Source organism: Colletotrichum truncatum (assembly GCF_014235925.2).
Source record: "Colletotrichum truncatum strain CMES1059 chromosome Unknown Contig_0003, whole genome shotgun sequence".
Taxonomy (NCBI): domain Eukaryota; kingdom Fungi; phylum Ascomycota; class Sordariomycetes; order Glomerellales; family Glomerellaceae; genus Colletotrichum; species Colletotrichum truncatum.
This window is the reverse complement of record NW_027222400.1, coordinates 1,906,498-2,356,073: the sequence shown is the minus strand read 5'-3', so window position 1 is coordinate 2,356,073 and position 449,576 is coordinate 1,906,498. Positions and strand designations below refer to the sequence as shown.

Sequence of the window (449,576 nt, the reverse complement as noted above, 5' to 3'; positions counted from 1 at the left end):
CAATTACTCATGTCAGCAAACTAATATCTAAGGTTGGTAGCAACGAACCCATCAGGCGAGAACAAACACAGTAGACGGGCAGGCAAAAGAACGCAGCGGCTGCAAGTGGCGTTGATATTGGGGTGGGCGGCCAAAAGCCACCGGGTATCCCAGAAGGTGGGATGGAAATGGAACCGACACACATGGGTGATGACGGGGGTGTGGACAACATCTCGTGGGCACATCCCTACGCTGTAGGGAGCCCTTCGTTTCCACAGGGTTGGACAAGCCGGGGTGCGACGAACCAAAGAAGGGAATCGAAGGAAGAAGTGGGCGAGTCGACTGGACACGGCCATTTAACCAGCTCGGCCACCAGTAGTAGAAGTAGCAGCGACTGCGACAGCGACGGCCGTTAGTCGAGCCGAGTCGAGTCGAATCGATGCAAGGTTGATCAGCAGCCCTGAGTGTTTCTTGTATTTTATTTTATTTTTCATTGGTTTCTGTGCTTGACTAAGCCTGAGATCAGAGAGAGTACATGACAAGCATGCATGGAAGCATATGTGTTCAGTATTGACGCCTAAGACGAGCTTAGTTGTATTGGAAGGGGGGGAGGATATCCCGTCAGGCAAATCATGGCCTTGTAAGGACGGATCTGAGGCACTTCGTCGAACACGCCAAAGAGCAAATTTATGTGTGTACATGGGTATCGAGAGGGGACTAAGTCGCCGAAGTACCCTTTGATGAAGTGAGGTCAATCAATAAATAAATACCACACTGGCGCACCCAGGGCAGGGGAAGCGGAGACAGCATGGAGGACTGAATGGTCAGGCAAGGCGAGCGACGTCAAAACTGCAGGGAAGGGAGAAGGAGGGAGGGAGCGAGAAAAAAGAAAAAGAAAAAAAAAAAAACCACGGTGAGAATTGGGGGGGAAAGAGGACAAATGGAAGGACCCGGTGAATGTAACAGCAGGAACTGTAGGGAACGCAGCGAACCATACCTTCCTCATAATTACATCCCACCCTCTCAACTGTCTTTCTCACATCCGTACCTTCCTTAACCAATGCCGTGCTGCGTGCCTACCACTGGCCACACAAAGTGAGGGAGGTAGGAAAGGTAGTGGATGTACTGATACTGGACTAGGTACATTCCATCGTACCTACCTAGATAGACCCCGGGCCCCCATTCCAACTAGACCCAGCAAGCCAGCCAGCCCCAGCCGGCCGGCTGTTTGAACGTCAACGTCGTCAACCTAGAGTTTTTATTTCCTTCTGGTTTATCCCTCCATGCATTTGAGGGTAGTTAATTGAATCTACTGGCACCGCACCCTCTAAACTGCAACTGCGACTCATTAGCTACTACTCTATTGACCTCGCCAGCAGTATGGCGTTTATTTGCCCACGGATTGACGTACCGGATGAGAAGACATGTGGTCGGCGCAAGATGTCTGATGTCCGATTGAAAGGCAGGCAGGGCAGGGTATGCATGCACGGAGTACCCAGCCAAGGTACGTCAATGGCAAGCGAGCGAGCGCGACACGGAGAGACAGTGAGACAGAGACAGGCAGCGGGAAAGAGAGCGCGAGATCAGAGGGGCAGATGTCGCCCTATGCAGGTCTTGGGCATCGTCCACACACTCTCACACATACATATTCACTTAGCCTCAGGTGATGTCGCGTCTTTTTCCTTTCGCGACAGCCTTTTGCCTTGACGGTGAAGTACGTCGTAGCTGATGCACACGCGCGCAGACATGACAAACATACGGCCGGTTGGAGGGAAGAAGGGCCTCGTTACCAGCATTGGATGTGCCAGGGCAATCCCCCCTCGCCCCAACTTCCCATAAAGAGAGCCAGGCGGCGATCTGATAGAAAGAGAACAGTGGTGATGTGGACGGGGGTGTGTGGTTGGATTCTGCGGCGTTGGCAACCTTGGGGTGAGGTGTGAGGTCGACGGGCCCTTGGTCTGGTGTGAGAGTGATGACTGCGGGAGCGGGTACAGAAGGACGTGTGTGGGTCTGGTATCATGCAGGTTGCATCGACGTATCGATACTCCAGGACAAGGCGAAATTTGTACAAGAAAAGAAGTATCCTACCCCCTGCCTGCAGTAGATCGATACCTCCCGCGCAGCCCCATCAACAGCGAAGAGGAGAAAAAAAAAAAAAAAAAGAGCGAGGGCCTGGCTGTTCTTACTACTTCTGCTCCTGCCGCCTTCTCTGTGACCTAGATGGGACTGGGAGTGGCATTACCTTAGCTTTACATTGGTCTATTGTCGGTAGGCCGGTACGTACCGAACACATCAGGTACTTTGCCCCATACTTGACTGCCAGACCTAGCCATTTGGTACAGTAGCGTACGGCAGCAGCGTGGCAGTGGTCGTCCCAGTAGCAACACGCCGTAGCAGCAATTGGCAGCATAGGTGCGGCAGAGTATCCATCAAGAGAGCCCAGTATTATGGACAAGGCAAGGCAAGGCAAGGCAGGGCAGGGCAGAGCCAACCGCAGTCAGGGTAAGGGAGGTAAATGATCTAAGACGAAATAAAGAGGCAGACTGGATGGGGCCGGGTCAAAGTGCAGATAGAGAAGAGATGTACAGCAGTGCAGGCGTGCAGCGGTGCGGGTGCTGGTGCTGGTCCTTGTCGTAGTCCTGGTAGCTGGGGAGCTGGGAGCTGGTAGGCTGGAGCGCGCGACCTTCGTCGTCGTTTCCTGTCCATGTCCACACGTCCTTAAGCCGTCCACCGTACCTTACCTTCCTTGCCTTACCATTTTGCCTTCCGCTTGTCTGGACCCGGACCCGTCTGCTTCTCTTCCTTCCATCTTTCCACCTCACTTCCTCCCTGTCCATCTTCACCACCTTCAAACACGGCCCAATTCAGCTTGCTGAACTTCTCCCTGGTCGCGCCGTCTCTATCTTGGCTCTCGGTTCTCATTTTTGTCACTCCCATAGCCAACCTTTCCTCACTTATCCTCACCAGTCCCTTTTCCTACCCTTCACTCACTCACTCTCATCAACTCATCTACATACCATCCACACAAATACACACACACACTCTCGCGCGCACACACCCTTTCTCTCTCTCTCTCTCTCTCCCCCCTCTATATTCACGTCCATATCTTGCGCCTATTCGTATCTTACCCCTTCGACGCCTCTTGCCAACAGCCTCTAAGAACATCAAGACTTTATCCGCATCCGTGTGCTCTCATCTCTCTCTCGGTAGTCGAGCCCATCTACGAATCCTAGCTGTCTCATGGGCCGCACCTCGTCGTCGCTCATCGTGCTGGATTACTAGCGGCCAACTCCTCCTTCGATCCGTCATCATATGGCTGGGGGCCTTCGCCGTCGTTCTTCTAAAGACGAGCTTCGATCTGTCGGCCCTCTTGCTCCTCACTATCCGCGGGAAGGGCCCTGACGATTTCATTCTTGCCTTCTGCCATCGCGCAGCTAGCCACCAGAACCATGGCGCAGAAAACCCAAAATGCCAGCAACTCTGACGACCAATCTGCCAGCACCACCCCGTCCGCACCAGACGCCTCAGATTCCGCGCAACCTTCGACGTCGGGTGCAACGACGTCCAAGGCTGTCGTCGCTGCACAAAAAGGAAACCAGACTGACGTTGACGCTGCTTCTCGCAACACATCCCAACCCATGACAAAGTCATCTTCATCGGGTTCAGACCCGGCTGCCAAGGACGCTGCTATGGAGGCTGCCAACCCCTATGGGACACGCTCACGAAACCGCACTGGATCGTCGCGTCCCAACTATGCCGAGGACAAGGACATTGACGTCGACATGTATGATTACTACCCCGAAAAGAAGGATCAAGAGTCCAAAAAGTCGGCGCGTCACAGTAACGTGTCAGCGACTTCCATCCCGGAGCCCGCGCGCCCCAACGGCTCATCCCGTAAAGCTCTCACATCCGATGATACCAAGTCAATTTCTTCCCAGAACGGCGCCAAGGATGCGCAGCCTGTCAACCCAGCTCCGACCACTACACAAACATCAAACTCAACCGGAACAGCCCAGCCCACCAAAAAGCGCAAGGCCAATTCGCAAGCTGCGACTTCTCAGGCCCAGGCATCATCGGTAACATCATCCAGCGCTGGCACGGTGGCATCGCGAAAAGCCGCGTCGGGCCCCTACGCTAGCTCATATGCAGAGACGAACATGCTCAGTTTTGAGAATCACGGTGCGAAGCCCCAGGATGGAAAGTTAGTGGCGGATGACGGGACCGTACTAGCACCCAATGGTAAGACACCAACAAAACACACCCATCTTTATGCGCATTTCGTTTTTTGGGGAGGGTGGCATGCTGATCGGCATCACAGACAACGTCTATCTCGTGTGTGAACCCCCAGGCGAGCCTTACTATCTAGGTCGCATCATGGAGTTTCTCCACACACAGAATGACAACACCAAGCCAGTGGACGCACTTCGGATCAATTGGTTTTACAGACCCAAAGACATTGGCAAGAAGGTCAACGACACCAGATTGGTGTTTGCGACAATGCATTCTGACATTAGCCCTCTCACGGCTCTGCGTGGCAAGTGCCAAATCCTGCACAAGGCCGAAATTCCCAACATGGATGAGTACCGGAAGACGTCAGATTGCTTCTGGTATGAAAAGCTGTACGACCGCTACATTCAGAAAAATTACGACCTCATTCCCACGTCAACCATCGTGAACGTGCCCGAGAGGGTTAAGAAAGTGCTGGATGAGCGCTGGAAATTCGTTATTGTGGAGCAGGGCCGCGGAAAAGAGTTCACTAGCGCGGTGAAGCTCTGCAAGCGATGCAGCGGCTACTGTGCAAGGTTGGTCCACCCTTGCATGTCGCTTTCTGATTGATAGCTGGGGTTGCTAACTGAGTAACAGCAATGACTCCGTTGACTGTGCTGTTTGTAAGAAGACATATCACATGAACTGTGTCAGGCCTCCGCTGCTGAAGAAGCCTTCAAGAGGTTTTGCGTGGTCCTGTGCTGCATGCAGCCGCGCTCAGGAACGGAAGTTGGAGGCCCGCCACACGCCTAATCTGCTGGATCCCGCTGGCGACGACGACGACGATTTGTACGACGATGATGACGATGAGATGCAAATCGACACCGAGCGAACGAGTCCCGCCGACGACCATGATCCGCATCGTACCGGTACTGCAGAGCAAATCTACCAAGCAAGTCTCTGGCCTTGGCGGTATCTCGGAATGCACTGCAAGCCCGAAGACGCCTTGGACTACGACGACAGGATCTACCCTCGTGCAAGCACCCGCATTGGTCCAAAGCACCAAGCCACTGTTCTTCCCTGGCCCGGTCAGCCAGTGCAGTATCAGAAGCCATTGGAGATTAAGAGGGCGGGTAAGAAGGATCCCAAGCTGTCAAAGGAGGCGCAAGCAGCTTTGGAAGCCGAGAAATCACGACGCGAAAACCGTCCCAAATGGGTGCAGGATGAGCCGCCAGGTTATGTGGCGAGAGGAGAGGATTGCGACAGTGACGACCCGAATGCGACATCCACTCGAATCTGGATGCCGCCTCCAGACACCGACAAGAACCAGGGATGGGAAGAAAAGCTGGATCAGTACATGGAGAAGGCAGAAGAAATGGCGCCCAAGTTCGGTTTGCCCAAGAATTCGACCAACCTTCACGATGTGGCCCTAGAAACCTATTTCAACAGCGGCTACAATGCAGACCGGGCACTGAAGCTATTTGCCGAAACTGAAAAGGCAGCCTTCAAGGAGCCAGATCTAACAGCTACGGAGCAGAAAAAGTTTGAAGAGGGAGTTGGCAAGTACGGGTCTGAGCTTTACCTAGTCAAGCGACACGTCAAAACAGTCCCACCAGGGACTATCGTCCGGTACTACTACACCTGGAAAAAGACACCCCAGGGCAAGCAGATCTGGGGCAACTTTCAGAATAGAAAAAGCAAGAAGGAGGCCAAGAAGGCGGAGGTGGCTGCAAGCAAACTGCAAGACGATATCGCCGACGATGGAGACGATTCAGCGTTTGATGCAGACAAAGCGCAAAGCAAGAAGAAGGGCTTTATGTGCAAATTCTGCCACACCAAATACTCCCGACAGTGGAGGAGGGCACCGAATGCTTCGGGTACACCGGTCAGCGAGGCCGCGGGTAAAAACTCAAACAAGGATAAGGGAGGACAATACATTCAAGCGCTGTGCCGGAGGTGCGCAGAGCTTTGGAGACGCTACGCTATCCAGTGGGAAGACGTTGATGAGGTGGCTAAGAAGATCGCACAAGCTGGTGGCCGAGCCTGGAAAAAGCGGCAGGATGAGGAGCTCCTCAAGGAGCTTGAGGCTGCGAAGGAGATGCATACGTACTGGAATACGCCTCCGCCTGTCAACCCTCCCGAGCCGGCTACTGCTGCTACCGCAGCGCCTTCCAGCGAGCCCCCTCGGAAGAAGCTCAAAGGAGCTGCTCCCGACCGAGATTCAGAATCATTGGCCTCCGACTCCGCTCCGAGTCACCCGAAAAAGAAGGAGAAGGCTGCAGAGAAACCTGCCCCTCCGCCGGCACCCGAAATCCCGAAACCTCGTACGATGCCCTGTGCGGTTTGCAGCCAGTTGGAGCCCCTGGGAGATCAGCATCTGTCCTGCAGGGAATGCCGAATGACTGTTCATCGCAACTGCTATGGAGTTGTCGATAACAGAAATCCCGGCAAGTGGATTTGCGATATGTGCGCCAATGACAAGAGCCCCCAAGTCTCAATTGTAAGTTGTCAACCACTTTTCCTCACCATGAGTCTCATCATGCTGACATTTCTGCAGCAATACAAGTGTGTCTTGTGCCCCATTGAGCATACGGAGCATGACTTTGTCGAGCCACCCAAGGCCTCTGTGGCGAAGAAGAAGTCGGAGAAAGAAAAGGAACGTGAAAGACTTGAGCGTGAACAAGCACAGAAGACGGCAGACTACTACAGGAAAAAACAGGAGGAGACAAACCGACCAGTTAATCCGCGAGAACCCTTGAAGCGTACTGCCGACAATAATTGGGTACATGTCACCTGTGCGGTCTGGACACCTGAGGTCAAGTTTGGCAATGCTAAAGCGTTGAGCCCATCAGAGGGCATTCCTTCTATCCCTCGCGTGAGGTATGACGAAGTTTGCAAGGCCTGTGGTCATAAGGGTGGTGCATGTGTCGCCTGCCACAACTGCCGCAATCCTGGTAGGTTTTAATGGGAAGTTTGGTCAAGGAGCTTGCTAACAGTTGCGTCTAGTTCACGTCGAGTGTGCTCGCCAGCAAGGCTACCTCCTTGGGTTTGACATCACGCCAGTCAAAGGATCGCGCAGGGATCAATTCAATCTTGTCACCATCAATGGTGAGAGTGGCGTCATGTCGGCTACAGTCTGGTGTAAAGAGCATGTGCCGACTAAAACGATCGTCCACCGAATGCATGACATAGTCAACGAAGACGGCTTGAATGCCCTTCAACTCTATGTGCAGAGCTACAAGCAGGCAGATCTGACCTTAACCGGCACAGTCCGTAAAGCCAACCTCATGACGAATGCTGCAAAAATGGGAGGTGTTCCGCTCACGCCAGGCGCTCGACGAGCCTCAACCACCACGCTTCCTGTTAATGGTGTTTCCCATACGGCAAACAGTGAGACACCAAACAACCACCAAGCTGGAGAAAAGATCTGCATTACCTGCGGCATTGACGTTAGTCTCAAGTGGTGGCCGATTGAGAATTCCGACGAGCGAGAACTCACGAACGGCCACTACGGAAGTCTCGGTTCAGAGGCTCAGAAGTTCGTGGAGCAGAGAAAATTTCAGTGTCACAAGTGTCGTAAAGCCAAGCGGAAGCCCAATCCGCATCCACCAAAGGACCCTTCTCCAATTGTAGAAGCGGCGCGATTAGTACCTCCCCCCCTCCCTGTGGTTCCGCCGCATCATGCCCTCGCCGCACCGCCTCCACCTTTGAGAAGTCCTCCAACGACTGGGCCAGAGGCGAGAGCACGCAGTTTGTCATCATATGCCTGGGTAGCTCCAGCTCCGGCTCCGGCCCCAGCGCCGGTCCCAGCTTCGGTTCCAGCTGCGGCCCCAGCTCCTCCGCCTGCGCCTGTCTCGCAGCCTGCAGTGCCTCCCCCAGCTATTCCTACAGCACCACCGCTAGTTCAAACGGCACCGGCACCGGCACCGGCACCACCACCCATCCCTCCACCTGCTCCTCACCAAGGCCCCGGGCCGTACGGCCCCCCTCCGCCAGCTCCGAGGTATGGGGATTGGCACGGCCGCCCTCCCCCACAGCACAGTTCGCCCCCGCAGCGGCACCCGCCGTTCCAGCCTCTGTCAACTTTGCGTCCTCCGCCGATGGCAGTGCCGCCACACCCTCCGATGCCGACGGCCGTCCCAAATGGACATATTGGCCAGCCAGCACACAGCGGAATGCCGCCTTCCCCCCTCATGGCAGGTCCCATGTCTCACGGATCACCGTACATGCACCCCTATCGGCAAAGCCCTCACGCACCACCTCACGGATTGCCCAACGGCGGACCAGCCCCGCGAGGCCCCGATGCTTTCTCCCAGGGACTATTGCCTCAGCGAGCACCGTACGGCAGCCCCCCTGCACATGAGTCTGGAGGTCCTTTGAGGACGCCCAGCATGCGACCGGCAAATGACCCTCCCCGGCCTGCGGGCGCCAGCACTAGCCCATCTTTACGCAACCTGCTTTCTTAGAGGGTAATAAAAAACAGTCGGGCATTCAAGATTCTCATAGGGGTGTGACTAGGGCCTGCATTGATTACTTGAAGATGGAAAGTGGCTTGCAGCCCAGTGCCCTCTGGGATATCTTATGTAGAACAGACGGTTATCGGAGCGCCGAGGATTTCAGGTAATGCTCGACCCCTGAAATGTTATGATAGTGAATAGTTAAAAAGTTGTTGGGACGCCAGTCGTGGGTGGCTTGTTTCGTGCAACGATGCACCTTTGTTAGACACAAGCTGTTGAATAGAAGCGGAAATGACATTGACATTAGATCCGCAATCAACAATGTTTTGTACAAGTCCAGTGATGTTTTTTAACCCGTAGCTCCCACTAATCAATCATTACTTTTAAGTACTTTACTCCTCGCCAATGTCCTCGTTCCTGACCATGCGTTAACTAAGCCCAGCTCAAGCCCAGCTCACGGGATGTGAGCATGTGATCACTTACCAGACCTCGGGCTTCTCGGCGATGAACCTATCCATAAGAGCCTTACACTCGGCGTTGTCGAGAACGACAACCTCGACACCACGTTGCTTTAGATACTCCTCGCCGCCGAGGAACGTCTTGTTTTCGCCAATGACGACGCGGGAGATGCCGTAAAGGAGACAGGCACCGGTACCTGGGGGCATGTTCTGTAAGTAAGGCTTCAGTGCGAAGCAGGAAATGGCGCGGTCATGAGTTCTCTTAAAAAGCCATCAGAAGTGGACTTACACATATCGCAGGGCGAGAGTGTCGTGTACATGGTGCTTCCTGGCCTTGAAGTCAGCCATTCTTCTTCTTCTTCTTCTTCTTCTTCTTCTTCTTCTTCTTCTTCTTCTTCTTCTTCTTCTTCTTCTTCTTCTTCTTCTTCTTCTTCTTCTTCTTCTTCTTCTTCTTCTTCTTCTTCTTCTTCACTTACCCTTGTACGCCTTGCCCGGCAGACGGCCCGAGTTGAAAAGGGCGTCGGTCTCGCCCTGTCGCTGGTGTCAATCACACATGTATTCCAAATATGAGAGTTTCGAATAATTGCACTGACATGGTGGATCGCTGAGCCCATTTGGACACGGCGGTTGTGGCCTCTGCCGAGGAGCTTACCGTCCGCAGAGACGAGGGCAGCTCCGATCTGGCGATGAGCGTAAGCCAAATGTTGATTGCTCTCCCGTAAACATGGATTTATGTTTCCGCCTTCCGGAGGGGGCAAAGAGGCAATTTGGCATTGATTTGGGTTGTCTTGGCACTTACGGGGACACCGCCTTCAGAAGCGCCAATCTTGGCCTCCTCGATTGCAATAGCCAGGCCCTCGGCGTCGTTCATCGTGCGTGTGCGGTTTTCGTGTAGGGATTGACGAGGTTTTGTGGGAGTTGGCGAGAAGATCGGGTGGGGGTGGGGTAGCTGAGTGCGTGCGTGCGAGATGGATCGTGTTATCAACTTGAATCAAATCACTACGGGGATTGTATTTGCAGAGTTATGCCGGGTGGTCTTTTTTTCTTTTTTTTTTTTCTTTCCTTGCTGAAATGGAAATTGGGAAAATCTCCTCTCTGTCTCTTTCTCTCGCCCCCTCGCTCTTTTGGGACGCTAAGGGTGTTTACTAAAGGGACTCGAATAACGGGTACGGGTTTTGGCCGGCGGAGATAATGAGTGGCGGATGACTATGGATCTGGGAATACCCCTTATCAGTGCTGCTCCACTTGGGCTTCGGTTGATGGGGTTTATGCGAACTTTTATGAGGTGATTTTGAAATGGGCTCTAGATGGCATTGGGAAGCTAGATCTTTTGGGTGGTTTTGCATCTTTGCGGTTTTTGTGTGTTGTGCCTGTTGGACTTTTGAACGGGAGTGTGTGTGTTTCGCGGCTCGTTCTCGTGGGATGGTGAAATGTTGCTGTCTGTGTTGGCGCAGTCAAGTTTGCCACTCACGGTGGATGTAGCGACATGAATGATTATTGAGTTTTCATGATTGTTACTCTTCAATTTTACTTTGTCTGAGCATTTTCCCCGTAGGAATATCAAGGTTGGTCTGACATTGGGCATTATGGCTAAGCTAGTTGCTGGTATAGTAATAGTAATGTCACGAAGTTGCATTGTTCGATGCTAAAAAGGACAACCTAAAAGAAAACGAACAACCCAGTTAGGCAACGAATGTGTTCTGGACTGATAGAAGGACCTCTTGAATCCCCATTCCCCAGAGAACTGTTTCTAATGTGCCATGTAAGACAGGCGGAGTCGGCTAGGTGACACAGCGGCATGAACCCATTCTGGTTGGCATTTTGTGACTTGGCCCTGAATCACTCCAGACTTACAGATTCAGATCTGTAAATTCGCCAGAAACATAATGATGACACAGGGTTTAGTTACTGTTTGGGATAACGAACGTCTGACGCAAGCCTTTTCCGTCTACCTAGCTTTCTTTCCTCTTGGTCTAAATAGCAACGGCCGCCTCCATGGCATAGGGAATTTTTTTCTTTCTACGTAGCTTTCATTTAGCTGCGCCAATACACTAGATTCATGCCAGGTGGGCAGATCCTAGCCCATCTGATGGGCACGGGCTGGTTCGCCCCGCGCGCCCTGGCAGGATGACGGATAGTCTAGATCTACTACTGCTTTTCGGTCGTCGGACACTACTTGCTTTGGTCATTTGTTCATACAAGAAATGAGCCGTAAAAGAATTTCTTCATTACAGTGACTTTAACACGTCGGTGTTGGAATAAGGTGTACCTCGACAAATTCTGTCTGCAGCAAATGAATGTTCTGGCTCCTCGCAAACACCCTGTTGTGTACCAGATGTTACACGATGGTAGTGTAGCATTCATCCTGTAGCTTGATGAAGAAGACTGAGTGGTGTCGTGAAGTTGACGGCAAGAAATGCGGCACCTAAAATTCAGAACTTGGACTAGAACGGATAGTGGTTGCATGTCACCGAAGATAGACTCATTGAGGCTCCAGCAACACCAACAGGGATAGGCACCAAAGTACAAGATCTTACAGAATGACGCTTCACTGTAGCCTGGACAAATAGTCTCTTGCCTCAATTCATGACCTCAGCTGAGCCTCCAAGACACTCGATGGCCGAACATCGGATACGAAACCTGGGGATGACGCTTGATCAGACATGATAGCGCTTGTACCAAGTTATCCGGGTCACCGGCTACCGAACATCGGACAACAAAAGCCAGAACGATATGCGGTCAGACGGGAACATTGGATGCAAGTAGGAAACAGCAGGATCGGAAAACAAAAACGAAGGAGAAAAGGATGGCGAACGCGAAGGACTGAAGTTCGCGACGAGGATCAATTAGGTGGAGCAGGAGCATCGGGATCAACAGATTACAGTAGCAGTGCTACTTTGGAACCAATTTCTCCCGAAGGCTTGCATCGGCGTTTATCTAAAGTAAACTCGTATATCAAAATTTGGTGGGTCCCGTTTCGAGATCATCCCAAGGAGGGGAGACCTTTGGACAGACCCGGAAATCAGCCCGATGTACCCACGTGACGGGGCAGGTGATCTGATGTTTGATTTGGCTTGGGCATCTCCTGGTGGACGGCCGCAGAAGGGTAACCTCGCCTGCTCGGCCAAGCATCCAAAAATGCAGTGTAGCCCACCCCCCCTTCTTCGCCGCCTGGGCATCTTGCAGTGGACCGTGCACCGACGTCAACCTGACTCTTCGGCTGAAGCGCCAATAGAGACTCGAGGTGGACAAAGCCTGGGGGTAAGGCCCACTTCCTCGTCCTGCCAGGAGCCGTGTAATTCCACTGTAAATAGCACCCCCATCACCACGGGTCCCGTCTAGCAGGGCAGGTCCAGTGAGAGAAAGTGCCCCGTCCCCGCCGAGGCGAAGGGTCCAATGAAAGCCCCAGCAAAGCATTGATTGATGATGGATACTCTTTTCCTTTTGGGCTCTGCTGATCCGTCGTTTCCCCTCAGTGGGAGGGCATTACTATACTATTGCTGGCATCTCAGGAGACGACGCAGTGACTGACGGCTTCACAACATGACATATGCACCATGCATTTTCTGTCCCGACCTCATAGTCGCTTTCGCGCGAGGCGATGTTTACACTACTGTCAAACTACAATAAATCACCTTGTCTCTCGATCAACTGTCGTAGGATGCTCCTGAGCGCCACAAGCCCAGCGTCTCTTCTCTGAAGAACCCAAACAGTGCATATAGACGACGATCTCCCTCTTAGCGCCTTACGGCAGTGAGGAGTAATTAGCATGCCTTCCTTGCACCCCCAAGAAAAACACAAGGAGACAAATCTCCCACTCCCGTCCCGTATGCCTTGCCTTACCGCGGCCTGTCTCCGTCCGTCCATACTTTTTTTTTCCTCTCCTTATTTTCACATTACTTTGGCACTGACACACGGTCAACGCATGGCAAGGTACGGCTGTGAGATGGTGCACCAACATCTATACTTGTGACTTTTTTTTGGTCTTTTCCCCCCCTTCTTCCTGAACCTGCACTGGGGCAAGAGGACGTAAGGAAAGCACCTTATTTCCTTCCCCTCCCTCCCCTCCTCCCACCTGCCTACGGGTACCGCTGCAAGATCCAAGAAAGCCCCCGCCTAAGAAGGCCACTGTCTGCACAGCCAGGTTTGGGATTCGCTCAAGTTTTGGGTGCAGCCGATCGAGCCCACACTAAATCTCCCTACGGCCAGCAACTAACGCCTCACAACAAAACCATTCTCGCGCCTTCGCCCACACTCCTTTGATCTACTTGAGCCCGGCCCCTTTTCCCCTTCCTCAGCTGGCGCTGGTTCTGGTACTGGCTCTGGCCCTAGGCTGAAGCACTTCCTTCCCTCCCCCGCAGTCAGTCTGCCAGCGCACACCACAAGTACAAACCTTTTTGCAGCATCGCCTCGCATTGGGCTGTCTCGCGCGTCCTTGTGATTTTCCCAATTCCTGTTCCTGCCTTGGCGGCTGTCTCCTTCCTCCGCTGTCAGCATTGTGGTCCTCCTGCCCGTGTTGGGGTCGCTGATTTCAGCTCTAAACCTCGCCCTGCTCCACTGCCACAGGCAAGCCAATACACGTCCCGTACGGCCTGACAACCTAACCACAACCACAACCTAACCTCGACGACCCCGACCCAGTCTCCATCCCCCGACCCTCACCACCTGCACCCACGCCCTCACAGCAAGCGGGTGCACTCTCAGGCCGCTCTCACCCTCACCCGACCCCCGACCCCGAATGCGAGTCCCTCGACCGGTTCACTTCCCAGTCTAATCCTGACTGTCACTACCCATCTTCCACCACCGCCATCCTTCTCTTCAGCCCAGTGCCCAGCGACGTGGCCTGCCGTCGCCCGCCAGTCACGCGAGTAGCTGCCGACCATTCATTTACCCGACTTATTTAGCATTGCTCAGCACGATACCGCCGCCGTGCGACGACGACCCTCCTCTTCATTCTCGGCCACCCCCCAGTACATACTCATCTCCCCAAACCCCGGCCAATCCACGGTCCAGCTGATGCCGACCGATAATTTCCTATCAATTCCCACGTCCGACACTCGAGGCTGACGGGCCGCATTGCAATCCAATCCGCACTGCTGGCTGAGAGTCTGCAACCGAATACACGATCAGTGACAAGAGTCGACGGATCGACCACTGCAGCATGGCGTCGGATTACGATCATGGGGCGCCTGACGACCGCTTGTATGCCCACCCCGCCCCTATCGATCCCGCCTACCCTGGTGATCGAAGCTGGCAGAATGGAGGAGGACGAAGAACTCCTGACAACAGCAACTATCGCTCCCAACAGCACTCCCACTCGCGCTCACCAGGCCCAAGAACGCCTGGCAGGGAGGGCAGAGATGGTGAGTCGCGGCAGAGCGATGAACGCAGCAGATCCAAGGGAAGAGGTGGGCGGTCAGCCAGCGGCCAACAGAGAATCTGCAAAAAGTGTGGGGAGCCGCTGACCGGTCAATTCGTGCGCGCACTGGATGGAACTTTTCATCTGGATTGCTTCAAATGTCGGGTAAGTGGCTGACGCTGTTCCCTGCGTCTTCCAACCTCTCCAGTATTAATTGTTCTTGTAGGACTGCGGCCAAATTGTAGCCTCCAAATTCTTCCCCGTCGATGACGAGAATGGCGATGGGCAATACCCCCTGTGTGAGACGGATTATTTCCGCAGGCTTGGCCTGCTTTGTTTCCAGTGTGGAGGGGCTCTGCGCGGCTCTTACATCACTGCACTCGACCGCAAGTACCACGTCGACCACTTCACATGCTCTTTGTGCCCTACCGTTTTTGGAGCTCAGGACAGTTATTACGAGCATGATGGCAACGTCTACTGTCACTATCACTACTCCACTCAGTTTGCGCAACGATGCAACGGCTGTCAGACTGCAATCCTCAAGCAGTTCGTGGAGATCTTTAGAAATGGCCAGAATCAACACTGGCATCCCGAGTGTTACATGATACACAAATTCTGGAACGTACGACTTACGCAACCCAACGAAACCCCCGAGATACCCCAAGAGAGCGATGACCCCGCCACTCGCGACATAATTAGAGAGGAGGAAGAGCGCATGGAGGAGAAGGTCTACCGTATCTGGAGTGTTTTATCCACCTTCGAGGAGTCATCCGCCGCCTGCATATCCGACATGCTTTTGCATGTGAGCAATGGTGCCTACATGGATGGTGTGCTTGTCGCCAAGAGGTTCATCTGGCATGTTGAAATACTTTTCCAATCCGCGGATCGGTTGGATTATTCCATGGATCAGCTGAAGCTCAAGGGTGTGTTGCATCTTGCATCTTTCCCCAATTACTACTAACTGTCTAGAAATAGGATTGTCGTACGGACGGGAAGCCAAGCTTCTGTGCAAGAAGATAGTGTCTTTCTTTTCCTTGTTGTCCAAGACCCAGGACACAGGAGCTCGGAAGCTTGGCGTTACCCAGGAGCTGCTGTCCCTTGTCACCGGTTTAGCTCACTATCTTAAACTTCTCATCCGGATCTGCCTGCAGGGAGCGCTGCGCCTCGAAAAAGAGTCTAAGAGCTCCGAGGGCGTTTACCAATTCCTCGACGACCTTGGCGAGTTAGACGCGATGAAGGCCGAGGACAACACCCTGCAATCTATCACCGGTAATTCACGACTGGCCGCTAAGGACTCGGACCATTGCGCGCTATGCAACAAATCAGTTGAGGATGAGTGCGCGCTGAACTCGGAAAGGCGGTGGCACATCGCTTGCGTCAACTGCTCAAATTGCAGCAAGGAACTTGGCCGCAAGTTGGATGAGGCGCGCCACAACGCCTTTGACAACACAGTCTGGTGCAATAACTGTCTCGGCGTCAACAGCGAGGGCATGCCCCCCTTCGAATATGTTACTAAGTTGCAGCAATATGTCTTCTTGCTGAAGGTGGCACTCGCAAGATTGTTGGACATTCTGAGAAGCAACGGTGCCTTGCCTCGGCAGAATGATGACCAGAACACGGATGGTTATGGCCCAGGCGATGGTACTCGATCTCTGGCCCCGGGTGAAGCACCCTACTTAAACTCTGATAATCGCTCCAAATCGTACGCTGGAGACCAACGGGAGCACAATCGCGAGTCTTCATACGAGAACACACTGAATGATGTTCGCCGATTGAGAAGTACCCGACTCGACAAGCACTTGTCGTCTAGTTTCAGAAAGGCCAGAACTTCGCGTATCATGGACGGACCAGAGGGGCGCAGTGTCCGCCCGGGATCGGCCGGCGAGGACCGGGGACGAGGCGAAGGGGGGTTTCAAATCGTCGAGGATAGAGGCCCAAACGACGAAGGGACCACAGACAAGATGTTCAACCATCAGGACGCCCTGACACTGGACGACATCCCGAGAATCGTCGCGGCAGAGCAGGTCAAGGAGCAGCAGTATAAGCCCGGTCGCCAAGAGCTCTTTCGGTCCCCGGCGACCGACCCTACCGGCCATCAGAGATCACAGTCTGCGGGCAGAGAGGCGGAAATCCGGGCAGGTGACCCACTACCTCAGCGAATGGGAAGAAAATACTTCTCAGAACTCTCGGGTTTAGAGTACTTCATCGTTCGACATTTGGCAGTTCTGACTCTTCATCCTGCGGTTGAGACCGAGTTCAGTCTTGATGAGCTCCTAAGCTTCATTGAGTCCAGGAAGCAACCAACGTTCTGGAAGAACTTGGGTAAGGCTTTCAAGAACGATAGGCCGAAGAACGTCAAGAAGAAGGGCATCTTTGGTGTTCCTTTAGAAGTCATTATCGAGAAAGATGGTGCTGAATCAACGGATGGTGTGGGGCCCGGAACTCTCAAAATCCCCGCAATCATCGATGATATCATCTCCTCGATGAGAAAGATGGATCTATCAGTAGAGGGTGTCTTCCGAAAGAATGGCAACATCAAGAAACTTTCCGAGCTTGTGGAGAGAATCGACCGTGAGGGATGCGATAATATCAGCTTCATGGACCAGCCTGTGGTCCAAGTTGCTGCTCTGCTCAAGCGCTACCTGCGCGAGCTTCCCGACCCTCTGTTGACCTTCAAGCTCCAGCGCCTTTGGATTACAGTTGCCAAAATTCAAGACGATGCTAAGCGGAAGCAGTACCTTCATCTCATTTGTTGTCTTTTGCCAAAGGCTCACCGAGACTCTTTGGAGATCTTGTTCTGCTTCCTCAAGTGGGCTGGATCCTTCCACCAAGTTGACGAGGAGGCTGGTTCCAGAATGGACATTAAGAACCTGGCGACGGTCATTGCGCCCAACATTCTTTACAGCAGCAACAAAGCGCCTGCTTTGGACAGTGATCCTATGTTTGCCATTGTTGCCGTACAGGACATGATCACTTATATCGAAGAGATGTGCCTGGTAAGCCTCTTTTTTTTCCCCCTCTCCCAGACATCAAAAAATGTACGTTGCTAACCGAGGTTCACAGGTTCCTGACGAGCTGATGCATCTCGTGAATGATCCCTTTGTGTTTGGCGGCAACAGTGTTGACCTTACCACCAAGGACATCTTGAAGCGCTACCAGGACCGCATTGGTCAAAGGCCAGGATATGGCGAAGTCAACGAGGCCTTTAACAGGCCAGACAACTCTACTCGTCCACCTCCCCGACGGGTTGAGACCGACCCCGCCCTGTGGCAACAGCAAGAAAGCAGCGTCCGCCCCGTGCAGGAGCCGCCTATTCCCGTGTATAATAACCAACCTCATCCTAACACGCCACCCCAAAGATGGCGAGGACAGGAAGAGAACGGCCATCCCTCGCCCTACGGCAACCAGTTTGAATCCTCGGATACTGAGGGCCCTACTGACGCCCAGAAACGAGAGTGGCGCAACTCCGCGGCCTGGGGACGTCAGAACGGTGGTGTCGGTGTCGGCGGAAATATATAGTCCAGTCGTATCAATGACGGGCTCACACACATACATACACAAACGTGTGTGTGCGCGATAGAGAGTGTTGCTTAACTGGCTTCACACCACTACCTACGCATTCTTATCGGAACTGCAATTTGGGTTTTGAGAGTCACATATTCATGCATTGTTGGCGGCGTTTCCAACCCTTTTTCCATCAAAAGGACAAAAAGATTTCCCTTTTGTTCAGCTACTTCTACTCACGACAAGGCGGCATGAATGAATTTTTCGAGTTCTTTTCTATTAAAACTTTTCGAACCCTTGACTTCTTGGCTTCTCTGAGAGTAAAGCATCGGACCATGAAATGAGGGAATTTTGCGGTCTGCTGGTCTTTCACGACACGTTTGGTCGTCTTTATAGGAAGGGGGTGGTCTGGCTTTATTTGGCTTTGGCTTGGAGGTTTGGTTTGGAGTAAGGCCTATAGGGCTCATCGACTAGTCGACGGGCATGACTGGCTGGGCTGTTTAATTCTCTCGAGCTGAAAGAAGCCTCGGTTTCTTGGCTTGCGCGCGAGACCTACTATAGCTTGCTTCGCTTCTGTTTCTTGAAGGGGGAGATGTCGGATTACATTTGTGAGGATTTCGAGAAAGGCGACAGGTGTGAGGGGTTGATGAGAGGAAAAAAAAGTTGCCTGTTTTGCCTTGGGGGTTCAGGGCTGTAGAAGGTGACAAGAAGTACCTCTTTTTATTTTATTCTCGTGTAGCTCGGATAGGGCGAAAGAACCAGGTAGCTTCGCAAAATTGCGAACTGGACAGGGCGAATAACGCCTGCAGGTTTCTCTCCAGATGATTTCCAACGTCGGTTCGTGTGCTTATGCTACTGGGTTTCTACTTATGTCTACCACAATCCAGATGTTGGTTGGGAGGGTGAAGGGCTGTTGAAGTCGGTTGCTCGCTCGTGAAATGGCCCACATGGGCGTACATTAGTCCCCTTTTACAGTGGGGTTATATAAATATATATGTGTGTGTGTGTGTGTGTGTAAATGTATATACGAAAACACACTTTTCGGACGTGAAACCTCCTGATTACGCATCGCCGTTCATCATATAACTCTTCCTCCAAGCCCTGACGTCTCGCCGTTCATGCCTTGATGCTGACCTTACCCGACTTCTCCTGGTCCAGGAACCACTGTACACCCCGCTTGATTCCGGCATCCAGGCTGACGATGGGGCGGTAGCCCAGCAGGCGCTTGGCCTTGTTGATGTTGTAGTAACGCGTCATGCAGCTGTAGATGTTGCGCTGGCGGTTGAAAATGGGGGGCTTGCCGATGATGGTGAAGAAAACCTCGGAGCAGAAGCCCAACACGATGCCGATCTCGCGGGGGATCGACCAGACGTGCTCAGTGCCCTTGTCGGAACCGGCGGCGCGCCAGACAGCTCTGGCAAAGTCCCAGAAGTAGATGGGGCTGTTGTTGGTGACGAGGAACGCCTCGCCGTCGACCTTTTCGTGGTCCAGGGGCTGCGTGGAGGCGGCGGCCGTTGCGAGGAGGAGGCGGGCGGCTAGGAGATGGGCGTGTGCCACGTTGCCGACGTAGGTGAAATCGAAAAGGTTATTGTTGTCGCCGAGCTGAACGCCCGTCTTGCCCTCGCGGTAGATCTTGACGAGCTGGTGGGTGAGCATGGTGTCGCCCTCACCGAAGATGCCTGCGGGGCGAATTGCGGCTGTGAGGAGGGGGTAGGGGTCTTGGCGGTTTGCTTGGAGGACCAGTTCTTCTGCGGCGGCCTGAAGCGGGAAAGAAAGAGGCCATATTAGCTATGTTCTTTCACGAACCCAATGGTTCAAGTCATTGTAAGCGACGTACCTTGGTCTCAGAGTAATACTCCGTCTGCTGCTCGCCGCGGATGACAGGCCACCGCTCATCAGCGTTGATCAGGTCGCTCGAGTTGTCGCTGATGATACTGGCAGATGAAGTATAGACAAGGGCCTTGACAGAGGCGGCCTGGCACGCGGCAATGATGCTGGTCGTGCCTTCAACATTGACACGGCGGAAGAGGTCCTTGGCGACGGCGCTGTCAGCCTGGGGCGCGGGTGAGGCGGTGTGGATGACAACGTCAGGCTTGAGCTCCTCGAAGAGCGACTTGATCTTGTCGGTGTCGGTGATGTCGGCCTCGTGATAGGTCGCGCCGGCGTTGCGGTTGTTGGCGCAGCGAAGGTCGATGACAGCAACGGAAGAGACTGACCAACGGTCACCAGCGAGGAGCTGGTTGACGACGTGGTGGCCTAGGAAACCATTGCCGCCGACGACGAGGACCTTGCCTAGGTCGATGGGCGCAGGGGGTTTCTCGCTGACTGACGACATCTTGGGATGCGGCTCTGGACGGGGGTGAAGGAGTTTGAGTTGGCTGAGTCGTCGGCGGGGGAAGGTTGGAACGGAATGCGGCAAAAGGGTCAGAGGGAGGAAAAAATAAGAATTGGAGTGTGTCTGTCTCTAATTAGTGCCTGAGTTGAGGAGGATCCTGGGGTAAAGACGCACGAAAGCTGGCGTGGATGGGCCAATCTGCTGTGGTTTGAATCTTCGATTGACAGCGTTGTACCGGGTACGTGTCCGTCATGCAGGGGGCCCTAAGGGCCCTTGGTACAGAGACTTTCTTGAGCTCTTCAGCGACGCTAAATTGCACTTTAGGCTGCGGGCCATCACCCCCGGTCTCTGAATGCGACATGAGGTGTACAGGGGACAGCTGCCCCACCTCGAAAAGTGCACTGACTATGCGACTTCCATGGCGTTCAGTCGCGCTTCTGAGGCTTCATCTTCAATCTGACGAACTCAATTGCTGCAACCCAGATGTTCTGGGCCATAACCATTCAAAGGACACGGGGTTTTTTTGGCTTCTAATTCTTGGATTCTCCTCTCAAAACTCATAATTGCTCAACTTCCATCATAATTTGCAGCTAAGCAAGTCTTATATGAAATGAGCGCGCCTAAAACAACTCTATGGTCGTCATGGAGACGAATGACAATGTCGAGATCCTAGTGCACGTCACAGCTCCATGCAGGGCTGTCGACGATGCGCGTTACCGCGCCCTGGCACAAGCATATCTGGACTTTAATCCGGCGAGCCGAACAAAGATACTGGATGAACGCTCACAGGGCGGTGCAAACACTGTCATTCCAAGCTCACAGGCCGAGCCAGTTGCTTCGCAGTCGACTACGTTTCACGCCCTGGTTCCGAGCAGCGATGCGACCCAACTGCATACTTCGCCCCCGAGACCAAATCGATCACCTCAGCAATCATTCATGAGCGTTCAGCTATCATTTAGGAGTGTGCTGGATAACATCAACTCCCCGGGCTTAGGAAGGCCTGTCCTGGATGTAGTCCCCTCATCACAGCCAGATGTACAGACACAACTTTCTCAGGCTAGCTGGAGAGCTCCCCCAAGTGTCATTGGGGACTCACAGCCTGTTAACGATATCAGCCTAGCTGAGTTCTCATCTCCAAGTCGCCTGTTTGAGCACTTGGCATGCCAGTTCGACAGTCCAAATGTTGGAAGCTCCCAACAGACACAGCCACAAGGCCGGCATCAAGTGTCCGAAGCGCCAGTAGAAGAAGAATACGGGTACGGTGAGGATGGAAGCGAGGAAGAGGACGATGGGCAGGTTGTTCTTGTCACTTCAAGTGATCCTCCCACAGCTGTTGACGAGATCCCTCACGGTCCCGCGTCTTCAGCAGAGAATATCATCCTGAACACTCCGTTCCCGGCCTTCAAGCAGCCGCAAACTCGCAGCTCTCCGCTGGGTCAGATCATCCAAGACACGCCATGCCAGCCTTCACGTAAGAGACCACTGGCCTCCTCGCCGTCCCGGGCAGGTTCTGAACCACCACTTTCTTCCAAACGGCATAAGCGTTCTGCCCCGATCTCAGAGTCAAGGTCATTAATAACACGAAGCACTTCGGATGTTGGGCCTACCGCCTCAAGTAACTTTTACCGCACAATCCGTCCTCCGAACGAGCGGCATCTGACCTACCTCGAACGCTCTGAGATCCATCCTACGGGACCACCTGTCGCTAGCACCCAGCTCACGCCTGATGACCTTCTGACCCCAAAATTGAGAGAGCTTGCTCGCCAGCTCAACCTCTCGAAACGTTTCCGGCCCGCAGAACAAATGCGCGAACTAAGGCCGTTCGAGAGAGGGCATTGGTTGCTTGACTGGTCCAGTTGGCGGCCGACGCTACGCGAGCGGGCGTGGCACTTTCTTACGGACTACCTCCTTGAAGGCTTTGCGGGGTGGGGTGTCTGGTGCAAACGTGCGGAAGACTGGTCATGGCTGAGGGTTTACTGTTGGGGTCACGTTGTTGGACATATCTATCTTGCTCTTTATCTGGCTAGCGAGAGGGCGTTAAAAACGGATACTGCTCGGTGGGTGGATGGAGCCGGCGATGTAATTGTCATCACCAACGGCCATGAGAACTCCGAGTCTGGGGACAGCATCGAGGATGTTGTCTAGGGTTGGTGAGAAGGGCGATGTGCATCATTTGGCGTTATTGTTCGTGTTGTGTTAGCGAGGCGCTTCTTTGACTTCCTTGGCTGGGTGGTACAGAATCAGGACTTTGGATACAGCTCTCAAATGCTTTTGTTATACAAGATTTCATCATGTTGACGGCTGGGAACTTGCACACAGGGAGCAAGTTGACTTCTAGTTTTGTCGCCAAAATTCCAATATCTGGTATCTGGACTTTAACAAGGGGACTTTGCGCTGTCTTCTGAGAATCGAACCAGTGGTAACAAAAGATAACAAAAAGGGAACCCCTATGATGTATAAGTGGTACAAGAAAGCAACAGGCCTCGCTAACAGTCACCCTCATTTTTCTCACTTCGTACACGGCCAGCCCAGCTAATTGCGAATGCAGATCAGGCGGAGTTTACTTTAAGTTGCGACCCCTGCACAGATGCGATTCAATTTGTTGAAGTCCACTCAGCCCTCTCCAGGAAGTAAAGAGACATTTTTCTTTACTCGGGTGACTGAGATCGTTTGACGGTACGACCCAGTACGCTGAGTGTTTCGCGGGCATATCGATCAGCCGTGGCCTTCGCCAAATCCTCATAGGTAGCCTTCTCGGACTGCGGAAGGTTCTTCCACTCGTCGGCTAGTCTCCTGGATACATCGTTGGCGCGCTGGCCGGCAAAGTCGCCATTGGCCCACCGGGCCGCAGTGAAGATTGTGTACGCTGATTGCGGCCTCTTGGGCTGGCGCTCATCGCGAATCGCGCGCGGCACGTCTTTTCCCCTGGCACTGCGAAGGCGCGCGCGGGCGCGGTTGGCGTCGGCGACCTCCTGAGGCGTGTGAGACTCCACCCAAGCCTTGTACGCGGCGTTGTTGGTAAGCTTGTTCTCCTCGGCCGTCTGTTGCAGACGCTGTGTTCATAACAAAGGACATCAGCTGTTGTACTTCCAAAATGTCGGAAAAAGAATCCTCCAAGGCGAAGAACCACCTACCTGGGCCTCGTATGAGGACAAGTTCTTGAAATCCTCGGAGATTTGCTTCATTCTGTTGGCTAGGGGAACGTTCCATGACTGGCTCTTGTTCTGCTGTGAGGAGTACACTGTCCACGCCGTCGCAGGCAGGAGCTTAGGCTCTGTGAGCAGCGCCGCCTTCTTCCACGCCCGAACATCAAGCTTGAGTTTTTCCTCAGGTGTCAGCTCCTTCTTAACCCGTTTCTTAGCTGCTGGCTTCTTGACGGCCTTCTTCGCCTTGGGCTTCTTTGCAACAACTTTCTTCTTGGGGGCTGCGGCCTTCTTCGTCGTAGTGGTCGAAGAAGTGGCTTTGGCTGGCAAACGGGCCCATTGGGTGGTAGAGAATGCGCGGCATGCGACGCGCACTACGAGTTGAGATCGCGGGATAGCCAATGGTGCGGCACGGAGGAGTAGGCGCTGGGCCGCTGCGCGACCGATTGCTGTCAACATAATGTGAAGTTTCTGGGCGTGTGGGGGCTCCTTGTAGTTGTTCGACCTGAGCTGAAATTCTGGGTTGAAGATGGTTTCGCTTGTGTATTTCGAGTTCACTCGACAGGGCGAATCGAGGGGGGGAAGTTGGAAGAATGGCTCCTGAGCGACGTTCCGGATAGGAACAGAGCAGCTGTAAGGAAACGGAGTGGTCGGAAGATCTGACGGTGCAAGTGCCGTCCGTGGTGTTCACAAAAATGACGAGCGAGGGACTGAGAGCATGCGACCTGACCTTGGTCTACCTCCTTGTGTTTTACCACAACCCCTGGAGCTTCCCTGTAGCGAGTACCGAGGTGGTAGCACATACTAGATCGTAATGGGAAGTACCCAGTACTTTCCTCACTTTCTCGCTATACCAGCTCTCCAAGCTGACCCGTTTCGGTAAGTCCACCTTAAGTGGTGGCCCCATTTGTTAGGCACCACCCTGACGCAGCAGTAGCCAGCCAGCAGTAGTGCAGCACTTAGCAGCGGCCAGCAGAGGCACCCACGGGACGCGAAGCTCAGCACAGCAACCCCCAGTTCATCTACATACCTTCCCGACCATCACTTAACGAACAACCAACGACTTTACCCCCACACGCAAACGATAGCGATTCTTGCTATCTCTTCCTCCAGCTTTTCCTCAAATACACGCAGCCAGTCATCATGGATCACAGACCGCAAGCTTGGGGCCGTGTACGCATCTCCCTCTACCCTCAGCCTTGCATCATGGACTAATAGACTGAACCCCTCCCATAGCCCAGAGACGACGTCTACGGAGCTTACGATGCATCTTATATGAACCTTAACGGCCCTAACCAAGCGACACAAGCTCCCATTGTTACGGGCACATCAGTCATTGCCATCAAGTTCAGCGAAGGTGTTGTCATCGCTGCCGATAACCTGGGTACACTAGCCAGCTTTCCCGACCCCTCAAAGACAAATCGAATACTGACATTTCTGCTCAACAACAGCATCCTACGGCTCTCTTGCCCGATTCACCGACGTCAAGCGTCTTCGCACCTTTGCCGACTCTACCGTCGTCGGCTTTGGTGGTGATGTCTCCGATATGCAGTTCCTCGATCGCCACCTCCAGTCCCTCGACATTGAGGAGTCTTACGACCTGTCCTCTAACCAGCCTGCGCGTCTCAATGCCGCCAACCTGCACAAGTACCTGTCCAAGCTCCTTTACAAGCGTCGCTCTGATTTCGACCCTCTCTGGAACCACCTCCTTGTTGCCGGCCTGGACGACGCTGGCAAGCCTTTCCTCGCAGCCGCCGATCTTCTCGGCACTACCTTCACCTCTCCCTCCCTGGCCACTGGCTTTGGCTCTGCTCTCGCTCAGCCCATCATGCGCCGCTATGTTCCGGATGAGGAGGCCGCCGCTAAATTGTCCAAGGAGCAGGCTATTGACGTCATTAAGGAGTGCATGAAGGTGCTTTTCTACCGCGACGCTCGCAGTTTGGACTCGTACTCTATTGCTGTTGTGACCAAAGATGGAGTGGACCTGAAGGAGAACGAGAAGCTGGAGAAGCAGAGCTGGAAGTTTGCGGAACGGATCCGTGGCTACGGCACCCAGGTTGTTTAGGCCGTATAAACATCAAGGGGACAGATTCGATGGGAACTAGAGGAATGAAATGACATTTATTGGTTTACTGGGATAGCCGCTTGCGATTGATCATGTGGGATTACTACAGGCGATTCTAGAGGAACAGAAGAGACAAGTCCAAGGGCGACTTTCCTTCCATGTGTCATCAGCATCACGAAAAGGATCGAGGTGTTTGAGTGTAACACTAAATGAAATAGACAATATTGCTTTCATTGTTTCAGGTTGCCTTACTGGGCATTTAACCTCAAAAATACGCCCCTTTATCTTGACAGGCCCTAAATCTACCATGCTGGACCATTTCCCTCATTTTCACAATACCGAGTAATACATCTAAGGGCTTCTCCACATCTGATTCGCCTCCAATCAGCCCGCTGTGACATTAAATAGCACCAAAGGGCCAGCCTTCCTTTTGGCAACCCAACTCCTATGGCGAGACAAGCATCTGACAAAAAAACCAACCTCGTTTACTCTTTGCAAGCCGTTTACTCGACGGTGACGGACTTGGCCAGGTTACGAGGGAAGTCAACGTTCAGGCCCTCCATGACAGCAAGCCAGTAGGCGATCAGCTGCAGGGGAACGACGTTCAGAATACCCTGCAGGACGTCGACGGTCTTGGGGATCTCGATCTTCTCAGCCTCGCTGGACTTGAACTCCTCATCGGCAGGGTTGCAGATGACGATGGGCTTACCGCTACGAGCAATAACTATTCGACACAATTAGTACTAAACACCGAGAATATCAACGACTATCATAACATACCTTGCTGGTAGGCGTTGAGCGACTTCTTGAACAGGTTATCGCGAGTGAGAATCATAATGATGGGCAGGTTCTCGTCGACGAGGGCCAAAACACCGTGCTTCAGCTCACCAGACATGACAGCCTCGCAGTGAAGATAAGAAATTTCCTTGATCTTCAAGGCACCCTCAAGGGCAGTGGAGAACTGACTACCACGGCCGAGCAGCAACAGACTCTTCTGGTTTTGGAAGGTCTTGGAGCAGAGCTCCTTAATAGACTGGTCCTGGGTAAGGATGTCCTTGATTTGCTCGGGGATCTTAGCAAGACCCTCCATGATCTCTTCACGACGCTTCTGCTTGGAAGCACGGTCCTCGCTAAGGGAGAGCGCAAACATGACCATGGCGATGAACTGAGAAGTGTAGGCCTTGGTAGATGCAACGCCGATCTCAGGGCCGGCGTTGACGTGAACACCGCAGTGAGTGAGAAGGGAGATGGAGGAACCAACAACGTTGACGATACCAACGGTCAGGGCACCGCGCTCCAAGCAGTAGCGAAGAGCCATAAGGGAATCGGCGGTCTCACCAGACTGGGAGACGAAGACGCAGGTGTCATCACGGAAGACGGGAGCCTGTCTGTCAAGGAAGTCGGAGGCCAACTCGACGGCGATGGGGATTTCAGCCAACTCCTCAAACACACCACGGACAGCCATGCATGAGTGATAACTAGTACCGCACGCAATGAAGATGATTCTGCGGCAGCGGCGGATGGTCGAGATGTAGGAGCGAAGACCACCGAGGGTGACGGTCTTGTTGGCACTGTCAAGACGACCTCTCATCGTGTTGACAACGGACTCGGGCTGCTCGAAGATCTCCTTCTGCATGAAATGGTCGAACTTGCCCTTCATGATCTCTTGGAGCTCAAGCTCCAGGGTCTGGATGGTGCGCACGTTGGAGCTGCCATCGGCCTTCTTAAGACGGTGGATGTTCAACGATCCCTCGTGGATGTGAGCAATATCGTCGTCCTCAAGGTACATGACCTTCTTAGTGTGCTCTACAATTGCAGAGGGGTCAGAGGAGAGGAAGAATTCGGTGGGCATGGGCATGCCATCGTCAGTCATAAAAGCACGCGACTGGGAGCGGTGCAGGAGTGACTTGTCAGGAGCGCCCAGCAGAGCATTGGGGTTCAACAGGTTGTCCTGCTTCTTGAGGGCAGCATTTTGGGAAGCGGCCTCGGCGGGGAGAGCAGCCTGCTCATCGGCGTACTCGACATCGACGAAGTCGACCTTCATGCGCTTCTGGGTCTTGACACCGATGACAAGAGGAGAGCCCTTGCGGGCAGCGATGACCTCGTGGGGGTAGTGGACGGACTTGATCAGCAAGCCGTAAGCACCCTCGAGCTCGTTGATGACGGCCTTGGCAAGATCGGTGAAGCCGACCTTGGGGTGCTGGTCATACAGGTACTTGGCGAGCTTAGCAATGCACTCGGTATCGGTGTCGGTCTCGAACTTGAAGCCCTTGGCGGCCAAGAGGGTCTTGAGCTCCTTGTAGTTGGTGATGATACCATTGTGGACGACGGTGAACTCCCAAGTGGGGTCAGATCTGTTTAAAGAATTGTCAGCGACAAGTAATTTACAGGACAAAAACTCCAAAGCGAAAGTTTGCTATTGTTCGTTCGAGTGGCACACGTACCTGTGGGGGTGGCAGTTCAGACGAGAAGGGGGACCGTGAGTAGCCCAGCGAGTGTGGGCGATACCGGCATGTGAGTCGAAGTACTTGGTCTCGTCGACCTTGGACTCAGCAATGAGCTCCTTGAGCTTAGCGACCTTGCCAACCTCCTTGAAAGCGAAGACCTCCTTCTTCTTGTCGCCGTCGATAGCTAGACCAGCTGAGTCATAGCCACGGTACTCGAGACGGGAAAGACCTGGTGACGGTGTCTTGTCAGCAAGAAGAACTTCCGAGGAGAGTGGGTGGAGCTGATTGGCTCCAATTGGAGCTTTCAGGAGGCGGTGTACTCACCGTTGATCAGAGTCTCGAGGATGAATTTACGGTCCTTCTCCACCAGGTAGTTGACGTAGCCGAAAATGCCACTGTCGGGGAAATCGTGTCAGCTCACTGATTCACATTATTCCCAATGGCCTCCATGGCGAGTGTTTGAGCCGCCTTTTCGGTTCGCCCAGGCTGCATGGAGGGGGGAGGTTGTGGGCAAGCTTTCAGGGGGAGAGGGGAGAATTTGGGGACATACCACATGTTGAATTCGACGCAAAAAAAGAAGCCCAGAAAAAGACGTAAATACCAATTCGCAGAGAGAAGAGAGAGACCCTAGATGGAGAAAGAGGTCGAGGAGATGGCGATGAGGGGTATCAAGAAGAGCGAGAGAGATGGATAGTTGGATCGAGAGAGAATGAGCAGAACAAAGCCGATGGTAAGAAGGCGGGAGCTGAGCAGCTTTATGTGTGTGCTGGACAACTGGAGAGAGGAGGGGAGGCGTGTATTGTGTACGTGGAGAGAGCACAGAGTAGCGCCTAGAGGCGTGAGAGGCGTGGAGGTGGGCGGTGGGCGGGGTGGTAGCAGGGGCGTGCTCGTATTGATGATGGATGACAGAGGAGGGGAGGGGGGAAAGGGCGCAACACGGGTTGAGGTGAGAGGCAGACGTCTGCTTATTGTTACCAACGCTAAGGCAGGCGAGGCATGGTATGGAGGCAAGAAAGACACAAGAGACAGCTATTTGTGCCAGCTTGTGCGTTGATGGATACGGATGTGAAGATCGCAGTCGAGCCTGGCCCGACGTCGAACAAAGTTAATAGCTTAAGCATGTCAATCGGTGGCCTGTGAAGATGAGGCTCATTTGGTTGAACAAGCTGCCGACAAGCACAAAAGCACAAGCAGCAGCAGTGAGTGCTACCAATATCTGGCCGAATTCTAGTGATTGATTGTCTTGCAAGCAGACGAAACAGCTCTGTTCTCGTTCCCGTCCCGTTTGATTGTCTGAGCCATCAGTGTCTGGCTGTCTTCGCTCGCTTGCGTTGGATGTTCGGGTATGCCAGACAGATCAAACTAGACGGAAGAAGTGAGTTGTCTAGCATATCTTGACAAGGGTGGCATACACAGCATGTCAGGACTCAGCAGGCGCTGTGACAACGAATGGATCTGGATTCGATGGGCTGGCAGGAAGCCTGAAGTGCTTCTGGAGGTGACATGGTCTAGGAGAGAAGGCCACGGACCTGGCCAGCCAGTTGAGAGCTGAGGAAGCAGGAGTGAGGGGCAGCTTCTGGAGAGAGCCCCACCTCACCGGCAACAGCACACCTCACTAACAACAGAACACATCCTGCAGCAATAACAACAGCCCAATTCCATTACCTACTTGCATAACAGCAGCATCATGGCTATCCGTGTGCCCTACGAACATCTTAGATTGCTTCACATCTTCAACTCGGGTCATTTACATATCCTTGTGAAAGGTAGATCCCTGTGACGTCTTGTCCTGTCAGTGTGCCCTGGCAGGAAGTGTCGTCTTTTCCAGTGACATGTTCAGGCGTGAGAGTGGGCGCGGGCGCAGGCGCAGCGCGGGAGACCGCCCACACTCCTCCTCGTCCTCAAGGTACGGATATGTGGTGCCTCCAGCCCTCTTTTTGCTCCTTGGCTGTGGCGCCATTCCCTGGCTCGGCCACTCGGCTGCTACACTAGCCCAGAAGATCGTCTTGGGTACGTACCGTCAACAACACACAGGTGCGGGAGCAACTCTGCTTTTCATCTAACATCCTGTTACGGATACAGTGATGCTGAGGAGAAAAGGGTTGATCTTCCAGTACATCTGCCCTCTAGTTACATCCCCTGTTGCCCCTGAACGCTTTCTGCAAAGAATGAGATGCCAGGCTAGGCAGCATATTTATCTTGCCTTGTGTTAAGCGTATATCTCCAGAACCCCTGCGCTTGTCGTTTGCGTAGTGTCGCAACCGCTAGCAATTCTACATCAGTTGCAAGCTACTTTTTTTTTTTTTTTTTTTTTTTTTTTGGTTACGCTATGCTTTCCAAATCCAACAGACCTGCCAGGCACATAGCATGGCAAGCACCAGCTTGGGGCAAGCTCCCATCCAGCACAGCTCCTCCTACCGCATCTCATCATGTCCACTAGTACATAGCAATCTTTGTCAACCCTGACTGCTCCTCACAAATGCTTACCATCATCATACGCCACGCTTTCCATCTCGTTCTTTTCTCCAATGTCCGAGGCAGCGCCTCACCCTCTTGGTCTTCCCTTCGCCTCAACACAATCATCCAAGCTATCTCGCCCTTTTGCTCGTTCCGCGGCCTACCCTGCTTGGCCTTTCCTCCGGCTACCTTGCCTTACTTTCCGAGCACACACCCCTCCGATCTGCCCATGTGGCCCCCAATTCCTCCGTCCAATCCTTTTTCACCGTATCCTAAGATTCGATTAAGAAACCACCTCATCCCAACAACCAAAACGTTCTTAATTTTTTTTTTTTTTCAACCCATTGACTTACACACGCCGCCGCCGCAAACCCGTCCAGGCCAAGACCGAGAATGAAAGGGGCGACCGAAAAAGAAAAGAATTAGAGACTTCAAGAAACCAAAACTGCCATTAATACAGCGTCATCCCTTTTCGCTGTCACCGAATCCGGAAGTGAATGTTTTTTTCCCCGTGTAACCTCCAGTGAAGGGGAAAAAAAAAAAAAAAAAGACACCCATTCTCTTGGGGTTGATGCGGACGGCCACCTGCCTTGGCCATTCTCAACCCCACCCAAGTCCCAAGCACTCCGTCTGCCCTGTCCAACGACTTTTCCCTCAAGGGTTCCATCGCCGACATCATCACTCTTGACCCTTTCTTTCGTATTCCCTGGTCTCGGCCCCCAGCCCTCTGGGTGCAGACACCTTGTTTGTCCAACGCTAGAAGGAATCCAGTGGAGATCGTCGGCACTGCGACACCAGTCAACAGGAATTCCTACATAGTAAAGTCGGGTCCCCTGGTTTCTGCTGCTTGGCTCGGTTGCTGGTTACACCCATGGAGGAGAACTGGGGTGGAAGAAGAAGGAGGGTGAGGGTGGGGGCGTCCAGGTACGAAGGTAAAAAGGAAGGGAACAGCGCACTAAAAAAGGTACAGCCTCAATGGCGAATCGTGAGAATGGGCCAAAACAAAAAAGGGGGGCAAGCTATCGTCTACTCCGAAGACCGTATAGAAAATCACCAAAAATAACAACCCGCCCCGAGGAGAAAACCCTGCTAGGTCGCTTCTGCTGCAAATCACCATTTGGCATCCCCCAATGCCACCGCACATCGCGGCGCTTCATCGAATTTCGACCCAGATCTCCGACAACACGGCGGCAGATAACCCAGCTGGGGCTAAACAAACATGTTAGTCCAAAGGGCCAAGGCCAAAAGAAGCCTGTGCATCTGTCAACCGCTCCTTGCGCGCTGCCTAGGGCATTCTGATGTCAGCTTCAAAGTGGGTGCCATGTTCCAAGGTCCCTGGAAATGGTAAGCTGGACGAGGAAGGGATGGTGCGGGCCACATGGGGGATGGGTGAGCAACAATTGCTACCATACTGGCACAAGGCGACGACAACCAGCTCGTCTGAGAAGCTGTCACGATGGACGCCCAATGCAAGGACTTGATACTCCGTCTGCGGTGGACTTCCCGCATGCAGTTGCTGATATCCAGTGTCGCAGCAATCCTCGCATCGAAAACATGTGGCCAACCTTTGTCTCTATTCGTTGCCGTGCGAGATCATCCTGGCCTGCAATAGTCTCAGCTAAAGCCCCGCCGTCCGCATGCAGCAGCCTTCCCCTTTGCACGACAGGTTGGAATCGTCAAATTACAGATGCAGGACCTGACCTTTAGACCCTCCAAAGCTTACAATGTGCGACCTCCATTCCCCACCCGTTGGCTCTCTCCCCGTCAGATAGGATCACAAGCATGTGGCTTCTGTCAGAGAAAGAGATCATGTAAGACTCGAAAGGCATTCAAAACCAAATCGCATCCAGTAGAAACGCAGAAGAGCTTTCCTGCCTAAATCCACCCCCTCAGCTGTGGATGCGTCCGTCAGACGCTGTGGCTTGTCATCCACCCCATACAACCCTGGCCTTCTCAACAATAACAACAAACAGCGCTACCCATCCTGTTGCCTTTCCCAGCCCTACGCTGACTTCGGGTCTATTGGAATTTCTCCTCAGCCGAAGTCGCTCGATTCGACGGTCGTGGTGGATTACCCTGGAGGAGAGAAGCTCACTGCTGATAGCCTGGTCTGGTTTGGTCTACATACATCCTTCAGCACGTGGCGCCGGGTGAACTCCGCCTCCAACATTGTTCATCCTCTGTACCAGGCCCCCCCAGCCCAGCAGAGGCTGTGCACTATCAATAGCTTCAAAGGAGCGACGGGGGGAGAATAAAAAATACAAAATCGGAGCTGCGGCAAGCTTAGCTCCTCCCCATCCTTAGCCTCGCCAAACGCACCCAAGAGACCGGAGTGAGGCCCCGGCCAGTCTAAACTTGGTTCTTCTTTCAACAATCCGGGAGCCCAAGCGCTCCGTGTGCACGGGAACTCATACCGGCGATCGCCGTAAGGGTGTGCGAGCAACACCATAAACCTTGTTCACGATACGAATATCGACATTGTCGACGCTTTCTAGGAATGACCAGGACTCGTTTGCTGCAGTTTCTATTCACGTCCGTACGTCTCTATGATCCCACTGCCAACAACCCCAAACCTTGACTCGGGTATTGTACACTGTTTAACACATTAAAAGACTCCCGAAGCAGCCAAGACCCGATGATGTTTGTCCCAGCCGCCTCCGTTTTGATGTCTTTCTTCTGTCCTCTCCACGTCCCTCCTGATCATCATCATGATGGCGACTCCGCCTCCGAGCCGCCTTACAACTTCTGGTACTCGAGCTTGCCCTCCAGCTTCTTGGCCTCGGCGACCTTGCGCACCGCCTTGTTGAAGTCGTCCTGGTTGATTGCATCCCGATAGTCCTTGATGGCAAACAGACCACTGCACAAGCCCATGTTAGCATTCTTCAGGTCATCGTGAGGTGATGAGTGTATGACTTACGCTTCCGTAACGACGTTTCTCAAATCCGCACCGTTGAGACCATCGCTCATCTTCACCACGCTCTCAAAGTCAATCTCGCCCTCCGTCACCACACCAGACGCATGAATCTTGAGAATCTCCAACCGTCCGACCTCGTTCGGCAGAGCAATTTCGATCTTACGATCCAGACGACCGGCACGAAGCAGGGCGGGGTCGAGAGTATCGGGTCTGTTCGTTGCCATGATGATTTTAGTCTTGCCCAAGTAGTCGAAACCGTCGAGCTGGTTCAGCAGCTCCATGAGCGTTCTCTGAATTTCACGGTCTGCACTGGTTCCCTCGGAGAATCTGCGTCCACCGATAGCGTCGATTTCGTCCATGAAGATGATGCAGGGCTCGTGCTCCTTGGCGTATCCGAACATTTCGCGAATCAATCGTGCGGACTCTCCGATGTATTTGTCGACGATTGCTGACGAGACGACTATGATTTGGCCAGTGTTAGCATATGCTACCCTCTCATACATACTATGCAATCATTGTAGCTTGAGATTGTGCATGTACGTACCCTTCAAGAAGTTTGTTTCGAGACTGCTCGCGACAGCACGAGCCAGAAGTGTCTTTCCCGTACCGGGAGGTCCGTAGAGCAAAACACCCTTGGGAGGCTTGATGCCCACACGTAGGAAGAGCTCGGGGTTCTTGAGCGGCAGCTCGATAACCTCCCGCAGCTCGCGAATCTGGTCGTTAAGACCACCGATTCCGGCGAAGCTTACCTGACCAGGGTCTTCCAAAGACATGTTGTAAACGAGGGGGTCGACTTCGCGGGGAAGCATCCGCATGATGGTGAGTGTCGTCATGTCGAGGGCAACACGAGTGCCCTGCTTGAGCTTGGCCTTGTCGACCTTTGATCTGCATCCGACGACATATCTGGGGCCGGAGGAGGCCTTGACGATAACTATTGGCAAGAGTTTGGGTCAGCACAGTTTGTATACAGAGTCAAGCAGATGATGGCGGTAGCGGTGGTGATGGTGATAGCACTGGCAGTAGGCGTCGGTGGGGGAGGGAAAGAGGTGGAGGTGGAGGAGGCGGGATGCCCTCTACTCACATCTTTCGTCATCGAGTTGCTTCAGGACCTCGCCGATAATCTGACCAACACTCTGCAGCGCCTTGATGTTGTCCTCGGTACGGTCGTACTCCCTCTGCAGGTCCTTTATCTCAAGCCGGAGGGCCTTGAGCTTCGCCTCCCATTCTCGTGATTCGAGCAGCTTGCCACGGTACGAGTCGAGAGCCTTCTGGCGTTCGTCGTCGGAAGACATCTCTGGTTATGTGTGTTTTGGTGAAAAGAAGAAAAAGAACAAAAAATTGTAGAGTTTCGTGACCTCGTTGAGTTTGTAGGAGTCGTTTCGTGTCGGAATCGCTCGGGGGGGGGAGGCAAGATGAGGTCCGTCGGTCGGTGATGGTGGTGGTTGTGGTGGATAGCTATGGTGTATGTAATCGTTGTTTTCGGAGGTTCGATGTGAAGACGTACCTCCCGCTGCAGCCTTCTGCCTCACACACAGCACACGGCTCAGCTTCGACCAGCGCCTGTTGATCCCTGCCACCGAAGCTCTGCCGAGGGGCCTGTGATTGGCCGAGTTTCTGGTTTCCGGATAAACCTATCGCCGATGCGGTTCCTGCCGCCCCAGGAACGTCCCTACCAGGAAAAAGTTCATTCTAATGAGACGTCGGAGGCAGGAGGGCTACGGTAAGAACCTATTGTAACTTGCATGCAATCGTATTGTAAACTATACGTTGCGAGAGATTTTGTACTTTGAAACCAGCAGGAACTGCAGACAGCTCACGTCGTTCTATCAATAAGTCACTAAGATCCGAAGGAACTATGTATCCATTTGAACGGCTCAAGTTTCATCAAAATAAAAACTCGGTACAATCTTCGAGTTGATTTGTATTTACCTCCAAGTATATACTATGAATAATAAGAAATGATTGTCCTGACGCGTGTATATTCCATATCGCATTAGATGATGGATCAACGTCTCATAATCAAGCCTCCCCCATTCTGGATACTAGATATTGATGCCAATAAGTTGTGTAAGCTTGTTGTAGATGCATATATGTGATGCAGATGATGGTAGTCCTCCCAGAATAAATGGTAACAAACAAAAACATATCCACCGATAACTCCAGAAAAGACGGGTATTTGGGGGGCATCAATCGTAACGACGGTAGCCTGAGATACTTGTGTCCTTAGCCCTCCAGCTCAGACGTGATCTCCTCGCGGACCTTGCGGCACCACGCCATGACGGCTCTCTCGAAATTGATCCATACTTCAGGACTGCTGTTGTAAACGATGCCGAGAGCATCCACTTTTAGAAGAACCTCCCATCGCAGCTCTGCTGCCTTGGCCCAGTAACGAATGTTGTCAGCGCACCGATATGGCTTATCGGTGTCGGTGTGAAAGGTGGTAATTAAACCGAACCTCCGCTTCGACGTTTTCACTGCCGAGTTGTGGAGCTCGACAAGCCGAATTCCATTCTGCAGGCTTTGGAGAAATGGCGTGGGAAACTCGGTCGCTGAAGCTGCAGGCGTGTATTCCGGCAATGGCTCAGCGCGGGGATCAAGAGAGGCCATGAACGCCAATTCTCTTTCGACTTCTTTGCCAGTCCAATCGCCCTTCATCCAGGTCCAGCGGCTGCGCTCCGCCTTCTCTATCTCGACCATCTCCTCTTCCGTCTTCAGCATGCTGAAGAGCCCCTGAATCCAGGAGTTGAGAGTGACGTACTCATCATCCTTCATTCCACCAGCCCACTTCCGGGTTGCCATCTGTTTCAGGGTTTCCATGACGGAGAACAACTCCGTGCGTATCTCTTTTTCAGACTTGATGGCGTCCAGTCTTTCCGGAACTTCGTGGGCCGTATAGTAGTTCTTGGCAGCACGAATGGCAAGCGTCATGACATCAAGAATGTGCATGCCCTGGACTTCGAACCAACCCATCCCTCCTTTCTTTGGCGTGTTTGGTCGCGAGGCAGCTTCGGCGGCCGCCTTGGCGTTGGCTTCCTTGTTGTCCCTTGCATCTTTCAACGCAGCAGCGGCCTTCTCGAGAGACTGCGTAAGATCGGCCTTGAGCTCCTCGATCGTTGGCGGTTTGGGAATAGGCTTATGTCTGTGGATGTATGTACTGGTAGTGGGTGGTAGCACATCCTCCGGGTCGTCGAATTCGTCCGAGTAGTATTCTTCGGTAGGAGATTCCACCATGGGGCCAAACTGGTGGGAAGAAAGGTCGGGACTTAAAGATGGGAATGAAGATTCGCCATCAGAGCCAATTCTCGGCGATGACAGTCCGGAGCTGCTCACAGAAGAGAGGTCCAGACCTCCTTTCGCCTTGTTCTTCCTCGCCAACTGCGCACCCTTGCCGTCGAGGAGACCGGTCCGCGCAAAGTAATACTGCAAATGGGCAATGCTTCCTAAGCTCAGGACGCTTTCCCTGTGCCGGGCACTCGCAGCAAAGTCGGTACCCTGTGGCCGGACGAATCCTCGGCGGCGGCTGGAGCGGCCATCCATGCTGCTGCATGTTGACTGGCGAGAGGATACGAAGCTTACATCTGAGCGACGACTGTAGTTGCCGGAGGATTGTCTCGAGTTGCTTCCCAAGCTTCCCAAGGACTCGCGGGAGGTGCTGTCGGTGGTTGAACTATGAGAGACAGAAGATGCCGTCGACAGGCAGCGGGTAAGCTCAGGGCAGGCGCCAATAGCTGGAGTCGGGACGATCTCGGGCGAGGGGGAGTCGCATCGGAGAGAAGGAGGTTTCTCGTTCGCCGTAGCCATGATTTCGGTTGAATTATGGGAAAAGTCGAAAGTTTGGCTGCTCCTGAAGATGCGGGGTGGCAAAGGGTGGCCACACTTTTGGGGGGTTCTTTGGATAACGTCAAATGAAATGTAACGATTCAACAGAGAGTCTGTTGGTGTCTCGTCTCAGCTGGGGTATCGATGGTGCATTCAAGCCATGCGCCAGAGAGCGTGGGAGGGGGTCCCAAAACAATGTCGCAGTCCGGTGTGCAACAAGTAAAGCAGAAGTGATATGGGCAGCGGCGGTCTAAGTAACTGGGTGCACAGCAGCGTCCAGGGGTGGAGGTTGAAAGGAGATTCGGACGAAGGAACGTATGCCGGTGGTTCGAGAGACGTACGGCGTATTATTTCGTTGGGTGAGGTGTGGTAAGGAAGGTAATGTTTGGACAGCAGACAGGTAGAGAGCGAAGCGAGTTGGTCAACGGATAGTTTCCAGGTTGGACGAAGCGGCCAGAAAGTTTACTGACTCCTTCAACGCCAGCCGGTAAACAGGCGGGTCGGTCGGTAGGGCGAAGGTGAAAGGAAGGCAAGACCAGGAACCAACGGTAAGGTAAACCAGACAAGGTAAAGGCAGGGCAAGCTGGTGCTGGGAGCTGTGACACGACGCAACTTTCCGGCGTCAGGGGTTTGTGTTGGGCTCTGCCACAGCGGAGGTGCGGGTACGGTGAGTGCTTTGGTAGTCCAGCTGGCTCTCTTTGTGCCTGAGACTTTCCCGTTACCAGCTATGTTAGTGGGGATTCTGCAGTACCTTACACACACCTCCGGAGGGGAAAGGGGCCCCCGAAGGCGAAATGGAATTGATCTCTCTGATCAATCTCCAGCGGGCGAAATTGGGGGTCCAATAAGTGGCGTGCGGGTTACCAGGGAGGGACGGTTTAAATTGAACGTCGCGTCTCCTCCGAAGGTGGGGTGGAGGTAGGGGTAAGAGGGACGCGTGAAACGGAAGACGTTGTGCCTGCTTTCTTCTGCACGAAAGGACTTCTGTAATGCCTTGAGCAAGGTACGTAGTAAAGGTAGTCCAAGACGGAGAAGCAATTACCGTCTTCGCCCAAGGTCTTGCGCTTGGTTGGCTGACGTCTTGAATCAACACAAACACTGCCGCGCTAGAAGTCGCTATTGGTCCGAAGTATCTGGCGTGCTTTTGATAAGGTAATATAAAAATAACGAAACTCTGATCCTGCACTTGGACCAACGTATGTGTGTGTGTGTGTGTGTACCAGTAATGGTGCGCTGGTAGCGGGAAGGGCAAGGTCCCTTCCGGGTTACAGGTAATATCAATGAATTTTGATGAACCTAGGGAATTCGCTTCTCTAGCAAACCTGACTGGGGGAATGATCGCCTTCTTATCCAGCCGTCGATTCAACAACATATGCATGACCCAGGCCAATAACATCGAATCTCTCAAGGCGAACATTCACTCGGGGGAACTCATGCATCTTGACTCGGCAACGATTTACGAATAAGCACCGACACATTTGATGAGGAAAAAGCCAAGCGGGCGAGACCTTCTGCCGTGAATCCAGATGCTGGCCAAACGAATTTCAAAGGCCCCTCTGCTCCGAAGCTCTTGTTCACTTGCTTCTGTCGTCGTCCAGGCGGATTTCCGAGAAGATGGCATTTTCAGGGGCTCAAATTTTAAAAAGGTCTCCAGCAACTCGACCGGGTGACAAAGCCCATGTGGGTATTTTTAATCCGACAGACGCCTCCGCTCCGTGTTTCCCGACATCGAGATTAGCAAACCCTCGTCAATCCCAGACACGGGTTGATGGGCTCCCTCTCTCACGCTATAGTGCTCGATTGACTAATCAGAGACCCTTTCCGTGCGTGACAGACCTTAGAGGCGAAGCAATGTCTGGGGAATGACCAAGGAAGCAAACTCGCATCGAACTTTGATGTGCGAGTCTAGCCACATGGCGTCAAGGGGGGTTCAACATACCTCCATACCTTGCCCTACTACGTAGTACTCATGGTTTCTCCAGCCGCCTTTCTGGATTGTTGTTTTGTGTGTGCCTTGCCTGGTCGCTCAGAGACGACACCTCCATATTGTCTGTTAGCCAATGACTGCTAACGCCAATCTGGAGGAGAATTCCTCGCTTGTGCTTCGAAGTAGAAGTAGGCGTTCTGTTCGTATGTGGTCTGATTGGCAGGGTCGAAGCGGGAAGGTAACGATTCCGATAATCGATGCCACTGCCCCAACCGACCTTGACTTCAATCAAGCATGAAGAGGGAATGAAGCCCAATAGCCGGGCATTTGCTGAGTTTCAAGGACCCCCTTGGCATGAAGTAGATTCCAAGCACTGTCTTGAGGTGTGGCTTTCCGGAGGATCAGATGATGTAATTTTTGAGACTTGCCATTGACCACCCACGTCGTAATGTTGTGTATTTATTCTACAATCGCCGCTCCTCCTGACTGTTGCATTTCGCGCTCAATCGATTCCTGTTTTTGGTGTTATTTAGCCTGGAAATACTCTGTGGTTTGCCCCTCGTTCACAGCCAGTTTACACGCATCTGCTGTATGTGATAAATGCCCTTGGACGGTAATGCAAGTGATATGCAAGCCATCATGCCAACCGACTCTTGGTCGGCACCGTAATAATCTATCCTACCCACCCTTCAATCACCCCTGGCCCAACGAAAGCAGAATCGCGTTGGTTCTTGCTGACTGTAATGCACCAAGAGGTCATTTGAATTACAGTGGGCCACAATCAAGTGCCACCAGCTCCTCTTCTTTCCGTTCGGCTTGATGCAACCACGGACTCGGGTAACCTGAGCGGGACAACGCCGCCCTATCCTCCGAACTTCTTCTGTCACTTGTCCTCCCAACATTAGTGTATTTCCCAAATTTCAAAACGTCATTTGTAAGTCGGGGGAGATTGCCTGTGCCTTGCATAAGTTGGACGGCTTAAGTGCAGTGTGAATGCATCGTTAGCGTGCCACGGCTCAGTCCGACGCTACCAGAACTCCGCATATTTATTTTAAACTTATTGCTGCGTCTTTGCGTCACCTTTTCCATGAGCGACAATGTCGAATGCAGGTACTGGCACGTGAGAAACATGAAGCACAGAGATGATCTTTGAAACGCATGAGAGACAGAGACAACATGACAGTCGGTTGGTCAAGCCGTAATCAATGCAACGGCAGCCACTGTGCGTCCTCGCTTGCCCTGGCCAAAGAACACATGTCCAACTCTCTGGAAGCTGTGGGTGTTTGCTGGGCTTGAACCAGGGAGGGGAGAGGGGAGAGAGGGGGTCCACGGCACACGGCCCACGATCCGTCGACCCAAAGGGCAGGGTCACCCCGGCTCGTCTAATCTTCCATGAGCCTCCGAAGCTGCAGGGCTCCCGGCCTGGTGGCGGGTGACCAGGCCAGAACTGGGAACAGCTTCTGTGTGTTTGGCTCAAGGGTCAGACGAGAGAGGGATGAGAAAAGGCTTCAACTACCGCAAGTGGTGACACCCCGTTGCGACGTTGTAACTTACGGGAAATATGGTCAAGGCTCCTAAGGGCTGTCTCTGGAAACGTGGTGATCCACTGGCGAGCTCCTGGGGTCTCCAGGGTGATGAACTCGTGGTTCGTGAGCGCCGAGAAGTAATGGGTGAGATCGCTGGCTCATCTATCTGTTGGTGACTGCTCCATTGGCTCCGTTCTTCTCGAGCGCGAACGGACGGGGCAAGGGCCGACTGTGAAGTGTTAGCGCATCTTGCCGACTGTAACCGTGGCATCAAACTATTGTTTAGTGAGTGGCTTCTCCAGACTTCAATCAAAACCATTGTCACTGCAAGATGAAGATGGCCAACGGCCGAAGCGCAAAAAAGAACTTGGATAGGCTGGGGGGAGCACTATCAAATTTGGATTTGCCTACAGGTGACACGATGAAATTGGCCAGCAGTCGAGAAAGAACCACATACCAGCTTATTGTGGAAGCACGGATTTATACACGGCAACATGCTTTCGCGATAACTTTGGTCTGCACGATTTATGTATGGGGAAATTACGACCATCACAGAAGCCCCATCCCCTCTAGTCTCTTTTTCAGCGACGATAGGGGGCGCGGTACGCACAACGAGCCGAGGGTTCAGCACGCGTTTCATCGCACGTCGTAAGGGATTGAGCTCCGGCGACGACTGGATGGGGAACTCTCACCCTATCCCGTTAAGGTTGACAGGCGCGCGAGCTATGCCCCTCCGTGATGGCCCAAAGATATGCAATGGGAATAAAAACTGTGTAGGCATTACATAAGGTGAGGTAACGATTCTTGTTCTACAGCGTGTTTGAAAAGAAAAGAAAGTCAGATGGAACCTAAGTCCATTTGGGGCGGGTGCTTGACTCAGGTTGGAGCGTATCTCGGCTGGGCCATGCTGAGTTGAGCAGCCCGTGTAACATTGACGACGGAGGGGACGATGGTGAGGTAGCCATGTTTGCACCGTAGTATTTGTGGTTTCGTAAAAAGAATAAAACGAAAAAAAAAAAAAAAAAAAAAATCCAAAACAAATGCGGGACGCTGTAGAAGAAAGGAAAGAAAAGAAAAGAAGGAGGAGAAGGGGGAAGAAAACCACGACGAGAGCCCTTGTGCAGGCCACTGTGAGATCCTTATGCTTCCTTGACGTAGCCCGTCTCAACTCATCCCAATTCAATTCCAGTCCAGATCCAATCGATTCAATCTGGAAAGCGCTCGTTTCCTTTCCCTCTCTCATTCTCTCTCTCCCTCTTTCCTTCTTCCAACCAGACCAGTGCCTTATTTCCTTCTCTTTTCGTCTTGCCACAGTTTTAGCTTTGGCTCTTGCCTTCTGCGTCACTCCCTCACAAACCGTTGACTTTTATTTTATTTTATTTTCTTAATCCCATTATTTGCCTTCTTCTTCCCTTGGCTTGTATTATTCCATTTTCTCTCACCTTTATTCACATCCGGACACCTTGGGAGCCTTTTCCCCGGCCGATCGCTCATTACCTTTCTTTCTGTCTGTCTTACGCCTTCCCTTCCTACGTTTGCGCCCGAGCAAGGGCCAACCCAGCTTCTTCACATCTCTGCCGGATCCAAGCAATGGGCACCAATTAAGACTTACTTTCCGCCGGCTGCGACTCGATCCGCCGCCACGTTGTTCCTGACATTCTGTCTCCAACTTCCAAGGTCTTCCGAGATACCAGGACTACCGACCATACCGAAGCGTCCAAATCAATTCCCTTTCCCACCCTAGACAAGTGAGGCAAAGTGGTCGGATACTGCATTGCTCTGCTGCTCTCTGCCTTACATTACGTACTAAGAGTTTACGCCGCGCCCGTTCGCTCTGCATCCCAGCCCAACCCAATCGCGTGGCCAACCAAAAAACCACGCCAGCAAACCACCGGCGCTCTGCAGTCCTATCCTACTGCAGCGTTCATTCACCCTTTGCTCCAATAACGATTGCATTCCCATTCTTCGGCCGCTTAGAGTCCCTGTCGTTGTACCCCACCGACTAAGGCATTGACAACAGTGCGCTTGAGGAGTTCACCCAGGCATCCAGCATTCCCAGCAATCCCAGCACTGCTCTTGTCGGCGACCTGCGGCTAAACCGACTGAACCCAGCGAGGATCAGTCAACACGACCCAATTATCACCCAGTCTCAGGACCATCGGACCCAGTCAATCCACGAGCCAGCTCAGTCGCTATTTGTGGCCCTTATTGTCTCCCTTGTTGCCGTTCCCAGTCTTGTCCATCGTCTTTGTTGTGAATCACGATAGAACTGGGAAGAACAAACACGAATAAATGTCGGTCGGGGGAGCAGCTGCGGCAGAGGCCGAGGCAGAGGCAGAAGTCAGCTGTAACAACACCGCCGATGCCAACGCCTCAAACGAGTTGGTTCCCAGCCACCAACTACAGCGTCCACAGCACCCAGGGCACCCACCGGATCAGGCACAGGCCCCGAAGGCCGCCCCTACAACCACAGCGGACCTAGACCTGGGATTCTCTGACGTCTCCAGTCCCCATCTTTTCCAGCTGCAGGCCCCATTCGGAGTCGTAAACAACAACAACATCGCCAATACCGATAACAATCCTACTACCACAGGATCGCCCGCAAGTGCAGTGCACAATAATTCGACAATTTCCCGTCTCGCATCGGAGTCCGGCTCGCCCATCGCAAACAAAACCATCCAACCGCGCAAACCCTCGCCCGGTTTGACTGCACGCCTCAAGGCACTTGGTTTGGCCACTCACAAGAAGTCAGCAGATCCGCTTCCCAATCAACAAGACAACATTGGCCGCTTGCCCGAAGATCAAATCCGCCAACTCGACGAAAACCATAAGACGAACTCCGGCGATTCGATAATACATCGTCGTGGCCGCCCGTGGAAGGGTATACTGCACCACAAATTTTCGGAAGCTTCAAACACATCAACAAACGCATCAATAGAACGGCCCGGCACTGAAGCACCGTCGTCCACCACAGACGTTGCCCTGGGCGCGTCTCTTGTCCTACCGGAGATCATAACAACAGAACCGCTGGACATGGAGACACACAAGTACCGCTTGCCCGACCACACCAATGGAAACGGCACTAAGGTCCAGCTCGAGACACGACGAGAGCATCTCGAACGAAGCGCCTCACAAACATCCACTGATCAACCACCTCCTCCGCCGCCGAAGGACACGCCGCCCGTCCCGCAAGCCGAATTCACACCCGACCTAGCCTCTTATTTAAATCCTAGTCACCAGCGACCAGGCTCCATCTACACACTTTCGCGCGCCTCGTTCGCTAACCAGTTAGCTCAGCTAACTTCTTTGCAACTTCCCGATGCTGAGTCACTTTCAAGCAAAGTCTCCGCGATCCCGACCGCCCAGATCGCATCAAAGGCCCTTATCAACGCTGCCGAGCAAATCCGGAGCTGGATTTACAAGGCTTCAGAGGTCATCGGTGGCCTGGACAGTGATGATGACGTCGAATGGGCAGCTGCGGGTGGCCGCGAAGGTCTGGAAGAAGTTGAGAACGCCATTTATCGCTTCGAGGAGTTGATCAAAGTCTATGTTAGTGCCATCGAAGAGTTGCAATGTCGTGAGGACATAGCCGATGTTCCGCCTACCGACCTTCATCGTGCCGTTTCCCAGATGGAGTCCATCATCGAAGAGTGGGCCAACATAAAAGCAACCCTGAACACCGTCAAAGGCCAGGTGGAAATTGCAATGGAGTGGGAAGAGCTTTGGAATTTAGTCCTCGGAGATATTCAGACTGAAATGGACGAACTGAGTCGCCTGGTGTTCGAGATGGAAGAGCGTCGCCATAAGTCCCTGATGGCTGCAGCGACTGGCGACGGCGTTGATATAGGAGATCTGGAAAACATCGTGGAGGATACTCCTCCCCCAGTGTCAAAGACGCAAGCTCAGACGCGGTTCAGTTTGACAGGCTTGGCTCTCAGCCCTGGATCAACATCACCAAGCACACCCACCTTGTCGCAGGATGACTCGAGTCTGTTGGCGTTGTTTGCGAGAATGCAACCTTTGCGCGCATCACTAGACTTCCTCCCTATGAGACTCGCTGTTTTCGCAGCCAGGGCTGAGAAGTCCTTCCCGACAGCTTGCGAAGAATTGGAGATGCGACGCGCTGGACTCGATGGCAGCTACAAGAAGTTGGAAAAGGATGCTGAATCCCTGCGGAAAGAGTTGGGTGAGGATCGATGGGTCCTGGTTTTCCGTGGCGCTGGACGCCAGGCCCAGAAGATGATCGAATCTGTCGAAAGATCTATGAAGAAGTTGAGAGAGGGTGTCGACACTGGCGTGCACTTGAGCAGTCCGCCTACGATGAGCAAGAAGATTGAAAGTTACGATGCCAAGAAGACTCATTACGGCCCTGCCATCGAACGAGTTTTGGCCATCATTGACAAGGGCGTTAAGGATCGACTCACAGTCAACGGTGAGATCCTGCGACTTCACGCGGAGATGCAGTCCAAGTGGGAGTCGATCAAGGACGAAATGAGAGAGATGGATGTGGTGGTTGATGAGGTTCAAGCGGACAATCGGGGCCAGCAGTTGAGAGACTCCATCTCGAGCATGTTATCGAATGATCGCTCAACAATTGGCAGCGGTCGCGAGACTCCGGGCAGTTCACCTCCTTCATCAGTCATTATGTCAAGCCTTGGCTTTGAACCTATGACACCCACGCCCAAGATGGCGAAGAATCGTTCGGCGAGTAGTGGCCATCTGCCGCAGCCTTCGGGACGGCGACAGTCGTCATTGCCGACGCCGTCCCAGGTCACGCGCAAGCCTTTGACTTCCCGACTGTCGAGCATGACCTCGAGACTTGGCACCCCATCTGCGGCTAGCATCCCTAGACCTCACTCGACGCTACCAAACCGCCCTAGATGGAACAGCTCAACAAATACCACGGATGTCGGCATTGGACATAACTTCAAGCCTCTCAGCCTCACATCACCAAGCCCGTATGCTAAAAGTACATCGCCTGTTGTTCGTCCACCTTCTTCTTTAACTCCACGATCATCGTCGCCTGGTGGCAGTAGACTACCTACAATTCGCGGTCCGTTCAACCGAGACTCTTCCGCATCGCCTATGCCCGAAGATACCCCTACTAAGAGACCTCCCTCTAAACTATCGTTCCGCGAGCGATTGGCCTCTCCTGGTCCGTATTCCCAGCAAATGCTGTCAAAGCCACGCCTGTCCTCGTCTGTTTCGACATCTGGCTTAGAATCCCAGTCCAGCCGGCGTGCTTCTCTGCAGCCACCCAGATCTCATTTGACTGCCGACGACAGACGACCAAGTCGCCCCGCCAGCTCTCTCGCTTCGACTCGGCGAACCAGTTTGTTGCCCCAGCCCAAAGCCCCGAGCGCAACAACTGGCCGAGAAACACCCTCTTTCGGCATGACGCCTCGCAGTGCCACCCGCAAGACTCTGCCAGAGTTGTCTAAAAGTACTTCAGCTGCGAGTAGTAAGCCCCGATGGCGGGCCTAGGAGTCCGCCATATCAGGGCAGCGGAGAGCTAGCTCTTCAGCAGTTACAAAAGGTCTGGACACAAATGCCAGGAGCAAACCCCGTTGGCGGTCTTGATATAGTAGCGCCCACGAACGAGTTGTATATGAACTCGTCTTATCAAACGAGATTGTGTGCGGATTCCATGCTGCTCGTGGGCTTGTGAACTCTTCGTCTTGAAACGACGGAAACATTGTACATATTCCATTACCCTCCTTTATGGCTTAACGGCAATGCCATTTGGGTGGTTTTACTTCTATTGCTTTGTGGCATGGCGTCGGGTTAGGATCTGTCGGACGGCGTTTCTTTCTGGAGAGGAATTGCCTTTTCCGGTGGTCTTTGGAATGTTGGTATTATACCCTGGAGGGTGGAATGGAGTCTGGTCTTTGGCGAATCAGGAGGGCGTGGAAAGCTCTTAGGCCAGCCGTTTGCAGATGGACGACGGAGAAGCTTCGAGCCACCACATTGGGCGCGCCGGGGCGCGTCCCGTCAACCATGCACATGAGGCTGGTATACCACACGGATGACAGACCACCGAGGGAAGAAAAGAGAGAAAAAGACTAATTGACTGTTTTATTTTATTTCTTTTTTTTTTTTTTTTTTGCCCACAGCAAATGTACTAAAACACTCCCTAACGAGACTCGATACCCTCCATCAATACTAGTATTCTAGGTAACTCGGCAGAATTTCGTAGTAGTTGAGAGACTGTCCATCGCAGGGGGGGAGGAGAAGGCTAGCTAGCTATGCAGAAAGAGGCAGCGCAGATTGAATATTCGCAGCGACTGATTATGGCTTTCCGGCACAGTTTCTAACAGTGTGAGCAGCTTTTAAGTCACGTAGGCAGTCCGTCGTCTTTCATGTTTACACGAAATCATCCGCTAGCCAAGACGGACGGACATGTACCCAGCGATATCTCCTTTTACCTTATACTACGAGGCGTGTCTCACACACATCCAGATATAGATAGATGATGAGCCCATGTGTAAAAGTTGACATCTCCCCGTGAAGGGGATAAAACATTTTGTAGTCATATTTTCGGCATTAAAGAGCCGGATTTTTTTTTTTCTGCCTTTGTGTATGCATGCCTACGCTGCGCCAGAGGGGAAAAAAAAAAAAAAAAAGATTCATCATGTCCCAGACCAAACTGGTCGACGCCTAGCCCGTGCAAACCGCCAATGTCAATCATGATAATAGCCCACGCCGTCGCCATGACTGTGAATAACAGAAAACTCCAATGCCTTCTTCTTCTTCCACTTCATGATGAGTGTGGCAAATAATGTAATGCCATAGGATAAGGACTCCCTCCCCCACATACATACGTAGAAAGCAGTTCCCCTTTTGCCATGCCCACCATGTGCCTCGCTCTCCTCCCCATAACTAAATAAGTGGGGAGGCTGACTCTGGATTGTTTTCGTATCATGGCTGTATCGTTTACTTCCGTCTCTTGCTTTAAAAGGGCATCATTGCGATGCCGCTGCCGCCACCGCCACCGCTCCTGCTACCGCTAGCTCCGCCTCTCTTTCCACCCTTGGCAAAAACGTTGGCCGACGACGAGCTCTTCGATCCTGAAGCCGTAGCCCCGCCGCCGCTTCTCCTGCTTGTGCCGCCAGACGCCTTCCGCTTGGTCACACCACCCTTTTTGAACCCTCCCGAGTTTTTACGGAAGCCTGATCTTCTGCCACCTCGGCCGCCACCACGTCCTCGTGTCGACGTACCCGACGAGCCTCGAGTCCACGGTGCAGTCTCTAGTTCCTTCATACGCTCATTCCACGCTTGAACAACAGGGGCCAAGGGGGGCGGGCCGCTGTTGAAGTACTTTGAGGCCTCTTCCTCTTCATTATTTTCATCTTCCATTTCATCGTCGTCATCTTCGTCAGAGCTGATCAAATCTACCACATCTTGATCGCCGACATCCATTTCATCAGCCTCATCTGCTATGCTGAGCATGGCGTTGTAGTTGCTCTGAAAACGCTTGATCAATGGGATGAACTTGTTACCAAACTTCTCCACCTTCTCTGCCTCGATACCTGGAATCTTGCGCATCTGAGGCAGAGTTGTCGTCCATCGAATAGCCATTTCTCTGAAGCTCTTCTCCGAGAAGAGTGGCTTTCGAAGGTTTTGCGCATTGCGCAGGGACTCTTCCACCTGTTTCGCATCCTGGACGAAATTGTAGACGACGTCCCGGTGCAGCTCGTCGAGCTCACCCAACCGACTGTCTTCTTCGATACGAGGACCAACATTACGAGAAATGTTGCTTTGCTTGCGCGTCTTGGGCAGAGGTTCGAAAGCATCCTCTTCGGAGTCGTCGTCAGACATAACGAAGCCGTCTTTCGCATACCCATTCGTGTGCATCGACAAGCCTTGTTCCTCCTGCCGTATCATTTCATCCTCGTCATCTGTATCCACGACTGTTGCCAGGGATTTGCCCTTCTTTCTCTTGCTCTGAATTCTCGCCTGCGCAGGAGAGGATACATTTGTCGAAGGTGGAAGATGCACAGATGGGCCGTCTTCCACATCTTGGTCATCATCCTTTTTGCTCTTCTTCAATCGTTTTTTGGGCTTTGGTACCGAAGGTTCCCTATCCCTATCGGAAACCTTGACGGACAGCAACAGCTTACGGCGCCCTGACAGGAAGAGCTGCGCGTTACGACCAACCTAATTTCAATTTCAAGTTAGTTTACGCAGCGTAAGGAGAATAGGAAGAAATGTATGGACGTACGATGAGATATTGAATCGCAATGTTGGCTCTCCTGTTCACCACATTTTCCTCTTCTAGGGCCTCCTCAGCTGTAAGTCTGTCGATGATGCGCTCAATCTCATGCTTCTTCAATGATTTAGCGATGCCATGGGGGTCGTCCGGGTGCGGGATAAGGTTTGCTTGATATCTCTTTCCCATGAGAATCTCACTGCACTGGTTGATAGTCAGTTTCTCGTGGTTCCCCACCGCTTGAATAGCCGCAATGGCCTTGTCCGAGAAGTCTTTCTGTTCGAAAACAGCCCCTGCTCGGCAGTTGTCACACGTCTTGTTGCAGTCGTCCCCATTGAATACTTCGCCGAAGTAACGAAGAATTTCAACGCGGCGGCAGTTCTCCAGATTGTCGCAGAACGCAGTGACCCGATTGAGCATCACCCGTTGCCGCTCCTTCTGTACCTCATTGCCTTCGCCGTCTGCAATCATCTTCCTCAACGTAACAACATCTTGGTACCCGAAGTATAGAATACAATCGGACGGGTTGCCATCTCTGCCAGCCCGTCCCGTTTCTTGATAATAACCTTCTAAGCTTTTGGGGATCGAATGGTGAATAACGAATCGGACATCAGGCTTGTCGATACCCATCCCGAAAGCAATAGTTGCCACGACGACATGGATTTTGTCCTGTTGCCATTGTCTTTGGATTTTGATTCTGTCCTCGGCTGGCATCTGCGCGTGATAATGATGCGCCAAAATGCCGTATTTATCGCGCAACTTCTCGGCAACCTGCTCGGATGTCTTCCTCGAGAGCGTATAAATAATTCCGCATTTCCGGTCGTATTTGTTTTGGATGAGCTCAGCGATCTTGTGGACTAACTCTCTCTCCTTTCTACGAACCTCGTAGGTAAGGTTCGGTCTGTTGAAACTCTGGGAGAATACTTGGCAGTTGTCCATGCCCAGGTTATGCTTGATATCAACAATGACATTCTGGGTTGCCGTTGCCGTCAGTGCAATGATAGGCACTGTCGGGAATTCATGGCGGAGTTTACCCAAAGCTTTGTAGTCCGGCCGGAAATCATGACCCCACTGGCTGACACAGTGAGCTTCGTCAATGACAATCCGCGCAAGTCTTTTGCCTGAGTAAAGTGTCTTCAGCGCCCTCATGAAAGATGGGCTGTTGTTCAGCATCTCAGGCGTGACATAGAGTAGCTGAATGAAGAGTTCTGGGCTTCTCTCCTTGAAGGATGAAAAGATCTGGTTTCGCTTCTGAGCAGTTGTCTCGCCGTTCAAGGAGACGGCCTGGATGTTCAGTGCTGACATATGGTCGACTTGATCTTGCATTAGACTGAGAAGAGGAGAGACGACGATTGTAATTCCTCTCGTCTTTCCGCTATTGACGATAGCTGGGAGCTGGTAACAAAGCGATTTTCCTCCACCAGTCGGCATCAGCACAAACGCGTCTTTCCCTGCTAGTGTGGCATTGATAGCTTCAAGCTGGTTGGATCGGAAACCTCTCATCCTGAACCTGTCTTTCAGAGCCCTTCCAACATCTGGCGACCAGGGATGTTTCATTAGCTCGGGTGGTATCGACAGCTTCGCCTTGGACGCTTCTCTCTTTTTCAAAGGCGCTGCTGATTTTGAAAGTTGCGAAGCGTTGCCTGACGTCGCAGTGAGAACGCTTCTCCTTTTCGTGGCATCTTCCGCGGACGACGACTGACGAAGCTCAAAGTCCTGCGCTAGTGCGAGCATGTCCGCATCTGCATCATCGCCGTAGTCACTGGACATATCCAGAGCTCGCGAACGTGATGCTTTTACTGGGCTCCTCCGACTTGGTGTAGGTCTAGAAATAGGCGGTGCGGGAGGATGGAACGTATGCAAGTCATCTTCGATATTGTCGAAAAACTCGTCATCAAAATCGTCTCTTCGACTGGTTTTCGCACTTTTGGGAGCCTGGTTTCTAGTTCTCGGAAACGGCGGTGGTGAGTGGTCCCTTGGGTCGGTAAGTCGTGACGATCCGGGGAATTGCGTTTGATGGATGACCTGATTATCGCTCCCCGCAAACATTGTCGCATCTCTGGACGCTCTAGACGGAGCCTTTTGGTCAGGTTGCGTGCCCATGACGATAGTCTTTGACCTGTGGTAGTCGTCGATAAAGGATTCCCCATCGATGCCAACGCTCGGGAGATGCTGGTCGATGCAGTGCTCCAAGGGCCTAACTCTGTCTGCCAGCTCGTCTAGACGATTCTCGTCCTGCTCAGTATCGCGACCCTCATCATAGGCGCTAGCAATTTGCTGTACAAGTGCCTCTCTCTCGTCATCAAGCTTTGCATAAGATTCCAGGAGCTCAAAGACTTCCTTGAGGCAGGATTTTTGCTTCAACAGCAACTCTTTCTCGCACTTATGCCTCACACGATCTTCCTTGGAACCCTCCCTAAGAACTTTACTATACTCCTCGGAGTTTTGTCTGAGCTTTTCCTGGATCATTGTTTCCCTCACTTTCATTGCGTCTGGAGTACTCAAGATGAACTTAAGTACGGTGGATTTTTGTCCCTGAGAAGAGTTTGTTTGCTGGGATAATGCATTTGTTGAATCTTCCTGGCGAGAGATAACCTGAACACTCATTATAGAATCGTCCGGTGGCAACATAAGTGGTTGAGAGCGGGATGGTGTATCGGGGGCGACGAGTTCATCTGATAGCTCTGCATCGTCTATTGAAAAGGATGCTGGTCTCGAGCGTGCCGCAGAGGCTGGCATGAACGTACTTCGGCTCGGTGTTGCAAGGAGATCTGCATCGATATCTCCATCGTCAAACTCATCGTCCGAATCTTGGATAACTCTGTGCTTGGCACGCTGCTGAGTCGAAAGTGGCCCTGCTGATTTTGCCCTGGTCTTCGATTCAGGACTTGATGATATCCTCAAAGCTTTGCTTGGTGTCCGTCCAAGGGCTTTCTGGTTCCCTAGTGCCATCGGTATCCGAGGTGGTGTCCCGTGCGAATCGTCCGTCATTTTGTAGGTGCGCTGCGTCCGGCTAATCGTCTGCGTGACGGTGTGTTCCTCGACGAATCCTTTATCGGCAGTTGCCCGGCGGAGACTTGATGGAATGGTTTTTGCGTCGTTGACCGATCGACTGCTCTTCGGAGCTGGCGTGCCCAACGTCTTGTAAATGTCGGGGAACTCATCCGAGTCCGAGTTCCACTCCTCTGCCTTGCTCATTTCCGTACTCTTTCTCTTTTGTCCCCTCTTGGACAAAGGTTCCGATCTCGAATCATGTCCATCTTTCCATAATGCAAGTCCCTCATCAAGTGCAACTGAATCCGAAGACAAGATCGTATCGTTGCCGGTCAAATCCAGAATCATATCATCATCATCGTCAAGAAAATCCGGTGTGGGGGCTGGCGCAGGCTTGTTTCGTCTGTCTTGCGACGACAAAGGTGCAATTCGGTCGCTTCGTCCATTTTGAGCCTCTACATCCTGGGTCAGTGCATCCTAATAACCGTTCGTGCACACAGAACCCACCTTCTTGTTGTAGTTTGGCCGTATAGGCTTGCTGAAAACGTCCACCGCTTGTTGTTGAAGACGGCGTCAGCAACTGCTGCTGCTTTACAGCCAATGAGGGCTTCCTAGTCCTCGAAGACGATGCCAGCCTCGCCATGGAGTCTGAGTCTTCTGTTATCGCCACCCTGGAATCGCGCATCTGCTGATCCACCGTATCCAAGGCATGAAGAGCTTGTCTCGCATTCGCACGGTCGATGTTCGAGTGCGATACGGTTCGGCTTGGGATTTCCTGCTGAGATCCTAAATTTCCGGAGCGCGACTGCTGCGACTGGGAAGACTCGATGCCTGAGGGGTCGCGGGCTGGCGGGAACGAAAGTTCGGCCGGTCTGCAGATAGAGATATTGCCGAGCAGCCAGGAAAGTTGGTCCCCAAGGTTGTTTCGAGTCATTTATTCGTCTGCAAATAAATCACTTGGGAGCTCATTGGGCGTCATCGGGGACGTAGTTCGAAGTGTTACTTGGGCTCTATGGCGGGCATCTGCAAGGTTGGTCGTGGTGTTTACGTCGAGCTCTGCACTGGTGGTGTCGAGCGCGTTTGCCCCCCCGCCCACTTTAGCTAGCGTGTCGGCGCGTCTTTCCATAGGCAGCAGACCAGGACTCGTATTCACGTGAACTGGCGTCGGAGCTGGCTCGGTCGGCAAAACTCCGGCTTTCGTTATCAGAGCCTCTAAAATCCCAATTAACGTTCCTTTATCTACACTAGTACCATCCGTTGATGTTGGCTTTGATGAGATAAGGTCTTTTAGGTCACCGTCTGCTTTAAGTATGCCTCTCTTATGTTTCCCAGCAACGTGATTTCCTGTACCATCGATTGTGAGTTGTAAATATCAGGAAAAACATAAAGTATAAACGCGACAGTTTCAGGTTTCGACGGCGATTCGCTTGGAGCTGGTTCGCCTAGTTTCCGCACTCAGCGTCCGACCGAGGGAGTTTATCTCCCGATGCTCAGTGTAAGTTTAGCCAGCGGACCTCCAGCCAAAGGCCCAAGATGGTCAGCATATGTGTTGCGTGACTCAAGAATAGGCAGTCTCCCCATATGTAGCACCCTGCTCCACCCCATGAGTCCCTAAATAGATGAAGGATTCAGCCGTTTTCTGACAGCTCCCAGTAGGAGGCTTATAGACCCAATGGTGGGTTAGGTATCCTACACTGACACTGTTACCGGCGGTGGAAGTATCGCTTAAGCACTACAACGCCTTATCCATGTACCCAGTCGGCCAGGTTTCCAGCTCCCTAGCGCAAAACTTCCCCAGACGGAGGTTTGCGTCCCTTATCAATGTAGAACGAAAAGAGTTGTGGAGGCGGGACGGAGGATGCATATGTATGGGCGGAGCAGCGGCAGCTTCGGGTAGATGTCGATCCAGTCGCATATGCGATAGGATAACGTGCAGTCTCTGGGGGTTATTCAGTTCTTGACGTCACATATCTCCATTTCGGTTCTTTTTGAATGGCGGCAATTCTCCTCGTCGTGTTCTGGCGTGATGACGCAGTTATTGCACTGATGAAAGATACCGACGGACACTTGAACCCGATCGGTTGCCGGGATCTGTTATACAATGGAGCCTCTCAATGCGTGTGGGTCAAGCAGTAAGGTCCCGATTTTACCATTCGCCTGCGCCTTTGCCTACACCTTAATCCGGATATTCGTGCGACTCTCAGTCACCCATTCGCTGACATTGAAGGACACAGTTATGTTTGGACTTGAGACATAAAGTTAAAGTTAAGTTGCCTTTTATTGCAAAGTATTAACGTAGAATTTAACCCATGGATATCATAATTCTTAATCCTTTACTCCTTACATTTTCCCAATTACCAATTCTATCTGTGCCCCACATCATCCAGACTTGGATCGTTAAATAACAGTAAAAAAGAGGCCGTTACTTTATCATGAATGTTCCCAAAAAGCCCACGCTTAGTGGCGCTGGGCCTTGGGTAGAGGATGGATCCAGGATACTAAGAGGTTGACGGCGATGTGGATGCATCCAATGACCCAGAAGCCCTTGGCGTAGTTGGTGCCGTTATCCATGAAGCGGAAGATAATGGCGAAGATAACGCCACCCAGGTTGCCGCCAGCACCAGTCACACCAGAGACGATGCCGTTGGCGTGGCCGTGGACATGAGGAATGAGACCGAAGTTGGCGCCGTTGCCTGCTTCATGGAAGACGGCCATCAGGAAAATGAGACCAAACATCGTACCCTGGTCGTGGGGGTTAAGGTGGCCGATGAGGAGGAGCAGAGCACCGGTAAGGACACCGCACACAGTAATCCATCCCTTCTTAAGCCAGAGGTTTTGGCCGCCGAATCGGTACAGAAGATCGGAGACGACACCACCAGCAGGGCGGGTGATAACGTTGAGGAAGCCGAACATGGCAGCCCAGTTGCTGGCACCAGTCTGACCGAGGGAGGGGAAGTTCTTCAAGTAGTAAGATGAAAGGATGGAGTTAATGGCCAGCTCGCCGCCAAATGAGCAGCCATAAGTGGCGACGTGGAAGACGGTTTGTGCTGAGAAAACAACCTTCATAGACTCCTTGAAAGTAGGGTTGACAATTGTGTCGCCATGTGCCGTCTCAACCATCTCGGAGCGGGAAAGGGGTGCCTCGTTATCGGTCATGACACCGTTTTTGCTGTGGCTGCTGTTCTTCTCGACATCTGATGAAATGGAGCTGGTAGTGCGGTCGGTTATGCCCCCAGGCACATCAACAACATCAGATCGAACAACACCGTCAACGCCGTGAGACTGAAGGTTCTCCTGGGCATGGAGATGACGGTCGGCCCATTTGCCTGTGGGAGTGTCCTCACACAGGAGGAGAAGTCCCAGACCGCAAGTAATAAGGCAGATTACGGGAACAATGAAAGTCAAGCGCCAAGCCTGGCCGGGAGAATAGCCGCGGGCGTGAACGAAGGAGTCGTAGACAGCAGGCATAACGAAGTAGGTGATACCACCGCCAGCGTTACCCCAGCCACCAGCCAAGGCATTGGCAGTTCCAACCACGTTCTTGTCAAAGAAACCAGTGCACCAGACTTGGCAGGGGACGAAGGTCGCACCAAGAACACCGATGAAGAAGCGGCTGATGTAGAGGCCTGTAGCATCCTTGACGAGCGGTGCGAGACCAATGGGGAGAGAGCCGATGAGAAGCAAGGAACCGAAGACGATGCGGGAGCCAAATCGATCGCAAGCGGGGCCGGCAATTAGACGCATGAATAGGGTCGCAACCAAGGAAACGATGTTAGAGTTGGCGACTTGGGCAGCGGTCAAGTTGAGGTCTTTCTTGATCGTAACCGTCAATAGGGGCGGAAAGGTGTACCAGGCCCAGAACTAGGCATTGTATGTAAGTGATAAGATCTTCGAGGGGTCTTCGCCATAGGTATATACGCACAGCAATCATGAAGCCAAGCCATGAGAAATGGAAGGCGCGTGCGTAGACATTGAAGACGTTCAAAACTGGGATACTGCGGGCCTTGCGGTTGATAGGGTTCACCTCAGGTGCCTTCCAAAGGACGGAAAGTGCCATGGTGAGAAGGGCTTCAGCGTTTCTCGTGACGAAGAGTGTCGAGTGGTGTGGGGCCCTAAGGTATGATGTTCGTTCTCTCGTATAAGTCGTTGTCAACGAAGATCGAGGGTATTCAAGCTAAGCCCTGTCAAAGGGTTGCGTTTAATGGTCTTTGTCGCGTGTTCGAATGTTGATGTCTATGCCTAGATCTTGACGGAGGTTCGTTCAAGAGTCTTATATGGCTACTTGCAATCGAGTAACATAGGGTTTCCTAAGATTGAGGGCGGTTGAAGCATCTCCGGAGAAGCACCACGCTAAGCCGAATCAATGTCTGCCGCGAACACTCCCTTGCTCAGTGGGTGGGGATACAAGGGAGGAGGGGGGTGTAAAACGAGGAGTGATAGAGGCGTATTGATGGGATGGGAGACAGGCCAAGCGGCGGCAAAGAGCTAGACCGACCGGGCCAACAGTGTGGTAGCCTTAATAGCGGACTCGCCTGTCGATCTCTGATAAGACTCTCTGTTCGGGGGGGAGGCTGTAAATGATACAATACTTCCTGTAGTATGAAAAGTCCAGACGCTAGGGTGGTGTCTCGAGCGAGAGTGCCAGTCCTGCACGTTGTGTCTTGATCCACCGACCCTTCTGACAACCCGAGCCAAGTCGAACTTCGAGAAAAAAAAGTCGACAGGGCTCCCTGGCTGTGTGTATCTTTAACTGCGGCCCATGATTCTGACCCGGATAGAAGCGAAGCATCTAAAGATGCGATAAGACGAAGCACATTGGGGTCTCTAAGCCGACAGAACTATTCGAATGTGAAGCTAGCAGTATAATAGGGCTTCCCAGTTTTCCCTTAGCTGGACCACCCACCCGCTATTTCGGAATGGTTTAGCGGTTGAGGAACGTTGAACTGCATCGACAATGCTGTTTGGAGTCTCAGTATCAAGATAACGAAGGCTCAGGGTGAGCAGCTGGGCCAAGCATGATGGTCATTGGCACTAGCTCATGCCTTATCTCGATGGTCTTTGCCTGTCTAGGGCGCTCAGTAAAGTGCTTTAAAAGAGCAATGATTGGACAGGGTGAAAAGTAATGGGGAACAATACGACGAAACGGTGGCTTGTGAGTTTATTGCTTATCTCTGGAGGCTCGCAGCGGCGCTCAAAATGCGGTCGGAACGGGCGAGCCAGGTCCCACCCCTGGCATCCAAGAGATAAGGATACTGACTCTGATAGCTGACTGGTGAATGCTCGAATCGTTGGCGTCGATCCCCACGGCCCACGTCAAGTGTGGCATGCGTTTTAAGAATTTCAATGATGGAATGGAATTGAAGCGAGTGAACTGTTCTTTCCAGTAAAAGTCCCGGTTATGCTACAGTCGCAGAGAGAAATATGTCATGTAGTTGTGGTGATTCTGTTTGGTGAAGCCCCGTCCGGCAGCAATTAACTTTTAGACACCGGCTTGGCTTCTAGGAAAATTAGATCGCAACAACGACAGGGGCGCGGGATTGGCCGCATGGCATGGCATATGGTAGCCCCTTGATGCTAGGCTCTTTTACGCTAGCCCTCGGTCAACATCTAGCTCACCCGAAATTGCACGAAAGTAACTGGCTCATCATCATTTGACGCTCGAAGAGTATCAGCAGAGCCATCATAGCTGATCCTGGGCTGGTCTGCCGTACATAGCGTCAATCATCTCTCGGCAACGGTCCAGGGATAGTTGGGCAGAGTGAGTTTGTTGTAATCGGGAACCCTATCATTGGGCAATGTTGTAAGCCCCTTCAACTCTCCTGGCTCCACGTCGCCGCTGCCGTTGCCCCTGGACAACAACCCCAGCCCCAGTAACAGCGGGAGCGCCAGAAGGGGTATGCGAAGCAAGTGGGAAAAATGGGATGACTGGGTGTATGTGTGTTGCTCTGCTGTTTTGGTATTGGAGAGAGGTTGAGATAAGATAAAGAGATAGCGGAGCCAAGGAACCCCAGCCGCAAGGGTCCCACTTGCAGGGGTTGTCGAATCTCTGATATCGGCCCATGGATTATGTCAGCCGTCTGCCCCCACGTGTAGAATCCGCTTGTCTGGTTCAGGTGCCTTTGTCTCCCGTCGCGGCGTGCATCCCCGGCTTTCCCTCCCGGCTGTCCCTCAATTGCCCCGTGCCGTGATGGGGTCCAGACTTTTCCAATTCGAACCGACTTCATTTCTCCATGTCTTTCGCCTCAAACTACATGTTTGAACATCAACGCCATGTCAGGCGCACAGGTCATCGCTTTCCTGGCATGGATGGATCCGGCACACCACCCGTGGGTTGCGGGCGTTTTGCACAGCGCTTTCAGCCTCCACCTTAACGCGGCGTTGCGGACCCTTTTTGCCTTTTCACACGTGTAAGCCACTCTCCGCGGAGATGTTCAATTCAAGATAACGGGAAGACAGCCGCCAACTCTCAAGACGCCAAACGGCCCATGCGTCATGCGGCAATATCTTCAACGTTCATAGATAGCAATTGCTGTTTGAGGTGAAGCTCACGGCGGCAGACTTTTGTCGGGAAATTCAGAACACAAGGACAGCAGCATATGAAGAGCAGCTGCCATGCTTCGTAGTGTCGTCATCGCATGAACGACAAGAAGCATCTGTTAACTGTAACTATAATAAGGCACCATTTGCGGCTCAACAGGCCTCAGAGGCCTCAGTAGCGGCATTGGCAGTCTAACGCATTGTTCGATTCCCCAAGTCATGCGATTCAGCTGCCGTTATTTGGCAGAACTATACCAAGACATCTTAGGTATTGGACGCATCATGGCACCGAATGCGCAGCAGCCAGCGTGGGGTTTGTTGTTCAGCCTGAACCGCGCATCTTGCTGCCACAGGTGTCTACAACGTACCTTGGGTATCACACTCTACTCCCTCGTCAGGGTAAGTGGATCGAATTTTGCATCTCCGGATCTCCTTGACATCCATATCTCTGCCCAACAGGAAGATTTTGAACGCCCGGTTTCGGCCTTCAGGAGCAAAGATATCAAAAACTCAACCTGCGGTCTCGTATCGCGACCCAATTGATATCTTTGGTCGGTTTTAGGCTGACGTTACTTGAAAAAATGTGCTCAAACTATTGATCGCATCGTGTGGTGTGTGATTAGGAGCCCAGGGAGTATGACTGCTCCGGTCACTGACAAATGACTGATCTGGCAGTGTACACCTGAGTTTGTAGCGTTTCAACCCAATTGGAAATCCACTATGTGTTAGACACTCATGACTGATGTTCATACTGGGCCGTGAGGGCCTTGTGTGTCAAAGCACCATCTTGACTTCCTGACGGATCATTTACAAGTTGCGACCGGGGCGGCCGCTGAAAGAGAAACCATGATGACTTTGAACCTAAACCCATCCCGATAAGCCCTTAGAATCTCAGTAGGGTTAAAATTTCTTATTCTGCGATAGTAATAACGTGTCATAAAGGTTTCTCGTCACCGGAAAGCCAATAGCACCAAATTGGGTCTCGGAAGGTTGAAGATAATCTCAGTCCCATCTTCCGGAAAAGGGGCACTTTCGATATCAAGCATTCGCACACAGCACTCCACATCCGGCTACTGTGTGATTTCTCTCTCGTCGTTGGTATCTCTTCTAGTGAGTAATCTTTCTTCGATCTCTTGGTCAGCCATCTGTCTTCCGTCTCTTCTCTACCATCAGGACAGGTACAAAGCTTTGGAATGCGCTAACGGCATGTTGGTTAATAAGAATATTCGAAGCGTTTATGTTCTAACAACCTTTTTTGGACTAGGTTCTCGTGTCACCCCCATTGACAGTCCCTTTCGTCTAGTTCCACCGCGGCTTGTTGTTCTCGAACGTCGACCTTTAGCTTCACACGAGACCTTCCTGCCACGAGCGAAATACCATATTCCAGACGTCTACGCGTTGCAGAAGGCCATATATCCAGAAGATTCTTTCCTAAAAACCGTTGCAACAACTGGAACTTCTTAGTAATACTTGAAGGACCTTTCACGACAGCATTATGGCGCTCTTCATCGACAACCCTTCACTCGCACATTCCTATCCACTTGCCCTTCTCCTCCTATCCCTAATAGAGGCCACGATGGTTTACAAATGATGTACTCGTGAATTTTGGTTCATTAAATTACAAACCAGACAACTATAGAACACGCAAGCAGCGCTTGATAGGTCCTACGAGCATGGACAACAAAGGCGCCCAAGTCGCATTCACTACTTGTTACAGAATATTGCATGCTGCTTTAAGAGATAGATGCTAGAGGGGGGAAATCGGATATGGACTTTGGAAGAAGCAAAAGCTCATCAGGGTATCTAGCTAGATAGGGCATCACTGATGGTCATGGTCCCCCTCTGACTGACAACAACTTCCGACCCCATTCTGTTGGGCAGAAACGGCAAATTGCCTCCGCTTCCCCAACCCATTATCCTGATCCAGTCATGTTCTAAAGGGGCTATGGGTGCCATCTACTTATAGACTAGGGAACGGCCATTTAATTGTCGAAACAGGAAATCTGGCTGTACAACATCAAAATCGAGGACAGTCGCAGCAGGTTTGATTCATGCGTGTCTTGTCAGTGCAGAACTTGGTTCCTTAATATACACTGGCATATTTCATCTCGGGGATCTATCCTACCCGAATTGGGCCCCTGTTTTACTACGCTCGGCTTTGTGAATGAAGGCATCAACGAGATGAACATAGGGCCTCATCTTCTTTCACTTCAACGAAGCGTGTTGCTTCCATCAGAATAAGTGCTGACATCTCTATCCTTTCGTCCCATGTTATAGAAGATGGCCCTTTCACATCCAACTTCATCAACTTCCTTCTCTTGTCCAGACTGGACCTAGCTTTTCTCATGTACACTCAACATGAAATAATATTCTTTGATTTTAAGTGGTGTTCCACGCAATAAAGCGTCTGCAGTTCAATGGAGATGATCATATTTGAGGTTCCATCGCTGTACCCCAACAGCTACTGCTACTAAAGGGCGCTACGATTTCTGATCTTGGATCAGAACTAACATTCCACCACTCCATAGACCTCGCCATACGCCCTACGTATGTAAAGGATATGCAGTTGCGTTATCAATGTATTTGGAGCATCTACTCAGTTGAAGTCTCTCCATTATGTGCTCCTGATATCCGGGCTCGTTAGAATCAAGGCGCTGAACCACCGAGCCCCCCTTATTATTATTATTTGTTGCCAAGTTGGTGGGTGCCAGTATATGACGACTTACCTATGCTGGATTACCGGCTTTTTAACATATTCAAGGCTTCACTAGTACTTCAATTCATAACAATGAAACCACGAGCTTGATGAGCTCCTTCGGATACCAGCAAATCACCAATATGTTGGCCCTTCACCTTGACCGCCAATTCAGACCCAGGATCCTTTCCTCTGGTAATATCGAAGGAAATATTCGAGGAAGAAAAGGGAGACATTTACAAAGGAGATGTCGATAACTCAGCTGACATGTAAACTTTGGACACAGCAGGTTGTGGCTCACAGTTAATGAAGACGATTTTTCCGAGGCTAGGACATTATCTGCATTGTACCCAGTGTTAGAAGCCCACTCATTCTTTCTTGAATACAATATTCTTCCTGTTCCTTCCCAGGTGTCTTGTGATGTATTGGGTGGTGCAGCGAGAAATACAGAATGACTACGAGTCATTCCTCCTACTAAGGAGTCTTTCGTCGTACGGTGCCCTTCGACTTTCCCCGAAAACTTGTGTTTGAGATTCTCAAAACGTAAACCAAACCGGTGGAGAAGTTGCTTGTGCGTAAACCCCGGTGAAGAGATCAACTGTAGCACCATTGCGCTCTTTTCCACATCATCTCCTTCGCTCACGACTGCCCCGATATCACCGAACGAAACAGTTTTGAGTAAGACCCTTTTTGAATGTTTGACCCTTCGAACCTGGTGCGAGGTAAGGCTGTGTCCAAACCCTTTCCCTCGTATATGAGAAAGGATGCCAGGATACTGTGCTAATGATTGTAGGGTTAGCACGTTTGGAGGGCTTGCGAACAAGCGGCTATACTGCCAAAATAAATACTGGCTAGGGCTTGTATGTATGACAAGCTCAACTTTAAATCCCCATGAAATGTTTCAGGTTCCAGGTTCCAGGACTTACATCAGCGGCAATGCCAAGTCAACTATTCACCTGCATTCTGACTATGCAGCTTCGACAGAACACTTATTACCTACTCACAATGCAACACGGACGCCACTAAAATGCATCTTGACTAGAGAATAATTCAACCCGATCTTTCCGCCATTTTCTTAGCCCACACAGCTCGCCTCAGGTGTACCCACCCAAGCACACGGATCCCGGGTCGACCCCAACCTTCCATCCATAAGCCAAACACTATGCCTCAACTTTCAACAAACAAGCTGGGTTCAGTCGCCCGGCTAGCTCAATCGGTAGAGCGTGAGACTCTTAATCTCAAGGTTGTGGGTTCGACCCCCACGTCGGGCTCAATTCCCGTCAGCGATTGGCACTCAGTTCATTTCTTTTTGATTTTTTTCCTTTCCATCCGATGGGTTTTTATTCCTCCCGTTGCACTTTCTTCTTGCAGCATTATCGACAGCTTTTTACTCCGAGACAAACATGCGCTGAAGAACTGTGTGATTCTAGGGCTGGGTCAAGGCTAATGCATCCTTGCTGGTCTGGGCAAATTATCGTGTTGAAGGCTAAGTTTATTTGGTGGACCCTGTTATCACCTTACACAGGTCACGCGACGCTCTTCCCGTCATGTTTAGACACCAAGTGACATTTTCGCACCGATAGACGTTGTTTATTTTTACGGTCTGAGGTTATGGAGTGCATGTGAACTATTGCCACGGCGACATTGAAAATGCGTAAACTGTTTCCCAAACGGTATGGGCTAATCATGACGGGCGCGTGAGTGCCATGGGTGTCTTTAAAGTGTTGGTGGTTGTGAAGTTGAGAAGAGATGAAGTGACTAGCGTTACCGTTAGGTCTAAAGCAACCAATATTGAATAAAGACACGCAGCAAAGCTTTCAGAGGTGGTGTTATGCGCTGTCAATCAAGTGGGATTTGCAATGGCACTGTATAGCACCTGCTTGCCCAGCATCAATTTGGTTTAAACATTGCCATATCAATGAGCCAAGGAAGGGCTACTTACGGCGTGTTCTTATGGTGGAAATAGTGATTAGGAAACGTTGCTTCCTGATAAATTACTGGAAAACGAGTGATCGCGCGCTTGCACCCAAAAGTTGTCGCTTCTCACTATTTTGTCTGTCTCGTTAATTTCATAGCATCTCGCCCGGTTCACTTTCTCATGCTTTTCTGATTCACTCATACCAGCTCCCATTACCATTTGTAGACTCCATCATGCAACTAGACCTATGACTTCAGCAACAGCACTCACAGGATCCTTGTGTCTGCGGGATGAAACCACAAGGGCAACCCAGATATGAAAACAGATTGTCCTCCGGGTCGAGTTCAGAGCTCGATGGTTTCACTTTAGCACTGATATTGAATAGTAGAACCATACATAATAGTAGAACCTTATATGATACCCAGTGTCCGTCATCGTAGAGCTGATAAGATCAGGCGGCGTCGCATCGTTTTAGGCAAAAAGTTGAACAACTGGGGAGTTTCCTGGGTATGGTTCCACCTGTATGAGTTCAAGATAAAACGCGAAAGCAGTAAATCCGCAAAAAGAACCGTCGAGGTGCTAAGAACCAAACCGCAAGCGCACAACAACTGGTCCTTAATCTGCGTCGTTTTCTTGTCCCGGCAGCCATGGTCTTATCCTAAATAAGGTCCATGCCGGGAGGCTTGCAAGCGACAAGAAGTAAAGGCAGCAGCATTATTTAAACATGGATATCAAGTGAAAAATTGTCCAATTGTATGCTAGATAATGCTGCAGATTGATGGATCGCACTTAAGTGCGACAGCAGGCGCTTGTTGTCTCCCGGCACGACAAGCAGAATTAACCTCCTGCGAGCAACTTCAGCTTCAAGATTATATCAACTAACCACATTGACACAAGAGACACGCCGGATGATAGAAACAAGGAGATAATGGCCGAATAGTATCAAGCAGTCGATCTCAGAGTTCAGGCGTAATACACACGCTCTCCAGCTTGGCTATAGCTTGGGCTGGTATACACATGAAAACGAGTACTGGAGCCACGATGTTGTTTTAACAATAAATGAACCGGTAAACTGGTTTGAAGACCCGATAATACGCTCGCCATGGTTCCTGAAATGCGACTTGACACAGAGTGCAATTTGTAGAAACCGGACATGCTGCGCTTGCCGTAATATTGTTTCGGCCTCTATGTAAGACAGCAGCAACCAAGGGTATTCTGACGATAAACTTTAAGAGAAGACACAGAAAGATGGGGGTTCGCCAGGTGAAATAGTAAACAACTCTGCAACCCCTTCGCCAAACACAACTCCCACCAGAGCCGACGCAGGGCCACAAGCCCCAAAGCTCTTGGCACCAAGAATAGGCGGGCACTACCGCGAAACGTGGTCATCAGTGCTGAAATCGTAGCACAAGGGCATCGGGTTTCGTGTAAAAAAAGGACAGGCGCCCCTTGACGTCGCTCTTTGATAGGAAGGTAACCCAAACCGAACCGGATCAACTTCCCATTCTTTCGGGCTCGTGACTCCGTCAGCGATCCAGTTTCAAAACTGCCTCCGAAGTCTTCATGCAAATGCTACCCCTTAATGAGAGCATCTGTCAACTCCCAAGCCAAACCTGGGATCCTGAATGGTGTCCGCGGCGCTCAAGAAAGTCGTCTTTCTCCTCGCAACTTACGAGAGCAAGGGTGTTTAGACAAAAGATACATCGAACCACCCGCCCCATCCACCATCAATTTCGCTGGTGGCGGCTATGCGCCTGACGCGATAGACTCCGAATCGGGATAAAGCGTCTCCAGGGCAGGTGCTATGTAAAGCATCGCCACACGAAGCAATACGGCGCTCGCGTCTGTCCAGCAAGGTCCAACCCTCGAGAAAAGCCCCTTTAAAAAGTATTTCGTGTTGCGCAATACTATGTACCCGGCCAACGATGTCACCATGGCGCCTCGCGGAACCCATCACACCCATAGTGTCCCGAGATGAAAGAGTGCCGTTTCCGAAAGTATAATTCATTGCATTGCGTAGGATCTGGCGGGTTTTTCGAACATGACTGGGTAGAAAGCGCTAACGAGTACTCTAAAGAGATTATGGACCAATTTTTGGTTTTATTCTCTTTCTTCAGATAAACATCAGTAATAATAACAAGAAGACGGTGATGATGAAAGTTAATGTTTCCTCGCATAGAAGCATTTAAAGAGATGCCGGCAGCCGACGAATGACGGAGTTGCCGGAGGATGGAAAGCGACTACACCTTAAGCGACGGCATTCGAAACAGAGGCCGCCCGAATAGACTGAAAATAACATCAAAAAGAAACCTCTTCCCTCATAACCCCATGTTTCGAATCAGCGGTATCCCGGATTCGTCGGATTTCACAGAGTTTCCTGCGGTCTCCAGAAAACTGGGGTTCCAATCTACTGGGTCCGAGTCATGACCAGTTCGTGTCAGGTTTGAAGGGTGACCTACTTGGCGTTGGAGACAGCTAGAATCCTTTGCTGGATCCAAGGCGGGGGTCACGTCACGGATGGGTTCCGTAAAACTCGGGCACTTGACCGAGTCCGTCCGGTCCGTGAACCGCCGGCTGAATGAAGATGGTTGTGATCGACGGTCGCTCTAATTGCACTGCATGTCCGTTGAAGGAAAAAAAAACAAACACAGAAGGAGGGAACATGAGAAAAATGGATGGCTAGTCCGTGCCCAATGAGAACTCTGTGCAGCACCGAGGGAGAAGAGAAAATACGTCACTTACCACGTCGAGGAATTGCCGAGTTCATTGATCTACTGTTGTGGTGGTACATCCTTGTTTTGTCAACAGAGAAGCTCATCTGATCCATTAGTGGTCGAGGACCCTGTGGCTGATTGACAATTGCTGCACTGAAGTGCTTGGGCCAATCGTGCTCGAGATCCCACCAGTTCGTGTCGGACAGGACGTCGGCTGTCGCATGACAGCTGCAAGGTTATCTGATCTGCATCGCACTTTCACAGAATGATCGACAGTGTCGCTGGGACGAATAAGAGCAAATGGGATGAAAGATAATCCATATTTTCTAATAAGACCAAATTCGTTCTTCTCTCACATTATCAACTAAGAAAGGTATCAACCCATCCCTCGTGATCAAAATTTTGCCCACGGAGGGAACTGGTATCGAAAAACACAATGAAAACGCCATGTGCGGAGCTCATTTTCCCTCCGAGCTTGACCGGCGTGGTTTTCCCCGGCGGAGCAAGACTAGAGCCGAGTCCCCGTCTTTTTATCCTGTCATGACCTATATGCACGTTGAACCCAAAACCCAAAACCCAGGCGATTTAACAGATATTGAGAGATCCGAGAAATGCTGTCGGGAAATCGCTTAGAAAAGGGCGGCAACGGCAAGACCACCGAGGACGGCGAAAACACCAGCGGTGGCCTGAGCACCAGCACCGGGGTTGGTAATGGTGGCCAGAGTGGTGCTGGGCCTAGTGGTGTTGCTGGCGGGCCTGGTGACGCTGGTGACGACGGTAACAGGGGCGGACTGGGTAGCGGCGGTAGGGGCGGCGGTGGTGGGCACAGCGGTGGTGCTGTTAACAGCAATGACAACCTCGGAAGAGGAGGCAGCGCGGGAAGAGGAAGGAGTGGCAGCAGCAGAGTTGGAGGACAGAGTGACGGTAGCGGTGCCAGCGGAGGAGGTAACGGTGGTGGTGCCGGAGCTGGATCCCTCACCAGCAACGATGTGGAAGGGGTTGGAGTACTGGAAGTCGACGGAGGGGTTGGCCTCAGACTTGACGACCAGGCCGTAGAAAGCGTCCTTGCCCAGAGTGCTGGGGATGGTCCAGCTGTACTTGCCAGCAGAGTTGGGAATGCCGGCTAGGTCATGTCAGTGATGCTCTTGTTTCCAAGTCGGTTGGGGGAAAACTCACAAGCAACGTCAAGGAGAGGAACCTGCTTGTCCTGGGTAGCGCCACCGATCAGGCTGATGGAGACGGTGACGTCCTTGAAGGCATCGGGGGTAGTCCACTCGATAGTGTAGGTGGTGCCGGCGTTGATCTTCTCGTTAGGAGTAGGCTTGTTGACGGGGTTGAAGTTAGGGTTCTGGGCCAAAACATTGGCAGCGAAGGCCAGGAAGGCAGCGGCGGAGATGGTGAAGCGCATTTTGGCTGATTTGAGGTGGTTGAGAGGATTGGTGATTAGAAGTTAGGTCTATATAAGAAGACGGAACAAAAAAGTCGAACGAAGGACTGGAAGAAAGCGAGTAGGTAGTAAGTGAGAGTAGGTGCCTTTCGACGGTGGGCTAATGAGTGACTATATAAAAAGAGTGGCAGGCTGAAGCCAGAGGATGAGACGCACACGGGATGGTGAGTTTGACTGGGCTGTGGTAAAGAAAGAGAGAGGAAAGAGAAGAAAGATCAGACGAAGCGGAGGGATAGGAAAGAAGAGGAGGTGAGCCTGGTGAGGTGAGCAAGCACCGGGGGCTAGGCTCACGGGCGGGCGGCAAGGGGGGGGGTGTGGTACAGGGTTGACGGGCCATCCAAGGCTCAAGGTGCTTGACCCATATCATGGTGGAAAGAAGGAGGGGTGACTTCGAGGCATTCGTTGCCCAAATAGGCTAGACGGGGGTGATGGCCTCATCGGTGCTACTACTTGTGAAGTCCTGGAAAGGGAGACAAACGTTAACTAATAGGGTGGTTAGCAGGGCCAGCAAGCAGGACAGCACACCTCACAGCAGTTGGGCGCAAAACTCCTGTCAACTTGCGTGCCTCGTCGTAGTTGTCGACTGCGCCGCCGACACAGCGAGCATGGGTATTCAAATTAACGAAGAGATTGGACCCTCCTGATTGGGTCGCTGCGGCATGGAGAAGGGGGGGGTGGACCTGAGAAATTTCCCAGGCGCAGGTACCTCTGCACCCTGTTCGAAGATTAGCCTACTATGCACTCCGTGGGACAGCACCCTTCCCACATAAGGCACAGGACTCCTGTGGTGATTTAAAGCGCGCGAAGGTGCGATTGGCGGTACGTACCCCTGAAAGTGAACACCATCTGAAGCGTGGAGTCCCAGCACAACTCGTGGAGCGGCTGCTGCATTTGGAGCAGCCATTGGGGGCAGCGGCAATAGCCACCGCGCAGCCATAACGCGGGACTTGTGTGATCCTGCTCTCCTGCTGAAGGTAACTTTTCCATTAAGAGCAAGAGAAGATCCTAGCCGAACAGGGCTGAGCCAACGCGCTTTCCGCTTCCCAGCTTATGGATATCAGTTCCCCACCAATGAAAAGCCCGGCGCATGGTCATTGCAGGCTCCATTCTTTCACAGTCCAGGGGGATATTTTTTCTCTTTACTACCTACAGTAAGTACTAGTGTTGTCCAGTTTGCCGCTCGTCACTCCTCACTCGGCAATCCCACTGCGCAGCGGGTCGCGATCTCCTTTTTTTTGCTCCGAACCTGCTGCAGTGCTCCAGAGCACCATTGCTTTCTGTTCATGGGTTCGAATCGCTGCCTGCTGCACTCATCTCTCGATGCCCCTCTTAACAATGGCCTTGCCAGGCCTGAATGGGCATGGGCGCCTTTTTAAAGAGTCGGGTAAGCACGGAACTTTCCCAAATCGACCTGGATAGACGCAAGCATCAAGCCTTGAGATGCGGCTGGACTACATAGTAAGGCCAAAAGAAGAACAGGCCAGGCCGCCAAACAAGAGCCAAGTTTCGGACATGGCGTGCTAGCCAAGGTGCACACGCACGCTGGAAAGAACAAAATAAGATAGAAGCTCTACATTGTAAGGAGGGAGGGCACTGACATGGTAGACGTGCACGACGAGCCGGACTTCGGCCAGGGCTTCCCCTTCTTCACCCACTTCCCTTCAATCCTCCCATCCACACTCTCGCCCCTACTGGGAATTGCCCCGACCACCCATGGACATTGGGAATGGAAAGGTCTCCAGCCGGAGTCTTGTCCGCGTGAGCGCACACGAAATTGAGATGATGTGACGTCTACAGAATTTCAATGGAGCACCCGGCGTTTAAACTAAGCAATTCCCTTAACATGTTTCTGGAAATAGAGGTCGCCCGGTTTGCAGTATACAATACCCTAGCGTACCTACGGAGTGCGTATCTCAAGTACGTACCGGGTTTGTAGCACGTACCATCCTGCGTTTAAGCGACGCGACCACTGCAAGGAACAAGCAAGAGACAATTAGTTCATGGGGCCGCCTGAACTTGGCACTCCAACCGCAACCACCAATTCCATCGTCCAGCTTCTACCCTCCCGTCATCCAATCGCTCAACCCAGTCAACGGACTAACACCGGCCAGGTGTCAAAGCAACTCACTTAATTTACTACGCCGCAGCCTAGAGTCCTGCAACCTGTTGTGGTTCTCTGATTTTCTCGCCTCGCAGGCCTTCTACTAGGCAGGCAGAGGACTGCCGTTGGTACACCACTTACAGACAGAATAATCGACAGGGGGACATCGGACTTGATATGCAAGAAAAGATCTTTTGTGTGTGCGAGTGTGTGTCTTCGGCCCTTCGAAAACCTCACTATTAACCACCAAGCGGCACTAGCTGCCAAGCGAGAGCAGACGTTACATGGCCTGACGCCAGCTCAGAATTCCGAAGCCGTTTTTCCCGCTCCTAAGGCTTTCAATAGCCACTTCATCACGTCACTTCGCCGTCGATACCAATACCACTCCTCATTACAGATTGCTGCTGCATCGGTTTATGGGATCCTCATGTCGTAATCGCAACGATGTAGCAAAAAGCCTTTCGCTGGCACTTTGTGTCGCGGATCCTGCCTACGCCACTCTCAAGAATCCAGTCTTACTCTGATGCGTCTTCACCCATGTCCATGAAACGTGAGGACATCGTGGGCCCTCGAGACATGTTGGAGTCACTAGGCCGTGCCACAACTCTCCGCCCCAGTCAGCCCCGACGCCCACCCTCCCCCGGACGCACCCTTGATGCAAGGCGTCGGGCAGAAGCCGGAGGCAGTCAAGTTCAAGGTCGCCGACCTAAAAAACCTCTCACGTGCCCGCGTCAGCACTACCGTTACCATGATGCTCAGGCTTGCAGCTTCAGCGTGCGACTCGGCCAGTTGACACTTGTGCCCCTACAGCCACACAATCTATTCAACTCTGTGTTGATGGACGGCTCGCCCATGTCGTCGGGTCGTCCGTCAGCAAGGTCTCCATTGCTAGCACTCCCTGTCAGAGTTTCAACATTGAACTCTATTATCCACAATTCACCTCCCGCAGGCGTAGTTCACTGCTGGCGACGACTCGCAAACCGTGGGTCGTCAAAATGAGAGAGCATTGATGACGGGGCAAAATGAAGTCAAATACCCCTTGATCGCCCGGAAGTTGGCATGGGCCAGGACAAGCCATGTCGGACGAAAACAATGCAGTACGACAAGAATAGCTTGCTGCAGAGGCAAGCTGTAACCTTGAATTGAGGCCATTCCCATAAACCCTAACCCTGGAATACAACCTCTTGTTCGGATTATCCCTTCCATGGCTGTCGACTTTTGGCAGGTTCTTGCGTTTTATGTGACTCTAGCGACGCAGTCAGCGTCGTTTTTCCCCGTATGCGGCCGAGTACGAGCAGGTGGACCGTGGTCACGTTTCCACGCTCTAAATCGAGGTCTCCAATTTCCTGCGGTCGAGCGGCACAGCGATGATGTCCACGACAAGATCTTGCGTCGCAAGGCAGTTTTGATTAAGCTCACAATCATACCTCCCGGCATTTTCTGCGAGCATGCAAACTACACTGGGGAAAAATCGACGTCTCGGCTGCGGTACCACGATGTCAGACACACGCGCAACATTACGGTTTGTCCGCCGCAAAGTGACGCCGTGCCTGTGATAGCCAAGGTTGACGGGCAACCTTGTCAGCTGCAAGTTGCATCACGATTGCATACACAAGGCAACTTTATTGAATGCATCTCAGCCCTAAGCCACTCTCTTGATGCCAGAAGCGGATAGTGTTTGTTGTTGGTGTAGTAAATGAAGCACGGTACTTTTCTTGTCCTGATTAGTTCTCGCCCCATTAATATCGTCTCCGGGAGACTTGTTTCCTCATTGAGCGTTCTAGTACCTCAGAGGTCTTGGACACTTCCACTGACATGTTCTAATCAATAGCCTTTTGCAGTCTCTGTCCAAAAGAACAGGGCAGGATTGGCCCGCCCGTTGGCCGTTGGAATGCCCATGGGGTACTTCATTTTCCCTTAGTGCAGAACCCTATGTTTGTTTATTACGGCTACCTTGCTTATTATTCGTCATGGTGAGGCGCCGCGCTAAGATGAAAAGAATCTCTTGGCCCGAGGCTGAAGATGGCGTACGCCACTTCAATTCCATTATCTCGCGACCGATCCTGTCCGGCCGCCAGCGGGGGTTCCGAGGCGGAAGCGGGGACTCAGCACGTAGAGCGGAGCGGAAGTCGTGATGACTTCATGTCGGACCGCCAACAGGGAAATTCGGCAAATAGCAGGCACTACGAGAGGAAGGAAGGCATTTTAATCTAGCTAGTTTGAAAGCAAAAAAATACTTTCTCTTGCTCCGCGACAAGTGTTGCCGGTTGAGGCTGTGAGACATTGCGGGTCAGTCACATCAGCTTCGCCAGAAGCTTCGCCATCGATGCGGAGTACACGTCCACGTGACCATCTCCAACATTGATGCATGCTGAGACCGAACCGGCTGGAAGGTCCCATGGAAGCTGCTAGATGCGCGTACCATTGAGATCACAGGAGTGTCTCGTACAACCACACATCGCCAAAAGCTTCACTTGTGATCAACATATAAATAGCACTGCACCTCCTTCGGGAACAGCTCCGTCAAGCATACCCAGGAACGACGCGCCTATAAATTCATCATTTTTAATCACACCCACACTACATCACTCACCCAAGCCTCCTAAAAAATAAAAAAAAATGACGAAAGTCACAGAATTCATCGTGCTAACCCTCAAAAACCCCTCTCCCGAGCCTTCCGCAGCCTGGGCTGACGTGACCGCAACTCTCAAATCCGTCCCCGGCGTAACGGCCCTCTACACAGGTCGCCAACTGGAAGATCCTTCCAAGACGGTTCTGGTAGTAGATTGGGCGTCTCCGGACGCTTTCTCCTCCTTCGCGGCATCAGAGAACTACACGCCATGGTTCGCCTCGCTCAAGGCCATCGCCGCATCGGACCCGGCGCCGGTATTTTATAAAGTCCCCTTCGTCTCGGACGGCGCCTCCGATCCTAGCGCCGTACTACGCGCGCCGTGCACCGAGGTTTTTGTAGCTTACGGCGTCGAGCCCGATTTCGTAGGCAAGACGGCCGAGTTCGCCGGTGGACTGTCCAAGGGCACGGTCGAAGGGTTCCATGGGCACGCGTACGGTGAGGTCTCGACGCCCCTTGCGTATGGCGCGGACGGCGAGAGGGGTCCAGCTGTCACATTGCTTCTCGGGTGGGATAGTAAGGAGGCGCATCTTGAGGCCAAGGGCAAGTCTGGACGTAAGTCATACCCCCCATCTCTGCCTATGCTCTTTGTTGGATGAACACAATGTTGACTTGTGCGCTGCAGCTGTCTCTGACAACATCCACTTATTGAGATCAGGACGCAAGGACATCTCCATGGTAAGTCACACTGCCAAAATACCAACCATCAACAAGGGAAATCTCTCTGACAATGGACAGTATCACGTAAACCTGAAGCAAGTCTAAGTGAAAAAAAAAAAGCTTGTCAGATTTTCTTTTGCAGAAGGAGACTAAAGCTAAGAAGATTGGATAATTACGACTACTGAGGCTGTAATCGGCCATGGTACTACGAGACGAGTGACAAGGACACTGTCACAGAGCAAAACAGCCCAGATAGCCTAAATCACGAGAAACACGACATTCATAATGCTTACCTTACCTGCCGCCGTCCATGTACCAGTACACCCTGTTCGTGAGTAGCAAATGAGCATAGTAGTCGCCGACTCACAGGCTTGTTGCCGATTCGTCATCCACAAATATACGCACCGTTCACTTCATTGTCTTGCGCCGGAGACCTTGAGCAACACCTGCAACGAAAAGATTAGCACTCTGCGTCATGGATGAAAGCTGAGCTCTTAGTGTTCGGGTAACCGGCGGACTTCATCTCCTCCGCCAAATCGCGGGAAAGGAACGGGAGCAGAAAAGGCTACCTGCACTATGCTCTGAAGCAGGGGAGGGGGCCACCCGGGTCAAGGTGTAGGTAGTCCTAGGAAAAAGAGAGATTGGGCAAGAGACATGACAGTTGGTGGCGGCGAAGTTAGGGCGATGGCGGGCTAGGATCACGGAAGAGGTCTCGGGCTCAAGAGGTTAAAAGGCTATCATGTCCACAGGGCTGTGTATGCAAGGCAGAATGGATAGTAGGGCGATAGGGCGACGGCAATGGATAGGGCGCGTGACAGTGATGGTAAGGATGGAGGCAGGGAGTCAAGATGTGCTGGAAAATGGATGATGAAGTAAAAAGAGAGTAGTGCACTATTAAAAGTAGTACCTCCTCTAAAAGCACCTTTGATCAGATGAAGTTGATCGAGATCCGTCCCCCTTCCCAGATGTAGTAGCCGGGGTCCCGCGACGGTGACAACGCCGGAGACCAATCCGATATCCCCCAAGCGCGGCGATGATGTTTCGCGTAAGAAAAGAAACTGTACCAATCCGCCTAAAATTTTGGTTTGCCGAACTAAAATGTGAGAGTCAGTAAAGTCATAAACGTCGTCAACGTTAAATGCGATGCTTTTCCGATTCTGGAAGTCTTGTTAGCGCTTGCATCGGACACTGTTACGCAGTTGTGTCGACTTACCGAGACGAGAGTATAGCATGTACAGCGCCATGCGATTGCACTCCTCTGTTCCCGTGATGGTGACCAGCCGCTCGTTGCTGTTGTCTTGCGGCTCGTTGATTTTGATCACGCTGCCGCTGATCTGGCGTATTTCGTTGATCTTTTGGCCACCCTTTCCGATGATGGCGCCGACCATGTCGTTGGGGATGTAGATCTGCTGTGTCAACGGAGCTCCGGGCATAGCTCCTCCGTGCATGGGCTGGGCCGGGTGAGCGCCGTGTGGCTGGGGCACAGCAGCACCCGCGTGAGGCTGCATGGGAGCGGCGGCGCCGTAGCCACTGGCTTGGGCTGCACCGTAGTGAATGGGCATGGCCGGGTTTGGCTGAGCGGCATGAGGGTAGGGCTGCGCGTACGGCGCGGCGGGGAGGTGGTGCTGAGCGCGAGCATCGTGTCTCCGGCTGTAGTTCTCACGGTTGCCAAAGTTGCCCGTGGTGGGCTGCGGGCAGTACGGGACGACCTGCATGCCGCCGGGTACTACACCAGCAGGGCCGCCACTCCGCGTCGCATAAGCGGAGGCAGCCGGGCCACCAAATCTGTCGTTCAACTGCTCGAGCAGAGTGCTACCAACATAGTAAGTCGCGATATGGACGGCATCAGCAACACCCATGACTACTAGCGAGCGCTCAGTGGAGAGAGGAAGGCAGGAGTCAGAAGCGTTAAGCCGAGCTCCAGAAGCTTCCTGGATCTCGCGAATGCGCGCGCCGCCCTTGCCAATAATGGAGCCGATCAAGATATGCGGGATAAGCAAGCGGAGGGGATATGTCTTTGACTGAGCGCTTGACGGCTCAGCCAAGGGCTCGTTGTTGAGTGTTCGAATGATGAGGCCAAAAGCCTGTTAAAAAAGTCAGCGATACATGTAGATGACGACGGAGAAAAAAAGTCAAACGGACCTTTGCGGCAGCATCGACAACACCGCTCACTGTCAAGATGCGCTCAACGGCACCCTTCTGGTAATCGCTCACAGTACACTTGGCACCAGACATCTTGCGAATGTTGGAAACATTCTCTCCGCCCTTTCCAATGACCGTGGCAGCCTCGGGGCTGGAAATGACGGCGCGGATGTGGATCCAATCCCTCTCGTCGTGACTCGCAGAAGCAGAAGGAGTCGCGGGAACAACGCCAGCAACAGAGCTCTGGATGGGCTTCGTCTCGGTGCCCTCGGACTCGGCCTGCTCGGACTTGGCCTTCTCGCCGTTCGTCTTTTCCGCGCCGTTCGCGTCCGTTGCTTCAATGACGGTGCTGTCAAGCGGCTGAGCCATCTCGACCTCTTCATCATTCTTCAGTATCTTGTCCAAGGCAGGTCGCTTAGCTTCGGGCTGATCGTTGCTGCGCGAAGGAGAGGATGTCTCCTCGAGGGGGCGCTTGGCCGAGTTTGCGGGCTGGGTGGGTGACGCAGACATGATGGGCTAGTTGTTAATGTCACACACAAGTTTTCGCGATTCCGTAGCAGATTCTAGAAGAGCTTGTATTCGACTATCTACACCACAACGGTTTTCAAAGGAAAACGGGCTGGTGTAGTGGCGTAGTCGGGGTCGGGTTCAGAAGAGTCTTTTTTCTTTTCTTCCGGTGAAGTGGCTGTGCTCGTGGAGGATAGAGGTCGTAGGGCAGAGGATCGTGAAGTTGAGGCAGGTCGGGGCTGTGGATTCAGGATGACTCCTATCCTTTCAGGGCCGTGGTAGCTTCCGAAATCGTGAGAATCGTAGGGAAACTCAGGTCAAGCGGAGGGAAGGCGATGTGGGGAAGCAGCGAAATGGGTAGGATGTAGATGATGATGATGAAGATGATGATGATGATGGAAAAAGAGGTAGAGAGAAGGTGGAAGGGGGGAGCTGATGGTAGACAAAGGTTGTATGTGGGAGGCGATTCGGATGCAGAAGCTCAAACCTTTCTCCGTCAAACTAACAGTCCAAGCTGCGAGGCAGGGAAGCTGCAATGTAGTTTGCGACGGTCTGTCAAGTCTGCAAGCAGAGCTTTGATATCCCTTTCAGCGATGGTTTTCACTCTCCTTTTGCTTGAAAAGCCTTGCTTCAAGCAGTTTGCTGATGCTGGTTGTTGGCGATGCGCCGACAGTCGGGTCAAGAGACCAGAGCAGGCAAGCTTGGAGGCGGCGACACGACACGTGAGGGGAGAGCGTAAATGGAGCCGATGCGCTGAGCCGCGAGAATTCTACCCACCAGAGAAAATGCGACAAGATCAAGGTCGAAACGGAGAGGGGGCAGCGAAGGGAGCGAGGATTAAAAGAGATGGGAGGAGAAAACCGTGCAAACAGATGGATTGGAAGGGGGTCCGGATGTCTCGAAGAGGTTTGGGAAATGGGCGAGGGCAAGATATTGCTGAAACCTCAGAAAAAGATCGGCCTGACTGCGTACGCAGGCTTTCGCTCGCCCGCTCGTCAGGGCCAGGCCAGCCAGGCAAGCGCAGCCAACAAGGCGGGCGGATGGCCAAGGTCCAGCACAGTACCTGGACGCACGGCCCTCTCATCGTTTTCCCCACCTGCCCACCCCTTCTGAGCAAAGCAGAAGTGGGAGCCACACAGTGACAGCAATTCGTTCCGGCAGATTAAGCAACATGGGGGGCCTTTACCCCCGGGGACCCCCAAGGGCGCGTTTGGCCACCTGGTACTGCGACAGCGCATCTTCTGATTGGCGGAAGCAGTCAGCCGCACAGTGTGTTTCGGGTCCCTCCTACCAACTAATTACCTGCGAAAAAGTGTGAGTCCCCCAGGCCCTCTCCGCCCAAATTTATGTAGCCCGCGGCAAGTGCGACTTGCCTGCTTGCGGTGCCCGCCCTGCATTGAGGATTTCCAGTGCCTAGCATTGGTCATAACTGCGGCAGTGCTTTACACGCACACACACATAACAACATCCTTACCTGAACGCGCATACACACCGACGCCGGCATCGCGTCCTTACCAACGGCCATACACTAGGACTCAGAAGCTCACCAAAAAACCTGATTGCGTCCGACAGCCAGTCACCGCTCTTTCTAGACGAAAACCACATTGCTTTTTTCTTTCTTTTTCTCATTTCCCCAAGACCCAAACTATCCAGATCGTTGGAATCTACCCCGTCGGTGTCACTTGTCAGCGTGCCAGATACCCAGACAGACAGTCGAGACAGTGCATCATCTGTGCTGTGTCTCTCTCGCACCGGCCCTACCTGTCCCCCGGAATTCTCGATAATACCCGACACACAGTGACACCTCCTTTGAAACAGTCAGAGGATCTAGCGCCCAGCTTGAGAAGTACGCCTTGTTCTTTCTGACAGGGGTCCTATTAGGTGCTCAACGCCATTGGGTATATCTGCGACCCCAACGGGCCGTGTGGTCTGGACGGCTAGAAGGCTTCGCGTGCTACCGTTGCTTAAAGTGTTTCGTTTCTTCCAGGGCACCCTCTAGAAGTCGAGGGTTACCTTTTGGCCAACATTGGCACCGACTCGCCAACTATCAGACGGTTTGGACTGATTCAAGGTGCTAGAGCCATCCAAGTCCGATCCGAAAGACAATCGGACGCTGCCCAGCATGAGCGAGTCTCCCCGTCCCAGCAGCGACAGGTACTCCATGAGCCTGGAGCAGAGCTTACAAGAACTTCAAGAAAAAATCCAGCAGCACCGGGAGGAACTTGCAACCGTATGTCACATGTACAGCAACATTGATGACTTGTTTGTTAACTCAAGATTAGCTTCAACGCAATGGTAGACCATCTGCCCAAAACAAGCCCGGCCCAGGCCCAGGCCCATATGAGGTCATGAAGGGTGCCTTTGAGCAAGTTGCCAACACACCTCCTTTCGTACCCTTCTCGGGGTCTGTCTTGCCCGCGCTCGTGGCCCTGCGGAAGACGCATCAGACTATTGCAGAGTCGCGAGCTTATCTGACCAGCCAGAGAGCCTCACTTGATCAGGCCAAACACAGGCTAGAAAGCGAGCAGGCGAACCTGGCTGACCAGAAGCTGCTACAGCAGAGTTTGGAAAAGCGCATCCAATCGCTCGAAGATGAAGCCGAGTCTCGGATGGAACTTTCGCCCGAGCAGGCCGCCAAGGAAAGACTAGACGAACTGAAGCAGAAGAGGCGGTATTACGACAAGGAGACTTCAAAACTACTCAAAGCTGTGAGGAAATTCATCGATGACCATCTAGCGGCACAGTTGGCGGCGGAAGACCTCGGTGGACCGGTCGTTGGTGAAATGATGGAAATTGATTCTGATCAACTGGTTGCGGGTTTCAACGCCCAGGGTCGGCCAATGCAGATAAAATCCAAGCCGGATGAGGACAAGCGACAGAGACGTCTCGAGGAAGTCTGGGGTCTCCCGCAAGAAGACGGGAAGGATAGGCGTGGCGAGGTAGATGAGGCAACAGCGGCAGGACGTGAGATGCGCGAGCTCATAGAGGAGCTTCTCAACCAGCTCGTGGAGGCCGGGGGCGAAAACACGGGCGCCTACGTTAAGATCCCGAAGGAGACGGCAGCGGCACGATTTCTGGTCCGGTCCAAGGTCGCACAGTTCCATCCTAGAGATGCCACGAGGCTCAAGTTGATTGATTTCGGTAGAGAGCTAGATGACTAGGAGGGCCCGGAATGCCGCGTACCCGTGTAAATGCGTCTGCAGATCCCCCCGTGTGGGGAGGTGAGCAGGGAGGCAATCAAACAGAGATAATGACGATAGCATATCCATCATGGGTCCTTCAATGTCAGAGAAACACTCCTGTTGTTAAGCATCAATTCTCTCGAGTCAGGACATATTGTTCTGACAGGCTCATTATCGTAGGTAATGCTCCGTCCATCACAGTGCGGGCTCGTCTTCGGCTACGCACATCACAGTGTTCAACTTTAAACTCGGCACGTTTTTCCGCATTTGGATACGTATCTAGATTGAGTGAAAAAAATGCTTGGTTCTTGAGATGAGAAACTTGGCATGTATGCGTCAAAGGTAATATTGACACTGAATAATGCAAAAAAAAGGAACAACGAACAAACTTTGAGGCATTCTGGAGTTTATGAATCGCAGAGGTTTATGAGGCGGCCCTGAGGCTCTACTGAGACCCTGATGGATCGTCGGAAAACTGAATTAGAAACAGAACTTACCTGTCCGTACCTTTAGGATGGCAGCTTTGTACCATATTATGTTTCCTTATGGACGTAAAGCAATAGCTTCAGGGATTAATAGGTAGACCGCGTTATGATTGGCCAATGCCTCATCCACGTCCTCACGCGTCACCGCGACACCGCCAAAGAGCCCACCTATTTTGGTGGCAGCTTTACTAAGGTAAGCTTGCTTGCTTGCTTGAACATGCCTAGCAACACCTCGTCGTCCCCCCTCCCACTTCACTGAAAGACGACACCGGTTTGACACCTGTAAACTTTCAACTCCGTACGAGAACTTTCCCCCCCGCCGAAACACACCAAAAAATGACCTCAGCTGAAGCCGTCAACGCACCTCAGTCTGTTGACCCTCCTGCCAAGCGAGTCAAGACCGCCTCCGACGACGCACCCGTCCCCGCCGCCATGGAGCCCTGCCCGCCTCTCCAAGTCAAGAAGCTCTCTGACAAGGCTCGCCTGCCTACCCGCGGCAGCCTCTTCGCCGCCGGCTACGACCTGTACGCCGCGAAGCCGACCACCATCCCGGCCCGTGGCAAGGCCCTCGTCAGCACCGACATTGCCATCTCCGTCCCCGCCGGCACCTGTATGTTTCCCCGTCTCTCCTTGGCCGAGGAGCTGGAGAAGTAACCAAGGCTAAAGATTTTCTTTCCTCTCTACACAGATGGCCGTATCGCTCCCCGTTCCGGCCTCGCCTCCAAGAACTTCATTGACACCGGCGCCGGCGTCATTGATGCCGACTACCGTGGCGAGGTGAAGGTCCTCCTCTTCAACCACGCCGACACCGACTTTGAGGTTGCCGAGGGCGACCGTATCGCCCAGCTCATCGTCGAGCGCATCTTCACCCCCGAGATTGTCGAGGTCCAGGAGCTCGAGGAGAGCGTCCGTGGCGCCGGCGGCTTCGGCAGCACTGGTGTTGCTCTTACTCAGTAGAATTTTGTTTACCCTGGTATATGGATGAAGAAAAATGGGAGGACTTTGCTATTAGATGATGGTTCAGACTCGGACAAGAGCGCCATTGCCGCATATACACCGTCACGAGCGGAAACGGGGCCAAAATATAGAATAAGGAGAAACAAAAAAATAACATGAATGATGACAATGCCACGACCTTAAATGCCTTTTTCTATCCGCGCCCCCATGCAGGTGACCTATGACCCCGACCCCCTATGAGCCCCTGACCCCGCCAATGTGTATGTGTAGTTGTATCTTTTTGTATCATGTTGTGTCTTGCTCTTTGGTCTATATTCTTCTCGCTCGGAACTCCACGACCGGATCCCGCAGACACGCCAAATTCCTCACCAGCTTTAGCTCGGCACTCTTACTCTTGAGAAGATGCAGCTTCTTCTGCTCCTCCTCCGTCTTGGCCTCCCCGACCGCCCTGACGGCCTCCTGCATGCCCCTCGCCGTCTGCGTGAGCACCTCGTGCATGCTCGCCAGCACCATCTCCGCCGCTCTCGCAAGCGGCAGGTCCAGCGCGTCGACCTCGGGCCCGCTCAGCCACGACTTGGTGTCCTTGAGGCTCTTGCCGCCTGTCGCGCCTTGGCTGACGGACTTCGACGCCGCCATGACCGCCTCGCGTATGCGCACCGTCATCAGCGCCGCGAACATGTCGCCCGTGCCGGAGAAGTAGGCGTCGATTGCCGGGAATACAATCTTGAACAGCCGCGGCTCGCCCGTCTCCGGGTTCATGGTCGACCCAACGACGGAGAGGTGCGAGGGCGGGTGGTCCGGGGCCGTGAAGGTCACCGAGGTGATGACGATGTGGGGGATGCGGTACTTGGAGTGCAGGGCGCGGATGGCGGATTGAAGTGACTCCATGTCTGTGATCTTGACGCCGGAGAGCAGCCTGTCGACGTCAGGAGCGGGGTTCTCCGGGAATCAGATAATGTGAGAAAGGAGGGGACATACTCGGCTTCAAACTGGTTTGGCAGGATCAAGTCCGCATGTTCGATGAGCGATTGGTATGCCGGCACGACCTCCTCGGCCACGTAGAGCTTTCCGTTATCGCCCATGACAGGGTCCAGGACCCAGAAGAAGCTGCCGGCGTCTGACTTCGCCTTCAGCTCTTTGGCGATGTCGCCGACGGCCATGACGGCCTCGGCACCGGGGATGTAGCCCGAGAGCATCATGTCAAAGTCGTCGAGGTACGACTGCTTCAGGCCCTCGAAGAGGTCGCGGATCTCCTGAGCGGAGACCTTGGTGCCCTTCCATTGCCGGTAGCCCGTGTGGTTACCTCACATAATATTAGTTTTCTTACCCGAATGAGCCTTTCACCTGTTTCTCTCCTAAGATAGACAGACTCACTGAACTGGACGGTGTTCAAGGCCGCAACGTCACAGCCGAGGGACTGCAGCGTGAACACCGCAATCTTATTTCCTACATTACTAAACGGGCCGTAAGCGCTGTGTGACTCCAGCACCATGCTTGACGTAATCAGAGAGGCAGCAATGACCTGCGATGCGACTCACCCAGATACAACCTTGGACACAAGTCAGTCACACGGGCGCATGAGTGAAGGGGAGCATTGAGTGCCTCACATGACTAGCGACGGCCAACACGCGCGTGTCAGGAATAGGCAACTCTGTAGTCATGATTTCAAACGTTGTGTACTCAAGCAAAGATAAATGTGACTCGTCTATCCGTTTAGATCTCTATGCCTTGGCCGCAGATATCAGATATCAAAACGCCGGATCTCGGAGGGAGGGCAGATGGTGAGCGATCGGAGGTGAGATGCGGATGCGCGGCAATAATGCGTTTCAACTGGGGAAAAGGAGGGTATACCACAATTAAAATGAACAAGAATCAAACGGTCGAATCTGTGAGTCAAAAAGAGTATATCGCAAATAGAGGGGTAAATTATCAGTGATAGAGATTCCTGGTATCTAGGGGTCTTTTTTTTCGAACCGTATCTGCAGTTGGTTCTTTCAAAGTGACTAAGTGAGATTAGACTTGGACCCAATGAAATGCGGTTCCAGGTTCTTCTAGGCTCTCTGACTCTGACGTTACGACCTTCAGCCCGTCCAATCCGATATTTGCAAAGGGTCCTGAGCCAAGGGGACTCTGACCCCGCCAAAAGGGCGCCGAAGAACCCCGCACTAGCCCAAATTTGGGAAGTCCATCAGACGCATCAGAAGCCTGCAGCCGCTGGCAGCTGGCGCACCTTTAGTTTTCACCCACATAACGAGATAACCGAATGAGCTGAGAACTGCTATGAGGTCATGGAATGGTTTACGCAGAAACAGTGAATCTCATTATTGTTCGTGGTCCTAAAAGTGCTTTTTGCCCTTCGTCTACCAACATATCCGCATAGTCTCTAGAACATGCAAAAAAGTCAATCCAGAGTGACAGGATAGGATTTGTGCCCTGTCCTCCGGTTCCGTGCAACGCCCGCATTAGAATCTCATCCCATCATCAATTACTTGTTTACTCCTCGTCACCGATCTGTAGCATGGTTAGCTTACTCGAATTTTGGACGTCTGGAATCTTTCAACACTTACCTTTGGCGCCAGGTAGAAGCGCAGGTAGCTCTGGCCCACCAAAGTGTACTCAACGAGTAGAGGTACCTCGTTGGACAGGCAGATCTTGACCTGCTTAGAGATAGCCGCGGCCTTGCAGAAGTTGACAAGGTACTTGAGAGAAAAGGTCAGGGAGACAGGCTCGGTAAGCTCAATGTCGACGTTGAGCTCGGGCTTATCGACGTTTGTGTGGCTTCGCAGAGTGACGGATCCGTTACCAATGTCGCCGTTGCATCCAAACTTAACACCGTCCTTGCTCGCGTCGATTGTCACTGCAGGGACCGGCGGGTTAGAAATCATCCTAATCAGAGTTATCCACCAGGCGTCCACTGCTTACCCGACTCGCTCATGGCCATCAAGTCCATGCAGATACGTCTAAACTCAGTGCTGGGCATGGTAATAGTCGCGGCATACTCCGTCTCGGGAATACCGAGGTGCTCCTGGTCAATGTCCATCAACTTGAGGTCGTACTCGCTGATGCGGTCGTGCTCTGAGCTCTCAAAGACAATGTTGAGGCTGTCGGGAGCATCCTCGGCCTTGAGCGTCAGAACATCCTCGCCCTGTGCGGCACGCAGAACCTTGGTCAGCGACGTCAGGTTGACGCCGAGAGCGATGTTGCGGTCGCAACGGTAGGGGGAGAAAGCCTCGGTCTTGAGGGCCATGGAAACGAGCGCAACGTGCGAGTTGTCCATGGCCTGCAGCATAATGCCCGAGTCATTGCAGTCGAAATTGCAGTCCTGGACAAGATCCTTGATGGCGTCCACCACCTTCTTGAGGATGTCGGCCTGGTCGAGTCTGGCTTCAAGCATTTCTGCGACATGTTAGCAAGTTGGTCGTAAGACATTGGCAAAAGAAAGAAATCGGTGAGCGGCAAGAGAAAGAAAAACACTTACTGGCTGATTATGTGGCGTGAAAACTGAGGAGAGGGGTATCAGAAAAACCAAGGAAATCGAAGACGAAGGGCAAAGATGATCGTGAGCTTTGGGCAAAAAAAAGTTGAGCGTCAAAATGGTTGAGGGGTTGGTAAGGAAAGAGAAGTCGCGAAAGCACTTTAATGGGCAGACACGTTGCGCGTGGTGGGCTGCTTAAGAGGGGAGACGCGTCAAGCATTTAATAGGGCTCGACGCCAACTTAACGCGCGGGGCAGAATTGATGGTGGCACGTGCGTCTTCCACCAACGTAAGGCAGGCGGTAGAAGCAGGCAAGTACGCTTTGCCTGTCTGAGGTAGCTTCCCGGCGCCGGGCTTACCGGACTCCCTTGCTCAGGGGAACCTCAGCCCCTGAATCGTGGCTCCTTTCCCTTACCCTGGCAACAGCAGTCCTTTGTTTAATACATTCGAGACAAAAACATTGGCAATAACAAATTTCTCCGTGGCTTTGGACAGGTGTTCTCAGAGCCAGGGTATTCTTTCAATTGATGTACTTTTCGATTATCTTAGGTTACTAAGTAGTCTGAGTCTGTACAGTTTGGCCAGAATGTGGCATCAGTGTCGTCATAAAATACAAATGAACGATTTCAGCGAGCAATGCCTCCCATCCCTGAACCCCCAATCTCCTTCTATATGCAATCGGCAAAGTGAAGGTCTTTTGCACGAATTATATGATAATAAAAAAAGGAAAAAAGGAAAAATAAAAAATCAAAGTCTCAATGACTGTGTGATTAGTTGGTTTCCTGTTCCAAAAACGCCCGTTGTCTGTCGTCAAAATGTCATGTCCTCGTCACATCGAAACGATGCGTGACGGATTCGTCCCAGTTCGCGGGCGGGGCCGGAGGTTGATGACCATCTCGAGCTCCTTAAGCATGCCTCTATTGGCATCCGCTTTTTCTTTCAGCGATTCCCGCTTTTCCCGGTCTTCCCTCATCTTGATGATGCGCTCTTCTCTAGTTAGTAGGCTTCTCGGCCGCGGTTGTGCAACAGCTTCAAACACCTCTTCCATGTCGGGTTCTCCTGAGCTGCTGAAGTCGAGGCTAGACGGCGATTCTCCATTCAATGCTTTCAAAGCTTCAGCGGCGCCGCCTTCTTCAACAGTTGTGAGCCCACTGAGTGAACTTGCTGGAGAGAGCAAGGTACTCATAGACGAAAGTCTCTTCTCGTTCCGGTCGATACCCAATGCAAGCGCCGCTTTGCCCTCTTCCCAGGCTTGCATGAGAATTTTTAAGTCTGCGCCAATAGATTCGTACTGCGCCATTAGGTTGGAGCCAAGTTCAGAAATGTCGTCGGACTCATTGAGGCTCCGATCTGACTCTTCTCTTAAAAGTTGCAGTTTAGCCTGCAACCCCCGAATTCCGCTAGATAGTGAGTTGAGTTTCCGCAGCTGAGACCTCCATCTCTCTCTGCCGGGCGTCAATGGCATTTTTGGAGTTGGTGGCGCCGGGAATGCTTAGGAAATGTCAGCTACATGATATCACCTTGTCGCAGGCAAGAACGTACTCTCTTCCTCACTCAACAGTCTTCTCAATCTTTCATACGCCTTTTGCGTAACAGAGTTAAGCGTACGTAGAGCCTCAACAGTTGTTGTCCATCTTAGCAGATCGCTGCTGTCGCCATTCGCATCTAGAGCCAGCAGAGCGCACAAAAACATCTTACGTATGGTGTGAAACCGTGCGGCAAGTATCTTCAGCGTCCTCAGGGACTCGGGGTCGTCAAACTCGTTCTCCTGGAATCCTTGCTTGGCATCAGACATGTCGAAGTCGCTGATGTCGTAGATGTCGTAATACTTCTCCAGGTCGAGTTGCTCCGAGAAACCTTTGACCACCAATACGGTCTGGTCATAAGCGGGAATGACGTCTGCAAGGCATGTTCGCAAGGCTTTGCGAAGGCGCACACACTTGCGAGTCTGTGAGCGATCCTCAATTCGACTGATAGGCGGCAGTGGCGCACTCCTAAACCTTGCGTCAGCCCATCATCATCACCGATAGGTGAATCAGGGAAGAGACAAAACTTACAATCGGTAGCCTCTGGACACAAGTTCCACCTCCTGTACCAGGGCGATGGCCGCGCCAGTCGCGGCGTCGAACTCCTGAGAGTTCGAAACAAACGCTGTGACCTCAGACAGTGCTTGTAGCCGTCTGTACCTCAACCACTGCCTTCGCATATACACATGGGCGATCCCTGCAGCGATCACGACCACAAACAAAATGACCGTAACTCGTTTCTTGTTCAATGGCCCTGAACCCGCGATCCAGTTGAGCGAAACGGCCAGAGCCAAGGCTCCCAACACAGCGGTAACTGCGCCCGTCGAGTCCAAAAATTTGTCGGTCGAATTGCCGTCAATTGCGGGATTGGTAGGCTGGGATGATGCATGGTGCTGGGATAAGACGGAGTGCCCACTCAATAGCTGGGATGCGATAATAGTATAGCGAAATTGCTCGAGGAATTTCGAGTTGTCGGCTCGGTCAATCCTGGACGCTACCGCGGTCTAAAAAAGGACACACAACAAGAAGTCAGTAATTTCCCCATGTCGCACAGAAAGGGGTTTTTGTTTTTTGGTATGCGCACCGAGTAGCTTGGTCTGTATGACTTTTCGGAGGAGGATTTAGACGGAATGTTTATCTGGAGGGGATTGTTGCGAAATCTTGACCTAACCATGGGCCGACCAGTCGGCGCGAAGTCAGGGCTCGAGGGAGGAGACGCATCGTATGCTGGGTCATCGTATGCCCATCCGGCCTGCTCGTCTTCGCCTTCATCTGTCGCGCGCGCATTTCCGTCAGTCGACGATCTTGTAGGTCATAGGGTCGCTGTTCCGGGAGACTGCACTCACCACGAAGGTACTCGGCGAGCGGCGTCTGGTCGAACACAACGGGCTCCATCTAGCGACTTGGCGGCAAGTATCGACGAGGCACCTGCAAACAGCACGGCCATCTGTCGCCGCTCTCTTCAGTCGTCGTGTTGCCGCTGGGTCGTGGGATCGTGACGGACAGGAAGCAAGAGGCGGTAGTAATCAGAAACCATAAAACAGATTCAGGGAAAACCGCAAAACATGTACAATCAAAATATGGACGGCTTCTCGGGGATATATACGAATCGTATGTAGGATACGTAGTGTAATTGCGGAGTGGTACACAGGGGGGAAGGGAGGGTTGGAACTGTTCATGGCGCCAACCCAAAAGTGACCAAAGTGACCAGCTGCCACTCGCGAATTGGGAAGGAACCTGTACCCCTGTATGCGATTTAAGGTGCAAGGGGTAGGTAGGTCGGAGCCTCGGTGGGGTGATTGCATATGATCGGCTCCAGCCAACGATGAAGAGTACGCACCGAAGCTGTGGCTTGTGCGCCGCTTGTTCTGTATTATTTGCATATTAGGGACACACGTATTCCGTACATGGGACGACATTGTGCGGAGTCGACGCTCCACTGACATTGACACCTAGGCGCTAATATAGTACGCCGTTCCGGTCGTACCTCCTCGCGCTACCCCGGCAAATATGAGTAAGGAACATTGTTACACCGCTTCCCGGCCTTCCCGCCAGATCCAGAGTTTGATCAGGTCCAATTGAGTTAGCGCCCGCCGTTTGAATTACCTAATCTCGCCCACTGAGCTGGAGCTCTACCACACTACGACGGACAGACATCATCCACCCGAACACTGTACGCAGTGCATCGTCGGTAGCAGCACATAGCAGCACAATCGCAAGACCAAGACTTTGGTGTCGCTTCAATAAAACAATTCCAGCGACCTGAAACCCGCAACCAACCGCAAAGATGCCGACGGAACGCGACTACCAAATCTCCCCTATCGTGCAGGAATCCGTGATGCACAATACCAAGGTGGGATACCTCTCTCAGAAAGGCTATGCTCTGTGCCATCGCAGTGATCGCTGACGTTTCTCTTTTCTACGCAGGCCCTCTCGAATCTCCAGAGTCTTACGGCCTCTCTATTCGGCGTCGCGGCCGGAATACTGGGTCTTGAATCCTACAACGGCTTCCTGTTCTATTTTCTCTTCTCATTCTTCACCATCTTCCTAGTCTACATCTTCCGCATCGCGCCGCAATCAACATCCGCAGGCTTGCCTTTCCTCAGCACGAGCCGATACTTTAGGGGCTCCTTGGAATTCTGGACGAGCGGCTTGTTTGGTGGACTTCCTGGCTTCATTCTCACATGGACGCTGTTCTATGGTCTTGTAAGGGCATGATAGAGTACGAGTAATAAAGATGACATGGCCGGCGTCTGGGCGTTGAGGGACTGTTCGCCAATTACTTGTAGGAAACCGAGACAAAAACGTATATTCATGACATGAGCACGTATAATGAAGGAACAGCTATGAAGAAGAAAAGCAACGCTAGCATGGTACAGCAAACAGACAAGACGGCTCCCGCATGCTATGGCGCCGCTTTGAACAAGAAATGAAGAAATCCTCCCTATGTATAACCTAATCAACGATTTCTACAACAGTGCCAACAAAGCCCTCCAAACCTGATTTGTCGTTGCGGCCTCCTTCGAGCACGAGAATTTGCGAGCCTAACTCAATCCACTCTCGACTCGTGAGCAATTCCAAAGTGACTTGGACACCTCCTGTGAACTCCGGTTTGACATCAGTCACTATCTCATCATGTTCGTTCATGTTGAAAATGTCCTCAGCATCATCGGCAGTCGGGTTTCGGGAATCATACTGTTGCGATATCCTCGAAACACCCATGACTCTGGCTGCTGCACGGACACTTCCAACGTAAACGTTAACCAGAGACCCATACGTGAGAGATGCCGTGTTGGAATCTCGGAACGACGCTGTCAGTCCACTGGCGGCTTGAAGGGACATGCCTGTATCGACCATGTGTTTGGATGGAATCGCTAGGACCATGCCTTTCCTGATACGAGGCGTCGTCGACAGCCGCTCAAATTCACCCTCCGCCGAGCTCTCGAAAGGTACCTCTAGAATGATTCCAATGGTGCCAACTTGGCCTGCCTCCAGAGTATTGACTGGGAGTCTTAAATTGCGTATGCTGACAATCTTGGCCTGGTGCCATTCTCCTTTGATAGTTGAGGCTGCAACCGTATTCCGTATTGCAATCTTTGCGAGCTCCGATGAGGATGGATGTGATATTGACAACCCATAGTTTCCGGGAGAAGGCCGGTCCTCTGGCGTCATGCCTTTGAAATCGTCATCGCCCGAAGGAAAGGGCCCAACGACAATGCTATCGCCAACAGAGAGCTGCCCGAATCTCAGATAGCCAGACACCACCGTTCCCATGTCATTCTGGTTGGGGTTCTCAGCCAGTGAGGCGTAAGATGCAGGTAGACTGAACGTATCGTCGATGTGGAAGAGACACGAAGGTTGCTCAGGGTTCAAAGCCATTCCTACGAAATCATGCGCAGTGGGCGCCGGGGGGAGTGGCAGGTTCTCCAGGAGAGCGTGCGTCAACCCTATGCCGGCACCACTGACGGCGCTTGTAAGGACAATAGGTATGCATTTCAGCAAGTCACCGCCCTGTATCATCTCTGTCGTGAGAGCTCTGGCCTTATCGAGATCAGCAGAAGGGATATTAGCCCATTCCTGAGCACCACCGGGAGCAGGCTGTAGAATCTTGGGGACCCGGCCTGCTTCCTTGATGTGCGTTAGAACTTGTCCAAGCGTTCGCTGTAGGCTTGCCTTTGTTGCCAAATCAAGCTTTGTGATAACAATGACCAGGGGGTTTTTCAGCTTCAAGCATAATTCCAGATGAGATTTAGCAAGGTCGACACCGGCACCAGCAACTCCAAGTACTTCATTGGCTGTGGAACTAGCACCTTCTTTGGTTGAGCTGGCTTCGGCGTCGTCAGCAGCCAGACAAAGGACTGTCCATTGAGGAGCCCAGCCGAATAGCCCGCGAAGGATTGTACGACGATAACGAGGGTGGCCAGCAGAATCAGAGACAAATACAAGACGTCCACTTTCAGCAATGTCATGGATGTCGATCCATGATTCCACATGATCCTGAGAAAAGTTGAAGATGGCGTGGTCCTTGTACCCAATGAGCTCCTGGGCTACTGAGCTGGTCAGTCCAGAGGCGACCTCATGACGGTGCTTGAACAGGCTGATCCGACTCTTTCCCCGACCGTTATCGAGGGTGCCGGTAGAAAGCGTACCCAAGAGAGTGGATTTGCCCGATGTTGTAGGGCCTGTGAGTGTTATCCTAAGCTGGTCGGTTGTAGAACGGCCCCTGCTGGGTAGCACGACAGGTTCGCTGGCCCTGGGGCTTGGTTTGGATTCCCGATGGCCATTTCCAGAGCCCTCTGTCGAAGAATGCTTCGTTGAAAAGTCAGGAGTAACGAGCGCCTCAACTACCCAAAGTCTTGCTTGCCGACTTATCTGTACCGGCTGCGATGCGGCATTGTCAACCAACTCAGGTGTCTCAAGCCACTCGCATTCTCCCACTATGACGTGACGAAGAATTTCAACTCGACACCCTAGCGTAGCAGCCATGACCGTGAGAGTGATAATGCTCTCATCCATTTCATCCTTGGTCAATCCAACCAAGGTCCCATCATCAGCAACGCCGATCTCATATAGAGCACCACGAGATTCCTCGAGGCCTGGAAGAGGTTTTTGCGGCGTCATGGCATGGCTTAAGTCAGTCGTGTCATCAGGCAGCTTCGGGACGATTAAGTCCTTCGGGTTCAGGGCGTGGTAGGCGCAAGATTGCTGCAATCTCCAGAGTAGCTGCGTCGTCAGTTGCTGGAGGCGTACTTGGCGACTCTGGCTAGATGATGATAAGGCCACTGGGACGATCCTAGACGGGCGGGTCGGAATGGCAGACGTCTTGGGGTGCTGAGAGGGCGATTTGCCAATGGTGCTCATGGACGTGTACGTTCGCCGTGGCCGAAGTAGTAAGTGGAGCTTGTATTCAGTTGGTCCCTCCTGAGGCTCAGCTTCCAGTTTGGTGACCCCGTAGTCAGACAAGTGGCCAGCTTGCAGTCCTCCCTCTTCCAAGTTTGGTTGAGATTTTGGTTTTCTCCCTGGCTCTTCAGGAGCCAGCCATGGAGAGGAAACCCGCTGAGGGTCGGTGTCGAACGTAAATATTGATCCGGAGGCCATTTTCGAAACTTGGAAGGAAGTATATGCGCAGAGTGGTTCTATGTACGAATTGCTAGAGATAGACTATGTCGATATGGATGTATAAACCGGCTATGATGAGCTATTGCAGAAATACGGATGACAGAACGAGTTGCTATACGCGGTATCATCTTGACAACGAAGGTGATTTGTTGATTGAAACGGTAATCAGGGAGTGCCGTTGACAACAGGAGAGAGTGAGCTCGACCGAGCCTAGTTGGAGGCCATTGCGAAAGCGCGAACAGAATGGAATTAAACAGATAGTGTTGGGAGGCGATTTACCGTTGAAGGCGCATCCAAGATAAGGATGACTTTAATTTGAACGATGTCGAAAGTATCAAATGACTGACATACGGTATGACTCGGAGACGGCGAGGTCTCAGCCAAGGTGTGACGCAGCAGACGGCAAGGAGGCATCGATGGGTGTGGCTCAACCATGCGGAGAAAGTGCGGGTAACGCACTAGCGTACAAGTATCCGCGGTGAATCACTCCACGCAGTCCACCATAGTGGTTTTGACATAGTGGTTTTGCTTGGACCAAGGTTATTGCCGCCGCTTTACTGCACCAGCCTCATCTTCATTGCTGTCTCATGGATACAGTGATTGCTTGGTATAGAGCCATCGTTGAAGCTCCAGATACAGTTTTTCCCAGATCCTGTTATGCGAATTGAGGCGCGTACGGTTTTTCCCCACGCCAATCCCACCTCGGCTGGTCCAGAGAGTGAACAACAACACATGCCGCCTCATGTACTATGTAATTGTTAAAAGCGGCAGCTCAGACTTCAGCTCACTGGCTCCATCTGCTGCAGAGTCAAGACCCACTTGGGTACCAAGAAGTCAGAGGCTAACCTACTGGCGACAGCCTACCTGCTCCTTGCTATTTCTGCAAGCACTACGGATACCGACACAGATGTCAACATGTTTGTACCTCGGTACCTCTGCGCACCTAGGGTCTTTTACGCTACTTGGCTGCCCCTCCTAGAACGGACATGGTCCTGAAGAAGCGACGGATGGAACTACGCTGGGCGGACCTCATTAGTTCCCAAGGCCTGGCGTGGCCCTGTTGATCTCCCTTCTCCTTTTATTTGACGAGATCAAATGCGGACCAGTTGTCTGCAATTGAACGGTTTTACTTTTTACAAAATGAGAAGAGACGAAGCCCTGCTGGCATAAGCAGTTTATGCTTTCTAAGGGCACAGACAGATGAAATGCGCTCAGCTTACTCATGTTCCCACCCCATCTGTGACTGCTCGGTAGGTCTGATGAAAGGAATTTGGTTGCGGATAAGACAAAGCCCGAGAGACAAGCTGAAAATGACAAGTCAATGGACAAGAAACACGAAGCCTATTGCGCTAGGCCCGAGGCTGAGCCAAGCATGGGGGGCTGTCATAGGCTCATGGCGACCGCCATTTTTACAGCCCGCACTGCGCCGTAGAAGTATTCTTGACGTGCCTACCGCAGGCACTTACGTCCCCGCCATCCTAACTGGCAGCTATTCTCTCCGTACAAGCTGATCGTCTCTTTCGAACCTTGCCGGCAGCCCCCAAAATCGCGAATCGCTCCCCGGCAGTAAACAGCACTGAACCCAGCCCAATTGCATGTTGTGGGCATGTCCAGGCGCCTGTGCTCTGGGTCGCTGGCTGGCACCCCCCAGCCCAATCTTTTCCGTTCTCCGTCAGGTTCTAAACCTCCAGGCCTGACGATTGTTTTATGGCTTAGACCCTGAGGGGCGCATCCGCTCGCCTTCGAAACACACCCAAGACGGCCCCAATTTTGCCACATAAAGCTGCCCGCTGACGGTACCTGCTCCTGCCCCCCTGTCGCTCGCTCGCTCACTGTCTCCAGTAATTGTCCCATCCATTCTAAAGGCTGCCTCTGCTACACCGTGTCCGTCCTTCGAATCTTCTCCAGACCTTCTTCTGACTCTCTTTCGATTAGCTTTTTGCAAAGCACATTGTCTTGTGTGTTTTGCTTTCTTCCAGAATTTCTCTTGGCTCATCCTATCTCGAACCCCCACCTACCGAACCTAGAGTATTACACTGTCGCAGCTATCATGAAGAAATTCGGCTTCGGCAAGAAGGGCGGCGACGACGGCGATGATGCCAGCCGCTCTGCCCTCTTTGGTCGCAAGAACAAATCACCAGCTCCCGCTTCCGATAACCCCTACGCACAAGCACCTGGTGGTAACGACCCCTACGCCCAAGACACCAACAAATATGCCAACATGACTCCTTACCAGCAAGCTCGAGCGGGTGTGTCTCCTGCTGGTGCTGGTGCTCCTGGAGGCCTTCCCAGCGGACCCCGTGGTGGTGGTGGTGGTGGTTATGGCGCTCCCCCACAACCAGCAGGAGGTTATGGCAACGACAAGTACGGTGCTGCTGGTGGTTATGGTGCCAACCGCTACGACAACAAACAGAACGCTTATGGATCGAACCAATACCCCTCAGCCGGGGCTCGCGGCCCTGGAGGCTATGGAGGCTTGGGTCGCACCGACAGCAACGACACAGATGCTCAGCGTGATGAACTATTTGGAGGGGCTCAGGATCGATACCAGCAGAAGCAGCAACAGCCTGAAGGATACGGCCAGTCTGCCACCGGAGACGCCAATGGAGGCTACGGAGGTTATGGCGAGAGTCGTGAGCTGACGGCAGAAGAGCAAGAAGCCGAGGAGTATCGTGCGACCAAGAACCAGATCAACGAGACCCGACAAGAATCAGTCAATACGGTCAACCGAGCTCTGCAGGCTGCCTTGCAGGCTGAAGAGACAGGTCGCGCAACACTCGCAAGACTAGGTGCTCAGGGTGAGCGTCTACACAACACAGAACGGAACCTGGACCTGGCAGCAAACCACAATAAGGTTGCCGAGGACCGCGCCAAGGAGCTGAAGACTCTTAACCGTAGCATGTTCGCAGTTCACGTCAGCAACCCCTTCACATCCAAGTCGCGTGCCGCGGCGCGCGATCAAGCGGTTCTTGATCGTCACCGATCGGAACGTGACACCCGTGAACAAAGTAGACAGGCCGCGTTCCAATCCAACCAACGCATGGAAGATGCCTTCAAGGAGATTTCCCTTTCAGGCCGCCCTCAGGCCAACACGAAGTCCAGCGCAGCTGAGCGCTCTAAATATGTCCTCGAAGATAGTGACGACGAGGGCAATGAGCTGGCTCGGCGGCAAGAAGACGAAATTGATCAAGGCCTTGGTCAGCTTGAGGGTGCCGTTGGCCGTTTGAACGGCTTGGCCAGAGCGCAGATGAAGGAGGTTGATGTGCAGAATAACCTGATTACGAACATTGGCAAGAAGGTACAGTCATTTATCCCATTCAAGACTCATACGCGGACAGTGACTAATGACTTTTACAGAGCGACGCTGTGGATGATCAAGTCAGGATGAACAGAGAACGCCTGAACCGCATCAAATAAATCGGCCAAATACATTGCATCACAAAAGGGCACGAAATTGGGAAGCTGGATTACTCGTGAAAGAAAATACCATTGGCAGTAGCCCTTTCCCTATAGATTGGATGCGCTCCTTAGCATATGAGGTACTGGCCTTGCCGGAATTAGAAATCTTCCAATTTGTACACCTCGTGCGCTGGAACTTCATACGGGTGCGCGCTGTGTCCATTATTAGTCTCCATTGCATATAACTCGCCGAAACCCGGAATTACGACACCTTTTCAAAGCTGCTACTGCAGCCTTTGTGACATCATGCCCAACGCAGAGGATCTCAACTCTGTACTCCAAAACCCGTTCGAGCTGATCAGCGGCGCCAGTATGAGGGTTGGCTCCTGCGGCTGCGACGGGCATGAATTGGCCCTGGCCGGTGAGCTCGAAAGCCACCTGGACATATTTGCCTTCATCGTAGATGCCGGCGCCAGACTGGAAGACGGCGTCCTTGGTCGCAACCAAGTGAGAAGCTGAGAACAACATCACGCTCAGCAAAAGCATATTGAAAATAAATCCTTTGGGTTCTTCCCTTACCTGGAACGGTGTACACAAGCTTATAGCGGTCTGCCATAGCTGAGGTTGTCGCGATGTGTCGGTGGTGAGAAACTGCCAGCCTGATTCTATTTTGGGGGGATCCTTGAAAGAATGGGGTACCAGCCCAGAAGAGGGGAAGCGTTCGAGAGTGACGTAATATGCAGTTTCCTCGAGAGACGAAGCTTAGAGCTGCGCTCTGTAGCATGGTAGCTGCAGACAGTTTATTGTGGAAAGAAATGGCTGATGCAGAGCGTCTGAACATCCGACTACATATTAGTAGTACTTGAGGATATCCATCCATCTGCATTGCTGTAGAGTATATCTAGCTCTCCAGAGACGCAACGGGTGCATAGCACTTAGTCGCCCTGTGTAAATGCGGGGCACTCGCCCAATCAGGAATATGATCCAAGCCAGGGTCTGAACTAGGGGACCCTCAAAAATTCTTCTTACAACCATTCTCACCCAACTCGACGACTGCAAACTACCGTTTGCTCAATTCCGTTAAGATGTCGCCAACACCGGATGGCGAGCGCGCCTCCAAAAAGAGGAAGCTTAATGGGAAGCATGTCCTGAAGGTGGGAGATAAAGTGATATCTCTGGAGGGTTACTTCAACCCTCCTGCGAAGAAGGAGCCCCCAAAGAAAGAGGAACAACCACAAGATGCTTCAGAAAAGCCAGAAACTGAGGCCCCGGAACCCGCAGCGAAAGAAGCAGAGAAGCGTGACAAAGCTTTCTCAACTCCTAGGAAGCACGAATTCAAGCGGCCTCATGACAAGGGAAGACCCAGATCAGATCAACGGGGGCCAAGATGGAGAGACGACCCGGCTCTGCTTAAAATTCGGCAAAAACTGCCTATGTGGGCTCACCGAGAGGATATCCAGGCCCGAATGCGACAAAAGGATGTCTTGCTCCTTGTCGGTGAGACGGGTTCCGGAAAGAGTACTCAAGTACCCCAGTTTCTGGTCAGGGAGCCGTGGTGCAGGAGACAGATGGTTACCGTTGAGGGACGAGAGGTGAGTGTTGGCGGCATGATTGCTGTGACGCAGCCTCGTCGAGTCGCCGCCACGACATTGGCTCACCGCGTCTCTCGTGAAGCCGGCACGCCGCTTGGTGAGAGTCGTGAAGGCATGGTTGGTTATTCCGTTCGTTTTGACCATCAGGTCCCCAAGGGAACTAAGATTAAATTCCTTACCGAGGGTATGCTACTCCAAGAGCTGCTTCGAGATCCCAGCTTGAAGCAATACAGTGCCGTGGTGGTTGATGAAATTCACGAGAGAAGCGTTGATGTGGATCTCGTGTCGGGATTCCTCAAGCAGATTCTCATGAGCGATCGGAAAGGGCGTGGTGGCATTCCGCTTAAGATCGTTGTCATGAGTGCCACAGCCGATGTGGAACGCATCCACGGATTTTTCTCTACCGACAAGGCTGAGACAAGCGGCGGCGACATGGACGTTGACAGCGACAAGTCTAGCTCGGTGGAGATTCTCAAAATTCAGGGTCGTCAGTATCCGGTCAAGACAGTACACACGCCAAAGCCCGTGCCAGATATTCAAGAGGCACTTTTGAAGACCATATTCAAAATACATACAGAGGAGCCTCTACCGGGCGACATCCTTGCATTCCTTACGGGTCAAGAAGAAATTGAATCGACGCAAGCGCTGATTGAAGAGTACGCCGCGACATTGGCATCGAATGTTCCCAAGGTCAAGGTCCTCCCACTATTCGGTCAGCTTTCCATGGAAGGCCAGCATGCAGCATTCCAGCCGATTAAAGGTGGCTTCACCAGAAAGATTGTGTTGGCGACGAATATTGCCGAAACGTCCGTCACCGTGCCCGGAGTACGCTACGTCGTAGACGGTGGAAAGGCCAAAGTTAAGCAGTTCCGTGCTCGTCTTGGCATGGAATCCCTCCTGGCTAAACCCATCTCCAAGTCGTCCGCCATCCAAAGAACTGGCCGTGCTGGTCGTGAAGGGCCCGGAAAGTGCTTCAGGCTGTACACTGAAGGGACGTTTGGCACGCTACAGGAAACCGACTTGCCTGAAATCTTACGAATCGACGTCCTTGGAGCTGTCCTGACCATGAAGGCCAGAGGCATTGATGATGTTCTGGGATTCCCGCTTATGGATACCCCTGATATCGACGCTATCGAGCGAGCGCTCATCAGCCTCCACGGTCTCGGTGCATTGGCAGATGACGGCACCATCACTGAAGCAGGCCGCAAGATGGCGGGCTTTCCCATCTCCGCCCCTTTGGGCGCCGTCCTTTTGGCTTCGGCTAAGCCCGAGTTTGATTGCGTGCTCGAAGCCATTGATGTCATTGCCTGTATTACCTCCGGCGACGATATATTTCATCAGTTGCAGTCTGAGGAACAGCGGGAGGAGATCGAGGAGTTGCGCAAAGAGCTCTATCGTCGCGAGGGCGACATCATGACATATCTTACGACGATGCAACAATACGCTGCCGAGAACGCAGACCGCATTGAATGGTGCAAAAAGAGAAAGGTCAACATCCGCAATATGAGAACGGCACTCAACATCCGCAAGCAGCTCCGTAGCTTGTGTCTGAAGGAGGGCCTGCTTTCCGAAGCGCCGCCGCCCGACCCCCAACCCTTCAGCCCTCTCCCGCCTGAGCAGGCAGAGGCCCTTCTAAAATGCTTCCTTCGTGGCTTCGTTTCCAAAACTGCCGTCTTGGCACCGGACGCGAGTTACGTGACGTCGCAGGGCAAGCACGTTGTCGCAATCCACCCATCTAGCGTTCTACACGGGCAGAAGAAGGAGGCCATCATGTTCCTAGAGCACGTGTTTACGCAGAAGAACTACGCCAAAAAGGTCAGCGTCATCCAGGCGAACTGGATCGTAGAGGCGCTAGAAAGCACCCCATAGATGGAGAAAGACTTTTCATGGTTTACATTCTAGCTATATGTGTCATAACCGTACACTTGTAATCAACAGCTTTCATCAATATAGTACAGGTACAATCGCTGAGTACGGCCTCATGCTCTAAGCTTGTGAAGAGTAATTTCTCAGTCTCGGCTTATTATGACTCCTCTTGACTCTGCTTGTTCCTCTCACGAATCGCCTGCATGAGCTCGTACAGCTGACCGATTTGCTCATCTAAGGTTGGGATTCTCAGTAAGACTAATCTTCGTTATGTTAGATGGAGAGCGGTTGAAACTTACCGCTCATCTTGGCAACCTTGACCGGGTCAATTTTCTCCCCTTGCCACTTATCACCCTCAATCTTCTGAGCGTACAATTGCCACTCTGAAAGGAAACCAATCTGCAAGTCAGGGATGCATTAGCGATTCAAGCACAAAATTAAAAACAAACTGCAATCGGACCCAAAGAACATGTTAATTCATGAAGGAGAACTCATACCAAATGCGCCGGGTTATCAACTGTACGGTGCGCACGAAACTCAGCCTTGATGTACTCATCACCCAGAAGCCGCATCTCACCGGGCAGGTACTTGCGGTGGGCGCGGAGTAGGCGGCGGTACAGAGGAATGGGTGGAAGCAAAGCCATGGGGGCAGGCGAAAGGCCAGACTTGGGGACGGCGGCCGAGGCCATCCTCATCACGAATGATGGCCGCATCTTTTCGTCGTGCGTCTCCTTTGGAAAGGGTTTACCGCGGCTATGTGTTTGATGTGGTCGGGCGACAGGAAGCTCAAATTCTGCGGTAAAAGAGAGTTTTGACTCTTTCCTATTAAACTCTCAATGGAGGAGCAAGATTGGATTGGTCTTCTTAGTTTCGATTCGAACTATGTCGAACTTCGTGATGGGCTTTTGCGTGATGAACGTTGTTGTCATTGATACATTTTCCGAGGTCAAAAGGACCCATACAGTGTTGTTTTCTGAATCACACGCACTGTACGATTGCACATAGCAGCGGCCTCTTTGAACATGGTTGTCATACTAAAACTCTGGAGAGTCTTTAGATAAATGTCTTAATTCTTTCACTCCAACTTCAACAGTATAATCCTCTTGTCAAGAGTTTTATTCACTTCCGTCAAGCTTTGAATGTACATTCAGGGAGTACATCTGAATTGACATGGTGTATCTATGATTTGAAGACTTATCCTTCGATTTTAACAGAGGCCCAGAAAAAACATTTTACCACGACAGCGTCGAAAGAAAGCTGTCCGATGATGCATTTTATTATAAACTTATGCTTCACCAAACAACCACCGTCCAATAACGTCTCTTAGTTTTCAGGGCTTCATGGATCGTAATATATGTCAGAACTATAAAGATATCAACGTAGTCATACATGCATATATTCGACATCGCCTAATACAAGTATCTGTCGTTCATGCCCTGCGTAGCATAATTGCTGTCTGTAGTATGCGAGTATGCTTCGCCCTGCCATTGCACCTGCACCTGCTCCTCGGCGACCAAGGCCCGGCCGTTCCTTATTTTCTCGAGGTCTCCCTTCGCTTTAAAAGTGAGAGGATGTTCTTCTCCAAGAACATCGAGCCTGCCCTCATAGCACTCTTCCTGAAGCTCTTCCGCCTCTTTCGACTGATCCATCTGATACAGTACTCCTGCGAGACACTCAATTGTCACCAGCGTGTCCAGATGTGTCCGCCACAGCACCCTGTCACTCGCATCCAACACTTCACGAAGTATCTTCTCTGCCTCATCAAGCCGTTCCAGCTTCACGCATCCAACGGCCACGTTCCGCTTCGACTGCAGTGTGATTGGATGTTCGTTGCCTCTGAACCGCTCATCGACCTCAAGCACTTGCCGCCACATCTCATCCGCTGACTCATGCTCACCCTTGGCAGACCTTAGCGCGGCGATGTTGCTAGTGGCGCTCATCGTCATACGGTGGCCCGGCCCAATGTTGGGGTCGTTAGAGCACATCGTCAACATTCGCACCTCGAGCTTCTCGGCATCCTCATTTCTGCCTGCGAGCTGCATTGTCATCGCCAATGCTGCAACAGCCCGACGGAACTGGGGGCTCCGATCACCCCTTTCCTCCTCCTGCTCTATGACCATGTTGAGAATCTGTTCAGCCGTTCCTAGTTGCGCCTGCTGGATATAGACCTCGGCGAAGTCGATGCTGATGCTCTTCACAGCTTTTTTCGCCCACTCTTTGTTGGAACACCTCTCCACCAAACCGATACACTCGAGAAATACCTGTTCAGCGTCGCTGAACTTACAGCATGTTTTGTGCAAATTGGCAAGATCCCATAAACCGGCGACAACCAGCCAGTGCTCGGGCTCGAGGTTCTCGCGCCTCTCCTCGACAACCTGTTCGAGAACCCAAAGTGCTTCACGCCACATGCCGACTTCGCGGAGGAGCCTTGCATACTTGCTGTCCTGTCTAGTCTTTTTAAACCAGTCAATATCCTCTGACCCGCGGCGCTCGACTAAAGCCTTGATGTGTGGTAAAATCTGGGCAAGGAACCTCTCATCCTCAAATTTGAAGTTTTGATGATACGAGTCGAAGATGATGGAGCGAGCCGCCTGCTGCTGGAACCTGAAAATGTCCATTCGCATCCGATCACGAGCCCAGGAATGCACCAGTGCGTGCATTGAGTGCCATTTTTCGTTGACTACAGACTTCTTAATCAGTGAGTAATTCCTCAGTAGACTAATACCCTCTGAGTAGTTGCTGGAATTCCACGTTGCATCATCTCCGAGGTTAAAGAGTGCCAGGGGTGCCTGGCTTTCCATATCGCCAAGCACGTCCTTGTCGAGTTTTCGATTCGTTGCAGCCCTGCTGAAAATCTCATCTGTGAGGTTTTCGTTGTGGTAGAAGCAGAAGATGTTGAGAACCCGTAGTGCGTTCAAAGCGGCCCGCCCCTTTCTGTTGTCATCTTTGGACAGATGTAACAGTGCCTCATACGATAGCTCAAAAGTTCCGTACACGGCCGGGTTGTGCTCGAACGCACCGGGGGCCAGCGATGAGTCTTGCATCAGCTCTTGCCGTCTCTGTTGGAACTCGAAGTGGTACGCGCTGAAGGGGCAATCCAGTAAATTGATGTATGAGCCGGCCTGATCGAGAGCCAGTGGCAGGCATTCCAGCTCTTCGATGATCTGCGAAGCGTACCACTTGTCGGTATCGTCAAGGTCTTTCTTGTTCCGATGTGCGGACTTAAGAAGCAGTTCCATAGCATCATTCTCGTTCATTGTATCAATCGCAAATGTCTGATCGTCATTCAGCCTAGGTTGCATATCCTCGCGCCTGCTTGTAAGGAGTATGTTCCCCGTGTTCCCAGGCGGGATCCATTTGCTGACATCGACGGAATCATTGTTGTCGAATATTAGGAGCCATTTACTGTTCTGTGTCATCCACTTGTGAACGCCCTTGATGTCTGGTCGACTATGTTCCCCACCAATTACGGTCTCTGTCACTTGTCTGAAGCTCTCATAGATGGAATCTTTGGTGGCGGCATTAATCCAAAATATGTGGTTGAATCTAAAAAGGAAACCATTATCATACTGAATTCAACCCGGCAATTTAATAAAGAGCCTGGACGCATAACGCGAGCACGATGGAAAGAATAATGAACCGATACGTACCGGGATCCGTGTAAGTCCCTGAACCTCACTGCAATCTGAGTCTTGCCGACGCCACCCATGCCCCAAATCCTTAGGAGTCTCCTGGAAGATGGCGACCCGGCAGGACAGTCGAAAAAGTATTTTTCCATCTTGTCGAGAATCTCTTCCCTGCCCGTGAACTGACCACTGGTGATGTCGGTCCTGTTTTGGACGACTCGGTTGAAGGCATGTTTATCAGACTCGTCGGATCGTGCTCGGACTGTCTCATGTTAGATATTCGTTTTCTGTCAGCAAAGGAAGTGCTCACTTGTAGAAGCTAACCCCATATGAGCACCGTCCTCATTGTGGAGAAGGCTGACAACTTGGTCGATCTCTGCTGAAACATCGGGTTTCTGGAGATATCTCTCTGTTGCTATTCGTAGCAGATCCATCTTCGCATACTCGTCCAATGCAATATCCGAAGCGCCTTGATCTAGGTTGAATCGAAAGTAGGCATTTGGAGTACCACTAAATCGTTCGTTGAGTTCGTAATGAGTAGGTTCGGTATCAGTCAAGTTCTCCTTGGCATATTTTAACAAACTCCAAGAAGCGCGTGAAACCATGGCACCACTGTAGGTCTTTTGCGGTTTTGAATCCTGAACAGAACCTTGGGCGGCACTTTCTGCATCTGGGCTGACATTTACTGCCTTGTCGTTGGCCTTGAGGCCTGTTCCCAAGCTCAAAAGAAACCCAAGCTTCCGTTTAGTGCCCAGCTGGGCCTCCGCTTCTTTGAGAACAAGTTTGGCCGGATTGTTTACGGCGAGCGCGCCGTCAACGTAGATGTTCGAAGCGGCCTCAACTTTGATCGAGATGGGCTTGAAAAACGTCGGCGCCGCTGTCGTTGCTCTGGCAGCTTCCCAGATTTCGACGTTGTGTGCTTGATTGGTCGTCCCTTTGTATGTTCGAAAGAGATAGGGCTCTTTCTTTTTGTCCTGGGTAACGGAGCATACGAATACCAGACCTTTTTCCTTGCCTTCGTCGATCATTGCGGTCGATACCAGTTTCCTTTCGGCTACAATGGCCTGTATGCGTTTCTCGAGTGTTTTCGCTTTGTATGTCCGCTTGATTTTCCGGTTTCTTTGACTGAAGACGTCTTTTGCAAATTTCATATAGTAATCAATGGCTTCTTTTGTTGACATGCCCATGCGGCCAAGCATGATGGCAATCAATCTATATATTCATGTTTGTCAGCTTTCATGTTGGTTTTACCCTCCACAGTTTTTGTTGTTCACGTGCGAACAATCAATGGATTTCCAGAGACCAGGACAAGTAAAACCATAGGAGATGGAGCAATGAAACGCCGGACCAACCCGCCAGTGCTTGTGCCACCTATCAAGTGGAAATAGTCCTTAGGCTTGGGCAACTCTGTTAGACCGGCTATTTTCTGGAGCCGCTTCATGATCTCGTGTAGTATGATGAGCTCGGATATCCCCCTAATCCCGCCCCCATCGAGCGATAGTAGGTAGACCAACTCATCGCTGCCCATTGTAACGGAAAGCAATTGGATGAAAATAACAATAATAATAATCAAACACAAATATCAACACACTGTGGTGTTCATCAGGGTATCGCGATGTCGTACAATCGGCGATCGCAATTTAGAAAAACCAAAAAACGTCCGCATGTACAATTCCAGAACGCCGGGAGACCAAGTACTTATTCAATCGGTCCAACCAACAGAGGAGGCCTGAAGACCCGGGACCGCCTCGTGCAGAATGGTTGATAAGCGCCCAACAGGGGGCAGAAGGGTTTAGAGGGGGGCATGGCCACGCAGGCGTACACCAACGTGCTCGAGACCATTCCCTCTCTGGTCCTCACGTTTCATCGAGGCAGTCTAGGGCATGTCGGCGGCCTACGGCGAAGCCACTTGATGACTCGAGGCGACCCGAGGGGACGGTTCTGCTGCGGTGCGTGGCCCCGAAGCTGGCCAACTGGAATATCCGCCCAGTCTGCCCAGTCTGCTCAGTCTGCAGGACCCCCCTGGTCCCAGGGGGCGGCGTTGGAAGTTGGCCGTTGAGGATAGACATGCGCGAAGGCAGGGGCATGCCGAACTTGAAATTAGCAGATTTTCAGTATGGTTTTTTTTGGAGACGTCTTTTTTCGATTCCTAGTTGTTGCTTGCGAAGTCGTCACTGTTGATGCTTCAACTCATGAGACAGATGGGGACTATACAAACGGTTCGTGCTGTAAGCGCCTTTACGGGGCGGATCGGACCGCTGAACGGGAGAGGCGCTAGAGGCGTCATTGGTGCGCGGATCGCTGTTCCCTATGAGCTACTCGCCCACAGTACACCGCACTTCTTTTAGGTACGTAGTCAGCCTACAGCCTCCATCCATGCTGGCGGACCAACAGGCTTTCTTCGGGCAAACCAGGAGGTTGCGTGTGCCGCTGAAATTGCTTGAACATGCACAGCTGCGTTCGATGAAACCCAGTTACTCCTATACTCCGGTTCACTGACTGGGAATGGACAGAGCAGTCCCACAACTTTCCTGACCGCTGTTCGCTTTCAAGAAAAACACCCTGAAGGCAGAAAAGCTTTGGAGTACGGTAGAGATGGAAGCTATCAGCTGTAGAGGTTCTCAACGGTCTGGATTGCAGCAGGCCCCAGTTTCGCAACCGCTAGCGCGTGGCATTCGTCTTATGGTGACAACCTTAGGCGGAACGACCGGCGAGTTGCTCGGCTTTCAGTACTCGGTCTTTCCCAGAAGGCGTCTGCTGTCGATATTCTAGACTGGCATAAGTCATGCTCAGTTGGATTCGTTGAAGAGAGCGTTGATGATACTCTCTGAGCTGCCTAGCTGCAACCAACCTGTGGCTCAGCGCCCAAGACATCGGACGACTCTCGCATCCCTCGTCTCCAAGGTCTATGTTGCCATCCGAGGCATCAAGACAGAGCAAACAACAACACACCTTCGGAAGCAAATATTATAGTCACATGCCAGATAAAACCTAGAGCCAGGCTTGGGCGTAAGAATTAGCCCTCACATTTGCCATGCCAAAAAGCCCATCCTAAGTGAACGCCCCCAAAGCCGCCCCAAAGACTACGCCGACCCGCCCCAGCCGCAATGAGAAAAGAAAAGCCGGCCCTGTTTATCCTTGAGAATGAACCTAAGCCACCCTTACTATGATGGTGGCGCGCCAGCCTTGAGCATCTCCATCTCAGGCAACGTGAACCCATTGCCCAGATACGCAAACCGGTTTTGCCTCGTATTGTCATACGTATACACCCAGTCTTCACCTCTAAAATGCTCTAGCATATGAATGAAATGCATTCTGCTCCCTGGATGCAAGCCTATCACGGGGGCGTGGACCTCGCCTTGCTTGTACCATGACCTGCACCCGTCCGAGAACGCCGTGCGAGGCATAAAGGCGGTGATGTGTTCAAAGTAGTCGTCAACAGCCGCCTCTGATGGTGCTATCGACCGAACACCTTCCGTCTGGCACTTGCGAATCGTGTTGGCGATGTAAGTGGCGATATGCTCGCTAAGGGTAAAAACATCGCCATGGGCAATCGGCGCGTTGGGGCCAAGAAACTCTGCGGACAACCTATTAGTAACAAAAAGTACGAGAGATAGTAGATTTCAACTCACTAAAGTAGTTGGGCAGGCCGTCTACGGCAAGAGACATGTATGCCTTGGGTGTTTGCTTTGGCCAGATGTCCTGCAGGTTGCCGTTACGGCCAACGAGGGGGAACGAGGGTCGGAATGAGGAATCGAACCCTGTGGCGCAGATTATGGCATCGACCTCGAGGACTTCTCCGTTATTGAGTTGAATCCCTTCAGCCACAAATTTTTTAATGTTGTCGGTGTGAAGAGAGACTCTTGGGTCGTGGAAAGATTCGAGGTACCCTGGGGCAGGAGTGAGCCGCTTACAGCCAAGCGCGAACTCGGGTATGAGCTGTTTGCAAAGCTTCTCATCTCCCCTAAGCATTGCAGTCATGAATTCCTTGGTCTTGGCCAACGCCCATTTCTGCTGAGGGCTCCCTGCTACTAGAGCAACGGCAAACTTGATGTTGGAGTCCATCTCTAGCGTTTTCGCGAATTTCGCGCAGAATTCAGGGTCGTTCTTGAATCGCTCAATCTGTGCTGGTGAAAATCGTTCCTCCCCGTCCATCTCTATCTGTTGGATAAGTGGTGCCGAAGGACCCATCTTCATCGTGGCAACACGCGGGGGTATAATTAGAGAAGGCGTCCGGATGATATGATGAAGCTTGTTTACGTCTGCTTTTGGGTTAGCATGGGTGTGGCATATGAAAGACGACGGTAACGCTTACGAGGTCGAATGGCGGGAACTATTTGCACACCAGACGCTCCGTTTCCAATCACAGCAACCTTCTTGCCTGCATAATCGAAGTCCTTGGGCCAGTTGGCGCTATGGATTAGTGTGCCCTTATAGTCGGATATGCCCTCCACGTCAGGGTATTTCCACTTGCTGGTCTAGTCAGTGGCTGTACTTGAATCAAACGACAGTGTAACGCACTTCAGAATGCCAGTTGCGTCGATCAGAAAGTTTGCTTGGTCCTGGAAGACGGAGCCAGTCTTCAAGTCCTGTATTTCCACTTCCCACATGGCCTTTGACTCTGACCACGACGCGGAAACGATCTTGTGTGATGTCTTGATGTACGGTCGCATCTCCTCGTCGTCGCATATTTGGCACAGATATTCCCGAATCTCGTCTGCAGGAGCGAAGAAGCTCGACCAAGCAGGGTTTGGCCTCCAGGAAAATTGGTAGTTGTGACTGGGCACGTCGCACTTGCATCCTGGGTAGCGGTTCTCGAACCATGTACCTCCTACGTCTGCGTTTTTTTCATAAACCACAAGCTCATATGTTGAGGCACTGAGAGTATTTCTGATGGTGCGTATCATGTTAATCCCGCTAGCCCCAGCGCCGATGCCGATAATGCGAATAGGCCGCGGCGTCCCAAACGGCGCTTCATTTATTGAGTAGGCGGTGCTACCATGAGCCGGTTGGCAGGATCCTGTTCCATGGCCGTCGACGTGGCGGGAGAGCTGGGGAACTAGTTGGCGTGTCATTGTGATATCGTTGATGTTGTCGAAGGCTAAGCAAGCAAGAAGGGAAGGAAGATCCGGCTGGTTTATAGTCAAGTTGAAGAAGAGGGGCTAAGAGCTATACTGCGAAGACACTGCCAAGGCCTTGCAGGGCACACTCTTATCGAACAAATGAACTTCTGTTACTCGTTTGGTGGAGTTACGAAAAAGGAAGAAGAAGATACAAGCAGTTGCCGGAGAGATGCGGAATTTGACAGGTTCGGTGCATTGGTCTGTACGGAGAATAACCAATAGGCGCAGCAGCCGTTGGACCAAAAATGTATGCAATGTGGGAGAAGCAACGAGCCAGGAGAAACAGAAACACTGCTTGCCATATGCAAGGCAGGTGAGTTCCGAACTGGCCAATAAGTGATACTAACACATGACTACACCACATCACTTGGGCCAACGCTGCAGACAATATGGCAATCAACCAGCACAGCGGAACTCTCGTAGCGGAGCAGCCTGAGAAGAGGCAACTCACATGAGACAACCCGGTGGAGCTGAGGTCGTTCAATGGGTAAGGTCTCCTCCATTGATGCTAGGTTGCGGGTGGAGGTTCGTAACGAGTGTCATTGTTGGTCGATATACGACGGGCAGTTTGTCTACCTTGGCTGGTGGAACGGCAGTACTGTGGCTGCAGGCAGCCAAAGAGCGTGGGGACAAGGCTGGTCCTTGATCAAAATGGACTACATGGCTTGTCTGCGAGCCTGCTAGGCTCATTGTGGCCAAGCAAGGTTCGATTACAAAAGGGCCTTGGACTGGATGTCGTCGTAAATGGTCCAACCACGACGAAGGTCCAGGCCGAGGGGGCTCCGGGGGGATAGATCCAGGTGCGGTGAGTGGCGAATCACGACCCTCGCCGAGCTGGGTATTGGAGGCCTGGAGCCAAAAGATGGATTCTGAGAAGTGCCGTAAACTAAAAGAGCTTCGTGTGGGCACTCTTGAGAAAGAGATAGGCCTCCATAGCAGATTTCCCGGTCCCGAGTGGGAATCTTGGAATCCTTCTACGTAGTACGGATAAAGATATGGGGAATAAGGTTAGACAAGTCCATCCCCAGCTCATGTGTCGACGCACTGCTCGGCTTCTGGTACACTGAGTGCCGACGGACATCTGCGGGTTACCGTGGCGTCTTCTTGCGCGAATTGGAGGATCAGACATCGTGAGCCAGTGTTGGTGGGCCGCGTGGGCGGGAGATTATGCGCCGCATCCTTATTGCAGAGAGGCGGCGAAGCCGCGTTTGCTGACCACTGAGACACAAAGATCTTGCGGGAAATGCGGCACCCACACAAGGATGCACAGGATTGAGATGCGTGGATGGTGTTTGGCAAATAGCTGCAGCTGAACCGTGCGGCAAAGACTGCTTGGCTGCCAATAACAGAGGGCCACAGCCTGGTCTAAGACTTTTCCTGTCTCTTCTCATGTGCTGGAGATGCAATAAGACAGGCAGATGCGATAGGCTTAGTTTCGGGAGGTTATGCGGATGTCAGCCTATCAGATATGCACTTTTGCTCCCTTGTCATGCTGCCCGGCGCGGCTGGGTTAGTCCATACTATAAATCTTTGCAAAGCCAGCTGAAGGCCAAGAGGAGGCTCCAGAAAGACAGAAAGATGAAGGGCATTGTTTCTGCTAGGTAGGAAACAGTTGATTCGGGGCTGCAGAACGCCTCTGGTGTTGATCCTTGCCCATTGGCTGATTTGCGATCAAATGCTGTGTTGGAAGAACAAAGAATGCCAGCTTTCGGCGATGGCAGGTGCGGTCATCCCGTGACGATCGCTAATATCCAGGAGCGGACCCTTGCCCTAGCACCTGTATCGAGTACTATATAGTCGCTTTACTTCCCCGTTCTACCCTGCACTTGCAGCCAACAACCCGGAAGGCTTCTTGCTGACTGTATCAAAGCCCACTTTCAAAGCTTGATTCAAGGTTACTCTACATTCTGCACACAATTCATTTTGATGCGGCTACCTTTCTACTGCTTAACGGACTTAATATATCTTAGTCTTGATGACCAAATGTGAACCACTCACCAATTGTCTTCTTACACGGAGCCAGCTTATAGTTCAGCTTTCCTCAGAGAGATTATCTATACTCCCTTGGCAAGTGGCGACACCTTTTCGTCTGAACCATTCGTAACAGAGGATTCGAGCCACTTTTTGAGGCAGTCGCATGAACAGCGGGTTTCCTCGAAATCTTTACTCGGATTTGTGACACAACTTAAGCGTTATATATTGATTCGGAGTCGCGAGCCATCAACCGCCCACGTTGAAATGCTGTCCAGCGTCGTTGCTTGGCTTTATAGAGTTGTAAATTGATCGCTACCCGTGGGCCTATGGTAGGATTCCGCCAGATTGACGGGAAAAAGTATTGGCAGGTGCAAATCACCAAAGGCTCCGATTAGAAGTGGAGGTATATAGTGCCACCATGGAGTAGTAGCAGTTCAGAACAGTTTCGAATTATCATTAACTTATTCTCTCGCTCCTCAAGCCAGTTTTTCACGTTCATTTCACTTGGGTTGCACTTCTTTCTTCTTCTCCCAGACGTTGGCATAGCCTTCACCGGGCTAAGAAACACTGCGTCTGATTGTACTCACGAGCTTGACGTTGTTATTAGTGATAACCTCCCAGATGGCTATACACACCAGGGGCGTCATACCGACAATCATGGCAATGAATAGTTGAATCGAGACACACGCCGTGAAGATTTCTCAACTTCAGCCGGATACTGACTGCTGGTTTTCTTGAACTGGCATAAACATGCTGCGTTGTTGGCGATAGACTCTCTGTCTTCTCAACAGTAGTCGTCATAGCCCCGGACTTTAGCCTCGGGCCGCTCAGGTGGTACCACAAACTGTACATTATCCGTTGGCGGCTTATCGACACAACTCATCTCTGATGGCTAGCCAGCATCACGTTGCTCAGCCCTGTAAGTGCAACACCCAGCTTCATCCTGCCCATAGCTATTCCTTTTCCCATGTATTCTTCTGGTTTTCATATGCGATCCCAGAATAATCTCACTCCGTTCAGCCTGGTGATAGGTCCGACGCCTTTTCTTTGATCATCAATTAGTAATATCAGCCATATTGAGGGGCGCAAAGCAGGTCACGGTTTGGAATAGCTGGCGGGCTGCAACCAAAGTGTCAAATCGTGTGACGGTGACTATTAAGTATGGCACTTCTAAGTCTCTTTCAGTGCCGGTTTGCGATGTTTACAACAACGCTTGCTTTGAAGTTTCTGTTCAGCGGCTTAAGCACCAAGGACTAAAAACTAAACATCGCAGTTGTCCTATATATTCAGTCTCAAGGAAATTTCTTATGACTTACGAACCGACTTGTCAAATAAGCTACAATTGTTGGTGCTCTTCTAAGTACACTATGCACTTACAGGTAATGAATGGATTATTCCGAAAAGAAAAGATGTGATTGTTTGAACAATAGACCTTCGCCCATAGCCTGATTCTGGTGTGCAGCATGAGGTCCACGTTTGCCTTAAGGGGATTCACAAAAACGAAAAAGCGAGGAAGTAATTGTATGAAAGAGGAAGGGGGGGGGGGGGGGGGGGACCACGACGTTGGGTTTATGTGGTGTTGATAGATGTGGCCCAGCACCCATCTAGAGTAGGGCGTTACTATCTTTCACCTTGATACCAGGGAACATGAGAACAAATTATAGATCGTAGGCCGAGCCACACTCAACTTTACCCTCTCTTTTAGTGCGGAAACGTGTCATGCCGACAACCAACTCATAAGACCAAGCGAAAGCAACCCCAACCCTCGTCAAGCTGATATGAAGACTGATTCTTCATTCTAACCAATCTATCTGAATAACCGGGAAGCGGAAAACAAAAACTTATCAAGACTTGTTTTCAAACTAACTTATCAAAAAAAAAAAAAAAAACCATAAACTAATATTCACTAATCATATTTAGGAACTAAACAACCCAGACGACAAACCTCGGTGAGCCTCCAATGGGAGGCCGCGCATCGCGAAAACCAGCACGACCCCGCCCCCACATTTTCACAGGTTTCCTTCACTCACTCAGCTTGTTTGTACGAATATCTTTTCGGGTCAAAATTCCTGCAACCCCGTGGCGCATCACAACATCCTTACCTTGAATTTTCCCCCCTCCCTTCTCCCCAAGAAAAAAGAAAAGAAAAAAATGTCGTTTTCCTTCGGCTTTGGCGGTGATGACATTGAAGAGGACTCCGCCTCGGCCTCCGCGCCCGCCGTCGCCGCCCCGGGACCTGAGACCCCGGCGCACTCCGCGGCCCCCAGCGCGAGCTCGTCCGCCTTCCCGGTCCCGGGCAAACCACAGCTGCCTCCCACCGGCCACGATCTGCAGCACATGCTCTCGAGGCTGCCGTCAAAAGTTGCCTTCAGCACCCTGGACGTTGCCCTGGACGATGGCACCACCATCGCGATCCCCCGCCGCGAACTGTGGGACGTGCGGGTGCAGCTCATGGCTGAGGATGAGGCCGCCAACGGCGAGGGTCCAGAGGCCGAGGGATTGGGCAGCCACGACGTGAAGACGGGCGTCTACGAGGGGGGCTTCAAGAGTTGGGAGAGCAGCGTTGATCTGGTCAAGGTGCTCGCCAGCGGCCGGTACCTGGACGCGCTGAAGCAGAGGCCTCTCCGTGTGATTGAGGTATGAAATTCGCCCCCCTTCCCCCTCGCTACGAGGCTACTTTGGCTACTTCTCTCTGGGGGCTAAGTGTGTGGCAAAAGAGAAGAGATGCTAACGGGACGCAGCTTGGTTGCGGTACGGCGCTGCCGTCCTTGGCCATCTTGCAATGGACCATGAGGGACTCGGCCGCGAGATCGCCGCTGCTTCTCACGCTGGCCGACTACAACCCGACAGTATTGCAGCTGGTAACGCTGCCCAACTTCATTCTTGCCTGGGCCCAGGAGCGGAGAAGCCAGAGCCCGGTGCTGCAGGAGGCGTTTGCGCTCGAAGACGAGCTGGAACTCACGCCCGAGGTTCTACAGCAGTTTCAAGACTTCCTTACGTCCTCTCAAATCTCTCTCAACTTCATTTCTGGCGGCTGGTCCGAGGAGCTGGTCGGCCTCCTGTATGAGAGCCAGTCCAAGCTGGACAAGACCAACGCCAATTTCGATACCCTACTCCTCGGGGCCGAGACCATCTACTCCCCGTTCGCATTGGATGCATTCAATGAGATGGTATTTGCTGTTCTTAGCAGGGAGCAGAGAGAACGCGGCAGCGACTGTCAGTCACAGGCGCTGGTTGGGGCGAAAAGGCTCTACTTTGGCGTCGGAGGCTCGCTCGACGACTTTGTCGATAGGGCTAGGGGGAAGGGTGCGACAGTGACTCAAATCGCGGAGGAGACAGAGGGTGTCCGGCGGGGAGTTGTCCGTTGCACGCTGAGTTCGTCTGGTTAATAGACCTTGTTCCAGTCAAAGCTGTCAGTGTGACGCCTCTGTTTATGGTATTTGTTCGCCACTGTCAGGATAATGCTGTGTCCCTGCCTCAACGGTGCTGCCCGTCTCGTGGCACGAATGCCTCTGGCGTTGCGGCGTGGTTTTAGTTGAACCCATCACGGGGCGTTTAACTTGAAGGCATGGGACTTGTTCAGAACGAAGGCGTTGGCCGCTTGGCGAGAGCCTTGAGGCCGTATCCGGGACCATGCATCATTGGGGCTTGTAACGCCTTCACAGGGCCATGGATCCATCTGTCGTCCCAGATAGCGATCTCCATGAGCCTCGGGGTTCGATGGCACCAACCAAGACCGGCCCGATGAACACTGGGCATTGGGCATGTGAAACGTCAAGCCTGGTTGTTGGGTGTAGATGTGGCGTTGCAGAATATTCATCAGCCCTTTTTCTTTCCCTCACTGGCCTAGCACTGATACTAGGACTGCATCACATCTCCCGTTCCAGTACCGGCATTCCCGCCAGCAGCATCGGATGGTGCTCTTTTACGTCATCTTAATCAAGCAACAATTTGTGGTAATTCGTTGAGGGGCATAGCCATTCCAGTTGGGTGTCATATTGAAACGCTCCCTTGAATGCGAAATCCCTTTGCTTGTTCTGTCCTGTCCTGCCAAGAGTGCTTGCCACGGAGTGTCATCGACGTAGTTGGTTGAAAGGATGTAAGGCAATCAAGGAGCGCAGAGAGCCAAGCCTGTCACGGATTCATAGTGTCCCTCAGCTTGAAACGAGAAGGAGAGAGAAGGGGGAGGAATTGACAACTTTGATACCTTTGGCTGGTTGGGAAGCCCAGCAACAGACTCCCAATAAGCTCACCGGAGTTGCATTTCACTGCAAACAAGGTTGGTACTGACCGATGCATCGAGTCGTTCGGGTGACATTCGACGCATAAGGTGACAGACTGATGCTACAGCGCGTTCCGTTGTCGGTCATCAGGGCTCTACTTCAGATGGATGGTCTTTGGGTTTGATATGGAGAACAGACGCATGTACGTACAGCGATATGGGACAGGGTACGGTCAGGGACTGTGGGCAAGCCGGGAACTGTTAGTGTCCGAGCCCGTCGATTGGAACTCAGGTACGAAGGTCCAGGGCGCAAAATGCAGGTACGGTGCAAGTTGTGAAATAGCGCGCATACTGGGGAGATTTGGCCAATGTTGGTCTCCACAATGGGTCTCTGACGGGGCGCATTAAAATTGGATTCTTCCCCCTTCAGATATTGGCATCTTGCAAGGAAGCAATTGGGCTGCCCCGAAGTCGTTGCATTTTATTGAATAAAACCATCTGAACTGTACCGTCTGCCGCTGTGGGAGCGAGATTATGGCCCTTGCCCTACTAGTATATGACAGTGCAACATGGAATATATAGCACATAATCCGCAGCAATATGTGTGTAATGTATACAAGTTCCACGCTGGGGGAAACCGAAGTTCCCATAAAAAGGGGCCGAATGGAATGGGCGGCACGGGTTAAACGGGTGCAGACGGATAGCAGAATCTTCTTCCGGCACCCCTCGGCAGATCCTCATCAGGTAATTATGAGGTAGGAAGAGGAAGAGTTACAGGCTCTCACCGTCATGATCTGTAGGAAACTGTCCCTTTACAGACTACCAAGTGCCAGACTATCGTCGATGATCACAGCTGAGCAGTACACCTGAATAATAGCCACCTCTCTCTCACCTAGGCGTTGCCCCCATCAATTAAGTGTTTGCATGGGGAAAAGGAACTTGCGTCCGGAGCTGAACCGCTGTCTCATGCATCCGTCGGTGCATCCATTAGCAGAAACAAACAGCCAGGATCTAATATCTTCCACTAGACATGAACACGGAGAAACACAAAAAGGCTGGGGAAGACGTAATTGTCGCCACCAAGTAATCTGTAGGACCCAGTACATCAGGGTTAGGGATTAAGGTGTGGCCGTTTGTGTATGTGTGTGTGTGTTTTATTTTATTTTATAGATGCTTGGAAATACCCGACCCTACAGCATGCGTCGTCGTCATCCATTTATTTATTTTTTGACGTGGTGGGGGAACCTTGAGCTGTCAAGGCCAGTCTGCATCGATGATCAGATTACAGACGGGTCGTTACTGGTCGGCGGTAAGTAGAGTTTTGGCCTCGGGCGATCGAACACGAGATGGAAAGGAGGGTGGAGGGATGGACGTTGTTGGCTGCACACGCAACTGCTGGCTGAGCATGGCTGGGCGTCAGCGAACAACATGAACATCAAAAGTAGGAAGTACTCGTAGCTGGCTGGACGCTAATACTCTCTACATTCCTCTGAACGCCAACGAAAGAAAAGGCAAACAATAACCCAAGAAGGTGCAGGTGGAAGTCACTGGCAGCCTGCGAGAGTCTTGTTTACGAACGACGTGACAGTCGGTGTTGAGAATGAGTCCTCCCTTGCTGCGCCTCAAAACACCCAGATCGACAGGAACCCTCCTCGTCATCGGGCCAGAACGAGCAGAGCGGGTAAAGAGAACATGGGCGAGAGTCAGTACTGGCGCAAATCAGGGCAGGCAGGGGTCCTGGAGCCGCTTGAGCCAGTTCCAGCGGGTTTTAGTGGGTGTCACTCGGTGGACTGAGGCGAAGAGGATGCGAACTGGATCATTCGGCCATTGAATTGTGCCATCGCATCGCGATAAAAAGCGTAGGTGACAGGCGATGGTGGACAACAATCACTTATAAGGGCCAACCAAGTATAGGTCCAGGTGCCTTGCCCCTCAAGCTGGAAAAGGACCCTCCCCCAAGGGACCCCAGCCCCCAAGGCCAATAGGGAGGCCCGGGCGACTCCGGGGCACATGGGAAGCCAGACCGGGCAAAGAGAGGGGAGACGTTGATCAAGTCTCGAAAGTCGCTGGGACGAACTAGAAAGTCTTTTTGCACAGTACTTTTTCTGGCTGGCGCCTCGGGCGGCGGCACGCAATCGTGTAGTATGGTGTACTGGGTAGTAATAGTGTTGACTGGACAGGATTTTTCTCATGCTGTCTGGTGTCGCCACTCCCAGCTAACGCCTCCCCAATAGCTCTCATTCAGCTTTAGGGGTGGCCAATTCATTAGGTACAGACCAAATAGCCGAAGGAAGCAGCAGTAGCAACAGTGCAGCAGTGAAGAAAGAATAGGAAACGCCCAACAGGAACCTGAAGCTTGGTCCTCGTTAGTGTGTGGCCTGGGTTCACCAGGTTCCCTTTCTGTGACAGGGGTACCCTCCAAGAATTTTCCATCCCAGTCCCGATCAGGCTAGTGCTGAGCCCTTGTTGCTGGGGTTGCTGGAAGAGGTACACGCCCAGGCCATCGTAGCTGCCTTCTCATTTGCGACGAAATGCATTGCGCCGACTGGACAACGCCCACAACTTTGTGCTAGTAGCTCGCGCCCAGGTGGGAGCCGTCGCCGTGATGCCTGCGCCGTTGTATCCCACGAAACTACACCAGAAGGAGCGCCGCCCGCGCATCGCGGTTACTGTGTGAGCTATTGTTGTGATTCCATCATTGCTCAATGCCGCAAGGAAGGGCACCATCGCACTTCTGTCTCACCTTCCGTCCTGTCATTATTAAACTCTCTTGCGTTCTTCTTCTCCTTACGTCTGATGATCTCTCATTCCATCCATCTTCCACACAACACTCAAAACCCAACACATCTGCTGTCGATATACACGTACATCCTCCACGCAGCACGATTGCCCTGGAATCCAAATTTCTCTTTCCTGGTACCATTCGAGTAATTGGGAAAAGATCCGTGCCACCAACACCACCACCATCACAGGTACCCTACTGATGTAAGTCGCATGCCTCCGCCAGAACCCGCACACCCCCCTTCCATGCTCTACCCCTGATCGTTCCTTCGCCTAATTTCACGCCTTCGAGACGGGGAAGCCTTTTTCTACTCCTGGTCCCCCCTTCACCCCGTCGCCTGCTTCTCTCTCTTGTCTCCTCACCAGCCTTTCCCGACATTCGTTGTTGACCTTTTTTTTGCGATTACAGTAGTACGATACCTAATACACCTTTCCACTCGCTCAACCAACACTATAATCTTCACAAAAGAAACAGCCCACTTCGTCACAATGAAGAGCTTCACTGCTGTCCTCGTCGCCGGCTTCGCCGCCCTCGCTCAAGCTGTTAAGCTTACCAACAGCGACTTCAGCGTTACTGCTGGCGAGCCCTTCACCATCACCTGGTCCGACGCCCAGGGCCCCGTCACTCTCACCCTGAAGAACGGCCCTAGCAACAACCTCAAGACCGTTACGGCCATCACCTGTGAGTGTCTTGCTTCCGTTCCTGGCTGACAACCTCACTGACCCTATCTTAGCTGGTGCCTCTGGTTCTTCCTTCACCTGGACTCCCTCTGCCAGCCTGCCCGCCGACACATACGCCATTGAGATCACCGACGGCACCGATACCAACTACTCTAACCAGTTCCCTATTGTCGGTGCCTCTGGCACTGCTGTTGCCTCCGCCTCCGCCTCCGCCTCCGCCAGCGCTTCCGTCTCCGCTGCCGCCTCCTCTGCTTCCTCTGCTTCCATCACTTCCGCTGCCACCACCAGCGCTGCCTCTGAGACTGCCTCTGTCACCGCCGCTGCCAACTCCACTACCGTCGAATCTACCGTTACCACCAGCACCCGCGCCAGCACCCGTACGTTAACACCAGCTCCTCGAAAATGTCAGATCATGCTTGCTAACCAGCTAAATAGGCGTCTCCTCCACCACCAGTGGCTCCACCACTGCCCCCACCACTGTCCCTGGTGGTGACGCTGGCCGCATTGGCTCCCCCATTGCTCTCATCGGCCTCACCATCGCTGCCATGCTCTACTTCCAGTAAGCGTGTGTTTGATGACGTGAAGGGCCGTCTCGAGTCCCTTGACCGGTATATGATGGGAACAAAAGGGTTTAATATATAGTAATGCGATCCAGGAACGATCAGGACAAGGCGTTGCATTTGGGGTCTAGCTTGATTAAGTAGCATGGCTCTTTCTATGAAGGGGATGATAGCGGATGGCGTACCGCAGCTGTGTATTACATTCAACTGGGTCTGTATACACGCATAGTCATTCAGCAATTTGATGCATTGTTGCCTCTTAACCTTTTTGGTTTTTGCTCTAAGTAGTATCATGGGTTCAATCTATTACCTGTCATCTGTGATCGTGTAACAGCTCAATTGTATGACGCCAGACTCCCTCCCATACTTGCATTGTCCGTTCCGGCTACATGCATGGCATGACCGTTCGTCCTCGGTGACTTGACATCCTGGTTTCTCTCACATGTCCGTACAACCACTCAGATGCCAACCTGCAGCAAAGTCTGGGGCATACCCGATTGTGGCGAAGGATTCAAACGCCACCGCTGTCGTCAATTTACAAAGTCCCAAGGTGGTCATCCGTCGTCGCATTTAGAAAGTCAAGGGTCTTTCTCCCCCTTCCACTCCCGCATTAAGATTCCCCAGAAAATCAAGAAAAGGCGCGACTGTTTTGACCCAGACTTGCTCTCCACGTGGAGAGGCTGACGCCGAACGTGGAGCCGTAAGGAGAAAAAGGGGGGAAGGAGGTAGGAAGAAGCAAGGGGAGAGAGAGAGAGGATGGATCAACCCACGTCAGTTTTTTCTGCTCCTCCGATCTGCATGATTCCCACCAGGCGCCAGGACAAGTCGAAAGAAGAAAACCGGGAAAACGCGTGTTTTATGAGCTAAATCAATGGAGTCTTCCTTTTTGTTTTTGTCTTGCCGATCTACTGAGCCAAAATGTGAAGTTTAATCGGTGGAGAATGAGGCTGTAACGGGGAGGTCAACGTAAAAACTCTGGCTTAGAACGTTTCGATATTCTGGTGTTGTTCTAGTGTTGAAAAAAAATAAAAATAAAAGGGAAAAATCATATTTTGAACTATGGATAAATGATATGCTACAATGCGTGTTGCTTGGTTTTGCGCAGAGGTGGCTTGCTTGTTTTGTTATGTACACGATATCTGACCTTGAAGCGCAATGTGACAGGACAGACGAGAACAGGAATACAGTGCATTCGACGAAAATCGCAGCGGTGGCGCCTCCTTTTTAGTGTCTATGTTTTGGTCGTACAGGGCGGGAAAACAAAAAGTGGGAAACTCTGTCTGAAGCTACAACATGCTTTTTGATAATGATACAGTTGACTCTGGCTGGGGTGATCACCTGAGACAACTCACGAGACGTATTAGAGGCGGCTCTTGGACTGGGCCTTGGAATCGTCAGACGCAATGAGAACGACGACACATATATCGTCAATCTTGCCGCCATGCCAGTTCTCTTGCGGAAAGTACTTTTGCACGCCCTTGGCAAAGGGGCCGTCGATCTTGCGATTAAGACTGGCTGACTTGGCCGCGGCTGTAACCTCCGCCGCTAATACGCTTTGCAGCGTGAGAAACTTTGAGGGAGGTCGCTCTGTAGCGTCTTCGGACGGCTTGGTAAATGGCCTAAGGTTATCCACAACCCTTACCCCATTTTTGCTGTTGAGCCATGCACCAGTAGAGGTCATGACATGGCTAACGATACGGAGAATATCCTGGTTAAAGAGGTTGTCCCAAACGCCGTCCGTCGCAAAAACTACTATGTCGCCGTGCCGGAGACTGTGCTGCGTGACGTCAGCGTCAGCTGGGAAATCGCAGAGGTTGGCACCGCCGAAAGCCGCCATCCGGGCGGCTACGCTGGGCGGTACAATAGAAAGTTGATACGGCGTATTAAAAGCGTGAGTCTGGGGTTCTGAATAAGTATGGACAGCGTTCAAGCGGAGCTGAATGAAGCCCGAGTCGCCCAGGTTTGCAACGTCAAGATTTCCGTCTGGCGAAGCCACCGCGACACATGCGGTGCTACCTCCAGCGACAACTGTCTCGTCTTCGCATATTGCCTGATAACCGGTCTGCATTAAGGCCTGAGCCCGTAGCGGCTCCTTATCGCCCATGCCTTTCGTCGTCGAATCGTTTTTGGCCGAGCCGTGGCCGTAAGCCGTCGAAGCCATGTAATCACAGAAGCCGTGGGAGAAGTCTGCGGGGTCAACTCCTGAATCGACCCAGCCTCCAACACCATCAGCCACGCCCATAGCTACTGCCCCCGAGTCGCCCACTCTGCTAACGAAGAAGGCATCGTGGCCGCTGTCGGGTCGGGATCGCTTATTGCGAGTCTGCTGGATACGATTATAGGGGTTGAAGTGGAAGATGTGTGTTGAGGGATCATATGGGCGGTCCTTTCCAGTGAATGAGGCTGCAACGTGGAAAGAGAGCTTCGATGTCGACTCGGAGTCCATCTTTCTGGTTGCTGACAGATAGCGCTGGGAGAGCAGTGCCGGGAAGGTCGCTCTTTGACGGGAAAGGTATTTCGGAGAGGAGGCACAGACTAATCACACAGTTAGCATTCTATCAATGCGGTAGAAGGAAATGGGGACGTTGGCCATACTTTTTGTCAAAGGCCTTGAGTTAGGGAAGAAAACCAGAGGCTGGCGCAAGACTATCACCGTTGCGGCCATTGCTTCCAATGTGCGGCGACGTGTAATGTTTTGTGAAGATGCGTTTTCGGTGCTTCCGCAGTCCGCATGTTAACTGCCCGCAAATCAGGTTAAACGGATACAGAAAACAGCATGGCAATACTGCGCTGCCAGATCAAGACTCTAGAGGCAGCAAAGCAACACAACGCGCACGAGCACAATTGGACTGGCAATACGCGATATGGTGCTGTAGTGAAGGGATGCAACGTCCGGGTTTGATGTCATTCGAAAAAGAACACCCCAGATTTGGCAGGGATGACACCTCCGCCGTATTCCCGCCTTTGATCACGTGACTGTGGTAGACATCCTGCGTTGCGTTTACCCGAACTGGCTGACATAAGGTAGAGCAGCAGATGCTCAGTATGGGGCATTAGTATTATCATTGCGGGAGTTCTGATTGGCCAGCTTAAGACCTCGGATACACTCAACTTCGGAAGCAGCAGCCAAATCTTCGATGATGGTTTACTTCGCCTGAACGCCACTCGTAGGATAATCTCAAGGTGAACTGGCCGCCTCTTCCCACTCCGCGCCCCGCCAACTACCTGGAATCACTCATATACCTTCTGGTGTTACAACAGCCATCTTTTCTATTCGCATCTTTGTGATCAATCCCTCTCTACGTCAACCGCCATAATGGCAGCTCTCCGCTCTTCCTCCCGAATCCTCGGATCGGCCACCAAGGCCGCTTTCCGCCCTGCCGTCACCGTTCCTCGTCGTGGCCTGGCTACCCCTAGCGATAGGGTGCCTGCAACTAAGGAGCCTAAGATGAAGAAGTTCACCATCTATCGCTGGAACCCCGACACTCCTACCGAGAAGCCTCGCATGCAGGAGTACACTTTGGACCTCAACAAGACCGGACCCATGATGTTGGATGCTTTGATTCGCATCAAGAACGAGTTGGACCCTACCCTCACCTTCCGCAGAAGTTGCAGAGAGGGTATCTGTGGTAGCTGCGCGATGAACATCAACGGACAGAACACTCTTGCTTGTCTTTGTACGTGGCCTCAAATGTCCAGCGGCTGAGGCTTGACCTAGTCATTGTCTTAGGCCCGGAAGATGACGAATTGTAGCTAACATGACTTCCAGGCCGTATTCCTACCGAGAGCGCGTCCGATGTCAAGGTCTATCCTCTTCCTCACACCTACGTCGTCAAGGACCTTGTTCCCGACTTGACCCAGTTCTACAAGCAATATCGCTCAATCAAGCCTTACTTGCAGAGAGACACTCCTTCCCCTGATGTACGCTTATTCGCCTTTGTTGACCCAGTAGACACTAACTCTTCTTAGGGCAAGGAATACCGCCAGAGCGTCGCCGACCGAAAGAAGCTGAGCGGTCTCTATGAGTGCATTCTCTGCGCCTGCTGCTCGACCTCGTGCCCGTCTTACTGGTGGAACTCTGAGGAGTACCTTGGACCTGCTATCCTTCTCCAGTCCTACCGCTGGCTGGCCGATTCCCGTGACGAGCGCAAGGCTGAGCGTAAGGCCGCTCTCGACAACTCCATGAGCCTCTACCGTTGCCACACCATTCTTAACTGCACACGTGCCTGTCCCAAGGGTCTTAACCCCGGTAAGGCTATTGCCGAAATCAAGAAGCAGATGGCTTTTTAAGAAGCGAGCGGATGTTGTCTACGGGTTGGAGTCATAATCTTGGGCGGCGCGATATTGGCTGTATACTAGGTAGTGTGTACTTTACGAGCATGGCTGGAGTTTGAACTCCTTGGACACACTAAAAGGGGATTCTGAATTCAGGCTTTCTTTTGTTTCCGTTATTCTGCGGCTACTGATGAGAGATTACCCGTGTCCAATCGTGCTAGAACGAAATGAAGCTAGGGAGGAGTGTGACCCCAGACTGCTATGTTGGCTTATTGGTGGGGGCAAAAGGAGGCAGTAGAGAGAGAGAGAGAGAAAAATTAAGGAAGTTGCCACGTTAGAGCTGGCCAAGGAACGGCGGCTTCACGATAGATACCTGGGGTAACCTCAAAGCTATTTTCAATCATTTTTTTTTTCTTTTTTAATTACAGTTGTTCGGCACGTGCCTCGATTTTTTCGGCGCAAAGTCGCCAATTGATTATTGGTAGCACAATAAAAGTTAACCATTGAACTATCAACTAAATTCAGACAACTGATGTCGCCCGATGAAGTGTGGCAATGCAATAATCACTCGCGATGGCGACTTCCTGGTCGTGAAGTCATGGACTTGGGGCGCTCCATCAAAGGACCCAGTTCCACCCGCACCTCGGCAATGCGATTCGGCAAGAGCCGCAGCGAGAGCGAGTAGTGCTACTAAGAGCTCAGCGAGAGCAATTGAACGCAATTAATGAGGAGGAATCGATAGAAAAATGATTGTGTGAACTCGAGAATAGCCGCGTTCAATGTGACTTCAATTGACCAACATGCGCCGGCAGTATTGTTGTTCTTGCGGGTAAACATAATTCTTCAGAGCTGTTGATCAGTGAGGGCTAAGCTTTCGTCCGGTCGCCCTGATGATACCCCGGAATCGGAATTTGACGGGACTTACATGTGAACCCGGGGACGCCACACGTGGCGTTTCTGGAGTGTGGCTGCTTGGTTAACCTCGGGTTTCCGTAGTCATCACCAATCCACTTTCAGTGATTGGCTACTTGCAGTGTGGAATACTCTACAGAAACCTCTCTCAGGTCTTCCCCAGTACTTTCTCATTTCACCTGGTTGTTGACATCGACTGGAGGTAGCACCTCGTTCTGGAGACCGATCCCAATTGAAGGTGCGTAGGGAACTCTGACCCCAGGAAGCTTTACTGGCTGTTTACTAACCCACTAAGCCCCAGGCCTGATCTTTCTCTTTAGTCAACGGTTAGTGCAACCCGACCTTTCCCATTCATCCGTCCATCCACCAACCATCCATCCATCCGTTCAATATTCTCTGGCCATCGTGGTTTTTCGCCATCGCCCCTCGCAACTCGAAAATTGATACCTGCGAATACGGTGATATACTCATACTGATACACTGCAGCAGTGTTAGCATCAATCATGGCCTCCTCAATGGCGCTGAGGAGATTTGCCGCCAGACCTGCTGTAAGCTACTACCCTTTCTTGTGGCAACCCTTCATGGGAGTCTCGGTTGAACGCGAGAAGCATTCCAGCTAACAATAACCAGTTCTCGCAGGCGCGCGCATTCTCTACGACCAGACCTGCCGCGCGGGTCTTTGCGAACCGTCCTCTTCGTGCGAAGGAAGCTTCTCCCTATGTTAGCAACAAATACCCCGTGATCGACCACGAGTACGATGCTATCGTTGTTGGTGCTGGTGGTGCTGGTCTCCGTGCCGCTTTCGGTCTTGCCGAGGCTGGCTTCAACACTGCCTGCATTTCCAAGCTTTTCCCTACCAGATCTCACACTGTCGCCGCTCAGGGTGGTATCAACGCCGCTCTGGGTAACATGCACGAGGACGACTGGAGATGGCACATGTACGATACCGTCAAGGGCTCGGATTGGCTCGGTGACCAAGATGCTATTCATTACATGACCCGTGAGGCGCCTGCCTCTATTGTCGAGCTTGAGAACTACGGCTGCCCCTTCTCCAGAACCGAGGACGGCAAGATGTGAGTTGAAGTTCTTCACGGAGGATATTTGCATGTTTGCTGATGATACTTGTTGTACAGTTACCAGCGTGCTTTCGGTGGTCAGTCTCAGAAGTTCGGCAAGGGTGGCCAGGCCTACCGTTGCTGCGCTGCCGAGGATCGTACCGGCCATGCCCTTCTTCACACCCTGTACGGCCAGTCTCTCCGCCACAACACCAACTACTTCATCGAGTACTTCGCCCTCGACCTGATCATGCAAGACGGCGAGTGCCGCGGTGTCCTTGCCTACAACCAGGAGGACGGCACCCTGCACCGTTTCCTTGCTAACCACACTGTCTTGGCTACCGGTGGTTACGGCCGTGCCTACTTCTCCTGCACCTCTGCCCACACCTGCACTGGTGACGGTATGGCTATGGTCGCCCGTGCCGGCCTTCCCAACCAGGATCTCGAGTTTGTCCAGTTCCACCCTACCGGCATTTACGGTGCTGGCTGCCTGATCACTGAGGGTGCCCGTGGTGAGGGTGGTTACCTCCTCAACTCTGAGGGTGAGCGCTTCATGGAGCGTTACGCCCCTACTGCTAAGGATCTTGCCTCCCGCGACGTCGTCTCCCGTTCGATGACCATGGAGATCCGCGAGGGCCGTGGTGTTGGTGAGGAGAAGGACCACATCTTCCTGCAGCTTAGCCACTTGCCTGCTGAGGTTCTCCACGAGCGTCTGCCCGGTATCTCCGAGACCGCTGGTATCTTCGCCGGCGTCGACGTCCGCACTCAGCCCATTCCCGTCCTGCCTACCGTCCACTACAACATGGGTGGTATCCCCACGAGATACACCGGTGAGGTTATTACCGTTGATGAGCAAGGTAACGACAAGGTTGTCCCTGGTCTGTTCGCTTGCGGTGAGGCTGCTTGCGTCTCTGTCCACGGTGCTAACCGTCTCGGTGCCAACTCCCTGCTCGACTTGGTCGTCTTCGGCCGTGCCGTCTCCCACACCATCCGTGACAACTTCACCCCCGGTACCAAGCTCAAGCCTATTGAGGCTGATGCTGGTGCTGAGCACATTGAGGTTCTTGACAAGGTTCGCACGTCTGAGGGCCCCAGAACGACTGCCGATGTCCGCCTGGCTATGCAGAAGGCTATGCAGACTGAGGTCAGCGTTTTCAGAACACAAGAGTCTCTGGACGAGGGTGTTCGCAAGATGATTGAGATTGATGCTCAGTTCCCCGAGGTCGGCATCAAGGACCGCAGCATGATCTGGAACTCGGATCTTGTTGAGACCCTTGAGCTCCGCAACCTCCTGACTTGCGCGTAAGTACAGCCGTTGTGTTTAGTCGTCATGTGAGATGCTAATCAGTTTACAGTACTCAAACCGCCACCTCTGCCGCTGCCCGTAAGGAGTCTCGTGGCGCCCACGCCCGCGAGGACTACCCCGATCGTGACGATGTCAACTGGATGAAGCACACCTTGTCCTTCCAGAAGCAGCCTCACGGCAAGGTCGAGCTCGGCTACCGTGGCGTCATTGCCAACACTTTGGATGAGAACGAGTGCAAGCCTGTTCCTCCATTCAAGCGTGTGTACTAAAATGTTTGGATAGACTGGGTGTCGGGGTGTTTTGGGATGCAAACTGGAATGTCAAGACAAAGTAGCAGTGGAGGAAGAAGGGGAAGGCAATCATAATACCACGATAGTTAAAGTTAATGATCGTGGATGAAGCCGTGTGGGGGATACGTTACCTACCCTCCGGAATAGGCTGTATGGGTTTGGTACATACACCGCAGGCTTTTGGGCTTTGGCTCCGGAGTTAAAAACGTGTAAAGTAGGAGGAGAAATTCATTTTGTTTAAAGAGTACATGATTCAGATCAACCCAGCTGCCCACGTCTTTTCACCAAAATCGACCGTTTTACTAGTCAACATGCTGGTAGGGTCGCCAATGCAACTCTGAGGCTCTGCATGAGCAAATGACCTTTTGCCCTTTCTTCGGGAAACCCCCAAGAGCCTATTTTGTATGTTCCGGATGTTTGTTTGAATGTTATGGGGGCTAGACCAGAGCTTGACTTTTCTGCCAAGTTGACTCTCCTCCCACCCCTCTTCTGCGCGCCCTCGTAATCTTTGCACATCACCGCTAATAATACCCTTTTTCTTGTTCTGCATAAGCTAAGCTTCTGAAGGGTTTGCTCATTGTCCAGACTAAAGTTACCACTTCTTGTCATTGTCTGACCTTGCTTACATCCCTCACAGAGTTGTACACCGACAGATATGTCCCTAGGCTATCAGCCCCCTCCATCGTTAGTTTCTGCTTCGTTCGTTCTTATGATGCTCTTTACCTAGGCGGAAAACGAAAAGCGGCAGCCAGCCAAGACGGAAGTGGCTTTATAAATTACATCCATCTAAGCCTGTACCAGCAAGTCTCTAGAAACAAGAACAAACAGGAAGAAGACTAAGGGAACGGTGACAGGCGCTAGCATATGCAGGTGAGACAACGTCTAGATGCGGAGTCTTCGAGCCTTTTCAAATCCCAAAAACACGGTGTAAGCATTGCTATCTCTTTATCAACACTACATGATTCATGCCGCCACGATTTAATTTCATTTTTTTGCTATTCATTTTAGTTTTCACTTTTTTTTCTTACTCCTTTTGCGTCAGACATCCCATCAGGTCGTGATCCTTCATGCCGTAGGGTCCGCTGGTGGCGGCCAGGGCATGCCAATGTCGCTCTGGGTAGTTGTAGGGCAGGGAGGCGCCACAAAGGAAGGCCAAGGCTTACAGTCGGGGAAGCATCTTTTATCAATCTTAGCGTACGGGTCTCGTGGCTGCGGAACGATTCGAACTTACCCTCCGTACATCATACCGCAACTGTTGATGTAGTCGGCACAGACAGTGCGAGTGCTGCAGTTGTCCGAGGTAGATGTCGGCTCGGGAGGGAAAGTGGTTGGAGAGGGAGGTTTCGCAGTCGTCCTGGTGAAGGACTTGGTCGGCCTGGGAGGCCTAGGGCAGGGTGACATTTTTGGCTTGGTCCACGGCTTGCAAGTATCGTAACATCTATGGGTCGTCCAATATCAGCGAAACTGTTGGTTCGCATAGCAAAGAGAAAGTGACTTACCCTCCCCACCTGACAGAGGGACAGGCTGGGTTGATGCCGTCGATGCATAAGGTTTGCGGGCACTTGGTAGGAGGCTTCTTGTCGCCAGCTTCGACCTGTGGAGCGGCAGTGGCGAGGCCGGCAACGCTCACGATTGATACTAGGAACTGGCTAAGAAGCATCCTCAATTGTGATGTAAGTAAGAGTGATAATAAGTTCTGGTATATGGCGCGTGTAGTCGATGATCGAGCTTCAGGTTGGTGTTGAGTTGGTTGTGAGTCTGTTGATTTAGACTGGACATCCAGGTTGCTTTATACTCTCATGTCTGGGCCTTTGACGTTATACATCCACCAACGGAGAGTCGCCCGACTACCGACTGGAATAGCCTCCCAAGCGGGAAGACGGAGGCTAACGGAAGTGGATTTGCGAACTGTCTCGGCCACAACTAAGGATAGTTTCCTTGCCAGCTTTCAGAGAGTGGCGCTCCAATTGTTTGCACAACCGCGAGGTGGCTTTGGTTCGATATCTGCCAAGTCGTGCCTACCCTGTGCCGGTGTGTGTGCCAAGACCAAAGTGACTAGACCAGATACGATATTCTATCACACAGGGCTGTAATGGATGGAAGGGAGACAGAGCGCATGCGGACGGGGAAGAGAAGTAGCGCGCGCCGCATGAGCAGGTGAGCGGAGCAATGGGTGGCCGTTCATGATCCGCGATTGGCAATGAGGTCAAGGTCTCAGTCTTCGGCTGTTTTCGAGCGTTCCAGTCTTATCGATGCCCTATCAGATGGAGTCCATCCTGTATTGCAGAGGGTAAAAGAAAACAACAAGCACTGTAGAGAGTTACACTAGCATTGATTCTTTGTTTGTAGTACCTGTTGCTGTAAATTTTGAAGTAGATATCTTGGGCGGCGAAAATGACTACCAACAGTACGAAAGTTTTGTTTATTAAGCAAACGGCCAATTTGTTGAGTTGAACTAAAGGGGGAAAAACTAAATCATCACCAATGATCAATCCAGCAGTGGCTTGGAAAGCTGTTGGAGGTTTGTTTGGGATGAGGAAGTCGCAAGGCAGCTTAGCACAGCGGCGCATGTCCGTCTGTGGTTGGTTTGTCGCTTACACAAAAGTCTAGATGGTACGCCCCCCAGCTTCTCGTTCCTGCCAAGCCACTTGCCTCGAGGGGGCGTCGATCTGGACCCCTTACTGGCGAACGTCTTGGGAGAGTATGTAGGGACTAACAACCCTTGATATCCGAAGGGTCGCATTCGGAGGAGACACACAGGCTAGGCTAGAACGGTTTTTTTCGGTCCGTTAGTACGGAATTCTGGGTGTATAGGAAGGCTTTTGTCCTCAGCTGGGCTACATTCCGTATCTTGCTGGAACCGGTTCAATGGCGGCAGTCCTAACTGGAACCCAACTGCGGCCATGACATGACAGCTCGGGGAGGGCGACACTATAGCCCTTGTTGGCATGACCTGAGGTGTCGCGAATGCTCTCCCCCATTTGGAAGGAATGCCATCGGAGGCCTGCAAAGACCTATGCTTGAGAATAAGTTGACCGCCTAGTGGCTGACGGTTAAATGACATCAGTCCAATTACACGAGATCGGGTTTTTGTGCATATATGGACCCAGGAGGGTAGAGAAAATGAAGGGATACTTCTCTGTACGAGAGAAGCTCGCCCGGGGCCTCTAATTCCGGTTAGAAAGAAAAGAAATATTCGCAACGTGCAGGAGCTATGAATAACATTTGCTCATCAACTTCCTAGTTGGATCCCCTCTACCCAATTGGGAAAGCTTGTCCAAGACATTGGGTGTGCCTTACCTTGCCTTGAAACCTAGCAACAGCTCTTTTTCGTTCCCGCTGTCAGCTAAGACAAGGATACGACGGTGGCATTGCGGGGGGATCACCGACATGGAAGGCACATACTGGTATTGAGACATGAGGCGCTGAGTAGAACCTTGGTCGGCTAAAGTGACCTACACTATCGCCTGATGAATTCGCCCGTATTACTCCATTGCCCATGTGGCCTTGTCTCTTTTACAGCCTTCTCAGGTTTCGTATCAAAGGCGGGCGGCGCTGTCGCCAAGGACGAGGGGTGTGATCTTCGATGCGTCCACAGCGCTATTTCTGTCGATAACATCTACGTCAGCCTACCTGTGCTTGGGCCAAGACACACAAGAGGTGAAGTGTCTCGCCATGTTAACGTTTATAACGGGCATGTAGGTCTCAGTAACTTGGTCATCCGCTTAAATCTTCTACGAGCCGCGGATGCGTCGATTAAGAGGAGCGGAACACGAGGAGCGAGCTCGGCTATGACGAGTGTCAACTTACAACTACCTCCCTTCGAAAAGACCAAATAGCAGGTGATCATCACTGAAGCGTCTCTAATGGATCGGCAATCACCTCTATTTTTAGGTCGCAACAGCACGCGCATAGCAACACTCAATGACTGTATTTGTAGATTACGAGGTGAGATAGTCTTAAACCTTTAGGACTGGCTTTGTTTGAACCCATCATGGTATCGGAACCTCATCAGCACCTTTGCAGTCTCTTGACCAATGTTTGTGACGATGTTTGGATGCCAGAGACACCTCTTGCCATGTCTGGAGAGTTGCATCAGCCATGGCATAAGGTAGAAAACGTTGCACGACACCAAACCGAGGCACTTCTTCTCACAGCGCGCACGTCTAATTCATGCTACGTTGCACTATGGGCCAAAGGTCCGTTTGTCTCTCGGTTTCCCCTCGTCTGATGCATCAATCTGCGGTTCACAGCACTATTAGGTAATGTGTCAAGCAGAGGTATACGCTACCTTATTACTAGAAGATTCTTTGCGGCCCAATAGTTATCAATCTAGGACACCCACCGTGTTTAAGCCATGTGAATGGGTAACCGTCTGCGTACTAGGCAAGTCAACACTGGCAGCACGGCATCATCAACTCAAGTGACCACTCGGATTTGCTATTTTGTTTTACCCCTGAAGAACGCCGGGGCTGGTATCAATCAATGCTGTTTAATGTGAAAAAAAGTAGGCACCACGTTTGTAAAAGACAAATCCCCTTCAGCTTATTTCTTCTCCTCAAGGTATGCCTTCCAGCCCATGCTCTGAAGCTTGGCTGCCTTCTGCTCCACCTCGGAGGACATGTTGCTCATGTATTGTGCCATCTTTTGCTGGTACTCGACGTTGAAGGAGCCGAGGATCTTGACTGCTAGCAAAGCGGCGTTGGTGGAATTGTTGATGCCAACAGTAGCCACTGGGCAGCCACGAGGCATCTGCACGATACTCAATAAGCTGTCGTGGCCGTCCAGATGAGTAGCCTTGACAGGAACGCCAATAACCGGCACAGTAGTCTCAGATGCCAGCATGCCAGGGAGATGGGCAGCGCCACCAGCTAAATACTTTGTAAGTCAACGTCTAACAAGCGGTCTAAGGAGAAACATACCTGCAGCAATCAGAACTTTGATACCGCGTTGAGCGGCAGTCTTACCCAACTCCACCATGCGGTGGGGGGTGCGGTGCGCCGAAGTGATGTCCAGATCGTAGGGAACCTCAAACTTTTCAAGGATCTCAAACGCACCCTTGAGGACGTTGAGGTCCGAGTCAGATCCCATGGTGACAACTACAAGAGGCCTGTCCGGGTTACGCGAGCTAGTCTTCTTGGCGGGAGACTCCTGGAGACGGAGCTGCTCAGAGGAGGCATCGATGCGGGCTTCACGCATGTAGTTCACTTCGTTGATCAGGGGCGCAGCCAACTTCTCTAGGTTCGCACTAGGAGAGTAGGATGTGACCGTGATATGGCCAATCTTGCGAGCTGGCTTAGAAGACTTGCCGTAGAGGTGAAGGAAGATGTCCATGTTGTCATCGTACAGGGATGTGGTGAGGTCAACCAGCTCCTCGTGAGAGTCTTCACGAGCACCACCCAAGATGTTCAGCATGATGGCGCTAGAAACACGAGGCTGCAGTTTGATGGATCGCGGGAGCAAGTCCAGAATAGAATACAGCTGCGCTTTGTACTGAGACATGTACGGCACGGCCTCAATGGTCCAGTGACCGGAATTGTGAGGACGAGGAGCAACCTCGTTGACGGTGATAGTGCCTGGTAGAGTGTCAGGTCATGTTTTACTTAAGTCACTCGAAAATAACTCACCATCCTTGAGCAGGAACATCTCAACAGCAAACACACCCCTTCCCTTCAATGTCTTGACAACATCGCCAGCCACCTGGCGCGCCTTCTCACATACCTCAGCGGGGACGGTCCGGGGAGGGTAGAACACCTTGGTGCAGATGCTCTCCTCGTGGATTGTCTCGACGGCCGGGTAAGTATGGACCTTTCTCAGCTCACCGTCCTCGTCCTCAGTCCGGACGACCATAACGGCCAGTTCCATTTCGAAAGGCACCCACTTCTCAGCGTACAACGACAGCTTGCCCATTGCCTGGATAGCCGCCTCGTAATCTTGAGGCCCGTTGACTTTAAAGTTTCCACGGCCATCGTAGGAGCCTTTACGCGCCTTCAACATGAATGGGAAGCCGAAGCTCTTGTAAGCAGCCGTCAGACCTTCCGGCATGGCGGGGCCGGACTCGACAGCCATCTGCGGGGCAATGGGAAGGCCCGCCTTGGAAAAATGCTCCTTTTGTAGATACTTGTCCTGGATCAGACGCAAAGTCTGCCACGAGGGGTGAACGGGGACCTTCTTCACAGTGCCCGGAGCGGTGATGACGCCGCGGGTTGCAATCTCTTCAAGCACCTCTGTGTTAACGTGCTCGATCTCGACAGTGAGGACATCGCACATGGCGGCCAATTCTCTGATCTTGGCAGGGTCCTTGAAAGAGCCGGTGACATGGCGGCTGTTCTGGTTTGCCATCTTAGCAGGGCAGTTGGCCTCATCCAGGATGGCAATGTCGATGCCGAGGGGCCCTGCGGCCTCGCACAGCATCCTGCCAAGCTGGCCGCCTCCAAGGAGGCCGATAGTGGGCTTCTTGACCATTTTCGAAGGCGAGAAAGTGGACTTCGTGTAAGTTTTAAGAGAATTGGGACCAAGCAGAATGCGATGGTCAGAGGCAAGATGGTTAAGAGTGTTTCCCAAGGGTAGAAACGACTCATCAATCCCGCACGAACTCGGGGGGATGGAGTAAAGGTTTGACACGAAGTTTAGAGATTTTGGCCTCTTTGGGAAGGCGGTGAAAAAACACCCCGCCGTTATCGTCACAGTTGAGCCCCACCCCCACTATGGCACTGATGGGATCGATCTGGGTTATGCCATAGGGTCCCCCTGCTCCGCCAAAGAAAAATGCCGTGGTTGCGCTCTACTCGCTATAATCCTTCACTTTTAGTGGGTGCGTCGACTCACTCACCTGCTTTCCATTTCACACAGGCGAGGCTCACTACGGGTGTGAAATAGCCAGCATCATGGCGGCCGAGTTATATGATGGAACTATTTCGGATAGGATACAGTGAGTGTGGTACTAAATCATGTCTTTCATTTGTTCTTCGCCACTGAGACGCTAACTCACCTGCTCTCATGCAGTCCTCTCAAAATCTTCGATGCAGCCAAGAGCCAGGACAGGTTTCTGTATGTTTCCGCACCTATGGTGAGATACAGCAAGGTGATTCATTGTCAGATCCTTTATTAGACAGAATATTAATAGCTATTAGCTTGCATTTCGCCAAACTGTCCACGAATATGGAACCGATATCTGCTGGACACCAATGATCCTCTCCAAGGAGTTCAACCGCAACCAGTTTGCGCGTGACAGTGGTTTGTAACCATCACTTCATGCAAGCACAAATTCGTAACTAAAAAATCTCTTAAGATCTCACAATTTCAACCCGCGGCGTCCAACCGCCAACGATTGTCCAGTTTGGCTCAAATAGCCCTCTGGAGCTCGCCCGTTCATCCTCACTGGCCGCCCCCTACGTAAACGGCGTCGACCTCAATTGCGGTTGCCCCCAGTCCTGGGCTTGCGCCGAAACTCTCGGTGCCGCACTTATGGAGAAGCGCGAGCTTGTTCGTGACATGGTCCTTGAGACACGTCAACGTCTGGCTGGTGACGGCTGGCATGTCGGCAAGGAACGCGATGTTGATAGCCCGAAAGGGCGAAGTATCAGTGTCAAGATCCGGGTCCACAAGGATCTCAGGTCAGTCTCCATAGTCCTCATGACCGCTTTCATGACTTGTCATGATAAAAGATACCAACCAGTTGACCGATTTACAGAAAGACGATGGACTTCATCGACACCGTCATTGGTAATCCCCATGACCGCAACATCGACTTCCTCACCATCCACCCCCGTACCCGCCAAACAGCCTCTAGTATACCCATCAATACCGAGTCCCTCGGTATCCTCCTCCAAAAGTATGGCGATACCCTTCCCATTCTCCTCTCCGGCGATGTTTTCTCCATGGCCACCCTGCCGCTGTCTACCGTATCCAACACGCAAACGCCGTCGCAAACGCCACAGAACACAACAGCAGCCAGCGAACTCACCCCCTTCACACCGAGCGGAACCAAGCTCGCCGGGCTCATGTCTGCTCGTGGAATTCTCGCCAACCCAGCGCTCTATGCTGGCTACGAGGCTTGTCCCTGGGAGGCTGTTGAGTCTTTTATGCGTCACGTTATCCGCGCACCCATTCCTGTAAAGCTGGTACAGCATCACCTCCACGAGATGTGCGCACCAGGTATGGGGCCGGACAAGAAAGCACTGCTCAACAAGCAGGAGAGAGCCACTCTCCAAACACTGGGCAGCATGCTCGACGTGATAGATTTTATGGACGATGCGATCAACCGCAAGACGGGCAGGACGGATGGGCTTAGACGAGAACCTATAGATAGCTCAAAAATACCTGTCTCGTGACCGCGCTGGCTATATAGTTAATGTGTGATATTGCGACAGGTTTTTTTTTTTTTTTTTTTAAAGTGTGGGTGTATTAGGAAGCACGGCCGAGGTATCTCATACCTACGAAAGTGTCGCTCGCGTCATGAGTTCTGCCAGATTCCCGCCCTCCCGAACGCCATACTGTCGAGTACTTCCTAAGTTCCAGCCGTGAGCTAGGATGCTCACTTTTCAAAGCCACCTAACTTATCAACGTGCCTTATATGGTACAGTTTGGTGGTCACGGACCCGGAGTTTCAACCCCCTCTGGCCCCAGTGCCACACGCTGTAAGATTGATAGACCTCCCAAACGCCAGGTCCCTAGATAATTACAATATCCCAAACAGATGCTATTTTTAGTCCAGAACCTCTCCCTCGTCCTCGTCAGAGAGTCTCGCGCGCTTCTGATCTCGACTTTCGGTGTCTGAGTCGACCTCCTTTCGCTTACCAGGAGACGGAACTCCGTTGCCATTCGCTCTTTCTGGCTCCTTCAGGGTGGCTTGTGATCCAGACTCAGTATTTGTGACGTCATCACGGCCGTTGACGCGAGCTCTGGGACTTTGTGTTCCCCTATCGAGCTCAAACGGCGTACCTGCAGTCGAGGAGAGAGCATCTAAGCTCATCGGGTCCCTGGGTTGTCTGGTATTCTCCAAGTCAAACGCTGGTGATGGTAAGGACGGGTTTTGTTTGCGCAGTGGGTTCTCCGTGTAGAACTGTCGTACAATGTCGATTGCTCGAGCACATTTTTCCTCGTTGCCCTTCAAGGCTTTCCACCATGGCTCGCCATTGACGTCTTCTATCTTTTGTTGAGTGTGTACGCTAGCGAAGAAAATCGCGCAAATTGCAACATCGCGAGCCTCAAGCAACAAAGGGATAGAGGTCAGGCAGGCGTCGTTACAGAATGCCCAAGCTGACTGTCGAAGGTGCTTATTGTGGACAATGTCGAGCCGGCCCAGCAACTCGAACAGACGCTGGTAGGGGTTATCTACCATAAGATCGAATGTGAGAAGCTCTAGCATCAGCTCCTCATAAGCCAGAATGCTGTCTCTCCACCTCCAGTATTCTTTGCTCATCTCGTCAATCATCAGTTTCGGGTTCTTTTGCGCAACCTTGGCGACGGTGATGATTATTTCTTTTGTCTTGCGGCAATTTTCCTCTGTCTTATTCGCAAGAAACAGGGCTGTAGCTGCGATGTTCTGTTCGAATGACTCTGTTAGCTTCGGTTCCATTTGGGCTTTCTGAGTTCCTCGTTTTGACCTAGGAAGGGAAGAGTGCGCCTGACGCTTGTCAGACCCGACCTGGATCATTCCGGAAAACGTAGTAGAAAAGGCGAAAATCTCACATAATGGTGGATGCCACCCTTCTCTTCAACCATGCTGTATCGCATATAAAATCGGTGGAAGAAGACACCGGCGACCCAGAGAGTAATCTGGGGCAGATCTAGCAAGACGCCTGCTTGATAGATGAAGTTGACACCTTTCGCTCGCCGAAGCCGTTCTTCTGCTGGGGAGATTCCGTCTAAGACACTCGGAGTGCTCAGCGCCTCGTCAACAGTGAAGTACCATTGATTTGGTGGAGGACCGGATGGACTTTGCGCTCTGGAGCGCTGCGGTGATCGCGCATCTCGCTGGGATTGCGGCCTTGGCGGTGATGTTCGAGAAGAATGTGTCGGCGGGGATGGAACTGCCGGAGGGACGTCCGGGCGGCGTGAGGGAGACCTAGACTGCCGGTCTGGTCGTGGAGGCCCCGAAGGAAGATTCGGGGGCTGGTAGCCCTCTCTTGATGGCCGATAGCGATCGATACTAGCCATCGCCGCAAAGCTGTTAAGGTGAATTCAGGCGGGCGATTGGTATTATGTGTAGTGATAAGTTGATCATGGGAAAGTGCGCGGTATCGCAAAAGTCGTGATGGCGTTGGATGATGATGGAGTACCTGGATCTCGCAGATGTAGTGGATTTTGGGTCCTGTCGCGTTATCTAATCGCGAATTGAACGCCACGTGACCTTGGCAATTTAGGACCCTGCGCTCTAATGTGATAGACGTCCGTGCACTGCCCAACAGACGTTATACCAACGCTTCTGAAGCTCTCAGCTCTTGAATGCATGGGGTATCTCATTATTCTATTGGTGATGTATTCTTCAAACATCCCGTCTTTCCCTTCTCAAATTCCTTCGCCGTCATTGCGGCCCCAAAGCTTAACTGTCCGGTCATGTCCTCCACTAACAATCCATTTTCCGTCTCTACTCACGTCTACACTTGCAACCGGACCGGCATGTCCACTCAGTGTCTGAATAACGCCCCAGTTATCCGCTGAGAATATCTTGATCTTGGCGTCAAATCCTCCAGATACGAAAAAGGTACCGGCCTTTTTGGGTTGCTGCGCACCCTTCTCATCAACACCAGGAGGGTTGCCGTCGATCGGATCGTCCGTTCCCCGAAACCACCTGATATCGGACACGGCCTTTGCATGCGCTCCTAGATTTGCTGTCCTCTGCACCTTTCGGACATCCCAACACTTGACCCAGCCGTCTGCCGATCCTGACAGAACACGGTGTCCATCTGAACCCCAGTCAAGCGCGTAAATCGGCTGGATGTGCTCATCCAAGATCATGACGGTCCGACCCGATCGCAAATCCCAGATACGGCCGATACTGTCGAGGCCAGCACTAGCAAGAAGGGAGCCATCCGCATTGAAGCTGACGGCATATACACCCCTGGAGTGACCTTCCTGAAGCAATAGTTCGGCAGTCGTCTCCACGTCCCAAAGTCTCCATGTAGTGTCATCGGAAGCAGAAGCCACATACCGTCCAGAAGGATGGAACTCTACGCGAGACACGCGGGCGCTGTGTCCGGTGAGTGTTGAAAGGGGGGTGTCCTGTTTTAACGACCATAGGTGAACCACACCTTCAGCTCCTCCAGAGGCGAGGTTGACGGTGTCAGGAGAAACGTTGGAATCAGGCAAAGTCGAGCCTGGATACCACGATAGGCCACTGATCTTGTTGGTGTGTCCTCGCAGATTCATCTTCTCCTCCAAACTGGGCACCTCAATGAGCTTTAGCCCGCCTCCCCAGTTGCCCACTGCGACAATCTCCCCATTTGGCGATAACCTCGTCATGCTGACATGCCTGTCGCCGGCTGTTTGACTGCCCTGGAGCTCAAAGGCCTCCAGTCTCTCCCTGATCTGTTTTCGAAACTTGACGTGGGTGCGCAGTGGGATAGTCGACTCTGCTTTCTGGAACTGGACTCGACGTTTCGCTCGGGGAAGGGAGAATTTCGCAATGTTGATGCGCGCTTGTAACAATGCCTGACCTCCTGGCGTGTAGAACTCTTCGTCTTGCTCGTCCGCGTCTTCGTCTGCCGCGTCTTCCATCTCAATGTCCCCACTCTCAAGGCCAGCCATCTCCTGCTGGATAGCAAGAAGGTTCCTTAGACGATCTCTACGTTCGGGCTTTCCCTCTCCAAACAGTGTTATAGGCTCGCCTAGCTCTCTGAGTTTTGCGCGCACTCGATTGTCGTCGGTGGGCACAGCAATGCTGGCTGCCAGTTTCTTTCTCTCCATCTGCGCCAGAACGGCAGACGCTTTCTCAGGCGCCACGCCGGATGCCGCCGAGGGGATCTCGTAGTCATGGTCAGTAGGAATATCCTCGAGCGCGATTCCTCTGTCCTCCTCCATCGCCTCCTCGACGTAGGCCTGTCGCGACGGGTGCATCATCCTGGGCGAAACGGGGGCGTATCACAGCCCGAGTGCACAGTATCTGTAAAGAGTGGTAATGTGAGGATTTAGAAAGAGAGAAATGAGCTTTGGATTTGGGGTGGTTAAGAGCCAATGGCAGCCTGAAGAAAATGGCATGTACTGGCTGCTAAGGTACCTCCTAGCAAGCTTCCAAGTCTAGTTCACAGTTGTTGCTGGCTACGGTTCAGCCACCTCAGGTATTGAAGCTCCACCAGCAAAATTTATGGTTATGTAAGCAATAGATCCTTGTTCGGGACGACCAGAAGTGTGGATTTTATCCTTTTTTTTTTCTCCTGTTACGATACCGCCCCGCAGCTCTTCTACAGCTTACTTCGCATCATTTTACCTTGAGGTTCAAACTATGTAAATGCTTGGGCCTTGTTGTTTCGTTAGTAGTCTAGGTTTTCAATCTTTCCTCAGCATGTTGCGCGTGCTCAGTGGTCATTTCTCACATTACGAAAAACACCATCACGTGAAGACACACTTTGAATTACTTAAACCCGCTTGGAAGTCCTTCTAATCAGCATACGCTTACAATCGAGCTTTCACTTCGGTTTCCCCCAAAAGAGCTTTTCTGACATGGCCAAGTGCTATATCCATCACAGCCCCCAAACGCTTCATGGCCCGCTCGTCAATCTGATGATGTAGTACAATTCTCTTCCCGTCAAGCTTGATTTCATGCTGCTTACCCAGCTCATTCCATTCGCCTTGTTCAACGCCGCATTCTTTAAGATCTAGCCAGGCCATGTTTGTCTCGATAGGCTTGAGCAGCCTCCCCCCTCTCATTGTCCACATCCTACCTACTCTCTGTGCCATAATATGGCTGCGCTTCAGCACACCCCTACGGTCCCGGTTCCCAAGCCCAAAGTTCTCGTGAACAGCCTGCCGGGCGGCAGCAACAAGGACACCAGCTTGCCTCATGCCGCCGCCAATACTCTTTCGGATACGGCGAAGTCTCTGAATCAACTCAGACGACCCAAGCACCATGGCACCCATTGGTGCACCCAGATTCTTGCTGAAATCCAGAGTCAGAACGTCACAGCACCTCGCGAAATCGTCCAAGGTACCCGCCCCAGCTGAGACTGCTTCCCACAGGCGAGCACCGTCTATATGAACCGCAATATCATTTGCCGATGTCCACTCCTTAATTCTCTGTAATTCTGTAAGCGGAACTACCACGCCGGAGCAAGTGTTTTCCAAGCTAATGACCCTCGTGGGGCATTTATGCACGTCATCTGTCAAGACCGCGTGCTTTCTGACGTCCTCAAGGGTGAGGTAGAGGCCGTTCATGGGGCGAATCGCTTGGATCAAGGCGCCCGATAGGTGTGCAATACCACCAGCTTCCCAGTGGATGATGTGGGCGCTGGCATCGGCGATGATGGCATGAGGTGGTTGGTGCAGCAGAGAGCGAAGTGCAAGTTGGTTTGCCATGGTGCCTGAGAGCACGAATGCTGCGCTCTCGTGTCCGCATATCTTTGCCATCTCCTGCTCAAAGTTTTTCGTCGTCAGGTCCTCGCTATAGACGTCGTCATGAAGTGTCGTTCGAGTGATGGCGAAGAGCATGCCTTGGGAAGGAGTTGTGATAACATCACCTACGGCCGAAGTGTGAGAAATAGTTCAAACCCTGTTCCTCCCAGCGCACCATAGGACTCACTTCTGAAGTCGAAGGCCGAGCCAGTCTCTTGGGGCGAGCCCCAGAGGACAGAGTTATCTTCATTGTCGGACATTTTCAATTCCTGACTTGATTAGGGTGAGATATCTTCCGTATTTAGTATGACTCTTTGAGATGAGAAGCCAAACAGTACCAGATTCAGACAAGACGACCATCAATACCCGAGTTCAAGCCTCGATGCCTTTTGGCATGTGACTTGACCCTCTTGTATTATATGATCTTGGCCTGCAAGCCGCAACTTGCCCGGCCAGTTAGGCTACGTGGAAAAGAAAAGAACAAAAAGGGGGGCTTTTTTTTTTTTGATAGAATTGTGCGTCTGCTTTCGAGTTTGTCACACTAAATCGCCCCCTATGTTCTGCAGTCAGACGCATGACAATCCAATTCAAGACTATATCGCACGTCAACTGTCTTGGCTGAAGGGATCGTAAGGAACACGGATGCCTAAAGAGTCCAATGCCCAATGAGCAGTCCTATTAAAACCATTGCGTTTAACACACTTCTTCGGACTCGGCTCAGGTCTGTTAGGGATAGATCGCGAAAACAGCTAGAGGTCGCAGTCCGATTGGGCGTTACCCCCAGGGGCAACAGTCCAAGTGCTTATGGCAGATGTAACCACCAACGGTCTCACATGCAGCCTGCACTGCAATCCTTTCAATAATCTCGAAGCTAAAAAAGAAACCAGTCGCCTTGGATCGCGAGCCTTGTGGTGAGGGGTTTTACGATGAGTAAGGATTGCAAGATCCGGGTAGGGCTCAAGGGATTCTGACTACGCGAGCTGAAAGGTTGGCACTCGGGATTCCTCCTTGAACGGAGGCGATAGGGGCGAACGTGATGCGTTTCTGGGTCCCAGCACGTTTTCTGCAAGATCAACGTCGTCAACAGGCGGTGTAGAATATAAGCCATTAAGGTATGTGTGCTTTTCTCGTCAAACTAGGATGATGCAGGCCTGTTCTTTCCTTCGTTCTCATTAGATATTTCGTCCCTCCCGATCCTTAATCAGCCATCAAACGATCGAAAATCGTGAAACTGACCGGCGTTTTCTGTTCACCTCGTGTACATTCATAAAGATGACTCATCTTGAAACGTTCAGTTCCAAAGATCTCAGCTCCGAGAAAGGCAGCTACAGTGTTCATGAGACAGACGAGTCGACTACCCTCGCACGCTTTGGCGTGGAACGACGAGATGACGGGTTGATTAACTGGCGACGAGATTGCAAATCGCATCCTCGCAACTGGTCTCTGGCGAGAAAGACGTTTGATACAACGGTCATCATTCTTTTTGAACTATACACGTGAGAACCCTGCGTTTTGAGCCGCCGCCAGGTGTACACTAACACCTGTCAGCACCATCATCAGCACAACGGGCGTAAGTCAGGTCTTCATGATATGTACCAGTAATATGCAAAATCAATCTGCAGATCGGATGGGCCCGAGAGGTGTGACAGCTGGTCTTCAGGCAAAATTCGTCGCGGTTGTGCCAAATCAACGACACACCACCCCTTTTTATCACTTTACCACCAGGATCCTCATAAATGCAGACAACTCATAGGCTTCATGGTGACATTTAACGGGCTCCAACATGTGCTGATATTATCATCTAGGCTGTAGCGGCGACAGAAGCCGCACCTGAATATGGAATGAGTCGACAGGCATCTTTGATAGGCTTCACCCTCATGTAAGTGCTGAAGATCCCGCCAGCTTACCTATAATCCAACTAAAGCAGGTACCAACTTGGCCAAGCAGTGGGTGGTTTTTTGATTCCCCCATTTTCAGAGCTCTTCGGCCGTCGTCTCCCTTATCTGGTATCCTGCGCCGCGTTCTGTATTTTTAGCCTCCTCACAGGTGTAGTACACCACACGGCAGCAGTATACGTAGGCCGTTTCGTCGCAGGTATTGCATCAGCTGTCCCGTCCGTGGTGATAGCCGGCAGTGTGGAGGACATGTTCAATACTAAACGTCGAGTTTGGATCATCGTTCTGTGGAACGCAGGGACGACGGTCGGCCTATGCTTTGGACCCATTTACGCCGCTTACATCTCAGAGGCAGTGGGATGGCGATGGATCTTTTACAGCGCAGCAATTGTCACTGGCGTTTTGTTCGTATCCCTCTTTGGCATCAAAGAGAGCAGGCCCAGTCTTCTGCTGGGTCATATCGTTCAACGAATGGGCGAGCAGACGAGCATTCAAGACCTGAACTGGCACAACCCTGACGAGGCCCCTGACTTCAGGGCGCTGGTTCAAATCAGTGTAGTCAGACCGGGAAGGATCTTACTCACCGAGCCCTTGGTTATCATGGTTGCGCTAATCTCGGCATCGTCGTGGGGGATGATATACTTGTTCACCGAGTCACTCACCGTGGTCTACATTTCCCTTGGGTTTACCAAGACTCAGGCTTCACTCCCATTTCTTGCTATTGCTGTCGGGGTCATCTTCACTTTTCTACCTCGTCTCTGGGATATGAAGATTGTTAAAGATCGGCAGCGCAAACAGATTCCTGTCCAACCGTAAGACTTAACCTGGTCAACTCATGGCGCCCCTTCAAAACCAAAATGCTGACTTGCAGTATCAGTGAGGATAAAATCATCGGCTTCGCCTTCGCAGCGCCTGCTCAAGCCATTGGTTTAGCGTGGTTCGCGTGGACCATTCCACCGTTGATTGAAGACGTTCACTGGATGGTTCCCACGGCGGCGTTGGTTTTTGTAGGATTTGCGGTTAACGAGACGGCCCATACACTTAGTGGCTACCTTGCAGACTCCTATCTGCTGTACTCGGCGTCAGCGTTCTCGGGCCTTGCCTTCGTACGCGCCGTCGCGTCAGGGTTGATGCCACTCATCGCACACGAAATGTATGCTGGCTTAAACGCCAATCATGCAGGTACAATACTCGCGGCGTTGGCTGCTGCATTCTGTGTGACGCCCTGGCTATTCTTCCGGTTCAGCAAACGGTTGAGGCAGAAAAGTCCCTTTGCGAGATTCAGTCTCGAGACGCATTACAGGACGAATGTGGAAGCGAACTGAAGCCGGATGCTTGAGTTGCCGACGATTGGGAGGATGGCCAGGGGAGGCGAGAGTACAAAAAAGGTGATAATGGTCATAGTATCGTGGCAGTCCCTGGCCATGGAGCAGGAACACTCTTAGTTTGGTGGCTTATTTAATCAAGCCTGTGTGACGTTGCGAGAGCGGTTCGTGTTCCAAGTTTCAGCAGGGTTAGTAGCGGGAAATCACAGCACCTTATTCAGTGGGAACAGGTGGAGAATTTGTGTTCGTGGTTTGCTGCCACGAACATGTGGTTATTCTTAATGACCGAATCTGCGTCCATCCACACACGCAGTGATGTTGGTTTGGCCAGCAACATGAAAGCTGTAACATGCCAAAAAAAAAAAAAAAAAAAAAAAAAAAAAGCACCAGGAAAGTTGATGAGTGAGATTACAAGTCACATTAGCAAGTTATTGGTTAACAATGAGGGACCAGCGTCCGGACCATCCTTTTGCCAAACCTGACTAAGACACCATCCGGGACAGCGTCGCAATTTGCATTCCATGTTTCTGGGCTCTGTCCTCTCCGAGACATGCTTCAGAAACATTTCTTCTCCCTCTGATGTCTCCCATGTCTCCCCTAGTGAGGTCCTTTGTTCAAACGTCAATGCACAACGATTAGCATTCCTATCGAAGCACTGTAAGTGTACACTATTGTTGATATTCCATCACGCAGTTGAGAACCAAGCCAAACTTTTGTTTTTAATTTCTTGGTGATACAATTGGTTAGGGAGGGGCATAAAAATAGCAAATTTCAGGCAAAATTAGCGACCGCCGACGCTATTATGTACGTGTTTGATAATGGATAAGACCGTTGTCAGACCACCCAGGCACGGGGCACCCCACAGTCGGTGACAACCCAGGGACGTCATCAACATCGTTCTGCCCCTTTCTCCCGACAAATTTTCCCCGTTTAAGGGGCGAGACAAACCGTACGCAGTCCGGAAGAGAGAGCGAGGTAAGGTGGCCTCTTCAACAGGGCACTTGTAGATCAAGTCGTTGGAGGGATTCCGACTGTTACATTATGCAGTATCTCACAGAAAGAGACCACCCCGCTCCGCAGATGCCGTCGGCTGCTTCTGGAAATAAGCAGGGTTACATTAATGGTACCGCTGCTACCCGGGGCTACAATACGGATGAGGCAGGCGGAGATAAAATATACAAAGAATCAGGTTATACAAGGCCTACTGAGTCGATATGTTAGTGGAAAGAGAGTACCTTCCGGACACTGTGAAATCAACGAGCAGGTACTCCGTACTCCGTTGTAGCGAGTAAAATGGCAGGCACAAAGCCCCGCGACCACCAACAAAAGCCCAGAAAATTTGGGCTGACTTGAACAGGGCAAAGGCCACAACAGCCCCTGCGCCTGCCCAATCAGAGAACCTGAAATGAAGACCCAGCGCGGGTGGTGCCCAAATTTTTGGCTTCCGCCGCCAATCCTCCCCTCCAGGCCGCCCACGCCCGCTGCCCACTCTCATGTGAAGGAAAAGTCACTCGCAGGCTGACATGGCCTAGCAATCTGGTTGGTTGGTTCCTGCCCCAGACCCAGGACAAGGTACTTTGTCTGCAGTGGTGGCCTGTCCCGTCCCAAGCCCCGGGCCCGGTAAGGAATGGCCTGGGCGGGCAAGCGGGCTGAATTTTCTTGAATTTCTCCCGCAGCCCTGTTTCGAACTTTCCTCCTTTCCCTTTTCCTCTCCCTTCAACACCACCATTTTGGTGAAAACTTATTCACTTACAGACCACGAACCGCATAGAACGACCAACCACCAATGCATAGTAAAAAAGGGTCATACGACAACTCCAGCTCATGCTTCAAGCGACAGATGCGCACCCCGAGCCACAAGAAACTCCAGCGAAACTACGAATCCGAGCCCCGCGCAGATCCCGAGCGACGACGAGGCACCCTCCTTGTGCTTCCTATCTAAACCTATAACGAAAGTGAAGGCCATCGCCAGTTTCGGGCGCGAACGGGAAGCCCACGCGCGCCCCTCGTTTACGGGCAACATTCACTATTACAAGGAGAGACCTCCCTAAACCCTCACAACCACCCGAGCCATGATTGCCAAGGCGACGCCCGCACTGAACACGGTGCGCGGCTTCCAAAACACCCCCGTCACCTCCGGCGACGAGGACTCCGACTACGGCGCCTGTGCTACCCCGCCCATGTCCGTCAAGTCGAAGCGGGCCGGTCGCCCCGCCCGCCTTGAAGACGTCGTGAGCGCGAACTGCAGCCCCATCATGCGCGGAGCCTCCTCCCCCGCCGTCTCTGGCATCGCCAAGCTCCGTATGCAGATGGAGCCCCTCAGCCTCGATGCTTCCTCTCGCACTAGCACTATGAGCACTATCGTAACCACCCGCAATGGTGGCCACGGCGAGAACGGCTCCTCCAACGGCCTGGGCATCCGTAGCGCCGCCATGAGCCGCACTGGCAGCCACGACGGGACCCCAAGTGAGGCCGGCAGTGAGCGCTCCGAGGGCGGCTCCACGAGCTATGAAATCAACCTCACGCATGACTACGTTGACGAGAGTGTTCGTGAGCGGACTGGGCAGATCATTCCGATCGAGGGTGGTAACTCCCCCCAGCGCAAGATGACGACCGACGACTTCGAGCCTCTCCGCTGCCTGGGCAAGGGCACTTATGGTACTGTACTTTTGGTCAAGCAGCGCAACACCGGCCGGCTCTACGCCCAGAAGCAGTTTAAGAAGGCGTCTTTGACTGTCCACAAGAAGCTCATCGAGCAGACCAAGACGGAACGCCAGATCCTCGAGTCGGTCAACCGGCACCCCTTTGTTGTCAAGCTCTACTACGCCTTTCAAGACCATGAAAAACTCTACTTGATTTTGGAGTACGGCCAGGGCGGTGAACTCTTCACCCACCTGAGCACCGAAAAGATGTTCGCCGAGCCTGTCGCTGCCTTCTACATGGCAGAGATGCTTCTCGCCATCTCGCACTTGCACAGCACCTTGGGCGTTGTCTACCGTGACCTGAAGCCGGAGAACTGCCTGCTAGATGCCGAGGGTCATCTGCTGCTTACCGACTTCGGTCTGTCCAAGGTGGCTGTCGACCCCTCCGAGGACCACTGCAACTCGATGCTGGGTACGGTTGAGTACATGGCCCCTGAGGTCATTCAGGGACAGAAGTATGGAAAGGCGGTCGACTGGTGGTCGTTTGGCGCGCTTGGCTATGATCTGATGACCGGAAACCCGCCTTTCCGTGGCGGCAACCACGCCAAGATCCAGCAGAACATTGTCAAGCAGAAGCTCGTCATGCCCTATTTCCTCAGTCCCGATGCTAAGGACCTCTTGACGCGCCTGCTCAAGAAGGATCCGAGCAAGCGCTTGGGAGCCAACATGCCCAAGGACCTGCAGACCATGAAGAACCACCGTTTCTTCCGCAAGATTGACTGGAAGAAGCTGGCCGCCAGAGAGGTCGAACCTCCTATTCAGCCGTTGATCACTGACCCAGAGTTGGCCGAGAACTTCGCTCCCGAGTTTACCGACTTGTCCCTCAGCCCAGTTGTGACGTCCAAGGACCACTGGAACTCGCTCTCAGGAAAGGAGGACGACCCGTTCGGCGGCTTCAGTTTTGTTGCATCCAGCAGCCTTCTGGAGAGTCATGCCTTTAGATATACCACTGAGGTCTAGAGAAAGAAGGGCATGGCGACGGCGGTTAGACATCGTCAAGAACATACATCGTACGGCGTCTTTTGATAAGGAAACGCAGTAGCAATGAGCGATGGAATTGGGAAAAGTTTAGAACACTATTGGGAATGGTGCGACGTGCGGCCGGCCAGTATGGAGTTATTGAAGCGAAGCAAGTCTGATTTGGACGTCGAGTCCCATCCGATACATCCGTATCGATACGGAACGTGAGCATTGAGAAATGTCTTTTTTATTCGTCTTCTCACATTTTCTTCCTGGAAGCAACAATTCAAGGGGTCCCTATTCCCTGTTTACTGGGTTATTGTACCCTCTAGCTTATTTTTTTTTCTTTCTTTCACTTAGCTATCATCGTGATGGAATACATGCGAAGCTTTCTGAGTTGTTTTCTTGGCGAAAAGGAGACTTTGATGTGTAGAGTTTTGAAGGCAGTCATCCGGTCTTGATTTTGCGTTTCCGCCTCTGGGTCGTTCCCACTTGTTTCTTGGCTGTCGTCTATGGCTACCCGCAGGTTCCATGACTTGAATTCTACTAGGTCGTCCATCTCCCCCCCTCCCCTTTTTAAGGTTTCGACTACAATCTTGATGGTGAGTGGTAGTGGTAAGGAGATGGAGATACCGACCCGGCACAAGCTGTGTAACTTTGTTCTGCCTACAAGGCTGTTCTTGCACCGGCGATACGACCTTGGTGTTGCGAGTCTTGCGTTCTTCTAACATCTCATCCACGTTTGAGTTTGGACATCAAGCCATATCTGCAGTGGAGGATACGACTTTCTCGACATCTCCAAAAGGTCAATGTCCTAGCATCCCGCTCCCGCTCCCGCCGCCGTCGTCATGTTGCGATGTTCTGGAGGGATGAGCTTCGGCCAACGCGGATATTTGTGTGTATGGGCTTGTTCCTGTAAAACAAAAAAACTTCGGATTGCTGACATTCAAGGGCATCAAACGCACGTACTCGGGTTGTTTTGCACCCGTCCGGTACGCATTACGAAGGATTGATTTTCACTTTGCGAGGAAAAAAAAAAAAAAGATCGGCCTATAATCTGTGTGTTTCACAAACTAGAGGCTGCGGTATGCCTTTGCGGAACGCCAGCTTACTCTGCAATACCTGCAAGCTTCTCAGGTTCGGACGGTAATAGTCTCATTTTCTTTTCCACCGTCTCACTATAAACGCACTTTTCTTTTTGCCTTAATGTGACTGAGAGCTGTCAGGCCAAGATGCGAATTGCGGAACCATCTAGCCCATTTTTGCCTCTGCCAATTTCCCCTTTAGTTAGATTAAAAAAAGTCAATTTAGATTTGTGTGATTAGCGTCAATTTTGGGCGATCTTTATCGCTCCTTTTACCAGTGTTGTGCAGTATCTTTTGTCTGGGGAGCTTGTTGTGAGCTGATTTGAGCTGGGAGGGTATAATCTGAAGTTCAAATCCCGGTGGCGGTGCTGCTTAGATCGAGGACAACGCTTGTCGTTTGTGAACGTAATTTTAGTACTTTTCCCCCCCCCAATAAGCCAACAAGAATAAGGTAAGTGCCATGAAGACTAGGTGGAAGAGAGTCGGGGTAGCCGGAGACTGCGGACCCCGTGAATGTTCTTAATGATCATTTCACTGTTTGTAAAAGCTGGTGGACTTTTATATCCATGGTTAGCAATGTCCCACTGACTAGGGCACCTGGGTCTTAATGGCCTTAAAGGAAGCTTAAATGTCAATTTGGCAGCTACTCAGCCTCCCCCAAGCCTGGCCTGGGCAAGAACTAGACTGGATATCAAAAAGGCGGTTGTAGGAGTGGATACTTACCGGGGTAACTCATGTTCGGGGCGGAGCGATTATTACACCTTCGCCAGAACGCAGCGTTGTAATGCAGTTGTTGGCCCGACTGGCCAACGACTCAGCACCCCAAGGACAGGCGGCACATACAATTTCCCATCGGCAAGGGAAACCCCCCGCACGCGGCCCCACTCCGGCCCCCGTGGTCGGCTAGAGACATCGAGATTGTCGTGGCAGGTAATTTTCGCAGAGGGTGCACTTAACAGGTAGAGAGATCGTCGGTATCAACAAGGTTTTTCTTGACGGCGTAATGACAAGATGGCGTCTGGCATAGTGATAGAGTTGCTGACCAAGAGAGTTCTCGGTAACTTTTGCCAGTCGTTACGGACTGCCTTGAGTGTGACTACAAATGTTTGGGGTTTAACAATTACCCAACCATCATCTGACGTACTGCAAGCATCGGTCATCCCTCTGTTGAAGGTCAAGCTTGGGACGGTTCCAAGGAGTGGTCTTGCAGTGAGGGAGAACTCAAACGAGGCAAGTCTTGGGCCGGCTTGGAAGGGTCTTCGCAGATGCAGGGCGCGCTGGAGATAATGCCAATGCAGTGTGCCAGCTATCAAAACAATTTTCCGCCAAGTCCAACGAGCAATCGGATTTTCTCCCCCAACTGCAGGCCAGGATAGGCCTAGAGGCTTTGAACGATGGCAAACAGTCTTTGGAGAAAAACTTGGCATCATGGACTGAGCGTGGGGAGCAAACCTAAGCCACATACCATGACGCAACTTCTATGCTGCTTTCAGAATGTTGTGTTGGTGAGGCTTTTGCATGCCTTGACAGTTGGTGTATTTTTTCCAGTGTTTTGTGTGTTGCTTCTGCCCTGGGCAATGCTTGGAATGCCCAAACCTGTGGTAGTACGACCTCTCACCAGAGTTTGGGCCTGCCATTTTGTCACGGCAACTGCAAAGTCGGCCCGGTTTGTTGTTAGGATCAGTTAAATGCAGCTTTGTCCTTCTCGTGGGGCATTTATCCGCAGCTAGTTTGCGAACACTCAGTATTATCGGACTGTGCGAGGCGTGGATTGTGTCACAAAAAGCGGACGAGAAGACACGGACAATCATGTTTGGCGAACTGATGTACAGCTCGAGTTCGTATGCGTCATTACATTGGCCAAGAATGAAAAGGAACATGGCAAGTGCCTGCGCAACGTCAGACGAGTAGGCAGGGACGTGTGGTTGTAAACATGTACCACACATAAGCAGTAAGAGGGTTTCAGGTTTTAACACGGCGTCAAGAGCGCGCGGGTAGTCAGGCTCAGATCGAACCCTGCCGGTTTGGGCAAAGAACGTGCTATCTCTAGCCAACCCTGCATGAGGTCGAACGGGGCCTAGAATAAGGAATGATGGCAGGGCTGGAAAGGGAAGAAGCATTGCGTGGCCTGCGTTGGTGCTAATCCGCGCTTGTCGCACTGGTGCCGTGGTAGTTGGGCGTGTTTACAAATCGGGACAGGCGGATAGGTCCTTGCTGGACGGTTTGATCAACAATCTAAACGAGCTTTGATGGTGTTGTCCAACACCTTTCGGTGAGTCTCTTCAGTCGTACATGCCTGACGGAGAAGTTCGGATATTCTCTGATATGTCCAAACATCCACACGTGGCTGACAGTGAAATGGCTGCATTCCTCGGCCGGCGGCCCTTGGCGTTGACCGACAGAGTAAAGTGTAGAGGAAGAACCTGGATGAGGCCTCTCGGGAATGAAAATAGAATTGGACTTAGAGAGAGCATATCCCCAGCCGATATGGCTTGAAGAGCAGGGTGTTTTAGTGGTGAACTCGGGCTGGGATGCAGCCATAGAGGCAAAGAAGACTCGAGCAATGCCGAAAGCTGCGGCTGCCGTCAGAAAAGCCCCTTCCTTGGCGACAACGTGCCTCGTCAGCAAAGCATGGGAATGCGCCTTATTTGGCACGCCGCTTCTCAGCATCCTTGGTATAGGGGGGGGGGGGGATGCTGTCCTATGGCGACCACACCTAGGACATCTTGCCGTCCGGGTTGTGGGCAGTAGCGTCCGTGTGCATCACAGCCATATGCAGGCAGTTGAGAGCCCGTAGCTCAGGGCCATATGCGCTCCTACTTCCTGTTCCCGCTCCTACTGGCCTACTGGTGTAGGTTGGTGGTGCTGACGGTGTAGTTTGTTCATGTGGTAATTGCTCCCAGTGTTGGGGGCCCGGATGTGCGCTTACCACAGCTGATCGGTACTCCGCTCTGTTCCCACAACTTTTGGCTTCCTTTCGTTCGTCCATCTCTCCCTTTCAGAGTTCCACCGTCTCCAAGCCAAGCAATCATCATGGAATGCTTGCGTATGCTTCCTCTCTTTATTGCACTACAATCTATCCGATATCTTCAAAACATTGTTTCTGACCAACGCTTACGGCAGCAGAGACCCCGGTCGCCAGTAACGGCACTTTTTTACCTCCGGCCGGAGGGCTGAGTCCTGCCCAGTACATGAGTTCATTGGTCTGTTCGCCTTGGCCTTTTTTGCTTTCTGGCTTGGCAACCTAACACTGGCATTGGTATTGACATTTCAGCAAACTATGTACACGCATATGCAGGGTATCGATGACTATCAAACCAGACGTCTCGTTTCCACTTGCTACCTTGAGTCCTGCTACCATAATACGTGAAAACACGCGGTAAACTACTTTTGTCGTGCCCTCATTTCGGGGATAGAGTTTAGGCCATGTTCGCGAATCTTTCAATGCCCATGATCCAAGAGAGGAGAGAGCGGGAAGGGAAAGAAAAACACACACACACACACCTACACACACACACCTACACACACACACACACACACACATAACAAAAGAAGCGCCCTTCCAATACGCTAGTCCCACTTATGTAGAAGTCTGCCGCCTCTCGCCAGGATGCTCCCGGCCCGGACTCCTAAGTCCCTTTTCTTACATGCTCTAAACATCCTCTCGTTATTCGGGTGTGTTTCTTCACCTTGCGGCGGGGGCAAAGAAGCGGAGGTGCTCTTCCCACTGACTTCGTTTGCCTCTCCGCGCTTCTGGTCTCAATCTACAGTGCTGGGGGGCAATGATCGTAATACCTCAGTCTTGCCAATAATGATTGATGCCGCAGCAGGTCCAGCCGAGTCATAGTCTCATCCCAGAGCGCCGGCTTGTCCCAGGACCCCTTCCTCCTCTAGCATCGAGCTTGGGCAGCATGCTATCCAATGAGAGCCTTTCCGATTCTGTATGACGCGCTAGAAGAGGGTAGCAGACCAGATCCAAGACACACTGCAAGGGAGCCGAAATGATGACCAGGGGCACCAGTGCCTGATTAGTCTCCCCCACCCAATTTTTAGGCTTTTGCTTGCCCGGGGGAACGTGTTGTACCGACCGGGTCCGTCAACGCGGGTCCATATCTCTCCATGCCCATGGTCAGTCACTTTTTACATTGCGACACTAACAGATCATCGTGGTATCAAGCCGATGACAACCTCTGGGCTTTGTGGCTGTGTCTCACTGAAGTATGCCGACGCGCATGCGCTGATCTCTAGCCTACTCTGGAGCTGTTGTAGGACGGTGAAAACTAACGACCTAGACACAGCTGTCCCATAGTACTTCCCCGTTGCTTCTCAACGTGTAATCCGATAGAGCCTGCAGCAGGTCAGGTTAGGTATCTCATGCATGGGTTACGGTTACTCCAGGGGTCACCCCAACGTGGCTGAACTGTCACAGAGCAGTTGGACCGCTGCCCGCACTCCCCCAAGCCAAGATTCAGTATGAGGCGGATGGAGTAGAGACAAGAGGAGAATGGCATGGGGCCAGGGCCAGGTCCTGACTCCCGGAACCGACACCAAGAGCCAAAAAAACGAGATGACTTTGACTAGTGTATCGAAGACGCTGCCCATTTCCTGCGCCAAGATTCCTTGGGTGACGGCGTCAGAGGCAAGAAACAAGTGCCATTAAACGCAAATCATAGCCAAACGGTTGGCAGAAACGAGACCACAAGTAAGAGGCAAAGCCACCGTGATTGCTCCGCTGCGTCCTGTCCCATCGATCCGACGCTTTGATCCTAGCACCGCACCACATCCTGCTATCGCTAACGTGCCACGGAGCTGGATTGCCGCCGCGTACCTGTCGTTTGTTCATAAGAACCCCGGAGCTCCCACCCTTTCTCTACCACACTCGCTACAAACTGCCGTGTTACTCCTTCAACGACAAGCCCGGAGCCTCCCTGCATACAAACACACAGAGACGTATGTTACATTCCAACCCCGTTACCATCCTGGGGGCATCTGATTTAAACTACCATCAAGTCCCGCTCCATCATACTTGTTGCCATTTGTGGGCCTTATTCACGTCGTTGCTAACCATCCCAACTGATCAGTTTATCCCCAACAAACCGCCTTCAAGTAGATACTGGTCATTATGAAGGCCTTTGCTGCCTCAGCTTTGGGTGCCGCGCTCTGTGAGTCCCCAGATACATTCCTCAAACCGCTGGTCACTAACAGCCTCCGAGATGCGGCTACCGCCTCTGCCAATCCCATTGAGGCATGCCCCAACGACATCTGCTTCAGCGTTGCCGTCCCCCAGGCTTCCGCCAGCTCTGGCTCCGGTAACCTGTACTTTCAGATGAGCGCCCCTACCAGCTATCAGTGGGTTGCCCTCGGTACCGGCACGTCCATGTCCGACTCCAACATGTTCATCATGTACACCGATGGCGCCGGCAATGTCACTATCAGCCCCCGTACTGCCCGTGGCCACAGCATGCCCACAGTGTCCCAGAACGGTGCCGACCTCACGCTCCTGGCTGGTTCCGGTGTTGTGAACGGCAAGCTGGTCGCCAACGTCCTCTGCACGAACTGCGCTTCTTGGAGCGGTGGCTCAATGTCCTTGAACTCGGCCAACACCAACTGGATTGCGGCGTGGAAGTCGGGCAGCGCCATTAACTCGGCCAGCAACAGCCAGAGCATCCAGCAGCACGACTCTCACACCAGCTTCAGCCTCGATCTGTCCAGGGCTACCGTCCAGTCCGATAGCAACCCGTTCACCGGAACCAACAATGGTGGCAGTGGCAGTGGGAATGGGAACAGCGGCGGCGGCGGCTCTACGAGCGGTGGCAGCGGCATTGTATTTAACGGTCGTGGCAAGTCTGCTATCCTTCTCGCCCACGGCGTCATAATGTCCATCGTCTTTATTGCCTTGTACCCTCTTGGCGCCATCCTCATGCCCCTTGTGGGCAAGTGGATGGCACACGCCGCATGGCAGTCTGTTGCGTTCGCTCTGATGTGGGCCGGCTTCGGCACTGGATATGCCTATGCCCGCGATAACGGCTATGTGAGTTGCTTTCTCTTCTGTAAAATTGGGGATTCCTCGTCCCCCCCAGGGTCTATTAAAACCCACTCCCACTCGACCTCCCTCATCCAGGATTGTAAGCTGATATGAGTTTGTCACAGCTGTTTGAGCAAACTCACACCCTCCTTGGCACTGTGGTTGTAGCCGCCTTGGCCATCCAGCCGTTCCTTGGATATGCTCACCACGCGTACTTCAAGAGGTTCCAGACCCGCGGCATTGTCAGCCACATTCACATCTGGTACGGCAGAGCTCTCATAGTTCTTGGCATTATCAACGGCGGCCTCGGCCTTAAGCTTGCCAACACCCCTAATAAATTCGTCATCGCTTATGCCGTTGTTGCCGCCATCCTCGGCCTCATCTGGATTGGAACTGCTGTTTGGGGCGAGACGCGCAGGTCTACGCGCATCAAGCAGGAGCAAAGCCACGAGTCCGCCGATTCTCAGCAGCGCATCCCCTACCGCCAAAAGAAATAGACAGGGTAACGCCGGCCGGAACCCGACAATGACAGTAAACATGGTATCAAAGAAACAGACGAGAGCAATGACTATTTGCATCTCTTACATATTGACTATGGCAAGGCACGCTTGTGTACTCTCGATAATAGTTATTGGGACTTGGTGTATCTCACGCAGGTGATAAGGTGGCGGCACCTTGTAGTTTGTCAAATTGGAGTTTAAAGGCGTTATGTAGTGGTACCGTCTCAATGACGACGGGCCTATGAAATCATGATCACTTGATCTTTTACCAGGAAATGATCCGTTCAGCTTGAACTATCTGTGACTGAAAAAGAGAGAGACGTCAACCAAGGAAGTTGAGCAAGCCATCGACACAAGCCGACACAAGCCTGTGATCACTTAGACCAGATGAAAAAGGATGAGACGATGACGATAATCGTTGACGTCTGTGAGGGGTGAGGTCATGCGGAAACACGATAAAGAAGCCCTCTGCAAGCTAGCCAAATCGCAAGGAGCTTAGGCCAAGCGAGCCCAAACGTTGGTGTTGGTTCTGTGAGAGCCTATGATGTCGGTGGACAGACAGGTTCCTTGATCAATCAGGCGAAACGCTTTCTCTTTGGCTGCAAGAGCAGTAGCAGCAGCAGCAGCCGCCGCCGCCGCCGCCCGCCTGCCGCTACAAGCAGCCAGAATCGGCCGTAGAGATACATCACGTGATACTGGTCCATTCCTGCTCCTTGTTTCCCCGAGCCTGCGCCAAAGCATGGTGGAGAAGAGGTAAGAGTGGGGGCAAAGAGCAAGCGTTCCCATCCAGGACGGAGGGAAAAAATAAAAGTGGCCTGAGGCACCTGCAATCATAGCGGTGATCACTGCGTCGTCCAACCGGCTTCTGGCTGGCTCGTTCACTCCAGCTTTTTACGTCCCATCCGTACAAAACCCTCAACCACCTCTTCCGTCCTCACCCCCTTCCCCCGGTGTTGTTCCCCCCCAATTGAGCCAGCCACACCCACATTCAAGATGCTCGTCCAATTGTCCCGAGCTACTGTGAGTCTGCCCGTTGCCTTTGTTGATGCTGATGGAAATGTTGCGGTTCGCCCGTCGGGCGCGGGCGGCCGAGAGGAAAGACGAGAAAAAACTGACCACCTGAGGTAATAGCGCGCCGCTTCGGCTGTCTCTCGGCTGGCGAGGCCCAGCGCCGTCCAGATGAGGGGATTCATTGCCCCCACGGTCTCCCGAAGAGGTTCGTAAACCCTTTTCAATTTTTCCCGTCCGTCATTTCTCGTTATAATCAAAATGGAGGGGGAGAGGTTCGATGGTGGCTGGCGGTTGTTCGGATTGCCGGTGCGGCTAAGGGAGGCAAGCTCCGAAGCTGGGGCTGGTGTGCGCTCCAAGTGACGATATCGGCCATCATCAATCAACGACACTCAACCTATGTTTCCCATCCCTATCCGATACCAACATATAATTCCTCGATACCTCATCCTGCCTGTCGCTGTCGTTTTATCCCCCAATTGAATGCACCCGTCGTCGTCGACCGCTGGGAGCACAGACGCTAACCCCGATTGCCCGATACAGCCGACTTCGTCCAGGAGCTTTACCTCAAGGAGCTCAAGGCTTACAAGCCCACTCCTATCAAGGAGTCTGACGCCCAGGGCCAGGTTCAGACCTTCAACATTCCCCAGACCCCCAAGTCCCCCGAGGAGGCCGACCTTGCCGCCAGCCTGAAGGAGTACGAGAGCATGGCCGTCGAGGTCGAGGGCCAGGACGCCGAGGCCGTCGCTGCCGGTGGCCAGCCCGTCCAGCGCGACTGGCTCATGATTGAGGAGGATGAGGAGGAGGCTCACCACTAAACGGTTTTCCCCCGATCCACACCCTTATACGAAAATAGCGATTTTCTTGCCGTCGCAACGAACAACAAAAGGCCAACCGACCGACGACATTCGAACATGCTATGGTTAGGGGAGCTTTCCTTTGGGGAAAGTGCTTTGCCGAAGGAAATGGCCCCCCCGAACCGGAATGTAATCTGCCGTTTGCCGACGGACCGAAAGGAGGGGGGTGTTGTGTGTTTTATTTAGGGGAGAGATTGGAGAGGAGGAGCGCGAAAAACGAGGGGAAGGTGTGCTGGGAGGTGGTAATCCCGTGTATATTGTCCAACTGAACCTCGCTGGCTAGGAAATGCTATTTGCATGCACTTAACTGCGCTTCGTTTCTGTCGCGTGTCTGAGACCGACGGCGTCCCCACGCTTGGTACTAACTTGAGTTCTCTTGCCTATCAGCAATGGCAAACCTACCAGGAGTAGGCGCGTTAGACCCCTCCATCGTTTGCAAACCAGTGTCTTTGCAAGGTCGCCAGTGACATAAACGCGTGCCGAAATCTCCAGTTGTCTCTTCCCCAGATTCGTATTCTATCAAAACACACAAATATGTCCATAGTGGGCATGTGGACCCGGAATCTTCCGGAACGATCTCTCTCCATCTCTACATGACACACAGTTCTATGCTCCTAGAGACTGACAAATAGCCAAAGTCAGGATACCTTGAGAGCAATTACCCAACATAGAAGGGTGGGGAAAAGAAAAGGGTTTTTTCGGAGGGAAGTACCATTGACCCCCAAAACCATGGGGGAACAGCCATCTCGTTTTGCATGATGCCAGAGAAGTCATCCTCGAGGAGAAAGAGTCATTGTGATGTGTACCGTCAATGCGGTCGATCTAGCAACTGCCCCAAAAAAAAAAAAAAAACAACAACAAAAGGACCTCATACTCTTGTTATGGATCCACTTCGTCGTTGAACAACAGCCGATTACACCTACTGTTATTTGAACTTTTTGATTTTCTCTGGATGGTCTTTGCTTCATACACACACATACACACACACACACACACACATATATATCCATACATATATATTCTCGTAAACTCTCCCCACTCTCACTCACATACAGTAGTATCATGGGGCTTTTCAATTTCTCGTCATAGTGAACGAGTACGGGAGCAGTGAGGCAACTCTCGTCTTGGGTTAAAAAAGAAAGGGGGTTTGAAGAAAAGTAGGGAATTCGACAACACATCACAGGCCAACTGAAACGTCTTGAGGGAACGGTGTCTTTAGCTAAATTAGTTTATTACAGACAACATTGCTTCATGCCGTTACCTGTTCTCTCTCTTTGTCTTTTCTTCCTCTGTTCTTCAAGACCATCAACCTGTTTCGTCGTCGTTATCGTCGTCGTCGGCCCTGTCCATCATCTCAAGTCTCCTGGGCTCATCCACAACGTTAAACAAAATAAGAAGACCTCTCAAGCAGCACGTGCAAAGCCAACTCGATCCTGGAAAGTAGAAAGATTGACTCTTTGAGATACCTGCTGCCAAGCGTGAGACCCCTCCCCTTTCAGCGCTCTGCTTCCCCCTCCTTTCATCCCCATTGTCATCAGATGCAACTCATCAGTTTTTCTTTGTACCAGGGCAGTTTTGGCAATGGCAAGGAAAAAACACAAAACCAATAATAAAGAAGACATGCATGCATAGAATGAGTAAGGCATCGTGAAAGTGAGAGATACCGTAAACATTGGGGATAAGACAAAAAAAAGTCACCAATGTTTGAAGGAACCACTCGTTGGTATCCAGAGTCTCATCAAGAAGCATTTTGTGCGTGTGTAAGTGCTTCGATCAGCTTAGAAAGCAGCATTCTGAAGGCCGATCCAGGATCCCGAATGTTCATCGCTCAGCCCAAAAAACGCCATGTACCAATTACACCCTTAATTATCACATGCAAAGCTGACCGCCCTTATGCACTGAACCCATAAATGTTCGTTTTAGACTTCGTGATGACGACCGTGTGTGTGTGTGTGTGTGTGTATGTTTGTGTGCGTGCGCGTGTATGTGTGTTTTTTTTGTGTTTTTTTTTTTTTTGCTTGCGAAGAAAACAACAGGCTGCAACAAACTTTTTCTTGTTCTCCATATAGAACCAAGAAAGATTTTATAAAGAGAGAAAACAGCACCGGGAAAGGCTGACCAAAAGCAAGATCCTCAGACATCAAAGTGGCCACCGCCAACCATCTGCTCGTCGTTGGTAGTTGTCCTCACTATGCCACTCATACGGTTGCCTCGTTGGTTCATGTCTTCCAGGTCGTCCCAGTCATCGTCGTCTTGATGATGCGAGTCGCGCATCTCCTCGTCATCATATCGGTTCTTATCCCTCATGTGATCGTCAAGGGCACTCTCGTCGACAAAAGTGAAGCCCTGGAAGTTGGCTTGCACAGACGGCGACAGGGGTGTAGATGTAGCGAACCCCTTTGAGAGAGCAGCTGCCCGTTCGTTAAGAGAGCCGTTGTTGTCTAGGGCGTTGGTAAATTCGGGGTCAAAGTAGGAAACATCCGTAGCAGAGGTCAATTTGGGCTTGAAGGGCGGCGTGATGAGTTTCTTGGCGAGAAGGTCCCAGTCGATATCGGCAAAGAAGGGGTGGCGCTTCAGTTCCTCCGCATCGTCTGTCGCACCCAGACGGTGCTTGGGGTTTCTGTTAAGTAGACCCTTGACAAAGTTGCGTCCCTCCTGTGACAGCGTATCCCTGGGGAAACGGACTTTACCAAACGCAATGTTCTTGTACATCTGCTGGGTGTCCTCTGCGTAAAAGGGGCTCCATCCGCAGCACATCTCGAATACGAGAACACCCAAAGACCAAAAGTCGACCATCTTGGTGTATCCTGACTCGTCAAGGAGTACTTCGGGGGCCAGATACTCTGTTGTTCCACAAAAGGTGTTGGTCGTGTCGTTCTTGGTGAGGTTCGCCTTGGACAAACCGAAATCACAAAGAGCAATGTGGCCGTTGGCATCTAGGAGAATGTTTTCGGGCTTCAAATCTCGGTAAACGATGTCATTGTTGTGCAGGTGCTGAATGGCCAAGATGAGTTCTGCAATGTAGAACTTGGCTCTTCGTTCGTCGAACCGGCCTTCCTTCTGCAAATGCCAAAACAGCTCTCCGCCAGACATGTAGTCAGTGACCAGGTAGAGATCCGACGGCGTCTGGAAGGAGAACTTGAGGCCCACGATGAAGGGCGAGTCTGACATTGCTGTCCGGACCAGGATGTTGCGCTCGCCAACGGTGTGAGCGACTTCCTTCTTCTGGACAATTACCTTTTTCGACAGGACTTTCATGGCGTAAATCCGCTCAGTGTCCTTCTTCCGAACCTGGTAGACCTGTCCGAAAGTGCCCTTTCCAATAAGCTTGAGAATCTGGAAGTCCTCGGGTCCAAAGTGCTTCCTCTCTGTGCGTTGGTACACAGCTTCGACAAAAATCTCACCAGTGGGGGCGTTCTCCGCCATTGTGTCGGCATGGCCTTTAAGCGTAAACCAACCGCGGACCGGGTTGTTAGAGTCCCGGTTTGCCTGGAAATCGACGTGACCCAGGAACTCTTCGCCATTTGCGCTGTGGTCGTAAACCGAAATATCCACCAGCATGTTAGAGTCCACAACATCGCTGGTCTGGGTTAGCGTATGAAACACGGCGCGCAGGATGGTGTAAGAGGCACTTACAACTCTGCTTCAGCGTCCCACTTTGGGCTGGTAAAAGATCGCCGAGACTTGTTGCGGAACGTGTTGTAGTCAGAAATACTAGTGTTGCTGCTTTGACGGCTGCGCATAGGGATGGACATGGCGGGCCGCCCCGAATCGCTTCCTTGCCTCTGGATCGGAATGCCTCCCAAGGACGGCGCCGGCAGGTTTACATCTTCCTCCTCCTCAACGGACCGCGGGCCTCCTGAGATTAGCTCGCTTCTTTGGAAAACAGCAACAACATAGGGATCTCTAGCACGTCTTAGACCCTTTGCCTCCACGATCTTGATCGTGAGCTTGCCCTTCGCTGCGGGGACTTGAGCGCCGGTAGAGCCTCTAGGCGTCTGGGTGCCACTAGGAGGTGCCGTTTCATTACTGCTTCTCTTTGAGCCCGATCGCTCTTCCTGAGATGGTTGAGCTGCCGAGAGGGCTCGAGTGGGAGTTGGCGGTCCGCTCTTGAAACCCGCGACTTGTGTTAGCCTCTTCAGCTGATCAAGTGAGGAATAGTTGTCAAAGGGAGTGGCTTTCTGTGCTGAACCAATCTGGGGGTGTGTGGGAGACACTGGTGTGGTGGGTTTGGGGAGGCTGGGGTTGGATATGTGATGAGCATGCACAGCCGATTTGGTGACCACGCTTGAGGGTTGGGACATGAGGGTAAGGCTGCGGCACTTTGTTGTCGAGAAGTCTGATGAGCTTTTTTGGAGCAACGGTCGCGCAGATGAAGATGCAGCGGATCGTGTGTCTCCGTGCCACAATGACAGACTTCTCGCAGGATACCCTATCGACGACCGTCTTGATATCGGCGGGGTCGGATACTGGTGGGCTCCTTGCAGTGCGTTTGATGCAGTGTGTTGTGACGCGGTTCGTGGCTCAGGATAGGGGGTTAATGGGGGCATTGGTTCAGAATCGCCACAGGGCACAGCAACCACTGAGCTGACCTGAGAGGGCGTTCCATTCATCTCGACTGGGTCGGTTGAGGGACCGTAAGGAGACTGCCCTCGCACAAAATCCGACGCGACAGGGGCAGATACAGAATTGTGAATAGAATCTGTACGAACCTGGCCGAAGTAGCTCATGATTCCCGGCAAACGTTTGTCATGGAGGTCGGGCTGAGGGGTTGCCACGCCGGAGCGGGGCGTATCAAAGCCGATTTGGTCCGCTCCATCATCGTCAGCCGCGGCGGCAGACCTGCTTCGGTGGTCAACAGTGAGATTCATTATTATTGGTGTCGGTAAGTGCGCGAAAGTATGAATTTGCAAATAAGACAATAGAGAGGGGTGGTTGGACACGCTGAGCAATAGAGCGAAAAGCGGAGGTAAACTGGAGTACGAAGCTAGCTCATGACGGCTGCCAAGCCCACGAACGGTCTGCTAAGGATGAAGAGTGCTCGAGTAAGGCACTCGAGGCTTAATGGAGGCGGAGGGAGAGAATATGTTCTTTCTGCCCATGTGCCTGCCAGGCGGAAAGGGACGGGGAAATTTTTTTTCTTCGTCCTCTTTGGCCGGGTGGAAGCAAGGATGCCGTCGCAATAACTAGTCGCGTAGAGCAACTTGAGGGGGATGATGCAAAAGGCCAAAAGGGAAGAGTCGTCGAATAGGAAAATGGGCAAAGTGGGTTTTTTTGTTCCGAGGACGCCCCGTGTTGAGTTGAGGGCCTTTGAACACTAGTCAAGGTCCTGTCCACCGGGGGGGCTTTCTAGTGAAAGCGATGGCGGGGCAATATGCTGGGCGCTCGCGCGAGGGGAAGGGGACGGGGGCGAGAGGCGGACGAAGAGGAGAAGGTCCAGGAGTAGAGGGGCAAAGGGTCAAGCAGAAGAACCGGATGCCGACTGGGGAAACCAAGGCGAAATGGTACCACTACGAGTTGCGCCTACTGCGACTGACGACACTGATGCTGCCGCTGTCGCCGGGCATTGGGCGAGTCAGGCTTCAACTTTGGATGAGCCTCTCTCTCAGCAACAACAGCTCTGGCTGACTCTGGCTCTTTAGACGCCCGCCCTGGGTCCTCAATTTGCATTTTTAATGTTGTCGCCGCATTGGCGGCCGAACGAAAGGGTTCAGGTAGGCATGGTATGGGGTAGAGGTACCATACCTCAGCTAGATAGGTAGGTAGCTAAACAGGGGAAGGGAATGGGACGAGGGGTAATGCAGTGATTTGCATGTGCAAGAGACTGGATTTGTGTGATGAGAGAGGACCTGGATGCGTCGTTTCTCACACGCGACATGGTCCTCGGAGCCAGGTCAGCAAAGACCAAGACCCCCCCCCCAGGTCCGTCAGGTCAGATTGTCCGGTGCCATCAGAATGGGCGCGCAGGGGCCATAGGCAGAGGAGCAGCAGTAGCTTGGTGAGTTGTAGCGGGAAAGGGCAGGAGGAGAAGGCACAGAATCGGCCAAAGGAGGGGAGGCGCCGGCTAGGCTCAGTTTGCTTGCAGCATCGGACGGTCGTCCGGGATCGTCTTGGAACCAGGAAGCGGTAGGCTGGAAGGGCCGTTGACGGCAGTCTGATGCCACTGACACTAGCCAAATGGGGGAACTCCAGTCCTCCAAGCATCAGGAGTGGGAAGGAGCAATGAATGGTCCATGGCCCAAAAGGCTCCTCGTCCGCCGACCAACCCCTCCATCGCCACGCTTTTGGGTAGCATGTGTGTGCCACGAAGACAAGCCGCAAGGAGGGGACAACCTTTGACATGGGAGGCTTATTATCAAGGGTCCAATTCCAGGCCCAGGCCCGACTCCGTCTTTCACCAAGGCACAGCAACAGTAGCCAACGAGGCCAGGAAAGCCTGCGAAAGCTTTGATGACAACGCATACTGGAGCTGTCCATGATATGAAAGAGACGTAGACATGACCCAATTCATGGACAAGAACCTATCTTGGCAGGAGCTCCTTGAGCTTGGGGAAAACCACCTACATGAGCCTTGCAGGGGAACATGGCCGAATAGGAAATGTAGCCAAGGTAGATATCAAGCGAATGAGCAACGAGCGTCACAACTCAAGCCGGACTGAGGGGGGCGAACTAGCGTCCCAGCTTTGACTAAGCCCGCGTCGAGGTAGGCCACTGGCCCGGGGTAGTAGCACAATGCTCAAGTAAAGGTAGAATTGGTGCTCTTATTCCTCCCCCCTTCCCCTTGGGATGGGGGGGAAGAATGTTGTGCAACGTAACAGGGCCAGGAAGGAGCAAAGACATGGAGAGACAAAAAAGCAACAGTGAACAATGTGGGTAGAGTCAGACAAAGGTGGAGGTGTCGGATGCGTATCAATCGGTGGGTAGGCAAGGTAAGGCAAATCAAGGCACAAAAGAAAGACGCATAAGAAAAGTGCACACATACTTGGGGGTTGGGCCTGACATCATCATTGCCTGTGTCGCCCGCTTCAATAAGTCGAAGCCACCAGTGCCGGTGTTTGCATGTGCGCCCTCAGATCCAGACATGGTGTGCTGCTGGCTGTGAAGAGATGTTGTGAAGACGACAAAAGTGAAGGCCTAGTCGAGGCAGAGGCCCAGATCCGTAGTGGGCGTCAAAACAGGCCAAGATATCGCAGTGTTGCCGACGGATTGGTCGCCGCAGGTGGTGAGCGGCAGCTGCGTGTGTGCGTGATGACAGTCGCGCAGGTGCGATGGTGGTGGCAAGTGGTGGTGTTGGTGGTTGAACGAAGAGAAGGCGGCAGGTGCGGTGTGGTGCGCAGGTGTTGTGATTTTTTGGAGTTGGAATTGGAGACTTTTTTTTTCTTCGGAGGCAGAGGGGGTGAGAAGTTGGGAGGTGGGATGGAGTGGAAGTCGGCCACGGCCAGTGCCACGGTGAGGAGTGCTGTGTGTTGTGTGCTTCGTGGGTGGCGTGTGCGTGGGAGTGGATGCAGGTGGGTGGAGGGAAGAGGGGAAATCGCAAAGTGAGTCTAGGTAAGGCCTGTTGTCTTGCTTCCTCCGCTGCTTGTTGGCTGCGCCAGACTGGCTGCTGCTGCTGGTTCTTTGGTGTACTTTGACCTGAGCGAACAGGGCAGCAGCTGGCTGGTAGTGTGGGAGGTGGGGCGATGGTGAGGGCGACAGCACTGCGCTGCGCAGCGCAAGCAATGGAAAGCAATAGACTGACTGGTCCTAAGGCCCAAAGATGCCAGGGGAGCCTGTGATGGCGAACGTCCAGTGATATTGCGGCGGTCCCGGCAGGCGGATCGCGAAGTGGCACCGGACGCGGAGGGTTCGTACGGAGAAGTCCCCCGATTCTGTACCCTAGGAAGGTCTGGTTTGAATCGAGGCGGGGTTGGCAGGCTGACTGGCTGGTTGCTTGTTTTTTTTTATCAAGGTGAAAAATTAACGAATTATAATGAGGCAGGGTAGCGTAAAGATGCCTTTAGATATGGTAAGTGGGTTGTAGAATGTGTGTATAAGTCTGGCTGACAGCTTAGAATGTAAGATGAGGCAAATTAAGGTGGTGATGGTGGGTGGCGGCCAAGGTAACCAAAGAAGAGTGTGCCTTAGGTAAGGTACGACAAGGCAAATACCTTGCGCGCCTGTTCAGGCAGTGACGGACGAAAGGCGTCTGTCATGGGCGACGCTTCCTGCCTAGATGTTGGGGGGTCGAGGGTTCTAGATGCCTGACGATATGGCCGGGGTTTGGGTGTCTGGGGCAGGGCTTTAAAAGAAACCGGAAAACCGGGCAGTCCAGCCTCAGGTTGACGATGTGTGAGTCCAAACCATGGAAAGAAAGAGAGACCCAGCAATGAAATGCGGCTGGCTGTCAAAGGTAACTCCACACATCGCACACAAATACCATGTACAGTCGAGAAAGGGCTGGTACCTCTCCATACACTAGGAAAGAGGCAGTCGTCGGTACGGCAAGAGTACCTGCCTCTCTAATTTGCAGACTGCCAGGAGGGAAGGAACCACCAAGTCTCTTGATGGCTGCCCTATACACTACACCAGACACCTTTTTAGCTCTGTGATCTACAGCCCGGCATGCCCTGCTCAGAAATGTGCTGGTTCAAAGGCACTTTCCCTGGCCTTGCTTGGGTTACGTCTTCCCTGTATTATGTTCTTTATTTTCCTTTGCTTTGATCTTTTTCAAGAATTTCTACTAATGAACGAGGATCCCATTCCACAAATCAACTGTGAGTAGATGGCCAGGGCTCTCCAGCAGCCTCTTTGAATTAACAGCTCCTCGACTAACGGCATCCCGACCGTCCACTGAGAGCAAACGTAATCATTGCAATTGCTTGCTGTAGTGTCCTCCACCCCGAAGCCGGTGCTCATACCAGGTCTACGGAGTACATCGATCCTTCCACCTCATCCATCCTTCCCCTCGCTTGTATTCTCTTCTCCTTTGAGCGGCCTTGTTAATGACACATGGTCGGGGGTACCCAAGTACCTTATTTTCTCTGTCTTTTACCTACTTGGTTTTTAGCTCCCACCATCGTTCGCAACATGTATCTTTGCCAAGCTGAAGTCACTCATTTTGAGGTAAGTCAGTCGGTCGAAATGTTCCAGGTCGGCTCGTCCGTCACGCCTCAGTTCGGCTAGGCTTGCTTAATACAGGGCAGAGGTGTGTTCCACATGACTTTCTAGAACGGACCGATCAGACACCGTCGAAGGAACGTCCAACGCGTCTGTCTGACCGAGCTTTAAGCCGCAAACGATGAAGCAATATCGGATGTTACGTCCACGGCTGATCTCATGTGGCATCACATCTTTTTCAGCCTGTGATACAAAAAAAAAATTTCAAAATTTAAAAGGAACACAATGCCCTGCAAATGGCCATCGACTTGCTCAGGTCAGGCGTGTGGGGGTAAGGCCACGGCTTCCCTCCGAGACCGCCGACCAAGGGGATCCTCTCGGGAGCCCGACCCGCCAGCGGGACATTCCTTACCTCAGGGTGTACTAGTATGGTGGCATGGACAAGCGAACCGTGGGGTGGGTTGGGTGGCCGGTATAGCTGACTAGGTGGATGACTCAAGGCGGCTTGCAACAAACGGCAAACCAACATCAATTTGGAACGAAGCATTGACTACAACGAAGCAATGCCTTACAATGCCCAAAGTCACCCGAGACTTCTCTCATTGCTTTTCCCATGCTCGCTGGTAGCAAGATTTGATTGCCTTTTTTGAGTCAACAAGGGGCTCTGCTTTCTGCCCTGGCCAATTCATTCAGCCGCCACTCGCCCAATTACACACGGCTCCATTCTCACTGTGCAGTTTTTTTGCCAATATCTGCCCTCCAGTCGTGAGTTGCGACGCAAAACACCGCCAAGGTCTAGAATGTCTTGGGACAATCAGTCAATTTTCTGACCCCCTGGTCCTCCACTGCCTCCATGGCAATGCAAAAGCCCAAAAAAAAAGTAATATCATCCATCAGCATACAAGGCGTTACGAGCCGTATACAGGCTCAGCTAATCTGCTTATCAGACGCCATTGGTGGTGTTCCCCGGTCTGAGTTACTGCATTACTATATTTGGTCTCTCTTGTCCCTGCTCGGGTGGCGAGTTTGCTGTGAGAGAAATAACAAATGGTATTGCTGCGTAGTCTGCCCTATCACCTTTCGACATCCCAACACTCATGCTTCTACGGATAGACACTCGGCCGATTGGCATGCCTACCCTACGACACCACTGAATGCTTTCTGCAGGCTACGAAGTGACCGCCTGAGCCCTACCACTGCAGCTGAGGTAAGAAAAGGATTACACGCTGACTCAATGTCTTTCCCCAAAGAAGAAGGGGTTCAGGTCACATCGGGATACGCGAAAGATGCAAACCTGCACGGTATTAAGCGAATGCTTGCCTCTGTCACCTTGCGTAGCTTCGATGCCTATTTCCATCTCTGGCCTAACTGCCTAGTTACACGGCGTACAACCCACCGCTCGGCCGCTTGGCCTAGTAGCTTATAGCTTCGGCATGAACTGCGGGATAATTGCTGCAGCGACTCGTGACTCTGCAACTGCCTCCTCAGGCGAAGGTATCGGTACCTGCACCATGATTGCAACCCCACGCTTACTTTGAAATGCCCTGGAACCCTAGGTCTCGATGTCCCTAAACTCCCAGCCATGATTTATCCAGGGAACTTCGCCGGCTCTCCCTCGTCCTTCTCCCCCACGCATGGGGAAGACGGGCACGCGTCAAACAAAGACTGACCATATCTTCCCCGCCGTTCATCTGGGTGGAGCAGCCGGCCCGCCGCTACGTAACTGGTGGAATCCACTACGTCAACCGCGCCTCTATGTACTTCGTTCTACAATCCAACATCTCTGCCACCATCCGATCCGACGTCGCCCAACGTTCGAGACACGCCGACTTTGTGTCGACGAGTCATTAGGCTCAACGTGCACACCCTGAAAAATGCCATGGCTAACTTGTTGATCTGCCCGCCAGCTAACCAGTATTGGAGACTATCTTCAAGGTAGCAGCCTCCAGGAAATCGAAACTGGGACAGGGTCATTAATCACAATTCGCAATCCGCCCACGAGGCCTCTGGCACTTCCCAGTGACATTCCAGCCATGGCTGATATCCCTTGGGCATGCCAGCTATCTTCTGTCTGGCACACATGGTTGACGTATTCTCAACAAGAAAGCTCAATGCAGCCAATCCCCAGTGCTTGCTGTCCAATGCCAGGCACAGCTGTAGAGGCCGCAGCTTCCCTGATCCTGCAGTTTCTGTACGCCCAAACTCTCTTTTGCCCACCCCCTCTCTAGGCAAATTTATGTCTCTCGTCAACGTTTCGCAACCCCAACCCCGAGCAATCCTCGTCCGAAGAATCCTCGACCCGACCCGCCGGATCTGCATCTCTCCAATCCCGCGCTGCTGCTTCTGGGAGAAAGAAGGTGACTGTCCAATCTTTGAACTGAGTTTCTCTCGACCTCCACCCCTCTCCTCGCATTCTTCGGGAGCCATATGCCGAGTAACCTACGGGCCTTTTCGTATGAGCTTTTCTGTATTGCGAGCCCCTCCCCTCTCACATGAATGCGGACGGTCTTTTGAGGAAACAAGTAGAATGAGTCGATAAGAAACAAGCTTGAATAAGCTTTGTAAGGTTAAAATATCACCCCGCAAGATCAAATGTTGGATCTTGGGGTTGAGTCTTCAAGAGGCGCCTTGCGATGCTGGGAAGCTATGCACATTTGACGCAGAGCCGGCGTCGACAAACCCGCATTCTACCGATGAGGGGTAACTTCCTAGGCTGCCTTGTGTAATCTCTCGCCAGCGATATAGATTGGCCGACAAGGAAGGGCTATCACAGCGCTTGGAGATGAACCCCGAGCTCGGTCATTTGTCGGAACTGTGGCACGTTCACTTTTATGCAACCAAGTGACTATGCGCTAGATAACCAAATAGGTGACAACTTTGGCTAATTGAGTCATCGATGATATTGCGCTCCAAATTATTTTCAACGCGAGTTTCTTTCAGGATGGTAACATCCCGACGGGCATGTGAACATTCATTCCTGAGGTCCAGGATTAATCGCAATGAATCGGGCTACTTAGTCGTCCTGTACTTAGTATCCCCGGTCAACTACACTCACGTTAGTAAAGAGGTGTTCAATTCGTCGTAAAGCAATGTGTCTGTCTAGCTGCTGCAGTTTGGCAACGAGAGTATACTCATTGTATGTTGACACGGTGTGGAAACCTCGGTGAGCTTTTCTGATGTGATGGCTATACCAATTGCGTCCTACAAGGTAGCTACATCACCAAGATATTGGCGGCATTCGAACCAACCGTAAATTAAGAACGGAAAACTTATCAAAAACACAAGGATTGCTGTGCTGGCGTCTCTTATATCTCTATGATCGTTATGGCCGTATAACCTCCTGAGTAACGGCAGCAGCCTCCTTTCTATCCCCTCCATGTACGGCCATCAAAACGTCAATGCTCCCTGAAAATAGTCCACCACGAATATATGCCCGCCCAGCGTATCTCATAATTTTTCAGCCATCAGCGCCATCTCTGGACTCAGACCTGGTGATGAAGACGATTCGGCGCCTCTTAACCTTTACCCAGACACCATCGTTCATTTTGACCCAGCGGAAAGTCTTGGTAGAGAGTAAGATCCTGGGAGCATGGAGAGCCTTGAGACAGAGCGGTATTTGGCGGTTGCGGTAACTCTCGGCCTGGTTCTCTTTGATGTTGTCCAGTCTGATGGTGGAGAGCTCGGTTGGGTCTGGGGACAGAGGGGCGATGGCGATGTCCTCCGGTCGAGGGCGGTGGCGGCGCTCTGCTAGGGATTGCTGTCGGAGAGGATCTGGATTTATCAGTCAGCCACGTGAGTATGTCTTTGTAAATAGTTTCATTATCTTCAGGATGGGTGGCTTTACCTTGCTTCTCAATGGATACGTCTGAAAAGGCTGTTTGAGTTGTATATTGAAGACTGAGAACTGGGCTAATCAGCTCAAGGGTGGCTCCTGCCTCGGGGTTCTGCAAGGTATTTGAAGTACGCATTTTATTGCTGTGGTACCTTTGGCACATGGTATGGCGTTGAGTTTTCTGGTTTTCAAGGTAGCGTCTTTCTCCCACTGGTAATGTGAAAAAAATATCATGCTATTTGATAATTTTGTCGAACATGAAAAGAGACAGGAAGTAAATTAAGAAAAACACGCTCACAATCGAAGTAATGAATTAACAATCGTAGAATGTGAATCAGAGCAGATTGGGTCCGGTGAGGTTTCTATCTGATGTGTGGACGGACTCGTGATAACGCAACACGTTTTATGAAACTTGCGCTCACTAACTTGGCAAACAGGCAAGTTCAAGTTGGCGCATCCACTAGTATTTGTATTAAGTGGATGTGATTTTTGGTTTCTGAATTCGCATGAGATGCCTGGTAATGCAGTGGGCTAGAGATAGACAGGACGGTGAGGAAAACGGGTGAACAAGGATGGCAAGTTGGATGCTTTGTCGTGTTATTCACCCTCATTCATGCTGTCCTTGGCTAAATGTAGAAACAAAAAACCTTTTAATTTCTTTCGTCTTGTCTTCCTTCTCGGGACATTGTTCTCCTCCCCGTTGTTCCGTTCGTTGAGAAAATAGAATAACTAGACGGCGGGCAAAGATAGCTTTCTTCAACATTTACAATAAATTAGACCTGCAATTTTGCCATAAATGGAAACACGCTTTTGACATACAACTGTGTATAGGCCCAAGGAGGCGTGAAGATCCAAAGGAGTTTCTAAATTCCAAGACAGGCAACCTGAGAAATTGTAGTGTGATATGAGATGAGAGTACTCTAGCTGGAAGTACATACTCATAAACAAAGGATGTATGTAATATTATTACTGATTGTTTATATATCACTTGTAAATCTACTGAAGATATTCTATTGACATGAAATGTTGAGTTTCTCGTTCGTTGACATGGACAAATGATGGACTTATATTCGCAAATTTAGCTTCAATAGAAGATGCCCCCGCACATGAGTCGAGGTCGGTGCAGGGCGATGGTTCTGACGAGTTGGCAGAATGCAGTCAGGTTCCCAAAAGAAACAATAACTCCTCATTTTCCAATGTTAGATACATCCAAATCTGTGTCTATCATTGGGTAAGGGATATCTCAGTGGCGCAGGGTTCCGGCGAAACTTGATACCATGGATGGAATTCTCAACAAATGCTTGTACAATGGGGTTATCGTCATGCCTTGTGCTCTGCGATGATCTGGTCAAACTTCCTCTCCACCTCCGGGCTAGAACATTTGGGATTGTTCCTGACATCAGGAGCTTTCCTAGGAAGCAGGGGGTCCGCGAAGTGCTCTGCACAAGTGGTCAGCATGCGTCTTTCTTATAGCCTTCACAAGTCGTCTAAATTGAGGGCTCGCCATTTGACTTACTAGGATCGAAGCGTTGGTCGACAAGCTTGGCCTTGAATGACTCGTACTCATCCCTGAACTTCTTGCTATTCCAGTTGGCCCCCGCCTTGTCGTCCCCGGCGCTGCCTCCCGCCTCCGACCCGGGAGTCTGGAGCTTTGCGGATGTAGCTGCCATTATTACTGATTTAGCGTTTCTTCTTTCGAGTAATCCCCGATGTCTATGGTTCATTAGGTGTTATGATATTCTGTTGTAGAATCGTATGTTATGCTTACTGCGTTGCTTTCTTATTCGAAGGACTAATTCGGTAATGGTTTGTTCCAAGCAGAGGCCTCCTGTACAAGATGGAGAGAAGGAGTAGAATGAAAAGACAAGCCAGGTAGATGCAGATTCGAACGGTATATGCTGCACGAGAACCAAATCTTGTAAATTGTTTTCAAGTTCGAGAGACACTAAATCAACCTGCTTATGCAGTGAGCTTGCAGAAGTGAGGTGGCATGGCACGTCGTCTTGTTCTGTCCAACGCACGGCCCGGGTAACCCCACCATTCCATTTCAAGGGTGTTTCCAAGATCGATGGACCGCCTGCTGACGCCTACCCCCGGTGCTGCCCCTCCACACAAATGCCCGGAGGAGTGACCTAGAGGGTACTTGGCCTTTGGCGATATTTTCCGCATAGAGAAAGTAGGCGTTAGGTAGCTCCGCTCCGCGGTGAAGCTAAAACCAAATAAAAAAAGAGCCCGTTCCGTCAGGTCAAGGACCACCAAGTTTAGGGACTTATCAACTTCATCCCACCTTTTTTTTGGTTGTGCATATTTCCATCTACATCGTGAAGCTCAAATACCTCCTTATTTCCACCTCCATCCTTAAGAATCTCTCAATGCTACCACTTTAGCTGCCGAATCTTCTGCCTCCTCAGGTCAAAGTGCGCTTCTCTTATTTTCAGCAACTTCCCTAGGCTACTTGCAGGCTCCCTTCAACCAGAGGCAGTTTGTGACACGTCCCCGGACTTTCCCGCACAATCTGCAGATCAAAAAGACCAAATAACATACCGCTACAATGGTTAAGAAGGGTGCTGCCCCTGACGCCTGGGACGATGACTGGGAATCTCAAGCCGATAAGCTGGACGCCCAGGCGCAGGTGCTGCCCGAATCGCAGACGCCCCTGAGCAAGGCAGAGCGCCTGGCTCGGCATGCAGAGTCGAATCGCAAGCTCTGGGAACAAGCGTACGTATTTCCAGTGCCCCTTTGCGCCTCTTTCTGGCAAGCTTCCTAAGGCTGTTTCCATTCATCCCACTCCATTGCCCGAAAGATAGCCCAACTAACCTATGGCTGCCCAATAGCGACTCCCCTGCGCCGCTGTCCTTCCTTGACTCTCAGCCTGCTGTACCCCTAGCCACGGGCTTCAAACCGCAGGTCAAGGTGCTCAGTCGCAAGCCTGCACCACAGATGATCGCCCGCCGCGACCCTGTCACCGGTCTTTCTCAGCTCTCCCTCGCCGATGACGACGATGCAGATAATGCGTCCGAGAAGAAGCCGCAGCTCACGCCGGAGGAAATCAGGGCCAAGCAGCAACGTGAGCTTGAGGAGAAGCAGCGCCGGTATGAGGAGGCCCGCGCCAAGATTTTCGGCGAGTCGAACCCTTCTTCTGGTGCCTCCACACCCGGGACCGTCACGCCACCGAGAGGGTCTGGCATTGAGGGTGGCAGAGGGAGCCAACGAGGCAGGGGACGCGGTCGTGGAGGTGGTCACAGAGGCAACTCCAGTAGGCAGGAGGACAGCAGAAGACCCGGCAGTAGGTCTGACGCTGGTCGTTCTGAGAGCGGCCGCGAACTTTACGATCCCAACTACTCTTCTAGGGGTGGTGCCTTCCTACAGAAACGCGGGAGCGATTCTGGCCACCAGTCAGGACGGTCTACTCCTAGAGACGACGATCAGCCTAGACAGGCTATTCGGGCACCACGCGGACCAGATGGGAGTGGAAGAGGAGGATTCGGCTTTGCCAGTCGTGGCACCAAGGAAGGTTGAATTGCTATATACTATTGACAAACCAACTACCAGCCCCCGCCAATCTTTCCCGCCAGCTGGACGACGCGCTCTGTCTCGCTCGTCTTGTCCTTGCCCACATCGCTAATAACTTCGCGATACGTGGTGAGCGCCAATCTGCCCAATTCTATGCCAGTTACGCCCGCCCAGTGCGCCAGGGTATCTCGAATGTAAGAAGGCGAAATCCCATCAACAACGTCTCCTCGACACTCACCGTTCTGAGAGACAACGTCATCCCCTTCAGAGTCCTCAGCTGAAAAGTATGCCTCGTCAACCTCGGCAAGAAAGTCCTTTTGCTCGAGCGGGCCAGGTTTGGTTGTGAGCCCCTTGCGCTCAACGATGATAGGGTCGTCGACCTTGATCTGGCCACCGCCATTTGTGCAGCCGCCGGGGCAAGCCATCACCTCGACATATGCATACTCAAGTCCAGCAGGCTTGCCCGTGGGCCTCCTTGCGGCGCCAAATACTTTACCGCCAGGCATGCGAGATGGCCGCGCGGGCTTCAGTTTGCGTACCAAGTTTTGAATGTTACGGAAGCCGTAGTATCTAGCGGCTTTGAATATCGGGTCTCCCGTCGAAGATGCAACAACGTACTCGACAACGTCGGCGTTACGTCCTCGAATGACTTGGATTTGTGAGTTGGGGTGTTTGGAGGCAACCGTTTGAAGAGTAAAGTAGAGGTTACCGCCCGACGAGCCCGCCACCGGAGACGAGCGGTGGGCCGCGCGTTGAGGAAAGAGGAACTTCTCCAGGCGCGCGTCAGGGAAAGATGCGCGCTGGAGGTTGGGGTTACCTCGGGGGAGGTCAAAGAAATTGAAGCCTCTTGATTCCGCGAGCATGAGAACCTCTTTGCTTGTGATGACACAGTCGACATCGCGGACCCCACGGCCCGGCGTCCCGTTTCCTGCCCATACCGCATCTGTGAGCTCCTCGCGACTTGCCTCCAGCTTCTTGTCGAAGCATGGCATGACGGCCAAGTGCCAAATCCTACTGGGTGGTATTTCGAGCTTCTTACTTAGTGTCGTCTTTAGCAACGTGCCCATCAACGCTTGAGGTGATTTCACTCGTGACAAGTGCGGGAGGACGTAAGGATGCGTCTTCTCGGCATAACACACCCATCCCGGACACGAGGATGTGAGAATTGGCTTCGTCGCCGAAGACGCTGGCGCATCCTCAGCACCAAGCACCTCATCTGCACCCAGGACCAGACACGCCTCACGCGCAACGTTTGTGTCTACAACCCACGTGAAGCCATTATGCCACTTGCCTCCGCTAGCAAGCCCGTCCGGTCCGCTGAGTAGTCTTTCAAGCATGTATCCTGCCTCCTTCTCGGTGGTACCGTTGCCCGCAGCGGCGGCCAGACTAGCCCTCGTCTGAGGCGACACGCTCGCCACGAACAACTTGCGGTTTTCGTCCTCGAGACCGTCGACATGGAATTGTCCGTTCTCATCGGGGCCAACAATACGCAGCGACGAGCCGAAATCAAGTGTGTTGAGGACCTCCGTGTGTGACTGCATGCTCACCAGGACGGCCTCAGCAGAGGTGACACAGCCTGAGCAGGCAAGGCAGTCGGTAAGTGATATCTCGGCCGGGGCCGTAGCAGCTGCTGCCGAACCCGGTTGGCCGTCGAGGATTACTTCGTGCTCGAGAGAGGCATCTTGTTGCGCCTGCGGTGCGGCGGGGAGGGTCTCGATGGGCTTGATGCAGGCGACACCTGGACTAATAAAGTCGTTCAGGTCGTCTGCCGAGAGAATCGCACTCATTGCGCCTGGTTGGAGGGGCTGTCGGTTCCCGTCGTGGATGTTGATGGCGGTAGAGGGATGGAAAGAATTGCGGGCAGTGGCTTCAGGAACTTTTTTGTTTGTGACACACGACAAAACCCCAACTCAAAATCGAGAGGCAAACAAATAACGTAGAGAAAAGAGGCAAAAAGACTGGCAATGAGGCCGCCTTTTTGTTATGCGCTTTTACTAAAGAGGGTCCCTTGCCTGTACGTCTACGTTTCCGCGAACCCGGAGATGCGTAAATGGGTAACTATCAAAAAGATAAAATCGGACACAACGTGATTGCAAATCAGTCCCCCACCACTGGATTGGTAGAGGGGCGGGCAGATATGTCAGTCGGTGCGGTTAGGCACATGCGAAATCGGCAGAGTGGCGGATTCGGAGAGAGAAAGAGAGGGAAAAAAGAGAGTGGGGTGCGTCTTCCCCCGCGGCATCGGCCGGCACCCTAGCTTTGCTGCGAGTAAAAGAAATACAGGGGGTTTCTTCAGGTGGTGCAGCCCGATGACAGGGAGCCCAGTTCGCCCCATCTCAGCTACTATGGTAGGAGACATCGGAGCCAGGGGGCAACAACGCGCATGCTCGTAACGCCTTTTCCGGGCCGGGGTTGAGGTACCTCAATCCAATGACGTCGCTAATCTTGCTTTACGATTCCTGAGGTCATCCGCGCGTGCAACGAAGCTCGTACGGCTTCATTATATCGGCCGCAAGCCACTGTAGAGACCGGCAATTCGCTTTCATAGTCATCCTTAATCCTTAGCACAAACTAAACTCGAATTATTATTCGCTCAATCCCTACAATGGATGTAAGGACAGTTTTCATCTCAACTTTGACATATCCCTAAGCGATGCTGACCATACATTTCGCATCAGGCGATATCAACATACAGCTTCGGGAACCTGGGCTGGCTCTCTATTCAGGCCCTCCCGCTTATAGTATGGCCGCGCTTCATTGGCAATCTTCTTCGGCCAGACGACTACCAGGGCGCCGTTGCTACCTGTGAGTTTCTCTCTCCCCTCGGCTGATATGTCCATACTAACAAAATTCCCAGCTCTTGAGGACTACTTCGCCCGCTCCCTAGGTTTCGCTCTTCTCACTCTAGCTCTTCTGATTGTCACTCTCTCGGGAGCTGTCCCACTTACGTCTGAAGACCAAAGTCAGCCCCGTCCCTCGCTCCTGCAATGAGAGTTCCGAGGCATACTGACTCGCAGATAGCCCCCGCCGGAACTATATCCCCCTACGCAAACGCTGCCCTGATCCTCTCCTCAGTTCACCACGCCTCTGCTGCCTTCTATTGCTACAGCAGATACCTGCGAGATGGCCAGACGGCATTTGTGCTGGGCTGCTTCGGCAGCACCATCTTCGCCGTGTTCGGTCTCTGGGTTCTTATGTTCGCCGGCGACAAGTCGCGCCTCAGCAAGAAGCATGGCTTCGACAAGGACACTAGCTCGTTTCCTTTCAAAAACGCCGAGTCTTACAGAACCAAGAAGAAGGGTCTTTAAAGTACAGTGATCTGACCATGCGTTTGGTCCTCCCAGCAAGTGCAACATCTTTGGCATGGAAAGCTATGTAAAGGGTTGGGTATGTTGGAACGTGACACAGCTCAGCTGGGTACAGTTTGGTAGTTGGCCGCAAGATAGCCTATCGGAAACGTGTATGCCACACTTCGGAAGTCGGCGGCGTTGGCAAAGATACAGTGGTTAATATCAAGCTGTGACTCGGCTGCATGTTCGAAAAGTTTCCCGGTAGCAAATTGCTGCTCGTTGAATATCACTAAGCATAAACCTTTCTACTAGTATACAGAAGCGCCATACTCCCCTTTACGTCCATTCCCCAGCCCGCCGTCCTTAATCCACCAATCACTTACAAGGAATCGCATGTCTGTCCGTTTGGGTCTTTTCGAAAGGGGGCTATGCCAACGCTCTTGATCTCTCCGCGCCTTAACCTTTCATTTTCCACTTTTAAATAGCCCCGGCCGGCTTTCTCGTCGATGTGTATTCATACACTCTCTCATCATGACTTTTGCTTCGCATGCGGGCATGGTCCTGTATGGGCCTGTGCCGCCGATAGAGGTGTATTTGGAGGCGTCGCGCAGAAAACATCGAAACTCCCAATGTCAATAATTCCCCTCGTCCTAATAGTTGCCTTGTTGCTTGTCCTATGTGCACCAGCTTTTTGCAGGCCTGTGCAGACCTGTGCATGCGTGACGACAAGGTAATAGTAAGAGAACTCTTTGTTGCAGTAAACACAGGGAACTTTAGGTTCACCCAGTCCCAATGGAATACCCTTAAATCGGCCCATCTCGTCCTCCTAGGTGGAAGCATCCGAATAGCTCTCTAGTGTTGATGCCCGAACCTAGCTAGCTGCAGCAACTTCAGCAGAGCTGGCTCCGTTCGCCAGAGGCTCTTCAGCTGGTGCCTCCTGACTGGATTCTGCCGCATCACCATTTGTGGCCACGGCGTTGCCCTCCTGGCTCTCGATAACACCAGAAAGCTGCACGTCTGCGGCTCCAGATAGCACAGCTGCTTTGCGCGAGTGCCAGTCAATCTCACTCTGAATAACTTGGGAAAGGAGGACTTCTTTCTCCTGCCACTGCTCTTTGTATTGCTTCTCCCAGTGCTTGACTTCCTCGGTGAGTCGCGCAGACTCCTCTTGAGCCCACTTGACTTGAAAGCGGCAGAGCCTGTGTAGCTTTTCAAGAGGCATCTTCAGCTCGTCTGAGGTGAAGCCCTGATCCTGAGTCAAGGGCGTGAAGAGATCAGCCGATAGTTCGTCGTCTTCTGCGCCGTCATCAATAGAATCATCGTGGCCGGCAGCGTGCGATTGTGGAGTTTTAATAATAATCTTCAGCTTTCCTTTGCCGATAGGACCTGACTGCATCGACTTTGGAACAGGGTCGGAAGGTCGCAGGGCCTCCGTCTCGTGGACAGTTCGCATATGCTTCGCCAAGGCGTCGGACCTCGTGAATGAGCGATCACACTCTACAATTGGTTGGGTCAGTTGGTTCAGGATGGGTAATAATAGAAGGATATACCTGGCAGGTAGCAATAGAACGGCTTCTCCCTAGTATGAGAACGCATGTGTGCCTTCAAAGCGTAACCACTGGCATGCGCCATGCTCTTCCGATTGCAACCATTCCACTCGCATGTATACTTCTTCTGACGACTCTCGATATGATCGTTATGAATGTGCTCTACCAGTTTGTCCATATTGCCAAGATCACCCGCGTCGCACCCTTCCCAAGCACACACGGTGACCTGCTCCTGAAAGTCTTCTTCATCAAGCCTAGCGTTGATAGGAGAACTAGGAATATCACCGGACGTGTCTGATGAGACGTCCGACATGCCCTCGAGCGGATCTGCCTCGGGTTCGGGCTCGGGCTCATGTTCGGGTTCATGAACTACAGCAGGGGAGGTTGTTGAGGCGGCCCCTAGCTTCTGTCGCTTGGAAGGCCGGAGAAGGGATTCGTCCTCGTATTCGTGAGCCTCATCCTCGGAAGGATCGCTGTTGTCCATCGATGAAAGAGGCGACTCGGGTGGCGTTGAGTCGCGAGCCATCGTGTGTCGTTTGATGAAAAGTTTCTGTCGAAGGATGCAGGAACGATATCAGGTGGTATGTGATACCAGCGTAAGATTAATTCGTTGATGGAAATAGGAGAACTGCGACCAATGCAGTCGTTATCATGTAGTCTCCGTAGATGACGGGTTGAAGGGCTTTCCGGTTCGCGATACGAAAGAGAAAAAGGCCAAAACAATCGCTGGGAAATCGCAACGGACTCACGACTGCTCCTGACAACTTTAATGATGTTTGCGCCTCGATCGCGACGACCGTGGCTCACGGAGCTCGTCTGGTGGGTCCAGCTGAGCCAGCTACGAATTTCTGGAACACAATCTACCAACTGGACCCAGCTGTCAAATAACACTCTTGCCAGTGCCTGACTGCCCGGCAGCTAGGCTCCCACGCAACCCAGGCACAACCCCTGTAATTTGGGGTCTTGAAATCCTTCCTGTATTTTGTTTATGCCCCTCCCCCACCAACATCACAACCCGGACAGACTCTCATTTTGCGCCATTGCCACAACCTTGCCCTGAACACCTCAACACATTCTTCTTTGCACTAAATCATCATGGCGACTTCGCGCAAGGTGTTCTCCCTTGAGGGAAAGGGTCTTAAGCTCGACACTGCTGCTGACCTCGAGCCCCATATCGCCGAGTTGCGCTCGACGGATGTGGAGGAAGTCAAGTTCCTCGGCAACACTCTGGGAGTCGGCGCTTGCAAGCTCCTCGGAGAGGTTCTGGCCACCAAGAAGAACCTACAGGTTAGTTTTACAATCATCTGTTTGACGTATATGTGCGCATACTAACTAAGGTGACGCCAGTCCGCTGACCTTTCCGATATCTTTACCGGCCGCCTCCTGAGCGAAATTCCCGAGGCGCTGTCCTCCCTCCTTACCTCTATCTTGAACCTCCCCAAGCTCACCACGATCAACCTTAACGATAATGCCTTCGGTATCAACACCCAAGCTCCTGTTGTGGCGTTCCTAGCTTCTCACGTTCCGCTTCAACACCTTTACCTGAACAACAACGGTCTCGGTCCCCACGCTGGTATCCTGGTCGCAGATGCACTCTCTGAGCTGCACGCGAAGAAAGAGGCGGCGAGAAAAGAAGGAAAGGAGGTTCCTGACCTTGAGACCGTCATTTGCGGTCGTAACCGTCTGGAGAACGGCAGTATGCAGGCCTGGGCCAAGGCCTTCAGCCTCCACAATAAGATCAAGGAGATCAAGATGGTTCAAAACGGTATCCGCCAGGAGGGTATCAGCCACCTCATCAGTGAGGGTCTGAACCACGCGACTGAGCTGCGTATTTTGGATCTCCAGGATAACACATTTACTCTTTCTGGTGCCAAGGCTGTCGCCAGCGTCCTCCCGAACTGGTCACACCTGCAGGAGCTTGGCCTCAACGATGCCTACCTCACTGCCAAGGGTACTGCTCTTGTTGCCAAGGCTCTTGCTAAGGGGAAGCAGGACAAGCTCGAGGTCCTTCGCCTGCAGTTCAACGACATTACGTCCAAGGCCCTGACTGGTATTGCCAGCGCCGCTGCAGACTTTCTGCCTGCGCTGAAGAAGGTTGAGCTGAACGGTAATAAGTTCGAGGAGGAGGACCCCTCCGTCATCGCCATCCGCGACCTCCTCGAGGAGCGTAAGGACAAGCTCGGTGGCGATGTAGTTGATGAGGACGCTTGGGGTCTTGACAGCCTCAGTGACCTTGAGGAGGAAGATTCCGACGACGAGGAAGAGTCCGAAGAAGAGGAGGAGGAGGACCTCGAGCCCAAGAAGAGAGCCGAGATCCTCATCAAGGAAGCTGAGGAGGCTCAGGAGGAGCCCACTGTCCAGCTTAAGGACAAGGAGGTGGACGACCTGGCCAAGAAGCTCTCCAAGACGGAGATTTAAAACCAGACGAATTATTCCCTTTGATTTATAAGTTTAGAAGGTGGAACGCAAGAGGAAGGCCCCCATTTACACGGAGAGACACGATACCCCCCAAAAATACACTTCATCCCCCCCCTTACCCGTAACCGCGATGATATCGCAATTTCGAAAATCAGGATTGGAGTCGCGCAAGCTGAGTAAGAGGAAGTTGATGTGTTGTCTTTAAACAACATTCGAGCCCCTTCTCGGCATTGACGTGTGCGTGCAAGGTACCGGCCGTGCATTTGGGCTGCAGCATCCCGCAGTTCCCCGGCCATCACTCCACGATCACCCCACGCATCTGGCCGTCTTGGATACAGACATATCACAAGAACAATGAAACCAAGTCGCGTGAGCTGAAAGTAGATATATAAAATGGGCACATAACTTGAGCCCTGAGGACTACAGTAGGATGCACCGGTAGAACACAAATTCAAATATACCAATCACATCAATACAATCATCGACTTGTTGATTTAATATGACGGGATACTACCTTTTCGAAACGACCGACTCGGTTATCGAGATCCTTTGGGATGTCGCGCTCGTCTTCTTCATTGTTCGCATCGCCTGGACCTACTTCCTCCTTACCTTCTCAACAGGCACGCTGCTCTCTTGGGTTATTTGCAAGTACCAGGCACAAATGCTGCCTGCCTCCAAGCAACACCTTACAACGCCCGACACGGAGCTCATGCTTGTGCCCTTACAGACCGTCATTTGCATCATCTGGGCGCGCTACATCGTCGTGGCCTACGAGATACCGTGTGTGGCATGGTTCAGACTTGCCATTGGCGGGCTGGCTGCGTCGCTCATGTTCGCGGCCGAAGGGCTTCTTGGGCTGGTTTTGTATGAGAAGGGTTACGGGGACTGGATCTGGGAGTCTAATGGCAAGGCATGGTTTGCGTTTGCTGGATTTCTCGGGGCTTTCGCGCTGATGCCCACTGCGATGATGGGATTAGAAAGAAAGGTCGTGAATGAGGGCGAGAGGGAGTTTGGAACCGGCAAGGGGTTGTCGGACGCCGTGTGAGTCTGGACTCGAACTCTTTCAACCTGCGGGACGCTGACAATTAGATATGATCTAGACCTACAGGAAATTCCACACCCGAGGGCGGCCTGGAGAAAGATAGTTAGGGATGTGTTTCATGGCTGGATTGTATGAATTGTCTCCTATCTAGCGCTGGGGTCCCTAATAAGGCGTTCGGTTGGGCCTATGGTGTCACTACTTGTCATGGATTCAGATCCCGAATCATGTTTAGACACATTCGGTCATGTGGTATCAACGAGACTATTGTAACATGATTTATTGGCTGGGTCAAAGAGTTGGGGCGATGTTCATGTTTGTTGGTGGCGCGAGGTGTAAACTTGGGCGTTGGACGGACCGTGACGCAAATACTGTACATTTTCCGCCAGTCTTAAGCTTGTAAGACTCGAACAGATTTGGAGCCTTCTCATCGTCTTACAGTGACAGTGATTTCTCACATGAAAATAATCAAATTAGAAGCCACTTTATTTTCCAGGTCTAGCTTAACGTAACGCTCACCCCATTCATTTACAGCAAGCTGGCCTGGATCACAAGGCCCAATAGTGGTGAGATTTGACAGACCTAATGGGATGGCAGCTGTCAGCGGAGCGAGCGAGTTGGGGTCCAAAGTCGCCTGTGCGCCGGGCACTCCCGCTGTGGCATTGTGACAGGGTTCATTCTTCAGGGTGGTCAGTTTATGAGAAATGTGGGCCAATGCGCCAACCGCACTATCATAGGAACACAGAACTTCAACCCTTAACTCCGACCTACAACAACCTCCCTTTTGCTGACATCTTAGTCATGACACCCAACCGCTTCAAGGAACGCAGAGCCTGTAGGGGTTTTATGGTGAACCCAATATTTCTCCCTGCGAGTATCAGCTGAACATGAAGCCTTGTCAGCACAGCAGGCAGGAGCTTTGTGGCATCGGGGCCCTCCGGCTAGGCTAGAAGGGCAGTTGTATACGATATCGTTGTCTTTGGCACCAGAAGCCGTTTGGCTCTAATAGTTCCCTGGTTTTAAGCTGAAAGAGAGACAGCATGCTTCCAGCAATTCCATGGGTTTTGAGGATTCAGCCCAATGTCCAAGGGGTTCTGGTTGTATGGAAAGCTAAGCACGAGAAGTTTTGTCCTGGCACGGCGGGCTGCAACCTTCTGCCCTGCCCAATGCTGCCCGCCGCCTCGCCCGAGGACATTGATGGCTTGAATTTTTCGGCATGTTTATGGATAGTTTGCCCCCTGCCAGGTAAAACCTCGTTTGGTCTACTGCCGTTTCATTCCATTACCTGCCACAACTTTATGGGGGTTGGCTAACTGTGCCATCCACCAAGAACATTCCTCATAATGAAGGCTTTTGTCAGTTACCACCAGCCTCCAAAGAGGTTGATAATGTTACAATAAAAACCTTTCTTATCTCACGGGTTTTCTGTTTCCTCCCTCTCTTGCCTTCTCTCTTTGTCTTAATACTACCAGCCTGGTTCAGACATTGATCCGCCACCATGATCAGAACAGCTCTCCTCTTACCACTGGTTCTCACCATTGTAGGTGCTGTCCCTGCAGGAAAGCAGCTCGCACCAAGAGGCGGTTGTGGAAACCCGCATACTGTCACAGTGTCTACGGCAGTGACAAGAACAACATCAAGAGGATCGAATACCTCAAGTCCACCTACACTGCCCTCAACACAAACTTCAGCGTCTACACCCCCAGCATCAAGCAGCGGAGCTACTAACCCCCCTTCAAATGGAGGAACACCTCCAGCAAATGGCTACAGAAATGTTTTGTACTTCACAAACTGGTATGTGAAACTCTTCCAGCATCCTGATGCTTGAGCTCACCGATTTAGGGGCGTCTATGGAGCCAATTATCAGCCATCAGATCTTCCCGCCGACAAGGTCACGCATCTCCTCTACTCATTTGCAGACATAGCCTCAGATGGTGAAGTGTAGGCAGCTTCTTCCAACAACTCAAAAGATAGTAAACTGACGGGTACAGCAAATCTTCCGACGCATGGTCAGACACGGATTACTTGTACCCGGGCGACCAGAACACGCCAGGCCATGCCAACGGTTGTGTCAAGCAGATTTACGCTCTCAAGAAACAGAACCGGAAGATGAAGGTCGTTCTCTCCATCGGCGGCTGGACCTGGTCTTACAAATTCGTTCCCGTAGCTGCCACCGAGGCTGGCCGCCGGCGCTTCGCGACATCTGCCGTCAAGCTGATGGCTGACTGGGGCATGGACGGTCTCGACATCGACTGGGAGTATCCGTCTTCCGCCAAACAAGCCTCAGATTTCGTTGCTCTACTCAAGGCCTGCCGCGAGGAACTTGACAAGTACGCCGCACAGAACGCCCCTGGATACCACTTCGTCCTCACCGTCGCCTGTCCTGCGGGACCTACCCACTACCAACAGATGGACCTCCGGGGCATGGACCCGTACGTCGACGCGTGGCACCTCATGGCCTACGACTACGCCGGATCTTGGGACACGACGACAGGACACCAAGCCAATCTCTTCTTCAACCCGGCAGCCCCGCAGGCGACAAAGTTCAGCACCGAGGTCGCGCTGACGTACTACCTCGCGCAAGGCATCCGCTCCGACAAGATCGTTCTGGGAATGCCTCTGTACGGCCGCTCATTCCTAAACACCGACGGTATCGGCCTTCCGTATAGCGGCGTGGGCCAGGGTTCCCTCGAAGCGGGAGTGTGGCATTACAAAGTCCTCCCCCGACCGGGCGCGACGGAGACCTTTGACGAAAGGGCCGGCGCTGTCTATAGCTATGACCCAACCTCGCGAGAGCTGGTTACCTATGACAATGTGTTGAGTGCGAACTTCAAGACGAATTACCTGAAGAACAAAGGGCTCGGTGGCGCCGTATACTGGGAGGCAGCAGGAGATAGGAAGGGCGAGGGAAGTATCGTTGGTGCGGTTGCGGCTAACATGGCGTCTTTGGACTCGACCCAGAATCTGCTGAGTTATCCCACCAGCCAGTACGTCAACATCCGGAACAACTTGGCTTGAATTTTAAAACTCCCCTTTTTCATTCTCTGTATGTTTTGTCAAGGTATCACGGGCGTCTTTTGGGTTTGGGTCCGGCCGCGTTTGCATTCTGTCATTGGGACGCCAAAGTCGAACCGCACAGACGAGCGGTGGTACGGGTAATGAGCGACGAGTATAGTATAGTATAGTTATGAGTTGACGAAGAGTTGACGAAGACCTCTATAGGATGGCGTAACACATTTACAGGTAGAAGTCTGTCAGAAAAAAAAAAGTTTTGGTGTATATTACGATGTTTCTCGATACATTCTAAGAATGATATTGCTTCGCTCGGAGCGCACCTCGTAAGCTGTTTTTTCAAACGAAGCTTCAGCTTTCGAGTTTGGGGAAGTGCCCTGCCGTGAGATTGATATTTCGACTTTCTCCAATAAAAGTGTGCGGTACTGCATTGCAAAACAAGTAAGACATTCATTGAGTGTATTTCGATTCCCAAGGTTTCTTGTGTGATCCAGTCATGGTCACTACTAATACAAGGAACACATTCAACAATCTTATTATAAGGAAGTGGGCCATATGGTAATGGGGGCGGCCAAAGAGGCTCTAACCCCCGGGGGGTTGTGCAGAATTCCCACTCAAGTAGCAAGAAATGCCACCATGACTGCATGCCTTGTTCTTGGCGCTTGTAGCATTCCTGGGCATCTGGCTCGATCAATTAATCTATCGTCAGAAGCAAACTGTATGATTAGAACTCCGAGTCACGGCCTAACCCTCGTTTCATTGTTGCAATTTCCGCTAGGAAGCGTGCCCGTCTTTTGTGTGAACGGGTCGTCAATTCCAAGATAACAGGCAATCACATTGCGGGGCATGGAACTGTTATTGAGGGCTCTGAACAAAAGTACTGCTGTTAGTTACCATGGTCGCTGTTTTAGACGAACGTTTGCAATTCGGCCCTGCGGGCCCATGGATACAAGTTAAACCGGACCCCCTCTGAAAATTGGCTTAAAGCGGTCGGCCATTGTCGGGTGTCACCTGTTACTTGAGGACTTGTGAAGGTAGAATGACAAGTGGGAGTAACAAGGGATTGCAAGGCGACTACACTAAACAGCGCTGAAAAACACTTGGGTGCTTAGCTCTAATGCTTCGGTAAGAGCCGAGTACTGGGTGGGTTTAGTGCTGACTGAAGGGGAGCATCCGCTGGGTTGTGGTGCAGATAGCGTGGCTTAGAAGGGCTAGCTGCCCCTAGACATTCGTGGAGCTCCATTTGGCCTTGCAGGGCAATTTTGGGAGCCAGAGAGGTCCGAATAAACTTCTCTGGTCGCTTCAGCTACTGGCTGATCGCCATCCAACCAGACAGTAGAGTTGAGATGTCATATCCAACAACCCAAACAAGCGGGTATAGTGGCGGCGAAAGAGTGTTCCTCATACACTAGTGTAGTATAGCAGGCAAACCTCTCAGGGTGGCAAAGCTACCAGCTAACGCTGTACAACGCTACAACCATAAATGATGGAATGATGACAATAGTTTAGTTTTCGCTGTTCTGGACCGTATCGCCAAAAGAGCGAATTAGAGTGCTATTGCTTACTAATGCCACTCAAAGACGGCAAGTGTAAGTAAGGTTGGCTCGGCAGTATGGAAAAATCGACTCGCGCAATGATCCTAGATTACGCGGTATTGGCGATAGTGTGGTTTCCTGTAGCGTTCGTGTCATCTAAAGGTGAGTCATACGGAGAGAGGCCGAAAGCGAGTGCATGAAAGTATGGCACCCTTGTCGGCGAAGGAATCTCATGATTGGTTTGACGGGGCGACCGACTTGATCGACGAGGAGCTGTTTTTTCTTGACAGTATAAGCGCCCCAATTTCTTGTGTAACAATCGCAAGCGATAACAATTTGCCTGTCAGCAGGTGACATGATGTTGATGCAGTCATGTTCAGTGCATATTCATATTGAGTTGAGGCGCCAAAGATGCAGTGACACAAGCAGTCTATTGGAGGCCTGGAAAAGTATTCATCAAGTGGGTCAGGATTCGTCTACCGACTATCGATGCACCTACCACCTAGTGCTCTTACCGGGGCTTGCAGGGTCAATCGTCCTTTAACCCTCCAAGCCACCCCGCTTTCGTCATCATTTTGGGACCTACTATGTGTATGCCGCCGAAATTTATCCTGAACAGGCCAAATTCAACAGAGATAACTCGTGTGTGTGCGCTAGGAAGACAAGGGTTTCATATGATTTTGATTACTAAATCTTGGTGTGGGAGACACATAATTTTTGTATGAGGTCTTTAGCACGTTTTAAAGAGCATACTCGACCTAGGCAGTCTGCATATAAGTCGTAGGAGTTGGTACCCATGTTACACCGGCACAAATGCCGCCGCCGGATTGCTCCGTCCTATGAAGCAAGGGTCAGAAAATGCAGAATGATGCATGTCTTTGCTTCCTCGGCCATTTAGAACTGCTCTGATAGTTTATGACTCTTATATCTTTTGAGTCTCTAACACGGGCTACGTCAAAGTCATGATTTGAGTACACATGTTAGACGTCGTAGTTTCTTAGCATGATCCACCCTTTTCTCCGTTAACTCCGGTGCAGGTCCAGACGGCTGCTAAAGTTCAGGGTTCGTAGCCAAGCTGCCGTGAGTGGGCTCTCCCCTACAGCAAGAAGGGAGCTGGGAAGTCCTGGGCACAGCCGGGCAAGGGGCGGCACGCTGCCCGTGTGTACTAATCACCCCATCTTGATGAATACACGGATACCGACAAACCTATTTGCTCTCCTCTACGTTGCCTTGGAGCCTGGGGGGGCTTGCTGGGGTGCGATCCCCCACCAGCGTCGCATTTTAGTGCAGCTCTAGTGTGCCTGCCAGCGAGGCACCAGCAGGCGGCGTGTGCCTTCGGAGACACTGGGCTGCCATCAATGGATCAGCACCTTGAATTGCCCTTAAGAGCTGGTACGGTGAGGAAGGAGGTGGTGGGACCCCCAAAGGACGACCCCCCGCCCTTACGTACCTACACGCATACCATACAACATGGCACGGCTCAGTGAACCGTGAACCCCCTGCCAGGCAGGACATGGTTGATCAGATACTTGCTGATGCTTTAACCGTTGATTTGATCGAATCTTTTTTGTCTGCGCAGTGGCAGCAAAGCAACTTCACCTCTTCCCCTCCATACACTTCCTCTGTTCTCGCCTTCTTTCCCTCGCGACGACCACCTCGTACCTTACGCGCCTTTCGCTGCAGACTTTCTTACGGCATCCCCGACAGTACTCGTCATTTCCGTGGCTTGATCACTCCTTCCATTGACTTGCATGTAGAGCATTGGCACCAGCAGTGAGTTGTGACTTGCTTGGGCATCTTCGGTCGCCAACCAATGCGATCCATCCATACCAAATGCTGACGCAGTTTCCATAGCCATCGTAACCCTACGATACCTCAAAACTCCGCTAAACATATTCGCGCTGACTCCGCTGTGCTCCCGCTCTCTGATACTCGCCACAAACTTCTACGGAAACCTGCGGGAACTCGTCTCTATCCTCCACTGCGCCCTCTTCTGCTGGGTTTCTGAGAAGCCTACCGACCCTCCATTAGACCCTTGCGCGTCGCCGGGAACACGCCCAATCTCACCTCTTTGGTACACCTGATTCGTGGACCGGTGGAGTTGCATTGTATCCTCCATCTTTTGCTCGAGTTTGTGGCGACTTTCTGCGCATATCGAAACGTTGCATGGTTGGCGGCCTGATCATACACAAGTCTGCTCATTCCAAGCCGCACCAGTCGACAGGCGGTAGCAGGGCTCAAGGCAAGGCGACGCTTGCCCATCGCAATCATAGGCTCTGTCTTGCACTCGTAGAAGTCCAACCAGTGGGTCTGACAGCGCAATACTCCTGATATATGCGCATGACCCTTGGGCCAAGCCCTTGTTGGAGTTCGCAGAATCTGCACGAATCTCATCGCTCCGCCCCTGAAGATCTAGGCTGCCAACAGTTCGGTGACTATCTTTGGGCTCTTCTGTTGGGGGTCTGACAACAATCTAGTCGGACCTTTTGACGGGTGCGTCTTCTATAAGGACTGGCATCGGTAGCGCATATTATCTCTGCCGAGTTTTGAGTCGTATCGACGTGTGTTCCATTCAGGTGGCCGAGATTTTGAACCCTCGACACACAACTTTCAATTCGTGGACAGAGTCACCCAATCGTCCTCGAAGCGATTCGCTGATTCACGAACTCCGTTGTCATGACACCTACACCACCGTCCACGACGCCCTCCTCGGGATCTGGCCGTTCTCCCGAGGAGCAGTTCCGAGTCGTCAGGAAGAGAAACAGGGTACCCCTCAGCTGTTACCCTTGCAGGACCCGGAAGTAAGTTACGATCCTTCGGCATGCCATTCCCTCATTTCTCCATTACTAACCCAAATCACAGATTGTAAGATAACAACGGAGCGCGGTCCCAACTATCCTAATGCTAATGCTCTCCCAGAAAGTGTGACAGGAGCCACCCATGCAGTAACTGCGTAAAACGTGAGGGTGCCGATACGGTGTCATGTTCTTATGCAGCTCCTGCCACGCGTAAAAAGAATCAAAGTCAAGGCGACTCAAGCCCTGATGACATGCAGAATCGTATTGACCGTTTAGAAGGCCTAGTATTGTCTTTGATGCATGGAGGTGCGAGTATTGATCCCGCAACCGCAGCAGCAGCAGCCGCCGCCGCGACTGGCGCTTCGACCAGCAAATCGACGACCGACAGTACCCCGGCCTCGGCAAAGATCGAGAACGACGAAGAGGCAATGCGGGAAGATGACGATGGCGACTACAGTGACCCGGATGGCGGGCTTGCAACCTCCTTGGGCGTGTTAAAAGTTGACTCTGATAAGGGCAAGTCCATGTATATCGGTCAGGAGCATTGGCATACGATACTGGCGGATATATCAGAAGTGAAGACTTACTTCATAAATCACAAAAAAGAGCTGGAAAGCAGCTACGAGAAGGTTATGATGTCCAAGCCCCCCAGCGCCAGGGAAGGGCCTACATTCTTGTTGGGTGCTGCACCCGCTACGGAGATTGAGCTTCGGGCAGAACTACCGCCTAAATCAGCCGTGCTAGCACTCTGCTCAAGGTACTTCAACTCTATGGACAATGCGGTGAACATCATCCATTCGCCAACCTTCCAGCAACAACTTCGGGCTCACTGGCAGGATCCGTCAAAAACACCCATCATGTGGCTGGGTCTTCTCTATTCGATCTTGTGTCTGGCTATGCTCAGCTACCACAAGGTAGGAGACGAGCCACCGGAGTGGAAAGGAAGGACATTGGACTTGGCGTCTGAGTACCGACTGCGCACCGTGCAATGCTTGATTGCAGCCGATTACACAAAACCTGTTGAATACACGGTAGAGACAATGCTCCTCTACGTTTTCGGGGAATACTCGTCGCGGTGGGATGCCGATCTGGGGCTCTGGTTGATCGTCTCACTGCTCACCAGAGTTGCTTTCCGAATGGGCTACCATCGTGATGCAAAGTGGTTCCCCTCGTTGACACCATTTCAAGCTGTAAGTTCGCGTGCGTAAAATTCTGCTTATAAACGCTAACTATACTTAACAGGAAATGAGACGGCGGACTTGGGCATTAGTAAGGATGGCAGATGTTGTCTTTTCTCATCAAGTGTCGTTGCCTTCCATGATTTACGGACACGACTGCGACACCCAATTTCCGAATAACATCTTCGATGAAGAGTTTGGGCCTGACACTAAGGTCTTGCCCCCTTCACGGCCAAAGACAGAGCCAACCCCCATAGCGTATATGATTGCCAAGGTCAAGCTTTGTATTGAGATGGGCGACATTCTGCAGGCAACCAACCGAGTGGGCAGACAAGTACCGTACGACGAGATTCTGCGGTTTGATGCCCGGCTTCGAGAAATTAACCAGGAACTGCCACCCCACCTCAAAGTTACGCCCTTGGAAGGCTCACGCGACCCAGTAACCCTGATCATCGCGAGATACAACATCAACATTCTCTATCTCAAGATCATTTGCCTGCTACATAAGAAGTATGTTCCTCGGGCTAGGCAGAACCCACGATACGCGTACTCCCGTAGAAGCGCAGTGGAAGCTGCTTTGGAAACATTGCGGCATCTGGTGACGCTTGATCGGGAATCGCAAGCGAATGGCCGACTTCGCTCGCTGAGGTGGTTTGTCAATTCGATTGCTACTAAGGACTTCCTTCTTTCCGCTATGCTGGTTGCTCTTGACCTTCACTTCGATCGCGTAGCTGAGACGAGCAACGATCGGAGAGCATCAGAGTCAGCAATGTTCTGGACACCAGAACAGAGAATGGAGATGATGGGCAACCTTGAGAAGACCAAAGAGATTTGGAAAGGGCTTGCCGACACCTCAATCGAAGCCTACAAGGCGACTAAGGTTCTCGAGATCATGCTGGAGAAGATCAGGAGTCCCAGCCCTGAAGCGGAGAAATCAAAGAACGAACAATTCTCGAGCTTTGACAACAGTCCTGAAATGCAGACGGAGCACAACGCTGCCGTGACGCTCGGTATGCTTTCTGGGGGGATGACGCCCAACACTGCAGCCGCCATCGAGAGTTCTTTGCAGACCCCCAACAACTTCGGCGGAATGGACTTTGGTATATCATTGCCAACGGCAGGTACAGGATTCACGCCGAACTACTCTGGGGGTGATTTTGGTGTGAATGGCGTGGGGTCTCCGCTCTCAATGTTTACGAACCTCGAGGCGAACGGAGATTTCCCCGCCAATTTTGATTGGGTATGTTTTTTCAAGTTTCTTTTACTGGTGGACATGATGGACTAACGAATAGCAGAACGCCTTCGAGTCGTTCACGCAAAATGCGAACTGGGGGGGTGACGTTGGCTTCCAGCAAATCTACCCAGGGCAGTCTTCTCCAGAAACGGATGGTTCCGGAAGGCCATATAACGGCAACATCGACATGGCGGGCTAGTTAATCGAGCCGAGAAAGATATGCGGAGGAACAGAAAACAAAAGGCTAATGTGACGACGAGACCAATGACAGTATTGGCAAGGTGGGAACGACCGGGATCATTTGGTTGGGTGACAGGGGACGAAGAGACGAAAACTCCCCTTTGGAAGTGATTTAGTAGGATAAAGGGCCGGTTTATTGGCCTTCCCCATAGTCGCGTTGGAATAAATACCCTGCTCTTTCACAACTTCCCTCACAACATGTAGCTGGGCAGGATGTGATCAGAACGGACCGATGCCATTAAGGTAGCGCGATATCCAGGAGATTGGTCTGGCGTCTTATCAGATCAACCACGTGGCTATGGTTGGCTAAAAGAACGGGGTGACAGTTCGAAAGAGGCATGGGTATGGTGACGCTGGAGATGCCCTTCGGCGCCGATGCCAGCGGTAATGTGCAGGAGTCGGTCCGTCCCCTGACCCGTGGTGGTGGTGAATTGGTGTGTGTAGTCGGCGACATGGCGGAATCTGCAGCAAGTGCCACACCGTTGAAGAAGTGGTGTGGGGAAATATGGCTGGCTTGTTCGTGTCTTGGAGGTGGGGAGGGGGCGGTGCAGACTTGCCGTGTTGGGAGCATCTGACCCCGAATTGCTGGCTTGAGTGGTGGTCGCTCACTTGATATGAAGTCCCGAGTCATGCCGGTAAGGTGGGCAATATTGTGTGGGATAATTCAACTCCGCCAGGCACTTCTTTTGAAACGAGCAGCCATAGTATTCCGGTCTCCCACAACTTGGCAAGAAGGCAAGCCTTTTCTCTCACTCACTGCACATCATTGCTTGGTTTGCATGATCTTAACTTTAGCCTATCCATCCAATACGAGAGATTACAATTCTTCTCAAATACCCACTATCTCTTGGCAGCACCGACGCTGTGGTGTCTGGTCGAGGTACCGGGGCGGTGAGGAAAGGCACACCCCCGCAGATAGGGCCGATCGACCCATTTAGACCCCAGTTAATACGACAGTCTCTGCTGAAGAAAGGAAGGAAAATAAATAAAAATAAATAAAAACGTGAATGGGGCCCTTGCCCTGTTGACCTTGGTTTAAAAGGTCAACGAAGGGCGGCACAGGCAGTGCCTGAGGAGGCCTGGAAAAGAAGAAAAAAAAAAAGGAGAAGAGTTAAGGCAGTCCCTGCGTCATTATTTATTAAACTGCAAGTGCCAGTTAACTTGGTTTACTTGAAGGTAGTGGGGCACCTCCTCTGCAATTCAAACCTTGTTTGACATCCACGACTCGCATTTGGTGTTTCTGTCCGTCAAAAACTCCATCTTGGTGCCTCCAACTTAACCCAAAGTGCACAACTTCATCTCATATACTTTGGCGCCACGCTCTTAACTCCCCGGTCACCAACGGACAGCAGACAAAATAGCCCAGTGAACTACCTGCCCGCACCGGGGATCCTTGCTTGGCTATCTGCAGGAACAGTCGGGACGTCGAGAAACGACAATTATGGAAAGGACTCCTTAATCGGTAATTTCAAAGATTAACGGCTGTCAAAGTCTATCGGGGTTCGGGTTACTCCGTCATGGGCAAGGCAGAAAGCACAATATAAGTCAACGTTCTACGACGCCACGATACCAACGATCTTTTCACGAGACGACGTTTCTGTACACACTCTTTTCTTGTTCTTTGTTGTTTGTTCTTTTTTTTGCTCTCTCTTGTTTGAAGTCACTCTTTCTATATTCTTTTATCAGCCACTCTCTTAGCGAAGCGGAAACGCCGCGACGTCGACAACTATGAAGTTCCTCTCGGCATCAGCCTTGGCGGCAACTCTTAGCACCGGTGTTTTAGCCTTGACCCCTGCGGAATGGCGGACTCAGACGATTTACCAGGTCATGACGGACAGGTTTGCTCGGAATGATGGATCGACGACGTATTTGTGCCAGACTCATGTGCAAAAATACTGCGGCGGTACGTGGAGGGGTATCATTGATAAGCTGGACTACATCCAGGGTCTTGGTGCAACAGCCGTATGGATCTCGCCCTTTGTCAAAAATATTCAGGGCAGTTCTATGGACGGGTAAGTTTTACATCTCGACTGCAACCTACATCATGTAATTGGGAGAAGATCTCATGTGTAAAACGGGGAATTCCTCAAGATGGAAAGGGCAAAAAGACAACTACGATCATGAGGTGGAGCTAACATGGAACAGCGAGTCGTATCATGGCTACTGGGCGCAGGACATTTATCAAGTCAACCCTTCCTTCGGCACACCCGACGACCTCAAGGATTTGTCTGACGCTTTGCATGCTCGTGGAATGTATCTGATGGCCGACGTCGTCACGAACCACATGGGCTGGTTTGGTCCCCCTAACACGACGGACTACTCCATTTACCGCCCCTTCCACAACGCTTCCGCTTACCACGTCCCGCCTTGCTGGATCAACTATGATGACCAAGACACGGTTGAGAGATGCTGGCAGGGCTCCAACGAAGCTTCCTTGCCGGATCTTCGCACCGAGGACCCCCACATTCGCAAGGTTTTCAACGCGTGGATTCACCGCATGGTTCGCAGGTATGGTTTCGATGGACTGAGGCTGGACAGCGCCAAGCATGTCGAGAAATCATTTTGGCCAGGTTTTGAAGCTTCCGCCGGTGTCTTCGCCATTGGCGAGGTTTTCCATGGAGACCCAGCCTACGTTGTACCGTACCAGGACTTCATGAGCGGAGTGATGAACTTGCCCGTGTACTACTGGGTCACACAAGCCTTCCAATCCACAACCGGAAGCATCTGGAACCTGGCGAACGGCGTCAAGACTCTTGCTTCTACTGCGCGTGACCTGACACTTTGGGGTGGTTTCCTTGAGAGCCATGATCAACCACGCTTCCTCAGCCACACCTCCGACAAGACTCTGCTCAAGAACGCGTTGACGTTCACCCTCCTCATGGATGGTATTCCCATCATCTACCAGGGGCTGGAGCAGGGCTACACCGGTGGTGGTACCCCTTTGAACCGTGAGGCGTTGTGGCTGTCAGGGTACAACACCGAGTCGGAGCTGTACCGCTGGATCCAGAAGCTGATTGGCCTGCGCTCGGCCATGATAGCACAGGATCGTGGATATGTCTTCTATAAGGCGCTGCCAATCTACACGGACGACCACATCATCGCCATGCGGAAGGGTTTCGACGGCTCGCAGGTTGTCAGTGTCTACTCCAATGTCGGTGGCAATCGTACATTTGGAGTGGCCCTCGGACAGGAGGAGACCGGGTTCCGTCCTTGCAAGCTGATTATGGAGATCACCAAGTGCCGGCCATTCGTGACGGATTCAAGCGGCGTGCTCAGGGCTGAGAGCGGAAGCGGGGGACCGCTTGTGTTCGTCCCAGCTGAGCGGGTCATGGGCACGGGTATTTGTCCTGGTGGGATAGGCAAGCCTCCTCCTCCCCGTCCTCCCTCTCGTGCCCGTCACAGCAACCCTCCTCCCTCGGCAACGACGAGCATCGCTTTTGAGAGTACTGTTTTTAACTTAGCTTTGATAGGACGTTTTAATAACATGACTTCATCCTGCTTGGCGTCCCCGCCGCAATGCCTTAACTCGACTGACAGCTCTACTAACGACACGACTGCGACGAACTGCACGCTGCCCGTGACTGTGGATAAGAAGAAGCACAGCGACAAACACAGCGAAAGGCACAGACTTCGACACAAACTACGACACTAAACAACAGCAAACACTTGTAAACAACATTCCAACTTTCGTGAACGTCAAATTCGATTATCCACTGTGAACAACAAATGTCACCAATATTCTTTAACGCCTCATTTTCCTATTGTATAATCACCGTACCCATCCTCATATCTCGATTTCAGCATCCGCCTCACCAACGGGCGTATGCTCGGTTCAATGGATGAGAGGGAATTAGAAGGCTTTTCGATTCTTCCTCGAAGGTGGGGCTAGATGTTTGCACCAAAGGCATCATGTATCGTTACTGAAGCCTCACCTCGAGTGTGCCACTAACTTTTTTGCTCTTTTTTATTTCACCCTGTCGGCAGGAATGCATGCATGGGACAAACCCTGTGGCATTGCTTCTTCACCCAATACAAAACCAATTTGCGAACAGTGTGCTCATCATTCTATACTAAGGTGAAATGTACTGGTTGTGTGTAAATACAGTGAAAAAAAGAGGACGAAATAATGCTCATCATGCCTGACTAAAGTAAATGCCGTTTTTCTCATGACCCAGCCGACCAGCCAATTATGCAAAGATAAGATAGTTGTTGAATACAGGAATTAGAAGCGGATGTGAAGACATGCCTCGTATTTAGGCAACGTTGAGGGCCTGCTTGGCCGCCACCCAGTACTTCTCACGGTCATCATCCAGCGCGGTGCCGATGCAGTCCATGTAGAGCGTGTAGCCCCTGATGGTGCCCTCCTTGAGCCCCTCGCGCGTCTTTGCGTCGCACTGGGTGGCCAAGAACCAAGCGGCGGAGCCCCAGGAGTACTGGTCGGGCAGGACGAGGTCGAGGATGGCGTTCTTCTTGTCGTCGGGCAGCGTGTTGGCGTCAGTGGTGCAGCCGGCGATATCGTCGGCCTTCTCCTTGAGTTCCGGGAAGGAGCGGGCGTAGATCAGGTTGTACTTGGGCATTTGCAGGTTGCGGGTGCCCTGGCCGGGGCGGCCGGGCTTGGGAAAGTGGTTGCGCTCGAAGCGGAACTCGCCCGTCTCCAGGGCCATCAGGCTGAGGACGCCGGCAATCTCGCCGGGCGAGGTGATGTTGTACTTGTCCAGGGCGTCCGGGAGGAACTTGACGGCCTCGTCTGCGGTGGCGCATTCCTCCGCGAAGTCAGTGACACCGGCGCAGGAGGCGGATTTGGGTGCGACTTTAAGAATGACGTCCTTTGTAAGTAGGGAACCGGCGCTGGGGGCGGGGGTTGTGTTGGCGTTGCGGACCTTCACCGGCGAGGCCAGAGCCAGGCCAGCAAAGGCGGCCATGGGGAGTAGGTTTGTGAAGTGCATTTTGCGAATGGTCGTTGTGAGTTGAGGTTGAAGGGTGGTGGATGTTGTAGAAGCTAGATTGGAGGCGATGATGATATTGGTGTGAGTGTGACGAAGGCTGTCGATGTCTGCGACGTTTAACTGTGATTGTTTGTAATAATGGTTGTGATATAGGTTTTTTAGGACGGGAAACAATCGGCTTTTGTACACTTCTCACGGATGAAGCAAACGACAGGAAACAATGAGAGGACAGTTACGAGAAGCGAGCGAAGGAGGCTCAAGTGAGTGGCACAGCCAGAGCAAAGCGAAGTGACGAGAGGAAGGCGCAGGGGGAGTGAGAAGTTTGTCTTTTTTTACCCCAGGATGAGAGTCCGATTGGGAGCAAGCCCCCTGAACACAGCATCTAGTGACGGCTCAATATCCCGAACCTACCAGCTTACCTGCAAGGTACGATAGTAAGGCTGGTCATGCGTCCGCAGGAGCCAGGTGCCTTGATCTCGTCTTGAATCCTCCATACCCATCCGTTCTCTTCAAGCGCTTACACGAGTGGAATTACACCTTATTTTCCCCACCAAGGAGTGACCTTGCACTGCGGAATTCCCTGAGTGGTCGACATGCTATTGCCCTTTTGAGATGACGGCTGGGAATGCCCTAGAAAGGGGGGAAAGAACGTTAACCAGAGATCGTCAGTGAGGCCTTGGTGAGATGACCGTGGTGAAACGAAACAGGGGCCAAGCCTCCGCGCTCTTCTGTCAAAAAGCGCAGCTACACGCCAGCGATTGGCTGTGCGTTGCGGCTTATGGTGCGGAGTTCCCGTTACCGGGGGTGCACTTTAGAGGGGCAGTCAAGTGCCGTTGGTGCCGGAAGAGCAACAGTACACCCTTATTTGCCTCCCTATGCCGTGTTTGTATTCGAGGACTGTCAACGGGACCAAGAAGCACCTTGCCGTGATGGTCTCGCCATTTTGAAACATCCGGCTGAATTTTCCTTGACGTGATGGGCTGTCATCCTTTCTCTGCCTAACGAGTCAGGGGGAGCATGTCTTGCAAGTCCGTGGTAAGCGGGCTCGGTTGACGTTGCAGATAAAAAGTGCCCAGAGATGATGATCTGTCACGGTTCATGCGTGTTGAGATGGACCACCAGGCAAGTGCCCAGCTTTGAGACTGGGGGGAAGCCCTTTGGGGCACTGGATCCCAGGCTTTGAGTTAGAGTCGGATTTAGCAAGACTAGGGGCATTGTTAATTTTGGACGAGCATGACAAAGACTCAGTGGGGATAGTAAGGATCGCAATTGTCAGAAGAGCGCGAAGCAATTGTGACAACCCAGCAGAATTGTTAGAATTCGGACTACTGCTGAGTGAGACAAACAGGTGCCTGTCGAAGGATTTGAGGAAGTCCGAACTGCCCCCCCACTGGACCTGTTCAAAGCCTCAACAGAGCCACCACGTTTGTCACTCAACTGAGTTTAGTTAGGTAAGCACTTCTTCCTTTTAGGGGACCACAGGCCTTGGCGCCTTGTCGGCATTAGCCAATGAGCCGCAGCCCACCCCAACGGCCTCAGCTGCGCCATACCAGGCCGTCGGCTCCAGCGCCGCTCGAAGCTCCGACGCGACAAGTCAAGCAAAGCATTTCCGTCGCGACCAGCAACAATTCACCCAACCCTTATCGACCACTCATCATCGGTTCCATCTCCGATTCACACGATCGCAAATCTGTGTAATCAGCTGAAGCGGTCAGTGTAGCCACATCTTGCAGTCATGGGCGAAAACCAATCAAATTCTACCGCCGCCAACGCGCAGCAACCAGCCCCGACAATGCAGATGTACAGGGAGGAGCAAGCTCGGTTAAGGGCCATGCTCGACAAGCGGGCCGCCATCGCGAGACGCCTGGCAACCATCGAATCCGATATCGAGCAGAAGGAGACAGCATACCTTGACAGTACGCCGAACGGTAACATCATTGCCGGGTTCGACAACTATATCAAGGGCACAGGCGCGGCTGCGCAGCGACGAAAGGCTGGCGCTACGGAGCAGAATCGTGTCTTCTCGCGTTCGTCCATCTCATATCGCCCTGGCAGTGTAAGTTTGTCCCGGATCACTTCGTCCCTAGGAATTGCTCTAACGGGAACTCTAGGAGGCTACCACGCCGGGCTCTACACCAGCTTCGCACGCCCCAACGCCCATGTCCACATCTTTCAAGGACGGCTCTGGATCGAACCATGCTACACCGACGTCTGCGACCGCATCCAAGTCTGGGAAGAAGAATAAGAAGCAGAATGAAGAAGATAGCGACCACGATTCCCAGGCCCCGAACAAGAAGCGCATCAACTTTGGTGCTGGCCGGAAGTGAGAGCTAGATCACGGACGAAGGTTTGTTTCGGCGCATTTTCCGCGCCCTTTTCACGATATTTGCGTTTTAGTGTTATGGGATTTCGAGAGATACGTCTTGAAGGGACGACCAAACCACACTAGGTGTTTCGACATCGAGGCAGCCAGCTGCTCTTGATCGGGGTTGCGATTTCACCTTCAACTGCTGTCGACAGTTGACCAAGGTTGATGGCACATGCAACAGCGGTCCAGGTCAAGGGCGACAGCAACAAGCGTCTGCGCGGCCCCATGACAGCTAAGGAGTTCCGGATTATGATACCCTAAAACCTTTTTGAAAAATTAGAATTCTTATTTAAGAGGATCACTTGCAGAACCTCCGGATCAGTTGTTCCTTGTTAACAGGGACAAGGAAATTCTCAACAACGCGGGTGCAACTGGATGTTGCCATAATTGTCCAATTGGCCGAGGGCTAGCGTTAGTGAAGGGCACTTCTGCGTCGAGAGGCGGCAAAAGTTCCTGGTGGGGACGGACTTTTGAGTCTCTTAAACAGTCTGTCAGGCCACTGTAATCGCGTTGGGAACCCAACCCATGACTCGGCTCGGCATTGCTTCCAACCGAATGAAGCTGCTCTATACGAGCACGCGTTGAATCAGCGTTTGAACTGCCTTTCTTGGCTGACGGCGCGGGGCTATTGGTTCCAGGAATACTAGGCATAATTGGTGAAGACGAGACAGGTAGACAGATACCTCCAACTTCGATCAAGACAAGACACGTTCAGCTTCCACTATCTGCATAATCTGGTGCGCTGCACTACAGTGTCTTGCTAGCATCAGACATCAATCGTCTGTTTAATAATTCCGGGCCTCCACATAATCCATCGTTAACCACCAGTTATTCGAGATCTCTTACCGTCTGCTTAACACATTGCTCTTCAATTCTTTTAATTCTAAGAGGTCTCGAGGTCGTAGGGATGCACTATAGTGAGGGGTTGAGGGGTGCCCTGAGCCTGACGCAGCGCGTGAGCATGGGGCGTGAACCTTGTTGGCCTCTCTAACAGCCGTCGCTAGCCTGGTTTGTAGCTAGTGCGGGGCTCTTCAACCGAGCTCCATGCCAGGTCCCCCATTGTCATACGCCGCTGAGAGAACATAGATCAATCAGCATACATCTATAGCACTTCTCGCACCTTGAAATCCTCTGCTACTGTCTCCCTTTACCTAGTGAACTTTGCAATTCTCCCGGTGCTACATCTTCCCTCACTTCCTCATGATGACGATACAAGCTTCCAAGTTCACCCCGGAGGTTCTCCTCTCGGCCCCGCGTAGGTCCCCCGGCATTCCCAACCCGGCCGGCACCAAAGTGCTGTACACTGTAAGTTGTTCTGGCGATTCGAGCTCCGTGGCCGCCATCGAGGCTCTTTTCAGGCATAAAACACTTCGCCAACGTAATCTCTGGAGCACGAATTGACGCCTTGTTAGGTCTCGACATACTCGTTCGACTCCCACAGCAAGTCATCCCAGACTCGTGTTCTTGAGGTTGAGACCGGCCACTCCACTGTCCTATACGAAGATCAGGCTTATAGTGATGCGACATGGCTTTCGGACAACGAGATTCTGCTCTTGAGGAGTGGTGAGAAGGGAACGACCAGCCTTGTCCTTGGAAACGCTACCGAGCCGTCCGTGTAGGTGTTCTATCCCGTGTACTTGTCGGATCCGTGCTGACACTGTTTCTTACCAGAGTCAAGGAGATCCGCCACTTCGAAGGAAGCCTTTCAAGCTTAAAGGCAAAGCGACTATCCGACGACAAGGTCGCAATCGCATTGAGCGTCCTGACAACCCCCTCAGGCGCCATGTACCACCCGTCGGCCGAGAAGAAGTCATACACGACCGGAAAGGTTTACTCAAGCTTATTTGCCAGGCACTGGGATACTTGGGGAAGCGAGAATCACAACTCCATCTGGTACGGACTTCTTAAGAAGGATGGCCACTCATACAAGCTTGAAGACCCTGGTCTGGTCAATGCCCTTGATGGCTCAAAGCTGCAGTCCCCCGTCCCTCCTTTCGGTGGCACGGGTGACTTTGATATCAGCAAGAATGGACTCGTCTTTGTTGCTCGGGACCCAGAGATCTCCCCTGCGATATACACGAAGACGGATCTTTACTTCATTCCTTTAAAATCCTTCACCGAGGACAAGCCGCCTGTGCCCCAGATCGTCAAGACGAGTAAGCTTCGCGGCTACTCTGCCTCACCGGTATTCTCTAGGGATGGCAAACAGGTTGCGTTCACGAGAATGAAGAGCGACCAGTATGAGACGGACAAGCCGAGACTATTGCTTATTCCAGACATTTTCGACTTGGCGAGCGTGCAGGAGTTCTACGAGACGGAAGATGGTGTTGGCGGATGGGACGCACGACCTGAGTGGATCACTTGGAGCAAGGACGACTCAGAACTCTACGTTTCTGCGGAGGAACACGGCCGCGCGAAGCTCTGGAAGCTGCCCGCGGTACCGCACCAAGCGAAGGACCTGCCTGTCGCTATCTATGAGGAGGGGTCAGTCGTCGAGGCGAAGCTGCTGGGCGATGACGGCGACAAGCTCTTCATCAGCACATCGTCCAGAGTCGAGAACTCTGCCTACTCTGTCCTGGATCCGGCCAGCAAGAAGGCCGATCTGGTTTCGTCGAGCTCCAAGCATGGCAAGTCGTTTGGCCTGTCCAAGGCACAGTGCGATGAGTTCTGGTACAAAGGAGCTGAGGGCTATGATGTGCATGCCCTGGTGGTCAAGCCCTCCAACTTTGATGAGAACAAGAAGTACCCGCTTGCATTCCTTATCCACGGAGGACCACAGGCTGCGTGGCTGGACAGCTGGAGCACTCGATGGAACCCCGCCATCTTCGCTGAGCAAGGCTACGTTGCGGTCATGCCTAACCCGACAGGAAGCACCGGCTACGGACAGCAGCACACCGACAACATCCAGAACGAGTGGGGTGGCCGGCCATATGTCGACTTGGTCAAGTGCTTTGACCATATTGAGAAGAATATCTCGTACATTGACGTCAATAATGCCGTTGCTTTGGGCGCTTCCTACGGAGGTTACATGATCAGTAAGTCGCCATCGGTCCCTTAAATATCGGTTGACTGTGCTAACTACCAGCAGACTGGATCCAGGGTCACGAGCTCGGAAGGAAGTTCAAGGCGCTGGTGTGCCATGACGGTGTATTCTCGACTCTCAACCAGTGGTCTACCGAAGAGTTGTTCTTCCCTCTCCATGACTTTGGAGGGCCGCTTTGGGAGAACCGGGAGGGCTACGAGAAATGGGATCCCGCTCATCACCTCGACCAGTGGGCAACCCCAATGTTGGTCATCCATAACGAGCTTGACTACCGACTGCCCATCTCAGAGGGCCTGGCCATGTTCAACGTGCTGCAGGCCCGGAATGTGCCCAGCCGTCTGTTGATGTTCCCCGACGAGAACCACGTAAGTGCCACCATCTTTCAATGCCTATTCCGCAAGCTAACTCGGTACAAGTGGGTGCTGAAACCAGAGAACTCACTGGTTTGGCACAGAGAAGTTTTGGGCTGGATTAATAAGTACACGGGTATTGACAAGTCTGAGGACTTGGCCGTGAGGTAAAAGTAGGATGGCACAAACTGTTGCACCTGATGGTGGGCCTAATGACTGAGCTGCTTGGACAGCTTTGGTGGATAACCAGTGTTCGTCAAACAAAGGGTGGGTTTTGGTCGAAATGAATTACCCAGTGGACACGATTCGTAAAAGTTGCATCAATAACAAAGTTTCGAAAAGGGCCATCTCATCAGTGACTTATAACTTTTATCATTTAACGAGAGCCACCTGTGTAAATACAGTACCCACACTGTCAATCACCACCCTCCAGTGGCCGGACCTGCCATTTTGCAGGAGCTTCCTGCTGTGGTTCGCTGGTCCGAGCTCCTTCCAACAAGGCTGAAATTTCGCAACACGCACCTGCTTGGTCTCGACGGCTTGGACGAACAATCCCTCGACTACGCAATATTAACGCGAACAAACGACCGGAAACTGCGGCGGCTTCGTACCGTAGCTCTTGCGACTCAAAATCTGCGCGCCGCAGCATCATGCGAAGCTCTCCAACGCAGCTTCAGAATCGATGGTGACGGACGGAATCGCACCGACTCGCCCTGCCACAGCATTCGCGATTGCCTCTAGACCCTCACTCCTCCTCTGTCACGCCGAGGGAAGATAGAAGGCCATTTTTCGCACCCAGAGTCTCGAAATATCCGATAATCACATAACGGACTAAAGAAAACAAACCAAAAATGACACCCCCGCCGCTCCTCTTCCACGCTCTTCTCCGCCCCGCGGTCCTCCAGATCCTCCGCGCGACGGGCTACCACGCTGCGCGCCCCGTCGTCCTCGACGCTGTAACAGAGCTGGCTGCACGGTACATGTTCGCTCTGTGCCAGGCGACGGCGCGCCACGCCGCGGACAACAACCCAGAGGGCGACGTGCCAGGTATCGTGGATGTGCGCATGGCACTGCAGGAGCTGGGGGCTGTGCCGCCCGACGACGTGAGCGCGGAGGGAAGGGGTTCGATACTGGGAGAGATTCTAGATGACATAATGGATGAATGCGGCACCGCGGCGGCCGAAAGTGGCGGCGACCTGGCGATGGCGAATGCGGTTGCTACGGTGGCCGAGAGGGAACGTGTAGAAGACATCCGAGGTGTTGAGGAGTTTGTCAAGTGGTTTGCCGGGCCGAGAAACAAAGCTATTCGTGAGGCAGCGGTTGGAGACGGGGAACTTGAGCTTGGTGACTATCTGAACGGTACGTTCTCCCCCCCTGATTTATTGTGATCACCACACGAGGTGTTTTGCAGACGAGTGAGACGAACAGAAAGCTGACATTTAGACATAGTTCTGAAGAAGAAGCACAGCAAGACCGGAGAGGACTCCAAGTATCACGGCACGATACTGGGCAAGGGCAATGATGTAGGCGAGGTTCAGGTAGAGGGAGGCGACCTGCCCAGCATCCACACTTGGCGTGCCAAAATGCGTGGGCCCTCAGCAGCGGGCGCTTTTTCAGCGACATCGCCACAAATCAAGGAAGAATCAAGACCGCCGAGCTCAGGGTTGAGCTCTGTTGGCGACAGGTTGGGGGACGACCGGGACAGCATGGACTTGTCATAGGAGACGCGTCTACGGCCTACCCGATCGCGGTCCCGCCGGCTCAACGGGGCCAGCGGCGTTCAGGCTCCAGTTGAGACGACTAGGCCGAGGAAGAGGTCGAGGGCGGTGTGATTACACGGGCATAGCGCGGCGTTATCGGAAGGGTGTGAATCCTCTATATTTTTATTTCCCCCTTATCATTTATTTTGGACAGGAGACATCACAAAAGCATCGTCTTTGAGGAGAGTTGCCCTGGGTTACTGGACGATCCTGGGACGCATTATACATTCATCTTGGACGGCCTATCCGAGGTTATGGGCGGAGGCGTAAGACACTAGCTATGCTAACTCATTGCAATTCATGAATCCATGCAGAATCTGACAGGGTCGTCTACAAGAAACGTGCTCTTGGTGATATTGCCCCCATCGGTAAACCTGGAGACTCGTCTCAGCGCTTGAACTCGGTGGCGCGGTCGAGGTTGAAAGCGGCGCTGATCAAGGCCAGGTGGCTGAATGCCTGCGGCGTGTTGCCGAGCTGCTCGCCGCTGCGGGCGATTTCCTCGGAGAACATGGTGAGGTGGTTGGAGAAGCTGAGCATGTTCTCGAAGAGGTTGACGGCCCGGACGAGGTACTTTGGCTCGTAGACGGATGCGCGCGTCATCGCCTCGACGAGCCAGAATGTGCACATGCTAAAAGCGCCCTCTCTTCCGCCGACGCCTGGGAGGTGACTTGAGTGTGAGCGGGGCCGCGCAAAGTGAGGGACGGGGGGGTTTAGAAAGAGATGAAGGGGGGTAATATAACTCACCATCCTCTGAAAGTTCGGTGTCGTAGCGATAGACGAGACCGGTGCTGGTCAGGCCGCCCTTCTCGGGGGGCAGGAGGATGCGGTCCATGGTGTTGAGGAAACGCGGGTCGTTGGGCGCGATGAAGAAGACGAGAGGGGCGATTAGGATCGACGAATCCAGCATCGTGTTGTTCTCATAGCTCTGGACGAAGCACTTCATCTCCTTGTTGTAGCCTGCGGATCAAACATTGTCAGCTATTCCATCAACCTAGCTCGAAGGGCGAAAAGAGAGAGAGAGAGAGAGAGAGTCGGTCGGAAGGAAGAGAGGCGAACGAACCTTTCTCCATAATCTCCTCCATGAGGTTATCACGGGCCTCGAGCCACTTGGCGCGGTTTGGGCAGGGGAAGTTGCGTTTCTCTGCAAGGCGGAGGCCGCGGTCGAAGGCTACCCAAAGCATGACCTTGGAGTATGTGAAGTTTTGCTTGTGATTGCGGACCTCCCAGATGGACATATCGGGCTCTTCTTTGGTGTCAGCAGATGTCGGTCGTGAGTTGATTTAGGGATGGAGATCTTACTGTCTGTGATCGTAAGGACGTAATCTAGTTCAAGGTGTCAGCGTGACTTGGCTCAGCAGATACGGGATCAGATAGCAAGGGATCACCTACCTAGCATTTCTCGAACGGAACACCATTGGTCCCAGCTAATGGGCTTTCCGTACTTGTTGTACAAGTAGATACCATCCATAAGCTCGCCGTAAATGTCAAATTGTTGATGGAAAGCGGCTCCGTTGCCGATTCTGACGGGACTGCTGCCCCTGTAGCCCTCGAGATGGCTAAGCTCGACCTCCGGAATATCGGTATCGCCGCGAATGGTGAACATGATGGGCAGCTCGCCATCCGGGCCGCGGGACTTGATGAATCGTTCACTAATAAAATCCATGTATGCGTCCGCCTCGGCAGAGAAGCCAAGGCGGAGTAGGATGTAGATTGTGAAGCTAGAGTCGCGGACCCAAGAGAAGCGGTAGTCCCAATTTCTACTTTACTGTAAGTAATAGTTTGGTTGTTTTTGGATAAAGTGTGTTTAGGAAGATGACTTACCGGACACCCCCAATGTCTTCGGGAATTGAGAATGTTGGGGCAGCAATAATGGCACCCGTTGGCTCATATGTCATCATCTTCAACAACATCAAGCTGCGGTTAACCACTTCGCGCCAACGGCCCTTGTACTTGCATTTGGAGATCCAATTGTACCAGAAAGACTGAGTATCGTGCTGCTGCGTGTCCAGAACCGCAGTGGTAATGTTCTCGGTGACATGGTTGGGAATGTCGTTGCGGAGGACGAAAGATATGGCCTGGCCTTCTTCGATTTCAATGTGCGCGACTACGCCCTCACCCAGCAAGCCATCACGCTTCTCCTTTTTGAAGGTGACTGAAGGTGGAGCAACGGATTCGACATCTGTGACGTCCACAGTGACATCTAGCTGGAGCTTGTAGTGCTCGCTGTGAAAAACGGCTGTTTTACTCGGGCTCTTTGCAGTGTGAGTTTCTTCGAGGATAGTGGTGATGTGGGACTCAGTTGCGTATTGGAAGGCAGGGAACAGTTCAATGTCTAAGAGGCCCGTGAGCGAGTGAGTGAGATGGATTACGGGAGAGGATGCTCACCCATCTCTAAGCGGCCACGAATGCACTCGACACGACGGACGAGCCATTTCTTGAGCTCTTCCTGGATTTTGGTGGTCTCGCGAAATGCGCTTTGGCGGCTGCCCTTGGACAAGACTGTGGCCGTTTTGGGCCGTGGAAAGAAGTCCACGACGTCGACGACGCCGTCGTCATGGATGTATCGCGTTTGCAATATATTGGACGAAGGCAGATATTGCTGTCTTGACGGTGGTCAATAAAGCGAAGCATTACGCACAAGAAGGAAATTTCTCACTTGGTAGTACACTGCTTGGACGCAGGAGGGCAGATGCTGAAAAACCCTCCTTTATCCTTATCCAGAAGGCGACAGAAGACACTGGGGGAATCAAAGTCCGGCCTGGGGAACAATTTGTTAGAGATTCCTTCTCACATTGTCTTTATTAAGTGAATCCAATGTCGTGGTAATGCCAGTTTCTAAAGTAACTCGGGTGTTTCCTCGATACCTCTGCTCACTTAAACAGCTGTATCCCGGGAGAATAGTCGGCGTCTAGCTTCTACGCCGGCCCCATGCATCACAGTTTATTGTTAGCTGGCACGTCACGTTTTGATGACACCAAGTGATCAGGTAGAACTGTGTAAGTCTACCGCCAGGCATCAAGACAAAAAGCGAGATTTATCCCGTACCAGCACATAAAGTCGACCGAGCCGTTCATACCGATGAGAGCACATGTATGCATGTTGCCGATCATTCCATAGTCCTCAATGGGCAGGTAGCCGGCGTGGCTGCCAGCCGAATGTCTTGTTGAACATTGCTGAGCCATGACGTCGGGTATCAGGGTGCGGGTCGGGATGATGATGCAGACGGATTCTCAAACAGAGGCTTGCGGATCTTGTTTAGCTGCCGCAAAAGAGCATGAAATAAGAACAAGTACTGATAAAATGGGCAGATGGATCAGTTATCCAGTATGCTTTGCTGTTTATGTCTACGAACTGTTTGCAAGGGCGGATGCGTTAGCATGAAATGTGCCAGAACGCATGAAGTTAAGCTTCAGTTCTGGGTCCAGGGTAAACTCCGGCGATTACAGAAAGTCGGAGAAGTCTACAATATGCAGCTGTCGTGGGTGCTGAGTAGGAGCATGCGTCAAAGAGACCAATCCGAGCGGGCGGCTTGGTCACGATCGTAATCGAGGATAGACATCTACTAAGACGTCGATCTTGATTCAGCAGCCAACGAATGATGCCTGCGCCGGGGGCTCCAGAGCTGTCTTCACTGATCCTCGACCAATAAGCAATATTTGCAAGAGCTACTAAGCGGCGCTGATTGACTGATTATCCCCAAGAAACCGGGGTGAAAAATGACAAACAGACCCCATGATGATGTCGAACTGATGACGCTGTAAGCCGGGTTGCAGGACCATCCAGAAGCCGCTGGATACCCACTCGGGGAAGCTCTGTCGAATGGTGAGCTGTCAGATCTGCAGCCTAAGCTGGGCCAGGTACACAGCTACCCTGCCCAAGCCAAGACAGGACCGTAAGCTCGCACCGACGCCAATATCCGTTGCCCGTGCCGGCCGTTCGCCGTTCGCCGTTCGCCTACTTACTACTATGCGTTGCTTGTTGTTTTGTTCTTCACGTGGATCTTTTGGAAGTTCTCTTCCGGGCACCCACAGCAGTTCTTCTCTCTCACCTGAGTCGTAAGATCTATCGGGCGGGGGTTCTTAATTACCATCCTATTACGCAGTTGGTTTAGGGCTGAATGACGGCTGCTGACATCATGAAGTCTGGGCATTCTCATCCGCTTTCTGCTCAGTGTGTGCCCAAGCTCCTTCTGTATCCGAGACATTGGGGTTGGGGTTGAGGTTGGAGTAACTACCTGAGCGGAGGGAAAGAGGGAAGAAAATGGCAGTGGGTAACGGGAAAAATGAAAGCTGCTGCTGTCTCACCCGAAATTTTCAGGTTATGCCCGGGAGATTCCTGAGAGGGCGGTTGGTGTAAGACAGAGACATTTTTCCAACGGGCATCAAAGACCGACCAGCCAACCAAGAGAGTCACCCAGCAGAGCTTCGCGGGGAGGTTGGCAGAGCCTGTCTACGACCAACCTCTGTCGAGGCCCATGCGGGAAACTGTCAATCGATAGTCCCGCTTTAAAAACCACACAGGACTGCGGCGTTTCCAGCCTCCCATCGTCCGTGGGTGAATAGTAGCTTGGCTTGGGCATATATGTAAAGGCGGGAAGCTGGGAAATAGGCTCTTGTCTCGAAAGGCAAGTGGACGCCGTCCGAAGTCAAGGTTGTTGCATGGTTGTACCGTAGTAGTACTGCGTGCTAAGGTGCTTGGTGGTCTCGGAAGAAACGGGCCCCAGAAACAGAACAAAGCGATGGCTGTAAACTGTACCACAGTACCTAAGAGTCACGTAGATGTAGATTTTGTTGATGCAACACCCGAAAAGAGTTGTAGCACATTATTGGATGCTGGGCATCATTGGTCGGCCGCAGCGGATTGGAGCATCATCCGGAAATCCGGCTTGAAAGGAGAAAGCGATAAAATTGATTGGGAGATTTGCTAGAATGAGCCTGAGCGAGAATGATAGAACTTTTACCGTGAATGCAACATGGCAAGTGGAGTTGGACTGGGCAGTTGGTCACCCGAGCACCTTCTCCCCTTGACAGCTCCATTTGATGTGTGCCTTGCACAAACGACCACATGGCTAGATCCTTAGCCGAGCCAGCGGTTGCGCTTTTCAGCGGTGTTGTGCACTGATGTGCGATCGAACAGGGCCCCCAGCAGCAGGGGAGGGGCGACCGGACTTGTGACTTTGAACGTGAGAGACGACTGGACCAAGCTTAAAATCGAGGTTGCACATCGTAGATTTGTATCGAACCTAGACGAACGGGTGTGTGAAACTTGGGGAACACTTTTTGGATTCTTCAGACGACTTTTCCTGCCCCCTTCCCCCTAGTCTCAGGTTGCCGGTACGGATACTATTTTCAATTTGGTAAAGGAGGAAGGGGAGCTAAAGAGGTCCGTCTTTTGGTCCGTCATCTGGCCCAGCATATTGTCAGTAACCTCGCCTAAGGTAGGGGGGCAAGATGAGGTCAGGCAATCTTAAATCTCTTACAACACACTTAAAATCCAGGAACAGGAGCATAAGCTGGCCTGAACAAGTGTGCGGACAGCTATGCAACTGAACAACAGATGGGGCTTAACAGGATGACTCAATGCGCGCTGGGTCATACGGATGAATTGCCATTAGGTACCAATGTGTCAATGGCAAGACGGGCTGGATCTGCTGGCCAAGCTGGTATGTTAGGGATGCCCCAATCTTTCCTTCTGGCTGGCTTCCAACGATCCACGGTGGCCCATGATCACCAGCTCCCGAGGTGAAATGGGGATGCGGATGGGCTGCACTAACATAGAATGGTGGCTCCTACAACAAGGTCAGGTAAGGTACGGGTAGTGTGCATTGTGCTGCTTTGCGGTGTGCTGGGCTGGGTAAACGGGGGACCCGGAGGGACCGCGGATGGTACCTGACTTCCTGCATTTGGTGCTTGCATTTCTCGTCGCATTTGCCTCCCCTGCCTTGGAAAAACAGGCAATCAGTGATGCACATCGCTGTGAGCTGGCATGTCACAGGGAGTTGGTGGAAGGACATCCCTGAAAGTGATCCTGACCGCTCTGAGAAGCGAGGCCAGTCCTGTAGCAGCAATCCACGAGCCGTATCCACTGTGAGGCGCGCCAAGCCCGTCCCCATATTTCATCTTGAAAGAAGAAAAAAGCTGAGAGGAGAGACATTGGCACTGCCAGGCTGCCTGCAATTGGCTCGGCAATTGGCGTTAAGCCTACAGGTACACAACAAAGCCCGCGGGAGAAACCACTGCCAACACCGTTTGGCAGAGACATCGCAGGCAGACTGGCACTTCCGCGCTTCAGCGTGGAAAGCCCCTCCCCAATGTACCATCTCCCCCCCCAGCCCACTAATCGGTCAGTGTGGACGCGACACTTGACTGGAGAAACGATCCGCACCACCGTAACCGTCTCTCGTCTCGGCCCCAAATCTTTCTCCTCTTCAAGGCCTAGCCCAGCACCAACCCGAAGCAATCCAAGCACCAAGCACCCAAGCCCAGCTGGCCCAGCCCACGTACAGCCAGTGACTGAGCCTAGCTCGTCCCGACCCATTCATCTAGTTACACCCCATACCTTTAACAAATGGCATATGTTCTCTAGCCCCCAGCCGTGAACCGCCCGCTGGGATCCAGATATAATCATGTCCACCTCCTCGGATTCCTCATCCCTCGTGCATGTGCTGCCTCCCGACCCTAGCCACTCTACTCTTCTCAGTGCCATATCATCCTCCCCTGATCCCATTGACCACGACGACACCCTCTCACCTCACCAAGACCATCAGAGCCGCCGCCTCCTGAGCCCCTCGCCGCTGCTCTTACCACCACCTACCGCCCCCTCTCCTGGACACGCGACCACCTCACCTGCGGATGACCCCCGGCCACGAGACGTCACTGCTACCAATCCCGCCCACGCAGCTCCGCGCCTGGGCTCTTCCGACTCCTCTGCTAACCAATTACCCTCTCGCCAACAATCTCCGGTCGCCGCTGGCGAGGGAATAGAAATGGAGTCCATTAAAGGGGGTGGCCACCGCCGACGCCGCAGTAGTCTGATGCAGAGCGCTGGCTCTAGCAACCACAACCGCAATCCGTCACGAAGCCGAGGGGGTAACTTGCTCGAAGAACCCAAGATTTCGGAAGAAGACGCTGGCGCTAAGCCATCTGGCTCAAAAGACATGGACGATGACAGCTTCTCCGATGAGGACCTTCATGATGACGAAGAGACGGGCCTGACAAAGAAGGACAAGAGGAGGAAGAAGCACAAGAGGAGAAACAACACACGATTAGACCAGAGGATCGTACAAGGAGGCATTACTGCCGAGGAGAAAAAGGAGGCAGATCAAAACGTCGTCAGGAGGTCAATGGTCAACATCGCTTTGATCTTGCTGTGGTATTTGTTTTCACTCAGTATCTCGCTGGTAAGCACTATCCCCCCTGATATCGTTCCGTCATCTTCATGAGCTGACATTCGCCTGCTACAGTACAATAAATGGATGTTCGATAAGGACCACCTCAACTTCTCTTTTCCTTTGTTCACGACAGCATGCCACATGTTGGTACAGTTCGGCCTTGCATCTTTAGTTCTGTTCTTAATACCCTCTCTGCGTCCATCGAATGCGCAGCGTCACTCCGATCTGGGTCGCTCACGGCATGAATCTGAGCCGGAACGGCCTTTAATGACCAAGATGTTCTATCTGACACGCATTGGTCCATGCGGTGCTGCGACGGGTCTCGATATCGGACTTGGAAACACTTCTTTGAAGTTTATCACGCTCACATTTTACAGTAAGCTTGAGTCACCAGCTGTACAAAAGGCCATTTGTCACTAACAACGCTTCAGCCATGTGTAAATCATCTTCCCTAGCGTTTGTTTTAATTTTCGCCTTCCTATTTAGATTAGAGAAGCCGACATGGCGTCTTGTTGCCATTATTGCGACCATGACCGCTGGTGTGGTTCTCATGGTTTCTGGAGAAGTCGAATTCGACCCCCTTGGGTTCATTCTTGTCATTTCAGCCGCTTTCTTCTCCGGTTTCCGTTGGGGCTTGACTCAAATTCTCTTGCTCCGCAACCCTGCCACTTCGAATCCCTTTTCGAGCATCTTCTTCCTCGCACCGGTTATGTTTCTCACCCTTATTGTTATTGCCATCCCTGTGGAGGGATTCCCTGGGCTCTTCAAGGGTCTAGAGCTGCTCGTGGACAAATGGGGCGCCTTCATGACCCCCTTGTTCCTTCTCTTCCCCGGTTGCATCGCCTTTTTGATGACCGCCTCTGAATTCGCTCTGCTGCAGCGCACCTCCGTCGTCACGCTCTCGATCGCCGGTATCTTTAAGGAGGTGGTTACTATCTCGGCCTCTGCCATCGTCTTCCATGACCGGCTTACCCCCGTCAACTTTGTCGGTCTTATTACGACCATAGGCGCCATTGCGGCATACAACTACATCAAGATCACAAAGATGCGCGAGGACGCCCAGAAGGAGGTCCAGCGCGACCACATGGAAACTTCCGAATCTTCTGGCTCGAGCGGCAGTGACAATGATGATGGCGGCGAGGAGACGGGCCTATTACGCAACAGCACCGACTACGAGGACAATCTTGTTACGGCAGACGGAGACATCTTGCCGAAGCCGGGACACACGACTCAAGAGTCAAGAACAGCCAGCGCGCACCGCACAGACTAGCCTTGTGGCTGTATAGTTGCTCTGTTTTTCTTTTGTTATTTATTGAGGTCAAAAATAAGACCTGCGTTTGAAAGCCAGCACAGCTAGTGGTTGGCTAGCAGGAAAGGCAAGGAGTTTATTCGGACCTATCGGTCGGGGTCTATCCCTCCCGATATGGTGATACAAAGACGTATATCAGGTCATATGTTAAAGACCTTGGGTACACACGAGCCAGAGAATGGCAGAGAGAACTTGCATAACGCGGTGGATATACCATACTAGCGAGAGTAGAAGACGGCAGGGACGGAAAGTGCCAGACCACTGGGTCTGACAAGGAACCCTGAGGCACCTAAGTAAACACTGACGATATTTAACACAGGGGATATAAAAATTACAGACTTCAGGCAATTAAAAAGTGTCCAAAACCATAGCTTCTATTCGGTGTGATGCGATGCAGTCAACACGGGTATGCTTCTGTCTCTAACTCCCCAACGCCGTCATCATGCCAAAGAAATACCAGAAACTAGATACAATGCCACCTCTATCGTTTCACAGATAGCTCTAGCCGAACGAACTAACCAAGAAGCTTGAGGCCGTTCTTGGTCTTCTGGCCAGGCTTGGTTACGCCATGGTGGTGCGCCGGTCCAAGGTGGGGCTCGTAGCCGCCGGAGCCCTCAGAATGCTTGTTCCCGCCGCCGCCACCGCCGTGACCAGAGTACTTCTTGTTCTTCTTACTACGGTTATGGTGGTTGTTTCCCTTGACGTTGGTGATCTTGATCTCGGTGTTGGCCTTGCGAACGACAACGGGGTGACTCTGGATGTACTTTCCATTCATCTCTTTGGCGGCCTGGAAGAAGTCGTCGGCGTCGCTGAACGATACAAAGCCGTAGCCCTTGGACTTAGCGGTGCGCTTGTCGCGGATGACGCGAGCCTTTTGCACAGATTGCCATCGCGCAAACGCCTTCAGCAGAGAATCATCCGTGACTTCGCCGGCGAGATTGCCGACGAAGAGGCGCAGGTGGCTTGGGTCCCATTCGGCGAGGGTGTCGTCGGTCCACTTCTTGCCGCCGCCTTCTCGGACGACCGTCTTCTTGCGCTCTGGGGGCGCATTGGCTGCTGCTGCCGCTGCTGCGGGGTCTGGGATCTCGGCGTTCGGTCCTGCCGTGCCAGCTGTGCCGCGACCAGCTGGACCAGTGCCGCCTGCTGATGTCGTTGTCGCCGAGGCGTCCTTAGAGGTGTACGCACTCTGCCACTGGGCTATTTGCATTGCCATGTCTGGGTCATATTCGGGACCTGCAGTGCCGGGAATGGGGAACGGATTGCGGATCTGCGGCGTGGCAGAGTAGGACGCGGTCGAGGGTGCGGCGCTGTAGCTTGTTTGTCCATAGCCAGCGCTGGCTTGTGTATATTGTTGATATGAAGGTGGTGCCTGGTACGGACCCTGGCCACCTATGGAGGGCGAGGCATGTTGAGAGTAGGATGGGTATGAGGAGCCATAATTGGCGGCTGCGCTGGAGTAGCTCGGTGCGCTCGAGTAGGAGGGTGCCGCGGAGGGTGTCGTCGCAGCTCCGAAGGCAGGCTTAAATGCGGGTTTAAAGCCACCTGACGACTTTGAAGGTGGAGGCCGCGCGGGCAGGGAAGGGTGGGATGGCGGGTTGTTGTTGGAAGAGCCGCTTGAGATACCTGGAGGGGGCGGATAGGCCATGATGAATGACTGCGGATTTTTTTCTTGCAAGGCGCGAGTTTGCGTGATGTTTATGGCAACGTACCTCTGAGCCCGGATATTCCCGCTCAAAGAAATTCCCCTTTAGCTATTTCTACTGAAGCCGGCGCTTGGTTTCAGGCGTTGTCGCAAAAGGCAAAGAATCCGGCCGTGTTGGTGATGTTGGGGAAAATATGACGAGGTTGTCGCAGCCTCGGCGAACGCTCTGGAATTTGTGGCTGGTGTCGGAGCTGATAAGATCACGTGATGAGTCAGTGGCTGACACGAGGCTGGACATCGTCGGTGGTTGTCTTCCCCTTTTTTCGGAGAGTGGATCCGCAACTGCCGTGGATCACGGTGCTTATATAATCCGATATACAGCAAATGCCGAGGTCCCTCCGTGCAGTCCATCCGCCAAGCCCAAACCTTCGCAAAGGTGAACGGAAAACAAGACGGAATTTCCGTCTTAAGCGATTTCTTCCATGTGGTTTCGTCCCGCTCGGCTGGGTTCGTCACCCGCCCGATTTTTGCGATCCTGTTCCTGCATCAAATACATTTTATCCGTCGATTTTTTTTGTCTAACGGACATGCCGGATAATTGTTAGTGCAACTACTGCAAACTACGGATTGTCATTCATAGCCTTTGACGGAGAGACCAAATGGATGCCACTACGAGTCTCACGGTCAGGTCCATGCTAATCCAATAATGTGCGTGGATTCCAAGCGGAGCTCTGGCGGAGTTCTCAACCGACGTCTCCGACCCGTGCGACTGAGACCGATCCAAGGCCCGAAGGCGGCGGTACGGTGTTAGGTGTTTAACCCCCACCTAAGATTGTCCCTCGCCTTCCTTGACGCGGCCCAGATTTGTGAGCACAGCCGAAGACAAGGTGGTGGGATGGACGTATTTACCGTCAATTTGCCTCCATACACACCTTGAGGTACCTTAGGAGATGGAGGTGCGATATTTTCTGTCCTATTTTCCCGCTGAGCAAACCGGGCGTGGGTCCTCCCCCCAACGAACCCAATAGATTGGATTTCTGCTTCGGCCAAGCAGTCCAACTGGAGGAAATGGAGGGGTTTTACGGCCAGCTTCGGTTTGGTTGGGACCGACTTGCTTTACGCACCATTGAAGCGCATGATGATTTGTCGCATATGTTGTGCGAGGGCCCGCCAACCGCTGTCCTATCCCATCAGGGATAGTAAACGCGAGGCGCATGCGGATGCGGCATCGCTGCCTTGCTCCTTCCACAAGCGAGGGGAGGATGCCGTTTTGTGGTTGAATGGTAAGGCTGCATTTTTGCGGCTTTCCGTCCGCTTCCAAACTGCATCACGCCGAGAGCTCGCATTTGGCCTCAATGGCAATGAGGCGACACTGGCATTTTCAAGGGTCCATGCCCGGCGTTTCTGGAAACTGTGCTTTGCTGGGACGGGCCGGAGCATGGGGAGTTTTCACGCTGAAGAAACGGAATTTCCTCAAATGCAGTCCGGGGCATGAGGCACAGGCTGGTTTGTGCAGGGCAGCTGCTCGAGGGATAATTTGACCACGATAAGCCATTTCTCTCGCTCTCGCCTCTCGTCGGTCCCCCTGCCTAGAAACGGTCCAAGAGCGAGCGAAGCGAATGAGCGAGAAAGCGAGGACCGGAGCTCCGTTGGGAGGGTGATAATATATGCCGCCAGTCCATTACATTCTTGCGTTACTTTACGCAAATGGGTATCATGGGCAGAGCCAGATTAGCATGAGTGCCCCCCGCGCGAAGTTAGGCCGAGCGCAAGTGATTCCTCCGCGGCCGTGGGTTACGAAACGTCAGGGCCTGACGCATCAAGTTTGAATACCGGAGTCGCACTTCTATCCCTGGAACACATAGAGTGTGAGGCAGAAACCTGCGGCGGCCAATGGGAAAAGGTGCCTATCGCCGAATCGGACCACAACTGGACGGATCCAGAAGCGCCTTTTTGCAGGAGTCAGGGCCGTCTTTCGTCAGGCTGGCGCGCCTCTGCTTGACTAAAACATTCGGCGTGGAGCAGGCATGAAGGTCGTTGCTGGGCCGCCATCCGCCGCGCGGGCCGGCTGATGGTCACAATGCGGTAGCAGTGTACACCGGTGTCGCAGCATAGTGGTGAGCATAGCAATAGGTCAAAGTTGATAGCTGTTTACGGTATAGTTAAAGCATGCTGATGCTTGGTGCAGTCCTTTCCGTCTGGTACCCTTTGCTTACACAGTCCATGCATCCATGAACAGCAAATTTGTTTGTGCAACCGCTCCCGGCTGGGAGAAATTGGGTTGCTGACATGAGCGAGAAATATGAGGTAGCAGAGAGCATCGTCATAACTGCCCCTCCATGAAAAACCATCCAATTGGAGGCAGCACGAGGCCCCTCGATGGAGCACTGTGACTTGTGGTGATGTATGCGTCCCTCTTCTTTTTCTATTTGGACGGAACAGCTGGAAGCGCATGTGGGAAATGTGAAAGATACATCAACAGTACCTTCGTCCCATGAGTAAGCTCCGCCAGCTCAGGCCAACAAAGCCAATCAGTCCAGTCATCCTCTCAGTCAAAGCAGCCCTGTCGATGGTCAAGAGTCGCCTAGTCCCGCTTTTCTGCCCAGTCTTTGGTCTGTTACCCCCCAAAAAAAGGTGAGGTAAGCCGTGGGCGTTTCCTGCTGCAGCGATGGCGGCGATGAGGCAGAAGGTACCCCAGCAAGTACGGTCCGGGCTTCTATGGTAGTCAATGTACCTTGGTGGGAGTGTGCAGCTTGTCATGGGTGGCCCCTGCCCCAATGCAAACCACCCCCCTCCCATTGTCCCCTCCTACCCCTCCGTCGACCCTCCCCCTACAAACTTCGTCCGGGTTGACGAAAGCTCCAGCTGTTGTCCTTCTTGTCACATTTCCCCTAGAGATAAATAACTCGACGCTCCCGCAATCATCGTTGAATCGCGCGTCTGAACCTTTTCTCTACCAAACATACCCCTATACTCCTCACCGACCACCATCCATCATGTCTGGACCAGTGTAAGTATCATCATTTGCTTCATCCCCCTCCCCCTCGTTCGCCAACAATTACCCCACCACCCCGCTTCCAACCTCCGATACTCACGGGCACGATGATGCTGGCCAATTCCCGCATATTGTCGTCTCATATCGTGATGCTTGGGGTTTGGACGGGTTCACGGGAGGTGTCAATGGACATTGGCCGCAAGCTATTAGCTTCTCTCACACAAACCTCATGCTCATACAATCAGCGCCCGCCTTGCCAACATTGTGGCAGGCGTCGTGCCAGCCCCGAGGTCCCGTCCCGCTTCCTTCGCGCCCGAATACCCATACCACACCTATGAATGCTCAGCTAACAAATTGCAGCGCTGACCTCGGCCTTATCGGCCTGGCTGTCATGGGTAAGATCACCACTTTGTGACTTAACTTCTATTGTAATCTGACTCCCGATAGGCCAAAACCTGATTCTGAACGCCGCTGATGTAGGTAACCCTTCCAAAGTATGGAAAAGAGTTCAGAGTTTGCTAACTGTATACAGCACGGTTTCACCATCGCCGCCTTCAACCGTACCGTTTCTAAGGTCGACCGATTCCTGGCCAACGAGGCCAAGGGCAAGTCCGTTGTTGGCGCTCACTCCATTGAGGAGTTTGTTTCTAAGCTCAAGAGCCCTCGCCGTGTCATGCTGCTCGTCCAGGCTGGCAAGGCCGTCGATGACTACATTGAGACCCTCATCCCCCTTCTTGAGAAGGGCGACATCATCATTGATGGTGGTAACTCTCACTTCCCCGACTCTAACCGCCGCACTAAGTACTGCGAGTCCAAGGGTATCCGCTTTGTCGGCTCCGGTGTCTCCGGTGGTGAGGAGGGTGCCCGCTACGGCCCCTCCCTGATGCCCGGTGGTAACGAGGAGGCCTGGCCCTTCATCAAGGACATCTTCCAGGGCATTGCTGCCAAGAGCGACGGCGAGGCCTGCTGTGACTGGGTCGGTGACGAGGGCGCTGGCCACTACGTCAAGATGGTCCACAACGGTATTGAGTACGGTGACATGCAGCTTATCTGCGAGGTACGTCGAATTTACCCACTGTCTCAGAATAACCAATGATTGACACCAGCTGTAGGCCTACGACATTCTGAAGCGTGGTCTCGGTCTCTCCCCCAAGGAGATCGGTGATGTCTTCACCAAGTGGAACAAGGGTGTCTTGGACTCTTTCCTGATCGAGATCACTCGTGACATCCTCTACTTCAACGACGATGATGGCACTGCTCTCGTCGAGAAGATCCTCGACAAGGCCGGCCAGAAGGGCACCGGCAAGTGGACTGCCGTCAACGCCCTTGACCTTGGCATGCCTGTCACTCTGATCGCTGAGGCTGTCCTTGGTCGCAGCTTGTCTGCCCTCAAGGACGAGCGTACTAAAGCTTCTACTCTCCTCCAGTATGTCGGCCGCAACAGCAAGTTCGAGGGCAACAAGGAGCAGTTCATCGACGACCTTGAGCAGGCTCTGTACGCCTCCAAGATCGTCTCCTACGCCCAGGGCTTCATGCTCATGCAGGAGGTACGTCGTTTGTAACCTCTTTTCGTGACACAATGCTAATATCCTTTACACAGGCTGCTAAGGAGTACGGCTGGAAGCTCAACAAGCCTTCCATTGCCCTTATGTGGCGTGGTGGCTGCATCATCCGCTCTGTCTTCCTTAAGGACATCACCAACGCTTACCGCAACAACCCCGACCTTGAGAACCTCCTCTTCGACAACTTCTTCAAGGACGCCATTCACAAGGCTCAGCCCGGCTGGAGAGACGTCGTCGCCAAGGCTGCTCTCCTTGGTATCCCGACCCCCGCCTTCTCTACTGCTCTGTCCTGGTTCGACGGCTACCGCACCAAGGACCTCCCTGCCAACCTCCTCCAGGCCCAGCGTGACTACTTCGGAGCTCACACTTTCAGAATCAAGCCCGAGGCCGCCTCAGAGAAGTACCCTGAGGGCCAGGACATCCACGTTAACTGGACCGGCCGCGGAGGCAACGTCTCTGCTTCTACCTACAACGCTTAAAAGGTTTTTTGGATGGGTTACGAGTAGACATATGGAAAGGGCACACTATGATATCTGGTATAATGGTGCCAGGCGAAATGAAATGAAATGATTCCTCCCATCTGGACCGCTCTTGAATGCATTAGCTTTGACACAGCCGTGAATGTTTCGTGATGGACGTAGTAGCCCGATGCGTAACTACTCCAGGTCACTTATAAGTCGGAATACCATATCAACAATGGGTAGTTTTTGTCTCAAAAGATCGCCACAAGCCTGTAATATTTCAAAGATATGGCTGAGGAGACAATTGTAGCAAAGCCAAGGACAGCTTACAAATGAAATCCCGCTGTGATTGAGATTTGTCTTTGAGGAAGGGCCACTTGCGTCTCATACATCATTTTGGGCGACACTGAAACGCGTGCACGGACCAGAAATCGAAACGGTTTTGATTGGCTTTGATGCGACAAGGATCCTCTCAGGCACCTCAGCCTCGTCGCGAGAAATTTGGGGACGCGAAACGACCTACAAGCAGTCCATTCATCAACCTCAGCCTTCCCACTTGTCGCGAGTTCATTCATCGACGTCATTTCGCGCATATCTGTCTTTTAATCTGGAGTTGCAGGCCAATGTGGAGTTTGACTGCTCTGCATTATTGACAATCGACGCATCGATAGATATTCGCCAGGCAGTACCGCACACAGCACCTGTAATCGCGATTCGCCATGGCTCAAGATCCCAGTGATGGAATTGATCAGGAGCTGGTAAGCTGCACTGCGCCGCACCCGTGTCTTCTGAAGACTATTTGCTGACAATCACTAAGCTCAGTCATGCTCACTTGATCTCCGCCAACCACTATGCCGACCAGGCGCGCGTCGATTTGAATCAAGTTACGAAGTGGTTGATGGCAGCCCCTCAAGTCGCGAAAGACAAGGCCCCGTTCTTTTGGACCTACCTCGATCGACCCCGCGATGGACAAATCTACCTCACATGGCAGCCTCTGAAGAGGCTTGGAACCAACTTCGCTAGCGATGGCATGATATGGGGCCCCGAACAATACCACAGACAGGATGTTGGCAACGGACTGGTATGCATCTTGCCATCACGCTGTCAATGTTGGCAACTAACTCTTAAACCAGTCTCTCGAAATTCACTACGTTAAATCTGGATTCATTCCCGGCGAACAGGTGGCTATGCACGCCCGTCGCAGGTTCCGCCTTGTGCCTTCGCAGACTGGGGTGATGAATGCGCCGCAGCCCGATATCAGCCTCTGGATTGTTCACTACGGTCCTTCCGACCCGCCTGACCGCGTTCCTGTCAACCTGATTCCCGTTTCTCAAGAGACTCAGCACATTATGGCAACCCGTAACCACCTTCAGAAGTGTGGCCAGATTGCACGCAAAGATTTCATGCTGTCGGATCGTGCCAGCTGGCCAACAATACAGTTTCCCCGCAATGGTGGGCGACCTCAAATGTATAACCCTCCGGCTCAGTCCCGGCGTGTTCCCCAACAAATGGCCTACCCTCCTTCGGGTCCTCAAGGCCGCCGTGGCCGCCAGTCCCAGGCACAGGCCCAAGCTCAGGCTCAGGCGCAAGCGCAGCAGCAAGCCCTGGCTCATGCTGAGGCTCTTCACGACGATGAGGAGTTGGAGAAGGACCTGTTTGACCATCTCACCCCAAGAGACATTTCCTTTGCGCGCTACCAGCAGAACCACGAGTGGATGGAGGAGATTGTATCTTCTCCCTACGGACTAGCCCAAATTGCCCCCCCGGATCTTGGACTTGGACTTAAGGGGGAGCTGGCGTCTCTGACTGACGGTATCTTTACCGGGCAAGGGGCTAATGCTCTCACCGAAATCCCTCAGAAGCCGTATATTGGTCGGCTAGAACCTGGCCTTGCTGACGAGTTCAGGAAGAGGGTCGAAGAGCACCTCGAAACGACAAAGGCGGAAATGGAGAAGATGAAGGCGGAGCATGCGAAGAACTTGGCTAGCCTTAAAGCTAGCTCTGTATTTGTAGATGCAGAGAAAGAGGTCAAGAACTCTGTCCAGGGACGAGGCCCGGAGATTTGGCGTCTCGAGGGCCACTCGACAGATGCGGACGATAACACCAGCTCATGGTCGCAAAAGCACAACAAGAAGGTAGATGAGATTGTCGCCCAGGTTGAAGCCAACCTCGGCCGGCAAATCGAGGTCCTTCACAATGTGCACCGTATTCAAGATGGCGGTTTCCAGGAGCCTGCGCCAGAGCCTGTCAAAGAACCCACACCCGTCCCGCCACCTGCAGCATCCCCGCCAGCCACAGCAGCTGGTGCCGACCCTAGCGACCCTGCATCACGACGACCTTCCCAGGCTGATTCCCAGCACAGTGGGGTGATGGTTGGCGACTCAGATATTGATATGGGTGGCACTGCGGCAGGTCTCCTAGACCAGATGCACACGGGCTTCTCGGCCACTTCTACTCCCGTCAACAACTTCCCTACTCCGCAGGCTCACCTTTCTGCACTTAACTCAACAGCCGGTACGCCTGCCAATGCGAACGCGCCGTCTCCAGCACCAGCTCCTCCTACTATCCCTGAGGAGCCCGAGGTCAAGGCTGCTCCCAGCAGTGGTGAGGACATTACGATGGGCAACACTGAGGCCCCCAAGGATTCATCCTCCACCGCGCCCGATCAGGGGACTGGAAGCGGAGACTGGGTGGTCGTACCTAAAGGGGGCGAGTCTCCCGATGCCGCGGCGGCCGCTGCCAACACTGCAGTTGAGAGCGAGGCAGCGAAGGCAACTCCCAAGGCGCCCTCTGCTGCTGGAACACCTGCAGTAGAAACCCCTGGTGGCTTCAGCTCTCTAGGCGATCTCGATTCTGCCGGTGATGCGATGGCCAGTTACGGAGGATCCCTGGGCGACGGCCTGGATATGAACGTGGATATGGAAGACTCTGCTTTTGGTGACGCGTTCCACGGCATCTCGAACACCAACACGCCAGGAAACCAATCAGAGGGTGCTTAGGATCCACAGGTAATTTTTTTTTAGAAAAGTACTCGGGATAGAGACGATGTAAATGTAAGACGGCAGTTGGTTTCGTCAGAGGGTCTATCAAATCGCTGGCCTCTGCTTGATTTTTCTCATTGGCTGTTGTAGGTTTGTACGGTATTACACGAATAGGCGACTGCAGAATGGTATGAATGAGGCCGCCTAGGCCCAAGTAACTGAATTCTATCTCACAAATATTTGCTCCTGTCAGCACTTAATGCTTGATTAACTTTTCGTGCCTACAGTTACGACTCTACCCTTTTACCTAACTCTAGTTGTAGGGTTTTAAGCCTTGATGCAGACTTTCAAGCAGGAGAGATGCCAGGGGGACAGAGTTAAGGCCAATGATTAACCATACAAACGGCAGCAGCGTCAGGGGCCTACATGAGCGGTCAATTGTTGCGTAGCATTGGTATCATGAATGAATGTGTGCCATTTTCCAGGAGGCGCGCTTACGGTGCTGGTCCACTGTCACATATTTTTCGGCTTGAATTAATATCCTCTAGCTCAGGTAACAATTTTAGATCTCAAGCACGTTGAAGTCATTAAATTCATTTTTATCCTTAAAGCAGTCATCTTTATCACACCCACTCGCCGTCATCCGAGCATTGCTTTCGCGCCTCACGCTGTTGTTGACTACCTACCTAACTGCTAACAGCAAAGGGCAAATGTTACGTAAGAATTAAATCTTAACATCGTATTGGCCAAGTGCAACTGTCGTTCAATGCCAATAAGCCATCGGTTCTGCCTTGGAGGTACATTATCAAACACGGAGAAAATAGTGATACATGGTGGTTCGTCTCTAGAACAGCCGACATGCCTTGACAGGGGCATGGCTGGTGGATAGTGTTAGTAGAATTGCCGTGGTTCGCCTATAAATCCTTAGCGTGGCCCCGCCTGGCGACTTGGTTCCGAGCGGGAGGTTTGAGTTTCATCGGCTCTAGGACGACGTCTCAGCCGCCGCCTTGCACTAGCCCCCTGTCATCCTGATTTCAACTTCCTCGACACCTTGAGATGTTTTTGATTTCCGCTGAGCCTTCAAACGAGGATTGGACGAAAAGATATTGCCTGAACTTTCTTGCATTCCCTTGCGACATGTCAAGCTTAATCCGAATTTTAAGATGAGAGCTTTGGGAGCTACGGGCAACTAAATCTTTTAACGTCAGACCCAGGCAGGCGGGCTTAAGACATGAACTTGCGCAAAACGGTTATAATACCAAGTGGTCCATGACGACGCGCCCAGCTGGATAACGGCCAAGTGATGCAACAGGCCGGGATCGCGAAACCAGGCTTTGCCTCTTAAGATCTCTTATCCCCTCTCCTCCACTAGACTTACCGCTCCATCACGATATATGGGCGTTTCGCAATCCTCCATCACTGGCATGGGTGGCTACGAGTGGCTAGGCACCATCGGAGAAAATGTTTCTCAATGCACTGAGGCCTTGACCCGGTCAGCCAACCTATCGTGCGACCTTATCCCCCGCTCCTGGGCTCGTAGCGTGTGTCGGCCGATGAGACGCCCCCTGCACCCCTGCCGAGCTTTTTTTCCCAACCTTGAGATGACGTCCGGGGGAGAGCCTCCTTGGTCTGTCCTTGGTCTGCCACAGATCCTTCTCCCCTGTCTGGGGTTGTGTTGACTTACACGCAACGAAATGCATATCACAGCCACCAACCCAAGTTACAACCCTCTGGGGATGGCTCTTCTTGCCCCCTTTCCTCTGGTTTTCCATTCTTGTTCGCTTCTCACTCTTTACTTGCTCGTCTTCTCTTCTAACCGACTCTTTTGTCGGTTAATTATTTTCTTTCTTTAGTTGCCGTCTGCAGGTCAGCTTTCTTAAGCAATCCTTTCATTACATTCATTTCGTCTCGAATACGATACCCGAGCCCTAGTTGGCCGTTTCCCTTTAATTCTCTTCCTGGGTGTTCCAGGATCTTTGACGACTAGCCGACTCGTAACGATCTCCTTCTTCTCAATTAAAGCTTCTGACGATATGCGGTTTATGAACTCTTTGGTTTTGCTCCTAAGCATTGCTTTGGCCAACGCTCAGTTTACGAAACCCTTGGCCGGAGATTACTTCGATGTTGGCGAGCGATTCCAAATCGAATGGCATACAGCAGGCTTACAAGAGCCTATCAACATCGACTTGGTACCTAAGGGCGTGATTGATGGCTCAGTTGTTGCTGAGAATATCGCGGGTAAGGCTGGCTGATGGGTGGCTGGATAGACACAACTGCATACTAATAATGCTGGGCAGTGCAAATTCAGAATGTCGGCCGACTGAACTGGACACCCGACGCATCTATTGCGGCTTTTGATGGTTTTGTGATGATCATCACCGATGCTGCCCAGAAGACCGTTACCTCTCAACCATTTAGTATCAATCAGCTTTCCGAGAAACCCATCATCCAGACGTTTGTTGGCGACAAGGTACAGGTTCTCACCAAACCAGCCTCTCCCCCTAAAACCGTTTACTCCGGATCTCTGCCGCCCGAGGCCACCCCTGCTGGACTTGTAATGGCCGAGGCCAACCCAATCAAGGCCGTTCCTTCGAACGGTACGGATCCTGAAACGACTTCTGCTCGAACTCGCGTCAAGGCCACTGTGGCCCAAAGTGCACCGGTCGAGGCCAGTGTAGCTGAGTCTACAGCTTCCACGACTGCCGCTGCTGAGACCAATCCTGTCAAGAATAAAGCTCCTGAGAGTGCAGCTGTCGAAGCCAGTGTAGTCGAGACTACAACCTCCAAGACTGCCGCTGCCGAGAACACTCCTGTCAAGAAAGCCCCAGAAAGTACATTTGCCGAGGCCAGTGCATCCAAAACGACCATTGCTAAGACCACTGTCGCCAATGCTACTTCCGCCGATGAGGCTACTACGCCTGTAGAGGCCACTGCTTCGGAAGCCACTCTCTCACCGACAAATCCTCCTGCAACCACTCCCTCAGCAGCCACCTCTTCGGAAGCTACTCCTTCGACAACCACGCGTGCGACTGACGGCAGGGGCAACGGCAGAGGTGGCGGCAGAGGTAATGGTAGGGGTAAGGGTAAAGGCAAAAACAACAACGGACGGCTTCGGACCAGCCAGCTCAACGGTAATGGTACCCAAGAAACGCCCTCGCCGATCTTTTCGACTATCTCGCCATCAGCAGGTGTCCCTGACTCAGCTTCTCCATCGCCTGCTCCCATCAACAACCAAACCACTCCCGCTGTTGGTGTACGTAGCTTTACCAATTTTTCCATCCTTCATGATCAAATGCTGACCTTCGCATAGGCATCTACGAGCAAGGTGGCTGCTCCAACTGAAAACAGCCGTATCTCCATTGTGCCGTCAGCCACGACTCCCACCAAGAGCGAAACCACTACTCTTCCTCAGGTTCTAATTCCGCCGAAAAACACCACGACCAATGCACCAGCGAAATCTGTCTCTCAACCGGCCGTGATTGTCCCTGCAAATACAACCACGCCAGCTGTACCGCCCGTGGTTCCTACAACACAATCCAAGATCGTTGTTCCCGCTAATACCAGCACCGCAGCTGAGCCGCCTGTGGCTTCTGCTACTCTTCCCGCCGTACTTGTTCCTGCCAACACGAGCACTCCAGCAGTACCTGCAGTTGGATCCACGATTTCTGTTCCTGCAAACTCAAGCATTCCGGTTACGCCGCCAGCGGCTTCAGCCACTCTGCCTGCAGGACTCGTTCCCGCAAACACTAGTACCCCAGCTCAGTCACCTGCTGCTTCAGCAACTTTGTCCGAGGTTCTCATTCCAGCGAATACGAGCACCCCGGCATTGGTGCCGGAAGTATCTGCTACTCCGCCCGCAGTTCCTATTCCAGCTAACACAAGCACTTCTACCGGATTGCCGGCTGTTCCTGTCACAGAACCTGCGGCTGTCGTTCCCGTTCCGATTCCGTCTGCTCCATTGGCCAGTACAGGTGGTGTGGAAACACCCGGAGTTGTCCCTCCCATCGCCACGTCGAAGGAGTTGCCTACTGTGGTGCCATCCCAAGATTCAGGGCCTCTCAACCCGAGCCAATCTGATCCTACTGGATCACCAAGTAGCGTCGGTGTCCCTAGCTCGGGCACACCACAGCAAACACCACCTCCCACCACAGGCGGGGAAGAAAAGAATGGCAACAAAAGTGGCGATGACAATGGTTCCGGTAACGGCTCCGGATCGGGATCCGGGGATAACACTGATGGCAGCCGGTCTGGAGGTAATGAAGGCGACTCCGGCTCTGGCTCTGATAGTACCCAATCTTCGGCCTCGAGTACTAGGCCAACCGCAGTCCCTCAGCTGGATGAACCATCTGAACCTACTGCTGTGCCTCGCCTTGGTGCCATCATTTCATTGCCTTCATCCATGGTGACTTCTATGGTTCTTGCAACAGGAGTCCAACCTCAAGGCGTCGCAGCTCCAACAAGTGGTCTGGTATTTGCAACGACGCCAGCTTCAGTCCTCACCACGTCCGCTGGTAGCCGGGAGATACAGAAGAGCTATGCAACCGCATTTTTCTGCGCTGCCGCGGCGTTGATGACCACATACATGCTGTAAGTGGCAAGAGAGAAGAATGACGAGATAATAACGGTATGGAGACAGGCGGGACGTCATGTAGGAAGAGAGGGCATTCCTTGTCTATAATTGTAAGATGTTGAACCCAGGTGGTTGAGTAATCCAATGGAGTAAGAAATGTTAAAAAAAGAAGTTAACAAAAGGCACAAACCGCACACTGAGCTGTGCTTTAAGCCCTACGGCGGGTTTAAATTTCGATGTTGTAACACAAGACTTGGCCCCGTTCTATGTGGCGAACCCCCTTCAAATAGACTCCTTCTTTGTCGTAGGTGTTATTAAAACTACGTGTAGAAAGTTCCTAATGTCGCAGGCCTACGCTCTTTTTCCCATCGGCGGTGAAATGTTTGATGGCAACCACCCTGGACCTGCTTCGGCATAGCCAAGGCAATCATATAGTTTCACCTGGTGTAATTCCATCACTCTAACTCTCTGTTCTGCAATGGTCGATATTGCCCCGACAGTACCCCTTTCAACAGTAACTTCCTAGTGTAAGGCGAGGTATACACCGTCTTCTCCGCCCAATTTGTCAATTTGTCTACGGCAAGTAACGATGCAACTCACCCAATGTCGAATGCCTGGTGACAACCGCAAGTATGAAATAAATAAAATATTCCTAGAACACAGTCAATAATAGCCTATGTGTTGACGGTGTTTTTTCAGGCGCCTGGGACCCAAGTGCTCCCTGCACCTCTAATGTTGTTGAGTACGGCATTGCAGATGATGAGCATCGTTGAGAAAATTTAGATACATGCTAATTATCTAGAAGTCGAGGGAGTACAATATGTGAGACTTCCCAAATTAAAAGGTTGAACTAGGCATTAACGGGGCCTATGTGATGACTCTCTTGATGAGTGAGTAGCGCGGGGGGTGATGTGGTGGCTTTATTGACGCCCCGATCCGGTACCACAGTTTATTCTTCCTTGCATTTCGTCGATGATACCCGAAAAGGAGGTTTGCCGTTCTTGAAATCCAGGTTCTGTCAGCGACTCTAGGAAAGATGAGAAAAAGGGTTATGTACTAATCGATCCTGACTACTAAACCCATAGCGATATTATGAACTCAAACAAGAAGGAACAAGGGCATTTATATGAAGGACCCTTTCCATGCTTTGAACACCTAAGCGCTTTCGGTTCCATTTGTATTTGACTGCGATTCCACTCTACCCCTTAAAGTCGTTAGAAAACCCTCAATGTTGCCCTAGTGATTGTGACTCAACTACAAAACTTGCAACTCAGCTTCGGATAAAATACCATTTCAGCATCCCTTGCCACGCATGTAACGACACGGCACTATGGCCCAAGAACCATTTCCTTTCAAGTACACAGTATACGGCGGCGGCTTCAACGTCAACCACAAGCCCAATTTCGCCACTACAACCGATCGAGAGGCTAGGGCATGGCAACTTGAGTCTTACATGGTCAGCTGCATTAACGGCTCTGCCGGTGAGAAAAACAGACGCATGGCTGAAAACAATATCGACATTCAGTGGCGTCAAAAAATCGCCGCCTAGGGAAAGACGTTAGAGTATGCCATTCACGATACGATTCGAATGCTGGCCCCCACGTATAGTGGCCTTTTGACTTTAGTACGAATCTGGCGACAAACTGTTGAAGGTGAAAAGGAAGGCGATCTGGTTGTCGCCATAAGTGTCAAGCCTTCTGTTGGCTCTTCTATTGGACAAGTACGAGAGCTTCTATACCCGCCTATCCTAAAACTCCTCGCAAGGTTAGTCTGCAGTTTCTCCTCGACCACCCATGTCTTCTATCAATAATGGAATTTCCTTCATTAAATTCCCTAAAACTTGGCGTGATCCCATTACCGCCGTACTTCCTTTCATCTAGCCTTATGCTGACTATTTTTTCCAGCTCTGAGGTTGAGAGACCTGAGATTGGAGTCCTAATACACGACCCGACCCCAGATACGGTTATTTTGAAACCCCTTTTCGAAGACTACGTAAAGTATGGTCCAGCCGATAGTGAGCCGGATTCTAACGTCAATACTATCCATTACCCCGGTTTGTTAGCAACCATTGACAGCCTAAAACCAAATCCAGATGTAGTCGAAGCTCGTGCAAGCTCAAACATTGATTCGGACCCTGCAAGCACTAATACGGACACCGAATCAAAGACTGGTTTCGGCAGCCGCAGTGTCAGCTCGCAGATAGGCTTGGATTTACCTGGTTCTGATGCCTATTCGAATCAAGATTCATGCCCGATAAAAGCCAGTGACATTTCAACCGGTCTGGAGCCCATAGCACCCATGGTTATTTCAAGCCCTGTTATAGGTCCAGCTAAGTCTAGGGGCGACACTTATGAGTTCTGGGATACCTTGGACTTTGACGATTCTTCGTAGGCATGGTCATCGAATATCTGTGTCAGTATACTTGGGCAAGCTAAAGGAGTAGGGTTTGTGCACGACTGAGTAGAGTCACTTGTTAATGTATTGACACAACCCACCCGCGTCGACTGCAGAAGCATTAGCCACGCTGTTAGTCACCTTGCCGCATAACTTCAGATGTAATTATGGCGGCAAGACATTGAGCATAGGATTGCCTCATACAGGAATAGGAGGTTAGTAACATTCGGAGGTTGTAAACAGCACCGGCATGGGATAGGAATATTTCATAATCGACTGTCATTGATCATTATCAGAACATTTCGTCTAACTAATTAGGCAACTGACATCTCTCAATCCCTTGATTCTTAGCTAGTTTGTCAATCATCGGCAGTATCAGGGTCGACTAGGTGATGTTGCCCTTCTCACTTCGCGGTTGGGCCTGCCTTGCCTAGAGAACAACCCTGACTGATTGAGACTCAGGGGCACACGGCGTCATTGGCCACCCGGTAACGACAGCATATACCATCGTATGAAGTTTGCAGGGCCTATCACTCGAAGACAAGTCCCATTTGTTGCCGAGGGACCGGGCCGAATGGGACCATGGTTGCCAATGTTGACCGGCGACATTTGAGGGAAAGCTCAACAGCTGGCAAAAGCCGGGATAATATTGAGGGCGCAGGATGACCACGACTGGGTACGTATACCCAAAGAATCAATAGATAACGCCGGGAGGATGTGACGGGTACCATTCTTGGTGGTGTCGCAACATATTGCTCATGGCCAGTCTATCTACGAGGTAGCGGCGGTCTCGGTGGCCTTGATGCTGTAAGGGCCCAAGAAGTCGGGGCTGTTGGCAATTTCCTCCTTGACCTGTGCCGAAATGTTAGTCTGCTTGTGATAAAAAGTTTCTTGTCCACTTACAATATCCAAGCCACCAACCAACTCGCCGTCGACCCAGAGCTGAGGGTAGGTAGGCCAGTCCGCAAACTCCTTCAGTCCCTGTCGCACCTCGTCGTCTGCAAGAATGTTGAAGAAACCATACTTTACAGAGTGTTCTCTCAAGATGGCGACAAGTTGTCTCGAGAAGCCACATTGGGGCGAGCTTGGCGTTCCCTTCATGAAGAGCATCACAGGCGCGGCCTTGACGAGGTCTGCTAGTCTCTTGAATAGCTCCTCCTTGGCCTTGGCCGGGTCTACGGCCTCATCGACATCCATGGTGGCGCTGGGGCCATTCTCGACGCCCGGGTTTCCGTTCACGGTGGTGGCGCCGGCGCCGGCAGGCTTCTTCGCGTGTGTCTCAATCGCATTGCGCACCTTGACGGCACTGCTACCGCTGACCGTCTCGAGAACCTGTCCGTTCCGCAGGAGAACAAGGAAGGGTACGGCAGTGACGTTATAGGTCTCGCTGACTTCGCTGAGCTCTTCGGCGTTTATGGAAACCCAAGAAGTCTCTGGGGGGTTGGTGACGGGGTATTCTGAAGCGAGCGTCGAGAGCACAGTGGCCATCTGCGCGCAAGGGGCGGCCCATGGGGCGTGGAAGGAGATGATGTGGAGGGTCGACGGCGGTGTGGAGGCGATATGCTTCTCCCAGTCTGCAAGACTGGTGATCTCTGTGATCGTCGACATGATGCTTTCGTGGATCGCAAGCTTTGCGTGTAGGACTTTGATGCGTCGCGCGGACTTGCAAAGGAGAATTCGAGACAGGAAGGTGCAGAATGGGTCGCGTGGGTTAGCGAAAATCTGGAAGGACCTCTGGAGGACAGACAACTTCAATCGGACGTCGGATCACGAAAATGGAAAGGTCAACGGCTGATAAACCACAGGTCTCCGATACGTGGAGGGGTATATGGAGGGGCAATTTCGTGAGCGAGATTTTTGGGTGGCTGCGGTTATGCCGTATATAGAAGTTTACGCGGTTAGAAAATGGCTTATATGCATATGATGATACAGTTAAACGGAAAATAAGTCTGTTGCGTCATCTGGCGCAAGATTTACGACGCTTAGTTGCATTATTGAAAAACTTACTCAGCCAGGCGCTCTTCAGCTTGCCCCACCACAGCATGAGGGGGAGGGCCGGAGCGGAGAGCGAGAACGGCACGCAGTTCATTGGCAAACCCAGCACAGTGGTGCCACTGTACCCCATTTACCTGTATTAGTACCTGAGCCCACTGTACGGTTACCCCTCTGCCTGTATCCGTACCTAAGCTGCCCTACCTGGCCTCTCTCAGGCGTGTCCCTGCCCCGCTTCGACACTTGGCAGAGAACAACTGCGCAACCCGCTGCCCGCGTATGGAAAGCCAGTGGGACCGTGCTTCACCTCCCAAGTTCTAGTTCCACCTGTGCTGCGCCTCTCCAACTCTCGGCTGCCCACGACTCTGCAATACAGGCGGTTGGTTTGCTACGTCAGCTTCTTGCCCGTAAGACACAGGCGGCTCCGACGGAGATCTGTACAACCTGCCCTCTTTCTACTTCCTTCATTTTAACCCCATTTCTCCCAATCTCACCCACCTTTTGATCATCTAACGACTAAAGACCACTGCTTGTTAAGCTCATAGGCCAAACTCGCAATGGCGTCACTCAACCTGTCCATAAACGGACCCTCGATCAAGAGCAGCTACCAGAGCGTCATCAATGGCCCGCCTCCGAGCTCCAGCTCACCGACATACGCTCAATGGGCTCTGTTCTCAGTTCAAGCCCCTCTGGCCAATGCCTTCCAAGATAGCGGTGCTAAGGAGAGTGTGCTCAAGGTCCAAAGCACTGGAGGTAGGTTCCCGGTCTTCTCCCAAGCTACCGGCGTTGCTTGGTGAGACATGCGCTGACATTTGGTTTCTCTTGCAACAGATGGTGAACTTTCGGAACTGATCGAGGACTTCAACGAGGGCCGCATCCAATTCGCTTTCGTCAAAGTTAAGGACCCCAACTCTGGCCTTCCCAAGCACGCCCTGATTGCCTGGTGTGGAGGCGGTGTCCCTGAACGAACCAAGGGCTACTTTACCACTCACACCGCTGCTGTGTCCAAGATTCTCCACGGCTACCATGTCCAGATCACCGCTCGTTCGGACAGCGATCTCGAGCCAGAGAGCGTGATGCGCAAGATTGCCGATGCCTCCGGCGCCAAGTACTCAGCAGGCGGCTCCACGGCTTCCCCAGCCCCACCGCCAGTTGCTTCCAAGCCCGTCTTCACTCCTACCACATCATCGGTTGGGTCTGTCAACCCAATCGTGGCCGCACGAAACCGCAAGCCGGCAAACGTCGACGACGATGGCTGGGGAGCAGATGCTCCTCCGGTGACCCGGTCGCAGCTGGAGAAGGTTGCGCCTGCCTACAAGCCTACCAAGGTCAACATGGCCGAGCTCACGAAGCAGCGACAGGAGCCGTCCCATTCGAATGGAAGCAGCACTCAAGAAGACCGCAGCGATGTTGTGAGGGGTGGATACCAACCCATTGGCAAAGTAGATATTGCTGCCATCCGTGCAGCGGCTAAGGAAAAGACCGACGACCGGCCAACTCCCGTAAAGGGTGCGTACGAGCCTGTTGGCAAGGTTGATATCGCTGCTATCCGCGCCAAGGCACAGAAGCCTTCCGAACCAGAACCCGCTGCCGAGGAGGATGAGCGACCTAAGTCCCTGGCCGAACGTAGTGCCGCATTCAACCAATCCCAGTCGGAGCGACTTACGTCTCTGCCGAAGCCAAAGGTAGCCAACAAGTTTGGGGGGTCTACTTTTACCGGCACCAAGGCGCCCACACCCGGTGGTCCCGGATTCGGCGCACCTTCTGTGCCGTCTGCTGCCCCTGTTGGCGCTGCCAGTCGAACCTTTGCTGACCAAGGTGGCAAGACGCCCGCTCAGCTCTGGGCTGAGAAGAAGGCTAAACAAGGAGGCTCGGTTTCTAACGTTGTGTCGCCTCCAGTTACTTCTCCCATTGGCGTTCAGAAGAGCGGCGAGTGGAAGAGTGGCTACACTGGCAAGTCCTGGGCCCCTGTTCAAACTGGCGATTACGGACGTGGCATTGCTGGCAAGCTGAGTCAAGAGAATACTGGAGAGCAGGAGCGTGAGGCGCCTGCCTCCCCTAGTGGTGGCGTTGGTGCTCTCCGTGACCGCTTCAAGGGTACGGCTCCCATTGCCGTTGGAGCTGCCGGCGTCGCTGGAGCTGCCGGCGCCGCTGCGGTCTACGCCTCGCGCGACGAGCCTGAGGAGGAGGAGGATTCCGCGCCTCCTCCCCCGCCTGCCGACAGTCGCCCTGCTGGTGGATTTGCCCTCCCTGGCATGCCTCCCCGGCCCGCACCCGAGGAAGAAGAGGAGGAAGAGGAGCAGGAGCCCTCATCACCCATCCGTGTTGCCCAGCCTGTGGCTCGCGGAAATGACGTTGAGTTGGAACCACCCGTCGAGAGAGAACCTCCTAGACCTATCCCCGTTCAACAAATCGAGGAGGAACTGCCGAGAGAAGAGGAACTCCCTGAAGAGACGCACGATGTTGGCCGCGGTGCTGCTGAGGCTGTCGCAGAGCAACAGTTTGGTCAGGAGCAAGTGACTGCGGGTCAAGCACAAAGCGGTGGTCACCGTGCTCTGATTCAGTACGATTACGAAAAGGCGGAGGACAATGAGCTTGAGCTTCGCGAGGGCGAGTATGTCACCAACATCGAGATGGTTGATGAGGACTGGTGGATGGGTACCAACTCTCGTGGCGAAAGCGGTCTGTTCCCCAGCAACTACGTAGAACTCGTTGACGACGAGCCCGAGCCGGCACCGGCTGCGCGGAGTGCACCTCCCCCAGCGCCGGCTCAAGCGGAGCCGGAACCGGCGCCGGCGGCCGGCAGTGGCCAGACAGCCACGGCCCAGTTCGATTACGAGGCTGCCGAGGACAACGGTAAGATGAATTCCCGCCACTACGACATGAGCTGTCTCTAATTAATAAGCAGAACTTTCGTTCCCTGAGAACGCGACGATCACAAACCTCGAGTTCCCTGATGAAGACTGGTGGTTCGGCAGCTACGGCGGAAAGCAGGGCCTGTTCCCCGCCAACTATGTCCAACTGGACAACTAAGTATGGGTTGATGACAGCAGATAGAAAAGTCTTTGTGACGGCCAGCGAATTAGTCTTGCTTTGGACCCCCCTTAGATAGCTATTTACATTCTTAGGTTGCAGTGGGTCCAAGGCACTTGGTAGGAGTTAAAACTCATTATCGTACTGCAACCTGCTCCTGATCTATGTTTGGTTGTGATAATTTGGTGTTATCTTTTGGTCACAGATTCTGCCAGGCCGTGAGTCTGCTCGACATAATTCCATACCATCCATGATCAATTTGCTGAGTAAGTAGTTTGTTGTCTTATTCCGTAAATCTGGGGTAACGAGCTGGTGACGCAAAAGTGCATCATAGCTACGACAGTGCCAATCCGAACAAGAAAGGAGATGCTGCAATTTGAGGTGCCTCTGTATGTACGTTGTTTTATTTTTGTGTCGATAAATACAACAACAAAGCCATTAATGCGGAGGGATAATACGCGCCGCCCCCGGGAGAACCTCATACCAAAGGAGTGAGAGAGAAGACGCGCCGCAAACGCCAATGGGTGTAACAAAGTAAATCGAGATCACGTTATACCCATCATGAAATCCCCTCTTATCCGACCGCCTATCCCATCATTCGTCCTTGCATCCCATTTCTTTAAGCCGTCGTCTGCGAGGCCTTTGCGCCTTGATAGCCATGGGAAATCGTCGGTGCCTTTCACCTTTAAAAAAAAAACAAAAAACAAATAAAACCCAAAAAATCTCCTGCCGGCCGGCCCTTTGACTCCCTCTGAAAGTGTCGAGCATTACAGTTTTTTCGTGTCGTTCGCGGACCCCACTTTCCAAACATCAAAGACCGTGGTTGGCACACGACAAATGTCAGTTGGGTCTTTGGGGGGATCTTCCCCATCCCCTCATTTGTTTAGCAGATTTCGAAGCAGCATTCGCAACTGCGGTGATAATTAGCACATGATTGAGGATGACTAGGTCTCATGAGTGGTGGAGGCTTACCATTCTGCGCAACATTCGCACGTCTCATCAATGACGCAGCAACAGCACAGCGCGGCGAGACATGCTGTCAGACAGTTTCCGCCGCCCTGCTTCTTCCTGGGCGCCTGCTGAGGAGGCTGCTGCTGGTACTGCATGGGTGGCGGGCCGCCTTGCGGGTAGTAGCCGCCTTGCTGCTGCTGGTAGCCTTGGGGAGGGCCATAGGACTATCAACGTGTTAGTTGGCTGTTCATTTTTTTGAGGCGCAAGCCGGGCGCAGGCATTTCTTGGCCCAAAGCGGCGAAGACAGGCACTGCAATCCTTCAACTCGCAAAAGAGTCAACAAGTAAAGCTTACAGGTTGAGGTTGCTGAGGGTATCCGCCACCAGGAGGGCCGTAGTTCTGCTGCTGGTAGCCGCCCTGGTTGTAGTAGTCGTTGCTGGCCATGTTTGTTCGAGTGATGTTTGCTTTTACTCCTCTCGTGTTTGGTCTTGGTTGGCTTCTGAAACGAAGTCGCTGATGGAAGGAGTATGAATGAAATCGATTGATCAATTCAAGAAATGCGCGAAAAGTTGAAGGTGCGAAAAGATAGGTGTATGTATGAATGTGTGTGTGAGTGTGTCGTGGGTGAGATTAAATCCCAAGACTCGAAGGGAAAAGAGTGGGCGAACCTATGTCGATAAAAAGGCCCCCAAGTGGCCCCAGTGACAGGTCTTGGGTGCAGCTGCTGGGTACCTAAGAAGGCTGTGGAAAGCTGTGCACCCCTCCCTGCAGAAGGGTGCAGTCGCTGCTGTACCCTTACCCACGCCCAGCCATCGCAGGCACAGCCTGTGCTTCGGGGAGAGCGAAGCCACTGCGGGGCCGAAATCGAAGCTTTTTCCTCGCCCACTCGAGCAGCCCAGGTCACCCACTGTAATTAGCAGACCTTACAATTGGTTGGTGCATTTAACTACGAAGCACTGCGTAATAGAGAGAAACAGCGGGGATAGATCGGCATGGTATTCCCGACCAACCTTTAATGAGGCCATGGATTGATTGCGGAAAAGCTCTGCGCCCTAGTGCGAGATGCCTGACGCGTGAATCTTCCCGAAGAAGTGAGCTGCGGTATGTCCGTACAGGGCCATAGAGCCAGCGCAGCCACACTAGTTTAGCTGGCTGGTTGACGAATGAGTAAGGTGTTTGGGTGGGTGTGTGTGTTAGTGTTAGTGGCGGTGGTGATGCGTCCACCTTTTTTTTCTCCCTCTGGTATGGTAGCCTTTTGCGAGTCGGCGCCAGTCCCATGCTTTGAATTACAGGTATCTTCTGTCGCTGGGCGTCATCCGTAGGTAGTGGCGGAAGCGTGGAAACAGGCATCCAACAATCACTACCTGACGGTAGTGGCGGCCCATCCTTTTCGCGCCCTCGCGTCCACTCGGTTTTCGTATATGGCGAAGCATTGACAACAGTAACACTCCCAGATTCGGTGTATCGGTATATGCCGCTGAATTAAGCTCGGAGTTGCAAATGTGGGCGAGAGTCTTTTCCATCTGCAGAACCGCTTGTTGCACGTAGCTAAGCTTTTGGCTAGGACGCCCGTCATTTCTGCCCGTCTCTGGAATCGTCTCACCAAACATTGATACTTTTCGGCCCACGTGTGGGTGCAATCAGTCACACGCCCGCTCTTTTTAGCATCACCGGATCTGTCTCTGCCTCTAACGAGACAATCGTACGCATAGCATCTGGCCAACTTCGACCATACACGGCCCGACATGATCTTCTTTGACATAAGTCACTCAGTCACTCACTCAGCACGATGGAATCATGTACCGGGGATCAAATCCCCCACTGACGCACCAAGTTAAAACATCAAGTGTCACTGTTTGACGACTAAGCCGGGGGAGGACTGCGGAGTCACCACTTTTCGCGCTACATACTGGATCCGAATCTTCAGACCATTATCGCGACAAGGGACACAGGGGACCCACCCAAGCACTGCGATTACTAGTACTACTCTACTTATAGTGTATTATGTACACAAAAGTAGTACCATGGCCCTGCTGTTTTGCTGACGAAATGCCGTATCCGTACCCCATGCAAAAACCTCGATCTGCCACTGGGACTTCGTCCCTCGCCCACCTAAGGGTAGCAGGCAAGGTGCACCGCGCCCACCGCTAACGTGACCACGAACCAACGGCTGTTGCCCACCCCCCAGTCAGCCAAATCGGCTGGAAACGTGCCGCATTTCCACGGGGAACCGTATCGATCTGACAGAATCAACTGGTCTTGCGAAACTCACCACAAGGGTTGCCCCGCCGGGCCCTCTGACAGTTCGCCCTGGAACCAAACAATGCAGGGCCGTAAAGCAAAGGGAATCGGTGGTGGTACCTGCCCTAGGCGCGCCAAGCTTTGCGGCAACGGCTGTCTCGACGTTGGGCCCAAACTCTCCCGTCCATCCTTCACCGTGTTTCCGTCCTTGAACTGTAGCCCTGGACCCGGCCTCCCTTTCTCCTACTACGTACGTACTAGCAGTTTGGTCGCACAATGGAAAGAAAATAGAATAAGGGCCTGGACTATACATTATTCTCCTCGAAAACGTAGGCGTAATCTACGCGTAAACCGCCCGCCAACGGACGCGACCGTTTCTCGTTTAGTATGAGCAAGTAATCCAAATCACACTCGCTAGCCCACTTGCTGCACAGTGGCTTAGTTACACACGTCGTTGGGCTCACCCAAACTACTTGCATACCACTCTAGCCTCGGAGCCGACACGGGCGTTTGTCGTACACCCCTTCTACTCACCTGGTTAGCTGTAATCAGTCATTGAGCCATGTTCAATCAGTCAGTCCCATGCAAAGCTGGAGCCACATCGTTCACGAACAAGGTAACCCGGAGCTCGTTCTCGGGTCTCTCCGACGTTCGTAATTAAGAAAGTTTGCAACAATGAGAGCAACGGAGACGGAAAGAATTTTGAAAATTCCGACGAAAAGGGGGAAAAGAAAAAAAGAAAAAGAAAAAGCAAAGACGCGAGGTGAAAACCCGGGAATTACAAGGGAAAAAAAAAGGAAAAAAAAAAAAAGAAAAAAAAAACCACCACGCCGATGAGGAAAGACAAACGTTTGATCGTCCAGTCAAGCCTTTGACAAGCATTTTCGACGAGTGGAGCACCCGGCGAACTCAATCCATCTCCGCCCCCTTCCCACCCCTTACCCACCCCTTCGCGCCCTCTCTCTCCCTCTGTCTCCCTCTCTCGTTCTCTCTGTCAGCCATTCCACTCACCTTGTCTTGCGAAAAATTGATATAGCCCTTGCAGAGCGGTGGGGTGTGTGCTCGCCGATCAGCCCAGTCAAAGTCCAGCGGCGTAACCCCCAGTGGTGCCAGATACTCGGCGTCGTGCCAAGAAGGATGGCTGCCGGGCGGATGTGAGATGCATCGCAGACGCCAGTCAGCCTGTTGTCTTAAAAACATAGTGACATGAGCGAATGGACGGGGCTCACTAGCTTTTGGTGTGCACTACAGATTACGTACGCACGGGACGACGTCAGATGTTGGAAAATGTCATATTGCTTGCTGTATTTTTCTTCGCTCTCAATCGTATCACACGTTCGTGTCTCTATAGTACTTTGTAGATGGCGCAAAATGCTCAACACGTATTATACACTATTCAACCAATGTTTCATGCCTTCATGATTACTTCTCCGGCCTTTTCCACCACATGTCATCGTTCGTACCTCGGCAAGGGTTCTGAGCCTCCTGCGTGGCCGGACTGTCCAGCGCCAACTTCTGTCCTGTAGCTGTACTGCTCGCCGTAATCATCTTCATCGGCAAGCGCCGGTGCCGATGGTTCTGGTGCATCTGCCGGCGGCGCTGATGCGCTGGGGCCTGCGTCATAATCGTCTGGGAATTCCGGCGGAGCACTGGCTTCGTTCATCAGGCGTTGCCGCTCTAGTTCTTGCTTGTCCTCCGCTCGACCTCCGTGCCCGGTAGACAGGTCATCCAATGTCGGTGCTGAGGGCTGCACAAGACTGTGATTTCCTTCATGAGGTGTGGGCGTCTCTGGCGGTGGCTCATCTTCAGCATCGTAAATGTTTGGCTCCGGCGGTGCTGATGCTCCCGACGGACCTGCTGCCGAAGCCTGAGGCGGTTGGCTTGGCAGAAGTCTTTCTTCTTGGCGTCGTGCTCGCTCCTTTTCCGACAAGTTGTTGTCGTCTTGAATTTGTGGCGGAGGGATGTACGCGGGCGCCTGCATCTCTTCCGGCGGACTCGTGGGCTGTATTGTAATTGTCGGCCGTCGATTCAGAGGTCCCGGTACCTGAGGGGTAGTTGGAGGCCAGTAACTCTCGCCGTCGTCCGCACGAATATCGTCCAGTGGCCAGGGACTTGTGATCTCCTCCCTGCTCAGTGACTCTTCATGCAGTTGGTATGTCCGTACAGTATTACTCCGCCCACGTAGCCTCGTGCTGTCCGTCGTCCCCAGAATGACCTCGAACACCACCGATATTACTCCTTTCTCGCGCCGTAACCGGTCCGTGTCTATTACATTGCCACCCCAGGACGTGAGCACTGCACTGTTGCCTTCTGTAACGCCAGATCCAGGGGCAAACTGTGCCACTCTCGACTGGCCGCCGCCTTGAAGCTGGCTTGCAAGCCTGCCACCTAGGTCGACCAAGACCTCGACCTGGTACTTGAAGCTCACCATCTCACCAGGCACGCCTTTGATCGTTGGGAACACATCTTCAGGTACTTTGACTGAGGCTGTCACTGTTGTTTCTAGTGTTGCAGGGTCGATGATCAGAGGAGCGACCGATTGTGATAGGTCCTTCCGAAAGACGCTGAGCGACGAGGTGGAAGTCAACGACAGACCACCGAGGCCCGTCCGTGATCTTGGGTAGTAGTCCTCCTTCGCAAGCTTGCGAGTCTCTTCTTTCGTCATTATATTGGCGAACATTGAGGCTGGAGGCGCCGTATCAATTCGACCTTGGCGGTACATGGTGACTATAACACCATGCATACTCTTTATCCTCTTAATGTGCTGAACAGAGACCTTGACCGATACTGTATCTCCCGGCAAAGCACCGCCTTTGAGCATCTCAATGGTTGCCGTAATCGTTTTGTCGTCCACGGCCTGCATTTTCGAATTCGTCAAAGAATTGCTAGGAAAACGAGGTTCGGCTCGTGTCAAACTGATGCCTGTGCTGGAGCTGATGGTGCTGTCACCGCTGACTTCGCTCTGTATATCTGTATGAGTCGGGCTACGCGGATGCTCAAGCGGATCGTGTGCGGGCTCGTCATTTGACGCTGCCGGATCGGGGGTGACTGCTTCGCGTTGTTCCATGTCAGACCCATGCTCGGCTGATTCCAGCGCGGTAACAGCCTTGTCGCCTCCTGTCCTCTTTCGTCTTGATTTCTTGGATATAGGCTCGAGGTAGATGGTCCTGGGGCGTGGGGGCGCAAGAGGTCCGATGTCTACCTGTTCCACCAGCTGAATTTTGCGGTCGCAAGTCGTCGTTGGAGATATCGAGGTCGGTCGCGTGAGCGTTGCTGTAATCATGTAGGAAATCGTCCCTCGTTCAAACTGGCGAGGCGCGTCAGCGATGCTCTTCCGCAAGACTTAAAGGACGGAGCCCGGACATACATCAATGCTGCTGGGCAACCCCTTTTCAGGGAATACTAAATCAAAATTGAATTCATATTTCGAAGCCTCCAACCTCCCCTCACCGCTGAGCACCTGCTCGTCTTGAAAGAGCGAAGCGTAGCCATTTCCATGGTACTGTGCTGACGACCGACCGGACAACGCGGGATTCGCGACGGCTGGCTCACTGACGGCGGGCCCCTTGTGAACGCGAACATAGCCATGCAAAGTAACGGTGAGGTGAGTGATGCGGACCGGCTTAACAACCGTCAAGACTACAGCGCCACGAACATGGTCGCCGGCCGAATACTGACGGTGGGGATCGTCGGGGCGGACGTGGAAGTCGGCCAGATTACGCGTACGCGAACGGATTGGCAGGGCGAAGCGGGAAAAAAACGAGCGTGTGGACGAGGTTGTTTCTTCGACGGAGCCGTTGGAATGCGAATAAGCGCCCATGTATGCAGCGACTTGCGGGCCGGGCCTTTGGCTGTGTCGTGGATCGGTCGGAGTCGGTGGTGGTGATGGGGGGCGGAGATGGGGGTCGTGGCCGTGATGTGGTGGTGATGTCGGTAGCGGCAAGGGACGGCAAGGAGGTGGTGGAGGCGCGAGGACGGGAGGCGAGCGATGGACGGAGATGTGGGAGGGGGCGCAGCAAAGGCGACGACGGTTGCACCCTCAACGTCGACATGCAACGACGGGATTCGCAAAGCAGCGCCTAGTGGCTCGCAGCGCTGAGGTGTAGCCGGAGGCTGTAGCCTTAGGCGGGGGAGGAGATGGCGAGACAAGTGAGCCTGGCTTACGAATGGGCACTCAAAGGCGACAGCTCTCGACTGGCGGCAGGACCGGGTCCACGAGGTCTCGTTATGTCAGGACGGTCAAGGACCTGTGCTTCGCGATGGGACTGGGAGGGGAATTGATTTGATGATAGAATACCAGGCTGGGATCTGAGAGATGCTGGCAGCGGATTTCTTGGTTGCATATGCCAAGAGCGAAGAGGGAGCCTTGCCAAGAAAGCTTCGCTTTTTCTGGAAATCTTGAGGGTTCACAGTCTCAGATTGCCCGTGGGTGCCGGGAACCAGAAGAAGAACAGCCTGAGGCACGGGAACGGGGGGGTAAAAGGGCAAAGGGCAGTTTGGGCAACGAAGAGGGGGGTGCCGGGGCCACGTAGGTGTGTTACTGTGCCGCGTACAAATGGTGCGCGCCGGATGTATATTGCTTTGCGCGGGCCTCGTCTTAGTTGGTTTGGGCCTGTATGGTCTACCACATTCGTGGTAGTCAAAGTACCTATTCAGCTGGCGTGTTGGTGTGAAAGGCCGTCCCATTCGTATCAGTCCACGCCAGGGCAGGGAGGGAGGGGGCAGAATAAGTGGACGAATAAATGGACGAATAAATGGACGGACGGACGGACTTTGGAACCAGACCAGACCTTGGGGAACCGCAGGAAGGAGGAGCCTGTATCAGTGACAATGTTACAGTGAGAGCCAGCGTCAACCAACAACTTCGTGGTTGGCTGCACTAACATCGAAAGAGCCCCATTTCCAATGCGGAAGGACGGCACCAAAGAACGGGGGGAGGGGGCCGGTCGTTTTGGGCTGGCAAAGAACGGGGGGAGGAAAGAAAAACGATGAAAGGGCAAGGGAACGGATTCTTAGGCGAAACATGTTAGACAGAGAGAGAGAGGGAGAGAGAGAGAGAGAACCAAGGGTACGTACCCTTGATAGTTCAGCTTAGCCCCAAATGAAAAGCGCCTTCCCTGCCTTGGGCTGCTCGCCTCGTCATTGGGGCTGCTTCTCCTGCCTGACTAAGGAACGGGATGGGACTCGGGTACCTCGACTTACCTTCCCGGACAAGGAAGAGCCAGACATTCTACTTATGTTTTGGGCCCGCCTGGAGCGTTCTCGTCTGAGCTGCTCTGTGCCCTGCTTAGTCGCCTGCATGTTTACCTCGTGCAGCCAGCATAGTATATACATCTGATGTACTTTTTGGAAGAATGGCCGGCGTAGGATAAGATGCCGACACCCGAATGACGGGCCCTTCAGCACTCCAACGGGGCAATATAACTCACTGGACTTCAGGCAACCAATCAACCGCACAATATCCCGATGCCCGACAGTATTGTGCGGAAGTGGTGCTCTCCTGGGTTGGTACTACCAATCCAAGGCAGCCTTCAACATGAAGCATTTCCAGACATGTTCGAACCAGCCAGCAATGCTCAAGGTTTGAAATTAGACACCGGCTTCCTCTTGTTGTGTCTGCGTTCCCGCCATCGGCATCTTGAATCCTTCTCTGTTTGACGAAACACGCAAGTTGGTACAGAAATAGAAGAAGAAAGCTCGGATAGAGTTAGCAACCTTGAAGTCGAAGTAAGGAAGGGTACATGGGGTTGGTTATTTCACCTTGTTTTTCGTGGATACACAGCCAAACTCAACCGTGATAGAGCTTGCCAAGCCAAGTTCGACAGCAAGATAGTATATTTGCTGCGTGAGTAAGTGGCACACAATGAGGGCCTGTGTCGTTATACCGTTGTGGCGGCGGCGGCGGATCGTACCCGATCTGGCTGCAACCTGGAACCTACGCCCGTCGAAGGGGACACGCAGCTAACTACCTGACCCAAGAGCATAGTTGAGTACAGACAGACCCGGTGCCGGTCCGTCCACCCGTACGTAGCTCCTCCGTTTCGCCTCATCGTCTCACTTGCACGTCACATCTGAGCGTGCACCACAGTGTCGCGACTCGGCCTGTAATCATATGCTCTGCTCTCCACAAGTCTTTGTTTTGTTTTAACCGTCTGGTATCATGCTCTTGTTGTCTCGTCCTAATGCCTTCTCACACCACTTATGTATTGGCATGCGAGAAATTACCATGCTAACTATCTGTCCACCACCCCCTTGTCTCCTCATCCATCCAGCAATATCCAGTCAAGAGTTCCTGGCATCCCATGGATTGCCGATCACCTAACGATCCGCATCAAGTTCCCTCAAACGCCACGTGCTATGCTTCTTTCCGAACTCCGATTCCATGCAAAAAATGCTCCAAAGAATGCCCTCTAGCCTGACATGGTCCTAAAAGGAAAGAAAAAGGAAAGGGAAAAAAAGGGACAGAAAAAATTAATCCAACGCCTCGCCGCTAAGAATGTTGGTCAAGATTGCCGCTCCAACACCCTCGGCGATAGTTTCCATTTCCTTTTCGCCGACGCAACTGGCTACCCGCTTGTCCTCACCCGTAGGCATTGCTGCCTTGCGTCCTCTTTTGCTGGGAGTCTGTACTGCCACGAGCCCGCCCGTCTTTCCGTCAACTGCGTTAATCAGGCCCAACGTCTCCAAGCTTCCGATGACTTCGCGAAACTCTGAACTTGACAGCGGGTGCAGAACAGAATCTCTGGTGCAGAGGATGGAGTACTTTTCATATAAAGTTTTAACCGTCGGGGCGAATGTAGTTTGCGACTTGGTTGGAGTTGCCAAGCCATTTGCCATCTTCGCCGATCGGTTGCGTTTCTCAATGGCCACCAATGAGCACAGTGCAGCCTTCTGCTGAAGATTCAGTGCCTTAAGCCGCTGGTTGGTGCCATTGCTAAACGCTGCTTGGGTGACCTTGTTCAGATGTCCAATGGATGCCCGCGGAGCAGTCTCTGCCGTCAAGGCTCTCAGAGACGCTGCCGCAACATGGGACACGCTTCTGGATGACCCCCCGAAGGCGGAAGTGTTGGCCTTTTCACACAAAGGCTTTCGCGAAGGTGTCATCTGCAGAACTTTTTCCCTTGCTTCGGTTTCGTGCTGCTGTCTAGTTTCTGACTCGATCAGGTCAAGTGCTCGCCTGCAGATCTCAAAAGCCTTTCGGAGGTCTCCCGTCTGAGTTGACACCTTCCGCGAACAGAGTTCAATAGCTGCCGGGTGAATAAAAGGGGTCGATGTCTGCTTGCTATCACTCGGGAGCAACGTCATCAGGCGAGTAGTGATGATGCTCTTGATCTGAGCTGCTGAATACGGGTGAAAGGGGAGGAGAGACGGTTTGAGGTTCTTGGATTTGAGGCGTGGCAGAAATCGATCCGTAAGGTCGAGCGCATTCGCAATGCCGATCAAAACGAGTCGCGATGGCTGCTGCAGGGACCATTCAAACAGCCGGTATAGGCTCTCTAAGCCCATTGTCAGGATGTGGTCGATCTCGTCCAAGACGACGAGATAGACAGGGGAGTCTTTCTTCTTCGTCACAAAAATCTTTTGCAATGCTTCCATTGCTGCCGTCTCCTGCAGGTCGCTTTCGTGCCCCAAAAGATCGAGCAAGGTGTTGTAAAGGTCCTTGGATGACTTGATGCTCATGCAGTTGATAGTTGCTTGTCGCACGGTTGCCGACTCCATCAGCGACTCTGTAACTTCTTTTACCATCGCACTCTTGCCGGTTCCAGGCGGCCCACTAACGTAAAGACATCCACTGGCACTGGAAGACGAGCATTCTTGGACAAACTGTGTCAATTGCTCCCGTTCTTGTTCTCGTCCCACAAGTTGACCGGGGTCGGCACCGCGAGCGAAAAGTTGTCGCGCAGAGTGGTAGACAGTTTGAAGAGAGCCGGGAGTTAGTGGGGACTGCGGTGTTGTGCGCTGGAAAAGTCTGCCTGCGGATTTGACAACCTGTCGAGGAGTAGAAGGGGAGTTGGCAAACACATCTCTGTGTCGTGGGGTCTGAGGTGTGATCGGAATTGACTTTAGGATAGTCTGAGAATGGCTACGCCTGAGCGTCTTCGCGGTGGGCTCGACATAGGCATCATCCTCAAGCTGGACGTCGCTTTCGGGTGTAGCAGTTGCCTCTGGATCCGCGTTCTCGTCGTTCTCCTGTGCAGCACGGGTCTGTCGTCTCGTACGTTTCGCGGGAAGCTGTACTTCTTCTATGGCAGAAGTCAGAAAAAAGCGTCTCGGCCATTGGAGCGTCTCGTCAAGCTTACCTTGGTCTTGGACACTCCTTGTCCGCTTGCCAAGTGAGGTACGAGACATTATAATGAATTACTGGAAAGAGACACTAGGTATTTGATAGTTGACATAAAAACAAATTGGGAAGGCACTCTCGAGGCTTTGACGAGCATGAAATAGAAGAAGTTGGTTAGAATGGGTTTGCGGCTGCAAGTGGAACTGCAGAGTCTTAATTAAGTGGTAGGCGCGCGCAGGAGCGATGACCGGGGAACGACGCGATCCAGGGTCGCGGGTCGCGTTCTAACGCGATTTCAATTAAACACGACCTTGAATGTGGCTAGTTCAACCCGTGCCACCCCTGCATGGGCGGCGCTTCTTCTAACGCTTGGTCCGTGCCTGAATCCTGTCGCTTACCTAATGACTGGAACACAAGGCGAAGGGGCGCAGTTTGTCAGTGATCATCTGCCATTGCCTTATCACCCCTGAGCTCCACTACGCTTCCCCGCGAAGTGTGGCAATTGAGAGACAGGAGCGGAGTTGCCCGGTGATAGTAGCATCAAAGGCGGTCTTGCCCGCCTTCAAACGATAGTGCCAAAACCATGCCTCTTTCTTCCTGTACTTTCTGAACCTCCTCCGTAATGATCCTCAGAGCTACATACCCTCTTTCAACTTTATCATTATTGGCGTATGGTCTTGGGTGACTACTTTGTCTCACCTAATACAGCTCAGATCTCACACGCGGGGCGACTAGCATTCTTGACGACCTTTGCTTGTTGCCCCTCTTTCATTTGACTTCATTCTGATCTGGAGTTACATACCATTATTCTTACCAAAACATTGAATAGCTGCTGTTTCAATTATTATCATGATCGATATAGGCACGCAAGGGTACAACTCCCGTGTGGAGAGCTTCAGGGATGAAGAATACCCCATGTTGAAGGGTATGTAGTCAAAGGTATTGTGATAGTTACTTTGGGTCGCTAACATGCTGCTTAGACTCAATCTATCTAGACCATGCTGGATCAACTCTGTATTCGAAGTCCCTCATAGACAAATTCTCTGCGGACATGATGTCGAATCTACTAGGCAATCCGCACTCAGCGTCTTCGCCGTCCCAGTACACAACTTCCCGAATCGAAGACATTCGCCTTCGACTTCTCGGTTTTTTTCATGCTGATCCAGTAGATTTTGATCTGGTATTCGTGGCAAACGCCACTGCTGGCATTAAACTTGTTGCTGAAGCCTTTCGGGCGTCACCAGACGGGTTCTCTTTTGCGCACCACGAAGCATGCCATACCAGCATAATAGGGGTTCGTGAAGAAGCGCGTAACAGTGAGTGTCTTGATGATTTTCAAGTTCAGAAATGGATTTCTGGGGAGAGTCCTTTTCCCGACTCCAATTTTTCTCAGCGAGACGTGCTTTTTGCGTATACGGCTCAGTCTCATATGGATGGTCGTCGTTATCCTTTGGCGTGGACAACCCTGTTGCGACAATCAAGTGCCTCATCAAGAGGCCGGTTTTTCACCATTCTAGATGCCGCTTCGCTAACTGCGACTTCCCCCTTGGATCTCAGTGACGCAGATTCAGCTCCCGATTTCACCATTTTAAGTCTTTACAAGATATTTGGCTTCCCAGACCTTGGTGCTCTGATAGTTAGGAAACAAGCTGAGCCAATTTTCGATAACAGGCGCTACTTTGGTGGCGGCACCGTCGACATGGTCGTTTGTAGTAAGGAGCAATGGCATTCGCCCAAAGCTATGTTCTTGCATGAAAGACTTGAGGATGGCACACTACCGTTCCACAGCATCCTCGCGCTTGATGCTGCTCTTGATGTCCACGCGACGCTATACGGAAGTATAGTAAAGGTAGCATCGCATACAGCATTCCTGACGAGACGCCTGTATAAGGGGTTGGCAGCCCTCCAACATGGCAACGGTCTCTCGGTGTGCACTATCTACTCGCAACAGAACATCGACGGAGCAGAAACCAGTAGCGGTGGACCGCTGGTTGCATTCAACATTCGCAACTCTTCTGGGGCTTGGATTAGCCTGTACGAGTTCGAGAAATTGGCAACCTTGAAGAATTTGCACATTCGAACAGGTGGTGTCTGCTGCCCTGGAGGCATCGCCTCAGCGCTTGACTTGAAACCATGGGAGATGAAGAGGAACTTTTCTTCCGGTTTCCGGTGTGGGACAGAACAGGATATCATAGCAGGCAAACCAACAGGTATCATTCGAGCAAGCCTTGGCGCCATGAGCACGATATCCGATGTGGACTTCTGTATTAGCTTTGTTAAAGAGTTCTATCAAGAAAGAACCGCGCTTGCCGATGCCATACCCGTACAAAACACTTCCACTCCGCTCATGGGGCTTCAAATTCAAGGGATTAACGTATATCCTATAAAGAGCTGTGGAGGTTATCCAGTACCTTTGGGAACAGCATGGGAGGTGAAACCTGAGGGTCTGGCATGGGACAGAGAATGGTGTCTTGTTCACCAAGGATCAGGGCAGGCTCTCAGCCAGAAACGATTTCCAAAGATGGCTCAGCTCAAGCCCACATTTGACTTCAACAACGGAACACTCTGTATCACCTATCGGGGGGAACAAATACTGCAAGGTCCCAACAAAATACTCATTCCTCTTTCCGAGAATCCGGCTCATTTTGATTCAAAGGCCTCAACTGGAAGAAACTCTCGCGTCTGCGGCGACAAAATTACACCGCAAATTTATAGCTCCTCCGTCATCAACGGCTTTTTCAGCGATATTCTTGGGGTTTCGTGTTTGCTAGCTCGGTTTCCGGCAGGCGGGCAGGGTCTTGGTTTGCGCCACTCCAAAGCCAAGTTGCAGAAGCATCAGCAAGTCAGGACAGCGGCACCAGCGTTATGCCCGGGAGCTTTCCCAGAACTGCCGTCACCCCCAGATTCGGACTCAGAGCAACCGTCTGGCAATATTCTTCTGTCAAACGAGAGTCCCATTCTCTTGATTAACACAGCCAGTCTGTGTGCATTGAATCGCGATATTGCAGCAAATGGTGGAAAGGCAGTGCCGCCAGACGCATTTCGAGCCAACCTTGTCGTAGGGACAGCAGCTGTGGACTCATGGCAACTCTCATGGGCTGAAGACATGTGGACAAGTCTCTCAATAGGGCAAAATGAGTTCAGTTCAATGGGGTCTTGTCGAAGATGCCAGATGGTATGCGTCGATCAAGAGACCGGCGAAAAACACCAAGAGCCATTCGTAACTCTAGCCAAAGTTCGAAGGTTTGATGGGAAAGTCTATTTTGGCATACACTTGTGTTACAAACCATCCAAAAATCCTGAAGCCAAGCAATCACAGTGCCCAACCATCCGGGTAGGCGATTTTGTTCAGGTAAACACCAAGACGCGATGACAACCCTCATCATTCAAGAGCTCCACAAATACTCTGTCTGTATGAAATGATGGTACGGTTGGTGTAGAGGAGTTAGTTGGTCGCCGTGCTTTGGTTTTTTATTTTCTTTCTTTAACGACGATAAGCAGAGACCGTTGCCACTTCAGAAATAAACATCTTGAGCAACCCCTTGCAATTGCCAGCTGTGGGTTAATATTTCACAGGGGTCAATCAAAGGTGATGTTTGCTATCTACGGTGACGGCTTCAATAACCGCTCAAATTCTTTCCTCATTGGAGCCTGAAAAAGACTTTCTGGATTGGGAATGATGTTGAGTTCTCGTATTGGCATGTCTGTCTCCTGAGACGAGGTAGTATGGTCTACCAAAAACAAGGTTACATGTTTTCATGTCGCTCAAGTTACCTGGATGGGTTTCAATGTTATAAGTGCTTTCTATAACAACTTTATCTTCGGCCTTTTTTCTTTGCTTTAGAAACATTGAACGAAAGACCATGACCAAGTCATGGGCAAAAACGGCCCAAAGCTTGTCTCCGTGCCGCCACAAATCTCCTGGATGCCGACACTTTAATTGATTTTAGGCAGCTTGGCTGACTACAGTGCGCCGTTTTGAGACACCTGATCTTACTGTCGACCCGCGTCCGTGCGCGGTGTCCTGTCCTGCAACTGCAAGGCGCACTGGCTGCAGCTCGAGTACATAGCCAGCATGCCGCCTCCCTTCGAAATTGATCATCCATCACCATTAGGACTCTTTCTCTCCGCGGCCAGTTCTACCATGGTTTGACTCCCCCAGGTTCGTGGGGCTATTCCCGAATTCTGTTCGCCTGTCTCGTCGGCTATTTCGGTAGCCTGAAGTAACGGCATCCCCCCCCCCGCTTGGTTGCTTGCTCCCCCTCGTCTTCAAGCTTCCATGTGACCAACGCATGGCCTCCGCGACGTTTCGCCGAACTTCGCGCCGTTATCTCACCAACATGTCTTGGACATTCTGACTATTGGTAATATTGTGTCCCGAGAACAGCAAACTATTGCATGGGCTATCCTGTCAAGCCACTGGCTACACTTGGATGTGGTAGCTTTTCCTTGTCGTCAGGTGATTGCGCCATAATCTGCCACTGGCGATCGTTGGTCCAAATGGCCGCGAAATAAACCTGGCTTCAGAAAAGTGCATTGTATGGCTCGGCGACGCCCTCAACTTCTTCGCTTCTCAGCCCTGCAAAGGTATGTTGATCATCTCCTTTGCTGCGTCTGCTTGTTGTCACAGGCTGTCAGGCTAACTTCGCCGGTTTAGTTAGTCTTGCAGCATGCCCGTTCGATCGTTGCGATGCTGGGTTGAGCAGAGTGACAACTATTCGATATTTTGAGACCCCGCAATCCCTATTCGGTCCCTGCTGTTGCGCACATTTTCACCTCGCATGCCCACTTGCACGCCCGGCCATAGTACGTGACACCATTCTGGCACCTAATATGCTGGCTCTAAGTTGGAGCGCTTTAAACACCAGAAAGGAACCTTGCAGTCTCAATTTAGGTCGAAAATGGGGGGGGATCATAGGGACCAGAAAGATGCAGGACAAGGGAAATGAACGCCAGTACAGCGGTTTGGACTAAGGAGCAGAGTACACCTTTTCCAATCTCTGGCCCCTCGCATCTCGTCCTGGGCAGGACGTAAAAAGGCCCATGACGTTGCAAGGAAGCAACAAATGAACGGCAAGATCTATGGCATTGGGGACCATTTGGTTTGCATTATGGTTATGATTCTCGTTATGGAGTCACATGTGGTATGGCCCTGGTTCTCCCTGCCTCCGAATTCTACTAATCGAGAACAGTAATGATCTCTAGACTTGTGACGTTTCCAAGGCTGGGCAACCAAAACGTACGGCTGCATCTCGTTCATTCAGTGATTAGAGGCTCGGATACTTTACCTAATTCTGATGTTTGCAACGATAATGATATGTTAGTCTTGGGCTTGGGTATGCTTGGTTCTTTTACCAACTCTGGCGCAGAATAGTGAGTCCTCACGCACAAGTTGTTAAACTCTTCGTCAGACTAACGCACATGGCAGGACACGGAAACGGAAAATAACGGCGCCTTGATCATGGTTTGTCCTGGGCAGGACGTTAAAAGGCCTCGATCTTCGATATCATCGAGTCGAGATCGAATGGTTGGGTTTGTCAGCGTTATGGGAAGACGTCCCAACGCAAGGAGGAGTGCGGATGACGATCCCATCTTCGGCAACCCAGAAACGCCAACTGGCGTTATGTCCTGGAACGCTCGGTCCTTGAGCGATGGACGGTAAGGTCGTCGGTAGAGCCAGGCAGTGGCACCCGACAATCCTTGACTACTCGGAACCAACATGATGGACTGATCCATGTTCGGTTTGAGAACTTAACTATGACGGTATGCGATCGCATGGTCGGCCGTCGTTCAGTAGCTGACTCTATATGGCATGCGGTCAACATTGGCGCACCGCTATGGAGTGACTTCCTCCTTGCGGACGACCTATCCGCGGAGAACTGATCTCATGCAAATATTCCCTCAGATACGAAGAGGTTGAACCCCCTAGGCGCTCTTGTGGGGGACGAACAATACAGCCTCCTTGGGCTCTCTTCTAAACGAGTCAACGGGAATTCTGCTGGGGTTCAAAAGTATTGTGATTATACGTACTGGGTTATTGCCCCTCTAGCGACTCTGCTATTGGGGCAGGATACTGCTGCATGATACGGTGGTCAACTGTCAGAAAAGATCGAGTGACACAACCGCTGTCGTGGAATGACAGACGGAGGCACGATCAACATCCGTCCGACGGCTCGAGATGTTGGTCCTGTCTATGTGCCGTCCAAGCGGGGTCCTTTCTGAAGGAGATAAGCGTGATAGTAAGAGCGATATGCCGAGGTCGACTTGTCAATGCCAACGACTTTGACGCGGCAGAGGCTACTTTGCTCCGGAGCCAGCATCTCGGACTAGGCCGAGGAGGACCTGCCCCACGAACCACGCCATCATCCATTTACTGGGTGCCGAATGCGTGGGGCTAACGTTTGGAATGGAGGCTTGTTGGCCTCAAGAGTTTGGGCTGGTCGCGTCTCTCAGATGCGGTCACATCTGTGGCCGTTGAAAAAAGCTCTATGCTCGATCTCAGGTTCGGGGTTCGTGCGGTGGAAAAAAAAAGTGTCAACGGTGTGACAGCAGGTGGGGGATTTCTGTGCAGAGAGAGATGACTCTTGATTCTCTATATACATATATGTTATTAGTCCTGGGCAGCCGAAATTCAAACCTGACATTTGTCCCCAATGAACAGCTCTCTATTATGTGTGCGATATGGCCGGAATTTGTTAGCTGGATTCTTCTCAGGGCTGGCTCACTTTCCAATATCTAGTTTTCGTTTCAAGTGCCTACTTCGCCTGTATGGTTCGTATGATTCAAAAATATCATCTCACAGTTCAAAAGAAGTGTGATGTCTCAGGCACCATGTATATCCACCGATGATGGCATTTGACATTCCATACTCAGTCGGAGAAGGCAATTTGCTTCTACGCCTGGCCTAAATTTTGTCGATGGAGCAGTATGTATTTGTAAGGGCAGTAAATTCATTCAACAATACATCCCATCAATCGCCCCTGGTCTCAATGTGTTTACTGTTTGTCGCCTAGTTGGATTTCTTTACCGGCAACATGGTTCTTAGTCCACTTTTCAACGAAGATTTCAAATATGTCAGTCGCTCGACCAAATGTCATTTGTTTACAAGATTGAGCATGGAAATTTCTACATCTCCCCCCTGCCTGCACACGTGAATTTTCACCGTGTACACTATCCTATACCTCAAGAACATGGCTGAAAGAATCAAAGCAGGAGGTATACTGGCGCTTCAAATAGTCTGGTACTTTTCACTAATAACTTCACCTCCTACGAACCAGCAAAACATTGTCAAATTTCCTGATTATCGTTCGTCTTTTTTTAAGTAGACATGCTCAATTTGAAGGGCAATGCAATCTTGAATGCCTCGACAACTGCAGCTTTCACTATTGGCATACAGCGATCGTGTAATATTTATGAGGAGCATTCGTAGCAATGATTTATTGTAATGGCATACTCATATGCCAGAATGCATCATCATGCCAACGCCAATGTAGAAATACAGCCATAGTCTCAAAGGACTCGAATGTAACGCCAGCCGTATCCCATCACCTTGTGAATTTCCATTAACAATTAAATTATTTAGGAGGGCTTGGACCTCTCGTCCAACTAATCGATATTAGTAAGTCGATACAAAAGAATGAGCAGGGGACGATGAGCTTACTTCTGCCACATCTGGCCGATAAATCCTGGCTGAGGCTTTGAGTCGGTCATTGATTGTCTCCGTGCAGCAGTACCATCACCACGCTTCTGATCCATAAGGCCTTGGAAAAGAGTGCCGGAGCTCTGTGCGGGGTAGGATGTCAGTTATGTCATCTCTAACGGGAACGGGGGTGAGGGGTCCATACGCGTCGGCGACCGGTAGGGGAAACGGGAGGGTTGTTGTTCTTTCCAGAATCCATTTTGATGGCGGTTTCGAAGATGTTAACTTGTATGCTTCGATCTGGGACTCGTGAAGGTTACAGTGTTTCAGTGATTGGAATCGATTGTGTGAATGAAGCAGCAGGAAGGTGAAGGAGAGACCGGGGACGGTAGAGCTATATATAAGCAAAGCAACTCAGCTCTTCCGGAGCTGGTCTTAGCTCGACCTGCCAAACAATAGAGTTACCAGAGGTAGCCGTTTAGGGTATTCCAGACCAAATCACCCTCCTTCACAGACGGCTTCGCCAATGGGGACAACGCCCACCCCTCTGATACAAGGGATGCGGGAAAGCTTGTCGATGCGCCGGTCGAACGATGACGGCCTTCACTCGTTCGCCTCCATCACCAGAGGCCTAGCTGGGGAGGCGTTGGTACGTACACGGCCGCCTGGTGGTTACATCAAACTACCCTGAGCGTTTGTGTACGTAAAACACTTTCCCCTCTTAAACTCGCCCCTCAATGGCCTATCCTTCTCATATTGCTATGTAAGCTATTATGCAAGCGCCTTTCGCTGCTCCTCGCTCCCAACTTACCCCGCGCGATATGCCTCGCCGCCGCAAATGATGGTCTGATCACGACCTGTGGCCGAGATGGCTGGCGAACCAGTCAAATGCCGGCGATCCTCAGCACAGGGGCAAGTCGTTTCCTCACATATCTGTCTCTCGTTGAGGGCAAAGCAAGGGGGAACCCATGCACGGGGCTGACAAAGCATGGGAGGCCGAAACGACGTAGTGTACAGCGTGTAATCAGGCACCAGTGAATCATGATATGGGCACGTGATGGTTTGGTCTTTTGTGGTGATGATTGACACCGCGCATATTACCTGTGATGAAGGCATGCTGATGGAATTAGCGAAAGGCGTAAGCCAAAACAGCAGACAAAAGGATTGGGTGTACAGAAAACGTACGTATGCACGAATCATCCGTGGATTCGGTGTTGGGGCCCGCTATGGACGGCAACGATCGTCGACGTACATAGAAAGTGTGGGGAATACGTCACCGGAGAGTATGAGCGCAGCCGGCCGCAAGCGCGGGGAGTAGTGCCGGCTTGCCGCAGGGACCAGTGTCGGAACCAAGAAGCCTGCAGAACCCGCCTGCCCCCTCGTCTCTGGAGGGTTCCATCTCACAACAGGCCCTCTGCCACTGCGCACATAGAATAAGCTGGTACAGTCATGTAAAACAATTTCCACCACAAAACATATTTAAAGGCCATAGGTTCTGATATCCGTGGATATGGGTGGCGGATCTGCTGGCTTGAAGAGTATTGTTTTTAATTAAAGTGCAGTGGCGGGTTTGCAATCGCTTTTTCTGCAGTGCTCTTCTGGAACCTCTTGTGTAAGTGGCTGGCCAGTCGTGGGGAAGAATTTCCTGGGGCTAAGGACCCACTTATAGCGCTCCTTGCATACAGTACATCAAATTTCTTTGTTTTCAATATAATGCTTTATGCGACTACCGGGTAGCCCTCCGCTAACGGAACTTCACCGACGTTGTGCATCCCACCGTCGTCAGTATTCATTCATTAACCGCCCAGCAATGCCTGGTTTGGGGAACGCCACAAAGATCAGCAAGGGACAGTCCTGGGACCTGAAGCAACATGAAACTCAAGGGCTGAAAAGAAAATATTGTCTCCCAGTTGTTTTGCCCGGCTGCTATTTTACCGAATTCGATTTGAAGAACTTATGCGGCCGCACCGAAAGTTACCATGTTAGAGTATCGGATTTCACTGCAAGCATGGCACAAGAACAGAGACTTTTCTTTCATATGAAGGAGTGATTTTTTTTATTGATTGCTGTCTTTGGGGAACAGGAAGAAATGAAGGTGTGGTCATAAAAAAGATTAAAAAGCAAATTCCAGATTTTAAAGCAGAGCAAGTGGGAGCCGCTAGGACTCGCGCAATGCCCGCAACAAGTTTGAAAGTTCCCAATATTGAATCGTTCATCGCTAAAGCTCTTCCATAAACAGTAACTTTCAGATGTTTTCAGAAATGAGAGTTATGTGATGATGATAGTTGTGAAGGTCGAGAATGTCGGACCAATGCCGACTAAGTTGGAACTCTTCATGGGTGTTTGTATGTGTTGACACTGTCAACCACACAGTAGCCTGCCCGAATATAGTTCCAGTTTCGACGATTCTCAGATTTAGTTGCCGATGCCAATACCGCCAATGCCGCCGGGAAGACCGCCAGTGATCTGGGCAATGATGTTGAAGAGAGTCTTGAGGGTGCTGGTGAGGAGTGTGAGAAGGCCGGTGAGGGTGGAAACCAGGTCTCGGAGGCCTTCAAGGTTGGCAATGCCAATGCCACCAGTGCTTTGACCGCCGAGGTCTGTATCTTTGCGTCAGAACGAGCCTGTATATAACGATACCTGTAGAAGAGGGCGACTTACTACCAAGGAGTTCCAAAATACCACCAACCTTGGTGAGGGGGTTCACGTTGGTCAGAGCACCGTTTGTAAGTTTCTGGATGTCGAGAAGCTGGTTGCTCTTAAGGCCGGGAAGGATGTTCAGAAGGCTGGTAGGGCCCAGGTTGTTCAGCAGAGCAGTGTGGTTGCCAAGGATATTAAGAATAGCAAGAGTCAGAAGATCACCCTGAACGGCGTTGAGGCTACCAGCACCTATGGTAGAGGTAATAGGCCCAATACCCGGGAGACCTGAGAGGCCAGTCAAGGCAAAGTCGGCGCCGGGAATACCATTGCCTGGGGTATATGTTAGCATTCGCATCAGGCTACAGACTAGTCTGTGGTGGATTACCAAGGTTCAGAGCGGAAGTGAGAAGGCTGGTGGTAAGAGCCTTTGCAGCATCCACAGCTTGGTTGGGTGGAAGAGGAAGAGAAAGGGCATCGGGTCCGGTGAACGCTGGAATCGGCGGGAGAGCGAAGCCGAGTGCACCAGCATTAGCAACACCCTTAAGGGGGTCAATCAACTTCAGAGGCAGCTGGCGCTCCTCAACATCGCGCTTCACAGGGTTGGCGATAGAAGTGCCGAAGAAGGCGGTAAGAGCCACGGTGGTAGCAGAGAACTTCATTTTGATGGTGAGGTGTTTGAAAAGCTGGTAATTTGAAGAGTGGTAAAACTGTAGACTGAAAAGTTGAGAGAAGAAGCGGCTAACTATCCTGTAGTGAAGGTGCGGTGTGATGATGAGAAGAAATGTCCTGTTGAACGGCGGAAGAAGATGCCTTTTATACTTCATCTGCCTGTCGACATTCGCTATTTGAAGCTCACTTAGTTCTCATGTCCTGGCACGTCATCTGCTCTGCCTTCCGTCTTCGTCGTCATGTTCTCATCTCGCCCCTGTTCACTAAGGGGTGGGATGATTCTGAACGTGAGAGTGTTCTCACTCAACCAGCTGTCTACTCAGCATGCCAGACTCGTGAAGCCTCAGACGTATTCCCATCCAGGCCCATCACAACACTTACACCACCACACATAGAGTCAATATCGGTTCAGCTTTCCAGCCGCTGGACCCTGAGCTTAGGGCTAGGCTCTAGCCAAGGCGGTCTAGGGAGGGCGGGAGGCTTCGTCCGAGCACCTTTGACAACTCCCTCCGCGAAACTTGGCCAATAGGACCTTTGTGGCTGCCACTATATCCTGTCTCCATTAGTCTGTCTTGTCTCTGATGGGCAACCTAAACTCAAGACACATCCACATGAGAAGGTACGTGACATCTTGTCTCCCTGGTTTGTCATTGGCGTCTCTCATCTCTGCGAACGGGATGGGAACCTGCCCCACAGGCATCACTGTCCCCGCCAAGCCTCGACTCTCTGTAGAAGGCGCGAATCTCTATACTTATTCATACCCCTGGTGAGACACAGCCGAAAATCTCGGCCGAAGCTGTTGTGACGTTTGCGGAGAGGACATATTGTCATCAGAGTCAGCCAATTCCGAGTCCGCCGTTGTTCCCGTCGCCGATCACCGGTAGACCTTCATACCATATTTCTTTTTCTCTCTCTTCTTCTTCTCAATATGTGATCGTAAGGTATGAGGTCTACAGCATCTGGCAACACCTACAGAGTCGTTAAAGACCACCAGAAGATAGCTATTCAACCGACACACATTGATAATGCAATTTCTTGTTTTAGAGTTGATATGGCCTGGAGCCTTCGCCTAGTTGCTGCGCAGCTTGCTGACTAGTCCCCTGTTTTCGTCCGACTGCAATCGTGATAGGTGAGGGTCTTGTTACGTAGTTAATGGGAGGTAAGAAAAATTTCAAGTTTGTTTTGTCTCAGCCTTTGCACCCCTTTGACCCCCAACTACCTCCTTTCCCGCTCTTCCCAACGGGGACTCGCATTCCAGAGCTTGCCTATTAAGGGACTCAGACATAAGCGGCTTGAGAGACGGAAAACGTGAAAAGTGACAGCTTTCTCAGGGATTAGTGGTCTCACCAGTGATTATCGAATCAAAACGCGAGCCACAGTCACACGGACATCCTCAAGAATCCATACTTGGCAAGTGGCGGTCATGGGCCATGCTAGACACATCTTATTTTGAGCGAGTCAACTGCAGTGACGTTGGAATGGCTTTCAACTCTTGCGCAATAGCTCGCCATTGAGATGGCAAGACACAAAGGGCATCATTGCCAGAACAAGACACTCTTAGATTGAGAAAGTTGATCGTCTAGACATCCCACAACCAATGTAGATGTGTGTTCTCTTCGAAAGCCAAGACAACTGCAGTCTTTGTTGGAATCAAGCCAGATCTGACCCATAGTAGCCCAGAGACATGAAGGAACGAGAATTTTCCTTAGGGGCTGAATCAAAATTTCGTACTTGGCCGGCTGCAAGCCGTCTGGAAGCTTCGTTGCCAAGGTCAGAGAGCCAACATGAAGGCTACGTTGCAAGATCATCTCCAGTCAAGCTAAACACCATCTCAAGTAGCCAGGGATATCGTGGGTGGAATGGATTCACACATTCAAGACTAAGCTGCATGCTCTCCTGAGATGCTGCGAACAAAGACAGTATATCACCCTCTGTTGCTCATGATTAAGACGTATTGCACGTACGTAGGTGGACTCAAAAAGTTCACTCGTTGCCTATCCATCAAGATGCGTGAATCTTTGGAACCTCAACGTCATTCCCGTATTATCAATCGGGTGTAAACACAACTCCAAGTTAGAAAAGATCAACCAGGGAAAGCATGCGCCCTTACTTCTGATGTCTATGTGCTCCCTAACAGTCTCATCGCATATACTTGTCTCTTAGCAGATTATGCTATCGTCAGTTTTGGTTAAAGCTTTTGTGAAATGTGCCTTACGGCCGCCGCCTCTTTCGTCCAGCGCCTGTGTACGTCATTCCGGCCGGCTGGCCGGCCATCCAACCCACAGGGCTGTCTTTCTAGTTGATGTTTCTTTGCTGCTGTAAGTTAACTTTGGCAAATTCATAGTTCAAGGCTGAAGTTTCTCGGCAGGGCGAGAGCTGCCACATTCCGGGCTCGTCACCAGCGTCTGGTCTGGACCATTGTAAAGTACCCAGGAGTATGGCTCATGGGCCCTTTGACGAGCAGACTGGAAAACTCTGAAGAGAGACAGACATAAACTAATTCCCGAATTGGCTATGACTGAGAACTCTTGGCCCAAGCAGGTTTCATCAAATCTTCTCCGTTGTGGCGCCGCTGCACTTGGACACGTCGATCTTGGCTCCGTCCTGCATTCCTCAGCCGCCTCTCGCTGCCCTGTATCCGCCCACTGCCACTCATGCTTTGAATTAGGTGAAATGCCGAAAAACGTCCTGAGAGTAATGCCGAACAACGTATGGCAAATCCCTTGTGTCTCCACTGCACGTGGGCCGCCTTCTGGCCTGTCAACTGCTCGCAGCGATTTACCTTTGATAAAATGATGCATTATGTGATGACCCGCCTCATCAAGCTCGGGGGCGGCATGCGCCTTCCAGAAATTTCCTGTTCGCGGCGAGCGAGAAATCTCCACGACTTTACATAATCTTCCTGAGCGGGACTTGAAAGTTCTGACTCTGGTTTCTGATGGCAAGATGCTTCAACAAGCCTCCCACGTCCTTCGTCTATCATTACTCCACGATGAGAGCAGCCTCCATCCCACTCTAGCCAGGAAGGAGCGGTGGTCGCTGGTAGGGAGCAGATCGTTGACTCGTGAACAAGGATTCAGCCTCAAAGGGAAGGGCGGCTGGGTCTAGACGGCATTTCAAGACAAACTGCGGTACATCTCGTGCAGTTTGACTGGTTGAGTCGCCTTCCAGTCATCCAGTGCGTGCTGATCCTCCTTATTCTTTTGATATCATACGATAGATCTCCGTTCAGGATTCTCCATATGAGACAGGAGGACGCACGTCTTCTCTGCCGATGGGGCTAACACTGCCAGAGACATATGACCTTCGATAATCGACGTTGATGTCGGCATTCCAGCTGTTGGACGATCTTTTGCGGATCGTACTATGAACAAGATTGCGATGTGTTCCGAGTTTATGACAACATCCAAACCATTCGAGAGTTTGGAAGCCTTGTTTGGATGATCTTATCCCAAGATCTCATGGGAGATTGAAACGTCTCTTGGCCGAAACCGAATAGCGGATTTGCCCCTGTGGAAGGTTTTGGCAATGTCGCAGGTCGATGCTGGAACGTCATCTGGGAAAAGTTCCCAAAATCTTGGCTGTTGAGCCTATGAACTATGACAACACCTCTTCCCATTCTGATGTATGCATCCATGACAGTTTGTGCAGTTTTCCATCCGAAAGACATTGTTATCATCTTACTTAGCAATGAATGTCCGACTGTATCCTCCTTCTAAACATGCCTTGATAATCCACCGGATCATCAAAATGTGTGGTTGGAATCTTCTAACCTAGAAATATTATCAGCATTGATCGGACGTTGGCGAAGCTGAGATATGTCCGTTCTTTTGCTTACAGCCATCGAGATTGAAAGCAGGGGGAGCTCTAGTCATGTAGTGGCTTTTTGGTACCCCCTCAATTTCTGAAATAGTTTCCAAGTGATGTCCGTCACCTTCACTGATTTCTGAAATTCTGAGACTCTAGATCTTGCTGGTACCTAAACACAAGCGTATCAGCTACGACAAGTCAGGGATGTGTATTTGACAACTTTTCGCTGCAGGTGCCGATTATCTGAAATTGGGTTGTCTTTGCTGTACCTCGTTTGCCGTGTTAGTTATTCATTCAGATTCCATGTTCATCAAGAGCAATTCCTGCCTTGGGTTGAAAAGGTTTAAGTTGAAAATCGGCAGTGTGAAACTAGGCGCAGGCAAAGTTGAAAGCCCCAGGAAACTTGTCGTTGAGAGCAAGGTAATCAAAACTGACAATCAGCTAACGGCAGTCTTTCAAGAGAATTCCAATCTTATAGACATTTCGCGAGACAAATGGAAATCAGAATGTTCGAAGTCTTTGAAATCGTTAGAGAATGACCAAGCCTAGGGCCGGGGGTTCGCAATGTTGAGAAAAACCGTTGCCAAAGAAACGCATTGTTAATATGTACACCATAAACACACTGACTGAATGTCAGAACAAATGCAGAAAGACTTGAAAACAAAAGAAGCAACTTCCGAGAAGACTCCGTTAGTGATGTTTGTTCTGGCCTACTAATTTTTAACAACAAGAGATATGTTGTTGCATGGATAAAGAAAAAGAAGAAGAACAGCAGCTTCGCTTGCTGGAAACAACAGGGTTGAAAGGAATAAATAACCCATTGTCTCTGCTACCTGATTTTTAAATCGACGTACACTTGCTTGTACCATGACCAAAGAGAATCAACATAACCGCATCTTAAAATGCAAAGGATTGTGCCATAGCCTCAGACATTGTCCATGAAAATACTAGAACAAAGTGATGTTAAAGAGCAGCTCATAAAGCAGTACAGAAAGATAAAACCCAGGACAACGGTTGTGTACAAGGTCATTGAGGGCTTAATCGGTACATTCGCGTGTTATTCTTTTTGTGCGGAAGCTGTTGGCCATGGGAGAGCTCAGCAGTAGGATGAGGTTAAATAGATGACGATGATTTAGAAGTGGCTCTCTTTGCTTCGGAGGCTTGCTTATCATAATACTGTCAACGTGAAATCAACTCGAATCCCCTAAGCTAGCTATTCACCAGAGATAACCCATACAACCATAGGAACGACTTTAACACCACCATCACAACATCATCACAAAAACAGCAAGAATCATGTGCTACGGGACCCTTCAGTACTCATGTTGCCACACCCAAACGACACGGCTCACCTGCCGCAAAACTTGGCGGAAGAGAACGGGATGGTTGTGCTATGCAATCGTGACCTTCATATGCGGTGTAGGCCCTGATGAGCCGTGCGATGAGGTCCGCGGAGACAAGCACTGGTGGGTCACGCGCAGTTGCCCGGATTGCCGCGCGGCCGAGGAGGCCGGCACTCAAACTAAGGGCCGTGTGCACGATCGTTACGCCAGCAAGCTAACACCGGAGGACCTCCGTCGCTCACGACGCCGCAAGGAGGAAGAGGACCGGCAGAAGGATTTGGAACGGAAGGCGTATAGAGACGATAGGATCGAGATGCAGAAGATTAAACGAGCCGATCAGGGGTATGACAGAAACGCTCCTCTACCTGCAATGCCATCATTCGCCCACGTTTCGCTTGGTGATAGATCGGGACAGCCGTTGCATCGCCTTCCGCAGCAAGGAGCGAACAAGTCCCCTTCTGCCTCGTCACAACAAAAATCACCACTGAACATCCCACACGACGAGCAACAGGATGCCAACACCAATGGATATACTAGATCAAGGAAGATGCAGGCCATCTCAAATGACAAACCTGTAGACGTGGATCATAGGTCCAAAAGAGAACGAAGGGTTGGTGGATATGGTGGATTTGACTTGAGCCCATATGGACACGACCAAATGCGACGAAACACCTTGAAAGTACACGACGATGGCCGAAACCCATACCGGCCTTACGAGAAAGATATGTCACCGAGAAATTTGACCCCTCCTAAATCTACTCCTGAAGCAGCTTCTCCATCGTCAACTGGGCAACGTCAACGCTTTACAGACAGAAGAGATCAAAACCTTAAGCCCCTGAGAATGCTCCAGTTACCAGGCTCCCTGGCTGGTCAAACGCCAGTAAATCAGACTCCCAAATATTCAGGCGAACGAAATGGTGGTGTTGAAAGACTTCTCGACTCAGCCACACGTGCCAGTGTTCGCACAGAGTCCATGGTGTCGGACTCTGACTCGTTTGTTTGTCAAGACGCTCGCGCCGTGGAGCGTGGCCGGTGACTTTAGCCATATGTAAATATGGGAAGGAAAGGGAGACAAAGTTGGTAAGTGAATGCTTCGTCCTGTTGAACTATGTACTCCTTTCGTGCGGTTTTCCGCCCGCAATTGACATAGATAGATGGAACCTCCTTTCCTTCCCAAACTGAACAATCACCGAAAGCAAGCAACACGCAAAGGTTTGATGACAATCTCATTGGCAAATGTCATAACCCAGCCAAGATACAGATCCAATGACTGACAATCTGTATACGCGTAAGCTCAAATTGGTATCTGATGACGTACTCCGCCTTGTGAAGTGATGGCGCCCGCCCGAATGCTTCCCTGCAGCGGGTCTTCCTCCCGTCAATTTCTCTGTTCAACCCCTGTATCCCCTTTCTGATGTCGTTATCCTCACTCTGCTAACACCCGTTGACAGGTGACAAAAACTGTCGGCGCCGGGCTCGCGCCTGTAGTGTGGTTTCTGAGAAGTGTATGTTTTTCTCGCAATACCATGATTGGGGTTGTCGCTGGCTGGTTTGCGTGGACGTTGACTATTGGGCCTTGCCATTCTTGGCGTCTCCGTTGGCCTTGGATGCCTTGAACTTGGCAATCTCTTTCTCAACGGCCTTGTCGACACGACCCTTGAGCTCTTGGCGGTAACCCAGCTTGAAGAGAAATTCAAGCCAGACGAAGAGAGGCGCAAGGAAGACAGCCTGAATCAGATTGTCCAGCAGGGCAGGCGCGCGTCCCTCGAACGCGCCATGTCCGATGAACTGGAAGATCCAACAGACGACGTGAACACCAATGGCGACCTTGTTCGTCAAGTCTGGGTTCTCAACTCTGAAAGAGTTGCCAGCTGCGGTGGCGGCCAAGCAGAGAACAGCTAGAATTGTGCCAGCTACGGGCTCAAGAAGCACATACAAGCCACCCCAGGTCAGTGCCGCCAAGGTTCCCAGGTTGAGATCTAGGTTAGGAACAGTGAGCCAGCTAGGGAGAGGAATGAGAGTTCCTGTGTTGGTGGCCTAAACGATTGCGTGAGCTCGAAGGTTAAGATTAATACAAAAACTCATCATCTACTTACGAGACAAAATCCAGAGAAGAGGATGATGGGAACACATGCCATGTGAATTCCGATATTGACAGTGTTGTGATGGTACGCCCCATACTTCGACGGCATTAGCAATTCAACGAATGCATTTTTAGAAGAAAAATAAAATAAAAGTAAAACAAAACTCAAAAAGTCAACTTACGAAAGTTAGATGCTTTTCCAGGTCAAGAGACATCTTGACGGTGTTGAGGATTTGATGATGAGATCTAAGTCAAGGCAAGACAGGTGGGAGAAGCCGAGGCTTGCTGCAGGACCAGAACAAGGCTGCAGGGTCGAGGTTCAGCCGCAGGCGGACCGTTGCGGGCAGGATCAGAGAAGACGGGGTGAGGAGCAGTATACGTCGCAAGGCAGTGTCGATCTTCAATATCGAATGCAGTAACTGAATGCAGGCGATACGGAGGGCTGGCGATGTTAGAGCCGTGGAGGAGGATGGAAAATGAAGGAATGCCGTCGTGTTCCGGACAGGGTTGCAATGGTGTTCATATGTGTCCCACAGTAGTGGCCGTAGAAGTATAAGCCCGTGGGGCCGCTGCGAGCGAGTTTTTGTTGCGGCTCGGGGATCGGTAGGGGAAGACAGATAGGTTTCCAGCAGGTGACAAGGGCGAAAAGGGCGGCCTCTGACTGGAGATCCGGGGGGGTTGAGTCCACTAAAAATCACTAAACGTGCATGCACTGAACATACGACTTCACTCACCCAATCTGATGCCGAGGATTTGTCGTGTGAGCGCGTTTGGGGGCTGGAAAGGCTTTCGACCGGTCAGCGGACGATGCGATTCAATTTGAGGAATACAGGATTTAGCTAGAAGCTAAGACCAGCAACTAAGCAAAAAGCTGCCCAGCCATCATCACAACTTGAAATGAAGCGGCAAAGCGTTAGGGTTGCGGTTTCTGCCGTCGATGGCGCCACCTCGCCGCCCTTCGCCCTCGTCGGCGCTCACACTGTAATTCTACAGCAGTTTTGACGGGCCTTTTACAGTACGCAAACCGGATTCCGCACTCAAACCCGACTTTACTTCCCGTCTGGACGCCGCGCTTACCCCAGTCTCTCAAAGTCTCTCAAAGGTCAATGAGCATTTCACGCTAGTGCAGGCTCTTAGCGCACGCGCAGTGGGTGTGGCAGGTGCAGGTGTGGCTCAAGAGCTTGTTCTGCCTAAGGTAGAAAGATGTGGCTGGGCGAGGCCAGAAAAATTGAGGAGCCACATTTGGCTCGCAGCAACAGCACCTCAGTTCAATCCAGGGCCATCTCAGCCTCGCCTTCTACTGTGCAACCTTTCGTTTCCTCAACCGTCGAGTCACCACGCCGACGGCGCATCACCCGAAGCGCGTTTCAGTGGCACCTTCCATTTATCGCGACCCTTCATCATTCTCTGTTTCTGTATTTTCTTGTACGAGACTCGCGCTGCCTTGACGACGTCCCACGTGCCTAGTGTTTTGCGAATCTGGACCAAGGTACGACGCTGGAAGGAAGCCGCGCCTTCATCACCTTCTTTATTAGATCAGTCGCGTCCCTCTCAAGACGATTTAGAGCCAACCCCCGAATATCCATCTAGTCCTTTTGCTGTGTCGATACCGGCGATATCAGCAACTTGCGGTGACCGAACAAGAAGTTGCTCCGATAACAACCTAGCTTCGTTTTCCCAGGCGCGCCGCGCTTTCCTCGACCATGTTTTTCCTGTATAATATGGAGCGCAGGGTAACCCTGCACCCTTCATACTTTGGTCGCAATATGCACGAACTGGTTACAAGCAAGCTTCTGAAGGACGTGGAGGGCACCTGCGCTGGCAGTTACTACATCATCTCGATCATGGATACCTTCGACATCTCTGAGGGTCGCATTCTTCCGGGCAGCGGTTTGGCAGAGTTCACCGTGGGGTACCGTGCGGTGGTATGGCGGCCCTTTAAGGGCGAGACGGTAAATGCTACAAATCTGCCTGGCTTTGTCGGGAAGCGGATTCTGACATGACCCAGGTTGACGCCGTGGTATACTCAGTCAACCATCAGGGCTTCTTTGCCCAGGCAGGGCCCTTGCGGCTCTTCGTGTCAGCACATGTAGGTCCCCGCTTCCGCGCTGGCCAGGCAGGACTCCAATGACTAACCGTGAGAACCTCTTCTCTAGCTGATTCCCTCCGAGATCAAGTGGGATCCAAATGCCACACCGCCTCAATTCACCAACAACGAAGATACGATCATCGAGCCGGGAACGCACGTACGTGTCAAGGTTATTGGTACGAGAACGGAGGTTGGTGAGATGTGGGCCATTGGCAGCATCAAGGAAGATTACCTTGGGTACGTTGTCGTTTTGGAAATCAGCCTTGTGACTTACTTACAAACTCTTCGCAAAGCTGCCTTCAGGATTAGAGTTCTCAGTCAGATTGAGAAAAGGGGCAAAGAGATGCTCTGCTCAGTGCTGCTGAAGCCGATTCCTCCGTCATGTGGGAGCGGAAGCACACTTTACCGCCGTTTTTCAACTTCATCTGCCCAAGGAAACCGCCAATGGTTGAGGGAAAAGCATAGTATTTTACTGCAACAAGCGTTGCCTGGCGAAGAGGAAGCTTTGGGCGCAAGCAAACCAGGCTTCAAGGAGGGGGTCAATCACAGTGGCACCCCTAGGCCCCGAATGGATTCCGCTGCGCTGAGCCGTTCGCAATTGAGAAGCAGAAAGATAGATAAAAGTTTGGGGAAACAGGGTGTACGCATGCCCGACCAGTTTAGCAGGTCTATGGAATCATGGCGCCAGGCCTCGGTTTGTGTATTCGAGTTGTACACTAACTTTCCCACGCCAAGAAATGAAAAAGCAAGCCATGAATATACAATGAAGCGAAGGGTGTGATGTTTTGTGGGCTTCTGGATAATAATGAGGTTGAGGTTCTTGATTTATGCCCTCAACCTCCGGCTTACGACCGAACAGCTTCAGTCCATGTCGAGTCCGATATCCTTACCAGTAACCGGGCCCAGTTGATGCCCCGCTATGCTGCACCTTTCCCCACGTTTGCCCGTAATGACCCCAATCACAGCCTACCTTACCCCGCCGCTTGGATCTTCATGGGTTGCTGATGGGCCTAACTTTGCGAACCCGCCTGGCTGTCTTTCCGGCCGGCCCGCAAACAGGCCATTTAACCACTGCAAGTTGATTGTAGCCTAGTGTAGTAGTATTGTGTTGCAGGGACCACAACCCAGCTTCTTATGGTGGTGACCCCCGCACCTGGGTTGGGGTCGTAGGGCGTAGATGAAAGGACGTATCGAGAGTTCCAAAGCCCGGGTCCGAGACAACGTGACAGACACTACATTACTTAAGAGGACAGTCTTCGCACCAGTAGCCCAGATCTCGCTCATCATCTATTTTGACCTATTTCAGCGACTAGAATTTGTGCCAGAACATGTCGGCGATGCAGGCAGCTAACAGGCTTAAATCAGTCTTCACCAAAGGCACCGGTCCGAGCTTCGGACTGTGGCAGATGATCCCGGGGGCCAATGTCTCCCGGGTACTTGCCCGGAGCCCTGGTGTGGATTGGGTCTTGGTGGACTGCGAACACGGGAACATTGACGGTAAGATGACCTCGGGGTAGCCAAGGACGCCGAGCTGATTGTGGCCTAGACGGGGCTATGCACGATGCAGTTCCCGCCATCGCCGCCGCTGGCGTATCGCCCATTGTGAGAATACCTGATATGCAGGGTTGGATGGTCAAGCGTAAGAAGCTTCCTCGGAGATTGAGGCGTTCAGGTGGAAAGCATCGCTAACAACGTGACACAGGCGCATTGGACTGTGGTGCTCACGGGGTATGGCTCACCAAGAGCCAAGACAGCTTCAAGGTTTTACTAACTGGCAAAAAAGATTCTTGTCCCGTTGCTCCGTAACGCCCAGGAGGCAAAGGATCTTGTCCAGTCTGCCAAGTTCCCGCCATGGGGAAGACGGGGTTTCGGCTCGCCGCTGGCCATGGAGAGGTTCAGCCCGGCGCCGAGTATGACTGAGTATCTGCAGCAGGCCAACGATAGCCTGCTCACCATGGTTCAGATTGAGACCCGAGAGGCTTTGGACTCGGTGGACGAGATTGCTGCGGTTGAAGGCATCGATGTTTTATTTATCGGGCCCTTTGATTTAGGTCAGCTGTGACAGCCTTTCGATTCCGGTCATATGAAGCAACTAATGGCACAACAGGAAACAACATCGGCCACCCGGTGATCAATGGCATCATGAAGAAGGAGCTGAGTGATGCCATTGATTGTATTCTTGAGGCCACCCACAAGGCGGGTAAGAAAGCTGGTATCTTCTGCACGAGTGGCGAACAGTCCAAGCATTTTGCAGACAAGGGATTTGATATGCTTAGTGTGGCCACAGATTACACAGCATTACAGTACACATTGGCGGAGTCATTGAGCATTGCGCGCGGTGCGGCGAAGCCAGCCAAGGGTGGATCTTACTAGACGACTGACGCGGCAGATAAACATGACGGATTAGCGGGTATGTAGGCTATGTTTGCTTGGCTTGTGGGCCAAGAGTATGCGGCCGCTTCGTAAAGCTACCTGCTATTTGGCCTCAACCTGATCCATCTTGGCTTCAATCTGGTCAGGATCGAACCGATGCATGAGCTTGACGGCCTTACCAACAACCTTGGGGTCTGGACTTTCCTCAGGGGCCTCGACTTTGCTGATATGGATCTGGGGTAATGGAGGGGGGTGTGAGCTTTGTGCAGAGTAAACTCGGGGTGCAACATCAGACATCACTTTTGTCGTTGTCGCTTTAGACTAACTTACTACCGGCACATCAAAATCGTACAAATCTTTCCAGCGCTTGGCTTCTGGCGCCGTGATGTCGATCTCTTTGAAGTTAAATGGTCTCCTGTCCCACACGTTGGAGAGGGCCGATTTTGCTCGCAAACACAATCCGCAATTATCGCGAGTAAACAACGTTATCCGGCATGTCTGGGCCTGTTGAAGGAGTCGTCTTGTTGGAGCAAACATGCTTGGTGATCGACCGCGCCGAAGCTTAAAGATATAGTAGATTCGCGATTGCTTCTTTATCCGGTGTTTTCTTCCGCAGCCCGCAAGCCCAGTGTATTGGGTACGTAGATCTGTTGCCGGGATGAAAGAGAGGCTTGAAGAACTGTGAAACACCCTCGTTTTCGCTGTCAGCTGACGATGGATGAACTGGGATATGACGTGTCAGACTCTGCTCATGTCAAGTCAGGAGCAGGGACCAAGTGAACATAAAACGGGGTTTTAAAGATGAGCTAACCAAGCTGCAAGCAAAGAGAGTGCAAAGAAAACGCCCGCTGAGATGTTTTCAAAATGCCTGGTTGCTGGTTAATTCGGCATCCATGTATATATGTTCGTGGAACGCTGACAATTGCTTGTGAGAAATGAGGCAACACGAAGGCAAAAAGTGTGGATTGGCTTGTGTTGTCGTACGTTTGTAATTGAACTTACACCAATGTCTTGCAAGGAGCTAGCTGGCAGGCCCGGTGTAACCTGCGACTCATTTGGTCGATTGCTACATGATGATCCATGGAAAAGGCTACCCTATACGGAAGGCGGTGAGTGCGGAGAGCTGGTCGCGTCTGGTTCCACCAGCGAATCAACGGCATCACTGCGCGGAGCTTGTGCCCAACATGCATAATTTTGAGCCGCTAAATCGCTGTGGAAGACCCCTGGGAAATTCTGGAATCCTGGAGAACATAGTAACCCCTCCACCTAACGACGACGTCGACGACGACCACCCCTCACTTACGGGGCTGTTCGACAATTTACAAACCTGCAGACCCGCTACTTCTCCCTTCACTTCTCAAACGTCACCAGCTGTCGCAACCAAAATTTATCTTTTCTTAGGCTTTAACCAAAATCCGATTATAAAAGTCTCAAATCTTCGACACACACGAAAACGACAGCGAGCCATCCCACCATGGCAGAAAAGTGCGTCCACCAGGGCTGCGGCAAGCTCTACACCGATTCAGAGGAGCCATGCGTCTACCACCCCGGCCCTCCCATCTTCCATGAAGGCCAGAAAGGTACTCACACATTGCCCACTATACACCACCGCACTGCCGATTTCGTCTTACCTTTTTTTCTTGTAATTCGTCATTTCAATGGGGACGCGATTGTTTCCGTCCTTGTCCCGTGTGTTGGGATAGGGATTGCCCTCTCTTCGTTCGTCCAATTGAAGCTTTCGCATCCCTTGCTTAATCCCATCGCCATTCACTACAATACGAGAAACCAATGCTAATTACAGAGTATTCATAGGCTGGAAATGCTGCAAGCCCCGCGTACTCACCTTCGAGGAGTTCATGACAATCCCCCCCTGCACAACTGGCAAACACTCCACCGCCGACTTGCCTCCTAAGATCGAGCAGAAGAAGCCTGATCCTGCCGAGGCTGCCCTCCTCGAGAAGCTCACATCAGCTCCGGCCCCGGCGCGCAAGCCCCTCTCTCAGACTCAGGCTCAGGCCGCGCCCTCCCCTCCCCCGCCACCCCCGGAGTCCGAGTCCGATGATTCCTCCCTCGAGATTCCCGACGGTGCCACTTGTCGCCGTAAAGCCTGCTCGGCCACTTACCGCAAGGGGTCGTCTCGTGACGGCGAGACCTGTGTTCACCACCCCGGAGTCCCAATCTTCCATGAGGGCTCCAAGGGTTACAGCTGCTGCAAGCGTCGTGTTTTGGAGTTCGACCAATTCATGAAGATCGAGGGCTGCAAGACCAAGAACCGTCACCTGTTCATTGGCAGCGGCAAGAAGAAGGGCAGTTCTGGCGGTAGCGGCGGGGAAGAGAAGCTCGACACAGTCCGTAGCGACTTCTATCAGACCCCTTCTACTGTTATCGCCTCTTTCTTTCTGAAGAAGATTGTCAAGGACTCGGCCAAGATCGAATTCAAATCGCAGTCTATCGCTCTCGACCTGCCTACCTCTGACTCACCGCCTAAGCGCTACACCGCCGAAGTGCCTCTGTTCGCGCCCATCGATACGGAGAAGTCTACCTTCAAGGTCCTTGGCACTAAGCTCGAGGTGAATCTCGCCAAGGCTGGCGGCGAGTCGTGGCCAGTCCTGCGCAGTGACGACCGTCTCACCGGCGAGATATTACAGATTGGGAAGGCGGGGCGTTTGCAATAGTTATTGGAGCACATGACCCGCAACCAACAGATATTTGTTCCATCTGCTCCTTAGGCCCGGAACAGCATTCACGCGGATGTATCAAATAGGGAATCCCGGCCAGCGAGAAGAGACGAGAGAGAGGTAGAAAGAGGTGAAAAGGGGGGTGGGGAATGAGACCTCGTCATAGTCGGGCGTAGAGAAAGGAAAAGCACGTAAGATACCTCTAGATAGGCATGTGAGACACGGCGTCCCACTCTGGGAAGCGGTGTTTGCTGTAGTCCGAGAAGCCGCAAAACAAGGAATAATGCAAGATAACAAAAATGATTCTACCGCGCCGCCCATCTCTTGGGGCATCTCTTGGGATATCTCTTGGGAATGGGGGCTGTGTTTTGCGTCCTGCTGCGTGTACCTATCATTGTTTCTCCCCTTTCTCATGGCCAAGAGGCCAAGAACATGTGAATGCAGGTCCTGGCGGGCACGTTGCGCGGCCTCGTCCATTGACTCGATCCATTGGAAGAAAGGGAGGAGAAACATGGACGCGGCGAGAGCCACACAAACATGACTGGAACCCCGTAGTAGCAAAGGAAAGACTTCTAGTCTGTTGCAGATGGATGACGAGAATAAACGATGTATAGCGTAAAAAACCCCCCCAATGAAGTTTACCTGTGCACCTCAGACCAAAACGATACCTGATAGACGTCAGCCCTCTCAAGCCCCTCGTTCTTCGCCCTTTATCCCTCCAAGCCCACTTCCGTGCGCGCGGGCGCTCGCGCTCTCGCTCTTGGTCTTTTCATCATCATCATCATGATTGTTGAGATGACGATGTTCGCAACACCAAGCCTTGGCATTCGAACCATTGGCTTTTGCGCGGTCGAGCATGATTCTTCGTGGTCACTAATGAAATTTCATTCACTCAACAGGGGAAAATAATGATCAATTTTTTTCCTTGGTTGGAAAGGTGGCCGAAAGTGGCAGTGTACACTGAACCACTCTGGCTTATCTGATTCAATCTATGCTTCCTAGTTTCATTTTCCAACCCGTACCCAGCCAAAAGGCAGAAAAAAAAAACAAAGAAGACGTGAGTCTCCCCTCCGTTGAGCTTGATGCATGTGAGAACAGAGGCACCCGGAGTCTGAGTAATTCTACCTTACATAACGGTCCAAAACCACCAATGCCGACGCTAGTAACAACACCCCTGCCGAAAATCTCATAGCCGCAAAATGAAAATGAGAGTCAGGGGTGGACTCTGTTGATAAAGATAAAAAGTCTTGGCTCGTGTAGCGGCCTGACGCATTTAGACAGAAATTCAAAAGAAAAAAAAAACCTTTTTCGTTCCTCACCAAGAGAAGTGGATTGCGCCAGTGAGCACGGATGATGGTGTGCACAGCACACTTGACACATGCGTGCACTCCCCTCTGTCCCTTTTCCCCCGTTCATCCACTCCCCCGATGCCACCGCCAGTCGATCAACCCCCTTCACTGCATTTCCCAAAACGCCAAGCCTGCAATGTGGATACAAGAGTAGTGTAAAATAAAACATGCACAAGAAAAAGAGAAGGAGAAAGGGGCCACAAATGGCAAAAAAAATTAAAAAATGACACAGGCGAGAGGGAGTATCCGCAAAAAAAGACAAGAATTGACAAGAAATGCGTTGTAAAAAATGGACCAGTCGAGGGAGACGGGACGTCGTCATCCCGCTCGGCCGGTGTCCGCAAGGAGAAATGTCCTCGACAGCCGTAGTCAGGATCGGCCTTGTGCTCCGCTCACTGTTGCCACTAAATGTCCGCTCTCCTTGAGCTCTCTTATGACTGTCTTTCCGGTAGTCAGGTGACTGTGGCTTCGCCCACTAGTGCGGGAGGACGTGGGCTTGGCCCGCCGGGCTGAGAATCTGAGCGGCCCGTAGAGTGGAAGACAGACACTCCGCGCTGTGAAGGGCCGCCCGCTTCAAAACAACGAACAGGGATCGCCTCGCCAAGCGGCCGAAAAAGGGAGAAAGTTAAAGTGGACGGACAGAAGACGTGAGGCGTCTGCAGAGGTCGGTGGGGAATGAGGGCTATGCCGTGCTGGGCGGAAACGGGCGTGTTGTAGTCATCCTTCTCCAGTTGTGCGTAGTTGAGAGTGCGGTATAGAGTAGTGTGGCTTCTCAGTTGCAGGGACTCTGCTCGTTCGTGCCTGATGTAATGACGTGGGGGTCCCTCAGACTGGTCGATCTGGCGGGATCTAGACTGCCACCTTTTTTGCCTTTGGCTTCGCCGCACCAATGCAAGGGTGGGGCCTACCGCTGCGGGATGCAACGGAACCACCACCTCACCTAGTGCTCTTACCAGCCGGGTTAGGAGATGGCGTTCGTTCGTCCATACCATTGTAAATCAGTTGAAAGCCATCGCGCCGACAGATTACAATAGGTTTGTCGTTGGAGCAACGCCCGATAATTTCGCTCGATTCTGGCATGTTGTAGGGCACTGCATCCTTGAAGTGGATGATTGGGCCGCCGTCCATGGTGAGCCCAATAATCTCGGCTCCCTGAATACCCTCGTCTTCATCACTGGCCTCGGCTTGAATAGTGTTGCTAAAATGCGTATTAGCACTGATAGTTATATCTTGGCGACGGATCATCAGGCAGCTAGCACACCAGCCCGGTGAAAACTTTGAAATGCACGTACACTTGACTCATTGGTAGCGTGTTGGCGTCGCTCATCTTCCTCTTCCTCACGGCCTTCTTCAGTCTTCTTGACATGCAGCTGTGGAAGTAGTGAAATAAGCCTGCGATAACCAGAACGGGCGTGCCCAAAGCAAGAGCCCAAGGCCTGTACATTGGTTAGGATACTGCCGAGACGATCAGATATGACAGGGAGGACACTTACGGGTGCTTTCGTTGTCTCAGAGAGTGCACGAGAGCTAGAATGACTCCGCACACGGCAATGAGAGATCCAACCTGAATCATGGTGAAGGTTGACCAGTAGAGTGACATAAGATCCTCACCATCACAGAATTGCAGTGCCATCAATGTGAACACTTCCATGATGACGGTCACCAGTGACACACACACACATGCCAGGTTGAACCAGATGCACCGCTTGACGGCCTTTTTTCGTTTTGGATCCGTGTCGGAAAGATCGCTCACGGCGTCTAATGTGCTGAGCAGTCGGTCAGCAAGGATGTTCATGAAAAGCCACAGGATTTTGCAGCGGACTTACCGAGTATAGTTCCATGCCGCAAGGAACAGCACAAATAGGTTAAAGACAAAAAGAAGCCAGTATAGAAGATCGAACTGCCATCTATGGAGTTGAGAAGCAAACCGAGCGTAGTGTGCACATCGCACAGGGTCAAACGGAGTGTAGTCTTCTTTATCGGCAGCCATCTTGAGCGGTTGACTTGGTCTGTTGCTGGGTAATGTTCCGTCGTTGTATGACTTATGTTCTTGGTCGTTTTGATTGTCGATATTAATGGTTGTTGGCTCTGTAAATATCCTTTGACGATATCGTCTGGTTGATCCGGATGACAGAAGACTGATGATGATATTGACACTTTGACAGATGATGCAAGAGGCTCTGCTTCTTTATAGGAACAAGTGGTTTTGCAATGTCCCCGGCCCGCAGGGTTGTGCAGATACGGTACGGACTAGTCCAGGCTTGCGTGTGCGGCAGGGAGGCGTTTTCAGAGCCCAATGGCTGGCAGGGGTCGTCGTAGTTCGACAAGTCTTGAGGGGCACCCCGGTGTGTTTCCGTAAAGGCTTGGGGACGGGTGGGGATATAGGGTCAAGCTCAGGAAGGTTTATCAGATAGATTGCAACATTGCAAGCTTGGGCTTAGAGTTGACATGAGAGAACAGCTCACAAGTTCCGAACGCTACTGCAACTATGCAGTCATCTGTAGGACCGCCGCTGGCCATGCACCATCTGGTGGATCCATCGTCAAACTCATCTTGTCACCAATGATGCACTGATGCAGAGTAGAGAGCGGAGGAAAGCTAGGAATAGCGCTTGAAACAAGACGACAGTGACAGCGATGTCGACTTGGCTTGCGGTGATCCGCATGTGGATGGCGATGTTGTCTGGGCGATGTCTGGGCAGTCTCTTGGCAAGATGCGCGGGATTAGACGTAGATTGCCGATCTGTAGGCGGGCTCTGGGTGACGGCCGATGTGGGTTTGGATTGGCCGGAGGTCGCATTATTCTCCGGACTAGGGGGGGCTTAGCAACGACCTCTAGACTCGCAACCCAGAAATCACTTGTGGTTCCTAAGCTCGACGACGAGCTTCCCCTGTCCTCCTCTCCGTCCAATGGAGCCCGAGGCCGCCGGTAAGAAGTCACCCCGCACGTCTCATGGACGAACCCTCAACACATTCTCCTCTCAACTCATTCCCTCCATCAGCTCAACTCTGTCCAGCATCATTCCCTTCAGACCAAGATACTCTTTCAATGACTCCCACTCGATGCCACCCTCTTCACCGTGCCTCCATTTCTCTTTGTAACCCCATGCGCAAGCAATATCATCCATGGCAGCGCGCTCCTCCTCCCGAAGCCACCGCTGATGCAACGGTATGCCAGGTGCCCAGGTGACTCGTCGCATGTGATCATTTACAGTGGTTTTGGCAACCATCCCGATCGTGCCAGTGAATCCCAAGTAGGCCAGGATGGCAACAAAGGCGAACTTCGTGGCCGTCACGGGCTCCATCGTGTTCTGGAATGCCGAGAGGTTGGAGGCAAGAGCGTAGACCCCAATTGGGGCCGCGCCCGCAGCCGAGACGGGCAGAAACGCCTTCCGCAGAAACTTCTGCCGGTAAAATGCTTGAGTTGCATAGCAGGCTTCAACGATGCCAATTGCGGCGTCCAAATTCTTGGCATCGATGGCGACGCCTAGAGCTATTTTGGCAACATTTGCCTCGATTGCCTTGTCTGCTCGTTTTGGGTTCTGCTCAACATAGGTGATTGAACCTTCAATAGCCTTGGGTTTGGGCTTTGACGCATACATGTCGAAAACTTGGGGAAGTGTCTCGGGCCTGCCAAGCCTAGCTTGGATGTTTACGTACAGCTCCAAGATCTGGGGACCAATGGAAACGGTGGGGTGGGCGATAATTTCGTACGCTGACTCGGAAATTGTGTCAACTGTATCCTTGACAGAGACTGATGGGATCGACGTGCTACCAGATTTAGCTGCACTTGAGTTCGAGTCCAGGGATAATAGGTTTGACGCAGTCGAGGCTGTAAGGGTCGAGGCCGGACGAATCTCTGACTTGGACAGATAGGGTTGAATCGCATTCGCGGCGCCTTGGCATGTTTTCAAGGCTGCGATGACCAACTGTGGAGTAGGAATCCCATCCGTAGACAGGAAGCGCTGTTTGCTCTGCTGAACCACAGCAACCAGCTTTTTCAGATCAGGTAGCTCCTTGGACGATGCCCTCGTCCCAACAGGCTTCTTGTGACCATTCTTATCCAGGCCCAACGTAGATACTGTACTGGCCAGGCGGCTTCCCTCAGCAACTCGTCTCAACGTGGTATTCCCGTGAAGCTTGGCAGATCGAGGAGAGACTATTGACGATAAGGGTGGCTTGGCAGTTTGCAGCAATCGAGTCTGTTGGCTGGCGCGTGACGAGGTCACGCATAACCGACAAAGGGCTCGAGGTTGACTAACCGCAGGCCGGATGATGGTGGTCCGCATCATCTTCGTGGCAGAAGAGGCTTAGGAGTTCGGTGTTGGCGTAGGAAGAGAGGGACCTGCGGCGGGATTGAATTGGATGACCCGGTGCACAAACAGGCGAACGAAAAGGAGGACGCGTCGTCGACCGGTCTTTCTGGGCTGCAGTAGGGCAAAAAGGCAGCAATCGGTCGTGTGGTTCGTGGAAACGAAGCCAAGAATCAAGTAGAGGGGGCGTCGAACGGGTGAGGCAGCAGCCGTGTTGCCGTACCGATCGAGATACCGGGAGAGGCCGTCTTGGGTCTTGCGCAATGGAGGGAGGTGAGCGAGTAACCTGGTAATTGTGAAGCTGGTGTGAGGCAGAGAAGAATGAAGCTTTCTACGAGACGGTCGCTCCGGGGAGAGCTGGGAGCTCCTGCAAAATTTCCACCATAGCCCCATAACCTCCAATAGCAGGAGCTTTAATTAACCCCCCTTGCCTTACCTTACAGGCGATCGCTCCGACTTTGGGAGAGGCTCTTCGGGAGCACACGCCGCCCCAATGAGGTTGGCAGCTGGCCCTCTCAAGTGGAGAAACACTGCAGGGCAGTAGTTAGTGCACCACAAGCACTGTACCTTAAGGTCACTGAAGAAACGTGGCCTGGCTACAGCCACAGCCGCTGCACCATCAGCAACTTGGTTTTGCATCACCTGCATGTTTCTTAACACCATTTGCTCCAAGATTTTGGGCCTGTGTATGTTTTTGTAGTGCTGCGTTAGGAAGAGTTAGATATACACACAAATCACAGGCTTCTTTTCTCTATTCCGGTTTATTTTCTCCATTAGACAATTGCATATTCTTATGTGGCTGCCTTTCAGATCGCGCCTGACACTTGCATCCTCCTTAGCCACAGATACCTGGAAATACAACACATACGTAGTAAGCCGGCACAAGCTGGGAAGTACCTCCTTTTCGGGCCTAACTCTCTGCCAAATGGAAGTACCTCGAAACAGGCAGACACGCCTCAGCCCACTTCCACTACTACGGTAGCACCGCCAGCGCCTAACAGCGCCGCATAATCCAGTGGACGTCCGAGATAGTACCCGAAGATGACGAAACACCACGCGGCTGAAAAGCTACCCCAGAGTATCATCATCTCATCGCCCCTGGAATGCACTGATCGACTGTCGAGATCATCATTTGCTGTTCTGTGAAACAATACCCTGTCATTTGGCAACACTGTATCTCGACTACAGCTCCTGTGTTGTCGTCGCGCTCAACTTGTCGACACAATCAACCCGTGTGAGCCCCCGCCAATCCCGACGACAACGACGACGACGACGAGGCCGGCGGCATTTTCACCACTTGTCGCAAGCCACCAGCACCCGCGATCATCGCCCTTATATTAATTCTTCTTTTCGGTGCTTTCCCCCTATCGGTAGCCACGAAAAGGACTGTGTCAACTGAGAAAGCTTCAACATGCCTCCTCCACCTCCGCCCCCTCCGATGCCAGTAATGGGTGGTCCTCCGCCTCCGCCCCCTCCGCCTGGAGGACCTCCAGGAGCCGGCAGCTTGCCGGCAAGACCGCCTGGGGGAGGAGCTAACAGAGTAAGAGCTTAACACAGAGCGTTTGTTCGCTCCTAGAGACAGTAATCTAACGCGGTTTGCAGGGTGCCCTTCTTTCCGATATCAGCAAAGGCAAAGCGCTTAAAAAGACCGTTACGAACGATAGATCCGCGCCCGTTGTTGGAAAGGTTTCAGGCGGCTCCGGAGGGCCACCTGTTGGAGGTGCACCGCCAGTACCCGGGCTAGGTGGTCTGCCCAAACCTCCAGGTGGACTTGCGCCTCCAGTGCCAGGAAACAGAGCTAGGAGTAACAGTGACCAGAGTGGCCGGGATAGCATACCAACCCCGAGTACCGGGGATGCTGCACCGCAACTGGCTGGACTGTTCGCTGGAGGCATGCCAAAGCTACGCAAGACTCGCGGAGCTGTTGACACTGGGGCAGCTGCCGACTCGTCATACCTATCGGACCCCGAGAGCAATAGCAATCTACGGTCGTCTTCTGCACCAAAGCCGCCGTCCTTCTCTGCACCCAAGCCGCCTTCGGGTGCTGCACCTGCCATTCCAGGCAGACCTCCTCTCCCACCTCCAGGTGCTCCGGCACTGCCGCCCTCTGTCGCTAATCTACGCAAGACCACGAGTGATGTACCAAGACCAAGCTCGTCCGCGTCAATGAAAGGGCCTCCGCCTCCAATTGGCAAAAAGCCGCCACCACTACCTGCATCTCGAAAGCCCTCTGCAGCACCGTCCGGCAACCCGCCTCCGCTACCCGGCGCGCCGGCCCCTGGAGCTCCTCCTCCGCCACCTCCGGCACCTCCCTCGGCACCTCCCTCGGCGCCACCCTCAGCACCCCCTTCAGCGCCACCCCCTCCACCTGGTGCTGCTGCACCCAGACCACCTGCGCCTTCACCTCCTTCTCGTTCTCCAGCACCACCAGCGCCGCCTCCGCCCCCTCCATCTGCATCAAACGGACCCCCACCGCTAGCAATGCAAGCTGCGCTGCGAGCAGCTGGACAAGCATCACCCAGTGCCGCACCCCCGCCCCCCCTTCGTCGGCTCCCTCGCCTCCCGCTGCCGCCTCTTCGCCGCCGGCCGCTCCCCCCTCACGCGCTCGGTCTGGGTCTGGACTTCGGTCATCTATGCTTGACCCTAGCGCTTTTACTCTCGCCCCTAACGGTGCAAAGAGCCCTCCCCCATCGCGGGCGAACACAACCGCAAGCCTACATTCTGGAGGTGGAGGTAACGGACGCTACATTGTCCAGGACCCGCGTTGGAGATTTCAGGATGAAAGCATGCTTCCAAAGCCGAGGGAGTTCGTTGGTGGCCCCAAACGTTACAGGGCAGGAAGAGGCAGCAGCGTTCCGCTTGATTTGAGCGCTCTGTGAAGGAATGGATGGCTTTGGGACCGACCCTGGTCTCACCTGCAACTCTTACAAGGAGTAAGGTTCTAAGACGATCTAGCAATATACTCAGTCGGACTCCCAGCGTAAGCGTATACAAAGGTTTCCTGATGGAAGTGCTTTTTTTTCGCTACACACCTCTATCTGCTAAACCCATCCCCTGAGGAAACTGGGGTGTTTTTTTTTTTTGGGGGGGGGGGGGGGGGGGGGGGGGGTCCTATTCCGTGAATAGCAACCTTATCAATGATCCCTCAGTTTCATGGTGTGACGGACAGGTTTACATGATAGTACGTCAAATTTGCACGGCGTTGTTGTAACGAAACAATCGCCGAGACAAGTACCTAGATCGCTTGGCTCTTGGCGTTGGGCACTTCTCCAGACTCAAGACGATGGTTCCTAAAATGGGTTTTCATGGGGAAATACCATGCCCTAGGCAGTATCAGGGGTAGAGACTGTAGGGGAAGAAAGCCAGAAAGGCTCCAGACGCGTTAGCGTTGACGGCGATCACATCATCGATGGAGTGCGATCCTAGCAGGTTTCTTTTTATGTTTTTATTTCTCCTACTTTGATCGGCTTAGCCCATCTAGAACTCTGAACAAAGAATAAAAAGAATGCTCACAATATCTGAAATTGATTAAAGGTGGATTTCAAGAGACGAGAATTTCTTGGCCCGGAGACCGACTGTCAGAAGATCTAATCTAGCTCCATCGCCAAATTATGCTTGTAAGGGTTACTCCGCGGATAAGTTGAAGTCTCCGTCGCGACCTCCCAAGGCTCTCTGTCCAGCAAGCTTCAATAACAAACGAAAAAAAAAAAAAAAGTGAAAGGATTATCCAATAAGGAAAAAAATATCAAGAAAGGGGGGTGAGGAAGTTTGACTTTGCCTCCAAGAAAAGTCGGGTCCATGTCACGCTGAACTCCGCGAAAACTCCCAGTCTTCCTTCGTAGTTCAGAACAAGCACGTCCAGCGTAACTAAAGCAGAGTGCACCGCCCGAACCTGGCTGTCAAGAGCCCGAGTCTCGAAAGGGCAACCCGTTTCGAGCAGCTTCAAGTCGTTACGGATTGTCCATTTTCGCGAGCGAGCGATCGGAGTGGCCGGCGGATGTATTTAGTGTGCGTGTCCGGTTCAAGTAGCATTGTCCTCACCAACGTAACAGAAAACAGCTTCAACTGGTTTTGATTTTCTTCGCCCTTTACGGCTAGAGTTTCTCTATTTGATGTTGCTTAAAGGTACGCAAGCAACCACGTAACATGTCTAATTGGGATGAGGTTTGTTTCTTTGATGATTACTGTCGTCACATGTGTATTCTGCGTCGCAACCCGAAGTTTCCGTATACCATGCCTTTACTTGTATTAAACTACCGTAAGAGCTATTCGAAAGATGAAGTTGGTTTCACCTACGTCCATCGTCGCAGGGCTCAACACGCCAAGAGATTGAGGCAAAAGACAAGCTTGAAGCCAAGCCTCACCCCACCCTCTCACACGTCCTCTCAGATGCAATCGCAGGAAATTCAAAACCAGACCCTTGAAGTAAATCAGAAATGAATAGAAAATGAGTAGGGAAAAAAAAAAGCTTTCATGCCGTGCCGCCCAGCCCCTTGGCATTCCCCTCCGATCGTAGATCATTTCAGATGTATGTGAAGAGGGAAAAAAAAGGGTCACATTTGATGTGACTGCACCCACATAAACGCAACATAAACACACGCCCACGCCTATCCCCGTTTTCGTTTGTCAGGCATGTTCCGCGTTTCTCCCAAAAATAGGAAGAAGAGGTATCCATGGTTCAAGATCGTCTATATTCGTCAAAGCTCGTGCTCAAACCCATTCATGACGAAAAGAGAAGACCGGCCAAAAAAAAAAGCCAGAAGAAAAAAGTCCGGAACTCATCACGTCAGCTAGCCCACTATTACCCCGGACTCCCCCGGGCGGGCGGAGGGAAAACGTTGGAGACGTAAATAGTATCCGACGACTCATGAATCAGATGAGATGTTGAAGGATTGGGCTTCATGCCTGATTCAGGCCACAACGCTTCGGCCAACCCCCGTGCTCCACCTGAGACGACGAAGACCACCGCCGGAAGAACGAATAACTTCTCTGCCGCACGATGAAGAGTCCGCTACCGTTGAAGCGTTAACGCCCACTCCCGCTGCAGAGAGAGCTTCCTGGCGTCCTACTTCGCGGCCGATCACGTATCCTGCACCGAAACCAACCACAGAAACCAACACAACGACGCCGGCGCTCATGACCCAAGTCAACAATGTGGGACTGATGAGTGCGTCTTCGCTGGCTGTCATTTTCTTCTTCTTTGTTGCCCTCGATGAGCGGGTCTGTGAAGAGGAAGTCCTCTTGTGCTTGTCGACCCCTTCACTCTTGGGCGATGAGGGAGTAGAAGATGTGACATTCCGTGACCGAGTAGGTGCCTTGGCTTGTGGTGCGCCTTGAGGCTGAGGCGGCCTATCCGGCATGAGTTCAGACTCAGGCATGAGTCTCAATTCTACGGGTTGAGAACTAGGTCCGACGCCGGTGTGGGCTGGTGCGCCTTGCTGCTCAGTGTCCTTATACTTAGGCAGGCCACGGGCAGCGGCGGCGCAGGAGAGAAGGGTGGTAAGGGAAGCACGGAGAGCCGCGTCGTTGTCGGCTTGATATGCAGGCGACATAAAGTTCGGTGGGCCGCGATGGACCCTCGTCTGAGAACGATGGGATAGAGAAGGACGTACGCTGCTGTGCGGGTGTTGATGAACGGCCGAGTTTGCCGAGTGGCTCCGGTGCAAGCCTGATGGCGGGTGAGAAAATGCGTTGGGGTGAGGGCGGAAAACAGGATCATCGGTAACACGTCCCAGAGCTGTAGCGATCTCATCACCGTCGTCAGAATCCTCCGACTCCACCTGCGCCGGCTGTTGTTGCTGGAACGGTGCGCGCATAGAAGGCTGGACATTTTCGGTTGAGCTTGTTAGGCACCGATCCTCTTCGCTCTCGCTCTCTTCATACTCTTCCTGGCTGCTTGTTCCGGCGTGGATAGCTGTCTGGTCGACGTGGAAGGATCGGGGTACCGGTTGGTGGTGTAAGCGACGTCGGCGGGCGGCCATGGCCCCGCCGACTCGGAGACCGGTAGTAACGATCTCATCGCCGATGGATGAGAGGGATGACGAAGACGGCTGCGACGAAATTTCGACCCAGGATTCTGCAGAGAATCGTGTCAGTATTTCATTAAGGGCATTTTCAAATGCTTGAGTTGCGAGCGACTGACCATCATTCCTCCTACGAGGCCCCGCGGCGGATCGTGCTCCGTTCACTGACATCCTGCTGTTTTGCCAGTTTTGGCCAGCATGTTCGTCGCGTTGGTGCCCTTCCATCGTTCAGTGCTAGTTTTCGGCGCCGCAACAACAAACTGAAGTGCAAAAAAGGGTATTCGTGGTCGCAGTTGTAAAGGATGTCGTTATTGTAGACGACGACGTTGGGGGATGTGGCTGGACGGATGTGGGGGGGCGCTCCTCCGTCCGAAACCCCGCGTTTTGAGATAAGATTAGCTAGCGATACTTAGTATGCGGTCCGAGATGTCTGTTCGCGCGACGCCGACGATGGTTCTAAGAACGTATTGTAATGCGGCGAAAAGATGGTAGAACAATAGAGGGCAGGAAAAAAAGAAGGGTGAAGTTAGGAAGAAGGATGCACCAGACCGCTTCGACTATGGCTGGCTCACCAGGCACGCAGGGTCGGTGAGATGGTGTTGAGGCCCTGCTTGCTGGCTGGCTGTGCCTTTGGGAAGGGAAAGGGGGGGGGGAGGGGAAAGGGACCAGTCTCCATCAAAGCATGTAATACGGGGAAAGGATGGATAACAGATGCAGATGATGTACATCTGCAGCAAGCATCTGGTGCGGAGTTACCTATGATAATGGCCCGGTGCTTGTAGTTTCCGGCCACCGCACCGTGTCAGGTGCCATGGCCGCCACGCGCACTTCAGACGGCGTGTCCTAGGCATTTTGTCGCATATCGCTGCAAGCAGCCCCGATAAGTACAGTGCGAGTATTTGGGCGTCGATGACGCTATGATTACCATCTATTCCGCTGCCAGACTGTTGTTGTGGTGGTGGCCCCAGGGGCCCAGAGCAAGCCATGATCCCGCCCCAAGCATCCCACTTGCACACATCGTCTGGGCTGCCAAGTGCTGCATCGTAGCGGGGTCAGGTGCGGATGAGTGGAGTAGTCGCACTGTGGGAAGCGCGGGCTGCGCCTGCCACCACTATTAAACATTACTCCTACCTGTCAAACTACACAGTAGCACCGACACCGGCTGTTGGCGTCGGGCCTTAACTTCCCTGAAATGCCAGCAGCGAGCCTGAAGATGGGAGCGTCCGGCTCTGTTAGTGGTCTGCAATGTGCATCCCGCGACAAGGACGATCCCAAGACACGCCATGATTGTCGTCTTATAATCGTCTACCAAGTCATGCCAGATTCCACTGGCGTGCCCTCCTTTCCGCTCCACCGTTCCCCCAACAGATTCGTACCGTTTCATCATCCTGCCGAGTAGTCGAACGGCTGAGCAAATTTGCGGCGTTTGCATCTACTATTCCAGCCCACCGCGCTGGCGAACAGGTGTTCACCCGTGACGTTGTTTGGTGAGAAGGAGGGCTGAGTGACCAAGCTGTCCAGTTATGTTTTAGTGCTGTATGGGGTTTGCAGATTACCCGTCATCACGGGGGCTGCATTCGCACCCCGTGCCGCCCAATGACGCAGCTCTTTGCGGGAAGCTGAGCCACGAGGCTGCTGTCGAATGGGGTGCGAAGTCGGCCAACTCCCTAATGTAAGACAAGCCGCCGGCAAACTACGATAGTGATACTTAGTACAACCTTTGCCCCTAGCAAGCCGCATCAATCTTGCTACTACACTACTCAACATACACATATTACTTCACGTTGCAGTAGAACGAAGACAATGACGAGTTCATCAAGAAATATCAAAACTTTTGTATTACACTAGGAGCCGATCCCTAAACGCCGAGTTCTCCTGGCCGGTATGGGCCTTTTCTTTCTTTGAAAGGACAAAATGACATTCACGGGGAGAAGTATACTTACTCCGTTCTGCGTCGCGTTGCATGGTATCGTTCCAGGTTCAAAATAGTAACCAAAGGAGAGAAAACGCCTGACCAGCCACATCCACAGCATACCAAAGAGTAGACTGTCAAGAGCAACCCCCAGAGCCCACAGAAGCCGTCGTCATCATCAAAGTTGATCCCCTCGCAACGTGCCTGATGATGCAGGCACATAGAGATTCTTCCCAACATCGTGATAATAAGCCGTCTGCCCACTGTGAAGATGTTGCTGTGCAACTAATGCCCTCTTGGTCAACCCACAATAGCGTACAGATCCCGCAAATGTCTCTATGATATACAAGAGACGCCACAAGCCCACGGTCAAAGTCAAAAGCCCTCAGGTCCATCATGTCTCCGAAGAAACTGCTCTCAAAGCCCACAATTCCCGAAGGAAAGAAACTTGTCTCGAACCGACAGCCCACGAAGCCCACAGAATATGCCCGCGATATGCCCTCTGAACTATCATCATTCATCGTGCGGCTTGCATCACACCTTCACACCTTAAAAGGTGATCTTGGAGCCCTTGAAGTCACCCATGCCACCACGGTTGGTGGAAGAGAAACCACCACGGCCACCGCCACGGCCACCACCACGTCCGCCGAAGCCGCCACGGCCGCCACCGCGACCACCACCACGGCCACCGAAACCACCACGGCCACCGCCGCGACCGCCAGGGCCGTCACGGTTAGGCTTCTGGCCAGCGAAGTCCAAACGAACTGCACGGCCGCTGCGACCCTCACCAATGTACTGGCCGTTTAACTGCTGGAATGCATTCTTGGCGTCGTCAATGGAAGTGAAAGAGACGTAGCCGAAGCCCTTGAGGTTACCGCTCTCACTGTGAAGGGGGTCAGTCAGAGTGTCTTTAAATTGCAATGATTGAATGTACTCACGGGTCAGTGGGAAGGCGAACGCTGGCAACCTCGCCGATCTCGGCGAAGAAAGCGCGGACGGTGTCCTGGTCAACATCGAAGGGAAGGTTACCAACAAACAGAGTCTCGCTCTCGGGGCTGACGGTGTCGCCGTGTCTTTGGGCACGGTCTTGGGCGCGAGCCTGGTGGTTGCCATCACCAGCGGGCTTCTGGCCAGAGAAGTCAATGTTCATGGCACGGCCGGCAAGGTCCTGTCCTTGGGAGGCCTCGAGGGCGACGGCAGCAGCCTCAGGGTTGGCAAAGTCGACGTAACCGAAGCCACGGCTGCGGCCAGTCTGCTTGTCGGTAACAACGCGGGCACCAGTCAGGTCAGGGAACTGCTGGAAGGCCTCGTAGAGAGTGTTGTCATCAACAGCCCAGGCAAGGCTGCCAACGAAGAGGGTGGAGCTCTTGTCAGAGACATCGGTACGGGCCTTCTTGCCAGGGATGACGGGGTCGTCGAGGGCCTTGCGCTTCTTGGAGGGCTCCTCAGCCTTGGTCTCAGTCTCAGAAGCTTCCTTAGAGTCAGAGGATTCCTCCTCCTCATCAGAGTCGGAAGAGTCGGAGTCGGAGTCGGAGTCGGAAGACTATTATCAAATATTAGCTTTTGTCAAGGCAAAAGAAATGGAACAGTTACTTACGGCGTCGGCCTTCTTCTCAGTCTTCTCGTCCTCAGAAGAGTCAGAGTCGTCAGAGTCCTCCTCGCTGGAGTCACTGTCGGAAGAGTCCTTCTTAGCGGTGCCGTTGGTCTTGGCAGCACCGTTGGCCTTGGCCTTGGGGGCTTCCTCCTCAGACTCAGAGTCAGAGTCGGAAGAGTCGCTCTCGCTGTCGGAAGACTCAGCGGCCTTCTTAGCGGCCTTAGGAGCGGGCTTCTCCTCCTCAGACTCGGACTCAGAAGAGTCGGAATCGGACTCCTCCTCGCTGCTGTCGGAGGACTCAGACTCAGACTCAACCTTCTTCTTGGACTTCTTCTCCTTAGAACCCTTGACGGCAACGTCCTTGGCAATGGCCTTGGACTTGGCCTTAGGGCTCTCGGAGGCCTTGGTGACACCGGCGTTCTTCACCTTGGTGAGAGGGTCAGAGGCCTTGCTGCCCTTGGTGGTAGACTTAGTCTTGCCCATTGTGATTGTTGAGGGTGGAAGGGAAAGAAGGGTATCGACGGTGTACAAGGGGATTGGAGAATGGAAAGAGCAAAAAAAAGCTTTTTCCAGAGGTGAGAGGATGCTCGAGGAAAAATTCAAAGCTGTCTGGAGGCGGTAGCTTGACTTATAAGGCAAGGGTCCGGTGGTTGGGGGCGAAGGGTCTTGCGACAGAATTTTTTTTGCGATTTGCCAAAATTTTAGCGGGGCATCCCTCGACCGGTACGGGCGGTGAGCAAGTGGCTGCGTGGGTGGTGGGTACGTACCGATTGTCGCAGCAGAGTCGCGCTGGGGAGGCGGCTGCGGGCCTTGAGCCTGCGAATTAAGGCTGCCGGATTCTAGCTGACCATTGGTTGCTAGGTTCCTCCAGTTCCGACAGCCAGCCAAATCAAACCGGCCCCGAATTCGATCACCACCACCGCTCAACCTCTCGCCGAGACGCTTTTCGACCTCCGGTGACCCATTCACCAATTCGAGCCCGTTTCATACGAGACGAAACCAATCCACCACAGTTAAGATGCCGACTCCCGAGTCCGAGATGTTCCTGGCGCAGAAGCCTAAGGTCCCCCCGACCTTCGACGGCGTCGACTACGATGACACCAAAGCATTCAAGCAGGCACAGGATGCCATTATCCGTGAGCAATGGGTTGGCTCCATGATGCTGCGTCTTGTTGGAGAGGAACTGGGCAAGTGCTACAAGCGCGAGGGTGTGAACCACTTGGAGAACTGCGGCCAGCTGAGAGGTTAGTCGCAGCCCGTACCGGAGCTCTGTGTCCGCCGAGACACTAAGATGGGCTCTCTTCAAGTGATGAAATACTAACAATCTCCTACAGAAAGGTACCTGCAGCTGCTGAAGGAGAAGAAGGTCAAGGGCACGCTGTTTGAGCAACAGAACTACATCACCAAGCAGGACAAGGCATGAAAAAACTATGTCTGGGCGAGATGGATCGGGAGGGTTCCAATGTGGAACAAGGGTGTCGCTTTGATAGAGGTTTTCCTTAACAATCAGGAGGGAAAACGGAGGACTTGGCCATGTCACATCATGCCAATTGGCCGCGTGATGGGGATATCCCTCGCGCTATGTACAAATGAATCAATCAAGGCTTTTGAGGTTATGCATTTATCCGACATTTTACGTTTACTTTCAAGAGACCTTGTAAAGAAGCCGAATTCGCTGGCTTGAAAGCCTTGAATCTTGGATAAATTGAGTCAATTGACTCGCATGGACGATGAATGCACCCAGACTTGTATTTAAGAGTAGAGTTGGAGCTCTAGAAAGGTACCTTGATAGTGGTGGACAGCCTTCCATGCTAGTTGCGTAACTGGCTCGTCCCGCCCGCCCCAGAATTTTTCCACCGCACCCCAAGCTCAAGCTCACACATCCTGCAGCACCACCACGACTAGGCCTCTTCGACTTCGACGTCGAAACAACAGCGCACCGCCTTCAGACAGTCGCGTGCTCCTAATCTCCCAATATGATTTGCAGAACATGTCTGCGGCGAGCCACGGCTCTGCCTCGTCTCCAGCAGCCTAGCGCCGGCGCCCTCCTCGTCAGACCCTTCTCCCTCTCTGCGCCGACAAGAAACGCTGCCCCCGGCACGTCTGCCGCCCCGGATGCCGCGCCAGCACCGCCTGCTAACCCGGCTGCGCCCCCGAAGCTTTCCAACGTCAAGGACGAGACCATCAAGGCTCCCACGAGGCCTACCTCATCCTGCGCCCCCGGAACAGTCCTCAATGGCCTGAACTACTTCAAGGGCAAGACGGACCCTGTTGCCCTCGCCGATGAGGAATATCCCGACTGGCTGTGGACATGCCTTGAGGCCAAGAAGGAAGTTACTGAATCCGTGGAAGACCTTGCTGCCGAGATGTTCTGTACGTTCGCCCTCTCCTAACGTCCCTCGTCGCACTCTGTCAAGGGTGTAAACCTCCTCGCGTGACCAAGCTAGTTCCTTTGCTAACATGCTCGTGCGTCTACCAGCCAAGTCCAAGAAGCAGCGTAAGGCGGCTGCCAAGCGCCAAAAGGCTCTCGAGGCCAAGCTTCTCGCATCAGGCGACGTTGAGGCTCTCGCGCCCAAGGTCCCTCTGCCCCAGCAGTCCATCAACTTGCCCGGAGAGAAGGGTGGCGATGTCGACCACAATCTCCATGCGTTGAGCAAGAGAGACGACCTGCGCAAGGCAATGCGCAAGGAGCGCAAGGCCAAGATCAAGGAGACCAACTACCTCAAATCCATGTAAAGATAGTATATTGGTATCGTCGCTGGTGCCGCCGGCTACCGCAGCGATTGCGAACTTCGGGAGTCTGTGTATCATACAGAGCAAGAAAATGGGGTGGGCTCTTGTACAATATTTACTGTCGGCATGGCCGATTTTATATCATCACTGCATCGTCACAAGTTGAGAGGAAAAGATTATTTGCAAAGCACCAAAGCCGTTGGTATTAACGCGTGCTTGCTTAGTAATGTTGTTCTAGGTATACATGGCCGCAGATATGTCCATAATGTTACCCCTGTTTAAGGTCAAGCTAGATATAGCCCCCCAGCTGCAATCGAGGCACTGTTTTGCTTTTGCTAATCCTCGTCCTCTTCCTCTTCTCCTATGGAGGTCATCTTCAGGTGAAGCTCTGCCCTCAAATCCTTCAAGCGGGACTCAACACGGCCGCGAAGAATCTTGTTGTCTATCCTGGCCATTTCCGCTTCCTTTTTGGCGATCTCATTCTTGAGTTGTGTAATATCTTCCCGAACCGCCTTGACTTCGTCCAAACGTGCCCTATCGTCATCGTCGTCGTCGTCATCATCGTCGTCGTCTTCGTCTTCTTCGCTGACCGCCGACTCCTCACCGTCTGCACTGTCTTGCGCATTTGCTGCCGGTGTGCCGTTGTTCATTGTCATCGGTGTGGCTGCTTCGAATTGTGTTGCTGGCGTTCCCACCTCGGTAACTGGCTGGTTCATTTCCTCCTCAAAGGCAGCCTCGAGCTCAGCCTCAAGATCGTCATCAAACAGCTCGCCGTTGGCGTAGCCATCGGCAGGGAAGTATCCGCTGTCATCAGCTTCGCCATCGGCATCCTGCTCGTCTTCAGAGTATTCATCTCCGGACTGCATTCTCTTCTCGTCGATGAGCTCATACTTTGAAGAGACAGCTGCTGCATCGGCGGCTAGAAGCTTCTTGACTTCATTCTCCTTCAGTTCAATCTCAGATCGACTGATCACCTTGGCAAATCTTTGATTGACGGCGTCATGCATTGGCGGCGTCAAACCGTGGGGCCACTTAAATCCAGGTTGGATCATCGAGGGTAGTGGTGCCTTCTTCGCCTCCTCCTCACTCCGTACTTGTTGGAAAACAAGAAGCATGTGACAGATGTCGGCGGATTTCATGAATGTCTTCCTGTCCCAGGATTTCATGCCTTCTGTGATTGTAGGCAACTCAACCATGACAGCAGCGTAGTGCTGCCCCTTGACTATGACCATGGCGCGTCGACTCTCGTCATCGAAGAACTTTATGGCAATGTCCGCGCCGCCGTCCTTTCTCGGTAGCCCAACTTTTCCTTCTTCTATACACTTCCTCACATACTCGCAGTGCTCTCCAGGCATCATACGCAGAATGAATTGCTCTTCGATCACGGGGTCCTTCTCTTGGTCACTCGCCTCCGAATCGTAGCCATCGCCGGGCGGGTGATTTGGTGGTTTGCCTTTTGATTTAACAACAATGTGACGGCCTCCCGGGGTTGCAACATGAGGGATCTTTAGAAGCTTGATCTTCTTCGCCGGTTGATTTGTGCCATCGTCATCGATCTCGATTTGCTCGCGCTTCTTCGACTCGATAAGTTTGCTCGTAGGCTTCGGCTGTCGCCCGGCCTTGGTCTTCACAGGTGTTGGCGCGGTAGAACCGGCGGGCGTCGGTGGTTGTGACGACTTGAGCTTGATCTTCTTGCTCGAGAGGGGGGCCGCACTTGATGGTGTTGCAGGCGCACCGTTCGGTTCGCTAAATGATGCCTTCAACTTTAATTTCGGCCGGGGCGGCGGTGGCGGGGCGCTTATATCTGGCATCTTGAAAGTGAAGAAGTACACAACTTAAGGGAATATTGCTTCGAGGATATCGTGGTTGAAGAAAACGCCTGCAGGACCGGTCGTGATGTATGAGGTAGTCGCGCCAAGATAGCAGGCGCGGCCGTCCTTGCCAGTCGGACTGATCAGATGAAGCGAGCTCGTAGTTGACAGTAAGTGAGAGATAGGCAACTGAAGAACCAAGGCTAATAAGAATCTGCAACGAGTGAAGATTGTGTAGAAAGCGCCGATGTTGGCAAATGCAGTAGGGCAGAAAATGTGAAGCTTAATCGCAGGAATCCTCCAAGTGGTCGGCACCTCCTAGTTGGTTTGGGGGGTTAAGCGCACCGCAAAGGTATACATACCTTTCTTCCGGGGTGCTGCTGTAGCCTTGCAGCTTACGCGTGGTAAGTTTTAGCGTGACAATGCCTGTATCGCGCGCAACTCCACCCACACAAGTAATGCACAGACACTGACCTTTCATAGGCGAATAGGCAAGCCACGATTTAGGGATGGATTAGCTATTAACTTTATAGGACAATACATGTTTCCGTAGACGAGAAACCAGCAACTATTTGTATATCGTCTGAGTTGTAGCAAAGCATATTGGCGCCGATCTGCACCTTCAACTTCTCCTTTCTTGTATTTAGCCTCCGCTTTCCACCGTGGCCCATCTCATTAAAGCACTCTACAACTCCAGTCAATTGGTAACCATCTCAATCCGCCTCGTCTTCAACCACTTCGACAGAGGCCGCAATTCGCATGACATCGGCCCAGCTAAAGGCGCTGCATGCCATCAGACATCGCAACCCTCCTCTAGGTTTTGTTTCTCGGAGGGAGTTAGGCAACTCTTTGATCAAAGCCTGTTGCAGGTTCCTTGAGACGTCCAGATCGGATATGCTTTCGATAAAATCATAGAGGACTCGCCGGACTGTAGTAAAATTTTTGGGATTTGTCTGCTGATAACGTTTCTGAGCAGCTCTTTGCAGACTTTTGAATTCTGAGGTTCTGGTCTCAGTTGTCTTCGAGCGGGAGCTACTGGATGGCTTGATGGGTTGGGCCGCTCGTCGACGTTTAGGGGGTTTACGCGGCTGGGGCTCAAGCTCATCAAGCTCAGATGCTGTTGAAATATCATCTTCACTCTTGCGTTTCCGTGTAGTCTGATCTCCTTCAAATTGTTTAGCTGGTCGGATGACCGGAAACATCAACTCCGTACCTGGGATGTTGAAGTGTGAAGCCTGGTCTGAGTGGATTGCTGGTTGAGAGCCAGGCTGGTTGCCCGCGCGGATCTGGTCGGACTGCACCATTGGTTTCGGTTCCTGATTTACCCTGTACGATTGTATCCTTTGCTGCAAAGCCTGAGCTTCTCGCTCCACTCGACTTTCTATCTGGCGAATTTTCTTTCCCAAAGACGAATGTAGACTGGTCAGTTGGCGACCGAGGTCGTCAAGTTCTGCCCGAAGCTTCACCTGCAATTCCAGTCTTTCTTTCTCACTGACATCTACTCGCTTACTGAAATCTTCTTGTCTTTTTCGCTGGTCCCATAGCTGCTGGTATACATTGTGCAACATCAACATACTTGGCACGTCGGATGTCTGTATTGGATTATTAGAGGCAGCAAGGCCAGTGGCGAGAGTGCCGCTGGCAGTCTGTTCGTACTGGTTACTAGAGTTCGATAGGGCTTTCATACGTCTCTTTGGCGCCTAGGGAACGTTAGGACTTACTGGCACCGACTGGATTGCATGCTGACTCGCTCTAGATGGAGCGGCGGAACGTACCTCAGCCATGCTGCCTTTAGGTACTGCGAAGGGAATGCCGATAGAGAGTAGTGGAAGACCGTTTCAAATTGCAACAGTGACCAGTCAACGGCTTGTGTAGGATTTGTATTGAATCATGAATGACGTTGTTGGTAGATGTATGTGTCTTCTTGGAAGACAGGAAATTGAGGTGACGATCAGAGATTGACGAGTTGATATAAAAGTGGATGGGGGCTCAGACATACATTCACCTTCTATACTGCTTCATTCCATCACTTGAACGGAAGGCGTAGTTCCCACGGCACCAACCGTCTCTGAGCGAGTCCGGCTGAAGGTCAGAAATAAGGCAGGTAGGCAACTCATTGCGGAAGGCACCGACGGACCCCACCTATATCGCCCGGTCTAGGAAAGGCAGTGATGGAGTGGCCAGGGAAAGAACAAGGGTAAGAGGTCCATCGTAGAAGGGGCAAGTGGAAGTTTGAGACATAGCATTGGAGAAGCCTCGACTGTCAGCCAGGTCAGTTGAAGGGAGAGGTAATGAACAAGTCATTTACCAATGATCCAATCATGTTACACATTATGGTATATACATATATCATGACTTCTGGAATAGCTGCGTATCCATCTAGGCGTGTGCCTGCCCGTTAGTCCCTGCTCTCGTACCATTCATGCCAACGGCGGGCTCTTTTCTCAACGGTACCCCTTGCCTGGAACTTCTTCCTTGTGAGGAAGATTCCCCATCTTCCAAAGCCGCTGAAGCCCTGCGATCGGGAATCTCGGTTCCCCTGTTTCCTTTGACTGCAGTCCACTTGCCCACACTCGTACCTTTCTCGCGCTCCTCGGCGATCCATCCCAGGAAGAGCGCAACATCCTTGGCAACAACCCCGAGGACAGCCTTCGCCTGTATCCAGACAGGCAAGATGCCCTTTGCGTCTGACGCAGTGGACATGATCCATTCGATCGCACCCGTGGGCAACCTTCTAATCCTCTCGACACTGGCGTAGGCGGCCACCACAACTCCCTTCTCATTGACTAGGCCGCCGTAGTCTGAAGATGACAGGTCCGATATTGGGATAGATACGACGATGAACTCATCGATATCCTTCGCCTTCGCTGAGAGGATCAACTCGGGAAATACACGATTCTTGAGCGGCATCCCGAGCTTGTGCTTGATCTCGGACACGGCCACCTTGAAATCACACCATACTAGACCACCCTCTTCCACTGTAACACCAGTGCAATCCCATGTCAGCGCCTCCCTAGTCTGTATCACGTTCGGTGTGAATGCCTTCTCGGCTTCAACATGGTCATCCTTGAAGCACTTGACAAACTCCTCCCACGCCGCCGTTCCTTTGCTTGGCCTGTCCTTGTGTATACTGCGCCTACAAGCCCATGTTTCAGCGGTGATGGAGGCGTTTGGCAGTTGGTTCCGCGCCGCCTCCTTTTCGAGCTCAGCTGAAGCAATGATGCGCTCATACAGCTCAACCTGTGCCGTCGATTCGGGATATGACTTTGCCCCCTTGGCCTTCCACTCGCTCGGTCGCGAAGTGCCGTCCTTGGGTGCAACGGCGTCAATGAAGGGGACCGCTTCCTGCAGTACGGCGATGAGGAACGGCGCCAAGTCGGCGGCAGTGGCTCTTGGCGGCGGGAGCTGCTCCGTCCGGATGCCCCACAGCCGGACCAGAGGCCCGAGGTTTTCGTCCTCTGTATTCATTCTGATTTTGTGTGCTGAGTGGTCTCACGAAATCCTATAAGTAAGGAGAACTGTGCGTACAGCGATACAGATTCAAGCACTGGCTTTGTCTCGCGGCAAGCTCAGTTTATATGGTGTGGCGGATTGGCCGGCATGCAGTCAGTGTAGTAAGGTGTAGGTGCACCGTCAATGAGCAAACCTAAAACCCCACGTCTGTACGCGGCTCGTTCGTAAGGCAGTTGCGTGGGTGATAGCTTGGTATGAGTGAGCTTATAATTAGGATGAGGTAAAGGTTGAGGAGGGGGGGGGGGGGGGGGGATGGCCTGTCCTGAGACATTGTTAAGATCATCCCAGCTCGGTGCACTGACTCTGAAACGAAACAAGGCCGACCGACCGAACATGTATCAGTTGTATGGGCAAATCGTCAACATCATCAATCGGCCGAGCCCCGCAATGAATTTAGCACCACCTGTCTTCGGGCAGCTGCTTGTGAATGGGGGCTGGCCTGCCGTTTAGTTTACTGATTGAGTTTTATCACAGCTTGCAACATAATGTTCTAACCAACTTTAGGTAAGACAGACAGTTAAGGTATGTCATAACGTTCTTTTGCATTAATATTATTTGGCAGCGCCTGTATTGGTCTACTGCCTGCGCCTTAGCGCTCTCATGTCTATGTCTTCTCTCTGGGCCACATGACTTAGTCTCATTGGCTTGCAATGTACATTCCCCAAACCCCAAAACCTGTTAAATACCCGCTCCCCCAAGCCTTTAAGGGTTGCGCTTCTCCCAGTAGATGTTGGCGGGTTCCAAGGGCCGCGTGAATAGCGAGGCATAATCGGTGTCGTTGAGACTGTCGCTGCCGTCGGGGTTACGGAACTTGAAGAGTCTGACCACCGTAGCGGTGATGGTCTGCAGCTGTGCGTTGGCAAAGTGTTCGCCGATGCAGCGGTGACGGCCGGCGCCGAAGGGCAGGTAGGGTGATGCGGCACCCTTGCTGACCAGACCATAACCGTAATCGATCTTCTCCTCCTCGTCGGCATCGTTGCGGGCGATCCTGGGGGCGTTGGGAGAGTCGGTCTCCCAGCGGTGGGGGTCCCAAACTTCGGGCTGAGGGAAGAAGGTGGGGTCGGTGGCGGAGACACCAGGGGCGGCGAGGACGTTGTGGGTAGTCGGAATGACATACTTGGTTCCGGGAACGGGCATGGGAGACTTGACGGCGCGCAAGATCGAGTTGATGGGAGCGTGCAGGCGGAGGGTCTCCTTGATGATGGCCTGGTTGAGGGGCAACTTGGCGAGATCCTCGTACGTCAGGGGAGGCAGATCGGCACCGAGAACGCGGACTTGCTCCTGGTAGAGCTCCTCCATGATGTGGGGGTACTGGGCGAGACGAAGCATAATCCAAGAGGCGGTGGAAGAAGAGGAGTGCTGGCCAGCCATGAGAAGAGCAATCATCATGTGAGCAATCTCGTGGTCGGGGACCTTGGTGCCATCCTTGTAGGTCGAGTTCATCAGGTGGGACATGATGTCAAGGCCATCAGTGCGACCGTTGTTGCGGCGGTCCTGAATGGTATCCATGTAGATCTGAGCAACGGTGCGCTGGGCCTGGTCGCGCTTCTTGTTCCAGGGAAGAGGAGCCCAGTGCAGAACGAAGTTGATGGGCGTGAAGCCCATGTCGAGGTCGTGGTAAAGAGCAGCGAGGGACTCGTCGAACTTGTTGCGGATCTCGGCGCCCTGCAGAGCATGAGAGGCGGTGAAAATAGTGACCTCGGCAACCTTGGGGGGCATGTTGACGACGCCAGACTTGCCCTTGAAGTCGGCACTGCGCTTGAAATAGTTGGTGACTTCGTCGGCGATGATGGGGACGTAGGAGCGGAAAGCCTCAGTGGTCAGGGCGATCTTCATGAACTGGAGGGGCGGGAACTGTCAGCAACATGGTTTCCGGTGAAAGTTACTTTGGGGAGGCACCTTCTTCTGCTCCATCAGCTTAGAGTTGGGGCAGTCGTAGACAACGTCGCGTCCGAAAACGGGAGTGGTCAAAACGGTGTAGATCTCTTCGGCGGACACGTCCTTGAGCTTGCCGTTGAGAATGAAGTCGTTGCCCTGGGGTCCGACAGCGACAGTGGTCTTCTTGCCGAGAAGGATGAAGGTGAAGATATCGCCATACTGGTTTGTGTATATGGGTTAGTATGAGACCCCTTTCCGAGAAGTTGTTGCGAGCAACCAAGAGGGTGGCGCGCATACCTTTTTGCGGTTGGCGACGAAGAAGGCGGGAGGGTTCTTGCCGTATGTGATGGTGCTGCCGATGAAGGGGAACAAATGGAAAACCACAGGGGGCTCGTTGGGGTTCTTGAAGAGGATCTGAGAGAGGACATTGAGGACGACGGAGACGACCAGAAAGGCACCAAAGGCGACGGCGACCTGCGAGCCAGTACCAAGAGATTGGAACTGCTGGGACAACGGTCCCGCGATCTCTTGAACGAGACCCATTCTCGGGGGTGAAGAAAGGGTCGCTGGAGGGGAGTAAAAAGAAAGAAGGAGCGTCAATTGGAGGTATCGGGCGCGGTTCTGTGTTTGCCTGCGATCCCAAGAATCTTCACCAGACGTAGCGCACAAATACCAGTGGCACGAGTGAGAGTAGAAGGGGGGCTATGAAGGTGGTTTTAAATTATCCCTTATGAGATTAGATATCTGCCGCGTTTTGTTGGGTCCCACATTTTTGCGCAAGCAACCTGTGCGACGGTCGAGCCAATGCATGGGAAAGCTCTTAGGCGGTCAAGCATCTCGCATCCCCATGGAGCCAAGAAGCTGTGACATCTGGCCACCTGGATCTGATTTAGGGCAATTGTCACAGGGGCCCAGGTCCTTTCTAGTGTCTACAAGGCTGCTGTAGTGTGTGTAGCTACCAGGAAAAGCGCTGCAGTCGCATTTTTTTTTCCCTCTTCCCCTGGCCCATCCATATCCACATGCCTTGATGCATGTTGCTCTAGGTTGCATGGCACCAGAAAATCGGGAACAGGGGTTGAATGGGCCAATGGGTGGCTCCAGCCTCTAGCCAATGAGCCGCCATTCGTATTCGTATAGAGGGGGCTTTCATTTCCTAATCCAGAAGTAGATGGTGGGAATGATTCGATAGATGCGCAACACTGAGAACTAGAGAAACCACCTTTCGGTGCCATGAAGCCACTTCGAAATTGCTCTGCTTTGTCGTCAGTTGGAGGGACTTTGTCACCAGTCTTTGCCAAGGAGCTCCAACCTATTGTTCCTTCAATTCGCTGAAACTACCCCAGTCGCCTGATGGCGGAAAATCTGCGAATCTCCCCGAGGCAGGAACAAGTACGCAAAATCTGACCACTCATGTGTGCCTCATTGCCAACCCGAATAAGAATTCGAAGGATGATGCCGCCCCTAATGCTAAGAACAACCTCACCACCATCCCGACCTGCGCCACGTCGTTGCAAGGGTTACTGTATGTTTTAGATGAGGCTGCAAGTTTCTTCAACATGTCTTCAGCTCTACATGGTTTGAATATTCGTCCACTATATCAAAAGTTATGATGGTATCCTGTCCCGCCATTCCTGTTCAACAGTGCGGATTAAGCAATCCGTATGTCAGCATAAGCCATAACAACACCTTGAAAAATAATATTTCCTGGTTGCTGCTCCGCAGCACAGCCGAACTGACCTTTCTGTATAATTTATCGACATGACTAGCAGTTCTCAACCTGTTGTCGCATTCGTTCTCCTTGACACACTTTGAGAGGCTGTAAACCCCATACGACCGGGTCTGTCGATGCTTCAGGCATATCCACCCTCGGCCTCGGGTGCTTGCTACTGCCAGCTCACACCGTTCAGCCCGCTTTTCACTCCATAAAACATTTACTTAACGCGGTTGAGACGTGTCGCCAGAGAAGCTTGGGTTCTGCCCGGGAAACAAAGTGATATCAACGATCAGAGATCTCATAACGGAGGCCGCCCCGCGTTGGCGGATCAGCTTTCCCCTGCTTGGCGGGGTAACGGACAAAACCCCTGCAGTGATGTCCTAGAAAGCGACGCTCTGGGCTTTTATTACAGGGTAGATGTCGACCGGACAAGCATGGCATTGCCTTTATACGGGTCTACTGCTCTTGACCCAGGGGCTGGCTTTACTTGCCTCTTGTACATCTTGCAAGCAAGACTTAGCTTGCTAACTGGTTGACCCGCGTGAGGCTGATAGGGTCACAGATGCTATTGATCCAAGCCACAGACAGGATCTCTTACAAGGGTCCTGTAGTAGTCTTGCCTCGTAGTCTAGGTCAAGGGCAAGCTTGGCTGCTGTCTATACACAACCTAGGGGCATGCCATGCCATATCTAGGTTTATGAGTTGTTTCGTAACAGGACAGTTGAATGGTCTCAGCGGTAGGACAACAACATCTCAAGCATGATCATTCGTACATGCTGATTCAAGGTCTCCCAGATGACTGCTTAGTAAGTGCAGTTTCGGAGGACATGTACTCGCTCAAGATTTTGGAATGTTAACAATTGCCCGGTAACGTACCCTAGGACCTACATAAGTAAGGCACTGAGACCTTTGCAAAGCTACAGCAATCCGAGTATAAAGGGCTGGCATCTAGCCGAGATCCTGTTACTCACACTTCAAATTTCCTAGCCTCACAGCGCCTGAAAGGTTGCTTATTTCCAAACACATCACCTTTTCGTCTCCTGTCCAATCATTCTGAAAGTCCACAACCAAACTCGGCCCCGAATCTGTAAGCTGTCTTCCCAGGTATGACTTTCATAAGCAGTCCCTGTGGAATGGGTCATTGTGCTTGGTGGTGTTGGCTTTTTGGGACTGAGACCTTGATAGTGAAAGAGGATGGAGACCAGAAGCTAAGAGTTGTGAGACATGAGTACCTAGAATTGAATGAAGACACTGACACATACCTGGCCGTACAAAGATCTTGGTTACAAGAATTCCAAGTGATTGGTGGCCTTTCCCGTTGTTCCTGTGCGCATATCTTTCGAGTAGTAAAATGACAAGTGACTCTCAGTCTCGGGTAACCAGGATATAATCAGACACTGTAGAGCCGGCAAAATGATTCGGAAATGTCAAACATGCAACAATAAATTGAAGAAAAGAAAAGCCATTCAAAGTATCGTAAGGCAGTGCTTTCACGGAGAACAAATGTGCGTGTCTATCACGGCGAGCACGCAATCTCCATATGCGTGTAACCACAATCAAGGCTGCGAAGGCCTTCCTCACCCCAAGCCTACATCGCCAGGTTGGCGACCACATCCCGTAGGTTACCGAGGAACCAAGCAAGCCTTCGCCGCATGACTCTTCAGAACCAGACTGAGCTGACTTTCTGATAGAAACCAGAATATGGGGGAGCTTACCAAGAGCTACCGAGGTATATCCAGTCCGACTATTTTAATCTCCTCTTTTTATCTAGTATAAATATCTGTCAAGTATTACTGTCACTTGCGGCCCCCTGAATAAGAAGCACCTGTCTTATCGGATTGGTTATTTTGTAATCTAGGATGACTCGATGTTCTGTCGGATATTGACCAGCACTACTCACTAGCTCCCAGGGTTTAACATCTCTCATAATTTCCAATACATGTCACTCACCAATTCTATTCTCCTCCAGCCGAACACGCGAGGGGATGGACGACTGCTGTGGGCAGACATGTCCTTGTTAAGCGAGCCTTGCGTTGCGCACCCTCATTCACAGCTTTGACCCGGATCAATTTTCCTCTTTGATTCTAAGGTGGATGGATATTGTCTGGACATAAGACTGAATCTCGCAATTTATCATTGTAATGTCATACTAAGGTTCTTTAGAACTTTCATTTCTGTCGAGAGTATATACAGCGGCAACCGGCTAATGTCACCAGTGGCCTTCCAAGCCTGTTTCCTCCCTAGCCCAGGGAGCGTAAAACGTGGTTGAACTTGGAGCGAATAAAGAAGGCGTACCATGGGTATCAATGCAACTCACACCATTTGAGGCCATAGTCATGAGAAAACTTACCTTCCTCTATATACTCCGATACTTATTCTTCAAGTAGTGAGGGAAAATCCAGCTGCTAACGTCTACCTGATGTGGTCAATCATGATCCAAAAGAGAAAAAACCTGGCCGTAGCTATCTTGTCGTAAGTATCTTGTATATTACGAAGTATACAGCTGCTGTAATGAGCTCACAATGAAACACAATGACAGTGCAATCGAAAGTCCACCGTACCTGGCGCATTTGCTCCTGCATTTTCCTGTTTAGGAGCGATGCTAGTCACTGATTCTAGATATATTTGCTTCTGTGACTGTTGGGATCACAAGGGTATCAGGAAGTAGGATAAGCTATTGAGGGGAAAACGGTGTCTGTTCTTATGTCTGATTTCTAAGAACTTCTGGCAAAAGTGATGGAGAAGTGACCGCGGAACTTATAACCGCCTGTTTGGCTGCCGGCAGGTCTGCTGGCGACGGAGCCACTTCAAGCTGGAGTTCCGGCTATTTCAACGGTGAATTGGTCAGTTTAGAGTTCCCACCACGTACACGGTACTTACTAGGTAGTATACACATGCTGACATTAGCTAAGATCTTCATGGAATATTATGCAGTTCTCTTGAGAATATTGGGTCTACGTGTGACTTGAAAAAACAGAAACATCACTTACTACACCTTATCTCTCTTCAGAAACATTGGATCAAACAAACCTGCCAGGAATCTTATCAAGCGACTCCGCAAGCCAGTTTAGACGTAGGGGCCTGCAAGGCAGTGGTCGGTGTCTTGTGCGGTGCTGGCAGCGGCCATGATCGTTAGCTATGTCGTTCGAACTTGCCAAGAATTAGTCTAATGCTTCTCCCATCTTGTCTTCATCTTCATTCTAGAACAAGATTTGCCGTTGCACTCAATATTTACCGTAATTACCCACTCGTTCGCGGTAATATATAACACCCATAACCTCTCAGCACGAACGGTCTATAGACCGCCGAGAACTGGAATATCTTATTCGGCGAATACATAGCCTACTACCAACATCTTCAACCACGAGTATCCTATTAACAGTCTTGTTGTGGCCTCATGCCTCCTGGGTTTTAACGACAGCTTTGGCTTGAAGGGGAGGGAGGGGGAAGAGGCGGCACTCAAGGGGTTCTTACGGGAGTTACCGTCCGCAGCACCGGCGCTTCATCTTAAGTGCCGCTGCTGCAACCCAACAGTGCTATCGTTTTCCGCGGAATAATCGGTTCCAAAGCCGTTCGGATCCAGTCTGCTGACATGCTCCTCGACGCCAAGGCTACCCATCCTAAGCAGTGCTCCACCACCGCCATCATGTTCGACATCAAGTATTCCGTGGGCTTCATTACCGCGGCCTGGACTACCTTTGGCGCCTTCAGAGATAGTAACGCCTGACCTTGGCACGCTCACTCAATCCTGCAAGGCACACCTTCCGTGATTCAACTCAGCGATGTCTGGCTTGTCCCTGAAGGCCCTAGGTGGTTTGTATCCTATGACCCTCACTACATTACCCTGCCAGGGTGACGAGAACTACCCGCTAGCCTGGGATAGCCTGGCTGAAGACGAGGAGGCCTATGAGGCTATCGGCTTGGGAAAGGAGCTCGGAAATTGAGGGATTTTTGATAGCACTGGGTCATTATGGAGGCCCTAACTAACATGAAGTGGTTTGTAATCCTATCCTCTTATACTTGGATCAGCCAAAAACCGACTTAGCTCTTTCCATATCGTACTGTTCCGCGTCAATCTCGGCCTACTATGTAGATTAGCCTGGCGGGCAGTCTAGAGCTGACGCTCACTAACGTCAAGTCACAGATACACTCTACCGTCTCATCCCTCGCTTTCGCTTTTCCCTTTCGCAATAGTCTACAGCGAGTCAGAAACCATGCTAATTCTTAATTAAATGCATCCTACAGCTAGTCCCAAGTTCTTAGAAACCTAACCATCTCAAGCAATTCCACCTATAAAGCCCTTTTGTGATTAAAAATTGAGTTTTGGTCTTGGCGTATAGTTCATCTCCTCCTATACGGTCCTTGCCTGTCGACTACAGCGATTCAGCAGCATCCACGCCAGTTATATGTTAATTAATCTGCAGCTAGTGCCAAACTACGTAGAACTTTGAATCTCCTGGTATAGGTATTTAAACTGGCTTGTAAAGCCCTTTCGTGATAGAATATAACATCTTAATCTTTGTATACTACTTGTCTCCTGCACAACTCTCGTTTCTATACCGTCACCTCGCTTTTCAGGAAGTAAGCTTCAAATATACTTTTTCCTTTCCCCCATTTTTACTCCATCAGAACGCTGACTCTAATACGTCTTAGTCAAAAAAATGCATATTTCCACCCTTATCCTTCCTCTTCTCCCTGCGTTAGCGCTAGCACAAGGAGGCGGATGTCACTTTTGGATCAGAGAGGTCGCTACATCCCGCAACGTCGGTGGCGGATGTGTCCAGAAAGGCTTTTCCCAATCCTTTGCTATAAATGGTGGCGCCTTCAACAACCGTATGAATGTCAGATCCGATCAAAACTGCAACCTGATGGTATCGGACAGGTTCAGGGGTGTCTACGTCCCTCAACTCGATGGTAGTTGTTAAAGGCGGGTGTGTGTGACGCTACGACCTGGGATGTTAGTTGCCAGAGGGGGGGTCATTTTATGAACGGTGACGAGAAAGAGATTGCTAAAGTCAAAGGTGGCAGGCATGTTGAGCGTACATATACAAGTGTACACCAGTACGCAACTCAAGCACTGGAGAACAACTGCTAGCTCAGCCATTCGTATCTAGAATCCATCACTTTCCCTGCTGCTTTGACCACTTTTGTCGCTACCTTCATCACTCCGGGCAATATAGCTACTGCGGAAAGCTGTTACGTCCAGATCTTAGCCAACGCAGTAGGTATCGCCTCTAAAGCGCGTCTAACCACCCACTTGACATGTATCACACTTGTTAACATGACTAAGTTGTGGATGGAAATTTCCGACTGTCCCTACTAATTCAACACCTGACTCAAGTGAACTTAGTATCCAATAATTTTGGGTGATAGCTTCTCTTACACATGAGGGTACTAGGCTCGTTCCATGCTACACTGAAACAGAGAAGTAAAGTCTCAATCTAGAGTAGGAAAAAAAAAGAGGGAAACGTTTCTTCGGGAAAGGGGGTATATAAACCGCTTGTCGGCAGAAACTATTACGAGTTAGGCTCTAGTAGTCACCCATCTATCGTCTTTGATATATTATATTCTTGGTTAGAGTTACTGATGCCCTGTGGGGCACGTCTACAAGACAATATAGGAAATTAGTCATGCTAGTTCATCATCGTAGAAGAGATACAGCATGCAAGTATCTTCCTAGATATTATCAAATAGCTGCATGGGACGAAGTCGCACCACCCGTTGCGCAACTTTGAGCGGCGGCCTGGCTGCTTCTGCTACTTACACCCGTTAGCGTGGCACATGTGCGAGCCTTTGAAACTAGACTGTGTGGCATACGACAATCCTAGCTCATGACTAGTACTTTGTAACATAGGAGTGACAGACTAGTAAATACTTTGTGTAGATGGCGTGTCCAATTACATACGGTATTGGGGTATTTGTACAATCGGAGGGGGGGTCAAGAGGCTGCTCTATGACCCTCAAGGTTGGAAAGATGACTTAGCTTGCAAGGAAGGTATGTAGCAAGCATACTTGACGCTGTCACACGGAGCGAATCTATCTTTGGTGGTAATGTCTTTACACCACACGTAAGAAACGCATCTCAGGGGGTCATAGTCCTGTCACTGTATAAAATATAATGCCGATACTTATTTAAATTATTTAAATAACGATTTTTTTTATTTTATTCTTGCTTTCCTAGCTAATCTCGAATGCGCTTGTTCTTTCGGAACTGCGCCTTCGGCTGTGATTGATGTTTGGTATTTGGATATTTGTGAGTTTTCGTATTTTGATTAGATGTAGCAGTAACGACCGTTGGCTGTTTATCTGTTATCAGCCTCGATGCATGCGCAATGCCGGTTTTGTTGTCTGGTATGCAACACCAGCTGCAGAGGTATCTTTGTTGTTGTAGAATCCCATAAAAAGGTTGGAGCAGGATCAAGTCCAAGTGAACATATACAAGAAATGAGAGAAAGGGGAAAAAAAAAACCAAAACCCAAGATGTCTGCCTTCGCTTTTGACGCCGTACACCTGAAACCATGCATATGAAGTAGATGCGGTATGCTTTTCCAATGACTCGGTCTGCGAGCCAAACACTCCCGCGTGTTCACGCAGGAAAAATTTGCTTTGGAGTTTGCAGTCAGAGAGAGATACCGGTCCATCCGTAGGGACCGTCAACGTTAATCCAATTTTGTGCCTCCATGGCCTTCTCCCAGCCCATCATGACGGCCAGAAGGCGGCAGCCCATGGAACTGACAGTGCAGATGACAGCATCGCTTGCGCCCGCCAGCACAGCAAGATCCATCATGTAGGCGCGGCCAATGTAGCCACGAAGACGCAGAGTCTCGGCCGATGGGGCCAACTGCTTGTTCTTGGCCGTCGCGGCATTGGAAGCGCTCATCGACGACAGGCCTAGGTTCCAGAACATGGCGGCGAAAAAACCACCTTCCCAGCCGAAAGACTCGTCCTCGAAGTGGTGCATCACATGTCTATCGGGCGCGGCTTTGTGAACCTCTTGCTTCGAGGCCAAGCGAATCTGCTCCTGCGCACGCATTGAGCCCTTGAAATCCTCAGAGTCATAGACCGTCGGATCGTCGGAGGCGAGGACAATGAACGATTTTCGCTTGGCGTGCTCGTCATCGCTGCCGTCCTTGCCAGTGCCGTTGTAGTTGGTGGTAATGACCTCCTGGGCGCGGTTGGCAATGATTTCCATTGGGATGTATGTGCCGCGATACTGATACTCAAGAGGGTGACAGTCGCCGTGTCGAACGTGAACCCCGACTACGAGACCATTGGAGTTTCCATCTCCCGAGAGCGCCTTGGTCCTGATCTCCTTGACTCGTTTGGTGACGTACTGGCTGTCATCCTTGTTAAGATAGTAAAGAGCTCGGTAGCCCTCATGCGCGAGATCAAAAAGCTCTTTCAGGCCATCCTCATCCTGCGCTCGGAAGTCGGAATGGGGCTTGGCAAGGGAGCTGGCCCACATCTCCTTGGTGGTCTCGGAGGTGACAACGAGATGGCGAGCGCTGGGCGGACAGGGAATCATCTCATGGCGTGGAGGAGGTCGGCAGTTAGGAACCGGAGGCGCTTGGAAGAGGTCGGTGTACTTGCCGTAGGCCCAGCGGGAGTCATCAATGAAGAAGGCCCTGCGTTGCCTTTGAGCAAGCCCGTAAAAGGTCCAGAGTTGCATGATTGTGTGTCCGATGCCAGCATCTGCCGTCTCCAGTATGAAAGTCATCGAACTGTGGCACAAAGGTTTCTCAACTAGCGAGTCCTTATTCTCTCCGACCAAGGCTCCATCCCGGCCCTGACCCTTGCTCGGCCATTTGTCAGTAACTTCTGGGAGAAGACCGGACTGTTGAGCTTCCGCTACATCGACAAAGTACGGGTCGTTCGGAGCCTCGGCGCTCAAGAGGTTCTGGCCGGGAATTTGGGTACGATGGCGCATGTCCCTGACGCGTGCAGCGACCTCCCTGCACTTCTTACACATCTCCCCATACTCCTTCACAGAAAGAGGGAAGTCGTAGCTCGGGGGAATCGATACTGTCCACTTGGAATTCCCATTTCGGTCGGTAATGACAATAGGTGTGGGAAAGTCAGGCAAGTCATCTTGCCCAACCATTTCAAAGTCATCGTGGTTCGAGAGGTACGACAGGTTGAGCGTCGGTACGCCAAAGCCGGTTCGAAAGGGAAAGGTCGCAAAGTAAAGCAGCAGAACCGCAAAAGCGGTCCAGAAGGTTAGGCGGAATACACGGCTGGGTCGAGGGTGGATGGGTGATTTTCTGGGCGGCGTGATGAGGGCCGGTAAACTTGGGGATGGTGGCGGAGATGAGAAGAGGAGGTGGTTGAAGCTGAAGCGGGCTGAAGTCGCAGACAGAGGAACCTTTTCCCAGTTGGAGTTGGTGTGTGAGGCTGATCTTCGTAGGTTCATCCGAGGATCGGATATCGACAGCTTGGATTTGCTAAGGTCCAAAGGGGCCGGCATTTTTGCTCGCATTATATGCAATGTTGGTGATGATAATGGTGATACTTTAAGAAGTAGAAAGGTCGTGGACTCGTTTTGGTCGTTTGCCCACTAACACGGATCGAACCAAGGGGGGTATCTTTCAGAAAATATACTGGAGCTCTAGTAAGGAAGTTGAAGCTCCGAGAAGAGAATATCGGGCGGGTTTCGACAATGTAGTTAAGGAGCGTCGGTGGGCGTCGAGCCAGGTTGTTAGGTCATGGACGGTGGGTGTTCTCTTCTTCCTTCTAGGAAGCGTTCATGATAATAAAAAGGTTCCAGCAACGGTCGCACAGAGGAGAAATCGAGGAGTGCAGGCGGCAATGCGGTGGTCAGCGCAAGGGGAGGCGAGCAATGCAGCCTCTGCGTTTCCGTACAGCACGAGACCAAGGCCGGTGGCGCGGTCGGTCGAAGAAGAGTAGGAAAAGACAGAAGAAAGTTGATGTGACCGGGGATGGCGGGGGGATGAAGTAGTTGTAGACTCGACCGACAGCTCTCAACCTATTTTTTTCTCCGCCTTTGGCAGCTCAGGGTAGCAGCTGCAGCAGCTTCAAGGGATCAAGCGGTAACGAAAACAAAAAGGGAAATGGGCCCCTTGCTTGAACTTTAGCAGGAAACGCAGTGAAGGGTACGCTCGGGGACGACCAAAGAGGACGAAAAGTGCGATGAACTGCGTGAAGTAAATGACTGGTGGTGGGTCTTGGCGGCGATCATCAGAGACCAGGGTTGAGGTGGGAAGAGCCCGAATACAAGGAGCTGCAGCGCTGCATCAGTTTGTGCTTGTCCGGAGCAACTTGTACCGCGTTCGCTGCTTCGGCCGGGATGCAGACGAAGAGGCCAGGGACTGGAGACTTGTTCACCGAGACTTGGTGACTTCGCATGCGCGCTTGCATGTGTTGCAGTCCGTCTGTCTCGACTAGTCTGTGGTATATTGTTTGCAACAATGCAACAACTTGGTGAGGTACCTGGGCCCAGGGCTCCGTGTTCCTCTTTTGGTCTTGCAAGCTCTATCCGATGCCAGACCAGTGGCAGCGAGACGAGGAAGAGGAGTGTGGTACTGAAAGTTAATTGGACGGAAGCGAAGGGGAAGATGGGACGAAAGGGCTTGTTCGTCCGGCCCTTTGTGATTTAATGCCCGGTTTTACAGACGAGACGAGACAGGAGGAGGGGGGAGGGGGAGGGAAGCGGAGGCGAGGGTGAGGGGGTTTAGTGAATTAGGCCAACAGCAAAGATGGGCCGAAGGATGGGCGGATGGGGAAGGGCGGGAGATGGGAGGACAAGAGGTGTCAGAGCTCCGGAGGTGGTATCGAGCTGTGTCAAGCAAGCCGTGCGAAAGATGTAGCGCCGGCGTCCGTGGAATAGAGTATCTGTCAGCTGTCGAGCTGGCTTTTTCTGGTCTCGTGGATGTGTTTTAGCAACCCAAAAGAAACTTGGATGTTGGGAAGGCGTCATGTTTGTGACAAAGGACGAAGCCGTGGTAGTTAAAAACATCCCATTCAGCCAGATCGTCTATAATGTCTTACACTTCCTGCCCCGGACCCCCCACCCCCTGGTGCAACAACACCGTTGGACCAACAAAAGCCGCGAGACGGCTACTCTACAAATGACGATGGGCATCTGAACCAGCGAAAACATGGACCGAAGCACCCGTGTGGCAGTGCGTTGTACGGGAGTGCCGTCGCTCACTTAATGCACGCGCGGATCATGCTCGTCGGGTTTCTTCCAGCATCATGATCGACCTCTGAATAGAAAAACTCAGATCAGGGATTCCCCTCATCTTCAGGTCCCCTCATCTTGTCAGCTACTCATCGGCGTAGCCATCTGCCCAATGCTGAAGCCCAAAGAAGCAAGATCCTCACGGGATCGTCGTACCCAAAGCCGATCCCTTGGTGACGAACAAAATCAGAGCCCTGCCCCCAAAATAAGGGAAGCGAGCAATATCCCAGGGGCGTGGATGGGCCAACTGGATTGTATTCGCTGTTGCGCTGTTGCAAGAAAAGTTGGACCACGGCGGAAAGAAGTGGACAGACGGACAACTCGACAAGCGTCCCTCAACAAGGACCCCCTGATAGAAGGGCCTCATCATCGAACTGTTATCAGCTCCGCTGGAGCAAAGCAGAGGGAGACGAGTGGAAGAGAGGGGGAAAAAAAAAAAATAGTGAGCATCTGCAACACCCGTGCAGGGGTCCAGGGGTTGGTAGAGAGCCCAAAAGGGAAGCCGGTGATGCAAGGGTAACGCATATTCCCCACCACTTGAGGTCGCCAGTCACGATTTAGAACGTTTCAGAATCACGGGGGGGCTGCTCGAGAGGCAGACGATGAGGCAGCCACTCAGAGCCAAGGGTTTCTGAGGGAAAGGCGCAAATGCAGCAGGGGCTTTCGGAAGAGATCCGCCCCTCTTGGATTACAGCCAATCAATATACATCCCGCCCCACCCTGCTACTTTAGGCGTACTGATTGCAGTCGCTAGCTTTCCTCTAATTGGACCTTCACCACTTGCATCTCCATACCTGTCTTTTAAGACGGGAATCACTTCCTTCTCTGTAAAGGCCCAACCGTCAAGTCATCATCAACAGCGCGTACTCGCAAGGGCCTAAAGGGCTCGTCGCCGAGCAAAGTGGTCCCGCAATCCGTTAGAAGATGAAAGAAAAAGAAAAGAAAGAAAAAAAAATCTTCCGAAGGACAATTTCCCCAATCTACTCAGTATAACTGCGTTTCATCTGACAGTTGTGATCCGAAGTCCCCTCCCTATTGCCCCCAACAGTTGCCGCCGCCCCCGTCGTTCCTACGGGGGCCGAAAAAGGTGAAGATGTCATGGTTAGAGAATCCCAATTCAGGATGCAGCACGTGGACGGCAGAGATGGAGAATTATAACCCCTGCCACGACCCCTTTCTGGAGTCCTCAATTTAGACCGGTGCCGAAAATGAACTTTGACAAGAACAGTGAGAGAAAATCTGCTCATGCGCCCGCGGAATCCCGTCCTAATTCGACTTGGTTTCGTTTGAAAGTTCTGAAGGAAGTGCGAAGGGGCCGGAGAAGCGCAAAACGCAAGAAGAAGGAAGAAGAGGAATAGGCGAGGACACAGTCGTTGTGAGAGATGTGGTTAACCGTACAATCATCGTACCACCGGGCGCGTTCCTGGATTGCACCACATCGAGCGAGCAACAACCGCTCGCTTCCTCCACTCCAGACATGACATCGTCAACCTTGTGACAAGAGTCAGGCACAGAAACAGAAAGTGGAAATGGGCAGCAGGTCCAAGCTCATTTAGAATGATATTTGTCCCATTCTCTGCAGATCGCTATTGCAAACGGGGACTACTTCAATTTACTTTGCCATATACGAATGGATTGTCATTTTGGCCCACGTTGTCAATTGCAACAACATGTCGTCCCGCCAGCGAAATGACACGAGGCATTCCCGTCGAGAATGCCGCCGCAAATACAAAGATTTGCAAACGCAATTACTACCGTCCAACCCAGGCAAAACTCTCAATGACCAAAAGATCAGCACTGTTCGTCTGTTATACGAGACAGCGCACCATAACACAACTCAAGTCCAATCATTAGGACCTCCCTCACGGGAACTTCCTAGGGCAAAAATTTTATAACTTTCAGCAAACTTCTTCCCATTCATCATGATCGTCCAAACACACGAAGGAAACCTTGGGAGAAGAAATGGTCTTTGACCAGTTAGCAATCAAATTGGACGTCATCACATTAAACCCGCCCACGCCCCCGTCCCCGTGCGCAAAACGGCCGTGCACCGCACCCTTTCTCGTGGCGCTCTACGATTACCCAACCCTTTCCCCCCTAACCAGTAAAACCGTTTGCGCCTTTCCTACCCTTCACTTCCGCTTCCGCTTCGGCTTTCATCTCGCGCGAATGAAAAAGAAAGTCGTCGGGGACTAAAAAATTAAGCTCCTTCAGTTCGCACCTAGCAGTAGGTTCGGCTTTCTACGTAGCCACCATAGCATCCCCCCAGCCCTGTCGGTCCCGGAACCCCCTCTCCTTTTCTCACGCTGTTAAATGGGAAAAGAGTAGACCCCTTCAACCACACACACGCACTCTCTCACGCGTCCACACAGACTCTTCATTTAAACTGCGGTACTGGGAACCGTCCCAAAGTCCGTCTGCTCCCGTCAAAGCTTCTTTTATGAGATGTGATTAGAATGCCGACCCACCCTAGCCCAGCCCGCCTGGCTGGGCATCTTGACCTGTGCCAAACCGGCCATCTCACTACTACTGGGTTGTTGGGCTGGCTGGCCTTTTTTTTTTTTTCCCAGCGAGATTTGGCAGCATCAACTGAGAGGGTAGGGAGTAGTGTCTCGTCAGGCGACTTGCGTGCTTCTCGCTTAGTTGCGATTGCAGACATCAAAATGAAAATAAAAAACAAAAATTAAGAAAGAAAGATGGGGCAGAGGAAGCCTGAGACACCTGTTTGCCGTGTTAAATATGCTGGATGCACGATCCCGAGCTCAAGACTCGTCGTACCCTTGGCTTACCAATAATTCATGTTTCCTCTTTCCATATTTATATGCTGCAAGCCGCCAGCCGTGGCATCAGGGGATACTCGGGAATTTTGCCGTCATTGGAAAGGAAACCTGCATCTGATAGATCATAGTCTTCTCTTTTTCGTTGCTCCTCATCCGTAACTAGCTAGCTGACCAGGCCTGCCTTTCTGATGTACATGATCCGTCTCAATCATCTACTCAATATTAAAGCCATTAAAAGACCTCGTCGCTTTTTCTGCCGCCCACGAAACTCTTCCGCCCAAATGTTAACCTGCCCCGATGCTCCAATGTCGCATGGTTTAATTGTGACAAGAAACGTGTACCAGTTCCTCCCTACTGCCCGTATCAACACGCTAATAAAACAGGCCGACAGGTGAGGCTGGTTTCGAATAGAACGAGGAATGTGATGACCTCTCGAAGAAAGTTGCCGGGTATAAGAACAAAACCAAAATACAGGGTCGACGGTGACCCTCCCTAAACGCCTTTCCTTGCCTACGGCGAGGCACCCTGCATTGCCCAAATTGCCCATCCTTTCACGACAAGAATCAAACGGTAAGAAAATAAAAAAAGAATCTTTGACGCCCGACACAAAATCCTCACGCCTCCACTGCCGACGTCCTGCTGGGTTCATCAAATGAAGCGGTCTTCCTGAGAGGCTCCATCTTCAGCGATTGCTCTGGATGAGGCTCGAGCTTGCGTTCACTGGCAACCCGAACACTTCCTCTAGTGCCTCTCACGATATGACCAGTTTCGACGCGGTCTTGAATCATCTCATCCAGCATCTTGTTCACCTCATCGACGCTCTTGGTGTGATTGCGAGGGCCTGTCAGCGGGTGGTTCGAAGGTGCCGGAGGCGGGTTCATTGATGGCGGTGGGCTGTGCTCGTATAACGCAGACGCCCGGCCGTCCGTGGGGCCTTCTGCCACTTCTCGAGAGCGGGCCGCAGACCGCAATGCTGCCAACATCCGATCTTTATCGTCCAATCGAGCTCTCAACTCTGCAATTTCAGAATCCTTCTCCCTCAGCAGAGTCGATACGCTATGATCCTCTCCCACCATGATGCCTTTGTTAGGGGCGGAGAAGCCAACAGATGTTCGCGAGGAACTGGCCCTTCGTGCCTGCATAAGTCGCTTCTCCAGTGTCTGGATATATCTGGTCTTGTCCGCAAGGTCGGCTTGCAACGCGCGGTTCTGTGCTGTCAACGATGCGCTGCCATCTCCGTATTCGCCGATGCTGTCGTCGTCTGTTATAACGCCTGCCTCGCCGCTAGAAACCCGCTTGCCGCCGCTTGATCGACCGCTGGATCTACGACCGATTGTCGATGTCGCCGATGTCATTGATGCTGTTCTTTCGAGGAATGGCCTGCCGCCGCTTGACGTAGCCAGCGACCTGACCGAGGCCATGGACGACCTTGTGTGGATGCCCAATGCACTGTATGAGCCGCTTGCGTTAACGCCGATTGATTTGGAACTCAATATCAGACGGTTAAGGTGATCAATCCGTTCCTTGAGCGCAGTACGGGCCAGCTGCATTTCGAGCATTTGCTCTTCATGCCGGTGCTCTGCCTCTAATTCTCGGGCCTTCTCCTCCTCGGCGTCTCGGGCCCTTTCTGCCTCGGCATGTTTCGCATTTTTGTCCTTGGCTTGTGTGTCCAATTGTTGCCTCAGCTCCAAGATCTCCATACGGTATCGCTCCAGGAGAACTCTCGCCCCGCCGTCGCCGCCTGCACCGAGAGCCTCTTCAGCTCTCTTGGCATGGCTGACAATGTTGTTCTTTGCTCTTGATGCGAATTTCAAGGTGTTGATGGTCTCAGAGGTATGGGAGTTCGAGGATGCTGCACTGCCAGCCGCGCCAATCTGAATGGTGCACAAAATACTCACAAGGGAGCCTCCTGAGAGTGCACCCTGGAGCAACCTTGTCAGTTTGCTGTCTCGGTATGGCAAATGTTTTCCATCCTTGTCGGCCGCTTTCCCGTCCTTGTCTTTGTGCTCGGAAAGCTTAGAGATAACGGTGCCAAGGGTCAACAAACTCTTGTTGATATGTGAGCCCTCCGTCCGCCGCTCCTTGGACTCGGCAGCCTTCTCGGATCCAGCCAGATCAATCAAGCTGAGGGTTGACACGCGCACGCCGCCAGGCAACATTGCGGACCTCTTGCTGTCGCCCCCTCCGGGGTTTCCTGGTATCCGCTCTCGACTCTCCACCACAATCTGAACTACCGCATGACTTCGAGAACTCCTTGCATTGAACTGGGTGCTTGCCGTCCTGCGCGCCTGGTCTCCACGAGCAATCACCCTCAGAAGTTGGGTCGGGCTCTGCACAATTTCTTCTTTCAAGGGGCTGGCATAGACCCCACGTTTGCTGTCTTCACGCAACTTGATTTCCTCTTGTCCGTTATTAGCCCCAGCACCAGGTCCGGTGGACATGCTGAGTAGATCGTGAATTTTTTCGTTGTAAATCTCCAAGTAGCTGACGCGGAGAAGAAACTCGCGGGATGGAGTTTCTCGGATGTAAGAAAATATGTCGGTAATAGCCAACGGGATAACACCCGGTGAAGAGGCGGTTCCTTGCATCGAAAAGGTTTTTCCGGTGCCAGTCATGCCGTATGCAAAGACCGTTCCGTGATAGCCTTCCATCACTCGACGTACCAAGCGTTTCGCTATGCAGTCATAGACTCTGCTGTTGTCGTCATGCGTCGTGAAAACATTGTCTGAAACGCCTTGTTAGATCCAATTCCGGGTGATAAAAGAGTGTCTCTTACCATAGAAATAGTCACCGCCCTCTTTTCCTCTGTAAGCAACAAGAGATTTGCGCCCATCGACCATCCATTCGCCTTCGGTCTTGTTGTTCTCGTTGCCGCCTGCGTCTGGTCGTACTCTTACACTCACCAATACATTACCCTTACCGTCCAGCTTGGAACCCCTCTTATCAATGGTGCCGTCAGATAAAGACTTTGCCGCTGATCCATCAAGAGGGTCGTCATACGTCGTCGCAGAAGTTGAATAAGAATCCTGTGCCGAGGAGCTCCTGCTTTGAGGTGGTGATGAAATACTTATTAGGCCATCAGACATTCGGACACTTGCACTTGATATCGACTTTCCCTCGGCATTGTTGTTCAACAGGCTCGGAGCACCGTTGCTCAGATGAGAGTAGCTCGGCGTCGTAGAGCCCTTTGATTTGCGTGTTGAATTCCGCGAAGAGTCAGTACCCAGTGGACTTGGTGGTAGGCTGTTGACGCGATTGTCGCCTCTAGGCGGCTGAGGGAATGAATTAATGCTCACTGTCTTGCGCAATGTCTTTATAGAGGAATTGCTCATGGCAGAGACCGCACGCGGTTGCGGGAGTGCTGATGAGGGAGCGGGGGTCGTGGGAGGGAGGAACGTTGTGGACGAGGAGGGTGCCCGAAGGCCACTCTTGGGGTTGGGCGTAGACGGGGTGGATTTGGAAGAAGGTATGCCTCCAGTGCTTTTCCTGGTCTTGGGGATAGGAAGAGCAGGCAGAGCCATAGATGGTGGGCCATTTGATGGCCGTGACGGCCGTGGAAGCGTTGTCGCCATTCCGTCCGGAAAACTAGAAGCGGAGCCTGAACCGAGTGTTCTGCGAAGCGATAAAAGAGTCCCAAACTTGGGCAGAACGCCTTCTATATTGTCGGGAGCAGACAAAAAGTCGGTCGGTCCATGAACTCGAAGTGTGGAAAGGGGGTGATCGCCGAAAGACTGATTACGTCGATAACGAGGAATCTCCTTCGCGTGGTTGGGATTCGTCCCAAGGCCGCAATCGACGGGGAGCTGGACTGCGAAAGGCTTGTATCCCAGCAAGTTGGATACTTCTAAAAGCCAGGGACGTGTGAAACGTTATTATGCGTTGAGGGTGTGCAGGATGGCGTGGGAATTTTTCATCGGATTTCGAGGGTGTTGCTGGCAGGAGGCTTGTCAGTGCACCAGGATCATGGGAATCATAGCGGCGAGCACAGAAGTCAAGTATGACATGCAGGTGAACCAGCGATGAGGGTAACCCCCATGCGGCGGAACGGGTGGTGGCAGGGAGGGAAGCGACAAGTTACTTACGCGATCGTAGTGGGTGTGGTTGAGCGATATCCCGTGGTAGTTTGGTGGTGGACCAAGAATGGGAGGAGGAATGCCCAACGTCGAGACTTTTTTGGGGGGGGAAGATTCCTGTAAAGGAGTAGACTCGTATGTCTCGCGGAGTGCCTCCTTGCTGTCCTAAACGAGCCTGTCGCCTCTAACTGGGCCAAGTGTGGAGGGAAAACAAAGGTCTGACTGTAGTGGGTTCTTCGTCGAGCTGTATTCCTTGCGCTAGCGGGCGGCGTGCGGCGTGGGTTTTCTTTTTCGTCTGACTGGAGAGCACGGTGCCTCTGGTGCCTCGCGCAGCTAAAGTCGCAGGACTAGGATGGCGACGGGAACTCAGATTGGGCGGCAGGTCGGGGAAACTCAAAAACGGGATGCGGGAGGTAGGCAGGGTGGAGTTTCGTCCAGTGGAAATGTTTCGACGAAAGCGCTGGGCGTGGGATATGCGAGCGCGGATTCGCTGTAGCCGTGGTGTCTGAGCTCCGAGAAGCTGGAAACAAGTTTGCGTAGATGGGGATCGGTAAGAAATTCGGCCGGAGGGCGGTAATTGAATTGCGGCAGGTCTGATGCCTTTGAAAGCGAAATGTTCGGTCCGATACGATGCGATCCGATGCTTCGTGGAAAGAGAAGATGCAGGTCTCAATCAAGCGACTGAGCTGTTGGTGCTTGGCACAGTAGGAAAGAAAAGGTTACTAGTGAAGCGAGAGAGATTGGGTTAAGTTCTAATTGCTGTCAAGTGGGATCCGAAAAGGCTTGTATGTGTGTGCGTTTGCGTTTTGACAAGTGAGATGAAAAGGAGTGGTCTGGTCGAGAAAATGGAGAGGCTGAAAGAGAATGTGGTGATAAAAAGTGTGTTTCGGTGCGATTAGTGTCGTCTATGGTAAGGTGGTGGGAAATGGGAATTGGTGTCCGAGAAGGCAAGAAGAGTAGTGGCTGATTATTAGGTCCGTCAGGTAAAGTTGGGAGCGATATGGTATGTTTGAGTCTGGCCTGCCCGCCCAGTGAGTAAGTAGTAGGTCTTTTCCGTGTTAGGCGCGTTGCCGCGTTGTTGGTTCTTGAAAGGGGAGGGAATGACAAGCAACCAGGGCGCATGCCTCTCTTGCTCCTCCTCCTCCTCCTCCTTCTTCTCTCCGCCGCTGCTCCCTCCCTCCTTTCGTTGGATAGTGCCAATCTGGAAGGGCAGGTAACAGTAACGGGATGCGTTGAGTGTGGGTACGTACCGTTTTTTTTTCTTTCCCTTTTTTACCCTTCCTCTTGCTTTTTCTGGACGGGAGCTTGTGAGACCCCCACAAAAAGTTATGCGTGGATATGCCGGCAACGGGTACGGATAAAGTACTGAATTGCGCAATGTATATCAAACCAATGGATAGATAATCTGACGATCTCTTGGTATCCGCGTCAACGATAACGACAGGTATCAACAAACGAGTGGCAGGGTGAAAGTGATCGAGAAAAAGAAGAAGAAAGCTACTGGAAAACAAGTCGCTTCTGGATCACCAACCAGCAAACGTTCCGAAGGATGGAAGGGAGAACGGGTGGTAATGTTTGGGTCAAAAGGGGACGAGGGATAGAGATTTTTACTCCGCGTCTACGTTCCCTTGTCGTGGGCTCCTCATCTCCCTGCCCGTGTCGTTACCTCCTCTTCTGGTCCCCCGATTCCTGCTGCCAGGGCTGGCCTCACTGGGCCAACTATCGATGGTCGGTTTGCTCCCATTGCTCCTCCACCTCCTCCTCCTTGTCCTCCACTTGCACCCATCCATCCATTACTACGCCAAAATTGACCAAAAAATTCAGTTTACCTGACCAGCTTGGTTGGTGTCCCCTTCTGAGGCTATGGAGGGGGAGAACCTGAAATCAAACCGGCACATGGGGGACAAAATAAAATAAAAATAACAAAAAGCCGCGAAATCTCTTTTCTCTCTCCATCCATCCCTCGCCTTCCTCTAATAATTTACTACTAACCAAATGCTACATAGCAAAGGACCTGTCCAAAGCACAGCACCACTCATCGTCAGTACCACCCCGGAAAGTTTCCCTTACTAGCCCGGCCATCTTCAAATTGGTACCCAGACTTTGGAGAAATTGTGCCCCTGTCACATTCTCTGCCAGGACTAGCTCCTAGGCGCGACAGGGGTTTTGTCCCTATCCAGCTTAGTGCAAAGATGTACGCGCTGCAGCTGGGAGATACAGGCATCTCAAGTAGTCGGCATTGTTGCGGCACCCCTTAATCGTGAGGATCGCACAGACACTTGGATCATATTCGACACCTCCCACCACAGCTCTACACGCTAATGGCCTCCCTTTCCTTACCGGAAGACAATCCGCGTCGTTCTGTGGCCCGACTCCTTGCCGCTACTTCTTCTTCAGGTACCTAGATACTTGCATTCTCCTGGACCCCTGCTGTCAAATCCAAATTGGCTCGCTCCCGGTCCAACGCTTGTGAGCATGTCGCTCACTGGGCCAGACGGCACTTTATCGATGACAAGAAAGCAGTATGCACATGTGCCTACCTCGTACCCTACCACTGTTGCACGCATATCCAGTTCCTGGGCAGGAAAGCTGCTGTCGGCGTGCTTGCGATTGTGGCTCGACATTGCTCATCAGGTTGCTCGTCCCACGCCGAGAGACAATGTTTGCCACATGTCTTTCATCCATCTCGTCGGATCTCGACACCTCGGATACCGGCCTACCTCCATCGCCAGCAAGTGTGCAGCTGGGGCCTGCCTCCTGCCTCGTGCCTCGTGCCTCGAATGCTTGGCTCCGACAATCATCTTTAGACCCGCTCATCGCCCTCGTTGGTTTCCCGACATGTCCCACACAGAAAGAAAAGAAAAAGACCCTCGATTCGATTGGGGAAAAGCCAGTTGCCCGGTTCCGCGAGAGATGACTTGATCAGCAATTGGACAGAGTGCGGCAAATAGGAAAGGTCGGCCGAGCACTTAGAATGCCAACCGTGGTCGCAATCAAACATGGCCTGCGAATTGGCAGAAACCCTCCACAAATGAACGGACCACGCTGTAATTTCCGGACGCCATCACATCACTACCTCTTCCAGCCAACGGGCTCCCATGTGTGGCGTGCCCATGCGCACATCGGCCAGGCACGCCGCATGCGCACCTCGATAACGCCCATCATCTGCTGCACCCGCAGCAGGAGCCGTCCTCGGCAAGCCTAGCATGACCCAGAGATGGAGAAGACGCACGATGGCGTCCGAGTCTGTGTGACGGCGAGCACGCTAGCTGCAGCCTCGCCCACTCCCCGCTGGTCCTCATTCGCCCAATGCATGACGACTCAACGTGACCCGGTTCCAACAGTCTCTAGGGTCTAGGCCGTCACACCAATCCTGGGAGGTCCCTCATTCGAATTGATCAATCGCTTTTTTGGAGACTGAAGATCTCTTCTCTAATAGTAGCCTACCTAGGTAATCGTAACATTAGAAGAACACGGTGACAAAATCGGAGGTGTGGTACAGATACTACGGACAGCGGCCCCGACATCGAGATAACCTCAGTGAGTCGTCCCGGCGTCTCGACCTCCACTACGACAAATCTCATCTGCACCTCATTCCAAACCGCACGTCCGTAATTGACGGGTCTGGCACTTGGATCTACTGCACCTCATCCAATCCTTCGCCACAGCACGGAAGCGCAAGTGCCTCACCATGGTTCATTACACCCAAGTCACCTGCTCATCCAATGTCGTCTGGATGCTTGCTCTCCACTAAGCCGTATTTCGAAGAACATGCCGTGGCCCTGGCTCATTAATCTCAGTTGCTCGAGGCTGCTTTTGACGGGCGCCATACGTATTCGCACTCCACATTGCAGCTCAAATAGTCTTTTTATTTTATTTTTAATTCTTTCTTCTTTCAGGTTTTCAGCAGCAGAAACTGGGTTGCACGTCGTCGTACCTCAGCACAACGCTGCATGCCGTGCTACAAATTCGCCATTGGGATTTGGCACCTAACATCTTCCGTTTGGCCCCTGAGCTAGAGACCCAGTATACAGGCGTTTTATGTGACATGCAACATCAGCCTCCGTATCAATCAGGCACATTGAACCCCGGCACCAAGGTGCTGCGCCTCTGTCCTTCACTTTTGTTCGAGAAGTGTCTGACTTCTGAATGTCAAAGCTGTCATGACAATTCAGAACTAGATCATTCAGCAAGCACTAGGATCTGCGGCACTAGGCTTATGTCCCAGTTTGTGTGCGGTCGTGGCCACCTTCATGAGGTCTCAACGTCGCAATACAGCACATGCCCATGTCATATGGGATCTAGCTCGAGCTGCACGGTAGGATTTTTTTTTTTTTTCATTACAGAGAGTGACGAAGCATCATGCGAGGCAAAACAATAGTGTGTGTTGCCTTCAGCACAGCAAACGCATAGCTCACAGAATATAGTCTGAGGCCTGCGGTATTAACATGGCTACATGAAGCAGTGGGGGGAATTGTCAAGAGTAGCAGACTTCATGCTGCCCCGGGTTGCGCGTTACCTTCCATGACTCGAAGCCCGAGGTCACATCAAAACCCACCCGTTTTCACCTCAAAAATCGTATCCTCATGAACGGCTATGCGACTGGGCGAAGCATGGAGGATCAAACAATAGACACCTGGGATTGACCTAGATTGTAATGGAGCCGCATCGTCACTAACTTCATGTGTTACCCCTCACAACAATTCCGCCCTTGGCAAAAATTGAAGGACAGGGAGCCGGGGCTTTGACAAAAACCTCACTGGCAGCAGGCTTGATCCCTTAATCCAGCTCCCACATAATCAACATGACTATGTCGTTGCTCGGGCATAGACGCCACGACAGGGAACACTAGTGACCTGAATCAGGAAACACATACAAACAGAAAGTGGTTCGGTCTCCCACATGGCTTTATCATAATATTTGTTCGTGGTTGTAGACACCCATGCGCGGATAAACATGCTGCAAGGCGGCTACTTCATCCTCAACTGGCCTTATATTGCGCTAGCGGCATCAAATGCCCCCGTCAGTCCAAATCTCATAATGGCATCTCTTGATTACTGGCGCCTGGTGGCTGTTCAAGATTCGGGGCCTTTCCAAACGATTCGTGGTATCATGAAGCTTAAACTTTCTCGCTTATCGAAGATTCTAGGCTTACAGCAAGCGCACTCCTCTACCTACACTCCGCGTCTCAAAGACTTCAACAAGGCCTGCACCCATTGCTTCCTCCAATACCCAGTTGAACTCCAACCCATAAAATTCCTTCCATCTCTTGGTCCGTCCCGGCAGCACCCCAGAGAACTCTCCTCTAGCCCTCTTTGCCAGACGTGCCTCGTCATGGGCCACGCCGCCCTCCCATCGTTCCTTCAGCATAGAGACGGGTATCTCCCTAAATTGCGATTTAGATAGCAGCTTGGTGAGGTGCTCCACAGCACCGGCAGTTAGCTTGAGAAAGGACCCGTTCCCAGGGACCGCGATGGTGAAGTCGGCCCCGGAAGATGACGTGTCGGCGCGGGATAAGCGTGACGCTCCTCCCCCACCGCCAGCGGCATGTATCGCTCCTTGCCCGCCGACGGCGTCGAAAGTACCAGACGCAGCGCGTGACACTGCCTCGATGCTCGTCAAGCTGGCGCGCTCTTCGGGGCGCAGGTACAGCTTTGTCAGCGGGTTCCCTACGTCTTGTGGATGCATTTTTGCCGTAAGAAATCCTGCCCGGACAAGGGCATCAGCCTGTTTGTGATTGCAAGCAACCCGTGGCATCGTTTGCGTTAAGGGGTTGTCCCTCAGGAACTTCAAGAATGCTGTTTTTGTCTCCTCGTCAAGCGCCGTAGACGTCGTGATCAGCTCCTCTAACTCGGAGCTTTGGATAAGGGCTTCGCCTAGCCCACCACGGCGTTGTACGTAAATCTTGCGAACGACTCCGCCGCGCTGCAATTCCGCTACCTCCCGCTCGACGGCGGTCGGAGAGATGAGGAACGCATGAAGATGAGATATTGTCACCAAACCCGGCATCGCTTTACGGTAATTAAGCACCTCAGCAATGCGCGTGGAGTTCATGCCCGCCGCTTCTGTGGGGACCGGGCCGAACATGTGACTGCGCGTGTACTTGATAGCTTGTACAACGTCACGTAGCGACATGTCCGTGGCTAGCGCCGTGACAAGGCCGACATCGTCCAGCCTGTCGTGGAAGTAGTCATCTTCGGCGTCGTCAGCACCCACGTCGGCCGGTTCGGTCTTCTTCTTCTTGGTGCTGGTGCCGGCCCGCGGACTGCTGGTCCCGCCGGTTTTGCGGGGCGACGACGCTGATGACTTCGGCTTCGGCTTCTTGACCCTACCGCCGCCTAATATAGAACGTAGGCTCATATCTCGGCTACACGCCGCCTTCCTGACCGATGCAGGCGTTTAATAAGGACGATGGGGATGTTAAGGTTAGTAGGCAGGGTAAGGTAGGATGATGCGAGGATACTCGTGAAGTAAGCCGGGGTGCCCACCTCCGTTTTAAAGGGCGGGTTGCATCTGACACCGCACGCACACAGCGCCTTTCCGGATGTCAATCCGGGTGGACCTTGGGGATGGTGAGTGGCAAATCCGACGGCAAGCCGTCTTTGGTTCAGGCGTGAGATACTACTGGACGGCCGCTATAATTAATCAGCAGGATGAACCAATGGGCAGGTATCCTTTGAGCCCCAAAGGGGGGAAAGAGGCAACAACGTCCTTTGGGTACGCAGACTGCTGCTGTCTCTCGGATTATGAGGTTTGTGAAGGAAAGGTAAAGATGGCGTTTTTGGTTTATCCTGTGATTGGATCAAACTTTTTTATGACTGAGGTTGGAAACCAACGACCCTCGGAAAAGAGTTGGGACGAACATCAAACCAGACCTTAGCACAATCCCTTCCAGTGGCTGTCTACAGGATGAGCACGTGGACGGGTGAGGGGTGAAGGTGATTAACTTTTCTTGCACATTCTCTTGGAAATTATGCAGTGGCGAATGCTATAATGTCGTTGTCGATGCAATCCAGCTGGTCTGGATTCAGGCCTGCAAGTGCCACCAAACAGGCTTTGATTGCCATGTGGAATCTCTCAATCTCGGAGCAAAATCACTCACTTTCATCTCGGAGTTATTTTTTAAAACAAAAACAAAAAAAAAAGAAGAAGAAAAACCTATAGACGAACGGGAAATTTTTAAAATGATCCGCGATATGGAGTTGGCAAGCATGGCAAGTCCCCCGGCCGATTCCAAGTTTGCGGCGCAGGCGTGCCCAGCAATTAATATCGCGTGTCGGTAAGAGGGTCCCTTAATGTAGAGGATAATTTACGGATGCTAGTCGATTAATTGAGGGGAATACTGTATTTTTTTTATTTATTTTTTTTTTGCAAGGGTGAGCGGCGACTTGACGGGGTCTGGCATCGTCGTTTGCATTGGACGTTTACTTTGCACATGGACTTTTACACAGATCATGTCGTGCAGCACCGAGCAGGTACAATAGCACTTGATCTTACATGTAGACGACCGCCACTGAGTTACACTTCAACACGTCTTCTGAGGGTATTCCTTCGGTCTAATGTACGTTAACCCCTGCGCTTCGCTTGTATTATGCACCCGGATCACTCGGCGACAACCCTGGCGAGCTGACCCTCGCCCTCCAGATCTTATTACGTAGATGAAGGTCTCTCAGGATCTAGGATAAGGATGTTTATTAGTTTTGCCGTAATGATTCTGTGTAAGTGATACTACTCCTTGCCCAAGGGACGTCAAGAGTCTCGGGTTTGATGGGGAACAGCAACTTTGCCACCGCAACGTTCAGCTGCCAAGTCATCCGGCATATCAATTCACATTTGTGTACGACGTTTGGTTGTTGTGTAACTCAGAGGTTCACATCGTACAAGGTCAGAGGGATCAGGTCGTTTTATATATAGCATGAGGTTCTTGGTGTTCAAATGACCGGATCTCGCTATAGATGAAGTCGCTGTGTCTGTCATTATAGTGTTAATCTATCCGATGGTGATATGACTTTGATCTTGTGACCAGGGGAACTGCTAATGTGTGCAAAAAACCAAGCTGGAAGACCTTGGTAATTTATGAAGTTCTGATAGCCTGGGGACGCTTCTAGGAAATCAACGCTTACCAAAGGAAGGTAATTTCGGTAGACGTAGCCACAGCGAAGTCGTCCAAGACCTTCAGATAGGCAGAAATATGTACAGCCAGTATAACAGCTATATTAAAGGAATATAGGTCGAACAGTCACCTACTGGAGACCACTAAAGCTCCTCCACAGGTCTAAAGTCAACATCTAAATCAGTAGACGACATTCCCTGGTTGCTCTTCATACTAGATAATATTATATCTGATTCCCCACGAGGCTTCACAAAAGTTTGCAACAACTACGATGGATAATACACGAGAGAAGGGAGAGTAAGCTGGTAAGGTGTTGTCGCTAGTTCACCTTCGCATACACAATCGCTAGCCTTCCTTCAGATATTTAAGAATTTGTCATTGAAATACTCAAAGATGTTAAAAGTGGACAGCGTTGATGAACCAATTTACACCCCATCGCTTCATCCACCACGATATCGATTACTTTAACAGATACTAGGCTCTCTTCGTAATCTTCGACAACAGACAGCCTCAATCGTTCCCTGTGCTTCAAGCCCACATCTCCAAAACGACCAAACCTATCAGGCGTCATTGGGACATCTGAGTACGTTTGCGGGTGGGGATACCGAGGTCGGCGGATGGACTGGAATCCCCAGTACGACAGTATATCACTCAAAAAGGCATCCACTAGACTGTAATCTAATCCCTCAAGAAAAACGAGCAGGATTTCTTTCTCATTGTGGATCGCAATCATAGTGTAGCGGCGTGGTTGCCATATCTACGCCGTCGAGTAACCGAACCGGTGATGCTTACACCCCCTTGTCGCAACCAACCAACAAACTTCATCTGTTGGAGTCAACGAGACAAACTTCCAACATGGCTTGGCTTCAAGAGCGGAGCCAGCCCTTGCATTCTCAAATTGTTTTCCAACCAAGTTTCGAACCCATCGGTCCCAACAACTGATCAGCAGCTGATGAGTGGATATGTTCGCCGCATAATCTTTGCTGTTACGGAATCGCTTTACACTCACGTTGGAATCCTGCAGGTGTTGGAGCAAACAGCACAAATATGACTACAGAGAATACCACTTACCCTCTCTCTATTTGGTTTCATAATACAATGTATCTCATACAAAAAAAAAAAAAAAACAGCTGAGATTCAAGCGACGGCCAGCTGAACAGGATAATTCTAGAAACGACGACAAAGTACATCAGAGTTATTCATGCACTGTCACGAAGAGCTCGCAGGTCTCATTTACTGCAAGTGCTCACTAATAGTCGTGAATTACATCCGTTAATGAATCCTTTTACTTTTAAAAAAAAATACTCACGTCGGCCTTGGTAATTCGTAGAACCCTATCTCATGATAGTAACTGCGCAACTCGTGATACTACTTGCGCTTGCTCAGACGACTGAAAGACCTACCTGCTGGTGGTGGCGGAACCGAGCCAGACGACTAGAAAGAACGTCACTTCCGTTGCATACGGTCACTATCAGCTTCGAAATATCTGCTCATGGCCAGGGAAAGAGATATCGTGACCGTGGCTACTGTCATCGTCATTACATTTCAACTCACGCTAGCAGAGAGCAGGGCAAAATCGGCCTCCACGAAGGCTACTGTAGAAGGGTCACCGCCTGTGTCTGTGGTAACGGTGACAATGTCTTTGTGATACAGCTTACTCGTGATATATAAGCCAAGATAGCCTGTTAGTACAGTGGACATTTGTGCTGACTTATATGTGACACAATCTCACACGTTTGTATTTGGGGTATATCTGGTCGCACCATTGTCGTCAGGACTGCTTCACAGTTCAAACATATGACCAAATATATACCTATTCTTGCTTACTTCGGGAATCTGAGAGCTTCTGAAAATATTTAAGGTTGTAGCCTCGTTAAAGATACGACTTCATATGAACTGATGAATCCGTAATGGCATACAATGCCCGGTCCCTTGTGCCAGTCTCCAAGGCTAATTCTACGGTGCCGGACAGTATCAGTGTCTTGTTACTTATTACACCTATGCAGAGTACGATATGAGTTGCTTGATTTAAAAAAAATTCATCACATAGTATTTTTACACATAGAAGAAGGTCATGGGTTGTTGGCCGTCCAGGCTGCAAGCACCAAAGTTGCCAACACGACAAAGACTTAGTTGCATCTCACCCGAGTATTTTCAAAAATATCAGAGCGCGTAATATTTTCTCATATTTGCGACGTATTTGCTCGCCTAGGGAGGACCTGGCTTTCTCGTCTATGTCTTATGCAAGTTACTAGTAAATAAGAGTACCCCGCTTGCGATAGCTGTTCAATATACAAAAACATTTTGGTGTCCCTTTTTGGTATCCGTATGAACTCCGGCTTTTTTCCCCTACCCCGCCATGGTCAGAATGTACGATGTGATGGAAGTCATACGCTCGCTCGTCAGCTTCAGCGACATTCTCAGCAATTCCTGGGCAACGTCTGGCTGGTCCTTTTGCAGGCGTTCCCATCCTTCCTTATCCATTCTCCACACCACGCAGTCTCTATCCACAGTCACCGTGGCCGTCCGGTCCGTCTCCGAGAAGAAGGGCAGTTCACCGCACGTTGTGCCCGCCACGATGCTTTCCGTCAGTGACCCCTGAGGCAGATCGTAATCGGCGCGAAGGATGCCCTGTTCAATTAGATAGAAGCCCTTAGCGGGTTCGCCTCTTGTAAAGAGGACGGTTCCGGCTCGGTATTCTTTCTTCGTGAAGTAGCCGACCGCTCGGAACCAGAAGTCTTCGTTCTTCTCGCTTAGTCCTTGGAAAATTTGCAGCATCAACCGCAAAGGTTCCTTGAAACCCTGCCATTTCGTCGTTCCTAAGGGTTCTGTGTTCGCCAGCGTATTTCTAGCAGCCTCATGGAGATGATTGCGCCGTGGCGAATTGATAACAATGTCAAAAGATCCTCCATCCGACTTCGCCGGCACATCGAGGTTCGCAGATGGTGCGTGACGGTTGCCCCTCCGAAGTTCCTCCTGGCTTGCATATAACGTCTTCAGTAGCTCATTTTCACAACTCTCCAAAGCTGAGTTGAGGTCAGGGAGCAGTGTGACCTCGATGCTATTGTTGCCGAGTCCCATCTGTCTCAGGGTCCGGCCAACTTCGCTCTCCGCATCCTTTCCGCTAATCACAAGGATAATGCCCTTGTTATCCAGAATTCTGCTGATGGTATTGAAAGCTTCACCAGCGGAATAGTCGAGCCCAGTAACGTGATATAAGTCAAGTATGAGGTATTTGATGGGCCTCTGAACAAATGCACTGTCGTCAATCAGAGCTCGGATCTTTTCTTCGACACTGACAACGGTGCCGAAGAAGAGAAATCCCGTAAGCTTAACAATATAGATCTGGCGACGGACTTCCTGGAGGTAGTGATGTTGGGACGGGTTTCTGCGCACGGTTGAGCCAACAATCTCGCCCGTGTAACTGGCTCGGACAGCTGGGACCCTCGACGTCTGAATAATTAGTGACACGAAGGCGAGCAGAATGCCCACACCAATGCCGATAACGAAATCATAAATGCCCATGACGAGAACGATGACAATGACCTAGGAAGAATTAGTTTGATCGTTAACTCTGACTAGCAAGGTGTTATCGTACCGTCAGATATTCCGCCAGCTTCAGCTTTTTCCTTGGAAGCCAAACAGCCTCAAGCAGAAGCTCAAACCCTAGGTCGAAAATGAGAGTTCCAACCATCATAATAGGGATGAAGCCAATAATCTTGGGCCCGATCACCATTACACCGAACGTTAAGGCTGCCAGCATGACACCAGCAAGTCTGCTGTCGCCTCCAGACCTCATGAAGAAAACGGTGTTGGCGTAAACAAGGTAGTTCTGGATACTGCCAACGAGCCCGGAGATGAAGTTGGAACAGCCATGGAGCTTCAATTCACGATCAAGATCGGCGTTGTCTTCTCCAGTTTGCAAAGCTAGTACCGGAACATTGATAGGAACATGGAGGATACCGAAGAAGGTCAGAGCGAACATGGCAGGAACGGTCTGAAGCACGGCGTCCCACTCGACGAGATTGAACTCTAAAGCCAAATATTAGCAAGAATCTACATCGTGGGCAGCAATTAACTTACTGTACAGCGTATAGAAGTACCACCAAGGCTCATCCGCTGGTGGCCCTTCGAAGATCCAGCCATGATCGCGCAAATAATCAGGCTCAAGCGCATCCAATGAAAATACAAAGAAGTAGAAGACAATCGGAATGGAAATGATGTACAGCGGCAAGAAGTACTTCGATGCTCCTCTCGCTTGGCTGTAAAATAGGATGATGGCGAGTAGGAGAGGAGTGATCCAGAGAGGTATCGTGTCGGTCTGAAAAAGCTTTTGGAGCGTGTCCAGGTCGTACTCCAGACTGCCATCCATGCGGGCCGAGACCTCGAAGCCCGTGGCGACAAGAAACCAGCCAACACCTCCAATGCAGCCAATCAAAATGTGCCTTGGAATAAAGCCAACCATGTAGCCAAAGTTGAACTTGCCCATAAGGTAGAAAACAGTTCCCGTCATCATTGAGCTAAGTGCATAGGAGACTATGGTGGTAGCAATCACAGCATCGGGCTTGTCTTGTCCGATGTGGTCAGTGATCGTCTGGGCCATATTATGGAAGAAGGGGACGACTTCGATCTAGGGCTTTGTTTAGTAAAGGCTTGGAGAAGGAGTTATTTCCGATGGGCTTACAAGCTCAGAGCCGACACCGCCCCTGAAGATACTGCCGCATGAGAACGTCAATTGCGCAACGATGGTGCTAACGTAGAAGATGGAGATGCCAGCCGAGCCAAGACCAGCAAAGATGGGCTTGCCTAGAGGAAATAGAATCATGCCTAGAAAGGTCAGCCAAGGCAAGCCACTGCCGCTCACTTTCATGGGCCTTACCGTAAGACAAAGCATCAAGGACGTTGAGCAACAATCCAACAATTACAGCAGGCAAGCATGACACCGGAGCCACGACAGCATTCTGCCATAGAACTTGACGGTCCCAGACTTTGGGGCTTGTCGCAATTTGGACTCCATTGACGATGTGATTCTCGACATTGACAGTCAGATTTTTCAAACCACGAAACCATTGCTTTTTAGGAACCTGCTTCTGTCCTTCCACATCAACCCTGTTGGTGCTTCCGTTGGTCTCATAACCATTGGATGATAGTCTGGTTATCAAGGGAGTCTGTTCGGTAGGCTCATCTACTTCAACATCGCTCGACAGCAGCGGTTCATTTCCCAACCTGCCCGCGGACAATGTACGTTTCGGTTCGAGGGTTTCAGATTCTGAAGGCTGGGTGTGAGGCTGAGGGTCAGGCGAGGGGTCTCGGTGCGATTGAGGTGGTGATCTCTTCAGCAAGCTTGTCAAAATGGAGGGGCCATCCTCAGGGATTCCTTCCACTTCTTCCTCCGGCGATGCGGGTTCGGGAAGCTCTTGAATGGTCTCAGAGCTAGTGGGATGCAAGCTTGCTGTCTCGTCTTCCTCGTTATCCGAAATTGCGGTTTCTCGAGCGAGTTGTGACGCCTGTGAGCGTTGGCGCGAGAGGAAAGAAGGACTCTGGCCATTTTTCTTGTCTGATAAAAGGTACGATGCGAGTTCAGCTGTGTCTTCGCGAACACTGCGAGCATATTGGGCGCTGTCGACAGGAGCTAGCAGCTAACAGTTAGTGGTGGTGTATGTAACATGGCGTTTGCGCCGAGCATGGAATGCTTGCCTAGGTGGTCCCTCACGGTGCCGTGGATGAAGGAGCGGATAGGCTCGCGGTGACCGGAACTCACTGAGGACGACAGAACTCTCGTGTCTGCGCCACCAGAATGTGAGGCTCGGCCGGGACTAAGAAGCGGGTTCTCTGGGTTGTTCTCGCCAACTCTCTGGGAACTTAATGACGAGGCCCTCCTCCGCCACGGAGAGAAGCCAAGATTCGGGGAAGACATGGCTGGCTAGCTGAATTGGCTGTTGGCGGCGACAGGTGGGAGCGGAAACGGGAGGCACCGAGAGTTCGCCGGGCGCACCTCACTAGGGGTGCCAGATGTCGGAGGACCAGGCCAATGATTGCGGCGGTGACAGTTGCAGATTTTACCTGGAAATCATGGGAAATTGAGAAGCTCGAGCTGGTTGGGCTAGGCTTCACGCGGAAGTGAAAGTGTGTAGAAAGGTGGGCGGCCGCGGCGCTGATAAGAGATGGGAAAGTGTATTACACGATGGCCTGTGAGTGGGACAAGATCTACAATCAAAGCAAGGATGTGCCGTCTAGTTTTCTGTTGCTGGCATGCTGCGGTGCTGTACTAAGCCCAAAGGTCAGAAACTGACGCAAAACCTTTGATAAAGGTGTAATTCGAACGGCCGGACGTGTGGGGATTGACCCAAGGGGAAACAGTAAAGAGAAGAATGGACGGACGGAGGAGCGAGCTGCAAGAACGACAATGTTCAGTTGGTGGTCGAGGTTGTCGTCAACATGGCGCGCAGTAGCAGCAACAGCAGCAAAACACTGCAGAAAATTAGATGAACCTTGAACCAAGTCAAATTTGCTTTTACATGTGGCTCTTCGCCCCTCACTAGCCAACCTGGTACGGCATAGCACCGGTGTACCTGGCCATACAAAGGAAAGCTAGCGCACACCCTCGATGTTTCTAGCGGATATTCCGCAGTCCAGAAGCCCAGTTTGGTGCTGTTGACCATTACTGCTTGAGTCGCACTACGTAACAGCACCAGAAAAACATGCATTCAATCCTTGTCGGGGTACGTATCCATAGCGCCACCAAGACCACTTACAGCCGCTGCAGGCAACCTGGCACTTCCAGTGGACAAGCCATTGACGGAAGCACGGCAGTCCATCGGAAGCCCAGCCCAACCAGCCTTACCTCTCAGTCCGCCAGGATTTGTCTTTGACTCTTCAGGAGCCAAGGCCACACACTGCACCGCATCTAAGCTGCAGCTTTGCCCGAATTTTTAAGAGATGGGCGACAGCCTGTGGGCTCTTATGCCTTCCTTACTTGCCTTGTCCTGGTCCAAGCCCGCATCTGAAGGAGCCATTGCAATGCCCACAGTTTCATCTCCTCATCTTTCCCGTGGGGTAACGGTTTGCCAATTGCAACTACTATTTCTTTCAATAGGCCGGGTATCTACGAGAAGAAAAGAGCTAACCCTGCCCACAATCACCAGGCATACTGTTATGCGAGCCTGTTTCCTGCTTCGGCCCTCTTCTGAACTGACATTCAGGAGGGCGGGCCAAGTCAGCCACGGCGCCATGCAACGCATGATGCAATGCAGTGCAACAGACAAGCCCATGCCCTGCCTTGCCTGTGCTATTCTCTATTCCGCGACCAACATCTGCCCGGGGTGAATGACCAACTGACGAGGGCCGCCTGGCGGATGGTGGCGCCGCTAAGGTTCCGCTGAAGAGGCATGCAAGCCTATGAACGTGCCCAAAATTCAGTTCAGGCCCGTCATCAAATGTCACTGTCGCTTTGGGTCTACCTCATCTGTCGCCGATATCGCGACATCTGATGTGCATTCCCCGTACAACCTTCCTAGTCCGAGCTATGCGAGCCAATGTGTCTAACAGTGTGGCGTCGAGCGAGTAGAAAAAAGAAACAAAAAGCAATGACCCGTGGAGATGTCTCATAACTCAGAGAGGATTTTTTTTTTGCATGCCATGTGCGGGGCTTGACTCCTGCTCGTCGCGTCTGCTGGCAGAGCTTCCCATGCGTGTCGTTGAAACGTTGCCATGGCCACTATTCCCTAGGGCGGCCGCTCCGGAACTTATCCGCGCTCAAATACTGAACCCGCCCTTATGCTGCGGTTCATATTCTATTGTTGGCAGTGCCCGTCATCTGGATCCGAAGCAGGAGCGAATGCTGGGTCCAATTTGGTCCCCGCTGTGTATTCCGTTCCCCAAGCTCCTTGAATCTGTATACGTCTATCCCGTGCGTTCCACGAGACGTCAGCTGGGCATGCGTAGTTGTCGAATATTGACACTATCTTGACGCAACGCATTATGATATCTCGCCATGAATGGCGTATCGCATGACGCACCGTGAGGCGTACAGATTGTTGTACGTCTCTTTTGGTGATGCCTTTACAAGGGTCTAGCCATGATGGCCTTGCATACGTACCCCTCACGCTCCGCTGATCTCCAGTAGAAGGAGATATGAAGACACATTTCTTTTAGTGCTGCATTCTCCAGGGCTTGATAGTGCGATCGAAGCTCCGTCATCAACTAAGTTTTTGGAGATAACCCTGTGCGATGAGCCGCTCGACGTCTCCTTGCCTTACATAGAACTGACTGTTCTTTGTAAGGTTGATAGCGCTATATTCCCGGAGTCAGATGCAGAACTTCTGTGGAACTCAAGTAAACCAAACTTACCCGTACTCAGTTTGTATTTCTCCTGCATCTTTCAAGACTCTCACGTCGATGAACAAGTCTCGAGGCGGTTCCAGACTTCCCGTCAAGTCGATATCAGTCCACTGCCCCTTATAGGCAGCCAATAGGTCGCCATACTGCCTCGCATATTCCTCCTCTTGTGGACTGAGGCTGCTTGTTGGTCCGTCGGCACTGCCATTGATCCCACCGCCCAATGGACCTGGATTGCTGCGGACTTGTTGCCCTGACAGATCGAGCACATCTATACCCTTCCAAGCCAACTCTTCAAGTTTATCTGTTCGAGTTCGATGGTATGCAAGTAGGCACCGCTTGTTTCTACGCATCGAGAGATGGTTGACTAGCAGCGTGCATGCCGTTGCCTGGTCTGCAGATGGGTCGAACGAGCCCTGAAATGGCTCCAGTAGTTCCGCCACGTCTTTATCGAGATCTCTGACTTCTCGCGTCACGGCTCGTACTATTTCGGCTTGATATGGAGGCAGATGTGCAAGGTTTTGCGTTCGTTTAGCATGTTGCACCTAGACAACGCGTCAGTTTCTGTCGTAAGTCGCGTTCATAACGTGCTTGCTTCTTACCAGCTTGTTACCCAAATCTCCATACATTTTGTAGTTGAAAGATCAGTCTTACTGAGTCAATTAGAAAAAAGAACGGAGACGGAAGTCATGCGTGTGTGATAGCGATTGTTCAATGCCGCGTCACAAGTTCGTGCTCAAGTCCGCGAGTTGTAGGTAAGAGTGGAATACAGCCTTAGCTAGTTGATCAGTCGCGTTACATTGGTCTGACCGCTTTGGGAAAGCAAAAAAGTTGCCCCTCACTTAGCGCTGCCCCACCAGCGCCCACCATCAAATTCTCGTTCGAGCTTTTTGAGTCACATTTTGCTGTATGACCAAAATGCCATCAAGGTCTTGGTGCGGGGTTTTCTCATCGGCTTAAACAGCAAGCTGGGATGTAGGTCACAAGAGGCGAAAGCTATTGGTTTTACTTCTTCAAAAGGTCTTCATAACCTCGTTTGTATTCATGAAAGTCTTGGACTCGCACTCTTTCTTGAGCAGCAGGTCATTGCCTGTGCTGGTGCTGAGTAACCTCGGGTTGACCTTTTTTTGTGAGGATTCTATGGATTATCATTTCTCCACCATCATGCCTCGTGAATTCATCTCTCCCATCCCATCATAAAGCTCTTTACAGCTTCTGCATGGCAACAACGTCAGAGGACTGAACGTAGTCCTCGAACTCCTGGATCTCCTCCTGGAGCTCGTCCAGAGAGACCTTCTCGTCCTCAACGACAAGGTTGATCTGGAGCTTCTTGACACCGAAACCGACAGGGACAAGCTTGGAGGCACCCCAAACGAGACCGTCCTTCTCAATGCCACGGACAGAGGACTCAAGAGCAGCCATGTCAGTCTCGTCATCTGCTCAATCGTTAGCATCACTTCGCACAACTAGGAATCATTTGTAACATACCCCAGGGCTTGACGTCCAGGGTGACAACGGACTTGGCAATGGTCTTAGGCTTGGCCTCCTTCTTCTTCTTGTACTCAGCAAGACGCTCCTCACGGACACGGGCAGCCTCAGCGTCCTCCTCCTCGTCAGAACCGAACAGGTCGACATCGTCGTCCTCCTCCTCGGCAGCAGGGGCCTTGGCGGGGTTCACGGGGAGCTCGCTGGCCTCAGGGCCGTACACGGAGTAGGCCTTGGAGGCATCACCAGGGAGAGTGGCGAACTCGCTCTCGTAGGTGGAGATGTGCTTGTACCATCTGGCGGCGTGGGGGTACTTCTCAGCGTTGGGAGAAGACTGAAGAGCCTTGTAGACGGCAACATCGGCCTGGGAAGGAGAGTGGCTGTGCCAACCAAGTTAGCAACCATATCTTTGCCCGAACAATATGGTGAAATTTTCAAATGTTATTGGGCAAGGCGGGGTCAGAGTTGCACGAAGTGCTTGTTCGGTCGTCATATAGCAGGGTCTTAAGCTGCCTCTGAAACACGGACCAATGTTTCTCATCATGTTGATGCCGAGGGGATTGGAGGAAAGGAGACTTGAAGAGTGCGAGGCGATTCAAGCAGAGGAATGAGCTTACCCAACGATGTAGGAGCGGGTGGTGAGCCAGCTGTTCAGCACTGACTCACTGTCAGTCGATGAAAGAAAGAAAGAATTCAACGCTGCAACAACTTACTGGCAGCACCAGCATCAGTGAGAAGGTCAGCGAAGCCCATTTTTGCGGTTTTGAAGAGTTTGTAGAGAGAAGAAAGGGGGTATCAGGAAAGAAGGCAGAAGAAAGAGGGATGTGTTGAGGTTCAGGTTGAAATAGGTCGAGGTGGGGTTTGGGAAATTTTTGACTGTTCCCTTTGATTGCGGTGCGGTGCTCTCTGCTTCTGGGCTTCTGGGTTTGCACGGACCCCACTTTCTGGTTGCCCAGCGCCGCAAATAATTCCCCTCTTCGGAGTAAATATGATCCGAAGTAGCCCCTGCAAACAGTCCTAGGTGGAGACAACCTGCGTCCAGCCCACCTCAGGCAAGCAGGCAGGGAGCTCCTACGCAATTGCAGTCGAGAGCTCCGATCCAAACGAGCTCAACCTGACGCCAACCACACATCAACCCCAAACTACATCGCAAACGGTTGCAAATAACGAATCTTTCCTCTGCTGCCAGCATAACTCACAATACCTGAACTTTAAGGGCACAATATGTCGATTGTACCTATAATAACTTTCAAGGCCGGTATCTGTGAGGCCGACGTCAGTGACCTACCTGGCTTTCCTGCTCAAACCCCGGCTCGCTGACTTGATAACAGACCTCCAGTAAACCTTATAAGGTCAAGCCCCAGGCGATACCTGGCTACATTTATCTCTATTCCGAAGATGGTATGTACAGTGTTGCCCGCACTTATGAATAGCATCTAACCAACACCAGACTTGATCCACTTCTGCTGGCGTGAGCGCAGTGCCGCCATGGACGCCCCCGACCTCGACCTTGTCATGGTACCTATGGACGGCGAATTCGTTCCCCATACACCTGCCGACCAACCCACAGCGAAGACCAACGGTCGTGTCTTCGTTCTCAAGTTCGGTTCCTCATCCCAGAGACACTTCTTCTGGTTGCAGTCAAAGCCCCAATCCCGCAACGGCGACCCCAGCTGGTTCAGCCCACGCGACAAGAAGATCGGCGAAATTGTCAATGCACTCCTTCAGGGTGAGGACGTTGACGTTGGTAGAGAGCTGGCGCAAGTCCACAACACCGAAGACAGGCGGGACGATGATGATGACGAGACAATGGAAGATGCAGAGGGCCAGGGAGACCGGAACGATCAATCCCGTGGAGCTAGCGGCGGTGCTGGGCCCGGTGCTACTGGCGGCGACGTTCGTGAAGAGGGCGAAAATGCTAGAGAGGGAGGAAGCGACGGTGCTCGAGCGTAGGTTCTCTCCTATTGCATGTCTATTGTGGTTGGAGTCCAGGGTTATGAGAATCATACGGACTGCATTGGCACGGACAGGAAAAGACGTGAGGCCCGCGATATGGCGCCACCTGTACTTTTAGAGCCTTTCAAAAGACACGAGGGTTCGGAGTTTGCCATTATTCGTGGTGCCTGCGGCTTGATTTTGCCTGGTTATCGTTCATGTGCTAATCGATTCATAGCGCTGCTGGAGGCGGTAACACCGATGCGGATGCTGCTGTTCGAAACTTCTTAGCCTCATTACAAGGTAACTCTGCCTTGAGCCAATCTCAACAGGGCGGGCAGCAACACGCGGACAAGCCCTTCCCATACCTGAATCACTTGCTTCCGAACGAGATCACCATTCCGATGCTTCGGTCAGCTTCTGAGGAGTATATCGATAGTCTACTTAGCTTCCTGCCACCAGCAATACTCGTTCTGGCCACCGATTCTGACGACTTGGGTGACTCGGAGCCCACCGCCGAGGCAGCTGCAGCTGCGAAGGCCACTCTGAGTCTGGCAGAGAAGAAAACCTTGCTTGAGAGGGTTCTCAGGAGTCCCCAGTTTCATCAGGCTTTGGGCAGCCTGACTATGGCCCTTCGGGATGGCGGTCTTCCCACTGTTGCAGAGGCACTCAAGGTCAAGGTACCCAACGGTGGTTACATGAGGGGCGGTGCCATGCCCCTTGGGGGCGGTGAAGCTGTGGAGGCGTTCGTTGAAGGCGTCAAATCAACGGTCAAGGAGAATAAGCAAGCTTAGGCGGGGTCAATAAATGATAGAAGTGAATATATAGAGTCTGGGGGCTTGTCTCCGACACCAGGCAGCAATAACGATTATACGCCCTTTCAATCATTCTCCAGACAACACGCCTTGCAGTTCTTCTCGGAAATGTGACTAATGCGTGGATTCGTTCGTGACCATCCTATATGAACTGAAAGATAATATTGGTCAGATAAGTAAACAAGGGCAAAGTCACTAAGTCAGGTAGCTATCACGTCTAACACTTGCTAGCTGACTAGCTCAAGACCTTAGGTAAACGTATTTACTTGCAGCTTGCCTTAGATCCTGTGACCCCACACGACCCCAAATCCTATTCTAACATTCCGCAGTAGGTTCCCTGCACCTCACTGCCGTTGCTCCACTAACGACCCCAAGAATGTGCTTTGGATTTCGCCCTGGAGCTTAAGGGCAACAACTGTCACCTGCGACAAAAAAAAAAAAACTGAGGCCAATGTATTAGCGTTCTCTGTCTACTGTAACCACGCACACGCTCGATCAGGTCACGACCTTATCCCCTTCATCTCATCGACATGGCAGATCAATTGAAGGATCCGTTGCCGACATCCGTTGATGAATTCGGCGGGGACGAACGGATATCCTTCTCCAAGCTCGACAACAAGTACCTAGCCGTTCTTGACGACGGTACTGAGCTCGAATTTGACCCGGCGACAGCGACATGGGCGGAGGCCGCTGACGCACCTCTCGAGCCTCTTGATGATGACGAAACTGCGGCCCAGCTCGTAGACCTTACCAGAAGTGCTAGCACCGGCGCAACACCAAATGCCGCCAACTCCAGGAAACGCAAAGATTCTCCTGGCGGTATGGACGAGCACGGCAATAGCAACAACAATACCAGAAGCGGCTATGCGGGTGGCGGTGACGGTAATGGCAGCGGACGGCCCGCAAAGAAGGCAAAGCCCCCGCGCCCGCCGCCGCAGCCGCGCCAGAACACAGCTGTGTATGTGACGGGTTTGCCCGCCGATGCGACAGCTGATGAGGTGCATGACCTCTTCTCGCGCAAAGCAGGTGTCATCGCCGAGGAGATTGACAGCGGCCGCCCTCGAATTAAGATGTACACGGACGAGAGCGGTAACTTCAAGGGCGACGCACTCATCGTCTTCTTCAAACCTCAAAGCGTGGAAATGGCCATCATGCTGCTTGACGACACAGATTTTCGATTTGATGGCCCGGCGGGACAGCCAAAGATGCGCGTACAGGCGGCAGACTCGAGCTATAAGAAAACGCAGTACGAGAACAACGGTGCGGCGGCGGAAGGAAACGGGGGAAATGGCGGTGCGTCGAATGGGCAACAACAAAAAAGGGAACGCAACGACAAGGATAGGCAAAAGATCATCCGCAAGACACAAAAGATGGCAGCCAAGCTGGCGGACTGGAGTGACGACGAGCCGTCAACAGTGCCTACCGAGACCAACTCCAAATGGGACAAGACGGTGATACTGCGGCATATGTTCACGCTCGAGGAGCTGGAAGAGGACCCGGCGGCACTACTGGAGATCAAGGAGGACATTCGTGAGGAATGCGCCAAGCTGGGCAACGTGACGAACGTGGTGCTTTACGATGAGGAACGAGATGGTATTGTGTCCGTCAAATTCTCCAAGCCCGAGGCGGCACAGGCGTGTATACAGCTCATGAACGGACGGAGCTTCGACGGTCGCGTAGTCGAAGCGGCCGTGTCAACGGGCAGAGAAAGGTTCAAGAAGTCGAAGCAGGATCAGCCGAGCGACAGCGACTAATTCTGGTACGTAATGGATCGGGGGAGGAGGCATTTCTTTATTCCAGCATTGGCATGGACGGCGTGAACCGATACAGGTAGATGTTTATGATAGTGTGTGATCACCAGAGCTCAGGACCTCTAAGTAGAGCAAATTTCAAAAGATTTTCAAGGAATTTTGTATGCTATTGATGATCTACCATATGTTTCCAACGCCTTCCTGCGCCAACTCGTTATAATGATTATTTCATACGAGGTACTGTATTGTATATGAGTGCTTTCATCGAGAAGCTACCGTCTTAGACGGTCTTCTCAACTTGAATCTCAGTCCGCTCGGAGATGACGTACCAAATTGCCGCCTCAATAATCCGACACACAATCTTCAACTCGTGGTCATCTACAAGACAAGTGTCAGTGGTAACCATTTCGCATCCCTTCCCTCAGGGAAAGAGGGGTTGCCTTTTGATGAGAATACGAATCCGCAATACACGTACCTCTCGGCGCGTACACCATAATAAACTCCTCCGGCACAGGCATCTGCAGCAGTCTCCCCTTCCACGCCAACGGATGACGCTGGCCCCAGCCCTTGGCGAGAACTTCATGAATGTCCTCCGGGTGCAGGTTCATGTGCAGTGAGTGGTCCGAGTCGTGGACGTGGCACACCTCGCCGTTGCACGTTACGTTGACCGGGTGCCGCGCGAAGAGGCCGAGGCCGTGCTTTTCGAGACACGACTTGGCCGTGCCGAACACGGCGGGGTTCTCAGCTGCAAGACGTTCCAGTGTCCGGCGAAGGGCGCGGTAGTGGGGCACCGTGCCATGTTGGTCGAGCTGCCGTTGCGGAGCTATTCCGGCAACAAGCGGACGGGGCCCAGGACGGTAAGGTAGCCTGCTCAAACTCTGATCGTCACGGTGCTGTTGTTGTTGCTGCTGCTGCTGTTGTAAGAGAATGCCACGCTTGGGAAGACGGTTGGGGTTTGGTTCCGGTGCAGTGAAGGGGTCGCGGAGAGCCCATAATCTAAGCCAGGCTATCCTGATGTAGCCTTGGAATGTTGCTGGCGTGCCTCCTGGGCCGAGGCCAAGAAAGTTTTGGTAATCATTCCGCACCAGGAGCAAGATAGGTATGAGGATGAGGAGGCACTCGGCTGTTCTTGGCTCTAGGAAGTGGATAATGAGGGCCAATGACACGGACAGGGCGAATATGGCTGGTCCGTTAAGTGTGACGGATATCGGTTGCTGTTTGAGGACATAATTCACAGCGGCCTGGTCGAGCTCCAGGCCTACGCCGCAGGCATCCGGGTTGGGTAGAGGTTCATCGTGGAGGCGTGAGGGAGATGAAGTGGTTGCGATGGAGACAGACATGACTGCTATTGCTTTTACGAGATGTCGTCGAGGCGCATGGGCACTAATATGCACGGCCAGTGCCTGGCTTGAGGGTAATGGGGGCAAATAGCTTCAAGCACGCGAGCGTTGTATCTAGGAAGAGATGGAACGGGGAACTACAAAAGCAGAAAGCCAAAGGAACAAAAAAAGGAATTACAAAAGAGAAAAGGTTTAAGCCAAGGTCAAGCAGTATGAGGTAAAGCTGACCTGACACAGCCAGAAACGAGTGGCCACGAGGTTCGATTCCAAGCCGCCAGCGTTCTCGCCGCAGGTAGAGAATATGCGGGGTTCGGGAGCTGGGCCGCGAGGGTGACGGCTGATCAAGTGACGCTGGTTTGGCAAAAAGCGTCAAATGTGAGTGGCTAGTGTAGTTAGACAGAAGCTTGAACCACGCCGCATATAGCCTTTGTCCTGCAACCCATTGGGCTCGAGCGATAACACAGATTGGCAAAGTTCCCGCGTCGGCGGCAAGCTAGGGCAGGGCAAACACCAAAAATTGTACCAAGCAGACAAGCTGGAATCATGTCCTGGGAAGCCTCGTAGAACAGTTTACTTGAACTTTCCGGTTTGAGTAAGGTGGGATGCCATCCTTCGTCTATAAAGAGGTACTGACATTCAAGGGCAGATATCTCCAAAGTTCCTGCCGCAGGCATCGCATTGTATTATTTCAACATGACAGTAAGCGCATCCAGTCTCTTCGGAAGAAACGGTCCATGGCGGCTGAACTCAACGCAGAGCACCTAGTATGAGTATGACGTTGGGCTGAGGTCGCACTGGTTCCACCGCCGGTTCGGGTAAATGTTATCCAGAGCGCCGGTAACGGAGAGCATTGACAACCATCTGACGGGGGGACAGAAGCGAGAGCCTAGAAAAGAAACGCTAATGGAGGGCCGCTCTTTGGTGTACGTAGTGCAGTCAAACGAATTCTGAGTTTCCACCCCACATTTGGGGGCCACTTGAAAGGATCGGCCAAAATTCCCTAGGAGCTCTTCCTTGATTGGATGACTGTAATATGATGCAGCTACGTGTGATGTTCAGGAGATAGTTTGATCTTCAAATTATAGCGGGTTTGTTTACTAGCTGTTGGTTGAGAATGGCTGGGACAGGTGGTCGTTGAGAGCAGTTCGAGTCGGGCCTTTCAAGACGTCGCAGCGCCGCGTCTCGAGCCCTCACTATGTACTACGCAGTAGTACAGTTTTGAATGAATTCTGGAAACCCACCTACTGGCTGCTGACGCAGGCACAGGGATTCATCCGTACAGGCGAGGTGTCCAGAGAATCTTATCATAAAGTACGTCACAGTGCCTTCCAGCCGAGTGTAAGAATACCGTACGGACTATACGGACTAGTAATCGGGAATCACTCTGCGACCGCGGGTGGGAAGTTTGCCCATCCATCTAGGGAGCTGAGCGCTGGGTCACTTCTGATTTGTTCTGCTACAATGACGAGCTATTGACGAGCATCCAGGAACGACAGGCAAGACCCCTTTAAAATTGTGGCTGCGGTTGGCTATCGGAGAGTTACCAAAGAGGCTGTTGGTGGTGGAGACGAGACGCGTCAGGGCCTGTAAAACTGATATTATGTGTGCAGCTCCTAACCCTCTCACAAGCGACCAAAGGGGAGGGGAAAAAAGGAAAACAAGAATGCGAAAAGATGTGAGCACGCTGGCAAGGGGCCCGAAAACAGGGTAATAGAGTTGGCCAGGGATAGACATAGGGGGGTTGCATCGAGAGGCGACTTTGCGGAATAGGCTTGATTTCAGCAGCCTCAGCCACATGCATGAGGAGATGAAAAATGGATATGCGAATCGATATTCGGCTGATAAATCTCGGCGTGTTCTAAATTTGTTATTTCGAAATCTGGACCGCCGCTGTTGTGGCTCCGATATGAGTTCTCTCATTAGGATAATCTCTTGCTGATATCTTCTGAGTCGTGAGGTGAGGCGGCGCTGGCGTTATGGTTATGAACGACACGGGTGTTGTTGATTGAATCGTCGCCTACACGATCTTTCGCTTGGCAGCATGACGTCGACGACGGAGATTTTGGAGGAGACTGCGGGGTGCATGGATAGATCAGGAATTTCAGACTGAACACAATGGCTGGAGATTTACCTCTGGCATGCAATCGGAAAAGCTGAACACACATTCCTAGCGACCGAGAGAGACTGTCTCATGGAAGGGCCAAGACCGTTAGAATAGAAGTATGTTGAGACGAAACCAAAGAACTGCATCTGACCATGTTGCAGATTCGTCCAGTCTTTTTCGACGGTTGGATGAGTCGCGTCAAGGGCAGAAAACGATTCGGGTATGGCTGGAGCGACATCTTGCTCGTTGGGGTGTCTTCAAATTGGCCCTCTTCCTGGTCGGGCTATAACCACACTCTCAGTCGACCTGGTAGGATAAAAGCGGACCGAGGGGTCAAGAGTCCTGCTTCGGAAAGGAGACCGCAGGATAGTGCCAGGAAATGTTGCTCTCAACGGTCCTGAATTTGCAAGAGACGGGAAGTGGAACACGCTTCAGCCAGGGAGTTGAACCGTAGTGGGCAACCAGTCCCCGAAGTTGCTGAACGGTTGTCAGGGAGACCCCAGTTGAGGGTTCCAACGAGCAGTCGAGACCAAGGCGGCATCCCCCTGCTGGGCCTGTAAGCCCAGTCCTGCAAGGCCCGCATTGGCGCGCACATCCCGACTCGCTACACAGAGAAGCTTACAGCGCATGTGGTGCCCTGCAATACTACTAGGCGTATTGGTCGTGGTGGTGGTGGACGTCGGCGGTCTTGACAGGCAGAACGCAGCCTGGTGCATGGTTGCTCAGAGCAACTCTCCCTGTTGGCCAGTCGTCGTCCAGAAACCCCCACCAATTCCCCAATCAGATCCAGTCTTTATTAGTGGCAATTGCGTGGGATAGGGGGAAGCTTGCCCCACCAAAACTCCTTGCCGCGTACACTATGTCAGGTAGCCCACACTGTGTGCCACGCCAATCACTCTCGGACTGCCGAACCACTTGCAACCACAGACGGCTTCTTTCTGTGCCAGAGTGGTACGTACCTGACGTGCTATTTTCTCCTGCCTTTTTTTCCTCACGTTGTCCCGCCGTCGCTGGGGCGCTCATATCCTGGATAGATAGATCCATATTACTCAAGGTGGACTTTGCCGGCTCGAACTGACCTCTGTCTCTCGTTTCCCCTGCTGTGCTTCATTTCCATATGATGCCCTAGCATCGTGTCCCCAAACTTCATCTCCATCTTTTCCTCCTGTCTGCGTTGCTGTACTTTATTTCCCCAACGCCTACCGACTTACAAGCCGGTCTCTGTCTCCGTACAATCCCCAGTTGCCAGTTCCCACCGAACCCCCTGGGTCTTTCTCTCTACCGAGACGCTTGACGCCGGGTTCTAATACACGCCTGACTGAACAAGACGAACCGGACATAGCCCGATTGAAGGGCTTGACAGAAACTGGACTTGTTCACAACTTTCCAGTGGTAAGCACGGTTTGCGCTTGGCAATTTTCCCATCACGACTAACACGGGAGCTTACAGACCAACGCCCGCCCACCCACCATGGGTTTCCTCTCAAACCCTTTGCGGTCTCGCGACCGCAGCGGCAGATTACCAAAATACGAGCAATTGAGTCCCTTACGGACCAAGGAACGTCTTTCAAACGACGATGACGACTATTATTCCGACGAAGACTCGGAGGGCTACTCCACCACATCATCCCCGAGTGTGAGAAGCTCTCGACAGGCCTCTTCCACTCTCTCCAGCGCCGCCCTAATGCTTCCAAAGCGAGCTCTCGCAACGGCTCGCCGCCCACGAACTCACCTATACCGCCTACCGAACCGCATTATTCGATATCTGTGCTTAGGTCTGCTTACCTTCATGGTCCTTATGATCATGTCTCTGGTCCGCGCCAGCCATGTTGAGAACAAGATGATCATAGAGGGCAAGGTCGAGAAGAAACCTGACCCCCCGCCCGTATGGGAGTCCTTCGATTTCCTTCAAAGATACTACGGCGGTGTCAGGACTATTGTCCCCCCTGCGAAATACGTTCCCTCCTACCCTCAGTCTGAGGACGAAGCCCCGCTCGACCAGCTAGACATTAACACTACGGCAACTGCTACAAGCGAGGACGGCATTGATGATGCCATGAAGAGAGCCTTGCCGAAGAGCAAGATGTTCCTCGACCACCCCGATGCCATCTTCAACATTAAGCCCGAGAAGTTTACCGAGTGCTTCATCGACGAGGATAATAAGGTTCGCGTTCCGCCGATCCGATACTTTGACGGTCGCCCCCAGGGCTTCCCTCAGCATGCCGAGGGCTCCTACGAGCTGTTGAACCTCCCCGAGAACATTTGCTACGAACGTTTCGGGCGCTACGCACCCTACGGCTTCGGATACTCTGTCCCCGCAGGCGGCCTTGGCATCGGCGAACACGGAGAAAAGGAAGGCTCTGAAGACGTTTGGGAACAGACTCCCAAGGTCGACTGGCGCAAGGTTGATTGGGCTGCTGCTCAACGCCGTTGCTACCAATCAAATACGGCGAGATTCAAGCCGATGCCGCCCAAGGTTCCGGTCGCACGTGGTTTCTACATTGACGAACCGGCTCAAAATGCGACCTTGGTAACGCGCGACCCCCTGGAGAACATGGAGCCCAGCCACAAACCCAACGAGGATGGTAAAACTGATGGTAAAGCCGAGAGCAAACCTGCTGGCGAAGAGAAGCCAGAAGAGAAGACTGCCCGAACCGCGGTCGTAATTCGTGTTTGGGACGAGTACCTTTGGCGCGAGGACGATATCATGAACGTTCGTTCCGTCATCTCTGAGCTTGCACTGGCATCGGGTGGACGTTATGACATCCATCTTCTCGTCCAAATCAAGAATGATGCTGCTTATCCTGTTTTCGCAGACCACGAGGTTTACGAGCGCCGTATCAGGGAACGTATTCCTGAGGAATTCAGAGGCCTCGTCACGCTCTGGACTGAGACACAGATGTTGTCTCTCTACCAGGGTCTTTTCGACCTTTTCACCCGTGGCCCTGACCTGCCTGTTCACGGCGTGTACCGTGGTCTATCAATGGCCATGCAATACTTCGCGTACCAACACCCCGAATACGACTTCTACTGGTCCTGGGAAATGGACATTCGTTACACTGGACACTACTACGACCTCTTCAGCAAGATGGAGAACTGGGCCAAGGAACAACCCAGAAAGGGACTTTGGGAGCGCAATGCTCGTTTCTACATCCCTAACGTTCACGGTTCGTGGGAAGATTTCAGACAGATGGCTCGTGTTCAGTCCGAAATGGGCACTGACGGTGCCGATAACATGTGGAAGAACATCCCCGGCTCCAAGAACAAGGCTAACAATGACGCCACCAAAATCAATCGCGGAGAAAAGACCATCTGGGGCCCGGAGCGTCCTCACAACGAGGATGACTGGTTTGAAATCGAGAAGGATCCCAAGCCCCCGACCAGCTATGAGAAGGACAAGTACAAGTGGGGAGTGGGCGAGGAAGCCGATCTCATTTCGTTCAACCCCATCTTCGACCCGGAAGGAACTACCTGGCTTCTATCGGACGACATCACCGGATACAACAAGAACAACCGTGAGGAGCGCATGCCGCCAAGGAGAGCGCATATCATCACAGCCTCGCGCATGTCCCGCCGGCTTCTCATGACGATGCACCGCGAGACAGCTCTTAAGAAGCACTTTGCGTTCCCCGAAATGTGGCCTGCTACCGTTGCTTTCCATCATGGCTACAAGGCCGTCTTCGCCCCTCACCCTATGTACGTCGACAGAGAGTGGCCTATCGCATACCTCGCTCAGGTCCTCAATGGCGGCAAGAACGGTGCTAGCGGTGGCTCACGCACTGCTGTGTTCGGCCAGCGTGAGCACAATCTGCGTGGTCTCTCTTGGTTCTACAACTCGGGTTTTGCCCCCAACTTGTACCGCAGATGGCTTGGGCTTAAGGTCAACAACGATGGTGGCGAGGAGTTTGAAAAAACCGAAGATCCGACCAAGGATGGTTCTACCGTCGGCCAAATGCGTGGTGGTGAAGGCCGGATGTGTCTGCCCCCCATGCTCATTCATCCTGTCAAGGGAGTTGAGGTGCCGGTAGAGAAGATACCCGAAGAGGCGAAGGAGACCGTCCCTGAATCTGATCCTAGTGCATGATTCAACGGGCGCACTTCAGTGTACGACAGATGACATATTTGCGTTGTTTGCTTTCATTTTATTTTAAAGGGTCATCTTTTTTTTGGGGTATTCAGATGGCATGGCGTCTTGGGGTTGGCTTGTTGGATTCATTTGGAAGCCACATGAGAGAATTCGCGTTGATTGCAAGAAAGGCATAATGCATTGGCCGTATACATGACGTATGATGTACATAATGACTGTCAGGTTAAGAGGGAGTCATGATGGCCTCAAGGATGACCAACAAGATATTTACAATTCGAGTTTTGACCACAATGAAATATCGCATATCTGTTCTTCAAATACGTGACTTGTTGGATGCCTGGCGGCTAAACGCCGCTTTTAGGGGCGTCCGTTACATCTTCAGCCACGGGCGTTTATAGGTCGCCAGGCAGCTGGAATTCGGCTCTGGCGTGACAGGTGGCAGACGGGTCGTGTTGCCGTGATCGATCAAGACATGAACATGCCATGGGCTCGGATACGAGGCTAGCCTTGCTGTCTAGTCCCATTCCAACGTTGGGCTGGCGGGACATCGGTCAGCCTGCGCGCACTGACAGTATGTGCGAGTAGACATGTTCCCTTCAAGGTTTCGCGTTTATGGTTGAGGTGACGCCTAAGGCGTATATCAACGAATATTGATAGGCCATGTATTAGCCTCTGTCGGCTTAACTAGTTAAGCTGAAAGTCTACCGGTTTTAATTGTTCCTTTTTCTCTGATTGAAAGCGCTCTTCATACCCAGAACTGTTCGTCTGTTCATCCATTCATGTATGATAATGATACACTGTACATGCATTTCAGTATCTCTAAGGTCCCGGATCCCAAGCTTTACGCTGTCCGTCCTATTGGAGAAGACCCCTTTTTATACGCCGGCAACCTGTCTTCCCCAGCACGAGTGTCCGGTAAACAAAGCCGACACGCGCTTACACCACCCTCTTGACCTCGAAGAACCTGCGCAACCACCAGACCTGGAAGACGGACTCTCCAACGACAAGACCAATGACGAAAAGGTTCCACCACTTAACTCTGCTGTTCGTGCTCTCGGCGGTGTTACGGTGGGTGCGCTCGCGAAGGACAATGTAGGACTGCTCGTCCTTGACCTGGGCGAGAAGGTCGGAAAGGTGACGGACTGTAAGACGTTTAGTTAGACTGGTTCCTTTTCGGCCTAGTGTGGGATTGTTCAGAGAATTGGTCTCCTTACCTTCAACTTCGAGAGGGTCAGCAGGGACGTCGGTCTCGCTGACGTAGACAATGCCGTGGACGTTAAAAGAGACCTCCTTGCTGTGGGCGCCCCAATGCTCGTTGCCGAAGCAGTAGGTATACTTGCCGTCGTGCTTCGCAGTAAAGGAAAAGTCGCCGTTGGAGACACTCTTGTCAAAAGTCTCGTACTGGCCCATAGGGTTCGTGATCTGCAAAAAATGAAACCGCATGTCAGTCAATGTATCGCATTGAGCAAAGTCCATTACGCGCGAAACCTCGCGATGCTAGACCCGGGGTGATGCCGTGTCCTCATACCCAGAAGTCAATGTCCAAGTTACCAGCGCTGCCGAACTCGCGGTCGCCGACCTGGAAGGTCACGGTCATGGTATCATCCTTGTGCAGCGTCTCGTGGAAGCACTCGCGGCCGTGGGCGGGCAACTGGATGTTGTGGGCCAGGGCCGAGTGGACGAAGCCAGCTGCGAGGAGCAGCTTGGCGACTGAAGGGAAGAACATGTCGGGCGGCGGGAGCTTTCTGAGGAGCTAGGGGTGTGGGATGATGAGAAGCTCTCGTGGGTTACCGATAAGAGGCCAGACTAGCTACAGGCAGCAGAGTCACGAGCTATTCTGGAGTCGTGATGGCAGGCAGGCAGGGCCACGGTGGGAAAAAAGGAGCGACGTTGATTGTGTCCAGGCTGTTCTCCAGATCGGTTCCTGGAGGTGATCCCTGTTCCTTGAGTCTGGACACTTTGGCGAAGTTTGGTTGGATTGAGGCTGATCCGAAAGGGGCTTAGTGGGGAAACAAATGCCAAAGGATTTTCCGACACCTTTTCGTAGAGTCTGAGAGCAGACCCCTGCACGTGATGCGGGTACTCGGTGCTTCAGAAGGGGTCTCTAGTGGTCAACGTGCGCTGGAAGGGATGGAGGGTAGGGGGCAGAAGGGGGTTACCTTACGTTCGAAGTGGCTCGTGGTTGGGCTTCAGCGCTGAGCAAAGCACGCAAGGCAAGGCAGGTACCTCCCTTAGCTAGTCCTGCGGTGGCAGGCCGCGCCGGCTCGAAGTACCTTGCCTGACAGGCAGGCCAGAAGGTGGCGTTCGTTTGTAGCGGTGGTCAGGAGTGGAGACTCACAGTTTGAAAAACATGGCCTTTCTGCTCCCAAAATCACCACCAACCTCGCCGAACCGAACTTATCTTACCAAAGGCCACCCCCTCTATTCCACCTAAACCTCTTGACACTTGACTGTCTCCCCCCTTCACCGACAATCACACCAACGACCAACAGTCAAACCACCCCCTCGAGCATCCTGTCGCCGTCGCCGAGGAGCCGTTGCGAAGAAGTAAGTTGAATTGTTTTTCTATCATCTCGAGTCCTTGATTCGTCTTCCAGCCTCTGCCGTGTCATCTTTCCTGCGGTACTCGCTTTCTCATTCCCCTTTCCCACCCCCTCGGCCCAAGTTGCTCAGTTGCGCGCGTGCCTGCATCGGTCTGGTCTGGACACGACACCTCAGGAATACACCTGCGCCAGCCAGACTGAGAGCAGCCCACCATATGGCCCCCCAACCCAATATCCCTATCCCTCCCTCCCTCCACGTCGCCTGTCCACATCCACTTCTTCTATCCCGCTATCTCCTCCATTTGCGAATTGCGGCAGCCTGAATCTCAACTTCGAACTTGGACATTAGCATCCATCCCATCTCGCCTTTGTGTCAGCAGCGCCATTAGGCACACCCGTCAGTCAGTAGCCCGATCCCGCCTCTGACAAAATCTGTCCTCTCGAGGCCGTCTTTTTTTTTTTCTTGTCGTCCTTTATATCCCGCCCGCACTTGCCGTTCTCGACGTCACTACCACAATCTAATTAAATTGCTCTCTGATCAATCGCGCTTACACTTTTTGGTCTTCAACAGATTACTTCTTCCTCTCCATCATTAACGCTATTCATCCGACACTTAGACATATACTACAGTCCGAATCGCAACCATGGGTCTCGCGTTTTCCAAGATCTTTGACAAGCTTTGGGGGAAGAAGGAGATGAGAATTCTGATGGTCGGTCTTGACGCCGCCGGAAAGACTACGATTCTCTACAAGCTCAAGCTCGGTGAAATTGTCACGACCATTCCTACCATCGGTACGCACACCCAGCAACTGACCCCCCTCAATCGCCCTGTCTCGTGTCATCATCAAAAGTGGCAGCCCCGCCGTCTCCTAGCCCCAATCCCAATGCCTTGATGGAAAGTATACATTTTATTAATGCCCATACCCCTCAGGATTCAACGTCGAGACCGTCGAGTACAAGAACATCCAGTTCACCGTGTGGGATGTCGGTGGTCAGGACAAGATCCGTCCTCTCTGGAGACATTACTTCCAGAACACCCAGGGTATCATCTTCGTCGTCGACAGCAACGATCGCGACCGTATCGTTGAGGCCCGTGAGGAGCTCCAGCGCATGCTCAACGAGGATGAGCTGCGGGATGCCATTCTTCTGGTCTTCGCCAACAAGCAGGATCTGCCCGTACGTTCCCTCCCTTTCGAAGCCCTTGGAGTCTCCCTTCTGTAACGCACGCGACTGACATGAACATCATAGAACGCCATGAACGCCGCCGAGATCACAGACAAGCTTGGCCTCCACAGCCTGAGACAACGCGCTTGGGTAAGACCCCGCTTCATCCTCGCTTCCAGATGGCGCGATCAAACTAACCTTCTCGATAGTACATCCAGTCCACCTGCGCCACCTCTGGTGATGGTCTTTACGAGGGTCTCGAGTGGCTTGCCACTACCCTGCGCAAGGCGGGTCACCAGTAAAAGACGCGAAGAGAAGCCGGACGGACCCCTCTCTTCTGCTACTCTCTCACGTTATTCCCCTGGTACGGTTGTAATTCGCAAAGCTACCGGTCACAAGGCAATCGAATAGTCCATAACTCATTTATCGCATTTTCTCCCTCCGTCTATCCATCCCCTCCTCCCCGTGGTGGTCCTCCATGACATCTTGTGAGCCACGCTACATTGGCATTCTCTCGACGCAGCAAGCACACATTCTGGTCTCAAAAGGACAAGTTTCGTTTTGGAAGAAAGGGGGCGTCTTGGTTGGGAAATCTGTACAGTCCTCGCACAACGCACACGCAGCACCTCTATATGGTTCTCCGACCAAATGCAACGGAGAAGCCTTACCATGAACCTAGGCTTTCTCGCCTTTTTTCAGTGCGAATCTCATGAATCGGTGTTTGCCTTTTGTTTGTTTCTGGTGTTTACTGGTCTCCCTGCCATTCTTGGTCTGGGGGACGGGGTTACGATGCAGGGCTTAACAAATGCTCTTCACGACTGGTTGATTTCCCTATCAGGGGTTGGTCCGCCTGTTAACCATCGTCCGGTATGTCGTCTTGATGGGTTGTTGGGTTTGGAGGGGTTTAGGTAGTTCTAGCCTTGAGTTGGGACAAAATCGATATAGACTTGGATTCGCTTCATATACTCTGGCGATTAGGTTCCTTGGCTCGTCCCGTCTCAACAATGTCCAGTGACATCCTTTACAGCCTCTTGCCCAATCTAGAAGCCAGCCAAAGATGTACGCATACCAAGAACATGCTCGTATCACTGATTGTTTTCCTAACGTTGTGTGTTGTGGGTACGCTACGTCACAGGGATAATGGCAGGAGGCTCAAAGAGGACAAATGTCTTAATACCAAAGGTGGGTATATGTGCACGACCGTTTGACATGATAGTGTGAACATAAGAATGAATTAATTAGTCATGAACATTCATACAAATACAGTCTACCGTATATGTACAGTTACTAAACTGGCGCCGCAATGCTGCTTGCAGCATACTTCATGAGGGGGGAATCTAGCTTCCAGAACTTCCAATGCTCCATATATATACCTGACAAAATGAGAACTCCTCCTTGATACATGGATTAGTCGTACTTCATGAAAAACATAACGAGTCTATGCCTTGGGCTTCGCCGCGACTTCGAGGCCAGAGTTGTCTGACTTGATCGAGACAACGGCTGTCTCGCCCGTCCGCAGCTCGCCGCGAATGATCTTGTCAGCGAGACCGTTACCGATCTCGTTGGTGATGAGGCGGTTCAGTGGGCGTGCGCCGAACTTCGGGTCGTATCCACGTTCGGCCAACCAGTCACGAACCTCAGCGGGGACATCGAGGACAATCCGCTTGTCGTCGAGGCGGGCTTGCAGCTCCTTCAAGCGGATATCGACAATGTCGCGGATGGCACTAAGAGCGAGACGCTTGAAGACAATGAATGAGTCAATGCGGTTGAGGAATTCGGGCGGATAGTTGGCGGCAACAACGTCCATAACAGCCTTTCGGACGCTTGGGTCCACATCGCCGTCGGGCGTCTCCTTGTACGGGTGGTTCGGGTCTGCCCCGACGAGTATGTCAGCGCCGAGGTTGGATGTCAGGACGATGATAGTGTTGCGGAAGTCGACCTTGTGGCCCTGCGCGTCGGTAAGGTAGCCCTCGTCGAGCACCTGCAGGAGCAGTGCTGAGATGTCACGGTGTGCCTTTTCGAATTCATCGAACAGAAGCACAGCGTAAGGCTTGCGACGGACGGCTTCAGTGAGTTGACCGGCGTCCTCATAGCCGACGTAGCCCGACGGCGCGCCAATAAGACGGGAGATGGTGTGCTTCTCCTGGAACTCGCTCATGTCGAAGCGGACAACAGCTGACTCGGTGGAGAAGAGGAAGCCCGCAAGCTTCTTGCAGAGCTCTGTCTTGCCCACGCCGGTAGGTCCGAGGAAGAAGAATGAGGCAGTAGGCCTGTTCTCCCCGCTAAGTCCAGCCCGCTGGAGACGTACCGCGTTGGAGACAGCCCTTATGGCCTCGTCTTGACCACGGACCGACTCGCGGAGCGTATCTTCCATGTGAACGAGCTTCTCAACGTGACCCGAAGTGAGCTTGGAGATAGGGATGCCAGTAACCCTTGACACAACTGCTGCGATGTCGTCGGCAGTTACTGCATCATGGATGAGGGTGCCATTCTGTTTCTCGCCATCCTTGGGAATTTTTTGCTCCAAAGAAGGTATGACGCTGTATCTGAGCTCCGAGGCACGTCCGAAGTTGCCCTCTCTCTGGGCTTGGTCGAGCTCGATCCTAGCTTTGTCAAGATCTTCTTGGGTTTTCTTGACGGCTTCGATCTCAGCGCGCTCAGCTTCCCAGCGCTTAGTGAGCTCTGCGATCTCTTCTTCATACTTCTTCAGGTCGGCTTGCAGCTTCTCGCGGCGCTCTTGGCTGGCCACGTCCTTTTCTTTGCGCAAACTCTCCAATTCGATCTGGATAGTCATGATTTTCTGGTCAAGGGCCATAATGTCTTCGGGCTTTGACTCGTGTTGAAGCTTGAGATGACTGGCAGCTTCATCCATGAGGTCAATGGCCTTGTCAGGGAGGAATCGGTCGGTGATGTAGCGGTTTGAGTAAGTAGCGGCTGCGACAAGAGCGCCGTCGGTAATCCGGACACCATGATGAACTTCATACTTGTCCTTGATGCCGCGGAGAATACTGATAGTGTCCTGAACAGTGGGTTCGTTGACAATGATCGGCTGGAATCTTCGTGCGAGAGCAACATCCTTCTCAATCAAACGGTATTCTTCGAGAGTAGTCGCGCCGCAACATTGTAGTTCGCCTCGAGCGAGTGCTGGCTTCAGCAGGTTGCTCGCGTCGATCGAGCCCTCAGCTTTGCCAAGGCCAAGCAGCGTATGCAGCTCGTCGATGAAAAGAATCACTTCGCCTTCAGATTGCTGGACTTCGGTCAAGACCTTTTTCAGTCTCTCCTCGAAGTCTCCCCTGAACTTTGCTCCTGCAATGAGAGAGCCAAGGTCAAGAGCGATAACGCGTTTGTTTTTTATACTTTCTGGAACGTCACCACGCACGATTCTAAGTGCAAGGCCTTCGAGAATGGCTGTTTTACCCGTGCCGGCCTTGCCGATCACGACGGGATTGTTCTTCGTCCGCCGTGACAAGATTTGAATCGTTCTTTGGATTTCAGCATCACGACCAATGACAGGGTCTAGCTTTCCTTCTTTAGCCTTGGCCGTCAGGTCAATGCCATACTGTTCCAGTGCCGGTTTCTCAGGCTCGCCACCCATATTCATGCGGTGGGTACCGCCTGGAGGATGGGGTCTGCCATTCGCATATGTCCGGATTGTTAACGTCGGTAGGAGTCTCGCGCTTCTCAGTGCAGCGGATTCGGTGAGAATTGCTCTTGAGATGAGCCGTGGTCTAGCTACTGTTGACCCGGCAAAACGCCGGGCAGTTGAGATGAGTTGCCTTCTAGCTTGCATTGAGTGCACTTGTTTAGTCCAGTAACAATAAAACACAATTTGACAAAGAGAAGAAACAATTCAACGGGATATAAAAGTGATGAGAAACAACAATGCTAAATACCCCGAGTCAACCACTGTTGTGATGTCACTTCACGAAGAAGGCAGATTTCACAGGCACTTTCTCGCACTTTCGGCGAAGCCAGGGTCGGATTCTATGGAAGCTTTATCTTATCACCACGTGGTCCACCTTGGTCTTTTGGGTCTTCGTATGCCGACAGCGGTGACTTCTTGGTTCCATAACTTACTGGTGGGGCGGTTCTGGCCCCCGGAAACTCGGATGTCCATTTCCCCGATACAGTCTCTGGGAGGATGAAAAAATAAAAAAACGGAAAAAAAGTTTTGGGAAGGTGTGACTGACCGCCTCCCCACCTGGCAGAATTCTAGCTCGATAGGGCATAGCGCTACCCTCGACCACCCACAACTCGCGTAGTGGCCCTACACAACAATTCTCAATCTGTTGCATCAAGCCCTCGCTTCCTCTGAACGCGAATCAACCACTTTTAACTTCTTTTTCGTTTCCCTATTCCCGCTAACCACCAGCAGCCGCCTCAACGAGGACCGAAAGCAATCATGTCGGCGAAGACGGAATCCACGACCAAGAAGTTCGGCTCGTCCACTCGGGTCGTCCCCGCCCACTCCCAGAAGGCGCAGAAGTGGTACAACGCCGACGATGAGCCCGAGGCCAAGAAGGTGAGTTTTACAGCGAGAGAATTGCGTTGAAATTATGTGCGGGCGTCGAATGGTCATCGGAGGATCGAGAATATCGGACAGGGTCACGAGCAGTGTTTATTATATGGGAATCCGCAAATCGCAACTTGGCATACTTCGACAGCCTGAAAGCCACCAACCCGAAAGCCACGAAAGAGTATATCAAACGCACAAAACGGAGAGGCGCAATGGAAAACTCGACAAGCGCAAGACGTTTAAGGAGGAACACCGCTCGTGACCCGGGACGACACAACTGGCTGACCCGCACATGTCAAAATTATGGCAAGAACAGCATGCTGACGAAAATGTCACAAACAGGTCCGCAAGGCCGTCCGCCCCTGGGCTCCCCGCCAGTCTCTCGTGCCCGGCACCATCCTGATCCTCCTCGCCGGTCGCTTCCGCGGCAAGCGCGTCGTTCTCCTGAAGACCCTCGACCAGGGTGTCCTTCTCGTTACCGGCCCCTTCAAGATCAACGGCGTTCCCCTTCGCCGCGTCAACTCCCGCTACGTCATTGCCACATCCTACAAGGTCGACGTCTCTGGTCTCGACCAGAAGAAGATTGAGGAGATCTCGCAACCCAAGTACTTCACTGCCGACAAGGCCAAGCAGAAGGCTGGTGAGGAGGCCTTCTTCAAGCAGGGAGAGAAGCCCCAGGTACGTTCTCCCCAAGGACGATTTAAATACGCATGATGGATATGAAGACGGAAAACTGACCGGATGTGTTCTTTTTACAGAAGAAGGAGGTCAACAGCAGCCGTGCGGCTGACCAGAAGGCCGTTGACAAGGCTCTCATTGCCAGCATCAAGAAGGTTGACCTGCTCGCCTCTTACCTGGCGAGTTCCTTCAGCCTGCGCAAGGGTGACAAGCCTCACGAGATGACCTGGTAAACAATCCAGGGTTGTCGGTAGTGTTTGTTGTTGTTGCGCGTGGCGCGGCGGCTGTGCAAAACTGGGGGGAAAATCATTCGGGTTGATGTTGTTGTAGACGACGAAGAACTTATGGCTACGGGCTGGGCTGGTTTTGCCAATTGCATTTGGAAGTCGACGGCATCGGTCACATTTGGCGTCTGTAATGAGGTTCTTCAAATCCAACACAAAGAAAGATAAAATCTGGTCCACACAACACAACGCCGAGGGAAGCCAAAAAAGAAATCACATGGCGAACAGAACATAACACCAATGGGCTTGTGATTCTCTTTATAAGATATCATGACTGAAATGGGGCATGAGGCTACGAATCGCAGAGGCATGGCTTGTACGGGACATGTCCATACTTGATCACGGCTTTTCTTTTCTAGGCCAAGGTGTGTATGGTAGACAGGACTCCGAGTTTAGGCTCTCGATTCAATGTTCTAGCCCCGTTTCGGTGGCATGGTATTAAACTTTTATTACAACGTGATGTCACGCCTACAGTCCTTTTCTAAAATAGGTGAAGGCCGACTTGCCGAGAACCCTCCTGTTCATAGCCTAGGCGCTGTCTTTTTCGGTTCTGCTGAGGTAAGTCACAACTCACGGTCGGCCCAGCTCTGGATTATGCCAGCCGGAGACGCCTCGTAGTGCTTAATGTCAACCTTGCCTGTAGCCTCATCCAGGTACGTATTGGCCTGGACGAAGACCTTGCGGGGCTGTTTGTTCTTCAGGACAACGTTCCTGACCTTGGTGCCCCAGAAATCCATATCGACATTTGTCATATCCTTGTAGAAGGCGATGCCGTTCTCGACGTCGGCGGTAGACTTGTAGACATGAAGCTTCTGGAGGTACTTACCAACAGCTGTGGCTTGAATTAGCATCTGCAGTGGTGAGTCGATGCGGAAGAACGTACCCTCACGGCCAGTGGTCAGAATCTTTGAGCGATCAAGCTTGATCTCCAAGTCAGACAGATCGTCGTTCTTGTACTCAAGCTTGCAGAAATCATCGCCAGCTTGCAAGAAGCACTGGAGATAGTTAGCAAATAATTACTCTCATATAACAATGACTTAAATACTGACCTGGAGAATGGAGTAGCGGGCCTGGGAGTGTGCCTGACCCCATTTCTGGCTCTTAGGATCCCACATCTCCAGGGATACCAAACCAGCGCGGGCCATTTGTAGGTACGCGGCGTACAGGACGTTACCAGCCTCGTTGTTGATATCCGTGCTTCCATCGCCGAAGCCGAAGATCTTAAGAACAGGAAATTCGCAGCTACAAGTGGTCAGCCAGACGGAAATGCGAAGTGACACAGCTTATCTTACCCCAAGTACATGGCCACAAGCTCAGCACGGCACTCTTCATAAGAAGCAGCAATGCTGCCGAATACTGAGCCCCAAGTCTGGCCGGGCTTGTACCACGTCGTAATGGGCTTGTTGGTCAAGGGGCTAACAGGGGGGTTCTTCTCATCGAAGTTGTAGGTTCCAGGAGACGTCTCCTGCAGAAGCTTACCGCAGCCGTGGCCTGTTCTAATTAGCGACGAAACAATTTTTGTGCTCGAAAAACGCACCGGTCAGTTCGTGGAGGCCAACCTGGACCTCGAAAGCGGGGTCCCTGTACTTCTGGTACAGCTCCAGATCAGCTTCTGAGATGAAGGGAATCTTCTCATTCGGTGCCTTGGCACTGAGAACATTGCCAAGGGAAACGTTCTTGAAGCCCTCTGTCTGGCGAATATCGTCGTAGTTGGGAATGTTGATTCCAGCAGGAATGCCCGAGCCGGCAAAAGTCAAAACCTCAAGGGACGTGAAGTCGGGAGAGAGGAACTTGTCCTTCTCAAACTCCTTGCCCCAAGGAAGGAGAGGGATCAGCTTAGGCGCAGAGGACACGAGCTCGCCAAAGGCACGGGTACGCTCGAGGTTGACAACAGAGGCAAAGCCTTCCCATTCGCCACGGATACCAGCGGGATCCCTGTAGGTCTCGACAAAGCCAAGGTCGCTTTCTACCATAGGGCCCTTGTCTCTGATCCAGTACCTTTGGCTGTCCTTGAATGCCTCCAGAGAGCCAGTGGTGAATGACTTGGCGTAGGCCTCGTGCATCTTTACTTGAGTCTCGTTATCGCTGTTCTCGCCTGCTCTCTTGATGTACTCGGCGGCAGCCTTCATCTCCGCAGCGTGGTCGCCATATACCAGCTTGATCGTCTTGCCCTTAAGGGGGCCGTCCTCAATCTGGAACTCAGTCTCCTTTCCGATGTCGCCTCCCTGCTCGGGGACACTGGTCACAGCCGAGGCAATGAGCATCTCGAATTTGCCGTCCTGGGTCTTGCGGAGTCTGGTGTTCTCTGGCAGAAGACCCTTCTTCTCCATCCAGCCGGAAACAGCATCGATCTCAGCCTGAGTGATGTGAGGCGAGTCGGGGTAGTAAGTGGTCAGGTGACCCTTGTCAGGGTAGCCAAGGTGCATCAGGCCAGGCTTATCGGCACTGAAGATGCCACCGTTGGTGGCCTTGTAGAAACGCTCAGCCTCGGGGGACGTGGCGGCGAGAGCGGCAAAAGTTTTCTCATCAGCTCTGGGAATGAACTTGGAATCACCGAAGCTCTTGTAGTTGCCATTGTTTCCAAGGAACTGAGCGGCATACTCAAGGAAGTAGGTTAACTGAGTGTCGTCAACACCAGCCTTCTTGGCGAGGGCGTTCCAGTCGCCACCGCTAGCCTTGTGAAGAGCAAGAATGAAGTCATAGATGGGCTCTGACTCTGGTGAGATTTGTCTGAGGACGATGCGGGTACCAGCAAATGAGGCTCTGAGATGACAGTTTAGTTCCCCGGACCATTGAAGCTTGGCACACCCCAATGCAGATGGGTTGCATGACTTATGATGCTGGGTGATATCCTTACTTGCTGATGAAATGAGCATAACGCTTCTGCTTGTCGGTGAGAGGTTCAAAGTGCTTCTCGATCTCAAGCCTGACAACGCTCGGTGGCGCGTCAGCGAGGTAGTGAGTAAGTTCCTGCGCGTTCATTGTAGAAAATCTCTGCCGGCAGGGTTTGGTGAGAGAAAAGGGGATGTGAGTTTTGGGTTTGACGGTCCTAAGAGAGTTATGAAGGAATGGAGAAGCAGCTCGCAAAGAGGTCAGCCTTTGGAGGGCGGTAATGGATGAAACCCGCATGAGGAGTCGAGATGGTGCCGCAGCTGGTCATTGGCTCACATGTGGCCACTGAATTGAGAAACAGACGACTTACGCCAACGCCGCCGCGGGGAAGTTACCAGCAAGCCGACCACCTGCCCAAAACGTACACTAGACCCTCTAGAAGTTTGTTAGAGTGCTACCAGCGGGGAACTCGTGGCACTAGCTCTTATAACTGAGGCACACGTCGAAGTTGTCGGATTTTGAGAAAAATTGTAGTGTGCAGAGAAATTTGATTCGGGTTGGAGAAATGTTTGCTTTTTCTGGGCATTTCTTATCCTTGATATGTGCCATTTGTTGATTTTCCAGCATTCAATCTTAAAGGCTTGGCATGCAAGTACACAACGAGCCGCGACCCTCAATGACTTCTAGCACCAAACTTTCTCTTGGCTTTCTCCATACAGTAAGTCTGGTTTTCCTATCGCCTTTCAAGCTTATTCCCTTCATCTTGATCATTTTGTTTTCCTCTTGAGGCATTACACAAGTGCTGGTTCGGGACGATTCTACCTACTTTCCGCGGGCTTGTTACTGCGGAGAAGTACCGCACTAACAACACTCTGTAAACGGAATCGGGTGAGAGCCAGTGAGCTTCGGCCGGAATGAGGGGCAGGCACTTTTGGGAACCTTTGGAAATGGAATGGACCTGACTTGTGCAGAATAAGAAGGAGGGGCACGCTGAAGCGAGAAAAAAGTGTAATGACAAAACTGAAGCCATTCCCATACGAATGTTCGCTACCCAAACAGGCAGTATGAAGTCTGGCTGAGTCACACTGTCCCCCGACCATGGTGTTCTTGCGTGGGGGCACTTTGGTGGGGGGTCCAACTCAGTCATGTCGTCTCATTAGAGTTGAAGTCCGAACCATCCTTTCGACTTGTCAGCGAAACCTCCGTGACAAGTTCAATGAGGATAGACAGTCTCCAAGACAGCTTTTTCTGCACATCAGACACTGTCATGCCACGGGGAAACTTGTAACCGCTAGCCCTGTCCATGAAGATCATTCGAGGAGAAACTATGGACAAGTGTCTATCATATATGAGATCAGATGGTGAGCTGGCTCGTGATTCCGTTCCAAGCTCAGCGCCTCCTCACCGAAGCTCCAATACTCCACCCATGAACAAGCTAGGGACTGTAAAGTGACTGAAACGGGACGCCGCGCGGTTTCTTCTGAGGCGCTCCTAAGCCGGCAAACCATCTCTAGAATGACAGATGCTTATGAACTACCTGCGCTGTTCGCCGAGTTTGGGCAGGCGCATTAATGAGGCAAGGCGCCTCGGTCTATGTCAGGCGAGACGATGTATACATATGATGCCGTTCTTGAAGCCGTCCTGCTCACCGAGAGGGTCCGGCGTGCATCTCGCAGACCGTGCCTCTCAGTTATCCTTGCATGCATGGCTCCAGAGCCAATGGGATATTTCGCGGGCCCGACGCGCACTGCGCCTGTTGCAGAATGCCCTAGGGAGGCTTGCTTGCAGCTGGTCTAAAACCAGGTCCAGACGGATGATATCTGACACGGATCGCCAGCATCCCTGCCGCTCGCCCGAATCGTACGAATCTACTACGTATCTTGTCCTCGGTGTAAGGTTTATGCTCTTGGGAAGCAGGCGAGCGGCGAGAGGCAATGTGCGCGGTTTTGACTGGCTGTCATCAAGTTGGCAAAAAATGCCGCCTACAAACTCTCTGAACTTGGCTTGCGATCGCTCGTAGCGGAATTCGATGGGCCACAGGGCCATTTACATATGCGGTAGTCTGGTCTCATGACCTGGAAAATGGTGGTATGCAGAAGTATATGGGACGCCATCAAGTTACAATGCATGTGCTTCGACAGGCAACCAACTTATGTGTCTTTTTTTTCTCAAAGGCTACATCAAACCTCCTCAAAGTTTGTATCATTATTATAGTGTTCAATGGATAGTCGTTTTTGAAGAATCACCCCGCGTCAACAAGGAGGGGCGGGAAAAGAAACAAGTCTGCGCCAGATACCGCTGGTGGCGGAACATTGGTCAGATAATTTGTCAAGCATGCTGTGCAAAACGTTTCGTCATTTCTGCCCTAGGGTAATACATTAAACTTGCGATAGCATGGCATGGTGTGAACACATCTGTTGTTTAATAGATCGAATCGGCCGGGAAGAGGAGCCGACATATGCTGCGGGCACTTTCGAGTTACGCCGAATTCTTGACCGGGGAAGCAGTGAAAGATCCCGGAGGTTCCGAGAGTTCGGACCATTAGCCAGGCGTAACGGTTAAGCGCCCTCGAAACTGAATTCGGTGACTGGGGTTGTTTAGACTGTAGGGGCGCCGGGGAACATCCGCCGTGCATTTGGGGCTTAGTTCTACACAATGTGAGGTTTCATCTTGGGCCTTGCTCTGCATCTGCCTCTCTCGTCCCCAACGAGCAAGGTATTCGCCAGGGACATACTGTGTCCCACATGTGGCCTGCCGCATCTGAGCCTTACGTATAAACAGGCGTAGGGGGTTAATGAGGATGGTAATGTCTGGCATGATATGCTGCCTGCCTGGTGGCCGTTAAGCGTTAGACAGGCCAGGAACGGTCAAGGATTAATGCGCGGGTTGAGTCGCTAGCATGGGAGTTGTCAGGACCTAGAAAATTTGAAATGACATGTCGCCCTTCTGAGTTCTAACAGTCATCACTCGCGAATTCAGACTGCAAATGAGGAGGGCCAATTTGGACCTGTCACATCAACCAGCCCACTTTCAAGATCAGAAAGCCAATGCTAAGCACAACGAGGCACGTCGGTCGCCAGCATGGCCAAGGCCACGCTCTGTCCATGCTTTACTAGGAGAGGCAGGGCAATGTTACGAAACCTACCACGTAGTACTATGTACGCCCGGATGGCCCACGCAAGGGCTTGGACGGCGAGGCTTTTTGCAGTCTGTGGGGAGGGTATGCTGCGACACTCCAGTGGTGCGTCCGCAACGTTGTCTATCACGATGCGTGAGGATTTCAAAGCCGAGCCGACAATCGATGGAGATAATCAATACCGATCATTTGGCAAACACTATGTACGCAATCTTAATAAGTGAACGACCCACTAAGAAAGCAAGTCAGCTGCTTCTTCACGAGAGCGGTGAGAGACTGACGGGTCAATTCAAATAGAAGCAGTCCGTATCTGTACCAGGTATCCGTACTGAAAGCTACGTTAGTGGACATGCCAGAAGCAAAGCGAAAGGACCCTATCCTTGTCCGCTCGCGTGTCTTCTCCCCTGACCGTTGGGCTGGGTTCGTTGGGTACTTGGCGGGGAGTGATCTGGAGTGGCTTGATCCACTTGGAGAAGGCAGTCGAAGGCGCAGGACAGAAGAGGGGGGGAGCGAAGGAAAAGGCAAAAGATGAGTGCAGAGATGGCGAACTCAGCAAGCAACAGCGCGAATTGCCTGCAGTAAGACAGGGACTGGGATCTAGCGGAGTCTTGCGGAGGGGAGGCCTGTTTATCTGGTATGAAGGTGGATGAAGACGACCAATGTGGGTGACAGGAGGAGCAGAGTAAAAGTCTCAAAATTAGGGGCGCGATCCGAATGGCTGGAATGAAGTCACTGTGATGAACGGACTCTGCTAAAACCACAATTTCTACCCAGGTGGTGGGATTGCTGCAGCAAGTCCCGGGCCAGCGTCGGGTCCCACCCGGAACCCCAGCCGAACCGAAAGACAGGGCACAACGTGAGGACGCCAACAGAGGCCCAGAGCACTACTGTACGATAACCTTGCTGGACTACGCAGAAAATTGACGTGGATGCTGATGCAGTGACGAGACCGCTAGGCTGAGATGCAGCAGGAAGACTATATGGAGCAGACGCAACGCGGCGCGCTCTCGCATCCAATGTTGAATGGACGGTATAGTCTTTCTGGTGGGCACCCTTCTTGGGTGGCAGCCATGGCCCCCCCGCTGGCCGTACATATTTGTGTGGACAGACTCGTGACCAATTCGCGAGGGTTTGTGGTCTTCAGGACGCCTGGGGAATGCTTGGGGGTAGCACTAATGGTTAGCCTCGACGTGTTAGGTACCAGTTGACAGAAGGATGCGGTGAGCTTTCCACTTTACGAAGTTGTTAAACCTATGTTTTGGTTCATTTGATTAAATGAAACACCATCCACAACGTCTACTAGTAGTGCCGGCTTGCGATAAGGTAACGTTGGCTGCGAAATCTTAATAGCTACTAGCCTACTGGGATGGTAGGGTAGGAATTTGAGGGCGGTTTCTTTGGCAGTAGAGCCCGGCTAAGACGGATTTACGGATTTTTGTCCTCCATTTCATTCCCACCTTTCACTGCAGGTGCCCCCCGGGGAAACCACGCAGGTGTCCGGCCTGCTCCTGTTTGATTTCGGGATTAGACACGGGAGGAGCCATGGAGCCCGAGAAGCAAGTGCAAGCACTTCTACGTGTAGTACATTCTACTTGGTACTCATCGTGACCCATCCTCATTCCTTCCTTATGATGTAATTATAGCTCCTCGGGGCTTGACCGAAAGCGCTTGCTTTGCACTTTCCACAGCCAAAATGAGTCCCTCGTGACCTTGCTTGTCCTGCGCAGCTCAGCAAAGCAAGCCCCCGTAGTTTGACCGGACGAGAACCGGACAAGCCATTTCCCATACGCAGCTTCTCAGTCGTCTCCTGACAGACAAGCGTTGGAGTCGTTCCCGCCCCGTCCCCCCAAGCTATTTGCTCCCTTTCGGCCCGCCACACAACTAACCCACAGGACAGTATACGCGCATGTCCAGTTTTCACCAAATTTTCGCCTCCGGTTGTCCGCCGTCCATGATTCTGTGCCTGGATTCTCCTGCTTGCTTGGGAAACTGTTGGGCTCCTCCTCCTCCTCCTCCTCTTCATCCTCTTCTTCCTCCGTCCCTTATTGACGTCCGCATTCACCGTCAAGGCATTTCCCGCTTTCGTAGCCCGCCATCGGACACTTTTCCCCCACCGAGAAATTGCCCAACGGCCGAGTTTTTTTCTTCGTGTCGACTGACCTTGCTCCAGTCTGTAGCCCCTGCCCAGTTCAGGAAATTATCTCCTAGTGTCTGTTCTAGAAAAATATGCCCCCCACGCTACATCCTCCACATCCTGACAACAACACCCCTCCTCCACCTGGCCGTAAAGTTGTACCAGCCAGGTCCATCCATTTCTGCCTCCCCGCCATTTTGGTTTCTTGACCCTTTTCATCCTTAGCATCGTCATGCCTTTTGCCTTTGACCAACCAAACTTTTCCATTTTCCTTGACCGAGCCCCGTTCTCCGCCCTCCCCGGGCCCGCGACACAGGTCCTGTCGGCATCATCGCGTTCGCCGTCGCTGACAATTAACGGCACACCCCTCTAACCCCTCGCCCGACCACAACTCATACTATGTAGGGCCCTGGAACATCGCTTTTCCTGGTACAGCCAAACCCTCTGGACCATCCTCCCGGCGCCTTCGAAACTCTGAGATCCCGCATGCACACGCACGCACCGCGCAGCGCATGCGACCGGCACACCAAGTCGTCGGCCACAGGGTACTCGGCAATAGACGCAGCCATTTCGCCCTTCCTCGACAACTGTCATTGCTGATCTCCCTTGTTGGACCGCCGTTACGGTACTTGGGCCTTTTGATGACAGGATTGCTTTGCCCACAGGTGTGGTCTGTCTCCAGTCTACTTCTCCAGTCCTCCATTTCGGCACGAAAAAGAAAAGAGCATCCCAACAATCAATTGCACTGGACATTCCAGTCTCAAAAACCACTACTCTGAGGGTTTGAAGCAAGGTCTTGGGAACGATTCCCAAAACCACTGGCAGTGCGGGATAGCCTGCCACCAAGGACACCAAAATGTTTCTATCCATCTGAACGAGCTCCCTTCCAGAGGCCGCCGCAATGCCTTCCCATTTCATCCCGCGCTTGCCAACCCCCAGATGCGACAACCCCTTAGCAACTTCGGTCCCCGTGGAGAGAGCCTGTACGTAGTCTACGTACTTGGAAACAATGCCATAGTAAGGGTATACTGGCGCACGCACACACGATGATTCTGAGCGCACCCCTCCGGAAATGGAGAAGCTCACGCCTCCCCAGTCAATTTGCGGAGTACGGATTTCTCCCCGCTGGGGTCATTAGTGCTGGTCATTGGGCAACATGACTATTGCGGCGCCACTGCTTGGGAGCCGGGTCAGTGACACGCCCCTTGCTCACCAGCCGTACCCTGGCCCGAGTGAAGTCCACTGAGGTGAACATCAGGTACTGGAACCTGCTGAACGCTCCAGGTGTTTTAGCTGCTGTCAAGCACCCCCTTGTGTCCCCCATTGGAATTTTTTACCTCATCGATCCCCCAGAGCAGTCCCTGCCATGCTCACTTGGAAAGTATAAGACAACGCCCTGCGCCTTCATCCCGTCACTTAGTTCTCGATCTGATTTCGGAGATGTCTTTGCGCTGAAAATAGAAATTTCCAGATCTGCTACTCTATCACTCGAATTTTCTATATCTTTATATTCCCCAAACATCATCGTCGTCTTCTGTATTGTTGGCTTGCATCCGTCCTCTTAGTCAACCCTTCGATACGATAGCGTCATAGCCTGACCTTTCGAAAATACCAACAACTGAGAGCCAAAATCTTCCCTTATACTTACCGAACGATGCTCTCTTACGACTCCCCAATGCCTGTCAACGGACAGCCGCCCAAGTCACCTTCAAGCCTTACAAATGGCATTCAACAAGCTGTTGCCTCCAAGACTCAGCCCATAGTTCCCAATGTTCCGACTTCTGCCAACGGCGCTGCCCACGTCAACGGATCGCTCAACACCAAGTACCACCATATTTGGCTAGTTACTGGCCCGGCTGGCTGCGGAAAGACGACGGTTGCTGAATACTTGGCCCAATGCCTTGAGCTTCCCTACATTGAGGGAGACAGTGTAAGTGTTGTTGTGTTTGTCCTTGTCTACCGCGAAATTTTTGTCTGACTCGTACAAAAAGTTCCACCCTAAAGCAAACATCGACAAAATGGCCAACGGCATCCCCCTAACTGACGCCGACCGATGGGACTGGCTCGTTGCCCTGCGCGAGGAGTCTCGTCACCAGTTGGCTGCAGGTTCTGACGGTGTCGTCCTGACCTGCTCCGCGCTGAAGCGCAAGTACAGAGACGTCATCCGCGTCGCCGGGTACTACGATCGCTCCATCCTGATTCACTTCATCTACTTGTCCGCACCCGAACACGTCCTTCTGCAACGTGTGCAGGCCCGCAGCGCTTCTACAAACCACTACATGGGCGCCAACATGGTTCGCAGCCAGTTCCAGTCCCTCGAGCCGCCAATGGCCGACGAGACGGACGTCATCAGCGTCGACGTCAGCCGGAGCCTTGAGGAAGTCAAGCGCGAAGCCTTGGCTAGGGTCACAGCCATGATGGAGGAGGAGCGCAAGCAGTAAGCTCACTCGCTCAGTAAACGGTGCATTTTGTTGGGTTTTGCGACACATCTTCCTACGGGATTGCGGGGTTCAAGGGCATAGAATTATGAGCGTTGACTTGGGAATATTCACACGGCGCAAGCATTGGGATCAGGTTTACAAAAACCGCTGGCTCCAATAGAGTCAGTTTGCATACGCGATGTAGGGGGGCAGCAGTGGGGTTCAGTTGCGGAAGGAGGCATCATCTGTCGGGGTGTTGTCCAACCTGGGTTTGCGGATGTTTGTATCATCGGCGGAAGAACACGGCAATACATCAAGTGCCAAGAGAGTAGTCAGACAAACGTGTTAATGGATGTTACCATTTTAGACTGGGGACAACGATGCTCAGCTGGCGCTTGTTTCCTCTCATGCAACGGTCAAAACGCGGAACGCTCACTGGTCAGATTCAGCCAGAAGTTTCTTGGTTTTGGTTTATCGCTTGCTTAGTCTTAATTGAAAATACAGAATCTGACGAAATACCACTGTGCAGATGTGTTGGCTCCTCTACAATATTGGGCCCAGTCATGTATTATGCCCCCCAACTTGCCACCACCACCAAAAGGAGCCATGTGCAGCTACGGGGCGGACAACGAGGGATAATCGTCACCTGCTGTTCGAGGGGGATCCTGCAGCATCGGCTGGCGTCGACTCGGTGAGGTTGTGGAGAGCGCTCGTCCACACCTTACTGGACCGTCACATTCTTCAAAGATACACCGAAGGGAGGACGTGGCTCCGGCCAAGGTAGCATCACAGATACATGAATACATAGTTATAGCGCTTGTCAGACATGCGTCGGGCAGCAGCATCTTACAGGTGATCTCTTGTATTGAACCCTTGATTTTCCCTTTTCCGACGATCAGTTCGTCGATGCCCTGTCTGCCCCCCCGCCCGATTTATCTACAAATCATTAAACGTCTAATTGTCAACTCTGGCCAACCTCGCACAACCACCACACCCACATCTTCCGTGCTTTTCATGGTACTCCGCATCACGTGGCGCTGACGCCGTCATCCTGCCCAGAGCTCCGATTCACCAGATATTCAATAAAGGTGTGCAAAAGTAGTCAGAATCTCCCCCTCCATCTCTGCAAATTCTTCATCTGAGATGCATGACCATGACGTCGGGCTCTTCCACCACCCTCCGGACCACCTCGGCGGCCCGGGCCATGGTCGCACCGTCGACTACGCGATGGTCCGCACTCCAGCTAAAGTTGGTAATGTGCTTTCTCACCACGCGGTCTGAGTCCTCGGACTCGAAGGCTGGCACGGCGCGCATACGGCCTATGCCGAGGATGGCAACTTCCTTGTCAACAATAACCGGCGAGAGATAAGTGCCGCCAATGTTGCCAATGTTGGACACGGTAATTGTTCCGCCGCTCAGGTCTTGCGGAGTGAGCTTGCCTGCGAAGGCGGCCTTTTGTAGGCGCGTGAGTTCCCGCGCAATGGAGAGGATGTTGAGAGAGCCAACGTTGCGGATCACGGGAACCAGGAGACCTGAGGGTGTGTCCATGGCCACGCCGATGTTGTGCTGACTGCGCATTACGAGAGAGGGCTTGGAGGACGGCGTCGATGAGTCGATGTCGACGCGAGCGTTGAGGATGGGGAACTGGTAGAGAGCCATGGAGACGGCCTTAATGATAAAGGGTAGGTAGGAGAGCTTCGCGACACCGTCGGCACCCACTGCCGCGCCAAGGTCCGGTGCCGTAGCCAGGACGCGGTTCAAGCGGGTGCGCAGCTGGACGAGACTCGAGAAATCGACTTCGTCAGCATAGAGGAAGTGCGGGATGGTAAGCGAGCGGGTCATTGACTTGAACATTTGCTGCTGGGTGACGGTGAGCGGGACGCGGGTCTCTAGCTGAGGCCCGGACCCGGCGGACCCAGTGGGTTCGGCGCCGAAAGGCGGGGCCGCTGGTTTCTGTGTGGCAGCGGGCTCCCCGGAGTCGCGACTCTTGACAAAGTTCTGTATATCCTCCTTTAGAACCCTGCCGTCTTTTCCTGTACCGTCAATTTCGGTAATATCCACGTTTAATGTCTTGGAGAGGTGGCGCACGGCCGGCGTCGCCAACGCAGCATGCTTGCCCTTCTGCCGAGGAGGTTCTACCGCTGGTGAACCCTGGGGTGCTGCCGCCTGATTTTGTGTTTCTTCTCTTGCTTGTTGTGTCTGGCCTCCCTGTTTATGCTCTACCGGGGGCTCTGACGTGCTGGGAGTGGGCTTGTCTTCCGTGGGAGCCGTCAGCGCGTCCAGGTCCTCCTTCTTCGCCCCGCCTTGTATGTCAATGTCGACAAAGGGCTTGCCGACCTTGGCCATGTCGCCAGCGTCGTAATGCAGCTTTTTGACGACACCCGAGAAGCGACTGGTGATCTCGACGGAGGCCTTGTCGCTCTGGACCTCACACAGCGGGGAGAACTCCTCCACCCTGGCACCCGGCTCGACAAACCATTGGATAATTTCGCACTCCACGATGCCTATACAAGTTACAATGTCAGACGCATTCACTTCACTCAGTGACAACAAGAAGTAATTTTCATACCTTCACCGATATCTGCCAGCAAGACAGGCTTTACCACCCGCAGGTGTGCTGTGTCATGAAACCGTCTCGAGGGGTAGACGCCAGCAGCTCTTGCAGCAGCTAGGCGGGCCATGCTCTTGGAGACGTGCCATTGCGTCCTGACTGCGCGGGAACCTCGTTGCAAAAACATCTTGGAGAGCTTACTGGACCTTTACAAGAAGAAAGAAAGGACAATTCGCATTTATGAACTCGAGAGGGGGGAAAGAAAGACCCAGGAATGTGCGAACTCATTGTAGGATGAACCGCTCGGCGCGGCACTGTCTCCCCCAGAACTCGGCTATTCGCGGTGTTCGGCCGTTTAAGTCCCCCATGACACAATGTGAAATGCCCCTCGGAACACCAGTAGATGGCCCGAGACCCACCAACCACCTTCTCCCCTCGTCCTTCTCCGCATTGTCCACTATCCGTATCGCTTACTAGGAAATGTTGTGTTCTTGTGGCTTGATCAGTGTGGCGCCAACCAGCCTAGCCAGCCAGCCAGCCAGCGGAGCGACGCAGTAATGGGAACCTGTGGCGCGAGGTTTTTTTTTTTGCTAGACTGCGACCTGCGGTTTGCATAGGGATATCCGTCTTCCCGCTGAGAGCCGAACATCTCATTGACAAGTAACACCCCCACAGACGGCTGCAATGGCTCCAATCGCTCCCTGGCGCACCATGGCGCTGTCCATGGGTCCCTCGAGAAGGATCTTCTCCTGCACCGTCTGCGCGGCAAGGCGACACCTAAGCACCACCCGTCCACGGCTTGCCGAAAAGCCCCAAGTCCCGGAACCGGCACCGGGCGCCGCCGCACCCGCAGAGCCGGCGAAGCCCGACCTGCCCGCGTCCGCCATCCATGCCCCCAGAGCCTATGGCAAGAAGATCAAGGACTTTACGCCGGAGCCTCTGCCGCGGCCCATTGGCATGACACACCCCCCGCACCCCGAAGACAACTCGGGTATCGACAGGAGGTCGCTCAAGGAGCGCCGTGATGATTTTGTTGACTACGACAAGCATCTCGTTCGTCGGAAGGAGCTGTAAGCTTTTGTCACTCAGCTGAACTGGATCTCCGCAGAGAGGAATACTAAACTGACTTCACCGACAGAAAGGAGAAGATGGCCCGCCCCTACTTCCGTGACTGGCGAAACATGCAGTTCCACGAGGGCAAGTCTTTCATTGCGCCACCCTTGCCTTTCAGGGCCGACATGTCCCTCTTCTTCCCCAACTTTGTCGGCGATACTCTTCAGAAGAACGCCAACCCGCGCGACACCACACGCACCCTCCTCAACAAGATCACAGTGGTAGCCATGTACAGCAGCAAGTGGGCAGAGGACCAGGTCAAGACTTTTGTCTCCCCCGAGGCGAATCCTGCGTTGCACGAGCTTATATCCCAGACGAAGGGCAAGACGCAGATTGTGCACCTCAACAACGAGGACAACTCGTTCAAGGCGTGGATAGTCAAGCTGTTCATGAATAACCAGCGCAAGCAGATCCCTGAGCAGGAATGGGGCAAGCACTTTCTGGTGCCCCGCGCCATCACCACCGAAATCAGCGAGTCGATTGGCTATCTGAATAGTAAGGTTGGCTACGTCTATCTTGTCGACAACCTTTGCAGGATACGCTGGGCTGCCAGCGGTCCCAGCCAGCCGGACGAGCGAGATAGCCTGGTGAAGGGTATGAAGCTGGTCCTTCACGAGTGGAACAAGGCAGAGAAGGCGGCGCACGAAGCCAAAAAGGCGGCTGGGGCGGCGAGAGAGGAGAACAAGAAGGCCGCATCATCATAAGTTGTTGGAACATAAAACAGCTTATTCGGGGGCTTGACAAGCCAATAGTATACGACAGTCAGGTCATAGCCTGCTGCCCACAGATACCCCGTGTTCTTTTAGTGTACAATATGCACCAAGGATACCCTCAATTCGAGAAACAAAGATGGCATCAAAGAATCCCAAAACGCCTCCGCATTCCCTTTATGCCGGTAGTTTCCCCAGTCGTAACGGCTTGTTGTGACAAAAATAGATATGACAAGAACGTTTAACCACACTTTAACTTTCTTCTCTTTTCCCCATCCACTCTTCACAAGAACCACCAGAAGGTGAGGAAACAAAAGGCGATGAAGACGCCCATGATTATACCGTCACGGCGCTTCTTGGCTGAGATGCGGCCAATTAGACTGTTGAGGCCCGGAACTTGGCTGGCGGCCATGGTGATGCGACGATTAATGCTGGCGAGGGTTTCGCGCTGGATATTGAAGCTATCCTGGACGGCGTAGGCCTGGGAGAGGACGCTATCTGTCATGTTGTGGCTGTTGTCGATGCGGTTACGCTCGGCAAGCATGTACTCGGCTTCGGCAGCCTCAGGGTTGTTGGCACGGTATTCGTCAATGTCGGAGCGGACATTAGACAGCAGATGGGCGCGGTCACGGGCCTGGGCGATGGTATTGCGTAGGCGCACGAGATCGCGCTTGTGTTCGGCAAGCTTCTCGCGGAGGAGAGCAAGATTGTTCTGCTTCAGGGCGGAGGATGTGAGGGTTGCTTCCGAGTCGAGAAGGCGGGATAGTTGGGAGATGACATTCTCGCGCTGAGGGAGGGTGATGTGTTAGTTGGGCCCAAGTTGGCTGGGGTCAAGATGTCGAACGTACTTTATCGAGAAGATCTTGAAGTTTCGCTTCTGTTGTCCTTTCCTCTTCTGTCGGCTTTGCCGGAATATCTGATACTGTCGAGAACTGAGAGTACGAGTGGAACAGCGTCTCTGTCTGCGAAGCCGGATGTCAGGGAAGCCTGGTGGAGAGATGACGATCCAAGGGAAGCAAACTGTACCTGTGTCTCCAGACTCCGCGCTTGTTGCCGCAGCTGGGCCCAGCCCGTGTTGCCAGAAACCGCAGACATAGCAGCTTGATGTTGGTTGTGGTGGTGAATGTAGGCTCGTATGCTAGACCGTCAGTGTCAAGCGTCGTCTTCAGATGGACTCAGATACGTCCGCGTGTCTGGGACTTGTCGGCAGGGACCAGATGCAGCAGGGAGGAGCTCGGCGTCACATGGCCCGTGCACCTTTAATGATTAAGTAAGGATTGACTGGTTGCGCCAACACCAACAATGTTAGGAGCTGCATGAGAGCTTGTGTCGGGCAATCACTGGCAAGACTAGTCGATTAAGGAGGTCCACGTAAGAGCAACATGGTACGTTGAGGGATCTCTGCGACTTCTTCTGTCCCCATTGGAAAGACTTTATTATAACCATACTTTGCCACTTCTGCGAAACATCACAAAAGGAGAGAAAATAGGCCGTCTCATGTGTTTGTTTGTACAAACTAGAAAAGAAGAGACCTACCAGGTAAGAAATAGTCATTGTCCGATTATCAGATACCCAGCCTATGTTCAATGGCAGGCTGTTCTTCGTGCACCGATTTGCATCGGTGAGCTCGGTGAACATGAATTTCAAAGTCAAAATTCAATTATGTGGCGGTGCTTTTATGTGGCGCAGCTGTCTTTTTGTGTCTCCACAGTGAGACCTTTGAAGAGCCAATCAAAGCTCTCATTCCACCCCGCCGGTCTTTTTTTTCCCCTACTCCTTCCGCACAACCCTATCTGTGATTAGGGCATGGAACTTTTCGCCAACCTGGAAATCCAAACTTGCGAATCGACTCCCTCAGCCTCCACGACGTGTTGATACTAACCCAGATATCCAGCGCCACCCCCCATATCAGTCAAGATGGTGAGTTGACCCTATGATGCCGATGAAATTCGCGATTCCCGAATAGCACGAGAAATTTTTTTTCCCCGAAAGAATTCGACATCCCCGCGCCCGACCGACGAACATAAAAATATATCCAAAAGAGAACTTTCGCTGACGAAGAGTCATCATGTCGCAGTCGTCCGGAAAGGTCAAGGCCAGCCAGCTCTGGAACAAGAACAAGGATGAGTTGACCAAGCAACTCGGAGAGCTCAAGACTGAGCTCGGTCAGCTCCGCATCCAGAAGATCACCTCTTCTGGCAGCAAGCTGAACAAGATGTGCGTTATACCCGTCCCTCTCGCGTCTGGTTCGCGAATGTTCGATTTGGAAGAGATGAAGAGAGAAGGAAATGTTGGCGGGGAATTAGAACAGAGGGGCTGACCTTTGAAATTTCTTTACAGCCACGACATCCGCAAGTCGATCGCCCGCGTCCTGACTGTCATCAACGCCAAGCAACGCGCTCAGCTCCGCCTGTTCTACAAGAACAAGAAGTACGCTCCCCTCGACCTCCGCGCCAAGCAGACCCGTGCCATCCGCCGCCGGCTATCCGCGCAGGACGCCGCCATCGTCACCGCGAAGGCTAAGAAGCGCACCGTCCACTTCCCTCAACGCAAGTTCGCCGTGAAGGTCAGTTAATTGGAATCTGCCTACGGGGCTGGGACTGGAAGAGCATCGGAGGACGGTTACATGATGAGAGGCTGTGAAGGATATGTCATCAAATGGCACCGTCATGCTCCCGCTGTCACATGAGCCTCCTTCTCTTTCATGTCCCAAATCCTGGCTCTCAAGTGTAGAGGGATTTAACGACTAACTCTTCTGTAGGCTGCTTAAATTAGCCAACCGCTCCTGGGTATCTAGGGTTGGGGATGAGGAACTACGAAAATGGAAACGGAGGCGTAACACGTTTTTGGCACATGGGGATCCCGAATTACTCGATGATGCATTGCATGGTCACGGAGGGAAATTAAAGGGTTTTGCGCTTTGTTATTTTCCCAGTGCTGCAAACAAATGGATTTCTCAACCGGTCATGGCAAACAAAAAGCTTGGCTCGCAGGTTTTCCTCTCTCTCTGTCTTTCTCCAAGAGGAGAGGGTCCTCCGAGTGTGTTTGGTAGCATAGAGCTGCCGACAAAAATGTCAAATGGGGCCAAAGATGTCCCGACTTCAAAATACGTTGCCCGTTTTCCAAAACATTGTGCTGTCCGTTCCCCTTGGCACTTCTAGTACCGCTTGATATGATAGCCGATGCTCTTTATATCATCTCTCGATACCTAATAGACCAACAAACTCTTTCCGGCGTTTTCAATCTCTTCTACAATGCAACCAAGCCAGTGCTGTCCCCGTAATTGTACAGGCATGCACCAATTATATCACCCCACTATCTCGCATTTTCCATCGCCTATCTAGTTTGTCATTTTCACGTCGAGGCAGCAACGTCACCATTTGGTTCTGCTCTCAGATTGCCTGTTACCACTGATGGACATAATGGCCCAGTATTGATCGTATCAGACACCTTAAGGGCTGACTATCTCATGAGCCTGTTACATCTATCTAGACCCTGGAAAAGGTGTTAGACAATAAGTGCGAGGTCCAAACTGCCGAGGAGTCACACTCGATTCAGGGACTGAATTGGACTTTTCTCTGGACAGTATAAATTCCTTACAAACAAATCGCTGAGTTTTCCTCTTGTTGTCATTCTTCCACCTGTCTGACACAACTGCTTGAGAGGCCCTCGCAGAAATCATTTAGCCGTCTTTATCAATGTCATGGCTTCTTGTTGACAGGAAAGTAAAATACTTTAGCTTCGCCTGGGCCACAACATATGTTATAGTTCACTGTAGGAAAACACAACTGAACATTCGGACATTACGCTGTTTCTTCTCTCGCCTTGCGAGGTAGGACAAGTTTGGCATGACCCACTTCGACCTGAGCCGCACGCCGGCCTTTCAACCAGGGACTTATCATACTGAACACCTGTGAAGATACAGAACTCCATGATCCCATGAAACGAACTTCCTATGGTTTGTTATATGTATAATATGTCAATAATCTTCTCATTGTTGTCATACATACCCAAGTGGCCATATGAGCTAAAACTCTGTGTCTGAGGATATCAGCTGCCAGGCCCAATGAGGTGATGAGAAGTGTGTTTTAGAGAACTGGCTGTCCTACATAAAATCGATTCCAGAGTATTAGCTATCTGGATCGATACCATGTGTTTGATCTTTGTGCGTTTTCTCTGAAACGTTAGGTTGTGGCGATTCCTCGACATATCGTGAACAGGACGGTTGCTGAGAGAAGGACAACGGCCGACGTGATAAGTAACGTGATAAGTAGGACAGCACCCTCTCGTGGGGAGAAAGAAAGAAGAAGCCATGCTCACTTTCAAATCGAAAACAACACGGGGACGCTGGGGCTTCCATACGTACGCTTTAGCTCTTGGAATCTCAACGTACTCATCCGCCACCGGTCTACGTCCTCTCAGGATGGATAGCCCTATTTCTTTACCACTGCAGGCAGACTTGCAAGGTGTCGGGATAGACAGGTATAGAACGGTGCCTAGTATTACAACTCATCCGCAAATCTCGTCTTCTGACTCCGAGATCCCACCGTCTGATCCCCACTTATCAATAAAGCTTGCTTTACTCTAACGGGGATGGATGTATGTTCTGAAGCCAAACGCCACGGTAATCAGCTACCCCAGCTTGTACCAACCAGCTCATGTTCCATTTAGAATTAAAACTAACGCAATGAATTTCTCCTTTCCGGCGAGGACATTTAGGAATGTCAAGCCATGAGACGACACAAAGTTTTTCAACATCATGCCACGACCCACTGCCGAGAATCGTCACCATCGCTAACGACGCCCAGTCTGATCCAGGCGTGTCTGTATCACAGCCGGATACTATCCGATTAAGTCATGCAAACTTGCAAAGGATCCGGGGAACTTGGATGATCGTCACCGGAAACCCCTCCTCTCCACCGGCTTCCGATTGCCCCTCTTCCGGCCCTTCATCCGACGTCATACGAGAAACAGCCACAATGCATGACCAACAGATCCTATCGAGGCTTTCCGGCTAGACTTCCTGAGGTTTCGGGCTCACAGATAACTTAACGTACGCTGCTGAAAATATTATGAACTTAGTTCAGGCGGCTTTCGTAGAAAATTCGGCCTTGCAGTGATCTACTTCCGCGCACCTTGATGATGAATCCCCTGTTCATGGAGGGTAACTAGGGGTGCTTCAAGGCCAAATAGCTGTTCCCTTCGATCCTCGATCGTATATGCGGCACCACAATAGTTTCTAGGAGAAGGAAAGAGTGAATCGAATTATTGACACCACTACTGGGTTGTTAGAAATAATACCATAGTCTCAAATGGGCAACATAATCAAACACTTCTCAGACAAACGGTGGATGAAAATTGGCGGGGAGGGTAACTCTAGTACTGGAAATAGTAACATTATCACACAACATCTATACTGATTGTTTTGAGCAATGTGTTGGTTTTTTTCATTTTACTTTATTTTGCTTTGCACTGTAGTAGTAGTAGTAGTAGTAGTAGTCATGAAAGTAAGAACTTCTCTCCCCTCGTTCATTCACTCATCCCATAAACAAAAGCAAAAAAGCCGCCCTACCTGTCTTCTCGCGTTGTGACCCAGAACACCGAAACCTGGTATACCTTTCCATCCCTTCCTCAACGCCAGTCCGGAACTTTGTATCCCTTGAGGTATCTATTTCATGAGAGTGACATGCGAAAAGGTACAACCCCCCAAAAAGAGCAGTGAGGGGCCAGAACCGATTAATTCCTCCCGCTAAATTATTTCTTGCCGGGTTTGGTGACACGGCTGTGGTCCGCTTTGCGGATGTGCTGGACTGCGCCAGAATCAGGTGACATGGACACGGATATGTTGTCACCTCCATTCTTGTTCTTTTCCTTTTCGTGGACCTTCATATGCCTGCGCTGTTGATCGAGTCGGTGGAAATCCTTGTTGCAGATGGGGCAGGTAAACTGGCCCTTGACGTTATGGGTCTTGCGGTGTTTTGACAAGTTTGATGATTCTCCGAATCTCTTGTGGCAGATGTCACATTCGAGGGGCTTTTCGCCGGTGTGAGTTCTCATATGCATAGCTATGCGGTTGTTAGTCTTCACACACCCCATTATCCACAGGCACTTACTCAATGCGCTTTGCTGTTTGAAAGCTTGTGCGCAACCGGGGTATTCGCATTTCCATGGTTTTTCTCCAGTATGTATGCGCATGTGCTGAGCCAAAGATTGTTTGGCAGAAAGAGCAACTCCGCACAAAGTACATCTAACTGGTTTAACTGAGAAAGATGGTTGTTAGCAATTAGTGGGAAAGGGGAACCGATGGTTTATCTTACATCCAGTATGAGTCTGCAAGTGACGTTCCAGTTTGCTCCTCTGTGTAAAGTTTTCTTTACGTGTACATCCATCCCACAGACACTTGAAGCCAGCGTGGCCATTCTCATTTGTTTCTTTGACGAGTTGGTGGAGATGACCTTCACGGACATGTTGCTGAAGCATCTCATCGTCTTTGAATTCTTGCCCGCATACTTCACCATCCGTGGCCCATTTGCAGACGCATGCTTCTATCTTATCGGCGACTGATGTCATTGAAGAAACGGCTGAGATCTCCGTTTTGCTTGAGGTGCTAGTTGGTGACGGGGTATCAGGGGAAGCGTCTTTTGTCACAAGGATCTTGCCGACGGGTTTCGGCTTGACAAAAGACTGATGTTCATGGTGAACCATGCTGGAGGGGGCTGTTTGTGGCAGCACCAGCTGGTTTGTAGTGTGCTGCATCGGGAGACAAGGATGTTGTTCTTGAAGATGCTCAATCCAGGCCGTCGGGGTGGTAAGCTCGACACCGCACTCAGCAGGATGCAAGTCCTGTCCAGTGCAGAAAGATTCCTGCCCCGGATGGGTGTGAGAATGATGGGGCAGAGGACATTTGTCAAAAGGCAAATTCAAATCGTCAAAGTTGTCAATCAAACAAGGACGCACACAGCCAGAGCCGGGGTGACCAGGGACATGTTGTTGCAACAGATGATTACTGAGTGCCAGCCAGTCATTGCTGCCCAGGTCCATGCTCATGTCCATGTAGCTACTGGAGAGGAAGTCCTGACACGCGAAAGCATTGTCCATCGTCAATGACTGTGTGCCCATGCCGGCCGACATTCCTCCATTATGGAAAGGAGTTTGGGTAGAATAAAGTTGAGAAGATGGCATCGTCTCCAAGGGTGAATGAGGCATATGGTGCTGTCCCATGGGAAAGGATGCTAGCACACCTGCAGCAGCCTTGTCGGTAGCATCCATAGAACGTGCCAAACAGTCGATATCTGTGCAAGGCGTGGCAGCATTCTCGCATTCAGTGTCGTCGCAGACAGGGCCGCACTCGGCGTCGTGACAGACATCGCCGGCCTCGCTAGCCCCGCACTGACTAGGACATTCTTCGCAGTGAGAACTGCAGGCAACGGAAGTCGTGTCATCGTCATTGATAGCAGGGCTCGATTTGGTGTTGATCATGGATGAAAAGTCCACGTCGGGTGACAGGGTGGCATCATGGCCAAGAGTATCGAAAGAAAAGGGATGGCTGTAATTGAAGTTGGAGTAGGCGGGTGTTTGAGGCATTGACATGTTGCTTTGTCTCATTGGCAACCCAGCGATGCTCATGCTGCGGACATGAGGGTGGCTTGAAGCCCCCTGATGACTCTTGGCAGAAGCCATACAGTGGAGGTTGTATTTCTGGTCTAGACAAGAATCGTCGTGGGCGTCGTGGGGGACGGTAAGGGAATAGAGGTGTTCGGAACCTATAAAGGTCGGGTCGCCAAAGTAAGACATATTAGGCATGCCGAAGTCGTGACCGTGGGCATCGAGATTCGCAAATTCATCGTTCTGGTCGTCCATGGCTTTGCAAAGTTGTAAAGGATGGTGTAGATTTCTCAGTTGTCCATCCACTTGGGTCACCCCACGATGATCGCCGGTTGACAAGCAGCTTGGGCCACGGGGGCTGACTGAAAGTTTCTCGGGTGGAAAGGTTCGAGGGGTCGCAGAGCCGCAAAGGTGAGACCCAAGATCTGGAGATGGGTACGGATAATTCCTTTTAGAAATTCCAACGAGTCGGGGAGGGTAGCCGTAATATCCAGGGGTGGGAAACAGGTCCAGTTATGCTCTGACGACACGAGGGAACCAGGAGGGCATATAGCATATGGGTGGGATGCGACTTGGGGTGGGAAAAAAAAAGAAGCGAGACCAGAGGAGGCGAGGCGAGGCGAGCGAGCCGTTGACCAGGCCCAGACTGGGGGTGCAGAATTATGAACCGGATTGAACTGAAGGGCATGGAACCACTGGTTCGTCCCTGCCAGCTCCTGCGGCTGGTGTCTTTTGCTGCTACTGCTGCGCGGTGTGGTGGGAAGGCGGTGTTGCAGCAACGATGCCCAGGTGCGGTGCGGTCTGAGAACCCGGATGGCCTCTGGCGCGAAAATGCGGCCTCTCAGTCTTGTGACGGAGGGGCTAACTTGCCAGCGTAACACTGGAATCCCTGTCGCTCCTGTTAGAAAACCATGCCAAAGGTACGCATATCATCTTAGAAGACGTACCTTTCCGTCTAAATGGGCAGGAACGATACTGCGCTCGAATTTTTCTCTCTTCTCTCTCTGCGTTGTGACGTGAATTGACTCAGTCGCCTACGAACACCTCCAACATCCACTCTAGCAAGGGTGAAGACCCCTCCTCTTCATATACTTATTGGATCAGGTCCCCTAGATGATGCTCAAAAGCTTATTTGGCGACGGGATGACAGGCAAGGCACACGGAGGCACCCAGTCCTTCATGTCCTCATCCGTGTCACTTGAGGATTCATTTTCCATGAGCACAAGTCCTCACGAGTGATCCTAGACCACTGAGAGGCTGACAACGTGGGGGGGGTGTGCGGGGCCCACAGGGGGGGGGGGGTCTGTAATCACTTGCCTGTGGTTCGGCAACCGACCCACTAGTTGTGCCCTTTCTCAGATGATGAGCCCCTTTTCATTGGCTACAGCTCCCATTCTGATCTTGTGTACGTAAGCAGCATCGTCACGGCCCGTTGCTGCGTTGTTGCGCCTGCGCCTGTGCGTCCCTTGGCTGGCGGGATCTAAACACAATTTTGTAAATCTCAACTCTACTACGTAGCATTCAGTTGCTTTTCTTTTTGCCTAGTTGCTGGCTGAACTTTTCGTCCAAAGCTGGACAATCGAAAGCCAATCTTGACAAACTTTTCTTCATGCATACATTCACATAGTTTAAAACAATGCCTTGCACGGTGGGGACAAGAGACAAACGATACCGCCACCGCATGTTTCCCCCCCGTATTCTCCCTCAAGTATAACGCCCCCGCGGGAGCTTATAGCCGCCTGGTTGAGTCGAATGAGCCGCCGCTGTCGCAATCATGGCTTCGATGGGCGGGGAAATCATCACATAATGCCTCAAACTTTCGAGAATTATGAACTATACTGCTTTTACTGCTTCTACTGCCTTCCCCATCATTGCCCAGATCCGATGGAAGCCGTCGCAAGATAGGATACAACGCTAAGCTTCTTTGGACTACAATTCGTGTTAGACGAGTTGTTAGGAAAAAGTCTAATTTCACCCGCCACAAGCGCCAGCGATTTCGATAGTCAGTCACACACATATAGTCGTTGTGAGTTTGTGAGACTCTCAACAGACGGGCCGACACCACGAGGCGACAGATACAGCTTAGGTTGGCGTCTTGCAGCCACAATTTGCGTTCCGCTATTTGAAACCCAATTTAACTTCAATCCCAAATACTCCGGATATATGTTGAATATCATTGCCCTTTCCACACGGTAAGCCCAGGTCGCTTTGCCTGTCTGCCTGCAGGATATAACTCTCTGGCAAACAAATGCACATCATCGTGGCGCGTCACATCTCGTACCCGGCCCTTTCCCGGGGCTTCCTGGCCGCCACGTTTGTCACGAGAGCCTGAACTTTTTCCTCAGGACCCAGCCTGCCCAAACTCATTCCCAAGTTGAAATCCCCCAAACACCAATTTTGCAAAATACGAGACGCTTAATGATGGAAGAGGCGGATGTTCTGCTCAACGAAGGTAATGCCCAGCTTCTCGGCGGTCTCGAACACAGCGCCATCGTTCTGGCTACCACCAGGGGCGGCGATGTACTTGACACCAGATCGAGATGCGCGGAAGACATTGTCAACAAAGGGGAACTAGGTTTTTGTTAGTAGGTTTACAGAAGCTCCGGGTACAAGGTTTACTCACGAAAGCATCACTCGACACGGCGACGTTGGTCAGCTTGCCGAGCCACTCCTCCCTCTCGGCGTCAGTGAAGGCGGGGGGAACCTCCTCAAAGACAGCCTCGAACATGTCACGCTCTGCACCGGACTTGGGGAGCTCGCCACTGACCAGCAGGTCGATGGCGTTGCTCTTGTCGGGACGCTTGGTTCCCTTCTTCCACTTGATACCCAGCACGCGGGGGTGGAAGCGAAGCCACCAGTTGTCGGCCTTGTCGCCGGCAAGACGAGTGCAGTGGATTCGGGACTGCTGGCCGGCACCCAGGCCAATGACCTGTCCGTTGTAGGCGTAGCACACAGAGTTGCTCTGAGTGTACTTCAGGGCAATAGTTGCCACAGTCAGGTCACGCAAAGCGGACTCGGACAGAGGGCCAGACTCCTTGGGAGTGATGATTCTGTTGAAGGACTTGGGGGAGATCTCGATGTCGTTGCGGTGCTGCTGCAGAGTAACACCGTAGACGGTTCGGGTCTCGGTCTTGGAAGGAACGTAGTCGGGATCGATCTGCAGGACGAGGTACTTGCCACCCTTCTTCTTCTTGAGGATCTCAAGAGCAGCGGGCTCATAACCAGGAGCAATGACACCGTCAGAGACCTCCTTGGAGATGATGCTGGCAGTAGGGACGTCGACGACGTCACTGAGGGCAATCACGTCACCGAAGCTGCTCATGCGGTCGGCACCACGAGCACGAGCGTAGGCCTGGGCAAGAGGAGAGGACTCAATGCCCTCAATGTCGTTGACAAAGTAGACCTTGCGCTCATCCTCCGTCAGGGGAGTGCCAATGGCCGCACCGGCAGGGGAGACGTGCTTGAAGCTAGCAGCAGCGGGCTTGCCCAGGGCTTGCTTAAGCTCCTTAACCAGAGGCCAGCTGTTGAGGGCATCGAGCAGGTTGATGTAACCAGGAGAGCCACCGAGAACCTTGTAGGGCAGCTCGCCGGAGTTCATAAAGGCGGCAGCGGGCTTCTGGTGAGGGTTGGCACCGTATCTCAGGGCCATGTACTGCTTGCCATCGGCGGCGTACTGCTTGCGGAAGAAGTCGGAAATGGCAGCATCGTAGTCGGCGGTGTGCTCGAAGGCCTTGAGGGCGTAGCGGTTGCGGCTGGCCTCGGTGATCTCGCCGGACTGCAGCTCCTTCAGGAACTCAGCGTAGTCGTTGGGGTCGCTGAGGATGGTGACACGGCTGTGGTTCTTGGCGGCAGCTCTGATAAGGGTGACACCACCAATGTCGATCTCCTCGACAGCCTCAGGGACAGTGACGTTGACCTTGGCAACAGTGTCCTTGAAAGGGTAGAGGTTGCAGATGACGTAGTCGACCTTGTTGATGTTTTGGTCGGCCAAGTCCTTCTCGTCGGATTCGAGGTTTCTTGCTAGTATGCCGGCGTGGACAGCGGGGTGCAGAGTCTTGACACGGCCGGCAAGCATCTCGGGGGCCTTGGTAATGGCAGAGATGTCCCTATAACAAGCAATCCAATCAGCACCAGTTCAAGCTTCAAACGAAGGTTTGGTAGTGGGCTTACTCAACGGGGAAGCCGGACTCCCGGATCATCTTGGCGGTACCGCCAGAAGCGAGGATGCGGACATTCTGCTGGTTGAGGCCCTTGGCCAGGTCCAGCAGGCCCGTCTTATCGTAGACGGAGACGATGGCGATCTTCTGACCCGACATCTTTGCTTTGGTGCCTTGTAATCTCGACGAAGCGAATTTGTTTGTCAGAGACAAAGGTTAGAAGGAAAAGACAATGGGGTTAAGAAGAGGAGAAGGTATAAAGGAAGGTTGGAAAGGCAAAATTTTTGCCTTACGCGATGATGCGTTGTGGGCGGGAGAGACAGCCGCGCAAAATCGGGTTCCGATCAAGGAGGGGGAGGGGCAGCTACAGAAAAAACATTAGCTACGGAAACGGTACCGGTAGCTCTGCGGGGGTTTTCTTGCTAGTACAAGTATCTTTTAGGTCACTTGCCCCACGTCGCATTGGCACCCGTTGGAGGGACGAAGGAAGCGCATGCGACAACAGTGACTTCAAGCACAAGACCAGCCTCCTGAGCAGCCCTTGAAGTGGGACATCAATGAGGGGAAACTCAGTACGCGAAGAATCTTTTCTCCGGTAACTCCCTACAAGCTTTTTTTTTTCTGCTCGTAATTCATGTTTTGTGCGATAAATGCATCAACTTGGCTGTGAGGCCATTTCACTGGAATTGGTTGCTGTGCACCAGCTACCAATTTCCCCCACCAAAGGTCTGTAGATTTGCGGGAGAATTGGAGTTTCGGCCATTGGTCCGACTTAGCGGGCCGCTCTTTTTTTTTTTTTTTTCCTCGTTTTTGGAGAGTCGGAGCACCTTCTTTTAGCTCGACAGAGGACCTTCTTTCGAGCCAGTGAACCCCGCCCCCGCTAGAAGGCGGCGTAGAGATGTTACGGAGAGTGAGCACCACAGAGAGAGAGACCCAAGCGAAAGGGTGGCACAGCAGCACGGGACCCTTGCCTGCTGAAGCGATTAAGCGGCGCTAGCGCTTTCCACCGGGCGCAACTGTTGTCGAACGTCCCCGTCGCAGTCTTGGCTTCATACTGATAGACGAGGTTACCTGACGCGGCCCTCTATTTCCCCGGGCTAAACGGTCCCTAATGTAGAACGTCCTCTTATGACCCTCTTTGGACTTCACTCTACATGCAATCATTCCTACTACATACCCACTGCTGCGACAAAACCTAAGCTTAAGTGGTCAGAAGGGAGAGTACTTTGCCGCTGCGATCATACATCGCATATCACATCTAAAAGCGTATCGAACAGTCCTTACATTCGAGACCCTGCACCCCGGGCCGCCGCACAAACAACGCCGTGATTACGTACATCCGTACCGACCTCCTCCCGTCACACCCGCCGACTTTCAACCTCGCGCCATTACGCTCCGACCCGTCCCCTGAATCGCGCTCCCGAAACACCTTTGCCACCTCGCGCAATCGATCTAACAAAGGACTACCCACACCCCGCGCAACAGTAGTAGTAGCTGACCGCCGTGCGACAACAATGGGCTCCGTCTGCGGCAAGGAGAAAGGGGAGGAGAACTTCTCCTCTCCGGGTCGTCCGCTCGGCACCGCACCTCCGCCTCAGCCCAAGACCGCACCCATCCCGGCGAGAGTAGTTGGAGGCCCTCCCCGGACCTTGGGAGGCGGCAGCAGCACCTCCGGAGAGCGGCCCAACGCTGACGCAGATGACGCGCGACGCAGGGCCGCTGAGGCAGCCGAGGTGAGTCGTTTATAAACCCCCTTCTAGCCAAGGCCCCCGCAGCGTCTTGGCAGGGCAAGATTGCAGGTTACTGACATTCATATCTTTCCCAATAGGCACGAGCCAAAGCAGCAAACAAGTCAACCGGGAAACTGGGCTCGCAACTGAATGCGCAAAAGAAGCAGACGCAAACCGACCTGCTGAAGGACGCCAGTGCCCAGCAATTGAGACAGCGGGATGCTGACGCTGCCGCCGAGGCGAGAACATACAACTAGAAAAGATTAAAGTACGGAAATGGGAGAGAGGAGAGAGGAGAGAGGAGGGGGGTGGGAATTTTTCCTGAAGATAATGAGGTCTTTGCTTGGTGGGCGCCATTTGCGATAATACCTTTATTTGCCCTTTTTTGACATTACGGGCGCGTGGCGAAGGGCATATTTACTTTATTGGTTCATTTTCTCAAACGTATCTGACGAGCGGCTCTCAACTGACTGAGGGCCCCATGACACTGCTCAGCGATTGCTTTTACGTTTTATATTGAGGGGGAGTTATTTGCATGTCAAGAATTCACTTTGGACTAGACAATTGAGATGGGTTTAAACAAGGTTTTGAATTTTGATTGTCTTTTTATCATCTCATTAGCTCCGCATACCGCCAAGTGCCAATGCCTATTCCATATTGTGCCCTGCTGTATATGTTGAGGCGAACTTCCCTACGCCGACGCGCCGCCACACCAACACCCAACTTAGAACGATTTCAGTATACTACAATGAAATGATACACCTCAGCCTCAAGAGCGACCTCATACGACGTTGTAACGTCCGGAAGCAGGAGCACGGCTGTCGGCTGTAGCCGCAGCTACGGTTCCTTCGCTGAGTAGACGGGTAAGCTCGGTCATGGCAGCGCCTACCACAACCTCGGTGTCACCCTCGACAAGGATATACAGCTTGGGGTCCGCGCCAGGAGGAACCTCCTTGCCAGCCGGATAGAAGGTTCCCTTGGTCGTGATAGACACGCCAGTGGCTTCCAGAATCTTGGCGACGTTGGTCCTGTTCGTGACGGCCCATCTGGCCTTCTGCGGGAAGTCGTTGATCTCGAGCGTCGCATGGTATGCGCCGGCGTCGGGTCCCTTGTTATCGATGGGCTGGCCTGAACGAAGCTGGCCAGCCTTGCCGAGACGCTCATTAATAGCACTAATCGCGGCACTGACGGCATCGAGGGGCTGCTTGCCACCTGCAGCCCCAGCAGCAGCCGGTGCGTCCTTGGCCTTGGAGTCCGCTTCAGGCTTGCTGGTGTTACGGGATACGATGGCGGACACAGCTGACTTGATGGCAGACGCCGCATTCTTGCCCTTGTCTTCTTCAGTCTTCTCTTCTTTAACATCATCTTCCTCTCCCTCGGCCTTGTGAGTCTTGCGCTCGCGAAGACGGGCCGCCTCTCGCTCAGCATCGAGACGGTCCAGGCCTTTACCGCCGAAACCAGAAGTATCCTTGGCTTTACCTGCCTTGACCTTTTCCTTGTGTGCCTTGCGCATCTCATTCAAACGCTCGGGGACGGGCTGGCCACTCTGCTCGAGCGCCTTCGCAATACCAGTAGCGCAGTTCTCCTGTTCTTCGGTAATAAATGTCACAGCAGTGCCCTTGTTGCCAGCTCTTCCTGTTCGTCCAGCACGGTGGACGTAATCTTCGAGATGGTTAGGCGCATCATAGTTGACAACCAGCTTGAGCTGTTTTACGTCTAAACCTCGAGCAGCAACAGATGTGGCAATGAGAATAGGGACAATGCCCTTTTTGAAATCAGCAATCGTAGAGTCTCGATCGATTTGGTCTTTACCGCCATGAATGGACATGCAAGGGTAGCCCTTGACCATGAGCTCCTTGAGCAAGTCGTCTGCCTTTTCTTGGCGCTCGACAAAGATGAGAGTACGGGCATCCTCGTCTTCGTCATAAAGCTCACCGAGGAGTCCCAGGAGGTGAAAGAACTTGGCATCTTCAGGAATAACCTCTACCTTCTGTGTGATATCAGAGGCAACGACACTGCGACCTCCAACGGTGATCTCTACTGGAGATTTCAGCACCTTCTTAGTCAAGGAATCAATAATGCGCGGCATGGTGGCCGAAAATAGGATGGTTTGCCGGTCAGGCCGCATGTTCGCAAAGATCTTCATGACTTGAGGCTCAAAACCCATGTCAAACATACGATCCGCCTCATCGAGTACAACGTATGTGACTCTGCGCAGGTTCGTAACACGACCCTGATTGGCCGCTAATAGGTCAATCATACGGCCGGGTGTGCACACAATGATTTCAGCTCCTCGCTTGAGCTCGGCAATTTGCTCTCTAATAGGCGCTCCACCGTAGGCACATACAGCTCGCAAACCCATTGATTTGAGGAAAGGCTTGCAATCACGGTGGATCTGGACTGCCAGCTCGCGAGTCGGGGTCATGATGAGACCGATGGGGCCGTCAGTATCTTTGATGGGCGGCTGATCCATTATGTGACGGAACATAGGCAGGAGGAAAGCGACCGTTTTACCAGAACCAGTCTTCGCTACACCGACAACGTCGCGACCAGACATGATGACGGGCAAGGCCTGCATCTGGATGGATGTTGGCTTTTCGTACCCCAGGTCGGCGATGACGTCCAGCGTTTGGCGTGTTAGACCACATTGCGCCCATTTCTGGACAGGCTTGGGGACGTCCTTTCCGGAAACCTTGATACCATCCAGCTCCAAGCGCAAGTCGTTGGCTTCGGTTTCAGTCAAAGCGGCAAGCTCTGCCGGTTCGACCCAGAAATTCTTACGGATAGGTTGCAAGTCGAGCTTGCTATAATCGACAGTGGGAATGTCCTTCTTCTTGCGCTTGTTTGCCATGGCGAGGATAGCGTTGGCGTCCTTGTCTTCTGCCTTGAAGGCGTAGTCATCGTCACTGAAGTACGCCTCTGGCTCTTGAACCGTTTTTGAGGATGTACTTGCCTTGGTTTCCGTGGGTTTCGCCTTGTTGTCTTGCAGGTCGGCCATGAAGGCATCCAAGGGATCGACGTCATCTTCGTCTTCCACATCCATCTTTTCCACAGCTGGCTCTTCGGAGGTAACGCCGTTGGTTTCAGCTGGAGCGTCATCCATGGCAACATCGGCCTTTTCCTCTTGGGTCTCTTGCTGCATTTCTCTCTCGCGCCGTTCGTGTGCCGCGCGGGCAGCCGCAATCGCCTCCTCCTCAGTCTCAGCAAAGTTACCACCGTCAGACTCGTCGTCCTCGTCTTGATCAGCATAGGGGGTGTCATCAGTCTCGAGGGGAAGTGCGGGCAACTTCGTGAGTTTCCTTTTCGTTCCCTCCTCCTCGTCAAGGTCCAGTTTGCGCTTGCTCGCGAGCTTGTCGCCATCGGTCTGCTTATGGAATCCGAACGCGCTCAGGTTTCCCCGGTTGGCGGGCAGTGCCGAAGCTGCGATAGTATTATTAGCACACATGTTTTCAACTGCCGGCAGGACTAACGTACCCTTTGTGGTTTGTGTAACTGCAGCAGTCGATTGTTCGGGACGGCCCTCGAGCGAGCCCAATACGCCGTTCGTGCTACCGTGTTTGTGTGACGCCGCAGACTTCTTCGCAATCGCCTTGGGATCAAATTTGCCCGCGTATGGCACAGCAGGTGACGCGACTCCGGATGTAGGCTGTGTCGGGGCTGGGGACGCTGATCCGGGGGAAGCGACGACGGGTGAGGCGACGGCGGGTGAAGCGACGGTAGGTGAAGCGGCGACCGGTGAAGGCACGGACTTCTTGTCCATCTCAGCAAGGAGATTCCTAGTTTGACTTGGATTAACCTCATTCTCTTTATTGGCCTTGTTCTCCCTGCTCTTCTTCCACGCCTCCAGTCTGGCGAGTCGCTCAGCCTTTTTGTCAGCTTCGGTCTGGGCTGGGGTGGGTTTGGGCTTGGGCTTGGCAGCCTGTGAGGTTGAGTTAGCAATGTAAATATCACAGCGCAAGTATGGGGGCTTCCTTACCTCGTTACCGGCAGTATTGGTGTTCTCGGGAGGGGCGGTTCCACGCGGACGGCTGTCATCGCGCCTGCTACGAGGGTGGGAGTCAGCAGTTCCCTCACGCCGCACGCGTGCTCTGTCTCTAGAGTCATCTCGCCGCGGACGGTGGTCTCTATCGGCGTCGCGATGTCTCCGTCTCTCAAGCGACCGGTCTCGGTCTGTATATCGGTCACGAGATCTTCTCCGGTCCCTGGGACGGTCGTCTCTTCGGCTTCCGCGATATGAATCATCGTCTCGTCGGTCTATGGAGCGTTCCCTGCGGCGGTAGGAATCGCGGTCACGGTCGCGATCTCGAAATCGGCGCTGTTCGTAGAGTCTGTCAGAATCCTCTCCGTTGCGTCTTCCATAGTGGTGGCTTCTCACGTCGCCAGGGCTTCTAGACCGCGAGCGACGACGGTAGTCCCTGCCGTCATCGCGGCGATCTCTATCGCGCCTGTCATCGTCTTTGCGGTGGCGTCTCGCATTGTATTGGCTTCCTGCAGGCGATGGTGAGCGCGAGTCCCTGGTCCGAGCCATGTTGTAGGTCTCGAACTCTCTGCAAGACACTACGTTTGGTGAGAGCTACTTTTTTCTCTTCTCGCAGGGTTTTCCACTCGAGGGTGTCACCAGTGTTGAAGCTTAGCTCTGATAGCTCTTGCGGGTAGTAACTGAATAGTCAAGAAAGATGTTGTCTGAAGCTCGGCCAGGGTTGAGAAACGACGCCGATGACATTGGACAGTGGAAAGTTTGAGAGGGGCGGAAAAAGGTCGCGACGTGATAATTAGGTTGCCCCCGTGTGAGGTCAGGTCTTGCGGGTGGGTCCCACATTTACGACCCAATCAAAGATCGATGTTCAAATGTCCCAGCACCAGTTGGCGTCTCAATCACGGCAGCTCTCACCAGGCCTTTACACTGGTCAATACAATAACAGCTCGCAGCGCAAGCCATCTTAACATACACTCAACCATCGTTTGAAAATTTCACTTTCATCAACATGGCCGGCCTAGTTGGATATGATAGCAGTGACGAGGATGACGATATCCAAGAAACTATCCCTGAAAAGGTGTTATTACTCACTCACACTTACTTCTCATCAGTGCAACAGTTCATTAACCCGTCAGGTGCAGGCCGAAATCCCCCAGAAAGTTACACTTCCTGTACATCAACCCAGTTCAAGTAAGAGATCACGATGCATTTAAGCATATGTCTGTCGCTCATCTCGAACTAACAACCTCGTCAGGTGATGTCAAATCAACATCACCACAACCACCAAAACAAGATGTTCCGGAGCTGCAACCCCCGTCGGAGAACATAACGATCGGCCCGGTCCAGCAACATTCAGTTCCCCTAGGCCCAGCCTTACCACCCATGGAAACCCAGCTACCCCAGGGTCCGTCATCGCAAGCAGACGACGGCCAGGCCCCTGCCTCGCCATACACCGCTTCCCGTGCTCTCCTCCGCGACCTGACCCTGCCACCGGTCCCAAACTTTGACATACCCCCTTCGCCGCCGGGCTCTCCTCCCCCGGCCCTGAGCGCAAAGTTCACCCAGTTCCTCGATCTCAAGAAGAAGGGTGTGCACTTCAACGCCAAGCTCGCTCAGTCCGCTGCCCTCCGCAACCCAAGCCTCACAGACAAGCTTATGGGCTTCGTCGATCTCGAAGGCCGCGCCGGCTATGCCACAACCCTGCCTCGCGACGTCTGGGACCCGACTTCTGAAGAAACCCTGCCTGAATGGGCCACCAGGACGTCGCTGCGTCAGAGCCAGGAGCGGGTCCGCGCCGAGCGCGCTGGGCTGAGGAAGGCAGGCGGACCAGTCGAGTTCGTGCCTGCAGCTGCCGAGGTCGCGTCTCCCAGCAGCGAAGCCGCGGCTTCATCAGAGCAGGGCGGCGTATCTCGCCTAGGGAAGCGGAAAGCTGGCGCCTGAAGAGGGCTTGTGAACTTTCCGAACCAGCCCCATCAGCGCATACGGCATAATGCATAGTTCTATGTGATGAATTGGAAACTGTTGAGGCGACATGGTTTCCATTGCCGCGCGTGGGGGGTTGGAAAAGAGGAGCCAAGGTTCGTGCAGACGTCTCAGTTGTCTTGGGCCGAGGCGCGCGTTACTACTGGCGTAACATGTGGATCAGAACGAATGTCAGTGCTCGCTCGCTCTGAGCGTCTGAGAGGGTGTGGAAGAAGAGAGGAGTGGCATAATGATACCCCTTTGGACGATGACGCCCTCGGTTGTTGTGAATGGGTGTGCATCGTCATATGTGTCGTCAGATAGAAGGGTTTTGGAACATCGGACCGAACAGGTTCTTTGATATTTTGGACGACATGCTAGCGAGATAAGGGTCGTTAGTGGGTGGCTCAAGGGCATAGATAGTAGCGTACATGGTGCGCAAACTGCTGGAACCACCATATTGCCATTGGGGCTGATGCTGGTGGTCATTCCATCATGGTTCCATAATTGGAGTGGTCATTTTAGAACGAGGTATCATAATTCAACTACTTTGCAGCAAAAACATCTAGCTTTGCCACATATTGGTAAATAAAATCACACAGAAGCCAAGGTATCCAATTATCCTACGCGTAGCTCGTAGCTCATAGTCCGTCCATCCTCCAAGTAAATCATCAATCACACTTCGGTCAGATACCTTGCTTCCTGCAAACTTTGCTATGCATTACCTCTACGCACGGCATGGAATGGTGAGGTTGAGCGACTTCTTCAATGACGCGCCAATATTAATCTCAGTGATGACGGTACCAGAAGCCAGGGCGTCGGCAAAATATGACAGCCTTTGGCCTCCGCTCGTAACGTCCTTGCCACGGAGCGAGAAGGGGATGAGGCCGTTCTCGCAAGAGGGCCTGGTAGCCATGGCAGCCAGAACGGGAGCCTGAGAAATATTGGCATGCATGCTGACATTATTGATGCCTGGGTGCAGGATAAGGTTGTCGATAAAGACGGTACCGATATCGTTGCCGTTGAGCAGATTTGAGAAAGAAGTATTGCCCTAGGGGATTATTGTGTCAGTAGGGGGGTTAGGACCTGGATGGCTCATGAGAACTTACAATCTCGAGGGTGAAGACAGAGTGGTTGGGAATTGACACATGACCCTTGAAGTTGTCGCCCCGTTCATCAGGGGTGATGGAAATTGTGTTGTCAGTGACGTTGAGACCCTTGAAACCATTGAGACCTTAACTATGTCAGTATGGGCAGTGGAAATCTTAGGGTAAACTCTGCACGTACCCTTCAGGGTGACGGTGTTCTTAAAGGTAACATCGTATTTCCTACTGATTCCAGAAACCTGAATGTTGGTGTCGCCCTTGATGGTAACCCTGACGGTCTCGTTGTTCTGGAACCAGGTGTTGAATGTCGTAAAGGCCGCCATGTCCTCAATCTTGATGGGCTGGCTGATATTGACGGTCTGCAGCTTGACGGACTTCGTCTCAGGAAAGTTGATGGTCACAAAGGGGGTGTGCGGCTCCAGATCCTCAAGGTACATAACTCCAGAGAAAGGCGCAATGGTAGCCTTGACCTGACCATCCGATTTGAGGGTCGAGTTGATGGACATCGTGTAGGTATCGGGTGTTGTGTTGGACACGGTGATTCCGTCGACTACAAGCTCCGCATGGTCAAGCTTCTTCTGGGCAATCTTAGGGACAGCGACGAAAATGCTACAGACATTGTTAGTCTCATGCTTGTGGCTGTGAGAGATGAATGGAAGGTCCGGCAATTCGAACTTACATTAAACAGACGATGAGAACAACAGCGGCGATGAAGCCGATGAGATACGCCCACCAAAACTTCGCGCAATGTCTCATACAGGACTTTCTCTTTCCGCTTCCTCCAGAGTTCACACCACCAAGGGCGTTCTCGGAATGGGAGATATCGTTCTTGTCTCTCATGATGACTGAGTCGGGATTTGCGTGTTATGGGTTATTAGGTGTATGGCAACCGTAAAGTTAGTGACCGCTCTCTGCAAGATTCCCGACGTATGTTGCAGGAGGAAATCGTCCGGCTGAATATCTCGACAACAATTCACCAGGTCAAATCCAAGACATCAACCGACAAAGTAGTCGAGTGGGACCAAACAAGTTTAAGTACAAAGATCGAGAGATGGATTCTGGGGGAAGTGCTGGGGATGCCGGGGAATAGTAGGCACCCTTAAAGCAGACAGAAGCAATAGCTCGAGATCTTGATGTCCACATCAGGCATGTAACCCTTTCTTACCCTTGGACCCATTCGACTAAGACGCCTCAACTCGGTAGGCAGACAGGGTAGTCTGAAGTCAGGCCGGGGGTGCGGGTACCTGGGCGTCCTCGAACATTGTGTAGGTGTTCCGCGTACTCCGTACGTCTTTTACATGTGGGCGGACGGTGCAATACCAAGGTGGATGTGGATGTAATGTGTGTGTCTATCGAACGGATACTTAACCCAAGTGCGTAACAAGGACAGCGGATCGACCAGTCAGATGGCACGGCGTGACTGGATGCAGGTGGGAAAAACTGTCAGGTTACAAAATTTGACATCCCAATCTGTGCTTGGTTAAGGAAGGATGGGCTGGCGGCGGTTGACTTGCAAGGGCAGGCCGGCAGCGTTGCCAGATTGGGCGGCACGCCGAGAACAAGGTCGACACCATCTCCAAGCAGTTGCCCCGCATCGTGTGTCGACAGGAGCTGGGGTGTCCCCTTGTTCACTAACACGCAGAGTTGCAATCCTGCTGGGCCACCGGAGGCGGTCCCTCGGCATCTTGTGAATAACATTGCGCTTTGATGGGAGGCATATGAAAGTGATCTCGTGTGTGGTTGCAGTGATTTGCGTCCATGGCACAACATACAGGCTGTGTGGCTTGCCCGCCAATCTGGCAAGGGGGGGGGTTCACAACCACACCGAGAACGAAGGTTGGTCGGTACGATGGAAATGATAATGTTGGGTTGTCCATCAACAACTTACGATAGGCTGTCCAGGTTTCCTTTCGGTTGGTTCGACAGATGGGGTCACTTGGATCGATGCGGTATAGCAGAAACAAAAGGTCAAGAGGCGAGCGGGTCCTCTTTTGATGAGACAAGCTTCATCATGGAGACGAGCGAACTGGCTGGCGTTGAAATCTGCCAACAGTTATCCACACTAGCCAGTTGGCCGCTTCAAGCAGGCTTCTAGCGTTGAAGAGAATGTTCTCTCCTGCCCAATCATACATACCATCGTGGCCTCCGAAGCTATGAAGGGTTCGTTCTATTCAACCCGCTTGCTAAAGCGCCACTGATCAACGCCTTAGGCTCAGCTCAAAGACCAATAAGCATATTAACCTTTGAAATCCAGTCAGGATTTGGTTTTTTTTGGCATTTAGATCGCACCGGATCTTGGCGCAGCTACCTAAGATGGAAAGGTAGCGTAAAGTGGCATCACAAGACAGACTTTTCGAAAAAGCCTAGATGCAGCGCAAGGTATTCTTGGCCATGGAGGGATGATTTCCTGCGTACGCATACGGGCGGGGGCAAATACACCAAGTTCGTGTAGAGAAATCAGCGGAACTACGGCAAGCCAGTGGCAGGCGACCGAAAAGGGCTGAAATGGGTTGGGGATGAGCTAGGATTGGCTGGGTCGGACGAATTGTTCGGAGATTTGACACAGAAGACCAATAATTCGCCTCTAAATAGAGGCAACCAGAGGCTAGAAGGGCGAAAAGTGACTGGGACCTTTTGCGCGCGCACCCACAAAAAAAAAAAAAACTGAAAGAGGAAGAAGAAGGTGCTCACCACACCATTGCGCGTGCCTGCAGCCCGGCCGTCCTGACCGGATATTGAGGTAGTTGCTCGTCGTGTGCCCACATACCCCTGCATACCCCAGCCTGGGCACAACGGGTGCTGGCGGGGAGCGGAGACCACTGCACTTTTTTCAACGGGGACCGACTAGTAAGCGGCCAGCCGCGCAGGAGGAGGGGATACAGGGCGGACAGGCGCCACCACAGCACAGAGCTGGAACGCGAGCTGGAGCCATAGTGGAGTCTGCAATACGCACCCACCGGAATCGCACACCAACAATGGCCAACGACTTGTCCGATGGTGGAGCTAGAGCTATCCAATGCCCTGTGCGCCTGCTACTGCAAGAAGCTTTTCTGGAAGGCGATAGTTACCCAATGTTACACTCATTTCGACATCTTACGTCTTTTTCGCCTGTGCCGCACCCTTTTTTCTTTTCTTTTTCTTCTTTTTTCCTTTTTTTTTTTTTTTTTTTTTTTTTTTGCCCCCTTTCGTCTTTCGTCTGAAGATTTCCACATCAGATCAGTCTCCTATTATCTCTCTTTATCGGCTTCATCGTGCCACACGGGATACAACGGTCACCCTTGTGCCCCTGTTCCCCTGTAGAAGCTTCTTACCCGAGTGGGTTGAGCTGACTCGATCAGCCGAATGTTACGTTGTGGATGACACTGGAGGGGCACATCGTCTTATTACCTTCAAAAGCCCCATCAGTTTCCCCGTTACTGAGAAAAGTTTGCTATGGGCTTGGCTGACTCCATGTTCCGGTCTTCCGTGGTTATGTGTGGCAGAACACGCCTACATCAACAACAATGTGAAAGAGCTTCACTAATAGATTCCTCCCTCATATATTCAACAGTTTGCGACAGGTTCTTTCGACACCCTACCTGAAGGTTCAGAGTTCTAACGCGACATCTCCAAGATGTCGCTGTCTTCGACTGCGGTCCCCGGCCTATCAGAGACCTCAAAGACGTAATTCCGTCTCAAGTCGCCGCATCGCCTGACGTTTACTGACCGAGAAATGTGCCACACCATCCACCACGTCGGGTAATCTTGTCTTCGGATCTACGAATAAGAGCGGCGTCATCGGATCGGAAATTTAAACGGGAGGAACAAGGCTGCTGGTTTTCAAGGGGATTTTTCCAAAACGTCACGACAGTCAGTGACAAGATGACAATGGTATACATTGACTAGCAATGACTGACATACAAAGCTTAATATTGCGAAATCCAGAACTCTCTACAGCATTCTACACTCATTTATGACTCTACACGGCTTGACCAGGTCAAGTAAGCCTGCGGAATTACAACGCTGTTGTGTGTGCATGATTTCAAACACCAATTCCGCCATCCCCCACCATCTTCCTCCCGTTTATCCTTCTCTGAAGATCTCGAGATCCAGGCTTACCCTGAATCGAGCATAAGGCACCTCGCATATTCGTGAGACTAAGGGCAACGCAACCGCTTGACTTGGCGGGCAAGATGCGATCATCCGCTTCCGCGTCCCTCAATGTGTCCCTCGTAAACCACCGTTGCCCTATCATCCTTCTCCAGTTGCTCTGCAGCTCTGGGGACGTCCGCATTACAGCTTCGACTTCACCCACAGGCTAACCTTGTTCTCGAGTCCAGACTCGCCATCGTAGATATCCCTCTCCACCTGGCGAGTGTTGATCTGTGGCAGATATCAGCACCCGACGTCTCATACAAGTGTTGGAATTGAGTTGCGGTGGTGTCACTTACAAACTTGGGGCCCAGCTCGCTAACGTTCTTGGCACCTAGCAGCCTCATGCATGTTTCCATCTCTGCCTTCAAGACTAATAACAGAGTTAGCGACTCATCGACGACGACTCGTTTCCCCGCACGAAGACTTACTCTCAAACGTCCGCTCCACGCCGGCCTGACCTCCTGCGCCGAGACCGAAGAGAGCGGCACGACCAATGCCGACCGCCGTCGCGCCCAGGCAAAGAGCCTTGACAATATCCGTTCCACGCTTGATTCCACCATCAACCCACACTTCGATCTTGTCAAAGACCTCAGGGCAGTACTTGCGGATTTCCAGTAACGTGTGAACTGCGGGTGGCGCCGTGTCAAGAGCGCGACCGCCGTGGTTCGACAGAATAATGGCCTTCACTTGCGGTGCGTACTTGGCCGCCAGGTAAGCATCCTCGTGTGTCTGCAACCCCTTGAGCACAATGGGCAAATCGGTGTGCTCTGCCAGCCAGGGGAGGGTCGTCTTCCATGTGAGGTCAGCTGCTGTGCCGAAGAACAGCTGCTGACCAACACCACCACCACCTGGCCGCTTCGCCTCTGTAGACTTGGAGTTTGATTCCGACTCAACCTCGAACGCGCCCTCAAATTGCTGCTTCTCATCAAGCTCACGCTTGCCAGGAACTGGGGCATCCAATGTTAAGCAGATGTATTTGAAGTGGTCTTTCCTGGCATTGATGCGCTTCAACATGGCTTCACTCTTAGCCCTATCATTCTGGACGTAAAGTTGCCAGCCAAACACCTGGCCGGGCTCGGCACCCTCAATGATTTGTTCAGGCGTCATTGAGGCATTATTCGAAATGCACTGCATCGCATTGAACCGGGCAGCTGCCTTCGCAATGCCTCTCTCGCCATCAGGGTGGGCGAGTCTTGCCATAGCAGCCGGTGCTACAAACAGCGGAAGTCCCACGTTGTGACCCAGGAGTGTTGTAGATGTATCGACTTGAGTACAATCAACAAAGACACGTGGACGAAGCAGAATCTTCCTGTACACATTGCCGTTGTTGCTCTTGGTCCACAGGTCATCACTAGCTGAGTAGTAGTACGCCCATGCCTTCTTGGGAATCTGCTTAGTGGCAGCTTCCTCGATCTCATCCATGTTGAGCAACGTCTCCAAACGGGGCGGGCCCTCCTTGGGCTTTGCGTCCTGCGGCGTCGCTGGGACGGGCTGTAGCATAGCCAGCGACTCCGGGTCTATTGTGCCAAGGCAGTTTTCAGGCTTCAGGTTCTCCTCGAGGATACCCGGAGGATGGATCGGGTCGTACTCGTCAGTCGCATCTTTGCCGGACAGCTTCACAATAATCTTCGAGCCACCGGGGTGGGAAGGGAGGAATTCGGTAACATCGTACACTTTGCCGTAGAGCACCACCCAGCAACTCTCGGGGGTGTTGTGCTTAGCCACTACAACTCGGGTCAGCAAAGGGCTGATCGCATCTCAGCAACCACCCCGACAACTAACCTTCTTCAGCAGAGAATACCTTCGACATCGTGTCAGCAATTCGTAGGCTCAACCTGGCTTTTTTTTGTTCGAAAAAATTGGGAAGGATCCTGGGGATTGACCGGGCGGGCACATCATTGTATTAAGTCGTTAGCCATTTCGGCAGGAATTACCCCGTACGTCTGGCTCAGAAACCAGGCCCGTGGGGGGGTTGATCTGGGGTTGGGGCAGTACGTCCGTGAGAGCGAACCTGACGGCCGTCGAATCACAGAGCACATTTTGGTCAAGTGCTGTGGCTAGCACTGTGGGCATGGTGGAACCCACCCGTGGGAAGAATACCGCGAGCCCGCGAAAACCCCGACTTGCACCGACTTCGGACATGTCGGCGCGGCTCTCGGCGCTAGCCTAGACCGCTTCGCTTCGCTTTGGCGCGGCAGTAGGCACAGCTACTAGTTACTACGGAGGGGACGTCATCCACGCCTTCAGCGTCACAAATTTCGGTAATTTTGCCGCTGAGCATTGCAATACAGCTTTTTCAATCGCAACGATACCCTGCGGCAACCAAAACTCTGCATACCATATCGTATTACAGCATTTGGGCGTCAACATTCAAATTCATCAGACATGCGAACTTCAATCACGACTGGTACACGAGAAGCCTCTCGTCTCTGCGCAAGATGCAGGCGACAGGCGACCATGTCCCGGATGGCCGGCATGGGTGCGATCGCCAGCACATCGTTGGCTGCACGGAATGCACGATGGGCTTCAGAAACGTCCACCGGGCCGAGCCAAATGCGGTGGATGTCCGTAACAGCAAGCTTCTCTAGGCCGGCAACGGCGTCGCCCACGGAGCAAACATCCGTGGCCTCGCAGGATGGCAGCAGCAAGCCACCCGCTACGCACTACGACTTCTTCCCGATTACGCTCCCCGACGGGCCCCCGCCCAAGGGTCATTTTCCCATCGACCAGCGAGCCCTCCGGCGTGAATTCCTTCGGCTGCAGGCTAAGGCACACCCTGACATGCATCCAGCGGAGCTCAAGACGCGTGCGGAGGCGACATCAGCACGCATCAACGAGGCGTACAAGACGCTCTCGAACCCGTTGCTGCGGGCGCAGTACCTGCTTCAGCTCCGAGGCGTCGACGTAGCCAATGACGAGACACTCAAGGTCGAGGATCCGGAGCTGCTGATGATCGTCCTGGAAGCGCGCGAAGAGATCGAAGAGGCGACCGACGAAAGCGAGCTAGAGGGTCAGCGCGCGGCTAATGACGAGCGTATACGCGCGAGTGAGGAGGTGCTGGAGCGGGCCTTCCGAAACGACGATCTTGAGACGGCGAAACGGGAGGCAGTTAACCTGAGATACTGGGTCAACATCCAGGAGAGCCTGAACAATTGGGAGTCGGGAAAGCCGATTGTTCTGCAGCATTAAGTTGGGAGAGGGAAAAGAGTGATAAGATGGGCTCTTATTGCATTTTGTAGAGTAGGGGAGAGGAAGGAAAAGTGTATGTTTAGGCTGGAGGGTGAGCTCGCCATCATCAGCTGATGGTGGGCCGATGTTGGGAGATACCCGTGCATTTCATAATTCATGTTTGCATAAATCGGTGCAAAGTAGTGCATCCCTGTCCTGAGTGTTTGGTGGTCAAAATTGACGAGTCTGAGTCGTGTTCGGCAAAAATCCCCGAACCCCTTTAGATATCGGTCAAGCACTATGGTGCTTCAAAACAGTAAAGAAACCCATGAACGCTAACCGCCTAGACTCCGATTGTTCACCGAAGAGGTGTACTTGGGCAGGCTCGATTTCAGGTAATTTTCTCATTAGGGCAATTATTGTCAAGGTGGCTGTGATTGATGTCAGGGTTCTGGTTACACTGTGAGGTCACCAGCGGAAAGAACTGCGCTCCTCTGATTATGCCTTGAGTCCTGGGAAGGAAGAATGACAAAGAGATCGACTTCTTTAGTTACGATACTAGTTGCATTTGTTACTGTATTTTCCAAGACGCTTTGCTGCAAGCTCGGATTCTAGATATAACAAAGCTTATCAACAGCCTCAAAAATGAGGCTTGTGTAAGGCAGATATCCACAGTTATTTGCGTATTCACGGAGCCAGCCTTAACTAGCATTGCTCAGCATTGAGTTAGTGTTGGTGACACCCCGTCAACTTCATGTTTGACTATTAGAGCATCATGACTTGCGGGAAGCAGTAGTGATGCTGATGGATTGCCATGGAAGTCGAATCATGCCGAACTCAATATCAAAAAGCAAACTGTCCTGCACATCCTGTACGATATCGATAATTAACCTCAGCAGATAAGTTGAATATCGGACTCTGTTTTAGCAAAGACTTTGGAAGGCAAATAATGTCACATTCCCGACCATGGACCATGGACCATGGACGTGGGGCCCCTGCACCCCTCCATCTTCTAAGCTGTTACCCCACTATCCAACGTACCTGCCTAACCTTGCCAATTACAACAGCTCAGCTCCAGCTCTGCGACTTCACCCAACAGCACAGTTCCAGATTCTAAATACACCAAGTTGTTCGCACCACACATTCAGACAGAAGGCAGTGATTTAACGACGATATAGCACAATGGCACCCTCGCAAAAGGTTGCCCAGCGGCTCGCACAAGCCGAATCGGCCCCCGGCGACAGGACGAGCGCTTACGACGCCATCATCGCCGATATCAAGTCCCTCTCCTCTCCCCCCACAGCCGCCGATGACTTCAACGCCATTCTCGACGCCTTCTTCGCCGCCTCTCTAGGCATCGTTTCGACCCGTGCCGTGCTGGCCAACTTCGTTTCCGCCCTTCGCGACCTCAAGAATGACGACCTCTGGATCGCCGTTGGCAATCACACCCTATCGCAGCTCGCAACCCAGCCGTCCTCCTTCCTAGACCAAGTCGCCTCGGTTCGCGAGCTCGTCGCAGAGGCCCACGAGAACAACGAGGACTTCCTCGACGCTGCTAAGGCCCTCGCCGAAATTCCCCTCGACAGCTCCCAGCGGAAAGTCACAAACGACGACAAGGCCCGCGTCTGGGTCCGCATCGCCCGCAACTATCTCGAGGTCGACGACACCACCGCCGCCGAGACGTACGTCAATAAGCTCAAGAATATAATGCACACTGTCCAGGACCGCGACCTCGACCTACATTTCAAGCTCTCGCAGGCCCGCATCCTCGATTCCAAGCGCGACTTCCTCGGTGCCAGTGGAAGATACCACGAAATCAGCCTGAGCCCGGCCATCGCCGAGGAGGAACGTCTGCATACTCTTAGCATGGCGGTCAAGTGCGCCATTCTCGCCCCTGCGGGCCCGATGCGAAGCCGTGCGTTGGGCAAGCTGTACAAGGACGAGCGGTCTGCAGGCCTGGACGAGTTCGGTATGCTGGAGAAGATGTTCTTTGACAGGCTGCTCGCGCCCGAGGAGGTGGAGAAGTTTGCACAGGGTCTGCAACCCCACCAGCTCGCGACGACAGCTGACGGGTCCACGGTGCTGGCCAAGGCCGTGGTAGAGCACAACCTTCTTGGCGCCTCGCGGCTGTACCGGAACATCGGCTTCGAGGCCCTCGGCTCCCTGCTCGGACTGGACGGAGAGAAGGCGGAGGAGACCACGGCGCGGATGATTGAGCAAGGGCGGTTGTTGGGCCGCATCGACCAGCTCGAGGAGGTGATTTGGTTCGAGGGCGGTGAGGCGTCGGGCCAGAAGGGCAGCGGACGGGCCGAGGTCACGGTGGGCAAGGAGATGAGGCAGTGGGATGCGAATGTGCAGAGCATGGCCGAGGAGGTCGAGAACGTGACCAACGCCCTGCAGAAGCAGTTCCCCGTAAGTGTAGACTCATTTCCATCTTTCATCAACTCTTTGACATACATGAACTAACTGTCTGGTTTAGGAATTCGTGGAGGCCAACCTGGTTGTATGAGACGACAATTAACGTATGACGTTGGGATGATGAACCTATCTGGCGTTGTAAAGGGGTGGAATACATTGGGCGTTCTCTTTTTTATGTTTTTTTTTGGGGGAGGGGATCATACAAAATGAGCATAGCACAGCAGATCATCAAGAGTTTCGTCTGAGCCGGACAAAGATAAGGCTGGAGGTGTCACCGCAGACAAGCCGACAATAGAGCACGAGAGCAGAGCAGAAAGAGAAGAAGAAGAAAAAAAGGCTCCAAAAAAACCAAAAGAGCTTGCGCCGTGAAAAATAAAAATAAAAAAGGTATCTAATCCAAATCCCTCATTCGCACAACGACGTATCCCTCGCTTAGAGATCGCGGGTCACCCGACTCCTCGTCGAAGGAGACAATGTCCTCCTCCTTGTACCTCTTTGCGCGCTTCGACCTGCGCGAGCTGGGATTCCGCTCCAGTTCGATAAAGTTGCCCAACGCCTCGGCCACGTGGCCGCCCATCCAGTCGTACCCCGCGGGCGTGAGGTGCACGCCGTCGTCCCAGTACTTTTTGCGATCTCTGTCTGGGAGGGCGTGATAGGGGATTCTGGGGTTGAGGTCGAATGCGTAGCTGGGCACGGGTCAGTCTTGCTTGGTTTTTTGTGAGTGTGCGCGAAAAGGATTTTCGCCCGTGAAGAAACGGAAAAATGCGAAACATACTAATTTGGTGCTTTATGTGAGAGTATGGCGGAGTTTAGTTTTCGTCTTCTGTCGTCGAGATCCGCGCTCTTATAATGGACCTCGGGTACAGTCAGCGCGAGTACCTTGCTCCCTTTCTCGAGGGCAGAGTCGTAGACTGCCTTGAGAGACTCGAATGTCCTCTCTGGCGGTATGTTGTATGCCAGATCGCTGAGAGGGTGGTGTTAGTATCGTCGAAGTACGAAGGCGCTGTGCGGCGGGGGTGGGCAACTTACTTTGTGCCGCCTAGGATAACGACCCAGTCGTACTTATTCTGGTTTACTAAATTCAAATCAGCATAAAAGCACATTAGAAAAATCGATCGCAAAGACATGAAGGAAATGAGAATAGAAGCGTGACGTAGACGTAAAGTCAAATATGACGGCGGGTAAACGAACCTTCGCTCTCAAACCGCTTCGCGAACGCGACGTGCGAAACTACGTCCCCCGGCATGCCGTTATCCGTCGCAATAATCTGGGTATCCGACAGGTCGTTGGACAGCTTCTTGGTGAGAGCGATGGAGTACGGGTGATAGACGGTGCCGTACGCCGAGTACCCCGCCGTAAGCGAGTCACCGAAGCAAAAGATGCGGAGCGTCTTGTCCCTGGCCATCTTGTCGTCTGCCGGCCCTTTTCCCTTTTTTCCTATGGCAAATCCCTACGCGAATGAGCTCTGAGCTATCTCGTTTCCCCCTCCCTCTGTGAACACTACTTTGGGCGATTCCCGTTGAGACTGATTCTCCTGTGGGACTTGACGTGTAGTTGGTAAGCCGTTACGATGACGAATGATGTCGTTGTGAGTATTTGATGATGCTAAGAGCAATACAGTGCACCACGCGATGATGGCGGTGAGTCAGACCGGCGTAGCAAACCAAGATGTTTGTGTCAAAATCTTGAGATGAACAACCGGGAACGTGGGATTAGTCAAATAATGCTTTTTACACACTGCAGAGGATCGGAGGTCGTTGAGGCTGACGGAGGTAAGTGAGGTCAGGTGGGGTGGCGGCGGCGTCGGTAGTGGTACGGGGTGACCTAACGGATATAGACGGGGGTGGGGGGAAGCGGGAATGGATGGGGGGGATGTGGAAGAGGAACCGCCTGTGAAGGGATTCCCTAGACGTTTTTAAGGCTGCTGCAGCCACTGGGGTATTCCCCACTACGCTTCAATGTGAGAAGGCAACAGGTGCTGCGAACACCCAAACCCACTCACACACCACACACACACACCGACGCGGGCGAACTCATCGATGACTGTGAGTGAGCACAGGCAACAGCGAGGAGGCGGAGCCTGCTTCACCTTTTGGTCGAACCGTCAGAGCCTGCTACTTTCATCATTGCGCTCGCTGATGTAAGCCTGCCTGTGCCTCTCTGTCCAAACACCCGGACAGACAACGTTCACACTCTCACTCACAACCACGCTCACACTCATTGAAGAGAATATTCCTATCGCAAGATACTACTACAACATCACACCGAAACGACGAACACTCTGTAATGTTTCACGAATTATGGGAATAGCGGATTCCTTATTGTCAAGCCTCTATCAAAGAGGTAATTGATCTATCCTATCCTAGCTACATTTCTACTACTCGTCACCGTCGAGCTTTAAATACCGTTGTATAAACATTAAGCACATGTATCCCTTGTCTTCCTCAACCTCAGATGTCTGTCGTTCATGGTATCTATTCCCCGCCCGAGACAATTTGCAAATCATAAAAAAAAAGGTTTGTGTCGTCAATGAAGAAAAGAAACTTGAAAACCAACAAAAATAAGGAAAGAAAAAGTAGAAAGAAAAAGAAAAGAGGTAAGTGAGTATGGAGATCTCATCTCCATAAGGGGGAGGGAAGGGGGGTGTGCTTGCGCGCCTTGAAAAGTTTCAGGTTTCATCATCACGCAAGTTCCGGCTGGTGCCACCGGCCCCTCTCCGTATGCCACCACCGCTCCTTGTCCTTCTTCTCCGTCGCCGCGGACGCAATGTTCCAGCGCCCCGAGCACCCTTCTTTGCCGTTCCCTATGTCCTCGCCGTGGCTGCTGGACACGATGTCCGTCGTCTCGACGAGCCCACCGCGCTCGTCCGAGGATCCCCAGTCCGGACGGAGGTTATATGTGATACGACTCTCGGCGGTGCCGATGAAGCCCGCGAAGCCGTACTTTTCCAGCAGTGTGCCGTCTTCGTCGATAATGTTGGCGAAGAAGCGCGGGATCGGACGCGCGGCCTCGAGGCGGGACTGAGCCGCCAGCCGGGCCTGGTGAAGGTTACTGCACTCGCGGAATGTCTCGGACGTGGGCGGCGGCGTGGCGGCCGTCGGTGATTGGGACGGTTTAGTCGGGGACGACGGGTTTGTGACGGGGAACGAGGCGCTCCGCCCAGCGGGGGGGCGAAAACGGTCGCTGGCCATGTCGGCCCTTTCCTGGGGGCGGCACAGAGCCTGGAAGATGCCCTCCGGGTCGTTCGGAGCGCGAAGGCTACGAAGGGAGGGAAAGCCGCTGGCGGCGATGCTGCGCGCGAGGATGGAGTCGGCCGCATTCGCATTCGTGGTGTTGCTCGTGATGTCCCAATGGAGCTTTCGCAGGGAGCCGGAGGCGAGGTAGGGCATCAGCCAAATGAAGGTGTCTTCGGGGAGAGTGGGGGCGAAGCTCTGCACGAGGGAGAAGGACTCTAGGTAAGTAAAGTTGGAGAAGATTCTGGCGAGGGCGGGTAGGGAGTCGAGATTGATGTGGCGCAGAGTCAATTTTTGGATCGCCTGGCTTGTGGGTAAGGTAGCCAAGGCCGAGATTCCGGCACTGGTAACGCCGGGGACGTGTGAGAGCGATAGCGTACGCAAGGGGGGAAGCGAAAGCAGGGCGCTATCGTCGAACGCGGTGACCGGCATCCGAGACAAGAAAAGGTGCTGAAGAGATGTCAGGTGCATCAATGTCGAGCTGACGAGGTTGTCGGGGGTGAGGGTTGCGCCCGGCAGGCAATGGATCGTGAGGGTCGTCAGGTGAGCCCAATCGAGGTGGAAGTCGAGAAAGGCTGCGCTCTGGTGCGGTTGCAGGTCTCCAGGAGTCACAGAATCGCGCTGCGGTTGCGTCATTGCCGCAGCATTACTCGACGAACTCGATCGGAATCGGTGCTGTCGTTGGTAGGGCGAAGGCTGGATAAGCCAGTCCATATGCTTGAGCCGCTTGCGAGTTGAAAGGGCGTGGAAGAGCTTGCTAAACGAGTGGTTGTATTGAGGGTGAATACCCATGAGGCGCTCAAAGTTGGGGCAGGCCATGACCAGCGCTGCCACCTGGTTGTAGTAATCCTCCAGCGCGACGCCTGCGGGCGGGCTGGGGACTTTTACGACGTGAACCATTGCGGCGAGATGAGGGTTCGCTCTCAAAGTCCGCCGCAGAAGCATCATTCGCGTGCCAAAGGTGAGCTTGTACTTCTTCTTTTGTGCTGCCGAATCGAGTCCGACCAGCTGAATATCTTCATACCTGCAATCACATTAGCAGGAAGGCCATGCTTCTTGTCATGGGGGTCACCTTACAAGGCAACTCGCGCATATTTGCACCATTTCCGCGCCGTCAAGCTGATGGAACAGAGATCCCTCATCCAACACGTCGCACAGCTCTCTTTGTTCTTGTCTAAGTGTAGCTTCTTCAGCTCACCCAGAATCAGCTCAAGCACCTCTCCAGGCAGCTTCGCAAAGATCTCTCCGGGCTTGGCCTTCTTCCTAAATGCCACGGGCTGACTCGGTCGGTTATGCAGGTAGTCGGGCTTCCACGAATCTCTCGATTCGAAGCTCGTTCTGCTGCTGTTCCATGATGCGCTTCGGGACCGCGTCTCAAAGCTTTCTCTGGGACTATTTACGCTGCTGACGGTGACGGTGGAGGCCTGCGAGAGCTTCCTTGGTCTGTTGAGCGGCGACGGCATCGCCTCGACAACACCCTTCACCTCGGTAGGCGTAGTCTGTAGGGCATATGGTGTGCGAGGGATTCGCGAACTGGTTCGTGGGGGCGGCATCTTTTCTATTAACTGCTCACGCTCCGGATACAACTCTGTTGGAGCTCCGAAGTAAGCCGGGGCGGGTCCGTGGCTGGCGGTCATGACGGGGATCGAGGATGGGGGCGCGGCGGCGGCGGCTGCGACTGAGACGGTGGTAGTAGCGGCGGGGACAGTTGGACGTGAAGAAAAACGGCCAGGGACTCTCAAGCGATTACCATCATATATGATATACGTGGAAGCAGCAGGTGAAGCGGTGGCCCGTCTCTTGTGTTGTTGAATCCTCGAGTTACTAGGGTGCGGGAGGACGTGTTAATATTAGGCAAACCCACAACGAGTGAGAGTGAGAGTGAGAGTGAGAGAGAGCGCAAACGGGAATCGGCAACAGCCCACGTTCTCCAAGCCAAGAAAGGACAAGATTCGGCAAACAGCAAGAAGCGAAAAAACAACAAGATTAAACAAGCGCCAGCATGACGTGACGAGGGGGTCTCTGTCAATTTTAATACGAAAAGCCCGGAGAAAAAAAACCGCAAAGGCCGGCATTGGTAGTGAAAAGGCTGCTGTTGCTGCTGCTGCAGCCTGAACCCTGGGCTGAGCGGAGGTTGCCTACTGCGGCCAACGTCCATAGTCTGGCAGTACAATCAACAGAGGAGCGTGGGCAGTGCTCAGACAGTTGCTCTGATCATCCTATCCCAATGCAGTTTGATGGCACTGATGGATGCCCGCTCATCCACTGAGGGGGGAGGACACATCCCACCCCTCCACACACCCCCTTGGGGCACTTGGGCCCTTGGGCCCTTTGGTTCCTGGTTCCTTAGGGCCTTGGAGGGGGCTCCTTGGCCCGCCTTTGCTAACCTCAGCCGTAGACCCGTCTTAGGTGTGTCGAGGCTTAGAAAGGCGTTTAGGGTGACGGGCTAATTCACGCCGTAGTCGAGTCGCGCAATCCGGCAACGTGGGCGCGGTGAACGACTCCCTACTTTTGGCACTTGCGCTAGGGCTTAGACTATATGCGGCGCGAAAAAAAGCGACAAAAAAAAGGGACGAGAAAGAAAGATAGAGAAGGAAATCTGTCGTGGCGCGCCGCTTGGCGGATAGTGGCGCGAACCTTGTCCTGTCCTGCAACTGGCAGAGACGCGCGCGCCATTGTTCCAGGTGGAAATTACGAAGCTCCTGAGGGCCCTGTTGGCCCCCATGAGAGCGAGGTCTTCACCATCTCTTTTCAAAGCGTTTGTGATTGGGAGAGTCCGATCGAAGTCGCAAAAAGGTGCGTGATGAACAGATGCGCAAGGATGATAAACATGATTCAATCATGGGTCTACCCAACTCTGAGCTGGAACTAGAGATTAGGGGACAAGGGGTATCTCGCAAAAGGGCCAGGGGGAAATGTCGGAAACGTGGGAGAAACAAGAGGAGCTCGGGGGAATAAAAGCTCCATCCATGCTCCAAGAGCGACGATACATTCCCATCTCGAGAAGTGACAGGTCGAAGCTGGGCGGATTATCAACCCCCGCAACCAGCAGGCTCAAGGCTGGGCCAGAAGATCTCGTGGGGAACGCAATCTAACGAGAAGACAGATCGAAACGCTCTCTGCATAGCAGGAAGTGGCTTTGTTTGCAATCACGGCGATTTTGGCGCTGCGAGATGCATGTGTTGAGTGCACTGCTGCAGGCATGGATGAATCCGCGCCAAAAAGTAAAATGCGAAATTGCAAACCCATCCAACAACTCCTGTCAGCTCAGCTCCGCTTGGAAGCCTCGGGCGCCGCTAAATGAGGCGTGGAGTAGCGCCCCATCCACTCACTTGGGAGTCGAACGACGTAACAATAGTCGGACTTGTACCCAAAGTCGTCATCGAGATTTTTTTGTAAATGTGGGCAAAGGATAAGGGAGGAAAAAAAAAAAAAATCAAGAGCAGCACGCGTAGACAACGTGGATACCATGAATGATGTAACAGTGAGAGAGGATGAACCTGAAGCCCAAACAATGCTACCCCAACTTGAAGAAATGAAACAAATCTCAATGTCAGGGCAGGCTAAGAAGGCGCAGCAAAGATGCAATGCATCAGAGCTACAGTAGAACGGCAGCGAACTACAGGACACGAATGCCATGCAAAGTGAAGTGTACATTACGAGCAGAGAGCAACAAGAGGGGGCAAAGAGAAAGGGGGGGGGGGGGGGGAAACGATGAACGGAAACGAACGAGGCAAAGCGAAAAGTGGACAAATAGAGTATACAATATCCAATGGCAGCCGAGACGGGAATGGAGACTGACTAGCTAGAACCGAACCGAGAGGGGCAAGCCGAAAAGACTTACAAGACTTCTTCTGATTTGTTGCTATTTTTGACGTCGAGGAAAACGTGTGCGTACACTCCTCGCCGAATCTCGTTGGCACGCTTCTCGTCCAGCGCCGAGAGCGACTGTCTTGCTGCCGGGACCAAGCAGGTCGGGATAATGTCGTCCTCTTGTGGAATGCCGCGATTACGATCGTAGCCGTAACCCCCGTAACCGTGGCCGTAACCGTGACCGAAAGTCGGGTCGAATCGATGCTGGATGCCGTTACTCTTCATCGCTTTCTCTGCAACTGGAGTATAGGATCTCGGGGGTACCGCCGTCGAGATCGTTCGTGGAGGTTAATCGGTATTGAAATTCTCGATTGTTGATTTCTGTTGTGGCCGTGCCTCGACGTCGGTAAGGTTCGATGGTCGCTGTCTTGTTTGACTTCCTCTCTCTCTCTTCTTTTCTTTTTCTTTTTTTGGTCGATGCGTTTTTTCCCTTCTCTTTGCTCTTCTCGCTCAGCCGCACCGCTTCAGCTGAGGCTCACACGCCGGTATGGGGAGGCAACCCTTATTTATTGTTGCCAAAAGGTCCCTGTAACTTTTCCCTTCATGAGGTCGTTGTGCCGTAATTTTAATATATTCAACGTGGGGAGCTTGGCCAGCTGCCAGTCGTACTTGAGTGGGTTTTCGATTCAGTAGCCCCGCCTAGACCAAGGTGAGGGCATCACCAAGCAGGCACACACAGGGCTGAAAAGGGGGTCAGGAATAGAAGCCCAGACCCGGACCCATTTCCAACAAACCAGAAAACAAGAGCAAGACGACGTAGTAAAAAACAAAAAAAGGAGGGGGGAAGAAATGAGAGAAATGAGCTGCGAGGGTTGCAAGATTGCAGGAACACCGTTGCTGGGTGCATTATATCTGAACAAAAGTCACCACACAAAATAATCTACGCCTTCGATAGATCCGTCAAGTCGTAGCTACGGTAAGACACGTCCATGTGTCGGGCGTTTGCCCCCAGCCAGGCCTGGCCCATCCTATCGACTTTCTTGATGCAAAGCAACGCAATATGAGGGCAGCATTTCTGCAACACGGCGGCTGGGAGATGCTTTAGTCGGCATGAATGATTGGAATGCGGGCAATCTAACCCCTCTGCTTCCCCCCTCGTCTAGCTCACCGCGCCTCCGTCAAATCGACGATATGTCGCAGGCTACCCATACAATATGGCACCCACTTTTTTTTTCCTTTGGGCGAAGACGGCCTGCGTGCACTACTGAAAGTAAAACAAGGTTTGACCAGGGTTGACGAGGTTACTGGAGATCAGGTAATTCCTTTGGTGGCGGAGCGTAAGACGAACGACGACAACGACTCCCGAATCTCGAAGCCAATAAGCTGGTCAGAGATAGCCAAGGCATATGCCATCATTCCCCGTGGCCGTTTCGCGGGGTTACGGCGAACCACGTTGACGTCCAGTAATATGACACTTGCACATGCATGGTTGTCCATTCGAAGCAACGCTTCGAGAGTAGGTGACAAGCAAGAGTGATGTGATTGATTGTGTGCGAGCGGTGGTCTCGGGCAAATAGGAAACCGTCCTGGGCCCTTGCTCCCACATCCGTCTTGTCGTCTGGTCTCATCTTTCTAGCTTGTCGTCCGGACGTTGAATCCGCGAATGGGATGTGCGATGCCTTTGGTTTGCATGCCGGCGAGTGGTTGGGGGATCCCGTCCCGCCTTGCAGCGTCAAACACACCATGATTAGGGTGTGCTGCAGCCAGCCATAACGGGATTCTCGGCCTCGAGATTTCGTTCCATGGCACGGACGGGGCTGGAGCCTCCATGGCTGCAGTATCGGATGTGCCGTCCCTTCTTTACCCTGCTTCTTTACCTTGGCGAGGAGCAAGGCCAACTCCAACATCAGGAGTAGGAGTAGGAGCAGGAGCAGGAACAGGAACAGGAAGTGGACACAAATGCAACAACACGGAAAGTCTTATCCTCTATTCCCCACCCTGAGGATCATCGATCAAAGGCTCTGTGCCGTCGCAGCGCGTGCTGAGGTTGCATCAAAGTCGCCTCGTCAATCTTGGAAAAAGATTACACGCATTCGCTTCCCGCGTCAGCTTCCCGTGTTCGCAGTAACCCTCTGCCCAGGTCCAGCGACCATCTGTCTGGTTCGTGGTTCCATCGCATCCAGGATTGCGGTTCATTGCAATGGTTCATGCGGGAGGCTTGCCGCTGAAGGGTGTGCGCAGCCTTCCTGGGCCATTTCGTCTGCACCCGCAGCCGAGGCCGAAGAGTAGAAGGAAAAAGAACGCAACTAGAGTCTGGATAGGATGGTCCCGAGAGATCGGAGCAAGGTAACTCTTTCAGGTTAATCGTTGCCCAGGTGAGAGTTGGTTTCAACGGGCGACCCTGTTGCTTACACTAGCCCCAACTAGCGCACTCAGCACAACGAGAAGAAAAACACCAGCCTCTGTACTTTCGAATGCTAGAAGTGGACCGCGTCAGGAACAATGGGCCCTTTGTCCTCGCATTGGAGGCGAGCCTGGCCTAGTGCAGTCAAGTTCGTTTCTGGCTACAGTGCTTGCGCGTCGAGTGCGGTGATGATGATGCAAGACCAGATTTTTTTACCGGCGTTGGTGCAAGTGTATAGCTGGTGCTTGCTTGCAAGTTGGAAGCGCAACGGAAAGAAGGAAAAACGACCCACGAAACTTGGAAGGATGGGAAGGCGGGTTTGCCCCTCCCGCACTCAGCCTAGAGCGGGTTGACAGTTGTGGATGGTTAAGGGAAAGCAAGCGTCATTGGATGAGCTTTCCTTTCCTTTCCTTGCCTTGCCTATCATTCTTTCTTCTTTTTTTCTTTATTCCCTCCTCCCTGGAGTAAGTGGAGATCTCGCTTCCCATGTGTAGAAAGAGGTTCGGGAGCCCCGATCTTTCTTTCCTGCGATTTTCAACCAACCTCTTTTCGCCTCAGTTTCTGGGGCGATGGGGCTCGCCTGCCGAGATCTCCGCATTGCATCATCGTCTCTTTGCCGACTGAATCAACCCTCCAAATGCTCCATTTTGCATGCCCACATCACCCCGTCACCCGGCTATCTCGGTCCCGGCATGGAGCGAGCCTGTGTTGCGAGAGTTGCGGGCTGCATGCCGCCGCCGTCTCGGCAAAAAGTCCCAGGATCTCCACATCCGCTGCCTTGATTGACTTTCTATCGACGTTACAACCCCATTGGCGGGTCATCTCCAGTATCATCTTCTTCCATCGTTATCCCGTCTCACATCCCACAAGTTACCCACGAACCTTTACTTTATGTTCAGCAAGGGCAGTGCGCCGCGCAGCTCGTCCGTTCAAACCCACCGTGCATGTCGTCCGAGCTTTATTTAAACATGTCCGTTCGTCCCAGTATCTTAGTCGACCGGGGCCACTACTCATGCGTCCGCTAACCAGGTTCCGCTGTCAACGCTCTAGTTCTTTATTTTTTCTTTCCCGTTAACACAACCTCGTGGCAAGGAAACATGTGTTGCATGGCCCAACGGGCACCGTGCCCTGCCCGTCCAAGCAGTCCTGACCCTACCGACTATGAATAGATCAGGGCAGTCCACAGACTTTTTTTTTTTTTTTCACTTAACTCCCGACAGAGAAACAGCAAGTTTAGGTTCATATGTGGTCGCAGTATCCCTATGACAACCGCCGTAGTCATTTTCTATATTTTTGTCTTTCCAGGCCAGACGTCCAACGACTATGGTCCAAGCTGAAATCCTGCCTTGAGTTTGGGTTGAGACTAGCCTGTGAATGGGCCGGTAAACAATCCGAGGCCCATTGGTCTTATGGGATCCATTGTGTGTGCTACTGTTCAAGTCATCATATTCAAAGTCTGGCAACACCCTTAATCGCCGACGTGTATCAGTGAGCATGGTCTTCTTTTTTCCAACCGAGTGCCAGTGCCCCATTCCCATCACCAAAATCCAACATTGTTATGCCAGTACGTGGTCATATGCTCGTTTTCATGCAAATCGTACCTGGCGCAAGGGCTTTTCGGTCTTTTCTGCTAGCATCTTCTCATTCTCTGGGTGATCCGTCCCCGGATTTCCTGCGTTGCTTGAGACACCATTCATCACAACGTCGGCGTGTGCATTATCACCATCTTCCGTAAAGCGAACTCTCCGTGCAGGGTGGGAAGTGGTGTTTGAACCGGTTTGTAGTCCCGGACTTGGGGATCGCTTCAAGCCACTCGGAGGCCTTACTGCCAGTTGACGTTCCTTGACAGATGAACCAAGGCCTACATCCCCCATGATCAGGTCTTGATCGGGGTGCTGCTCTCGGCCAAAGCCGCCTCCGAATACTGGTTGGGGATGCTTCAATGGAATGGCTTGCGCCAGATTGTCCTTTTGGTCCTCTGGCAACGGGATGATCCCGGCGTTCAAAATCCAGTTGTAGATGGGCCGGTCATCCAGAATCGTCTTGCATTTCCAGTGCTCAATCTGGGACATGCTCTTCTTCCGCTCCACAATCACCTCTTCGATGCTTCCTCGGAGAACAAGTGTCTCAACTGTGACAGGCTTCTGCTGGCTGATACGCCTTGCACGACCTATTGCCTGTGCTTGTATCTGAGGATTCAGAACTGGATTAATGAAATAGATCCTTGACGCAGCGCGCATGTCCAGTCCGACAGCTGCCTGTGACAAATCCATGAGAATCACACTGTTAACAATGTTAGCATCTGGGACGAAGCCACAAGGCGGCCGACGTACCGAAACTCGGCTTCATGATTAAAAGTATTAATGTACTGCATCTTGCGTTCATAAGAAAGCGTTTTTGCATAAATTAGGTGTGGTACTTGTATCTGGATAATCTTCTTAGCTTCTCCATGTCAAATATCAGACACTGAACTTACCACATCGAGCAGGCTTGCTAAATACCATGCCACATTCTCATTTTCATAGAATATGATCATCTTCTCCTGCTTTTGATGTTCCGCAACTGCATCAATTAAGTAGGAAAGCTTAGCTGACACTGTGGACACAAGCTCGGCTTTCCTAAGATCTTCAGGGGGTTCCAGTGTTGGTGGAGGCGGACCATTGACGGCATGAATTGCGTTTGCTCGTAGATGCTTAGGAGTCCTTTCGCCTCCAAGTTTAGTATTACCTGCAAGGACGCATGGCGTTCTTGTTGGTCGTCGTTCGGCCTGTGATACCTCAGAGCTTGAGTTGACTTGATCGGCCATTTCTTTGTGGCCCGCCTCGAGCAGTTGACCGTTCAGCAAACTGTTTAACTTTGTCGGATCTCCCAAGGACGAGCGAATCAGCTTCTGTACGGCCATCACCATGCCTGCATCTGTGCAGCTGGGGTTGGTATTCTTCTCGTCCAAAGACCATGCCGCCCCCGCATCATTAGGAAGAAAATCTCGAACAAACACGGGTATCTCATTGAAGAAGTTGCTGAGTGTTTTGAGTGGATTTTCGATGGCAATACGGGCGATTTCCATGGCCTTCTCGAGTAATACTTCATCGTCCTTACTGATGGCAACCTTTTTCTCTTCCAAAAACTGTTTAGCAGTGTCGAGTGATTTCTGAATGTCCTCGGGCGCGAAGAAGGAGCCACCGAAGAAGCTAGCTTGCTTCAAATTGTGCAGTAGCTGAAGCAAGGCCTTCTTTTGTCGGGGGTGGAAGAAGTAATCCATGTCGGTTCTCTGAGACTGCACGGCATTGAAAATAATCATCATCGAAAAGATGTTCAGTGACAATTTGTCTTGATACGATCCTTCCAGAACGACAATGTTCTCGTTGACGGCCGGCAGCAGATTATTGAGCTCAGACAGTTGGTGCCTGATAAGCAGAGAGTTCAGCGTCGCTCGCAGAACGCCTTTTCGGCCACTGCTCCTCGAGCTGTGCCTGGGCTGCATGACATATACAGCCCAGTCTGCTGTCGTATCTTCCGTTTCCAACAACGTGTTTGACCAGGGTCGAGCGTTCAAATAGAGCGAAGCTATCGCTCCAATCTTCTCAAGATCCTGCTTCTCTGTGTTCGCTGCGGATGTATCCTGTACCAGCGCAGCACCGTCTTCATGGACGCCACTTGTGCCAGCTTCGTTATCCACACCGTACAAGCCGGGAGAAGGAGTACCCGTCACGATCCACCTAGCAGCGATGGACATCAGGTCTAAAGCAAGGAGAAGATCGCTTTTGTTCAATATTTTAGAATGTCCCAACTTGTGGCCTTCGTCGACGATGCAGCGCTTGAAGTGAACCTCAGACAAGGTGCTCCCATGCATCAACGTCTCCTTGTATATCTTCAGGAGACGGGACTGAGATATGAGGACGATGTCGTACGTTACCAGCCGTGCAGCAGACGGAATCTCTCCTTTATGGCTGGTCAAGGTAAGGACTTTGAGACTAGCTGGGTCTTCAGAGGCAACAGTGTGCTTGCTAATTTCTTGCTCCCATTGCTGAACCAGGTTGTTGGGGACAACCACGAGTGACGCGTGACTATGCCAGATTTTCCTTGGCGGTTGTTCCCCTTCTGTGGCATTACGCCGAAGGCGTCTCGGAGGGGGGGCTGGAACAGAATAAAACCCGGGATTCCGGTCGATTGCGGCGAGGCAGTTGGGAAACTCCAAGTCTTCCTTGATGCCGTAGACGTTGAAGTAAGTTTTCCAGGGAGCGGCTTTCCGAGTGACACTAGCCGCTGCCATATCTGCTAGCGACGCTATGCGCTTTCTGACGAGAATGTCGCTTCCTTGATATATGTCAGGCGTCTGGGTGGCTGAATGCCTCGTTGCCAGAATGACGGATAAACAAATTAGTGTCTTGCCGGCACCCATCTGTTCTGCCAGAATGCCACCTTTGACACCGTCATAGTACCGGGGCTCCTTAAGCAGGACACCAGAGCTGGTATCAAAGTAAAACTCAACACCATTCTGGTCTATCCCTTTGAGTAACCGTGGATCCAGGAACCGGCCCGGCTCGCTCTCTCGCTCGATCATCAGAGCAGCCGAACGGCGCTGATAATCGTACAGAGTGGTTTTCAGACCGGGAAGCTCGCTTGCCAGGATAGCGTATGCGGCCTCTTGATCGGCCTGGTTGACGATAGCATTAGGATTTGGGTCTGGTGAGGGCATACTGTTGAACATTTGCAAAAGTGAAAGGGCCTCATCTCCAGCGTCGACTCCCTTCACAGAATGGTTGGTGATTGATATAGGTACTGAATTTATCCGGCCCTTCCAGGTTTCGGGTGAACAGTCGAGTAAGTTGAGAAGAGACCCTCGCAGGCTTTTCAGCTTGCTTCGAGCTCGGTCGACAAGTCGCCTGTCAATATCGTCAGGAAGCGCATAAATCCTGGCAACGCCAACCTCTGCGTTGCTGCCGGTGACCATGAATTCCAGGCGAATCCATCTTGAAGCGGCAAGAGGCCTGTAGTTCTTGAAGGGCGGAGACGTCAGAAGCGCGTCGTCCGTGTCGTCGAATACGGCCAGTTGGGTGCTGCTAATATCAGGAACCTGGCCTGTCGGACATACGTAGGCCCAGCTTTCGTATCTCTCTTGAAATTGCTTCCATGTAACGTCTTCAATGGCAGTTTGCTTTTGACTTGTGACCAAGCACCCAATGGGGAGGTAATTCGATGGTTTCGACATCAGCGCCGAAGTTGCCACCAGGCGCCCCCGGTTTACTGAGTGATTGGGTGATGACCGTCATGCGGCAAGGCCGCGTAATAATCATTCAAAGGAGTTAGTTTGGCCTGAGGTTTTGAAGTTTGTATCGCTGGTAATAAGGATGGATGAATTCGGAAGAATATTGATGGTGCGGGTGTTTCAGTGTAAGAGGGGAGCAAGAGACTAAGGTGAGAGAGATAATGTTTGGGGTAGGAGCCTTGCCACAGTAAAATAAGGCAACCACTCACACTGACTTTCGCTCACCCATGTCTCAATGGCATACAGTGCGGCGCAAGCGCGGCTGGAACAAGGCAAGCGCAACCCAAAGTCCTTCGCAACTTAATTTTTGTATTTCTCACTTATCGGTTCTCAACTTCAGCTGAATTATCTTAGTCCACGAATTAAATCAGAAATTTGGCTCCCCGGCGCGTAAACTCCCTTAGTCGTTGTTTCATGACGTGGACATCCTACCAGCACAACCAAGAGAAGATAAACGCCGTTTCTCTTTCCTTCTTGTACCATCCGCACGATGCCTCTTAGGGCAATTTGAGGTTTGCCTTTGGGAAAAAAACCAATTAGTTCTTTGCCTTCTTAGGCTTGGCAGCAGCCTTCGTCTTGGTATCCTTCGCCTTGGTATCCTTAGCCTTTGCGCCCTTGGCCTTGGTATCCTTGGCCTTGGCACCACCCTTGGCGGCCTTAGCACCTCCAGCAGCCGGTGCTGACGAGGCCTTGAAGGCAACACTCTGGCTCGTCTTGCCGGCGGAGGCAGTGTCGGTCTTGACATTGTTGTCGAGCTTCTTCTGCTCGGCGTCGATCTTGGCCTGGTTGTCGGCACCTTGGGCCTGCTGGACCTGAAGAGCAAGAACCTCAAGCTGAAGCTTGAGCACCTTGTTCTTGATCTTTCCAACCTTGAGCGCATCGGCATCAGCGCCGGAGGCCTTGGCGATAGCGTCATTGAAGCCGCCAGCATCCGTCTCGGCGGCTTCAGCCGCAACGCGGGCGCCCTGAATGATGGCTAGATCATCCTTGCTCACGCCCTTGAGGTCTGCCTTGATCTGGTCGATCTGAGGGATGTTAGTTATTGATGCTCCATATAATACCATAACGAAAAAGACTTACGGGGAACTTCTGAGCAACCTCCTCAAGAGCCTTTCCACCAACGCCGTCAGAGACCTGGAACTGAGAGTAGTCTTGGACAGACAGAAGCTTGGCCTGACGCTTATCCAGCGGGGCGGAGAGACCGGTGGAGGCGAGGGTGAAGAGGACGGCGACCTTGGAGAAGTACATGTTGATGTTGGTTGTGGATTCGGTGTGTTATAAAGGATGTGAGTTATAGTGAGTTATAATATTTACAGTTAAGATATTGACCGGCAAAGAATGAATGGTGCAGCACTGCTGTCGAGAATGAAGGGAAAGGATTAGTACCGAGTTTAGATGGGATGAAGCTGTTGACAGTAAAAGGAAAATCAGATGTTGGTCGGGGCGAGCGGGAGGATCTTATACAATAACTTCCTATAGCAAACCTGTGCTGCTTTCTGGGCAAAAAAGCTTGTTGCTCTGGACCCCGCGGCTTCCCTCCAACCCCCATCCGATCATGGCTTTACTGGCCTAGTTGCCTGCCTGACAGGACGGTCATCGCAGGTCCCGCAACAAACACCATCCCATAAGCGCCTGGGTCCTGGCTCCTGAGTCGCCCAAGCGAGGAATACCAGTGATACGACTGCACATCGACGTCTCATCCGAGCCCTAGTGCAACATGAGGCCTGGTTCAGATGCATCAAGATTGCCAAGGACCACAAATGCCAGGGCCGGTTCCTGGCTAGTTCGGTAAGGTAGGACAAGCTTCTTTGCCAAGCATCAGATCGACTGTCAGCGTGGTTTGTTACATCGCACGGGTCGCGATCCAATGAAAAGCCTTCAAAGCTGACGTCTAAGCCGGTTGTCGGCCTGCCACTGGCAATGTGTGCAGCTCGAAGTTCGGGGTTGCGTGCCTGTTGCGAGTTTGAAGTCTGTCGAAGATCATGGTGGATCTGCCTCACACCCTTGGCACCTAATCCCAATTAGGCGGTCCTTTAGCAGCTCCGTCTTAAGAATGTGGGTCCACCTGCCACTAGTTTGCGCGTGGGAAAACGCCCTTTACAGGCCGCTAACGTCAGGTACACGGGGTCGCACAGCAGCGGCCAGGGTTTTCCTTCAACGTCTAAAACATCATCGACTTTTCTGCCCACCAGCTTCAATCCCAGAGTCGCTCCCGTCTTGGCCATCTCCTGGCCCCTGAACCCGTTTGTTACTCATATTCTTTCCTCCTTTCTCCATTTTTAATTCTTCGGATGACTACTTCCGCGAACGAAGACGGGCGTGACCATCAGCCGCCCAGCACATGGTAACCCACATTCTCTCGAAATTCTAGCCCCTTAAGAGTCCTACTCGATTCAAGCTTCTTGAGATCGTCAGATGTGAGGCAACCCCGTGGCGGCCCTCATCCCACTCGGCTGCGATAGCCCTCGTGAGTCGTGCTCTCCCATCCAGACGGCGCCGAATGAGCGTGTTTCGAGTACTTGGCTCTGCCACTTCATGCAACCCGCACCAGAGATCGGACGCACACCCTCCCGGTGGAATTCTAATTGGTTTCGGCGCCCTTTCCCGAGTCCCTGGTTCCCTGAAGGCATAAGAGAATTGCACGTCCTTAGTGGCTGCTGACCCTTCAAAGTTGGACGACATCTCATCTCGGGACGTCAAGTGAATCTTGTTCCGGATGGCAGGACACACACGCCCGCATATGCACACGCTTCTACCTGAGTCGAGAGACATTTCACCGGGAGGAACTTGCCCGGCCGATATGATGCAGACCGTTCAACAGAAACTTTCATCGCTCACGTGTTTAAGCTTCTGCTTACAGAAGAATGAACCTCTCGTCACTGTCTGGCAGTTTCGTTTGCATTGAATCAGCTTAGCGTTTGCATTGAGTCAGCTTAGCGTTCAAGTTTGATCACCTACTACACTTTACTTGGCGAAACGACGACTGTTTGTTCACTAAACAGACCCGAGGAAAGTGTCGAGCCGCAGAAATTCAAGGTAATAGTCCAAATTACGGGTATCTGATTCTAACATGACCCGCGACCGAAGCCAGAAACCTAACCATGTGTATTCGTGAAAAAAGACAATCAAAGTCTTTCCTGTAACGCCTGCCATTGTCGTGTTTCGAAATATTCCCAAAAAAGAAAAATCTACCAGTAGATTTCAGGCTGGAAAAGAATTCCAAGAAAAAAAAGAAGCCTTTTGTCGTAAATATCATCATCAAGACCAAGTGGTCACAAAAGAAAAAGAAGAAAAAGAAGAAAAAAAGGAGAATATCCCTTCCTCCCAACGCCGCTGGGTTACACCGTCTATCATCCAGATCTTTGCAGTGTCGCTCTATAGGAAAAAGAAAGCCTCCCAAAAGATGCCGATGCTTTACCCCGCTCACTGGGCAGCCCCGGGAGCCCGAGGAGGTCCGGGACGAGGAGGACCGCCAGACTGCTGTGCCGGGGGAGCACCGGGCGCCGACGAACCGGCGGCGGGGCTCGCACCGTCGGACTGGTAGACCTTTACGGAGTTGATGAGCCAGTAAGCCTGGGTGAAAGCCTGCGGGTTGGCCGCGACGTAGTCGGAGCACTGGGGCGCGAGGGCGGCACACTCCGGGTTCTGGTCCCAGACCTTACCGGCCCAGTCGCCGCACAGGGCAATGTTGAAGACGAGGTTCTGCTGCTTGAAGTGCGACGAGATGTCGCAGCCGGAGCCGCCGTTGAACTTGGCGAGCGGCTGGCCCCACGACCCGGGGTTCGGGTTGCCGGAGCTCACGTCGCCGGGGATGGCGCTGCGGGGGAAGAACCAGACGGAGATGCTCTGGGGGTTGAAGTCGACGGCGTACACGCCGCCGCCGATGGCGTTGAAGCCGTCACCGTAGTTCTGGTTGCTGGCGGTAGTCTGTCCACAGCCCGTAAAGGCGGTGCCGGCGTTGCAGTCCTTCTCCTTGAGCGTCGTGGACGGCACTGTGCCGTCGTTGTTGATGGTGCATCCGGGGCCCGTATGCAGGGTGACGGCGTTGGACTCCTGCGTGTTGACGCCCTCGATGATGTCTATCTCTCCGGAGTTTGGCCTGCCACAGTGTTAGTAACCACACACGCGACCATATCGGGAGGTACTTTCTTTTGCACCCCCCCCTTTTTTTCCAAGTTTTTTTTGTTAGCACGTACCAGTTAGGACCAAACATCCAAAACGCAGGCCACACGCCGCAGCTGCTAGTGGGCATGTGGGCAATATCGGCGATGAAGAGACCGGCATCGTAGGCCTTGTTGGAGGTCACGCGCACCGACTGGCGCCCTTGACCAGTAGTCTTGGAGTCGACGCCGAGGTAGATGCCGTTGCGGGCGTAGCCGGCGAGGCCATTGTCGTTGGCCGTCTGCGCGGAGGTGTACTTTTGAGAGCCGCGCGTGGGGTCGGCCTGGTCGAAGAAGCTGAACTCCTGGAAGAAGTTGGAGGAGTCGAAGTTGTCGTGAAGGACGTACTTTTGCGCTTGGGCCAGCCCGGAGCACAAGAGAGCTACTGCGCCCAAGACACATCGGAGCTTTTGCGAAGGCATCGTGATCTTGGGGGGGGGGGGGGTTCCTTCTTTCTTTTTTTTCCGTTTCTCTAAAGTGTATGAGGGCTTTAGATGCGTGACTAGGGGAAGGGTGAAAGGGCTGATATGAGGCCACAAAGGGGAAGCGTGTCTGAAAAGTTTGAATCAAAAAAAGGGTTCAAGAGGCCGAACAACTCATTGATTAAAGAGAACAGAGAATGCTTTGAGGGTTGAATGAGCCGACTATGACGATGTGGACGGTGTAAGTGAGTGACGAAAGTCTCTCTCGAGTGTGATTACGTCGTTGTGCGACTGATGATGCTGGAGGGAATCCCAAAAAAAAGGGATGAATCGAGATGTTGAGAGTGAGGCTGGTTTCTCAAGTGGATTCGACCTTTCTCTCTGGTCTGTCTTTATGTTCAAAGGAATGGAAAGCCAAGGCTTACGAGGCTGGGGTTGTGACGTGAGTTTCTCGGTATATTCTCAACTCTTGTTACGTCAACTGGACAACGATGGTAAGATGAGTAATGGTCAAGTGGTTGCTGTTGCCCTAATCAATAGGACCTGGACCGGCTTGGCATAACCGCCAAGGTGGTATGGATTTTGTGTGTAAAAAAGGAACGGGACGTCGGTGACGATAACTTCAGCCGAAATGATTGAAACGGCTGTGCCTCTTGGGGGCTGGTAAAGCGTAGAAGGGACGGAAGAAGTGAAGCACCACCGCTGGTGGGGGCGTGTAAGAAAGGGAAAGGCTTGAAGAGAGAGAGGGGGGGGCCTCTGCGTGGGTGAAGACTAAGCAACCGATGCGCGAAGAGATCATGAGCCTCAACCACATGGGGGAATGCAGCCAGCTAAATACAGCTTACAGCTTTCTCTTGTGGTGGGGGCCAGGAGAACTAGCCCAGGTCCTAAGACCAAGGCCAAGACCAGGCCATCGGACAACTAATGGGGAACATTCTTTGGGTTGCTAGAAATGCGACTTGGGACTTGGGCCTGACAAGGCCGAGGAAGAGGATTGACACCGAGGAGACCAATCTCGTCCGTTCTATCTCACTTGTCCGAGGGCCATACATACGCACAAAGACATGGGGCCCAGCTTTGGGAAGCATGCTAAGACTTTTGGATTTGGCCCCTGTTCCCCTGCCATTATGCGGCTTGTTTCTCTCTCTCTCTGTGCCGGGGCGCAAACTCCTGAGCCCTTGCTGGTTGTAAATTCAAGGCATGTGTACGCATATGCGAGAGAGGGGGGGAGGCCATGTGTGGATTTGATGTGACGGGTGTTGTTCGCTGGTGACGAACAGGAGGTCTGTTTCAACACCATCTACCCGCCAACGCCTACGCTCGAGGGGCATTTTACAAGGGGAATCCCGACTAACTACGGAGCGAAGATGAGATGATAGGGGCTTCGGTTTGCCTTGAGAAGGAGGGGGACGCGGTGCCGAGAGGCGAATATGGTTGCACAAGGCGAGTCCTTTGGTTCCGAGACGAGACCCAAGCAGTTAAGAGTGGGCTTGTGCGTGGCTTCCATGGCATCATGTATATTCAACGGGGGGGAAGATCTCCATGGAGGTCCTTGCTCGTGGCGCGAGTTGGCAACGGGGGGTAGACCCTGAGGGATAGGTAGAAAGGGAAGAGAAGAAGAAAAAAAAAACCGCATAGGAAGCTCAATGAATGGACCATGGTAGGGAGAACAAGAGACAGGCAATGACAAGACGTTTGAATGTCAACGGCGGGTTGGACAAGTCAAAGACTCTAAACTCGCCCGTTTTGAAACACGGACCATGCCAGGGGCGGGCAGGCGCTGGCCCAATCGCTGCGCTCCCGCCCCAGCGGGCCCGTCAGTTCTGGAGCACGCGGCACCCACTCGCCCTAGCGGGGGCGGTTCCTGTCACTCCACAGTCAGTGGCTCCCCTGTGTTGTTGTTGCTGTCTTACAGATATGGTTTGCGTGTGTGTGTGTGTGCGTGCCGTAGTGCCTGGCCACCATGGAGGTCTTCCTATGGGCCCTTGGGCGTTTTCTTTCTTTTTTTCTTCTTCTTCCGATCGCGGCCGCTTAATCCATCTTGCATTGCATGTTGCTGGCAGGAGGATAGGACCCGAGAGACGGGGGCCGAGATACCACCTCGTGTGCTAGTACACTAAAAGGCCTCCCTCCAGCAGCAAATATACACATTAAAAGATACTTTTTTATGTACGCTTAACTAATGCCTTGCAACCTGTTCCTGGCCGTCAACATCCCCCCAACAAGGCACCCTAATGCATATTTTTTCCCCTTCCCCTGACAAGACGTGCCCTTACGCTGCTTATCCAGTCCAGCTCTGCCCTGCGCCCAAATGCCACGCCGCGCTAGACTCTCCTACCCCTGCGCTTTGGGCCCTGACGTGCGTCTCTGTCGATAGTTTGCGTGACATTTTCTACAGTTCCCTTCGAAGGCGGGCCTTTTGAAACAATCTTGGACTCCTGCCACAAATAGGCACTTCAAGAGACAGGAAGTAGGAACGCAGCGCGCTGAATTGAAACATTTGCCCAACCACACTCACACACTGCGCACGATCACTCGACACTCGCACATACGCACACTACACACACTTACATGCGCAATCAGTAACATCTCATCGGAATTTGGAGAGTCAGAGTAAGGGAAATTGGAACACGCACTCACACTCATACATACATACTCACACAGACTCAAACTTAATGAGGTTTCGTGCGAACCAGGACTCATACATCACCACCACCACCACCGTCATCTACCTCACGCAGGGAAGACACAGCTCTCAATCTGAACGAGTGCATCTCAGCTGCCTGCGCAGCCGCTTCGTCCCATGCCTCCCCCCCAGCTGAAATCCCCCTCCCAAAAATAATAACTATTTCCAATATTCATGGTCTGTGTAAGCAATGTACGCCCTTGGCAAACCTCGTCCGGCCCCCCGTTCATCTCTACTCTCGGAAGGTGCTTGAGTAATCACCCAACTCCAACCACATGCATCGGACGTTGGGGGTCCAAATCCAAATCTGCGGATGGCGAGGCAGGGGTTGCGATTGACCTGCCCGAAAGAGCAGCCTCTTCTTCAGCCTCGGCGGACATTTCGACCTCCGACTGCATGAGAACATCTAAAATAGCCCAGATATCCATAAACTCTGCCCATGTTTTCCCCCAGACTCGCTTGGGATGAAAATACGAGTTTGCATGCGTGAAAACTGCACCCCGGCAGATGCATCAACAAACTCATGGCAATTAAGAAAAAAAAAAGGAAAGACAAACCGAGCACTCATCACCATCTCAATCTATCTCGCACTCTAGCCCCGTGACAAACAGAAGCAAAAAGGCCTAAGAGCGCCGTTTTCAGGAAAACCCACTCGGACCAAAACCTCCATGATTCGCAAATAAGCCCCACCAACTCTGTCCAACAGCATCTTAAATGCCTCCGTGAATCTGTAAAAGGTCAACGACGATCATCTCGGGGGAAAAAAAAAAAAAAAACAGGACAGGTGCCATCCGACCAGCCGGCGCGCGCAGATCACTATACTCGGAACCGGAATACCCTTCCCCCCCTCCCAGGACCCATCACCACTGCTCCACGGTCCCTCAGCATTGGTTACAATGCCACATGCCCGATGGCGGCCTTTTCCCCTTGTAGCAGCATGAATTCTACGCGTGTACAGAAACACTGGGACCATATCAGGGCGTTTCTGGACCATTAACATCTCACATTATTCGCCCCCCTCTGATTGTTATCTCACCACTCACCAAGGAGGCAACAAAAACACACAAACAAACTTGCAAAATATACCGGGTCCAGATACCTTCACCTTCACCAGGGGGTAGGGGATCAAGAGTACCCACGGAAGCGGAGCCGAACACGCCGCACCATCAGTGCCGTCTCCCCCGCCCGTCATTGGCTGCCGGGGGGAAAAAAAAGTCCCTGAATTTTCGACAAAAGATCCACGATAGGTCATTGATAGTAAGTCGATCATCTCATTTACACGTGTGTCCCGTCCCTCGGGTTCCCCCCCCCCCCCCCCTTTTCCGGGGGCGGGATACGCACGGCTCTAGAAGGGGGGGGGGAAACGTTCTTCGTATGATACATCTGTGAGAAAAATTAATTTCCAGAGTTCGCTCCTTTCGCTTCTGTGGTTCCTTATAACCATTAACTTCCAAAGACTAAAAAGACCTCAGTGGTACAAAAGAGGTACTCACTCTCACTTTACAAGGGGAGAAAAAAAAAAAAAAGGTTGCCGGTGGGAGGCGGAGGCAAAAAATAAGCTACCCCTCTATCAATCCCGGATGTCGATCCCATGAAACACAAGGAAAGGCCTGTCATGACGGTTGAGCTTCATTCCTCCCCGTTCCCTGTTATGCTTGAAAACGTCCCTCCCCCTCCCCGAAGGCCTCGACATGGGAAGGAGCAGAGTTCTGGGTTCCCGATAGAGTTCCCGTCTCAGCCTTTCATGGTTCCTCATCCAGCCCCAAAAATAAAAAGATGAAGCATAACTTTTAGCCAATCCTGCGCGTCCCTCATGGATAGCTCTTCCTATACACATGTCAGAAGAGAGCTTTGGTCGTTTCATATTGACAGCGCGGTTGATACTAGACCATATATCACAATGCTTTACTACTGTCTCCGGAGCAAACATAAAAAGGTAGAGAAACACACACAATTAACACACTCATTCATCAACGACAGCCTAGCTGAACGATTAAAGAGTTCTGATTGGAACGCCACTAAAATGCAATCTACCTATGCCGCAAGCCAAAGAGCCGGCGTCAGCTCTTGATGCCAGAAAATCCAAGAGGCTCACTTCCGCCAATGCATACCTTCTGCCCACCTCATGGCGCACAACGTCTGGTATAACGACAAAAGGGTGCATGGCTGAATGGAAGATCATGTTGTACATCACTTCGAGAAATCGTACCCGATACTCCTGCCCGTCTTCAACTCCTAGGTTTTTTTTATTTTAAATACCGCCATGTCCATATGCCAGCTGTACTGGCTCCGTCTCATTTTTCACATCGCTCGTGACGTGTGGACATCAGAGTTTCCGAGATCCCGGGCTTCGCATGCGTATTCTGTGGTATACAAGATAGGTATCCCTATCGATAAGCAGGACATCGGAAGAGAAACACGGTCGACCAGCCGTTATTAAGTGGTCCAGCTAGATGACGTCAAATGACGCTTCTGGACCTTGTCTTAGAGAGTAGTAGGGCGTCTCAGAGCTTGACCTTTTGTCCGGTAAGCTTGAACCAGAGCACGGCGATGAGGTCCTCCTTGAAGCGCTCCCAGGGGTTGCGGTTCAGGTAGTAGCTGAGCTCGCGGTAGTTGTACATCTCGCCCCAGCAGTCGCGGCCCCATTCGCAGCCGGCCATGTTGACAACAAAGTCGCGGTCCTTCTGATCGTAGTGGATGCGTGTGTCGTTTCCGTTCTCCGAGCACGCGCCAGGCGGGAAACTGTTGATCATGCGTTGCGGAAGGAATGCTGTGTGCTTGCGAATCCAAGGCTGAGTCGTATACATTTGCTCCAGGGCGTCCTGCTCCTTGTGCTCCCATTCCATGTGCTTCTGCTCGTAGGCGACGGGGTCCCACCAGACATCGAGCATACGATCAGCCCAGGCGCTTCTCTTCACGAAAAAGGAACCCAGGTTGAAACCGGAGCAATCCTGCGACAGAATCAGGTTGACGGACTCGGGCTTGCCATCGCCAACAGGGCTTCGCGACTCCTCGTCGAGGTATGGATCGGTGAACGGGTGAGTGATGTTCAAGGGATTGTACTCGTTGATGTCGCGGTAGACGTGCTTGTTGATGTCGTTGAAGATATGGGTCTGCAGAGGATACGATAGTTCCATAACGTATGTGTTGAGATCGAGCCACCAGACCCTGTGATCAAACATGTTAGCCTAGAGTCGTAACATTTCCTATGCGCACAACATACCATTCAGCCTTGGGGTATTTGCGGAAGGCGGAGCGGATAAAGTCGACCTTCTCCCAGCTCTCACGCCATTCGTGTGCGTATCTCTTCTTGGTGCTCATGTCGACAATCTCGAGGTCGTAACCCCAGCGGTAGGCATACTTCTTCTTGTTACGCACGCTGTCCCGCTCAATAGCCCATTCGCGAGCGCCCTTCCACTCCATCACTCCTCCGCCAACGTTCGCAGCCAGAATGATGACAAACTTCTGGCCGCCACCAATCCATGTCGTTCTCCGCCAGTAGTGGACCAGGGCTATCGAGAAGTTAGCAACCAAAGTCGACTCAACTCACACACAGTCCTAACGTACGGGAGTTGTAGAAGATGGTCATCGCCAGCACGAACAAGAGGAGAATCAGCAAGCGCAGCTTCATCTTCCTACCCATGCGCGCGAAGACGCTTCGTATCCTTCCCACCAAAGGAACCTTCTGTGCCGCCCATTGCCCTCTGCCAAACTTCTCCTTCTCGGTGTAGTGGTCCTGGTTATGAAATCGCGGCAGGCTGCTGGATATCCTGCGCATATGTCTCGTGAAGAAGCCTTGGTTCTGGGTAGAAAAAGAAGGGTATCCGTTCATAGCTGAAGACCTCATTTTGGCGCTTTCCCAGGGGATCGAGGCCCCGTTGGAAGCTGAGAAGCCTTTCGGACTGGATCGACCGCTGGTGTTGATGGTTAAACCAGGGCTGGCCCAACCACCGCCAGGTATAGGGGACGGGCTACGGGAGAGGGACATTCCTGCGGTATTGGGAGTGCCTGCAACGTTCGGAAAACACGGTCAGTCAGCAAGCGGGTCCCCTTGGTAGAATTGCCCAACCCGTACTCCGTATTTGCGTCGGTGGCATGTCAGGAGCTGGGGGGTCAGGAGACAAAGACATAGTCAAGCATGGAAAGGTGTGCCATGGGTGGGAATGTGGAATGCGGGCGAGTATAGTGAATACGGGACCGACAGTGGACGTACCTGGAATCGGCGCAAGAGACTGCTGGCCTTGGCCGTGGACCCCCAGAAATTGGGAAGAGCCACGGTCGCCTGGGCCGTCAACTGTGATTGCAAGTCCGCTAGAAGCAGAGGAACGTCGTCGGTGATGTGAGCGCGTTGGCCTTCGATCGCTAAAGGACGAGGACGCGGCGAAATGCTGTGATGAATCCAGGTTGAAGACTTATGGGGGGTTGTGACCAGATGGCACTTAAGCCGCCTGGTTACAACACAAACGTGATAGAGATAGAATAGGTTCGCTAATGCGCGTAGGGGAAGGGGGTCTCCGTATCCGAAAAAAAGGGGGGTCTTTTCTGGCAAGGGCAGATAAGTCTGAGTGTCTTCCTGCAGTAGTAGTGTGCCGTAACAGTTTGGCTCGGCGTGAGGCTGTATGGGGACCACGGCGGATTATTTTGCCAGGGGAGGTGCTTATGGACGAGTGGGAAAGCGAGCCTGGCTGTGAGGGATACGGTGGCTCCGGTGGTTCTATCCAGGCGTGTGTTATCCAGTCGGCTTCGCTGATAATACGGGACGGGTGTAAGCAGGAGTAGAGGGGGAGGGAAAAAAAAAAAAGAATATTAGGGAGGAGGGTGAAAGTGGAGGAGGTCTCTTCAAAAGCTGGGTCTTCTTTCTCTGGCAATCAGACCGATTGGGGATAGAGAGGGGGAGGAGGAAAAAAAATAAAATAAAAATAAAGAATAAGGGCGTTCGCAGTCGTGGCTGCCGAGAACTGGCCGCCGCCTGCCACTGGCACTTTGCGCTGGGACAATGCGATTTTGGGGGGCGCGACGGGGGGGTCAGTCACTGTCGATGATCTAACTCCTGGGAGGGAAAGACAAGGCAGACGGTGGGCGTAGTAGACAGGACAGCAGGCAGGCAGACAAGAATGCCAACAGGACCAGGCGGGAATCGAAAGGAGTGGACGGTGTCTTTTTTTTCTTTGCACATAGAAATACATGACTCTACGAGGGGGTCAGAAGAACGCCCGCCTTTTGTGTGATTATTTGTTTTCTGGTCTCGTATCTGCAAAAGGAATGGCCTACTTGGGCAAATAAAATAAGGGAGCCCTTGCCCCCTTCTCTGTCTCTGTCCCAGTGCAGTGTCTGGCCTTACCTTACTTTGGTAAGGTTTTCGCGCTGTAGGAGCAGAAACCCGTCAGTCGTCTGCAGCGTCTAATCTTTTTTCGGATGGGGGTCTCCTGGGTGCCAAGGTGTGGTGGGTGGACCGCTGACATTACATCAGGTTCCTCGGATGCTACAAGTAGTTGACACATGGCACTAACACCAAGCTTGTGGCTTTTGGCTAGGTCCTGGGTACCTGTCCTGATTAACTGGGCACCTGAGAAGCCCGGTCTTCCAGTAGAATAAACTCTCTCGCGCCCAAAAAAAAAACTCTCACACCTTTTCCCCCTCAAAAATCAGGGCGACAGCTCCGTCATCCGAATGATGCGACAGAAGCTATGTCATTGGGATGATGATTTTCTTATCTCCAGACAAACAAAAACAACAACAAAGAAAAGACATACTGCAGATCAGGTTCAAATTCTGGCCTATCTGTGTCACGAGTACATATGGCAAGAAAGGGAGAAAGAGAGAGAGAACGAACGGACCAACGACATATTGAGAGAGGATGGCGAACCGGACCATACTGACACCCAGGGATGATATGATTGATAGCAAATAGCGCCAGCTGAGGTAAGGAGGTAAAAGGCGTAATAAAGCAACCTTTAAGCCAAGACACGAACGACAGGTGCTTCAATTGCGGGCGGGTTACCTTTTTCCCCTCCCACACCTTGCGTATCTCGTCCTTCGCACCCAGTTGGCGACTCGCAATTGGCGCGCCCAGAGATCTCGAATACCCTGAGCTGAGATGCTAGTGGATGTCGGATAATATTGGATTGCTTTCTGTCATTAGCGTCCTGCAGGCTCAAATTCGCCTATCCATAACATGCGAGGCTCGTAGTCAGCACAGGCTTAAGACACGAGTACACACACCCAAGCCGTTTTGTCTCGTGTCGGACGCGGCCATTACTCTGTGAAAAAGAGTAAATGTAATGTAGCGGTGCACAGCTCATTGCACCTCCAAACAAGGTAATTCAGATTCATGTTTGATCCTCCCGATAGATATTACATTCTAGATCGAAGCGGAGCTGCCCCATCCTCACCTTCCCTCTCCCTTGACTCTGAACCGAATTTTTAAATGAACAACGGCGTTTTGGTGACACCAGCAAACCTGGTTGTCCTGGCCTGGCTTCCATGTACCTAGTTACCGCCTCGCATTTCAATGGGATAGGGGAGGTTTGTGTAGTTGGGAAGGGGGCTCCACAGCTTAACAACCAAACGCCGGCCCTATTCAGGCACTAGTACTATGTGTGTACTCTGTGCTATGTTGCAAGTAGTAAGTAGCAACAACCCCGTCACAAAAAAAAAAAAAAAAAAAAAAAAGTCGGCGCTTCCGAGGACAGTTTAGAACAATCACTGAAGGCGTCGACTAGCATTCCATGCCGTCGTCCAGAACAAAGAGATTTGAACAATCTCAAACGCTCCAAAACGCCTTCTTTCCTCTCTGTCACCTCGCGAACTGGTGGGTTTTTAGTTTTTTTTTCACCTTCTCTAATTTCTTATTTCTAATATTCTGTCATTCGCTGTTCCATTATCCCTCCAATCCGCTTCGAGGCCCTTGTGCACAATTACACAGCCACTTCATGCTGCTGTCCGCCTGCCCAGCACCTGAGACCGGACGTGTCGGGCCCTTCCTGTTCCATCATCAGCCAAGACAGGTCCCAGGGTCCTGGGAGATAAAATCATTCTTGGTTGGCATGCAACTACCTATTCGAAAATACGTAAGTTGGGATGGCCGGGAAGTCTGTGCCGCTCTTACGTATGTGGCCATCCGAAGAAGCCCAAGCTACGACGTAGTAGGAGCACTTGATATTGGGGGTGACGACGGACTCGATCACTCACCATGTAGTATGGTGATGATGACACTGTCTAGCGTTGTACGCACGGATGGCATGCGGCCCTTTATTTTTCTTGACATGTCCTGCTATTGTCTGTGCTAGTTTCAATGCTCAAATTTTTCATATCTGTCTTTTTCTCCCCTTTCATCTCCGTCATTTGGAGTTCGGAAGGGGGAGACGAGTTTTAGACTGGAATATGTAAGGTTCACTCTGTTGTCACTTGCGCTCTCGGCACCACCCGCGGAAATATACCACAAGCACACTCCTTACGTTGACTCTACGCCGCGCCGCCTCGGCGCTCAACAAAACGGCTTCGTTGTCTTCACGGAATCTTATCTTGACACTGCTGAACCACGCGGAAGAGACCTTCCGTGGCTTCGACCGGCCAGGCCTATGCGCAGATCTAGATGTAAGGGGCACAGGGAGACACACAACTCGGCCGGGAGGGTGGCTGCGTCCCGGGTGCTACTCATCGGCGTGATCCAGACCTGTCTCGGCCCCCACTGCGCCGACGAAAGGGAGTATGGCCCTTTGCCGTTCCCCGTCGAGGCGTGGATTAGATAAGCCAAAGCAATTATGTCAGCTAGTGGGATGTCACTGTTGAATCGAAAGTCGCGCACGAGCCACAATATTCGTATCTATCGCACGTTCTTACCTCAACTTCACTTCCACTAACAACAATATGATGTGCCCATCATAGACTGGCCCCAAGCAAATGAATGATTCGACCACGACAAAAGACGTAAAAAACTACTTGTAGACTAAGCCCTCTGCCGCAGAGCCTTGCAGGCCTCCACCAACCGCGGCCAGATGACTGGCCAGCAGCGCGGTCGCCTGTGCAGGCCCGAGAGCTGGTCAGCGCCACCAGAGCCAATCATGTTATCGGGATGGCCAACTGGGCGCCTACCTCATACTGCAACTGCATCGTCCAGCCAAACATCGTGAAGCCCAGCCGTGACCCATCATTCCTCAAAATGCGTTCTTTGGTGAATCTCCCCAGTCATATAATGAAGCTAATCACTCCTGCCGCGCTGGTGTGGCCATCCTCCTGCTTGTTTCGTCTTGTCAAAGGTGGTTGAACGAGTTCCCGTGGGTGGTTACGCGGTTTCCTTCTTTACATGTCTGTGGTGCGCCTATTCACGACTCACAATTGACTTCTCCCTGGTAGTATTCTACTGTCATTCGTTTCGGCCTCCTACCTGAGCCTTTACTTCCCTCTTTCCACTCTTTCTTTCTCCCTCCAATCACCCACCCTCCTTGGCCTGTAACAACCATCACATTTGTCACTTTCTCGACTGGCTTCGACGACAAAGAATTTTTCGTTATGCGATTTCAAATATCTCACTCATCTCTGTTTTGTCAACTCGACTTTTGATCGCTCTCTTCTAGAATTCAACTCGGTTTGGTTTCAGCGTCTTTATACCATCATTCGAAAATCGAACTACAGTATTTCACACAACAAACACCAAAATGGCTTCACAAGGAAGCTCAGTGCCTTCACGGCAAAACAAACAACAACCCAATCGCGAGAGGGAGGACTGGGAGGATTGGGAGGACGACGAGGTGGTCACACCCATCATGGACGATGAAGAAGACCTCATTGCGGATAAGTCCGCCGCACCCAGCCCGCTGAGGCCAAGCAAGCCGCCCTCGACAAGGTACTCGCAACCCCGGTATTCGGTTCAAAAGTTGAGGCGGTTGAAGTCTCGACAACGGCAAAAAGCTCAGAACGCGAAGGCGGGAATCAAATTGGTGACGGACATGGCAGTACTGCGACAGCAGCAAACTGCCCAAAACGGCAGCCCTCAGATACGACAACCCAAGTTTGTAGATGCTGCGGCCCTACGAGCACTCGAGGGTGAGCCAAACTCAGCATCTGTCGGTAGCTGGAACTGGTTGAAGAAGAAGTCCTCAGATCAGAGCGGCAAGTCGCCTTCCTCAAGCACAAGGTCTCCTCAGACTGCCACTCGCAGCCCTCGAGAACCAGACCTCTCTCCAAACGACCGTCCTATTGTCATTGGAATCGCCCTGCCATCAGATATGGCTGGCACGGAAATCAGTCCACAAACAGCCGTTCTGGAGACACCCCATGACTTGCCACCCAGGTACAACAAACAACCTCCTGCGGCAAGCCAAAATAATGTCACTCCCTTGACTCCTTCTCAGCAAAGATCAGTCTGGAGTCCCGACACGCCTGACTCTGCTTCTTCCTTCCAGGGTCCACGGCCGACTTCTAGTATCTACTCGCAGGTCACCGGCTTGGGTGTCCGTGTGGCCCATGATGCACCGCCAGTCCCGTCTGTGCCCTCCACTTACAAGCAGCAAGAACGGGTGGTCAGTATTGTCCTCAAGAACAATGCCGACGACTCCGACGACGACGGTGGAAGCCCCTGCACCTTGTTCGAGGAAGACGGCGTGGCCTCCAATCGACAAAAGCCGGTCAAGGCCAAGGATGTATCAAAGAGTCCCGGAAGCGCAGAGACCCAGACTCGTGGTTGGTGGGATCACGTCACGACCCCGTTTATGAATAAGAGCCCGGTTGCTACATTCAAGAGTGAATCACAGCCAGTCAAACCTTCAGAACATGACGACTGGTGGAATGAGAAATCGCCAAAGGCCAACACCTCAAAAGCGACGCACCCGGAGTCTACGATTGTTAAAACGGTAGAAATCAGACAAGTTACTGCTCCCATTCAGAGACCTGGTCTTCCTGCATCTCCCAAGCCATCACCACGGAACATCCAAGCACCGATAGTTAGAGTTCCTACTCCCAGGCGAACCCCGTCACCACTCATGGACCGTCGTGAGCCATCGCCGGCAACATCCTCTCGTTCAGGCACTCCAAGGCCTCAAGCTCAGTCAGAGAAGGTGCCTATTGCCGAGCCAAGCCCGGCTCCCTCAGAGCAGCCGCCTCCGTACTCCCCTCCGCCGCAGCAACGAGCCGTCAAATATCGTGCTGTCTTTCCTGCTGGCCACCCGCTGCAAGCACTCTATCCCCCTTCCCCAGGCCCGATCTCTCCTGCCATCAACGGCACAATGAGTTCTCAAGGAGGTATCAACTTGACCGACATACCGCTTACACCAGCACCAAGAGGCACTACTCCCGATGGACAACATCGTCTACCGGAAAGGGTCGCTGGCACATACATCCCACAAGAGCATTCCCTCGCAGCAGATGGGGACGCCCACCGTGTCGAGAGGCAGCGCCGCCGCCACGAGAAGGAGGAGGTGATGGCACGCAAGGCAGGTGGCTTCTGGAAGGGTCGCGGGTGCGTACCGACAAGTGGATGCTACGGGCGCAGCGGCCGAGAGGGCCGCAAGAGAAGGCGTGTATGCTTGGGGGTGTGTGGCGGCATACTTGCTCTCAGCATTCTCATTGTTGTCCTCTGCGTTATGCTCATCCCAGGGGGCGGCTCCGCCCCTCAGGTGGACAGCATCTTTGTCAACCTCACCAACTTCCCTCCGATGCCTACTGGAGTCCTCTCCATGGTCGGGCCGGACAATACCGCGGCAGTCACTGGATGCAGCAGCCCTTCCACCGTTTGGAGTTGCGCGCTGCCCAAAGAGGAGCACGAATCTGCGGCACCTTACCGCCCAAATCAACCTACGTTCATTATGCAGATCCAGTGGGATAACAGTTCCCAGAACCTGTGGAATGTTCCCAACGGCGCACCGCCTCGTCCCGGAACTAAGAGCACGAAGCGCGGCGAGGTACACGGCGGACTGCTAGCCAGAGCTGGAGCATACATCCGCCGTCAAAATGCCGCCTTCAAGCCCAACCCTTCCCCGCCGTCCTTCCAGGAGATGTACTTCCTCGGAAATACAACGGACGGTGTCGTCTCTGACGAAAAGGGTGGCGAGCCGACTCCGTTCTATCTCAGCATGCTCAGGTCTGTAAACGATACAGTCGGGCCCAACGCTATGGACAAGCGCCAGAGCTCAGGGGGCGGTGATATTTCCGTCAACCTTCCTCCTCCTGACCTTGAGGCCGATGGCACCGGGGCTCCAGCCCAGCTCTTCCCCCATGCTGTCCAGCAACCTGTCCGCTTGTACGATCGCGGCTTGCCGACGGAGCACTACGGCTTCTACACATACTTCAAGCGCACTATCTACCTCAAGTCTGTCACAACCCTGAACGGGACCGACGGTGAGAGTGATGTGCCTCTTGACAAGGACGGCGGTTCCCGCAGGAGCGAGGCCAAGTTCCTCGTGACGTGGTCCCAGACGCGCTTCCTCGTGCAGATCTGGACGCGGTCGCAGAACACCACACAGCTATTGGGCAACCGTGACGGCACTGAGAAAGGTGCAACCATTGCGGAAAGCCCCGGCATGATGCCGTACCCCGTCACGATCAAGACGGACACCCATGGCGGCAAGTCGGGCGAGAAGTTTGTGTGGCACTGGCCAGTCAATGATAGACAAGGTATTGATACTAGTACCCCCAAGCTGTTGCCCAACGATCTCAGCTTCGGGGGCACTAGGGTGAACCCTCGCAAGGACAGGGACGAGTCGTTTGGAGGATTCGACGGGGGCACTGGCGGTTGCCGCTGTGAGTGGGTGAACTTTGTTTCCAAGAGAGATAGCAGCAGCAGTTGATCAGTTTATGAGAACGAAGTATGGATATGGATATGGATATGGGCATGGTTATTGGATGAAACAGCACGGGCTGCAAACAAGCAAAGGCACAGGGGGGCGGTATTCAAAATGCATTGTATCATATGCGTAGTATTTTAATCAACATTTTTTATAGTACAACACCATTACCAACCGAGGCCAAATTATTTTGACAAAACCAGTCAGATTGGTCACATGTTGAGTTGTAGATGCTGTAGAATATGAAAGCAGTGAAAAGGGCTCAGCAAAAGAATATCCTACCGGTGTGGTGTATAAGTCGGTGAACCTCGGTGTGTCACTCCTCAAATTCCACGATAAGATAAGAGCTCCCAAACTTTCTCGCAACAGCTCCTGCACCAAAGCCACACACCTCAAACTACAACCCTCTCAATCTCAAAAAATCTTCCCCAATCCAATGCGTCGCTCGCCAAGTTCAACACAATGGCGCTCCATTCTCCGCTGCCGGTCAACCTTCCCTGGCCCAGCTACCTCACCGTTCCAGCGCCGCCGTAACCTCGTAACCCTCGCAATCGAAACATCATGCGACGACACCTGCGTTGCAACCCTCTCCAAAAACCCCGAAACCCACCGCGCAACACTCCACTTCAACGGCAAGAGGACATCAGACAACCGTGCCTTTGGCGGCGTCTACCCGCCCGTCGCCCTCCGCGGCCATGATGCCTCTCTCGCGCCCCTCATCGCAGAATCCCTCTCGTCGCTACCAGCAGCAGATCGTCCTACAGCCGGCCCCGCGACAACCGCCAGCAACAAGACGATAACGGTATCCGGCGTCGCCCGGAGGAAACCCGACTTTGTGACGGTCACCCGCGGCCCGGGCATGTCCGCGAATCTCGCATCAGGGCTCGCGACGGCAAAGGGTCTCGCAGCAGCATGGCAGGTCCCGCTGCTTGCCGTGAACCACATGCAGGCACACGCCCTCACGCCGCGGCTCGTCTCTGCCCTTGAGGCCCGCGACGAGAACGAATCCGTGAACCGAACAGACATCGACGGTCACCACCGCCACTACCCTGAATTCCCATTCCTCACGCTACTGGTCTCGGGCGGACACACGCAACTAGTCCACTCCCGTTCCTTGACAGACCACCGCATCCTCGCGGCGTCAGACAACATCGCAGTCGGCGACGCCCTGGACAAAGCGGCACGGCACATATTGCCCCCGGACATGGTTTCCTCGCACACGGACGTGATGTACGGCGCTCTGCTGGAACGCTTCGCATTCCCAGACTCCTTCCCCTCTGAAGGACAAAGTCAGGACCCCTCCCAAGACTGCTACGAATATACCCCGCCGGCCCGCCGTGCCGACGAAGTAGCACCTTACATCGCTCCGTCCCCTTACTCATGGACCCTCACACCGCCGCTGGCCACCTCCCGCGCCTTGTCATATAACTTCACCGGCGTAGGCAGCGAAATCCGGAGGATAGCAGAGACAAGAGGAGGACCAGACATGACGGTCCAAGAACGCCGCGTACTGGCGCGCGCGGCAATGCGTCTGCTGTTCGAGCACCTAGCCAGCCGCGTCTTCCTCGTCCTCGCCGCGGAGCCAGAGCTCAAGGCGGCGCTGAAGACGCTGGTCGTCAGCGGCGGCGTCGCGAGCAACCGTTTCCTGATGCACGTCCTGCGTGGCATCCTCAATGTCCGCGGATTCGGGCACGTCGAGCTCGCGGCGCCGCCGCCGGCGCTGTGCACCGACAACGCAGCCATGATCGCTTGGACCGGCATGGAGATGTACGAGGCCGGTTGGGAGAGCGACATGTCTGTTTCCGTTATGAAAAAGTGGTCTATCGACCCGGCCAGTGACGAGGGTGGCATCCTCGGAATTGACGGCTGGCTGAGAAGGGATAGATAGACACACGTCATGATACCCATACCCTCCCCTTCTCGCTTGCTTTGCCGTCACATCATCTGTAAAATCACTTGTACCAATATTGTAGAAAAACTCATAATAATGAACTTGTATCGTGGTCTAGTTTACAAGTTACATGACATCCGCAACCCATCTTCGGTGCCGATGCCCAAAAGGGACAGCCTGGAAACTTATCCTCTTCCCCGCGGCTGCCCTTGCATTGCCTGCCGTGACCATTCCACCCGTCCCTCCCGACCTGTCCAAGGCACATCCCCCTCGTTACCGTGTGACTAGCGAGCGGAGCCCGGTGGTGGGCGGGCGCTTCAAATGCATGGGGAGTTCCAAAGGCCATCGCCGTGGCCCCTGCACATCATCATCGTTAATCGTCCGTACCGTTTTCTAGTTCAAGTCGGCCGTAACGTTGGTGAACTCGCCCTTCTCCAGCTTCGTCTTCCAGAATATGGGGTTGGTGTCGTTGAAGCCGTGCTTGACCCAGCCTTCCTCCTTGACGTGGTACAGGTTGATGAAACCACCGGAGTAGGCGTCACGGTGAGTGGCCGCCAGGATACTACGGCTGCCGAGGTCGAGCGCCTCCTGCTCCGTCAAGTCGTAGCGGTATTCGGCGTCCAGAACACCGTAGGCAAAGGTCTGACCACTGCCAACGCAGAAAAGGTTGCCGGCCAGGCGGGTGCCGTCCGAGTCGACGTAGTAGAGCGCGGGACCCTCCTCCTTGGTGACGCCGGCACACATGGTACCCATGCTGAGGCCCATGCCCTTGTAAGAGTAGACGAGGTTGGCGAGAATCTTGGAGGCGGCAGCGACGGAGATGCGGCGCTTGTGGCGAAGCTCATGAAGACGGCACTGCATACCGAGCCAAGCGAGCCAGTACTGGCAATCGGCGGCACCACCGGCCATGGTGCCCAACAGCTTGTCGTTGATCTCAATGACCTTCTTGACCGTTTGCGAGGCGATCCAGTTGCCAGCCGTGGCACGGGAATCGGTGGCGACGATAATGCCACCCTGGAAACGGAAGGCGAGCGTTGTCGTTCCGTGGGCAATCTTGATGGGGCAGTCGGGGTTGGAGCGATCGTCTGTTGCTGCGCGGAGCCAAGAGGAGGGCTGTTATGAGGGGGCGGGGATGTCAGTGTCACCGATTCCTCTGCCATACTAGTATTCGAATTCTGGAGGGGAAAACTCACATGTGCGACAGGGGGCATGGCGAACTTCAACGAAAGAGGCGGCGCCTCACCCATAAGCTCGAGGTCCTCCTGCTCATCATCCCGGAAGGTGTTGTGTTGCTCGAAGGCCGGATGGCTGTACTTGGCCACGAGGCTGTCCATCTCGACGGTCGGACGGTGTGATAAAGAGAGGGTTCGTTTGATTAAGGGTGGGCTTTGTCAGAATCCCCGATTCTCTTCGTTGGTTGGGGTTGTAGTGGTGGAAGGGCTGAGGTGAGGTTGGCGTTGGAATGGACGATGGGGCTCTCTTTGTGGTTAACTTGGGGAGCCAGCTCAGGCAGCTCCATGCTCGCGTCACGGACAGCTTCAGCAGGGAAACTGCGTAGCTGACTGATGCCTTGTTGCCTGATTTGGAATGGCACTTCGTCTGCAAGTACACAGCAAAACGTGCACTGGCCATGATTACCTAATGGATAGCACATCTCTCACGTTCGATGTCCTCCCAACTTCACTTAACATGCGGATTCTTTACAGCATTGTGTAAGCTTTTGTCATCTTCAATATAAATTCACACTGTCTGCAAAGCAATAGTAGGCGCCCTCATATCAAGCCTACATGCCACTTATAACCATCACTTCATAGTGGAAAAAGTGCATACTTTGAACATCTTGATTGCATCCTAGCTACAAGAAATACCATGCTGGGATTATAAGCGCAGGCTAGGCCTTTGCGTGTACTGCCCGCCCGTATTTCGCCACCCACCAACCCAGCTTCCCTAACCCTTCTGACTCCATATGCCCCTAAAATCAAGACGATAGGAAAAATCCATGAGCGGGTGAAGCTGGCCACCCAGCGGCATGGAGGTATCCGAAAGCGATTAAGAGCTTTTTCAACTCAAAGGAGAATGGAGCAACTACAAAACAAATGAAACACCAGAACCAATGCACAAAACAGCTTGGGGATTTGATCAGCTAGGCGTTCCCTCCCTGCTTCGGCTTTCCCTCTTGCCCATGAAGCTACGGCGGACGATCGATTTGGGACTGTCAGGTTCCAGAGAACTGGCAGACGGAATGAAGTTGCTCTTGACGACAACTGTTCCGCTGCCGACTTTGATCTCCTTTTCTGCCCCTGCCCCGCTCTCATCGACGAAGTAAAGAGCTTCGCCCAAGTCATCGTCACTACTGAATGTGTGCTCACCCTTGGCCTCGATCTTGAACTGCGTATCGGCGGTACAAGTGCACTTAAATGTCTCGTTATATCTGAAGAAACCGGTAGCATCCTTGTGGTGCTTGGTCTTTCCAACAGTCTTGGGCTTGGGTGTTAACTGATTAATGACAATGTATAGATCAGTCGACGGGGGATAACCTGTGGCCGAGACCACAGTAAAGGAGGCGGTTCCAGCACCTGGGCTGCCGGGGTTCATACTATGGACGGAAGCCGCACCGTTGCTCTTCGTCCGGGTGTGACCTAGAGTCGAACCATTGGAGGTGCCGGGTCGCGTATCCGGAGATTCACTGCCGTCCGAGGTGGAGAAGCCGGTTGCTCGCTTGAGGCCAAGACCAGGAGTCGGTCCAGATGGGCTGTCACCATTCTCGACGATAGTTGGGATCTCAGGGATCGACGAAGGGCCGTCTGAGTCGTCATCTTTCCGCGAGAACAAGCCACGCTTGAGGAAAGAGGCGCCCTTTCCAACTCCGTGGCCCACTACGCCACCAACCTTGATGGGTGCACCCACCACACCCGTGACAATTCTGCCTGGGGCTGCAAATGTTCCCGAGAAGGTAGATGTGCCTTGACGTGTTCGCGTTACATACGAAGGGCGGAAGAGCATCCTCAATCTCACCGTGCCGGACTTGCCATCCAAAATCAAGCGACTTTCGCTTGGCCTGAATGGATCAAGTTGCTCAAGATTTATGTCAGCAGCTCCAAGGAAATCTGGCTTGTCAGCAAAGTCGTAGTCCCAGACCGTGACCTTGAATTTGGCAGCTGTTCTCGAGGGTACTGGGACCTCAAAGAACTCGTTCCAGGCAGGATGCAGAGTCTTCTTCTGCACCTTGGTCTTGTACACATCTTCGCCGTTGAGCTCAAACTTGCAGTACGGGTCGCTCTTGCCGTTGGAGTCTGCAGAAGGAAGGTCCTGGGCATCCAGGACGTCGACACGAAGAGTTCCCATGTTGTTGATACTCTCACTGGGGTCCAGTTGCATCTTGACAGGAATGTACTTGAGGCTGACCTTGACACTGCTTGGACGGTTTTCCTTGTCCTTCAACTTAAGAGTTGTTGGGTTGTTCTAGTACCAGTCAGTAACTCTTCATCGCCAGATTTGAATAAGTACTTACCAAGCATTGCTTAAGCGTGTCCAGGGTGTTTCCTTGGAGCTTGGCAATGGTATGATCCTTGTCCTTCTGGCTGCCTTCAACCTTGTCGCCCTTCTCGCGAACTTTGAGTGTCAGGCGGGAGAAATCGAGCTCTCGGATGAAACAGTCACCGATCTCTCCAAAGGTGTGCTTCTTGTGCTTGGCTACCGACGACGTGTATGAAGGGAAAGCCATATCATCAACCCACACTTCTAGGTGCGTGTTGTGCTCCGGCATTTCAGCCTCCATCAGGTTGAAGATCAAAAGACCAGACTCATACTTCAACAGTTCCTGAGGGGACAGTCTTATCTTAGGAGGGCCGCTCTCATCCCTGGATTTCCTGGGAAGGGTTGGCGAAACCGGTGTAACTGGAGTCTTTGGTGGGCTAAGCTCGAGCTCGGCGCCACTATCCTTCTTCTCTTCGATAGAGCTGAACTTGCCAGCATTGGCGGACCGAGTCGAGGTCTCAGCCGGCTTCTCAGCAGCTTCAGCTTCCTCTTCCTCTTCGTCGTCAGGGTCGGCAACGTTGAGACAAGGATAGAACGCGACGTTGTAAGTCAGAACACCCTTCGCAATGCCCTTGCCATGCAGTTGCAGACCTCCTTGAATGAGCTTCTTCTCATCGTGGACGTTGTACTCTCCATTCTCTGCCTGCGAGATGTAGTCGCCGGCGAAAACCTCAACCATACCAAGACTGCGGTCTTTGCCCATCTTCTCAGCATCCATAACCTCAAGAGCGAGTCTTTCGCGAGCGGAGTGGACCGGTACGTAGAGAACTTCGTCGAACTCGGGGTCCAGAGTGTTCTTATGGGTAACGGTGCGAGCTTTCTCGATACCTGACAAGAGCACCCTCACATACGGGTCGGACTTTCCAAGGGTCTCGAAGTTGCGAAGATCATTAGCGTGCTTGAAGTGGAAGCGCATGACACCGATAGGAGTGACATAGCCGCCAGTTCCGCCAATGGCACCAGACAAGGCAACAGGCTTCCATTGAGCCATCATCTTGACGCGACCGCTCTGGGCACCGGACAAGTGGAACCACTCCTGCCCCTTTTCCATGCATTCCAGCATGTCCTCAAGCTTGATCTGGTATTTGCCGAGAACCTGATCGCCAGTGAGATCACGGTCGTCCTTGATCGTGACACCAAGCTTGGCGTTCTTCCTGTCGGTAATAAGCATTTCCTTGGAGCCGTTGTCCCAAATAGGGTTGTTCGTCCTCTTGAGCTTCTTGGTGTGGTGAACGTCTCTGCCGTTAAGATGCAGCGTCGCGTAAGGGTTGAGAAGACCGACAAGACTCTTGGTGCCGTCCAAATCCTTCGCCTGCTCCACGGTGAACCGCAGAATACCGGTGTTAGACTCCGGCGGGGGCTCTAGACTACCATCCTCCAGCTTCTTAGGTTCCAAGACGGGGAAGAATCTGACATCGCAGGAGACAAAGCCGCGGGCCTTGCCGTCAGCGATGATTTCCAGTCTCTCGTTCTCGTGTACAGCCAGTTCCTCAACATTCTCCAAGGGGAACGAGGCGACACCGAGTTCCTTGTGCTTTCTAAAGTCATTGTAGTCGAAAACTTGGATGTCGAGAGAGTCATTGAACGAGGTGATGATGATGTAGTGGGTTTCGTTCCAGCGCGGGTTGGAGGTGTCGTTGATGTGCTTCGTGCGGGCAAGTGGTTGTCGACGGTTCAGAGTCAACACAGCGTAAGGATCAGGCGAGCCAGAGAAGTTGTCAGGGTTCTTGAGACCCTGAGCGCCGTGAAGCGTGACAGCGAGCACACCAATAGCTTGGTCGACTGGGGTGCCGGCAAGCATCTTGGCAACTTCAATTGGGAACACGTTAGGCGCGTACATCATGGGCTCCAGGTTGCCGTGAATCTGCTCAAGGATGAAAGATTCAAGACCAGGGATGAAGTTGATATCGAAGCCAAAGGTTTCACCTCCTAGTGGCTTGCAGACATAGTCGATGGTGGGCTTTTCCAAGAAGCACATTTCCACCTTCTCGACGTGGGGGAAAGGGATCTGCAATTTGATCTTGAGCTGCATGATACCGGAGAAGGCCATGTCTTCGACAATGACGTCGAGACCCTTGCTAATCATGGCTTTACCGACTCTGATCTCGAGAACAACCTTGGGATTGACCCTATTCTTGATCTGCTTGAAAGTCATGTCTGTCGTATCATTAGGATTGAAGCTGAACTTCCAATCCATAATAACCGTGTCGTCTCCGGCCTTGGGGTATGTCTTGACGTGTTCCATCCTCGGCGGCTTGGATCCGAGTGTAAAGGTCTTGAGCTTCAAGCTGTCCAAGAAAGCTGGAGTGGCGGAGCTCAAAACCTGGTCAACCGAGTTGACGATGGTTTGAGCCAGGACCGGCTGGTAGATTGGCCAGAACTTGACCATGAACGAGTTGATCCATTCAAGAGACTCGGTCTCCGTCTCAAGTTTCCTCAGGGACACCTCTCGGCTAATGTCATCGCGGAAATTGCGTCGAACGCGACGGATGGAAGTACGGTAGTAGGTTGAACAGACGGCCATGACAATGAAGACCCAGCCAAGACCGCCGCCCAGAACGGCGACCAACCAGGAAGAAATGCAGGCGAAGACAATGATGCCGGCATTGTGGTACCAATCACCATAGAACTTGTCAGGGATGTTGCTCTCGAGCCAAGTGGAGTGGTCGAGAAGGCTAGTGCTCTCGAGAACGTCGTCTTTCGGCCAGCCGAACTGAGGGGCCCAGCCAGTTCTCGTATAAGGTTCCTCGTCATTGCCCTCGGGATCTTCTCCTGTTTGGATGACCTTGCCATCCTTGTCTTTAGTAACTTCGATGACGCCGGCCTTGGTGGGTTCAGGAAGGTCGGTGATGGGTTCATTCGAATCAGGGACGTCAGTCACGATGGAAACACCCTTTGACCGTTGGGAGTGAAAGCCGGGCGGGACAGCCTGTTCAGAAAGAGAAAAAAAAGTGGTCAGCCAAGCTCCGAGGTCCAGCAGCAGGTTGATTCGCAGAAACTCACAGCTGCAGCTTGGGCGCGCTTCTCCTCGGGGCTCGCATCGGGATCGAAGGTGAAAGCCGTAATGCCGGCCTTTTTCGACTCCTCGACAATCTTCTTCTGGGCATCTTCGGCCGAAACGTTGCTCTCAGGGTCCTGGGCAGCCTCAACGACACCTTGGACCTTGAGCTCGTTCTTCTCGAGGGAAGCCATTTCGCCAAACTCTAGGCGCTGCTTCTCGCAGCTGGGTGGGCGAGTTCGAGATCAATTGAGAAGAGACTCAGCTTGCGGTTCCGTGTCGACACATGAAGAGTTCGCGGGTTCGAGAATGGGTGACGTGGACCGGTGGTCTGGTAAAGTTGGGGTTTTGGGGGGGTAGGAAAGGTAGAGAAACAAAATAACAGAGATGGGGAATGGAAACGAGGGTCTCAGGGGAGGGTCTCGGACTAAAAAGAGACGATAGATGCAGATCGGCACAAGAAAGGAAACAGGAGGGAGGGAGTGAATGCAGAGAGGCCGGACTGTGGCTGGTTGACCAGTAGTTGGAGTAGTGCAGGAAACAGTGGGAATGCGGAGGTAAGAACGGAAAGGCGAAAGAAAGACAAGGCGGGAAGCTAACGGGAAGGTAGAGAAAGAAGGGTGCAAGCTAAGGTGGCAGAGAAAGGGAGAAAAGGTGAAGGTTGGATGGAGTTTGGCACAGATACGTCAGGGTCGCTACAGGCCCCGTCGGGTTAGCGGCGACTCCGTGGCGTGGAGGTACACGTAGACGAGGTCTTTTTTTTTTTTTTTAATTCTCTTTCTTTTTTTTTGGTGGTGCAAAAAGAACCTTGGAAAGCTGGCGATCTGTCACAAGCTCGCTCACAAGCTGGACAAATTCCCACCAGCGCAAGCGTAAGTGCAACACCTACGGAGACGGGGCAAGGGGGATTTGGGGGGAGCACCTCTAGCTCCTCAATCTCCCAAGCTTCAGTAGTTGACAGCTAAACCGAAGCAGACTAAGCATGCAAAAGAGCTTGCCCAGATAGTGCTTTCACTTTACAGGTGGAGGAAAAGTAATTGCTGCTCATAGGTAATGTGGCCCATGGCCTTGGCTGCGGTAACGACGTAATCTCTCAGCTAGGGGAGGTACAAGAAAAGCCTCTAACTGGCCACTGGCAGCGGGCGGGGAACCTCCTCCAGCACTACAGGGCAGCACCCCCCTGGTCGCACCAGACCATCGGGATTGGCTGACGGAGCTGGCTTACAGGGGTAATCAGCTTAGGTTGGGTGGCCTCCCGGAAAGGTTGCACTTGGAATGGAAGCAATAGTGGTTCCAGACCAAGCGGGGAGAGGCTTAAAGCAGGACAGGTTCCAGTTGGGTTGGCTTCAATCAGGGTTTGGGGGAGCCGAATTTCCAGCTTGGGTCCTTGGTGAATTTGCAGCTGCATGCCATTGCGACTTTATCCTTGCTGGCCTTTCAGAGTTTCTTAAGTACCTATCTTACTGATGGACACCTGTGTACCTATTCGGCTGTGTTCTTACACGACAGCGTAAAAGTGCAACATCATCCTCCTCGGTCATCGCCGCTACGTCTCCGCATCGGCTTTTTGCAGTCCCATGTTCAGCTGTTTTTTCAATGAAGCGATACGTATCTCGGGCACTTTTGGCGCCAGGACGATGATTGAGGGTTCTCACATGGGACATGCTACTGCAAGGCATCCTGTTGTTTACAACTTACCATCTCATCTCGGACACTCCCTCCCTCTCTCTCTCTCTCCCACAGACGAAGTCTATATAGCATCGCCTCAGTAAGCAAATACCGGTTTTAGTTTTTATTCTTCCACTACAAAGGTACGGCACAGCCAGAGGACGCGCATACCCGCAAGGCAGCAAGACCAGATGACCAAAACTCCGACTCTCTGTGCTCGATTGCCTGCAGTGCCCCCCTCTCCTCTTGTGTGATACGCAAATTCGCGCCAGCCGGAAATGCTGAGGCAGGCAAGACGCATCGCCGAGCCCAAGCACAGATGTTCAACCACCAGAGTTGGCGCCTACGCAGTGGGTTCAACCCCTCTTGCCCCTCCTCTTGCTCACTTTTCCCGGACAAGGGCTTGCGCTCTGTCTTCGCGCCTGCGGCTGGACGGGGCCAAGGTCCTGGCAGCGTTTGCGACCCCGAAACCTGGATAGCTTACCTTACCTTATCCCAGGCCACCCTGTCCAACGGTTGCCCAAGCCGCCAACCACGTTGGTCGAATCACATCGATCCTGACTAGCAAATCCTTGCCGCGCATCCTTCTTCGATCGGACCACCGCAAGCCAAACTCTGCTCGAAGGCTGATGGGTCTCTAGCCACACTCAATAGCTATGGTGTGCTAGTGGTGCGTTCAGGTAAGTGCCACTTTCGATCTGGAAGAGTTGTAATTTCGGACTCTGCCCATGTCTCTCATGATGATACAGAGCAGCTGTGGCAACACTCTTAAGCTTTCACATATCGTTACTCGGTTCACTTGTGAACCCGCAACGGCCGTCTTGAGAAAGAAATTGCCATGGCAGCAGAATCCAGCTCACTTGGTTGTGGCGTACAGTCTCACCGTTTGACCAACCAAACCCATTCCAGCAAGCTCTAACCACGCCTGGGCCAACACCGTCGTCGACGTCATCACCAGTATCTGTGTCAAAGCAGCCTTCGACTGAGACATCCATCGCTGCCGTCTTGGCAATGCCCAGCCACCAGCGTTCCTATTGAAGAATGCCTCCTGGCACGTTGCAACCCGCCGGCCACTTGCAGCAAAACAATCCCAGTGGTCGCTGAGCTGCCCGCCGATGACCAACTGTTGACCCCGATTACTTTGATCCAGTTCAAAGTGCCTCGGTTCGTCGCCCTGGCTGCCCCGATAAGCACCCTCCGATCGACAGCACAAGACATCCTTCTATCTTCAACACGTTGTATCAAGCGCATCACTAGCTCATGGACAGGCAGGCCAACAGACAATTACCAAAATGAAACACCAATCCGATCCAACGGGGTGCCCTTTTATTGAATTCCAGAAAATATGCCTTCGGTTATCGGCTCAATTGGGATCTTTTGAAATGAAGTATTGCTACATTGTTTGCGCAAGTCACGCAAACTAAGGCGAGAGCTGTGATCTGGCACAGAAACCACCAATTGCCAGGACCATTCCATTCCTAGACCCAAAATGAACCATATTTTTCCCAAGCCTACAAGTCGTAGGAACCGCAACCCCTCGTCGGACAAAAAGATAACGCCAGTCATCATGAGGGTTTCAGAAGAGAATAGAGAAGAGAAGAAGGATCGATGCTCTCGACCAGGGCAGATGCTCGACAGTAGCAGTTCTGCCCCATGGCTCACAACGGAGCCATTAGAGATGACCCGTGACAAGTAATGGAAAGCAGCAATCACGAAACTGAGTTTCTAAATGCCTCCCATGCCTGGTCAGGGCTGGCGCTGGGCCACCCAAGCTCACGGCTTAGAAGTTGGAGGACGCCAGGTGTTCCGAATCGGCCTGAATGCTGACGTTCTTGGCAGTCGTCGTCTTTCCAGACTCGCTCGTCACCTTAACATCGACGGTGTTGGTACCGAAACCGCTGGGGTTCTCAAAGAAGTTGTACTCCTTGCGCGTCGTCTGCTGCCAAGTTGCTCCTCCGTCGGTGCTGACCTCGAGGGACTTGACGGGCTCGTTGTGGTTGAGGACTTGCATGGAGAACCAGTACGGCGAGGTGCCCGACTTGTTGTGCAACTTGATGGGCGAAGTGATGCCGCACTCAACGAACTCGTAGGAAGTCGAGATAATACCATCGGAGATGGTGCCGATCTGGGCGAAGGCCTCCTGGAAGAGATCGAGATGGGCCTCATCACACTCGGGGCACTGGTCAACGATCATGGCGGTGATGCTCTTGCCGTTAGGGCCCGTGACCTTGACGCAAGCACCGCACTTGGAGGCTGAATCCCAGGCTTGGCCAGAAAAGGCGGTTCCAAACAAGCCGGAGGGGATGGTGTAAGTGGAAAAGGAGCACATGCCGCCGGAGGTGTTACCGCCGTAAAAGGTGGACTTGCCCTGCTTGACACCACCGTTGCCGATGGGTGCCGTGGAAGCAACCGGAGCGCTAGGAGCACTCGACGACGCCGCTTGAGCGGCCTGAGAGCTCGCTGCGGGCGGGTTCTCCACGGCGGGAGGCTGGGAGGGCTCGGAGGGCTGAGACGATTCGGAGGTCTCGACGGGGGCCGGCTGAACGACAGAAGTCGGCAGAACGGGGGACAAGGTCGTGCGGCCGGGGTAGACGGTGTAGGTAACGGTCGTCGTGATACGGCTACGGGGCGGGCAGGACTTCTTGGCGAAGACCATGTTGGCGGCCGAGGCGGCCAGCAAGAGAGCGTGATACTTCATTGTGTCGAAGGTTGGTTGGACTTGAAAATGATTGTTACGGTGAGTTCCTGACCAAGGAGGAACTGCTAATCAAACTCGGTGAGAAACGAAGATGAGATCGTTTCTGTAAGTGCAATGAGGGAACAGCAGTTGGCAACAAAAGGAGTGACAGTTCCAGACCAGAGACCAGCGTGGATGAGGAAGAGGTTCGAGAGGGACAGACACAACAAGCGTACAACGAGAACTACCACACACTCCTACTCGGGCAAGGAGGGCGGAAGGCACCTTTATTTTATTAATATTACTGCCTTCCTGCAGCCAAACAGAAGAGGGAGGAACAACAACGCCACTAGCAATGAGTGAGTTAATTTTCCACTGCGCCGTCATCACACATGCACTCCTCATCCTCGTCCTCCCATCGAGCCAGCCAGCATGCAGGTAGGAACGCAAAATAGGGCCTTTGCCAAATCCACTCCCGGCGCCGCGGTGCGGTTGCAGGCATGCTTGCTGCGCGTGGCGAGAGCGTGGCTCCATCGTCATCTAAAATCGACGGGGGTTTGAAACGAGATTCCAGCGGGGGTGGACATCACGCACCAAACAAACTCGACGGGCTAGAACATTCACTCCAGAAGAGGAAAAAAAGAAAAAGGAAACCAAAGCAAGTGGACGGACACAGGAGCCGCCCCCCCTTCTCCGAAAAGCCCCTCTCTTGGATGACAGCTTTACCCCGTCATGAATCAGATAATTCACGGGGGAAAGAGTGTTATAGGGAGGATGTATGTGACACCGACCTAGGGCTGAAGCTGCACATCCCCCGTGCTTCGCCTGTTGCAAATCATGCACGCTGCACTTATACCGAGGACGGTATAAGCGCATTTTTGTCTACTCTAAACAAAATGAAGAGCGGCCCCTCACTCTTGTTTTTTGGTTTTTTTTACTTTTCTCCTGCGTCCTCCACATGTAGGCCATAATCCGATGAACATAATTACGGGCGGACGGGAAGTGCACAGATGGAAGTGGGATTCGGCCGGTTCGTCCAATGCTTTGCAGTACAGAGTCATTTGCGCAACAGCGTGCATCCCTGGCGACTAGATGAGGTAGATATGAAGAAAGATGAGTTGTCGGCCCTGTCATATTTCCCTCACCTGTGAAGAAACAAATGAAAGTAATAATAAAGAAAGAGAAAAAAAAAAAAAAAAGAGTGTGTATTATTTCCTTTCCGGTGAGTCTATTCCAGGTGGGTGAGCAGATATGTAAGGTACTTCTGTCATCTTCCTCCTCCTCATCTTCTGTTCCCTCCCCTATCCATCCATCCCCCTTACCAGGACCTGCATGACCTACTTCCAGGCACTTACTACGCAGTAACTATTACAACCACCACCGCCCAATGGATGGTGCTGCTGGGAATCAAGAGCGAGCAATGGAACGAGTTCGAGAACGATTTTCGGCAAGGTCGGGCCAGTCGGCGTGGGGGGGGGGGAGTGGAGGCCGTCAGGGTGGTGGGTGTGGTGTGGAGCTTCTGGAGGGTAGGAAGTGTGGAAGTCACGTAGTGTAAGGGGGGAAAAATAAAACGACTCGCGCCAGGGATTCGAACATGTGCCCTGGCGATTAACGACCGTCCCCCGCTCCCCTCCCCCTCCCCCTGACAGTTTCTAAGCCCCTATAGGAAAGAAAAAGGGAAAATCATTAACACGGCGAAAGCAGATGGACTGTCGATGACAAGACAGGGCCAAGGACTTTAAGGAAAAAACAATCTTAGGCTGTTGTCGTTGGATTTGTACGCCGAGGTCAAGTTGAAACGGCATGAGTAAAAAAAACACGTTACTCCGGTCAGAGACGTCAGACCAAGTCAGGTCATAGATATCACTCCGTGAAATTCACCTCCTCGATCAAAGTGAAACCCTCGGTGAACAAAAGCTGTCTTGGGCGGGCATCTCGCCTCGAGCGGTATTGTGAGCTCCTAATAAATATATCTATCTGTGGTATTTCCATCAAGAGGAAGACAAAAGAGCGAGCGAGACGAAAACACACGAAAAAAAAGAAAGAAAAAAAAAGCGAGAGTTTTCGTGTCGTCATCACCAATAACAACGCTATCGCTGCGACCCCTCTCCGATCAACAGTATCTACTAAAGTGAAGTGTGATCCTGAGGCAGCCTGCCGCTGTCAATGGAACAGAGTCCAGAACATTAACAATCAAATCGCATCTTGACGGACGCCCACATTTAATGACGACACGCGCGCGGCGTGTCCACTTCCAAGCATGAATCAAATCCACCTCCTCGAGGTCTTACACCGGGGAATCTCCTGTTAGAAACAGCGCTGCACAAGAGAGAGAGAGGGTGGAAGTGAGCAGGGAATAACAAAACTGACGAGGCCGACCGGTTTACCGTGGAAACTGAAAAAACAGGAAACTATGTGTGCCAAAGGATGGACTTGGTTAAATGAAGGGCTTCCATGCAGACCGGAACGCCAAAACGTGGGCAAAGCAGTACGAAACAAGAAGAAGGAAAAAAACAACCCGAGGTATCAATAGCCAAAACTATCATGCTGATGAACGGGGCAGCGTCCTGGATGGTTGACGAACCAGGCCGAGATGCAGGACCGGTGGAAGCGGCAGAGACATTCTAGGCGAGCCATGGGAACGCCCACCTCAAACTCCTCGAGGCAAATAGTGCATTCGGCGGAGTCGACGCAGTCCTTCTCCGTGGCAACGTAAGGGAACATACCCGTCCGGCGCGCGGCTAGGGGCGGCGGCGTGCCGACTACGTTCTGCGGTGTTTCGCCCGTAGGCGTGCCGCTGTATGTGCTGTGTGACGTGATGCAGATGTTAATGTGAGTCTCTCGCAACGTCTCAAAGTTTGGTAGGGTGCGTGAGGGCAGCTCTCGGTGGCAGACAGGGCACTCGTCCTCTTCAGCAATTTGTGGCGGCGGGGGCAGTGCGCGGTTCTGGGCGGCTGAGGAAGATGAGGACCCAACGTCGAGCATGGAGCGGTATCGGGATGAGCCCGGGTAGCCGGCCGATGAGGAAGAGTAGTACGCAGGAGGAGTCCCCGCCAGGATCCGGTTTTGAGTGGAGGAATAAGTTGGGCGAGAGCTGGAGGGCCCGCCGGGGCCGGAATGCTGCATTTGTTAGCTCGTATGGTCAAATTAGCTGGACGTGACTGCCGTGCTTACCGTAATACTCCTAGACCTTGCATATGCGTCCTGGGGAGGGCTCGTCGTAAAGTAGCTCGAGTACCTATTGGGTGGAGGGGCGTTGCTGGACATGGCGTTGATGCTGCTTTGCGATCTGTAATGCGATCCTCGAGGCGACAACTGCGAAGGGGAGTCAAGCGGTTGTGGTGGTGTAGTATTGGGATCGGGAACGCATGGGTTGCATAGACGGACACGCTCTCCTCCACCGAGACTGCTGAAATCCGCATATCCTCCCTCACCGCTGATGAGTGAAGAAGGGTATCGCTGAGCAGCTAGGCGTGGCTGACCAGGCGGCTGCACAATGTACTGGTAAGGGATGGTGATTCTGTGAGGTGAGCACGAGTTGCAGACAACTCTACCACATTTCCTGTGCATTGTCAGCACATGAGTCGCGCTGTCACATGAAAAGGCCAAACCTACCTGCAATGATGCTTTCTAACAAAAATGCTGAACTGGGTATGACATATCGGACAATAAGTGACTTCTGCGTCGGGTTGCCAGCGAGGCAAAACGAACTCGGGAGGTCCTCTCCTTTCCTCTACAGCCTGCTGGTTTCGCGGGGCAGACTGGACAGCCAGCGAGGAACTCGACCTTCTAGGCGGCGGAGGCGGCCCTTCCTGGGAGCGATTCGATGACAAGGCTGGGCGCAGTGGCAGATCTTGTGTGGGAATATTGGCACCTTGAGAGGTTCCTAAGCTTGAAGTTCTCTCAGGTGGCACAAACTCTCCAGTGGGCTGGGCAGGCGTGGAAGTTGGTGGAAGAGGTTGACTATGACCTGAGGGTTCTGAGGGTCGCGAACTTGGTGGTGTTGGTGGTGTTGGTGGTGTTGATGGTGCCGACGGAAGTTCCTGGGAATCCTGACGCCCTTCAGGTTGGTTGATCTCTTGTGCAGAGGTTGTCAAACTTGAAGCCCTCTCAGGTGGCACAAGCTCTCTAATGGGCTGAGAAGACGTAGCAGTTGGTGGGAGAGGTTGGCCATGACCTTGAGGCTCTGAGGGTCGTAAACTTAGCGGTGTTGGCGGTGCCGGCACGGGTTCTTCGGAATCCTGAGACTCTTCAGGTTCGTTAATCTCCCGTGCTGAGGTTGCCCGTGCTGTCCCTTCTCCCTCCGTCGTTGGCTCCGTATTCGTCTCCTCAGGCCCGGGCGCAAAGCTTGTTGTTGGGCGCCGCTCAGAGATAGCGGCCGGTGTATTTGTATCCGCCACTGATCGATCCAAGTTCGCAGTCGAGGTATGCTCAGGCGTGCCCTCAGCCGTCTGAAGCTGCTCTGGCGGCTCCTCCCCCGCCTCGCTGCCTTCGTCCTCGTCGTCAGAAAGCTGTCGCTCTACTATGTGGGTTGGACAGTCGAAGAAGCGAGAGCACTCCATATCATGAAACCGAGCGGTCCTCCAGCGACACTCTCCCCGTCCAACTGAATCGTCCGAAGCATCGCTCCCTATGTGCGAGCTACCTGATAGCGAGTCTCCGTCATCGCGTGAGCGTTGATTGTCAAGGGAAGCTAGAGCAGCTCCACCGTCTGGACTCGCCATATTAGAATGTTTGCATCGTCCCCGGTATCACAAACGGAGTCTTGGAGTAGTTCGGCGTTGTTCAGATCGGATGGGGTCGGGAATACAGGTTGCAGTTATACGTCTTCATCAATCGGTCAATGTCGCGAGCGAGTCGTGGGGGGGAATCGGCAGTCAGGCTGTTGTTGCTGATAAGTCAGCATGACGAAACAAGAGTCAATATCCGAAGTGGTGGGGTCGAATGTTACCTGGGCAGAGTCGTCCAGCGGCAGTCGGGGGCATCTGAGCCTCGAAATAGTTCTGCAGCGAGGCGACAAATTGCAGAATATGCAAAAGTATTAGGTGATGGAGCGAGGAATATTTGGAGGGGCAAGTCGAGGTACGGCACACGAGCAGCCAACCTACCAATACCTTGCCTTAGCCTTCGCACCTTGATTGAGCACATGCACCACCCAAGGCGCTCTAGGCGGCCTAGACTGGGCGGGTGCTGCTTATCGCGTCCTGGACCCTCCGTCTTATCTCGCGATTGGCGCCAGCCTGAAGTGTGGCGCCGGGAAGGCCCCATTCCTTCCGGCATGGGTCCCGCCACGGTGGCTGGGGAGTCCTGACTTTGCTAATTTCAGCTCGTCCCTTCTGGTGTCTTCCCAGACCTGAGCTTGCACGCTTGTCACGCTGTTTTGTGAATCACAGCTTCAATAGTTGGAACTAGCTCATTGGCCAGGCTGATACAGGAGCAGAACTGGCCGCCTTTGGCTATATTGCACATGACCGGTGTCAAAGCTCAAGACATTTAGCACCGTTTCCTCCGGCCCGGCTGTTAGTGGGTTATAGAGCTCTTTTTATCGCCGTTCTTTGCCGCCTACCTGCGATATGTCTAAGAAGTAGTGTGGACAAGTGTAGACGTGTTTCATGCAAATTTGACAACCATTCTTCTTCTCACCAGGCTTGATGGCGCACACAATGGTTGTCCTGTTTCGTAGGGGGTCCTCGTTGAGAGCAGGCAAGGGTGATCATACTAATGTTCGGAGGGTTTCTAAGCCTTCAGTTGCAGGGCTGATTTAACCACCAAGACTCATGTAACGTCCATGCAGGACGGTAAATGCCAGTATGTCATGCCTTCTAGCACAGTTCTAATTACAAAGTGATACAAGATCGACAGATCCTCCTTGATTCGAGTCTTTCCAACTCAGAACCAACATCGCCTTATGCTTCAAAACCGGAATTAGTAAACTACATAATAAATATGAAAAAATGGTGTTAGACCTCGCTCATGAAAGTCCGATTATTGGCTTCTGAAGCCCGATTAGGGAGAGCCTTGATGAACTGTAATTATACATACAATAGTCTCTTAGGAGAAGGACACCAACCCCTGCATGAGAGGCGGGAGGTATGTTTTGTCTCAGAAACTGATGAGTAGGCCAGCTGGCGTTATAAGTCTTCGTCAAAGTTGGTCGTTGTATTCTTACTCCTTAAGTAGCCTTCTCACATAGCTCACATTTTGAACATTAAGCTCTGATTGAGCGGCCGTAACAAAGCCCACTCGCGCACATATGCGGACTGCACTGTTGCCGAATGATGTCCATCACGGCTCTTGCTCTTCATATTGTTGGTGGCTCTCGCATAAGTCGCAAGATCTACGATTCACAAGCTTCTGCTATAGCCGCTCACAAGTTTGGTTGCTGCTGAATAGACCTTGAGTTGTATGCATGCGATAGTTCATCACGCATGATTACCAATATTAAAGCTACTTGAGCCTAATCACTTCGGCCAATATTGTGAAATACAGACGTTTCACAACCCCACGCGACTAGTAACACATCCCGAAAAATACTGAAAGTACCAACCCAGCCCTTC

General features: G+C 52.4%; 132 protein-coding genes across 132 annotated transcripts; 59 read left to right on the top strand and 73 right to left on the bottom strand.

Annotated features, from left to right (window-relative positions):
- Positions 1 to 3,428: 3,428 nt before the first annotated feature.
- CTRU02_205535 (phd finger and bah domain protein) lies at positions 3,429 to 8,651 on the top strand (the record flags this gene model as incomplete). Its single annotated transcript, XM_036722835.1, has 5 exons — positions 3,429 to 4,218; positions 4,298 to 4,781; positions 4,843 to 6,685; positions 6,743 to 7,139; positions 7,192 to 8,651. The coding sequence occupies 5 exons, from the start codon at positions 3,429 to 3,431 to the stop codon at positions 8,649 to 8,651; spliced, it is 4,974 nt and encodes a 1,657-aa protein (XP_036585732.1).
- A 383-nt stretch (positions 8,652 to 9,034) lies between these two features.
- CTRU02_205534 (cytidine and deoxycytidylate deaminase zinc-binding region) lies at positions 9,035 to 9,971 on the bottom strand (the record flags this gene model as incomplete). The annotated part of the gene is made up of 6 exons (XM_036722834.1): positions 9,035 to 9,059; positions 9,126 to 9,297; positions 9,390 to 9,428; positions 9,577 to 9,631; positions 9,694 to 9,780; positions 9,900 to 9,971. 6 exons carry the CDS (start codon positions 9,969 to 9,971, stop codon positions 9,035 to 9,037), a joined length of 450 nt encoding a protein of 149 aa, XP_036585731.1.
- Positions 9,972 to 14,261: 4,290 nt separating this feature from the next.
- On the top strand, positions 14,262 to 17,978 carry CTRU02_205533 (rho GTPase activator; the record flags this gene model as incomplete). Its single annotated transcript, XM_070204567.1, has 4 exons — positions 14,262 to 14,624; positions 14,686 to 15,382; positions 15,435 to 17,455; positions 17,523 to 17,978. The coding sequence occupies 4 exons, from the start codon at positions 14,262 to 14,264 to the stop codon at positions 17,976 to 17,978; spliced, it is 3,537 nt and encodes a 1,178-aa protein (XP_070061671.1).
- A 1,101-nt stretch (positions 17,979 to 19,079) lies between these two features.
- CTRU02_205532 (c-3 sterol dehydrogenase c-4 decarboxylase) lies at positions 19,080 to 20,298 on the bottom strand (the record flags this gene model as incomplete). The annotated part of the gene is made up of 2 exons (XM_036722832.1): positions 19,080 to 19,721; positions 19,801 to 20,298. The coding sequence occupies 2 exons, from the start codon at positions 20,296 to 20,298 to the stop codon at positions 19,080 to 19,082; spliced, it is 1,140 nt and encodes a 379-aa protein (XP_036585729.1).
- Positions 20,299 to 20,940: 642 nt separating this feature from the next.
- Positions 20,941 to 22,443, top strand: CTRU02_205531 (uncharacterized protein; the record flags this gene model as incomplete). The annotated part of the gene is made up of 1 exon (XM_036722831.1): positions 20,941 to 22,443. One exon carries the CDS (start codon positions 20,941 to 20,943, stop codon positions 22,441 to 22,443), a length of 1,503 nt encoding a protein of 500 aa, XP_036585728.1.
- A 503-nt stretch (positions 22,444 to 22,946) lies between these two features.
- On the bottom strand, positions 22,947 to 23,900 carry CTRU02_205530 (HMG box protein; the record flags this gene model as incomplete). Its single annotated transcript, XM_036722830.1, has 2 exons — positions 22,947 to 23,351; positions 23,433 to 23,900. The coding sequence occupies 2 exons, from the start codon at positions 23,898 to 23,900 to the stop codon at positions 22,947 to 22,949; spliced, it is 873 nt and encodes a 290-aa protein (XP_036585727.1).
- Positions 23,901 to 24,584: 684 nt separating this feature from the next.
- On the top strand, positions 24,585 to 25,506 carry CTRU02_205529 (proteasome component pre4; the record flags this gene model as incomplete). The annotated part of the gene is made up of 3 exons (XM_036722829.1): positions 24,585 to 24,614; positions 24,678 to 24,825; positions 24,893 to 25,506. The coding sequence occupies 3 exons, from the start codon at positions 24,585 to 24,587 to the stop codon at positions 25,504 to 25,506; spliced, it is 792 nt and encodes a 263-aa protein (XP_036585726.1).
- Positions 25,507 to 26,009: 503 nt separating this feature from the next.
- CTRU02_205528 (glucosamine-fructose-6-phosphate aminotransferase) lies at positions 26,010 to 28,508 on the bottom strand (the record flags this gene model as incomplete). The annotated part of the gene is made up of 5 exons (XM_036722828.1): positions 26,010 to 26,230; positions 26,287 to 27,860; positions 27,951 to 28,182; positions 28,278 to 28,348; positions 28,504 to 28,508. The coding sequence occupies 5 exons, from the start codon at positions 28,506 to 28,508 to the stop codon at positions 26,010 to 26,012; spliced, it is 2,103 nt and encodes a 700-aa protein (XP_036585725.1).
- Positions 28,509 to 33,146: 4,638 nt separating this feature from the next.
- Positions 33,147 to 34,616, bottom strand: CTRU02_205527 (26S protease subunit rpt4; the record flags this gene model as incomplete). Its single annotated transcript, XM_036722827.1, has 4 exons — positions 33,147 to 33,267; positions 33,328 to 33,784; positions 33,869 to 34,255; positions 34,406 to 34,616. The coding sequence occupies 4 exons, from the start codon at positions 34,614 to 34,616 to the stop codon at positions 33,147 to 33,149; spliced, it is 1,176 nt and encodes a 391-aa protein (XP_036585724.1).
- Positions 34,617 to 35,547: 931 nt separating this feature from the next.
- Positions 35,548 to 37,125, bottom strand: CTRU02_205526 (uncharacterized protein; the record flags this gene model as incomplete). Its single annotated transcript, XM_036722826.1, has 1 exon — positions 35,548 to 37,125. One exon carries the CDS (start codon positions 37,123 to 37,125, stop codon positions 35,548 to 35,550), a length of 1,578 nt encoding a protein of 525 aa, XP_036585723.1.
- A 5,763-nt stretch (positions 37,126 to 42,888) lies between these two features.
- CTRU02_205525 (karyogamy protein) lies at positions 42,889 to 46,080 on the top strand (the record flags this gene model as incomplete). The annotated part of the gene is made up of 1 exon (XM_036722825.1): positions 42,889 to 46,080. The coding sequence occupies one exon, from the start codon at positions 42,889 to 42,891 to the stop codon at positions 46,078 to 46,080; it is 3,192 nt and encodes a 1,063-aa protein (XP_036585722.1).
- Positions 46,081 to 48,775: 2,695 nt separating this feature from the next.
- Positions 48,776 to 52,733, bottom strand: CTRU02_205524 (RecQ family ATP-dependent DNA helicase; the record flags this gene model as incomplete). Its single annotated transcript, XM_036722824.1, has 2 exons — positions 48,776 to 52,254; positions 52,307 to 52,733. The coding sequence occupies 2 exons, from the start codon at positions 52,731 to 52,733 to the stop codon at positions 48,776 to 48,778; spliced, it is 3,906 nt and encodes a 1,301-aa protein (XP_036585721.1).
- Positions 52,734 to 54,256: 1,523 nt separating this feature from the next.
- CTRU02_205523 (nitrite transporter) lies at positions 54,257 to 55,856 on the bottom strand (the record flags this gene model as incomplete). Its single annotated transcript, XM_036722823.1, has 2 exons — positions 54,257 to 55,660; positions 55,722 to 55,856. 2 exons carry the CDS (start codon positions 55,854 to 55,856, stop codon positions 54,257 to 54,259), a joined length of 1,539 nt encoding a protein of 512 aa, XP_036585720.1.
- Positions 55,857 to 58,069: 2,213 nt separating this feature from the next.
- On the top strand, positions 58,070 to 58,210 carry CTRU02_205522 (uncharacterized protein; the record flags this gene model as incomplete). The annotated part of the gene is made up of 1 exon (XM_070204566.1): positions 58,070 to 58,210. The coding sequence occupies one exon, from the start codon at positions 58,070 to 58,072 to the stop codon at positions 58,208 to 58,210; it is 141 nt and encodes a 46-aa protein (XP_070061670.1).
- Positions 58,211 to 66,292: 8,082 nt separating this feature from the next.
- Positions 66,293 to 67,071, bottom strand: CTRU02_205521 (uncharacterized protein; the record flags this gene model as incomplete). Its single annotated transcript, XM_036722822.1, has 2 exons — positions 66,293 to 66,786; positions 66,840 to 67,071. 2 exons carry the CDS (start codon positions 67,069 to 67,071, stop codon positions 66,293 to 66,295), a joined length of 726 nt encoding a protein of 241 aa, XP_036585719.1.
- A 4,759-nt stretch (positions 67,072 to 71,830) lies between these two features.
- On the top strand, positions 71,831 to 72,605 carry CTRU02_205520 (uncharacterized protein; the record flags this gene model as incomplete). The annotated part of the gene is made up of 3 exons (XM_036722821.1): positions 71,831 to 72,395; positions 72,466 to 72,518; positions 72,579 to 72,605. The coding sequence occupies 3 exons, from the start codon at positions 71,831 to 71,833 to the stop codon at positions 72,603 to 72,605; spliced, it is 645 nt and encodes a 214-aa protein (XP_036585718.1).
- A 1,029-nt stretch (positions 72,606 to 73,634) lies between these two features.
- On the bottom strand, positions 73,635 to 75,152 carry CTRU02_205519 (kh domain rna binding protein; the record flags this gene model as incomplete). Its single annotated transcript, XM_036722820.1, has 3 exons — positions 73,635 to 73,657; positions 73,714 to 74,584; positions 74,643 to 75,152. 3 exons carry the CDS (start codon positions 75,150 to 75,152, stop codon positions 73,635 to 73,637), a joined length of 1,404 nt encoding a protein of 467 aa, XP_036585717.1.
- Positions 75,153 to 77,271: 2,119 nt separating this feature from the next.
- CTRU02_205518 (uncharacterized protein) lies at positions 77,272 to 78,310 on the top strand (the record flags this gene model as incomplete). Its single annotated transcript, XM_036722819.1, has 2 exons — positions 77,272 to 77,379; positions 77,432 to 78,310. The coding sequence occupies 2 exons, from the start codon at positions 77,272 to 77,274 to the stop codon at positions 78,308 to 78,310; spliced, it is 987 nt and encodes a 328-aa protein (XP_036585716.1).
- Positions 78,311 to 80,082: 1,772 nt separating this feature from the next.
- Positions 80,083 to 81,434, bottom strand: CTRU02_205517 (pyridoxine kinase; the record flags this gene model as incomplete). Its single annotated transcript, XM_036722817.1, has 5 exons — positions 80,083 to 80,689; positions 80,752 to 81,076; positions 81,148 to 81,266; positions 81,312 to 81,322; positions 81,381 to 81,434. The coding sequence occupies 5 exons, from the start codon at positions 81,432 to 81,434 to the stop codon at positions 80,083 to 80,085; spliced, it is 1,116 nt and encodes a 371-aa protein (XP_036585714.1).
- An 861-nt stretch (positions 81,435 to 82,295) lies between these two features.
- Positions 82,296 to 83,167, bottom strand: CTRU02_205516 (proliferating cell nuclear antigen; the record flags this gene model as incomplete). The annotated part of the gene is made up of 2 exons (XM_036722816.1): positions 82,296 to 82,630; positions 82,696 to 83,167. 2 exons carry the CDS (start codon positions 83,165 to 83,167, stop codon positions 82,296 to 82,298), a joined length of 807 nt encoding a protein of 268 aa, XP_036585713.1.
- Positions 83,168 to 84,077: 910 nt separating this feature from the next.
- On the bottom strand, positions 84,078 to 86,169 carry CTRU02_205515 (proliferating cell nuclear antigen; the record flags this gene model as incomplete). The annotated part of the gene is made up of 5 exons (XM_036722815.2): positions 84,078 to 84,739; positions 84,791 to 85,242; positions 85,306 to 85,778; positions 85,859 to 86,046; positions 86,115 to 86,169. The coding sequence occupies 5 exons, from the start codon at positions 86,167 to 86,169 to the stop codon at positions 84,078 to 84,080; spliced, it is 1,830 nt and encodes a 609-aa protein (XP_036585712.2).
- Positions 86,170 to 87,061: 892 nt separating this feature from the next.
- Positions 87,062 to 87,492, top strand: CTRU02_205513 (duf786 family protein; the record flags this gene model as incomplete). Its single annotated transcript, XM_036722813.1, has 2 exons — positions 87,062 to 87,127; positions 87,202 to 87,492. The coding sequence occupies 2 exons, from the start codon at positions 87,062 to 87,064 to the stop codon at positions 87,490 to 87,492; spliced, it is 357 nt and encodes a 118-aa protein (XP_036585711.1).
- Positions 87,493 to 87,729: 237 nt separating this feature from the next.
- CTRU02_205514 (GTP-binding protein) lies at positions 87,730 to 90,372 on the bottom strand (the record flags this gene model as incomplete). The annotated part of the gene is made up of 1 exon (XM_036722814.1): positions 87,730 to 90,372. One exon carries the CDS (start codon positions 90,370 to 90,372, stop codon positions 87,730 to 87,732), a length of 2,643 nt encoding a protein of 880 aa, XP_036585710.1.
- A 2,071-nt stretch (positions 90,373 to 92,443) lies between these two features.
- Positions 92,444 to 93,810, top strand: CTRU02_205512 (uncharacterized protein; the record flags this gene model as incomplete). Its single annotated transcript, XM_036722812.1, has 2 exons — positions 92,444 to 93,691; positions 93,751 to 93,810. 2 exons carry the CDS (start codon positions 92,444 to 92,446, stop codon positions 93,808 to 93,810), a joined length of 1,308 nt encoding a protein of 435 aa, XP_036585709.1.
- A 140-nt stretch (positions 93,811 to 93,950) lies between these two features.
- Positions 93,951 to 94,576, bottom strand: CTRU02_205511 (structural toxin protein; the record flags this gene model as incomplete). The annotated part of the gene is made up of 3 exons (XM_036722811.2): positions 93,951 to 94,005; positions 94,064 to 94,307; positions 94,372 to 94,576. 3 exons carry the CDS (start codon positions 94,574 to 94,576, stop codon positions 93,951 to 93,953), a joined length of 504 nt encoding a protein of 167 aa, XP_036585708.2.
- A 301-nt stretch (positions 94,577 to 94,877) lies between these two features.
- On the top strand, positions 94,878 to 97,253 carry CTRU02_205510 (helicase associated domain-containing protein; the record flags this gene model as incomplete). Its single annotated transcript, XM_036722810.1, has 1 exon — positions 94,878 to 97,253. The coding sequence occupies one exon, from the start codon at positions 94,878 to 94,880 to the stop codon at positions 97,251 to 97,253; it is 2,376 nt and encodes a 791-aa protein (XP_036585707.1).
- A 154-nt stretch (positions 97,254 to 97,407) lies between these two features.
- Positions 97,408 to 97,963, bottom strand: CTRU02_205509 (acetate non-utilizing protein; the record flags this gene model as incomplete). The annotated part of the gene is made up of 3 exons (XM_036722809.1): positions 97,408 to 97,484; positions 97,550 to 97,649; positions 97,748 to 97,963. The coding sequence occupies 3 exons, from the start codon at positions 97,961 to 97,963 to the stop codon at positions 97,408 to 97,410; spliced, it is 393 nt and encodes a 130-aa protein (XP_036585706.1).
- A 696-nt stretch (positions 97,964 to 98,659) lies between these two features.
- CTRU02_205508 (protein kinase subdomain-containing protein) lies at positions 98,660 to 102,404 on the bottom strand (the record flags this gene model as incomplete). Its single annotated transcript, XM_036722808.1, has 4 exons — positions 98,660 to 100,796; positions 100,901 to 101,138; positions 101,187 to 102,088; positions 102,229 to 102,404. The coding sequence occupies 4 exons, from the start codon at positions 102,402 to 102,404 to the stop codon at positions 98,660 to 98,662; spliced, it is 3,453 nt and encodes a 1,150-aa protein (XP_036585705.1).
- A 1,636-nt stretch (positions 102,405 to 104,040) lies between these two features.
- CTRU02_205507 (phenylacetone monooxygenase) lies at positions 104,041 to 105,951 on the bottom strand (the record flags this gene model as incomplete). Its single annotated transcript, XM_036722806.1, has 4 exons — positions 104,041 to 104,453; positions 104,509 to 105,138; positions 105,192 to 105,349; positions 105,398 to 105,951. 4 exons carry the CDS (start codon positions 105,949 to 105,951, stop codon positions 104,041 to 104,043), a joined length of 1,755 nt encoding a protein of 584 aa, XP_036585703.1.
- A 4,173-nt stretch (positions 105,952 to 110,124) lies between these two features.
- CTRU02_205506 (histidine protein methyltransferase 1) lies at positions 110,125 to 111,362 on the top strand (the record flags this gene model as incomplete). Its single annotated transcript, XM_036722804.1, has 2 exons — positions 110,125 to 110,610; positions 110,715 to 111,362. 2 exons carry the CDS (start codon positions 110,125 to 110,127, stop codon positions 111,360 to 111,362), a joined length of 1,134 nt encoding a protein of 377 aa, XP_036585701.1.
- Positions 111,363 to 115,465: 4,103 nt separating this feature from the next.
- CTRU02_205505 (uncharacterized protein) lies at positions 115,466 to 116,220 on the top strand (the record flags this gene model as incomplete). The annotated part of the gene is made up of 3 exons (XM_036722802.1): positions 115,466 to 115,658; positions 115,711 to 116,034; positions 116,093 to 116,220. 3 exons carry the CDS (start codon positions 115,466 to 115,468, stop codon positions 116,218 to 116,220), a joined length of 645 nt encoding a protein of 214 aa, XP_036585700.1.
- A 1,357-nt stretch (positions 116,221 to 117,577) lies between these two features.
- CTRU02_205504 (5-azacytidine resistance protein azr1) lies at positions 117,578 to 118,882 on the bottom strand (the record flags this gene model as incomplete). The annotated part of the gene is made up of 2 exons (XM_036722803.1): positions 117,578 to 118,752; positions 118,813 to 118,882. The coding sequence occupies 2 exons, from the start codon at positions 118,880 to 118,882 to the stop codon at positions 117,578 to 117,580; spliced, it is 1,245 nt and encodes a 414-aa protein (XP_036585699.1).
- Positions 118,883 to 119,533: 651 nt separating this feature from the next.
- CTRU02_205503 (succinate dehydrogenase iron-sulfur protein) lies at positions 119,534 to 120,507 on the top strand (the record flags this gene model as incomplete). Its single annotated transcript, XM_036722801.1, has 3 exons — positions 119,534 to 119,894; positions 119,987 to 120,138; positions 120,187 to 120,507. The coding sequence occupies 3 exons, from the start codon at positions 119,534 to 119,536 to the stop codon at positions 120,505 to 120,507; spliced, it is 834 nt and encodes a 277-aa protein (XP_036585698.1).
- A 1,400-nt stretch (positions 120,508 to 121,907) lies between these two features.
- On the top strand, positions 121,908 to 123,765 carry CTRU02_205502 (succinate dehydrogenase; the record flags this gene model as incomplete). Its single annotated transcript, XM_036722800.2, has 3 exons — positions 121,908 to 121,952; positions 122,035 to 122,477; positions 122,538 to 123,765. 3 exons carry the CDS (start codon positions 121,908 to 121,910, stop codon positions 123,763 to 123,765), a joined length of 1,716 nt encoding a protein of 571 aa, XP_036585697.2.
- A 1,355-nt stretch (positions 123,766 to 125,120) lies between these two features.
- Positions 125,121 to 125,715, bottom strand: CTRU02_205501 (uncharacterized protein; the record flags this gene model as incomplete). The annotated part of the gene is made up of 3 exons (XM_036722799.1): positions 125,121 to 125,232; positions 125,287 to 125,493; positions 125,555 to 125,715. 3 exons carry the CDS (start codon positions 125,713 to 125,715, stop codon positions 125,121 to 125,123), a joined length of 480 nt encoding a protein of 159 aa, XP_036585696.1.
- Positions 125,716 to 128,600: 2,885 nt separating this feature from the next.
- On the bottom strand, positions 128,601 to 130,520 carry CTRU02_205500 (phosphoribosylaminoimidazole carboxylase; the record flags this gene model as incomplete). Its single annotated transcript, XM_036722798.1, has 3 exons — positions 128,601 to 128,926; positions 128,978 to 129,631; positions 129,683 to 130,520. The coding sequence occupies 3 exons, from the start codon at positions 130,518 to 130,520 to the stop codon at positions 128,601 to 128,603; spliced, it is 1,818 nt and encodes a 605-aa protein (XP_036585695.1).
- Positions 130,521 to 130,942: 422 nt separating this feature from the next.
- On the top strand, positions 130,943 to 132,388 carry CTRU02_205499 (tRNA-dihydrouridine synthase 4; the record flags this gene model as incomplete). Its single annotated transcript, XM_036722797.1, has 5 exons — positions 130,943 to 130,986; positions 131,061 to 131,139; positions 131,189 to 131,291; positions 131,347 to 131,671; positions 131,749 to 132,388. The coding sequence occupies 5 exons, from the start codon at positions 130,943 to 130,945 to the stop codon at positions 132,386 to 132,388; spliced, it is 1,191 nt and encodes a 396-aa protein (XP_036585694.1).
- A 374-nt stretch (positions 132,389 to 132,762) lies between these two features.
- CTRU02_205498 (u4 u6 small nuclear ribonucleoprotein prp4) lies at positions 132,763 to 137,866 on the bottom strand (the record flags this gene model as incomplete). Its single annotated transcript, XM_070204565.1, has 6 exons — positions 132,763 to 133,602; positions 133,749 to 133,835; positions 133,969 to 134,124; positions 134,655 to 136,097; positions 136,944 to 137,731; positions 137,794 to 137,866. The coding sequence occupies 6 exons, from the start codon at positions 137,864 to 137,866 to the stop codon at positions 132,763 to 132,765; spliced, it is 3,387 nt and encodes a 1,128-aa protein (XP_070061669.1).
- A 1,012-nt stretch (positions 137,867 to 138,878) lies between these two features.
- Positions 138,879 to 140,826, top strand: CTRU02_205497 (MFS multidrug transporter; the record flags this gene model as incomplete). The annotated part of the gene is made up of 5 exons (XM_070204564.1): positions 138,879 to 139,102; positions 139,155 to 139,176; positions 139,412 to 139,485; positions 139,534 to 140,313; positions 140,373 to 140,826. 5 exons carry the CDS (start codon positions 138,879 to 138,881, stop codon positions 140,824 to 140,826), a joined length of 1,554 nt encoding a protein of 517 aa, XP_070061668.1.
- Positions 140,827 to 142,898: 2,072 nt separating this feature from the next.
- Positions 142,899 to 144,488, top strand: CTRU02_205496 (serine threonine-protein kinase psk1; the record flags this gene model as incomplete). The annotated part of the gene is made up of 1 exon (XM_036722794.1): positions 142,899 to 144,488. The coding sequence occupies one exon, from the start codon at positions 142,899 to 142,901 to the stop codon at positions 144,486 to 144,488; it is 1,590 nt and encodes a 529-aa protein (XP_036585691.1).
- A 6,207-nt stretch (positions 144,489 to 150,695) lies between these two features.
- Positions 150,696 to 152,095, top strand: CTRU02_205495 (uncharacterized protein; the record flags this gene model as incomplete). Its single annotated transcript, XM_070204563.1, has 2 exons — positions 150,696 to 151,604; positions 151,724 to 152,095. 2 exons carry the CDS (start codon positions 150,696 to 150,698, stop codon positions 152,093 to 152,095), a joined length of 1,281 nt encoding a protein of 426 aa, XP_070061667.1.
- Positions 152,096 to 153,091: 996 nt separating this feature from the next.
- Positions 153,092 to 153,924, top strand: CTRU02_205494 (mitochondrial f1f0 atp synthase subunit; the record flags this gene model as incomplete). The annotated part of the gene is made up of 3 exons (XM_036722792.1): positions 153,092 to 153,118; positions 153,230 to 153,314; positions 153,650 to 153,924. 3 exons carry the CDS (start codon positions 153,092 to 153,094, stop codon positions 153,922 to 153,924), a joined length of 387 nt encoding a protein of 128 aa, XP_036585689.1.
- Positions 153,925 to 156,096: 2,172 nt separating this feature from the next.
- Positions 156,097 to 158,834, bottom strand: CTRU02_205493 (uncharacterized protein; the record flags this gene model as incomplete). The annotated part of the gene is made up of 3 exons (XM_036722791.1): positions 156,097 to 156,320; positions 157,368 to 157,543; positions 157,600 to 158,834. 3 exons carry the CDS (start codon positions 158,832 to 158,834, stop codon positions 156,097 to 156,099), a joined length of 1,635 nt encoding a protein of 544 aa, XP_036585688.1.
- A 7,682-nt stretch (positions 158,835 to 166,516) lies between these two features.
- Positions 166,517 to 167,054, bottom strand: CTRU02_205492 (uncharacterized protein; the record flags this gene model as incomplete). Its single annotated transcript, XM_036722790.2, has 2 exons — positions 166,517 to 166,830; positions 166,904 to 167,054. The coding sequence occupies 2 exons, from the start codon at positions 167,052 to 167,054 to the stop codon at positions 166,517 to 166,519; spliced, it is 465 nt and encodes a 154-aa protein (XP_036585687.2).
- A 1,157-nt stretch (positions 167,055 to 168,211) lies between these two features.
- CTRU02_205491 (uncharacterized protein) lies at positions 168,212 to 168,561 on the bottom strand (the record flags this gene model as incomplete). Its single annotated transcript, XM_036722789.2, has 2 exons — positions 168,212 to 168,330; positions 168,408 to 168,561. The coding sequence occupies 2 exons, from the start codon at positions 168,559 to 168,561 to the stop codon at positions 168,212 to 168,214; spliced, it is 273 nt and encodes a 90-aa protein (XP_036585686.2).
- An 881-nt stretch (positions 168,562 to 169,442) lies between these two features.
- CTRU02_205489 (uncharacterized protein) lies at positions 169,443 to 170,410 on the top strand (the record flags this gene model as incomplete). The annotated part of the gene is made up of 2 exons (XM_036722788.1): positions 169,443 to 169,609; positions 169,726 to 170,410. The coding sequence occupies 2 exons, from the start codon at positions 169,443 to 169,445 to the stop codon at positions 170,408 to 170,410; spliced, it is 852 nt and encodes a 283-aa protein (XP_036585685.1).
- A 26-nt stretch (positions 170,411 to 170,436) lies between these two features.
- On the bottom strand, positions 170,437 to 172,191 carry CTRU02_205490 (cytosolic fe-s cluster assembly factor nar-1; the record flags this gene model as incomplete). The annotated part of the gene is made up of 1 exon (XM_036722787.1): positions 170,437 to 172,191. One exon carries the CDS (start codon positions 172,189 to 172,191, stop codon positions 170,437 to 170,439), a length of 1,755 nt encoding a protein of 584 aa, XP_036585684.1.
- An 818-nt stretch (positions 172,192 to 173,009) lies between these two features.
- CTRU02_205488 (uncharacterized protein) lies at positions 173,010 to 173,712 on the top strand (the record flags this gene model as incomplete). The annotated part of the gene is made up of 4 exons (XM_070204562.1): positions 173,010 to 173,015; positions 173,083 to 173,209; positions 173,262 to 173,366; positions 173,426 to 173,712. The coding sequence occupies 4 exons, from the start codon at positions 173,010 to 173,012 to the stop codon at positions 173,710 to 173,712; spliced, it is 525 nt and encodes a 174-aa protein (XP_070061666.1).
- An 853-nt stretch (positions 173,713 to 174,565) lies between these two features.
- CTRU02_205487 (uncharacterized protein) lies at positions 174,566 to 175,767 on the bottom strand (the record flags this gene model as incomplete). Its single annotated transcript, XM_036722785.1, has 2 exons — positions 174,566 to 175,191; positions 175,245 to 175,767. The coding sequence occupies 2 exons, from the start codon at positions 175,765 to 175,767 to the stop codon at positions 174,566 to 174,568; spliced, it is 1,149 nt and encodes a 382-aa protein (XP_036585682.1).
- Positions 175,768 to 176,336: 569 nt separating this feature from the next.
- On the top strand, positions 176,337 to 177,659 carry CTRU02_205486 (Ran GTPase-activating protein 1; the record flags this gene model as incomplete). Its single annotated transcript, XM_036722784.1, has 2 exons — positions 176,337 to 176,528; positions 176,589 to 177,659. The coding sequence occupies 2 exons, from the start codon at positions 176,337 to 176,339 to the stop codon at positions 177,657 to 177,659; spliced, it is 1,263 nt and encodes a 420-aa protein (XP_036585681.1).
- Positions 177,660 to 178,158: 499 nt separating this feature from the next.
- Positions 178,159 to 178,808, top strand: CTRU02_205485 (uncharacterized protein; the record flags this gene model as incomplete). Its single annotated transcript, XM_036722783.1, has 2 exons — positions 178,159 to 178,700; positions 178,760 to 178,808. 2 exons carry the CDS (start codon positions 178,159 to 178,161, stop codon positions 178,806 to 178,808), a joined length of 591 nt encoding a protein of 196 aa, XP_036585680.1.
- A 1,388-nt stretch (positions 178,809 to 180,196) lies between these two features.
- Positions 180,197 to 181,716, top strand: CTRU02_205484 (Endochitinase B1-like protein 1; the record flags this gene model as incomplete). Its single annotated transcript, XM_036722782.1, has 3 exons — positions 180,197 to 180,492; positions 180,541 to 180,639; positions 180,690 to 181,716. The coding sequence occupies 3 exons, from the start codon at positions 180,197 to 180,199 to the stop codon at positions 181,714 to 181,716; spliced, it is 1,422 nt and encodes a 473-aa protein (XP_036585679.1).
- A 4,205-nt stretch (positions 181,717 to 185,921) lies between these two features.
- On the top strand, positions 185,922 to 188,654 carry CTRU02_205483 (fungal specific transcription factor domain-containing protein; the record flags this gene model as incomplete). The annotated part of the gene is made up of 4 exons (XM_036722781.1): positions 185,922 to 186,046; positions 186,165 to 187,233; positions 187,286 to 188,461; positions 188,517 to 188,654. The coding sequence occupies 4 exons, from the start codon at positions 185,922 to 185,924 to the stop codon at positions 188,652 to 188,654; spliced, it is 2,508 nt and encodes an 835-aa protein (XP_036585678.1).
- A 1,769-nt stretch (positions 188,655 to 190,423) lies between these two features.
- On the top strand, positions 190,424 to 192,347 carry CTRU02_205482 (alpha-amylase; the record flags this gene model as incomplete). Its single annotated transcript, XM_036722780.1, has 2 exons — positions 190,424 to 190,707; positions 190,841 to 192,347. 2 exons carry the CDS (start codon positions 190,424 to 190,426, stop codon positions 192,345 to 192,347), a joined length of 1,791 nt encoding a protein of 596 aa, XP_036585677.1.
- A 601-nt stretch (positions 192,348 to 192,948) lies between these two features.
- Positions 192,949 to 193,641, bottom strand: CTRU02_205481 (uncharacterized protein; the record flags this gene model as incomplete). Its single annotated transcript, XM_036722779.1, has 1 exon — positions 192,949 to 193,641. One exon carries the CDS (start codon positions 193,639 to 193,641, stop codon positions 192,949 to 192,951), a length of 693 nt encoding a protein of 230 aa, XP_036585676.1.
- Positions 193,642 to 195,376: 1,735 nt separating this feature from the next.
- CTRU02_205480 (chromatin modification-like protein eaf6) lies at positions 195,377 to 195,968 on the top strand (the record flags this gene model as incomplete). The annotated part of the gene is made up of 2 exons (XM_036722778.1): positions 195,377 to 195,697; positions 195,753 to 195,968. The coding sequence occupies 2 exons, from the start codon at positions 195,377 to 195,379 to the stop codon at positions 195,966 to 195,968; spliced, it is 537 nt and encodes a 178-aa protein (XP_036585675.1).
- Positions 195,969 to 197,209: 1,241 nt separating this feature from the next.
- On the top strand, positions 197,210 to 199,573 carry CTRU02_205479 (oligopeptidase family protein; the record flags this gene model as incomplete). Its single annotated transcript, XM_070204561.1, has 4 exons — positions 197,210 to 197,314; positions 197,422 to 197,624; positions 197,681 to 199,044; positions 199,098 to 199,573. The coding sequence occupies 4 exons, from the start codon at positions 197,210 to 197,212 to the stop codon at positions 199,571 to 199,573; spliced, it is 2,148 nt and encodes a 715-aa protein (XP_070061665.1).
- Positions 199,574 to 200,253: 680 nt separating this feature from the next.
- CTRU02_205478 (bromodomain associated protein) lies at positions 200,254 to 201,123 on the top strand (the record flags this gene model as incomplete). The annotated part of the gene is made up of 2 exons (XM_036722776.1): positions 200,254 to 200,761; positions 200,852 to 201,123. 2 exons carry the CDS (start codon positions 200,254 to 200,256, stop codon positions 201,121 to 201,123), a joined length of 780 nt encoding a protein of 259 aa, XP_036585673.1.
- Positions 201,124 to 201,549: 426 nt separating this feature from the next.
- CTRU02_205477 (glycosyl hydrolase) lies at positions 201,550 to 204,344 on the bottom strand (the record flags this gene model as incomplete). Its single annotated transcript, XM_036722775.2, has 9 exons — positions 201,550 to 201,818; positions 201,907 to 202,119; positions 202,163 to 202,405; positions 202,462 to 202,485; positions 202,552 to 202,919; positions 202,984 to 203,494; positions 203,548 to 203,765; positions 203,819 to 203,920; positions 204,208 to 204,344. 9 exons carry the CDS (start codon positions 204,342 to 204,344, stop codon positions 201,550 to 201,552), a joined length of 2,085 nt encoding a protein of 694 aa, XP_036585672.2.
- Positions 204,345 to 207,787: 3,443 nt separating this feature from the next.
- Positions 207,788 to 209,822, top strand: CTRU02_205476 (nucleotide-sugar transporter; the record flags this gene model as incomplete). The annotated part of the gene is made up of 3 exons (XM_036722774.1): positions 207,788 to 208,561; positions 208,625 to 208,928; positions 208,984 to 209,822. 3 exons carry the CDS (start codon positions 207,788 to 207,790, stop codon positions 209,820 to 209,822), a joined length of 1,917 nt encoding a protein of 638 aa, XP_036585671.1.
- A 553-nt stretch (positions 209,823 to 210,375) lies between these two features.
- On the bottom strand, positions 210,376 to 211,506 carry CTRU02_205475 (RNP domain-containing protein; the record flags this gene model as incomplete). Its single annotated transcript, XM_036722773.1, has 1 exon — positions 210,376 to 211,506. The coding sequence occupies one exon, from the start codon at positions 211,504 to 211,506 to the stop codon at positions 210,376 to 210,378; it is 1,131 nt and encodes a 376-aa protein (XP_036585670.1).
- Positions 211,507 to 213,396: 1,890 nt separating this feature from the next.
- On the top strand, positions 213,397 to 213,534 carry CTRU02_205474 (uncharacterized protein; the record flags this gene model as incomplete). Its single annotated transcript, XM_036722772.1, has 1 exon — positions 213,397 to 213,534. The coding sequence occupies one exon, from the start codon at positions 213,397 to 213,399 to the stop codon at positions 213,532 to 213,534; it is 138 nt and encodes a 45-aa protein (XP_036585669.1).
- A 1,355-nt stretch (positions 213,535 to 214,889) lies between these two features.
- CTRU02_205473 (6-phosphogluconate dehydrogenase, decarboxylating 2) lies at positions 214,890 to 216,539 on the top strand (the record flags this gene model as incomplete). Its single annotated transcript, XM_070204560.1, has 4 exons — positions 214,890 to 214,901; positions 215,031 to 215,555; positions 215,611 to 216,045; positions 216,099 to 216,539. 4 exons carry the CDS (start codon positions 214,890 to 214,892, stop codon positions 216,537 to 216,539), a joined length of 1,413 nt encoding a protein of 470 aa, XP_070061664.1.
- A 701-nt stretch (positions 216,540 to 217,240) lies between these two features.
- CTRU02_205472 (uncharacterized protein) lies at positions 217,241 to 219,520 on the top strand (the record flags this gene model as incomplete). The annotated part of the gene is made up of 3 exons (XM_036722770.1): positions 217,241 to 217,279; positions 217,339 to 217,602; positions 217,655 to 219,520. 3 exons carry the CDS (start codon positions 217,241 to 217,243, stop codon positions 219,518 to 219,520), a joined length of 2,169 nt encoding a protein of 722 aa, XP_036585667.1.
- Positions 219,521 to 221,535: 2,015 nt separating this feature from the next.
- On the top strand, positions 221,536 to 224,093 carry CTRU02_205471 (uncharacterized protein; the record flags this gene model as incomplete). The annotated part of the gene is made up of 3 exons (XM_036722769.1): positions 221,536 to 221,740; positions 221,800 to 222,755; positions 222,813 to 224,093. The coding sequence occupies 3 exons, from the start codon at positions 221,536 to 221,538 to the stop codon at positions 224,091 to 224,093; spliced, it is 2,442 nt and encodes an 813-aa protein (XP_036585666.1).
- Positions 224,094 to 227,237: 3,144 nt separating this feature from the next.
- CTRU02_205470 (monothiol glutaredoxin-4) lies at positions 227,238 to 228,074 on the bottom strand (the record flags this gene model as incomplete). The annotated part of the gene is made up of 2 exons (XM_070204559.1): positions 227,238 to 227,318; positions 227,370 to 228,074. 2 exons carry the CDS (start codon positions 228,072 to 228,074, stop codon positions 227,238 to 227,240), a joined length of 786 nt encoding a protein of 261 aa, XP_070061663.1.
- Positions 228,075 to 229,015: 941 nt separating this feature from the next.
- On the top strand, positions 229,016 to 231,491 carry CTRU02_205469 (Drebrin-like protein; the record flags this gene model as incomplete). The annotated part of the gene is made up of 3 exons (XM_036722766.1): positions 229,016 to 229,211; positions 229,290 to 231,314; positions 231,367 to 231,491. 3 exons carry the CDS (start codon positions 229,016 to 229,018, stop codon positions 231,489 to 231,491), a joined length of 2,346 nt encoding a protein of 781 aa, XP_036585664.1.
- Positions 231,492 to 232,374: 883 nt separating this feature from the next.
- CTRU02_205468 (uncharacterized protein) lies at positions 232,375 to 232,886 on the bottom strand (the record flags this gene model as incomplete). The annotated part of the gene is made up of 3 exons (XM_036722767.1): positions 232,375 to 232,402; positions 232,464 to 232,666; positions 232,797 to 232,886. The coding sequence occupies 3 exons, from the start codon at positions 232,884 to 232,886 to the stop codon at positions 232,375 to 232,377; spliced, it is 321 nt and encodes a 106-aa protein (XP_036585663.1).
- Positions 232,887 to 236,133: 3,247 nt separating this feature from the next.
- Positions 236,134 to 238,503, bottom strand: CTRU02_205467 (ph response protein; the record flags this gene model as incomplete). The annotated part of the gene is made up of 2 exons (XM_036722765.1): positions 236,134 to 237,990; positions 238,051 to 238,503. The coding sequence occupies 2 exons, from the start codon at positions 238,501 to 238,503 to the stop codon at positions 236,134 to 236,136; spliced, it is 2,310 nt and encodes a 769-aa protein (XP_036585662.1).
- A 2,651-nt stretch (positions 238,504 to 241,154) lies between these two features.
- On the bottom strand, positions 241,155 to 243,032 carry CTRU02_205466 (cell division control protein; the record flags this gene model as incomplete). Its single annotated transcript, XM_036722764.1, has 2 exons — positions 241,155 to 242,926; positions 242,984 to 243,032. The coding sequence occupies 2 exons, from the start codon at positions 243,030 to 243,032 to the stop codon at positions 241,155 to 241,157; spliced, it is 1,821 nt and encodes a 606-aa protein (XP_036585661.1).
- A 781-nt stretch (positions 243,033 to 243,813) lies between these two features.
- On the top strand, positions 243,814 to 246,337 carry CTRU02_205465 (molybdenum cofactor sulfurase; the record flags this gene model as incomplete). The annotated part of the gene is made up of 2 exons (XM_036722763.1): positions 243,814 to 243,889; positions 243,945 to 246,337. The coding sequence occupies 2 exons, from the start codon at positions 243,814 to 243,816 to the stop codon at positions 246,335 to 246,337; spliced, it is 2,469 nt and encodes an 822-aa protein (XP_036585660.1).
- A 1,693-nt stretch (positions 246,338 to 248,030) lies between these two features.
- On the top strand, positions 248,031 to 248,626 carry CTRU02_205464 (uncharacterized protein; the record flags this gene model as incomplete). Its single annotated transcript, XM_036722762.1, has 2 exons — positions 248,031 to 248,108; positions 248,393 to 248,626. 2 exons carry the CDS (start codon positions 248,031 to 248,033, stop codon positions 248,624 to 248,626), a joined length of 312 nt encoding a protein of 103 aa, XP_036585659.1.
- Positions 248,627 to 249,348: 722 nt separating this feature from the next.
- Positions 249,349 to 249,510, top strand: CTRU02_205463 (uncharacterized protein; the record flags this gene model as incomplete). Its single annotated transcript, XM_036722761.1, has 1 exon — positions 249,349 to 249,510. One exon carries the CDS (start codon positions 249,349 to 249,351, stop codon positions 249,508 to 249,510), a length of 162 nt encoding a protein of 53 aa, XP_036585658.1.
- Positions 249,511 to 250,538: 1,028 nt separating this feature from the next.
- Positions 250,539 to 250,862, bottom strand: CTRU02_205462 (conidiation-specific expression protein; the record flags this gene model as incomplete). Its single annotated transcript, XM_036722760.1, has 3 exons — positions 250,539 to 250,569; positions 250,625 to 250,746; positions 250,809 to 250,862. The coding sequence occupies 3 exons, from the start codon at positions 250,860 to 250,862 to the stop codon at positions 250,539 to 250,541; spliced, it is 207 nt and encodes a 68-aa protein (XP_036585657.1).
- Positions 250,863 to 253,018: 2,156 nt separating this feature from the next.
- CTRU02_205461 (uncharacterized protein) lies at positions 253,019 to 253,902 on the bottom strand (the record flags this gene model as incomplete). Its single annotated transcript, XM_036722759.2, has 3 exons — positions 253,019 to 253,203; positions 253,265 to 253,573; positions 253,629 to 253,902. The coding sequence occupies 3 exons, from the start codon at positions 253,900 to 253,902 to the stop codon at positions 253,019 to 253,021; spliced, it is 768 nt and encodes a 255-aa protein (XP_036585656.2).
- A 5,116-nt stretch (positions 253,903 to 259,018) lies between these two features.
- On the top strand, positions 259,019 to 260,101 carry CTRU02_205460 (uncharacterized protein; the record flags this gene model as incomplete). The annotated part of the gene is made up of 1 exon (XM_036722758.1): positions 259,019 to 260,101. The coding sequence occupies one exon, from the start codon at positions 259,019 to 259,021 to the stop codon at positions 260,099 to 260,101; it is 1,083 nt and encodes a 360-aa protein (XP_036585655.1).
- A 530-nt stretch (positions 260,102 to 260,631) lies between these two features.
- CTRU02_205459 (uncharacterized protein) lies at positions 260,632 to 261,363 on the bottom strand (the record flags this gene model as incomplete). The annotated part of the gene is made up of 3 exons (XM_036722757.1): positions 260,632 to 261,102; positions 261,162 to 261,245; positions 261,331 to 261,363. The coding sequence occupies 3 exons, from the start codon at positions 261,361 to 261,363 to the stop codon at positions 260,632 to 260,634; spliced, it is 588 nt and encodes a 195-aa protein (XP_036585654.1).
- A 1,488-nt stretch (positions 261,364 to 262,851) lies between these two features.
- On the top strand, positions 262,852 to 263,546 carry CTRU02_205458 (DNA-directed RNA polymerase II subunit Rpb7; the record flags this gene model as incomplete). The annotated part of the gene is made up of 4 exons (XM_036722756.2): positions 262,852 to 263,100; positions 263,157 to 263,237; positions 263,305 to 263,474; positions 263,531 to 263,546. 4 exons carry the CDS (start codon positions 262,852 to 262,854, stop codon positions 263,544 to 263,546), a joined length of 516 nt encoding a protein of 171 aa, XP_036585653.2.
- Positions 263,547 to 264,565: 1,019 nt separating this feature from the next.
- CTRU02_205456 (HpcH/HpaI aldolase/citrate lyase family protein) lies at positions 264,566 to 265,299 on the top strand (the record flags this gene model as incomplete). The annotated part of the gene is made up of 4 exons (XM_036722754.1): positions 264,566 to 264,734; positions 264,784 to 264,876; positions 264,940 to 264,965; positions 265,021 to 265,299. 4 exons carry the CDS (start codon positions 264,566 to 264,568, stop codon positions 265,297 to 265,299), a joined length of 567 nt encoding a protein of 188 aa, XP_036585652.1.
- Positions 265,300 to 265,712: 413 nt separating this feature from the next.
- CTRU02_205457 (glutaredoxin domain-containing protein) lies at positions 265,713 to 266,147 on the bottom strand (the record flags this gene model as incomplete). Its single annotated transcript, XM_036722755.1, has 2 exons — positions 265,713 to 265,844; positions 265,941 to 266,147. The coding sequence occupies 2 exons, from the start codon at positions 266,145 to 266,147 to the stop codon at positions 265,713 to 265,715; spliced, it is 339 nt and encodes a 112-aa protein (XP_036585651.1).
- Positions 266,148 to 267,084: 937 nt separating this feature from the next.
- Positions 267,085 to 268,285, top strand: CTRU02_205455 (CORD and CS domain-containing protein; the record flags this gene model as incomplete). Its single annotated transcript, XM_036722753.1, has 2 exons — positions 267,085 to 267,190; positions 267,423 to 268,285. The coding sequence occupies 2 exons, from the start codon at positions 267,085 to 267,087 to the stop codon at positions 268,283 to 268,285; spliced, it is 969 nt and encodes a 322-aa protein (XP_036585650.1).
- A 2,288-nt stretch (positions 268,286 to 270,573) lies between these two features.
- On the bottom strand, positions 270,574 to 271,627 carry CTRU02_205454 (uncharacterized protein; the record flags this gene model as incomplete). Its single annotated transcript, XM_036722752.1, has 4 exons — positions 270,574 to 270,835; positions 270,930 to 271,073; positions 271,131 to 271,403; positions 271,464 to 271,627. The coding sequence occupies 4 exons, from the start codon at positions 271,625 to 271,627 to the stop codon at positions 270,574 to 270,576; spliced, it is 843 nt and encodes a 280-aa protein (XP_036585649.1).
- A 990-nt stretch (positions 271,628 to 272,617) lies between these two features.
- Positions 272,618 to 273,928, bottom strand: CTRU02_205453 (uncharacterized protein; the record flags this gene model as incomplete). The annotated part of the gene is made up of 1 exon (XM_036722751.1): positions 272,618 to 273,928. One exon carries the CDS (start codon positions 273,926 to 273,928, stop codon positions 272,618 to 272,620), a length of 1,311 nt encoding a protein of 436 aa, XP_036585648.1.
- Positions 273,929 to 275,360: 1,432 nt separating this feature from the next.
- Positions 275,361 to 276,817, top strand: CTRU02_205452 (wasp-interacting protein vrp1p; the record flags this gene model as incomplete). The annotated part of the gene is made up of 2 exons (XM_036722750.2): positions 275,361 to 275,489; positions 275,552 to 276,817. The coding sequence occupies 2 exons, from the start codon at positions 275,361 to 275,363 to the stop codon at positions 276,815 to 276,817; spliced, it is 1,395 nt and encodes a 464-aa protein (XP_036585647.2).
- Positions 276,818 to 278,859: 2,042 nt separating this feature from the next.
- On the bottom strand, positions 278,860 to 280,197 carry CTRU02_205451 (uncharacterized protein; the record flags this gene model as incomplete). Its single annotated transcript, XM_036722749.1, has 2 exons — positions 278,860 to 280,025; positions 280,092 to 280,197. 2 exons carry the CDS (start codon positions 280,195 to 280,197, stop codon positions 278,860 to 278,862), a joined length of 1,272 nt encoding a protein of 423 aa, XP_036585646.1.
- Positions 280,198 to 282,433: 2,236 nt separating this feature from the next.
- Positions 282,434 to 283,961, bottom strand: CTRU02_205450 (Nuclear localization sequence-binding protein; the record flags this gene model as incomplete). Its single annotated transcript, XM_070204558.1, has 4 exons — positions 282,434 to 282,767; positions 282,823 to 283,409; positions 283,482 to 283,815; positions 283,840 to 283,961. The coding sequence occupies 4 exons, from the start codon at positions 283,959 to 283,961 to the stop codon at positions 282,434 to 282,436; spliced, it is 1,377 nt and encodes a 458-aa protein (XP_070061662.1).
- A 535-nt stretch (positions 283,962 to 284,496) lies between these two features.
- On the top strand, positions 284,497 to 284,901 carry CTRU02_205449 (nadh-ubiquinone oxidoreductase 12 kda subunit; the record flags this gene model as incomplete). The annotated part of the gene is made up of 2 exons (XM_036722747.1): positions 284,497 to 284,722; positions 284,813 to 284,901. 2 exons carry the CDS (start codon positions 284,497 to 284,499, stop codon positions 284,899 to 284,901), a joined length of 315 nt encoding a protein of 104 aa, XP_036585644.1.
- A 553-nt stretch (positions 284,902 to 285,454) lies between these two features.
- Positions 285,455 to 286,214, top strand: CTRU02_205447 (mitochondrial 54S ribosomal protein mL54; the record flags this gene model as incomplete). The annotated part of the gene is made up of 2 exons (XM_036722745.1): positions 285,455 to 285,851; positions 285,958 to 286,214. The coding sequence occupies 2 exons, from the start codon at positions 285,455 to 285,457 to the stop codon at positions 286,212 to 286,214; spliced, it is 654 nt and encodes a 217-aa protein (XP_036585643.1).
- Positions 286,215 to 286,546: 332 nt separating this feature from the next.
- CTRU02_205448 (transcription initiation factor tfiid subunit 7) lies at positions 286,547 to 288,022 on the bottom strand (the record flags this gene model as incomplete). The annotated part of the gene is made up of 1 exon (XM_036722746.1): positions 286,547 to 288,022. One exon carries the CDS (start codon positions 288,020 to 288,022, stop codon positions 286,547 to 286,549), a length of 1,476 nt encoding a protein of 491 aa, XP_036585642.1.
- A 2,379-nt stretch (positions 288,023 to 290,401) lies between these two features.
- CTRU02_205446 (uncharacterized protein) lies at positions 290,402 to 291,490 on the bottom strand (the record flags this gene model as incomplete). Its single annotated transcript, XM_036722744.1, has 1 exon — positions 290,402 to 291,490. One exon carries the CDS (start codon positions 291,488 to 291,490, stop codon positions 290,402 to 290,404), a length of 1,089 nt encoding a protein of 362 aa, XP_036585641.1.
- A 747-nt stretch (positions 291,491 to 292,237) lies between these two features.
- CTRU02_205445 (cytochrome p450 51b) lies at positions 292,238 to 293,956 on the bottom strand (the record flags this gene model as incomplete). Its single annotated transcript, XM_070204557.1, has 3 exons — positions 292,238 to 293,374; positions 293,435 to 293,647; positions 293,711 to 293,956. 3 exons carry the CDS (start codon positions 293,954 to 293,956, stop codon positions 292,238 to 292,240), a joined length of 1,596 nt encoding a protein of 531 aa, XP_070061661.1.
- A 7,790-nt stretch (positions 293,957 to 301,746) lies between these two features.
- Positions 301,747 to 303,603, bottom strand: CTRU02_205444 (uncharacterized protein; the record flags this gene model as incomplete). Its single annotated transcript, XM_036722742.1, has 1 exon — positions 301,747 to 303,603. One exon carries the CDS (start codon positions 303,601 to 303,603, stop codon positions 301,747 to 301,749), a length of 1,857 nt encoding a protein of 618 aa, XP_036585639.1.
- Positions 303,604 to 308,719: 5,116 nt separating this feature from the next.
- CTRU02_205443 (kinesin family protein) lies at positions 308,720 to 311,677 on the bottom strand (the record flags this gene model as incomplete). The annotated part of the gene is made up of 2 exons (XM_036722741.1): positions 308,720 to 310,830; positions 310,882 to 311,677. 2 exons carry the CDS (start codon positions 311,675 to 311,677, stop codon positions 308,720 to 308,722), a joined length of 2,907 nt encoding a protein of 968 aa, XP_036585638.1.
- A 5,652-nt stretch (positions 311,678 to 317,329) lies between these two features.
- CTRU02_205442 (uncharacterized protein) lies at positions 317,330 to 318,538 on the bottom strand (the record flags this gene model as incomplete). Its single annotated transcript, XM_036722740.1, has 1 exon — positions 317,330 to 318,538. One exon carries the CDS (start codon positions 318,536 to 318,538, stop codon positions 317,330 to 317,332), a length of 1,209 nt encoding a protein of 402 aa, XP_036585637.1.
- Positions 318,539 to 322,640: 4,102 nt separating this feature from the next.
- Positions 322,641 to 326,208, bottom strand: CTRU02_205441 (uncharacterized protein; the record flags this gene model as incomplete). The annotated part of the gene is made up of 6 exons (XM_036722739.1): positions 322,641 to 323,837; positions 323,890 to 324,323; positions 324,375 to 324,921; positions 324,976 to 325,118; positions 325,171 to 325,923; positions 325,989 to 326,208. The coding sequence occupies 6 exons, from the start codon at positions 326,206 to 326,208 to the stop codon at positions 322,641 to 322,643; spliced, it is 3,294 nt and encodes a 1,097-aa protein (XP_036585636.1).
- Positions 326,209 to 328,489: 2,281 nt separating this feature from the next.
- Positions 328,490 to 329,257, bottom strand: CTRU02_205440 (DNA replication complex gins protein psf1; the record flags this gene model as incomplete). Its single annotated transcript, XM_036722738.1, has 3 exons — positions 328,490 to 328,583; positions 328,641 to 329,173; positions 329,231 to 329,257. 3 exons carry the CDS (start codon positions 329,255 to 329,257, stop codon positions 328,490 to 328,492), a joined length of 654 nt encoding a protein of 217 aa, XP_036585635.1.
- A 577-nt stretch (positions 329,258 to 329,834) lies between these two features.
- CTRU02_205439 (elongation factor 1-beta) lies at positions 329,835 to 330,866 on the bottom strand (the record flags this gene model as incomplete). The annotated part of the gene is made up of 4 exons (XM_070204556.1): positions 329,835 to 330,064; positions 330,117 to 330,493; positions 330,731 to 330,785; positions 330,827 to 330,866. The coding sequence occupies 4 exons, from the start codon at positions 330,864 to 330,866 to the stop codon at positions 329,835 to 329,837; spliced, it is 702 nt and encodes a 233-aa protein (XP_070061660.1).
- A 471-nt stretch (positions 330,867 to 331,337) lies between these two features.
- Positions 331,338 to 332,842, top strand: CTRU02_205438 (uncharacterized protein; the record flags this gene model as incomplete). The annotated part of the gene is made up of 4 exons (XM_036722736.1): positions 331,338 to 331,388; positions 331,445 to 331,514; positions 331,564 to 332,062; positions 332,287 to 332,842. 4 exons carry the CDS (start codon positions 331,338 to 331,340, stop codon positions 332,840 to 332,842), a joined length of 1,176 nt encoding a protein of 391 aa, XP_036585633.1.
- Positions 332,843 to 333,393: 551 nt separating this feature from the next.
- CTRU02_205437 (nuclear mrna splicing factor-associated) lies at positions 333,394 to 334,617 on the top strand (the record flags this gene model as incomplete). The annotated part of the gene is made up of 1 exon (XM_036722735.1): positions 333,394 to 334,617. One exon carries the CDS (start codon positions 333,394 to 333,396, stop codon positions 334,615 to 334,617), a length of 1,224 nt encoding a protein of 407 aa, XP_036585632.1.
- Positions 334,618 to 334,894: 277 nt separating this feature from the next.
- On the bottom strand, positions 334,895 to 335,954 carry CTRU02_205436 (uncharacterized protein; the record flags this gene model as incomplete). Its single annotated transcript, XM_036722734.1, has 2 exons — positions 334,895 to 334,992; positions 335,090 to 335,954. The coding sequence occupies 2 exons, from the start codon at positions 335,952 to 335,954 to the stop codon at positions 334,895 to 334,897; spliced, it is 963 nt and encodes a 320-aa protein (XP_036585631.1).
- A 3,574-nt stretch (positions 335,955 to 339,528) lies between these two features.
- CTRU02_205435 (uncharacterized protein) lies at positions 339,529 to 342,141 on the top strand (the record flags this gene model as incomplete). Its single annotated transcript, XM_036722732.1, has 1 exon — positions 339,529 to 342,141. One exon carries the CDS (start codon positions 339,529 to 339,531, stop codon positions 342,139 to 342,141), a length of 2,613 nt encoding a protein of 870 aa, XP_036585629.1.
- A 939-nt stretch (positions 342,142 to 343,080) lies between these two features.
- CTRU02_205434 (emp24/gp25L/p24 family/GOLD) lies at positions 343,081 to 343,870 on the bottom strand (the record flags this gene model as incomplete). The annotated part of the gene is made up of 3 exons (XM_036722731.1): positions 343,081 to 343,286; positions 343,359 to 343,566; positions 343,673 to 343,870. 3 exons carry the CDS (start codon positions 343,868 to 343,870, stop codon positions 343,081 to 343,083), a joined length of 612 nt encoding a protein of 203 aa, XP_036585628.1.
- Positions 343,871 to 345,331: 1,461 nt separating this feature from the next.
- CTRU02_205432 (ADP-ribosylation factor) lies at positions 345,332 to 346,153 on the top strand (the record flags this gene model as incomplete). The annotated part of the gene is made up of 4 exons (XM_070204555.1): positions 345,332 to 345,479; positions 345,619 to 345,863; positions 345,936 to 346,001; positions 346,061 to 346,153. 4 exons carry the CDS (start codon positions 345,332 to 345,334, stop codon positions 346,151 to 346,153), a joined length of 552 nt encoding a protein of 183 aa, XP_070061659.1.
- A 1,136-nt stretch (positions 346,154 to 347,289) lies between these two features.
- On the bottom strand, positions 347,290 to 349,641 carry CTRU02_205433 (Heat shock protein 78 (ATPase); the record flags this gene model as incomplete). Its single annotated transcript, XM_036722729.1, has 1 exon — positions 347,290 to 349,641. The coding sequence occupies one exon, from the start codon at positions 349,639 to 349,641 to the stop codon at positions 347,290 to 347,292; it is 2,352 nt and encodes a 783-aa protein (XP_036585626.1).
- Positions 349,642 to 350,253: 612 nt separating this feature from the next.
- Positions 350,254 to 351,278, top strand: CTRU02_205431 (60S ribosomal protein eL6; the record flags this gene model as incomplete). The annotated part of the gene is made up of 3 exons (XM_036722728.1): positions 350,254 to 350,373; positions 350,710 to 351,045; positions 351,126 to 351,278. 3 exons carry the CDS (start codon positions 350,254 to 350,256, stop codon positions 351,276 to 351,278), a joined length of 609 nt encoding a protein of 202 aa, XP_036585625.1.
- Positions 351,279 to 351,892: 614 nt separating this feature from the next.
- Positions 351,893 to 354,458, bottom strand: CTRU02_205430 (peptidase family M49; the record flags this gene model as incomplete). Its single annotated transcript, XM_036722727.1, has 6 exons — positions 351,893 to 352,161; positions 352,213 to 352,324; positions 352,379 to 352,571; positions 352,622 to 352,820; positions 352,867 to 354,092; positions 354,187 to 354,458. The coding sequence occupies 6 exons, from the start codon at positions 354,456 to 354,458 to the stop codon at positions 351,893 to 351,895; spliced, it is 2,271 nt and encodes a 756-aa protein (XP_036585624.1).
- Positions 354,459 to 361,085: 6,627 nt separating this feature from the next.
- Positions 361,086 to 361,872, top strand: CTRU02_205429 (thermoresistant gluconokinase; the record flags this gene model as incomplete). The annotated part of the gene is made up of 2 exons (XM_036722726.1): positions 361,086 to 361,361; positions 361,423 to 361,872. The coding sequence occupies 2 exons, from the start codon at positions 361,086 to 361,088 to the stop codon at positions 361,870 to 361,872; spliced, it is 726 nt and encodes a 241-aa protein (XP_036585623.1).
- Positions 361,873 to 362,985: 1,113 nt separating this feature from the next.
- On the bottom strand, positions 362,986 to 364,589 carry CTRU02_205428 (dihydrolipoamide branched chain transacylase e2; the record flags this gene model as incomplete). The annotated part of the gene is made up of 2 exons (XM_036722725.1): positions 362,986 to 364,355; positions 364,421 to 364,589. The coding sequence occupies 2 exons, from the start codon at positions 364,587 to 364,589 to the stop codon at positions 362,986 to 362,988; spliced, it is 1,539 nt and encodes a 512-aa protein (XP_036585622.1).
- A 497-nt stretch (positions 364,590 to 365,086) lies between these two features.
- On the top strand, positions 365,087 to 366,219 carry CTRU02_205427 (ATP10 protein; the record flags this gene model as incomplete). Its single annotated transcript, XM_036722724.1, has 2 exons — positions 365,087 to 365,472; positions 365,541 to 366,219. The coding sequence occupies 2 exons, from the start codon at positions 365,087 to 365,089 to the stop codon at positions 366,217 to 366,219; spliced, it is 1,065 nt and encodes a 354-aa protein (XP_036585621.1).
- Positions 366,220 to 366,508: 289 nt separating this feature from the next.
- CTRU02_205426 (vesicle transport v-snare protein) lies at positions 366,509 to 367,320 on the bottom strand (the record flags this gene model as incomplete). The annotated part of the gene is made up of 3 exons (XM_070204554.1): positions 366,509 to 367,012; positions 367,074 to 367,187; positions 367,252 to 367,320. 3 exons carry the CDS (start codon positions 367,318 to 367,320, stop codon positions 366,509 to 366,511), a joined length of 687 nt encoding a protein of 228 aa, XP_070061658.1.
- An 822-nt stretch (positions 367,321 to 368,142) lies between these two features.
- On the top strand, positions 368,143 to 368,800 carry CTRU02_205425 (60S ribosomal protein uL29; the record flags this gene model as incomplete). Its single annotated transcript, XM_036722722.2, has 3 exons — positions 368,143 to 368,145; positions 368,303 to 368,442; positions 368,566 to 368,800. The coding sequence occupies 3 exons, from the start codon at positions 368,143 to 368,145 to the stop codon at positions 368,798 to 368,800; spliced, it is 378 nt and encodes a 125-aa protein (XP_036585619.2).
- Positions 368,801 to 371,979: 3,179 nt separating this feature from the next.
- CTRU02_205424 (metalloregulatory protein (zinc-responsiveness transcriptional activator)) lies at positions 371,980 to 374,085 on the bottom strand (the record flags this gene model as incomplete). Its single annotated transcript, XM_036722721.1, has 3 exons — positions 371,980 to 372,290; positions 372,339 to 372,485; positions 372,543 to 374,085. 3 exons carry the CDS (start codon positions 374,083 to 374,085, stop codon positions 371,980 to 371,982), a joined length of 2,001 nt encoding a protein of 666 aa, XP_036585618.1.
- Positions 374,086 to 376,245: 2,160 nt separating this feature from the next.
- CTRU02_205423 (phosphoribosylaminoimidazolecarboxamide formyltransferase/IMP cyclohydrolase) lies at positions 376,246 to 378,146 on the bottom strand (the record flags this gene model as incomplete). Its single annotated transcript, XM_036722720.1, has 3 exons — positions 376,246 to 376,401; positions 376,454 to 377,936; positions 378,001 to 378,146. The coding sequence occupies 3 exons, from the start codon at positions 378,144 to 378,146 to the stop codon at positions 376,246 to 376,248; spliced, it is 1,785 nt and encodes a 594-aa protein (XP_036585617.1).
- Positions 378,147 to 379,501: 1,355 nt separating this feature from the next.
- On the top strand, positions 379,502 to 379,974 carry CTRU02_205422 (uncharacterized protein; the record flags this gene model as incomplete). Its single annotated transcript, XM_036722719.1, has 2 exons — positions 379,502 to 379,720; positions 379,816 to 379,974. 2 exons carry the CDS (start codon positions 379,502 to 379,504, stop codon positions 379,972 to 379,974), a joined length of 378 nt encoding a protein of 125 aa, XP_036585616.1.
- A 524-nt stretch (positions 379,975 to 380,498) lies between these two features.
- On the bottom strand, positions 380,499 to 384,245 carry CTRU02_205421 (pre-mRNA-processing atp-dependent rna helicase prp5; the record flags this gene model as incomplete). The annotated part of the gene is made up of 2 exons (XM_070204553.1): positions 380,499 to 383,137; positions 383,192 to 384,245. The coding sequence occupies 2 exons, from the start codon at positions 384,243 to 384,245 to the stop codon at positions 380,499 to 380,501; spliced, it is 3,693 nt and encodes a 1,230-aa protein (XP_070061657.1).
- Positions 384,246 to 384,702: 457 nt separating this feature from the next.
- On the top strand, positions 384,703 to 385,634 carry CTRU02_205420 (HCNGP-like protein; the record flags this gene model as incomplete). The annotated part of the gene is made up of 2 exons (XM_070204552.1): positions 384,703 to 384,829; positions 384,949 to 385,634. The coding sequence occupies 2 exons, from the start codon at positions 384,703 to 384,705 to the stop codon at positions 385,632 to 385,634; spliced, it is 813 nt and encodes a 270-aa protein (XP_070061656.1).
- A 748-nt stretch (positions 385,635 to 386,382) lies between these two features.
- CTRU02_205419 (uncharacterized protein) lies at positions 386,383 to 387,601 on the bottom strand (the record flags this gene model as incomplete). Its single annotated transcript, XM_070204551.1, has 4 exons — positions 386,383 to 386,706; positions 386,765 to 386,889; positions 386,943 to 387,370; positions 387,441 to 387,601. 4 exons carry the CDS (start codon positions 387,599 to 387,601, stop codon positions 386,383 to 386,385), a joined length of 1,038 nt encoding a protein of 345 aa, XP_070061655.1.
- Positions 387,602 to 391,033: 3,432 nt separating this feature from the next.
- On the bottom strand, positions 391,034 to 392,705 carry CTRU02_205418 (mitochondrial cytochrome b2; the record flags this gene model as incomplete). The annotated part of the gene is made up of 4 exons (XM_036722714.1): positions 391,034 to 391,123; positions 391,192 to 391,265; positions 391,324 to 392,619; positions 392,678 to 392,705. The coding sequence occupies 4 exons, from the start codon at positions 392,703 to 392,705 to the stop codon at positions 391,034 to 391,036; spliced, it is 1,488 nt and encodes a 495-aa protein (XP_036585612.1).
- Positions 392,706 to 393,280: 575 nt separating this feature from the next.
- CTRU02_205417 (Fe-S protein assembly co-chaperone HscB) lies at positions 393,281 to 394,084 on the top strand (the record flags this gene model as incomplete). The annotated part of the gene is made up of 1 exon (XM_036722715.1): positions 393,281 to 394,084. One exon carries the CDS (start codon positions 393,281 to 393,283, stop codon positions 394,082 to 394,084), a length of 804 nt encoding a protein of 267 aa, XP_036585611.1.
- Positions 394,085 to 395,245: 1,161 nt separating this feature from the next.
- CTRU02_205416 (pci domain-containing protein) lies at positions 395,246 to 396,529 on the top strand (the record flags this gene model as incomplete). The annotated part of the gene is made up of 1 exon (XM_036722713.2): positions 395,246 to 396,529. The coding sequence occupies one exon, from the start codon at positions 395,246 to 395,248 to the stop codon at positions 396,527 to 396,529; it is 1,284 nt and encodes a 427-aa protein (XP_036585610.2).
- A 343-nt stretch (positions 396,530 to 396,872) lies between these two features.
- On the bottom strand, positions 396,873 to 397,886 carry CTRU02_205415 (gdsl-like lipase; the record flags this gene model as incomplete). The annotated part of the gene is made up of 4 exons (XM_036722712.1): positions 396,873 to 397,167; positions 397,257 to 397,445; positions 397,511 to 397,592; positions 397,673 to 397,886. 4 exons carry the CDS (start codon positions 397,884 to 397,886, stop codon positions 396,873 to 396,875), a joined length of 780 nt encoding a protein of 259 aa, XP_036585609.1.
- A 1,276-nt stretch (positions 397,887 to 399,162) lies between these two features.
- Positions 399,163 to 401,351, bottom strand: CTRU02_205414 (uncharacterized protein; the record flags this gene model as incomplete). The annotated part of the gene is made up of 2 exons (XM_036722711.1): positions 399,163 to 400,738; positions 400,792 to 401,351. The coding sequence occupies 2 exons, from the start codon at positions 401,349 to 401,351 to the stop codon at positions 399,163 to 399,165; spliced, it is 2,136 nt and encodes a 711-aa protein (XP_036585608.1).
- A 2,203-nt stretch (positions 401,352 to 403,554) lies between these two features.
- Positions 403,555 to 403,812, bottom strand: CTRU02_205413 (uncharacterized protein; the record flags this gene model as incomplete). Its single annotated transcript, XM_036722710.1, has 1 exon — positions 403,555 to 403,812. One exon carries the CDS (start codon positions 403,810 to 403,812, stop codon positions 403,555 to 403,557), a length of 258 nt encoding a protein of 85 aa, XP_036585607.1.
- A 3,705-nt stretch (positions 403,813 to 407,517) lies between these two features.
- CTRU02_205412 (snf2 family helicase) lies at positions 407,518 to 411,143 on the bottom strand (the record flags this gene model as incomplete). Its single annotated transcript, XM_036722709.1, has 3 exons — positions 407,518 to 408,214; positions 408,265 to 408,356; positions 408,408 to 411,143. The coding sequence occupies 3 exons, from the start codon at positions 411,141 to 411,143 to the stop codon at positions 407,518 to 407,520; spliced, it is 3,525 nt and encodes a 1,174-aa protein (XP_036585606.1).
- A 593-nt stretch (positions 411,144 to 411,736) lies between these two features.
- Positions 411,737 to 412,448, bottom strand: CTRU02_205411 (uncharacterized protein; the record flags this gene model as incomplete). Its single annotated transcript, XM_036722708.1, has 2 exons — positions 411,737 to 412,225; positions 412,281 to 412,448. The coding sequence occupies 2 exons, from the start codon at positions 412,446 to 412,448 to the stop codon at positions 411,737 to 411,739; spliced, it is 657 nt and encodes a 218-aa protein (XP_036585605.1).
- Positions 412,449 to 414,623: 2,175 nt separating this feature from the next.
- CTRU02_205410 (putative endo-1,3(4)-beta-glucanase) lies at positions 414,624 to 415,782 on the bottom strand (the record flags this gene model as incomplete). The annotated part of the gene is made up of 2 exons (XM_036722707.1): positions 414,624 to 415,299; positions 415,397 to 415,782. 2 exons carry the CDS (start codon positions 415,780 to 415,782, stop codon positions 414,624 to 414,626), a joined length of 1,062 nt encoding a protein of 353 aa, XP_036585604.1.
- A 5,190-nt stretch (positions 415,783 to 420,972) lies between these two features.
- On the bottom strand, positions 420,973 to 422,456 carry CTRU02_205409 (glycosyltransferase family 34 protein; the record flags this gene model as incomplete). Its single annotated transcript, XM_036722706.1, has 3 exons — positions 420,973 to 421,636; positions 421,692 to 421,980; positions 422,036 to 422,456. The coding sequence occupies 3 exons, from the start codon at positions 422,454 to 422,456 to the stop codon at positions 420,973 to 420,975; spliced, it is 1,374 nt and encodes a 457-aa protein (XP_036585603.1).
- A 4,669-nt stretch (positions 422,457 to 427,125) lies between these two features.
- On the top strand, positions 427,126 to 432,136 carry CTRU02_205408 (glycoprotease family protein; the record flags this gene model as incomplete). Its single annotated transcript, XM_036722705.2, has 2 exons — positions 427,126 to 430,204; positions 430,755 to 432,136. The coding sequence occupies 2 exons, from the start codon at positions 427,126 to 427,128 to the stop codon at positions 432,134 to 432,136; spliced, it is 4,461 nt and encodes a 1,486-aa protein (XP_036585602.2).
- A 396-nt stretch (positions 432,137 to 432,532) lies between these two features.
- CTRU02_205407 (proteasome component PRE2) lies at positions 432,533 to 433,473 on the bottom strand (the record flags this gene model as incomplete). The annotated part of the gene is made up of 2 exons (XM_036722703.1): positions 432,533 to 433,252; positions 433,333 to 433,473. The coding sequence occupies 2 exons, from the start codon at positions 433,471 to 433,473 to the stop codon at positions 432,533 to 432,535; spliced, it is 861 nt and encodes a 286-aa protein (XP_036585600.1).
- Positions 433,474 to 434,278: 805 nt separating this feature from the next.
- Positions 434,279 to 438,868, bottom strand: CTRU02_205406 (membrane bound c2 domain protein; the record flags this gene model as incomplete). Its single annotated transcript, XM_036722702.1, has 3 exons — positions 434,279 to 435,601; positions 435,651 to 438,605; positions 438,680 to 438,868. The coding sequence occupies 3 exons, from the start codon at positions 438,866 to 438,868 to the stop codon at positions 434,279 to 434,281; spliced, it is 4,467 nt and encodes a 1,488-aa protein (XP_036585599.1).
- Positions 438,869 to 442,122: 3,254 nt separating this feature from the next.
- CTRU02_205405 (rare lipoprotein A) lies at positions 442,123 to 443,040 on the bottom strand (the record flags this gene model as incomplete). The annotated part of the gene is made up of 1 exon (XM_036722701.1): positions 442,123 to 443,040. One exon carries the CDS (start codon positions 443,038 to 443,040, stop codon positions 442,123 to 442,125), a length of 918 nt encoding a protein of 305 aa, XP_036585598.1.
- Positions 443,041 to 445,545: 2,505 nt separating this feature from the next.
- CTRU02_205404 (FYVE zinc finger protein) lies at positions 445,546 to 447,743 on the bottom strand (the record flags this gene model as incomplete). Its single annotated transcript, XM_036722700.1, has 3 exons — positions 445,546 to 446,139; positions 446,194 to 446,581; positions 446,635 to 447,743. The coding sequence occupies 3 exons, from the start codon at positions 447,741 to 447,743 to the stop codon at positions 445,546 to 445,548; spliced, it is 2,091 nt and encodes a 696-aa protein (XP_036585597.1).
- Between the last annotated feature and the right edge of the window lie 1,833 nt (positions 447,744 to 449,576).